Genomic DNA, 536,090 nt, shown 5'->3' on the forward strand with positions numbered 1-536,090 from the left:
CCTTAATAAAAAAAAAATTCCTACAGATACAATACGGCCTTCACACTGTAAGTGCTCGGGCCCTAATTAGGTCCTACTGATCCCAAATAGTAAGGAGACATAAAAAATGCACATCAAACAAAAGCCCGGGTCTCAGGAGGTTAAAATCCTTATATGGTTCAGGTCCTTTCTGCATCAAGACGCCTGCTGTATATTCTGACCCATTTGCATGCAACTGCTTAATTAAATGTACTGAAATTAGGGATGCTGTGATCCATTTTTTTCACTTGCGATCCGATACCGATACCACAGCCCTAGTACCGATCCGATACCGATACTGATCCGATACCAGCGCATATTTCTATCACTCTGTTCTGACCAATAGGTTCACTTTTTTTAGTACTTATTTTGTAGTGTGGAATAATAGAAAAGGCTTGATAAAGTGACATTATTCATAATGAGAATAACATACTTCCTGAGATGAATAGTCCACACCAGTAGGTTATTATGACAAAACATGAGCCATTTATTAGATATTTAATGTTTTTAACATAAAATAGGCAGTAGCATTAAATAAAATAAATAACATCTCAACATGAAAAAGCCAATATAAAAAGATCCAGCAAATTTAAAAACAAATTTACTAAAAGTAGTAAAACTTTGTTTGACATCTGTTTCCACCTGTTACCATTAGTAAAAGCCATGACTTCCAAAGTCAGATACATTCTACTGCAATATAATGGCCAAGTGATTCATTTGTTAAATTAATTATTTTCATTATTTATTAGTGTTATTTGAGCCACTCACAGCCTACTCTCGTTGCTATAACCTCAATCACATAATTGATGCGTGCGCGGAACGTGTGCGATGATGACAATGATGGATTTGCATCTGACTTTCTGTCAGGTGCCTATGAACTGTCAATCATCCATCAAGCTCCACAGTGATCATGTTAACATTAAATCAGATAGATTTGTCCAGGACATTTCACTTGCGGGACGGGGGAAGACACTAAATCAATGCATCTCTATTATTATGCGGGCATGAATTCTCAGAGTTTTGTAGATGCAAGCGGGAGTGGATATAAACACTGCGGGAGCGGACGGGAGTGTAACACACACGTTGCAGGTGCGGGTGGTAATGGTCAGAAATTCAGCAGGAGCAGGATGAAAAAAACAGTCCCGCGCAGGGCTCTAGTTTGTTCATCCTTTACTTTAAAGTATTGCCACACCGCTGACATTTTATGCTCTCTCTCTCATGGTTGTTGTTATCACTGAGCTCCCCCTCCCATCTCCTTTCTTCCTCGTGTGAGAAGCAAGCGCTGGATGGAAAAGCTGGAGTGGACTTTTGGAATGGAGTGCTTGTGTCGCAGTGCTAGTATTGCAGTTTTCCCCTGCACTGCGATCCGATCCGTGTTTTTTGGCTGGATCGCAGCAAATTTTCAATCCGCGGATCGGATCGCAGCATGCCTAAAGCCGGGCATACATTGTGCGATATTTTGAATCGTATGAGACTGCCCCATCTCACACTGCACGACTAGATCGCGGAGTTCAAAAGTTTAGAGCCCACGATTTATGTTCTCACACTGTACGAGCCGATGCTCGGATGCGACCCGTCTGCTCACACTATACGATCATAATCCTCCCGTCGGACCTCTCTGTACTGGAACTCAAGGCTGGTTTTGGGGCCAAACGTGCGTCCTGCCCACCCGATCAAAGGTTATGGGATCCTTTATTTTTTTATAATTTTATTTTTTTATATATATATATTTAAAAAATCCCAAAATATCTGTACCGTTTCTGATTGGGTGGGCACTACGCATCATTTTTAGACATAACAATGAACGCATACCGCAAAAGTTGTGTCTCGCAGAGGAACCCGGCGTCCCAGCAAAATGAGAAGAGAAAAAAGAGTTGTTCCGAACAGTACAGCACAATGATAAAAACGAAATCACATTATGGGCCATTTTTATTATTTCACTTTAGTTTATAATTCATCTTCATTGTGGCATCATATAACACTGTTTTAGTCATTTTTGTGCACTTTTCGGGTCATTATATTGTATTTTTCTACATATTTGGGAAGACGAGGTTGCGCCAACATTGTATGACGTCAGGTTTGTTTACATCAGGGGCCGCTATTATTGGTCCAGCGCGATCACGTGACGCGTCCAAAGCGCTCCTCGACACAGGCGCCGCTGGAAATAGTCCCGCTATTAAAATAACGATCTTGAAAATACTTCCCAAAAATCCGAGTTCAAACTTTTGTCCTATGCTTAACATAAATAGCTATTTTTTTTTAAAGTGAAAAGAATTTACACGCAGGAGGTGGGTACGAGATGAAACGAAAAGGTGGGTGACCTGACGGCCTACAGCAGACAGCGCACACACTGAAGGCTGATTTATGGTTCCGCGTTACACCAACGCAGAGCCTACGGCGCAGGGTACGCGGCGACCCACACCGTACGTGGAAATGCGGTCTTTTTTTTGCTATTAAAACATGATTTGTAATGTGAATTTGCAACACTTAAACTGCAAATAATAGTTTTTGACGTGACATCAGAGATTGCGCATGCTCTCTGTGAAAGGATGAGGCAAATCGTGTCGCAGCACTGCTTTAACTGTGCGATGCCTTCACGAGGAGCGATCAGGATTTCAAACATGCTTGATTTTCTTGCGACCTCACGATTTGTGACCGGGAGCTCGTTGTGAGGTGTTAATCTCTCGTTACCCCACGTACACTGCACGAGGCACGAGCAACGATTGGGTCAAAATCGGGCCCAATCAAAAAAAAGTCGCACGACTGGAAAATCGGCTCAAAACGAGCCGATAATCGCACAGTGTATGCCCGGCTTAACTGAAATCATATCTCAAGTCTTATTTTTGGTAACTTAGATGCAATCAGTTTTAGTCCAGATATTTACCAAGTGGGAAAGAACATATTCTACAGTATTACATATGTTTTTCCACAACAATGGGAACAGCTGATTTAGCTTCATATAGTCCATGAAATGTCCTCTATTAGACCCCAAATCCATCTTGTTTTAAATGGAGACATGTATGAGAGCAGCAAAACAGAGTAAAGAGGAAATCAAAACTACTTCTTATCCAAGTTATCTTGTGGAATATATTACTGCTAAATGAAAAGGTCAAGCTTGGAGGAAACAAAGGGTCCATCAGTATGTGTGTTTATCTGTGCAGGATTGTCTAAAAAAATGCTTCTCTTTACAAGATTTGGTGTTATTTTTTACTGTAACATTTAAAATAAAAGACCTATACAAGTAGAAAAAGTAGCACCAATCATTTGAATTACAAACTCTCATACAAACAATGTACCGTACAAACAAACAGGTTCTCAAGTGTTGTGCCACAGCGGTTGCGCTGTTCAGTTATCAAGGTTTATTAATCATTTTATTCAACAATTATTCATAATTAATAAGGTAGATTACTCATCAAATTGAATTATCAAAATGACTTAATTCTTGCAGGGGCACCACCTGAGCCTTAACCAGGAAAATGATAACTGTAGCAGCAAATCAGTCTCAAAAATAGATATTATTCTGCATAGTAGTACATTTTACTATTATCACTACAGAATAACCGTTGAAGGCAATTACCAATTCGGCTCTAGCTCTGTCAAACACCCATTGTGACGAAATATGTGCAAAACACCACAAACAACTTCTCTCATCAAAATCAATCAGAATTTATTTACATCCAGGTACCAAGCAGATTGGTAAAAGCGATACCCAAAATAAATTCTGGCGCCGCACTACGTTAAAACATAAAACACTCACCATCAAGAAAACAACAAGAATAAAACGTTAACTGCATGGAGGAAAAGGAGGAAGGAAGGAAGGAAAATTGAAAACAATAAACACATGATACAAAACTCCTGATCATCTGTGTTCCAAAACAACGTGGCTGCATATGGCCAACAAGACATTTAAAGATGGCGGCGCCCTCGTCACCACGTGCAATGAGACAGAATGACGGGCGCTGTATTTAAAACCACGGATAACTGGCGAAGATGGCGCCACAAAATAAACAAACAATAATGCCGGTAGTTGCCGGGGTTACACAGTGATATACACATGATAAACATCCTTAATCACAAATTTAGCTCTGAAACGCTCTAGATTAAACTGATCGCCCAAAACACAGCCTCACGCCTTCTGGTCTCCGGATCTGGGGCTACGGGTTCTGCCGAGGGTTCCAGTCCGAGGCGGCCTCGTTTCTCTCTCTACTTCCAACTCTGGAAAGAAAGGGGACAGTTGCCGCAGCGTGCCTCACGCCGGCTCACTGGTGCCTGACCACGGAGCCTCTACACGCTGCCTCGCTGCGCACGGGGCCGGTTCCGTCCGTCGGAATCACGGCTCGTCCGTCTGTGTTGCCGGGCTGCGGGGGTCTTCACGGGTCCAAAGCTGGAGCTTCTACAGCGGATTCTGGTCCACGCTGGCGATCGTCCCTGGAACGGCACGGTTCCTGGTGTAGGAGAGTGCTGTACGAAAAAGAGGGGGTGTAAAGGTAGAGAGGGTCAAGAGCGCAGCGCTCTGGTATTGGATCTCACGCCCGGCCCGTCTGTCAGCGCCTGGCCAGTGATTGGACGCGCGCCCTTCAGGCGCCGCCCCCAAGGCACTTTGTAGTTCTTCACAAAGCGGCCATTTTAAGAGGCATTTTAAAGCTGATTTCAGGCTGGGTTTGAACCGGCTTCAAAGTCGAATTCACATATTCACAAAATGAAGTAGGGTATTTAGTTTTAGAGCAAGCAGGAATCAGTGGTCCTGACAGGTAAAAGGATAGAAAAGTGAGGTCCTTATCTCTTTTTACTTTGCAAATAAGAACAGAACTCTTTTTAGCATTATAATTCACATCAAATTTTACACCATAATTAGAACATATATTGAGAAGCTCTTGAAACCCAGCACTGCTAGGTGACACAATTGCCAGATCATCGGCATACATAAAATGATTAATAAGTTAATTGCCAACCATGCAACCTGTTTTACAGTTTCTTAACTGGTCTGAGAGATCATTCATGTAAATATTAAAAAGGCACGGTGATAAAAGCCCCCCCTGTCTAACGCCATTACTTGTCCCAAATGTAGCAGAGACAGCATTTCCCCATTTGATCTGCAGGCTCTGGTTAGAGTAGAATGGGATCCTTATAAAAGTATCAGGCACTCCTCTCTGATGTAACTTTAGAAACAATTTAGAATGATTTATGCGATCAAATGCCTTGGATGCATCTATGAAACCAATGAGTACAGTAGAATTCTGTCTTCTGTAGTTTTCCACCATCTCCTTCAGAGCATAAATACATAAATCAGTACTATGTTTAGCCTTAAAGCCTTATATATATATATATATATATATATATATATATATATATATATATATATATATATATATATATATATATATATATATATATATATATATATATATATATAGTATGTGAATTTATATATCTCCCACCATTGTTTCATTTCCTTCTCAAGTATGTATTTAAATGTGTGCCCATATGTACAAGACTACAGTTGTGAACTCCTGTCATGAACTATGGGGGATCAATTATTTTATGTATATATATATATATACAGGTTGTGATTATCAGGTAAGCTATTCTTAAGGCTTTTTTTTTCGTTTTCTTTGGTTTTAGTCAATTTTCTCCACATAAAATGTGAGGATATTATTTCTAATTTAGTGTTATTCTCTAAAGGTGGATACCTTTTTTTTTGGCAGACTCACAACCTTGCTATCTCCTCTTTTGAAGTACGCTTAATTGCAGAAGCAGAGCTACAGCTCATTACTCATCTCATCCATAAATAGTTGGTTTCTGCATCCACATGCCAGCAGATTGTAAACTGTTAAACGGCCAGGTTTTTCCAAGCACAGTCAGTTATTTATTCATGTATTTATATTTTTTATTTATGTTTTTCTTTTTTTTAAATATCACTGAAAGTCAGTTACATACTTCTTACAGTATATCTTTGTTTTCCTTTTGGCTTCACACCATATTTCATTGTTTCACATCCACCGGTTCAAGTCAGCTCATGGAGATGTCACAAGCAATTATGATACAGCATCAGAATCAGAATCAGAAAACAATTTATTGCCAAGTACCTTACTGGACACACAAGGAATTTGTTTTGGCATAGTTGGTGCAACAGATTTTTCTAAATATGGAGATATGGAACAGTAATATTTTTAGCAGTATAAACAATATAAAAACAAGTAATGGGATTAGCAGTATATGGGTTTCTATAAATATATATACATGGTAAGTGATTCAGTAAGTAGAATGAAAGAGCAGTCCAATGTGCAGGTGATCACAGAATCTGCAGGAGTGCTGAAAGGAAATGGAGAAAAAACAAACTTACAGTTCACTACGAGATACTTCGTGAACAACTCATAACTTACAATAACGCAGTCAAACTGGCAAGAACTTTCCACTTCACAAAACTCATAACCGATCATAAAAACAACCCCAAAATCCTGTTCTCCACCATTGATCTTTTACTTAACGCTGATTTTAACAAGTCCTCCATAGTGCCAACAGTTTCCCTATGCAAAGACTTTGCAGACCATTTCAGGAGCAATATTGATGATATTAGATCAAGTCTTTTATTATAACAGAACACACTAAGGGCCCGATTTACTAAAGGTTTGCGTGTGTTAAAACGTGTGCAAACTTGACAGCACCCGCAAACCAAAGTGCCAGCTGATCTACTAACAGCGTGCAAAGACGACTGCGTCTCTGAAATGCGCAAAATTGCACACACAATCCATTTAGTACTTTTGCCCTGATGAATAATCAATATGGGGCGTACCCGGCAGAAATCCTAAATACTGGGAGGGGAAGATGCAAATTGCTTCATTTACCACGCGCAATGAGATTTACCAAGCCTGAAAGTAATTGCGCGTATTGTGATTGCGTCTGTATTTAATACGTTCGAAAGGAAGGTGCTAATCTGCTGCTGCTGTTATTGTGGCAAGGAGGCGACATCCAAAATCAAAGAATACGCAGAGAGAGAGTCTTTATTCTGCTGCATGCTATTTTAAAAATGGTTGTACTACTTTTATTAAAGGCCACTTTTTCTTTAGTTCTCCGCCTTATATCTTGCCACCTTCTCTTAATGTGCCCCCCTCCACTCGCCCACAAGCAGGCCAAGCCTTTGTGCCAAAACTTTGTATTTTATTGATTATTTATCTTATTGAACGTGAAATCATCCTTCGTAAATTACATTTAATTAAAACCCGTGCTTATTAATCACAAAACACAGGTTAAACATCATGACCAAATCCGCTCCGACCCGCTGTGTCAGGATCAGCGCAGACAGACAGCAGCTTCGCCTGAATTATGGTTCTGCGTTAAATCGACGGCGTAGCCGACGCGTAGGGTCGCGGTACGGTGTGCGTCGCCGCGTAGCCTACGCAGTCCGTTCTGCGTTGGTGTGACGCGGAACCATAAATCAGCCTTTAGTGTGCGCTCTGTGCGCTGTTCTGAACACTTCTCTTCTCTTCTTTCGGCCATATGATGGTCCCGTCTGTCACACATTTACTGTCAGTGTTTGCTATATAATAGATAATATTTGCAATATACTGTGGACATCTGAATAAAAACTTAACTCATAAATAGATGAATCAAAGCGCTCTCCAGCTCTGTGTCTGATTGTCTTTTTCTCCTCAGATCATGCCGAGCACCGCCGGGTCACGCAAACCCGACCAATTCAATATTAAAATCAAATTCGGTCCTGTGGCCCGTTTTTCTATTTCGTATTTTTGATCTGTGCCTAAAATTGAAATATGAAAAACCAGACGTTTTTCCGTTTTTTGTGTTACCAACTGCATTTATTCTATCGCTTGTGACTTGTGACTGTGCATTCCATCCACTCTCCATGGCGCAGAGTTTGCGCTCGCAAACCTTAAGACACGCAACACCTCATTCAAATACTGCTGTTTGCACCTGTTATCAATTGCGCACGCAATCTTAGTTGATCACCTGCAAACCACACGCAAACAGCACGCGCAAACTTTTTCAGTGCACGCGCAATTTAGTACTCTTTATTTAGGATCTTAGTAAATCGGGCTCTAAGTCAGTGATTCTTAACCATAGGGCCGCGGCCCACCTAGTGGGCCGCAAAAAAAAAATCAGTTTTGTACGTGTGGGCCGCGAGGGCCGCGGGACTGCATAGCAGCACACAACTGTACGTTAAAACTGGTTCCACCTCCTCTGAAACTACACCATCACCATCTGCACTCTCCATCTGCCTGGAGGAGATAAAGGCGTGGATGAACCACAACTATCTACAGCTAAATAGCTCTAAAACTGAAGCCCTTCTCATCGGTACTCCCCACTAGCTACTCTCATCATCCATAACCAGCATCTCCTTCTCTGGCCAAACCATCCCACTTTCCAAAACAGTCACCAATCTGGGTGTCAAGTTCGACCCCCATCTGGCATTTGAATCCCACATCAAACACCTCTGCAAAACCTCCTTTTACCAACTACGAAACATCGCCAAGCTACGCCCACAGTCGTTTACTGCTGAAGGATTGTAGATGTAGATGCGTGGGCTGACGTGTCTGCTGGACTGGACTGTTGGCCAGAGAGCTGCGGGCTCGGGCCCATCTCAGCTGATCAGGCTTGGATGAAACCCGACACGCGCAGTCCTGACAACTTATTAATGTAAATAACTTAAAGTAAAATCAAAATAAGTTTTGTTCCCGCTCTATTTTTAAATATCCACACTTGTATGCTTGTGTGTGTTGTTGCAAGGCGGTGCTCCGTGTGTGTAGACGGCGCCTTTCCACATTGCGCGCCATGTGTGTGTTAAATCCAGAAATGACACAAAACTGAGGGTGCGTCTTTCCACACGGCGCCCGTATAATCGTCAAAATACGGTAATTAGCTCGACTCCATACAGAGATGAGAAGCGTAACAGGTGGAAAGGAAAGTTCAACCCGGAATGGACAGATTCATTCTTGTTCAGTCTTCACACTGGGACAAAACCAGTGTCTCATACGTTCAGAGACCGTGGCGTTCAAAGTGCGAAAGTGAAACGCCACTGAAACAAAACACAAAGTTTTTCATCAAACATATCCACTCAAGTCTGAACTGAAGTCACAGAAAAATAAACTGACCATCTTAAAACATCCTGCCCATGTTTGGGTCCACATACAGCTGTCAGGCAGCTATCTCCACAATTAACATAATTAAAACTAAATATCGTTCCAGGCTCAACAATGAGCATCTTCACATGCATATGATAACCTGACACCATCCAGCCCAGATTTAAAGTCCTAACAGGAGAAATAAGAGCTCAGTTCTCTCACTGAACGACAGAAAGTGGGGGCATAAGATTAAGGGGAAGAAAGAGAAACTGCAAAACTGTTCAATTATTAAGATGTGTTTATATTCATTTATTATAAAAATGTGTTGAGACAATTAACAAAGGAAAGGGGGAATTCAAACTGCTGGTAGAGAAATAAAATAAGATAGCATTTGAAAAATAAAATCTATTCTATTTTTAAGAGAAAAAAATATGTGTAATTCAAGTTACACATGTTAAGTGGCAAATATGTACTTTTTTTAATATAACAGTCAGATGCAGATGTTGATACAACTATGAGGCTACTTGAATATATACATACACATACATATATATATATATATATATATATATGTAGCCCCGGGCCACTCTGTACTGAAAAAATTGGGGAGAGTTTTGTTTTGGTTGATGCTAATATGCTTGGTCAAGTTTTCTCCCAAGTGAATCCAACAACTTGCCTTTTAGACCTGATTCCCACATCACTTTTAAAATAATTTTATGGATTCTTTGAGGATTGGTGTTTAACGATCATGAATTGCTGTCTTCAGACAGGTGTCTTTCCTTCTGCCTTCAAAACAGCAGTTGTGAGGCCCTGTCTGAAGAACAGTAATCTAGATCCCAACGTTCTTAGTAACTACTGACCTGTATCCAACTTGCTATTTTTAAGTAAAATTTTTGAAAAATTGTTTTTTTATCCAACTCAGTGAATTTTTAAATAGTAATAATGTTTTAGAGAAATATCAGTCTGGTTTTAGGACGAACCACAGCACAGAGACGGCCCTGTTAAAGATTGTTAATTACATTAGGTGTAACATGGACTCACAGAAACTCTCAGTCCTGATGCTACTGGACCTAAGTGCTGCTTTCGATAGAGTAGATCACCTCACTTTGTTAAATAGACTAAGAAACTTTGCGGGCCTCTCTGGTACTGTTTTAAACTGGTTCAGCTCCTACCTCAAAGACCACCAATTTTCTGTAAGTATGGATGCATGCTCCTCAAGAACCTAGAAAATCAAGTATAGGGTACCCAAGGGTTTGATTTTAGGCCCAATACTTTTTAATTTATATATGCTTCCACTTGGGGACGTCATCAGGAGGCACAGCATCAATTTTCAAAGTTATGCTGACGATACACAGCTGTATATCGCCGTGTCTCCTGAAGACACAAAACCAATTGATACGCTTCTTAAATTGTATTTTAGGGTGCTTTCACACCTGTTTCGAGCAGTCTTTCCGGAACAGGGAGCGTTTCCCCCTAACAATCGGATCGTTTGGTATATCTGAACACAGCAATCGCGCTCGAAAACGGCACAAAACAAGCGAGCCGAGATCACCTAGGAGAGGTGGTCTCGGCTCGATTCCATTCGAGACCTGAAGCGGTTAATTTTTTTTATTTGTAGTAAGAACATAATAGACACAGCAACCATCACAACTCCATTCATTGTGTATGTGCGACCGTGGCGTAAGGAGAAGAGTCGGCGCAGCGTCCACCACCTTCTCTCCTATTGGACGTGCCAAGATGTCGTCCCATTGATTATTGTAATGCCCTGCTTTCTGGTATTCCTAAAAAAAGCATTTCTAGTCTCCAATTACAACAAAACTCAGCTGCACGTGTGCTGATGTAGACCGGAAGGCGGGCTAACATTACACCAGTTTTACAATCGCTGCATTGGCTCCCAGTGCACTGCAGGATCGTTTTTAAATCTCTTAAAGCAGCACTATGTAACTTTTCCACCTTAATATCATATTTCCAGAGTCATTGTGATGGTACATCAACTTACAACAGGTTTAATGACACCTCTGTCATGGTCTGAGGGGTCTGTATCTCCTTCACTGGCACTATGTAACTTTGAGGTGCATGGTAGGAACCCTTCCACACTAAAAAACTACACATTTTTACGGCTTTGACTGCTTTACGGCATACGTCACTTCCCCCTCCTTCCCGATTCGTAGTCGAGACGAAAATGGGCGGGGCGTGGAGTGCAGAGCTCAGCAGAAGCTGGTAACCGTTGCTGCGTTGTGGCTGCAGCAGCTCCACACAACAGACGTGAGGAAAAGATCGCTAATGGTTTAACTTTTCACGGCTTTCCTGCTTGGAGGCAGAACCACGGAGGCCGAGTACCTGACATAACAAAGTAAAAGAGTCGTCGGCTCGGTTGGATCGCGGCTGTAACGACCAAACATAACCTTCTACAGTATAACACAAACAAACACTTATGGCACTTTTGCACTAGGACTTACTTGGCCCGACTCGGCGCGGCGCAGCTTTACACGGCTCCACAAGTGTGTTTTCGCACTGCCAGGGGAGAAGTGGGGGGGGGTGGGGTGAAGCGGCTGTGACGTACTCGATTGCGCAGCCACTTTGTTTGTGTCGGCGCAGATGAGAAATCAGCTGGAGCCGGGAGCGGCTGAGAAAAAAACAGCCCGTCTACATCCCTTTTTTAATTTTTTCTCGACAGCCACCAGGTTTATGAACATCTGCACCTCAGAGTTGGATCACCAAACAGACGTTTTTGCTGTATAATAAAATCGCTGCGAGCCGCGAGTCGCCTCGCGCTGACTCCCGCTTCCTGATTCAAACGTCTGACGGCCCCGCCCCCCAACCAATCAGAGGCGCGGAGGGTGGTGACCTAGGAAATAGTCCCGGCTCAGCCCGCTATAGAACCTCACTGAAATGGTTACAGAAAAAGGTATCGGCTTGGAGCGGCTCTACCCGTCTCAGCCCTAATGCAAAAGCGCGAAACGGGTAGAACCGAGCTAAGGTGATACTAGTGCAAAAGCGGCATTACACAGACCGGCGTCGGATCATTCACACAGGTTTTATTCCCCACTTCTCCAGCTAAACGCAGTTGCTGGCCAGCTCTCTGCGGTGAGATCAACCCCAATCTTCAGATAAAACTAGTTGGTTGAGGAAAAAATATTAACTCTATTTGTAGCTGCAGAGGAAAAAAATAATCTCACGAGGAAAACAAAAATATTGCTCAAGCCTCGGAGCCTCTTCAGCATAATATAGCAGTCAAAAACAAAGAAAAGAAAAGTAAGAGTAATACAAAACATGTACCGTATGTTGTACTATTATACAAATTTATTGAAACACATGGCGAGTCAAACATTTACCAAAGCAGCTGCCAAACACTCCTAAACAAGGTAGCCGGAGACGGTGGTTCTGCAGAACTGCGGCAGTAAGTCCTCATCGGAGCTCCACTCTTTGATAGGGATTTCATATGGACCCAAACTGTTAATAATCATTATTTTCTCCATATACCGCTCCCTGGCTTCCTTGTTTATGGTATCACAGTAAATTCCAGTTCCTTTCCAGCAGTTTAACTTTTTTTTTTGCGTTCCGTCTGTTCACTTGGTGAAACAGAAAAGTAGTTTTGAAAGTCCGTCCCATCTTCATTCGCTATCAAAACAAATGCACGCGACGGGTACAGGATCTTTCCGGCAGTACGCGCTGGTGCTCATGGGAAATGTAGTGTTCTTTCTGGTAAAGCACTACCGCTTTTGTCCAAAGGAGCCGCCAAACTCAACAAAAGCTGAACGTTACATTGTGCTGCTTTAACGGTCTCGGGCTTTCTTATCTGTCTGATCTGCTTTTACCCTATAAACCCTTGCGGACCCTGATGTCCTCCAGCACCGGCCTTTTAATCGTTCACAAAGTTAGAACCATAACCCACGGTGAAGCATCATTTCATTACTACGGCCCACGTCTGTGGAATAGCCGGCCGGAGAACCTCAGGGCCGCAGAGACTGTTGATGCTTTTAAAAGCATGCTCAAGACTCACCTTTTTAAATGGGCCTTTAGCTGATTACTTTTAGTCTTTCTTGTATACCCTTGGTTTAACTAGCTGTTCTTGTTAGGGCCTGAGCACTTACAGTGCGAAAGCCCTATTGTATCTGTTGGAATTTTTATTCTTTCTTTCTTTCTTCTGACAAAATGAGGGCCTTTTTCCCCCCTAAACATGCCCCAAAAGTCACCAAATTTTGCACGCAAATTTTATATTTAATGGTTTGCATTAATGGGCGTGGCAAAATGGCTCAACAGCTCCCCTTAGAAAACTTTGTGCCTCAAGCCCCACAATACGGTTTGACGTACATGCAGAAAAATCGGTACACACCTGTATCATGTCGCAACTTAAAGAAAAGTCTCTTGGCGCCATGGCCGAAACCGAAAAAGGAAGTCAGCCATTTTGAATTAATTGTGTAATTTTGGCACAATTTATGCCATTCCTTCGGCAGTTAATATGGCCCGAACCGTAGTGTGCACCCAGGTGTGTTATACATCAAAATGTGCGTGTCCATCCTGCAACAACCCGCATGACTTTTCTCAGTCAAAAGCGTTACCGTGGCGACGCTAGACGCCAAAAAGCGCACCCACCCTTCATCTGATTGGTCCATATGTCAAAGGGGTGGTTGCATAAGGTTATGGTAATACAATAACCAAAGTCCCCAAGGAAATACTTTTCAGTTCGAGGGTGAGCAGTACTTAATAACCCACAAACACAAAAGGTGCAGCAACAAACATTTATTGTGCAAAGACTGTTAACATAAATTTAGGGTGGGGAAAATGTCTCTTAAAATGGAAGAAATGTCTCTTAAAATGGGAGAAATGTCTCTTAAAATGGCCAATCCTTAAAAGGCAACGGTTAAAAATAAACAGTCACAAAGTCAATCCGTTCAGGGGCTCACTGTCATGTTCAAAGACTGTCCTCTAGCGCCTCCTCTTGAATCCACAGAAGTCAGGCCCACGCCAACAGGAATCCCTCTGTTACAGACCTCCAGTCGACACTCTTTGACCCTGGAACAAAGAAGAAGAGCCAGCAATCTGCCCTACAACCACAGGATATTTCATTTGGCTATCACGAAGTGGTTCGGCTTGCGACAGACAGTGTATTGGTTGGAGAAACTCACAGCTTTTAGGCAGAAGCTCCTACTTCTGCCATTAGCGTCCAAAGGCCTCCAATACACTGCTGCGGTTGTTGTCTGGTCTGTCTGGGTCTGCTGGGGGACTCTACAACAACTTGGGTTCCTGTGGGCCTCTGTCCGTCCGTCCATTCCTGCCGCTTGAATGTATCTCTATGAATATCTAGGTGGGAAGGAAGCCCTACCCTGGTTCACCATTGGTCTAGGGGGGCCTGCCTGCAGTAGTTCATTGGCCGGTGCAGCTGTCAGTTAAGGTCCAGTTCACTGCCTTAATAATGTTCAGCTATGTCTAATCAACTCAAAAGGCCATTGCATGTCAAACTCAAACCAGGGAAAAAGTTACATTTCAAATAATAACAGTAACTGAACAAAGCAACAAAAACATGCATGCAAGTAAAATGTTTAACACAACAATTCCAAAAAATAAATAAATATACAATTAAACACAGCATGACACATACAGAAAAAACTTTGTGCCTCAAGCCCCACAATACGGTTTGACGTACATGCACGAAAATCGCTACACACCTATATCATGTCGCAACTTAAAGAAAAGTCTCTTGGCGCCATGGCCAAAACCCAAAAGGAAGTCGGCCATTTTGACTTAATCGTGTAATTTTGGCGTAATTTATGCAATTCCTTCGGAAGTTAATACGGCCCGAACCGTAACATGCACCAAGGTGTGTTATACATCAAAATGTGCGTCTCCATCCTACGACGACGTGCATTACTTTTCTCAGACAAAAGCGCTACCGTGGCAACGATATACGCGCAAAAAACGCGCCCCTCCTTGATCTGATTTGTCCATATTTGATAGTTCCTACTTTCTGCTATAATTTTTCAACGGTTTGATATAAAGAGTCGTGGGTGGTTTCATCGGACTCAATTTTGAGTCCTTGACCATAATTGGGGCAAATTAGCCCCGCCCCTTAATCTGATTGGTTGTCTCTATTTTCTGCCATAACTTTTGAATGGTTTGACATAGAGAGTCGTGGGTGGTGTCATCGGACTCGGTATTGAGTCGTTTACCATAAATGGTGCAAATTAGCCCCGCCCCTTCTTGTGATTGGTTGTCCCTATTTTCTGCTATAACTTTTTAACGTTTGACATAGAGAGTCGTGGGTGGTGTCATCGGACTCCGTATTGAGTCCTTGACCTTCATTGGCCTGAATTAGCCCTGCGCCTTCTTTTTTTTTTTTTTTTTTTTGGGCACTAGTGGCCCTTTATTGAGATGCAGACTGGAAAGGGGTAGAGAGAGAGATCGGGGAAGACACACAGCAAAGGTGCACGGGCTGGATTCGAACCCGCGACCACTGCAGGAGGAGGACTGTAGCCTCAGTATATGAGCCGCCGCTTAATCCACTGCGCCACTGAGCGGCCCAGCCCTGCGCCTTCTTCTGATTGGTTTTCCCTATTTTCTGCTATAACTTGTGAATGGTTTGACATAGGAAGTCGTGGGTGGTGTTTATTTCTGATATGCTTATGGGGGGCGGTGGCTATAAGTGCGATGGCCCGTTCATCGCTGCTTGCAGCTTTAATTAGGGCCCGACCACTCGCAGTGCGAAGGCCCTATTGTATCTGTAGGAATTCTTCTTATTATTATTATTGTTCTGACAAAAGGAAGGCCTTTTTGCCCCCCTAAACGTGCCCAAAAAGTCACCAAATTTTGCATGCAAGCCAGGCCTGGCGAAAAATGTTATATTTTATGGTTTGCATTAATGGGCGTGGCCTAATGGCTCAACAGCGCCCCCTTGAAAACTTTGTGCCTCAAGCCCCACGATACGGTTTGACCAGCAGCTGTTGGTGTTGTTGTGCTACAGTCATGTGATCATGTGAGCTCTTATTGAACATTTTGTGAATGTGAATTCGACTTTAAAGCCGGCTCAACCCCCGGTCTGAAATCAGCTTTAAGGGGGGGAGAAGACACGCCCGGATCCTGCCTGGGGATCCATAACGCTCAGCTGCGGCCCGGAGCGCTGCTCCGCTGCAGCACTACCGGCTCCCTCTCCTACTAACTTTCTCTCTGTTTGATTTCCTTTCGCCAGGGGAACCAGATCCTCCTGCGTCCATGAAGCCTGCGCCTCGGTGATGAAACGGGAGCGGCCCTGTTTACAGTGGACCGAACCGCGTGCCTGGAGGCCGCGTCAAGAGGCTCCATGATCGGGAGAGGTCGCCCCGGCTGTTGCACGCTGCAAAACTCTATATTTTTCTCTATATTTCAACGTTAGGAACAGGAGAGGGCAGAGCGACCGCTCACTACCGGAGGATCCCCGGCCGGAACAACCGGCGGTGGGATTCCCGCCGGACAGAGGAACCGAGCCGGATAGAGCCGAACCGAGCCGCATGGTGGAGCCTAGCCAAAACAAAGGCTCTCCCACACCTGGAAAAGCCTGCAGACCCAGAATTAAAGGAGAGGCGAGAGGTTTATGGTTTTGGGCGATCAGTTTAATTTAGAGCGGTTCAGAGCTAAATTTGTGTTTAATGTTAATTTACTATATGCATATTACTGTTGTTTGTCCAGTTTGTGGCGCCGTCTCGCCAGTTATTCACGGTTTAAATACCGCGCCCGTCATACTGTCTAATTCAGCCTTTCTCAACAGGGGTGTCGCGGCACCCTGGGGTGTCCTCTGACTGCTTTAGGGGTGTCACCAAAAAATTACCTATTCTGACATTTCATATATAAATATATGAATGCATACATAAATACATTCTTTTTGCCTATGAATGAATGAATGAATAAATAAATAAATAAGATACCGTATTTTGACGACCATTAGGCGCAGACAAACGTCTTTTTTAAAAATGTGCCGCGCGCCCAATGACGCAATGCGCCCATTGTATTATTGTTAAGTGGACGTAATTGAGGCCACCATGAGAAGTTAAACGGGGAAGGGGGCGCGTGAATCACCCGTGATTTGCGGACGTGTTAGAGACCATCATCATTAGAGGCCAGCTGACTTTCGATATCCTGGTGAATCACACTGTGGAGAGGAAGGGGACCAGCATGGTGACGATGAGAAGTCATCGTTCACTGTTGTGCTTGCCTGCACGCTGATGGACAGAAACAATGGTGATTTTTAAAAGAAAGACTGCCTATAGAGACTTTTCCAGTCGGAGTCATTATAAAGGCAAATGAAAAGGGCTGGATGGATGAAGGGAGGATGATGAGTGGTTGAGGCAGGTCTCTGTAAGGTGACCCGGTGGTTTTTTCCACACATCACCATCGCTGCTGATCTGGGACTCTATGCGCGCCCATCTCACAGACAATGTTAAGAAAGAAGTGAAAAATATGAACGCTGGGCTGGCTGTTATTCCGGGAGGTCTGACGAAGGAATTCCACCCGCTGGATGTCGGTGTGAACCGGCCGTTCAAAGTGAAGCCTGAATTATGGTTCCGGGTTAAATCGACGCAGAGCCTACGCCGTACGGTACGCTGTAAGCTACGCGGCGCCGCACACCGTACGTGCGCGTCATATGCATTTACAGCGATGCAGTGTGGTTTTTAATTATATTTTACTCTGGGGTGTCGTGAGATTTTATTCACTTTTGAAAGGTGTCATGACTGAAAAAAGGTTGAGAAAGGCTGGTCTAATTGAATGTGGTGTGATGAGGGCGAAGCCATCTTGCCGGCCCCCTGCAGCCACATTGTTTTGAAACACAGATGATCGGAAGTTTTTTACCACGCGTTTATTATTTTTGATTTCTTTTTCTTGTGCAGTTAACAGTTTATTCTTGTTGTTTTCTTTATGGTTAGTGTTTTACAATGGCGTCTTTGCATTAGGGGCACGGCCCCACCAGAGGGCACTGCTGCGCAGGGGAAGATTATGTGTCATTAAACATAAGTTCATAATAAATTTGTCTCCAATGAAATGTCCGCAGTTTTCATTTGATGCAACTTAATTTCCTCTGCTGACACTTTTTGTAGTGTAACTGTGTGTAAATAGTTCGCCCTGCCTGATCCAGCCCCTCTGTTTCCGCTCGGTGGGGCACAGCGGAGATGTCACCTCCATCTGTAATGTTGTGAACTGGTGAACTGCTGCGCGCGCGTGCGCGTGTACAGCCCACACATTAGTTATGACAGTGGGACCTGGAGCTCAGGGCCCCAGAGCGCCTCTCATTGGCTGCTCTTAAGCAAAGGTGGGCTCTGCACATGCCATGCTAGCTCGGCTAATGCCGTCTATGGCTAATACGTACTTGGTGACGTTTCATTCTTTCAAAATGAATGAAGTTGACTATTTGGTGAGTGTGCGATTTAGCACTTTATCAATTGAGCAGAAGTTGGAAATAAAACGTTTGGGAAGTGGGAAGTTTGCACATATGAAGGACCGCAGAGCATCATTCCTCTTCAAGAAGTGATCCTCAACGGTGAGTCTAACAGATTTTTATAGTGGAACTGACCATGTACTTAATTCTTTGAATTAAAGTGGACTTTGTGTAATGCGCAACTGGCGATACATGTGTGGGTGTGGGTGTGGGGGGGGGCACAACCTCACGTGGGCTCCCCGACGCTGATGGAGCTGTTTACCTGTCTGTGGTGCTGAAATGGCTGTTTGGCTGTGGTAAACTCTGTGTGGTGGCTTTGTATATTAATTGCTGTGTATTGCATGTGCGCCGTACACGCCATGCTCGTGCACAGTCGTGCTTGTGCATTGTGTTTTTATTGTTGTCACGTTGCTGTTTCGATCTTGAGTATTTGATATGAGCTCTTGAACACTGCCCATTTGGTAGCGCTATTGATATGATAATATATGTCGTTAGATTGGCACTGTTTGTGTGATGATGGCATTATTCAGCTGCAATTTTGTGGTCAAAGGTGCTGTGGTCCCTTCTCTCACTTGATACTGATTGCATAAGATTTTCCAGCATGGCCCCACCAAAATTTACAGACCAAAATCGCCACTGGTGTTTTATGTTTTTAATGTAGTGTGCCATCAGAATTTATTTGGGTGTTGTTTTTACCATCTGCTCGACACAAATGTAAATACATTCTGATTGATTATAATGAGAGAAGTTGTTTGTGTTGTTCTACACATATTTTGTCACAGTGCTGATTTGACAGAGCAAGTGCCGAACCCTTTAAGAGCTTCAACATTATCCTGCAGAAATAACAGCCTTTATTGTGTGCACTCTGCAGAAAAATCCATATTTTGAGACTGATCCCGCTGTTAAAGTTATCATTTTTCGTGGTTAAGCCCAGGTGGTGCCCCGAATAGTTAAATCATTTTGAATAATTCAATTTGATAAATAATCGACTTTATTAATTATAATTAATAACTCTTGATAACTGAAACAGCACCCCCTACGTGTGGCACAACAGTGTACAGGTAGAAGAGCAGAGGAGAAAGAGCACAGCCTTGGGGCTGCGCCCTTGGGGCGGTGCTGATGCTCAAGGAGTCAGAAACATGTTTCCCCAGCTTCACGCGCTGCTTCCTGTTAGGCAGGAAGTTGGTGATCCACCTGCTGGTGGAGTCAGGCTGGGAGCTGGGAGACCTTTCATGGAGAAGAGCCGGCATGATGGTGTTGAAAGCATACTTGGGAGCATACTGGGAGCTGAAATCCACAAACAGGATCCCGGCATAGGTTCCTGTGGAGTCGATGTGCTAGAGGATGAAGTGAAGGGTTAACTGCATCATCTACATAGGCACATGTAGCTCTTAGGCAAATTGCAGAGGGTCTAGGAGGGGGAAGGTGATGTCTTTCAGGTGTGAGAGCACATTTACCCTTGTGTTGTGTTCTTGATCATTTCCTTCCTGAACATTGTAGATTATGTTATATGCATAGCACCTCACAAGACTTCCGCCTCAGGGCATTTTCAGTGGAGGTCTTCCAAACACTGCTGGATTTTAGATAAGTTTTCCTGAAAGTTTCATGATCATGTAACAATAATGACATATTTAAGACACAATTCTCACAATGTCTTGTCTTTCTTGCTATTTATATAAAGGGATGAGTGGAATCAAATAAAATGTGCATTTTAACATGAACCTTCCCTAGTATATTTCTAAAATCTCAGGATTTGTTATTTTGTTTTCCCACAATATCTACTGGTAAACATTATGTCAGTGTACAAGTCTCTTGTCCACTTGTGGTTCTTTAAGCTTAATTATAGACTTGATTCCCTATGCTATTCTAGTGACTGACTTCCTGCCAGCTCTGTGTAAATTGCTGTATGTAAATTAATGTGGTTCACCTACGACTGGATGCAAATATAGATGTGGCTTGTGTCCTCAGCAAAGCAGAGTGGATGACAGTTTCCAATTTGTTTCTGAAAGAGCAGCTATTCCTTTCATTAATTGAAACAGTTTGCAAGTCTGAATTAATCATGATTTTATTTTTGCAAAGACAATGTAGTTGGATAACTTGGTGTAAATTAATATAAACAATTTTCATGTGGAAATATACTCCATAAAAAGGACTTCTTTGCAAGCTGAACTTTCCTTTTCACAAGGGTATCTGTGTGGTAAGCCGGCAGTGAGTGAGAGTGTGACTGAGATGGCTGGTAGTCGACTGGATCAGCAGGAGGGAACAGCATCTGGTTGGAGCTGAAAAATCCTTCATAAAAAGGTAATTGTAATATTCACAATTAGTGATTCAGGATCTATTTTTTTTTATTATAGTGCTTGGAACCTTGGCAGAGTAGCTACATAAAAATATCTACCCGGCACAGGTAGACCCCTCGTGGAAAAGCACCCAAACCAAGGCAGGCAAGGTGAGCCGGGCTGAATAGGTAGTGGACAAGTGGAAAGCGCCATTTCCACTGTCTGTATTCAGACATATGTCATTAAGCACTTTGGTCAGCGCTGTCTCAGAGCTGTGGTGCTGTCTAAAACCTGACTGGAAGGCATGAGTGCAAAATAGACAATTTCAAGAGGACAAAGCAATTTATTTTTTCCTGATTTGTATTGCAGTTGAAAAACAACACTGGTTTCTCACCACCTTTAACTGCAGTACAATGAGGATCTTGTGAAAGTTAGTATGACTCTTGAAACACTTTATTTACGTCCTAATTCTGTGTACAGTCTGCCATCCTGTCTAGCACCTAAAGTCCCAGTAAAAAGATATGAAGAATGCCCGTTGTGCTTTTCCAGACCACAATAAAGACATGAGACCTTTCTTTCTGAGGTCACATCCACACTTCTGAGTTTTCCACTATGAAACCTTTATTACAGTTACGTCTGCTATCCATATTCCTTCAGCAAATTCAGCTTAAAAATGTTGGTTTTATTTTAGTTTGTAAATGGAGCTCTCGTGGTCTGATGTGAATGAACAAATCTAAAGAACTATACTGTAACATAAATCGCTTCATGATTGCTCTTCTGGATCACTATATACAGTAGCCTACGTATTTGTGCGTCCATTATTAGAAGATAAAATGCATCTTAAAGCACCACAAAGTAACTGTGTTTTTTTTAGGGATGTCCCGATACAATTTTTTTCACACCGAGTACGAGTATTTTAATTTGTGCACTCGCCGATACCGAGTACCGATCCGATACTTCTACCACAAAAATAACTAGGCTAAAAATGCAATGAATTGGAAGACTTTATTTGCAACAGAAATTCAATTTTAAACAAAACTCGGCCAGCTAGGCTACATTGAGCTGTTACTTTTCTTTTATCCCTTTTATCCACGTACGCGTCAATCTCATGACATCACTGAGTGATTCTTTGGGAAAAATGTTTGTTTTTGCATGTTTTGTCACATTTACACAGACTCTAACACGCACAGAGTTTCTATGAGTTCATGGGCTTGTTCTAGTTCTGCTTGGTTAAAAAAGAAAAGTACAAAGGATTGAAATTTTGTGCTACTTGTGCTTAATTTATTTATTTTATTCTGTTATTATTTTATTATTGATTAAAGTACTTGAAAGTACTTTACTTTAAAGGAGCTTGGGGCTGTTTTTTTTTTTTTCAAAATGTGCTGCAAGTCGGTCCCGATTTTCCCGCGCTGGGCTGCGGATGTGACGTGACATGATGCTGTATGCGCGTTCTCGACGGCGCTGGGCTTAGATTCAGGAAGAAGACGAGCGCGGTGGATCCAAACTTCTGTTTGGGTAGACATGGATTCTTCCACAGCCGGCAAACGACCCAGCGCCACTCAAAGCCCACTAAAAAGTGCTACCAAGAAGAAAACGAAGCCTTTATCAGAGACAAGTCGCGAGTCGAAAAGAAATTACGAGTTAACACGGATAAGCAAACGAGTAAACATTGAATATGCGTTTGAGTCATGGAGGCAGCTTCAACTTGAACTGGGACTGAAAACAGATGCTGACATGGCTCATTTCCTACTGAACAGGTAAGATAACATTGTAAGTCATATTTAGAGCTTGATTTGAAAATCACATGAGATTACCAAGGAGTCGGAGTGGCCTAACGTGCTAAGTAGCGTTAGCCGCAAAGAAGTAACTTAGTCCACAGCTGTGGAGCATACTTGTTTGTTGTTGTGTAGTAACATTAGCCGCTTACACATATCAACCCCAAGCCTCTCACACTATATCAACCGTAATGGCAAAAAGCTCAGTTTCCATACATTCATTTATTCATCGCTCCGTTCATTCACTATTCATTCTCCGGTCTTTCTCCGTATTTTGTATTGCACAAGACTCGGTTCATCATCATCATCATTATAGTTTTTGTTTTTGCAGGCAAAAGTATTTAGCCATGTTTGTTCTGACCGAAAATGAAAGACACAAAGGTAGCTAATGCCGCGTTCCATTTACTTCGGAGATCGGAACTGGGAACTGGGAATGGCAGCCATCTTGGAATGGTAACTCGGGGGTGGTGAAGACTCTCCCACTTTCCCAGTAGGAAATCCCACTTCGAGGGGCGTTCCAGTTGAAAATTCCGACTGGGAACTGGGAAATTCTGACTTCCGAGGACAAATGGAACGCAGCATTAGTTACAGCCAGCTTGTTTACATATGCGGTCTGACTAAGAGTGTAAAATGTTGTTTTTTTTTTAAGATATAAGAAGAAGGACCCCCCTGAAGCAGCTACTCTGGGAAGTATGGAGAGGAAAGTCTCAACACCCAGCAAGGGAAAAGCTGCTAAACTCTGTCATCGGTTATCTCCAATTGAACCTGTGTCTGAGGGTATGAGAGTATGTTTTTAGTTAGACAAACATTGAAAAAAAATGACTAAAACAGCATAAAGTGCTGATATTACATTACACATAGTAATCATGTATTTAGCCACACTTGACAACTACACAAACATCACTGATTACATTCTTGACATTGTCTTGACAGGGAGGCAATGAGTGAGGATCAAGCTTTGGATCCTTTGGAAGAAAGGTAAATGTGTTCATGACAAATGTTATAGTACATTTATTTATTTATTTATTTTATTTATAATCCAGGGCAGGTTTGTGGTATTCGTTGAGTGAGTTTAGGGGAGATGGATTTTGCTCCATTTTTGCTTTGTAGTAACGATACTAGTAATAATCTTTATGAACATACATGTGTTGTCTGTAGTTTCAAATCCATGGATCTTGCAGTGGATGCTATTATACTGGATGAGGAACGAGCGAACAACTTGCTCAACAGTGTGTGAGTTGAAAAATTCAACAAATCTCCACATCTTTTCATCTCCAATGTCTACTTTATTGCACATTCATGTTTATATTTTGTTTTTTTGATTACAGAATAGAACTGGATGTAAATGGTTCCAATACAACAGTAAATTAATAAGATTTTTTATATTAGCAGAACAGCTATAGTATCAGTATGAAACCTGACACATTACAAATCATAAAAAGATGGAATTATAACAATAATCTTCTAAAGTTTTAGCTTTGTTTTACATTACAGGTCAACTTCAGAACTGGAGAGTTTCCAGAACTGCATCTTGATGTATGCTGGAAAAAGGTAATTTGATTTTGTGATGATTTATTCAGTCTTTATTATAATTACTGATTTGAAATTATTGATTTATCCTGGTCCCATACAAATGAAAAGACATGTGACAAGCGAGCCTTATGCCCAAGAGGATGGAAGAATTTATTTGGTTGAACTTATATTACTTCTGTTGTCTCCTCCCACTCCACGCACACACAGGTTTGCCTTCTCTCCTCCGGTTTATGAAGCAAGGTGTCTTCTCGCTGCTTTAGATTACAACCACCACAATCACCGACCAGATTACATTGACCGGAATAATGAGTTATCGTAAGTCTTACATTTTATTGATGTACAGGACAACTGAATAATACTGAATATCTTGTCCAATGTGCTGATTTATTAAAATTTATTAAATTGTAAATTGTAAAATGTACATAAATTATTTAGTTGAAGTATTGTTTGACAACCATTTACCAACAAAGGTAGGGGAGAGAGGGAGACATGTTGTAAATCTTTATATTGTTGTCTTTTAGATTTAGGAGACTCTACAGCAAGAAGTCACGCAATTACCGTGTCCAAGCGGTAAAGGTAGCAAAAGACTACAGCTACATCCCTGAGCTGCAGTGTTGCATCCTGAGGAAACGTATGGATGGAGGGGGGCTCCCAAGGAGAGCCAAACTGTCACAGGATGACCCAAGGCGCCTTGGAAATCTTGCGGGAGTTGTCCCCCCCCCCAACAGCAGAACTGGTCCAGACCCAAGTTCGCAGAGGACAGGTATGTCGTTCACCTACATCACACATTTCAAATAATTGTTGTTGTAGACAGAGAACTGAGGCACTTCTGAGGATAAGATTAATTAAAATGCTTTTATTGGTGCATGGCTAATCTATTAAAAGCGTGTCTACGCGTTTCAGCCAAACTGGCCTTCGTCAGGACAGAAGTGAAAACTTCTTCTTCTTTCTTTCTTTTTTCACTTCTGTCCTGACGAAGACCAGTTTGGCTGAAACACGTAGACACGCTTTTAATAGATTAGCCATGCACCAATAAAAGCATTTTAATTAATCTTACCCTCAGAAGTGCCTCAGTTTTCTGTCTACAACATTTTATGGATCTCCCCGAATGAAGAGCACCTGAGGGATACACTTTTTGGCAATACCCAAGCAGCACTCCATGCACATGTTCCTGTCTGAAAATAATTGTTGTTGCTGTGGAGCTCAGGTCAAACAATACCTCTTTGAAATCTTCTGCTCACTATCACCATTTGTAATACACTGCTAATTCATTTTCAAGTCAGGAACTTCCATTTCTAATGGTAAAATTATTTGCACCAAGCAATTATTTATATCTGATATCCCAAGGTTATTGAAAATAACAATCACCAGATTAGATTATGAGGCATTTTTGTTATGTTCTAACGCTACTGTTCTCTTCTCTCCATAAAGGCCTCAGCTACATGAAGCAAGAAAGGGAGAAGACAAGACAGTATTATCTTCCACACATTTTTTTATTATGAACATATAAATAAATAATAAAAAAAAATTCAACGTGCATTTCCAATAAATAATGAAAATAAAAAATATATATTGCACATAACTGTTTTATCTTTTAGTCAGCCACCCTAAATGGGGCTTCCTTGTATCCCGTGTACTGCCCAAATGGGTCGGGAAATTTAGCCCTGATTCTTAGGACACAGCAGCTTGGTATTGGTCTCCGGTTGCCTCCTCCCAGACGCCCATGTTGCCAGATGGTGAATTGCCGGTAGGCAGCGAACCGAAACTCTCGATTGTCACTGCCCACTTCTTGACTGTCCTCCAGAGCGAAGATGTCGTTCCACGTCATCCTCACCAGACGCAGCATACCCTCATCCAGACAGTACAGCTCCAGGTGGGCACTCCTGCTCAGACACTGGTCTGGAGCCTGCCGACAGCACAGGTTTTCCAACTGTGTTGGCATGCGTCGGCAGTTCAAGCAGGTGCATCACGCAGGCTGCCCTGTGTCTGGATGATGTGGTCCTGGTGTCTGGTGCCGGAACTCGAGGATGTCCAGCATCACCCCTGGAAGACGAGTCACCACCGACTGAAGGAGGACATCCCTCTCCTCCTGGCTCAGATGCTGTAAAGCCGTCTAGAAATTGATCAAGGAAATAGATTTACAGAGATAGATTAATATTTCAAGTATGTGTGCTCCTAGACTCATTCATATAACAAGATTATTATAAATAATAGCTATAACCAACCTGCATCTCAGCTAAGCTGGCAGCTCGAAGCTCGAATCAAAATCCTGAAACATAAGAACAATAAGAACATATGTATTATCCGCAAAGGAATGTTATGACTTTATTTGATGTAATTTTTATTCAGATTCAACATTGACATTTTTCTCTTTCTTGTATTTACGTTGTCATGGTGCAGTGCTATTGATAGTATTCATATTGTCATATGATGGAAATGGTTTCACAAATTATCTCAGTAACGTGACACAATAAATGAGACATCACACATTGGATGCTGTTTCATGATAGTTCAGCCTGCAAAGTGAAAAAGGTGACAACGTACAAAACTAAAACCCTCTTCATTCACTTCTACTACCTAGCCTGTTGACAAAAAAAATGAATGTACCCAAAAGGTGACTTGTTTGCAGGTTACTGCAAACTTACCTCATTATATTACTCATCAGCTTTTTAGCAAGCATTGTACTAACTATGTTGGCAATTAGCAAAGTCTGAATTTGGCTGCAGACACAAAGCTAAATGCTCGTAAAATACAACCAGAGGAGGAAAGTAAGCTTCACTCATCAGTAACAAAACAATAAGGCTTATTGGCTCGTGAAATGTTTTACTCACCATTTGGCCAGTGAAAGGTAAACTTACATTACAACCGTCATTTTGCTAAATAAATATCCTAATGTTGTCAAGGAAATAAAGTTAGACTAAAATGAACATTGTTTTTTTTTTCTTTTTTCTTTTCTTGTTTATTTTGGTCATCCAAAAAACAAAAAACAATGTTACATCGGTGCAACCATCATCATTATACAGCACACATGGGGAAAACAGCACAAAATGAACATTGTTAGTTACTTACTTCGTCGCTTGACATGATTGACGAGGTTTTGCACACGTCACTATCACAACTCAGTGCTGTGAGGGGTCTGTGCGCGCTCCCGTGCCGGCTTCACTGTTGGCTGCAGTACCCCAACGGCCGCCGTGGTGAGGGTGGCGATAGAGAGTCTCATTTTTAAAAAGCAGCCGCAAGCTCCTTTAAGATTATTTTAATTTAATTTAGCTATTCTTTATTTTTTATTTATTTTATTGATTTAATTTGCCTGAAGATGATTATTTTGTACTTCAGACGTTACTCAACAGTTACTCAGTACTTGAGTTTTTTCACCAAGTACTTTTTTACTTTTACTCAAGTAATTATTTGGATGACTACTTTTTACTTCTACTTGAGTCATATTATTCTGAAGTAACAATACTTTTACTTGAGTACAATTTTTGGCTACTCTACCCACCTCTGGAAACAACATAAACAATCAAAACAGGCTAAATGAAATGATGTTACACACTCTTGTACAGTAGGTGGCGGTATGCTCCTTAAAGTTGGTTGTGATCCGCCAATAAAACAGAGAAGAAGAAGAAGAACATAAACAATCCCATTCTTACAATCTGGTTATATAGAGTGCCGTTTCAGGCAAGATAGTGACAATTAATGTAAGCGGGATGTCAGCAGGGTGGACATATTTCAAAATAAGGGAGGACGACAGAAGCAAGACAGACTTCAGGCTGTCGGCGTGGCTAATGCGGCTAATCGGCTAACGCGGCTAACGCGGCTAACCGGAATGTAACAATGGGATTGTTTATGTCGTACTGTGAGTTATGTGGAGTGTTTAATAAAGTTCCCTGTGAATAAGGTTTGTCCAGTTTGTATAATTAAGGAAGATAGAATTTACTGAAACATGGAACAGCAGCTACAGCCACAGAGCAGCAGCTCAGCCAGGCTGCCAGGCCCGGGGAGCCGCGGGGCGGCTCAACGTCTCCCCCTAGCGGCGCTAACCAGTAACTACAAGTATCGGTGCGTGGTATCGGGGAATTTTTGCGAGTACGAGTACGAGTATATGAGGGCAGTATCGGCCCCGATACCGATACCAGTATCGGGATCGGGGCATCCCTTTTTAAAAAAAATATTTTTACCCCCGATTTCTTTCCCCATTTTATCACCCAGTGCTCTACCTAAGTGACAGTCCTGGGCATTGCTCCCCTCTACCAACCCCGGGAGGGCCCTGCACTGAGCTCAGGTCTTCCTTAACCTGAGGAGTGAGCAGGCTGCTTCTTTTCACCAGACAGGGTGGGGTTTCTCTGGCCAGATGTAGCGCGTGGAAGGATCAAGTTATTCCGGCCAGATCCTCCCCACCCCATGTAGTGCTGGCCAGAGGGGGCATGTATATCCCAGGACTGCTGCATGTTTTTGTGAGGGTAGCTCACATTAGCTACCCAAGGGAACACGGGGAGAACATGCAAACTCCACACAGAAATGCCCTTTCACCAACCCCACCCAGGGTGTGGGCACTGAAGTCATGGGGGAACTAACACGCACTTCAGCGCCCACAGCGTCCTTGGCGGGAATCAAACCCAGGATCTTCTTGCTGTGAGACGGCTGCACTACCTGCTGCGTCACCGTTCCCCCAACTGTGTGGGGTTTTTAGCACTTTGGGTCCCCCTAAAGAAGGTGGATGTTCAGTCGCTTTTACAACAGTATCTAAAATATGCTTTTGTTTGTTCTTTTGTTTGATCACCTTTTACCTACATGATTACTTTCTTGACTAAGCCGTCATTGCCAAGATGTTGATGCATCTGCCCCAGCATAAGGTCCAACAAAGTGCATCTTTAATAGGAGAAAGTGGTATTACAAGATTGTAGATGCTACCCTGCTTCAGCACACCATGATACAAGTAGCTGTGTCATCAACAGAGTTGTGCAGACCTTGATGAAAAGTTAATGAAGCCCATTAATTAGAATCAGATGTGATGATGCAGGGAAACATTTATAGGGGTAAGCACCCCTGGTCCTCAAGTGCCACTGTCCTGCATGTCTTAGATGTGACCCTGCTTCAGCACGCAATGATACAAGTAGCTATGTCACCAACAGAGTTGTGTAGACCTTGTAGACAAGCTGGTGATGACCATTAATTAGAATCAGGTGTTTTGATGCAAGGAGACATCTAAAACATGCAGGGCAGTGTTCCCTGAGGGACCAGGGTTGGGAAACACTGTCTTAGATCAGTGATCTTTATTCCTAGTCCTCGTGAGCCACTGTCCTGCACATTTTGGATGTTTCCCTGCTTCAACACACCTGATTCTAATTAGTGGTCATCACCAACTTGTCATCAAGGTCTACACAACTCTGTTGGTGACACAGTCACGGACACTTAAAGGTAGTAGTCAATGTGGAAGAAACAGGCTCACGAAAAACATGGATGCTGTTACAAGCATCTGGAGAGAGAGAAAGGAACTAAGGGAGAGTAACAGTTTCCCTCCTTTATTTTTACCACTGAGCTGCTCTAAGGGGAGGTGCCTAATCTGTAACTACTCCGAATGGAGCCATTCAGAGTCAATAGCGTAATAATGTGGTAGCACTTGGTAGCTCCCAGGTGTGAAGAGTGTGTATCTGAATGATTTTGAAAGACTTGTTGAAAAGCAGAATAAGAACCCATCTCATCTACTCTGAGTGAAGTAAATAAATAATAAGCCCAATTTTCTCTCATTAACAAGTGTCAAGATGCTGTTTTTACTTTTCGTGAAATCGTCTCTCTTTTCTGACACAGCCAAACGTACACACACCCTGCTTGGTTCACTGCCTCCAGACTCACCACTCCAGTACTTCCTCGAGGTTCGGTTCCATATGTTCCATATGATGAAGGTTTTTATTGCCATATATCATGTTGTGCTTCCATAAAAAATATGCTGACTTATTTGAATTAGATGACAGATTTGCAACAGAATACCAAGCATTCTGAATTGCTTCCTAAATTACATTAGCAAATGACAAGCCTGTATCACACAAAATTAGAGGCTAAATGGAGTTGCGACAGTAAGTTTGGAATGCTAAAACCTGGCAAAGGAAGAAAGAAGAAGGAAAAAGTGTGAAATTGAATGTTTAGGAACAACAAACATCACAAATCTGTGTATAAAGGTCAGATTCTGACTTCTTGTTTAGTTTTTTTGTCATTTTGTGGCTCTGGAGGCCTTTTTACTGAAAGTAAAGTGGTGTCTGGGTCAGGGAGACGCATAGAGACAGAGACATGGAGAGATACAGACAAAGACATAGAGAGACAGACAGACTGAGAAGAGTGAAAGAGAGAGGGGGGGGCATATATAGGTTGGCTACACAAGGACTTTATAAGGGTGTGTGCTCAATCAAGGGAGCTATCTGGCACCCTTGATGTATTTTTTTCTTTATTTCATTGCCCTGTGGCCACAAATCAACTCATGTCAAGTAAAACATTCAATTATTTCTGAAACACCAGACCTCGGTTGTGAGGGTTCAAATAAGACTTAAATTCCTGTTATTTTTAAATGAGACTCAAAAAACCTGTGGGTCTGAAAACTTCCTGTCTGAAGCTCTAATTCAACAAGTACAGCTTAACTGAAATAATGTATGAAAATGTATTCAGGGACACGGGATTAATTAAAACTTTAAAATGATATGACCATGAATAAACCTGGGCAGAATAAGAAAGGAATAAGAGTAGCTGCACCGTTTAGTGCAGCATTTATCAATTTCGGTCCTTAGGCCCAACTGTCCTGCATGTTTTAGATGTTGCATTGCATCAAAACACCTGATTCTTATTTATGGTCCTCCTTAGCTTGTCATCAAGGTCTGCAAAACTAATGGGGAAAAGCCAGGGTGAAAAGGTGGGTTTTGAGTTGGGTTTTGAAACTGTCCAGAGAAGGGGAGTCACGGATTACAGCAGGGAGAGAGTTCCAAAGGGTGGGGGCAGCAACACTGAAGGCTCTGTCCCCAAAGGTCTTCAGTCTGGTCCGGGGGATGGACAGCAGACCAGCGTCTGAAGACCGCAGGTTCCGGCAGGGAGTGTGGTGATGAAGGAGGTCGGACAGGTACTGGGGGGCCAGAGTGTGAAGGGATTTGTAGGTGAGTAGGAGGAGTTTGTACCGAATGCGGAACTTAACAGGTAGCCAGTGGAGGTGGATGAGGGTGGGGGTGATGTGCAGCCAGGGCTTGGTGTGGGTGAGAACCCTGGCAGCTGAATTCTGCACGTACTGGAGCCTGTCCAGGGTTTTACTATACCTGTATACATGCACATGCATAACAATAAACATTACACATAAATCCCATTCAACATGTCTAAAAAACAGGTAACAAGTAAATCCTATTTAATCCTACCCTTTAACCAGTATTAATTACACTTTACATTCATCTGCTTCTCTGAATCTTATGAATTCATGAAAAAAAACATATATACATATAAAGTAATGCAGAAAGCAATTTAATATTAGTTTAATGCTACATTTTGTAGTTATAAATTCACATCCAGATGGACTAGAAATTCACAACAGACTACAGAGTGCCCCCTGAGAGCACTCAGACCCCCCCATCCCACCATGCTGCACTCCGACACCAAACCACCCAAGTACAGTGAAAGGCGAGGGAGATCCACTACGTCCCAATACAATGTGACTTATCCTGACATACACACACCTGCGAATTGTAGCTTCAGTTTCCTGTTCTTAGCTGACAGGAGTGGCACCTGGTGTGGTCTTCTGCTGCTGTAGCCCATCCACCTCAAGGCTTGACGTGTTGTGCGTTCAGAGATGCTCTTCTGCCTACCTCGGTTGTAATGAGTGTTTATTTTATGTTACTGTTGCCTTTCTATCAGCTCGAACCAGTCTGGCCATTGGCCTCTCACCTCTGGCATCAACAAGGCATTTGCGCCCACAGAACTGCCGCTCACTGGATATTTAATCTTTTTCTGACAATTTTCTGAAAACCCTAGAGACAGTTGTGTGTGCAAATCCCAGTAGATCATCAGTTTCTAAAGCACTCTCTTGAATCACCTTCTTCCCCATTCTGATGTTCGGTTTTAACTGCACCAGATCGTCTGGACCATGACTACATGCCTACATGCATTCTGTTGCTGCCATGTGACAGGTTGATTAGAAATGTGCGTTAACGAGCAGTTGCACAGGTGTACCTCACTATTCACACAACAGAACACTATTTTATCTATCTATCTATCCATCTATCCATCTATCTGTCATTTTTGGTCATTTTTGAATGACGTTGTCGATGATAAAGTGTATATATTAAGAATGGCTTTCAGACTGGAAGGAGTGAGTCCAACCCATTGGCTTTTCCTGACAATTACCTTCATCAGCGTTATCACTTTTCTGGGGATGCCATCCGCTACAAAATTCAGCACCGCGAGATATTCATAATACATCTTATTTTCCCCAAGGCATAATTACTTACTAAGAGGTGGAAGTGAGATTTTTATTGATAGGACTTGTTGGAGGCTATACACATCCTGGGTGTAAGTGCCCCCTGAAAACATGACAGGAAGATTTGTTTAGATTCGCTCTTTTTTTCCATTTTTTTTTTTCCTTTTAGCTTACTTTGTAAATGCATACACAAGCACACAAACACACGCACACACAAACATTCAACACTCTTTTACTCTTCTCATCCTGACCATAGTTCCCAGTCTTTACGTCCTGGCAGCTCTAACCATAATGTTGACATTCATTAGTCAGATGAATGTCAGAAGAGGCCAAAAGATTATAATCAGATGGTGGAGGAGAAGCTAATAAAATCTGAACCGCAGAATTGAGGCTGAGGGATCTGAAGGAGGAAAGTTTGGTGAGAACATGCAGTGCTGATGCAGGATGATTCACACACATGCACGCACGCACATGAAAGAATCCACAGATGAATGTTTAAGTACACATAAAGATTAGTATATGCACATGGGCTCACACACAGGAGACCACAGAGCTCTGTGCTGAGGTTAGGCCTCGTTTCGTTTCTGGTTAAGGCTCAAATCTACTCAGACAGGGCCCTAACTTTGACACATTTCACCCATCGGGCATGACATGTGTGACGCTCTGAACTGGTGGCTGTTTCTGGGCCTTTCTGTATTTAATGATTGTTCTTTTTCCCATCCTGTTTTTATCCTTTTCTTACTATTATTTATTTTTTTCACCAGTGTCTCGTAGGAATTGTATTCTGTGTCTGTGCGTTCTGGTAAGGAGCTGTGTGTGTGTGTGTGTGTGTGTGTGTGTGTGTGTGTGTGTGTGTGTGTGTGTGTGTGTGTGTGTGTGTGTGTGTGTGTGTGTGTGTGTGTGTGTGTGTGTGTGTGTTATTTATTTCTTTACACAGTGGGCAGCGAACTAGTCATGTATTTTGTTCACAGCTTAATGATGTCTATAGGTGTTTTGGGGGCCGGAGGTTTTGTTGCCTATTGTAGTATAGATTAAATAAAATTGACATTTATTGAAGGTTTGTTTTAAATTCAAACTCAAAGACCTCTACACTGCCAGAATAAGACAATTCTCAGTTTGGTAACCATTCATTCATGTTGAATAAAGACATTAGAAGAGCAGCAGTGTCCATACAGGTAATGAGAGTGGGAAAAAACATTATAGCAAAAATATTTCAGTAAATTTCATATTTCAGTCAAACATGGCTGATTACAACACTACACAGCATGTTAGACCAAATTCATATGAAAAACAAAAAAAAAAGAGCTCACTGTTTCTTATCAGATTAGTAATCAATGTTCGATAATGAGATGAAAATGAATTTTTCAGTGATTGCTTTGCTATCTAAAATATGCTAATGCAATCCTCCTTATCCAATTACTCCATTTGTGGAATCAATGGATCCGTATTTATCCAACATTATGCTGCTAATGGGTATTGCATATGCATTAAACATTTTATATTCCAAGATGATTCCCTCAGCTATTGTTCACACTATTTTACTCTATGTCCTCAGACTACAACCCTGAATGTTGACACAGTGGTAGGCCAATATTTATCAAGCCCTCCTCCTGCTCTGTGCATCTGGATATGTTTTTCTTATTCTAATTGGAATCTTAATTGCAATGCGGATTAAGGCTGAGTGTTATGGATAATTGAAACTGACAAACAGAGCATGAGGCAAGCGATACACACTAAACTAATCCTGTTCCCTTTTTTTCGTCAACTTCAGTGGGCTTCTTACTGGAGACACATTTAAAGCTTAGGGCTAAATAAGTGAGCTAGCGTTGGCAGGGATAGAGATTGTGGAGCGCCTCTGCTGTAGATGGCCTATTCAAAACAGGGCTGCACTTTGAGTTTCATCATGAAACACGGTAAAAATTAGAAGTGAAGATAATTTTGTAGAGATACAGAGTAACGAGTTGAAAGAATTAAGTCAGAAGTTTGGCATTTATCATTCATATTTGCTGTTTAGCTGTTTTGTGTAGGGCTGTCGTGGTTGAGGTTTGAGTTTGTTGTTTTGTTATACGTGTTTCTTTAGCTTCGATAGTTTTTGTTAGGATCTGGGTCTGGTTCAGTGTTGGTGTTTGTGAGTCTTGTCTTGTTTTTTTGCCTCTGACCTCGTCTGGTTCCGTTTCCTTGGCATCATCTCCGTGATTTTTTTACACCTGAATTTTTGAATTTTTTATTTCTTTCTGTTCTGATGTAGATTTGTTGGAGTGCTTTGGGTCATTGTCCTGCTGCATGACCCAATTTTGTCAAACTTTAGTGGGTGGCATTTGCTTCTAAAGTACTCTGGTATACAGATGAGTTCATGATTGATTTAATGTGAGCAAGGTTGGCCACCACATCATAACCCCTCTCTTGCAGCCCTTCAGTCTGGCTTTGAAGTGTCCCTGCTGAAATGCTGTGTTTAGTTTTTGCCAGCGCAATACGACAACAAAAAACTCCACTTAGGTCTCATCTGCTCATAGGAAATTGTTCCAGAAGTCATGATTTGTTCGAAATGTACAGCCATGGATTTAAAAATATAACATGCCCATGCTTGCTGTAGGATCAGATATGTCATTCTTGGTTTGTTCATTCATTATTTCTCTGACCAATGCATAGAACTTGCGGTTATTTTGCTGAGATGTCGAGGCCTGAGAAGAATGATAACTGCTGTGAATGCTTTCCACTTGTGAATAATCATTCTGACTTTAAGCCTTTTAAACGCCTTTATAGGACAGGCCTTAATACTCCAGACTAAGGAATCTGCCAAAATATTCTGTTTTATGGTCACTTGTTGATGATCAGTTCATCAAGGGTGATGATCATTGGCACCTGGTAATAGCACGGTGAGATAAAGTTATGTTGATTCTCTGATGCTACAGTTGTATAATATTAAAATTTACAATAGTATTATATATTTATTGTTCTGTATTTACACCCACTGAAAAATACAAAAAATAACATAACTAGTTCATTTATGAAACACTTTCACACAAACATAGCTGAAGCAAAGTGCAAAACCCATACGTGCTCTTAATCTTGCTATTTCAGTCATGTCTCTTATTAGGGCCCGAGCACTTACAGTGCGAAGGCCCTATTGTATCTGTAAAAAATGTTTCTTTTTCTTTCTTTCTTCCGACGAAATGAGGGCCTTTTTGCTCAATTTGATATTTAATGGTTTCCATTAATGGGTGTGGCCTGGTGTGTTATACATCAAAATGTGCGTCTCGATCCTGCGAAGACGTGCATTACTTTTCTCTTTCAAAAGTGTTACCGTGGCGACGCTAGACGCCAAAAAGCGCGCCCCCCCTTCATCTGATTGGTCCATATTTGATAGTTCCCCAAAAGTCACCAAATTTTGCACACAAGCCAGGCCTGGCAATAAATTTGATATTTAATGGTTTGCATTAATGGGCGTGGCCTAATGGCTCAACAGCGCCCCCTAGAAAACTTTTCTCTGTCATAACCTTTGAACGGGTTGTGATAAAGACATGTTGGTGGTGTCATCGGACACGGTATTGAGTCCTTGACCTTCATTGGCCTGAATTAGCCCCGCCCCTTCTTCTGATAAGTTGTCCCTATTTTCTGCTATAACTTTTGAATGGTTTGACATAGAGAGTCGTTGCTATGTTGCTATGGACGTGGAAGAAAACGGTTAATATTTAAGATAGTTAAGTTTATAGTAACGTAACATGTCAGAAGTAAACATACATTTTATTTTTCTTGGAAAATGCAATATTTTAAGATAGTTTTGGCATTAAAATGCATTTTATTAAGGTTTCTAGCGAGAAATGTGTATTTTATTTACATAATCTTCATTTAGTGAATGTAGGCTATATGTTTAGTTTGTCAGTTATTACGGAGATTATGGAGGTATTTCTATCGTTGCTATGGTGCTATGGATGCTGTTATAATAATAATAAATCATTATAAATAATTTGAATTAATTATTAATTATATATCAGACTCAACCTCCAGAAATTAATTAATAATTTATATGAATATTCATAATATTAATATTTATTATAATAATAAATACACCTGTAGGACAGACCAGTGCTTATAGCCAACATTCAGAGACATTATCAGACAATGATTAATGCAACATAAGTAATCTGACTGTCTTTCAACAATTTTTTAACATTAACATCAAATATTTGAAGGGATGGCACTCCACTGTTCTGTTGCTGCAATTGAGAAAGTAGTTTGATTTAGGGGTGGGGGAGCTAAACCGTGCAGTATCTTATAAAGTAAACAAACTTTGGCATAAACAAAACAAAAAAAGTCAGAAGCTCAAAAAGTTGTATTTTTCTACAATACTGCAATAGTTCGGCCTTTTGTCCAGCGCTTTAAAAGCTGAGGGAAGTTAGGAAACCAGGTTGCCAGAATTGTGTTCCCGTTTTTCACGTATAGCTCGTCTATTAGCATATGTAGCAGTGCGGTCGTTGACTAAGTAGAGGCGGAGTGGTCAAGTAATGCGTGAAAAACGCTGACAATAGCAAACCTGGCAACCACTCATATTGAGTTTTATTAGCCACTTACCCAAAACACGGGTCCGATTCATTTTCCATGGATTATTGCAATTACTGTAGAAACAGTATATAATTTATATAGACTTTAGGTATTGAATGTGTTAACAAACCAAATTTATAGTGACATATCACATCGAGTAACCTAACTATACTTTTGAATCTAAACTATTCATCAGTCCGACCATTTATTCTTCTTCCATCAAACCAGAAAAACCATATACTGTTCTTGTATTGAAATGTAGAAAATACCCTATCAAGAAGATGTGTTTATTAAGTAGAGCCAACCTCAGAGACATCAATAAGCTATTTATAAATCTGTAGGCTAATTACAACCCTACTCTTGAAACCGGAAGAACTACAAATATGCCGGCTGATTTACGCTTCCTAACAAATTCTATGACACTTTTCTAATGGGAATTTTAGTTTTTTAATACATTTTTTAATAAATGTAATAAATCTATTCCCCTTAAAAAGAAGTTGACAGTATTAAATTGCAGGTATACATAGGGTGGTTTTAGGAGTAAGAAACACATTGGTGTTATCTGATTTTAAAAATCAAATTGTTAAATGTGTGAAATTTTTTTTTTTTTTTCCATATTAGACAGCGCCCCTATTTGGTGCCCAATGGTGACCATACCCACATGACAGCTGAGGTCAAGAGCTTTCTAAAACAGCTGGTCCTATAGTCCCTTCTGTTGCTGAATGAAAAAGTCTTCAAACGTGCCCCAGGTACAACATTCAGAGGTCAATATTTCATGAGCCATGCATCATCTTCAGACTGGCATGATGTTATTCTCCTGATCAAGACCTTTGCAACGATGTAGCCTATTTGGTTCTGTCCTATGACAAAGTTTTAATTTTCACATGGACACAGCTGGTATAGCTTCACAACCTATAAACCTAACCCTAATCCACTCAGAAAACACTTACACATAATTTAACGAACACAGATTATATTAAAAGTACATTTACTTAAGTATTCTCTCCTTATGTACAGTTTGAGGTATTTTTACTTCGCTTCATTAATCAGTATTTTGTTAAAGTTTATACTTCACTATATTCATTAACCTGTTAATCACTAAAGCTCCCTGTTGGGGAAAGTTTAGGGTTAGGGTTACTATAAATCCTTCATTTATGCAATATTATGATATCAAGATTATACATATAGACGTTGTAGTGGCATGTCATTTAGGGTTATCCAGAAGCCTAGGGATTAAGAGGTTAAAGAGCTGTAGTTACTTTGCACTTTAATCCCAAACCTATGAGCATCTTATGTGATGCATTATTCTCTTACCCACAGTAGCCTATAAAGTATAGAAGGTATAGAAAAAGTAGCTCTGATTCAAGCATTTACAAAATGAAAATGCTGCTTAGTGGATCTGAAATCTCAATGAAATTATATAATTTCAATTAACATTGTTATTTAATAACATAACAATTAGAGTTAGGCTGTTTTTCCAATATGTTCTTTTGCTTAAATAAATCATCTGAGTACTCCATCAATCAATGTCAATGTCATCAATCAATGTCAATGTGTTTGGTGGCTAAGTGCTGTGCAGATACGTATATGTCATAAGTATAATATTGAGTATAATAATATTATTATATAATATAAATATTATAATATTCGTATATAATAATATTATATAATGTCATCTTGTTTGGTCCAGGATAAAGGGGAAAGAGCGGAGGGGTGCTGCTACTGCTGCTGCTGTGACAGGAGTTGTTACCATGGTAACAACTCCCCCTCCCAACGGCAGGAAGTGACGTGTGGCTCTGAGTAGTACGTCCCAATTAATGCATACTACTGATATTTACTCAAAAGTTTGCCGAACTAAAGTATACTTTTTGAGTATATATTGTTTAGTATGGCATTTCGGATGCACCGTATGTAAATAAAATACACATTTCTCGCTAGAAACATTATTAAAATGCATTTTAATGCCGAAACTATGATAAAATATTGCATTTTCCAAGAAAAATAAAATGTATGTCAACTTCTGACACCATGTTACGTTACTATAAGCTTAACTATCTTAAAATAATAAGATAGAGTAAATAAAATACATATTTCTCGCTAGAAACCTTAATAAAATGCATTTTAATGCCAAAACTATCTTAAAATATTGCATTTTCCAAGAAAAATAACATTTATGTTAACCTCTGACATGTTACGTTACTATAAACTTAACTATCTTAAATGTTAACCGTTTACTTCCACGTCCATAGCAACAGTAACCAGTAACCACATCCGGGTCCCTACATACTAACAACCACCCCCCTGATTGGCTGAGACTTACCAAGCATACACAACATTACTGGGCTACACAAACAAGGGATAATTGAAACAAATGGCTGGTAACTACTAGCAGGTTACTAGCCCCCCACTAGCCTATACTTATGTGACTAAATAATGCCTCATTCAATTGGCTGATAACAGTCAACGGCACACGATCGGAGCATCTGTCATGTGTCCAGGATCCCCGCTCGTCACTATGACGTAGAGGGGACTCCCAGAGGGAATTCCCCGTGTCAAACGTTCCCCATATAAATAATAATAATGTAATAATCCTAGCTGCTCCCGGTTGTCAGGCCAGCGCCATTGTGTGGCAGCTACAGTCTACAGTCTCCTGTGTCCACCAAAGTGTCCTTGGGCAAGACACTGAATCCCCAGTTGCTCCCGGTTGGTCAGGCCAGCGTCGTCGTATGGCAGCTCCGCCGACAACCGGTGTGTGAATGTGTGAATGTGTGGGTGAATGTCTACAGTGTAAAGCGCTTTGGGGCTGTAGGAGTACAGCTGGAAACCGCTATATAAGTGTAAGCCATTTACCATAATAATGTTATAATCCGTGTATATATCACGACCACCTATCCCAGCAACAAAAATGTTGCAATTTCACATGATTGAAACGTTGCGATTTCACATTATTCTGGCGAGATCTGAAACAACTTCGCATCAACGAGGAAGTGTGTGATTATGTACATTCACTGAGTGAATATTATGAAAGTAAAATATATATTTCTCGCTAGAAATGTAATCAAAACGCAGTTTTATGCAGAAACTAACTCAAAATATTGATTTGTTTCACTAAAAAATGAGAAATTTCTGCCATGTTTTTTGGTGTGACGGCCAGAATCTTGAAAGTCATGTGACTTGGACTCAAAACGAATAGTCAGAAAAATGTAACAGTTATACAATTCGAGGGCTATTATTGTAACCCCTCTACGTTTTTGCACTTTGGACCAACGTATGCAGGGTACGTTTTTATGTGAGACTGAGTTGTGGAAATGCCTTTTGGCTCACTGCTGGGTATGAACCGCCCAGTCTTGGAAAATAGAAAAAATAAAAAACAAAACTTTAATGTTTCCCAACATGTCCATAAGATAAAAACAATTCCAAGGTCTCCTTGGAATCAGCAAACTAACATAATCATTCCCCCCTCATCTTCCCCGTGAGCGATGACATGAATTATCTGCTATTGTCAGGTAGCAAATCGTTGTAGGTGAAAGTCATTATCATGAGGAAACACATACCAGGTGAAAGTCATAATGTCAAACCTAAATGGCATCAGTTAGTAACATGCACAAAGGTGACAGAATCACAGAGCCACAGGGATATGTATTTAAAAAGGAAACTCAACCACTGTATAATATTTGAGCCTTTTTGTGTGAAAATGTGACGATTGGCTTTGTACAGCAAACATAGCTTTTCAATAGGTTGGTATGAATAAGTCAAGTATACAGTCCTTTCTGTTTCATGTGCAACATACTGGATTCATGTCATGAAATGGCCTTCTTTAAGGTGAACTACTATCATTTTCTGAATAAATGTTTTTGGTCTCTAAACCTAACTAAGTTATCTAACAAAAAATTTTAATCAAACACAAAAACCCTCTATCATCCATTTCCTCCCATGGGCTCTGTCTGTCATCTTGTATGTGTGGACCAACATTCTGCATAATATCAAGACTTGATATCGTTGCAAACGATTTTAAGAAGATGAACCTCCTCTGCACAGCAAACAATAACATTTTGTGTTTGTCTTATGAAAGAAAGTAAATAATGCACTGATAGTGGTTTCAGGAGAGGATGTACCGCAGGGCCCAGACACGCATGATTGCTCTCAATCCACAGTCTTTCAATAAGGCAGAATCGATATTCTTACTTTAACAACCCCAAATATGAGGATAAACACTGAATATTTACCATACACTCGCTTCTGCTACGATAAGAACGTGTATGCACACAACCTCAACCCTATAAATGCTCTTAATCTCACCCACATGTCGGCATAGAAGGCATGTTAACATTGTTATCCACATACACATTACCAACCCCTTCAAACAAACTGTAGCACACATATCAGATACATTTAATATTTAGCAAATAATGATGCAAGTGCACTAAAATCATCAAGGACTGGTATAACACATGGTCATTAGGGTTTTTTTCGTCTTCTTCTTTAGGGCCCGAGCACTAAGGATGCGAGGACCTTATTATGGGCATGCCAAGTAGTGGCATGACCATATTACAATTGTCCAAAATGGCCCAGAGGGAAATGTTGCTAGCATTTTGCTAACAAGCTGAAGTCGCAGAAATCCTCCTGCGCAGCAGCGGGTGTACAGCATGACCCCGCTCTAATATGGAAGAAAAAAATCCCTGAAAAAACGAAATACGCCCGAGAAAACCTGAAAAAATGAAGGCGATATATTAGTATACAGAAAAGGTTTCCCTTTCCTCCTTCTTCTTATTCGGCACGCTTTTTTCGTCCGTTAATGCGGCCCGAACCGCAACGTGCACCCATGCATGGCATACATCGTTAGATGCGTCTCCATCATGCCTCGATGGGCATTACTTTTCTCAGTCAAAAGTGTTATTGTGGGAAAGCTAGTGGCTAGCAAGCAAAAAAAAGGACAAAAAATCCGTACCTTTTTACTCGACCATACTTTATCGCAGAGACATCATTCAAATTTTCACTCGGCCTGATTGGCAAAAAAAGATCGTACCTCATTATACCAATTATTACAGTTTTTGCAATATTTAACTTTCAATTTAAAAAAGATTTCCATTTGACTTTGGCCGCTTGTTGCTACGCAACAGGTTATCATAGAGACATCGTTCAAATGTTTCAAAAATCGCCTCGCTGTGGACTTCAACATGTTCAAATTTCATGAAGCTGTGATTTAAGGAAATGTTATGTCAAAATCCATGCCAAATGGCCCCATTCATTCGGATGGGGCTTTTTACCATGGTGAAAAAAAAACCTCTTTGTTAATGTAGCCTGTACTGGAACGTGCACCCACACATAGCATACATCAACACATGTGGATCCATCATGCCTCGAAGGGCAATACTTTTCTCAGTCCAAAGCATTACCGTGGCAACGCTAGATGCCAAGAAGCGGAAAAAAAAGGTGAAGATTTGGACGCTTATTGGTCGGCCGAACTTTACGGCGAGTACCGTATTTTCACGACCATACTGTGTGGAAAGGCGCACCCTCAGTTTTGTGTGTCATTTTTGGTTTTAAAACACACATATGGCGCACCGACCCAAAAGGCGCCGTCTACGGAGACGGAGCTGCACACACGCGCTGCAGAACACACACAGCAAAACTTAGTTTGATATTTTATTTTACTTTTCACATCAATCAAACCCTCCAAAGGTTCATATTCTGTTTCCGCAATAAATAATTAAAAAAAACCACTGGGGCGCCGCACATAAACCTGTCTCAGCCACCAGCCCTTTTCATTTCACTCTGGCTGGAAAAGTCTGTTTAGGGAACGCTTTTCTTTTAAAAATCACCATAGCCGGCAGTTTCTGTCCATCAGCGTGGCAGGCAAGCACAAGAGTAAAGAAACTTTTCATACCCCGTTGTGCTGCGGATCCCGACCGCGGCGGTCCCGGGACCCGGTCCTCTCCCCCGCGGCGGTCCCGGGTCCCGGGTCCCGCTCCCCCGCGCTGGTCCCGCGTCCCGGGTCCCGGGTCCCGGTCCGCCCCCCCCGCGCTGGTCCCGGGTCCCGCGTCCCGGGTCCCGCGTCCCCCGCGCTGGTACCGGGTTGTATCCGACAGGAGCTCCGCTCCGCTAATTCAGCTGCGCCAGTCAAGCGCCACATAAATGAGAATGTGTGTGTTTCGCGCCGCGAACACACACTCATTTATGTGGTGCGCGCATGTCGGGATCCGGTACCGGGTTTGTAACCGACAGATTTGGCTGCAAATCTCAGAGGGGGAAGCTGATCAGACCTGAGACATACCCCAGAAATCTCTGCTCGCAAAGCGGGCTGGAACCAGGTCATCGGACCCCGCTTGGGGAACCAGGAAGTCGGGAGGAGCAGCGCGCATCACCGCGGCTTTAACCGGGGAAAGTGACCGGTTCCGACCGGCCGGGACCGGAGGAGTCCACATGGACTGGTAGCAGGGACTCCCGGGGAAAGAGCACCGGCATTTCAGCCGGATCTGCCCCGGGGATGCGGCGATCGGACCCGCAAACCCACGGCAGGTGCATCCTCGGTTCCCGACATGCAAAACACACACGCGCTGCAGAACAAGTGTGCTTATTTAAAAATATAGCTGGAGCAAAACTTAGTTTGATTGTATTTTATTTCACTTTACACATCAAGCAAATCCTTAAAAGTCTTCATCATCTGTTTCGCATTAATCAGCTCAGTGGATGGTCTCATTCACGTCGCAGCTCACGGGTGCTTCACCCGCCCCCTTCTCTTTTTACTGTTCTCATGGTGGCCGGCCTTACTTTACCGTAATTCAGGTCATAGACACGGCGCACCGTTTCTTAAGGCGCCCGGGACATTTAAAAAAAAATAAAAAATAAAAAATGTGCGCCTTATGGTCGCGAAAATACGGTAAACATTCAAATGTTCCCAGACTCAGTTTGCTTCGGACAAAAAGATCTGTCAACCTCATTGTGCAAATTATTACAGTTTTTTTGAGATGTTGAACTTTCAATAAAAAAACAAATTCCATTTGACTTTGGACGCTTGTTGCTACGCAACAGGTTATCGTAGGGATATCGTAGGGACTCAGGGACAGTTTCAACTCAAAACCCACCTTTTCACCCTGGCCTTTCCCCATTAAGTGCCCCGTGTTGTTTTGTCCCGGTTGTGTTTTTATTTTGTTTGTTCTTTTTTCTGGTTTTCTGTAAAGCGACCTTGGGTTTCTTGAAAGGCGTTATATAAGTACAAGTAGGAATTTTCCTTCATTCTTTCTTCTTTCTTTCTTAATTTTCAGACGAAATGAGGGCCTTTTTGCCCCCCTAAACGTGCCCTAAAAGTCACCAAATTTTGCACTCAAGCCAGGCCTGGTGAAAAATGTGATATTTAATACCTGCACCCAGGTGTGTTATACATCAAAATGTGCATCTCCATCCTGCAACGACGCGCATTACTTTTCTCAGGCAAAAGCGTTACCGTGGCGACGCTAGACGCCAAAAAGCGCGTCCACCCTTCATCTGATTGGTCCAGACAGAAAAAACTTTGTGCCTCAAGCCCTACAATACGGTTTGACGTACATGAACGAAAATCGGTACACACCTGTATCATGTCGCAACTTAAAGAAAAGTTTCCTGGCGCCATGGCCGGAACCGAATAGGAAGTCGGCCATTTTAAACATTTTGAATTAATCGTGTAATTTTGGCGCAATTTATGCCATTCCTTTGGCAGTTAATACGGCCCAAACCGTAAAGTGCACCCAGGTGTGTTATACAGGTGCTACATTCAAGCCCTGCACGCTGATAGAGGGATGTACTAGAAGGACCAGTACGGTCCAAATCAATGTTAATTTCCAAAAATGATTCACCCCAAATGTGTACATTTTTATTTAGCATTTCCCCCTCTTTTTCTCCAAATTTAGCCTTGCTAATTCCCTGTGTGTGTCATGGTGTTTCCTTACTATCCATGTACCTTGGTGAAGTTGTGCCAGAAAATCCTTCTACACTGGCTGAATTCCAATCTAAACCCTAAACCCTCACATACTTTAGTGACGTCAGCGGCACGTGATTAAGTGTGAGAGGGCTCCAAATGGTATAAATAGGAATGGGACAGCACTTAGCAGAAACCGGAAATATGTCAGATCAAAATGTTTTTTTTTTAGTTGTTTTTTTTATAAACTTTATTTAACATTTCAATTTACAAAATTCCAAACTGATCTCACAAAAATCCGTGAAATGCCCACGACCTCTCACCACTATTTTCCGTGGTACCAACACGGAAAGTGGTATAATTCCGTGTGAGCACCACGGATATTGTACCATGCAAAGTCAATGGGATCCGTTGTCGTGATATATGACATTATTATTAGGTATATATTATTCTTTTTTATAGTGGCTATATTATGAGTTTTTGTCGCGCAAGGTACTGTTTGTTACTGTCAGTTTGTAAAAGCATGTTTTTAACGCTATTTTAGCAGTGTTTTATTGAGGTTTTAATGGGAACACCACGGATATAGTACTATGCGAAGTCAATGGAATCCGTGGTTGTGATATACACGGATTATGACATTATTATTATTTATATATCATTCTTTGTCATAGTGGCTATATTATGAGTTTTTGTCGCGCAAGGTACTGTTTGTTACTGTCAGTTTGTAAAAGCATGTTTTTAATACTGTTTTAGCAGTGTTTTAATGAGGTTTTAATGGGAGTACCACGGATATAGTACTATGCGAAGTCAATGGGATCCGTGGTCGTGATATATACACGGATTATTACATTATTATTATGTACATATTATTCTTTATTATAGTGGCTAAGTTATACGTTTTTGACGCGCAAGTTACTGTTTGTTACTGTCAGTTTGTAAAAGCTTTTAGCGCTGTTTTAACAGTGTTTAAATGGTGTCTTGATGATTTTTAACTTTGACGGCGAGTATTTAACCGTGTTTTCTAGTATTTAACGTAAATTCAAGTATTTAACCATGTTGTTTGCTGCCGCCATGACGACGGAGGTGGCGTAAGTGATGTGAAATTATTATGTTTAGCAAAAACCACAAGCGTTTCCTACTTCTAACCAATCATAAGTGGTGCATTAACCTAACCAGACCTTAACCAGAGCGTCGTCCAGCCACAAAATATCATTTTTAATTGCTTTTGAACCAGGACGTGGAGACAGGCGATATTTAAATGAATTGTTTTAACCATTCTCCCATTCCGTCAAACACAGGGAATTCCCTGGGCATCCCCTCTATGCAGGGGCGGAGCAGGGGTCCCAGCCTAGGGGGGGCGAAGCATTCTAGATGGGCCCTTGTGGCCTAAACATCCCCGTTAAAATATAATCGCTAAAAAAAATGCCACAGATCAGCCCCTGACACACAACCACAGCAGGCGACACGGTCAGAACCATTCACATGAGGTTTCAGCACCATGGATTTATGTCATTATGTCAAACCTAATTATAAGCCTCATGCAGACTTTAAGATATAAATTCAAACTGGAGATAAAAATCAAATGACATCCAGTGATGTCTATGGAAGCCCATTTCAGCCAGTAAAAGAAAAAAATGATGATGATGATGAAATCTTAGCCTTAAAAATAAAAATATCCCCACGGTAAGTCATGATTAGAGATAAAAAGTCATAATTTCAACTTTTTATCTCATAATTATGACTTTCTATCTCATCATTTTGACTTTCTATCTCATAATTTCGACTTTATATCTCATAATTTCGACTTTATATCTCATAAATTCGACTTTCTATCTCATAATTTCAACTTTTTACCTCATAATTGTGACTTATCGTGGGCATATTTTTATTTCTAAGGCTAAGTTTTCATCTTAGCCATAGATGTCGGATTCGCCGAGTAGCACAATTCAGACACACGTGTTCAACCTACACGACAACAGTTTACAATGTGCGACGGCATTTATTTAACACAATGACCGAGCGACACGGCGGTCAAACAGCAACACACAATATAGGAAAGGCCATATATTCAGCGTCATTACAATGTTATCAGAAATAATTAATATTATGACAGCTTACCAATGATGGTTTCATCCAGCGATGGGCAGAGAACCACAACAAAACATATTTCCATCCAAGGAGGGGGGGGGCACATTTAACGATCAGCCGGTTCTTCATCAATCACTTTGCTCTCATCAATGGCAATGTCCCACTCCATTGAGAGCAAGGTGAGGTTTGAGGCCTCATTCATGCAGCCCGGAGATAGTTTTTAATCATTTCAGCTGCTGAAACTCAGCATGACTTTCCTGCTACTTCTGATGCGGCAACTGGCTAAAGGTTGATTTATGGTCCGCGTTACACCAACGCAGAGCCGACGGCGTAAGGTACGCGGCGACGCGCAGCCTACGCCGTACCCTACATTGTAGGCTCTGCGTTGGTGTAACGCAGAACCATAAATCAGGCTTAAAAGTAAACAGACATCATCCGCGCACGTACCCGTGCAGGACAGGCAGACACACACGGGGAGAAGGGACTATTTCTTTCATTTTTATTTTTTAAAAAACTTTATCCTTATGAACGCAATTGTTATATAGTCCAACTTTCCTTCTTTTATTCAGAACACTTTTTTTCCCCTCTCGGCGTGGGCCACCACGGAGCAGTGGGCCCGGGGCGGCCGCCCCCCCATAGACACATATACGTCATAGAGTTACGAGCGTAGATCCTGATCACGTGACCACTGCCCCGATCGCAGATCTGTTTTTTTTTTTTTTTTTTTTTTTTTTTTTAATTTATAAACTGAAATTGAAAGATTAGTTCCACCAAAGAATAAAGAAAAACAAAACTTTTTTTTTTTATCCAACTGACCCAACTGGGGTAAAAATGAAACTTAATCTTATGACAAAACCAAATACATTTTTGGAAAGGCCTTGACCTGTAGATTAACATAAGTCAGAATGAAGCTCATACATGCCTCCTGCTTTGAAATAATGACCATTGAACCTTGACCTTGATGCATTTTTAATGGGTTATAATTTTGCGATAAAATGCACTATAGACATGAAACCAACTGTTATGGAAACCTCTTGATCTAATGTATCATGCCAGAGTAGTCATCACTAGGTGGCGCTATAATATAAGGGTAAAACATGGTTAAAATTAATTTTCACACATTTAACAATTATATATTTAAAATATATTTACACAAATGTGTGTATCATGCCCTTAAACTACTATGTACACTCTTATTTTAGTATTAACAACCTCCATTTCTGTGAAAAAAACAATATTAGCTAAGAACTACATTTCCCTAGAGTCACATAGCGCCATATTTGTAGTCACATTGGTTTGGTCAACAGTTATTGGGCTAATTATAAACTGTTTATCCCATACATACACCCCAACATCTGCCAATTAATCTGTATTACGTCTACATCTGTATTACAAAGTGCACAGATTTAAGGCCCCAGTATAGTTGTTAAAGGTAGCTGTGTGTGTGTGTGTGTGTGTGTGTGTGTGTGTGTGTGTGTGTGTGTGTGTGTGTGTGTGTGTGTGTGTGTGTGTGTGTGTGTGTGTGTGTGTGTGTGTGTGTGTGTGTGTGTGTGTGTGTGTGTGTGTGTGCACATGGCAGGGTTCCCAGTGTCCCCTCATTTTCTCCTCCTCTCCTTGTACTCTCTTGCTCCTCCTCTCCTCCTCCTCCTCCTCCCCATCACTCCTTCTCTTCTTCTCTTCCTCTCCTTCTCCTCCTCCTCCTCCTGGAGTAAGAGCCTCATTATTGCGCCCTATGATCTATATATTGTTCTGCTTATTTTAAACTACTATTAAAGTCATGGAAATGGGGTCAAATATTATGGAAAAGTTTAGAAAATTAATTGATAAAACTGTGGGAACTGTGGAGGGAGGATGTTGTCTTGTGTTGTAATAATTATCTGTCTTGACAGATTGATGCCACAGTCATTGACTTTATGGATGATGGCACTCTGGCTGGAACATCCCAACATATGGAGATCGGATATCAGCAAGACGCTTCTGTATGGAAAATCAAGGTGCAAGTGCAAGAGAACCAAAATAACATTCACTGCTTGAAAAACTAAAGAAAAAGATGGGCATTGATGGGAATGATGATAAGAAATCTGATCAGGAGGAGACTTCTTCTCCAAAGCATTTTCTCTTTCCAAAAGTCTGCGGAGATGCGGACTTACGGGAAATGAGCAGTAAGGGCTCAAAATGTCTGCCGGGAGCCCTCGCATACTTAACGACTTTAGGAATGGGACAGCCCAAAACCCTTACGCAAGTTGCGGGAGCGCGCACGTAAGTCTGCAAGTCTGTGAGGGTGGAGATTGGAATTCAGCCACTGTGTTGAGGTGTCACATATGGGATTAGTGTGTCCCGCGGCACATTGAACATTAACAGTATAATACAATGATTTGTTTGTTTCTTCTCATCAATCTCATGATTCAAATGATACATTCCTTCTTGTTCTTGTGTGTTTATATTAGTTGGAGGACTAGGTGATGGGGTGAAGAGGTACAAGGAGGTGGGATGATCCAGGGCCCGATGGACTCTCCTCGGGGATGCCAAGGTCGGCCACGCTCTGGTTCGTCTCGGCTGGTTTGGCTATTGTCTAGCCTGACATGGTTGATGGGCGATGGTGCTGGGAGATTCTCATTGGCCAAGCGAGAGCAGAACCAGAAGTGTCCTTTTTGCAGTATGACCACAGCACAAACCAAAAGAAAGCCCGAAAAAGGGAAAAAACTCGGACTTGACTTAAAAGTATAAGTAAACGAAAGCTTCTCTGTAGAGAATATTACTCGGCTTTCTTAATGATACAAAAGTTAATCAAAAATGAATTACTACAACAATAAAGGAGGATTTCAATCTTCAGGAATGATAAAGCTAGTCAAACTTAAAGACTCAAAGATTCAGAGGAAATTTACTAAGGAAAACAAAAGATGGCTAAGGAGCCAAAGCAATATTAACAATCTCAACATCTCTCTACTCCACTCTACTCTGTTCTCTCTCTCTCTGACAAACTGTTAGAGCACCATAGTTTTGTCCCCAGGAGCGGTCAGAGTCCATGGGGGGTTCAAGTATTCTCTTCACCCAATCATGAGCAGCTAAGGTACTGGAGTTAATGCCTCTCTCATCAAAAGTTCCCTCCTTACCCTATCTTGTTAAAGCAGCACTATGTAACTTTTCCACCTTAATATAATATTTCCAGAGTCATTGTGATGGTACATCAACTTCCAACAGGTTTAATGAACCTCTGTCATGGTCTGAGGGGTCTGTATCGCCTTCACTGGGACTATGTAACTTTGAGGTGCATGGTAGGAACCCTGCCACACTACTGGTAAAGCACTACCGCTTTTGTCCAAAGGAGCCGCCAAACTCAACAAAAGCTGAAAGTTACGTTGTGCTGCTTTAAAATGAAAGAAAAGAAAGGGCAAGACAAGAAAAGAAAAGAAAAGTAAAAGAACTTTATAGATTTCAGTTTTGGATGCATTACATATATAGAGTAATATTATGGTTTTCATGCATTCTATATCTTAACAAATACGCATAAGGCATCTGATTACATTGGTCCTGTGACTTAATAAAGGGCCTGGTATCATTTAAAAAGGCATAGTATTAACAACAACGGAATAGCTCATCCATGGTGGTGAACCGGAGACATACACTTTAATTTTAAAGAACGGTAAATCACATTGAAGGTTTGTTAAGTTAATTCTCAAAGCTGTCAAAGGCCTGAAAGGACGTGAATGGTTCTGTTTTTTCTCAAAGTGATGATTTTTACGACTATAGAGTCCTTTGTTCCTGGTTGTGCCAGGCCCTGCTGGGTCTCTCCCGAAGTCTTCACCTGCTGCTCTTGACAGGCGGACCAGGGTTTGGGGAGAATGCGTCTGTGAGTTGAGGTGTCGTAAACCATGCTTGGATCACTACACATTCATTCTCTTTAATTCACATTAGAATGGCCCTCTGACATGATCAGAAAATCCATCTTTATGCCCTGCCATCAAGTACAGCTTCTTCTATCTAATAATGAGTCCAATGAATAAGAGTACATAAAAACAAACAATATGCTTTGTTGAGTTTAAAGTGTTTTAGGCAGCATTTAGACTAGGCAGCATTTAGACTTCTTAAATTTGAATGTATCAGCTGATAATCATTAGTTTAACTTATATAATTAGTTCATTGTGACAAAAATCACCACAAAGTTGTGAAAAATACATTGTTAGGGCTTAAGGGTCATTTTATAAAAACTGTAACAATAGCTTTTATGATAATGAAGTTAAGCACCCACACTGCTGAATGATAATTGTAGGCTACTGTAAATGTAAATATCATGCTGTAACCTTCAGCTCTATCCGATAAAAGCAGGAAAAGTAAAAGAAAAACCAAAGTGTGTGGGTTTATAACATTCTATAACAATGAGTAAAGAAAAACTGCAGCAATATTAGAGCTGTTGTCTTCCCTGTTGTGGGCTTAAAGGAAGTCAGAATTTTTTGTCTTTAGTGCCCCATTTCTCTGAATCTCAATGAGTTTGTGTGAACTTCAAAAAGATTTGAGGCTGTTGTTTTGTTAAAATGGCTCTCATCTTTGACCATCTTCCAAATTTTTCTGCATTTTAAGTGACCGTTAAAATTAAATGGAAGAAAATCTTAAACAGGTTATACCTCAAGGAGATAGCTATACAATTTCAAATCATTAATCTTGATCATGATATATTTAACTGTTCTGGGTATATTTTCTATGATTTCCTTCTACTGTAAAGACAAACCTTAATCAGTTTTTTTATGTATTAATTTCCATATATTTCTTATGAATATCTACAATCCTTTTATCATGAGGATTATAATGAGATACCAAGCCTGAGGCAAAATTTGACACCTGCTGAAAATTTAAACCATACAGCAAATTATTAAACCACCTTGCTGAGGTATTAATTTCACTTTTTTTTTTTTTTTTTATCCCTGGGCAGCAGGAGTCCAGGTTAAAGAATAAACTCATGACCTCTCATTCACCTTAGTGAATTCAAATTAAAAATTCCTTCGCAATATTTTCATGGATGCTGTTCAATACACTCTGTGAATATAAATTAAGGAGTATTAGAAAAAGCAAGAAACAATAATAATATTAACTAGAAAATTTCAGGAAATTTTGATATGGGCAAAATGCCCATTCATCCCATCTCGCTGCTTTTGTTTGGGGCTGTAGTGGTTGAGTTTAAGGTTGTTTTGGTTGTGTCGGAGGTGGTTCTTGCCATGTTTGGGGTTATTAATAATGGCCAATAAACCAAACCAAGGCCTGGATGCACGTTGTGGTTTGGGCCACATTTACGGATGATTTATTCATATTCTCCCCCATAAAAATGCATAGGTTTTGTTGCCATGGTAACAAGAAGATAGAATGGGACAATTTGGCTTCAATATCTCGAAAGTTGTAAACAACAGCCTAATGAAACCTCAGTATGTTGTAGTCCACATCGCCCCGAGTCTTTTAACGTTGGATCAAAGTCTCTACGATATCGCGTTGCCGCGCAACAAGCGTCCAAAGTTCCGTTAGCATCAAAATGAGCATAGTTGAATATCTCAAAAACCGTAATAGCTAGCATGATGAGACTAAAATATGTTGTAGTACAGCGGGTCCCGGGTTTTTCAATGTTGCAATGATGTCTGTACGATAAACCATTGCCTAGAAACAAGCGTCCATAATAAAATGGAATTTTTTTTTAAATTGAAAGGTAAAGGAGCATGAGGCAGGATTGAGGCAGGATTTATGAAAAAAATTTGTATACGTTTTAAGTTTTCTAGTAATAATGTCAGATGAAGCGTTCCAAACAAAAAAGAATGAGCCCTCTAGTGTATCTCTCCGTTGCCTTGAACAGGCTGTGTGTTGCAAAATGTGCTGCGATTCCGGGCCGGAATTTCTCGCGCTGGGCTGTGGATGTGACGTCACATGACGCTGCATGCGCGTTCTCTCTGTTCTCCTGTGCCGGCTTCGCTGTTGGCTGCAGTAACCCCGACGACCGTCGTGGCGAAGGGTGGCGCTAGAGAGTCTCATTTCTTAAAAGGAGCCTCATACTCCTTTAAATATCGCAAAAACCGTAATAATTAGCATGATGAGGTTGTACGGTCCTCTAGTGCCAATCAGGCCGAGTGTTTGTAAATTTGAACGATGTCTACGATAAAGTTCGGCCGAGCAATAAGCGTCCAAATTTTCGCCTTGCTTTTTGGCATCTAGCGTTGCCACGGTAACACTTTTGACTGAGAAAAATAATACCCATCGAGGGACAATGGAGACGCATCCAACGATGTATGCCATGCATGGGTGCACATACTGGTTCAGGCTACGTAAACGGATAGGTTTTTTTTTCCCCATGGTAAAAAACCCCATCCGAATGAATGGGGCCATATGGCATGGATTTTGACGTAACATTTCCTTAAAGGGGAATTAATAAAGTAGATTATTTGTCAAATTGAATAACCAAAATCTACAGCTATGCAAAGCAAAAATCCCAGGCGCATCATATATCAAAACCTGCGGCTCGATCGGGAATAGTGTGCTATGACTTTTGGTGTTAAAATTCCCATTTTTCCCAAAGTTATTCCCAAAAAACCTGGTCACCTAACTTTCTCATACTTGCACGTAGAAATGTCATTCAAACTTCAAAACGGAGGAAAACTTCTCTTCTCTCTCCAAACCCGAAACAGTTTTTTTCTAAGATGTACACTTTTCAAGATATGAGCACACAAGCGAGGACTGGAAATCACTTTTTCGTCAAATCTAGAGTGCGGGATAATTCAGCTAATATAATGATTATGACGATTGTAATAACTAATTTAACACTGTTCATTGGACATTTAACTATATACACAATATTTTTAAATGAATCAACAAAACAATATTTATAACAATTTAACATCACAGATCCTGGATGTTTCCTGTCAGCAGACAGAGCAGGATGCAGCATGCAGCCATCACTTGGGGGGCAAATAGAGGCCGGATCTCCAAAGCCCGGAGGAAGATGGCTCTCCAGCGGGTTTTGAGCACCCGAAGGTGCGCTCAATCACGTTCCTGGCCTTGGCATGGTGCCTGTTGAATCTGCTTCAACTTGGCCTGTTGATTAAAATACAGGTAACATAAAATACATGTAGTGTTTCAAATGGATGGATAGAAACTTCAGTGATCCCGAGGGAAATCCAGGAATGCAAATGCAAAGTAACAACCGTAATAAACTATTGATTCTGTGTTTTTTCTTACTTGCTACAGGATGGCGCTATGGGGTCATGAGGGTCACAGGATGCTGCAGGCAATGGAACCCCCGTCTCCAAGAAGGAAGCAGCCAGCTGGTGGGTAGAGGACTCCTTGTACAACTCCTTGACACCGAAGGGAAGAGCTTGCGGTTCAAATAGCACTTCTTCTGTGGTTCAGCAGGTGGGAGGATTCTGACATGGCACCATCTATGCCACCAGCCGCACAGTGGAGCCTCATGGCCGGCCATGCGGGCAAAGCCTGCCCCACCTCCTCCATCTCTCCTGGCTTGAGGAAATGGATGACTCGGTGAAGGATGGCCATCATCTCCTCCACTACACTGTGGACTATTCTGCCAACTGTGGCTCTGGGTATGGTGAAGATGTCTGCTGACACTCTGTATGAGGTGCTACATGCCAGCCAGTACAGACAGACAGACACCTCGATGTCATGGCTCCATCCATGTGGCTGTTGCCGAGGCAACATTTGGACCAGCACGTTGATGGATCTCTGGAGTCTAAAAGCTGGTTTCAGGTCGGCCTCAGAGAAGAACGTGCAGAGGATAGGCACATGGTTGTTGATTTGCACGTACCTCCGAGGAGTTTGTTCCTGTTTTAAAAAAAAAAGAAATGTATATATTTAATATCTATTCCACTTATTTATTCATTATTTATTCATTATCAATTAACATCCCAAAATTCATTTATTTATTCGTCCTTAACTGTTTACTGTGTTTGTTCATGATTATTTCACCTAGATGTATGTAATATTATGTAATGTGAATGTCTCATTAAACTTTATGTATCATTTATTCCTATTGCCTCTATTATAAAAATGTCTGTTCCAACTGCTCTGGTTATTTATATTTCATTTAAAAATATCAACAGATGTATAAAGACAAATATTTTAGTCCAGACACATTTGCAGATAAAACCAATCTGATTTTATGTAGCTGTGGCTTGATGGATGTTACTATTGCTCTGTTAGCTCGGTGTATTATGCTAAACATCAGCCGCCCCTCTCAGCACCAATTGCATTCTTGGCCATCCTGGTTGTGGGGAATCCTCTGAATTGCCTTTCTGTGTGAAGGTTATCTTAAGTTATCTTTACAGGACTGTCTCAGAAAATTAGAATATTGTGATAAAGTTCTTTATGTTCTTTAATGCAATTAAAAAACAAAAATATCATACATTCTGGATTCATTACAAATCAACTGAAAGATTGCAAGCCTTTTATTGTTTTAATATTGCTGATTATGGTTTAAGATTAAGATTCCCAGAATATTCCAATTTTTTGAGATAGGATATTTGAGTTTTCTTAAACTGTAAGCCATGATCAGCAATATTAAAATAATAAAAGGCTTGCAATATTTCAGTTGATTTGTAATGAATCCAGAATGTATGACATGTTTGCATTACAGAAAATGAAGGACTTTATCACAATATTCAAATTTTCTGAGACAGTCCTGTATAAGGTAATTTACATAGCTAGAGACAAACGCTAATATTGCACGATTTCACCACAAGGTGGTGCTGGGGCATCATCAACAGTATCACATATCAAATGTCAGATGTCAAATTGGATTGAAGGTTGGAAATTTATGAATGAAAGGGGTGGATCTAAAGCATTACACAGTTCGGGGAGGATCCTGTTAATCACGTTTCATACCTTAAAATTTCTAAACTGTATCATAATCATTTCGTTAACTTTAATAATCATGGAAAACATAGTGCTGCTTTAGGGAAACTTTGTGAGATAACTTACAAAGCCAGAGACACTAGGATAGCGCGACGTCTTTCCAAACTCCTCCTCCTCAGAATCAGAATCAGAAAAGGGTTTATTGCCAAGTTTGTTAAACACGCACAAGGAATTTGTTTTGGTGATTGGTGCAATACAATACAATACAAATATAAAGCAAATATATAAAGAGATAAAATGTATGAACAGAAATGTACAATATGAGCTTTTTAAAGTGCCTGATATGAGTCTGTACAAAAAGTGACTTAGGATGACTTAGGGCAGATAAAATGTATAAACAGAAATGTACAATATGAGGTTTTTAAAGTGCCGGATATGAGTCTGTATGTGCGTAAATGTAACGCATACGGTCAGGATTTGTTACGGTGTCACCTCCACTCATTCCTACTTCTAACACTCACCCTCCACAACAACCAGCCTGCCCCACCCCCACAGCTCGTGCACTGCGTGCTCTTCGCCGCAGGTGATGTGAGTTGTGGGTGATTGGGGAAGGAGCTTCCAGCCAGGTCCAGCACAGCTGCAGCCACTCCTCATCAGATCCCTCTGCCTACTTAAACCCCGGTTTTCCAGCCACTCATCGCCAGATCTTCCCTAAGAATGGCCTGGCAAGTATCCTGTCTGTCGCATACATAGCTGCTCGTTATATGTTGACACTCCTGAAGCTACCTTTTGTGATTTTTTGATAACTGCCTCCTTTTTGTTTGCTCCACAGTTTTTACCCTCACCGTTGTGCTGCAGTCTGGCTTGACCCCTTACCCACCTACTCCACTCCTTCACCCTGCTGTCACCCCAGCCTGCCTTGGATCCAGCCCGCCAGGCCTCAACCCTTTTCCCCCACAAACAGCAATAAAGGCCCTCCCGGGCATTAAACCAAATATCTGCCATCCTGTGTCGTGCACTTGAGCCCAACGCCTACCGAGACATAACAGAAGATCTGGCCATGGAATTTGACTCAGCCGACACAGGGAGCCTGATGCAAGCTTCGTCCCCTGGCCCCACACTCACGCCTCTCCAAACTCAGGAGAGGGTCCTTGCCGACCACTCCCACGCCCTCGCAGAGGCCTCTACAGCTGTCCGGGCTCTGAACACCCGCCTGGCGGTCCAGGAGGCTAACGAGGAGCGACGTGACGCCCAGGTCCAGCAACTCCTCAACATGACCCAGGCTCTGACGGCACAGGTTACTGCACTTGCAGCTGTCCCCCAACCCCCCGCCCCCCCCGCTGCTCAAGCTGCTCCCCAGGTCCCTGCTCCAGCTGCTCCCCCAGCTGGCCAGCCCCGTGAACCCCGCCTTGCCAGTCCACCCCCCTTCGACGGAACCTTTGCCCATTTCCGAGGCTTCATGATGCAGTGTGAGTTGCTGTTTTCCCACCAACCCAGCCAGTTCTTCTCACCTGCATCCCGTGTCGCCTTCGTCACCAACCTCACCACCGGTGACGCCCTGGACTGGGCGCAGTCCATCCTCTCCACCCGCCCCGACTTGTTCAATGACTATGCTGCCTTCCTCACTGAGTTCAGGAGGGTTTTTGACCACCCCACTGCAGGACAGGATGTCGGGGTACGGCTGATGTCCCTCCACCAGGGAAGCCGGACAGTTGCAGCCTACTCCATCGAGTTTCGCACCCTGGCTGCCAGCAGTGGGTGGAATGATGCCGGGCTGAAGTGTGCTTTCCGCCAGGGTCTGAGTGAGGCTGTCAAGGACGAACTCGTCAGGGACAAGTCCACCACCCTTAATGAACTTGTGGCCACGGCCATCGATGTGGACAGGCGCATCCGGGAGCGCCGGAGAGAAAGAGGACGCCACCAGACAACCTCAGCTTGCCTCCCGGATTTCGGCCCACGGTCCGCACCCAGAGCTAATCCCCCTTCTGCAGCGGAGCTGAGCGCCTCTCTTTCCCCTGGTGAAGAACCCATGCAACTAGGCCGGGCCCGTCTCACAGGGGCTGAGAAGGAACGGAGAAGGGCTCAGGGCTTGTGTCTCTACTGTGGGAGGAAGGGGCACCTCCGTGACACCTGCCCTGTACTGCCAAAAGAGTAGGCCCACCCGAGGGGGGATTCCGGGTGAGCCGTGTTACTCATTCCCCACCAACCACCAACCCAGCCAAGTTTAAAGTCACCCTCTCGTGGCCTGGCAGAACTCTCCCTCTGGAGGCCATCATCGACTCGGGGGCAGATGACAACTTTCTGGACGCTCAACTGGCTGACTCAGCGGCAATTCCCCTTGTCACCCTGGAGTCTCCGCTCGCTGTGTCAGCACTGGATGGACACAATCTGGGACCCCTCACCCATCGCTCGAGCCCCCTCACCATGACCATGTCTGGGAACCATGTGGAGGAGGTTCGATTTTACATCCTGAGGTCCCCCCACTCCCCTCTCATCCTGGGTCGACCTTGGTTGGAACTCCACATTCCCCATGTCAGCTATGGTGAGGGACGCATCCTGAGCTGGAGCACGGCCTGTTACGCACGGTGTCTCCGTGCCGCACCAGTCCCATTGTCACCCCCCAAACCACCTCCTGCTGCCCCTGATCTCTCCTTGGTGCCTGAAGTCTACCACGACCTCGGAGAGGCTTTCAGCAAGGAGCGAGCCCGCACCTTGCCTCCTCACCGGTCTTACGACTGTGCCATTGACCTCCGCCCTGGCAGCGAACTCCCGGTCAGTCGCCTCTACAACCTTGCTCCCCCTGAGAAAGCGGCCATGGACAATTACATCTCTGACTGCCTGGCCGAGGGACTCATCCGTCCTTCACACTCCCCGGTGGCAGCAGGGTTTTTCTTCGTGAAAAAGAAGGATGAGTCTCTCCGGCCTTGCATTGACTTCCGTGGGCTCAACGCCATCACCATCCGGAACACCTACCCTCTCCCCCTCATGAGTTCCAACTTCGAGCCCCTCCTTGGGGCCACCATCTTCACAAAGTTGGACCTCCGGAACGCCTACCACCTGGTCCGGATTCGTGAGGGGGATGAGTGGAAAACGGCGTTCAAGACCCCCCGTGGCCACTACGAATACCTGGTCATGCCCTTCGGCCTCACCAACGCCCCCTCAGTGTTCCAGGCCCTAATGAACGATGTCCTTAGGGACATGTTGGACATCTTTGTGGTCCTCTACCTGGATGACATCTTGGTGTTCTCCAGGAATGCCGAGGAGCACGTCCAGCATGTTCGACTCGTCATCCAGCGCCTCCTGGTGAACCGCCTATTCATCAAGGCTGAGAAGTGCACCTTCCATGCCCCCTCTGTGGAGTTCCTGGGGTTCATCGTGGAGGGTGGGCAGACTCGGCCTGACCCTAGAAAGATCCAGGCCATCGTCGAGTGGAGCCAACCCACCACCCGGAAACAGCTGCAGTCCTTCCTCGGCTTCGCTAACTTTTACCGGCGATTCATTCAGGACTACAGTCGGGTGGCTGCCCCACTCACTGCCCTCACCTCCTCTCTGCGCCCCTTCCACTGGACATCTGCAGCCAGCGCTGCTTTCGCTGAGTTGAAGAGGCGCTTCACCTCGGCACCAGTCCTGGTCAACCCGGATCCTTCCAAGCCCTTCATCATCGAGGTGGATGCCTCGGACACTGGCGTTGGCGGCGTCCTGTCACAGCGGTCAGCAGACGAGAGGATGCACCCCTGTGCCTTCTTCTCCCGCCGCTATACCCCCGCTGAGGCCAACTATGACATCGGTAACCGGGAGCTGCTGGCTGTCGTGGAGGCATTCCAGGAGTGGCGTCATTGGCTGGAAGGCGCCCAGCATCCCGTCACCGTCTGGTCAGACCACAAGAACCTGACGTACATCAGGTCGGCCAGGCGGCTGAACTCGCGGCAGGCACGCTGGGCCCTGTTCCTCGGGCGATTTGACTTCTCCATCACGTTTCGCCCGGGGGCCCAGAACGCCAAGGCTGACTCCCTGTCGCGGCTTCATGCGGCAGGGGAGGAGGTGACCACTCCCGACACCATCCTTCCTTCCTCCCGGGTCATCGGCATGGTCACCATGGACCTTGAGACGGTGGTAAGAAGGGCCCAGCTTACCCAGCCCGACCCCAGGACGGGTCCACAGGGCCGTCTCTTCGTCCCAGATTCCGTCAGGACCCAGGTGATGCAATGGGGTCACTCCAGCCGCTTTGCCTGCCACCCTGGTATCCGACGTACCCTGTCCTTCCTACGTCGGCGATTTTGGTGGTCCACCATGGCCAAGGACGTCAGGGAGTTTGTTTCTGCCTGTCCCACCTGCGCTCGCAGCAAGGCATCCCACCGACCGCCGTCTGGCCTGCTGCAGCCTCTCCCTGTGCCCAGCCGGCCGTGGTCCCACGTCTCCGTGGATTTTGTTACTGGTCTCCCTCCAGCCCAGGGCAACACTGTCATCCTCACCATTGTGGACCGGTTTTCTAAGTCCGTGCGGTTGGTGGCCCTGGCAAAGCTACCGACGGCTGCGGAGACGGCAGACCTCCTCACCACCCATGTATTCCGTCTGTATGGGCTCCCCCAGGATGTCGTTTCTGACCGTGGCCCCCAGTTCACTTCCAAGGTGTGGCAGGCCTTCTGCTCAGGGATTGGGGCCACTGTCAGCCTCTCCTCTGGGTACCATCCTCAGACCAATGGGCAGGCTGAGAGGGCCAACCAGAGCCTTGAATCGGCACTTCGGTGCATGTCCTCCCTTCACCCATCATCCTGGAGCAAGGACTTACCCTGGGTTGAGTACTCCCTGAACACCATGGTCAATGACTCCACCGGTCGCTCACCCTTTGAGTGCTCCCTGGGTTACCAGCCTCCCCTACTGCCAGCTCAGGAGACTGAGGCATCGGTACCATCGGTGCAGGCTCACCTCTGTCGTTGTCGTAGGGTCTGGACCTCTGTGCGCACTGCCTTGCTCCGGGCCACCGCCCGAGCCACCAGGAGTGCCAACCGACGCCGGTCTCCAGCCCCAGAGTACCAGACCGGCCAGCAGGTCTGGTTATCCACAGCTGATCTCCCTCTCAACGTCTCATCCCGGAAGCTGGCATCAAGATTCATCGGGCCCTACACCATTGACCGGGTCATCAACCCCGCTGCCGTCCGGCTGGTCCTCCCTCACTCCCTCCGACGTATCCACCCAGTGTTCCACGTCTCCCGGTTAAAGCCCTTTGTCACCAGTGACCTGTCACCCCCAGCCCCCCCACCGCCCCCTCCTCAGTTGGTGGATGGCCACCCCCAGTGGGCAGTGAGGAGGCTTCTGAAGGCCCGTCGCTGTGGCCGGGGTTTCCAGTACCTGGTCGACTGGGAGGGGTATGGACCAGAGGAGCGGAGCTGGATTCCCCGGTCCCAGATCATGTCTCCCGTTCTCCTCCGGGAGTTCTACCAGGCCCACCCGGACGCCCCCGGCAGGTCGCCAGGAGTCTCCCGCTCGAGGGGGGGTCCTGTTACGGTGTCACCTCCACTCATTCCTACTTCTAACACTCACCCTCCACAACAACCAGCCTGCCCCACCCCCACAGCTCGTGCACTGCGTGCTCTTCGCCGCAGGTGATGTGAGTTGTGGGTGATTGGGGAAGGAGCTTCCAGCCAGGTCCAGCACAGCTGCAGCCACTCCTCATCAGATCCCTCTGCCTACTTAAACCCCGGTTTTCCAGCCACTCATCGCCAGATCTTCCCTAAGAATGGCCTGGCAAGTATCCTGTCTGTCGCATACATAGCTGCTCGTTATATGTTGACACTCCTGAAGCTACCTTTTGTGATTTTTTGATAACTGCCTCCTTTTTGTTTGCTCCACAGTTTTTACCCTCACCGTTGTGCTGCAGTCTGGCTTGACCCCTTACCCACCTACTCCACTCCTTCACCCTGCTGTCACCCCAGCCTGCCTTGGATCCAGCCCGCCAGGCCTCAACCCTTTTCCCCCACAAACAGCAATAAAGGCCCTCCCGGGCATTAAACCAAATATCTGCCATCCTGTGTCGTGCACTTGAGCCCAACGCCTACCGAGACATAACAGGATTGGAATCATTACGTTAATGTAACGTAGAGTGGGGTGGGGGGGCAGTCCGTGGTAGACGGGGGGAGAGGGGGGACCGGGGCCTTGTTGATGAGGACAGCTGCAGACGGGAAAAAACTGTTTTTGTGGCGTGAGGTTTTGGTCCTGATGGACCGCAGCCTCCTGCCAGAGGGAAGAGTCTGGAACAGTTTATGTCCGGGGTGGGAGGGGTCTGCTGCAATCTTTCCTGTACGCTTCAGGGTCCTGGAGGCTGCAGGTCCTGGAGAGATGGGAGGTTGTAGCCAATCACCTTCTCTGCAGAGCGGATGAAATGCTGCAGCTGCTCCTGTCCTTTACAGTGGCAGCAGCGTACCAGACGGTGATGGAGGAGGTGAGGATGGACTCAATGATGGCCGTGTAGAACTGCACCATCATTGTCTTTGGCAGGTTGAACTTCTTCAGCTGCCGCAGGAAGTACATCTTCTGCTGTGCTTTTTTGGTGAGGGAGGTGATGTTCAGCTCCCACTTGAGGTCCTGGGTGATGGTGGTCCCCAGGAAGCGGTAAGACTCCACCGTGTCTGCTGGGGAGTCACACAGGGTGAGGGGGGCAGGTGGGGCTGCGTTCCTCCTGTAGTCCACTATCATCTCCACTGTCTTTAGAGCGTTGAGCTCTAGGTTGTTCTGACCACACCAGGGGCCTCATTTATAAAGCTTGCTTGCGCACAATACAGGGCCTGAAAGATGCGCAAGCCACCTTCTACACAAAGGTTGGGATTTAAAAAGAAAAAACTAACCGAAAAATCTGCGTATCCCTACGCCAACCCTGACCCTCCCGTAGGAACTTACTTAAGATATGGGGAACTGGCGACGCAGACGGTGAGGTGGTGAAATGAAGCCAGATTCATGTCATACTCTTAATAATGTCATCACATAGCAGACTTATAATATAATAGCGCTGATCGTGTCCCTCTGTGTGTGAAGCACAGCGTCAGTCAGGACTCTCAGGTGCTGCTGGAGCTGCAGCCACGGTGAGTGGGCTTGCCACCCGTCCGTTGAAATATGGAATTGTTACGTAATTGGGAATTAAAAGTTGCTGTTGCGTTCCGTATTGAACCAATACGGAACGCAGTTTATTCCATATTTCACAATTGTCCCATGCACGTGTGTCACACACGCACACACTAGTTAAGCCTAATTATGCCTAAATTATGGTTCCACGTTAAATCGACGTAGAGCCTACGCCGTAGGGTTACGCCGTAGGTTTCGCGGCGACGCGCACCTACGTCGTATGATCTGCGTCGATTTAACGCGGAACCATAAATCAGCCTTGAGCAGCACTGAGGGGAGAGGGGAGGAGGGGCAGCGGGGCTCCCGTCTCGTCTTCGCACAGAGTGTCTTGATGATTTGCAATTACAGGCTGAGCCTACCGTTAGTTCTTAAACTGTAAAAAGTGGGGGGGACAAATTTTATACTTTATACTTTCAAGTTTCAAGCCAGTTATGTGACTATTTTTATAGAAATGATCTGTTTGAAGTCTTTCAGTCAGGGTTCAGAATGCATCATAGCACAGAGACATCACTGGTTCGAGTTACGAATGACCTCCTTATGGCCTCAGATAAGGGATTAGTGTCCATACTGGTTCTACTGGACCTCAGTGCTGCTTTTGACACTGTTGATCATGGCATTTTACTGCACAGGTTAGAGCACGTTGTTGGGATTAAAGGGACAGCTCTACGTTGGTTTAAATCATATCTATCTGACAGGTTCCAGTTTGTTCATGTACATGAGGAATCCTGTTCAGTTTATACATGCAGCCATTGGGAAGTATAATCCAGAATCACAGCATACACTTTCATTGTTATGCTGATGATACGCAGCTCTATTTGTCTATGAAGCCGGATGAGACAGAACCGTTGGTTAAACTTCAGGCAAGGACTGGATGTCCAGACATTTCTTGCTACTAAATTCAGATAAAACAGAGGTTATCATTCTTGGTCCAGAGCATCTTAGGAAGGGATTAGATGGTGTTGCGATGGCTTCCAGTGCAACTGTGAGAAACCTTGGTGTTGTTTTTGATCAGGATTTGTCGTTTAAACCATATGTTAATCAGGTTTGTAAAATAGCGTTTTTCCATCTCCGTAATATTGCAAAAATTAGGAAAATCCTCTCGCAGAGTGATGCAGAAAAACTAGTTCATGCGTTTGTATCTTCTAGACTGGATTACTGTAATGTGTTGTTAGCAGGATGTCCAAGTAATTTGCTGAATAGGCTCCAGCTGATCCAGAATGCAGCAGCACGAGTACTGACAGGAATCAGCAGGAGAGACCACGTCTCTCCAGTGTTAGCGTCGCTCCATTGGCTACTAGTAAAATTCAGAATCCAATTTAAAATTTTATTACTTGCATATAAAGCCCAAAATGGCTTAGCTCCGCAGTATTTACAAGATTTGATAGTGCCTTATGTTCCTGGCAGAGCTCTCCGCTCCCAGAGTGCAGGTTTACTCGTAGTTCCTAGAGTATCTAAATGTAGATTTGGAGAGCGGGCGTTCTGCTATCAGGCACCATTACTTTGGAACCAACTTCCAATCTGGGTTAAGGAGGCTGACACCACCTCCACCTTTAAAACTAAACTTAAAACCTTTCTGTTTAGTAAAGCCTATAGTTAGTGTTTAGTAAACCTCTAGCTGGTGTTGGTAAATCTCTAGGTAGTGTAAACTCTAGTGTGTTAGAGTCAGTAGTCATAGTTGCAGCTATAGAACAAGACTATAATAGTTAGTCTCAAATATAGCTTCGCGGTAGATATGCTGCTATAGGCCTATGCTGCAGGGGGGCACCAACATGATCCACTGGGCGGTGCCTCTCACCCTTCTTCTACTCTCCTTTTCCCTTCCTCTCTTCTCCATTACCATTTTTATTTATTATAAATATCTCATAGCTATCATTTTTGTCCATCGTTCCTGTAGTTTCTTGTGCCGGCCCTTCTTTTTTCTCTTTTGTGCATGTTTGCAGGCCGGAGCCTCGGGAGCTGCGCTCTGGCCTGCGTTCCCGCCCTCCCCCCCCATCCCCGGTCATCCCATTGCTGCTTCCACCTGCCTACGTGGATGTCTGCTGTGTGCTGCTGACCCCCCACTCCTTGTCACTGTTTGGCTTAAGGCTTTTCTCCCACTATGGGAGTTTTTACCTGCCATTGTTTATCTGGATCTCTGGAAAGCGTCTAGAGACAACATCTGTTGTATTAGACGCTATATAAATAAAATTGACCACCAAATAATGTAGTTTTCCTGGCCTCCACCTCATCCCCAACATCTCGTTCTCAGTCTCCGTGAAATTTAGTGGCACGGTGGCTCGACACGTCTCATCCATCCTGACGCCAAACAGGCTGCAGGAAGCCGCTGCGCATGCTCAGCAGGCTCATTCATATGCAAATACTACTTTGCATTGCCCATTTATGGTCAAAAGTGGTCGTGTAGAGGTCGGGTTATGAGGTGAATTTAGCTGAGCAACCTTCCAGCTGGACTGTGATTTATAAAGCGAACATTGCGTGCAAGTGTGCGTGCACAGGGTTTTATAGATCCGGAAGAAGTTGTGCCCGTGTTTATCTTACTCACGACCCAAAAAAGGTTTAATTTAATAAGGTAAGGCTTAACTCTACACCAGCCTTAAATAAGTAAAGGTTCAGAGCTCAAAATGGGAACGCAAAGCGGTACTATTTTCTTCTGAGCGGAGGAAGATTTTGGTCCGCGGGTCGAGCCGCGGTCGGCACGCGCGGTAGGATGCGCGTTTCTAGTCAACACAATAGATTAATATTAATAACCCAATATCGCGATACACTTTGTCACCTCCACGACACATATTGTGAGGTTTTTGTATCGCAAAATTTCGTGGCACTATATATTGTTACACCCCTAATTCTTTGTTCTTGGTATTGAGAAAGGCCCCTGGTTACAAGACTCAAATCTGACCCCAAATCTGACCTTAGCCGACCCCCAGTCCTGCAGCCTGATGGGTTCTGGGGGAACAGTAAATACACAGTAAATACGACAGTAAATACCCCCCCAGTAAATACCCCCCACAGTAAATAACCACCAGTAAATACCCCCCACAGTAAATACCCCCAGTAAATACCCACCACAGTAAATAACCCCCAGTAAATACCCCCCACAGTAAATACCCCCAGTAAATACCCACCACAGTAAATACCCCCCCAGTAAATACCACAGTAAATACCCCCCACAGTAAATACCCCCAACAGTAAATACTCCCCAGTAAATACCCTCCCAGTAAATACCACAGTAAATACCCGCCCAGTAAATACCCTCCACAATAAATACCCCCCCACAGTAAATAACCCCCCAGTAAATACCCCGCCCACAGTAAATACCCCCCCAGTAAATACCCCCCACAGTAAATATCACAGTAATTAACCCCACAGTAAATACCCCCCCCAGTAAATACCCCCCAGTAAATACCCCCCACAGTAAATACCCCCCCCACTAAATACCCCCCAGTAAATACTTCCCCAGTAAATTTCCCCCACAGTAAATACCCCCCAGTAAATACCCCTCCCAGTAAATACCACAGTAAATACCCCCCACAATAAATACCCCCTCCCACAGTAAATACTCCCCCCAGTAAATAACCCCCCAATAAATACCTCCAACAGTAAATACCGCCCACAGTAAATACCCCCCCCAGTAAATACCACAGTAAATACCACAGTAAATACCCCCCCCAGTAAATACCCCCCACAGTAAATACCACAGTAAATATCCCCCACAGTAAATATCCCCCAGTAAATAGCCCCCCCCCCACAGTAAATGCCACAGTAAATACCCCCCACAGTAAATATCCTACCCCAGTAAATACCCCCCCCAGTAAATACCCCACCCACAGTAAATACCCCCCCAGTAAATACCACGGTAAATACGCCTCACAGTAAATACCCCCCAGTAAATACCCCCCCAGTAAAGAACCCCCCCAAGTAAATACCCCCCACTGTAAATACCACGGTAAATACTCCCCACAGTAAATACTCCCCAGTAAATACCCCCCCAGTAAATACCCCACCCCAGTAAATACCCCCCACAGTAAATACCACAGTAAATATCCCCCCAGTAAATACCCCCCCAGTAAATACGCCCCCCAGTAAATACCCCCCCAGTAAATACCCCCCACATTAAATACCTCCAGTAAATACCACAGTAAATACCCCCCCAAAGTAAATATCCCCCCAGTAAATACCCCCCACAGTAAATACCCCCAGTAAACTCCCCCCACAGTAAATACCCCCCCAGTAAATAACCCCTTAGTAAATACCCCCCCAGTAAATACGCCCCCCAGTAAATACCCCCCCAGTAAATACCCCCCACATTAAATACCCCCAGTAAATACCACAGTAAATACCCCCCCAAAGTAAATATCCCCACAGTAAATACCCCCCCCAGTAAATAACCCCTTAGTAAATACCCCCCCAGTAAATACCCTTCACAGCAAATACCCCCCCCCCCCAGTAAATATCCACCACAGTAAATACCCCCCCAGTAAATACCCCACCGCCCAGTAAATATCCCCCCACAGTAAATACCCCCCCCACCCCCCCCCCCCCCCCCCCCCCAGTAAATAACCCCCCAGTAAATAACCCCCACAGCAAATACTCCCCGCAGTAAATACCCCCCCAGTAAATATCCTCCAGGGTAAATAAATACCCCCCAGTAAAATATGCGTCTCCATCCTGCGACGACGCGCATTACTTTTCTCTTTCAAAAGCGTTACCGTAGCGACGCTATACGCGAAAAAGCGCGCCCCCCCCTTCATCTGATTGGTCCATATTTGATAGTTCCCCAAAGGTCACCAAATTTTGCACGCAAGCCAGGCCTGGTGATAAATTTGATATTTCATGGTTTGCATTAATGGGCGTGGCCTAATGGCTCAACAGTGCCCCCTAGAAAACTTTTCTCTGCCATAACTTTTGAATGGTTTGACATAGAGTCGTGGGTGGTGTCATCGGACTCGGTATTGAGTCGTTGACCTTCATTGGCCTGAATAAGCCCCGCCCACTCTTCTGATTGGTTGTCCCTATTTTCTGTTATAACTTTTGACTGGTTTGACATAAAGACTCGTGGATGGTGTCATCGGACTCGGTTTTGAGTCCTTGACCATAATTGGTGAAAATTATCCCCGCCCCTTCTTCTGATTGGTTGTCACTATTTTCTGCAATAAGTTTTGAATGGTTTGACGTAGAGAGTCGTGGGTGGTGTCGGCGGACTTGGTTTTGAATCCCTTGACCATAATTGGTGTGAATTAGCCCCGCCCCCTCTTCTGATTGGGCCGATATTTGATATTTCCTATTTTCTGCCATAACTTTTGAATGGTTTGACATAAAGAGTCGTGGGTGGTTTCATCGGACTTAGTTTTGAGTCCTTGACCGTATTTGGTGGAAAATGCACGCGCAAGGGCCCGTTCATCCCTGCTTGCAGCTTTAATTATGTATTGGAACTGTCCAGAATGGCCCAAAGGGCATTGTTGCTAGCATTTTGCTAACAAGCTAAAGTCTCAAAAGTCCCACTGCGCACAAGCGGGTATACAGCATGACCCCGCTCTGATGTGGAAAAAATAAAATCAGCTAAAAATAAAACAGGCCCGAGAAAACCTGAAAAATGAAGGCGATATATTAGTATACAGAAAAGGTTTCCCTTTTCTTATTATTATGGGCCTGCCAAGTAGTGGCATGACCATATTGCAATCGTCCAGAATGGCCCAAAGGGCAATGTTGCTAGCATTTTGCTAACAAGCTAGGTTCACAAAAGTCCGACTGCGCACCAACGGGTGTACAGCATGACGCCGCTCTGATGTGGAAAAAAAAAATCCCCAAAAAATAAAACACGCCGGAAAAAACGAGAAAAAACATGAAAATGCCAAGTAGTGGCATGACCATATTGCAATCGTCCAGAATGGCCCAAAGGGCAATGTTGCTAGCATTTTGCTAACAAGCTAGGTTCGCAAAAGTCAGACTGCGCACCAACGGGTGTACAGCATGACGCCGCTCTGATGTGGAAAAAAAAAATCCCCAAAAAATAAAACATGCCGGAAAAAACGAGAAAAAACATGAAAATGAAGGCGATATATTGTTATACAGGAAGGTTTCCCTTTTCTTATTCCGCACGCTTTTTTCGTCCGTTAATACGGCCCGAACCGCAACGTGCACCCATGCATGGCATACATCGTTGGATGCGTCTCCATTGTCCCTCGATGGGTATTACTTTTCTCAGTCAAAAGTGTTACCGTGGCAACGCTAGATGCCAAAAAGCAAAAAAAAAAGGCGAAAATTCGGACGCTTATTGCTGGACCGAACTTTATCGTAGAGACATCGTTCAAATTTACAAACACTTTGGCCGATTGGCACTAAAGGACCATACAACCTCATCATGCTACGTATTACGGTTTTTGAGATATTTAACTTTCAATTTAAAAAAAATTTCCATTTGACTTTGGAAACTTGTTGCTAGGCAACAGCTTATCGTAGAGACATCTTAAAAATGTTCCCCGACTCGGCACGCTGTGAACTTCAACATATTCAAATTTCATGAAGCTGTGATTTAAGGAAATTTTTTTTTTTTTTTTTTTTTTACCATGGTGAAAAAAAACCTATCCGTTAACGTAGCCTGAACCGGAACGTGCACCCATACATGGCATACATCGTTGGATGCGTCTCCATCGTGCCTCAATGGGCATTACTTTTCTCAGTCAAAAGTGTTACCGTGGCAATGCTAGATGCCAAAGAGCAAAAAAAAAACGGACGCTTATTGCTCGGCCGAACTTTATTGCAGGGACATAGTTCAAACTTTTAAACACTCGGCCCGATTGGCACCAATGGACTGTAAAACCTCATTATGCCAATTATTACAGTTTTTGCAATATTTACCTTTCATTTTTTTTTTAAATTCCATTTGACTTGGATGCTTGTTGCTAGGCAACAGGTTATCGTAGAGACATCATACAAATGTTCCCCGACTTGGCACGCTGTGGACTTCAACATATTCAAATTTCATGAAGCTGTGATTTAAGAAAAAGTTTATGTCAAAATCCATGCCAAACGGCCCCCCCCCAAAGGTTTATTAACAACCCTAAACCACACTCCCTGCAGCGAGCACAGGAATGGATGAAATGCAACCTTAAACACCTCAAACTGACATAGAACCACCCCGAACACAACCACTACAGCCCCAAACCAAAGCAGCAAGAGGGGACGAATGGGCAGTAGGGCATGCCCATATCAAAATTTCCTGAAATTTTCTAGTATCGCCTTCATTTTCATGTTTTTTCTTATTTTTTCAGGCGTGTTTTATTTTTTGGGGATTTTTTTTCCCACATCAGAGCGGGGTCATGCTGTACACCCGCTGGTGCGCAGTGGGACTTTTGCGACCTTAGCTTGTTAGCAAAACGCTAGTTACATTGCCCTTTGGGCCATTCTGGACGATTGCAATATGGTCATGCCACTACTTGGCATGCCCATAATATTGATAGTGAATGAGGGATTGAACCTTTGTCCTCAAAGGGATACAGAGATGTCAGTGGAGACCTCAAGTTGTATAATCCTTACACTGTAAGGCTTACAGTGTCTTACTTGTCTAATGGTACCACTTTGTGGGTAATGATGAAACAAATCCATTACAGGTGATCCATGGGCAAGTCATGGGCAACTTAACAGTTAAGGGTCAATAAAAAAAAGATCTCAAGCAGAAATGTCAGTAAGTTAGACTCTCACATACACATGAACAGCAGAGCAAGTCATGATTACCCACCTGCTAACCTAGTGACTAGAAAATGTTTACGTTCACTTAAAAAAACTAAACAAAACAAAACAGTAAAATTCAGTCAAAATTTTACTTGACATCTCCTGTACTGGTCTTAACACCAAATGATTTGATAAAATATTTATATTGTGGATTCCTGTCTATAGAGTGCTGAGTTCAAACTAGATCAGTATTTCTCAATTCCAGGCCTTGTGCCCCCCTGGCCTGCATGTACTAGATGTGCCCTTGCACACCTGATCCCTATTAATGGTCCTTATGAGCTTGTTATCAAGGTCTGCACAAGTCTGTTGATGGCACAGCTAATTGTATCATGGTGTGCTAAACCAGAGCAGTATCTAAAACATGAAGGACAGGGGGGCCTTTTACCCCGTCTTCATGTGCTTGAGCACAAACCCTCCTCTGTCAGCGAGTGGCTGGAAGTTTATGGTAGGCCTTTGATGGTTTGGGGGAGAAGATGTCTGTTTCTAGTACAGTAATCCCTTGCTATAAGGTAGTTCCCCTTTCATGGTCTCACTGCTTCGCGGATTTGCATTGGGTATTATGTTCTGCATTCTGATTGGCTAAACAGTCTCCCTACTACAGTTCTCAAATATAATTGATGGTGGCATGTCGGTTTCTAAGAATCTTTTTGCCCAGAAGAAAAAAGAGTGGCAACAACTACCCCTAACTATGTTTTTCTCTCGAAAAAACACACCTGCACCATGGGCTTGTAGAAGAAAAAGACGCTACAAAGCGAGTCAGGATGCAGCGGCACAGTCAGAAGAGCAGTGAAATACACGAGTCACAATTTGTCCTACTGTACTTATTGTATTTTTTTCCATAATAATTTTTCGTTTTCTCCCCTTCAAATCCAATTACTCAGGTTGCGGTGGGGCGGTGCTGATGTGTAATGCGTGCCTTGTATAATTATTGTAAAAAAATAAAGGTTACTACTTCACGGATTTCACCGATCACGGCTTCTTTTTGGAACGTAAATGAGGTATTACTGTATACAGAACCAATGATGTGATAATGCAGTGTTTCTCAATAGTAAAGTAAAGTAAAAGGTAACTCAGGCGATTAACTAAAAATTGATGGAAAAATACCTTTTGAGCCTTCTTGTTTCTACTGGGAGACACCAACCAACACACGAGAGGCTCTTACGTTACCGCAATGTTTTCCACCCCCGGTCCCCCCCAGTATTCTCTGAAGTCAGATGTTGATGGCCTGGCAACGTTGCAATTGGTCCTGCTGACTGCGCCCTTAAGATCAATGGGGGCTGCGTAGGTCTCTCGTCTCGCCTTGAAGTGGTAGATGAGCAGGTCTGGAAGATTCTCGTTGGACAAACAAATTTAGACCCAAAATTTCTCTTTGCTGAACTAAAAAGGTGGGGCAAAATTGAAAAAAATGTTAACTTCACTCAAAAATATATTAAAGAATCAAAACTCTCTGAAAAGAAAGTTAAGCAGGTCTCAGAACGATCCTAAAAGTTTACTAAATAAATGAAGTAATGGCTAAATGAATTCGGCTTTCAATCTGAAAGAGGATAACACTTCAAAAATGGTAAAAAAATTCGAGAAGAAGCTAAGAAGTTGCAGAAATTGAAGTAACAAAAAGAAAATCAAAAGTTTAACGACAAATTTAAGCAATGTTTAAAAAAAGTAAAAACTCAAAAATGTAAGAAGAGTAAGTAAAAAAATTTAAGTAAAAGGTGGAAAGTGACTAAAAAATTAAAAAAGTAAAAATGTGAAAAAGGTTGGCGTTCAGCTGATTCGAGATGTAGAATCTGTCCACTGGCCATCGGCCTCTATAACCAATCTGATTAGTGTAGGCTAGCCCTTGACCAGCGAATCAAAGTTAACTGGAAATGACAATGGTAAACTAACTAGCTAAACAGCGATGGTCATTGCATCGGTTTGAATTTGGCTTGTGTTTGATTGTATTATATTTTCATTATTAACCATCTTATTTTCTTTATTTTGACTTCTTTCAGGCGTGAAAACAGCGGGCTCAGTTCAGTTTTGTGCGACGTCACAGATTAGCTCCGCCTGCAGTTATGGGGATGTATTATACCTTGCACACGCGCAGAATGTACACTCTAGTTGACGTGTGTTCGGGAGTATTTATTTGACCAACTGGGGGGACGAGAGGCATCTTTCAGTCTGAGTAAACCGGCGGTAGATGGTCAGCCGTTGGGTTGGTGTGTCCGGGCCTTTAGTGTGAGCTCACTTAAAAAGGTCATGTGTATTTCACCCTCTTTGGTTTGGAGATTGTGTCTGTATTTTCAAGATGTCGTAAACCAGTCCTGGATCTCTACACTGGATTCAATTCATTAATTGCTACTTGAAACAACATTGTATTAAAAAACTGAATTGAAGTCAAGTGGGTAGGACAGAATAAACTGAAAAAAAAAACAATTGTTAACTTGTCTGAACTCTGAATTACTAAAGCACACGAGTCTGATGAAATAAATTCAGGACCTATCATTCACTTGTTTAGTCATGTTACTTTTAGGGTCCTGTTTCTTTTTTCTTCTTTTATACAAACACAGGGAATTTTTTACACAAAAACAGTCATTACATGACAGTGAACTACTACTGGAACGTGATTTGCATTTTGAATAAGGTGTGTTTATCAGGTGGGAGCCATCCTTTATTAATCCCTTGACCTGACCTGAGCAGGCAATTTCCCTGTTTTATTTTTGAACTGTTTCACTGTATGCAAGTTGCCACAGGTAGCGTGATATTCTCTCCTCACAACACTGGCTGTCAAGAGACAGGCTAAACCACACAATTCTTGAGAAAATGAGTTTCAGCCAATTAACTATTCTAGTAAATTACTGGTTGTCGAGGGAGATGCCCCTGCTCTCTAAAATCACTGAGCGTTGATGCAGTTTGCATCTAAGGGAATACTTCTTCCCAGAAAGTGCTGTGACTAATTGTTCTAGAATGGTATATATTTTTACATTCAATTTAATTTGTTTCCAAAGACTCTAAATGTATCTGTTTTGTTTTTGCCCAAAATTAAAAATGTTACTAACATTCCTTTTAAATATATCTTGGAGAAGGTTAACATTCCTCATTTACATTGTTGTCATTGAATCAATAACACATCATTATTGATCCTTCACTACATTTAGACTTTCCTTATTTACATATGACATTAAAGATTAAGCCTTTCGTTGAGTGATATAATCAACAACTTTCTTGGAACAACTCCATGTATTGCAGCTCCTCAAGCACTTTAAGTGCTTCAATCTACACTCCCCAAAGGATTTCACTGACTCAATTTGGAAAGCAACTGACTCCTTCAGGCTTCCAAGCCCCAATACTCTCAAAAGATACCAGAATATCCTTAGAATAATCAATAATACCTATCTGATGCCGTTCTTGCAGCCTTCAAGGTCAATATTTCAAAGCAGATCACAGGTTATTTTCATAGATCAATGGTGGAGAAAAAAAGAAAAAGAAAAAAAATCACATCCTTAAACTGGAGCTCTTGTTGCCTGTTCTGATGAAAGCTTGGGTATTTTTGCTTGCGGTGCTGAGTGGGTCATTTGCCCGACACTGAAGATGAAAAGCCTGATCCATTAAAGGCCGTTCTCATGACGGCTGAGATGACCACAGAGTTCTGGAGCCATATTCACTTACAATGAATGTCGCCAAGGTAAGGTGGAATTTCTAAAAATATGGGGCATGCAACCTATTCACATGCTGAAAGTTGTCGTATTGTTTCTCCTGTCGTTATAAACTAAGGGGGTAAGTTTAATACTTTATCCATATGCACTGGTGAATTACTCTTTTAACATTGATTTCTGTCATTGCCAACCAGTTAATTTAGCAGCAGCATCTCAGTGTGTACATTTCTCAGAAAGCAACAAACAAGCAAGCATAATCAGTTTGGTCCCTGGTGTTACAGTGTTGAAGTGATATGTGGGAGATATAAACACTTTCTAATCCTGCTTCATCAATAATTGGTTGGCATTCAGCTTTTGGAGAATAGGTCTCCTTCAGGCAATGTGTCTTTTTGAGAGACTTCATCCTTAAATGTTATTTTCCCTAGTCCACTTTGGAAATGTCCTGTGAATAAATTTACTATACTCCAGCCTGAAAAGCAAAGGTAAATTCTTCGAAAACATATAGGATACATATATATACAGTATATACATACATATATATATTCCTAATGAGGGAGTGGGCAATCCCTGCACATTTTTGATGTTTCCCTGCTTCAACACACCCTGACAGACATGGCTACGTCATTAAATTACTTCTACAGACAACGTGCTGATGATCATTAATTCATATCAGGTGTGTTGATGTAAGAGAAACATCCAGAGCAGTGGTACTGGACGACCAGGGGTCTCATGTACAAAGATTGCAGAGCACAAAAAACATGCGCATGACACTTTCCACGCTTACGGTCAGATGTTCAAAAAGTGACATGAACGTGACAGAATTGCGGTCCCTTACGCACACATCAAGGTTAGCATATGTACATTTCTAAGGTTTTCTCTACTGCCGTCACTCAGCGGCGAAGCAGTGAAGTCCAAAATATGAGGAAACATGACATCAACAATAAATTCACTAACACACGTGAAGGGCCTGATAGTCCCCACATCACCAAATAAGTTACATACAAGTCAAACTGCAACAATATCTACATCAGTGGTCTTCATTACATGTCCTCGGGCCCCCCTGTCCTGCATGTTTTAGATGTTGCCTTGCATCAACATCAATATCTAATTTATAGTTTTCATTGGCTTGTCATCAAGATCTGCACAACTCTGCTAATGACACAGCCACTTGTATCACGGTGGGCTGAAGTGAGGTAGCATCAAAAACATGCAATGACTGGAATTGAGAAACACCGTCATAAGAGAAAAAAAGTGAACAGTATGAATTTATATTTAATCCTGAAGCAACACAATCTGATACTCCTCAGCTGCAGAAATAAACAAGTTGGGCAAAGGTGATTATTGAGGTGCAAACATGAAAAATAAAGAAAAAAATATTTGCAAATTGGAGTGGTGAAGCCACAGGAGGAGAGACCTCCATCATCAGTGAAACAATTCCTGGAGTCCTGCAGAACCTGCGGCCAACTCCATGTAAGCCTCAGAAAGTTGCCTAAACCAGGAAGCTGACACTGAGGAAGGATAATGTTGACAGAAACTGCTTTTACTGCCGTAAACCTGGTCATGTAATCGCTAACTGTTTAGTATTGAAACGCAAGATGCAGAATTCCAACCAAGACCAATGAAAAGGTGTTGGATTCATTAAAACCCAGTCTGGTTTAAGCGTAAAGTCTGCTAAAGTAGTTGGTTGCACCCCTGACCCGTGTTTTGACACATTCATGTTTGATGAATGGGTCTCACTCAGCGACACACCCGTTGAGAAGTCGACCCTGGTGATTGGCGACTCCAAAGTCAGGCATGTCAGGCCAACTCCGGCGACCAAAGTTAGGTGCATCCCGGGGGCCAGAGCGGGCGACATTGAAGCAAATTTGAAGCTGCTGGCAAAGAGTAATCGTAAATTTGGTAAAGGTATCATAAATGTCGGAGCTAATGACTCCCGTCTTCGCCAGTCGGAAGTCACTAAAATGAATATTGTCTCGGTGTGTAACTGCGCCAAAACCCTGTCGGAGTCCGTAGGTTTCTCTGGTCCCCTCCCCAATCTGACCAGCGATGACATGTTTAGCCGCATGCTCTCGCTCCGCCGCTGGCTGTCGCGGTGGTGTTCAGAAAACGATGTGGCCTTCATTGACAATTGGAAGACGTTTTGGGGAAAGCCCGGTCTGATTAGAAGAGACGGCATTCATCCCCACCGGGCTGGTGCTGCTCTTGTCTCTAGTAATTTGGCCTGTTTCATTAGACCCTCTCCCTGACATCGCACGGTCCAGGCCAGGATGCAGAGCTGTAGTTTAACACACTTCTCTGCTGCTTCTCGAGGACCAACGCCTGCCAACAAAACTATAGGATTACATGATGTAACTGGTAACTCTAACCAGGTGCCTAGCAAAATAGAAGTGGTTGCAGTTCCCTGCCCTCCAAAAGTTCACCAGGTGTGGAGTTATAGAGGCGTTAACCAAAATAACCTTGTGAAAATTAAAACCAATGCGCATTTGGTACCAATAAGAGACCGAAAAATTAGATGCGGACTACTAAATATACGATCATTAAGCTCCAAGTCTCTGTTAGTAAACGATATAATTACAGAGAGCAGGAGTGATATTTTCTGTTTAACAGAAACATGGCTACGGGGCTGTTAAGTCGTGACGTCACACCCTTTCAAAATAAGGCTTCCGGGTCCGGCTCCTCGTCATTCAAACATGCCGCAGTGCTGTGTTCCCCGTTGTAACAACAGATCTGAGTCTAAGACAATGATACCACTGTCATTCTTCCGCTTTCCTTGCGACGAGAAAGAGAAGAGGAAATGGCTGCAGTTGATAAGGTGAGTTACAATTCTTAAACGAATCAAGAAAAACGAAGTTTGGGCTAGTTAGGTAGCTAAAATTAGCACTAGCTTTTGCACCTACTCGTAAAAGACAAACCGACCGTTTGCGGATATCCCTGATAAATGTAATGGGTTTTTACGGTGTTTTTGTTCGAACCAAGCAACAGCACAGCTGATACTACTGTCTACATCCAGTTAACATTACCTGTTTACACCCTTTTTTTGTTTTTACCTGTCCTTACCAGTTCCCATTATGCATACTGGTTGTGAAACTGTTATGCTCTCCGTGGTTAAACACATTAATCTCCTCCGTTTCTTAGAGTGCACAACCTATCTACATTGCAGTTTATTATTACTGTACATGTGTTACAACAGTTTTACAACAGTTTTATATTACCCCTGTATTCAGTACTCGAATTGTAAAAAAAAAATCAGGGGGGATGGTGGATTGTATCATATGGGGACAGATAATTTGTGCTGATTACAAATAATATAATATATAACAAATAATATCAGTGACCAAAACACCTGCAGAAATACTGCAGGAATGACATAGCAGCAGATAAATGCAGCCTTCTGTAAGCTTGAAATATCCACTGGGCTTACATCAAATACATCAAAACACAACAATAAAAAACAGTTTTATGAACTTATCAATATGACTCTGTGCTTCACAGGATAAGTAAAATGGATCACTGCAAAAACTCAAAATCTTAACAAGAATATTTGTCCTATTTCTAATGTCTCATTTTAGTAAAAAAAAATCTCATGACACTTAAAACAAGAGTCATCACTGGAAAAAACAACAATTTTCACCTGTTTTAAGTAGATTTTCACTTGAAATAAGTTGAAAAATCTGCCAGTGGAACAAGATTTTTTTGCTTGTAATAAGAAGATAAATCTTGTCCCACTGGCAGATTTTCCTACTTATTTCAAGTGAAAATTGACTTGAAACAGGTGAAAATTGTCAAATAAGTTATTTTTCTGGTGTTATTTTTCTGGTGATGACTCTAAATGTTGAAATAGCAGTAAAACCACATTCATTGATGAAATGACATAAGGGATGGAAAGGGGGGATGTCAGTTTTACAGGGGGGATGATTTGGACCGTTTTTATTTCAGGGGGGATGCCATCCCCCCTCATCCCCCCTCAACTCGAGTACTGCCTGTATTCTATTTTATTACTACCTGCCCAGGGACTACAGGTGGAAAATAGCAATCTGCTACAACCTGGCACAATGCATATGCTCTTGTACAAGATTAATTGTGCACTGTCCCTGTCTTTAAATAAATAAATTACAATTAAATTTAACTTCTACACCATTTTATATCTGAGATCCTTATTTTTACTTTTCTACTACTTTCTACTTTTTCTTGCATCTTCTTTTCTATACATTTGAGCTTATTAGAGGCAGCCTGAGATTTAAGATTGCCATTGCCAATGACTGTTTCACTGTAATTGCTGTGCATGACTAATACAGAACTAAAGTAACGTTAATGATGATCAATTTATCTCTCTCTTTTTTTTTTAAAGGCGTGAAAACTTCACTCCAAACTGCAACTCTAGGTTGTGCAGTTGGCATTTCCCGGATGGCAAAGCAGCTGGGCCATCACGTTTTGCATGGAATGAAGGGAAGACTTTCCAGTTCCCTGACCCCCTCAGCCATACCGCTAAACGGAGAAAAGAAATGGTTGCTACCAGTGGGGAAGATGAAACAACAGTTCAACAAACACCTGAACAGACCCCTGAACAGACCCCTAGTACTTCCAAAAGTTTTGTGGTTCTGGAGATCGAGAATGACATGCTGAGAAGAGAGAATGAGAAATTGAGAAAACAATTGGACAAACAAAAACAAACTTTCTCCTTCAGCCAAATTTCCTCCAATCCTGACAGAGTCCAGTATTTCACCGGATTGCCCGATGCTGCCACCGTTTTGTTTTTGGAAGCACTTCTTTCTAAATTTGAGCTACAGTATCATTCTGATTGGACAGTCCAAATTATGCCCCTAATAGATCAGCTACTCCTCACATTAATGAAACTCAAACTTAATTGCGGCCACATAGACCTTGCGACAAGGTTTAATTGTAGCACAGCCACAGTAACAAACATCTTTACTACCATCGTTAGTGCGCTGTATGACATTTTGTATGTTGGTATGCTTGAGAACAACATCCCCTCAACAGCCAAGAACCAAACATCACTGCCAGACTGCTTCCGGCCCTTCCCCAACTGTCGGATAGTGCTTGACTGCACTGAGGTTGCAGTTTCTAACACGGAGAGCCTGGAAACACAGAGCCATTTGTACAGCCAGTACAAAGGACGGACCACTCTGAAGGCTCTAATTGGTGTAGCTCCCAATGGAGTAATAACCTTCACCAGTGACCTGTACGGAGGGAGTGCCTCAGACAAGGCCATAACAGCTGACTGTGGACTTCTCCAGCATCTTAAACCAGGTGATATGGTCATGGCGGACAAGGGCTTCACCATACGGGACATTTTGCCAGAAGGAGTTCTGCTGAACATTCCGTCTTTCCTCATCAATGGGCAGTTCACACAGGAGGAAGTGAACAATAACAGGTTAATCTCCCGTGCAAGGATACATGTGGAGCGTTCTATTCAAAGGCTGAAATTGTACAACATTTTGCACCACATCCCACACCAGTTCAGGAAAAACATCAACAAAATACTGAAAGTATGTGTGTGTCTAACAAATTTGCAAACACCCATTCTGCGTGAAATTGAATGAATGATTATCAGTGTGTTAAATGTGGAGGACTGTTTCCCAGTGGCCATAAGATTTGTTACATATATATAATGGCATGATTTGAATAGTTTGACATGAAATAAGACCCATTGAGAAAAATGTATATTCTTGTAAAGTGAAAAAAAATTCTTCTTGTTCTTTTAACTGTTTGTTTGCAGAAAATTTCAATCAAAAATGTAAATAGACTGTATGACAGGGATTTGTTACATGTATATAAGGGCATGATTTGAATAGTTTGACATGAAATAAGACCCATTGTGATAAATGTATATTCTTGTAAACTGATTTTCATGAGTGATTTGATTTGAGGAAAACTTGAATTAAAAAAGTAATACCAGGTAAAAAAAATGTTACTGTTCTTTATAGACATGTTATATTAAGTGTTTCAGACATTGTGTTACTGCCAAAAACTTAATTTATTATAACAGCGTAAACTGATAAGGACATTAGTATTTACAGATCATGAATGTAGGGTATGTTCAAGTGCAGACATTAACATCGTCAAATCTTCATCTGAAAAGTAAAGATGTCAAATAAATGTAGTGGAGTAGAAGGTACAATATTTACCAGAAAAAATGTTTATAATATTTACAATATTTACCAGAAAAAATATTTACAAGAAATGTAGTGGAGTGGAAGTAAAAAGTAGGACAAAGCGGAAATACTCAAGTAAAATACAAGTACCTCAGAACTGTACTTAAGTAAAACATGTACTTAGAACAAAAGGAGGAGAGGCCAGCAACACTTGGTGTCCTTGGTGATGACTTATATGACCTATTACACAGACTGGTTTCGACAGAGGTCTTCTTCAGTGTGACACACTGAAGAAGACCTGTTGAAAACAGTCTGTGTAATAGGGTAAGCACCAACGCAGTTCATTAAACATTCACTGCCATTGACGCCGATTGGCATCAATCTATTTACAACCGTTCACTGCCATTGCATGCTGGCGCAACTTGTCAGTAAATATCAGGCCAGTAGATGGCAGCAAAGTGTCTATTTGGATGAGTGATCCATCAATGTTTATGTACTCCTAAAACTTAATATTCTGTGGGTCTTTGAACATCAGCCAAAATGCCCAAAAACTCTGGCAGTATGGAGCTCTCTGCTCTGAAAATGGCTGGCAGTCAATGAGTTAATAAAAGTCATCAAGAAGGACACCAAGTGTTGCTGGCCTCTCCTCCTTTTTGTTTTTAATTTAAAACTGTGACATAATGTTTGGAAGGAAACACTCTTTAAAAAATGTTTCCAGAATACCAATGTTAAGAGCCCATGTCGGATCTTTGAGCACTGGCAGGATGACAAGGTCAAGAGGAGTCCATACAATTAAGTGACAACTGTTAGCTCCAGTCAGGTGTAGGTTGCCCTGGATCTGATGCCAGTAGTTATGGCGTTGTTTTAGTGCCAGGGTACCAGTTTCTTCATCCAACTCCAAGAAGAAGTCCCTACTCTCTGCTGCTTGTAGGATGGTCTTGGCTCTGGCTGACCACGGACATTTCACCTCAACGATGCAGTCATCAGATACAGTCCCATCTGGAGAACCACCGAGTAGGCCGCTGTGTGACAAGAACAATCCCCTCTCCTGGATGACAACACCTGTGCGCTCCGTGAATTGTTGCTTTGCCCTTGCCTCATGGTGGATTCCCCAGTCACATGCCTTAAAAAAACAAAAAAACAAACATTTATTACAGTGGTCACCAACATTCTGCAGCTTCACCACGATCCTGCTCACTCAGAAATATTAACATATAATCTACAATATTATAATAATTATGTTCCATCAGCGCGATCAATGACGTCATGAGTGATAGAGATCATTATTCATTGATCCTACGTGTCTAAAGCTTAATACCGATTATTTGAATTTAAACTGAAATAACACATTATGTGTAATAAACATTTCAGTGCAGGAGCTGCTCTAACAAACTGACAGCCGTCTTGTGTTCACAGAGTCACAGAGTTAAAAGAAGGGCATGCAGAGGTTTGATTCTGAGCTGAGTGAATTCACGCTGTGTAATATTTATTACCCATAACTTACTTTGGATCCTTCTTTGAGGTTGTACTGGCCAAGCAGTGTTTTGAATAAGGAAGGAGGGTAGGACTTCCGCTTCACTGCTGCCAAGACCAAACCGAAGTTGCTTGCTGTGATCCTTTTTTGCCGATATGCTGACCTGTTATAAAGAAACACAAAATAAGAGAGATAGTTCACATAGACCAGTGGTCACTAACCATGCTCTTGTTAGTATTTGATGATGATGATGATAATAACAACAATTATTATCAAACAGCTGAAGCTTTTCAAGGGCTTGATGACAAGTTATTAATTAGAATCAGATGTAAAACATGCAGGGCAGTAGCTTTACAGGAGCAGGGTTGGTGACCACTGACCTTGAAAGTTCTTGCTTAACAACTAGCATTAGTTACATGTAAAAATAATCTGACTCTCTGCAGTCAGCAGTTGCTACAATTTCTCAGTTTCTGAAAAGTTAAGCTGTTTCATTTACTAGTTTTGTAATGTTTCAGCTTGTATCTTGTTTTGTTTTTATAAATGCACTTTCCTACCACAATGCGTTCTTTGCCTGCCCAACTATGGCTCTCTCTATCTGCTGCTTCTCCTGCTCAGTGACTGCAAGTGATGACAATAAATAAAGAGCCTTGTCCTCTGCTTGGCTATAACCTGGGTTGGTCAACAGCCCCTCAAAGGTCTTGATAGGGAGAGTCTAGATTTAAAGTTAAGCAAACAGTTTTACAAATACAAGTTGATTTCCTTAAAGAGGACATGAAACACTGTTCAATATGAGTGTGGTGTGTGGATATCTGTCATCATGGCATTTATCAGAAAACAACGTCTGATCAGGAAACGGGGGTTGAGAAAATCTGACAGCTTAAAACTATATTAAATTGATTGAAAACTTATATAATGTGTTAGCTGAATTGAGCGGAATCACTTCCTGATTAATGTCATGTGTTAAACTATAACTATTTAACGCTGTGAAAAAAGTTTTGCAGCCAACTCAAATGAAATTCATGTTATATTTCAGAGCCATATCTTACCCAAGATGAAACAAACCATACTCATATTAAACAGTGTTTAATGTCCTCTCTGTAATAGTTAGTGACCACATAGTGAATACAAAACATCTTTCAATTAAAGCAGACAGTCTGATATCTATAATATCAAAGTACAAAAGACACAAGTCGTACCTGAGGAGTTTCTGGGCTCAAAATCCATCCCATTCCAGTAAAACGCCCAAGCTGTGACAGGGATGCCCGTACCCAGTCCTTGTCCTCCTGGGTGACAGATCTTTTTATTCCAGCTGAAATAATATTATGACGTGTTATGAGTGTATATTACCACCGTTTGATGAATGCGATTCATCTTCACATAATATAATAGATTTAAACCACATAACGTTAAGTAAATAATTCAAAACAAGCAACAACATCAGACAGCATCATTTGCAAATTAATTACTAACCTTGTGTTGTGGATGGTGCCATCACAGACACTCGCTTAGGTGTGATGTCAGCCTTCAGCATCTTCGCCCTCTTCCACACACACTCGACATCGGTGCGGGACACATTTTTTTCTGTCCAGATCAGCAGAGCTGCCATATGGTGGCACTTGTCTCGGCCGATTGGGCACTGGCAGCTGCTGTATTTAACTGCCTGTCCCTCAACATGAACCTGACGTTACATTGAAAACATTTCAACTCTCTCACCCTAACACATCTTAGCCTAACAATACTTCTGTTGCTAGCCGGGGGCTGGCACATCATTATATTTCAACTTGCTTAACTTCACTAACACTACAAAACATAGCTGATATAGGGACCTATAACGTTACTGACATATTAAGTTTTTCATCTTCGTTTACATCAAAAGTTGTAGCAAGGGCTGGGCGATATGGCAAAAAAAGTGATCACGATTTTTTTTCCCATATTGAACGATCTCGATTTTTAATCACGATTTTTTAAATCAGAAGATCCCCCCTCCCTTCTGGAATAAAATAGAAAGAACCCAGAGATTAGGTTTTTTTTTTTTATTAACAAATAAAGCAAATAGCATGTTTTAACAAGAGCCATATAGAAAATGGCACAACAAACAGGTAGTTTTAAGCAGTTTAAAAAAGTTTCAAATAGTTTTAGCAGACAAAAAAAAGTTTCATGATCATGTAAAATGTAAACCAACCAAAAAAGTGCAAGTGAGTGAACTGTAAAACCTGCAGAACTGTGAACAAAAACAGTGCACAGAATATCAAGCCACTAATATTGTTCACTCAAAATCTTAACAAGAATATTTGTCTTATTTCTCGTTAAAATGTCTTATTTTAGTAAAAGAAATCTCATTAGACTTAAAACAAGACTCATCACTGGAAAAAAACATCAATTTTCACCTGTTTCAAGTAAATTTTCACTTGAAATAAGTAGAAAAATCTGCCAGTGGAACAAGATTTTTTTGCTTGTAATAAGAAGATAAATCTTGTCCCACTGGCAGATTTTTCTACTTATTTCAAGTGAAAATTTACTTGAAACAGGTGAAAATTGTCAGATAAGTTATTTTCCTGGTGTTATTTTTCTGGTGATGACTCTAAATGTTGAAATAGCAGTAAAACCACATTCATTTTTATTTCGGGGAGGGGGGGGGGTTGTTGATTTTGATGGACAGCTTTTAGCAGATGCTTCAGAGCTTCTGGTGTCCGGGACCCCCCTCAGCTCCCTGTATTCCCCTCCTTGAATCCTTGAATCCTTCTCCTCCTCTCCACTTTTAAAGAAAGATTAAAATATCTTCTTCTTCTTCGCGTTCTTTGTATTGCTTTCTGGCACACTCTCGACTCCCGGGACCTCCGTAAACTGATTTATGGTTCCGCGGTACACCAACGCAGACCCTAACGTGATCGAGAAAGTATTCCCACAGCTGATCACCGTGATCGAACTTAATTTGATCGCCATCACAAATCGAGATCGTTTAATCGCCCAGCCCGTAGATGTCAACTAACTAGATAACTTATGGCTAATTTATAACTCACCTCAACCTCGTAAACTCTCTTTTTCTGTGATGCCTGGACGCTACCCTTTATTATTCCACCAGGCAGAACAGCTACACTGACCACTCTGTTGGAATTAAACGAGTTTAACCCTTTTTTCACTCTCTCTGGTACCTCAGTGAAGAAAGAAGTGATCGTGAACAAGTTCACCGGGTCCGTCATTGTCGTTCGTTTTGTTTATCTGTCAGAGCGTCAGGAGGACCCGGAAGTCTTATTTTGAAAGGGTGTGACGTCAGACTTAACAGCCCCACAGGAGGAACAGTATGTTAGTTTGAATGAATCGACTCCGCCCGGCTACTTTAATCATCATATTCCTAGAAGCACGGGCCGAGGCGGAGGGGTCGCAGCAATTTATAACTCCAGTCTCCAAACAAAAACTGAACCTAAGTGCAATTATAATACATTTGAAAGCCTCATGCTTAGTCAGAAATTCCCGAGCTGGAAATCAGAGAAGCCAGTTTTGTTAGTGGTAGTGTACCGGCGCCCTGCTGGTGCTTATCTAGAGTTTCTGTCAGAATTTTCAGATTTCCTATCTGGATTATTGATCAGTACAGATAAATTCATCATAGTGGGTGACTTTAATATTAATATGGATGTTGAAAGCGATAATCTTAAATTAGCTTTCAATTCCCTTCTAGAATCAATGAGTATCTCACAAAAAATGGACAAACCAACGCACTGTTTTAATCATACCCTCGATCTCGTTCTCACCTACGGTGTTCAAACTGTTGATCTGTTGGTGTCACCTGTAAAATCTCTTTTATCCGACCATTATTTAATAATGTAGGGAGTCCATTGCTCATCTTACGACCGTGGAAAATAGTGAAGTAGTCGAGACCAGTGGAAACTCAGTGGGTTCTGCCTCTGCAGATGTTGATTTCCTTGCTAGTAACACTGCTGATTTGTTGCATTCAGCTTTAGATGAAGTTGATCCTTTGAAAAGGTGGGTTTCTTTAAAAAAAAAATGTATCCCCGATTTTTTTTTCCCATTATATCACCCAGTGCTCCTACCTAAGCTACAGTCCTGGGCATTGCCATCCTCTACCAACCCCGGGAGGGCCCTGCACTGAGCTCAGGTCTCCTCCTTAACCTGAGGAGTGAGCAGGCCGCATCTTTTCACCAGACAGGGTGGGGTTTCTCCGGCCGGACGTAGCGCGTGGAAGGATCACGTTATTCCGGCCAGATCCTCCCCACCCCATCTGGCGCCCCGGTTGGCCAGAGGGGGCATGTGTAGCCCAGGACTGTTGCATGTTTTTTGTGAGGATAGCTCACATTGTAAAATAAACACGCAGAACCTCCAGAACCTCTGTACCGGTGTACAGAACTATAAAGCATGCATATAATTATCTGGGGTGTTCTCTGTGCACTGTGAACATATATTAGAGGTGACAAAGCCCATCTGGAACATCCTTTGTCCAGTATAATGTATTCTATGAAGAACTTTGTACTGTATAAGTTGTAAGTTTGGGTTTTTAGTCACTAAAGGCAATGCTAAAGAAATACTGTGCAGAAGTCGAGAGGGACTGGGATGAAGGAATCCCTTTTGTTTTGTTCACAGCGCGACAATCCATGCAAGAATCATTAGGATTTAGTCCTGCTGAGCTAGTGTTCAGTCACACGCTTCATGGTCCACTTAAGATAACAGTTGTTAGACTCCAGTGCATCACAGAAGAGGAATGTACTGGACTATGTATTTCAGTTTGTGAGCGTTCACACCGCTCTTGCGCATTTGCACGTGAGGCGCTAGGTGAATCCCAAAAGTCCATGAAACGTCATTATGACCGTTCGGCTGTCGCTCGCCATTTCCAAGTTGGTGGCAAAGTATTAGCTCTGTTACCCATTCCTGGTTCTTCGCTCTCTAATCAAAAAGTTCACAGTGCCTTATGAGATTTGTGATCGTTTGAGTGATATTGGTTATGTCCTTAGCACTGCTGAAAGGAGACGTAAGACTTGTGTTTGTCATGTGAACATGCTAAAGCCATATTATACTCAGAATCCCTCTCCTGCTGTGACCTCAGGTTGCCATGATCCAAGTCATGTTAGCGATACAGTTCTGATAGTACCTAACAACCCTGATTGTGTTCCTGATGATGGTCTTAGGTTCAGTTCACCATTTGTGAAATCCCCTCGGTTGTCAAACTCAAAAATGATAGATAAACTTACTTCTCTCCTTGAGCATTTAACACAGGACCAACGTAATGACATTGTGTCCTTAGTAGATTCTTTCCCATCATTGTTCAATGACATCCGCACTCGTACTACGGTCCTTGAACATGAGATAGACGTAGGAGAGGCTCGTCCAATCAAACAGCACCCCTACGGTGCAAACCCTGTTAAAAGGGAAATGATGAAATCTGAGGTGGAGTACATGTTGCAAAATGGCTTTGCAAAATGTAGCTCTAGTCCAGGGATGGGCAAACGTTTTGACTCACGGGCCACAACGGGTTCTAAAATTTGACAGAGGGGCCAGGAATTTTTGGGCTGGATATACTAAAGCATTGCATGTAGTGTGTACAAACCTCATAGCACAGTAAGAACACGCAAATACATGTACAACCCGATTTATTAACCAATTTGCACTGAGGACTGTCTTTAAATTATGCAAAATAGTCCTTATTAGTTAATAAGTTTGTCTCAAGGAATATGCAAGATATGGTGTTAACACACTACTTTACACAATACCGGAAGGAAGAAAATGTAAGATAGATTAAAATAGCATAGCCTACGCACTGTGTTTTATCAAACCTGGAGATTACTTCTGTTTTTCATACATTTCAATCGTAGGTACAAAGTTAAAGAAATCAACATTTATTAAAAAAGGAATGGAATCACTTTCAACATTCAAAACATATTATTACTCAATGAAATACTCAAGCTCAATTGTGTAATTGTGTTGAATCCCCCAAAATTATGGATGGATTATCCTGACTGCGCTCTACAAACACGCTATGGATGCCATCAACTTCATGCACAAACGGTACACGTGTCTGTCGCCAAGCACACAGACATAGGCTGTATTAAATATCCTACCTGCAGCAGAAACTACAATTTGAAATCAAGAGTGATATGCGGCTTGTTAATGAAGCCATTACCGCTGCTGTGCGAAAACATACATTACTTTTTATTAAAAGACGCACTTCCGAATTTTCCATATGCATTTTTTCATAACAGCAGACAAACTGGCCGATTTCAGTGGGAACAGTGTTGTTGGTCTCCTTTTTTGCCAGTGCATCAAATTCCTGACTTAGTTTTGTTGTGGCAATTCTCAGGATAGATCTGAGATGTTTGTCGGTTAACCGGGATCTGTGACGGGTTGTGTTGGTTGGTGTTCATGATGCTGAAAGTCTGTTCACACACAAAGGTTGGGCCAAACAACAGCAGCATCTTCTGCGCCGTCTTCCGGAGGTTTGGAAACGTGGCCTTGTTGAGTGAGGCAGAAAAACCATTCAGTTTAAGTCTTGAACTGCTCCTTCAAGACGAAGTCCGACTGAAGATCGATCAGTTCCAATCATAGCTCCTGCGGTGCTGATTCAGGTCTTGTGGCGGGGGACAGGACACCAGCTGAAGTGACTTTTCAAAATCACAGAACCAATGGCAAAATTCTATGTTCAGGTCATCCAGTGATTTGCAGTAATTCTTCCCATTTCAGGCGGCCTGTTTCTGCACGGCTAGTGTGGGAAAATGTGCGAAAAATGTCCTTGACATTTGCCTGGAAAATAAAACCAGCTTGGATTCAGCTCGTTCATGTACGAAACAATGTCCACAGCAAGCGCAAAGTCACAAAGCCGGTCCGAGTCGCTCAGCTCGGGATGCGTTGGGTTTCCCCATTAGCTCCTAAAAAATGTGCGGATCTACTCTTTGGGCTCCCAAACCCTTTGAAACACTTTCCCCAAACTTAACCTAACTTAACCAACTTATCCAACGGAGTGATAAAGTAGGTCCTGGGGATGCGCATCGGTTTCTTCCAGGAGCTGAACTAATGAACCGATGATGATTAAGCTGCAATACAGAGTTACACAGAGACTGCTGATGAATGATGCAGTGGAGAAAATTAAGATCCTGATCAGGACTTTCTTCTTTCACTTTATCCTGGATTCTTTTCAGCAGCCCAATGTTTTTTTTCCAGTTAAATTTGGCGATCCATCCGTGGTGACTTGGTATGGCAGCAGACACCTGTTCATAAAAGTCCTCTCCACGTGTCGCGTCGATATTTGATAGTCCCTATTTTCTGCTATAACCTTTGAATGGTTTGACATAGAGAGTGGTGGGCGGTGTCATCAGACTTGGTATTGAGTACTTGACCTTCATTGGCCTGAATTAGCCCCGCCCCTTCTTCTGATTGGGCGATATTTGATAGTCCCTATTTTCTGCGATAACTTTTGAAAGGTTTGACATAGAGAGTCATGGGTTGTGTCATCGGACGTGGTAGAAGTGGCGATCCATAATGCCTTGGGATATGACCAGCGGACCCGGGCCACAATGCGAAATTCCGCCCCAGACGTGCAGCTTGACTGGGTGTTTCACTTCGCTTTGCTGTGCCTGTGAAATTGTTCAGTGCCACCGTTGATTCATGAAAAAAACATTGTCAAAGCGCTCTCCAGCAGCCAGCCAAGAAGCCAAGAAGACGTAACTCTTTGTTTTTTTCCCGGGTCATCGGCACGAATCTGGGCTTCCCAAAGTTCCAGCCTAGATGACAAATTGCCTTTCTCACCGAATACAAACTGAGGGTGATGTTCTGCCTGCTTTGGAGAAGCGCTCTCACTTTTCTTGTCGGCAACGCGTCATCTGTTTTCAGGATGGAATCTATCATTTCCATCACCTGACTCATGAGTTTGTATGGATTTCGGTTCTTCTTTTTAAGGACTTTTTGTTTGACTCCGTAAAGCAAAAATTTCCTGGGATGTAGATCAAGGACTTCAAAGTCTGCATTGATAAAATCAATGAATGCCTGCACACACCGCGCCAACATCTGTAAATAAATACATATTCTTTTTGATCAATAATTGAGTCTGACCATTTTTATTTTACCAGTTAACTAAATCAAAAAAAAACACAGGCATGGATGCTGAATCATGTCCTCTTCATTCAGCCAGCAGGCGAGTTTTGGCATAATTCAATAATAGGCTAATTATTGTTTTGTTTAATGTATGACATATGTAAATAATATTGAAAAAAAGACCAAAATAAACAGTCATGCGTTAATTCATTCAACAGGTCAGGGAACACTTGTTTAATTAAATTAAATTTAATTGAATTAAACTAAACGAAATTAAATTAGATTCAACTGAATAAAATAAAACGAATAAAACCGATCTCAACCGTGCCAATCCTGCCAGTGACTCTGTAAATAACATCTGTAAATAAATATGTGTTCTTTTTGATCAATAATTGAGTCTGACAATTTTTATTTTACCAGTTAACAAAATACACAGGCACGGATGCTGAATCATGTCCTCTTCATTCAGTCAGCAGGGCAACAAACTCGCAGCGCTGAGAAGCAAAAAATGATGGTATGACATTCATGGGCTGACACTTCAGTTAATTACAGTAGTTGTTTTGTAAAGTTGTAAAAACCAATCTCAACATTTTCTGTTGAGTAAAAATCATCTCTGAATTATGGAGCTGATTAAAATGATCTCTTGTCTGTGAAAACACTGTGCAGAATTTAAAACTGCCTGAGATGACGATTTATCTATCTATTCAGATTATTTGAGCTCAGTAAATACAGTAGAGCCAAGGACTGTTGTCAAGGCCATTATAAAGGAATGCATTGTCTCAAGTAGGACCTTTGTGTGGAGAAAAGCCTGCAGTACTTAACTGAAGTACCCTAGTACAGTGATTCTTAACCATAGGGCCGCGGCCCACACTTGGGCGCCACCTAGTGGGCCGCAAAAAAAATTTAGTTTTGTACATGTGGGCCGCGGGGGCTGCGGGACTGCATAGCATCTCCCGACCAAATGAGGAGAAGACACTCAGCTAGCTGTACGTGTAATAGTAAGAGAAATGGTGTGTATTTACAGAGTAAATCCTTCATTTTGCACAGAGTAGGTTTAGATCCGCCAGGATCAGGGATCGATTACTTGGGTCTGCGCCCAGAGCGAGCGAGCGCGGCGTGATCATTTATCCTGACGCGTCCCCGCGGCCGGGGAGGTCGGTGCCGCTCGGGCTTGCGGGCTCCGTCGTTTACTGCTGAAGGACTGTACATGTAGATGCGTGGGCTGACGTGTCTGCTGGACTGGACTGTTCGGGCTTTCGAAAAAGCATCGGAAAGACTCAGCTGCTCCGCAGCCAGAGAGCTGCGGGCTCCCCGTCTCAGCTGATCAGGCTCGGATGAAACCTGACGCGCTGAGTCCTCTGACAAATGATTAATGTAATATCTTAAATAAAGTACAATCAAACTAAGTTTTGTTCCCGTTCTATTTTTAAATATGCACACTTGTATGCTTGTGTGTGTTGTTGTAAGGCGGCGCTCCGTGTGTGTAGACGGCGCCTTTCCACACGGCGCGCTGTGTGTGTGTGTTTTAAATACAGAAATGACACACAAAACTGAGGGTGCATCTTTCCACACGGCGCCCGTATAGTCGTCAAAATCTGGTAATTAGCTTGACTGTATATACAGAGATGAGAAGCGTAACAGGTGGAAAGGAAAGTTCAACCCGGAATGGACCGATTCATCCTGGTTCAGTCTTCACACTGGGACAAAACCAGTGTCTCATACGTTCAGAGACCGTGGCGTTCAAAGTGTGAAAGTGAAACGCCACTGAAACAAAACACAAGGTTTTTCATCAAACATATCCACTCAAGTCTGAACTGAAGTCACAGAAAATAAACTGACCATCTTAAAACATCCTGCCCATATTTGGGTCCACATACAGCTGTGAAGCAGCTTTCTCCACAATGAACAGAATTAAAACTAAATATCGTTCCAGGCTCATCAATGTTTATATTCATTTATTATAAAAATGTGTTGAGACAATTAACAAAGAAAAGGGGAAATTCAAACTGCTGGTAGAGAAATAAAATAAGATAGCATTTTAAAAATAAAATAAAATGTATTTTATTTTTAAGAGAAAAAAATATGTGTAATTCAAGTTACACATGTTAAGTGGCAAATATGTACTTTTTTTAATATAACAGTCAGATGCAGATGTTGATACAACTATGAGGCTACTTGAATATATACACACATATATAAAGTTTTAGTTGAATACCCCTGCTATAAAGTGTTAATATTTAATTGGCCCCGGGCCACTCTGTACTGAAAAAATTGGGCCCCAAGTAGGGCTGGGCGATTTTGGACAAAAATAAAATCGCGATTTTTTTCTCTGAAAACCCGATTTTCGATTTCGATTTCGATTTTTTTGGTAAAACTACAAAAGACAATGGAATAAATTGTTTCAAACATTTTATCTTTATTTTTAAAGAAAAATAGCTAACAAATTTCCCTATTGGGAATGAAGTGCAACTGAAAGATACTGTAAATCTTCCTTGAGTTTAGTAAAGTGACAACATTTACAATTTTCTTGAGCAAACAAAGATGACTAGACGAGCTCTGTTTGTAATGCAGCCAGCTGCAAAAAAGGAAAATCGATTTTCCGATTTTCCTTTTTTAACATCGATTGTGATTAATAAATCCGATTTAGATTTAAAATCGATTAATCGCACAGCCCTAGCCCCAAGGTCAGAAAGGTTAAGAACCCCTACCCTAACACATACGTGTCCAATGTGTCTCATTATTTTAGTTAGCTAGTTTCTTTTCAATAACAATTCAGCATCTGGAGCAGCAGTGGGCGGGGTTGGAGCAAATTTGTGTAAACAGCGTGACTCTATATACAGAGATGAGAGGCACGTAACAGGTGGAAAGAGGAATTAGTGACAGAGGGAGATGACAGGGAGAGACGAGTGAGCCAGACACAAGAAGAAAGACAGAGAGACGAGCAGATGACAGGGAGAGACGAGTGAGCGGGAGACAAGAAGAAAGACAGAGATACGAGTGAGCAGGACACAGAGACAATGGCGCTCTCTAAGAAGAGAAAATAGGACAGTGAAAATTGAGTTTTCAACCCAGAATGGACAGATTCAATCTTGTTCAGTCTTCCCACTGGGAGCAAAAACCAGTGTGTCTCATACGTTCAGTGACCATGGTGCTAATTAACAGTGCCAATGTGAAACACCATTATGAGACAAAACACAACATTTTTCATCGAACATATCCACTCAAGTCTGAACTGAGTTCACAGAAAATAAGCTGACCATCTTAAAAAAAAAAAACATCCTGACAATGTTTGGGTCCACATACAGCTGTGAAGCAGCTTTCTCCATAATGAACATAATTAGATCGTTCCAGGTTCACCAATGAGCACCTTCACATGTGTATGAGAATCTGACACCATCCAGCCTAGATTTAAAGTTCTGGCAGGAGAAATTAAAAGTGTGTAATTAAGTAAGTCTCTCACTGAACGACAGAAAGTGGGGCCATAAGATTATAAGAGGGGAAGAAAGAGAAACTGCAAACCTGTTCGATTGTTAAGCAGTGGCGGCTGGTGATAAAACATTTTGGGGGGGTGCACTGGCGAGTGGGGATTACAACACATATATTACAACTATAAACTCTACTTGAACATACATTTTTTTATTTTATTTTTTATTACATATCACTACATATACTACATATACATATACAACATATACATGTAGCATATTTTACATAAACATATTTAAAAATTTTCAAGTAACAAAATAACATATTTGAACCATTTTCAGATTTTTTCAGTTATTATATAGAGATATTGACAGATATTGTCGGAAAAATGGTTCAAATATGTTATTTTGTAATTTGAAAAATTTTAAATTTGTTTTGTTGAGAAAATATGTTTCTCTATTTTTCTTATTTTTGGGGGCGGGGATATATATTGTTTTTCGGCACTACCTTGTTCTCTATAGCTGATATAACATGAATTACTCCTATGTGGGATCAATAAAGTTCTTATTTTTGCCATCTCAGAAAATTAAACACATTATATTCGGTGCCTAACTGTTTCCCAAGTATATTAGTGTGTGTGTGAATGAATAAATGAGACGTAAAACGTACATTTCTTTGTAGAAAGGCGCTTTATGAAAATAAGTCAATTTACTTGTATTAGTTTCCAGCGCAGTCTTGACACACCCAATATGGTGGCGTCGTGAGAGGTGGACAGAGTACTCGACCCCAGTACTTGAGTAAGAGTACAAATACTACTGGTCAAAATTTACTCCGTTACAAGTAAAAGTAGCTCAGTCAAAATATTACTCGAGTAAGAGTAGAAAAGTACTTGCTTTTAAAGGTACTTAAGTATCCAAAAGTAAATGCTTTTAAATTTACTTTAAGTAAAAGTAAGAGTAAGAGTAAGAGTAAATTTCTTATTTTCCACATCAGTAAATTACTATATTTTTTCTAAATTAATTTAAGGATCTTTTAACTCTTGTTTCTGAGAATTTGATGTTGAGTTGTTGAAAGCAGAGAGGTAGTTCTGCTTCGGCAGACATAATAAGCATTTGAAAATAAATGTCTGTGGTTTTTCTGTGCCCTCGTTTTTTACTCGGTCGAACTCAAACATTGAGTTAAGATACGGCCAAGGATTTTGTGAAAGTCCCTGCTCCGAGTCCGGCTCATTATCAGACTCAGACGACTCAGCGGATTGTCTTTCTTCTCCTGACGCAGGCGTAGCCATTGTTGCTGCTCTGTCTTGACAAACGCAGGCTACTTTGGCGGTATCGTTTTGAGGAGGCTTGACGTATTTCCGCTTTACGTACATCCCAGTGGAGAGCGTGCACTGTGATAGGTCTCCTCCTTTGACAAAAACAGCTTGTGTCCAATAGGATTTTAGGGAAGAAGAAAAAAGAGCAGACCTGAAAGTAACGAGTACTTTTCAGCCTTCCTAGAAATGTACTCGAGTAAAAGTAAAAATATTTGTCTTGGAAATGTATTCAAGTAAGAGTAATAAGTACCAAAGAAATCTAATACTCAAGTAAAGTACAAATCCTCTGGATATGTACTTAAGTACAGTACTCAAGTAAATTTACTCCGTTACTGTCCTCCACTGGGCGTCGTTGACGTATCGCAGCAGTTCCATGGAAGGAGGAGGAGAGATGTCTATGGCTGTGACTCGGTTTGTAGCGAGTGACGGATGCAGTCGCGCGTCTACACTGTCAGGGGTGTGACTTTGATTGACAGCTCATTAATCAATCAGATTGGATGAAGAATGACAGAAAACACGCTGATTGGCCACGGGTGCAGAGAGCTGCGCCCGGAGGAGAACCTTTGAGTAACCAATTAGAGACCAGCATGAAGTCACATGGAAGAAAAATTTAAGAACATGCAATACACACTCATTTGGCCGGCGCCCCTCGCCATTGAAACCTATGTATTTCGGTCTGCACAAAAAACAACTCTGAATAAACCCAGAATGGGATGGGAAGGCTTGAAAAATTAAGTCAGACACATTTTATGAGTGCACAGATGTGATAATTACTTTTTATTACGTAATTTATGTGTACTGTGTCTATATTTTTGTTTTTTCCCTGTAATTTTATTGAGGGCAGAACCCTAGCGCCCCCTATTGGCAAGCTGCCACTGTTGTTAAAGGTATTGTGACATCATTTTTAACATGCTTTTAACACTATTAAAAGTCTTGGCCAACATCCCTCAAATGTGTCTAAAAGAGTGTAACAAGAAAAACTTCAGTCTAGTACTCTTTTCCTGGCTTTTTATTACAGTGTTTTTTTGCGCCGTGAAAAATGCTTCCTTTCCCCCTTTCCTGTCAATCATTGCTCCGCTCCTCCTCCAAACCTCCTCCTCCTCCAGCCATACGCTCACAGCGGCGTCGGAGAGCGAGAGCGACAGGCGAAGCATGCACGGAAAAGCAGGAGGGCGAACCACAGCAAACAATCATAAAAATAAAGGCATGCAAGCAGCACTGTCCCCTTATCTTAAGTCCAGTCAGTGGCCGCGGGTCTTCTTAGCAGTTTTCCTCCGGTGATTAGAACAAAAGAGGCTCTAAACAGCTCCTTGTTAAGCCTCATTTATGGTCCGCGTTAAATCGACGCAGAGCCTACGCCGTAGGGTTCAGCGTATGGTGCGCGTCGCCGCGTAACCCTACGCCGTAGGCTCTGCGTCGGTGTAACGCGGAACCATAAATCAGCCTTTATGGTGCGCTGAAGAGGAGCGGAGGCAGGGAGCTGGGTGGAGGGGGCGGTGATTTAGCGGATCGTTACGTAACGATCCGCCACCAAACCACATGCGCCGTTTTTGCATAGTTATGCGGAAAATCCCAGAAAGCACACAATACACTGAATGTTAAAAGTTCGTTGTTTTTTGGGTGTAATTGATGTCAAGACACCCAACAAAACACAAAAAATCAAGAAAAATGTGTTTTTCATGTCACAATCCCTTTAAGATGTGTTTATATTCATTTATTATAGAAATGTGTTGAGACAGTTAAAGAAAAAGGAAAATTCAAGCTGCTGGTATATTTCATTTTATTTTTCAAATGCTACTTAATTTGATTTCTCAATTTTATTTTTTATTGCAGTCCTTCTTTAATCTAATAAGAGAAGAAATAAGAAAATATTATTATATGTGTAGTTCAATACATGTATACTTGTTAAGTGACAATAAATATTTTTGAATTGTACTTGGAGGAGATGATGTTGCTGGGTCTGTGGCTCGTGTTCGATAGGACGGCTCTCGGAGTGGAGGGTTCCCATACGATGCTGTTTCCTCACTTGGTCTATCGGTGCTCAGTCATACCCCAATTTTATCACAAGGGTGGGGGGGTGCCGGGTGTGTATGCATCTGTATAGTATGCTGTGTGTATGTGTGTGTATGTCATATGAGTGAGGGTACGGGGAGTGGGGGGGTCAAAGGAGATTGTTTCTTTTTACTTATTGATGTAAAGCACTTTGTGTTGCACTCTACCTGTATGAAAAGTGCTATATAAATAAATAAAGTTTAAGTTTAAAAATGAAAGTGAGAGAAGCTTCAAGCGGCAACGCTTTTTAATTTTTCTTAGCTTGTATCGGCAATGCTGAAAAGTCCGTTGGTAGCCGCCATCAGCTATGAAGTGACAGAGCTCCTAGCAGATCTTGTCGTTCCTTATCGCCCGTCTAGACCCCTTTTTAATTCTCTCCTCAGCCACCAGGTTTAGGAACATCTGCACCTCAGAGTTGGATCATGAAACAGACTTTTGCGTTGTCATTGCCTGTCGAATAAAATATACAAGATGCCGCGAGTCGCTTTTTCGCTGATTTCCCCCTCCTGACTCAGACGTCTGACGGCCCCGCCCCCCCAGCGCCCCCTGACCAATCAGTGGATGAGGGTGATGACGTCAGATACAGCCCGACTCCCCCCTCTGTAAATATAGTTTACAGTTTATGTGCATTTACGCAAATGCGTGAATCTCGTTTCCCATGAGTGAAACGACCGGTGCAAACCGGAAATCCGGTGGGGAGTCTAGTGGCTAGGCCCTTAACCCTATTTGCTCCCCGTGTGTTTGTTCTCTTAGATGTACTGTAAGTCGGATAAAAGCGTCTGCTAAATGACAGTATTATTACCATTATTATAAACCCTTTAAGGGATTTGTCTTGAGGGGGGAGGTGTTACAGTCCGTGGCCTCTGGACATGGACATTTGGCTGGGTGATCTAACCTGGATGATTGGCTGACTGACTAGATGGCTCCACCCCTGTGCCTGGCTTTGCTGTTCCTTGCCTGCGGTTGGCTGACAGTGCTATCCCGATCCGGGATTGGCCGCTTCCTCTTCCTCCTCAGCTCAGCCTGGTTCATCAGCCCTGTTTAAAGCCGCGTTTATACTTGCAGTTCAGAACGCGTACGCGAGACGCAGGATACGCGTGACGTCACGTCTCGCGTATCCTGCGTATCCTGCGTACATTTGACGCGTCGACGTGCACGTTCTCAAAAAGACACTGAACGCGTACGCGACCTGCAGTTCTCGCTCTGGCCGCTAGTATCGCTGTTCCCGGTCTGATCCCGGCTGGCACTGCTGCTCTCCCCTGGAGAAAGTTCCCCATGCAGGTTCCCCTCAGGGTTTCCGTTGTCCGGTAATTGCCGGACTTTGTCCGGTAAAATATGCCGGAGCCCCGGCAGCCGAGCCCCGAGCCCCGGCCGCCGAGCCCCGAGCCCCGGCCGCCGAGCCCCGAGCCCCGGCCGCCGAGCCCCGAGCCCCGGCAGCCGAGCCCCGAGCCCCGGCCGCCGAGCCCCGGCCGCCGAGCCCCGGCGGCGGAGCCCCGGCGGAGGTACGCGCCGAGCCGCGGAGCCGGGAGGAAGCGGAGCCGGGAGCCAGGAGTCAATTGACGGGACTTATTTTATTTTAAATACTCTGTTTTTCAATAAAAATACTATTGAATGACTTGCAAATGAATGAATGAATGACTTGGAATCATATTAGGAACAATAAATCAGATGGAATGTCTATTTATAAGGAAAGATTGTAACTATTTCAGTTTCAAGACACCATTCATAATATTGAAATCGATCACATTCAACATCATCATAGTTTTTTACCATGTCAATCTTATATATATTGACATCTACTTCTCCATATGAACTTAAAATTAACTGGATTTATTGTTTCGTCATTCTTGTTGAGATGGGTAAGGAGAATGCCGGATAAATTAGTCTGGACAGACTATCCATTTTTGATAATAAGCAATAATAATAAGATAAGATAAAATAGTCCTTTATTACTCCCTCAACGGGGAAACTCACGTAGCAGAAGTACACACACAAACACACACAGGGGAGGGGGTAAAAAAGTAATATAAATAAGTAATACAAATTAATAAAGAGTAATAATAATAATAATAATAATGTTGTGGTTTTATATAGCTCCTTCAAGGCACCCAGAGCTTTACAGAGATCATTATTCATTCACACACATCCTCCCGGTAGCTCCGTCTGTAGCCGCAGCTCAGCTGCCCTGCAGACTGACGGAAGAGTGGCTGCCATGTCGCGCCAAACGGCCCCTCCGACCACCACCAACATTCATACACACTCAAACACATTCACACGATGTTATAATCTCCTACATCATCCAATATTGTCCTGTAAACTTGTTCGTTTTTCTAATCTGCTACCGCTGCTGCTGCTACTACTTCTGCTACTTAATATAAGTAGCTTTTCCAACTGTTGCTCTGCTTACTGCCCCCTATCGGTCACCACCGGTATGACGGGCTCTACTCGGGTGGTACGCGAGGTCAGCGCGAGGTACGCAGGGAGACGAACAGACACGTACGCAGAGTACGCAGCCACCTGCGTAGAGTATATTCCCGCCTTAAGGAGCAGGCTGATGGCAACTCAGGGCAGCTGTGTGTGGTTCATACTCAGCTTGCCTCATTCTGGGTTTTGTTGTCAGCCTGAGTGTAAACCCTTTGTGTAAACCCTTTGTCTAAACCCATTTGTTTTCTGAATGTGGAGTTTGTTTTAAGGCCTGGGTGGCCCTTTTTCTTAAATCTCCACTTGTGGTCTTTGGTTTACCTTTTGGTTTTCTTTATCCTTTTTGTTTTGTTGTACTACAGGAATATTTGTGTTATGAGGTTTTGGGTTTTGTTAAAAACCTGTTTTCTGTTAGCACTATTTTACAGCCTTGTTGTCTATATAGCACCTATAAATAAATACTTTAACTAAAGATTTGTTTGTGGGTCTGATGTCACAACCCCTTTTATTCCCTAACGAGCTGGGGGGTTGTAACAGTTACATATATGCTCATTCAAACAAACTGCAGGGAGTTCCAGCAAAAGGGTCTTGAACAACCTACACCGGGGGCCCTCAATTCCGGTCCTCGAGGGCCAGTGTCCTGCATGTTTTAGATGTTTCTCTACTTCATACCTTAATGCAAATGGCTGTCATTATCAGATTATCAGACATGCCGATGAGGACCATTAATTAGAATCAAGTGTGTTCAAGCAGAGAAAGATCTAAAACGTGCAGAACACTGGCCCACAAGGAGCAAAATTGAAGACCAATGACCTACAGATAAAAAAATTAAATTAAAAAAAAAAAAATGTTAAAAATGAATACAGTTTCAACTCCTAAAATCTTAGCTTAAAAACAGGAATGGGCAACTCCAATCCTTGGGGCCCACTGTCCTTCATGTGGCAGATGTTTCCCTGTGTTCGCACACCATGATAAAAGTGACTGTGTTGTTGACAGAGTTGTGCAGACCTTGATGCCAAGTTAGTAATGAACATTAATTCTAATCAGGTTTGTACGAGGGTAACAACTAAAAAAAGGAAGGGTAGTGGCCCTCAAGGACCAAAGCTGCCCATCTTTGCTTTATAACATTCCCAAAGCTAGCCAGAGCCTAAATCTAAACACATAACTCCTTAAGTATAGTTGTTCTCTCTTATGTAGTGTGAAACTGCAACTTTGAAACAACTAGCTGTTGACTTTATTGTCTCTTTTGGTGGTTATAACGAATTCCATAACATGTGGGTTGTTACACAATTCAAGTTAACAGTATGCAAGGCTTGCTACACTTTCAAAGTGATTTTTATTTTAAGTTTAAGACTCATGGGATAAGAAAGGCAGTGGGACAACAAATGAGGAAGCTTAAAATACAACTGTGGAGATAAGGTGGATCAGAAGAAATGGAAACTGATTTAAAGTCAGCTCAAGAGTCAGGTGAGAAAAGAGCTCTTGCACACTGTTATGATCAATCCTTTGAAGGAAATTCCTTAATATGCATCTAAACAACGTGAAAGCAGGTGAGAAAATCTCCCAGGTACATAAATACATTTTGAAAAATTGTAACACAGACACTATGCTAATTTATTTTTAATGTTGCATTAGAGATGCTTAAAGACGTACAGTCTGCAGAAATAGAACATTTAAATAAATCATTTCAGCCAGATCTTCCTTTTAGAAATATTAGAAGCATACTTGTCAGAGCACTGTTGAGACTAAACATCCATACTACTGCAATGGGAAGAAACTTGATAAATGATTGAAAGCACCAGTGTTTGTAGTAACATTGGTCAGTTGTTCTACCAAACTTCTCAGTAGTTAATGTTTCCTTTGCTAATGTTATGCAAAACTATTTAATCCCAAATACCAATTCTGCTGCTCCACTAGCTGTACATTGAAAGCACTTCCCTGTGGAGCTCTTTTGACTGCCGAGCTTAAAACAATGTGTTTATAGAGGTAAAATAAAGCAAACAGTGCTGAGAAAATTAAGCAACAACCAGTCATGCTCTTTTTTTTATAAATTCCTTTATTTCTAAGTATTAATTAAATGATGCCCTCACCTTGTTCTCATAGTCCCAGTCTTGGCTTTCCCTTATTTACATAAAAGAACATGCAAGTTTAAAGCAGAATTACTTCATGCATTTACATTGTGGTTTATGTTGTAGTTGTTATTCCATAATTTATTTTATTTTTTGAAAAAACAAATGGGAAATTACAATTTTGAATTACGATTGGGTGGACCACAAGACGGTTTTGCACTTCACCTCCATTCATTTTAAATTACCTTTGGACCAAAGACAACTGGACCAAGATAACAATTGGCTTATTTCTTGCATGACAGACCTTAAACCTGCATTTGTGGATGACACGGTGAACTCTGTGCTTAGACAGTGATGTTTGGCAGTGTTGCTGAGAGAATTCACTGACTTCCATTTCAAAATCATGTCCCTTTCTAATGCAATACCACCCGGGGGCCCAAACATGCCCAATATTGATGTTTGGGCTTGTACCTCTGTTAATAAATCTTTCTACAGGTTGTGTGAATTTTTTGATTAAATTATCGGTTGTAAATGAAGAGATATTCAAATTCTTCACAATTTTAATCTGAAGTTTTGGTAGAGTTTTTCGCATGCTTGGTGAACCTGCGTCCTTGTTTACTTCCAACATACTTTCTTGCTAAGATCCTGTCTATACCCAGTCATTTCACTGACCTGTTGCCAATTAACTTCAATAGTTGCAGTTGTAGTCCCTCTGTTACTTTGAACATTTCATATAGCATCCACAGGGGATTTTTTTAATTCATCTTCAGTGAAGTGGGTTTTTTGTGCCTCTGCCCCCCCCCCCCCGATTGTTGTTCCATAAAGTATAAAACCTGTTATGCAACTGCATCTGCCATGAAGCAGAAGGTCGGTTTTAAAAGGTTTTCATCACTGAAAAGGTCAGTGCTTCCAGGTGTGAGAAGAATGGAAAAAAAACAACAAACAAAGGAAAAATTGTATCAAGTGCTATTAATTGTGTTAGATGTATTGTATGCGTGTGTGTGTGCGTGCGCGCGCGCGCGCGTGTGTGTGTGTGTGTGTGTGTGTGTGTGTGTGTGTGTGTGTGTGTGTGTGTGTGTGTGTGTGTGTGTGTGTCCGCAACTTTAGTTTTTGTATTTCTTTGATTGCACACCTTGCAACTATAACTTTAACTATACATTTTATTTGTTTGTCATATTGCACAGAGTGTGTGTATCGATTTATTGATTACTTTTCTCGTTTACATTTTTGTTGTATTGTTATAAATTTTGTATTTTTTTTATAAATGTTGAATTGTTTCTTTATAGTTTATGTATTTTAACCATGTTTTATTTGATTTTAAAGTTGCCAAAAGATATTTGAAAGGAACCTTTAAATAAAACATGATAATTTACAGGAAAATAAAGAATATTTATAAATAATAATTATTTATAAAAAAATTGTAAAAACAGACAGCTGAGACTTCTGCATATGTATTAACTTTATTTAATTTATCTATTCAATTTACTCACAAATCTGTGTGTGTGTGTGTGTGTGTGTGTGTGTGTGTGTGTGTGTGTGTGTGTGTGTGTGTGTGTGTGTGTGTGTGTGTGTGTGTGTGTGTGTGTGTGTGTGTGTGTGTGTGTGTGTGTGTGTGCACATGCTGTATGTGAGGGCTGCTGCCTCCACTACCCTGAGCTGTGGCTAGGGGGTGCACTGTGGACACTTTGTTTCTGTGGCTGAGAGAGAGACAGGGAGAGAGAGAAGGGGGAGATAGAGTGTGTGTGTGTGTGTGTGTCTCAGTAACGTATTCCTGCCTGTGGCTGGGCTGGTCACATGGGGAGAGCAGCCTGTTTAAAACAGCCTCAGCTCGCTCAGTCAGAGCAGTGTAAGACACAGAGACAGAAACACACGCTCTCTCTATCTCTTCACACACACATTCACTCATGCTCACACACACAGGCGGCACGTTTCCTCTATCGGACTGACACAACACACACGCCGGGATAGTCAGACTCCAACTGAGGAGAGGAAGATAAGGAGTGACAAATCAGGAAAAAAGACCGAAAAAGAAAGAGAATCTCTGCGAGTAAGTGATGTTGATTGTCATGTTTTACATTGATAGTTTTTCTTCCTTTTTTGGGGGACTTTGTTCTTTTTCAGTCCTCTCTGACCAGGACCTGACAGAGTTTGTGAGAGAGAAAGAAAGAGAGTTGAATGGAAAGGACTTTAGGGCAACACAAAGGAAAGATGACAGAAGAGAACAGGGATGTGGAGCCGGTGCAACTTTGAACTACCTCTCCATCAGTCCCTCTTCCTGTCTGTGGGATGTAATGCTGTTAATTAGAAGTGTGTGCTTGGAATGAGAGGAATGCCACTGCACGGAGCTGAAGTAGGGTCTGTTTCGGACTCGTGCTTTGCTCCGTGTATTTGTGTGTGCATCTCTGTGCTACATTTCCTTGTTTTCTTTAAGAAGCTGGCTGCAGCGTGGTGGTCAGTCGCGCTGATGTCGCACAGATTCCCTGAGACACACGCCGCTCTTGCTCTGATTAATACAAACCTATTGATATGCAGATGGTTGTGAATGGACCTGTCGCTACACTCCAGTGATATGAGTGATGTGTTCGGGGAAACAGGGACTGTCTTGCTGCTTCTCGTCTTATCTCTTCTATCAGACTCTCTTTGTATCAATCTGTCCCTCTATATCCTACAGTCTCTGACTCTTTCACTCTCCCTTTTTACTTCCCTCCCTGCATGTTTTTGCCCCTGCCACTGATTCTTTTCTTTGAGATGCTCTCGCAATCCTCACTGTCCTTTCTGATATGTAAATTCATTAAACTTGCCACTTATCTGCGTTAACTAAGCTCTTAGTTAACTTTTTTCATCCCACTTCTCGCTGTCTTGTCTCCCCCATATATGTTGGTGTATTGAGTAGATTCCTCAATTGCATATAAATAGAGAGGTCTGCAGAGTTGTGAGGTGTGCAGGAGAGGAGGGAAAGTGAGGGGAAAAAGAGAGAGAAGTGACAGAGAAAGTGGAAAGAGGGGAGGGTTAGGGCTGGGGCACTGAAAAGGCTGACACTGGCTTGGACAATTAGCCCAGGGAGTCCGTCCTGGGGAGCTATTCTGAGAGGGGCTTTGGCCCCTGGGCCCTCAGCGCTGGGTCACGGGATGCCTTGACCCTCCTAGTCGACAGCTAGGCATGGGAGCCATTATCACTACCTGATTGATTAGCACCAAGCGGAAATCCCTTTTCTCATCATTCCTTGAAGGGGGGGGGGGGGACTGAAGTCGTGTTTTTCTTTTTTCTTTTTTTGTTGTTTTTTTTCATTTATTTAGTTTTTTCATCTTTTTGCTGTTTGTGCTGTGCCTGCATTATTGTTGAAAGCTCCTAGTCCTTTTTTAACTTTTGCAGCAGTAATATACAATATCTTGGGGGATCTTTCATTCTGATCACTTAATTTCTATGGGTTGTGCACCTGCAGAGATTGCAGGTTATAGTGAGGTTATGGACAAAGAGAGAAAAGAAAAAAAGAAAGATATTTAAGTAATTACAGTGAGATGTGAAGGAAATTGATGGAAGACAAGAGTGGTGTGGGATGGCTTGGGAAACTGCTCCTTTCCCCCACTTCAGCCTCTGTGTTTCCCTGTTATTGTGTCCCCATCTCCATCTCATTTCTGCATTTTGATCTCCCCGTTCCTGTCTCTCACTAACTCTTTTTACTTTTGCTCCCACTTCCCCACCTCCCTCTCCTCAGACTGAGAGTTTAGTGGGGTGTTTAGCCCAGCTCACGGTTGATCAAAGCAGTGTGTGTCAGACCGGGCTTAGCCCAGGCACTCCTAATGGAGCACCATTTTCATGCCTAGTTGGTGGTGGTAGTGGGAGGAGGGATTGATAGGAGGGTGGCAGGAGAAGAGAACGGTGTTCGAGGAGGGAGGCTGACAGACAGAATCCCAGGGAGGGGAAAGACATCCAGAGCTGCAAAGATGGGAGGAAGCAGATAAGAGAAGACAGACAGATGGTTGATAATGATTAATAGCTAAAAGGTGAAAGCATATGAATAGATAAAAGACGATCACACAGAGAAGAGTACAGTGAAAGGTTGGCACCTAAACTGACAGGAAGAGGGACAGGAGCCAGAGATACGGAAGGTAAGCAACTTTCAAGTCCTTCTCTAATAGAGGGACCCAGCAGCGAACCGGGCACACAGTTCAAGGCAGAACAGGATAGCTCCCACACATGGTTTAGTTTTAAACTGGAAGTAACAGCAAATGGGAAGAGGCCAGTGTGCATGTTTGTGTGGGTGAGAGAGAGAGAGAGAGAGAGAGAGAGAGAGAGAGAGAATGAAAGAGTTACATGTGTGTGCAAGGTAAGCATATGTGTGTATGCTGAGCACCAGACAGACATTTCTGAAAAATGGATATACACACTGTAAAAAGTATTCTAGTCTTTCAAATGTTGATATGCAAATTAAACTTTTTATTTCCTCTTATGAAGACATTTTTTGATGAGGGCAGGACTGGAATGTCTTAGCAGTGGAAGAAAGAAGTCACTTTGACTCTAGAGACGTGAAAAGAAAACTACAAACTGAAGATGGGTTTCTGGTGACAGATTGATGGCTGTAGCTTTTTGCAAAGCTGTTCTTGTGAACGTGCAAACAGTTGGTTTCAGAAGGAGATGCATGGCTTAATTTGTGTTTTTGGTTTTCTAGTGTTGTTTTATCAATCATAGCTGTATTTTACACACTTGTAAGATTTTCTTCTCCATGTTCTTCCCATGTCATTTATTTCCCATCTTTCCTCTTTTATGTCATCTCTCAACATCTTTTCAAACTTTTTTTTCTCAATTTTTTCTTCTCAATATATTTCCTCACCATCCCTTTCATCCTGATGTCTCACCCTGTTTTACTCTCCATCAGGTCCACTTGGTCTTATTAGGGTCTTATAATTCTGTACATTTCTGTTTTCTCCTTGCCTCTCCTCCCCTGCCCCTATTTGCAGTGCTGATATTTATGGTTCACACAGAAGAAAGGTAAGGTAAAACTAGGATAATATTTCCCCTAACATACTCACTGCCTGGGTAAACATCCTCCCACAGATTTCCGAGCCCAGGACTGATCAGAGCAGGGTATAAGGGGCCTGTGATTCAACGCTGTTAACATACACAAAGGCTACAAATTGGAAGCTGGTGTGGTGTGGGTTGGAGAGAGGTAGGGAAGGCAGGGCAAGGCAAGTATATATGTATAGAACATTTCATGTACAAGACAATCCAACATGCTTTACATTGAACTTTTTTTCAAGGCAGAAATTAAAATCAAAAGCCAAAATTATAAAGAGACGGACAAGTACAAATACAGACAAAGCATCATAGATCTTTTGCGCCTTCACAACTAAAGACTTTCTAGGAAAGAGTAAACTAGAAGAGGAGTATCTTTAGTAACAGTTTAAAACATCTAGGTAAAAATAGTCCAGATATGGTTAGTGGGCTGTGTGCTTGTGTCTTTACGTGACCAAAGACTGTTTGGAAAAAATTCTACTTCCAGTTAGTTTTAGCATTTGCAGCCTCACAGGGTGAACTTTGACTCGTCAGTTAAATCTACTTAATAGCTCTGAATTTACATATATAGCAACTAGTTCTTGAAATAAAAGCTGCTAACAGGCTGGTTATACTGACTGCTCATTTTGGCAGATACATATTTTAATCAGTTCTTTCTTTACCTGTTTTTTTCTTATCCTTAAGCTTGAAAGCTTATATTTCACCAACTCTATAACTGAGATAACACAACCCACTCAGTTTGTTAGGGGCCACCTATATTGGAAAACACTGTAATGTTCTGGGACATCACAGATCCAGGATCAGAGTATGTTTTCTTCATTCTCAGAACCACTTCACGAAGTCATGAAGTCATGAAGTCATGCTGCGTTTGATACAGTGAATCTGTAACATCTGCAGAGGAGGAACATTAAGTTAAAATGCCAAATCACCTGCTTAATGCAACTGAGAAGAAAAGTTGTAATTAAAAATGATGCTTTCATAGTGAATCACTGTGGTATTTTGTCCAAAGAAAAATGTCAGACATTGCATTAACACCACAGGAAATCAATTAAATTTGTCAGTTGTATCTGCCACACCATATCATATTAGAAGCATCCTTTTTTTATTTAGTTTTACTGGGTTAAAAGTCATTGTTTTCTGGAATAAAACTTTAACAACTGCTTTTAAAAGATGAGCATGTTAGCATGAAAAAAAGCCCATCTACATTGATATATACTGGGCTCGAGGTGAAGTTAACAGTGAGGAACTAGAGTCATAAAAATGAGATGGTTTAAACGGTAGATTTTGATGAATAAATCTGTGCATTCATACAACAGAGACATTTGACATGCCTATGCAAAATCGAAGGCAAATAAGAGAACAGTAAGGAAAACATGAACAAGCCAGTGGCAAAATATGCTCCCACGTCTTCTGTCTACCCTCTCTCCCCTCAGTCAGATATGCCACTTGCCGTGCACTTTTATCTAACTATTGGGCCCAATTAAGTCTCTTCGCGTACACTTCCAAGATCTTGGGGGGGAGGTCATTTTGTAATTTTTTTTTTGTTGATCCAGGAGAACTCCAAGTGATTTCAACTTTCTTTGTACATACACACACAAATATACAAAGCCTCTCTCTTATGCCAGCGCTCACAACATTCCCTATAAGGCAAGGCAAGGCAAGGCAAGGCAAGGCAAGGCAAATTTATTTATATAGCACAATTCAACACAAGGTAATTCAAAGTGCTTTACATTTACCTTAAAAGCGGCAAGACATAATTAGACAGTAAATAACAAATGAGATTGAAACAATTAAGAATAAGATGATAAGAAAAGAAGTAAAATAATAAAAAGCACAAGCTGTTAAAAGTAAGGGCAGTAGAGTACAGCAAGTAAGTATTTAATTTAGGAGTACGCTTGAGTAAACAGTAATGTTTTTAACCCTGATTTAAAGGAGCTGACAGTTGGAGCAGACCTCAGGTCTACAGGAAGTTTGTTCCACCGGTGAGGAGCAGAATAACTGAACGCTGCATCACCTTGCTTGGTTCTGGTTCTGGAACCACAACAAACCAGATCCAGATGAACCTCAGGGGTCTGGGAGCTTCATAGGAACTAACAGATCCAGCATGTATTTTGATCCAAGACCATTCAGGTCTTTGTAGACCAGCAGTAAGATTTTAAACTCTATCCTTTGACTCACTGGAAGCCAGTGTAGTGATTTCATGACCGGTGTAATATGGTCCAGTTTCCTGGTGTTTGTAAGGACTCTGGCGGCAGCGTTCTGGATCAGCTGCCTGATTGATTTCTTGTTAAGGCCTGTAAAGATGCCATTGCAATAATCCAACCTGCTGAAAATGAATGCATGAATAAGTTTTTCCATGTCTTGTTTAGACAGAATCCCCTTAATTCTAGCAATGTTTTTTGGTGGTAATAGGCAGATTTAGTGATAAACTTTAGATGGCTGTTGAAGTTCAGGTCTGAGTCAATAATTACACCAAGATTTCTGGCTTGATTTGTAGCTGTCAATGACATGGAGCCAAGGTGAGCACTGATCTTTTCCCTTTCATTTTTAGGGCCAAAAATGATCACCTCTGTCTTTTCTGCATTTAGCTGTAGAGAATTCTGGCACATCCACTCATTGATTTGGTGAATACAGTTACTCAATGAGATCAGGGGACTGTAGTCATGTGGTGACACTGAAATATAGAGCTGTGTGTCATGGGCATAAGTATGGTAGGAAATGTTGTGATGTTCCATAATCTGAGCTAGCGGTAGCATATAGATGTTGAATAGAAGCGGTCCGAGAATGGACCCTTGAGGAACCCCACATATGATCTTGGTTCTCTCAGACTCATGGTTTCCAATTGACACAAAAAAGGCCCTATCTTGCAAGTAAGATTTAAACCATTGAAGCACAGTGCCGGTAAGTCCCACCCACTTTTCCAGTCTGCTGAGAAGAATGTTATGATCAACTGTGTCAAATGCAGCACTGAGATCCAGTAATACCAGAACAGAGGATTTACCTGCATCATTATTCAGATGAATATCATTTAAGACTTTGATGAGTACAGTCTCAGTGCTGTGGTGTGGCCGAAATCCAGACTGAAATGCGTTAAAAAGGTTGTTTTGCATCATAAAAGCATGAATTTGCTGGAAAACGACCCTTTCAATGATTTTCCCCAAAAATGGCAAATTTGATATTGGCCTATAGTTACCAAGTGTTGTAGCATCCAGATTAGATTTTTTTAGAAGAGGTTTTTATTACTGCCGTTTTCAAGGCCTGGGGAAACTGGCCTGTTTGAAGAGAAGTATTTATTATCTGCAATACATCCGGAGCTATGCAGTTAAAAACTGTTTTAAAAAAGTTTGAAGGCAGAATATCAAGACAGGGGCTTTAATTTTGAAACTGTTTCCATTAGGGTTTTGTAATCTAAAACGCTGAACTGTCCCAGCTTTACTAAAGGATGGGAGGGCCAGAGTGTTATCATTCCTGAGGTGGAGCACATTGCTTGTCTTATCTATAATATTTTGTTTGTGAAAAAGTCAGCAAAGTCATTACAGGCCTTTTTTGACAGCAGTTCAAGTGGGATTGAGGCTGTGGGGTTTGTCAGTCTTTCTACCACAGAAAACAGTGTGCGAGCATTATTACTGTTTCTATCAATAATCTCTGAAAAATATGATTGCCTTGCATTCTTCAGTTTCTGGTTATAGTTGCAAAGACTCTCTTTATAAATGTTGTAATATACTTGAAGTTTGTTTTCTATAACCATGGAAGAGAGCCTTAAATTATGACATGAACCCTTTATAAAACAATGATCTCAGCAGTCAGTGCTTGTGAGATTTTCTAAGTCTGTGTGGTCACAAAGTTTTCCAATATTTAACTTTCTATTATTTGTATTCCCTTTTCCAGTAGTTGATCTATTTGCCTATATCTTGATTTTTTATAAGTAGCTCTCTGTGAGCTTTTTTTGTCTGGTAACCTCTGTGCATGGTGCTCTGTCAATTTTTGATTGTATGTGCTTTTGAACAAATCAATTTGTAAAAATCTCACTGACTCACCAGTGTTTTCATCCTTTTGATATCTTTCTAATTTGAACCCCTTTGGTATTCTTCCTGCCAAATGGTAGTTTGACTTCAAACTTTACGATCAAAGCAAACATGGGATGAAGGGAGGGAACCATTTATGAATATGCATCACTTAACCCATCCTCAAACAAGACCCCAAGCTTTTACACCAATGCACATGTGCTCAAAACCGAAAAAAGCTGCTCCCTCCAGTAGGGGGACAAAGGCTTTTGAACTGATTCATCTTACTTTTCTTTAGGCTAGGCAAGGCAAGTTTATTTTTATAGCACAATTCAACAACAAGATGATTCAAAGTGCTTTACAAAGACATTAAAAGGAGCATGATTTAAAATGTTAAGGGAAAAGAAAGAAATAAGAACAATAGATCATTACATATAAGCATGATTTAAAATTTAAACAAAAAAGATCAATAGAAAAAAATCTGATAAAATCTGTAGTAAAAATATGATCAAGTTTTGAAACACGTCTAAAAGTAACAGTGCAGGGGTAGAGCTTTACTCAAATGCAGCTGAAAATAGGTGTGTCTTCAACCTGTATTAAAATACACTGAGTGTTTCAGCTGATCTGAGGCTTTCTGGGAATTTGTTCCAGAATCTGAATGCAGCTTCTCCGTGTCTGGTTCTGACTCTGGGAACTAATAAAAAACGGATCCAGATGACCTGAGGGGTCTGGAAGGTTCATACTGGGTCAGGAGGTCGCTGATGTATTTTGGTCCTAAACCATTCAGAGCTTTATAGACCAGCATCAGAACTCTAAAGGTTGGTAGTTTTTAGGTGTATAGATTGAAGCTCTGTGGTGACCTGCAATTGTTTCTCTTTGGCTCCGAAGACAATTACCTCAGTTTTGTTTTTGTTTAACTGGAGAAAGTTGTGGCACATCTAGTCATTAATATCCTCAATGCATTTACCAAGAGCCTGTACAGGGCCTTGGTCTCCTGGGGACATTGTTATATATATCTGCGTGCCGTCTGCATAGCTATGGTAATTAGGGCCCCAGCACTTACAGTGCGAAGGCCCTATTGTATCTGTAGGAATTCTTTCTTTCTTCTTTATTTTTCCGACGAAAGGAGGGCCTTTTTGCCCCCCTAAACGTGCCCCAAAAAGTCACCAAATTTTGCACGCAAGCCAGGCCTGGTGATAAATTTGATCTTTCATGGTTTGCATTAATGGGCGTGGCAAAATGGCTCAACAGCGCCCCCTAGAAAACTTTGTTCCTCAAGCCCCACAATACGATTTGACGTACATGCACGTAAATCGGTACACACCTGTATCATGTCGCAACTTAAAGAAAAGTCTCTTGGAGCCATGGCCGAAACCCAACAGGAAGTCGGCCATTTTGAATTAATCGTGTAATTTTGGCACAATTTATGCCATTCCTTCGGCAGTTAATGCGGCCCAAACCGTAATGTGCACCCAGGTGTGTTATATATCAAAATGTGCGTCTCCATCCTGCGACAACGCACATTACTTTTCTCAGTCAAAAGCATTACCGTGGCGACGCTAGACGCCAAAAAGCGCGCCCACCCAGGCGTTATGTATGTATGTTGTATGTTAGTAATGATGTTGGAGAATTTGGACGTCCTAGCTTTCTTCAGTTGTAAATTATAAATGTGAAGTTTCTCTTTATATATGTCATAATGAACCTGGTGGTTTGTTTTTCTCCATCTGTGCTCATCTTTCTGATACTCTCTTTTCCCATTTTTTTTTACCAGTGTGGAATTTCGTTATGGAGACTTCCGTCTAGAGATAACCTTAACCTTAATGGGAACAATAGTATCCATAACATTTAATATTTTAGCATCGAAGCTACTGGGGATCTCATTGACTGAACCCCCGTACAGGGCAGGTGTTAGAGAGAAGATCTGGTTAAAGATCTCACTACTGTTTTCAGATATACAACATTTTGAGATCACTGCTGACATTTGTGTCCACTGAAATTGTACTCTCAAAGAAAACACAGGAGTGATCAGACAGGCCCACATCAGACAGAATAACCTTTGAAATGCTCAGAACCTTAGAGATCAGTAAGTCCTTAAGGTCATCCACTTGCTTTTTGCATATAAGTGGGAAAATGATGTCTTCAGGCTTGAATGAAACACTGATAACTTAAGAAGTGCAGGAGGCCACGGGATATGAGAAAAAAACTTGATTTTTACACCATGCCAATATGCTGTCACCTTGGTAAAATAGATGAAACAGGTATTACAGGAGACCTGGCTGGGTGGTATTTAACCTATATATTTAAAGAGACAGAAATACTGGAATAGCAGCAAAGAAGTGAAGAGGCTAACAGCAAAGTGATTGCACTTCCAGGAGAAGAACAATAGTATGGCAATACAGGAGAATTTTTCAGTGTAAAACAGTTCTTCAGAAGACTACCAAGATATCCAATTAGGAATAGTAGGATGTGGGATAGAGGATTTTATGAGAAGAGCGGATGGACCTGGCAGAGGTGAACAGCTGACATGATTGTGGTCAGACACAGGGGTTGAAGAGGAAAAGCGGTCGGAGGTTCTGTGGCTGTGAGAAGTTAGGAAAGACCACAGACATAACTGTGATGAGTGTAAACTCAGAGAAGACTGGAGGAAGGGACGAGTGGAAATGAAAAGGAGGTTGGGCTCAAAGGATGCATTTAACATGATCCAGCCTGCATTACTTTGTAAGAAACTCCTGAAGACATGTGGATGCCTCTACAATCACCTGGATTACTGAATACCTGACAGAGGCCGACAATGTCCGACCAGGTGATCAGCATCACAGGGGACTGTAGTCTCACCATTATTTCTCACACTGTACACATCAGACTTCCAGCACAAGTCGGAGTCCTGTCATCTTCAGAAAACCCAGATGACTGCAGTTGTGGGGTGTGTCAGTGATGGAGAAGAGACTGAGTAGAGAGAACTGGTGGACTGTTTTGTGGCATGGTGTGGGAACAAGCTTCTCATGTTGAATGTGAACAAGAAAAAGCAGATTGTGGATTTTAGGAGAGCCAGGATTTAGTCCAATAGCTTTTCCATCATGGGAGAAGAAGTGCAGGTTATGAAGGGGTACAAATACTTTGTTGTTCACCTGGACAAAATACTGGATTGGAGATTGTGTGTGTGTGTGTGTGTGCGTGTGTGTGTGTGTGTGTGTGTGTGTGTGTGTGTGTGTGTGTGTGTGTGTGTGTGTGTGTGTGTGTGTGTGTGTGTGTGGTTTTTTTTTGTTTTCTTTCACAACTAATGTGTATGTGAACCAGTGAGTGCCTTTCTCAGAGCCAGGGGCTTTTAATCTATTAAACCCTGATTCTTAAACACTAATCAATTTGGCCCTTTATATTTCGGTTACTGTTGAGAAGGAAAGAGATAAATAAAACATGACAGAGTGAGATCTCAATAGTGAATGCATATAACTAAATAATACCAAAGCTCCCTCAAATGCACATGAATAGGCCAAAAATGGAATAAGTTTATGACCTTGTTCTTTTGGCTAGTGCTGAATTTTTGCATTTTCCTTTGGATCCGAAATAAAGTGCACAGACATTTTGCAAAGCTTCCCATTCACTGTTAGTTTTTTTTTACCAACTTGAGGTTAGTTCAGTACTGAACTGATATTAAATATCTATCAGTTCATCTTCTAAATCTGCTCTATCCTGGTCCGCCTATCCCAGCTGTAGTCAAAGGAGGGGGTTGGGAATGTTACATAAAGACATAAAAAAGTCAGATGAGACAGGAAAAATGTTGTCAGAAGATCTTCCAGCAGTTTAATCAGATTTGTTAGCACTTTTTATTTGGAGGTGAAGGTTCTACAGTACAAATCAGAAATGTTGGAACAAATGTATAATTTCATGGGAATCTGTGAGAACTGTGATGAATAATTGCATCTTTAGAAACAGCCAGTAACCTTAATTCCTCTAATTTTTTATCTCTTTTTTTATTTTGTTCTTTAGTCAGGCGTTTTTAAAGAGGAGCCAATGACAAATGATAATAGGTCTTAGGTGCCTTTGGTTACAGTAGATGAGAATCTGTCTGCACAGTGTGTCCTATGATAGCAGCCTCATGTCATTGGCCTCCTATCCCTCTTTTTCTTTTGTAAAAGCAGGGCTTTTGCCCGCTGTATTGCATTGTGAATTCCCTTTACACCATATTTAACTGGTGATATATGAACTGTAGCTTTCAGCTGTCAGGAGATAACACTTTCAAGCTATGCAGCTGACAATGTGCACTACCGTTTTAGGGGTGATTTACAGCAAATGACTGGAGTGCAACAGGAAGCCACAGCTGCCCCCACCGTCTTTTTCCAATTTAAACCTACCAAACTGACAGTATTTGTGGCCTCTCAGAGCCCATTTTATTTGCTGTGTCTGCTTATATACATGTCTCCCGCCTCAATTAATTTAGTATATTTACGTGGCAGATTTGCATTAGATTTGGCCTGCCTTGAGAGAGTATACTTTATTAGGGTTGTCTTGGTAACCCACTCAAACAGCCCACACCCAAACTGCACGTGCACACAAATACGTACACGCTCTCACACACACACTTTATTTATTTTACTGCGCTTAGCCAACAGTAATTTCTCCACAGGAGTGTACGTGTGTGTTTTTCCGCTCCACTGTGGTAGTTTATTAGCAATGTCTCCTTTGATAGTTAGTGTGCACGCTTGATTATGGCTGAAAGGGAGTGGGCCGGGCGCTTGGCCGGAGAGGAAGTCTGCCTAATGATATTAACAACATCCTTTATTGGGCAGCTACTGCGGGGAGAAGAAGGGAGAGGAGCAAAAGGAAGAGGGAGGGAGGCTGGGTGGGTGAGAGAACAGAAAAAGTGGGGAGTTGGAGAGGCAAAGGAAAACGAGGTGACACATTTTTAGGGTGAATCAAAGAGATTGTGTGTGGATGGGGACGCAGTTACATCATGTTAGGCCAAGAGAACCCAAAAATGAGGAAAACTCCACAGATAGATGCCGGGTTAAGAAGATAGAGAACTGAATTATGTCAAAGGGGATAACCTCTGCCAGGTCAACCGTGCCCCAAAACTACCATGATGGATATTCCCATATTCGGTTGATAAATATCAAACAGAACTGTCAATCCCCTGCACTGCTTCAATAGAAACTTTGCAGTCGTATCACAAATTGCCTGGCAACCATGTCTGTTCCTAAAGGTCCACTATGGGTTTGACTGTTTCTCACAGCTGGACAAAGCAATTAGAGATAACTGGAAAGGGGAATAAAGGATGTTAATGATTATTTAAAACATTGAATAAATACATTTATTGTTTTAACATTTATTTTTCTTTTTTTCTTTCTTTTTTTTTACAAAGTGTAAATGTTTTGCCTAAAGGATGAAAATGTTTTAATTACTTTTGGAAAGAGATCAGGGGCCTCATTTATAAAAGAGTGTGCAGGATTCATACTAAAAGTGCACGTAAAGCCAAAAGCCGAAAATGGCGGGCGCAAAAAAAAATCCGGATTTATAAAACCCTGTGCACGCACACTTGCACGCAATGTTCACTTTATAAATGACAGTCCAGCTGGAATGTTGCGCAGCTGAATTCGGCTCATATCCCGCCCTCTACACGCCCACTTTTGAACATAAATGGGCAATGCTAAGTAGTATTTGCATATGAATGAGCCTGCTGAGCATGCACAGCGGCTTCCTGCAGCCTGTTTAGGCATCAGGATGAATGAGACGCATGATGAGACGTGTCAAGCCACCGTGCCACTATATTTCACGGAGACTGGGAAGTGGGAACGAGATGTTGTGGATGAGGTGGAGGCAAGGACAACTACATTATTTGGTGGTCACAGTAAAAGTATAAATAGTATATAAATAGTATTAAACAAAGCGAGTGAAAATAAAACGCTGTGAGGCGCAAGGGCGCAATTTCCACTGGGAACAAGGGGGACATGCCCCTCCCACTTTTCAAACTCATGTTTTTGTCCCCCCCACTTTTTACATTTTAAGAACTAACAGTAGGCTCAGCCTGTAATTACAAATCATCAAGACACTCTGTGCGAAGATGGCACGGAGCCCCGCTACCCCTCCTCCCTTCCCCTCTCCCCTCAGTGCTGCTCAAGGCTGATTTATGGCTCCGCGTCACACCAACGCAGAGCCTACGGCATTGGTGCGCGTCGCCGCGTACCCTACGGCGTAGGCTCTGCGTCGATTTAACGTGGAACCATAATTAGGCTTAACTAGTGTGTGCGTGTGTGACAGACGTGCATGGGACAATTGTGAAATACGGAATAAACTGCGTTCCGTATTGGTTTAATACGGAACGCAACTTTTAATTCCCAATTACGTAACAATTCCGTATTTCAAGGGACGGGTGGCAAGCCCACTCACCGCGGCTGCAGCTCCAGCAGCAGCTGAGCGTCCTGACTGACAGGAAGCTTCAAACACAGAGGGACACGATCAGCGCTATTATATTATAAGTCTGATATGTGATGACATTATTAAGAGTATGACATGAATCTGGCTTCCTTTCACCACCTCACCGCCTGCGTCGCCAGTTCCCCATATCTTAAGTAAGTTCCTACGGGAGGGTCAGGGTTGCCGTAGGGATACGCAGATTTTTCGGTTAGTTTTTTCTTTATAAATCCCAACCTTTGCGTAGAAGGTGGCTTGCGCATCTTTCAGCCCTGTTTTGTGCGCAAGCAAGCTTTATAAATGAGGCCCCAGCAATGCCACCACCGCAACCTTCTTAAAAAACCTGGGGGAATGACCAGTTGAAGCAAATTGTCAATTTTCTTCAAGCTTTTCAGCAAAATACAAGTCAACCGGAGATGAACAGATGAAAGATTAACAGAGACATCCATAACTAAACACGACAATTGAATTTGAGAAGAGTAGCAAAGGCCATCAGGGAATATGGGTTTTGTTGATTGTAGCAATTTTGGAAAATGATGAACTGGGGGGGTTAAGCAGCTTTGGCAGACATTTTAACCAGTTACCATGTTGGGATTCTAAGGAGAGGACCAGATCTGACTAGTCATTTCACTTTTTAGATGCACCAAACGGTTGGCCAGTTTTCTGCTCAACCCACCATGACTGCTGCCGCTGCTTACACAGATGCATGGAAACCAAGCAGCTCATGTGTGGGGCTGCCTGCACACAAGGAAAATAACTTCACTCTCATTCATTAACATTTACACTGGTGTTAAACTCTGAATGGAAATTATTCACATTGGCCTAACCCATATTTAGTGAGATGTTAACAGGCCAAAATCATACATATCTTAGAGTTAAAAGACTGAAAATTGTTACATCTCTTGATAACAGAAATGTGAAGTGTGATTTTGAAATATAGAGTAGTAAACACATTCCATGTGGTCTTACAGGGCAGTGCTTGCAATTGCTTTTATTAACGGTAAATTTGCTGTATTAAAAAACTGAGCTCAAGAGTAATGATTCTACGAGTTAAGACGTGGCGATGAGCTCTTTTTTGCTCGCAGTTCAAGTTATGTTTGACAATTTTTCAAATTCCGTTCTCTTCTTTTTCTTATGAAGTCATGTCTGTGTATTCTCGCATACAAAACTGCACGCCATCAACGCATGCACGGATACCCAAAGACAATGTGTTGATTGTTAAACAGCAACGACATGCACCCATCCCCACCAACGCCAAGTGAAAGCTGTCACCTTAAGTGGCCTCACGCAACACCAAAAATTGTGAAGGCTTGCAATTTCTCTATTTACTTTGGTAAGGTGCCCGCGATCCCCAACCCCTCCCAGATGTGTGAGCATGACTGCAAGGAGATGTGTTTGTTTGTGTGTTTGCGGGCATGTTAATCTCTGTACAACTGCGCTTGTGCAGCTGTGTGCTATTTTTTGACCATCTCAGTTCCTTCGCGTGTGTTTACATGTCAGTGTGTGTAATGAAAACCATGCCTATATTAAATTAATAAAATGGTGTTTGTATGTGTAGCCTGCTGTTTATAAGTAAAACAAATATGTGTGTGTTAGTAGGTGTGTGAGAGCCAAACAGATGCATTCATGCTTTTGCACAATGTCTCTGTAAGCATTGTCTGCACCTGTTACTACGGAGACGTACTGTATCAAATGCAGCCAGCACTGTCACAGATGTGTATTGGACAAACAAACACATATAAACATATTTAAAACTCAACACACCCCTTCAGTACAGTCACCCACACTGTGGGACAAGTACAGACACACCCCTCAGTTTCCCAGTGACACCTCAAGATAGACACACATGCATCCAAGTTCACAGATTCAAGCACTGTGTGCGCAGGCACGCACGCACGCACGCACGCACGCACGCACGCACGCACGCACGCACGCACGCACGCACGCACGCACACACAGACATACATCAGAATGTCAGAATTGAGATATTTTTTTTATGTTTCCAAAGACCCTCCTCTGGAAAGACCTGGAGGCAGAGCATAAAAGTTATCTATCAGGAAAGATTTAAAAAGTAGAATGAGATGAATCTCTAATTGACTTGCAGTGTTTCTCTTTCCTAATTCTCTTTCATGTACAGTTATAGTTCATATTGATGTGTTGCCTTTATGTGTGGACTTTGTCTGCTCACTGTGACAGTGCATGTTTAGTCTCTTAATGTCCTGCAGACTTTCTAACGTGGTATTGTTGTGTGATAGTATCGCTGTAAAAAGATTTGCTGTTTATATCAAGTGCTGTGAAAACACTGGAGAGGAAAGTAATATAAAGAGGTAACCTTGCAGACTCAAGTTCCTCAAACTAATCTCTTCCAGCAGGCCAACATTGTTAATGCAGAAGCAACTCTGGCAAAATCAAACCTGGAAAGAGCATGTAAACTGACCGTCCAAAGCTCCACAGCTCTTTGGCCAGTGAATGGATTAGGGTGGGGGTGGGGGGACAGCTCCAAACACCAGCTGAACACACCATCTGTTTCTCAGTGATTCCACTCATCGCAGGGGTACATATTTTAATGTATTTTCTTTCCTTGTCATTTCTTGGCCGTCCTGATATTTTCTACCATTATGTTCCTTTTGTTGCTTCGGTACAATTTCTTTTTTTTAAACAGTTTGACATATTTTTTTTAAGTGTTGTTTATTTTTAGCAGTCTTTTTCAAACCTTCATCTCAGCTCTCTCACAGATTGTTGATTGCATTTCCCCTCCCCTGTCCAGTATATCATTTCATGCCCTTTTCTAATCAGCCAAATCACCATTTTGTGAAATAGTATCTTGTATGTAGAAAATGTAGAACATTTTGTTGCACAAACTGCCCGATGATTGCAAACAATCCTTCCATCTACATTACTACATGTAAATAATAAGTGATCTACCCATCAGGTATTTCCTACTAACTGTCCTGTTCTGTATTTATTTATTTATTTATTTATTTATTTTTTTTTTTACTTGTTTTTCCTTGAGAAGACACATTCGAAAACCAGCTGGGCTATCAACATGGAGCCCAGAAGCTGCAGTCGCGCTCTCCATCTGCCATCTCTTCTTCCAGATGCAGCCTTTACTTGCTCCATCTGTGACTCTATGATTCCTCTCGACAGCCACCTGTAGTGGTGCGATCACTGATGGGCACATCCAGAATAAGCCCCGCTCACACAGTGGCGGAGCGTGGGTACAGAGGGGGCGGAGCATTCCCGATGGGCCCTTATGATAGTCATTTTAACGTTCAACAACACCTCATCCTACCCATCAAACTACATTTATTCTCATTTTTATTGAGCCAAACGAGCCTATAGGCCTATGCTGCAGAAAGCAGAGTAAAGTCACAAACTTGTTCAGAAGAACACACACGCATAGGCCTGACAGCTGTCAATCACATGGCGCTAAAAACTCAGATAGTCACGGACTGACTCAGTTCCATCTTTGATACAGCTTAAATACAAAAAAAACATAACTGGTCTAAAATCACACAATCTATTTAAATAAATATAGACACAGCGGTTTATAACATCATTTCTGAGCTCTATAACAGAGAATAGACTCGGCGGTGTAGTTGACAACATCACAAAGCTCATTCAAAGCTACCACAACATTCTGATAAATAAATTATTTATGAAGGTTACACTGACTCACCAATGGCAGTTGACTCTTCCATAACCCTTGGCCCGGACAAAATAATCCAGGTAACGTGGAAAAAAGGGTAACATTCAAAATGTTGTACATGCTTTGTCCTCTTTTAAAGTTTAGCGCTCATCTCCTTCATGGCAGCAAACTTGCTGAGTCGGTTAATTGGCTGTTACTGTTAAGGCTGATTTATGGTTCCGCGTTACACCAACGCAGAGCCTACGGCGTACGGTACGCGGCGACGCGCACGTACGGTTCGCGTCGCGGCGTCCCCTTCGCCGTAGGCTACGCCGTACCTTACGGCAAGGCTCTGCGTCGATTTAACACGGAACCATAAATCAGGCTTTATAGCCAATCAGCGTTGGCTCACAGCCCCGATGCGTTCAAGACAGTTGTAAAGTAGGAATTAGCCTACACTGGTTGAACAATGCACATTTTAGCGTTATTATAGCCAATCAGCGTTGGCTCACACTTTTTGTAGGTGACCAAATACTAATTTTACCCAGGAATTTACCAATTGAATAAAAATCCTACAATGTGATTTCCTGGATTCCTTCCCCCCATTATGTCTCTCATAGTTGAAGCGTACCTATGATAAACTAAACAGGCCTCTCTCATCTATTTAAATGGGAGAAATTACACAATTGGTGTCTGACTAAATACTTTTTTCCCCACTGTATATGTGTGCTTGTGTGTGTATCTGTGACAGACAATTGGGTTTGATTTCACTGCAAAGGCATGTTGAACAGTCCATCAATTCAGTTTTCTCTCCCCATGACAAATTCCTCGATTTCCTCACAACACATTCCTGATGGATTATTGGTCATGGACATTACATGGTCCCGCATACTCTGACCATCAGAGGTTGGGAAGGATCAAATTACTTCTGTGTTTGTCTAAGAAAAAAAGAACCTAAGACATAAGGTAAAACGCAGTGAAAAATAAATTATTTTACATATCGGCTGTGTGCATTTGAATCCATTTGTCCATATTTACAAGTGGAAACAGTTTGTTATGACAGATAATTTTACAAAATCTCGATGAATAATGAACTTGATCTCTAGTTATTTCAGTAGGAAAAAAATTTAAAAATCCAGCCAACAAAAGAACATCAGTGCTGTCAGTCTGTACTTTTGCAACATTGTTGGACCAAAAGCAGCTTACAGTATAACATCACGCTATTGTGCGCCCTGTCGCAGTCCATTAAAACAGATGCATGATATCACATAATGACACTGGAATGCTCATCAGATCTCCTGCCATCAAATTGGTTAAATGAGGTTTAGAACCAGAGGGATCATGCTGTTTGAGAAGAATGAGCCTACGTTTGTTGGTCAGTGGGGAACTGACGAGACATGAGGCCTCAGCTATGTTGAGGGAAGTTGGGGAGGCTTAGCTCGTGTCAAATCAATCCTGAAGCCCTTTAGTTATGCTTAAATTGACAAGTTGTGCAACCGCGTTTTTGCATCAGTTGTGTGTGTGTTTCTGTGTCTATGACAATATATATTGATGGAGATTTGTGCACAGGTATTCCATTTAAAGGTATGCGTGACTGATATGAACTCCCCCTTGTCCACTTTTGCATAAGTCCACTGGGTGGTAGCTCAATTTGACAGAAACGTAGAAAAAAAAGGTTGTATGGGACTTATCTCAAGCAACCATATTTCAACATCGCTGGATGTAATTTGTTTTAATTGGCCTGAAAAGGCCTGAAACTTGATTTTTTTTGCATAAAAAAACAACCTAAAGGAAACATGAAAATGGCCCTTAACTGCTGCGATGATGTTATAATAATCAGGAAATTGAGTTGTCAAGACTCAAAAGCACCTTTAAGATGGTAATTACACAGCATAATTTGCATGTCTGCTTGCACATGGACATGTGAGTTGGGGAATAAGGACCTATACTCAACTATTTGATGTGATGCCTTTGTAACTCATAGGATAATTTAAATAAAAGGAGGGAACAAAGTAACGGTAGGGGAGCTGTGAATACTGCTGTTTGTCCAAGGCTGCTTGCCTCTGCATCACAACTTCCCAGTGATGATTTCTAAATGGCACCGTGCCCTCCGTTTACCCTTTATCCTAACTTGCTGGAGGGGTGTTAATTAGTTTAAAATAATCAATTTTATTTCAATTCAGTGGATTTGATACCCAGAGTATGTGAGACAGACACTACAGACATTCTGGTAAGTTCACAATTAGCTTTTTGCCCTGACCTACTTTCGTTGATAGAGCACTGTGAGTCAAGCTTTTGGAGGAACAATTTGATTGAGTAAGTTTTAAAAAGGAGCATATTATGACAAAATACTCATTTATTCTGTTCCGGATAGCATATTTTTGCTAGTCTGAAGTCTATACCCACTTGAAAATTCACAAATAGCTTTGAGACTTTGTCTGAGGCCAACTTGGTAAAGAAAAACTAAAGGCCCTGACACACCAAGCCGAAAATCGGCCGTCGGGCCATCGAGCGTCGGTGCGCGTCTGTCGGGCTAGTTTCCCCGGTGTGTCCCGCACGTCACCACAGGTCGGGCGCCCGTCGGGACCTTTTCAGCCGGTTCGACATGTTGAATCGGCGTTGGCAGGTCGGTCAAACAGCTTACTGTGATTGGCTGTTCAGGTGGCGAATCAGTGCACGAGAAGAGAAACGGAAGTGACGAAAGTAAACAAACGGCGAAGGATAAGAGGACCATGGATGTATTATATTAGAAGAGGACACACAGGCTGTATCAGAATTCGGATCCCCAACATGGGCTCAGTTTATCCAAATAACGCCTGTTAAGAAATTTGATCCGATGTTTCGGGGATCAGAAGAGGCCCCGGGGAGCAGCAGCAGCTCACAGCCGGGGGGACAGACGTGATCGCTGGGTCAACCTGCCGTCGTCCCGGGGAGAAACCTGCAGCTCTTTGGAGAATTACCGCTGGCTGAAATAAATCATTTAGGAAGATAAATGTTGGTTTAATAGATGAAATCTAACAGTTGTAGCTGCCACATTAGTTTTTCTGAATATAAAGTGAAGCTTCATGTTTTTACTAGATAAATAGAACTTTATTCATCTATCTAGTAAAAAAAAGAAAACATGAAGCTTCACAAAACTACAAACTACAGACAAAACAAAGCTACAACTGTTAGATAATTATATATATAAATGGTGTTATTTTTCTCGTGATGACTAAATGTTGAAATAGCAGTAAAACCACATTCATTGATGAAATGACATAAGGGATGGAAAAGGGGGATGATTTGATCGTTTTTATTTCTTTATTTTAATAAATGTATTAAAATGAACATATCAGTCTATTGAATTTCATTTTATTATTAACAAAGTTCTTCTCCTCTGTCGAGTCGCTCTCTCTGCAGCTCCTATTTCAGCTCCCGGACAAATTCTCTGTCAAAACACAGCAATGAAAAGTAGTTATTTCATGAAAATACAACGAACTCCCGATATATAACGTTGTCATAACACTTAAATCACTTTTATTTACCTAGCAAGCACGCTAAGATAACTAACAAAAACCTAACATACTATTAAAGACCTAACTTAAATCCTTTTTGGGCAGCATTTGGCCGCCACTGAAGAGGCTTCGCTGTTTTGTATTGCACTTGTGTTTTCTAAATAAAGCTTTGAAAAAAAAAAGTGCTTCCCAGAGCTTCCGGTTTTCCCTTGTTTTTGAGTGAATACAGACTACCGCTGCCTGCTGGTATGGAGGGGAATTACCTCTCACGCATGCGCAGAACTTACGTGCTAGCCAGGCCGTCGGGAGTCGTCTTTGCAGTGTGTTCAAAGAGCCCAACCATGTATCTATAATATTAACTGGATGGTACATCGAAAATGGCCGCCCATTCATTTCAATGCAATTTGCTCATCAGCGCATACGGCGAAATTAGTTCCTGACTTCCGGGTTTACGTCCGCGTTAAGGGGCCCATAGAGCATGCGCAGTTGAGTCACCTCCCATGATGCTCTGGGGCCTCCCATCATGCCCCGCGGCAACATCAATGGCACCGACACGGCCGTGACGTCACGCCCAGAAAGAGACTTTTCTTTGACTTTTCTGGCCGTTACAAACATTTTTGACGGATATAAAGTCCATGACTTAAAAATATAGAATCCAAAGATTAGTAATTGCCGGTGATTACAGCTGGAGGTGTCCTGTGAACAGTTTTAGAGGCTTTTCTTTTACTATTGCGGTCTATGGGAAAAAAGCTTTCTGGGCCCCATGGGATTTTTTGTTCCAGTACCAGTCCTGGCCACTGAGTGCGAGATTGGGGGGCTGAGCCCGACCCAGCCCGACCCAGCTCGACCCAGCCCGACCCAGGCAACGCGAGGCGACACAGCAGTCGGCCGACAGCGGGGGAAGTCGGGTTGGTGTGTCCTAGGCTTAAGTTTCAATGAACCATTGACATTCACAGACTACGGTGACATCCTCACATCAGAGCAGAATTATCCAGCCTCTTCCACTTTATCTCCAGTCAATTTGACATCTTGCTGCATTTTGTACTTCTGAAGTGGGTAGCACAAGTCTGTCTCACTCATTTCCAAAAAGGCACAGCCTGTGCAAGAGGGGGGTGGATCAAAGTTAAGATGTTAACCCTGACCCCTCAAACAAGATGTTATGAATAGAAGTGTTGAGAAGGTTGATGGTTTTTTTTTCTTGTTTTTTCTTTTCTTTTTTTATTTATTTATTCTTTATTTCATTCATTGATAAAAAAATAAATAAATAAAAAAAAAAACAATTTAATATAAACACAAACTTTCCTAAATTCTGAATGAAAGGGAGCAGAAAGAAGAAGAATCTTATTTAATCTGCCCCTTTTTCCTAAGAAATCAATTTACCAAGAACGTAAATTAAAAAACAACAACAAAGTAAACAAAACACTAAAATAAAATAGCTGCCGGCCAACACAGACAGTCTTTCCTTTTTAGTTCCCAAGTTACAATTCACTTAATACCATTCAACAACAACAAACAATGTTTATACCTTTCATGACAATGGGTATGTCATTCAAACGTAACTAACATTGTTCATTATATTTCCTTAACATACTGGCTTTAATTGTTCTTTTGAATGTAATGTTTGATTTGGATTCGTTGGTTTCTTTGTTCAGATTGTTCCATAAACTGACTTTTTCACAGTATAACTAGGGGTGTCAAATTAGAGCGTTAAATGTAATTAATTAACTACAGGCATATTTAGCGCGTTATGTTTATAATCGCTTAATCTATTTTTTTTATCTCTCATTTTACTTTTTTTTGTGTGCAAATAGCTTTTATTTTGAAATCTGCTTGTGAAGTGGGCTTCTTGTGCTTGAGTTGTTATAGGTGGAAAACAACGGTCAGTCACACCTGGAAGTGGACACTGATTGGCTGCTGCGTTTGGGCCTGTTTAGCTGCGCTGGTAGGCGGGGGGGGGGGAGTAGCTGATAATGTAGTGAATGGAGGAGCATGAGAAAGTTGTCGGTGAAATGAATGGGGGACTTACATTTCTAAAACGCCCCGACGGCACCTTTGAAAAAGGTACAGTAATATATGATCTTTGTGGAAAGGCTCGCACGCCCGCGACCAAGAGACTGGCCAATGTTCTTGCCAAGTGGATGTAAATGGCTATACTGCATCTGTTCAGTCTGTTAAAAAAATAACTTTATAAAGCGATTTTTTCGGTTATATATCAATATTTTGATCTGCCACAATAATGTAATGAATTTAAAAGAAAATTAGTTAGTTAGTTAATCTTTATTCCGGTCAATTATAAGCATGAAAATCAATAAGCAAGATAATAAACATTTACAGGTTTATCTTTGGTCAACATGGTGATTATTTTGACCGAAAAGGTATGGGCTTGAAGCATAAAGCTTATCTTGCCCACCTTTTAACATAATAGAATATGCAAAAAGAACAAATGAAGTATCATGAGGCTACACAAAAAAATAAAATAATAATAATAATAATTAAAGCTGCAAGCAGCGATGAACGGGCCCTCGCACTCACGGCCACCGCCCCCATAAGCATATCAGAAATGACACCACCCACGACTTCCTATGTCAAAACATTCAAAAGTTATAGCAGAAAAAAGGGACAACCAATCAGAAGAAGGGGCGGGGCTAATTAAGGCCAACCAAGCTTAAGGACTCATTACAGAATCCCATGACACCACCCACAACTTCCTATGTCAAACCATTCAAAAGTTATGGCAGAGAAAAGTATTCTAGGGGGCGCTGTTGAGCCGTTAGGCCACGCCCATTAATGCAAACCATGAAATATCAAATTTATCGCCAAGACTGGCTTGCATGCAAAATTTGGTGACTTTTGGAGAACTATCAAATATGGACCAATCAGATTTCAAAATGGCCGACTTCCTGTTCGGTTTCGGCCATGGCTCCAAGAGACTTCTCTTTAAGTTGTGCCATGATACAGGTGTGTAGCGATTTTCGTGCATGTACGTCAAACCGTATTGTGGGGCTTGAGGCACAAAGTTTTCCAGGGGGCGCTGTTGAGCCATTTTGCCACGCCCATTAATCCAAACCATGAAACATCAAATTTATCGCCAGGCCTGCCTTGCATGCAAAATATGGTGACTTTTGGGGAACTATCAAATATGGACCAATCAGATGAAGGGGGCCGCGCCTTTTGGCGTCTAGCGTCGCCACGGTAACACTTTTGAAAGAGAAAAGTAATGCGTGTAGTCGCAGGATAGAGACGCACATTTTGATGTATAACACATCTGGGTTCACGATACGGTTCGGGCCGTATTAATTCTCGAAGGAATGGCATATATTGCTCCAAAATTACGCGATTAATTCAGAATGTTCAAAATGGCCGACTTCCTGTTCGGTTTCGGCCATGGCGCCAAGAGACTTTTCTTTTAGTTGCGACATGATACAGGTGTGTACCGATTTTCGTTCATGTACGTCAAACCGTATTGTGGGGCTTGAGGCGCAAAGTTTTTTCTATCTGAACCAATCAAATGAAGGGTGGGCGCACTTTTTGGCGTCTAGCGTCGCCACGGTAACGCTTTTGAAAGAGAAAAGTAATGCGTGGTGTCGGAGGATGGAGACGCACATTTTTATGTATAACACACCTGGGTGCACGTTACGGTTCGGGCCGTATTAACTGCCGAAGGAAGGCATACATTTCGCCAAAATGACGCGATTAATTCAAAATGGCCGACTTCCTGTTCGGTTTCGGGCATGACGCCCAGAGACTTTTCTTTAAGTTGTGTACTGATACAGGTGTGTACAGATTTTCGTGCATGTACGACAAACCGCATTGTGGGGCTTGAGGCACAAAGTTTTCTAGGGGGCGCTGTTGAGCCGTTAGGCCACGCCCATTAATGTAAACCTTTAAATATCAAATTTTTCGCCAGACCTGGCTTGCATGCAAAATTTGGTGACTTTTTGGGCACGTTTAGGGGGGCAAAAAGGCCTTCCTTTTGTCAGAACAATAAGAAGAAGAAGAAGAAGAATAATTCCTGCAATTACAATAGGGCCTTCGCACTGCAAGTGCTCGGGCCCTAATAATAATAATAATAATAATAATAACTGTAATAATAGTAATAATAATGATGATAATAATAATAATGATAGCTCTGAAAACAGAAAGTGAAAAGCACCTTAAGTTGAGAACTTTTCTCTGCAATTTTTAGGTGCGATTAAAAAAATAGATGAAATAGATTTATTAATTACAGATCTTAATTAATTAATCGCAAAAAATGTAATTGCTTGACAGCACTAACTATAACCAGTATATTGAGCAAAGCATGTCAACAGTTAGATAAATAAAAAAGTCAAAGTAAAGCACCTTCTCCTTTCTATCCGTCGACCTTGCTCATATTAACCTGCATATGTACCCAAGGCTGCAATAATTTCCTGCTGTTCTGTAGTGTATGTTAAAGTTATTTAAAGCAGCACAATGTAACTTTCAGCTTTTGTTGAGTTTGGCGGCTCCTTTGGACAAAAGTGGTAGTGGTTTACCAGTAGTGTGGCAGGGTTCCTACCATGCTCCTCAAAGTTACATAGTGCCAGTGAAGGCAATACAGACCCCTCAGACCATGACAGAGGTTCATTAAACCTGTTGGAAGTTGATGTACCATCACAATGACTCTGGAAATAATATATTAATGTGGAAAAGTTACATTGTGCTGCTTTAAGTGTATTGTACACACTCTCACAAACACATACATATAACCTCTGGGAAGATTTTAAATGTCATTTGAATATAAGCACATATTTATTTCTGACAATAATTCCCACTTTGTGCTCGGGGCTGCGCTTGACTTAGCGGTTCCAATAATTTTTAATGTGGAAGAAGCTTTTAGGTGGCTTTTATTTTCAAAACATGAGCATAAGGGATTCTCACAGGGCTGTGACATTCCCATTAGGAATAGGATTCTCACAATGTAGCACACACATGAACTTCGAAACACACATTAGCTCTGTTGTCCCTGCCTGCAGCCTCTATGACAGATTGTGCGTAAATTGTACTCCACTATGTTTTGGAGCACTGCCTTAAGATTGTAGCTACTGTGAACTTAAAATGGATTTTTTTCACAGTTTCTTAAGTGGACAACACAACTTGTATGTAAATGATTCTTGCTTTAAATGCAAATGCCAGTACTTTCAGCTTGCTTTAGACTTGTCTAAATTAACATGGACGAGCGTGGTTTGGGCTCTGCTATTCTAGTGCTGTATTACAACATGTAAAGCTGGTTTTAATGGATTTTTGAGGACATAATGGGCTACAGGCTGATTTGTTTTTCATGTTTATTGACTCCAAGCTTCCACCCTAATCCTATTAAACAAAAACAAATCCTACATGTGTGATTTACACAACTGTTTTTGTTATTTAAAGAACAAAATACACCTGCAGAGCATTTAGAAACAGTGTGTTTATAAGAGAAATACAATATCAATGGAAGTGTGAGAAGCTGGCATCAGTCACGTCCAATCAAATCAAATCCTCTAATTTCCCTTAAAAGTGATGCACTCCTTCCATGAGGCATTGTAATATTTATTATTAGGAATCCCACTGGGAATGAAAGACAGTCTTGCCTTGGCAATATTACCTTGAAGGTTCAAAGCTGTAAAGAAATCATTTGTAGGACTAAATTTGAATATATGGCATTGTTAGTCTTTTGCGCAGGACATATTGTCTGTACGTTTAATTGAAGATCTGGTGTCTGTGTCAAGAAAACACAATTCTTGTCCCTGGAATTCACATTGACTTAATTTTCATATAGGTTAGTTTATTTTGTGAAATCTTCTTAAAACACAAAATTAAACTGGTGAAATTAAAGACTTGGCTGTTTTTTCAGCCAATTACTAAATGACATATTAAAGAAGCTGCTGCTAGTGACCAAATGGTAATCAAAAGTAATTAACCTTTTTGTTCAATGCAATTACCACAAGGCCTTGCATATAGGAAACCTTTAACTGGATACACGTCAAAAAACCATTTAGTCTTTTATATCAATGGTACACACAAGCATAATATTTTTCATGATTTTTAGCTTCTACTACTCTTAATGTACCAAATTCCCATCAGCTAGGCATTGTTAGGACTCAGACTATTGTTTCACAGTCAAAAAATCATGAACACACAAGATATTCCCAGAAGGGATATTTAACTTTCCTTAACAAAGGGTGTAAGTAAGAGACCTTATTTTATGTCTGTTCCTCTTTTTGCTTTTTGTCCCCCCCCTACCCATTTCCTGTCTAACCACTTTCAAATTAAGGCCACTAAAACTGTTAAAAATAGACAGTGCTCTGTTATTATATTTAATTATTAATTTATTTTGTTGGACTTGACAAAAACAGACAGCTCGATTATTTCTAGAATGCAAACAGAGAGTGGATAAAGATAAAGAAATGAAGAAATTAGAATGTTTCTGCTGCTTGAAGAAACTGCTTTTCTTTCAGTTGCTGCAAAGTCTTGAAATATATAGAATCCTTCAAAGGTGTTCTATCATTTGTTTTATTGATGCAATATTTGTTTTGTTCTTAAACTCAGCTTCTTTGGTTGGATTTTGGTTGGATTTGGTTGGATTTTGGTACTAATTGCCAGTTGGTTTAGAAGAAAGTCAAAGTCAAAAACTATAAGAGAAGGAAGCAAACACTGAATAAGCTGGTTATGCTGTAGTAACTATAGTTACGGTATTTAAATAAATTAAAATAAAAGTCAGTTCGTTCTAAATGACAATTTATAACACATCTGTTTTATCACATTTCTTACAAATGCAGGCTAAGTAAGTCAACAGTGTGAAAGTGATGTCTCAGGCTCTTTGAATCCTTCTTTCACGATTTCTACCCAACAAATGCTATCATTGTTATCTTGGAATATACTCATATCATCAATTAAAACTGTATATTCATGGAAAACTCACGTTGTTCAATATATAACATTGCTGAGTCTTTTATTTGTTTTAATTAGCTTCACTGTTTAAGTGCTTGTCTTAAGGCTACACAGCTGTTTTATCCCAACACCTTGAATCATTTTCACAGTTATTGCTTAATAACTTGTCTGTCACCCGAAATAAATCAGTCACTGTGTTCTTTTGTAGTGGAAGGTTCTCACCTATTTCCTTAGTTAAATCTAGGTGGGAACTTTTTCTCTTTTTTTTCCAGGCCCCACAGAGTATGCATTTCAAAAGACCTTCACTCATTAAAAATGGAAAGAGCTGAAGAGGCAAGCAACCATCAGCTGTATGAAGCTGAAAAAAATCTCATTTTAGCTTCATGCAGGTAGACATGCAAGCAGATAACAGAAAATTCATTATGGTGGTCTTTTTCAGATAAAAAAAGCAGTATTCCTTACTCAAACTATGAACTTCAGAATAAAAGTCCCTGATTTTGATGCTATGATGCTTTTTAATAACCATGTTGTTGATTGTACTGATTCGTTTGAAAAACTTAAGTGGTAAACTCACATTTTATACTAAAGTTTGGAAACAGCGTGATTTGCTTGTGGAATTGCCATTTGCAAAACCAGGGTTTTAAATGGCACATAAAGAGCATCGCTAGATAAGGTGTTATCGATCAACAGAAGCATAAAATAAAACATGGAATGAGTTTAAAAGGTTGAAATGAAGCGAGTAGTTTTGTCTGTATTGACATGTATGTTGATCAATTTTCTCCACACTTATGCTCCGTGTTATTAATCGGCAGCTCGTTGATTCCACCATTGAAGAGGCGTTTTCACATCAGTGAATTTTAACATCAGTCAATCACAGAAATGTGCATTAAATTGGACTATTCCCAATGTAATATCTACCAAGGATAATTTGATTGATTGTATCATTTTGTGGACCATTATTGTGATGAGATAAGCAAAGACAAATTTATTTGCTACAGAATTCACTTTACAAGCCTGTACTCACAGTGACGGTCTGCACTATTCCTGAAATATACAGTTGTCAGAAGAGAAATGAGCAGAATGCTAATTGTGTGCCATCAATGCTCTGTACTTACCATACTGAAGTTTTCTCTACAAATGAACCACCATGTTTTATACTTATAATGTGACAGTAATTTATTTTGTAACTATTGGGTACCTTGAATGTCAGCCTCACAATATTTAAACAAGAGTTCTGCAATCAGATTTTTCTGGACTGTAAACTCATAGGACATTTACATTTTATTTAGATTTCCATGCTCTTCCCCAGTTTAATTTGTATGTTGGCATTAGAAACGTGGTTAAAAGAATAACTATATAGACATGATTCAAAATATTTATATAAACATATTTAAAGTTATTTAATATTCTGTTTTAAACCAATGACAAGAGACAATGAAGGGCTGTGAGAGAATGAAATTAAATGTAAATCATTTTGAAAAACTAAGATGATTCACAGTTTGAAAAAGTCTTCAGATGTACATTATGTAGTTATCCATGTAATTACCCTCAAGGTTTCTCCTGGACTTGCATCCAAGGCCTGGAATATACTTAAAGTTAACAATACGTACACATACGCATCATGGTTGCCACGGGGTTCCTACATTTGTTTGGCAGATCAGTCTTGATGGAAGAAATATATGACGTGTGCGTGGCATGCAACATAGAGTTGACCTCTGGAGGCAGGAGGTCACCAGTCAGCAGTCCTCTTTGCACGCTGTTAGTAGATCAGCTGGCACTTTGGTTTGCGGGTGCTGTCAAGTTTGCACACGTTTTTACACACGCAAACCTTTAGTAAATCGGGCCCTTAGAGTTTATACTCTGCCAAGTCGAAGCCGTTGGTATCACATTGACCGGCCATATAATACAGAACCGAGAAACATTCACAACAGAGCTGGTTGTGTGGGAACAGATGCAAAATTCTTGGAAAAACTGGAGGTATATCTCAGGCCTGAGGCATCTAAATATGTAGAGAAATAAAGATAGAAGTAGTGTGCAGAGCAAGAAGATATACCACCAGGGCCACAGACGGAGATATGAAGGGAGTTAGGCCACCAGATGGTCTAATGACCACAGGAAATATTACAGCTGGGAACTGCACACCGACATTAATGACACCAGTCATTAATGAGCCCTGTGAAGAGCAACCGTGCGTATGTCCTCCCAATAGTGTGTGTATGGCACATCCAACTGTACTTGCAAGGTCAAGAAGTCTCGCTAATTCTTGTTTAATTGCCAAAAGGCAATTTATGGAGACATTTCAACCTCAACTGTAAAATGTTTAGACCAGGCAATATACAGTATGCTGGGTATGCTGGGACTTACTTTTTCCTTTATTTTTTTTGAAAAGCAAGTACTTATCAATAACTACAAAGTACTTAATCAAACCTTGAACATTTTTGAACCAGTGGTACTAGTTATCCAAGATGATATACTGACCTGTTATAAATCAGAGAGCTGGGAAATTCACAATGCAGCAAGTTATTGTAGCTTCTTAGCCTCTCCCACTTTTACTCAAGCTCCTTCGCAAGTATAAACTTCTTCACAGGCAAGGTATATTTTGCAGACCATTATGGACAGAAAATACATGTCGACTGAAACTATCTTGGCACAACGCTTAAAGCAGTCGCTACTGGTAATTTGTATATGTATTCAGATACATACTCATATGAATGCTTCTGACAGGTTGTGACAAAGTGACACACATCCTGAAAGTTGAAAACTTGCCTTTGTCACCTTGGGAACGACAAATCATAGCTGTGATGTTGCCTTTAGAGTCGCAGACCTAGTCTAAGAAAATGGACTTAACTCACTTAATTAAAGAGGCCTTAAACTTAAGTCATTCATAAAACAATGTAACATCTTTCTGTATTACTCCTGTTTTGTTCCTCTGTGGCCTAATGTCTGGATACTACTGACTGAGAATGAACTGCCTTTGTGCAGTGTGAGGTCTGTGACTTCGTATTCATCCTCCTACCGTCTTTGTTTCTGTTTGTAAATCCCTGTTGGTCCTGCGTCTTTCCCTCCATTCTTCATTCCCTTTTTTATCTCTCTCTCATGGGTCTATATGAAATATTCTGTCCAGGCTCCAGCAGATAATTAGAAAGCACTGAACCATGGCTCCAACATGGGGGCTTTTCTCGTATCTGTTTAGTGAATGGGGGGTTTAAGAGGTAGAAGGTAGGTCGCCTGTAAAACATCTTCATGGTCAGAATCGTACGCCATTCTAAAATGGTGCTGTCCTACAACATATTTTAGATAGAGAAAAGGAGAAAGAGGGGCAGAAGAGCACAGGGATGGACAAATGAGTGATAGATGGAGCGTGAGAGAGAAGGAATTGAAAAGAAGATGGAAGGACAGACTAATGTCTTTTATCCATTAGCTCTGTTTTCCATAGTCAAAGATCACACCACTTTGCTGTTTGTTCATTAATTAGCAAGTTTCTCCAATCAACAGCATTTTCTAAAGCAATGGCCCATAATAGCTAAAGTAAAATAACAATAACAGCTAACATTTACTGTCCAATTTTTAGATAAAGCTTTTTTTGTGAGTTTGTTATAACACGTAGCCAGCTGCGACCAACTCCAGCCGAGTGTGAAATAATAATCTTCCTTTCATCACGTTGCCTTTGGAAAGTTGTTTTAACCTCGTGAACCAAAGCATTACAAAATTATATATTGCAGATGTAAAATGGACATCACTGAAATAATGGAGTCATGGTGAAAAAAAATAACTGGCACATCATAAGACTTTTTATCAAGACACCAAAGAAGGTGGCTGTGAGTAGGGATGGTAAATGCACTGTTAAAGTAAAACTAAGTAGTGCCTGGAAGCAAAAAGAACTTCAAGAGACGGACTACAATGTAGATTTTTTTATGTCCCATAACTTAAATCATGTTTCTTTGAGGTTCATGAATCATCATGTCATGGTATTGCATAAAACACACATCACAATCGAATCCTGAACTGAAATGTGATAATCATTTTACTTCCTGTACATTGACTCAACTGCAGCTTGATACATCAGAATTACAATTAAAAACAAATAAACTGAAAAAAGTATTTGCATTAAGTCATTGCAGCATTTCACATATGTGTTGGCCACCATTTCGTTGGTAAGTTTGGCATTAAGAGCTCTCTGATAAGTGTCAGACAAGCTTGACCGCCCTGTTAGTTGCTACTGTATGTCTGGTAGTGTTAAAGTACAACCTCTACCTCACTTTGGCCTTGCCATGGTGTTATAACATGAATTCTGTCTTGGACTAGATGCTATTCCAGACATCCTATTGGACTCTTTCTAGTTCATCTACTTCACATGAGTCGCAGTGTAACCCCGTCCTAGCTTAGTGTGGGCATACGCCTCCATGTGGCCAGGCTTTGACTTTTACCTGACTTTGTTACAGCAGAGCCTTATTATGAAGTCATGAAGTGACTAGCTAGTTATAGTTTGTGCTGACGGCTTATTGCTGTGCTAGAAAAGGACAGAGGAGCCTTTGGGACGATTTTGCATTACAGCGTGTCCTTGGCACGCGGGAATGTTCACACGTTGTCATGTATGAAACCGCACATGCACACGCCAAGGAAACGCAGCCACATATTCAATGGGAACGTACACACAGCTGTGTCCACACCCGTGGCATGACCACACACACGCGCAATGTTTTTTATGAGCCATTCCTTTTGGCTGTAGCAGGAAATGAATGTCCAGTAGCTAAGGCTGTTAATTAACATTTATGACTGGAGATGACCGTTGAATCATTAGACAGGCTCTCAGAGCCTTCACATCAAAGCAACCAGGGTATAAAAATCCAATCTCTGTCCCTGACTATCTGCCAAAGTAATGATGGTGGATCATGATGTTGATTTGTTTTATAATCTGAATATAAACTACACTGATCCCATTTGGGGGGGTGCAGTTTGTCCCCCACGCATGGTGTGTGTCCATGGGATGTTTGGAAATTGTGGAGAACTTTGATGTGTGATGTCCTGTGGGGGGATGTCTTATAGGGGATTTTCAAGGGGTCAGTTTGTATTCTCAGTTGTTTCTCATGTTTCTGTTGCTCAAAATTCAGTTTTACAACAATATAAGTTCAGTCCCTCAGGGAAAGGAAAAAAAAAAAACAAATCCTTAAAGGAGACCTATTATGGCATTTAATGTATATTTTAAACAGGCCTTGAATGTCTTAAAAACAATCAAAAGCTTGTTTTTTCTACATAAATCAGAAATTCAGCCTGTGGGCCATGTCTCTAGTTTTACCGCTTCTAACCTCCTCTATGAGGGATCCTGAGGGGAGGGGAGGCTATGATAATGAGGCTCTGTGCTGATTGGCTGCCTGAATGACGTGTAGCAGGGGAGGAGACAAAGCCTCGCTCCGGGCAGAAGAGCAGCATGGGACACAAAGCGTGTCCCATGCGATGCGATCGAACTTCAGTGACAAAATAAATTCCATTGCTTTATTTTTTTTGTATTGGACTGTCCTAACTGGCCGCGAGTTTAACAGTTTCAGTGTGGAGAGAGAGCGTCCGATGTCACGCAGCTCGATGCGATGGTCGGACGCTCGCATGCATTTATGACACGGTGTAAACGGATCTTAAGCCTGAATTATGGTTCTGCGTTAAATCGACGTGTACCCTACGCCGTAGGCTCTGCGTTGGTGTAATGCGGAACCATAAATCAGCCTTTAGTTCCCTGAAGAGGGATCAGGGTCACCTCGTCTTCACACTAATTCACACAGGAAGATTTAATTGAATTCTAAACAGGTACACCACAGTTATTTACTCCGATTCCTCATCATTTCATTTCTTATGTTACAAGACAAATGAATCATGTTAACTGTAAAGAAATCACAACACTGAATTTTCACAAATGGCAACTTTATTGTTAAAAAAAAAATAACATAAGTTGTATATAAATAATATTTATGCACTATTGCTGGCTCAAGGAAGGACCGTGCGTCTTCTGAAGGCGTCGTTGAACAACTTCAGGTGCTTGGAAGATCTGAAACCATAAACAGAAGAAAAATGTATTACGGTACTAATAGAGCTCCGTAACATGGAGTAACACCGGAGCTAAGCTAAATACTTAGCCCATGCAAAGATCATACTTGTAAACAAATATAAATAACATAACAAATTAACGTCACTTACCGCTGACTCGTGTGCAGTTGCCGGGTCCGTACTGATGATACTGATCCTTTTATGAGGGTAAATGTCGATGCAAAAACTGTCCTTCATTGGTGAAACAGCCATACGCTTCTAAACAATGGCGGACGCTGCAGCCAGTGGAGTTAGTTGTGGGCGTGGTTTCAGCAACGGAGGCCGACCTATGGAAATCTGCGCCTGTCGTGACGTCACGACAGGCGCAGATTCTGAGCGGCTCGTAAAAGTCACATGACACTGGAAGGATCCTCCGGGCGGGGTGAACAGAAGCTGCAGAATTTGGTTGCTTTCCTCCTTCTCTGTGTTGGCAGGCTGAGGGGAGACCACTTTATATATGTTAAAGCAAGAAAAAACGTGTTTTTCATAATAGGTCCCCTTTAAATGAATACATTGAATCACTTACCAATAATCACTATCCTGGAAGTAGATTTTTATTTTTCTGAGGGAGCTCAGTCAAACCAGTGCCCATAACAATGATCGTATAGAGGTTCTATGTCTCCTATCACCTAATACCCTAGTTTTGCCACCGGCTGTTTCCTTATGTCTCTGATCTTCCTTAGTGATCTTGCTGTTTTTCTATCTCCTGCTTCACACTCTTTCATCTTCTAATTTCTACCAGCCACATTCATCACACATAGTCTATTTTTCTCATACCCCCAACAGTCCAGCTTGCCTTCAACCATTAAAACATAGGCTGCATAAAAACCATGGTGAGAAACTGGGCGATTTAATACAATTTGAACAAGCTGGACCAAGATCTGGCAGTAAAGAGGTTCCAAAAAAATCAAGACCACAATCAATTCTCATCAAAAAGATGTTGAGGCACACTTGTTAGATAACGATAGGCAAAGACAAACCTGTGTTTTCATACAATCCATGTGATATCAGAAGAAACGAATGCAAATGACAAACTTTAGAACCATGGCACAACAAACAGAGCTGTGATTATTCCGAATAATACAAAACTTTGTGGATTTATTAAGATGTTATGCTGAAAAAACTCTGAGAGGCGTCTCTCCCTTACATATTTTAACTCGTCTTTGGATGATTAATCACAAAGCTTATTGACTAAGGCGCAAGTTTGATAAAATAACAATTTGAAGAGGCACATAAAGGAGACACTTCAGCAAATAACAAGCAATAACAAACAATAACAAATAAAGCTTTTGCCAAAGTGGACTGTTTTTTTTTCAAACAGCTTGAATAATTTATTTAGTAATAAAAGAACTGCATGGTACTGTCATGCTCTGCAGTCTGTGTCACTTCAGTGCGCCATCATGCAGCCTGTAGCTGTCACTTTATCAATGAATGCAGAAACATATCTTTGTACCTGGTCATACAGGGCTCAAAAATGAATTAAGAAGTTCCAAACTCATTTGTATTTCTTGAAACTACTGCAACTTAAAAAAAAATAATTTTAATTTTTCCCGTTTTCTTCTCCACCTCAGCTCAAATTGAACCTTGTTTGTCACATGTAAAGTATTTATAAACATATAAACACAGAGGCATATAGCAACACATAAACAAATGAACTTTCATTCACAGCCCGAAACACCCTTCTGCCAATCTTTCAGCAGCATTTTGTCTGCTATTCCCTGCCCGAACTGCCGCATTTGTGTTGATATGTCAGTGTGCATGTATGTGTGTTGGCAGTCTGACGACCACAGATAAGGTGGCAGTCATCTTATCGAGCTCAGCCAACCTACCCTAAACCCTCACAAACCTCAGGTGTCACAACATGTTGGCTTTTCCCCAAGCACGCCCTCATTTTCATGTCAGTTTCACACTGCACCACTCTCTCTCAGTCTCGGCCCTCCCTCTGTCTCTACCCCTTGATTTGTCCAGCACTCATTTTTGATAGGCAGTTAAAGCCCATTGTAGTCCAGTTTTCCTCTTTGGCTCGCCTTTCATTCTTTCATTACTTTTTATTCCCACAAGCTATTTTGTTCTTTTTCAGTATCCATACACTTGGTTGTGCAATTAAGTCTAGCTTATATGTGGGTGACTTTGAAGCTTTCGCTTTCTTGCTTATTTGTATTTTGGACACACCTTTCTTCTGTTATTTCCACTTCCTCTTTTTCTTTTATGCCTTGCGCTCTCATTAACACTGATGTCACCCAGTTCTCTCTGTATTCTTAAATGGCTGAAGTTTGCTTTAATGATATTAGACTACCTGATCCATTCTCAGAGGTAGTTAAGTCTACCCTGCACATTTTTTTTTCAATACATGTTCATCTGTTTATCAGCTCACAACTTAGCAAAGGGTACTTTTTTTCCTTTTTTCCTCCAAATCACACCTTTCTCCAATACTGCCTTGGGTTGCTGTCACTCTTTAATCTTGCAAGCTGTCAAGTCCTCCTTCCCTCCCTCTGGCCTTGTAAGACCATCTTTAATAGCTTATGAGCTTAATGTTTTGTTGCACTCTTGAAGGGTTTCAGCAACCCAGCAGAGGATGAAAGTAAGGCGTCAGTCAGGAGGAGTAAAAGTAGGGCTCTTTAAAAAAGTAAAAGGACAGAAAGCACTGCCCAAGCAGGATGATCAGTAACTTCAACAGGGCCACTTTCAAAATAAAACCGCAGATCTGCCTAAGCACAAGAGTCCTAAAACATAAAGAAAACTAGCTGCAGAAGAAAACATCTACGCAAATCAAGATCCCCAGAAAATCACACCAGCTCCTATTGAACCCCCAAATAAGAGTTGGCACCCCTGTACATGGTTCCTTCCAATAACCCCCTGTAGATAGTTTGTCTATAATTGTTTTTCCAAATTGTATACTTTTATACAATACTATTTACACTGTGAACTCATAAAGAATTTGTGAATGCGTGCTGTCCAAATATCAAAGTGCCATTGTCCTTTAGGCAGAAGTTACGGTGGCAAACTTTCTTATTTTACCCTTTTGTCCAAGTTACTACCACAAGACAATGAGACTGTCTGATCTCTCCTGTCTTCTCTGAGAGTTTAAAGCTGTGCCATCCCTGATGGCACACCACTGTCTTCTTTTTAACTGACATCTTACCACTTTTGTACCTCAACATGATGTAGTGACCACGGAGTGTACGAAGTGTACAGCATCCTATGTTCAATCATCTGACCGTTTTAGCATCCCGGTGCTTGCAGTTTACTTTGTGAAGACATAATTGTCAGTGTGAATGCACCTATGCATTCAAAATGCTTATTCAAATATAAGTGAGTATGTAAGTGATTTGAAACGCAACCTTTTCAAATAAAATGGGGGTTTAGGTAAATTGTTTAGCTTCAGTCCTGATATCTTAATGTAAGTTTTCCGTGGATAGGGATGATGTTAAAACTAAAACTACTAAGTGTTGATAGAATAATGCCTGGAGTGTAACTTTGACTGACTGAAATTGACTTTTTCTGCTTTTTAAATACAGGAACAGTCCTGTGGTAATAGTTTGCTGAAATGCTGTTAGACTGCAATACATCAGTGGCCTCAAATTGTTGCACATATTGTGTGTATCTCAGAACCTTTTTCAGCTATAACCCAAGTTATATATCACATACTAAAAGTTAGAACTGGTTAGTTGATGGTGTAACAAAGGACACCAATCCTGTCATGTTTTAGCGCTGTAACTGTGCACTAGGTACATTTATGGAAATTGTTGTCCCTCTCATTCATGACCAGACAATAACATGCTACTACAGTACCATTCACTATGTATCTTAGTTTTCTGCCAGATGTGATCATCTCCGTAAGTTGTCAGCAGCTCCTTCTTTTTTCTATTAAATCAAACCTTTCAATTCATTTCAACTTATGTCTCTCCTCCTTTTCCTGTCTCTGCCCTCACATTCCTATCTAAACCCATGACAGACATTCATTATCAGCCTTTAGGAGAGGGTGTAGTTTCAATGCACTCTTGCTCTCTCATTTTTCCTTTTATACTTTTTTTTTCTTTTTGCCTCTCCCTTTGTCCCTCTCTCCTGCTTTGACTGCATTTACATCTCGTGGTAGAGGTGGACACAGTGAAAGGAGTCAGTGTCTCATTTTCCCTCTAGGGTTCATCTTTCTTTTTGTCCTCAACGTGTGGAGGATTTATTGTTTTTCTCTCCTGTACTATCTCCTTCATAATTAATGAGAAAGAAGCTTTCTTTATTACTTAAGCCAATTTGCAACAAGTTTCCTCTACTATGAACATATTAAGTTTAATTCATTAAAAACAAACAAAGCCTTTTACCTCTTTATGATACACACAAGGTATTGGTTTGGCATTGATGACTTGACAAGCTTATAATGCAGCCGAAGCTTGGGGTCACTTGAAAATCACTTGACCAGCAAACAAGATAATTGAGTTTGAGACCACCATAATAGTTCTTTTTTACTTCCTTCTTTCTATTTGGATGGGTTTTAGTTAGGTTTAGGAATGACAGCTATTTGATTAGATTTAGAAAGCATGTATCGTCTATATTAAAAGCAGCACAAAAAATACCAGTTTCAATCATATTTGATGGAACATTTGATTACATTTAGAGACGTGTTGTCTTGCTTTTGCAATTATATGTCCCTATTTTTAGCAACAACCAGGCAGACCAAGGCAGACAGGAGACAAAATGGCAGAGTCAAGAGTGTCAACAAGGTGGTGACACAAAAATGACCAAGTGAGAAACAAAACAAGAGCAAATTCTAGTCTGTTGTAAAGGTGAGTTATCCTCCATGCCCATAGGGGGACCCACTGAGTTTACCTTGCAACAGTTCCTTTGTGCTTTAATCTTCATTCAACATAAAAGTTCCCTTCAGATTAAGAACATATATGGGCAAGGAAGTCCTTAGCAGACAGCAGTAAAATAAACTACACCAAACAAGCATATACATATACAAACAAACTCAATTAAATTCCTCCAGTTTTTCAAAAATTCTTAATAAGATTAAGGGTAGAGGGGGAAATGTGTAGTATTTCCTTTATTTTTAAGGAACAAAAACACAATGTTAAACAGATTTGTGACCTCTGTAGCAGAATGGTACTTTGATTTTATTAAAAAAAAAAAAAAAAAATCAAAATCAACCATTAATTGTTAAAATCATTATGATTCAAATACAGTAAAATACTTCAAAAAGTTCTGTTTTGAAAGGTCACATTATATGTTCACCAATTTAATTCATATTGTGTAGCCTACACATTTTACTATTTAGTTGTTATTCAAAAATGTACACAGAGTGTACGCAGATAGTTTTTATACACTTAGTGAAATGTAATTGCTTATTTACTCCATCTTACTCATACATATGTACAATCTCTCCTTTTTTGTGCTTTTTTCATGCTATAGTGTAGGACTGCACTTGTGTGACACTCAAGAATGATTGAAAACAACCCTTACCAATTGCTCAGGCCTCTTTGCTGATCTGTTCTCCGGGATCCATAAAGCTCCTCTGTGTGTTTATCTATGTGTGAAAAGGCAACAGAGATGCTATAAATAAAGAGTTTTATTTACCCACATTTCAGTGTCCATAAAAAACAAATCACTATACCTTTTAAAATGACAACGTTAACAGCTAGGACAATGTCATGCAGCTATCTGCAGCTTTAAGTAAATAATAATAATAATAATAAATTTATAAATGCAAAGTTAAAGAGTTGCCTGACTGATACAAAGAACAAAAGTGGGAGCTTTTTTATCTATGTTTCCAAGCATTAAATAATGAACATAATTGTCAAAATAAACATTATCTCGAATGTTTCTTTCCTCTTTGCATCTTAAAAACACAACAATATAAATTAAGTTAAACTTATTTTTTGCTAATGCTAATTTACCAGCCAAGTGAAATTATGTTTTCAACTTTAACCCAACAAGTAGCAAGTGTAAGTGATTCCCTTTTTTCATTCAAACTACTATTAACAGTGAAAGAGTTTAACATATAAGATCCCACAGATATTTACGTTTTAGTTACATTTTATCTCCAGCCATCCAGCCAGTCAATGTTTGCTTAGCTGGCTCAGTTAATGTGCAAGCTGTCTCCTGTTAACAGAGAAGGGGATGGACACACAAATAGAGGGAAAAATGTCTGTTGGGACAATTATATGTGCATAGCTATACATTTTTTATGTAAGCAGGAGAGTAGCCTGCATACAACTGCATACAGCTGTTAAAAACTATGTTTTCTCATACAAAGGCATCCTTATGTGAATATATATATACCGTATATATATATATATATATATATATATATATATATATATATATATATATATATATATATATATATATATATATATATATACACACACACACACACACACATATATAGATACATATATTTTCTAAAGTTCATTATTCATACCTGGTCAGTAGGCAAGACAAACAGTCATGTCCCTGTTGCAGAGCAAACCTTGTGTTAAGTTGTCTGTGTTCCATGTTTAATAACCTGTATCAGAATTTGCAACCATGGTTTTCAGCTTTTCCCAGGATTTGCCCACTTAAGTGCAAAACCACCCATACTGTGATGCCACAGTGTAATGACTGAAAATGATTAAAACTTAATCAGTAAAGAGTTTGAAAATGTTTGGCCATGGAAACAAAGCGATCTTATTAGGGTGTTGAAAAGACACACGCTGCGTGTGTAATTATCTCTGAGAGTCGTCTCTCACTGTTCACACTCTCTATCTATTTTAATCCCTCTGTTTGCCGTAGCTATTGTATATTTAGTTCTTTCTCTTATTCTGTTTTAGTTTGTCTTTCTTTCCTGCTTGCATAATCAAGATTCACTCTCAAATGAGTTTAGCCCACTAATACTGTCAACCTCCCTCTCCGGAACTGAAAAGAAGCCTACAGGATTTGTGTTTGCTGATTTGATTGGTTTTATCTTGGGTTATTTTGCATCTTTTTGGTTTAATTTTGTTATTTTATTTTGTGTTTGCAGCTATTGTGAAGCCTTGTTGTTTCAACCAGAGAGTTCAAGAACTGCTGAATTTAAAAAGTACAGCTGGCATCTATGCCTGGTAGAACATTGTTATATTTTCAGAAGGTGATGTTTCACATAATAGCAGATTCTGCAATGTTTTCCATGGCAGAATCAGCAAATTCCCTTCTGTCCACCAGCCAAGCGCAGGCATTGAAAACACAGTGTGTCTGGTATCAAAGTAATAGCCTTTCAGCCACTGATGCCTCTTAATAAACCAAAAAGGCCCGTCTTTACCCTACATAAAAACAACAACAAAACACAGAATAGAGAATAATGTGATCTGCCCAGCTCATCATATATACTTATGCTTGATTAGCAATCTTTAGCTACCATTTAGAATTAACAGAGTGTACCTTTTTCACTGTTTTCAGACATAGGGGGCTCTACAGATGAATAGTGGTAATTACACTTTGTAGTGTTGAGTGATCCAGCCTCCACAGTTCACACTTTCAGACTACACAACTCACTGTTTTATAATCGGGAACTCAGATAATACTGTTTTAGTGATGGCATCTAAAGGACACAAACTCAGTCACACAGCCAGTATGCTAAACACATTTTATCAACAACATACATATAGTAAATTACCACACACAAAGCATGCATTGTTTGGAAACTGATCATAAAAATAATCACTGGTGCAAACTGCATTTGGTTATAATTTGTTCAAAGTGACATATCCTCACTGCTTCACAGGAGTCCCCTCCTCACAATAATCTGTCCATCCTCTGCCTTCTCCTTGGCTGTAGGTCAAATGAGGATTCCCCTGATGGCTTCAAATATTTGTCAAACTAAATATCACCGGTATGCCAGATGTTCAGTGATGTTTCATTGAGCGTCTTTGATGAGTCTTTGAGTTGTTCACACATAATGATTGAGTGCCAACGGGCAACCGTTTTACTGAATTGCCCATGACTAATAGTCCCAAAACTCATCTTTGGTGTTTTTTACTTCCTTTTTAACATTCAATACATCTTTATTTTTACTTTTTCTTTCCTCTACAGTACCAGATTCTCATACTTTAAAAGTACTTGGTTAAGGTTAGGGATATATTTGGAGTGGTGTTTAGATCTGTAATAAGAGACATCTTTTTGTGGATAAGTTCGGACGTTTTCAGCTTTGCCTTGACAACTTATCACATGACTGTTGGATTACAAGCTTGGGCAACCCCATGCATCCAAAAGTGATGATTTGAAGGGAGATACTCTGTTCAACAAAACTGACTGAGAATGTTCCCGACCAAACGTCTTCAAAGTTGGTTCTGAGAACACCCTGTTATGACACTCAGCTAAAGAATTGGTAGTAGGTCTTAGATTTGATCACATCTCTGGAAAATTTGTATTGAACTAAAAAACTGAAGGGTGAAAAAATATGGTTTATACAAATAATAAAAGAAGAACATTTCTAAAATCAGGACAAACATAAATACCAGTTAGCAGCTGAGTGTGGGGGCGAGCACATCACTCCTATCCTAGCCCCCCTTTGCTGGCTCCTTGTGCAGTACAGAATTATTATTATCATTATTATTATTATTATTATTATTATTATTATTATCATTATCATTATCATTATTATTATTATTATTATTATTATTATTATTATTATTATTATTATTATTATTATTATTATTATTATTATTATTATTATTATTTTAAGCTTTTGTTATTTGTTTTTAAATGCTTGAACAACCTTGCTCCACCAAATCTATCCGATCCGCTTCAGCCTTACTGCCCACCCTGATTCCTAAGCCCAGCCGATTGGCCTGTGCAAACGGCCCCTAAAACAAGGCTGTAGCTCAGAGGTGACAGAACATTCCATACTGCTGCTCCCAAGCTTTGGAACAAGTTACCCTTGAGTGTTAGACAGGCCTCCTTTCTTCCTGTTTTTAAATCTCTTATAAAAACACATTTTTATTCCTTGGCTTTTAACACACTGTGATCTTATTTTGTATGGCACTTTAAAACATACCTGTGGTGAACCTGTTATTTTATTTTATGTATGTTTGTGTTTATTTTCTTAACTTATTTTATCTTATTGTACAGCACTTTGGCTACCCCAGTGTTTTTTTTAAAGGTGCTAAACAAATAATGTTGACTGATTGATTATATTGTTTTATACAAAAACCCTGGCCTTCTCAGGAAAACTACACCTTCTTTGCCCTCAATGCTTTAATTTCATGTTTATGCTCAGGTATGAGTACTCTGCTGCTGCAGCCATCATCATTTTGTGGATTCCGGGATATAAGTTGTAGTGTCACGTGGTCACTTGTTAATTGTCGACCAATGAGTTTACTTACATGGCACTTTCCTAAAGTTGTGTCCAGTATTTAATGGATGCAGTCACACGCAACATTTAATTTCCTTGTTTAATAAAATTAATGATACTTTTCTTTTATAACTTTTAAGAGCATGTCTGGGTTTCTCCGTATTCTGTAAAGGGTTGGGTTTTTTTTGCAACTTTTGTTCAGGACACAAGACCACTTCATCAGGAGGGTGGTGCGGCTGCAGTAACAGGCGTTTTACAGAGCAGCATATCTGGCTGATGTGTGTGGCAAGTTAGATTACCATGAAGTAAGAGCTGGTGTGTGCGCTTCATTTTGCGTGTGCTTGTGAATGTGTCCAGCAGGCAGTGAGAGGAGCGTGTAATAGGCTCACCTGTCCCTGGCTGCAGACTGATGGGCAGGTGGAGAGAATGGAAACCAGATGGAAAGAAAGGGGGATGGCAAAAAAGGGGAAAAACGAATGCACAGAGTAGATAAGCCTGCAGTAGGAGCCTAAGGAGAGTTCACATTAGATTTGACTTTTTATACCATCGATGTGTTTCATATGCAAGTTATTTTCATCCATAGGAAATGTTTTTTGTTTTGTTTTTTTAACACCATTTAAAAGATTATAAACTACTTGCTTTCACACTTTTTGCATTTTTTTTTGTTTCTGGTAATATCTTTTTTTTTTAAACTAAACAATGCATTCAGTATGCAATTAAAAAGAAAAATGCATGACACATCCTGTCCTCAATGGCGACAGAGCTCTGTAGGAGCTAGAGACCAATTTGTTTAAAAAGCCTTGGAAAAAGACTGGAATAACTAAATCCCCTTTTTTGAGTGTCTGCTAAATCACTTCCCAGATCAGGCTGTAATATCCTGATCCCAAATCCTTTACTGCACATATTCTGTTATGCAGTGACTGACGCTGTGTTGTTTTCTGACAGGGTGAAGAGGAGGATCCTGCTGACAATTTCTCCCACTCCAAGGTAAGTTCAGTTTTTCTTCTTGAATCTTCTCTTCTTATGTGGGGTTTTCTCTTTATTTACTTTAATTCAGATATTTAGTGAGTCAGGGATCTTCAAAAGTCATTTTCTATGTAGATACATTTTTCTCTTGTTCTTTTCATGCTCAGCTTATCAGCAGGGTTCCAATATCATTTTTTTAAAATTGGTCCTGTGATATCATACATCTTCCCTCACACTTCTTTGAAGATGACAGTTTCAGCAGTTGAGCACCCAAGATCAAATCAACAATGTGAGCCACATGTGTGAAAAACCCAAGAAATACGGGGGAGCCTGTTTGGCACATGTGAGAACAACACAGATCCTGCACGAGAATGAAACTTTTCTCTCTCAAAGCTCTGAAATTCCCAATGAACTGCTCTTTTCCCCTTATTCTATATCACATCTTTGGTGGTATTTTGTTGCCGTAATGACATGGGTGTCAGCAGAATGATGTGTGATGTCTGTGTGTATGTGTGTGTGTGTGAGCACAGTGGCCATTGAAAGGACTCTGCAGAGGTGTATAGAGTTCCCTCCGTTCAAAAATGCCAGTGACATACATACTTAGGCGGTCAGAAAGTGCAGGCATGCAGACATCACACACCATCACCCAGGCACGCATTGGTGTGCATGCACACACACGCATAAAAACATCCAGGAAATATGCAGACGTTATGGACACACACATAGACAGACGTCCAGATTCCATACAGGCCACTGCAGTGCATTCACACTGGCAGCTCAGGACTTTAAGGTCACACACAGGGAAGACCAAGTCTGACGCAGAACTTTGAACACTGATAGCATGTGTACACTTTTTTCTTTTTTTTTTTTCAGCCTCAACCTGAAGCCACGACCTGAAGCTAAATCTTAATGTCACCCCTTTTAAATTGCAAAACAGGGCCTGCAGTTAATTTGGACAGGTTTATATATAAATGGCAGATGATATTTGCAAACAGAATTATCATAATGCAAACCGTCACTCTCACGGCTCTTGCAGTAAAGAAACTGAGTGTAAAAGGCCTTGCTTCTGGGTAGCTCGTCTAAGTTTGGGGGCAGGGGTTGCTAATTTGCGTTCACGAGCCAGATTTCCCACCTGCACATCTCTGAGATTTAAACCGAGGACACAAGCCCTCAAAAGCTTTAGGCTACTACTGGGAACTGGTGTAATGCAATGTAATTACTGAATGTAATTTCTTAAAGGTTATCTTTTTTTCTTTTTAACATAAGCATAATTGAGTTCAAGTCCAAGAAATGTATTCTCTTGCTAGTGGGTGTTTGGCTGTTAGCAAGGCATAAGTCATGTTGCAGATTGTAAATAAACAAAGAGGAAAGATGCAGAAAGACTAGGTGCAAGAAACGATTTGGAAAGAGGAAAAACTCAGGAAAGAAGACGGGTCTGTTGGCACTTTAACGATGTTAATAGGCCTGGTAATATATATATATATTTTAACACAGTCTCCAGTGTTCATATATAGTCCAATTTTAACCATCAGTTATGAAGATATTGTCCTTTTTGCTCTGTATTTTGCCTTAAGCAAGATTTTTTTTTTTTTACAGCAGCTAATCTGCTAATTAGCTTGTTTTAAAGATTTTTCTTGTTTGCCGAACTCTGTTTGACATGTTAGATTAGTTAGTTCTTTCCCTTATTTTCATTCTTATTGAATTTTAGTGCAGTTATATATAAGAAGAAGAGGACCAAGTAAAAAGAGTTTGATTGAGTTGAAGACTGATTGCCACTGGTTTGTATGTATTTTGTGCAAAACCTTGTCGTTAAAACCAGGCACTCTGAGTAAGTGAATGTCAATACTTTGAAAAATATAACAGTCTATATTTTCACATTGGAGTTAAAAGCTTAGTGGAAATGCATTGCTTATAGAGATGAACAAAGAATACCCATAAGGCACTATTTTTCAAGGGCACCGTTGCTGTATGAAGAGCTTAGTGTTTGTCAGGATAGAGTCGTGACTGATTCAGTTCATTATAACCTGATGCAACATTTGAGCGCCTTTACCATCCAAGCATGGAACAACAAAGCTTCTTTCACAACGAGAACTGAATTGAGCCAGTCTTCAATTCCGGCCACTGTAATTAAGATGTTTTCACTAAGACGCACACACACCTGTTACCAACACAACATAGATGACAGTGTGCTGGGCCCTCACAAAGTGTTGCAACAGAAAACAAACAGAACACCAAATACATTTGCTCCATTGCTGGCCAAGAAAAGCCAATGGCGTCCACTGAGTTATGGTCTGCCAATTTTCCCTCAAAATCAGAAACATTTCTTCCGTGATGTCTTGGAAACAAAAGACAAGATCCTTATTGGATGAGCCGACAAATACTGTCCGACAGAGTACTTAGTTGATCCTTGTTGCATGGCCATACATTTCTGCTTTTCGAGTGATCTTGCTCTTTTAGATTCATAATGACTGAAGAACATGACGATACAATGCAACTCTATGATGTCATGCTGATGTCATGCTGATGTCAGCTGATGTTTGAAAAAATGGTCTTCAAGGAAATATTTTTGTGGAGAGTTTGGTTGTTTTAATCATTGCTTTTATTTATTTATTTTTTTAAATTTTTTGGCCTTTGAGTCTTTGGTCACATCTAGGATGATTATTTATTATGACCCTGTTGTTAAGTCAGAAAACATGTAAAATCATGTTAATATGATAAACTTTGCTGTATGACATCCAGGAAATATGCAGGGGTCTTGATTTCAGACGTACTCTAAAAACTGTGAAGAGAAAGTCAATAAAACATGCTTAACATACTTATTCCAGTATTATAATTCAGTACAACGCAAGCCTAAGTGTTTTAAGAAATGTTGATCCCCCTGGGTCACTCTGTTGTCAGAATCACCTTTGCACATGCATCCAGTTCAACACACAGTGAGTCTCAACTATTGATGCTGACGGAGCAAAAACACAAACATCTCTTTCTTTTAGATCATATTGACATTGATTTGTCTGTCTCACTTCCTGATTCATTTTGCAAGTGCATTTTGGCATAAAATTGACTTTTGGGTTTTGTACTTAAGACAGATTATATTTTTTACTTTCCTGTGTGTGTGTGTGTGTGTGTGTGTGTGTGTGTGTGTGTGGTGTGTGTGTGTGTGTGTGTGTGTGTGTGTGTGTGTGTGTGTGTTACTTAAGAGTGTGTTCTGCCCTAATGGATTCAAAATAACCTGAGAGCTCTTCCAAGTTCACGCAGGATGTATGTTTGTTTCTATTCTGGAAAGCTAATGTTGTTTTATTTTACTCGCAACAACGTTTAAAAGTTAGTTAATTTACTGTTGGACACCAGAAGCTGCCACAGATGTTTTTATTTAACCCACTATTAAGAGAGAATGAGGTTCATATACAGTATGATAACTTGAGTCTCTACAAGCAAATGACATAATAATTTAATGTATTTTACAACAATGTGAAGAGGAGAACTGATTAGTGTTTATTATTTTGTGTGCGGCTCACAATAACTCATATTCCTATGCACGGCCCGTCACTCATTAGCTTATAATGATCTACATTTTCCATACTTTTGTGCCCAGTTGTTTTTAGCCTTAAATGTTCTTGCTAACATACAATAAACAACTACTCACTACTCATTTTAATCATTGAGAATTGTTATGTAGCATTAGTACTTCTAGTGTTGTGGAAATATTTTGTCACTTTGCATCCTTAATGCCAGAATTACAGTAAAAGTGGTGTAAAAGAAGGGAATTAAGTAAATGAAGCTGACTGGACAAAATACATTGGATTCATGCGATCTGATTTTTTGTGTTTTAGTGCTTGCCCATGCTTATATTTACTCCGCTTTGTCTACAGTCCTTTTGCACTTTGGCAAGGCAATATTTAGATCAGGGTCAGTTGCCATCTGTGACCTGGAGGTGCTGACATGGGAATGATGAGCCCAAGAATTGTATCAACCCAGCCGTATCCTCATCATACTGACAAAACATTCTTCTTGAGCTCTGTCAGTGCTGTTGCCGCAGCTTGGAGGACTTTTTGGGCTAACACTACTGAGAGCTGCATGTCTGCTTTGTAAAGATACTATTGCTGACAAGTCTGTGTACTGTGTGAGAGTTTTACTGTCTAGAGGAATACAATAAAGTTAGCTATGTCAACATTACATGTTGACAAAGAACAGCTGAGCCCTCCGCTCATAGGCTTGTCCTTGTGTGGCGGACAAGACGGTGGATGTTTGGTGACAAGCTGCTTGCTGTTCCCCACCCATGTTGGCATGGCTGGGGTCACATAGCTATACGGGATAGTCTGCTGAAACCTGAGCCTATATCTCCAGCAGACACTGTCAGTGCATGCATGTGTGAGCTCACTGACAGGGATTAGTGGAGATGTGTGTTCTCTACACCCTGGAATTTTCCCACTTACTGTTGGAGGTCAATGCATGTGCACTCTAATGTCCACAAGCCCTGGTGTGTGATTGTGAGTGTATGTATTTGTCAGCCAGTTGGGGGTTAGGCCCGGATTGAAATGACAATGGAGAGGAATTCAAATGAGAGAAAAAGGGGTATCAGGGATGTTTGCAAGAAGGATGGAAGAGGCTTTGGCTCCATTGTTATTCTTCCTCTTTGTCATTCTGCCTCTCTGTCTCTCTATTACAAATCCTGTGCTCTTTGTGCTTCTCACTCCTTGCTGTCAAATTTCTTGGAAAAGTCAGTCTCATTCTCTTGATTTTATCACAACATATCCGATGTATTCCTGTCTCTCTACGGGACTATTCCTGTCAGCATCCCCTCTAAAATCCCACCACCACAACCTTTGAACCGTCATGACAAAAGTTTCTTGATCCTGATTTGAATTATTTTTACTACGTAGTTTAGCTACTGTGGCTTTCCCTGTGTGCTCATAGAAATGGTTAAGTAGCGTAAAGTTAGACAAAAACACTATTTAATACAGTAATAATATGCCAGAATTGTGAACATAACCTTAAAAGTAAAACCTTTATGATTCTGAAACAAGATAATGGATTATTATTACTTGTGTGCCATGTGTTAGTGTGTGCCATCCAAGACACATGTGTACATGCATGCTCAATTTTCGTCCATGTCTCTCCTTCTCTGCCAACTCACCCCCCTCTCCTCATTGCGTTGCTCCACAGCAGTTCTAATTGCAATCAATTAGGAAACTTCAGAAGGCTGAAATAGGAGCTGTGACAAGGGCCATCCGCTGAACTGGCTGACAGAGGAGAGAAGGGAAAAAAAGAAGCGATAGGAGCGGAGGGAAAACAGTGATATAGGAACGGAGAAAGCATGGGAGGGGCAGGAGAAACGAGTCCAAGTTGATGTCAAGAGATGAGCTAATGGCAGTAGCATGATTGATGTGACCACAGCAGATGAAAGTCACATCGTTTTTCATGCCAGGTATCGATTCCTGACACCTTCTCGTTAGCTTTGGGGTGCAGTGAATTGGGCATGGCTCAAACATCACCATGGTTAGCGCTTTGAGTTGCACACCCATTTGATATGTATGTGGAAAAATAAAAGCAAGAGATCCAGGCACTTGAGACGAGGTGGATTAAAAAGATAAAAAAGCTTTTATTAAAAGAGGGCTGCCAACATGTTTCGGCCTATCTGGCCTTCATCAGGGCAATAGCAATACAGAGGAAAGGAACCCTTATAAATAGCCACAGGTGTGGTAATGAGCACAGGTGAAAATAATCACTCATCATGACGGAAACACAGGTGAACCATATAGAAACATTTGAAGGTGGTATGGGGAGTTAAACTCATCACAACAAATAAACCTTGGAATAAAACATCCATATAGCACACACAAAAAAAAGCCGCACGTATGAACAAAAAATGTCTACAACCTGTGTACAGACAGGCCTGAAAAAGAAACACTACACAATATGAAACCAAAATCAAAGGGAAGAACATGACACAAGCCGGCATGGGACGGCATATCATTAAAATAGGCTACAGTAGTCATGACCAAAAGGTAAAGGCTACATGACAAGCAAGTCTATACCGATGACGGGGAAGCAGTAGGCTACAGTGTACAGTCAGATGTAACATTAGACATATAAACCAAAACGACCTATACACCATCATTCATAGGAAACATATGAAATCGATATCTTCGTTAAGGCCAGGCTCATTTAAGGCATCTAAACGATGGATCCAGAAAGTCTCTCTCTGGTTGAGCTTTTTCAAACGGTCACCACCTCTAGTCATCGGGCCAACCTGTTTGAGTCCAATGATGCGTAACAGGGAATCGTTACTTTTATGCTTGGCTAAAAAATGTCTGGCAACAGGGTAGTCCTTGTTGCTAGTTCTCATTGTGTATTTGTGTTCACGCAGTCTACGTTTCGTACGTCCTATATAAATGACACCAGGACAAGAGCAGGTTAGACGATAGATAACATGAGTACTATTACAGTTGATAAAATCATGGATCTCATAGGTTTTATTCGTTTTGAAATCAATAAAGCACTTAGTCTGTAGCACAGTGTTACAGTGTGGACAGTGGCCACATCTAAAGCACCCCACACCCACATACATGACCATCATTTCTGACACTCTGTGTTTTTTCTTGTTTCAAAATGATGTCCTTTTGCTGCCTGGTTAAGCTTGGGCACCAACATGTTCTGATTTGGTTAAAAGGAAAAAGAGACCGTTTTAGATGTCTTCAACTCAACCCAAAATGCATTAAAGAGCAAGAGTAAAACTTCAAAGGGCAAAAACATGGACAAATATAAAAGATTAACAATACTTATAAAAGCTGTTTGCAATTTGCAGTAAAAATATTAATAACACTTGTAGTAAAGCCAAAAGTATACAGAATAATTGAAGTAACAGAGACTAAAAATATTGCCTAACAAATAAAATGTGTATGTATGTATGTATGTATATGTTTGAGTTTGAGTTTATTCACAATACCAGAATAATAATTATAATAATACAATTTAATTAAACGGGTAGAGTGAATGGGTCCCCCAAGGAAGCTAGGAAAGCTTATAGGTGGGGGCCCATAGTTCATATAAGGGTGAGGGTACAAAGCACTTACCATCCGTAAAGAGATGGTGATGGATAAATGCATACAAGTACACAAAAAAAAAAACACTTAACATACATACTTAACATTACATACACATACAGTCACACACATACGTCCCAGCAGTCCATGAAGAAGCATCTTAAATTATATATAGGTTAGTAAAAGATTATTTTTTAGTTGTCTTTTAAACTTGGAGATAGAAGGCAACACCTTGAGGCCATCATCATCAATCCTGTTCCAAATCTGCGGCCCCCTGCAAACAACACTGTGTGTGTATATATATATATATATATATATATATATATATCAAACAACAGAAAACAGCAGAGTTTGCAGCAGAACATAAAATACAGACATTATAATTGAAATGCCTGTCTGAACAAGTATGTTTTGAGATCTGACTGAAAAACTGAAACAGAAGGGGCGGGGGGTTCCAGAGACGAGGGGCAGAGCGGCTGAAGGCTCTAGCCCCCTTGGTGGACAGACGTGCTGGTGGGACATATCTAAGAGACCGAGGTGGGGGGGGGGGGGGGGGGGGCATTGATCCATAGGAGGTCTAGAGAGGTATGGGGAGCGTGCTTATGGATGGCCTTAAAAGCTTAAAAGAGGAGGATTAGTACATACGGTGTACTACACTCAAGAATGGGAGTATGCCTGATGTACGGTATATGTATGTATGTTTTTATATATATATATATATATATATATATATATATATATATATATATATATATATATATATATATATATATATATATATATATGTATGTATTTACTATAGTAAGTATAGAGAGGGTACCCTTTGACCCAGCAAGCAAGGAGTGACGTTGATCCGAGTAAGTGAAAAAGGCCAATTGAACATGGCCTGTTTTGAAGTAGTTCAAAAAGTAGTTTTGGTTACTATAGTTTAATTTCACACTCATGACAACTCTGGAAGAAAGGGAGTTTGAACACATCGGGTGAATTCATAAAGCCGTAAATGCTGTTCTAATATGAAGCGTAGCCTTTTGACAGACCATTAACACTACCTCATCAGTCATCGTCATGTTACCAAGCTTCGCCAAGCAATCGGCAGTTTGTACTAACCCAGTGTCGGCTGAACGCAGCAGTAATTTTTGATTTTTATCAACAAATAAACCCGTGAAACAGGTTATTCTGCTGTAAACGTCTGCCAGCAGCTTTGCAGCTATTTCGGCAGGGATTCGCTGAAGGAACTGGAAGCCACAGCTAACTTCAATTGAGATATGGTGGGCGTGCTCCCGTCGGCTTCTTGGGCAATATGGCTCCACTCAGTACTTAAAACAAGGAATAAACTTTCTATTTTTTGTGTGTTTTACAGTCTATGGGAAAAAAGGTTTCAAAACTGCTCCTCAATAAAGCATTGCGTTACGTGACCAATGCTTCAAGCATTGTATTTGACAGTCTATTACAGCTGCATACAGTATTAAACTCTCAATTAATACACATTTTTCTGATAATGATTTTCTGATGAACAGCTGAATTATATATCCAGCCTTGTTGGCTCACTGTTGCCTCGTTGGCCCAAACATCAGATACTGTATGTCCCAATTCTTTGTTAGAGTGTAGATAGTGCCAAGAAATGTTAAAAGATCAAATCAATAGTTTTAAGGCAGATCATCAAACATAAGCTCACATCTCAACTTTCCCCTTCTCTGATTATTCTCTGGGTTCTCAATACAATCTAAAAAAACTATTTTCTCACAAAAAAAAACAAGGAGTGTGCATTTAGAGTAAAGTATTCCCCCAAAGCAAATCTTCTAAATAGCATTATTATCCAGAAAATCCACGCTGAAGACAGCGCCTGGTTTCTTTTAGCTTTCTGAGGCAACAGCAGAAGAATGTTTGGACCACCAGAATACTACAAGATTTATGTTATTTCACATAGAACTTGATTTGAAGATAAAAATAAGCTTATTAATAAACCAAATGGCGATTGTATTCCGACGACTCCTGTCAGATATACAGCAGTGTGTTAGTAGCCTTTGGTTTCTTCAGCACTTTCTCTTCTTGATACACACACAAGACATCAAGAGCCTCTGGTCTCTTGTTTAGCCGGCGCTGCCTTGGGGCATCCAGGCCCTTTTATCTTGTCACCCTAGTGTGTGTGTGTGTGTGTGTGTGTGTGTGTGTGTGTGTGTGCACACACACAAACGAGAGAGAGATAGCTATTGAGGAGATAGGAAGATCAATACTAAGCCGTCAGGAGGTCTGCCAGTCCCAGAGAGAGGGAGGGAACAGGACACCCAGCAGAGTGGGGAGGGAGATGAAGTGAGAAAAAGGAAGAAGGGAGAGAAGAGGAGAGGAAGAGACAGAGGGAGAGATAGGAGAGATGGATGGAGAGCAGGCAATTGGGGAGGAGAATGGATGTGACCAGGGAGAAATGAACTGACAGGGCAGGACAGCGAGAACAAGGGGAAACTAATTTAGCAGATAAAGGCAGTAACTGTTGAGATACTAGCTACAACAGGTGAACATTACAACAAAAAAATAATGATCAACTATCCAAAACTGTCCTGGCACTCACAAAATGGCAAAATATTAATGAAAGACCAACGGATAGTAGAAGCATTGAGCAGGTGCATATTTTATTGTGTAGCCAAAGAGGAGATTTCTTGTAGACGATAATCAGTTGTTAAAAAGATACCACCGCAGATTTCTTTTTGCTTTTAGCATAAAACCTGAAGTTTTGTTGCCCCCTCTATTTCTTATCTTATCTTTTTGATAATTGTGTAATCTGTTATAATTAACTGTACATCACAGTCCCACAGCTGACAGTATTGTCTGTTATTCGTAAGTATGACGGGACTTCACCCAGAAACATCCGGCGTAGTCTGTTGATCATTTTTAAGCATGCTTAAGCCAAACAGGAAAGGTTCTATCAATGACATATGGAGCATAAACCCCTCATGTCATCAAGTATAAACCCTTTTTGCTAAGCATTCCTACAAGTGTGAATTTTATGTCGAAATCACCATGTAATAAAAAAGTTAACATATTTAAGCCCCGGAAGGAACTGTGAATCTATCAAAATTTCATGTGACATCATTAATCTGGATTGGGCCACCTCTATGCCTGGAATGTAAATGTCAATGTGCACTTTTTTTTTGGCATTTCCTTTCCATTACAGTAACCTTGAATATCTGCTAATTCAGGATATCTCCCCCCAGTGTGGCTCACACCACCTTGAGTGCTGAGGATAAGTGTTGTGGGATTTACCTCCAACTTTGGCAGCGCTGCTGCACACAAGAGTGTACCTTCTTACAGAAACAATGACAAAACACAAAGTGTATTTATAACATTGGTTTTGATGCATAATTCAGTGAACATAAACATCAAATGAGGTTAGAAGCGAGACTGTATCCCGCAAGAGCTAAAAGCTTTGACTTGACACCTATAATGAATATTTAAACTCTGGTGACCTTACTCTGCATATGCCGGTAAATCATTTATTGTTCTGCCTCCCACTTGTCTATTTTTATACCCTTTGTCGCTTTTTAAAGAAAAAAAAAGTCCTTTCACCACTTTTTTAGAACAAAGTAGGTAGGTCTTTGTTCTTCTGACAAATTTGCTTCAATTCCTGGTTACATTGAGTTTTAAATACAAGACACATAATGATCTGTAGTGAGTTGGAGAGCAAATTGCTGAAAATCAAATCAAAAGAAAGAAAGACAGAGGAAGAATCATCCTATCATCTATGAACATCATCAACTGTAATTATCTCTCCACGCTGAATTTCAGCCGGTGATGATTAAGTTTCTTAATGGGCTCTGGGAATAGTATTATTTAATGTAGGGATATAAAATGAGAAATAATAGCCCATTATTATTAAAAGTTTTCAAGATGAGGAATTTCAGCAGTGATTTTTTTTATAATACTTGGGCCAATAATGACCCAGGTTCCTTGATGAAAGGAATGACTGTGAGGCAAAACACAGTTTCTCAGCAAAAAATATAACCCTTATCATTCATTTTGAATAGAATTGTCCGGTAATGATTTTCTGATGCTAATCAGTAGTATCAAAGACTAAAATAAATTATGTATTAAAAAAAATACAGTTTGTCTCGATATAGTAGCCAAATTGTGGAAATGTTAAAAATCAAAATTTGGAAAATCAACATGTTTACATAGTTTAGATTACATTTTTTATAAAAAGCGCAGTACAATTTCTCAATACAATATGACTTTTTAAATATATTTGAGAAAATCTTTTCGCTCAATGAGTATTGATAGAAATAAAAAAAATAAAACACATTGAAAAATTAAAGAAAATTACATTTGATCCAAAAATTCATTTAAGATTTCAGGCGTCTCCAAGCTCAAAAATTCAGATTTAGGGAATTTTGGATGGGATCAACAGAGCAAATTTTCAAAAAGCTGATTCCTGAAAAAGGAATATAGAACCTTCAAATCCTTTTGAAATGTCTTGATCTTCTTTTACCATGTTTGTTTGAAAGATATCTTTGGAGTCATACATTTCATGTAAGGGAAACCAAAATTCCTTGTATAAGCTCATTAAAAAGAAAAAAAAAACATGAGTAGAAAACTGATGCATGGCAATCAAGAGTAAGACACGCATGATTCCCTTAATTATCACTTAAGCAGGCTGAGCTATCTTATATATGACATATTTAGTGATGAAAACCAGGAGCTTCATTTATAATAGACTGTGCCTTTGTAACCTGCATCACTCTCCGTTTTTCTCAAGGTTAGGGCTCGCTGGGGAGGAGAGGCATCAGGTTACACTAATGCATCATGGCTGCTGGAGGACACACATGCATTCATCTCTTCACACACTGTCTCACTCCATCTCACTTTCTCTTGCACGCACCCTTGTGAGCTGATACCCTTGTGGAGATCTTAAACATGGCTGTGGCCTTCTTATGGACAGATCACTCGTCTCCAAAGCAGAGCTCAAACCATACACAATCAGAGGCCTAACTGAGGTTAATCGTTGGAACAGCACACTTTAAATAAAACTCTCTTAAATGGAGAATCCAGCATTTAAGTCTGACTAAATGCACTGTAGGAGATTTCACATTACATACGCTGGACTTCTGATTCTTTTCACATTGCTTTTGAAACCCTGTTAAATGTGTTCATTATTCAAAAACCACTAACAAAAATAAAACATGCATTTGCATTTTAACAAAGCCAGAGCTAAAAGTTCAACACAGCATTCCAACACAATCGACTGCAATGTAATGTACTGAGATTAGTTTGATGGATGTTCCACTTCTCCTGCCAATAATGCATTTCATCCTCTCTGTCTATGTCTGTCAACATGGTGCAGAGATTGTATTTACTCAGTGGGTATCCAAATAGTCTCAAGTATGCATTTTTTACGATACAAAAAGCAGAAGCTTCAATCACCTTCTGCATACATGTTTCCTCAATTTAGCGATCTCTCCTTGTATTTGGGACATGTTTGGACTGAATCAGCAACATGGTTTTCTCTGACTTGACTGTCAAACTGATCAGAGGAGTTTTTCACCGCCTTTTAATATTCTATAGCTAACTGTGTGGTCATAAAATTATTAATTAACTGGGCAATACAGCTGGAGCATACTAAGTAAAATAGCTAACAGTCACCTTCACTCTCATATTCAGCTAAAAGGAACCAATGACCACTACGCTGACATGATATTTGAAAAAACAAAAAGAAGAAAGAAAACAGTTGTGGTGGTCCTAAAATAGGTGCTCTGTGCACGCTCCACCTCTCTCAGCTGTCTGACCCCAAAGTTAGTTGTTTTAGCGCGAGTACAATCACAGTTCACCATACTTGTGAAATTCAGACTAATACAACTAGATAAATAAGTTTAGAGGTTAAAAAAAAAAATGACTGCATGTTTACAATCAGTCAGACCCAAATAACCACATACATGTTCCATAAACAGTTAACAATAGAGAGTAATCACAAGGGACAACACAGCAGCATTTGTGAATAGCAAACCATATCATGAATTATACACAACTGCAAAGGTGTCCGATTCACTTGATATGGAGGCAACGTGCTTCGAGTCTAACTGTTTTTCACTTGTTGGTAACAGGTCAGCTGAATAAAACCTCTGACAAGGTAAAAGAGGGCATTTCACCACCTGTCCTAGCTAAATTGTATATATTCCCTCCTGTCAAGTACTTCCCCTCTTGCATTGATGTGCATGTACAAGGACAATTTAGTTCAAATTGCCTAGTCAGGATATAACCATGGCTTCACTTAACTGTCAGTAAATGTATGACTGATAGGTGCCATGTAGTACAGATTAGATTCCCCCTGCAGAGACTACAGGCAGACATTTCCAGTGGAAGAGCCAACGTTGACCTCTAATGCTGAGAAAAGCACCAGAGTGCACAAGGATCGTCTCTCGCCCTTACAGACATGCACCAGCACACACGGACATAAATACTCTCATGAACACACACACTCTTTTTCCCAAAGTGTAGTGAGAGGGCCTTATTGTAAGAGCCCAGAGGAAATGCAGACACAGCAGAGGACAAGCCATCCATTGATCTGGGTTTAAACTCTCCTTCTCAGCCTCTCCTCTCCTTTCTCTCTCGTTGCTGTCCCCCTGGTTTTTTTTTTCCTTATCTCAACCCTTTGCTTTCTCTAATCTTTATGTCATCTCAACCCCACTCTCCTACATGTAGTTTTGTATCCCTGTGATCTGCCACCCTCCTCTTTCACTACATTGTAGCTCTCTTGCCCTTGGCCATTTCTATTACCTCTCATCCTGTGCCTGTGTGTATCTGGTAACCAGGCTTTCTCCCACTCTCGTGGCCGCGTTTCTCGTGTTGCATCTCTGTTTATTATCTACGTCTGCCAAAAATAACCCATTCTTACTCTTTATTTCCTGTTCCCTTCACTGCAACATACTGTCCTCCTCTTTGATGACTTGTTTTTTTTTTAAGTCCCCAACCACTGATGGGTTTTTTGGAACAGAAATGCTCCTTGACAAAGAAAATCATGGATGAAGATGAAGAAGAAATTAAAAAAAAAAGTTTGACGCATGAGGAGGAAATGATGAAAGGATGGCAGATATCAGAAATGGAGTTTGAGAAAAATGTGGGCTGTGAGGAACTTTGAGATTAGCAGTGACAAGAAAGAAAAAATGGGAATAATAAAGTGAAAAGGTAAAACTGAAAGCAGGCCGGTGACTGAAAGCAGTGACAGGCGGTTTACTTGTCGAGATGCGATGAAGTTGGGTCAAAGCAAGCATGGAGAAGGAAAGGAAGAATTTTTGTTGTGAATAACACTAACATACGACGGAGTATTAGGGCCAAACTAAGACAAAAAAATTGGAAATTACGAGAATAAAGTCATAATATAATGAGAATAAAGTCGTAAAATTACGAGAATAAAGTCGTAAAATTACGAGAATAAAGTCGTAATGTTGTGAGAATAAAGTCGTAATGTTGTGAGAATAAAGTCGTAATAGAATAAAGTCGTAATATTATGAGAATAAAGTCGTAATATTACGAGAATAAAGTCGTAAAATTACGAGAATAAATCGTAATATTACGAGAATAAAGTTGTAAAATTAAGAGAATAAAGTCGTAAAATTCCGAGAATAAAGTCGTAAAATTCCGAGAATAAAGTCGTAAAATTCCGAGAATAAAGTTGTGACATTACGAGAATAAAGTCGTAATGAATAAAGTGGTAATTTATGAGAATAAAGTCATAATATTATGAAAATAAAGTGGTAATTTATGAGAACTCTAACAGGAAGAGCATCTTCTCCCTGTGTTAAAATGAAGAATATTGAGCATCTTGTGAAGTTATATTTATATATTTATAATATATTACAACTTTATTCTCGTAATATTACGACTTTATTCTCGTAATATTATGACTTTATTCTCATAATTTTACGACTTTATTCTCATTACATTATGACTTTATTCTCGTAATTTCCTTTTTTTGTTTTTTTGTTTGGCCCTAATACTCCGTCGTACTAACACGCAACCATATTTAAATACTAAACAGCCTCAAAGATGGTCAAAGTAGCCCTCAAGGCTTGGTAATCAACACATTCCTCCACTTTTCTTCATCATTCTCATCCCCTTTATACTTTCTCCCTCTTTGCTTTCAAAAGCCCCTCTTGTCATCCCTCCATCACCCTCTTCTTCATCTTTCTTGTCACTGCTGTGGCCCCCCCACCCTGTTTCCTCCCTCTGTTGTCCTGCTCCCTTCCTGCCAGACAGGCTTTTATATGTGCCATGTGGACGTCCCTAATGACACGTGAACCTGCATGTGTTCTGTGGAAGGCGCTGACATCCGCGAGTGTGATTGCATGTCTGCGTGTGTGTATTGACACGCCTGCGTGTGGTGAAGGTGCTGACATGTCTGATCACGGTGTGTTTCTCCTGCAGAAGTTGTGCCGACAGCCTTTTTACCTTTGAAGAGGCCATGGAGCGAAATGGGGCAAGGGAGGTGATGAATGAAAGCTTGGAAGGGCCAGAAATGAGGAAAGTCAAGGAAAGTCAAAAGTAGAGGTGAAAACAAAAAAAATTGAACAATAAAAGGTTGGATCTGTTAAGGCTGTGAAACAAGAAGAATCACAGTGTTGAAAAGTGCAAAAGGAAGTTTCTGGGTTGTTTCTTGTGCTGCTTATCAAATATTAAGGCATAGATGCCTGATTTGAATGCGTGGATTGTGAGAAATAGAAATCTAGCAGAATGAATGGAGTGAGTCACACAAAGAATGAGATAGGAGATGAGGAGGAACAAGAAGGAAATAAAAGGGAGAAAGGGAAAAGACACAAGCTGCTTCAGATATCATGTTTCAGCCTCTCAGGGCAGTACCGGGAGGAGAGGACACTAAGTGTCACAGTGAAATGAGACTTGTTGAGCGAAGTTTTAAAGAGTATTGGCCGTTTTGTTTTTGTAAGTGTTTTGTGAGGACTCTCCACTAAATGTGGGACACAGCCCACCTGGTCGGAGGTAAGAGGCCCACTCTCTAAAGTGGTTCACGTGGCTTTTTTTTTCCTGTTATGCTTAGCTCATGGTCAGCGGCAACATGTCTACATTTCAGATTTCAATGGAAATGTACTTAATGTCCATCAAAAGAAAACAAATGTTGCAGCACATAAACCATACTTCAGCTCCTCTAATGCATTCAAAACATTTTTCTATCTACTTACTTATATCTTTATTATTTCAATTACATTCAAAACAACCATCTTCCACTCATAAAATAACAGTTACACTGTAATTAACAACAACAAAAATCATAAAAATGTAAAAGTTGGATTGTTGGGGAACAGCTATTGTGTCATGTTAGTTTGTGTCAGCTGAAGTATTTTCAGTCTATCATTGAGCTGGGGAAGAAATTCCATTAAAAACCTTTATAAAGGTTTAAATAGATTCCAATAAAAACCATGTTCAGCTGAGTACTGGTCAGCAGATATAAAACACATTTCAATAACATTGCTCATGTTTGCTTTGTTGCCTCACAGCTACAAGGGTCCTCCTTTCATGTTTTGGCCCCAGTCTTTCTGTGTGGACTTTGGATATATTCTTCCCATGCTTGCGCTGGTTCTCTACAGGTACTCTGGGTTCTATCGGTTCAAAAATATACAGATTAGAATTGTAAATGGTCCATAGTTGTAGACACGGTTGATTGTTAATCTCATTAGTCTCTGACTGACCCTGTGATTGACAGACGATGTCTGTAAACGTCTGATCCACGGCACACTGGATCAGCTCAGCTCCCCTTGAGAGATTTTGATTTTACATTTCTAGGAGTATAGAGCTCCTCAAGTGGTATTAAAGCAAACTGTGCTTTGAAGCAAATAGAAGGTCATTCATGCCCTATAGCAATGTATGAAAGATGAAAGGAAAGAGAAAAGAGACCAGTTATTTACTGTAACAGACCTCTCAAAAGCAAAATATAATTTATGATATTGAGCAACATTTACCAGGGAGAGCTTATTGGTGCATTTAGATGAATAGGATGGAAATTAAAGGGGTTCCCAGAACTCAAACTTATTTGAATGCTTTGATTTACAAAACCTTTAGGAATATATTTGTTCAACTCTCTGACAGTCTTTTACTCCACCATAGCGAGAGTCAAGCCGAAGGGATTTGTTTGATGGTTAGAAAGGAAAAGCAAAGGAGGAATCTCTTCAGTTTGGGTGTCAGTCGGGAGCAGTGTCACATTCATTGAAAAAACAAACAGACTTGGCTTTAGCGGAAGATTAATCAACATTACTGTTGTTCTAACAGTGCTGAAAGAGGGGGACAATTGTTTTTGGATGAACCCTTATGTCCTTTTTTTGTAACAATATATTAAGTTAATATTCAACAACCAGATGCCACGCAGTCAGGGTCCCTGGTAGAGCTCCTTGCAGGCCTGTTTTTATAATCCCACTCCCACACGCTTGCGGTGGATTTCTGACCATTACTCCAGCATTTTCTGACTATTTACACAGTAGTTCCATTGATTTGTGGTAAACCTCTTTGCAGCAGAAAAAGTGTCTATCTTTCCTTCTGTTCATCATTTCCATCAACAAAACTCAGTGGTAATGAAGAAAGATCTTGAACCAACAGCGTTTATATAGTTAAATCTGCTAGTTTAGCGCTACCCTGCAACCACAATTACAAAAACAATATTGGTAGCTAGATTCCTAAATTACATGCAAAGGAAAGTAAGTAATAAATAAATATGTGGTAAAAAAGTAAGTATAGGATTAATTGGTATTAAAACAGCACCTCACTTACACAAACACAAGTGTGTGCATGGAAACTGTTTTGAGCAAAGACTGGCTCAACTTGAGTAACAAGCCTGTTTTGCGTTACAGAAATTGTAATTTACTCTCTCACAAATCTCTGCTTATACTCAACTTTGTATGCACAGTGTCTCAACAATGGATCAAAATTCCCAGTTAGCCAAAAAAAAAAAAGAAGAAATCTCTGGCTCCGTATGGTTAGCTAGCGGTGGTATTAGCCTAGAAAAATACAATCACAAATGTTTACTACATTGTTTTTTGGTCTGTTTCTTTAAAAGACAAGTAAGTAACAAGCTGTGCCATGTTGAACAAGTGTGCATTCAGATTTATGAAAGAGCAATAAAGCCCCAGTTTTTGACTCAGTTGTCTAGTTAAACCTAGCTAAATGTGACAGCCAAAGACTACTCTTCCTGTCTGCAGCAATGTCAAAACCACCCACTCAGACCCACTCTGCTGCATTTTTGTTTTTTTCAGATTTCAAACTGTTTGAAATATGGACATCAAATCCTAGCATTCCTCTGCTTTTCCTCACACACACTGCGGGGTCCCAAAAGTTGGTATAGGAACAGTTCAACAGCACGGCTAGTTAAGACTGATCGATGCCCTCAGCCTTCTCAGCTGTTAAGGAGAGATGAGGGAGAGCAAGTGATGCAAATCAGATTGCAAACTGCCTGCTGGCATCTGACTTCAGGAATGGTGATTAAAAACACATTATGACAAAGACAACATCTGGTGGTGCATTTGATGCATCAACTGAACGGTAGTGCAGTGGTACATTACCCCGGCAGAGCATGCACTGAAGATTAAAGGCAAGTCGCAACCCTCCAGACTCTGCTCCAAACAAAGAAATACGACTATGTAGACACGGTCAGCATTATACTGCTCAGTGGCACTTTGAGGAAACTCACAACAGTCACTTTTCTAATGAGTTTCATTTTCATGGTGTTTTTCCAACCATCTGTGGATTAGCTTTGAATTTTGAAAGAATATTTGTTCTTTTCGTCATCTAACTTCCACGCAGATTTATACAATGATCCTTTTAAAGTGAATGAAAATATATCAGTGTGTAAATTAACTGCTGTTCCTCATCCTTTTTCCCACTGATGTTCATGGATCAAAGTGACAGGCCTCATGGGTCAAAATATGCACCACAGTTATTGTAATTTATTGTGTATGTCTGCAAGTAATAGTTTCCTCATTGTAAACATGTATCTTCTATAAATAGTTGGTACTCTGATTGTCGTCACATTTAATGGTGAAAAATGTCTTTGCCTAGGCAGCCTTTGCATTGGAAACAGCCCTTAGTTGTTGAAAATTAGAAACTGCTGGGTTTGTGGTTTATTTTTGAGGTATTCAGCAAAACCATGCTTTGTTTTAGTTGGTTTGTCAACCTGTGAGATGAAGTAGATTACTTACAAAAACAAATGAAGGCCACAAAATAGAAAATGTCAGGCTCAGTGGTGTAGAAACTATCCCACAATAGCAAAGCAACAAATATTTTTTGTTGTTTCACGCCCAAAGCGCTAACGTATCAAATAATTTCATGCATTTAGCCTGCTTTATTCCTCTACAGACACCTCATCTTAGCATGTGACATGTTATTTCACAGAGGAGTGCGTGACTGTGTGTTTATGTATGTATTACATTTAAAATTTTGAAAGTCTGCAGGTGAAACCTTTTACTTTGCCTTAACAATCTGTCTGTATGATTCACCTACACATCAAAGTTGTGATGGGGCCAGAAGAAACCAACAACAACAAAAGGTTTTCTCAAAGTTTAATCTGTAACTACTGAGAGAAAGAGAGGGACCAAAGGCAAAACAACAGCAGGAAAGGATGAGAGTGACATAGACTGAGTGTATGTAAATTAGCCGACGTGCCAAGTAGATGTCTGCCTACTCTTTTGCAACTGTCAGAGTGAGCAAAGACTTCTCAGACAATAGAAACATTAAAAAGCTGTGATGGCACTTTTAAAGATAACATCAGAAGGAAATAATACAGAGAAGCTGCTGTGTAGCTGTAAGAGGACTGTATCCTGCCCCCAGATGCTGCAGTAAAACTGACATTTCTATCTTAAAACCTAAATCCTGAAATCTTCAGAGGAGGGGGGGTTAATTTAACACTCCACTGAGTTATGTGAAAATGAGCTTACTTGAAACCTTATGATCCCTCCTCCAAATGCAATGCAAAGCCAGACAGATCAATTCTCCAAAGATGACCTCCTTATAATGAACTGACCCTCGTGTTTGCCTTCGTGTTGAAGTGATAAATCTGTATGCTCGTTTTGGTAGTCAGTCAGATTACAGATTACAGAAAAATTCAGTAACACTTCAATCAAATATCTAAACTTGCAGGGATCAAATCAATCTTTGTGTTGCTTAACCGTGACAATGTGAGATGATTGATCAAATGTTTTATTTTATTTGCCTGAAAGAAATCAGCTGCAAAAAGTTTTAGGATATATAGTCTAAAACTCTTTGTATGGCTGTAGATGTGTGTATTACTTAGTTATTGTATCATTGCAACTTCATCTATTCATTTTTATTAGCTAAAATAACACAGCATCACTCTGCATATGAATGGGTGAATGTAACTTGGAATAAAAATGGCTAAAATAAATTGCTAATATAAGCCATTTACTTCCACAATAAGCAAATGAACTAGATCAGGAAGGTCAAAGAACGGAAATTTATCAAAGCCTTGAGAGAATGACAAATGTTGAAAATGAGAATGAAAAATGTTGCTTTATCATGACACTACAGTTGGTGACAGTGAAGTTGTTGAATATTTTTATATGGGGACAGTAGGCAAATTGTGACTGGCGCGTATTTCCCTGCTCTTCTGATGCCGCTGCATCCTGACTCGCTTTGTAGTGTCTTTTTCTTCTGAAGCCTGCGGTGCAGGGGTGTTTTTTCGAGAGAAGAACATAGGTATGGGTCGTTGTTGTTGCTCTTTTTTCGTCTGGGCAAAAAGATTCTTATAAACCGATATGCTACCATCGATTTTATTTGAGAACTGTAATGAACGATTCATCAAAGTGTCCTGTTCTTGCGTCGCTCACCGCTGAAATATGGAAGTCAAGGGCCGCTCGGTGGCGCAGTGGCTTAAGCAGCGGCTCAAATACTGAGAATATTGTCCTCCTGCAGTCACAGGTTCGAATCCCAGCCTGCGCACTTTGAATCTGTAAATAAATACCTAATCTTTTGGATCAATAATTGGAGTGGAGTGGAGACGGGTGATATTTTAAATTAATATTAATATTAATTATATTAATATTAATATTTACATGTTTTTGATGTCCTGCCAATGGAGGCTCAAATCCTCCATGGCAGGACCCTTCCATACCGCATTCTCACCGACACAGACATACAATCACGCACCGTTTCCCCCTCCCCGGGGGGGTCCAGCACCGCCAGAAGGCACCCCAGGCTGCACGGCGGGCCCCGCCAGGCCCGGGTAACCCGACCCACCCGTCCGAGGCCCAGGCCGGTGATCAATTATCAATATTATATTATACAAAGATGGTTATTATTATTATTATTATTATTATTAGTATTATTATTATTATTATTATTATGTATAGTATATTATATTATTATTAGTATAGGTATCGGATAGGCGAATGGATGAATGAATGGGATGCCTGGGTCTGGGGCCCTCCGTTGTCGGGCCTGCGCGGGTGTCGCCTTGTTGGGGGGTTCCCTCTCTCCGGGCCCGTCTCCGGTCCCCCCCGCTGCCTCTACGGCGGGGCGCCCCTCTGGTCTTGGAGGGCCACTTTCGTGGGGGACGGGTGCGCCTGCCCGCGTCGGCGGCCGGGGCGGCTCTGTCTCTCCGGGCAGGCTGGCCCCCTGCCGGGTGGGGGTCGTTGGCCTGAAGGGTGAGGGCCTCCTGGCCGCGTGTCCGGCCCGGACCGGGTGGCCGGGGATTGCCTGGGTCGCGGTCCGCCGCCGCGGGATCCCTGGCTGCTTCTTTCCGCGCCGTGGGGGCCCCGCCCGCGGGCCCCCTCGGCCGCCGCCGGGCGGGGGGGGGGGCCTCGCAGGCGGTGGGTTGCCTCCCTCCTACTTCTCCCCTCTGTGGGGTTTGCCGGTGGCCTGGGTTCCGGGCTCTTCCTTGTCGGCCTCTGGTCTCGCGGGTGGCGGGGTCGCTCCCCCCCCTCCCCCACTATAGATACACTTCAGGTGGAGCTTTGTTTGGTTTATTACACACACACACACACACACACACACACACACACACACACACACACACACACACACACACACACACACATATAGTCACTTAGTCACATGCACACACACACACACACACACACACACACACACACACACACACACACACGCATGATCATATACATACACACACACACACACCTAGACATACACACTGGCTTGTTCACCTGCATGCTGGCTCTCTAGTTTTTGGGTTTAGGTAGCGGTAGCGATAGCTTAGCTCAGACTGCGATCAGATCTCAAGATTTAGGTCGATTGCTGTTCGTGTTTTGGTTGGCTCCGTGCCGGTTTCGTGCTTTGTTTGTGGTTTTTTGTTGCAGATTTCCAGTGCTTGACGTGTGTCTCCGTGTGTTCCTGCTTCCTGGATTGGCAGTGGATGTCGTCACCCCCCCGCCCCACCCCCTCCCCCCCCCAAAAAAAAAAAAAAAAAAAAAAAAAAAAAAAAAAAAAAACACTGGGTTTGTATGTGTATATTTATGTATGTGTACGCATATGTGTGCGTATATATATGTATATATTACATATAGTAATAATGCACATATATACACTTTTGGTTTCTACCGTCATGGTATCAATCAATAATATGTGTGCAGACAAGGTAGGAAAAAAAAAAAAAAAAAAAAAAAAAAAAAAAAAAAAAAAAAAAAAAAAAATATTTACATGTATATTTATAATAATAATTAGACCTGTAGGACAGACCAGTGCTTATAGCCAACATTAAGAGAGACATTATCAGACCTTAATGACAACATAAGCTCGGCTCTACTCAACTCATCCTAGTTTCTTTTCAATAACAATTCAGCATCTGGAGCAGAAGCGCTGGGGGGGTTGGAGCAAATGTACATAATTAAAACTAAATATCGTTCCAGGTTCAACAATGAGCACCTTCACATGTGTATGAGAACCTGACACCATCCAGCCCAGATTTAAAGTTCTGGAAGGAGAAATTAGAGCTCAGTTTTCTCACTGGACGACAAAAAGTGGGGGAATAAGATTATAAGAGGGGAAGAAGGAGAAACTGCAAAACTGTTCGATTGTTAGGATGTGTTTATATTCATTTATTATAGAAATGTGTTGAGACAGTTAAAGAAAATGGAACAATCAAGCTGCTGGTAGATTTCATTTTATTTTTCAAATGCTACTTAATTTGATTTCTTTCTTTTTATTTTTTTATTGCAGTCCTTCTTTCATCTAATAAGAGAAGAAAGAAGAACATATTATTATATGTGTAGTTCAATGTACAACTTCAATGTTAAGTAACAATAAATATTTTTGAATTTGAGAGTGAGAGAAGCATCAAGCGGCGATGCTTTTAAATTTATTTTAGTTTGTCTCGGCGCTGCTGAAAATCCGTTGGTAGCCGCGAGCAGCTATGAAGTGACAGAGCTCCTAGTAGATCTTGTCGTTCCTTATCTCCCGTCTAGATCCCTTTTTAATTTTCTCCTCAGCACCAGGTTTATGAACATCTGCACCTCAGAGTCGGATCATGAAACAGACTTTTGCGCTGCCATTGCCTGTCGAATAAAATATACAAGATGCCGCGAGTCTCTTTCTCTGATTTCCGCCTCCTTACTCAGACGTCTGACGGCCCCGCCCCCTGACCAATCAGTGGTGGAGGGCGATGACGTCAGATACATCCCGACTCCCCCCTCTGTAAAAATAGTTCTCATGTAAAAAACACGTGTGAGTCTGTTCCAAGTCGTAGTTTGTGCCTCCACCTAGTGGCTACAACTGCAACGTGCAGTTTATGTGCATTCACGCGAATGCGCGAATCACGCGAATCTCATCTGCCGCGAGTGAAAGTAGCATTTGAAAACAATCACACACACCTCTCAACTATGGTAAATGTAGGGCATCAATCGTGCAAAAGTTGCCTGTGAACATTATATCATTTCTATGAGAGCTGCTTTTCAAATTTCATAAGACATTTTTTTTTTACATGGTTTGTTTTGCCGATTGAAGATGTTCAATTTGTGATGGTCTTATTTTAGTGAAACCACATGGAAACACAGACAGGCGCACACAGCCACAGCCATAAAAAAACAACAAATAAACACACAAACATAATGGTAGTGACAGACGCACCTCAGCTCATGCCTCCAGAGGAATCGCTCCAATTCATCTATGTGAGCTGTAGTTTAGTTAGTAGATAATTGGCTTGGCACTATGGGTTTCTTCCCAGGGCCTGCATTGGTGTGTGTGTGGGGGATTCTGTGCATGTGGTATGAGCTTGGGGTGCAGTGGAGAGGTTAATCCTAACTTGTTGTTCTACACCACTGCTAACCAAACTTTCTGCTTGTCTGCATTTCCAGTCTGGGTTTTCTCTTTTTTTGTTCTTCATTTCCTCTCTCTTTGTTATGTGTTACCATGCTGCCCAATCCTCTGTTTTGTTCACTTTTATAACATCTCTTTATTCCTTACTCTCCACCATTTCTCCCCACGCATACCAATTTATCTTTCTTTTTTTTAATTTCCATTTCTTTCTCCTCTCTCTTCGTTCACTACTTCTCTTATTTCCCCTCTCTATCAATCCCTCTGCTTACCTCCCGTTTAATGAAAGCTGTATTGGACTAATCTAGTAGTGGAGTGTTCTGTGTCTCCATCGCTTTATTTCCCAGTATCTCTCTGCTCATCCTACATCTTAACATTTCTCCCTTACCCTCTTTTAATGAAAGTCCCCCACTATCTTTGTAATCCAGTGTCTCTCTCTCCTTCCACCTTTCTGATGCTCTTTCTTTTCCTCTTCCTCTCTGTAGACTAATGAAAGTCTGTGGTGTTGGTCTAATCCCCCGGCTGTGTGCTCACAGCCTCTTTGTTGGTCAAATCTGACTAATGCCCTCCGTCTCACTCCACAGCACAGGAGCCTCTTACCTCAGCCGCGGACACACATACAAGTACTTTCAAACATCAGAGACAACTTGGAAAATAATGTGATTTTGCAAAGAATGTATGTGTCCATCTCAGGGTGGTGATTGTCTCTTCAGAGAACCTTGAGGTCAGAAGGTTGTGAATGCAGTCACTGTGGCAAACTCTACAAACCCAACTAACCTTAATTTCAATCACATTTTTTTAACACTACACGCTTTTTTGTGCAGACAAAAAAACAGTCTTTATGAATATTAACTCTTAAGGTCATCCATGTAAATCCTTAATATGTTATTTTACCTCCTTGTTTACATTCTTTCATTTACTGCCTGTGCATTATGTATGAGCGAGACTAGTGGTATATTGTTTATGGCTTACAAAGGTGCGTACACTAATTTTATAAGAGGAATCAACTGTGTTCCCAATAAAATTGTATTGACTTAAATACATATTTGTTTGATTTGAGCTGGTGTTGAGTGCTGCAGCAGTAATGAGATGAGCATTTTTAGGATTATGATCCTGTGCAGAGAACAATAATGCAAACAATTAAAACTTTCATTTCATTCATTCATTTCATTTCAACAGCAGTTTGACACAAACAACAATGTATTTGTTGGTGGTTGTCATGTTAGTTCAGTCAGTCAACTCTAATTTGACCTTTTATTTAGTACTCTTTTCCCTTTTTATAGTAATTATAATTACTATTACAAATACTTCCAGTTTCCATGTGCCAACCTCACCCTGCCCCACAGAGTATACTTATATTAAAGTATTGGGAGTAATCGGGATCGGGAAAATCGGGATCTGTGGAATGCTTCCGTCGATGTCACAGCAGCTCAACCAAGAGCCACCTGACCCAGAGAGAGAGATTGGGAGACTACAATTTAGTGGTGTTACCACTGGATTTTTTTGAGAAGCAGGAAGCTAGGCAGTCGTGCATCAGTTGGGAGAAGTCTACACTGCAACTAAAAATCCACCTAAGTGTAATGGGATTGAACCACGTAAAAGGGTCTACATGAGAGGGATATGCTGCTCAAATCATTTTCCTAACTCTCTTGCAGGTTTCACCACATTTTTGGGCTAAACATTTATAGGTAAACAATGCATTAAGAATAGTTACGTTTATGAACAAGCCCAACTAAGGCTTTAGTTTGAATGTATTTTTTCCAACTTTTTGCACACACGTCATCACTAAGAGCATTCTGTCAAATGCACCACCATATGATTGTGGAGACAAGTGATAAAAGCTGTTCTACAGGTGTTGAAAATCTTAATTAGTCATGAAACATAACAGTCACAAGAAAAAGCTACATATCATAATTTATCACTGACTCCATTCAATTGAACCAATTTGTTTGCTTACCAATTTCTGCTGGCAACCTCTAATATGGCTTTGTGTAAAAAAATCCAATGGTATTGTACTTTTTTTTTTTTTGCAAGGGCTCCATAACAGATTACTTCAACACCAAATCCAAAGAACCTCCATAGAGAATTTCTTTACGAAAACACCTACGGCTTTGTAGGGCAACTGTCCGGTTGCTGTAAATAAAATGTCATAAAATAATTGATTAGCTTTGTTGCCAAACTGATACGGTAAAGATGACTTGACCTCAGGGAAACATGATGACATAAGGTTTGGAAATGACGCTACCCTTTTTATGTGCTAACTGGATGATTGTATAGGATTAATACCTTATAAGGTTGATTATTACATTATGGCATTATATAATTAAACATATAGTGTACACTATTTGGCTGACTGAATTACTGTGCAGAAAATTTTGCTAACACAGTCGAGCATCAGATAAGAGGAGCAATATAAGATGTAGCAAGCCAGCTAATTTATTTAAGTTGCTTATTACTTACTAGTCCAACAGATGGAAAGCCACCTTGGCACGTCTATTGTGAGTTTGTATTTCATGAAGATCTCAACAGCAAGTAAAATCTGGTCCCAAGATGTACTCAAGTTTGACCTCCTGCTGGCCACTCTCTTCTGTTTTTTTGCCAATGTTCTTTTTTTTTTTTTTTTTTTAAATCTCTGAGGCTCCAGCATTTCGCCATAAAGAAAGCCCTGAGCAAACTTGTTTTAGAGGTGGCACCTATAAGTTAACTTGGTCTCACAAAACACTATGTTCCTGTAGCGGGAGACTGTATCCACTCACTTACAAATATATATTGTGCAAACTGCCATACATGGTGCAAACTGGGATCAACAAAATTTCCATTCAAACTGTTAAAAGTCTCAACACAATCAAAATGATTTTGTGTCTGTCATACGCGGTTAAAGGTCCTGCAATATATTTTCTTTAAGAAAGGAGTGACAATGATTCACATATACTAAAAACTGCTAAAAAAAACAACCAGCATCTTATAGCTTTAGATGCATTTACATTTACATACAAGAGTAAAATCAGGATCCCTGTTGTATTGAATTGACTAAATTCCCATAAAATCTCTTGTCATACCTGCAAAAAAAGAGAGAGCTTGTGGCCATAAAGCCTCAGGCACAATGTCAGAAGCATCTGCATTTAAAACGTTTCTTTAAATTAAATCACTGGCCCCTTAGCAATGCTCAACAATAAATCTTTCCATCTGTGAACCGCGGTCAGCATTGATCTGACCTCAGCTCACCTACATCGGAGTGACACGACCGCAAGGCATCATGCTGATCCTGACACCTATGTACTGGTCAGCAGCCACAGCCATAACCTCATTCACAGGCAAGACAGTGACCCCGTTTAATCAGTCATACTTGTGTGATGTTGTTAGCTTATGTTAACAGACTGATCCGTCCCTATCACACACAGATGTTCAATGTAATATTCTTGCATAAATTGCGGTGTGCAGAGGAGGCGTACAAAATGTGCTGCTTTGTCTTTGGTATATTGCCTTGTTTTTGGTGCCAGCAGCACAGCAGTGCTGACTTTGGATCACAGTGTGATGTGACATTTATGTTTGCGTGTTTGTGCAATCACAAATAGATGCCAAAATGTACATTTATTTTTATGTATGTGTGTCTGTGCGTGTCCATGGATTTCTGGGAGTTGGGTCTTGCCCAGTTCAGACTGTTTGTAATATTTTCAGTCATTAGAATGCCTGTTTATGAAGATGCAATAAATCACGACAAAACATAACCAAACACAAGTGTGTGTTTATCAACATGGGAAAGCTGTTTCAGACTTTGCATATTTTCAGCTGTGAACGTTGCACTGAGATTGAATTGTGTCAGTTTGCTGAAATTACACTGGAATCTAAGATGGGCGTGCCCAGTTGTTAGAATAGAAATAGAAAGAATAGAAAGCCTTTATTATCATTATACTGGTACAATGAGATTAGGCAGCAGCTCCGTAAAAAGTACACACATTGTTATCATAATGTGAGTTATTTTATATGTCGGTGAGTTTTTACATCTTCCATCAACTAAGCCTTTACAGGGTATTTTGACCTTGAATCTATATTTGAAGAAACAAAGTAAATGAAGGTGTTTAGCAGCTGTTTGGTTTGCATTTTAAGAACTGATTCCGCATGACCAGCCAAGTGTTCGCTAATAAAAACCATGTTTATCTTCCCTCTTGATTTCAACAGGATACATGAAATGCTCAGGGCTGGGCAGAGATTAGAGACAGGGCGTTGCCCTGGGAGACTATGTTGTAGGAAATGACATGCAAAAAAACAAAAACAAATGCAAAACACACACAAGCACTCAGTCATGAATAAAAGCGGAAACAATACTATCTTTATTTGTTGTGGTATCCACAAGTAAGTAATAGAAAAAATACATAATCTGAAATGATGCATGAATAAAATTTAGAGCACCAGAGTGGTGATTGGGTAACCTGACACACCAGATGGTTTGTTATACAGAACCATCTGGGAAGCCTTTGTTGCAAACTGTTTGGAAAAGGGCAGACACTTTCCAAAATTCTTGACAAGTTTTGATGAGTGGGGAAGTGATCGAAATCTGCATCTCGCAGGATTAGGATTTCATGTGGCTGACATTGTAAGGACTGGAAATTTGAAGATTGGAGGAGGTGCCTGATTGACTGCATTCATTTTTTTTCCTGTGTGTGTGTTACACTCTCAATTATTTTATCTATCTATCTATCTATCTATCTATCTATCTATCTATCTATCTATCTATCTATCTATCTATCTATCTATCTATCTATCTATCTATCTATCTATCTATCTATCTATCTATCTATCTATCTATCTATCTATCTATCTATCTATCTATCTATCTATCTATCTATCTATCTATCTATCTATCTATCTATCTATCTATCTATCTATATATATATATATATATATTAGGGGTGTAACGGTATTTGTATTCGTCCCGTACCGTCACGGTACGGGGGTCACGGTTCGGTTCACGCAGTCATACGGCGAATACGTCTGACTGAGAAAAAAAAAAAAAAAAAAAAAAAAAAAAAAAAAATCAATCGTTTTTTTTTCCCTTATAAATATCAACAGTCACGTTCCATTACAGACCTAAATGTGTGCTAGTCTGTGCATATCAATAAATATATGTGCAATTCATATATCATCATAAATTGTAGGCTATAATAACGACAGAATGTTCTAATTCTTAATTTACAACTGTCCTGAACGCATCGGCGCCGTGAGCCAAAGCGGGTTGGGTGTAAAGCCTGATTTATGGTTCTGCGTTAAATCGACGCAGAGCATACGCCGTAGGGTACGGCGCAGTCTACGGCGAGGTTATGCGGCGACGCGCACCTTCGCCGTAGGCGCTGCGTTGGTGACGCGGTACCATAAATCAGCCTTAACAGTCACAGCAAATTTGCCGTGAAGGAGATTAGCGCTAAAGTTTAAAACCTACAAAGTTTTGAATGTTACCCCGTTTTCCACGTTACCTGGATTATTTTGGGTTATGGAAGAGTCAACTGTCATTGGTGAGTCAGTGTAACCTTCTTAAATAATTTATTTATCAGAATGTTGTGGTATTCTTGACCACCTGCTTATTTGAATGTGCTTGTGTTGTTTTCAACTAGACCGCCGAGTCTATTCTCTGTTATAGAGCTCAGAAATGATGTTATAGACCGCTGTGTCTATCTATCTAAATAGATGTGTAATTTAGACCAGTTATGTTTTTTTTTGGGTTTAAGCTGTATCAAAGATGGAACTGAGTCTGTGTGTGTGTGTGTGTGTGTGTGTGTGTGTGTGTGTGTGTGTGTGTGTGTGTGTGTTCTGAACAAGTTTCTGACTTGTTCAGAACACACTCTGCTTTCTGCAGCATAGGCCTATAGGCTTAGCTCAATAAAAGTGAGAATAAATGTTGTTTGAGGGGTAGGATGATGTTGTTGAACGTTAAAATGACTATCATAAGGCCCATGGAGAATGCTCCGCCCCCAGACGGCTCTGCCCATTATTCTATTTATTTTACACTTTAATAAGAGATGCTTTTTAGTTTTGTAGCCAATTGAACAAACTTTAACTTTCAAATGCTATGATCAAAATAAAGGAAGAAAAAACTCGTCTTATACATTTGGGACTTTTTGTATTTTTTTTCCCGTTGTACCGAACCCGTACCGAACCCGTACCGAACCGTGACCCCTGTACCGAGGTACGTACCGAACCGTGACTTGTGTGTACCGTGACACCCCTAATATATATATATATATATATAGACTCTCCATCATGCCAATTTACTCTGACTGCCAGACGGTTACTTACATTTTAAATGCCAGAATTTTAGCCTTTCTCTTCTACCTCCTCCATTCTTCTCAATGCTCCATCTAAATGTTGAATACCATATTTCCAACAGATTCTCTCATGTGAGAAGTTCAACATGTACAAGTCAGCCAAAGGTGAAATCCAGCCCTGCCAAGGGAGATTTTTGGCTTTCAGGGTCTCAGGCAAAGCTTTTCTGATTCATAATGGGTGTGTAGAGGGTGTGAATAATTGTGTGTGAGACTGTGTGTGATCAAAAGAAATTCAAGACTTTTATACCATCTCATCCACTGGGGCATGTATGGATTTTTTTTTTTCCTAACACTCTGACACTCAAACCAAAGATGCAAAAAAATTGCAAATTGGCTGCATGTGGACCTCAAATATAATAAATTAAAACGAAAACAGCAATAGATTATTTTATGTATCAGTTATTCTAAATGTGTCCAGGATTGGAAAATTAAAATAGAGTTGGAAAAAATACAGTTATTAATTAAAAGATTATAACAAATAGAAAGATTAATCTAAAGACACAGGAAAGATAAATACACTCAAAATAATAAATGAAAGTAATCAGGGTAGCTCCCCCTCAAAGAAAAGGATAGTATTAGTTATAAAATAAGCCTATAGACATGGAAAATGTAAAGACCGTAAATACCAAAAGGAAAAGAGTGAGCAGTATCCCCAAATCTCTTGGCATCCTCTCCAAACTCCAATCTAATCCGACAGAAGCTGCCATGGAGTCATCACTGCTCTTCCTTTCCACCTGCCTCGAGTGTAAAAACACCGTGACATCAAGCCGAGAGAATAACGGAAGAGCAGGGGTACTAATCCACCTGTCAGTCTGGAAGCTCTGGCTTTACTTACTGTGAAGGAGGTGGATGAATATGAATATCTTCCCTGCACGTTTCCATTATTATAAAACATTAGTTAAATCTTTTCACTGTATCTCTGGTGTTATCTGTGTTTCTGTCTGTAAGACCATCTTTTGCAGTCTAGTCTTACTATAAAATGTGATGATGAAACATTTTGCCATGCAACATAATTGTCTTTCTATGCCCAATGCTGTTTTTCATCTTGTTTCTTAGTAAACCCTGTGGCTTCTCTGCTTTCCTCACTTCTTTAGGGAAGCTTTGCTAATATCTGTACTTCAAACCACCCTGTTTGCCAATCTGCCAGTACGGCTTACAGCTTCATTGCAACTGCCAATTCCTATGGAATGACATCCAAAAAGAATCATGCTGATATGGCAGTCCTTATCCACAGTTTATTACTTAGTTATAAATAACTTTGTTTGTACTCATCCAGGGTGAGAGCCAAGGCAGGGATTCAGGGTCACTGCCATTTGTTTGTCAGTCTGTCACCAAGATTATGCAAAGCTATCAAAACCAGTGTAATCAATCTTGTTGAATAAGTGGAGCATGGGTGGGTGACTATCCCTGTAAAAGTCTTATTCGGACCCAGATCACTCTTATTAAAACTCCTAAGTAGGATATTGGCCTTGGTTATGGCAGTACTTCCCATATGCCCTTCTTGTATAGTTAAAGCTCCCTTTAATCAGATAAACTGAATAAATACCATGCTGAATTATTTATTAACTGCATTTTCCAGGAACATCTTTTTCCCCTCCTGACATTCTACAGTGAGACCTTCTAGATAACACACTGGAACAATCAACATTTACCCAGACCGTATATATCCATCCATGAAGCTTGTTAACAGTGCAGCTTGTAGTGTCATGTTGCTTATGTAAGGTTTCATTCCTAAGAAGACTATTCTCACAGAAAAATGCTCCAGATGAAATAACAATAAAAGAGTGCTCCTTGGAATATTCGTTAGAAATGTGGATTGAAAAGTGTCAATGTTTTAACTTTTCTGGGTTCTTGCCAGTCGAGTGGCCAACGTGACGAGAAGCAGAGTGAATATAGCAACAGTTAGACATCATGGGGAATACTCTAGTGGTCATATTTGTGCATAAACGTTAAAGTTGTTGTTGTCAGTCAGCAAACTGAGACCGAGGTAGAAGAGACAGCTGACAAGGTGAGCATGTGTTAAAATAAATCTACCAGCACCTTCAAAGTTCTCTTGTTAAAAACTAAAATGTAGGGCTGGCCCCAAATCCATTTAATGGGCTCTGGAAGTTTGGTGGAAGGCCTTATAAGATGAGCTCTTTGGTATGTTGTCTTCCTTTTAAAAACCAATGTGAACTGAAGCATTGCTGCTGGTAACACTGGCAGCCGACAGTGAGAGATAGTATTATCTACTATTGGTGTAGCCGAACAGAGGCTATTATATATTACTATTATATATTATAATTTTAAGTTGTAGTAAAACATTCTAACATGCAGAAAAATGCATTTTGCAGTTCAGCTTATATGACATTATCCATCTGACAAACATCTGGACCTCAGAATATTTGGGTTCAGGCATGTTAAAATGTCAATCAACTTCCTGGAAATTCAAAAATAAAGGTTAAGTGCCAAACCATTTAATTAAGAAATATTTGTACACACTAAGCTTTATATATGACACGTATAGTGTATCATAAACTATGTGAAAGCATGATCAGCATGTTATCTCACTTTTGGCATGTAATCCAATTAGTATATTATAATGTTTTGCAATACTTCTGTTATAACAGATAACAGACGTTATCTGTTATCAGACGTTATCTGTAATAACCCCCCCTCCCTTAAAAAAAATAAATAAATGGGATGCTGTGTAAAATGTGAATAAAAAACCGAATGCAATGATTTGCAGATTTCATATGAGATGTTGAAATTTAGATAGTTTGCCATTTGTGGACTATATTAGGACATTTGGAATTTGATGGCAGCAACACATCTCAAAAAGTTGGAAAAGGGCCTTGAAAAAGGCTGAAAAAGTACTCCAAAGAGTATAATTTATAAAGATTCAAAAACAAAGACACATCAGTATGAACAAGACAAGGTCAAAGGCTAACACTGGATGCTCTTATTCTTCAGACCCTCAGGTGGCACTGCTTTAAAAACAGGCACGATTCTCTATTGAAAATCACTAGGGCTGTAATCTCCCAGTCCACTGGTGGATTTATTAGTTGGGGAGGCCTTGCTCGACTAAAATTCTGATTGGTAGATTATTTAATTTAATTAAATTTGTTTTTAGTCGGGAGGAAAGTAGTCTACCAAGTTGTAAAGAGGGTGTTTTCAGAGCACATCTTTTTCACAGGTATCAGTCTATTTTTGGACACCCCTTTGTTTTTGCTATTTTGGATGAGCCCAAACTGACCATTGACGGACAGATTGTAAAGTAGGACAAGGCCCGGTGATTTCATTTGATGCCAGTGTGGCAGAATTTCATAGAAATAGACAATGGACCAAAACTTGGATGCAAACTTTGCAAGTAACAGTTTGGATATAACAGCTCTAGATAAAACATGGCGCATCACCTGAAAACGGTAAGCCAACTTCCCCCGTCCGTTCTGACAATATGAGCATATCAGAATTGACGTATTTCAATGTTTTAGTCTAATAATAATTGTTTTGTAACTGAAGGTGCACCGCCCGCTACAACAGCGCATCCCGGTGCTGGTTGTTAAGTCTCTAAAGGCTGATTTATGGTTCCGCGTTACACCAACGCAGAGCCTACGGCGTAGGGAACGCGGCGACACGCACCGTTCCTGTGCGCGTACCACTACGCCGTAACCATCGGAGTAGGCTCTGCGTCGATTTAACGCAGAACCAAATTCAGGCTTTTCTCCGACCCACCTGTGTGCTGTTAACAGCGTCGTCTCTCTCTCTCTCTCTCTCTCTCTGTGCGTGCCTGCCTGTTTCTAGCTGTGATGGGAGGGGTGCTGTTTTATTAGATATATATTCTGGCATTTTTTTGAGCCTCAACAAAATATGGGTTAGCCCCACTGTAGTTGAACCAGAAAAAAATAATCGCTGCCACCGTGTACAGTGCAGAATGGTAGTGTCGGTCAATTATTAAAACATGACAAAAACAATTGTTTTATATAAATAATATTGGTCTTATTAATTTTGACAGGCTGTAATGTGTAATTAATTTCAGTCTAAAACGTTAGATCAAAAACTATTCAATATGTAGCAAATCGACGACGACGACGACGACGACCCCCCCCCCCCCCCCCCCCCCCCCCCAAAAAAAAAAAAAAAAATACAGCAGCCCTAGTATAGTTTTAATAGTTTTAATATAATATAGAGCCCTAGAACAGCCCTAGAAATCACTGTGTGGGCTCACTCTTCCAGATATCTCTGTCTGGAACACAGTCTGCTGTCCAAATCCAAGACAGCCATATGTGAAGAGATGAGGGTTAGAGTTTGCTGCTCTCTTAATGTTGTCCATGAAAAATGGAAAAACTGTTCTGTAATCAACATTTAAGATTATTTTTCGAGATCAAGAATGCTACATCCTGTAAACTACAGAGGAGAGGGACAACCTAGCTTGTTATCAGTGTTTGGTTCAAAAGTCTGCATCTCTGATGGTATGGGATTGCACTGGTATCTATGGTGTGGGTAGTTTACACTTCTGGAATGGCGCCATTTTTAATTAAAAGTACATTGAGGCTTTAGAGCAAGATATGCTCCCAGCCAGACAACATGTCAGACAGGGAAGGCCTTGAATATTTCAGAAAGACAATGCTAAAACGTATACTGCATCTTTCACAACATCATGGCTCACATGAGAACTGGCCTGCCTGCAGTCCAGACATTTTCCCATCATGAAATGAAATATCCAGGACTGTTGAGGAGCTAGGACCCTGCAATAGATAAGAATTGGACCATGTTCTTCTCTTAAAACTCCAGTAACTGGCTTCCTCCCTTCCCAGACATTGACAGTTTTTTTTGAGATGTGCTGCTGCCATCAAACTCAAAATGGGGCTAACATTTTCCACAAAATGGCATACAGTCTCAATTTCAACATATGATTTGATGCATTTGTTCTATTGGGGGTAAAATATGGGGTTTTGAGATTAGCAAATCATTACATTATTATTACATCATTATTTTACACCGCATCCCAACTGTTCTGGAATTGGGGTTGCAAAACATAGATAAATAAATTACTTATTTATTACCACAGCGCATGTTTGGGTAGATTAACTTTTACCGCTGTGTTGCTTATGCATAAACATAGTTGATAACAGCTGTCTATCTGCAGTCAGAGCTGGATTATTGAAATGGACCCTTTAATTGTTTAGTTGCACAACTTCACTGATTCATGTTGGCAAAGCTAGTGATGGAGAATTAAATGTTGGCAGCAGTGGAAGGAACTGCGGCACAATGTTACAAAATCAGCTCATTAATAAAAGACAGATTGATTAGTGACTGGTCCCAAGCTGGGAGTTACATCCCTCCTGACTTTTCAAATTTACTGGAAATATGGAGCACAAAAGCTAGAGTAAACAAATACTTTGGATGGAATATTCTAAAAGAAAGGCCGTGCAAATTAGTTGTAGCCCTGTTTCATCAGATCATTTTTTTTTTCCCTGTTCAGCTATCTTTGAAATTAGCCTCTTCAACAGAATATGTTTATAATAATGAGCAAAAGCTTCTGTTCTGATGGTTTGGGCATTTGCTCCAAGGGTTTTATACTCCACCTGTTTGATTGCTTGTGAACACAAATAACAGTCAATCACAGCAGCAGAAGACCATAACAGGTACTGTCTGCTCCTGTCTGGTAGGCTCACATAAAGTTGGACAATAGACAATACTTAAAACATTTCCTGGTCTGATGAGTCTTATTTCAGCTGTGACATTCAGATTTGTGAAGACAGCATAAAAAACATGCCTTGTATCAATGGTTTGGGCTGCTGTTGGTCGTGTAACAGTGTGGGCAGACTTTGGGCCCTTAACACCTACTTCAAACCTCAGTATTACCATGTCCACCTCCCCTATGACCACAGTGTATCTTCTTATGGCTGCTTCCAGCAGTATAATGCACCATCTTAAACTGGTTTCTTGAACATGACAATGAAGTCACTCTACTCTTGTGGCCTCCAGTCACCAGATCTCAATCCAACCCCTTTGGGATGTGGTGGAATTGGACATTTGCATTGTGGATGTGCAGCCAACAAACTTGCAGCAATTTATGCTAACACACCAATATCGATCAAAATCACTCAGGAATGTTTCCAACACCTTGAATCTATGCCACATATACTTATGGCTTACCTAATAAAGTGGCCTGTGAGTATTTATTTTATCCTATTATTTGAGTCTGTACATTTTAACTGAACTATTAGCCTTCGTTAAAACACATCAAATGCATTATTTCTGTTTTTTATTGTAAAAATGTGAGTTTCCCCAGGAAGCATGTGGAAGTTAAGTGACCTTGCAGAAGAGAACATGTGCATTGAACTTAGCAGATTGTGAATTAGCTGAACCCAGTGGTGAACAGTGGTTCTCATCCTGTGGCCAATTATTATCAACCATCTGCTAAATGCATCCACTTTGCCATCAGCGGTATCTGTCTTGTAACACAGTGCTTTTGTGCTGTATCGCTTAACTGTTTCTTAACTTTCCATACACCTCTCACAGTTTCACTGTCTCTTGTCTCATTGTATAACCCTGGTACCCACTTTTGTTTTGCATGTAGAATAAGAGAATTAGTTTATAATGTGCCAAATCATTTTTAACAAAAGGGTGGGAAGAGAGTTGAATAACATAAATAAGAGAAAAAAAATGACTCGAACAAGTAGACAAAATATGTTAAATAAGTCAGTTTACTTGAGTAGTGCTCAGCAGAGGAAAAAAGAGTCAGCAATGATGGTCACTACCAGGCCCTCGACAGAAAACAGCAGAAGTTCTTTGACTGTCTACTATTACAGATAAGTGCAGCATTTTCACAAAGACCCATTTGTTTTTATAAAGGCCTATTCCCCCCTCCCAAGATAGATGTGACAGAGACAGATAATAAAAAAATGGACAGATAAAGAAAGAAGGGGATAAGGAAGGGCTCTCTATGGTATTAGATCCTGTGATATGAGTACTTAGTTATTCTCCATATTCAGTTTATATCTTTATCTGTTAGACACCTTCTTCTGGACACCTTTTAATCTATTCCTCATTTTCATTAATTTTATTTTTACTCTAGGGTTGTACATTCTACTTTCTTTCTACAGCTTGTTCCAACTGTCTCCCTCACCTTCCTTTCACTTTTTCTCTCCTACATTTCAAAACATAATCAGTGTGTTGGCAGGCCGGAGCAGCCGCCTCAAAGGCATTGCAACCATTTTAATCTGACGACATGTTGCAGTTTGTTAAACTTACTGGCTATTTACAAAGTTTACAGTTCATATTCTGCACCTGGAAGTTATGTGTGGAGAAAAGTACCCTATATTTTAACTTGTAATCTTTTAAGAAATGAGTAAATAGAATAAAATAATCCTGTTCTTAATCTGTCAGGTGAAAAAAATAACTGGATGAATTGTTCCTTTCTTATTTAATCTGTTTTTAAAAGGTTGTTTCAGACAGTCAGACAGTTTTTGACTTGCTAGCAAAAACAATACTCCATCAATTGTTTGCAACAAAACATTTGGAAACCCAAAAGCAATGGAGATTTTCAGAAACACCTGGTTCAACTAAAGGCACAAAAGCGCATGAACCTTTTTTATACTGATTCTGGGAGGACAGTTACAAATGAAAGTGGAAATAAAAATATTCTTTTAGCACGCATTTATCATATACCGATAGCATTGTTTCCATGATTTTAGTTGTAGTAACTTCAAGTCCATAAGCTCTTTTGGTTCACATTAGGTTGATGGCAAAATGAATATAAATAGTTAGCAAAATCTGCATAGCTTAAGGTGTAGAATAATGCTCTGCCATCCATTTGACCCATTTCTCTGAAATGTGGACCACTAGTAATGATGGCCACGGGTCACAGAACAAACCCAGACAACCATAAGGTCCCGTCACAAATGAGCAGAGTGCTGGAAACTTTAATTGACAGCTCGTTCTGCCGGCCACACGAGGGTTGCTCCCTGAACCATTCTCCCGTGCTTCTTTTAATATAAATCTCTCCTATCATAAAAGTCTAGTGATAAGTCTTTTTTTTTCCTTTTTATTGGAACAGCTGCCAGATTGGTCAAAGCCATTTGTGTGGCTGAAACAAGAATAAAACATGAATTCTGTTTTATTCCCCTTGGGAAGTCAACCAGTGGCTAGTGTTGAAGCTGTGTCTGGTAAATAGAGAAAAGCAGTAATTGTCAGCACAACCAAAACTGACATACCATAACTTACTACAGGACCATTAACCTGATACTCATACATAACTCTTAGAAATATTTTTCCTTTAAGACTTCCACTGTTCTTTGTTTTGTTTGGGGTTGTTTTTTTTTTTTTTATTTTGCTCTCGCCTCGAGAGCTTTGGGTGCCTCAGAAACAAAATTCCTGTTGAGAATAACAAAAAAAAAAGAGAGAATAACAAAACATTTTTGATACAAAGATGTAGTTTTCACAGAACATTTTTACGAGTCAAAGCAGTGAAAGCAAACAACCTCAAATGTAATTTAAGTTATTTCATCCAGAAGTTGTGCATTTTGGTTTGGTTTACATGTCATCTCCAAAAATGAATAGAAAAAAGAAAGTAAACAGAAGAATGGTTAGCACAGTAGCACCACTTCCTGTGCTTTTACTCATTGCACATTATCCTCACTAAAAAGCAGCAATATTTACATTGAAGAGTCAAATGAAGAGTCAAATGTCAAGAATCGATTCCGATTCTTGACATTCCGATTCTTAAGATTCAGAATCGATTATCAAGATTTGATTCTATCCGATTCGATTCCGATATTGATTTGGGTTAGTGTTATTAAAGCTGTTTTTTGAGCTGTTGCATCAATTATATGACTGTAGTTATGCAAAATATTACTACTAGTATTATATTGAGATTAAACAGCAAGTATTGCAGCTAATGATGCTGTAAGGACCAATCAGCTCCCAGAATGCTGATAGAACTGCTTTCAGAAACATCATGTGGGTCAGAATTACCAAACAGATCCAGGGCAGCAAACAGAGATGAATTAAATCGGTTTTATTTTTTCCCACATTCCGTTTTTTCATTTGTTCCATTTTCGGTCTATTTTGGTTTTTAATTTTTGAGCATTTGGTTTTTAGCATTTTTTGCAAATGTAACCCCAAGACAGTATATAAAGTAATGAAATATAGACAATTTATGCAATTATAACCTAACACTTTAATGTTTTCATACCTTTAAACATATTTAAAGGCAAAAACATGGCACCAGTTATTCTCGTGTCCAACAAAACATTAATTTCTTGGGGATGAACAAAAAAATAACCAAAAGTTGTAATGTAATGATGAAAAAGAATAATACATGAATAAATAAAAGAAAAAATAAATAAATAAAAAAAATCAAAAAAGAAAAAAAAAATCGATCTTTAGACATATGAATCGATTTTTAGGAATTAATATGAGAATCGATTTAGAATTGGGAAATCGATTTTTTCAACACAGGCCTAGTCAAGCGGGTGTAGCCCCTTCAACCTTGAAACCTGCCTAATCTTCTTTCCTTTTGGAAAAAAAAAACCTTTCTGAAAGGTGCTGGGGTTGAAGGAATCAATAGATCACTCAGACTGCAATGTATTATCTTACAAGGGGAGGGGGAAAGGGGGTGGATGGACAAGGGAATTGAAGGAAGGAAAGGAGGTGAGGAGGGATGCTGGAGAGTGAAGTAAAAGGGAGATGAAGAACGAGAGAAGAAGTAGAGGAAGTGAAAGATAAGGGGTAAATGGGGTGACGCTGATGGACACCACGGCAGTTTTGAAAGTGTGGGGAATAAAGACCAGGGATGTGATAGGAAACAGTCACATACAGTTACAAAAGGGGGGGGAAAAATCATTGTAGCACTTTTAATGGTTAGACAAGGATTTAGACTAGAAACTAGGGCTGTGCGATTAATCGATTTTAAATCTAAATCGGATTTATTAATCAAAATCGATGTTAAAAAAGGAAAATCGGAAAATCGATTTTCCTTTTTTGCAGCTGGTTGCAGACAGAGCTCGTCTAGTCATCTTTGTTTGGTCAAGAAAATTGTAAATGTTGTCACTTTACTAAACTCAAGGAGGATTAACAGTATCTTTCAATTGCACTTCATTCCCAATAGGGAAATTTGTTTGCTATTTTTCTTTAAAAATAAAGATAAAATATTTTAAACAATTTATTCCATAGTCTTTTGTAGTTTTACCAAAAAAATCGAAATCGAAAATCGGGTTTTCAGAGAAAAAAATCGGGATTTTATTTTTTGTCCAAAATCGCCCAGCCCTACTAGAAACTAAAAAACTGCATTATGCACATAATTGAGAATACAGTAAGTATGGTAGTTGTTCATAGGTGGCAGCCAGTGGCAGAACCAGAAGCCAGTCATGTGACTGCTGTGCACACTTCCTCTCATGTGGACTTTGGCCTTTGTAACTTTGTAAATTTATTGCATGAACAGCAAACTGAAAAGCTAATTAACAAACGATTAAAATGGATCACGTTATTTTGATCATATTTTAGTGGAACTTAGGAACTTAGGAATTTATAATGTCATTTATCATACATCAACATAACCTAAATATTACAGTATGCATATTACTTTCTAAATAATACTCTATGTAGGAGTAAAATTTGAACATTTTAGCCACTAGCCTGTATTGAGACCTTCCACAGTTCAGCAATTCTTGCAGCAGACTTCAACCTTTCTAAGGTCCAGGTAGTTCACTTAGAAGTAAAGTTGAGAAGTGCTCAGATGAGGAGGGTGACAGGAATGCTAAGTTACGGCTCCAATGAACTGGGAAACAAACCCAGCACAGCTGTTTATATATATATATATATATATATATATATATATATATATATATATATATATATATATATATATATATATATATATATATATATATATATTCAGTATATATATATATATATATATATATATATATATATATATATATATATATATATATATATATATATATATATATATATATATATATTCGCTTGCTTTGAGAAAAATGCTGGCATTCTCTTCATATAAGTTTTGTCTTTGAACTGCCATGAGCATCACTGGTTCAGTCTAGATGAGAAAGGGAAAGTACTGCTTATCTGCTTCTTCGGTGTAATTTTTCACAGCTGCATTTGTCTTCATCTCTTGTACCTTACGTTCCATCATATTTCTAAGATGGAACCATTATACCAATTTATTTTAATAAGGTTGAATGAACTCATTCATCTTCAGAGAAATTACTATTAATCAACAGAGCCATATACAGTAGGAGTGATGAATAAAGAAACCCCACATGCCTTCGACTAAAAAATATGACAGCCATAAAATGGAGAAATGCACAATTTAACACACACACATTTCACTGTACTTAATTATGCCAGTATAACAGTCATTTTGTTTATGTATGCACCATGCAGATGAAATCTAATGGGAAGGAATGAATGCAATTCCCCCAAGATGACATTGAAAACGACTCTCCTGCTCTCTTTTTCTGTCTCATACACTCATACCCATAAAGTCACCCATAAATGCAGCTATAAACACGCATGCACACCGGCAGAGAGATCAATATGGTCTCATTTCACACCTTGTGCAGCCCAAGTTCTCCTTTGTAGAGGCAGCAAAACTCAGATAGGCATCAGCTATGGATAGCCAGACAGCTACAGACAGATGGAGGAGGGTGAAAGTGGATGTCAGAAACAAGCTACAAATGGAGAGCTGATTCCTAACAAATGTGTTTGAGGTGCAACAATTGAAACTTGAAGTTGGTGGGTGGCAGAAGCATTGCTAACTCTGGTGAGATTGTTATGTGTGACTGGGTGTCAAAATTAGTTCACAAATCTCCTCGGTTACCCCTTTTATAAACTCAGCACTCAACTTTTTTATGTTTGGAATTGATTATTACATTAAGCTGACAGTTTTATCCATCTGTTTCTAATGATAAACACAATGGGAGATTAGGCTTGAAGTGTAGGCCCCCATTACACATTAAAAACAGCGAAGCTCAACAGCCAAAGTGTTAGTAATTTCATAGCAATTATTTGACCCTGCAGAATAACCAAGTCGTTTTTAAAAGGATAAGTCCTTCTGTCCTCTCTTCTCTCCTCTTCAGTGGTATATACAATGAGACAGCAGCCTTTAGTTAATCATGATGTGTGTATGCAAAGCTTCCTATGTTCGCTGGAGACAGATGCTCAGTTTCAGTTTGCATGTGAATATCCCTCCTCTCTGACTTGCCCACCCCACAATGGCTCTGCTCCACGGGCTGCAGACTTTAGTAATCAATATATATGTGTGTCTGTGTGGGGGCGTGAGAGCATGCAACAGTAATGGAGTGGAATCTGACAGCGATTGCCAGTCATCTCACACGGACTATGGAATTAAATCTAAAATGGAGAGGCAGAAAGCTGCGTGTATGCCTCTCCTCATTCATATGTATGGATAAAGGGGCATAGAAAGCATTTGATTAACATCCATCTCTGCATCACCTCTTTTTGAGCCTCCTCCCGACAATAAAAATGCATTACAGCCACTTTGCTGTACACCATTGAACGTTTGTCATGCCAGTGCGCCACTTAACAACACTGCAAGATTACTTTTGTCATTTTTTATTCTTTTGGTGTGCCACAAAAGGGGTGCCGGTTCGGTTATTAGAGAGTTATTAATAATTGTCTTACGATAGTTATTAATGATTAATAAAGAAGATGACCTATCAAAATGAATCAATCAAAATGGGGCAGCACCTGACTTTATCAGGAAAATAATAACTGAACAGCAAAATCAGTCTCAAAGCAGCTGTTATTACATACGTTCCAGCCTGTTGCCAGGGATGGAGTTACAGAATAACAGTGAAGGAAGGAGTCCAAGCACAGTAGGACATAGTAGGAGAGGAGTGGAGAGAGAGGAATAGAGAATAAAGTAAAACCCAAGACACTAGAATAACTTTCACAGTACTGGAAAACCAAGTTCTTCTGATGTTTCCCACAAAGAGACCAATGTGAAACTAACTTAACATGTGCGCTCTAGTCATTCAACTGGGAAACGAGGAAGGGGTTTGTTTTCTGTTGTCATCAAGATCCAGCAACGTGGATGCAGCAGTAGACAAACAATAAAATAAATAAACAAACTTACAACGTAAAACTATGCTAGTTAAATGTGTTAACTAAGTTTCTCTGCCCGGACCCAAAACAGCCTCTTAATCTTAGTAGTTTAAGAAAAAGTTGGTTTGGTCTGGCCGGTCAGCGGATGGTTACAGCAGGTGATCCTGATAAAGAGCGTCTCTCTCTCTGCTGCTCTCCTCATCTCCGTGTGGATGAGGGGAATGCATGAGCAGCAGCTGGTCCTCCTTCAGCTCCAGGTCGGTCTGAAGGTGTTCACATCGAGGCATGCAAGGGTCCCTTGTTCGGCTCATCTGGGGCTCGGAACGTTTGCGGGTCACTTGTTGCAGCGCTGCAGACTGTGGTTGCCATTTCCAGGCAACCAGACGCTTCTTCAGGCACAATAATGGAGAAGGCTGGCCCATAGCAAGTAGGGCTGTTCGATTTTGCCCAAAAATAAAATCTCGATTTTTTTCTCTCAAAATCCGATTTTCGATTACGATTATTTTGTGAATTGACAAAAGGCAAAGAAATGATTTCAAATATGCTGTTTTTTTATTGAACATTTGCCCCATTGGGCTTTAAGTGCAAACTTTGCTCTTATCAAACCAAAAATGAATGAATAAAGTGCAAAACTCTGTAAAATAAGTTGAAAAAAAGTTTTAAAAAATATAATAAAACATAAAATTTTATCTCTGAAAAAAAAAATCTGCAAATCAGCACTTGCAAACATACAGTAAGTTATATTTCCGATTAAATAAAACAAGACATTTTCTAATTAAACTAAAGTGGGTCTTTGCATGCTAAATAATAATGCAACCCATGAAGGAGGTAGAGGTGTGTAATGTCAGTCATTACATTTGCTATTCACATTTGCAAGTTTTTTGCTGGAACACGAGCCGGTCTACGGCATCTGGCTTGAGGGAAGTGAAAAATCGATTTTACGATTTTCAGGTTTTAACATCGTTCTAATTACATAATCGCGATTACGATTTAAAATCGATTAATCGAACAGCCCTAATAGCAAGTAGCTCTTCATGCTAAAATAGGAGCTGTGGCCTTCTTCATAGCTCACAGAGAACTCCATGGGACCGTGGACAGGTCAGAGGTAGAAGAGATCTTGGGAGAAAAGGGGCTTGGGAGGAAGAGAAAGAGAAAGGGGGGAGCCTGCTCTTTATAGCCGAGCCGGGTTGCCATAAATCAACGGCCCCTCCTGCATTTTGGGGTCCATGCCCAATGACGGGGGTATTCCTTATCACCGAAGTGCCGTAAATGCAAAGCCTTCTGGGGTTTTGAGTCATTATGGAGGTTCCTTTCTTTCAAACCATGCGGTCAGCTTTAAGAAATCAAGGCTGGCCTCAGAGTTAGGCCTCAGAACTAGGTCTCGGAATTGAAATCAAGTCTTTCCATGTTCAACACAAGACTGTGGCCTGTGACACTTCTATGTTTACATTCTTTTTGTTGGGAAGTTATATCACAACTCATCTTTCTTGGACTGGAATCTTGTTTGTGTTCATGTCATTTAATTTTTTTTAAAGGTCATTTTGCAGTATTCCTTTCTCGAGGGGTTTATTCAGCTCGCTATGTGCTGTTCAGGTCTTCAGTTATTGTACTACCTCCAGGATTTGTTGTGTGGAATTATGTCCAACTATGACCCTTGTTGTACCTTAACACTAACACCGATTTTGATGTAAGCAAAGGATAAATACAGTTCAAATTAACCCCTATGTTCTGTTAAGAATAAAATGTGGGTTTATGAGGTTTGAAAGTCATTGCATTCTTTATCTATTTACATTTTCCACATAAAGCTGTTTTGGAATCAGGGTTTTAGATGATTTCCAAACTGATTCATGTGGGAATTGAATGAGTTTTTACTGAGTTCAATGTTGATTGACAAGCAAGAAATTAGGGACTTCATTTTGTTTGGGAAAATCTCAGTGTAATCAAATGTTCATTGGCATTTAAGTCCTTAAGCTTTACCCACCCAATCAGCCTGCCAAAATCCTCAAGTGAGCTAATGGCAGATGTACAAAAATTCAGTTAACTTGCTCTCGACTTACCATGAAATTACATTTAGACAAAACCCACATGACTGGAAAAATTGGAACCATATGGATTATTTCAAGAAAGGAAAACTGGAAAAGATGCCATTCAATAAAACACGTTGAAAATCCCATATGGTTGTATCCTTGCATACTTTTATTGCAACATTTGGCAGTGTATCAATTTCCTGCATGATTCTGACATGGTGTAACATGGGAAAAACTTGAAAAGAAAAACAATTATATTTCTCTTTTCTCCTTTACTTCTTTTTGTTTTTTGGAAGATCACATTAAATGAGGTTAACACTTCTGATGAATATTTTGTTATTTTTATCTTCATACTTTTAAAACCTGCTCGGGTGTGTGTAGACTTACTGATCATTTTATTTTACTTTTTCTTTAAGTTACTTCCATTTAGAAATTTCTTTCAGATGTGTTGCTTCATTTGCTGAGTGACAAGGGAACCTGAGTTTAAAAGTTCAATGAAGGAAAAAATCAATCAATGTCATCTTAAGTGAGTCCTAAATGAGTGTGCAAGCACTGGTAGATTTTGTAAAGTGCACACAAGCCTCTAAGCATGTGTAAATGTTTTGTCCGCCGTGCAAAGCCTTAAGTGATTAAACTTTTAGTAAGTAGAGGAGATGATTCGTGTCACTTACTTCCCATTTTACTTGTTATTGTTTTTTTTTTCTATTCAGTTTTTTTTCTCCTTCCTCTTGCACATGTTGTCTCAAAAATTCCTCATGTCCTTCTCAGCCTGTCATCGGGTTTCTTCTCCAGTCTTTATTTCTGTATCTTCTTGTTGTCCAACTTCATCTTTGTCTTTCCATAATAATGCTGCCCTTTAGTTTCCTCTTTCTCCATACCCATCCACCGTTGAGGATTTATATTGTTCTGAGGAGCATGACCGCAACCTCGATAGTATACTTCCCTACAGTGGGTCATTGAGATGCAGCAAGATGTGCACAAAAGGAGCGAACCCAGACGATGCTTGGCCAAACCTGTGTAACAGATTGCCTCGCTAATAAACTATGAAAGGGCAGGAGCATAGTGGCAGAGGTGTGACACTATGTGTGTAGGTAAGTGTGCGTGTGCAGTTATACATGTTTGAGGGAGCGAAGCAAGAAGAGAATGCTAATAGTTCTGCCAAGACCTTGATGAGTCAAGTTCATGCTTAAAGCACCACACACAAGTAGATACCTGGATACACACATATATCATTACTCACTTAAACAAACTGTCACACGTCAACTGGAGCTGCGCCTCAAGGTCAAGATTCAAGCTGCTGATGTTTACATTTGTGGAAAAAAGAGATCTGTTGCTTTTGATTTGTTTCCCTGATTTATTTTCTCCCATTGATTTATAATGTTCCCTCTTTGCTTGAGTAATGGCCCATTTCAAATTAGCAATTTATTCAGAATCACCAAGCCAACTGCCAAGAAGTCACAAGAAACAAATAAACAAATAGATACAAAAAGAAGGTTCTCGTACTAATGAGGCGTACGGGTATAGGCAATTTAGCCTTAACAATAAAAATTCAAGTCATTACCCAAAAACATCCTCATGCTGAGAGGAAATCAAACTGTATAATTGTATTTTCATTTTTATTTACAAAGGGTCATCAAATCTAGTTTTCTATTTCTTTTGAAGAATAGTTTTAATTTATTTGAAAGTAATTTAATGTTTTGATTCTGGGATGGTGCAGATGTCTCAGAAATGTATTTATCAAATATGATATATCAGGTATTAAAATGTTAATAATGAATCTGAGAGCTCTGTTGAAAGCCCTCCAGGCAGCTGCATGGGAGCAAGCAGAGGTTTGCCCGTGTACAGCAGATTTTTTCTTGCGAGGGGGAGCTATTACTCATTTTTGTTTTTCACCTACGTCTAAAGACCTGATATATATAAAATGTATATTTACAGATGCAGCTTTTTTCCTAAAAGGTTTTTTCTCTTTTTTTTGTAGGTGTAAAAAAGAAAAGAATATATTTAGTCAGTAATTGAATGACATCTGAGAAGAAACCACATTTGGCCAACTTCATGGCAGCATTAATTGTTTTTACAGATCTGTAGTTTTAAGCTCGGCTATAGGTGTGGAGGTTAAGTTGATTGAGTCTCTTGCTTTCCTGGGTATTTACTTAATTAATCTGCCATGACGTAAACTGTAACTCTGTCAGCTAGTTTCATCGTTGTTGATGTGCTGTTTTAAGTCCTTAAGCTTTATATAATTATCGCACTCAAGAGTGGCAAATAACTGTGTATGTCATAAAGCATTGTGCATCCATATGATCCCTCGACGTACTGATCTATTCCTTAATTGCGAGTAGGCCTATGTTGAAAAAAAGATATTATATGCTGTCTTGGGGTTACATTTGCAAAAAATGCTAAAAACCAAATGCTCAAAAATTAAAAACCAAAATAGACCGAAAATGGAACAAATAAAATACGGAATGTGGGAAAAAATAAAACCGATTTCATCCGTCTCTGTTTCCTCCCTGGACCTGTTTGGTAATTCTGACCCACGATGTTTCTGAAAGCAGTTCTATCAGCATTCTGGGAGCTGATTGGTCCTTACAGCATCATTAGCTGCCAATACTTGCTTTTTAATCTCAATATAATACTAGTAGTAATATTTTGCAAAACTACAGTCATATAATTCATGCAACAGCTCAAAAAACAGTTTTAATAACACTAACCCGAATCAATATCGGAATCGAATCGAATCGGATCGAATCAAATCTTGATAATCGATTCTGAATCTTAAGAATGATTCTTGACATTTGAAATGTCAAGAATCGATCCCCAGCCCTAATTGCAAGCCATTTTGGCAAAACTACATAATTTATGTGTCTGGGAAAATGTATATGCTGGTTAAAGGTGACTACTGACTTAAAAATTGTAGCAAACTTTCGAAACGTAACTGCTTTAGCTGAAATGCTAATTCCACAGCAAAAATAGATATTTAAAGTAGGGATTTTTGAGCCACTACTGCAGTATTTTTACAAAAATATGCCACAAATATTCCAGTAAGGCATCAGGAAATTGTACCATGTTTTTTTTTTTTTAAAGGACATCTCAAAAACCCCAAACAGCAACAAACAAATAAATCATTTCCCCAAAACTATGATACTGCAGTTGCTACATGTCTCTTTTATAAATAGTCTGAACTTTGGCCAGCAATTTACTTTGGTTCGTCTCACTGACATCATTTCAATACACACCAAAACAGATTTGCATTCAGATGTTGTCACCATCACCGCTTACTCATGGGCGTATCATCGCCATAGCAATTCCACAGGGAGGTTGAGGGCTCTGTGCTGTGTGAATCTATGCTATACTGTCATCACTGTTTACCAGAGGATGAGAGTCAGAGATTAAATAGAGACTCATAGAGGGAGGGAAGATGGGAGTAGTGGAAAGAATTGTAAGTGGCAGTGGGGACAGTACATTAGAAAGGTGAATAAAGAAGTGCCCAGAAAAGGTGGAGAGGATGACAGATAGGAGGGTAGCAGATGGAAGGGAGAAAATGTGGAATGAGATGTGAATTAAGAGACTGAGAGAGAGGGACAGACCGCCTGTTTAAGGTTGAATCATAGCTTCACAAGGAAAGACAGAAAGCAGGAAAATGGCTGACAGAATCTGTGACTTTAGGGCTTGTGTTGAAGGAAGGGGGAGCTGACTGAGCTAATGAATGAGTATCTAGCTCTGCAAAACACACACAGACAAACACTCAGATACAGAAAGAAGGTGAGCTCAGTGACATCAGTGTTAAGTCAGTGATGACTAAGATCAGACCTCCAAAACTGTGATATTCAGCAGCAGATGACTCCTAGTGTGATGTATTCCGATGTTCCGATCACTAAGCCGCTTTACTTATTATTTGTTATGGTGCAAGTCTTGTTTATGAGCTAGACAAGCAAGACATCAGATAGCAATCTAGAGCATGATTGTCTTCCACTCATTGTGACATGAACATCATGATATGGACATCCACCTAGATGGTCAAAGTTATAACAATTTATTAAGCAAGTTTGCCCTTAAACTCAAAGATGGAAAAGCTTTAGGAATTTTGAGTCAAAACTGTTCTTACAGGACTGTCTCAGAAAAATTTAATACTGTGATTTTCTGTAATGCAATTACAAAATTAAAAATGTCATACATTCTGGATTCATTACAAATCAACTGAAATATTGCAAGCCTTTTATTATTTTAATATTGCTGATCATGGCTTACAGTTTAAGAAAACTCAAATATCCTATCTCAAAAAATTAGAATATTCTGGGAATCTTAATCTTAAACTGTAAACCATAATCAGCAATATTAAAATAATACAAGGCTTGCAATATTTCAGTTGATTTTTGTTTTTTTAATTGCATTACAGAAAATAAAGAACTTTATCACATATTCTAATTTTCTGAGACAGTCCTGTAATATTACCAAATAGTTCCACTTCTTCCGGTGCTGGACCAAACCAGAAATCCCATATATCACAAAAAAGTAGGAGCTGGCCCCCCTTGGGCATGATATGTCAGGAACATCAACAGATCCTGAAATCCTAGACAATGATCCCAGACACCTCTGCGTTCTCCACATATATGAGGCTTACGTCGTGATAATCTCTTGTGGATTTTTTTTTTCTTATGCAAAACTAATCACAACAAAAATGTTTTGCAGCAATAGAAATTAACCTGCAAATTTTAAGAGATTATTGATGTCATTTATTTTATGAAGAACATGACCTTTGTCACATTGCACAAACAACTGGATTTCAGGCACTGAAACGTGGATTTACAGCTCCCATTTGTATCAGGTAATGTTGGATTTTTGGGTAGCTAACGTTAAACGGTCAAATCATAAAGTTCGATAGAATCCTGTCTTGAAGTAGGACCAAGTGTCAAGACTTTTGTATGCCTTCAAGCTTTGCTTCGCGTAGAAATTAAGTACATATAAATATCAGGAAACTGGATTCATGGCCAAATATTAATGTCCATGGACCACTGGTTCTTGGGGTAAATGTACGGGTCACTGTCAAGTCCAACTGCCTTTAACTTAAGCCAATAATCGGCTGTTATCCCGTCTTCTCCACAGTTTCCCCTACTAGTTGCAGCCATTTTTGCTGGATGTTTTGCCACTCAGTGCAAGTAAGGGAGCGTGGTCCAGTGGGAAAGTGATGTCAATGCATACCCTCTATTAAAACTATAATGGAAATGTGACTACTGTTACATCACCCGTGATCTTGTTCTAATTCAACCGCTGAAACCTGTCTTTACCACACTTTTCTATTGCTGTTGCCTTGGATCCATCTCCCCTTAACTTATTTTCCTCACTAGAGGTTACTGAGCCACTCAAGGCTTCTCTGAGCTCATAGCTGAGTAGCCTGTGTCTTCTGCTCACCAAGGCAACCTGCTCTTACCTACCTCACGCATGGCTGACTGGTACCCTTCGAGAGCTCTGTAGTGATTTCAGAGCTGCTGAAAGAGAAATGCACAAATCATGCAACCTTGCTGGTCTCATTATCTGTCAGTCACTCAGGTTCTCCTTCACATCCAGTCTCAGTTCTGCTAAAACTTCCAAAAAAAGGACACATTTAATCCCACTATTCATTGACCCCCCTCTCATTTGTAAGTCGATTTGAATGAAGGTGTCTGCTAAATAACTCAAAAAACATATACGATAAAAATCAGAAGATGTCATTGTTGTTTTATGCAGGGTAGTGTCTAGATACCATCAGACTGAAATGTGGCAAGTGTGTAAGCCTTAAACAGACATATTCTAAACCCAACAAGGCTTTTTGTTAGCCTCTAACTCTAGCTATTTGTATTAATTATGATGCTACAACCTTGGATATTTTTTCTAAACTCGTAACCCTAACTATTTCTGATTTGTGAACATCATCATCATGGATCCCCATTTTGTAGATGGACATAAGACAGGAGCTGCATGACTGGAAAGGGATGTGAATAGGGAAGTTGTGGTCATTGGACATTATTTGATCCTTTTCCTTTGAATTGAAATGTTTTGCACACCAAACTAATTTAGCAATAATACATTCTGTTTTTGAGATTGGGCTATAACACTTTTTCCTTTCCTATTTTATTCCTGTCACATGATTCTGGTCTGGTTTCCAGCATTAAAATATGAATTAACCCTAAGGTTTCTCCAGCCTGATCACATATTTCCCTCCTATTAGCTTACTTTCACTATAGATTTTATTTGTGCCCTCAGAGAACTGGGTGGGATTCCTTGAGAAATGTTTCATATCATAGTTTTAAATGAATATATTAAACCTACAGAGGGAATAAAAAGAAGAATTGCAAAACAAAAAAGAGTCAAATATTATTGACTTGTCTTTTTCTAAAGTAAGGAAAGGTAGGTCAGCAAGGAAATCAAAGATGTTTATGTCCTTGAATACACGCACTATACTATTTTAGCCCAATATTCATTGCAAGAGAAGCAACAGGCACTTAACTGTATTTTAGTAGATGCTATAAAACATTGTGCATGTTTGTCTGGTCACTGAGGTTCTTTGCCACCCAAGTAACCCTAGAGAGGATGTGTGTTTTGAGTATTCATGGATGTTTGTTTGTTTTATTTGCTGCATAAATTACACGAGTATGTCCAAGGTTAGTGCATATTTTTGTACGTTTTCTTGCACTACTTATTTTTGGTTTAGTGTGTGTGTGTGTGTGTGTGTGTGTGTGTGTGTGTGTGTGTGTGTGTGTGTGTGTGTGTGTGTGTGTGTGTGTGTGTGTGTGTGTGTGTGTGTGTGTGTGTGTGTGTGTGTGTGTGTGTGTGTGTGTGTGTGTGTGTGTGTGGATATGTCAGTGTATACCACCCAAAACTGCAAGGCCACCCAACTGATAACCAGACCTACATCCAGACCAAACTGTAGGAATGTACTTCACAAATAGCCTCCTGTGGTGAAGTCCAGTAGCAAGTTGAACAGATAGTATTTGTGCATGTGTGTGTGATTGTGTGTATATAAAAGTGGGTGTTTGGATGTGTGTGAGCCCGATCCATGCTGGCACTGTATCCACTGTATTTACCAAGGTGGCTTGGCAAATATGTTGAGTAAACAAACCAATAGTACACAGCGATGAAACAAGCCATGGAGAAAATATGTGTTAATCTTTCTCAGTTCCATGCGCTTCATGAATCTCCTGCTTCATCTTCCTTTTTTTTTTCCTGTTCCCATCATTTGCATTAGTCCTTTCCCTCCTTATCTTTTTTTCCATCCCAACACTCCTCACATTTTAATGATAATGATGTGTATTCGGGTGTGTTCATTTAAGGCAGACACTCATTTTCAGCCAGTTCATTTCAGCTATTATCTTAAATCTCTGTGTTAGTAGCAGAATACAACAGTAGCGCAGAAAGGGTTTCCAAGCCAAGGCTAAACTTAAAGGAAAATATTGAGTAGTTTGCATTTCCTTCTTTTTATTACACAAGCCTGGGCTGCATGCCGGTCAGTGGAGTAGGCAATTATCCCCAATATAACATCAGCTGGTTTTGGAAGAAACAAACCCATCATCACACTGGCCCAAAGGAATGTTTCAGCTTGGTTTGTGAGGAAGTGCCTACTTTACTTTTCAGAGAAGTCTCCAGATTCTGTTTATACTTTGGTGAATGATTGTATTGGGTTTTTTGATGGCAGAACGTTCAACCTCTTGGTGAAAATGGAAACAAAACCATCTACTGTGGTCATTTTACATTATTTTCCATCAACTGAATTGTAACTTATGGTGATTCAAACATGTATGCAATATTTACGCTTCCTAGAATCCATGGAGTTGAAGAAAATTCACAGGTGCAGGGATGTATTACTGGAAATTACTATAAAACAGCCAATACATTTAACAAACTACTCTAAAGTTCAGGAGGCTGCTGTAATTTCTAAACATGCACACTTCATGTTATGAACTAAAATCAACTGATGGTCATGTAAGAACTTACATTATCGCATAATCTTTTCACCATGTGAATCTTTGGAGACAAGTGATGATGTCAAGAGAATGTCAGTTGTTAATTTTTGATGTTTACGTGTCTTGTCTGTGAACATATTTTGTAAATGCAGTTGTATCACAAATGAGTAATGTACAGATATGATGGTTTGCAGGTGTTTGGTTTATAACATTGCTTTTGTCAAAGAACACATACAGTGCAGTGGGCGTCGCAGCTGGTGGGATTGTATTTTGGAGAGTAGGGCTGTTCGATTAATCGATTTTAAATCGTAATCACGATTATGTAATTAGAACGATGTTAAAACGTGAAACTCGTAAAATCGATTTTTCACTTTTTTTTTTTTTTACCTTGTCTGCACACATATTAATGATTGATACCATATTAATGATTGATGGAAATACCTCTCAATACCTGCGACAAGTGCCCCATGGGAGAGGCTCTTTAGTGTAGGAGGGGGCGTTGTAACATGCCACCGGGCATCCCTCAAGCCAGATGCGGTAGACCGGCTCTTGTTCCTTGCAAAAAACTTGCAAATGTGAATAGCAAATGTAATGACTAACATTACACACCTCTACCTCCTTCATGGGTTGCATTATTATTTAGCATGCAAAGACCCAGTTTAGTTTAATTAGAAAATGTCTTGTTTTATTTAATTGAAAATATAACTTACTGTATGTTTGCAAGTGCTGATTTGCAGATTTTTTTTTTTCAGAGATAAAACTTTATATTTTATTATATTTTTGAAAACTTTTTTCAACTTATTTTACAGAGTTTTGCACTTTATTCATTCATTTTTGGTTTAATAAGAGCAAAGTTTGCACTTGAAGCCCAATGGGGCAAATGTTCAATAAAAAAGCAGCATATTTGAAATCATTTCTTTGCCTTTTGTCAATTCACAAAATAATCGTAATCGTAATCGAAAATCGGATTTTGAGAGAAAAAAATCAAGATTTTATTTTTGGGCAAAATCGAACAGCCCTATTGGAGAGTTTCATTCCTTGTCATAGCTATGCAGTGTTTCCCCTACCATTATATAGGCCTGGCGGGGCCGCCAGGCCAACGAGACCCCCCGCCAGGCCTAAAAAAAAAATCAATGATAATTTACGTTAGGAGCCTCTGCGCAGCGCTGTTCTGCAACGGGAGTCAACCTGCTTCGTTGCCTAGTAACGCTGCTGAGAGCGCAGGCATATTATTATATATTATGGGATGTATAGAGTTTGTAGCTAGCCAAAAAAAAAAAGAAAAAATATCGCGGGTGACAGACAACATGATATAAATAAATGTTTCTGCCAGGTCCGTGTGTTTGTGTTTGCATGAGACGCTGCAGGAAGCATGAAGGAAAACACAGCCCGAGGACACACCAGGCTTCCGCGGAGTCCTAGCGCCAGCCATGTATGAGCCTGAACCGGTCCGACTGGTGACCCAGTAAAAAACAACGCATTTAAACATCTGGCTGGGATCCCAAATTGCTTAATAACCATAAATACAGCCCTTGGTTGTACCACACTCCCCATGGTAAATTTCCAATTTGTTGTTTAGCTTACATTTTTGTTCTGATTGAGCTTCTTTTTTTGGTAAGCAATAATGACGAAAATAACACAGACAATAGATTGTCTTTCCAGTAGAACCACTAAAGGTTCATTTTTTCCCCAGTCAAATGCATGTAACTCTGTTATAACAAAACGGGAAAAAAAATCTTCTACAATGTTTAAATTATTTATAACTGATATAATCTCAATTGTGAATAGGGATGTTTTGTGGCATATGCCGTCAGCACAAGCAGCCGTTAAAAGAGGACCATCCCAGAGGGTTTTCATAGAGATCCCTCTGAAATATCTAGAAAAGATGCTCAATGCTCATATGGGTCAGACCTTTCAGGCCCATGACACTTTGGTTAAAGGTTAGACTAAATCTTATTATTTCATTGAAGTGGTATCATTCAGCAATATAGGCCTACAATGATTTTTAATGTAAAACTTTGTTATATTGCTAGATGTCCAATATGCCGTCCCACGCGCCTCGTCTGTTTAGGATTTTTTCGGTGGGTACCACAGGGCCTGAAAAAAATTCTAGGGGAAACACTGCTATGGGTCTATAAACTCTATAAAAGTAATTAAAAAAGTTTCAAATTGTTTACCATACAACTGTGTGCTTGCTGTTGATTCTATAAGATGAGCATTACATGAGTAATAATCCACAAATGAACTGATGATTGAAGTTAACATCAAATCCCTGTATAAACTTAGTTGTATTTACATAGCAGGATTCTAATAAACAGTTTAGCAAAAACAAGAGCAACATCATGTTGCAACTTCTTTTTTCCTACTATGTATAACAACACTGTGATTCAGTGAGCTGCCAATCAGTACTATTGAATTTAGAAAAGGTGGGGCAGTGTGGCCTCAGCTCTGGTTCTGATTAAGTCCCAGTAAAAACACCTCTGTTCAGACCATCACAGCCTGTACATCACACACACACACACACACACACACACACACACACACACACACACACACACACACACACACACACACACACACACACACATAGAGCTCCTGGAGGCTTCTTGTGCACAAAAGGGAGTCAACACCCACCATTCAGAGCCTTTTGGGACTTAAGAATGTTGAAGCGCACACGCTCATCACACACATACACACACACGCACACACAAAGTGTTCTGTTTTCTTAGCTTTGATACACTTACAGAGTTCAGAGGTGAGAGGGCTGGAGGTAACAGTGTGTTTTTCTAGAACTCTCTAACCACCTAAATCTGCTTCTACACACACAAGGAGGTCCAGATGGCTGGGTGGACACAAAAACACGTGCAAACACACACACACACACACACACACACACACACACACACACACACACACACACACACACTCATAATCTTAAATGAATAAAAAAAATCTGAACCAAGTTGTCATATGGTGAATCCCACTGATATATGCACGCTAAGATTGATCTACGCTTGGGTCAGGTTTATCTCTGACTCTAGAAAGTTTAACGATATTAGGCTTTTACTGAAAGAGCTGATGATGCTCCTAAATGACTAGAAGTGGATGTTTTCAAGGATGAACCCATTCCGAGCTTTGTCAAGTATGCCGTTGGTGTTGTGAAAAACATCAACACCCATGTGACGCAGGACCTCCAGCATCGGTGGTGTTGCTCCAAGATACGCAATGCAAAGTGGCTGATCTGTTCAGGTGCTCTGAATCTCAGCCAGCTGAAACCAGTCACATGTGATCAATGGCTAAATATATCACTCAGAGCCAAACGCTGTCATCTGCATGTACAAAGGTTCGCATGTGTGTGCTTGTGTGTTTACGTGCTCAACCCCTGCTACCTCTTGAGACGCCATTGATGCTGTCTTTAGCGAGCAATTATAGCCAGCACGACTGTGAAAAAGGTCACAGCCATCCAGCTATCAACACTCAGCACTAAATGCCAACTGTGTGTGAGTGTGTGTGTGTGTGTGTGTGTGTGTGCGCACTGTTCCCAAAATGCCAGCAGACACACTATCTGGCTAGACTCCCAACCCTGCCCCTCAGTTCTTGTAGTTAATCTGCCGCTACCCTGCGTGATTGATGAGAGAATTAGTGTTCCTGAGCAGAGCAAAGCATTATGGGAATGAGGAAGTTGTATTACTGGATCGGGAGCTTGACATAAAAGGTTACAGTGGCACTTCTCATGTGTGATTAGTTATATGTGTAAATGTGTGTTCAGTCAGGACAGTTATTGATGGATGCAGTGCCAACAAAGTTTCCCCAGTTATTATCCATCAGGGTCATCAGCAGAATAAAGTTGCAAAGATAAAGATGAAAATAAAGTAAATCCTATTGATATTACAGAGAGTTTACCTGTCCTGCCCAGTCATCAGATCTTCATCACTCGTTATTATTTTTCCAGTAGGAAGGATGAATGTGTTATAAAGTAAGCTATTCAGTCTATACATTAAATGGAAAATAGAGGCCCTTTTTTCTGCAGTGAATGGCCTTGTAAAGTACAAGTACAACTCCTGAATAGGAAGCCATACCTGAGAGCTTTGAGGTTTCAGTTCAGATGATGGTTAGACTAGAACATCCTTCCTAAAGCCGGGCATACACTGTGTGATTATCGGCTCGTTTTGAGACGATTTTCCAGTCGTGCGACTTTTTTTTTATCGGGCCCGATTTTGACCCAATCGTTGCTCGTGCCTCGTGCAGTATACGTGAGATAACGATGAGAGATTAACACCTCACGACGAGCTCCCGATCACAAATCGTGAGGTCGCAAGAAAATCAAGCGTGTTTGAAATCTTGGTCGCTCCTCGTGAAGGAATCGCACAGTTGAAGCAGCTATGACCTGATTTGCCTCATCCTTTCACAGAGAGCATGCACAATATCTGATGTCACGTCAAAAACTATTATTTGCAGTTTAAGTGTTGCAAATTCACATTACAAATCATGTTTTAATAGCAAAAAAAGACCGCATTTCCACGTATGGTGCGCGTCGCCGCGTACCCTGCGCCGTAGGCTCTGCGTTGGTGTAACGCGGAACCATAAATCAGCCTTTAGTGTGTGCGCTGTCTGCTGTTCGGAACAACTAATTTTTCTCTTCTCATTTTGCTGGGACGTCGGTCCCTCCGCCGAGACACAACTTTTGCGGTATGCGTTCTTTGTTGTGTCAAAAAATGATGCGCAGTGCCCACCCAATCAGAAACGGTACAGATATTTTGGGATTTTTTAAATCTATATATATATATATATATATATATATATATATATATATATATATATATATATATATATATATATATATATATATATATATATAATTATAAAAAAATAAAGGATCCCATAACCTTTGATCGGGTGGGCAGGACGCACGTTTGGGTGGACACAGCCCCAAAACCGGCCTCGAGTTCCAGTACACAGAGATCTGACGGGAGGATTATGATCGTATAGTGTGAGCAGACAGGTCGCATCAGAGCATCAGGTCGTACAGTGTGAGAACATAAATCGTGGGCTGTGAACTTTTGAACTCCGCGATCTAGTCGTGCAGTGTGAGATGGGGCAGTCTCATACGATTTAGAATATCGCACAGTGTATGCCCGGCTTAAAAGAATGTGGCAGTCACCACCCTTTGTCCTGGACATGTTATTCATTTTAAGTCTTTATTATGAATTTGTGTATATGTGAATAACATTTAGATTCAAAGGAGACACATTTTTTACTTCAGAGCTAGAGCAAATGTAGCAAAATGTGAAAACAGGAGGAGGTATTGAAGGGGAAACTGATCTGAGTCTGTGATGTCACTGAATCCCGTAAACCTGAACAGTTCACTGAATCGTATCTTTTCAGACTTCTGTGCATCCAAACAGTCGCAAGACTGTGTTTTCTGAAAGTTTTGGAGTTGGTAGTTACTTCCCAAACATATGCTTTCAAGCACAAAAGAAAAAAAAACAAACAAAAAGAAAACAACTTGCTTTTAAAGAGACTGCTTCTCTTGAAAGCCATATGTTTGAGCCCCGAGAGATTTCTGTTTTGGCTGCTTGTTTTGTACTTTCTCCAGTTTCTACATGGGGCAGTGTATCATTTGTGTTCACAGTCCATTCCTCCAGATGTTGGGTTGTATTGCTATGAGGTAGTATGTGAAACAGTGAAGGCTGGGGAGGATGTGTTTTTACAGATTTATAATGTATACTAGATAAAGCGGTTTCCTTTAAACAACCAAAGTCCAACAAGGACCCAGCTGGATAATGCACCACTGTCTCAGCAGCATAGATTCTCCAATTACCATCCATACATCTCAATTCCGTGCACGCCCTCCAGGCATTACTTTATAAAAAATGTATCTACATCCCTTTAGGAGGTAAATCATTTGTTTTGATTTTTCTGTTGTCATTGGAACAGGCAGCATTTTTCACACATGATGGATATCTCAGTTTCACGAAAAACTCTTCACGTGTGGCTTGTCGCTGGTGGCCTCACAGACAACAATTCAGGTCGTTTACTGTTGGCTTTTCATGTACATTTGATAACTGTGCTTGATGCTCCTGAGGGCTGCAGTCTTCTGCTCTCACTATAAATCAAAGGCCTCATTTTTTACTGATTTATTACTTTTTTCCCCAATTCAGACAGATTTATAATGAACTATTTTATCTTTTCCTCATGTGTCTGTGTGTGTGTGTGTGTTTGTTGGGGGGGGGGGGGGGGGGGTGGTTTATTTATTTATCTATTTATTTATCTACTGGTTTTTTAGTTGAGATAGTGAGCAATAATACAATTCTGTCTGTACTTCTTTGAAAAATACTGATTGCAATAAGCTTGGACTGACTCGTAATGAACAAAAAGTTTGTATTTCCAAGAGACCGTTCCATTACAAGGTGACTGATTGGTGTTTTTTTAGTCAAACACTGGATTTCAGTTTTGGTCATTTTGGAGCAATGAAAGAAAGAATTTAAAAAAAGACTATGTCGAGGCATTTCTTTGAAAGAAACATGCCTTCTATCTTCACAAACACACCCCAGCCCGCCTAGTGCATTTTCCCTTCTGGCTTTCCAATTTAAATGCAAATGTTCCCAAATCGGACTCTACAAAAATGCAGAGGCAAAATCATTTGATGCAGATGAATTATATATTTTAATTAAGCAGGCAAAAGAATCACGCCAATTCAGCCCTTTCCCCTCCAATAAGAAATGAATAAATAAATATGGAATAAGAAGGCAGAAGGGATAAATAAAAGTGTTGGGGAGACATAGATGGGTGAAGAAGGCAGGAGGCTGTGTATTGAGTTTTATGTGATTGCAGCGCTAACCACCCGTGGGCTGTCATTATGTGAGCGATCTGAAGCTGTCAGATTTCAGAAATGTATTGTTTTCTGATAGACGGGCTAAATACCCCCACCGTTTCAAGCATATATACACACACGCACACACACACACACACACTTGGGTTTTGATGGGCAAACGAGCACTTAGAAAATGAAGAACAGAGATGGGGATTGTGATGCTCTGACAAGGGATGCAATTTTAATTTCACCCCCTGTCACTCTCCTCAGTATCTCTTCAAATGAAATACATATGAACTGCCAATCACTTTTACATACTCACAAACACACAAGTGCTCAATGATTACTATGCATGCAAACTTGCAATAGTTACTTCTGTCTTTCACAAGAGCATATGTGCAGAAAGCAAAGTTCGAAAACATAAAGTGCTAAACTAATTAGAGTCCAGACCAGTATTTAACATGTAATTCAACTACTGTAACTGAATTGTGTCGTGGAAAATTTCTGAAACCTCAGTGAGAGAAATAAATTATTATTAACAGTTTTTGTTTTTGAAAGTTTTTGAAATGGTTTATTCTGCAACAGTCTGCAGAGTACAATCAGTAGTCTCACAGTGTCTCTCTGAGCAAAGACAGCCCATGACATACAGTAGATACCACGCTTGTTTGCATCCTTCACCATAAGATGACTTAAAGACAGTTAAAGGTGAAAGAGTCAATAAATGCATGCAATGTACATAATATAAAACCTGTTACAATGGTCATAACAAAACATGCAAAATTAGGGGGGAAGCAGTTGTGTATCCATACATACAATTTTCAATAAAACTTTGAAATATATTTTAGGGGATGTCGTTTTTTTTTCTTTACAGATTGCTACTATTTTAGTGTATGACAATTAGAAACATAAAATGACAAATTCATGGGTTGCTATATGGTGAACATACTTAAAAGTCTACAGCCATTTCTAACAGTACAGGATGTACAGAACCAATCACAATGAGCGGGCTTTATGCAAAGACTCATGCAAGAGTATCCAAACTAACCAAGATGGTTACTGCAAAATCGACAACAGCCATTCACCAGTGGTCTTACTCCTCAGCACACCATATTAGATATCTTTTGTTAATATTAGTCTGGTCTATACAGTACAATGCTTATGTCACATGCTCTGTTTTCTCTGATTGATTGTATGCTTATCAAATGGTGTCCTAAGGCAGTTCCCTGAATATCTGTTAGTATTCCTCCTGGAAATCAAAGCTAAATCCCAAGGAACCAGACTAATTCTGTGTATCAAAGAGGAAGTTAATTAGGATGGCTGGCCAAGTTAGATTTTACCTGTTTTTTTTATGGTAGCCTGGTGCCAAAATCCTTCTGATTCTTAATACTTACTGAATAATTTTGATGCCTAAATAAAACAAGGAACCAGATCTGTTCAACCCTGACCAAGTAGGTGTGGTGCATAAATAGTGAGTAAAACCTGACAGACTACAGTGATTGAATAAAAGCAAGGAAGAGATGAAAAACTGCCAAATCATGATATCAAACCACAGCGCACACCAAATTGGCACAATCATTCATCCCCTGACCCTGAAGAGGTTCTTCCCATGGTGAAAATGTGAACTGATAAAACCTACAGAATTACTATGACAAGACTGAGTCAATATTTATACAAATATTTATCTTGACTTGATGTAATTAATTTATTATAATTTTGTTCTATGCCTCAGAAAAACAACATATTAAGTCTTTTTCTGAAATATGTCACAGGAAACATCTTCAGTGGCGTCATATTTTATATGGGTAACATTGCCCTAAACAAACATGCTGGGTGATTTTTTTTACACAATTATTCTGCAGAACATTTCTTTGTTCTTTAAATACACATGTGAATGTGAAAGCATTCCTTCGGAACCATGATTTGGTTTGGTAATTCATAAAATATCCCAGTAAAACACTCTTCGACTGCTTTATGGCCTTTAGACATTTTATTCAGACTATAAAAGCTTTTTCATGTTCTTGAACATCACTCCAAAGTGCTTGCAGATATGTTTTTTTTCTGTCCCCTTTGTGAGACATTTTAACATGTGGTATTCTTCGTAACATGAAGAGACAGAATGAGTGAGGAATATGATGTGGAGAAAGGCATTTGAGAGATGAGGAAAGAGAGAAAAAGACTGACCATGAAAGAGAGGAAAAGAGTATTAAGATAGAGAAAAGAAGTACCTGAAGCCAAACAAAGAGCAATAGGTAATGGGATATGACAGAAGTTTCTAACGGAGGGGTTCTTGCTTCAGAAGAACAGGGAAATTCACTTCCCTTTTCTCGGCTGTTTCGAGTGCTCACTTTGTTCTTCGCATGCAGACTCACACACCTTACTGAGTGCGAATCTCAGCAGCAAGCAGACCCTTAGGTAACATTTGTGTGTGTGATAACCAGCTATGTCCTTGATGAATAAAGGAAAGGATATGACAGCAAAAAAAAAATAGGAGGGGAGATGGAGAGACAAAGGAGAGGACACACTTTTAAGAAAAGAGCTGGGGTCAAGCCCTGTTGCAGGCTGGACTTCATCCACCTCTGCTGTTGGTGCGTTTAGCGCAGGGATCAGCAACCCGCGGCTCTGGAGCCGCATGCGGCTCTTTAGCGCCGCCCTAGTGGCTCCTGGAGCTTTTTCAAAAATGTTTGACCTTTTTTTTACTTTTTTCTTTTTTTTTACTTTTTTTCTTTTTCTTCTTCTTTTTTCTTTTTTTTTACTTTTTTTCTTCCTTATTCCTTTCCTTTTTAATCTCGACATTTCAACTTTTTTCTTGAGATTTTGATTTTTTTTTGCGACTTTTTCGACTTTTTTCTTGACATTTTGACTTTTTTCTCAAAATTTTGACTTTTTTCTCAACAGTTCGACTTTTTTCTTGACATTGTACTTCATTATTAATCCCGACATTTCGAGTTTGTTCTCAAAATTTTTACTTTTTTCTTGACATTTCGACATTTTTCTCGACACTTCGACTATTTTCTCCACATTTCGACTTTTTTCTCAAGATAGTATTTCAACATTAATCTCGACATTTCAACTTTTTTCTCGAAGTGCATAATGAAAAAAAAATATCTTCCCCCAGTTATAACTAATATAGAAACATGCAGCATGTGTTGCCTTCATTCTAAGGCTTATACAAGACATTTCATTTTTTGCGGCTCCAGATATATTTGTTTTTTGTGTTTTTGATCCAATACGGCTCTTTCAACATTTTGGGTTGCCGACCCCTGGTTTAGCGGTTCCAGCATGATTTCTCACCTTACAAGTTGCAATAGAGGGGGTGGGAGCACCGAATGTTTCTTTAAACGGATCATATCTCAAGCTGACCTGAAAATATAACTTTCATTCTGTACAAAAATCAGAAAACAATTATTGTGGGGGAAGTTGCAGTTGGCTTTTTGTGCTGAACAGCAGATTGGCGCCATGCTTATTGTAACCATGAGGCCCTACTACAAGACAGAAACCAGAAACTTACTGATCACTAATTGTATCAATCCATATGTCCAAGAGCCGACGCCACACAGATGTCAGACGTCAAAGAGGTTCTCCTCTCCTAAAACAACACATTTCTCTTTTCTCTGAAGTCGGACATAATTATGACAGTTTCACTTTCGTACAGGTGAAATAGTATTTCAATTAGTGACCTGCAATTGGCTTTTACAGGAGCTCCCGACTTAGCGCACATGCAGTGCAGATTAGAATGAGTCATGAGAGTCGGATCCTTTCTGCAAAGAAAAGAACCAGTGCTGCAAAGTAAAACGTAGTGCAGTCATGCAAGCACTGCAACTCTTATTTGCTCCATCTGTCTAATACAAATTGTAAAATCTTTAATCAGAAAAAGTTGGAATGAAATGGAATATGTTAAATATATTTATCAAACAATAATGATTTGCCTCATCACTGTTTTAATTTCAGGCCTTCACCATAGTCCAGCGAACGTTGTGATAGGACAACGGGGCTACATAAGTTTGACGAAGTGACAAGGCAGTGTAAAAAAGTAATGAAAGGATTCAGGTTTCAACGTGTAACTCAACTCAAATTCTTATATGAAGCACTTTAAAAAGAACACCATTTACCAAAGTGCTGAACACAAACATGGATTCAGAGCAATACATAAAAATATCAGAAACATGTAAAACAAATGTAAAACATAGAAGCATAAAGCAAAAATAAAACAGTAGAAATGAAGATAAATAAAAAAACACACCAAGTTAAAAACACAAATCAAAATACTATGTTTTTAAGGGAGGATTTAAAAATGGGAAGTGAGTTGGTCTGCCTGATGTGTAAAAGTGGCTCGTTCTACATTTTTGAGCCAGCAACTGAAAAAGCGTGTTCTACTTTAAACCTCCTCTAAGTCTGAGAGACGACTAGCAATCTCTGATCTACTGACCTGAGGGAGCGTGAAGGAGTGTATGCCTGAAACAGGTCAGACAGATACTTTAGAGCGAGACCATGAAGACATTTAAAAACAGATTATGCATTTTAAAATCAATGCATAAACAAACTGGGAGGCAATGAAGTGATGTTAAAATCGGCGTAATATGCTCTTGTTTTCTTGTACCAATTAAAAGTCAGGCAGCAGCGTTTTGAGCTAACTGCTAACTTCAGCGTGAAGTTTATTACAATGATCTAAACGTGTTGTGCTAAAAAGCATGGGTTAAAATCTCAAAGTGATGACTGGTTAGAAAAGACTTAACCTCCAGTAGCTGCAAGTGAAAAAAGTCGGAATTGACCACTGAACTAAAACAGGAAATGCAAAATTGCAACATAAACTGGAAATCTGTGATTCCCCAATCCCTCAGATGAGATCAATTAATTATTCAGTTGGCAATATAAAAATGTAAGCTCACAACCGCTTTGAACAGCATTTTGTCAAGCACATTCAGCTACTTTCACAAATGTCACTAGAACTTTTACTGTGTACAAAGGAAGCCTTAGTTAAGCTTGAGACAATGTATTTGGGCTCCAGGGCATCACATTGTCAATACTACTAGAGTCAGGAAAATCAGTATTCCAGACTTTTTCTTTTTTGATATCAATTGGGAAAAGGATAATCCAAACTGTTATTAGAAGCAAGTTGACAAGGCAGGATTTGTGATGATTAAAGTTACTGCCACTTACATTTTTGTTACAGCAACATGAATGCACAAAACTACATCAGTACTTTAGAGCAACATATGCTTCCCTAAACAAGACAATTCAAACAAATTCTGCACATATTCCAGAGTCATGGTGTGGTCACTGGACTGTCTCTGCTCTGCTGTTCTTTTTTTTCTGACATAAAAAAATATAGTGGATTTTGTAACATTAATGGATTTTGATTTGCAGGACAAATGGCACAAAATAACAAAAGGTTTTTTGTTATCCTTGGTGACGGGATGTATTTTAAGTGTTATGAGAAACAACAGCAACTTTACTTAGTGGGAAAAGATTTACTATCCCAACTTCATTTGGAATGTGACGGAGACCTGAAAGTTCAAAAATGGACGTCTATAAACAAATGAAGAGAGAAAAAACCCAATGTTACTTTAAACCAATGCATGCGTGTAGCAGTGTGATGTCATTGCTGGAGGAGGAGCTGGTTTAAATGAGCACCCAATTAATTTGAGGGTTCATGACAACATCAATCGGAGATGTGAGAAGAGCAAATTCTAATACATAAATCAGTTTTCAGTCGTCTGACTTTTTCTTTAGTCCTTTTTGTGGCATAATGGCTCACACATGACTTAATTAAAACGGAACTCTTTGGGAAGTTTAGTTGATAAAAAATACTTTTTGTTGGAGTGATGAAAGCTGACGGAAATGTTTGACCTTCAACATTTTTGTATTTTAAAAATGTGACATTGTGGCTAAAGCTGTCAAATAAATAGGGAATTGTAGACTATACTCACCGTTAGGGCTGGGCGATATATCGAGATTTTAATATATATCGATATATTTTCAAACGCGATATGGTACGAGACAATATCGTTTATATCGATTTCTAAAAAAAAAAAAAAAAAAAAAAAAAAAAATATATATATTTTTTTTTTTTTTTAGAATTTTTTTTTTTTATGATTTTGATATAGCTTATTTTGTGACAAATTGACTTGAATGTTTTATTTGAGATTTGCACAAATGTTTGGTTATTTGCACAACTGTCAACCTCAGTGGAAAAGTCTGCCTGTTACTGTCTACATTGTATTAATTGCAGTGTATTTTAATTTAATTGTTATGCAGGAAAGGGATATTTGTTTTATTTTATTATTTTATACTTTATCAAGAAGCATTTTTATTCTATATATGCAGGCAGTTTATTTTTATTTCATTTGTTTTATACATTTTGATATTGTGCAGACCTCTGTTAATAAAGGTACCTGTGTGACATTTGGCACGAGGCTTTGTATTAAAACTGACTGTTTTTTTAAGGGTTTGCCTCAGAAAAAATGAAGCTAACAGAGATGCTATGCTATAATGCTTTGGGGGAAACCCCAATTAAGGCACAGAAAAAATATCGAGATATATATCGAGTATCGCCATTTAGCTAGAAAATATCGAGATATGACTTTTGGTCCATATCGCCCAGCCCTACTCACCGTTTAGAAAAGTAACAGCATAACATAAAAGACATAAAATATTAAAAACAAAGTACTCAAATGAGCACAAACTCCAATAGCTGAAAATGCCTTTCACCTGACGTGTCATCCACAGTGGCTCACATGTTGGCATGGAGACTTCATGGGAAGCAACAATGACCAAAGGGATTGCCAAGACTACTTTAGCTGTTTTTTATGAATGCTGTTTGTGTTTGGTGTACTATACCTTTAAGACGTGCTGGCCTTGGCCCATCCCAGAGAGGATGGACCCATTAGACTGATGAACAGAGCCAAATAGAGAGAGGGAGATGCAGAAGAAAGAGACAGTATATATACAGTGACTAGGATAACAATAGTGAGAGAAGTAAAGGAAAGAAATAAGGGAGCTTGACAGGTAGGAAATAAAAAGCAAAGTAGAGAATTAAAGGCTCTTCAGGGACTTGTAATATACTGAAAGGAGATTGACACTGAAAGATACAAAGAGAACAAGAAGCAGCTATCTCTCCATCTCTAACATGGTGATGTAGGCATCTACGGGTTGGTCTGTCAATCAGGACAGGCAGACACACTCGCTGGCTCTCACATGCACTGATGACTTTGCTGTGTGTGTGTCTTCAGATGGCCAACCTTGTGACATCGCTGTGCTGTGTAGTTCTGGCCGCAGTGGTGGTAGCCTACGCTCAGAGGCGCAGTCAGCTTGGTGAGTATAAATCTTCTTTATCACACCACTCTCCACTGGCTGGTCCATGACAACCCTTTTTTCTTTTATTGTGGCCAACATTTTCTTTTTATTTAATCTTGTGTAAGTTATGTGTTGCTGATGCTTTAGTAAACTTCACTCATGGTCCTCACTTTTAACCATTTTTTGTAATTTCAACTCTATTTTTAATCTCTATTGCGAGCGAATATGTTTCATTTGACAACTGAAATTGCATGTTTAACTTTTTTTTCCACTTGAGTTGATTTATTGTGAAGTTCGGCTGTGGATTGGTGCATTTTTCCTGACGTCAGCTGTCAGTTAGCAGCTTATTTGCTCTGATGATAAAGGTTAAAGGTGCAGTAATCAAACAGAACTGCACCTGAGAAAGCTGAAGATGAATTATAGTCTTGCTTTTGTTTGAGCTAACAAGCAGTGGAAAAGTAAAACCACTTTGGTATCCCTCATTGAGCAAGAAGATGCGAAATAAGAGTTCAACAAAGACACTAGTCAGTTCAACTGATGATCATGAGCATGATTCAAATTATTCAAAAATGTGAATACAGAGGTTTTGAGGGGGAGAAGAGAGGCAGAAGAGGAAAACAAAGCAGTGCCACCTCCACTGAGGGTTCACTTGGGATCCATGACTATAAATGATTCCATGTCTGTCATGTGTGTGGATGTTGAGTAAGAGAGTCAGTTTGTGAGTTGGATTTTTATGAAAAGTCTCTGTGACATCAGCCAATGAGACTGGTCTATTTGAGTCAGCTGACTCAAAGAATGAGTCTAAAGAAGTCAATAAGTCCATGACTCACATCACTGTGTCACGAGGGACACACGCACACGCACACGCACACACACACACACACACACACACACACACACACACACACACACACACACACACACACACACACACACACACACACACACAGAGAAATTAATAGAGAACCAATAAAAAGTGGAAGCAGAGACTTTAAGAGTGCAATAAGAAAAACAAGTGGATACCAATGGAAATAGTTAAAGGAATAAAAATCAGGAGAAGCAACAACTAATGCTTAAAGGTGCATATGCATGAGATAAAAGTTATATTTTTTTAAGATAGTAGCAATTTCGAAGTCAGAATTTGAGATTCCTTATTTACTTTAATACAATTCATAAAACACACTAACTTTGTCATGTATTTTTTAAAGATGCTTTGCAGTTTTGAAATTATATTGTGCTGAGAATTTAAAGAAGAAAAAAGTTGAAGAAGGTGAAAGTGCATCTTTTGTGGGAATAACAGGTTCAGAAGGAGGAATAATCAACAAGCAGTTTTGTCTTTGGCAAAAACTTTGTGCCAGTTTGTGTTTGTAGTGCAACCACTGTGTCACTAATCTCAGCTTTTCGTTTAACATAGACTCATTCGACAAACAGAAATCAAACCACACAGCACATGAAAAAGTAACAAAAGCAAACTCATGGAAAGAGACGAACACAACACAGACGCACATTTATCTGTCCGCCTGGCTTGGAAAAAAAAATGTAATACTGTATTGCATGTTTGCAGAGTCAGTCCCAAAGAAATGAAAAGCGGATGAACTCTTTTGTAAGGGCGGACTCAATTTGTAGGAAATAAACATACAGAGGATGGTGTGTGTGTGTGTGTGTGTGTGTGTGTGTGTGTGTGTGTGTGTGCATGCAGAGTAAGACAAATAGAGACAATCCTCACATTTACAGAAGCTGATGCTGTTTGCAAAATAAAGACCTGAAAAATGGATAGAATAAGATAGATAGATGGATAGAAATAATAAAGGGCGGAGCAATTGCTTGGTCAGATGATGAAACATGAAACTAATATGAAGTCATTTGAGAGAAACAGTAACGGCAAACAAGGGAAAAAAACTGCCAAAAATAAAGATCAGTGGTTTGAATCCTGGTCAGGAGAAGCTTCCAGCCACAAAATTCAAAATTTACCCAAGCGAGAGACATATAAATGAAGCCTTGCCAGCTTTGATGTCGTCTGAATTAATAAAGTCTGGGTGAGGATGAGACGTGCAGTACTGAAATAAGACATTCAACATCAAACTGTAATATCAATATCCATGCAACCTTATTGGGTTGGCCTATATGCAGAGGATGTGGGGCTAATGGATGTGTCGAAACCCAGCATCTAAGATAACACAGAAATAAATGCTAACTCAGCGGTGCAGCGTCTGCAAACAGAATCTGCTTCCACAGCGAGAGATCAATGAGATACAACAAAGATACTACAGCGAGGGGAAAGCTAGATGACAGGTCAGGGATTATACATCGCCGTCCCCACTATCTGAAAATGAATACTAATCCCCAATAACAAGCCTCGGCCGCTGAAACACATAGGCCGCTGACCTTAGACGGGAAATCACAAGTATAATGGAAAACTTCAGCCTCCTTGACACGTTGCTAAGGATAAGTGGCAAAAAGTACCCTTGTACACTCTGAATATATGCTTTAAAAAAAGAGAAAGAGATGAACCCTCCTGATTTTAAAGGCAGGACACAGAGCATTCAGCTACTGTCTTTGATTCATTCCTGGTTGGCTGGTGGAAAAAAAGTTAGATGGAAACTCAAGCAGCACAAATGACAGTCTCTTAATAAAACATAAATTGAGACAACAGAGGAAAAAGGAAAATAATTGAAAGCTAAAAACCCACAGAGAGAAAGGGAGAGGAAAGTCAGACTCTGAGGTAAGGCCAATTAAGCCTTCCTGCGTATGAATTAGATTTTTGGTTGTAAGAAAAACAGATGTTGAGACGGTTTTGTGAATCGACAGGAAATATATTGGGTAGGTGACAAAGACACTTAACAGATACATTCTGGGGGTGAGCATGAAGAGACAAGAGAGTGCAGATGCTGATGACACTTTATTGTATTTTTTATGGTATATTACTCATGTGTTAACACACTTAACCCAGTGTTATCCACAGAAAACAATTAAATGTACTGATTGAGCCACCCCCACCAAAAAAAAAGCTGAATGTTAACACAAAGCTCTAACTATCACTGCGAGTTAACAGTAACATTTTTACCCTGTGTGGTTTGAGCGTATGTTTTCCTGCTGTTCTTAAGTAATGTCTCAGTTCCAGACATACTGTATTGCTCTTGTGACCCGACCCCCTCGACATCTCCGTGGTTCAGGCTGAGTGGAGGAAAAAGCATTCTTGCAAGGATCAAGAACATTATTTATATGCATTAGTAATGGAGGGAAAGCAAGATGTTCTGCCAGAGCAACAGTTCATAAAAATGCAAGAATGTGCAGACAACACGGTGTCATACTGACAGCATCGGCCGCTTTTCTGGTTTTCAGGCTTCAAATAACTGAAACAATCATGTGTATTTATATTGTGTTGTCAAGCTGGGGATCTATAAGACTGTAGTTTGGAGGTTGTGGTTTGGATTCCTCTATTGCAGGATGACACGCATAAACAAACGAGCATCCCAGAGGTCCCCGTGCTTCTGTTCTGTTCCTGAAACAGAAGCATGAGGACTCCTTCACTGCATGCACTTGGTTTCACGCTCACTAACTAATTTTGGAGAGGGACCCACTAAACTCTCTGATCACATAATAAAACACATATTTGGATTGACCCATTCAAGTGTCTTGGCATGTTTGCGAATTGCACAATTGCTGAAACATCTGATATTTTTTAACCTCTGCAGAGCTGCAAAACTGGGCTGCTATAATATGAGTGTATAGTTTTCTGTTTTGATGAAAGAAAGACTCATTTATGTCTGCCTGGAAGTCTGTGTCACCTCCAGACTGCACAGACAAACATACACCGAGAGTGGTCACATGCATGGGGAACCTGAAGGGAAAATAAGTTGTATTTTATTTTCCTCTCACTTTTTGACTTCATATCGTTTTGCTTCTCTTTTCGTGTGTTTACTCTTGCTTATTCTCTCTCTCTGAGTCTTTCCATGTTTCTTTAATCCTGAGATAAAACAGAAAGTTGCGCCAAAGCAATACTATTTCATTAATGGGGTGCTTCATGCAGTAAATATTAAGAGCCAGCTCCACGCGAATACCAATGAACGTAGTAAACAAAGCTGAAGTGGGGAGTGGAGGAGCTGAGCGTTAGGGATGGTGAAATTTAAACAACAAGGCTGGATAATATGCTGCAACTAACGCTTTTTGCAGTCATATCCACTTGAGTTTCGTCTTTTAAAGACAGAAGTGGTGCAGTTGCATCTTCTCTCCCACTACAACTATATCTGCAGCTTGGAGCCTGCGTCTCTGTTTGTGTGTATGTATGTGAGCCTGTGGTGACATCATGCTGTTGACTGAGAGAGCATGTTATTTATGGGAGTCCATATCCTGATTGAGAGACCAACATTTCCACTCATAATCATTCCCTCCATCCACCTTCTTCCCTCAGCCCCTCCATGCCTCTCCACCCCCGCTCCCTCCTCCACCATCACTGACGTAATACTTCTTCCTCCTTTCCCAATTTACCATCAACATCATCCACACTTGCCGCCCTGATTTTTTTCCCTTATTTTTTCCTTATTTTCACCAAACCCCTAACACTGTCTTTTACTCCTTAATTCACCCGTAAAGTAATCAAAAACAGATTTATTGCCCACCACATCATTTGCCACTGCACTACCGTCACTAAAAGTTTTTGTGTGCTTAGTCTCTACTCTTCTTCTTGGCATCTGCACTGATCATCCTGACTGTTATGAACAGATGAGAGATGGGAAAACACAGATGAAGCTCATAGAACAGAAAGGCAGAGGGAAAGGGAACTATGAGTGAGGGACAGCAGGAGAGTAAGCGGTTAACTCCCGCCACTAATTCCCTGGTATTACAGCTGTCAAAGCTGTGTTTATTTCTTGAGCATTCGACACATGCTGCTGTGAGTCTTTAACATGCCCAGCTCGGCTGTGCTTGTCTGTGCAGCCTTATTTAGCCTTGTGAATGGATCATGTAAATTGTTTAAATCAAATTAATCCTTGCACGTTGGAGCCCACCCTTATCGTGCATGACAGCCAAGTCTAATCTAATTCATGTGCAGAAACTCATATAGACGGATGTAATTAACATTAACAGATGCAATGGTCCAAAAGTAAAATGTCAGACACAAAATACACAATGTCATATCTATTCAGCAGATACTGTGTTTTCAGATAAATATGTATATTTTCATTCAGATAAATGAGTATCCTTCCTGTAGGAGGTGGTCTAAATGTTGTATCTAGTACAATCGTAGATTGGTTTTCCGGATGTATTTTTTACCTCAGTTGAATTTCCAAGTCTTGCTTTTGGGATTTGTTTGAAAATAGTCCTCCTGTAGTATTTTTGGCCCATAAAATGTGCAAGAAGTATTCACAGGCTTTGCAGGTTCACAAGTGCACAGTTAGCAAAGTGAATACAAGGACAATAAATATTATAGAGTTAAAGAAAAACATTCCCAGTGAGGGTGGGTAGAGCATGAAGCTCCTCTAAACACTGAGGTATTTATACATGCACGCACTTTTGGACAACAAAAGAACAATCTGGAACACAAAATGTAATCAATTATTCATATGATTTAACTACTCTCCGATTCATCATCAGAGAATACAAACAGCTACTGTAAGCGAATGAAATAGGAAGACAGATGCATGCAGGTGTATCACGTGTCTGTTTTTCTTGTACCGTATGTTTAAAACATGTGGTCCATGTGCTGGGAAGGTGGTGGTCGTGGTGTTGCTGGGGGACTTCTGTTGCACTCATTAGCCTGAGTAGCACTCACTGTAATCAGTGTTCCCTGTTTCGCAAGCTGCTTGTATTAAATCCAAGATGGAGCACAGCCAGTTGATTGAGTGACGGTATTGGCAGATACATTACAGTCTGACTGACTTGATGACTGGCAGCCACGCACAGTAAAGTGATGCTAATCCCATTTATTTCTAGCGTTGAAATGCTGAGAAAAAAAAGAAATCTTTTTGAAGTGCCAAAATATATAGAGCTGTATTGTTATGCTTGAAATTGAAACTCAAAACTAGATTGTAAATATTTGTATTTACCTCTGATTATTCTCATAACACTTAGAGCTAATTGTACATTTAAATACTCAAGTGTGTACACAACCTTTACCTGCAGTTTGCTGAATGATTACATGGTTAACCATCTTGGTGCCTGACAAACAGACTTGTCAATTACTTGTTTTTTAGCACAGACTGAGACTGTTGTGACCCCACAAAGAGAAACAGATTAAAGACTGACGGATTAGTCGTACAATTTAGTGACTGTCTGCCACAAAGAAGCCACAGCTGCAGATGCCTTGTGTGGAGCATTTTCTTTTTTCAAGGTTTCATTTAACTATTTTTACTGGATATGTAACAGAAGAGAGATTCTTTATAGTCTATTTGTGTGCTAATGCCAACCACGGAAACTGCTTTGGGGGTGGGGATGGAGAAAAAATGAAGACCAAAAGAGAAGTAAAGTGACTTTTAGCTGAAAAGAACGCACTGTCTTTAAGAATACAGTTTATTTTAACTCTTAGCTTGTTATGCAATATGTAATCAATGTACTTGCCTGTTCTGCAAGAAAAAAAGAAAAAAAATCAAACAGGTACTCTATATCAGCGTGTAGGTGAGGGCTAAAATTGGCTCAATGCTTCCCAGTGCTCAGCCCCGCAGCTCATACGCATAATCATGAAACATTTATCCTCTCCCATATTCAACCATGCCCATAGTTGAACCTTCATTTTTTTTAAGCTTTAAATGTTAAATGAGGCCGCAGTGTCTGGGAGTATTTGCAAGCATCAGTCAGACTTGGCTCCTGCTCCTGACTTCTGGCTGTGTTTAGAAGTGACCCCGATGGGTATTACTTATTAGATTAACACTGGTGTTGGTTGCAAGGCTGCAATATTTATAAGATTCAAGATGTCTTTCTTTTTCTAAGATTGGAGAAAAATAATTTTCCTTATTGTCCATGATTGTTGTTTACTTCACAAAAGATGGTGGCCTGCAGTGATGTAAGCATGTTGAAACGGTTCCCGTACCTAAACTCTATGGCAAGGGAAGGATGAGAAGACATTGTGAACCTGAGTGTAATGCAAGTGGTGGAAAATCAAAACACAGAAAACATTACTCAAAATATAACCAAACACAGCTACAAGTCTCAAGGTTTGACAAATTAAGTTTCAAAAATAATTACAAATGTCAAATGCAGTTCCGGCTTTAAATTTGACGTCCAGTTAAATAATGTGTAGAAAGTCATTACATTTGATATTGCTTTCTGTGATGGATAAAACTTTCTTTCTTTGTGTATTGAAGTTAAAATCCTTCTATCTAGCTGGTCAGTATAATGACTGTAGTGGGTGCAGTTGCTGATCTCTGTCCATTATTGTAAGTGGGGATTTTAAGACAGTGAAAAAGTCATTAAAAGTCATGGCAATTTAAAAATATGTTCACAGCCTCTGTAAATGCCATACAAATGACAACTCGACTGCAGTTAAATACAACAGTTTTATTGTTTTATTTGTATTTCTTAACATAATTATTCTATCGCGATACAGATGAACAAGATATAAACAAATATTGACTCTTGATAGGACTGTCAAATGAGTCATCTTCTTTACTTACACTTTATTAAATAGGGCTCCTATGTATGGAATTTCAAAATCCTCCCTCCTGTCATGTGCACCTTAACTTTTATTGATTTTGTCCTTACAAAATGTGAGTCAGGGTTGTCGTCTGATACATTCTTAGCCAATAAAAATCCAGACTTCTATCTGCTCTTCCAATTAAAATTCTTACAAATGTTGTATGACATTGAAAGCGTCAGACTAACAATCTAAAGCTTAAACATGAATATGAGATGTGAAGTGTTAAAACCACTGAGGTGAAAACATAATGCTCAGAAGCCTTAGCATGTCTATGGACCAAACACAACTCTGTGAGTTTTTCTTAAAACATTTTAATGGAAAATACTCTAATTTTTTCATTTATGTCTGGAAAAGTATTTTCCAACAGAAAAATGGAGACAGGCAACCATGATGTTGTATTTCCTTTATCAAGTTATAGTAACCATTTTTTTATGCCTGAAAATGCAGTCGTAATGTTAATCATTTTTAAAACATAATTCAAATATAAAATGTACCACGGAAAAGAGAAACACATTCATTCATTTTATCAATTAATCTCACATTTTTTTCCACCCTCGATTATATGTTGGATATCAGAAATTATAGAGACAGACGAAAAAACAAATAGCAAACGTCTTTAGAATCCATTGTTGTTTAGGAGTGAAAGTTTATTTGTCTAGCGGAGGTTCAGGATTCCCGACTATCTGATGAACTCTGCAGGATAATGGACCATTTCCAACCAATCAGTGCTGTGCTAAGATATGGAATCTTGGAATCTCACTGTCTGAGTATAGGGGTTTACGTCTGTTTCTTGTTGTGTCTGAAAGTGTGTGTGTGTGTGTGTGTGTGTGTGTGTGTGTGTGTGTGTGTGTGTGTGTGTGTGTGTGTGTGTGTGTGTGTGTGTGTGTGTGTGTGTGTGTGCGTGTGTGTGTGCGTGTGCGCTTCAGTCAAGGCCTCTCTTTCGTTATTTTATGCCTGTTTCCCAATAGTTAGGAGCTGTTAAGACAGCGTACAGAATCCTGTCGTTTTATATCTTTCATTACTCATTTCTTATATACATAGAGTAAATGAATAATGTTTTTAAACCCTTAATAAAAGACATTACAACATATCCATTAACTTTGGGGGCTAGATTAGATTAATTAAGGACGAATACTCCAGCAAATCGGAACGACATTGATGTTTTACCAGTGTTTTTTGCTATAATGATAGATGATACGGATGTATTGCTGAGGAAACACAAGGATTGTATTTAGTAATACTTTCAGTCTGAACAACTCCCACTGAATTACATCGAATGGTTTTAGGCTTAATCCTGCTGCTCAAGTTGTATCAGACAGTGTAAAATGTCCAACACTGAGGTTATCATCAGTCAGTGTTGATGACCCAGTCCAGTCACATGATCATCCTTGGGGCCAATCACATGATTTCCCAATGATCGGGATCGGGTGCCAAATACTGTGTTTTTCTTTTTTTCTTTTTTCAAGTTACTTTATTTAATTAATAATTATAAACATTATTTATTTATCGTCTATCAATAAGTTTTACAATTAACAATTGCACGTAACCTACACCGTAGGCTCTGCGTTGTCGTAACGCAGAACCATAAATCAGCCTTTATTCTGGCGAGATCTGAAGATACAACGCAACAACGAGCAAGCGAGTGATTATGTACATTCACTGAGTGAATATTATGAAAGTAAAATATATATTTCTCGCTAGAAATGTAATCATAACTCATTTTTATGCAGAAATTAACTCAAAATATTGATTTTATTCAATAAAAATGAGAAAATGTCCGCCATGTTTTTTTGTTTGATTCAGTCTGCAAATGATGACGTAAAGCATTCTGGGAATTTTCTGGCCCTCGGTCATGAAGTCAGCATCTGAAATCCCTCGCTTTTAAGGGCTAGATTCATACACACTAGCCCTCGTTATGTCCACTACCCCTACATGCAAAGAGGAATTGGGACACCACTACCCTCACAGGAACGTGCAAAATTTAGGGGTAGGTCTGAAAAGTAGGGCTAGGGGGGGGTTGGGACTGGCCCTAAGTCTCTTCAGTAAGCCAGCCAGGGTGAACTGTACCCTCAACCCCCATGACCCTCAGAATGAAGTGGATGGGTTCTCTCACCAAAAGTCCAAGTGGGATACCTATTGCTTTTCCCCCTTAACTTGTTATAAACAGCTTTGTTGTCTATTGTGAATTGTGGGAACATCCATTTAAATACTTTTCAACAGATATTTTAAATTACTTTATCTTAACTTTGAATAACCTTGTTCTTGAATTATGCTATATAAATAAACTTGCTTTCCCTAATGTTTTTTAAAGCTGTCTTTTTGCTTACTCAGTACCCCTACCTTTGAAATGGAAAACAGTAGCTTATTTAAGAAAAATCTACAGGGATTTGGTCTATTAAAACACACTGTAGCTTTGACAGTACATGCAAAAATACTAAAAAAAAAAAAAAAAAGAAAAAATATCAGTTTGGGTGTTTGTGAAAGATAAAACTAAAAATAACCTTATTGTGCAAAGAATGGTTCTTGGGTATTTTTAACAACTTCATGAGGAATAAGAAATGACAAATATCAACTTATATACTTAAAACCAGTGTCATAGAAAATAGATAGCCTATATACAACTTTTTTTTTTTAAAGTTAGTTACAATCAAATATTTATTAGTTTCACGTAACTAAAGCTACATAGAGAGGTTTTTCTTTCCTTTTTTCCTTTTACCTGATTTTAAACTTCAATGAAGAATAGATTAGCTATTCTGCTTGTTAAAAAGTCTCAGGAAAAAGTTGGCCTGCTTTCAGTTTAAAGACAGCATTTATCCACATTAAGCCATGAACACAGACATTACAGACTTAACCAGATGCTACCACACTAATAACTGAGACCCCAACACTCATGAATATGTTTAAAAGCAAAGTAAGTATTTCAGTATTTACATCTCTTCTTTCTTGATGGAATTTAACACAAAAGTTGTGAAACTAGTTCAGGATCTGACAGTTTTATCCAGCAGCACTTCAGTTGTTTTGGTGTCTGGGGCCTGCACCTGGTTCTTTAGATTTGTGTGTTTTTTTGTTTTTTCAATGTAGTGGAAACAGCAATTATTTTTGAATACCCTCAGCACTGGAATTAAATGGTAAATACATTTTCTTTTGCCTTATATGAATGCTTTATTTGGGAATCCCTATAAATAATGTTGAATATAGTTTAGTTTCCATGATGGTAGCAATCCAGAGACCCTTTTTTTCCATCCAACTGTATAAGTGAAACTAGATTATGAATTGTCCAGTGATTGTGAAAACAGTCTGTGATTGGTAGACTGACAGAGGTCAGAGAAAGCTAGTGGATAGCGAACAACAATATCACAGTTTGGAGTACTGAAGTGCTGTTCGATCAGACAACTGTATGAAATGTTCAACTTTGCCAAACACAGAATTTATTCCCCCCTATTAAGTGGGCAACTTCAATAGAGTCCACATTACATCAGCTCCAAAGTCCACTCCACCGGCAGATGGTCATCAAAAAAGAAGATGAACACAAAGTGGGAGATTTGCACGAGAACTCAAATGAGCAACAGTTTCAGCTTCACTTAGAAAGATTTATAGAGATTAAGAGGACTTGAAAACATCCTTGATCTTTGACATTCAGCACCTACAAATTGCCAAGCAGTGCTTTTCTCTCCTTTTCTCCATCTTGCTTTGCTTACACATCTCTTTTTCAAATATTCTCAAGATGAAAGCAGAGGAAGAGGAGGCCCAGGTGATACTTCCCCTTGAGCGGTGGCGTACTTCGCCGGTTGCCTCATACCAACACACCTTATCTTGCACAATTTTCAAACGACCAGATAATGCGAGTGGGCTAATGTTTGTGTGAGCGTTGCCTGAAGTAAGTCATTAGTGGAAGTGAAGTTTAATGAGGCTTGCCGCCAGCCAGTGTTTGATGACAAATAACTATTAAACAGAGCCATGTGATGGTTCAGAGTCAAATAGTGTTTAGCATTTTGAAGGAATATATTTTTTTACAGAACGTTTTGTTCTGACTCATGAAAACAAACAAAGTGCAGACACACGTGTGCTGTGGTGTGCGTATGTGTTCCTCTAACAAGAGTATAAGATGGTGTATGGTGATTCAGTTACCGCTCACAGTCCTGTTTGGCCATACATATGAGTGTAAAAACATTTATCCATGTGACCTATTTTTGCCACAGTTGTTAAAATAATCTGACTCAACTGTGAGCCCCCTTAAGTGCAGCTAATGACTGTGTGTCAGATTGTTCCTTTATGTGTCTATGTGGGACAGAAAAATACATCTGAATAATAGGGAATGATTGATATTGTTGGTTTCAACTTAGTTACTAACTTTAAGATATTGTAGTGTGAAATGCTTTTAAGGCATTCCCAGGCAATGTGCCATGCAAACAGTCTGTTATAGGCATCCTCCTTTGTATACATTGTGATGTATTATTGGATTGTTTATTTATATGTCATGTATTATGTTGCTCCTTCATTTTCACAGTACAGTTACTTTAGAGTGTGAAAGATGGCCGTAAGTGTTAATATCCTGCCCTACAAATCTTAACATTTTTATTAGTATTATCTCCATCATTATTACTGTCTAAATGTCAGGATTGTAGGGAATGGATCTAAAAAGCAGGAGAAGTTTGAACTAAACTATGTTGCGGCTAATGTAGAAAAGCGGCTATTTTGCAAAATAACCGTCAGGGTGGCTAATGTAGAAAAAAGGCAGTAGCCGGTTAAAGGAGCATGAGGCAGGATTGAGGCAGGATTTATTAAAAAGAATTCGTATACGTTTTAAGTTTTCTTGTAATAATGTCAGATGAAGCGTTCCAAACCAAAAAGAATGAGCCCTCTAGTGTATCTCTCCGTTGCCTTGAACAGGCTGTGTGCTGCAAAATGTGCTGCAATTGTGGGGCCGAATTTCCCGCACTGGGCTGCGGATGTGACGTCACATGACGCTGCATGCACGTTCTCCCCGTTCTCCCGTGCCGGCTTCACTGTTGGCTGCAGTACCCCCAACGGCCGTCGTGGTGAAGGGTGGCGCTAGAGAGTCTCATTTCTTAAAAGGAGCCTCATGCTCCTTTAATGCTGTGGATGTGTCAGACCCGACACTTTTTCGGGAGTGTAACATTAGGCTTCTTCAACAGCCATAAACAGCCTTGTCAGCAACAAGCATGTGCAGCATATGGGCTTCTTCCATTGGCTGCTACGCACCAACTGCACTGACTGGCGACTGTAAGTGACTGGTTTGAAGCACGAATTCTGGCTATTCTGTAGTGTAGTAACTGGACTCTATCTACCAAATGAATTACGTTTGCTTAGTTTGTTTTGGTTTCATCAATTTGTGCAAATGGAGGAGGAGGAGAGACCTCATCATGAGCGCGCTTCGGGTTTGCGTGATTCGGGTTTAGGAGCTTCACCTTCCATGAGAGACGCAACAACTGTTTGTCTGTTTTGGAGGTGCAAAGAGAAGGTGGAATAGATATTTCCTTACAAAGACTGTCACACTGGATATTTGTGAGTACATTTCCCAGATCTATAAGGCTGGTAGAGGTGAGCGCACTCCACTGCGCTTTGCCACCTCGGTGGTGCTCTATTCTGGGGTGCCAATGACGTGATCTGTAGTTTGCATTATTCGTTTTGGAATACTCAATTTAGGAATATACTGCATGGGATTTGGACTCAGAATAATTGCTATAATTGCCACGGCATGCTCGAGCTGACCGGAGCATCGAGACTGGAGAGATGATTAAAAATGTGATGTCCGCGCACCATGAGCTTAAAAATGTATGTACTTTGCAAAATAGCCGTTTTTCTACATTCACCGACCTGCCGGTTATTTTGCACATTAGCCGGCTAAATTAACCGTAACATATATATACACGCACGCACGCACGCACGCACGCACGCACGCACGCACGCACGCACGCACGCACGCACGCACGCACGCACGCACGCACGCACGCACGCACGCACGCACGCACGCACGCACGCATACACACACACACACACACACACACACACACACACACACACACACCCTTGAGGCAGCAAGACCCAGGTGTAAACGTTCAAGAATGGCAGCAAGAGGAAGAGACATATAGGTAAGAAATTCCAGAAACTTTCAAAATTAAACAGGATGGAACGTAAACCAGCTAAACACAAAACAGGAGTATATAGGCAGGTAAAAAGTAAACAGGTAAAACTGGCTATGACTTCAATAAACGGGAGAATTTAACACGTTTCAAAAGAGCCGAGACGGAAACAACAAAACCATGACAAGAGGGCATTGTGCATTAAGGCAAACACTACTACAAGAAAACAAATACCTATGGTCCGTTTCTGCACAGTCAATATAGGAAATAAAACCATCATGGTAAAAAAAAGAAATTAGCTTAAGAAATTATGATCTCATAATTAAGAATAACATTTAATTTGTAATGAACATAATGTCTTCCTATTCAATTATGGGACTCTTTCTGAGATGGATTTTCAGTCACTGAAGTCGTTTTTTTGAATCCAACCCATTCAATCTCGTATTGTGTATTTTTTGTGACAATAAAATCATTGCGCTCCACCAGTTGTCCCCAATTCCTCCTTATATACTGTTCAGTATGTCCACGCTTTCAGCTATCTAATGCAATTTTATCCAAGAGGAGCAATTTTGGCCAATGTTGCTTTGCAATAAAACTTTGGTCCAAGACATTGTAACTCAATCACGAGAAGCTTAAAAGGGCTCTCAGATTCCTAAGTTGTGCAACACCTTTATATATATGTGTTTAATTTGATTTTTTCTGATCAGAAAGACCTCAAATGTGATGCATTATGGGTAGAAATTAAAGGACTGGACATTTATTGCATTGAACTTCCACTAAATCAGTTCAGTTTAGCTTAATTGTCATTCATCTCAACTTGAGCCATTTCACTAAACTAAAATTCACAAAGGAACAAGAAAATAAATAAAATAAAAACAATTTGAGTGCAAAAATGCCATGGAATCTGGAATGAAGTTCAACCAATCAATGGAAGCTGTGACAAAAACTAGAAACGGGGCGCAACAATGAAAAGCAATTACTGCTCAAGACTTAATAATCAAACTAAACATCGAATTAAAATGATGTATTGAAACTAAACAATGCTTGTCAAGAAAAAGCTATAAGTAAAAAGGGACAAAACAAAATAAAATGTTCTTAATGGCAATTGTGGAAAGTAGCAGTTTGTCTTCTGAGTGTAAAGCCGAGTTTTATATGGCAAAACAATGTAATTTCCCATAACTAAACAGAAAACTTATTTCTAATCATTTATCTTTTCAAAGTAGGACCCATCGTTTTTAGAAAGGCAGTAAATGCAAGCTAACAGGTGGAATCTATAGAAATGGGTGTAGAATGAGAGCGTCTAATAAATAATACCCAAATTGCTTTATATCTCTCATTGCTTTAAGGTCTTGTTTTCTGCTTGGATCTTTGTAATGTCCAGAAAGAAAAAAAATAGACTTGTCATGTCCTGTCACTTTGTGCTTTTTTTGTACTTTTTTTTTTTTTTTTAATTAATTAATTTTTTTATGTACTTTATTTATCCTAAGCTGGGAAATTTAGAAAGCATTTTGAAAAGGGAATACCTGGGTATATATGACTGTGATCCAAACCAGTGGAGAAAAACACAACAACCAAGCAACATCGACTAAACTTTAGAAAAGCTGGGAAGAAAACCAAGAGACAACAGTAGCAAAAACGAACACTGCAGTCTTGCTTTAAGAACTACATGTCCTTGTGAACTAGAGACATCAAAAGCAGAAACCAAGTCTAGTCGCTTGGCTTTATGTGCGTCCTTGAGTGCATACGCATGGATGTGTTGATTGCCTATGACATTGTGCAAGGACAGTCCTATCTGTGTACCCTGAAGTGTGATTTCCTGCAGCGAAATGGATTCATACACAAAGGCATAAACTCCCCAAACCTCAAATCCCTGTTGTCTGGTGACAATAACCTCCCGCCTCTCCTTTGAATTAAAATTCCCAAAGCTGTCTTGTCCATCATGTTGAAAAAGACACGGACTACAGCTCAGAGATATTGAAAGCCCATAGAGGCTTGTAGAGGCTTGTAGCAGTGATAAGAGACTATTTTGTCACACAAGAGACCAGCTTGATGCACATTTTGCAAGCAGCCTCTAATTTGTTATATGAACTTGTACAATGAGTTCAATCTTTAGGGACTTTTGTTATTCGCAAGAACACTTTTCATTGCATATTGCATTGCACTGTGTTAAGTTTGGGATATTAAAGACTTTGGAGCTCAGTCTACCTTTAAGCATGAACATTTTGTGTTTCGGCTCTAAAGTGCATATGATGCCCATTTTCTTTCATGGCATATATTTAAATGAAAACTATATGCTGCATGGCCACATTTCAAGACAACTAGAAGGTATCATTTTGTATAAAACAAATCTGCTGTTTAAGGCAAAGACTAAGCTTTTAAAATGCTCTTAAAATGTGAAAAAAATAAATAAATAAATATATATATATATATATATATATATATATATATATATATATATATATATATATATATATATATATATGAATGTATAAAGTCCCCAGGAGTAGCTTTCAAAATTTAAATAAGAATGAAATAAGCAGAATGGGTTTTAAACATGAAACACATAATAGGACTTTTAACAATGAAAGTGGGAGCTGAGTCTTAAGCGGATGTTTTTGCCTCAAGTTTTACAAGTAGCAGCACGGTCTAATGGTTGCGAGATTGTCGCATTATTAATAGATTACTGACTTGTTCTGTACAATAAGCACATGCCTTTAAGCACGAAACAGACGCACGACCTGCTTCATCATTGTCAGACATGCAGCGACGCCGCTGCCTTGGGACGTCACATTGGATAATCCACCAGGACTAAGAGGTCGTTATGCAGCGTAATGTCCTGTCATAGCCTAGGTTACTGTCTATGGAATTATGACGAGTTATCTCATTTAGTCACCGGCAAATGGATAACATCTGCCGCAGATAAGGTGCCATGGAAACCTCCAAACAGCACATTGAGTGGAGGTTGTTGCAGATGAAGAGTAGGGTGTCTCTGCTGACCGCAGACTGCCAAGCAGGTGCAAAGATCCTAAAAACCTGCTTATATATAATTATGAGACATGAGTGGACATCAGATTAGCTGTTATAAAACCCGATATCAGGGTTGCATTTGGCTAAATTCGTAATTTTAAAAAACAGCTTGATCCTATTCCTGCATGTTAGAGATATGAAGTATTATTAAAGTCCACAAGTTTGCTACAGGTTCAGTCTCTGCTCAGATTGTTTAAAGATATTTGTAGTTTTTTAAAGGGAGCAAAATGTAAAAAATGACTCTTTACTACCCACAAGATAACATATTTGGGTGTCTGAAGTGATTGCCAAATCAAAATCTCAGATACAACATCACCCTGTTACTTGAGTTGGAATATGCAATTTGGTGAGCTGTTTAAATTTGCAGGTGAGAGCACCAACGTGGATCAGAGAGGAATTATCCAGTTAGCACAAAGCTGTTAACACGAAAATTCAAGAGACCCACATCTCACAGAGATCAGGGGTGGAGTCAAGTTCTTTGGATTACTCTACCTCCTAAAATCTGGTCATTAGAGCTGTACAAGCATGTTGAACGAGGGAGCAAAGTTGGTCACAGTAATTTCATCAAGGCCTCAGGGAAATGTGTCAGTTTTTTTTAAATAGGGGCTTTGACATATCAACATGATTATTTTTGAATAGTTTGATCAAAAAAAGTATGTGCTTACATTTGGGAAACATTTAGTTTGACACAAAATTTAAGATATCATTTTGTCTTGGAAACAGAAAAGGTAGAAAACAAATCTAAGCAAGAACATGTCAACATACACACAACAGTCTTGCCTCAACCTGTCATATTTCCCCAGCAGAACACACACACACACACACACACACACACACACACGTGCAGACAGACTCAAGTTAATCTAGTCAGGGAAGCATCAACCTTCTGCCTACCCCTTTTCAACATAGTCCTCATCCACATACTATGTGGCGGGTATACAAAGATATGTGTCATGCACGGACTGATAAATTGAGGAAATGCTGTTCTCTTTCCACATCTAAGTGTGAGTATACATACTGTACATACATGTGTGTGCATACATACATGTTAACTGTATGTCACTGTAGTCTGCAAAAAAACCCATCTCTGTGAATGCTGTCACTTTGCTCCTGCTGCATTCCTTTCTAAAAGATTCATCAGCAACTAATGGGCACAATAAATAATGTGGCTTCCCATGTGCATTATCATTGTTCCTTGGTTGAAGACACATGTGTCTATGAAGATGTATGCCTGGTTACCCATGTGAGAATGTGTGTATTAAGCTTTTTATCACTGCTGGCCAGCATCGGTAAAATTCTATCTATCCACGTATCTGTCTCCACCCAACCAGCAAATTTCAAACCCAGAAGTATCCAAAGCACAATGTTATATTTAACGGATGCAGTGTGCTCACGTTTGAGTAGCTTAAACATCACAGTTTCTGTTTCATTTGCTGGATAAATGACAAATAAATGATTATTCAATGAATGTATTACTTAGTGGTTGCCTGGTCATACTTACTTTGTCTGAGGGTTTCTATATCCATGTTCACAGTTTTAACACCAGAATAGTGTTTGTATCAGGTTAATTATATGTAAAACAGTGATAGTATTTTAGCTCTTTCAGTAAAGGCTTCAATGGAGAAGTATTTCAAACTGATTCTCTCTGTCAACTCTGATTGTTAATATTCATGTCTTAACACCTCTTTTCTTTCTCACCTTATATTCTGCATGACTTTCCTTTTTTTGCATGTTGTTTACCTGAAAAAGTACATTTGATTTTGACAATCAGATTATTAAATATTTAAATATTGGGAATTTTTTAGGTCAGTTTTGTCATCGGATTATGACGGATTATGTGTCAGATCATTCTTATGATCAGGACCAGGGTTGCATTTAGTCTGATTTTAAACAGAATGTTAAAATACTTTAAAGGAACAGGTGGTCAATGTTGTTTTCAGGTTAAGTAAAGAAAGAGAAGGGCATTCTTATATAACAGCTTTTGTTTCCTGAGGCAGAATGCTTTCATTTTCTGCAAGTCCAGTGTGCTTTTTAATGAATATATTTTTTTTTAGCATGTTTTGATTTAAACAGCAGTTGACAAAGTCATGTGATGTATTATGGTAACACTTTCATATGCATATTTTGCCATGAAAGCTTCTTCCTTCTCTCTTCACACTCAATATTGAAATTTAAAACCTCTACTTCGTTGAACCCTTTTCTTTCTCTCTCATCATTGTAGTCATTTTTCAGAGGAAGTCATGAGTTCTTCCAGGAGAAAGTTCCCAGGTTTAATTCCTGACCTTAACGCACTCTCGTGTCAGATGAGAAATTAAAAAAAAATTAAAAGATGCAATAGCAGCAATGAAAGAGAGGACTTGCATTTTATTAAACAATTACCTTTTATTTAACAGTAAATTTCAATGTTGAGTTAAAATGATCTGATCATACACTTAAGAGTTAGATTTCAGTGATGTCACATTTTGACAGGTGACAAATTCAAAAAATGGCATAGCAGCCTATAATTTGCCATTGTAACAGTGAATTTACCGGTAAACGTAATCTGAGCCTACGTTGAAGCCCTGAAAGTTTTGCGCTGTCAGAGAGAGTTTGTTAACTTGATGAAATATACAATGTTTCTTACTGTGTAATGCAGCCACATGTGTCATCATCTCATTATTGTTCTTCTGCTGATCTGAACTTGTTTCACAAGTCTCCGTGTGACACCTAATGTTAATTAATTTATGTATGTTTATCATCTAAAAATATCAGATCATGAAACTATATAGTGTGGATATAGGCTGAAGTTATAATATAATATCACACTGTACCGCAATTGCCAAAATGAGTGATGGAAGGAATTTTTCTTAAAAGATTCCGGCCTACACATCACCGAATTACTGATGTGCGTTCAAGCAGAATTAAAATAATCTTGTGACCTGTGTTTGGTGAACAAGGGTAAGGAATTTTCTGTGAAATTTTTATTTTACAAATCAGAGAGATGGTGCATTCAGACAGGATTAGTCATAGACATCCTCCGTGATTACTACAAATTACACAGGTCCCCAGATAATTGGAATCGTGTGCAAATGGGGCAGTAGAAGAACAACACCACATGACCTATTACACCACACTACATACCTTCTTTCTTTTTATTATTAATTTAACAGAATCAAAGCCAAACTTTAGATGTACCTGGGGAAAAAAAGGCCTCAGTTCTTCTATAGGAATAAAGCAGGTAAGCACATCTATAAAAGCAGAACTTTTATCATTTAAGTGGTCTGGAGCATTTAGATATACCGGTATGTAAACACAATGCCAAAAAGGAAAATCATCAACAATAATCTGTGAGATGTAATTTTTTCTGTCTATGTAGTCCCAGGGGTTATACAACTATTGCCAAATGATTTGCAGTCCATTATTCTAAATTGAGAAAGATTATTCACAAGTGAAAGCAGCAACCTCTCAAGAGTTGCTGTCACAAAACATGCATAATGATAGGCCATGTAATGCTCAGAGAAACTGGGGGGGAAATAAAAATGTGCAGGCCTCAGAGTGTTAAATTCTTCAGTTGATAGCAGCAGAAATTAACTGTTGACTTCAGAATATAGAGTCAGACTGTAAATGGTTAGAATAATTTACAGGAAACAGGCTTTTCCCTATTAAAAATAACATGTGTATATACAGTAGCATCGGCTTGAAATTTTGTATTTAAACAAACCACAAAACTTCTGGAGCAAATTCTTTGGACAGATGACAAGAAAGAGGAGATGTCTGTCAGCCGGAGCTGTGCCATCCATATCCATGCTACGCGTTTCCACCAGAGCACCCCGGACACTTTGGATGAAGGTGCACAGTCAGGACTGGTGGGAACGGGTCGTAATGATGGAGTTCACGACCCCGACTCATTTCGCCATGTTTAGAAGTATTTCCTGGACTCAAAAGACCAAGATTCCTTGCAAAAAGAACATGCGCAGAAAACAAATTCATGTTCCTTTTGATGGGGATATCCTGTTTGGCGTTTACATGACCCAATATTCGGGTTAGAAAAGGAGTAACCCAGGGGTCATATTCGGGTTTTTAAAAACTGGAATATGAGCAAATTCCGGTTATTCAAACGGGTCATTGGTGTTTACATGGCCGTGCAAAAAGGGTTATTGACTGCGTGTAAACGCAGTCATTGAGGTGACCATCATCTTCTCCGTTTATCGGAATATTCTAAAAACAAATGTGAGGAGATCGTTTTATAGTTGAAATTTGGCTGAAACTGGGTCATGCAGCAAGACAGTGATCACAAACACAACAATAAATGTGTAAAAGGATGGCTGAAGACAAAGAAAAAATCAAGACACTAGTCTTCCCGATGGAAGACTAGTGTTTCACTCAAGTATTTTGAAAGGGACCCCCTTGCTCATATTGAAGCCTCATCACTTCTCAGTTACATTTATTCTTGCCTACAGTAGAATACTGTAGTTAAACATGTGGGTGCATGTGTGCACAGAGGAATGGACACATTGAACATCCCTTTCTTTACCAAGCATCTGAACCATGAATGGGTCTGTCTTCAGCTAATGTGTTAACACATGTATGCTCATGTCTTCATCGCTGGGATACAGTGTCTGCAGCCATCTCTCAAAAGGCAACTGTATGCATTCTCAGGCCTTTGAGCAACTACACAGGTTTAAATAATCTAATAATCTAATAAACTGAGAAACCCTGTGGTTGTCTGAGTTTTCCAAGAAGTACCTGTTTCCAAAGAACTTTTCCAAAACCTAAGAAGAGACACAGAGACGTGGAAGCAGGTTTAAGGGCCTTTATTGCAACTGGTTCTGAGGGTTTTGTTTGAGAGACTAAATATATGAAAAGTTTGAGTGGCTCATGAGCAATGGCAGGCAGACAAAGCGGCTGGAATCCCATGAAGCAGAGAGACAGAAGGATAGCAACGGAGCGCAATAAACAAGGAAAGTGTTCAGTCTAAGAGAGTGAAGTCATGGCTCGTGCTTACCACACTGGCATGCACAACAATTTGGCAAAAAAGTGGAGGAAAGATCAGAGTGGATGTCTTGCTGAGCTGTTGAGATGATGGCATGCAGGTGTGGAAGATAATCAGCAGGCGGTTTGGGAACCATGGACACAGAGAGAGGAAGGGGAGAGACCAGACAACCGAGGGAAACAAAATGTAAATAAACCTTGAGTAACATGAGAATTGCAAACCTACCCCTGCTAAAAAGATAAATAATCGAAGATAAATAATCGAGTGACAACCATGTTTTTTTCTATCTCAAGTGACAACCACGTTTTTTTCTATCTCACTTGTGTTATATAGTTGGCATATGTTCTGATGTCCATTTCATAAGGAGGCAAAAGTTTATTTCTGACTCAGATAGCAACAAATACAGTATGCCTGAGACTTAAGGCATGCAGCAGTCTTCTATTCTTGCCTTTCACGGTTTCTTTCTCATCTCTCTCTCTCTCTCTCTCTCTCTCTCTCTCTCTCTCTCTCTCTTTCTCATATATACATAGGCTATGCCTTTGCAAAGCCGCACAAAGTACCAGGATATATAAAAATAACGCGACAAAAAAAAATAACGCATTTAATCGCAATTTACTTTTGCACTCCAAACAGTGCGGAACGTTTCTCGTTGCACGAGTTCCCGGTATAAGTTACCCGTAATACTGATGCACAGAACTCAACACGAGAAACAACAATGGAAACCCAAACCGATGGGAAGTCGTTGCTGGGTTCAGTGGGCGGAAATTTTAGTTTAAAAAAAACTACAGAGTGGAAATGTATCCAAATTGCTGCTCGTTCCCTTGCCCGTCTGTCGCGATGACGCTTATATTCAGCGCTGGGCTTGTTTTGGAGACAAAGATGGCAGCACGCAGTAAACGGTGGTCAAGAGCAGAGACAATTTATTTAATAAATAGCTTGGAGGACCTGGAAATAATTAAAATAACAGATGGCAGGAAACATCAAAATTGTGAGCTTTTCAAAGTTGTTGCGGCTAAGTTTGTTTTTCTTCCGGTAGACATAACTTCCGGTCCGCCCCCCTAGTGTCGGCTGATCCAACTTATGAACTGCTATATTATATATTGATATGCGATTAATTGTGATTAATTACAAAGCCTGTAATTAATTAGATTAATTTTTTTAATCGAGTCCCACCACTAATATATATATATATATATATATATATATATATATATATATATATATATATATATATATATATATATATATATATATATATATATATATATATATATATATATATATATATATATATATATATATATATATATATATATATATTCACACACACACAAAATACTGAAATGTAACCATCTCTGTTAGTTACCAAGGTTATCTTGTTTGTTTGTTTTCCAAACTGTTGGAAAGAACTTTAGAAAATGAGTCAGTTGAGGCTCAAATGTGGGTCTTTAGTTGGCCATGACATGGATCAAGAGTGTATTGCTGCTATAAGTCATTATACATTTGATTACATGATAAGAAGAACGCAACAATCTTACGCTTCACGGAAAAGGACAATCTTTTTGTATGTTTGGGCCAATTTACCTACAAGGCAGAAATAAATAAATACAAAGTCAGTTTTACACACTTTTTAATGTAACCTTGTTGGTCTTTAAAACATAGTTTTTGTGCTTATTGTATCATTTATGAACAGCTATCATTTTTTTGAAATCTCATGATTGCTCCATTTCATGTAATAATAATTGTACTGTATATTTTATTGTTCTTAAGTTGCTACTCAAGCTTGAGTCAGGTTTAAGTCTAAACTGTGAATAATTACATTTCAAAGATTTGAAACACAGTTTGTTTTAAGCCAAAGTACACAATCTGTGCATCATCCACTTTAGTCGCCCCAGAAAGTGCCTTAACATGTTCAATGTATTATTGTCATTCTACTGTAACAGTAGGCATCCAGCCACCTACTTCATTAATGATACAGAGTACAGTGCAGTACATGTTCTGCTTCTGCAAAATTCAAGAATAAATCCAGTGAGCATCACTGGGCTGATGGAAAGCAGGGAGACTGTGGCCTCTCGTGACTTTGCTTCGTTTTTCTTTTGTTTTCAGTAAGAACGTAGTGAGTAAAGTGTGTGTGTGTGTGTGTGTGTGTGTGTGTGTGTGTGTGTGTATGTGTGTGTGTGTGTGTGTGTGTGTGTGTGTGTGTGTGTGTGTGTGTGTGTGTGTGTGTGTGTGTGTGTGTGTGTGTGTGTGTGTGTGTGTGTGTGTGTGTGTGTGTGTGTGTGTGTGTGTGTGTGTGTGAGTGAGTGAGAGAGCTTGAGAAAAGAGAGAGGGGAGGTCTGTTTTGAATGAGGAGACTTTGGAGCAGACAAAGAGGCCAAGCTACTGGAATGTCAACAAGCCGGGTAGCAGGCTCAGTGTGCAAGTACATGTGTGTGTGTTTGCGAGTGTGTTTGTATGTGCATGCACACAAACACACACCAAGACATGGACACACTGAAAAAAAGACACAAATGTACTGTTGAGTCTGTGCACACACGAACAAAGCGATGTGCAAGTGCATACTGCCGCACAGATGTGCGCAAGGATTCAAAGTGTGTACAGAAATGTTAGTGCTGAAGCACGCACATGCATGCGGGTGGAGGGATACAGACTCCCACTGTGCTGACGCTCTGTTTGGAGCTGCGATGAGCCGTGTAAAATGAAGAGCAAACATACCTGGATGTCATTATAGCCAGACTTCAGACTCGATTATTGCTGGAAAAGAGAGCCTGAAACCACACTCTTGTTTCTTTGAGTGTATGGGGATGCATGCCTTTTCCTTGTGCAAGCCCTCACACACACAGGTTTCTTCTCTGCATGCCATCAGATGAGAGCCTGCAAGTGCATTAGGAATATAGCAGCTTTGCAAGCTGTATTTCTGTGTCTAGGGAATTTTGACATGGAAAAGAATACATGATGAAGAATGTTGTCTTTTTTGTTTCCCACTGACTCAAAAAATCTCTTCCTCCCTTACTTGTCACTTACCATATTGTTAAATTTTTTCTCCATTTTCTCTTCGCTTTCTTTCTTCCACTTTCTGTCCTCTTCTTTCTCTCCCACCAAAGAACCCTGACCATGCACAGTCATCCATAACATGTGTTTTGACATTCTATCTAAGCCCCAACAAAGCCCCTTAATTTCTCCCATTTGGTTGTTCTGTTGATACAGCCCGAGCATTTCTACATTTCTGCGGTTTCACAGTCTGTAGCTAAAAAGGCTGACCCGTCTGTTTACACAAGAGTGTACGTCTGCATGTGTTTCCTATAAGGAGAGACAAAGATGATAACGGCACTGATTAATTTGATCAACAAACCTTTAATATGTGTATTTCAGTTTTTAGTTTTGAGACAAATGTTATTTCAGTTAACGCTGCTCCTATTGGTTTTATTTTACACTGTCAAAAAAAAAGTTAACAAAAAATATCCAACTTTGACCTGTGTTCAATATCAAACCACCTGTCTCAAAGAGAAAGTCATGAAGGGATAAAGAAAGAAAGAGGAAACGACTGGCATTTGGGCCATTATACAAGCCCATCGATTCAGGCTGTCTGCTCCAGCCGGTGCTTTCCACTTGTTATTGACCATCTGGTCTGCACTTCTTTTTTTCAGATATATATCAAAGATGCTGTTTATGCTGCAGTTTATTTTTAGTTGCATAAGGGAGTCTGTTTTATCTGGGAGCCTGAGATGAGAAAGTTTTTTGCAATAGATGGAACAAAGAGGAAGAATCAGAGTCTTTGCATGTAGCTACATACAGTCTTTAAAAGACGGATGATATTAGGCCTTTTCCATGTATGCTGTATGTTTTGCCTTGCACAGTCTGCAAAACGTATATGCACACAGTTTCCTGAACACATGTACATACTGCATTACACGGCTACATGTTCTTTGTCGTGGCACGACTTTCTCCTTACTGAGCGTGTGGGCCATGTGTGCTTAGGTTTAAGAGTGCTTTTCTTTACTGCTGATTATGAGTTAGAGAGCAGCCTGCCCACAGGTCCTCACCACACACGCCCTCACACATACACTCAATGCGCAATGTGTGTTTGTTTCACAAATATTCTGTCACAAGCGTGTAATGTTGATGTTCATAAATGCTGTAATTAGACTAACAAATTGTTCTTGTTGTATTTTTAAAAGGCTTGGCTGTTATCTTTTGATTTCCAGGATCATTATTCCTCATCATCATTATAACCTACTGTAATATTTAACCTAAATTCCTTTGAACTCCTAATCGCTGAGCCTCGTGGAAATAGCGAGTCCAATAGTGAGTCTGACTGTGTGTCAGGCCTGTCTTTGATGTCAGGGGTATTCATGAGGCCGACTGGAAAGAGGGACAGTGTTGTCAGAGAAAATTAATCGCCGATAATGATTTTCATTGTAGCAAATGTTATGGTCGGCATCATTAGACTTCCTTTGACAAACGATGAGCGTGAAAGTGGAAGTAAACTTGAGGATCAAGGACTGAGCAACAACACTGCAGGCTCTGCTCCAGTTCAAATACATCTGTCTGTGTTAGTCTATGTGTGCGTGCGTGCGTGTGTGTGCTACAGGGTTGTTGCTCTGTGTGCATCTGTACTGTGCTGAGCTTCTGTAAAATTATTTGTTTTACACTTTCTTTTTCAGCCCTTCATAGCATGCCAGTTGAAGTTTGGGAGAGAAGTAATCAGTTCCTCCTCAGCCGCTTTGATTACACATGTGGCAACGTGTTTTGCAGCTGCCGAACCTGACGGCGCCTCTTTTCCCATTACACCTTGCTTGTTGTGTGTTTGACTGCACTTATGTAAGGAATTGGAGACAAAAAGAGCAGGTGGAGATGCAAATCTTTTGGGATGGAGGCTTCATTGGGATTCTGTGCACAAATTACTGTGTACAGGCACTGTGAGTATTCTTAGCTGTAAGTGTCTGTTACAGTTTCACAGTCATGCATGATTGATTGCAGCTTCAGTAGTACTCATGTCTATATCCCCTGGTACTGTAACTACCAGTGCTTGGAAGAAAAAAAATCCTTCTTCAGTTTCATGGAACCTATGTGGTGACAGGGAAACAGCCCCCCCCCTCCCCATCCCATCCCCGTTGGAATGGTAGTTCTGTGATTGCCGACTCAAATAACAATGAAAATAATGCTAGACGCGCAGAGTTGTATTTAGCGGCTGCAGCTGCAGCTTGACAAACCAGGCTGATTGCTGTTCTAAGATCCGGGTGATTGATAGCTCTGTGGCAGCTACTGCACATTGGGGTTTTGCAGCGGTACAGAAATAGCTTTCCATATGCAAAGACACATGTGCTATTCTACAAAATGACACATTCATTTGTTTTCTAGCATTTAATCTATTATTTATTCTAATACTTTCCTCCAAAACCAAATTTTCCACCACTTTGCGTTTGAAATGGACCTGCTGCAGAAATGAATGAATGAGTTTGAATGATTAGGTTGGTATAGAGTACTGGTATAGAGTATAAATAGGCATTCATTTTGGCTTGTCTCAAACATGAAGTACTGATTTTGGTTCCTTTTCATGATACAGTGAAAATGACAACTATTGGTTTTAAAAGTGATGATCAGACTTATTCCATTCCTATATTCACGCATTCAAACAACAGAAACACAGTTGTTTTACATTTCTAGAAACCAAGAGAAGAGTATATTTTCAATGTTTTCATGCTAATAAGTGTCTTTCCCACATCATATCATAATGGAGCTTGATGAAGGACATGGAAATGAAAAACATTATCTTATGCTGCACATACTGCAACTTTTTTTTCCTAATGCTAAACTAGTAAGTTTTTAGCCTAAAACGAACCAAACAGTAAAGTGAAGAAGTTTCCAACAGGACTGCTGAAACAGAAGTGTCCTGCGTGCAACAAAATGAAAAGGCAATACTTCCCTAGTGATACCCTACCACAGCGTACTGACTTAATACACTATCCCACCCCTCCAGCTTCCAAATACTGCTTGAGTTCATCTGGGACATGAAAAACCATGCATCTGTGCATTCTCTTGCTTAAGAAATAATGTGTAAAAAGACCATATATACTTCACAACTGGATAATGGTAAGCAATTCAAGATCAGCAGATGCTTATGGGACCAGATGCCATATCAGAAAACGACACAACCCAATAACCCACATCTTGTTGAAAGACACTTCGGTAACAAAAATAACAAATCAATATGAAAATATGTTTTACAGGTTAAAGGAGACCTATTATGGCATCTATTTTAAACAGGCCTCCAATGTCTTAAAAATAAGATTTTGATTTTTTTTGTTAAATAAATTAGAAATTCTGCCTCTGAGCCATGTCTTTATCTTCCCATTCTCTAACCTCATTATCTATGCAGGATTCTGAGTGGGCGGGGCTATGATAATGGGGCTCTGTGCTGATTGGCTGCCTGAATGACGTGTTGAAAATGGCGGAAGCTCCGGCCAGTGGAGTTGTTGTCTTTCCGGCCAGAGTTAGTTTTGGACGTGGTTTCACGCATCGGAGGCCAACCTATGTCAATCGCTCCCGTTGTTACGTAAGGACAGACTTTCCTCCTTCTCTGAGTTGGCAGGCTGAGGGGAGACCACTTTATATATGTTAAAGGAGCATGAGGCAGGATTGAGGCAGGATTTATGAAAAAAATTACTATACGTTTTAAGTTTTCTAGTAATAATGTCAGATGAAGCGTTCCAAACCAAAAAGAATGATTCCTCTAGTGTATCTCTCCTTTGCCTTGAACAGGCTGTGTGCTGCAAAATGTGCTGCAATTCGGTCCCGAATTTCCCGCGCTGTCCTGCGGATGTGAAGTCACATGACGCTGCATGTGCGTTCTCCCCGTTCTCCCGTGCCGGCTTCACTGTTGGCTGCAGTACCCCCGACGACCGTCGTGGTGAAGGGTGGCGCTAGAGAGTCTCATTTCTTAAAAGGAGCCTCATGCTCCTTTAAAGCAAGAAAAAACGTGTTTTTCATAATAGGTCTCCTTTAAATAACACTAAACCTATTTCAGGCCACAATCCAAATTCATTATTTACATAAAAACCCAAGTTGTATTTATTCCTGTTAAAATGAATGTAAACTATTTTGAAAACTAACATCGCTGTACACAGTTTTGGTATTTGTTGTCTTGCCAAATGGTGGGAATTTATATTTTACTTTTAACTGTCCTGGATTCTGCATCAAGAAAAATGTAAAGGGTAAAAACCAAGTATAAAACAAAGAACTCAAAAAAGGCAAACATATAAAATGGTTTTTATAATTTCTAAAACTGGAGGCTTTTCATGCTGACAATTTTAGTTACTGTCAGAAGTTTCCATATTTCTCTGCAGCTACTTCTCCATCGTCAAGGTCGTGGTGTTTCACTGTGTTCCCCAGATGAAGGCAGTAATATTTGCTGATATTATCTTGGAACCCAGAAAAATTGTCATATATTACAGACCATTAATTAAGGCGATCATGTCTCTCATCCCCCTCTTCTCATCTCCCTCTGAAACCATTTCCTCCTCTATCTCCCCTTCACTCAGCCACCCCTCCTCTTATCTCTTAATTCTTTGTCTCCTCCTTTCCATAACTTCAAGTGTGTCCCCTCTTTAACACTTCTTATTCTGTCTACAAACTTTGCTGTTTTCTCTCACTTTCTCGGTTATGTTATCTTTCTCTCTTTTCCCATTATCCATATATTCTCCTGTTTTCATTGCTTCCTGTTTTCATTTTCACATTTGGTTTAATAAATGAGAGGCTCGATATTAGCACTGACCTTCTGAGTTTGGCTCTCGGGGAAGGCTTAGGGAGATGTTAGCCATGTTATTAACCAATAAGATTAGGACATGGAGGGAGGTTTCAGCAGGCTTATGACTGATTATTATTACAGTCTTGCCAAAGGAGAGAAAGAAAATTATTAGACACACACTTCATTTTAATACCAGATAGTAACAAACGCATCCATTTTTTATAAGGTCTCGATGTTCCAGCTGATATTGTTGCTTGATAATGTAAAGCTTTAGAAATACACCAGTATGGTTATTGTTGAGGAAATTGACTTAAATCTCAAGATCAAGAGAGAGAGAGTAGGGGGAAAGAGGAAGAAAATATAGTCTGCTGAGAGATGAGACTGTATCGCTGAGTCTCTACTGAGTTGATTGGGGAAAAAAAGGAAGAAAATAAATTATAAGTGCAACATGATGGATCACCTGTTTCCAGGGAGACTAATTTATCTGCTTAAAAAAACAGAAAACAAATACTGCTTGGATGGAAAATCTATTTAAAAACCAATGGAGTAATTTGAGGCAGTGTTTAAATACTGTATACAAATACAACATGCTGAATGGAGGACACAGGTTTAGTGCTGTTGAAGTAGGTAGTGGAATGGACCAAATGGCTACACCTACCTTGTTAATTTGATACAATCCAGGAAGTACTGGAACATCCACATCTGGACACATGAGCTGTGAATTAAAACTAAGACATCATGATCACTCTTATTTTAGATATGTTGTAGGGCTGCACGATTAATCGTTAAAAAATCGCGATCTCGATTCATGCTTGAACGCAATCTCATTTCCAAATGATGACAATTTAATTTTTTTTTTTTTTTTTTTTTTTTTTTTAAAGATGGCTGCATAAAAAAAGGACTAGGCCTATGTTCTAGGTTGTTGTAGTCCTGTCATGGTCAACTATCATGTTGTCATGTTTGTTATATTTTGTTAATGATTGTGGATTACATTTGGAGAAACATCTACCTTTCTCATCACCTGACACATATTGCACATAAATATTGTTAAAATTGTTATTGTTAAAATTATTTAAAGACAAGAGAGATGTTTATTGTTTTTATGTTCAATGTCAGCTGTTACAGCAAAAAGCAGCCAGAGGAATAATTTGTTGCCTCAGAACTACAGGATCTGTTACAAGTCCCCTTTCTGAAAGGGTGTTCAACTCAGGGAGGAACAAATATTGTTCAAAATTGTTATTATTGTTTAAATTATTCAAAGGTTTGTGTAAAGAAGACAAGAGATGTTTATTGTTATTATATTTTTGTTCAGCTGTTGCAAAGTTAAAGTAATAAGTGCAATACATTTTATATTGGAAAAAACGATCACGATCGTGAGAGAATCGTGATCTCAATTCTAAGCAAAAAAATCGTGATTCTCATTTTGTCCAGAATCGTGCAGCCCTAATATGTTGCTTATTGAACTGTTAAGTGTACTAACGGTCGACCTCGAGGAGTTGGCAGTGAAGGCTGCTGACTGCCTCATGGCTCACAGTCTTTGGATGAGATGTAAAAATGTGCTAAGTAGTTAAGGGCCACATTGTCGGCGGCAGCTTGTTGCAGAAGTCAGAGCAGCCAAGTCCTCCCATTGAGCAACCGTTTCTTCTAATAATGCTCCGTGCCGAGCGATGAAGGAGAAACTTCTCTTTGTTTTGTTTTTTCATATTTTTATCTCCGACTTTTCCCCATTTTTGATCAAACATTGATCCTACCTAAGTCAGTCCTGGGCATTGCTCTCCCTCTACCAACCCCGGGAGGCCCTGCACTGAGCTCAGGTCTCCTTCATACTTGAGGAGTGATCAGGCCGCTTCTCTTCACCAGACAGGGTGGGGCTTCTCTGGCCGGACGTAGCGCTGATCCTCCCCACCCCATCTGGCTCCCCGGCTGGCCAGAGGGGGCATGTATAGCCCAGGACTGTATGGCACCCCAATATCTTACTGAACTTCTCCACACTCACACACCAGCCAGAGCTCTGAGGTCGTCAAGTCAGTTGCTCTTAGACGTCCCAATATCCAGGCTCAAAACCAAAGGTGACCGAGCTTTTGCGATGGCTGCCCCTAAGCTGTGGAATAGCTTGCCACAGAACATCAGATCTGCTCAGACCCTAGAGGTTTTTAAGTCTTCTTTGAAAACTTATTTTTTTTCTTTGGCTTTTGGTGTACGGTAAATAGTGGCCTACATCTGTGAGAAGTGATTGTGCACTTTGTGTGTCTGTTCTTTGCTGTCTGTTTTCTATTTTTATTACTGTTATATTGAACATCCTAGTACGTTAGTGATTTTATTGATTTTAGTGATTTTAGTGTTTCTTCACTCTGTACTGTATTTTCGTTTGGTATTGTTTCATTTTAAATGTACACTGTACAGCACTTTGGTCGACCTCGGTCGTTTTTTAAATGTGCTATATAAATAACATTGACATTGACATTGACATGTTTTTGTGAGGGTAGCTCACATTAGCTACCAAGGAAACACGGGGAGAACATGCAAACTCCACACAGAAAGGCCCTTTCGCCAACCCCACCCAGGGTGTGGGTGCTGATGAAAGATGATGATGAAAGAGAAGGCACTCCTGTGAAAGCTAAAAGGGGATGCTACAGTAAGATTTGTCCAGTACTTTTTATGCAGTCTATAGTCCTAACCTGTGTGGAGAATTTTGAAACCAAAAATGCAACAAAAACCATTTATCTCTGAGTTTCCTTTGAGTCTTCCAAGAGACATGAGGAGGAATGGGAAAACTGCAAAGCTATAAAAGTTTGTTACAATGTTTTTCCGACTGTAATGCAGTCATGAAAGACGGTCAAAGTCATGAAAGACGGGAACTGATTTATATTAACTCATAGAGTAAATTTGACGAGGCAAAAAATGTAAAGTTTTTAGTTTACACTGTCAGTAATTAGATAAAAGTCAAAGTAAATCTAAGAATAACTCATTATTTATTCTTTTAAAGTGAATTTTCCAAACCATTCCAACTTTTTCTGATGTTTGTGTTGTAAATAGGATAAAACGTGTCCGGACAAACAAATGAAGCAGGATGCAATCACTTCCTCCCTTCTACTCGCTGTTTTTCTCTCTTAAAACCTACAGATGTTTCTGATCAAACCTTTCCAGCTGTCCCACTCCCGTTCCTTCATATTGGCTGTGGCTGAGTCTCAGGAATCTTTCTCCCATTCCTCATTTCATGACCTCTCTAATCCAGGCTCGTAAAACATTTACTGCCCTGCACTCGCTCTCTGTGGTTCCTCTTTCTTCCTTTGCCTTGCCCTTTTTTTTCCATTAAATGTCGATCCCTTCTTTATCTTTCCATTTCATCTCTTTTCTTCTGCTTCCTCCTCTGCTTTTAACGCTCTCTCTTATCACTCTTGCTTCTAGGCTCCTCCCAGAACATCACCATTTAAATTGTAAAGTATCAATTAACCCCCATCGCCTGCAAATCTTTGTCTTCTTTCTCCGGTAGCTTCAGCAAACCAGATGATGCCATAGTTTGACACCATACATTTACATGAGTAGCAGGGCCAAGATAAGATGGCAGGAAACAGGAAGTGGATTTATTTGAGTGCTGGTGGCTTGACTCATACACTGACATGCACAGAAAACAAACACAACAGCTGCAGCTGTCTCAATGTTCGCATGAAAGGAGAGGCAAATGCAGAAGAAACAAGGGAAGTGAAGAGACAGGAGAGGATAGAATGATAACTTCATTCCGCAACATTTGCAGAGGAAGGAAGTGCATATTAGAGCACGCTTGTGGGTGTAAAAGTGTGGATGTTCATGCATACTTCTGAATGACTTTGCTATTTTCTGGTGCCTGTGTGCATGTAAGCGTACACTGCAGCACGCGTGGCTCCCATGCATCTTTATTAGTGCAGTTATAAATGCGCATTTGTGAAAGTGTCCACAGGAGTTCATTGCAGATACTCATGCACAACATCTGCACCATTTAGCATTTTGCTGTGTTTTACCTCATATAGTATCTAGGAACCTTCCTCACCGGCTGGGCCACATGCTGACTGAGACAACAAGCAGTCAAAAAAGAAAAAATGTCATTAAGAAAGAAAACGGGAATAAATGCAGAGATTTAAAAAATGCACAAATGTTGCTCTCCACTCCTTAGTGCTCTCAGAAAATGAAGTACTATAAATTTTTAGTGCTGTCTGCTATGATTATTTTTATTAACAAGTATTTTTTCCATGGCGATTCATTGCTCAATCTATAAAGTGTCTGAGGATAATAAAAAAAAACAGGCCTGTTTGAGTTCATAGAGCCTGACTGCAATGAAAAGAGAAGAAACAGAAAATACTCATCCATCTCCAGTATTTTAATCTTTAATTTTATTTTGTTGAAATACTTTTCCTGCTTCATATTAGACGCACAAATGCCTCAGCTGTTTGAGCTGATTAGAGCTCTCCTCTTGTTTATGTGTCAATCACAGCAGAAACCAAAGGTAACTTACGTTGCAAATGTTTTGATATATTATGGGTAGTTAATATTTTAATTAAATTGACATTTGTTGTCACGCAACAGTCAGTAAAGCTCCACAATGGGGAGACACAGCCTCTGGAAACACATCAGTTTCCCAAAATCTCTCATTTTTTGAGCAGGAGCTTGAAATCTCCTGCTCCTTCCTGAAATCATGGCTAATGAGTTCCCATAATTCCCTCGAAGGTGTTTGACAACAATATAAGTGTGCTTTCCTTGTGACAATTGGATACAGAGGTCTATGTCTTTTTGGAGCAAAGCAAATGTAAATTAAAGCTGCAAGCAGCGATGAACGGGCCCTCGCGCGTGCAAATTTTCACCAATAAAGGTCAAGGACTCAAAAACGAGTCCTATGACACCACCCACGACTCTCTATGTCAAACCATTCAAAAGTTATAGCAGAAAATAGGATCTATCAAATATCGACCAATCAACTACTAGTAACACTTCCTGTTTAACGATGACGTTTGACGCGGCGCCACGGCCACGCCATTTCACGAAAACTCACGATTTTGATACATTTTCATCGTTAACGTCTTTTGTGTCTCCTGAGCGAGTTTTAAGTCGAACGGACGATCTTGCTAGGAGTTCCTTAAAGTACGACACATGAAAATGGCATGAATTGCGCCAGAATTACACGATTAAGTCAAAATGTCCGACTTCCTGTTTGGTTTCGGCCATGGCGCCAAGAGACTTTTCTTTAAGTTGCGACATGATACAGGTGTGTACCGAGTTTCGTGCATATACGTCAAACCGTGGGACTTGAGGCGCAAAGTTTTCTAGGGGTCGCTGTTGAGCCATTAGGCCACGCCCATTAATGCAAACCATGAAATATCACATTTTTCGCATCAAAATGAGCATAGTTGAATATATCTCAAAAACCGTAATAGCTAGCACGATGAGACTAAAATATGTTGTAGTACAACGCGTCCCAGATTTTTCAATATTGTAATGATGTCTGTACGATAAACCGTTGCCGAGCAACAAGCGTCCAAAATAAAATGGAATTTTCTTTTAAATTGAAAGTTAAAAATCGCAAAAACCGTAATAAGTAGCATGATGAGGTTGTAGGGTCCTTTAGTGCCAATCGGGCCGAGTGTTTGTAAAAACTTTGAAGTTTTTTAGGGGGCACTGTTGAGCCATTAGGCCACGCCCATTAATGCAAACCATTAAATATCACATTTTTCGCCAGGCCTGGCTTGCGTGCAAAATTTGGTGACTTTTGGGGCACGTTTAGGGGGGCAAAAAGGCCCTCATTTCGTTGGAAAAATAAAAACGAGAAAAACAAGAAAAATTCCTACGGATACAATAGGGCCTTCGCACTGTCAGTGCTCGGGCCCTAATTAACAAAGAAACTCTTGTGAGCACTTACTGCTATGGGGAAAATAAGGTTGTGTTGTATAACCGGCACATTAATGAAAACACAGTCATCTCATAGCTGAGTTTTTCCCAACATGTCAAGCATAAACCACAACAAAAGCCCAGTTAGATTGTGATGGTGTAAACATGCACAGAATTAGCTCCCTGGGCGGCACAGCTGGACTGATCTTAGTTTGAGTGTCTGCTCTTGTGATAGGTCCAGCATGCACAGATGTTTAAATTTTTTTTTAGAAAAGTCTTTAGTTGGTTGCTCGTATGCACAGCCAATAAATACAACTCTTGGCTGCAGCTTAAAGGAAATCACTGTAAATAAAGATGTTGCAAAGCCAACAGCGCTGCAAACACCTCTAAATTTGAAATGTATTATCCTTTAATCTGGCGTACTCTTATTACTCTCAGACCCAAGGCAGTTTAGGATTAGAGGGAACTTTATTTTACTCTATGATCTAAGTGAATGTATAGAATAGACCTTGCAATGTTCTGCTTAATAACCCACCAACTTGACATTTTACCACTGAAAGAGATCCCAAGAAGCATAGCTTCCACACGCAGTCCTCTTGGGGTGTGTGGTTGATGTCCGGCAGTGAATCCTTTGGGTCCTGGGGGTGGCAGGGTGCAGCGTCCATTGCTCTGATGAATCCCACAGATACTCAATCAAATTGGGATCTTGAGATTTGGAGTCCAGGTCAACACTTAAGCTAGGATGTCAGACTGCTGCTTTCAGGCTTTTAGGGCCTGTAGTTGTTACAGGGGGGGGGGGTCTGTGTTTAGCTTAGTGGTATATTTAATTTAACATCCACAGGAATTCCAGCACAAAACATTGGTTTGTGGAATATGCTTTTGTATAAAGATTATTAAATTAGTCACTTCCCCTGACAGATTTTTCATAGTTATGGCTGAGGGTTGTGCATGCCTTTGGGCTAGGTAATAAATGTAAAATAATTGTGGAAGTGATTTTTGATTGCAGAGTGTGTGAGCTCACAAGGGTTCAATGAAAAGATGACTGAAGTGGAGCAGAGATGGAATATCGGATCATAATAACCTGAACAAGCATGAAAAACACATACACAATTTGTTACTTAGGCTTATTCTTGTCTATGTTAAATTCAGTTAGTCAGTCGTTATCTAAGGGTCACATCAGATCGACTGCGTCACAAGAGCAGTGTGTAGTCAGTGCTAAAGCGTTGTATTACAAGTCATGTTTTCATAACTGCTAGATTTGTGGAATACCTTCATATCGTAAAGAAAAGCTGTGATGGAAACACCTGGAATTTGAAAAACCTGTCAAATATCGCAAAAGCCTTTAGATGTGTCGATAATCCAGTTTATATAGTCTGTCAATCCAAAGCCATCAAAATCTAGTTTCCAGCTGTTTTCGGCTCACTTATATCATGTCGTTGTGCTATAACACTGCGTGATCACTATGCATTACAGCATTACGTAAGGGCTTTACCTTTAAAAAATCATTTGAATGATAATTTCCTGCCTTTGTCTTCTGTTGATTATTTTCACAACAACGGTAGCTGCAATCGTAACAATATGTCTAAAACTAAAGACATTGTCATCTATCTTCTTCGCTATCGAGATATTGTTTTTCTGTGATTTGAAGAGAAGTCTTCCAGGGTGAGATATGGAGAGAGAACTGGGAGAGTTACTCTCATGAAAAGAAAAACACCATTCAATGGAAACAGCGGCCCCCCACAACGGTTTCTTTGTCACAAATTCAGAATTCTCGCTTTTGTTATGAGAAAATGTGTAATGGAAATCCAGCTCCAGTTTCTGTTGTGGTGCTGCTGCAGCAGAGCTCCAGCCAGTATAACCAACAAATGTTTTAGCTGACAACTATTTCTTGATGCTGACTTTGATATGAAAAACAGGCATCAAATGAAATAGTCGGCATGTGTCTGCATATTCTAGCTGTGACTCAGATGTGCCACGTCAGGTAGTAGGTGTGAATGGAGTCAAAATAAAAATCATTGCATTCTGCACAGCTGACATAAGTGTCTTTGTATGGAAATAGCAACAGTGGTTTATACATTTAAAGTTTTACATGTTAAAAAATAACTTCAACTTTATTCGAGAGAATAATTTACTTTTAAAACATGTCATCTCGCTCTTGGGGTCCATTTTTCCTACAAGTGGCAAACACAAGTCAAAGGAGCATTTAACTCTTGTGTCTCTTCCTTCGTGAGCTGATATGAGAATCAGATGTCATGACTTTAAGTAAAAACATAACAGTTATCGCAGTATTGCCATTGCAGTTCTAAAAGGATTATTTATTGATTGTGTAATACTGAACAGAGATTTCTTTCATTTCGGTGTTATTAATGACCCTTTTTAAGTGCGATATAACACGATACCAGTGACATGCCTTACTTGCCAGAAATATGTGTCCTTTACAGCACTGTGTCACACATCAACAGAGAGGAAATGATCTGAAGACAGTAGAGTGGACATAATGACAGAGGTCATTATGATGTTCAATAAACTAATGATGGAAAAAAGAAGAGAAATACTGAGCAAGAGACCAAGTGAGAGTAAATATTTGACTATGCTGTAAAAGGAACTTCATTTCCAGGTACAGCAGGGATAGTCAATCCTGGTCCTCCAGGGCCGCTGTCCTGCACGTTTTAGATGTTTCTCTGATTTGACAGACCTGATCTAATGAATGGATCATCGTCATGTCATCAAGGACTGCCCAAGTCTCTTAATGACACATCCATTTGTTTCGTGGTGTCTTGCAAACTAAAACATCGAGGACACCGGACATTGAGGACGGGACTTGCCCAGCCCTGCTGTAGAGGAAACTTCTGACCTAAACATACCACACTGTTTGTTTCTGGTTCAAAGTCACAACATAATTTTTTTACAACTTTAAAACAGCATTAAATCATTTGTATGATTCCTCTCATACTGCCAAGACATACCAGACACAGGAACTATCAGAGGTTTTTAATGTTGTGCCTGCTTGGTGATGATTTTACAGGTAACCACCTCTAACAACATAAAACACACATTCCAACTGAAATTTTTATCAGATTAAGTGTTTCATTCATTAGTATGACAGATGCAGAACTGATTGTAAAAACGGCTCTATTTTAGATTCAATAGCATGCATTGGTTAATTGTCAGGGATGCTAAGTGAAGTACTCCGTTTTTGAGCCTTTCTCTATCTTTTAAATAGGAATAGAGGATCCTTTTGGATGACTTTAATTTTCTCTCAAAATGAAATGATAGAGAAAATAAGTCGGTCTTTCCAGCAGATAAAACAGATATCTGCTGCGCCACCAGTCTCTGTTCAGTAGTGCGCATTTTATTTCCCTGTGTGGGTGCAGATGGCCCAGCCAGCATCACTATGCTCCACCACCAGCTGAATTAAAAAAAAAAAAGATCTTTCTTAACCTAAACTGATAATTCGCCTGGGCCCTATCGCTGTGTGACAGCCAATCCGACATTCCCCTGTTGAGCTTTGCAAAGACACGGATCCCCTTATCCATACAAATGTGATTCACTGATAAATGTCCTGGTGAATTACGGCCAAGCTGGATGACAACACCATCTCACTTGGACTGAAATGTTCATGCCAATGAACCCAAAAGGAGAGCCGGATGCACATGGAGAGCTATGCATTTGTCATCCACTCACACACAAGCCTGCAGTATCACAGACACACAAAACCAGAGAATATAACGACACGAGGAACACAGGCACCAAGCTTCAGTTTTATTTCGTGCCACTTCAATACAGTTGGATCATAACTTACAGGTGTTACTTCAGCAGACCTACACTTAAAGGACATGCATGCACACACAAGTAATGTCCCAGACACAGAATGATGGAGCCACATTCTCAGCCATGCGAGGGACAGATATTGTGTTGATTGTAATGCAAACATGCCCACAGAGGCTCCCACAGCTGGTTCTCCATAATCAAACTTCATCAGTGATCTAATCAACTCAAGAGGTTCAGGGTGTTTGTTTAATGGGTTGTGCAGTTGCTAGATGCATCTCTGCATGAGTCTTTTCGAATGTCAGCGTGTTTAATTGTGTGAGTCAGCAAGTGGGCATGCGTGTGTACTCATGTTGCTCGTGTCGAAATCTCTCTCTGCTTTTTGTTCTTTTTTTTTCTAATGCTACTGCACTTCCAGATTGGTGAAATCAAGTTCTTATAAAAAAGTATGTTATTTTCTTCCATAAAATTGGAAGTGTAGCATGAATGATTTGTAAAACACAATTCCAACAAAAAACATCTAAGTGAACACATCCTAACAAAGAAAACCAAAAAGATATAAGGATTGCAAATGTATTAATGACCAATATATTACAAAAGCTCAATGAACCAGTAGCTGAAGAAGACCAAAAGAGACTACCCAACTATGACTTTGTCCTTACCTTTGTTTCACAATGGTATTCGGTGGATCGAAAAACTTGTTTAATCCCAGTTCTCTCTAAAAAATCAACATCATTATTGTTCTTTCATTTCTTTATATAAAGTATAAAAGCATATCCAGCTAGTAGGGCTGTTCGATTAATCGATTTTAAATCGTAATCGCGATTATGTGATTAGAACGATGTTAAAACGTGAAAATCGTAAAATCGATTTTAATTTTTTTTTTTTTTTTTTTTTTTTTTTTACCTTGTCTGCAAACATATTAATGATTGATACCATATCAATGATTGATGGAAATACCTCTCAATACCTGCGACAAGTGCCCCATCGGAGAGGCTCTTTAGTGTAGGAGGGGGCGTTGGAACATGCCACCGGGTAGACCGGCTCGTGTTCCTTGCAAAAAACTTGCAAATGTGAATAGCAAATGTAATGACTGACATTACACACCTCTACCTCCTTCATGGGTTGCATTATTATTTAGCATGCAAAGACCCAGTTTAGTTTAATTAGAAAATGTCTTGTTTTATTTAATTGGAAATATAAGTTTTGCACTTTATTCATTCATTTTTGGTTTAATAAGAGCAAAGTTTGCACTTAAAGCCCAATGGGGCAAATTTTCAATAAAAAAACAGCATATTTGAAATCATTTCTTTGCCTTTTGTCAATTCACAAAATAATCGTAATCGTAATCGAAAATCGGATTTTGAGAGAAAAAAAATCGAGATTTTATTTTTGGGCAAAATCGAACAGCCATACCAGCTAGTATTGGTGGACAAATACAGTTGTTTCCTCATTCTGATGGGATAACAGCTAAAGTGATGTCGATTTGTGATATTCTCATCAATTATATGGACTGTCATTATTCAATAGAGGTGTCAATCGCCAAAACTGTGACATGGTTTGTGAGATATTGTCTTCTGTAAACACCCACAATTGAGCAACTTTAACACAGTAGACCTCAGCACACATACTGACAAGGTCATCTAATAAAAAAAATCAAAAATAGTTTGTTACAAAATTGGTACCTGGAAAAACCTCAAAGTCATGGCTGTATGTTGCAAAAATGTGCCAACATAGTTAATTTGAATAATCTATCCTCCCTGAAAGTGTAATATTTTGTCCATGCTATTTAAAAGTGTAATACTTATGTCATCAAACAGATATTTCTATTTTCATTTAGTCACTAAGATCTGCCACTTCAAGGGATTTAATCTACTTCAATGCAATAAAGTCCAGCATTATTTTTCAACTATTTTTGTCAAAAGTCATCATCAATAAAATAATTTTCAAATCATAATAAGAAATACAACAATGTAGCTATAACCACACATTTCAATATTCATGCCATATTTTTACTAATGTGCTGCATGAGCACTAGTTTATAGTTAGTTTAGCAAGTAACCTTTAAATCACAGGTGCAGTATTGAATTAGATATTTAAAACTGTTCCTCGGTTCGGTGAGCTTGAAGTTGACTTTATTCGCCGAGTAAATGAACCTTCATCGGAGTATGTTTGATGTTTGGTGCTTCGTTGTGTTGTAAAACAATGTTCTTTCCAGTGCTACTTGATGTTTGAACAAGTTGTGGTGTTTAATCAGCTAAACATACAGCAGGCCCTCTGGTACTCGCACATAATCTCTCTTAAACATGTTTCACTGGGATTTCAACTAGTTTCTCTGAAGTGGAATAACAGCAGATCAATACAGAAATAACGAATACATGAATTTATCAAGTGTTCATTGAAGCACTCAGTTTCTCTTGGTCTTCATTCCTTTTGACATCTTTTCACCTTTTCCACCTTCAATATTATTTCATTCTATCTTCTTTTTTGTACCATGTCAGTGCAAGTGTGTTTAAGTCTCAAGTGCAAACTCTATTTTTTGTGCACACATAGTTTGCTTGTGTAAACACACATTGATTTGTTTAGTACATTTATATATGAATAACATATATTTGCAGCCCACTGACACACCTGCGTGTTTACCTTGTTGCAAGTGCATGTGCATGTTGGAAAATTCAGAAAGTTCAGTGTTGCAGCTGTTTGGTGTATTCCTTAATACATTTAATTAGTTTGGGGATCTTGAGCAGTTAATTGCTCATATTGTACTGCATATGCATGTGTTAATTATCCTGGGCAGCAATGCCTTGCTGTCCTGCAAGTATAGCAACAGTGACCTCAACACAAGTTATTATGTTAAATATTTATGATAAAGCACTTCTGCGGGAAAAGACCAGAGAGCTGCATGAGAATTACAACAGCCTGCAAAACCCAATGCTGAATGGAAGTTTGACTTATTTTGAAAGGGTCAAAAAGTAAACCAACGGAAAAATGAGTAATGAGTCTCTATTATAATTAATCATATACAGTATATCCAGCTAATTCTAACAGACAGCCAAAACTGTAAACGTTAAATGTAATTTTGAATAAATGAGATGTCATTAAAAACTGTCAAGACTGATTAAATTGCACAATCCCCATTTACTTGAAGGTAGCATGCCATTGTAATTCACTTAGGACATTGTCCACATAGATAACTCTAAACCAGATTGGATGGGACTTTCATTTGCAGGATACAGGTGTCCTCTGCTCTCTTTGTCATTATTCGTCCTCTGCGTTTAATTGTTTTCTTTTTTAATCAGCACATCTCATTTGACTCATTTAAAGCAGCCAAACTTATCTGCATTTGAAAATAACTTAAGATATCTCATCTGCTTTGCCTTTGGGAGATTCATGAACTGTTTATCTATTGTGTCCGTGTCAGCTGGCATCAGCATGAATCAGGACAATTATAAGTGAAACTGGGAATTTTTTGAGTTTCATCCTGATTTCGATGGGGCCCAGCCATGCTCTGCAGCTGCCTACATTCACTTGTCCATTACCAAGAGATCAATAGCACTTGAGTTGCATGCCCTTATGCTTATTAAGGCTGCTTGTCTGCATGGTCATGAGCAACAAAGACATTTTGCATTTTGCAGGCTAACGTGCGAGCGAGTACACGAGTGCAATCATAAGTATCCGCTTGCGTTTCCACTGTTGGTACAACGTGTATTATGCATGAGTGGCATGTGTGCAGACTACTGATGATAAGTCATGTGCTACTGATAAATGCTGAAGGTTCAACACAATTCTGATGGAGTGGGAAGTGTCAAGGTGAAAGTGAAGGCGAGCGGGATGTGAGCTGAGAGATGGGCAGAGAAATCTGTCTTTTAGTCTGACAAGAATGCCTTATTTGCATAGTACAAAGCACAATTTAAGAGTCTCTGCTGTACTTGAATATATATGTATATAAAAAAGATTGAAAATAGTTAGAGCCAAAATAGCACTTTCATGTGAAAGGCATCACAGATAGTATTTTACGTCTGTACTTGGTCCATTAAAATTCCTCAAACATAGTCTGACTCTAGACTATGGTCAGAGCAGAGCAGTATGTTGAAGGATAAATCTGGAACGTGTTGACTTTGTACCCAGCCCTGAAAAATCCTACTTTTCTATGCTACAAAGATCCTGTGTTGGCCAAAAAAAAGACAAATTATAGTAAAAATGGAACCCCAGCAACAGTTTTCTGCATTATGAGAAACTATTGCTTTTTCTTTTCCTTTCTTTATTCGATAGACCACATTTAGCACTCATATTCCTCTAAAATTGCTGCTCTCACTCATTATTAATTGGTCACTGTAAGAGGCAGTCAGTGGCACTTCTTTAAATTCTTCTTTGTGTTGTGCAGTTGAAAAATTACAGCTGTTTTAGAGCATTCATTTTCTTTTTTTTTAAATCCACATTTATATTCCTAATGTCGCTTGTAATATTACATCTTCAAAGTGTGAAAATGTGCCTGTAACTTACAGCCACAGACAGAGTAAATGCCTTTGGGGGGAAAAAAGGAAAATGAAAGAGACAATATAATGAAACAAATTCCCTAGTATGTCAGGGTAACTTGGACCAACCAAAAAGGTTTTAGCCAGTCAGCAACGGTAAAAAAAGCTTGTTTTTTTTTTAACAACAATTATAGAATGTTAAATGCAGCCCATTATTTCCAAAAGTGAAGATAGAAGTAAGAGAAAGACACCTTAAAGTTGAAAGGAGGACATGGTCAGAGGCAGACAGCTAGGAGGAAAACAATGAAATGAGGTGGGGGGGTGAGAGGGATAAGATAGATGCTGACAGAGGGAGTGAGAGTAAGAGGAGGAGGGTGTGAATGTTGATACGACAGGAGAAAGACAAGAAAATGTTAAAAGGAGAGGACTAAAATGAAAGGCTGTAGAGGGTTGAATGGATATTGGAAAGGACAGAGGTAAAGAAAGAGTGATGCAACCGTAGAAGATGAGAGGGAAGGGGTGTGAAGTTGGGCCAAAGCGAAGAGATGAAGAATCAAAGCGGTGTCAAGACTGGCAAAGGTTGTTCACCGAGGAAAAAAAAGGTGGTTGAGGATCTTTTGGACATCAACTTTTCTTATATTCTGAATGTGTTGAAGAGCATAACTTTGAATAAGAGGATTGAATAATGTTTTTTCAACGTTTCCTCTCCTTCTCTCACTACCGCTATGAGCAGAAAAGCACCAGCCTCCTCATCAAAGCTAACATCAAAGTCAAACCATATGGCTTTTGCAGAGATGCAAATAGCTTTTTATATGAATAAACTCACACAGACCCCATTCAAAGTGACTCCATAGACAGACAGATCAAAGGATTGTGCCATTCCTTACCACTAATGTGCTTTATGCCCGTGCATTATGTCCGGACATGGGCAAAGGTAAACATGGAAGTAACTGGGATGGACAGGTGAAACCAGAAAAAATAAATAAACTGAGAAATGGCAGGAATGACAGAAAATGAGCCCAGAGAGTACGTGTCTGGCCTGCTGAGTGGGAACCAACTGGAGAGCAGAGGACAGCGGGAGAACAAACAGTGTTGGGTTAATGTGGACGAGGACAAGGATCTTGTCCCATTAAATATAGATACCTCTGTTATGGGACATGAAATATACATGACAACCCGGGTTGATATCTGTATCAGCCGCATTAAGAGCCTTGTCTAAGTAGATGGAGAGAGGGAAGCTAGCTCAAGAGAAGAAGAGCAAAAGGAGAGGCATTGTGGTGAGAAACAAGGAAGGGAGGGGAGACACATAAAGAAACAAGGTACCATCCACCATTTGATCCCAGACCAGAGGCGGCTTTTTTTCCTCTCTTTTTGCTCATGCATGAAGGCTTTTTTTTTTCTTTCCGAGACAAAGATCGATATTTTACTGTTGTTTCTTTTTGTGCCGTTGATCCTTGGAGTTTGAGTGATAATCTGAAGGCTTCGCTCCTTGTCGCCACGACAGGTCCCCTGAGACTTATCAACAGAGCAGAGCTACTAACCCCTGCATCCCGGCTCCAACTCCCATCAGACTCACATAAATCCCTTCACCCCGGAGGTCACAGTGCCTACAACTTTTCTGACAAGGCACTTTTGGCATCAGTAGCGAGACAGTTGGTTCGAGGATAAATGCTACAAAAAAAAAACATGTTAGACCGGGGCATTAGTCACTCTTTCCTGAATGGGTGTTTTATGTGACACAAAATAGGGATTCTTTCTTCACTACAGTGACATAAGAATACATCTGAACTAATTTACGGTCTATGCAAATATTATTTTTGCCCCACTTTGTCATTCCTGACTACCACATGTTAGTGGATAAGTTATGTGCAAAACTGGAGAGTGAGCCCAAAACTTAATGAAACCAATTACATTTTCTTGAACCTTCTTGCTCTTGGAATCAGCGAGTGGGTTGAATATGTTTCATTATGATTATAATTCTGTCAATTTAAAAGTCTATGCCTGATCGCCAGGAGCCAGTGCACACAGAAGGCGGTAATTACACCACACAAATGTATTCCCTGGGTATTGGCATTTTCTTTTTCCTGAAGAATCTATCTAATTTTGGAATTACAGCCTTAGTTTTTGGTTGTTCGCTACCAGAAGCCTTTCTGCTTCAGCGTTCATGATGGTGCACCTTCAGAGATTGTTGTTTTGATTACACAATACATCATCTGATGCTTAGTTTGAATTGCAGCAGTTCATCTTCATGTCTACAACTAGGGCTGTTCGATTAATCGATTTTAAATCGTAATCGCAATTATGTAATTAGAACGATGTTAAAACGTGAAAATCGTAACCGGCTCGTGTTACTTGCAAATGTGAATATCAAATGTAATGACTGACATTACACACCTCTCCTTCCTTCATGGGTTGCATTATTATTTAGCATGCAAAGACCCAGTTTAGTTTTATTAGAAAATGTCTTGTTTTATTTAATTGGAAATATAACTTACTGTATGTTTGCAAGTGCTGATTTGCTAATTTTTTTTTTCAGAGATAAAACTTTATATTTTATTATATTTTTTAAAACTTTTTTTTCAACTTATTTTACAGAGTTTTGCACTTTATTCATTCATTTTTGGTTTAATAAGAGCAAAGTTTGCACTTAAAGCCCAATGGGGCAAAAGTTCAATAAAAAAACAGCATATTTGAAATCATTTCTTTGCCTTTTGTCAATTCACAAAATAATCGTAATCGTAATCGAAAATCGGATTTTGAGAGAAAAAAATCGAGATTTTATTTTTGGGCAAAATCGAACAGCCTTATCTACAACTAAATGTATTGATCTAGTCTATGTGATGTGGCTGATTAGATATTTTCCTGCCAATGAAAAGTTGAACATGTGTATCTGATGTAGTAGTAGCCGGTGAGCATATTTCTTTTGTTACTATTCAGTGTTTACATGACTAATCCCTCATCCTTGGCTCTTGTATTTTTACAGTTGCAAGGAACCAGTATGAGCGGATGGGCAGTGATGTCACCATGCAGTGCGGCTCCCTAGACAACGACGCATCCGTGTCATGGAAGGTGAACGGGACAGACGTGAAGGCCCAGCACCGTCTGGAAGGGCCCAAACTGATCCTGAACCAGGTGGACCTAGGCCACAACGGACTCTACAGCTGCTTCCAGAACCCCCACGGAGAGAGACGGGACACAATCCTGCTACACGTCGGCAGTAAGTAGACGGCCTTCTACCTCACTGCTTGTTTATTCTTTTGTTTTTTGTTTTTTTAATAAGCCGCAATGCATCTTTATTTCATCCAAAAGGGGGAACTGATTAGATTTGACGGTTGATTATTGTTCATTTTCGTTAAATTGCATCTTGGTAATGTGGCATAGATTAATCAAGATCTTATAATTGACATTTTACTTTTTCATTCAAACTATTCAGCTAAATGTCAGTTCTAACTCCTGATGTGTTTTTGGATTGAATCCTAAGTGTCAATATCAAACATGAATTTGTTATTATAGTAATCTTACAACAGGACCCTCTGCCAGATTGCAAGTTTTAATGATCACTTGTTAAAATGACATTTGATCTTTTTGCAATTATGGCCGGACATTTTGATAATCATACAAAAGCTTTATGAGTGTCAAGTTAACAGCATGTCACAGTGCTGTGTGAGCTGGCCGTGGCCTCCTGCGGGATCAATTATTATGATGGGGACACTTTTATACTCTGGCTCTGTGCATAATAACCGTGTTGAGAAAGGATGGACTTATGAATGACAAGAACCCCTGAGGATGATTGGATTGAAAACACCACATGAAAATAAATACCGTATTCGGACCATTTGTACTGCATAAAAGTGACACAAATAACAAAAAACTAAAGTCCATTTTTGTTTTGTTTTGATTTTTGAATGTTTTTTTCCTTTTTTTGGCAAGCATAACACTAGCTGACTGGAACATAACTGTCATTTCCCACCTTTCACAAAAACAACCAAGCAAAAACACAAATAATTGGCTTTTTTTTAGAAGATGAAAGGTTTTAGTGGGCAGCTTCATGTTTCCCAGAAAACCTTCAGGTTTCAGAAGAGTTTTCTAAATGAGGTCGTATGAAGAGAGCAACACAAACAATCTTGTTGCATAAATGAATTTAACTGGATGCAATCAGTTCAATATTTTTAAATATTCCTGTAAAAGTAGAATATCAGTCTTCATTTATATGTCTAGTATTTGACAATTATTTTGAAATCTGTCTCCTCTAACCTGTATTTAATCTACTCCTTCCCTCTCGCTGTGAAGCTGTTTGAAGTTTTTAGTTGTGTCATGACTGACACCTCAATTATTTAAATTTTCTTAAATTATTTTTCCCTTAATACCGTTAGTTACAGTTAGTTAGTTTTAGGACTTACACAGTTCTGTTCATATACGTTTTAAATCAGTTAATGATTTTTCTACTATTTTGGATATTATCTAAGCCTTTCACAAATTAATGATTACACACTAAAACTTTATTTGCAATAAATAAATGCATGTGAGACAACTGTCCCATCCCCACTGAGGTGACTTACAGGCACCGGCCATCCCATGCAGTGATCGCAATGCGTTGAAGTTTTAAATGACAAAGGGAGAAGGAAGGCTTTTTATAATAAGCCTTACAATAAACTGATGTTTCCTCAAAAACTCTGCTGGCCAGACTTTTATCACGGTCGACTGATCAGCTCTGTCATGCCATCAATTTCACTCCTGTCAAAGCAGAAAGAACAGACAATATTTCAAATGTCAACAAGCTACAGTGCCACCAGGTGACACTGGATGTCTGTTTGGCATCAGTTGTGGCAGGCATCCTCAAAACAGTGCCAAAAGTGACACATTTAGATCAAGTCCAAAAGACAAAAACTTTGATACATCTGCTCAATAGACTGAAAAAATATTCAAGTATACCAGTTTTTCTTTTTTCTTTTTTTACACTGTTTTGTTTCATAATTGGATCTGTCTTCTAAATCATGGAAATTCAAGAGAGGTAAAAGATTTGTGAATTTATACTAAATTGGTAAATTATTCTATACCTTTCTGATGAGTCCTATTAAAAAACTGATAAAAAGTTGCCAAAGTAAAGTACAGCTACTGAAATATATAATCTGAATTTTGGCTTAAACAACATTTTTATGAATACGTCAAGAAAATGTATCTTTTTCTCATGAAAACATAATCCAACATGTACTTAAAGGAAAGAAAAGAAACCAAGCATGCGACCCATCAAGATTGTATTGCAGTGATGATGTTAAATGTAGAATTTGCATGCAAATGTTTGATGAATGAGAGTATATGGGACTGTGACAGTTTGGTTAATCATATTGGCAATGATGAATTACTGAATGCTGAAACAATACTGAATTAATGAGAGTTTTATGTTATGGTAGATTGTGTCAGGAGGGTGAATGATGCAATGCATAAACAGGCAGAATGTGTGTGTGGTTGAGAGTAAAAACACTGAAGAGGAGATGTAACAGTGCATGAGTGTTGTTTCCTTCACCACTGGTGGTGTTTCTGCATCGTAATGCCTCTTTGGTGGTCCCAAACGACGCATGTGTGAGAGAAACAGACTTTCACTGTGTAACCATTCATTGGGGGTCAATTACGAGTTTGTGAGAACAAAACATTTGCGGTCTAGGATGGCATTGAGTGTAATTGGCTCGTTAACAGTTGGTGATTTTATGACATGTTCAAGACACTCTGGAGCGACTAATTCTGCATTTCCAACTAGATAGACCCGTGTGCTTTGTGTTATTTCACGTCTGTGTTCTGCCTATATCTTTTCATTACTATACTCGTTACCTACAAAGCTGGGAATTATTGTGCTGATACAGTGATAATGACATCATGACAGGATACACTCACTGTGATTACCATCTTGATGGTAGTTTGATTTTATGCAGTGTTTATTACTTCCACTGTGGGCTTGTTATGCTTTACGCTGATAAAAGTGCGATCAGGAGAATAGCACAGAGCCATCTGTCAGTTTGTTGTCTTTTGCTCTGTTTTTCCCCAAACTCTTTGATTATCTCTGTTTGTTTCTTCATTTCTTTCCATTTGTATATGCATGACACTTTGGATACGTACAAAACTAGAATTATTTTAACAAAAAAAAAAAAAACAGACACATGAGACAGAAATAAGCAAAAACTGTAATCCCATGCAGGCTTTTAAACGGAAGTGAGCGTCTTTGTACAGTATTTTACGACACACGTGGCAGGGTATTATTGTCCTACGATGTTTTGAAAGATGTCCCTAAAGCTCATCAGGCAGCACACACACACAGTGGGTGTGAGGTCTGGAACACAGCAGGCCGACTCAGGCGCAGACCTCAGATTAAAGACGTTTAATTACAGCTGTTGCTGGATAACATTGTAGAAAAGAACAGAAAGAGTTAGTCGGTGTAGGTTTCATGTGGTGACATGAACAAGACAATACTACACAATAAGGGTAGAAAGAGACAGGGTATAAGTAGGGAGGCCAGACACATTGGGTTAATGAGGGGGGCACAGCTGCACACCATGATGAGGGACTGGGGAATCCTGGGAACTGTAGTCTAGGCTGGTGATCATTATAGTGGGGAAGCTGACCGGGGTAGCGGAGGAGCAGGCATGACAGTTACCCCCACCTCGAGATACTTGAACACTTCCACTTGAGACAAGGTCTGATCCCTGACCCAGAGAGGGCGCGCCAGCCTTTACTAGCTGAGGGCTATAGTCTATAGTGCTGATTCTCAAAGCACCCGCTTTACATTTGGCTGCAAACCACTCCAGTGAGAGTTGCTGGTCTTGGCCTGATGAAGCCAACAAACCACATCATCTGCAAAAAAAAAGACACAATTCTGAAGTCACCAAACCGTATTCGATCCACCCCTCAGCTGCACCTAGAAATTCTGTCCTTAAAAGTAATTACCGGTAGCAGAATCAGTCTTGGAGGACTGCCTAACATAGGCAGTCCTCCAATTGGCAGTCCTCCATTGTTGATTTTAAAGTGCTTTATAAATAAACTTGAACTTGATACGATCTATGACCATTGAAAGCTAAATTTTACCAATCAGACCAAGACAGTGCTGACAACAAAGCAGGTGAATAGACACTGCCATTGTTGACTGTCATCACAACTACAGTGGAGCAAAAAGGCATTTAGTCAGACACCAGTTGTGCAAGTTCTCCCACTTAAAAAGATAAGAGAGGCTTATAATTTTCATCACAGGTATAACTCAACTATGAGAGACAAAATGAAAAAAAAAGTCCAGAAAATCACATTTTCTGATTTTTAAAGAATGTATTCGCAAATTAAGAGTGGAAAATAAGTATTTGTTCAATAACAAAAGTTCATCTCAATACTTGTTATATACCCTTTGTTGGCAATGACTGGTTTTCACACACTGTTTCTGGTATTTTGGTCCGTTCCTCCATGCAGATCTCCTCTAGAGCAGTGATGTTTGGGGCTGCCGTTGGGCAACACAGACTTTAACTACCTCCAAAGATTTTCTATGGGGTTGAGATCTGGAGACTGGCTAGGCCACTCCAGGACCTTGAAATATTTCTTACGAAGCCACTCCTTCGTTACCCGGGCGATGTGTTTGGGATCATTGTCATGCTGAAAGACCCAGCCACGTTTCATCTTCAATGTCCTGCTGATGGAAGGAGTTTTTCACTCAAAATATCATGATACATGGCTCCATTCATGCTTTCCCTTACACGGATCAGTCGTCCTGGACCTTTGCAGAAAAACATCCCCAAATCATGATGTTTCCACCCCCTTCACAGTAGGTATGGTGGTGTTTGGATGCAACTCAGATTTATTTCTCCTCCAAACACGACAAGTTGTGTTTCCACCAAAATTTTCTATTTTGGTTTCATTTGACCATATAACATTCTCCCAATCCAATCCTCTTCTGCATCATCCAAATACTCTCTAACAAACTTCAGACCTGGACATGTACTGGGTTCAGCAGGGGACACGTCTGGCACTGCAGGATCTGAGTCCCTGGTGGCGTAGTGTGTTACTGATGGTTCCTTTGTTACTTTGGTCCCAGCTCTGCAGGTCATTCACTAGGTCCCCCCGTGTGGTTCTGGGATCTTTACTCACCGTTATTGTGATCATTTTTACCCCACGGGGTGAGATCTTGCGTGGAGCCCCAGATGGGGGTAGATTATCAGTGGTCTTGTATGTCTTCCATTTTCTAATAATTGCTCCCACAGTTGATTTCTTCACACCAAGCTGCTTACCTATTGCAGATTCAGTCTTCCCAGCAGGTGCAGGTCTACAATTTAGTTTCTCACGTCCTTTGACAGCTCTTTGGTCTTGGCCATAGTGGAGTTTGGAGTGTGACTGTTTGAGGTTGTGGACAGGTGTCTTTTATACTGATAACCAGTTAAAACAGGTGCCATTAATACAGGTAACGAGTGGAGGACAGAGGAGCCTTTTAAAGAAGAAGTTACAGTTACTGTGAAAGACAGTTTGTACAGTAGGTGACCAAATACTTATTTTACCCAAGAATTTACCAATTCATTCAGTAAAAGCCCTACAATGTGATTTCCTGGATTCCTTCCCCCCATTCTGTCTCTCATAGTTGAAGTACCTGATGAAAATTACAGGCCTCTTGAGTGGGAGAACTGGCACAATTGGTGACTGGCTAAATATTTTTTTTGCTCCACTGTAAAACCAGCTGCAATTGCCAGTATCAAACAGTGATTGCTTGCTGTTTGGGCAGAAGTTGATTAGAGCTTGAAAAGATGATCTCACAAATCACGTGAGAACCCAGCTGCCGTGTAAGAGTATTAAAAAAAAACATGAAAAAAGAAGTCGTTTGACGATACTTTAAGCTAAAAGAGCAGTGTCCTCTTTCATGGTTGTCATTGCTTCTTATGGAGCTGTGAAATTGCTGTGGGCCTCCAAAACTAAAGCCTTGTCACTGATCATTTCCCATGTTTAGAGCCCAATGTTCAGCTCCTCAGCCTCTCAGAGTGCCAGCTGATACAAAATCTTTTGTTTGGTTTTGTAACCCCCCCCCCCCCACCCCCAACAGGCTCAACAGATCACAAAATCTGAAATAAAGAGGAAAAGAAAATCACTCTGAAAGCAAGTAAAAGTGTCTCTAAAGATATCAATCTCAACCATAAATCTGGGCTCAAGAAAGGGCCATTTTTGGCTCTGCACCATTTTTGTAAACATATCCACTCTGAGCTGTTCTCTGATTATAGCAGTGTCATTTTATAAACATAATTGATTCAAATGATACCAGAAGTCTCAGCTGTCTGTGTTGTGGTTTGGGCTATAGGGCCATTTGGCTGTGGTTAAGTCATGTGGATCAGACTGAAAAAAACTATTTTACAATGTTACAATGATACAACAAAATACTCATATTTAATAGGGGTGGGTATTGGGAAGGACCTCACGATACGATACGCATCACGATACTTGAGCCACGATACGATACACATTGCGATATCCCGATTATGCGATATCCCGATTATTATATTCTACATAGTTCACCGAAAAATTTAAAAATGCATTACACATCTTAAAATCCAAGTTGTACATATGTACATCAGATGATAGTGATGGATCTTAAAATCCGAGTTGCCAGTTCATCAGATTATAGTGACAATTCATGGGACAAACTGAGTCAAAACAATGTTTTATTATAACTATACAAGCTAAAGTTACAACATATTTGTATATGTTTTTCATATTATTTACATCATATGAAATTAACATTAAATTTAGTATGAGGTTGCTTTAATTATGTGCAGGGCCCTCCCAGGGTTGGTAGAGAGTGGCAATGCCCAGGACTGTCACTCAGGTAGGAGCACTGGGTGATATAATGGGAAAAAAATCGGAGATAAAAAATATAAAAAAAAATAAAAATTAAAAAAAATATATAAAAAAAAAAAAAAAAATCGATATTCAAATTTTGAATATCGATATTGAATCGGCTGGAAAAGTATCGCGATATATTGCCATATCGATATTTTTGCCCACCCCTAATATTTAATATACCCTTAGTCTATATTTATTTTTCTTCTATTTCCATCTTCCTCATAGAGACAAAAACTGACACTGAAGTGCATTGCAGTGACACGTTGTCCCAATTAAATCGTGAACGTGTAGCCCTCAGATGTATCATCTCATAATCTCTTACCTCAGCTGCATGTTAATCTGAGAAGACTTCTTTTAAATAAATGAAAATAGATATACAATTATTTATTAATAGGTTGAATCTAATATGTACTCCCCAGTGTGGCCAGAGCGAAACTCTGAACGCTCGGATGGGTAGCCCTCCACTTTGGAGGATGAGTAAGAGGAGGACTGAGTTCTTTTGTTACATCCCTTACCCTCAGGCAACTTATTTTTCACACACACACACACACACACACACACCAACTGATGTCTGTTTTTTCTCCCTGGGCAGCTTGTTTTGGCATGTAACCCCTGCACACATACATGCACACTCAGGGGACACCCCGCTACATGGCCGGGTAATGGAATTGTCTTGTCTCCTTGCAGACAGATCTCTCTGGAAGAGGATGAACCCATAAAGCTCCTCTGGGACTTCCTCTTTTAACTCTCAAGTATTTGGCTACACATGTAAGGCCACCGCTGGAACTACTGAGCGTTTTGGTTAATTACTCCTCTTTGCCCACCCGATTAATCTTAGTAAACAGAAAATCTGGAAGTTTTTCAGAGCTTTGGAACATAATTAACGTCTTCAGAAATTTCAGCTGGCCTCTCTGTCATTGTTTCCGTTACCTGAGGAAGCTGCGAGAACACTGTCCTTTCAAATGCATGTTTAAAGCATGAAAAATAAAAAGGAGCAAAAATGCAAAAAAAAAACTGAAGTAGGGAAGTTTTCATCAAGATTGTTCCCAAGTTTTCATGAGCTTCTGGAGAGGAGCTGTTCTGTAGTTACAGTATGATATATGACTTCCAGAGGGAAATAACTTTTATACTGGAATGCATTTACCATAAGGTCAGCTAAAATAGATGCATAATAATGCCAAAAACTCTAAGCTATTGGCATGGGAGACTTGTTGAGTTTAAGATCAGAGGGTAAAACGTCTTGGTTGCCCAGTTTGTTGTCCAGTAACTGTACTGCATAAATGTATTTTCTATCATTTCTGTCTGCTCCCTGTCTAATCACCAAACTTTCCATATTTACATACACACATAAGCTGACCAAACTTCAACCCCTAACTTCACTGTCTCTCGTTTCTGTCAATCTTTGTTTTTTTCCATTTTTTTTCCGTTATTTTTCCTGTTTTGTTCCGCTCCACATCCCAAATTTTCTTCCTTCTCAATTTCTTGCCCTACTTGCAGGGAAACAGAAACTCCCATCACTTTATTGTAACAGACAACCATAAGAATTGGGAAAATGGGCCTGGTCAATGGGGAAGCTCAGAGGGAAACTGGAAAAAATACAAAAAGAAAAGTGTGTGCTTTAACATCTTTGTATCTGTTGGGTATTTGGAGTAATCTAGCAAGACACATTGTGTTCCCTTCCATCGACTCTCTGAGCTGCTCTGTCAAAGAAGAGGCTGTGTTACAAAAATCATTAGCAAGATTCAGTCTGTCCCCAGTTTAAATTGTTCATGTATCTCATCCACGTCTCAGTTTAGAGTTCTACGTTTTTAATTTAGAGGAGAAAAGTAGAAATTAAAAAAGCTTTGTAGCTTTGTCAAGATTTCTCAGGACTCCAGTCCAGTATTTGGGTCTTTTGATTCATTTCAGGCATAGTTTTTCAGCTCCTTTCAACTCCACTCTTGTAATTCATCACAGTTATTCATCACTTTTGTGTCCCTTTCCCCCCCCTGGCATGCTTATATATTAAAGTCTTAATCCTACTGTGTTGATCTCATTGAGTTGTCTCCCTCTCCTCCATTAACCCCTCTGTAACCCTCCCATTATCTGCCCCATCTCACCTTTTAATATGCCCTTTTCCTTGTGGTCTTTGGCCCTTTGCAAAAGCTTAAAAACATACACTGTGGTATTGCTCTTCTGCTACTGTATATCATTTGGTATACATATTATTACTTATTACAAGGTTTTTACATCTATCTGTAGGACAGAGATGCACACAGATACATTATTAAAAGTTACAGAAGACATAAAATGCACTTCTTGAAAGGTTATTACAATTTCCAGAGATTTTCTTGAAATGTCTGTGACATGCTTTGGTCAAAACACGTTAGATACGGTACAACAGCCACCTTTTCAACTATATTTTTACAGACCTTTGCAAAGCAGTCAATAAAGGGGGTGAAGTCAGTCAACTGGTCCACCCATCTATTCTAGAAGGAAGAAGTCAAACGTAGTGTCACTACCTTCCAAGTAGGGCTGTTCGATTAATCGATTTTAAATCGTAATCGCGATTATGCAATTAGAACGATGTTAAAACGTGAAAATCGTAAAATCGATTTTTCACTTTTTTTCTATTTTTATTTATTTTTTTATTTTTTTTACCTTGTCTGCACACATATTAATGATTGATGGAAATACCTCTCAATACCTGCGACAAGTGCCCCATGGGAGAGGCTCTTTAGTGTAGGAGGGGGCGTTGTAACATGCCACCGGGCATCCCTCAAGCCAGATGCGGTAGACCGGCTCGTGTTCCTTGCAAAAAACTTGCAAATGTGAATAGCAAATGTAATGACTGACATTACACACCTCTACCTCCTTCATGGGTTGCATTATTATTTAGCATGCAAAGACCCAGTTTAGTTTAATTAGAAAATGTCTTGTTTTATTTAATTGGAAATATAACTTACTGTATGTTTGCAAGTGCTGATTTGCTGATTTTTTTTTCAGAGATAAAACTTTATATTTTATTATATTTTTAAAAACTTTTTTTCAACTTATTTTACAGAGTTTTGCACTTTATTCATTCGTTTTTGGTTTAATAAGAGCAAAGTTTGCACTTAAAGCCCAATGGGACAAATGTTCAATAAAAAAACAGCATATTTGAAATAATTTCTTTGCCTTTTGTAAATTCACAAAATAATCGTAATCGAAAATCGGATTTTGAGAGAAAAAAATCGAGATTTTATTTTTGGGCAAAATCGAACAGCCCTAATTCCAAGGTTCATGAAATATGACATGATGGGGAATTTTGTGGTCAAGGTCAAGAAGCTTGATAACTGTCCTTTGATCTGAGTTTGTGATATCACATTAAGTCTGATCAGCATACACAATGACAAAGGCTTCTTGAAATTAGATGACAGGCGTATGTTATGTTGGAGGTTTTGAATCAGTAATCACTTCAGGCACCAAAACGTCTGCTCTTAAGCGCAGAAAAGCATATGTTTTATTAGATATTGAAATTAGCCCAATTTAAATTCTTGAAATTAGCTAGAAGTGCTAATTTCAAGTTTCTTTGTCTTTTCTATTTAGAAATACAAACAAATTGCAGCAAGGACAAAAGAGTGCAAATGCAAAACTGTACAATGCTTAACTTGACAACAGGGGGATGTGTTCAAGTCAGCAAAGTCATAAAACCAAAGCCCTGCCTGAAAGAAGATGAAGTGTGAGGTAGGAGTGAAGTTGAATAAAGACCAGCAACAGACTGAGGAGCTTAGCTTAAAGAACATGAGCCTAACATGGGGAATCGTGCCGGCAGACAGCAGGCTCCAGGATCTTTGTGAGGATTTACTGGAAAGTCAGAGTGAACACACAGTGATGAGAAAATGAAGAATAGGTGCAGCACTTTCTCAAATGAAAAAATATGAGTCAATGTGCACAGCTACTGCATATTGTGGTGTATTGTATGGCATAGAAATGTGCTGACCTGCACTTCTGAGATGGATGTGAGTGCTGGATGTATAAATGGACAGCCGCATGTCTAGGCATTTACTGGCTTATTTATAAGGGGTGTACCTAATAATAGCACATGCTTTTATTAGCTCAAGAACGTGGCTTTTGTTGTGTTGGTCTGTGTGTGTAATGACTTGAGACATTGTCAACCTGGAGCATTTTGGAGAGGACCCAGAATAACTATTTATTTTGTTTTACTGTAGCAAACGTGAGCATCGGAAGAGTCTTGTCAAGTCGTCTAAAATGTGGCTACTTGCCACGGTTACATTTTTAACATTTTAGTTCCATTTCAATCAAATACCCTGCAAAGGGAAAAGAGAAACACAAAGCATTTCTGCTAATTGGCACTGTGGTTTGTGCTGTCCAAACTGTTTCAGTGTTCCACATTGTACATTTTACAATTTTACTAACATTCTGTGTCAGTCTTTGAAATCCACAAGCTTCTTGTGATTATCTATGTAATTAATCACCTCTCCTTCCTTTATTGCAGCCACAATTCACGCTCCCTTTAAATCCCTGTAGATTTTTAAATGAGCTTCACTTCCCTACAACTCAATGTAATAAAACACATGTCTTTGTTTGTGTTGATATATGGTGGTCTGGATACCATTTTGCAGCACTTCAAGTGAATTTGTCACTAGTTGCCAGTATGGATTTTGTAGATGTGCCAAGAAGGTACAGGCCTGTTCCCTCTTAATTAGTGTCTAAGAAAGAGATTTCTCTCCCGTCCCTGCCCTTTTGCTGTCCCATTGTGTATTTGTGTATGCACTGGAGAGAGACACTTTGACCAGAAACTATTCCCCCTGGCTCAGTGTCCAGCAGTGAGGTTGAGCACTTTGCTCCACTGACGTCAAGCAACTGAGGGGTGGTCAGATGTGCATGAAAACATGCTCCTCTGTCATTCCTGTGTGAGTTTATGTGCATGTGTTTGTATATTTCAGCAAACAAATCAAAATTGCAAATGTTTTCAGAGTTAGAACTGTCTACTGCTGACCCTGTCATCCAGACATGTCACAGTTGTTTAGTGTGATGTGCTCAGTAACTACAAAAGCCTGCTGTGAGAGTACCAATGCAGAAAGTGGTTGTTGCTAAAGTTGTTTTTTTCTTTTTTGTCTATTTCTGCCTATGGACACTATATTTTCCACCCTTGATCATATCCCATGACAGTACTGAGTAAAAACACCTTCATTAACCGTTTTCATGGTGAAACTGATTGAGGTTAGTTTGAGTCTAAAAACCCCCTTATGCAGAAAAAAACGTTTTCATTGAGAAGTTGGAGCGGTGGAAGTAACAATTATGTTTTTCTAAAATGTCATTCTTTTCATTCATTTTCCTTTCAATTTTTTGTTTACCTTAATTTTTTGTTCAGTTTCATCATCAAGAATACTATTTCATTTTTTGAGTTGATTTAAAATAAGCACATAAACGCAACACAAATAAGAACATTAACTTGACAAATTGGTTAATAATGCAGAAATACCAGGCTAGTTATTCAATTCAATCCAATTTTATTTTATTTGTATCGCGTCTAATACAACAAAAGTTGTCTCTAGGCGGTTTCCAGAGACCCAGAACATGACCCCCTAGCAATTATTACATAAACAATCTTTCTCATATAAACATAATGCAAAAGTCCCTTGGTAAAGTTTGTTGGTAAAAGTTTAGATATGAAGAGCATACCATGCTAGGGCTGTTCGATTAATCGATTTTAAATCGTAATCGCGATTATGTAATTAGAACGATGTTAAAACGTGAAAATCGTAAAATCGATTTTTCACTTTTTTTTTTCTTTTTTTTTTTTACCTTGTCTGCACACATATTAATGATTGATACCATATTAATGATTGATGGAAATACCTCTCAATACCTGCGACAAGTGCCCCATCGGAGAGGCTCTTTAGTGTAGGAGGGGGCGTTGTAACATGCCACCGGGTAGACCGGCTTGTGTTCCTTGCAAAAAACTTGCAAATGTGAATAGCAAATGTAATGACTGACATTACACACCTCTACCTCCTTCATGGGTTGCATTATTATTTAGCATGCAAAGACCCAGTTTAGTTTAATTAGAAAATGTCTTGTTTTATTTAATTGGAAATATAACTTACTGTATGTTTGCAAGTGCTGATTTGCTGATTTTTTTTTTCAGAGATAAAACTTTATATTTTATTATATTTTTTAAAACTTTTTTTCAACTTATTTTACAGAGTTTTGCAATTTATTCATTCATTTTTGGTTTAATAAGAGCAAAGTTTGCACTTAAAGCCCAATGGGGCAAATGTTCAATAAAAAAACAGCATATTTGAAATCATTTCTTTGCCTTTTGTCAATTCACAAAATAATCGTAATCGTAATCAAAAATCGGATTTTGAGAGAAAAAAATCGAGATTTTATTTTTGGGCAAAATCGAACAGCCCTATACCATGCTAATGCTTGGTAATGACAATATACAAGGACAAAAAATGTAAAATTTGTGTCATTACAGAGAATACTAAATAAAGTTCAGTACCAGTCCTATCAAAAAAGCCAGAATCAGTCACTAGAAAACAGTTTTATCCCTTATAAATAAGAAATATTGCTCCAGCACATTGCTTCAGAGTTCTTGTCCTCTTACAGATGTTTCAATTTCAGCAGCACACTGGTCTGCTCCGTGGAGACAGGGCAGCTGCTAGCTGGATGGTCCCAAAAGACACATATACTCACAGCACACAACACAAGAGTTGAAATAATTACTATTTCACGCAGCCTACTACCACATTGAATATGAATAAACCCTCCAGAAGTCTTTCATGAAAAGACCCAGAGCTCTGTAGGATGGTTTATGAGAAGTGGGAAGACTTGTGTTTAGGATAAACAAACACTGCCTTCTAGACATTTAGACGTACAAACACACTGCCACACGGGCGCTCACACACTCACACAGACACACATGTTGCGGTGGGCGGATGAAAGGAGTCTCGCACAAACACAGCTCCTGTGTCGAAAAGAGCCGCTCTTATTGTGGAAAAACACAGACATGTTGGTCTTGGCCGGTGAGGAATGTGGGCTGAAATGGTGCTGCAAGTGTATTTGCTTGTGTATGCTCTGCGTGTGTCCGACCAGTGAAATCTCAGGTATTTTTGAAGGCTTTGCTTCAAACACTTAGCACGCACCCACATATGGACGACTGCAGCAACACACACTAATAAAACGCACTCATTGCAAATTGAATTATCTGTTGTTTGGGGAAGTGTAATGCTGCCATTTTGGCAGATTGTGAGCTCTACGACTAAAAGCCTGAGAGTTTGTGTCTTTGCACATCCCATCATTCTGTTCATCCTGAGCTTTTGCATTGTGTTATTGAACTCTTTTGGCTCTGCCATTCTTCCCGAAGAATATTGCTCATGCTTGTACTGATTCAAACAGACAAGGCTGAAATTGAAAGTAATCACAGAGGAAGCAGGATTAATCACTTAAGAAATAATTGTTTTTCTTGTTTCACTCAGAGAACATTTATGAATAAATGAGGAATAATTAAGCATATGATGAAAATGGCTCATTGTTGATCCTATTTTTTATTATGATTAAACATTTTTATTATTGTTATTGAACTATACCTTCCCTCTAGTTCATCTGACATTTTAGGTTATTGATCTGAATCTTTGTTTTTTCAGTGCTCTGTGTATTACATGCTGAGGCCTTCCAAGAGGAATTTGTTACTTAGCCTTCTTTTTATGACAAAAAAGTTTAGTACAATGAAGGAAACTTAAAGACAATGACAGTAAAAACACTTTTTCATGTTCTACTGAGCATTTGTTAGAAGGTTTGAAGTCTCTACTAAATCCAAATCTCAGATATGGTTTATTTGGGGCACCCTTGCTTTAAAATATGTCTTGGTCAGTGAGCAGTTCAGAGTTGTGGCATACTGTGACATCACAAAACCCAGATCAGATCAAATACACAGCATTCCCATCCTTACCTCAACCCCACTTCCCATCATGTTGAACCTTTGAAGTCAGTTGCATAAACCTTTACTGCCACTTTCAAAAGAGGCAGACCCCATAGAGCAGGGATTGGCAACCCAAACTGTAGAAAGAGCCATATTGGACCAAAAACACAAATAACAAATATGTCTGGAGCCGCAAAAAATGAAAAGTCTTTTATAAGCCTTAGAATGAAGACAACACATGCTGCATGTTTCTATATTAGTTATAACTGGGGGAAGATTTTTTTTTCATTATGCACTACGAGAAAAAAGTCGAAATGTCGAGAAAAAAGTTGAAATTTCGAGAAAAAAGTCGAAATGTCAAGATTAATGTTGAAGTACAATCTTGAGACAAAAGTCCAAATGTTGAGAAAAAAGTCGAAATGTTGAGAAAAAAGGAAAAAAGTAAGAAAAAGGAGAAAAAAAGGAAAAAAAGAAGAAAGAAAAATAGAAAAAAGAAGAAAAAAGGAAAAAAGAGGAAAAAAAGAAAAAGAGAAAAAAAAGAGGAAAAAAGGTCAAACATTTTTGAAAAAGCTCCAGGAGCCACTAGGGCGGCGCTAAAGAGCCGCATGCGGCTCTAGAGCCGCATGCGGCTCTAGAGCCGCGGGTTGCCGACCCCTGCCATAGAGGGTACAGTTGAGTCGAACGGCTGATTCCACTAACAAAAAAACTCCTGCTATGATCATAGCAGTAAAGTACCTCTGCAAAATCTTGATCAAATAGTGTCAAAAACATTTCAATAATCTCTCATAAAACTGTGTCAATTTGGGAAAAATGTCTCATTTAAAATTACAAATAACATTAATAGAGCTGATACTCATACATACATAATGTAAACCATCAACTCAACATTTGTCAGCAGAGACACATTTGTGCACAACTTCGTTTATCTTACAGGTGTGTGGCCACATTCGTCTGCAGCCGTGAGACAAAGTGAGATTAACTTTATCAGGAAACTCAGAAAAGAGAGAAATAATTTCAGACTTCGTTCAGCGTCCCTGGAGGGGGAAAGTTATTGTGTGCTAATCAGAGAGAAAGATGAAATCATCAAAGCAATACTACAGTCTACTGAGTGCGCCTGCATCTCCAAATCCAGTCTGCTTTTTCATTTCTCATTCAGCCCCCCTCTGCTGTCTGTCTGCCGTCTCCTCCAATTGTGCCTTCTTCTTTTTTCTTTCCGTTTTTTTCTCCAAGCATATCCGTCTTGTATAAAGTCTTGAGTGTGTTTCTGTCAAGTCTGCTTTATTTGTGAGTGTGTTTCTGGTATGCATCTTTATAAAAAGAAAAATGACAGCCTGTCTCGTATCTGCAGCACTTATTTGTCCTGTCCAACCTTTAAAAAGTCCTTGAGGTTGTATGCACATTGCAAAATGGACATTCATTGGGACATTTGAAATACTCTCGGATATATTCTCAGGTAGCTTTTAATGATTGGCTTTTGACATTTTTTTGTATTGAATACAACATATTCTGAATAAATTCTTTCTCCAGTCCCTCTTGTCTCGGATCTGCATCTCATTTGTCGCCCAGTAACACACATTGTGAACATACTGTTGAGTTGGAGCATTTAATTGAAAAACACTGCCTTGCTTCTGCATTTCCATTGTATTATCTTTCAAAAGCTCATTAAGAAATAATTAACCTAATTTCCTTTTTTGCTTCCAGCAGATATCCCCAATAGTATTTTATATTATTGACTTACAATGAAAAGAGAGATAGTGGACAGTGTGAAAGGGCTTTTGGGAAATGAATATAGAATTAATGATAACACTACATTGTTGAATTGGGCGTGCAAATCATTACATAAGTGTGCGTAAAGGTCTGAAACTAATGTCTTGAAATAACAACGTGAATGAAGGAGGAATAACTGGTGACAATGACTGCAGTCTGACAGAACCTGCTTTTGAACAGAAAGGTTGTTTTGTTTTTTTTTTTACTAATTTTGAGGTTGATGATCAGGTTATTGATATTTATACATACTCTTAAACACTTCTTTAAGGGGCTACTGGCTCTAATTCTGCTGAAATCACATGTTGAAACCACAGAATCAGTTGCATTGTCCTGGTGGACACACCGATTCATAAAATCCAAACAATATACAGACAGACACACAGACAGACAGGTCTATGGAAGCATATGTGCCAATTAAATTGGAGCACAAGTTGGGACTGGCTATCAGGGGCAGTGTTTTCATCAATATCACCTCCTCCGGGTTGAAATTGTTCCTCACTCTGCCGGTGTGAGTAAACCCAGCTCTGCAGTGCCTGCCAGATGGAAGGAGTTTGATGATGCGGTGTCAGGGGTGTGTTGAGTCTTTACAGATGTTGCAGTGGCTTCTAAATGTCTCTGAAAGATGGGAGCTGTGAGCCAATGATCCTCTGCTGTTTTGGTGATGTGTCGGAGACCCTTCCTATTCTCCAGGGAGCAGTCGAATCATCAATGTGAGATACAGTAAGTGATGACAGCGTCCATGGCGCATTTGTAGAAGATAACAAGCACCTGCTGTTAAGAGAATGTGGTCCTGTGGGTGGGATGAGCGGTGTGGGGTTTTCTGTGGTATAGGAAAAGACAGGTGCACATTCGTACAAACTGTATGTGCTCTGCACGTAAGGAAGTTCATAACCAAGTAACTGATGGGCCCAGATTCCAAGGGTTCTGCACCAGATTCCTATTGGTAATAACATAGAAATCATATTGAAGGTGGAGCTGTCGCTCAGAGCTGTGTTGATGAACCCTGGAGGACTGCTGAGGAAGCATCGTCTCTTGATCTGTTTGCTTTATATGCAGTCTATTGGCAGCAGTGGTGGACAGTAACGGAGTAAATTTACTTGAGTACTGTACTTAAGTACATATCCAGAGGATTTGTAATTTACTTGAGTATTAAATTTCTTTGGTACTTATTACTCTTACTTGAATACATTTCCAAGACAAATATTTTTACTTTTACTCGAGTAAATGTCTAGGAAGGCTGAAAAGTACTCGTTACTTTCAGGTCAGCTCTTTTTTCTTCTTCCCTAAAATCCAATTGGACACAAGCTGTTTTTGTCAAAGGAGGAGACCTATCACAGTGCACGCTCTCCACTGGGATGTACGTAAAGCGGAAATACGTCAAGCCTCCTCAAAACGATACCGCCAAAGTAGCCTGCGTTTGTCAAGACGGAGCCGCACTGATGTAGCAAATAAGAAATTTACTCTTACTTAAAGTACATTTAAAAGCATTTACTTTTGGATACTTAAGTACCTTTAAAAGCAAGTACTTTTCTACTCTTACTCGAGTAATATTTTGACTGAGCTACTTTTACTTGTAACAGAGTAAATTTTGACCAGTAGTATTTGTACTCTTACTCAAGTACTGGGGTCGAGTACTCTGTCCACCTCTGATTGGCAGTCCAGGGGAGAGTCTGCACTGTTTCGTAAGTGTAAGAACAAGCTGCTCAAAGTTCTTCTCAACTATAAGGGGCAGGGATACACATGTCATTCATATCTTTGTTGGTACAGGGATGACACCGGCAGACTTCAGACAGGTTGGGACAATGGCTTATTGTAGAGATGTTAATCATGGTTGTGAACAAATCTGTCAGCTTTTAGAGCCTGTCAATGATGCCCCTACAGGACCAATCACTTTGTTGATATGGTAAGGGCTTAAAGCAACCTATGGGGGCTCTGCACTCATGCAGCTGACGAGGCCTCCTGCCAACTCAGTTTAGTTATGGATTCTTATCTATATCTTTATCTCTATTAAATGATGCTGTTTCTCTTATAGTCTGTGATGGATGTAATGCCCAGCCACATAGATAGGGAGTCTGAGCTGCTAACGTGGTCCTCTATCAACTTCATGTAGCAGCGCTTTGCTATGCTGATACCTTTTCTCAGGCTGGATGTCAGTGTTTACAGCAGCGGGGGCTTTGTCATGCTCCCTTAGCCCTTCTGGAAAATCAATATTCATCCAAGGCTCATGGTTGAGGGGAATAGAAGTATAGTCTCAAGACTGGTGATATTTCCCATTCTTGTCATCACAGCAATATTACAGAAACAGTGATTTAAGTCATAATTGTCATTTAACATTTTGATTAATTTACAATTGTGGTTAAAAAAAAGAAGCATAATGGTTGAAGCAAGAAAATAACAGCATGTTGAGTACGTGCTGCACATTGTATGTACTCAGCAATTAGTATTGTCAAGGGTTGAGGTGTACTTATTGTAATCATACCCATCAATGTATGCTACACATGTTTCCAGTAAAGAAAAATCATTCATTTTACAAGTTCCCTGAAAGTTTTCAGTCGAGGCTCCTTTATTTCAGCAATAACATATATCTACTGAAGCTGACCTGATGTTATCAAGCAGGAACACGGTTAATCTGTGTGTAAAGCTTCTTGAGTGTAGAATGAATGGGAGTATGATAAGCATTTGTGCTTAGGTGGTTGCACAAACAGAAATCAGATGACCTTCAGTGTGATTACGCTGCAGTTGGTGGCAAAAGGCAAAGGATCAAGCCGTTTAACTGAGCGGGCAGAGCGTGCTCTAGTTGTTCCTCCAGCCTTTCATTTCCTCCTGGCCATCTTTGCTCTCCATTGATATTGACCCTGGCAGGCCACAATGAATAATGCACACTTACTGTAATGGTCAGAAGAGGTTCAGACAGCGTGCACACTTTGTGGCCTTGCATATGCGCACACATTCACGAGAGACTTGAAGTGATAAGCTTGTGCAGCCACACGCACGGTGCGCATTAGCAAAGATCCCCAATAGCATGCACACAATTAAACACTTTGCAGGGATGTATAAGCTCACCAAAATACAAGCATACACACACATTTCCATGCACTCACACATGAAGGGAACTAATGCCTTAATTTCATAATGATGGGTATGAAAAAGTAGGGGAAGTAAATTATTATTCAAATGCACAGCAATTAGATATATGCTGTGTCACACTCCCGGAGAGACATAAATACACAGACTCCTACAGGGCACATATAGGCACTCAGAGCAAGTTAAATACACAAAAACAAAGAACGCACATTTGGAAACAAGCATGAAGACCATTTTCGGCACGTTCAGGCACACACTGGTGAGAAAATACACTTACTGTGTGCACACACTCAAACATACATCAGTGTGCTATTGCACCCGGCAGTTATGATATAAAAGCTAATTATAGGTGGGCTTTATTTTTTTATTTGTGTGAAACTCCCTTTAATATTGATGTTTGAAACGTATTCTCTCATCAAAGATGATAACACCTCTGACATAACCAAATGCTCAAAGCTGTTCTGAGAATGTTTTTTTATTCGCTTTGCATACTACGGTATATGCTTGTGTGCATTTTTCTGGGCATACTTGTGACAAACTGTATTTAGCACTCAAAAATATCTGCATGAATAATGGCTATTAGATGGTTTAAATACAGTCTAATGAACCAAATAATGGTTCAGATTTATAACTTGTTATCCTTGTTAGATAAAGGGGATTTAAAAAAAGACCCTTTTGTCACTTTGACCGTTTTAAATTACCTTGCCATGTGCAGAAAAGTCCCGCTTTGTCCTTCCTGTCTTGATCCTCTGACCTCCAGGTTAATGACGGGCCAACATCAAACACCACGAGCATCAAATACCCTTTTAGAAAAGGTATTAGAAAGGCTTATTAGATCTGCCCGCTTGTGTCATTACAGAATTCAATCTCAGTGGTCAAACTCAGGACACATTTCACGGGAGACGGTACCTGCTGTCCACAGCAGTTTGAACACAAATGAATTATTCATCTGAAGCTTCTACATGACAACATATCTGCCCATATCCTTTTGATACAGGAAGCTGGACCTGTTACACATTTCATAAAGCAGGCTAAAGCAATGTCAAGGGTAATGTGGTTATCCTCCGAAACACATGTGAGATTGAACATTTTACAGGACATTTTTAAATCGTATGTCCTTTAGAATCTAGAGGCTTTTGAAACTGAATTCAAATGCAAAGCCAAGCCATTAAACTGGGATTAATGGACCCATGGGTAAATGGAACATAATTTATTCGATTACATACTGGTGTCATAGGCTGAAGCCTGCAGGGAAATATGATCCAGGATGTCATTAGTCATTTGATCCTTGCTGTAATGGCTACTAAAACTGGGTTTGAACATAGCAACTGTTCAGTGTGGTTGCACTTCTCTTTAAGGATTTAGTCTAAATTAAGGCATAATGAACCATAGGGCTGCTGATCGACGGCTGATCTGCTGATTTGTAGCTTCTCCAGTGATAATATGGTCGAGTCTTGGTAAAGTGTGTCCTGTCGTGATGGGAAAGTCAGGATAGAATTAGCATGTGCTAACTTGGATTCTGGGTTGACCTTTTTCTGAGACATAATTATGCCTTATCCTCATCTCAAACCTTCAGTGGATGTTTACTGGGAAATGGATACTTTCCTTCGAAAAATGTAACAACTAATTCTCGAACGAGTACCTCAGAGTACCCAGTCCTGTTTTACATATTTATTGTACAGCCAAGAAGGAATAACATATTTGCCTGCAGCTTTTAAAAATCAACTTGTCCTTCGACATTTAAAAGTGATACATAGTTGCTTGCAGTTCATATAGACCAGGGGTCGGCAACCCGCGGCTCTAGAGCCGCATGCGGCTCTTTAGCGCCGCCCTAGTGGCTCCTGGAGCTTCAGCTTTTCAAAAATGTTTGACCTTTTTTTTTTTCTTTTTTTCTTCTTTTTTTTCTCTTTTGTTCCTTTTTTTCTTGTCTTCTTTTTTGTTTTTTTTCTCTTCCCTTTTCCTTTCCTTTTTAATCTCGACATTTTGACTTTTTTCTCGACATTTTGACTTTCTTCATGAAATTTCTACTATTTCCTCGACATTTTGACTTTTTTCTCGACATTTCGATTTTCTTCTCGACATTTTAAGTTTTTTCTCGAAGTGCATAATGGAAAAAAAATCTTCCCCCAGTTATAACTAATATAGATATATGCAGCATGTGTTGCCTTCATTCTAAGGCTGATACAAGACTTTTCATTTTTTGCGGCTCCAGACATATTAGTTTTTTGTGTTTTTGGTCCAATATGGCTCTTTCAACATTTTGGGTTGCCGACCCCTGATATAGACTTTGAAGTTGCCAAATCCTGGTTATTGAGCTTCTTTGCTTCCAGTGGCTGCAGATAAGGCCTTATAGGAGGCAGTCAAGCTTCACGTTGCAACATTGTAATGCATCAAAGATCCGCCGTGCAGTGTATGTCTCTTCATTGTGTCTCCCACCCTTGTCCTGATTGTGTCACTGCTCCACCTCTTATCAGCCACTGCTCTCCACTGAGGTGAGGGCCATCCACTGACATTCACTCCCTATCTTCACTCATTAGTTGAAAATGAGACTGCTGAAGAATCTCTTCACATTCTTTTCGACCGCCACGCGCTCCTCGCTCCACCTGACCTTGCTTTTGTCTTAAAGGAGAAACGGCTTGGCCTGTATGATTAATGCATTGTAAATCACCCTGCACGAGAGCACGACACATTTAAATGCATGAAATGTTCATATAAAATGTATAACGGTTGGTTGTTAACTCGAAGATTTAATATCCTTGCAGTTCAAAAGCCTTAAACAGCATCTCCTGTTTCTTATTTGCAAACACATGCTGATTAATAAGCCATAGCAATAATAGGATGAGTTTTTAATCATTGTTTTTTACTCAGCTCATTGACTTTCATCAAATAAACGAGTCAAACAGATAAAAAGTTTCAAAGTCAGACACACACATATACACTCTTCAAAGTTTAGAGTAAAGTGATCCCTTAAATTTGTTTTGTCAATGCAAATTTGCTTGTTTGTGTCAATATTTGAGATATTGTAAAGCAGTAGGTGAGCAATGTTAAAAGCAACATCCGAACACCCCTGCACTCACATGAAAATGTATCTGTGTACGATCTAGGCTGGGAATTTCCCCTGGTAGCATCAAAACCAGTCATTTGCCCCTCACGCAGCGGTTAAGCGATGTCCTCACATACACACAGTGAAGCTAGTCAAGCAAAAAGGACACATGCTGATGTGTCCTTTTTGGTTGTTGGGTCACATTCAAGGCTGCTGCGTTTTGGCTCAGAGTTTGAAGCTTTAGAAAAAGGGGCATGTTAGAACGTCTGCACAGCTAATGATATGGGTGCAACCTTTGGTCTTCCCACACACCACCAACCGCTTTTCTCCTGCAATATTTTTTAGTTATAAAAATAAAATAGAGCAGATGGATCCATACACTAAGAGCTTACAGAATGCATTTATTATGATATCTTGAGCACAAGGCTCTTAACACAGTTACTGTTTGCAGAGCCAGCAATCCTTTAGCCCATGAAGACATGACACATCACACACATTCATCATTCACACAAATACAACTTCTTTCAACTCAACTTTCTTCTCTCTAAGTGGAGGAAGAGCAGCTCAAAGTCCCTGCCATATAATGGAGCTTCTTGACCAATCTCTAAGGGAGAATCCCATTGCCCTGTGGAGGAAACCTGTCCACTTGCATCCATCATCTCTTTCTTTCAGGCACAAAGGTGAGGGTAGACAGGGTTAACACAGGGCCTTCCCTTTTTCCTCAGCTCTATCTTCACCCCAACAGAGCACTCCAGAGTTTGCATTACTCCACACGCCGCACTGATCCACCTGTCAATATTCCCCTCCATTCTTCATCCTGGCTCACGAACAACACCCAGAGATACTTAAACTCCTCCACTTGAGGCATTACCTCACTCTTAACCCAGAGGTGTTCCAGCAGTTTCCAACTAGGAACCATAGTCTCAGACTGGGAGGTGCTGATTTTCATCCCTTCTGCTTCACAAAGTGAACTGTTACCTTGAGAGCTGATTAGTTGGCTAAAACTGGCAAAGCTGGTGGTTCTCTGGTATTTGTTATAATTAGGGTTGCAAAATTCCGGGAATTTTCAAAGTTGGAAACTTTCCATGGGAATTAACGGGAATATATGGGAATTAACGGGAATAAATAAGAAATTTACAGAATTGAAGGTTGGCCTTTAACAGGGAACTTAAATATAGTTGGGGGAAATATATTGTAGCATAGTCTTGGCTAAAACAACCAGATTTAATGCAAGTACATTCCTCAATCACATGCACACAGCACATTGCTTACTGCAGGGCTATTGAAGACACACCCCCTACATGCACTGTGCATTCCTCCATCACATGCACAGGTGATTTCTTGAAGCCTGGAGGCCACACATTTGAGCTCAAAGCACAAGACTATTGAAGCCACACATTTGAGCCCACGGACTATATAAAGTCAAGTAAGTTTTGATAATATTATGGGGTAAATATATTTGATCTATAATGGTATTCATGTTTAACTTGCAAATATTAAATAAAAATGTATTAACACAGTATAGTAGGATATAGTATAGTTGGATATGATACAGTTTGTTTAAATTACCCCCAATTTCCAGTTAATTCCCATAAATTCCCATAATTCCCATAATTCCCATGGAAAGTTTCCAATTTGGAATATTTCCAAAATTCCCCAGCTTAACTTCCCATTGAAAGTTTCCGGAAATTTACCGGAAATTTTCCACCCCTTTGCAACCCTAGTTATAATATAACTGATTATTTGTACATCATATTTTTGGAATTTCCATAGTTCACTGTTATTACTCTTAATATCTGCTGGCAGTTTTCACTTTTAAACACTGATAGGTTCAAACAGCAGGGTAAAACCCATTCCCTCTAGGAACTCACAATGTACTGATTGCTGGCTAATCAGTACTCCATTTCGTACACTACAAAACAACAGTTTTGCACGAGCAAGGTGTCCAAGCCTGCAGTTTGCATCAGTAACCATCCCAGAGAAATAGCTGGCAGTATGTAACGGGACAGACGGATCCGTGTGTTTTAAAGCGACAGTGGAGAGGGGTATCCAGTGAGTTGAAAACTGAATTATCGTCTTTTGACCAACCGTCAGTGTGGTATGAGTTGGGAATAAGAATGTGTTGGCAGTTACGATCACATTGCTTGAAAGATGGACTTTCTTACGATCATTATCTCAGAATCCAGCCTCTTCCGCAGGTAAAAAGGTACACTTGTGGAGTAGTCAGGAGGCTGCAGAAAATGAGACTATAAAACGCGTGACAGGGTCAAACCAATATGACTTTTGAACAACTAGATAAACAAACAAACTATGGTACATTTATGTGAAGAAGCATACAAGAAATTCAAGGGGAACATTTTCTCGTTATGACATCATTAATCATCCCCCACCACGAACAGACATAAAATTGCAGCTGCACTTTATTCTGCAGGCTTTTTCACCTTGACATGTTGCAGTAAACTGATAAGTTATTAATTTGATCATATCGTCATGAATAGTTCTATCACAAATTGATCCTGAAATATAATAACTTTCTAAGGAAAAATTGCTTTCCATGTTCTATTGTGTTTAAACTCCAGATGGATTATCACGTAATCTTAAAGGCCACATATATTGTGTTACAATGCAGCAGCAACTCTGCTGTTATAGAAAACAGTGGAACAGAGAAAGAGGCAGTGGTCTGTGTGTGTGTGTATGGGATCTGTAACGTTAGTGTTTGTCAGTTATTGATCCCCAATTATTTATTTCTCTGCCGTCTCGTGCTGTACTTTCTGTTTGCCTTCTTAGGGTTCATTTTCACTTTCTCCTGATCCTCCTTTCTCTTGCCATTTTACTTCCTCCCTGTCCCTCCCCCTCCTCCTCCAACTCTAAAGTGATTTAGTATCATGTGATTAATGATGGCCATTAGGAGCTTCAATATCAGCGTATCTTAGAGTTCACCAGATACGGCCCATGTAGCATCTGGCCATCCGTGTGTGTGTGTGTGTGTGTGTGTGTGTGTGTGTGTGTGTGTGTGTGTGTGTGTGTGTGTGTGTGTGTGTGTGTGTGTGTGTGTGTGTGTGTGTGTGTGTGTGTGTGTGCGTGTGCGTGCGTGCGCGTGCAAACTGTATCTCCGCATCTGTATTGCTGTGCCTGTAAGTCTGCATATTATCCTTTAGAAAAAGCAGAGAAGCACACAGACACACATAAGTATTTATTTTTATCTGCACGCATAAAGAGACACACCTTTTTGCAAATGTGTGCCAAAAAGTTTATTAAATGTGTAATTGAGGTTCAGACACCCTAAAGTGGTGGCACCACGCTTTGTTTCCTATCATTGTTGGGTAAAGGTGAAAACATATCCCTTGAATTCCTGAAAGCCCTAACTTCAGATGTGTTTACAGGAGCTGATTGTTTCTGTCCTAATGGTACAAGCACAAGAGAGGAATTAAATGTGTTTAATGGGGAATGAAAAATGACGCATAATAATGATTTCCCCTTACATTGCTTTTTTCTCTGCCAGCTTAAATTTCTCACTTGGGCAAATACATCTGACAGTGTGATTTCTTTTTCCCTTTTTTTGATACTTATCAGACATTTGCAGAATATTTTTATTTTCTTTAATCTAACACAGGAAGTGAAATGTTGCTGCCTCGCTGCAGTGGATAATAAGACTCGGATTGTTGCATGATTACTCTTTAAAGATCAAATCATGGACGCAGTGTCTCTTAAAGAGGCATTTGGCCCTGCAGAAAAATAGGCTGAATATAAATGCCCTGATTTGTCTTTGATAAGCTGGAGAACAAAATAAAAAGGCTCAATAAACTTCACACTGATTATCAGGTTTTTTTTTCATAACCTGGCACACTGTTGTTTGTACATTATAAACAGCAGCTCTGTCCTCTGCGGGTGTCTGATAAGAGGATTTGAGAGGTTTAAGGCAACAATACTTTGAACATACTGTAAGCTCTGTATTTATTGTTCAGTTTTTACCTTTATCCCATTTTGCTGCCCCACTCAGGATCACAATAAAACATGGATTGGGTGTAGATGTGCCAAAAAAGCGATATTTTCAGTGGACTGCAGTGGTTTATAGAGTATATTAATATATTAATGTAAAACACTGATTAGATGTTGTTTGGTTTTACTATAAGGGTCGCAAAAATGAAAAGTTTCTTCCTAAAATGACATTTTCTCCTGATAGCAAATTACTAAAGTTGAATCACCTTTGGCTTAAAGTTATTTAATAAACCTTTAATTTTGTTCTTATGTGAGGAAGTGCATTATACGTAGAGGAAAATGTGATTGCTATTGGCCACTTTCTTAAACTTAAAAAATAAACATTAACGTGAATGTGCTCTTCTTAATTCATATAGTGTTCTTTCTTACAGCAAGTTTCATTTTAAAATCCTTAAGATCAGTGACATCAAAGGGGTAACACCACACATGTCTATATTGTTTTTTTCAAAAGTCAGAAGAAATTACATATCCTGATGACACATGTCATAAATTCAGATGCGGCTGCACCCGATATTTATCTTATATGTGGTTTCCCATGATGCAAGAGATGCGCCTAATTCACCCTACACTTTAACATTACTTCTGAATCCATATCCTTGTTCTAAAATCATGTAGTGATTGTGTAGCACATCTGGTGAGATGATGGCTAAATGTTTTGATTAATCTACTTCAGGTTTAGTTACTGCTTCCCTGCGTTTAGAAAGTATTCCCAAAGCAATCTCAGAATGGGTAAATATATTGTTGTCAGCCCAGGATTTTATATGTATGAGGTTTTCTCTTTTCTCCTTTTCTCAATTTTTTTTCTAATTTCTCTGAAAAAAGAGATTTTCTAAAAGGCATATCTACTAGAAAGTAATATCATGGCTATGATGGATTTCTCTCTGTATTGTTGCTTCAATTCACTAAAAAATGTCCATTCTCCATTGGGGCTACTGTGGAATTACCTTGACATCATCCCATCCACGGCACATGCAGAATTGAATGAATAAGGAAAAGGATAAGAAAGTGGGCTATTCTTCATCACTTGAGTCAAAGTGGACCCGTTAGGAACAACATAATCCCAAATCATAATGCCACAAAGTGCAAAACACTGAGCATGTCCATTTTATTTATTTTTCTAGCTCCAACCATAAAACCTCCACCGCTGTTGACTCACCAGCCTAACTTACTCGGGCACCATGTTGTTTGGCCATCCGGGAATTCACAGAAGTACCGAGAAATTGAATGAAATACTTGGGACAAAGCTATTGATGAAAATTTGAATAATCTCCCATATTGGCTGCTCTGGTATTTGTCCATCTTAAACCTTTTTTAGTCTTTATCCCTTTCCTTTTTCTCTTGTCAGGAGGTTGCCTGCCCTCTGGTCTTTTTGTCTGGGTTCTCTTTTTTCCCTCTGCGTCAATCTATCTCTCTCCAGCTATGGACTGTCACCTTACGTTTAGTGTGAGCACGAAAGAGGGGAGAAAAAGAGTGAAAGGGACGCAGGAGAGAAGAGGAAGCTATGCATGAAAAAAAAGAAAAGCTATGAGAACAGTGTGGGAGCGTAGCATGGAGGCTGAGATGGGATTTTGTGTGTGTGTGTGTGTGTGTGTGTGTGTGTGTGTGTGTGTGTGTGTGTGTGTGTGTGTGTGTGTGTGTGTGTGTGTGTGTGTGCGTGTGCGTGTGCGTGTGTGTGTGTTTGTTTGCCTGCAGACCTGTTTTCATGTGTCCGTGTGTTTACGTGTGAGAGGAGGAGGCACCTCAAAGGCCAGTCCTCAACAGGGGGTCATTCATGATTTCATTATCCAAGCTCTCTCAAACTCTTTTTTTCTCTGCTCCTTTTTGCTTCTTTCCCATGCTCTCCTTCTTTTTTTCATATCTGTCCTATAGCTTTCTTTAACCGTGTTTTCTCTGCGCTCGCCACTATTTTGTCATCCGCATGTTTTCAGTGCTTCTGTTTCCTCTCATGGTTGGATTTCTACCACTTTTTTCTCCTCATTTCTCCTCGTCTTCGTTGAATATATGTCTTTTAGATTGAGTCCACCTTCTGTCTTCTTCTCTCAGCTTAACTTTCCCCTTTTTTGTCTTCTTGTCTAATCTGCCCACCTTTTAGTAAAGTGATGCAAGGGAACAAAAAACATAGATATTTATATAGCAATGGGCAAACATGAAAACAGTGACGTTTGTGTTCATAAACTCTACATTCCACAGAAGCACATACCATTGAAGTGCTTCTACAAAACAAAATGATATAAATCCTGATTTATTTTCCTCGTGAATTTCTTTGAAATAAACAACAGAATGAGCATGCATAGATATAATTTTTTTTCACTGACGGCAAGCATTCTGCGTGACCCATGGAATATTATTATCTGTAATTTTGTGGCTGTTGCAGCTGAGGCTCAATTATGAAGAACGAGTTGGACGCCTCCTAGGCTGCAAAATGAAGCCAGCACCAAGTGCCTCAAAATCCAGTCCTTCCAATGAGCCATTAGGGTGAGCGGTGGCTGGACTCCGATGCAATAAACCCCCACTTCACAGCATGTTTACAGCATGGTGCAAATAGAGCAATTTTTCCCCTTAATGAAACTGATGGATAGGTGAGTGTCATGGCAGCTTCTCTGTAGACATGCATGGCAACCTCAAGCTCACCGTCTTAGCCAGTATCTCTTTCATGTTCCATTTTACCTCCAAAAACCTAGATGGATGGAGGATAATGCCTAACCTAAGGCATCCAAACAGTGATCTGCTGACAGTCCCCCATGGCTGTTTCATGATCAAAGCACAATAATGTATGTTACCATAACAGCATTTTTATAAGATAGTTATTGCACAGGTGTTACCTGCATGCATGACTACACTCTGTTGAATGGATTATCAGTTTGCATGGCTTAAAAAAAGATATTTACTTTAGTAGTATAAATGCTAAATGAGTTGCAGTTGTGAGATGCTTCAAATATATAAACCCCATCCCAGTAATTAAATGTTACAGTTGAAGGATTCCATCAGACAGCGACAAGGGAGCAATAAACAAAGAGTCGAGAAAAATCACCTCTCATCCCCCCTTCAGTAAAGACAGACATTCTCTGTTTGGTACTTGATTTGAGATGACATTGTCTTTTAGCTGTTGCATAAAAAGATTACAGTCATATATTCATAGATTCATAGATTTTAGTCATAGATTTTATGTCAAGGTAGGATTTGGACATACTGTATGATTAAGGATAACAGAATGTAGCAGTAATAAACAAGTCATTTACTTTAAACTGAAGGTCTTACTGAGTTAGGGTATACTAAAATCAGAAAACAAAATCCAAGAATATAAACCAACAGGTAGCACAAGACTAAAGCACGAGACTAATGGCCCTTTTCCACTAGTATCTACTCAGCGCTTCTACCCGCCACGGCCCCGTCTTTCGCTTTTCCACTACGGGCCGAGGTGGGTGGAGCCGTGCCAAGCAGATACTTTTTCTGTACCGAGGCTACCGAGGTTCTAACCGGACTGAGCCGGCCCTATATCTGACGTCACCACCCTCAGCGCCACTGATTGGTCGGGGGGCGGGGCCGTCAGACGTTTGAATCAGGAAGCGGCTCGCAGCGATTTTATTATACAGCGCAAACGTCTGTTTGGTGATCCAACTCTGAGGTGCCTGTGTTCAAAAGACGAGAGAATTAAAAAAGGGATGTAGACGGGCGATAAGGAACGATCAGATCCACAGGCGCTCTGTTTTACTCTCAGCTGCTCGCGGCTCCAGCTGATTTCTGATCAGCGCCGACACAAACAAAGGGGTTGCGCAATCGAGTACGTCACAGCAGCTTCACCCCACCCTGCCCACTTCTCACCTGGCTGTGGAAAAACAAACGAGGCCAAAGCGGGTGGAGGCGGGACGATGCGTGACGAGGCGAGTCGGGCTGAGTAGGTACTAGTGGAAAAGCGCCATAAAGGACCGACTTGGGGCTGTTGAGCTAATAAAAAGAGAGGTAAAGGTAAAAAGACAACAGAGTAGCCGGGAAGGAAAAGATGGATGATGTATAGACACATGGGGTAAAACACAGGTGTGAACAATAAACACAGAAAAGAGGGAAAGTCAAACTTGGACTAATCTAAATAAAGACCAGACACCAGAAAAAACATCAAGACAAAATTTTGAAAAACCAGAAGATCAGTTAAATCAAAAATAGATATACCATGACAGAACCAACAAGAACAAACACTATTCTCATGACATTTTATGGTATTTGAGCCTGAGTCATTTTAAAGGACTCCAATATCCAGGTCATGCATCAAGCACAGTCAAAAGTGTCTGACACAAAACTTCCACATCTGATTCTTTTTAACACTCTTCTCTTCTCTAATTCATTCCACAGGTTGTTTAGGGTATACACTCTTCTAAAGCCACTGGTTACATTAACAAACATGTTCAAGACCAAACCACCATCTTGCAAACTACAAATGGGTTGTGTTCCTGATGTATTCTGAAAAACCAGGACTACCCTGTTTCTTGTTAACCATAATTAGTACCATTGAGATGGTGCAGTGTGACTCACCCAGGGTTTAAAGGATTCCGGCACCACGCCGGATCTCCGGCGTATTGAGTTTTTTTTTTTTCTCAGCGTGCGGAGTTTGACTGATTTTAAAAAAAAAAAGAAAAGATGAGTAACTTTAACGTTTAATATGTGTTGATAGGCTAAGGGATATTGTCAGTTTGAGTCAACCGAGTTCGTCTACCAATGTAATGAGAGGAAAGCAGCTCTGGCTCCTAACCAAACTAACACTAGCCAATCAGAAGTAGAGCTGGGGCGGGTCTTTGACGGCAGCAGGAGCAGAGCGCTGCGCTTTAGCCCTCAGGAACATAAACACTTGTGTTTCACCGACTTCAAGATGGAGAAAAAATTCATGAAGTCTGTAGAGGATGATTTGGCCGATAAAAGACTGAAAATTAACTGGCTCTGGGCATGGATGCAAGAATTGAGAGGAGATGGCAGGTGTTTCGGTAGCTGGTACCAGAAGAGAGCCAGGTGCTTTTGCACGCTCTGCTCTAAAAAGCTACTGTACACCAGTAGCGGGAAAAAAGTTGTACCTCGCCAAGAAGGAGATGCCGCTCATAGAGCTGCTGTCCGCTCTTCAGCACAGCCACAGCTGACGTACCGGCACCAATGGCCCACCGGGTTTGTGATGCTAACATCCGCGTGTGCTCGTTCATTGCTGAACACGATCTATCCTTCTGTATTGCTAAACCGCTTCTAAATCTATGTAAGATATTAGCTGTTGATAAAAAAGCTTTGACGAACCTCACCATTTCCAATCAGCATGCCAGTTATATGAATACACATGGCACACCACCAGAGTTTAAAAAAACAGCTATCAGAGAAGCTCTAAAAGAGTGTTTTCATTAAACATTGATGAAGCCACCAGCCAGAGCATGGACATAATTATGAAAGTACTTGTTTACTTTTTGATGATGATACGGCCAGAGTAACAACTTAACATCTGGCAAGCAGAAAAGTTAATCTTGCCAATGCTTCAGCACTTCTGCTGGAACTAGATGTCCTGCAGTCTTATGAGCTTGAGTGGAAACAAGTCACAAGTTTTCTACTGGACAATTGTGCCGTTATGAAGGAAAGAGGACTGGACTTGACACAAGCTAGGAGGGAGAACCAGCAACCTCCTCCTCAGGGCCAGCCAGGTTCTTTCCTCTCTTTTATTCTTCAACTGTTGCACTCTAGGTGTTTTGCAAATTAAAAAATGAATAAATAGTGGTCGTGATATATATATATATATATATATATATATATATATATATATATATATATATATATATATATTGTCCTTTACTGAATTAAATGGTTGATAATCAATGATTCCACCAATTAATTAGCCTGCCTGGGTCTCACCTGCCCTTATAACATTATGACCTTTAGTTTAAAATATTCATATTTTAGATTGTAGGTCCTCTTATACCCTGTCAAAAACAATTAGAACTAGTGAAAATTGATATCAAAAGCATCCATAGTGAAAAGGAAAATAATATTCAAAGGATGTCATTTTTGTTGCTTGCCAAATTACCAGCGCTTGTTCCCCCGCTCCCGGAAAAAAAGTTCAGGCTCAGGATTTTTTTTTTTTACTTTAAGCCCTGCTCACCTTATAGGAAAAATATATTAAGAATTGGAGTCTTGCAGGTTTTGCTTATGTAACTCACTTGTAAAGTTACTTGAAGATGCACTGGTAGGCAGCAGAAGGTGACAGATCCATGTATTGTTGTTGCAAGATGTTCAAAACCATGTGCACATATGAATCTCAGTAACTGTGAAATGTTCTGCACGTGCAGGGCCCAGATTTACATATTCATCAATAGCCATGAATGAGTAAACATGATTTGCCGCACAACTCAGTAGACATGAGTCAAAGCAACAGCAAAGAGAAATTTTACAAAATGTGAAAATGACATACTCATCAGAGAAGAAAAAAGACGGTTGCATTTCTCAAAAATATCAGAAGCTGTAATTTCTGTATTTTCAGGGCAAAAGACCCTGGAGCAGAAAAAAAGGAAAAGGGAATAGTTTTATTACAAGCAAGGGGTCAAAAAGCCCACTGGCTTTTACAAGGACATCATTAGGTGTCTGGGAGGAGTACTGGCATCCCGGCTGTATCCACAGTGGATAAACACTTAGCCTAGGTGATGCAATTTTGCATGGAAATTATTTGGAGCAAGATACAGATAGATGAAGTATGTTGGCTGTTTTTAAATAGCCTTTGGAAGACTAATGGCCCTTTCAGACCGACCACAGCACCACAGAGCTCTGAAAGCCATTCATTTCAATGGCTTCCGCCGTCTCATGGTGGTTTGTTGGTGTACCAAGGAAAGTGTGTGCGGACTGCACAGCAAGTTCACACTATACCCTGTGACAAAGGCATTTTCAGCCAATAAACATGAGGTATTCATGCAGGCACCGTAATTAAAATGGGGGAGGGGGGTAAATGTGTGTAGGTGCATTCCCTGAAAAATGACACATTTCCTCATAGGACCACTGAGAGGGCAGATCATGACAGCTTTAGATTTTTTTTAAACATCGAAATGGTCATAATCATCAACATCGGACATAGGATGAGAAGAATCTGACCTTAATGTGACCTGAATCGACTGACGTTGATGGCACCAATTCAGGTTCATTTTGAGACTATTCTTTTCTCTTCCTAGATGAGACAATAGCAATATATAGCAACATGGACAGCTGCTGCCATCCCTTGGTAGACATCCAGCCTATGTAAATGATCCTTAATTTGGTTTTGAGAATAACTTTGTTGTTATGTATGAAAGGTTGCAAATCAGTTGTTTTTCTATGGGACTGTCCATGAACTAAGCAAGCTTTTAAGTACCAATTACTATGTTGTTCCTAAAAATCAGGACAATCACCAGAAGCTCTCTCTTTTCTTAAAAAATGTCTTACTAATGATTTCCAATGCAGTCAGAGCAGCCACTTTTGCACACAACCGTAACACAGTCCAACTCAATTCATGTTATTTATGCAGCACAGATTTGCAACAAGGACTTGTCCAGGGAGTACTCCACCCTTTCACCTTAAGTGATTTTTGACGATCTCCACCCCATCCCTAGGACCCTAAATATGAATAAGTGGGTATAAATAATGAATGGAGTTATCTTAAGGCACTTTACACAGAAGCTCAATAAATTTTAATTAAGTATAATCAAATCCATCCAATTACAGTTTATTCCAGTTCAGTCCAATTCATTGCAATCCAGTTAATGTAATTCTGACAATATTGTCCAGATAGAAAATTATACGAGGCCAATTAAAAATAAAAAAACACATTCTAGCTATTAAACCCAACAGATTGTGTCGAATGGTCACCTTTATGGAATTGTCCATGTTCAGAAAGCACAAGGCGATAGTGGAGAAAAGACCTGAATAATAGGTACAAAAGAACCTTCAAAAAAACCAGACTGATCAGGGCTCCAGACTGCGACCAAATGCTCGCATTTTGCGACCAAAATTTGAGTATGTGCGACTGAATTTCATGTCCACTCGCACACGTGCGACCAGTAAATTTGCCAGTGTTTTTTTTTTTTTTTACACGTTAAACGTGGAACGGGTGCCTCAATGAACCCGCATATTTGCAGGCCAATGAGTGTGAAAGGGAATGAGTCGGGGGATCTATTTATTTATTTATTTTTTTCGTTTAATTTCACCAGCTGGTATTACGCCCGGACCACATTTAATGCGACACAACGCGCTGCACATAAAGTTAGAAGAAAGAGACGGCGGATATGTTTGGTTTTAGTAACATCATGCTCAGGCAATGAGTCTGCAATGGCCCAGACAGGAGACACATGTAGCTCAGTGCTTAACTTTTATTTTTAATCCACTCTATATTCTTCTGGTTGTTCTCCGATATGTTCCCCTAAAGCCTGAAGGTTCCGCCTTAAATCGACGCAGAGCCGCCGCCGTAGCCTACGGCGTAGGCTCTGCGTTGTTGTAACGCGGAACCATAAATCAGCCTTCATCCGGTACATACATAGGTTTCTCTAAACATCTGTCCCCGCTACAGTTTTAACTAAAAGAAAATGTGCTCCAATACAGCAGGTCTCATAATTTAATTTGAACACTGCCAAAACTCTAACTTAAAACGTAACTAGAACTTAAAATTAGCTTGACACAAATGAAAGTTCAATTTTAACACGTGGGAAAAACACCTAACCTTTTAAGTGATGTGTGTTATCAGGTGTAATGGCATTTTTAGGTTAGAAATAAGAATATTTCTTGGTAAGATCCTTAGTTATTTGAGCGAAGGCAGTGAATTTGGTCGACTGGTGTAAGTTCAGGGTTTTAGTAAAGACACAAGTAGGGAAATGTTATTGGCCAGTACCCCCAATATTTGTACATTTGTTAAGTACTGTGTTTAACAGTTACATTCATGGCTGAAAGGTTACTAAGCACTTTGTTACCAAGCACTTTTTTATCATGTGAATGTATGTTTTTTTTATATATAATGACACCAATGGTGCTGTCAGTTTACTTTATGTTGCGGCATCTTTAAAAGTCCACAATAAAATGTAACACTGCATTTGAAACAGCACATTGTGGTAATTCATTAATCTATTATGAAATACGTATTACTAATACACTGAAATGTAGTAGAAATGTAAACATTTGGTTAGCGTGTCGATAAACGATGTGCGCTCCTAAAATTTCTGATTGTGCCCCTAAAAATTTTCAGTTAGGGGCTACTGTGCTCCTAGTGAAAAAAGTTAGTCTGGAGCCCTGCTGACGAAGTCAGGCCATCTGCCTTGACTGGTTAGGGATCACAAGGACAGAGAGACTAACAAACACTAAGAGATAAGTCCAGTGAGGTCGACAGAAGAGAACAATGTTCATTTCAATATTAATGACGTATACATGCAAGAAGAGTACCGAGATCAGAGTGAGGACAGAGCCCAGTGCATCATGGTCGGTCCCCCAGCTGTCTAAGCCTGGAGGAAAGGTTCAGGGCAATCGAGCAAGCCCTTATAAGTTTAATCAGAAAATGTGAAGCCTAATCTTAAAGGTGGAGGGGGTTGTCTGCTACCCAAACAATAACTGGAAGCTGGTTCCACAAGAGAGGAGAGAACTGAAGGCTCTGCCTCCAGGAACCACAAGTAAGCCTGAGGGCAAAGTCCCCTGCTGTATTTGCTTCTAGCATCCACAATTACTAATAGAAAATACTATTTAAAGATAAAAATAATGAAAATCCTAGTAGAATCACACTTTTGTAGTGAAACTATTTTGTTGGAATTCCAATGTTTAGTTGATTTTCTTTCTTGACTTGCACTCTATCATATATTTATTTATAGAAACCAGTTTGTTTGTAGAAAAATAGGTACAGTATGCATGGTTTTTGTGAACATCTGCCCCTGGAGTTGTCTCCATGTTGTGATTTCATTAGTACACGATTTGGTCTCATGAGAAACGGGGACATAGTAGGCGCTCACAGTGCAATATTTGTGAGCAGTACATCAAAGAACATTTATTCTGATAGTCATCACATGAAAATATTAGGAAAATAAAAGGTTGTGCCTCTTTTCCTTCTGAAGTGAAACAGCAAATGACCATCTTCTTGGAAATCAGTTTTCTGCACACATATGCAAACACATACTGACAGAACAGAACTTATGGAGCGGCTCCCTCCGTCTCTTTGCGGTGGATGCAAACACTCTCACATTCATACACACCTCATTGGCATGCCTATATGCCTGCACATGTCCTGTCAGATCTAAGAAGGCATTTAAAACACTAACAAGGCTTCTATTCACTTTGGCGTCACGCCAGCCTGAAACACACACAAACAGGCGTGCATGCGCGCACATACAGAATCCATCCAAAGACTGAAAAACGTTCAAATTATTCAGAGACGGACACACACACACACACATAGACACACTGAAGAGCATGCTGACATGCACACGCTTGCCTCTTTAGTTCTTCAATTACACAGGAATATTTTGATAGAAAATTCCCTTACACACCAGGTGGCTGACCCCCTGGTACTGAATAAACACACACTTCCCTCTCTAACTCTCACACACATTTCCGTCAGCCAGATGAAATTGCCCTTCAAAGTAACCACACTTTCAGCAGCGGCGGCACAGCCATGAGCAAGTCACTGCCACTGCTTTCAGTCCCACCCCCTTTTCTTCTCTGTGTCTCAGTGCAGCGCTGCATTATATTGTCTAAACAGATCTAAGTGTATTATTGTGAGCGTTTAGCCATGTCACATTCCATCCACATTCAGCCAACACCATAGCCTGCCCTTTGATACGGCACGTATACATAAACACACACAGCCAGACACATACGTTAGTGATCTCAGGAAAAGAAAATACACAGAGTTCCCATTGAGGTAAATAAATATGAATTGATCACTTTCAAGTCATTCCTACTTCTGTCTGCAGGCAAACCAAAGCTTAACTTTGGGTTTCTTATCTATCAGCTGTCTTATTTTGCCAACTATATTGAAATTAAACTGATCCTTGAATAACATTAAATCTCATAAAGAGATAACACAGAGGGATGCTAATCTATATAAATATGAATTTAAGAGGGTAAAGATATATTCAATATTTTATGAAAGGGAATAACATCTAACATGTTTGCTAGACTTTAGGGATGTTTTTTTTGCTCTTCGGTGAGAGAAAATGAGCTTCATTGTGGCTTGTTTGTTTACACAAAAATGCCATAGGGCAAGGCAATTAAGAGAATAATAAGACAAACAAAGAAAATCCAAGTCACATTTTAAAGCACAAACACAGAACCACTCTAGCGTTCACAGGAGACTAGCAAATTATTTTTAATAAGTTACATTTTCCTCTCTTGAACCAACATTCATAAATTGATCTGGGTGCAGCTTTAGTTATGAATATGTTTTCAATGTAGTTGTCATCTCAACATTTTTTGAGTCTAATTTAAAGTCTGATTATAGCTTTTCAAAAGTCCATTTGGAGCATCAGCCCTTCTTGAATATTCAGCATTAAAATGGGACTGAGAACAACGAACTTCAATCTCTTTCAATGCAGTTTCAGCGTGATGGGCAGTGGACCCAGACCAGCACTTCACCTGCCAGAAGCATACTAATGTGTTTATAATGAGGGAAAAAAGTGTATTATGACTAATTTCACAATGATTGAATATCCATTTAAATCATGGCTGATGGCTGCTCTTATGCACAATGTGGAGCAAAGGAGTCTTTGTAATGTCTTTGGAATTTTCTCTTGTTTTGACGGTTGGCACTTTTCAAATTTTCTAACGGTGAAAGGACTCGGTTGTGGGTGGATGGCATACTTTTATTCATAATTTTAATCGTTTCTTATTTACTTTTATAAGTCATGGGTTCGTTCCTTTTTAAAACTATTCACAATACCAATAAAAAATTAAAGCTGCAAGCAGCGATGAACGGGCCCTCGCGCCCTTGTGCACGTTCAGGCGTGCTGCAGTGGAAGCTTGTATGACTTGCATGTAGATTCTTCAGGCCTGGACATTTAGCAGATGACACCACCCACGAGTCTCTATATCAAACCATTCAAAAGTTAAAGCAGAAAATAGGGACAACCAATCAGAAGAAGGGGCGGGGCTAATTCAGGCCAATGAAGGTCAGGTACTCAATACCGAGTCAGATGACACCACCCACGACTCTTTATGTCAAACCATTCAAAAGTTATGGCAGAAACTAGAAACTATCAAATATGGACCAATCAGATGAAGGGTGGGCGCGCTTTTTGGAAAAGTAATGCCCATCGTCGCAGGATAGAGACGCACATTTTGATGTATAACACACCTGTGTGCACGTTACGGTTTGGGCGAAGAAACGGCCGAAGAAATGGCATAGATTGCACCAAAATTACACGATTAATTGAAAATGGTGCCAAGAGACTTTTCTTTAAGTTGCGACATGATACAGGTGTGTACCGATTTTCGTGCATGTACGTCAAACCGTATCGTGGGGCTTGAGGCACGAAGTTTTCTAGGGGGCACTGTTGAGCCATTAGGCCACGCCCATTAATGCAAACCATTAAATATCAAATTTTTCGCCAGGCCTGACTTGCGTGCAAAAGACAAAGCAAGTAAAAAACTTAAGGCTTTTTTTTCTTAGCTCTAACATCCAATTTGTTGAGAGCAAAAACATATAAACAGTGTAACCACAGATACTGAAGGAAGGTAGGAGGCTGCGTTGTTATGAGAAGAGATCTCCTGACCTGTGGTCTTGGCTCGGTCTGCCCACGGCCTTGTCCAGTCTGCTACTGTGTGGGAAAATGATGGCATGTATGTATTTGTGCTGGTGTGCGTGTGTGTGCAGTCAACCCCAGTGGTTTTTTAATGGAAGCAGGTAATGTTTAACAGCAGAGGGTAGAAAGGCTAAAAATTCCTAAATATTCCACATCCGGCCCATTTCCAGTTTGTGAAGTTGTTATTGTTGTTGCTTATAAAATGTTGAAGTAAAGCATTTCAGCAACAGGCTGATGTATATATTTGTATATATATTTTTTTTTTTTTTTTTTTTTTTTAATGTATCCATACTGCACAATGAAGGGCTGGCATAATTAAGATTGTGGAGGACACATCCTGCAGGATGCGGTTATGCATTTTTTGAGCAAAGGAGGAAGTAAGGATTAGTGTAATTTTAGGATGCTGTATTTACTCATAACAGAGCTGACAGTGGTTGGGCAGCGCTAACTATTACAGAGAAGAAACCAAGGCTGTCTTTTTTTACATCTCTAAGGGATTCTCGACTCCTGGGTCTTGAAAACATGTTGGTTTTGTTTTGTTTTTTTCTTTCTTTCTTTTTCTCCATCCAAGTCCTGTTTGTCTGCTACGTTTGGTGAAGTGTGACAGGTGTTGTCAAATCTAGGTGCAGCTCAGCACAGCTGTCTCACCTCAAAACAGTGATCTCAGCTTTACTTCAATCAGACGTCGCTGTTGTCCCTGTTGGTTTCTCTCACCATCAAACCCTCCACCTACACTTATTATCTTAGCTTTTTGCATAACAGTGTGGGGGCCAAGAAGGAGATGGAAACCATTGAGAATGAGTCAGTAATTGAAATTTAAAGTACAAGTACGTTTTTTTAAACGGATAAATAACATAGAGAAAATCTTTCGAGAAAAAATGTTTTTTCCCAACACGTCTCCTTTTTTTATTGAACAGTCAGTTTTGAGGTGTTGAAGGTCAAACTCAAGAGCCATGTGAGAATTTCACTGAGGAAATGTCTGAACATTGAAAAATGCTCTCATAAAAGGACGTTACTGATTAGATAAGAAACATAAAAAAAATGTAAACCTCTCAGAAGCAAAGGAGGGCTGAAGAGGTGTTTAAACTATAAATCGTATCTTTTTGTGTTTAGTACAGCTACCGCAGTTGTGGATCTCAGTATTGGTCTGTGTTAGTGAATCTCATTTCTCCCCCTCCTCCATTTGGCGTGCATCTGTCTTGCTCGTGTACAGAGGAGATGGAAGCAGCTATGGTGTAAACTTCTGTCTAATCTCCAAATCCCTTTAATTATCACACAGCCGTTATTTTCCCTATCATAATCCCCTCCCCTTGGAGGCCTCTACCGTATATCCAGACAGCAGGCATGTGTCTGCAAACAACCCATGAAAGAAGAAGAATTCAACACTGAAATATTTAAATATATAACTTGTCCTGAAGTGAATTACATTTTCTGAATGACAGTTTCAGATTAAGGTGCCGACATGCAAGAGGACAGGGTTGTGTTATATCAAAGGTTCTGATTTGTTGTTTCCGACGGCCAAACATTTGCTCCGTAACACAGAAACATATATTACATATATATATATTAACATATAATACATTCTTTCAATGTGTCACCTTTAAGGAACACAACACAAAATTATACACAATATTTCTTCCTTTTTAAAGGTTAACTGTAATCTTTTTACTCTTCTTTTGCCTTTGTGTTGTCCTAAATATTTGAAATTGAATTAATATGGACTATCATCAAATTACAATGGCAAAAAAGAATTGAATATAAAATAAATATTAAAGGCATAAAAGAAAATACTTTTATTCATATACAGTATTTCCAAAAAGTATTTAGATTTATTTCAACAAATTTGATTCATGTCTTTTCAGGGATTATTGAAGTATTTTTAAATAGCATTGAAATGAATTAAACATGTTGTATCTCTCCTCCTTGTGAAGCATCAATATTGGGAATTGTCTTATTTTGAAAAAGCCATGTGGGCATCATCAATATATTATTGCAGTGGAAACTGTTAACACTTTGTGACGCCTGCCGACCCTTCAGAAGATGTAATCTACATCCCAAAAGTCCTCTGCACCTTAGCGAATCTTGGACATCATTTTTTTGGAAGTTTTTGTAGGATATCTAAGGTAAGGCTGAGTTGTATCTATAAAGAAAGCAAAAATTGGTTTGCTTTTTCAAGTAATTATTGTTTAGCATTAGAGTTTTCTCCTAAAACCACGTTTCAGAAATAGTCTAAATTCTCTACCTGACTGATTATGAAAATAAAGCAGAGAAGAAAAAACATGTGAACCAGACTGAGAGGATTCATGCAGTTAATGCTCAGCTGCAGCCTCACAACATGACAGAGATGACATCTGCCAAGCCCCATTTTGTTCCTATCTCTAAAGCACATCCTGAACTCACTTTGAGTGATGGAGGTGTTTAAGGGCTTTTGTGATGCTGTTACAAGCAGAGAAGGGCACACTAACCAGTTTTAAGGAAAAAAAAATTGCCATTGCAATTGGTGCATTTAATATTCTGAAAATATTTAAACAGTTTTGACCATTTCTTTTCATGTTCTTTTCCCCCCTCTAAAGGTCTTTTGCATTTAGGTGAGAAAATATCAGGGTTTTTGGATTTACTATAAAACTGTTTTCTGAATGATGACAGGAAAAGGGAAAATTGTTGAAATAAAATGGTAAAATGCCTCACTTTATCTGTGGTGCTCCACAGATTTCAGAGACCAATCCTGAATAAGGTTTTACATGATGGTTTCTTGTAGCAAGGGTAGATGAAGGGGTAGTCTAGTTAACAGGTGGGACTCTCGTAGTCCCACCTGTTAAGGGTTGGAGAGCTTTAGCATGACAGTAAGGCAAGGACATGAAGACAGAGTCAAGGATCCCTTTTGAGACCTCAGTATTCTGCAATCATAGTACATATGTATGCAGCAGTATGCACCACACATGACGTGGTATAAAAACAATACAACCCCTTCAGAGTTTTCATGGATGTGAACTCCAATGTTTGAGACCAAAACTGTTCTTTGAAGCAGGCTGTAGATATGTTTATTTGTGCTGTAAAGTTGGACATTGTAATATAAGAGTCAATGAAGATGGACTGGCTTTTGCAGCCAGGCTCCAGCAGCCAGTCGAGGAACTGCAATAAATCTTAGTTCCGCATGAGCCTCAACCCGGACATTAGATGGTCGGTGCTTGGTTGGGGGCCACATATAATCCTCCCTCAACACCAGATTGCAATGGGTTTAACCCAGCCAAGCAAGAGCATGTCCCAGCAGAGTCCGGCTAGTACCTATTTCAGCTCTGGCAGCGTTATTGTTTTTAAATGTTGCTTTAAATAAGAATGTTTGAGCAGATTTAATCAGAATGAATATAAAGTAATATTAATTAGCATCATAGGTTTGCACAAACTAAAGCACCCAACCAAAATATGTGCTGGTCGGTAGGGATGGGCGGTATGGACTAAAAAATGTATCACGATAATTTCTGGCATTTATCCCGATAAGGATAAAAATGACGATTAAAAAAAAATACCAATTCAACTCCACCTTTTTAACTGTAAATCTATCTCGCTCTCAGATCCGCCATGTTTGTTACACAAAAACGTCATCAACGGGAATTTATCCTTCTTTCTTTCTTTCTTTCTTTCTTTCTTTCTTTCTTTCTTTCTTTCTTTCTTTCTTTCTTTCTTTCTTTCTTTCTTTCTTTCTTTCTTTCTTTCTTTCTTTCTTTCTTTCTTTCAGACTAATTTCCTTCCTTCCTTCCTTCCTTCCTTCCTTCCTTCCTTCCTTCTTCCTTGTTTTCTCCCTTCCTTCCTTCCTTCCTTCCTTCCTTCCTTCCTTCCTTCCTTCCTTCCTTCCTTCCTTCTTTTTTCCCTTCCTTCCTTCCTTCCTTCTTTCCTTCCATAAATCAGCTTTACACAAAAACATCATCAACGGGAATTTATCATTTTTACCGCGAGATGATAAATTCTTTGTGAGGAATTTTTTTGACGGTTTATCGTGAACGGTAAAATATCACCCATTCCTACTGGTCGGCCACACCTCCTTAGTCTGTCCGTTGTCAAATTGCACCACACAAACCACTTCTTCTAATACAGTCTATGGTTCTAGCCCACGTAGTTCTTGAGATGAGGGCTGAAAAATAAATTGTCTTGTTATGCTGTAGCTCTAAGTAGAGCTTTTTTGAGATCATTTTAACTGTCAGAGGTCTGGTTGCAAATTGAAATCTATATACAGAGGCTGGTTTGTGTACAATGTATTGTTTTGGCTGCCCTTGGACTTTTATGGTTTCACCAGCTTTTCTGCTTGGTCCCTGAATCAGTGGAAAGGAGAGTGGAAGAAATAATGTTTGGCTTTGTGTCTATGTAAGGATGGCATAAGAGGGTAGATAACACACATTTGTTATCAGTTGTAACCTCTGATGGAGCAGGGAAATGTGCTCTGGTTCAAGAAACGGCTCAGGCTCAGACGATAAGTCATCCACACAGACCACTTAGTCTTATTAGCTACAAAAAGCTTAATATTTCAAAACCATAAACAAGTAAACAAACAGAGAAGCCTCCTTGGCATCATAAGTCTGGCCACAGCCACTTAAGGTTATTGTAAAAAAAAAAAAAAATGTGAAACCATGAACGACAATAAAGGGACATGTTCTTTGTCTAGTGAGAGTGCAGTGCACCCATTTCATCTGCTCTCTTTTCTTTTTTTTTACTTTGCAAAACTATTTTCACATCATATCATATAGCATGCATTATGTGTCCATGCTGGGTTAGAGACTCCCCTCCAGATAGAGGGATGTCTCCTGGGAAGCAGGTGGCAAGTTGGAAAACAGAGGATGCAAAGAGGACAATGGGTGCCAGGGGAATATGAGAATCAGGAAAATAAAAAAAAATAAAAAACAGAGTACTAGATAACAAAGGCAATGGAAAAATGAAAATGGCTTTTTAAAGGTTTCACAAAGCATGATAAACAGGTGGCAAGAAGGAGCTAGAGAGAACACCAAAGCCATTTATAAAGAGAGAGGAGGAACACAGGTCTGCGGGGGAAAAAGAGTAATAATATAACATTTGGGGAAGAACAATAGCATACTTGAAAAAGCAGGCAAATAAATGCAGAGGCATGCAGAAAAGTTGTCTAAGTTGGCCTTTGGTGCAAACCGGAAGGCAACTCAAATTTTATTGTATTATAATACTCCATCATTCACTCACAAATGGTCAAACAGCTCGGAACTTTCCTGTGTGTAAAGTCAAATATTCATCTTATTTTTTTTGCTTTGTTTGTATCTTTTTCGGGAATACATTGATTGTGTTTTCTTCTCTTTTTGCACTAATGTAGAGTGATAACAAGTGCTCACATTTATCCTCTGAAAAGATCCTTGGACTACTACTTATAACAAGTGATGCCGCAGTCAATGCTTCTACTATAAAACCATTCTGAGTGACGTATTTTTAATGCCATTTTCATTTCCAATGTGATTTTAACCATCTTTTTTGATTAGGTTTCCACTTATCAATATTCCATGTTCCAGCTGTGTCAGCAGCTTTTTACTTGTGCAGCAACTCAGCCTTTGTTGAGAATATTTTGGGCTCAACATGTGCTTTAAATGGTCGTGTGAAGTATCTGTTCCAGATTAGTTCATTTAGTTTACTGTTTTGAAGTTTCATCCAGAGTAGGTGGACTCGCTGTGGGATGTTTCTGTGCTGACCTTGTGAGCGGTTACATACAGATTCACTTATGCGTGGGTCTTATTTACCATTCTTTGCTCCCTTACATTTGAGAGGGATCTCTGTAATTAGTTTGGCCGAGGCTGCTCTGCAGTTTTTTAATGGACTGAAATTATTTCACCGCATCAGCAGTGAGGTTTGGAAAAGTTCATCCAACTTTGTGGGAAGTGGTGTGTGAAAGCACTAAGTATATGTTTGTGTATGTGAGATTAAATTTGGGTCTGCTCCATTGGGTTTTTGCATGAATGCGAGAGCAGCTTCATTGTAAATGTGATAATGACTTATTGATCTGATGACAGATGAATTTGTCTCCATGGAAGTCTGCCTGCTGGTCAGCGTGTGACGTCTTTCTTCTTCTTATTCCCATTCCTCCTCCAGGAACCAGTTTCAGTGTTTCTTCCTCTAACTGCCTCGCTGTCGTGCAGCAAATCTCTTATTTTGCGTCACCATCAAAATGATGAGAAGAGAAGAGAAAGCAGCCTGTCTTGTGTGGTGTGTTTGGTCGCAAAAATAAGTTTTATTCAAGTTAACCATTGCAGAAGTCCCTGCATCCTCCGTCAAGGAGGACAACCATGTCCTGCAGCTATCCTCAGTGTTACTGCAGCTGTTTCCAAATGATCCCTCGTGAGACTGATGCAAGGAGGCACTGTGGCAGGGTTACATTAGAAATGCTCTTTGAAAAATTAAGGCAATTTCCATTCTAAAATATGCTTAAATCATTTCATTTTGTTGGCTTTCAGTGTGACTGATATGCTGTATTTCATTAACGTGTCTGATCTTTTATGTGTGATCAGAGTGCATCCTGTAAGGCTATGTTCTCTTTTAATAACATAAAGTGCTTTCTAACAAAGTTGCTTGCGACGAAGGCACTGTATAAATAAGTGGATCTGTCCCGTTCATGTCAAGTATCCATGTTGAACTTGCAATTTTTGTGGATGTAGGATGTGGATGTGGAAGTATTTATTAGATTTAATATGATTCACGCTCATGTCCTCACAGCTTTTGTAAAAGCTACAGTACCTCTATAACGCCAAACCATAAATAGTGAGCAGGCTTAATTTTTTTAAATGAACCTGCATCTGAGGTCTGCATCCTGCAGCTTTAAGACTTTCAACGCATGTAAACAGAGGTGGGTGAATAAAATTTACATTATGTTCTGTGTATATATATATATATATATATATATATATATATATATATATATATATATATATATATATATAGTTTTGGAGTCTCTGGCTCATATGTTGCTGTCTGTAACGATGAAACAAATTCAAAGTTCATTTTTACCAAGCTAATTTACATCAAAAGTTATCACAAAACACTTCACTGAGAAAGTTAACAAGTATAATCAACTCTAAAAAAAACAAACAGATTCAAATTCAGTGATATTATAATGCAATTTGTATCAAACAAATTTTATCAAATAGAGATAGAAGAGATCACAAAAATGGTCCAGATTAAATCAAGGATTTGAGAAGTGGATCACATCTGCTTTCCATTTACTTTAAAGGAGCTTGAGGCCGGATTGAGGCAGGATTTATGAAAAAAATTTGTATACGTTTTAAGTTTTCTAGTAATAATGTCAGATGAAACGTTCCAAACCAAAAAGAATGAGCCCTATAGTGTATCTCTCCGTTGCCTTGAACAGGCTGTGTGCTGCAAAATGTGCTGCAATTCTGGACCCGAATTTCCCGCGCTGTCCTGTGGATGTGACGTCACATGACGCTGCATGCACGTTCTCCCCGTTCTCCCGTGCCGGCTTCACTGTTGGCTGCAGTACCCCCAACGGCCGTCGTGGCGAAGGGTGGCGCTAGAGAGTCTCATTTCTTAAAAGGAGCCTCAAGCTCCTTTAAGGAGAAAATTATACTAAAATTAGGAAGTTCCTGGTGACAGTCTTAGATAAAGACAATATTCGAGATCTTCAATTAATTTAAAATCTTAACAAATTCACTATTCAGATTGAATTGCATATTAAATTGCAGTACTAGGCATTATGTATATTATTATGTATATTGTATATATCTGTAGCAGTAAACATTCCAATAGATTTTTTGCAGTTTTGAAGGTACAGTATGTTAGTGTTGGTACAGATAGGCAAAACTAAACACCAACTTCGCACCAAGGCATTTAAAAAGCCTGTTGCTTCAAAACTGAAAAATCTATATCTATTTGTATGCATGAGATAGTTCTACTTGTTTTTTTTCTCTCACATTGTCCAACAAAATAAAATGAACATCAGAGTGTCTCTGTTTTCGGCAGGGCCACTACACTTGACACAGTGGACACTTGTTTCTTTTGCATTACAACTGCTGCAGCCTGTAGAACAGGTGTCATTTTCTGCCAAGGGAACCTGCTCATGTTGGCTTTCATCAGCCCTTTTTTGTGAGGAGTTGTTCTACAAACGTGTGGAACGGCGTGGAACTTCTGCTAACAGCCGCATGTGTGAAAAAGTTTCCCCCTTAGGGATTTGTGTGTGTTTGTCGGGGGAGGAGAAGAGGTGTTGTCTGATGCCACTAAAGGAGATTAATGAAAGAACTACTACAAACAAGGAAGGAGGGCAAAGACGGAGGGGATGAGAGAAAGGCCGCTAGGGGAAGGAGTTGATGGGGAGGAGGGCTGCAGTGTGTGTGTGTGTGTGTGTGTGTGTGTGTGTGTGTGTGTGTGTGTGTGTGTGTGTGTGTGTGTGTGTGTTGCTCGGGGAGTCCTGTGTGAAGTCCATTCATGCCTGTGAATGGAATTCTTTCTCCTTCTCTCTCTCTGGTTTTTCCTTTCACATATTCTCACTCCCTCGCAGACCGACTCTCTCCATCATCTGGTTATTCTCTCTGTCTTTACCCCCCCCTCCACTCTTTTATGGTTTATATCCTTCTCTTGCACCACATTCCTCTTGTCCTGCCTGTCATGGCCTTATGTCTGTGATGTCATTCAGGACAAAGAAGCCAAGCTTGCCTGGAATGTGAGACTGACTGAGAGGGTGAGACAGCGAGAGGGAAAGGGTGGGAAAGAGTTAAATGCAGGGATGATAGAACTTTAAAAGTCATGAAAATGTCAGAACGCTCAAGAGTATAAGACAGACAAATGATGTGCTTACTGCAATGTCCGAGACATCTTGAAATATCCTCCAGTTTAAGATGGCGTGCAATGCTAGTTTTTTTTTTACTCTGAGCAATAAATGTATTTAAACTGGCTAAGAGCATTAAGTGCCTTTGTTGCTGCAATGAGAAGAATGTTTTGCAATATTTCAAAGTTGGGAGAGTTAGAGCAAGGAGGTTGAGACCTGAGGTTAAAGAGACAGGCTTCTGCTAGTGTTCTGAAAACACATTGACAACCCGTTTGGTACTCGATTTTGTCTCATTAAAAGCAAAAGACACTAGTTGGGGCTTTAGGAGAGGTTGTGACCAAAAAGTTCACAGACTTAATAAATCTAGTTTAAAACCCATTGAACAAAACTGCTTCAACTTACAACAGGGGTGTTTGTTTGTCAGAGAACTCTAACTTGTACACCGTCTGTGGTGAATTAATGAATATCGTACATTTACATGCGAGTCACTGAGTGAATGAGGCTGTGTCCACACTGCGGGAGTTTCATTTCAAAATGCCTATTTAAAACAAAATCAATCTGCATCTAGATTAGTGTTTCAGCCCAGTGCAGGGATTCATTCAATTCTCTGTATGTGTAAGCGTCAGTGGCGGCTGGTCAGTAGAGGGCGCTAGGGAGCCGCCCCATTTAATCAAGAGATGAAAAATACAAAATAAAAACATGTAAGATGCAAATAATTATTAAAAGAAGGAGTCATTTCAGTCTGTGGGTGACTGTTAATAGTAATTAAATGTTGTTTAAATATTTATTTGGTTCCAAAAGGTTTTTTATTTTGTTTTATTTACTTCCAGAAGTAAGGGGCGCCGGTCAAACAGAATCCAGTGTAAAAGTGTAAAAGCTCTCCAACGTTTGATAAGCACGTGACCTGAGGGTCTTTTAATTGGTTTGAATTAGATTCATAAAGGGACACAGTCGTGTGCGTCCCTGAAAGTCAGTTATCAGCAACGAATCAGCGATTAGTATCGCGACGTACTCGTATGTTGTTTTTTTTAATCTAATGTAAGTGGACAATTCATTCCCCGTCTTTTTTAGAAAATCAAACTTAACTACACCAAATAGATGTTTATGTTTGTTTTAAATAGGTTAAATAACACTTGCTTTTGAAATATTTGTTGATTAAATATCTGAAAGAAAGGAAGTTATCTTTTCAAATAATGGAATAATGGAAATGTTAATGTTTTTCTTCTTTCTAATGTGTAAAAATAAATTGAACCCAAACCAGGAAGAAAAAACCTATTCAAAATAACAGTGAACTTGTTGAAATGTTAAACCCCTACTTTATGTTCAGTTTTCTTTTTCCACTGCAGCAGAACTGAACTGCTTCACTAGAACTTATGACCAATAAGCCATTGTTGGATGTTTACATTTTTCAAAATTAAAGGACCAAAATATGATTTTTTCCCCATTGTACCAACCTTGTACCTAACGGTGACTTGTGTTTACCGTTACACCCCTCTGTATGCCAAGGTCAATTGTGCCCCCCCAAAAAAAAATGTTAGCACCAGCCACCACTCGTAAGCAATTGTTTACTTGAATGCTTTGCCTCATGCTTGTCTAGTCTTTTTAGTTTTATGTTGTTTTTTAAATCATTTTACTTGTGTGTGAGTTCCTCTGTTTTACCCTGTTACAACTTTTCACACCTAGTTTTTCCATGAGTGATTTTCAAAGTATAAATTGCCCATTGCTTGCAAATCACCAGAAGTGTTGCTGTTCTGTTGGCTCATGTGTTTTTGTTATCCTCCAGCAGTAGTCAGATATAGGCTTGATCAATATGAAAAGAAGTGAATGTGAGCAACTACATTGTCATATTAAAGGCTTTCGGGTTTTTCTGTCCACACTGACAGCAACCCCAGCCTTTACAAACTGAATCAGGGTCTGCAATGGATCAAAGATTTTCCATTTTTAGGGTTCTAGAGTCATGTTGACGGCTTGTGTAACTGCAACAGAAGCTGAATTTTGAAGTGAAACTTCCCTTGTATAGAGATAGCTTTAGTGGTTGCTGTTGAAATATCAATATAAATGTGTTTCGTAGCAACACTTTTATTACTGGAAAATATGTGGGTTTGAAATAAAGTCTTATTTTTGCTCCATAACGTGGTAATATTGTAGCTCTGCCACTATAAACATCACAACAGAGAACTGTGCACAAATATGCTTTCACTAGGTATTAACCAGTAACTAAATCTTAAAACCCAGTAGATGCAAAATCACTTTTATACTTTCTAACATGTTAAAAATGTCTCCTGAGGGAAATTAGCCAATTGCTATATAAATAAATAAATTATAAACAGCATGGATGGAATTCAAAGCCACTTGGATAGCTGGGGTGCAAAGATGAAGAATTAATTCCCCCCCAACCATCATATTTTTCAAACAGTAACCTCTTTGCTAACTGGGTAATTATTTGATCTAAACTAACCAAACAACGGGTAAATGAAAAAGCAAACTGTAACTAAAATTTTAGCTCAGAATTAAAATAAAAAAAGTTTTAATGAGGGATATTCACGACACTATTACTGTTCCTTCCCTGACTTGACACTGAAATTAAAACCGCTGTGATCTGACAAAAATATACACGTGAAGCGTGGAGTTACTGGCAATCAGGTTATTGACCCGAGAGGTATTAGTAAGTGTTCAGCTCAAGTCTTTAGATACAGTAGTTACTATAAGACCAGATAGTGATGTCTTCCCTGTGTCAGCTCACATCAGAGGCATTTTTGCACTTTCATGATGACGCAACTGCCTGAATGCATCACGTTCCCATAACCCAATTATCTGTGAATGGCAAAAAGGCTTTGAAGGAGATTTAAAAATGCAGGGGTCACTCTGTCGAAAAATTAGGGGTCAGTCTCTTCTCTACTTCCTTTTGCTGTTTGCGTTGCCAGGGAGAACTTCCTTGTTGGGTGTTTGGGAACTATTCTGACCCCTTGGTAAGTGAAATCAGTCTTTCTCCCTGCACTGGTATGCGTGTTCTCACATACCAATGTTGTCACTGGTGTGCACAAGTGAATGAATGAATGTCGAAAATCGCTAAGTTCCCAAGGGTTTTAAACTGCAATGAATAAAACCACACACTGCACTTGCACAAGAGGATAAATGAATGAAGTATGCATATAAACATGTTGATTATGGTTCCTATATTAATTACTTTGTCAAAGTTAGTAGAGTTACGATGACGAATCAGAATGGTTTGAAGACAAACAGCAAACTAGCTATGAGAAAGAGAGACAAAACGGGTACAGTAGTGTAGTCATGATCTGTACAAGCATCATCCCTGCAGAGTATTGTTCATGACTGACCACACACACACACATTCATGAGGGAGGATTGTGACCTCTCTATAAAGGCCTGTCCATTAAACAGACATGCTGATAGATGAAGCAGTCAAAGCTTGAGTGTTGCTTATCAAATAGTCAAATAGACCATGCACACACTCACTCGCACACACGACATGAACTTACGCAGATGAAAACACACTGAGATACTTGCAAAAAGGAGAGAACAGCTGGGCTGATGGAACGGTGCATGGTGCTGAAATGCGGAAATCAGTGAGCTGCAGAGGGGAGAAAACAGAAGAAATGGAGGGAAAAAAGCTTAGTGTTCTTTTCTTTTCTTTTCTTTCTTTGGGCAGACCACCTGCCTAGGCTGTCAAACTAGCCCATTCTGTTTCATGGTGATCACAAAGAGTGCAGAAAAGGAAGTGAAGTTTCTGGACTGGAAGAGTGGAATGCAGATTTGCTGTACATCAAACCAACCCACATGTGTCAGGTTACAGTTAGTGCTGTCAAACAATTCAAAAAATTTAGTGATTAATTAATTCATATCTGTAATTTGTTAATCTAATTAATCGCTTTTTTAATCTCAATCTCTAAAAATTGCTGAGAAAAGCCCTCAACTTGAGCTGTTTTCCTTTGAATTTAATACATTATTGTGGCAGATCAAAAGATTGAAGAAATTGCTTTGTAAAGTCTTTTTTTTTTCAACAGAGTTGAATAGATGCAGTCCTAGCCATTTACATCCACTTAGCAACAATGTTGGCCACAGACGTGCGCATGCGCACGGTGCTCTCCTCCAGTCTAGTTTGGGGAAGAGCGTTGCTGTGGTAACATCGTTGCGGCTAACGTTAGCTTTGGCTGCGCTCGTGACCGGGTGATTCGCGTTTATGTGCCTAAACTTCAGCAGCTTCGGTGGTGAGCAAAGTCCTTTCCACAAAGAATATCGTTTTAGAAATGTAAATTCCCCATTCACTGGACCGACAACTTTCATATAATCCTCCATTTTCACTTCTCCGCTAGATTTCATAATAAAAGCAACTCGCAAACAGAAAAAGTAAAGCTAGAGATAAAAAAAATAGATCAAGTGATTAAAAAACATAACACGCTACATATGCCTGTAATTAATTAATCGCAGTTAACACACTCATTTTACACCCCTAGTTAAAGTATCAGGGTTTTGAGTAATGACACGTCAGTTTGTGTTGCAGCTTTTACTCTTGCAATGGGAGAAAGGACGAAGCGAGACGTTTGCTCAAATTTAACTCTTTAGTGAATAAAAAGGGTCAGCAAATTATTACAGCATGTGTATCTTTTAAAAGAGGTACAGCATCTTCTTCCCGCAACAGCAGACTCTGACGTCATCACGTTCACTTCCTGTATTTGCTTCGCAAAGCATCATGGGAAAGGTAGTCCGTTTTAATGTCCTCTCAACCAAATAAACTGAAAATGAGATAATTCTGGTTTTAACTTAAAATGTACACATCTCTTTTAATGAATTATTATCCTATAACTTTAACTTATTTATTCTCCAACAAAACCCGTTTTAACAAATAATATGCTCTCAAATAAATTCTCAACAGTTTGAGACCAGTTCAAGAGAGTTTTGTTTTTCTATTTCCTTTTCATACCTTGATTATTAAAATGTAGAACTACTTGGATAGAATTATCCAGAACAACTTCCTGATTAAGGTTGAAATTGACTGCTTGGTTAATGATACGTGCATACATCTTCTCTTTATTTTAACCAAGCAGGATCAAAACCGACACTAAAGGCTTCCCTCTGTGCTAATTTGTGATGCCAAGGAGCCCTGATGAAACAGCTGTATGCAACCCTGTGGGAGTGCCAACGATCCTGTCACTATTTGCTACGTTAGCTTCCATTTGATGTTTTTTGTCTTGGATGCAGAAAAAGAAGAAGCTGAATGCAATAGGAAGCCATTTTTTTCTATCTGAGTTATTTTCAAACATTGAGTAGAAAATACTTAGTCTTGAATCTAAATTAATAAAATGCACAATCTTTGTTCAAAATAATCTAAGAAGAAAATGCATACAGCTGTAATGGTTTATTAACGAAGATCAGATGAGTAAATGTATTAATTAAACCGAGACTCATGAATCACGCTTGCTTTTATTACGAAATAAGAAATACCAGGATTTTTAGTGTCACATTATCTGAACATGATTAGTGATGCTGTAACAATTGTAAAGGCTTCAAATTCACCATTAGTTGACAGCTGGGACGTTAAACCAGTGTAACATGACCCGTGTGACACTACAGGAAGATTCACCTTTGTCTCTTGTCTTTTTATACAAAAAAGACTTCCACATCAGGTTAATCACCTTGATTTTTCTCTGAGTTGTAGCAAAATTACATTATTTAAAGGAGCATGAGGCTCCTTTTAAGAAATGAGACTCTCTAGCGCCACCCTTCACCACGACGGCCATTGGGGGTACTGCAGCCAACAGTGAAGCCGGCACGGGAGAACGGGGAGGACGCGTATGTAGCGTCATGTGACGTCACATCCGCAGGACAGCGTGGGAAATTCGGGTCCAGAATTGCAGCACATTTTGCAGCACACAGCCTGTTCAAGGCAACGGAGAGATACACTAGAGGGCTCATTCTTTTTGGTTTGGAACGCTTCATCTGACATTATTACTAGAAAACTTAAAACGTATACACATTTTTTTCATAAATCCTGCCTCATGCTCCTTTAAGTAGAGCCAAAATGAGCCAAAGTTGAATAATGTAGTGTTTAAAATGAACCATCATGTGTGTTGCCCAGCAAAGATGGCAAACTTCTTTCCAATTTTCCAAGTGAGTGCTTTTGGCGAGAACTCAGCATGCTCTCATCCTCACTCTTCTTTAGTCTCTCAGGTAGTTGGCGCAGGGTTGTGCGTCTGTGTGGCTAACCCACTCAGCAGTTAATTCTGCAATCCTTTGGGGGTCCGGCTCTGCAAGGATTACACCAGCATCCCACTCTGGTTTTTGAAAAGGCAAACAAACACTGCCACTACACGCGGAATCTCGCACACAAAACACACACGGACACACATTACAAAACCCATACCTGCGCACTGGCAAGCGCGCACAGCAGCTTGGCTTTGCAACAGCTCCGTTTTTCAATTTTCAGCTCAATTACATTCCACTGTTACCTATTCTAAATGAAGATCCCTGTTTTCCCCTCAGGACACAAAGTCTTTCTCTCACACACATATACACACACCTACTTATTTAACAATACCGCATCCCACTTAAGCCCAAGATTGCGTTTCCTTGTCAGCTTGCATTGCGAGGGAGAATCATTTAACTATATGGAGAACTTTTCCCTGTGTATTCAGAGAAAAGGAGGGGCGGGGGGGGGGGGGGGGGGGGGGGGGGGGGGGGGGGGGATTTGATGCTGAGTTATATGAATGTGTAAATTAAATCTTTAGGTGTGTGTGTGAGGGGGTTCTTTTTTGGTGAATGTACCGATCTTGACTTTTGTATCACCCAGGTAAATCCACCAATTGCCTCTTATTTGTTGGTATTTCCTGCTAAACTGCACACCAAGAGCGCCCCTCTTAGGTCACAGTAAGTCCTGCAGATGTTCCTGGAAAAAAGAATATCGAGTTGATTTAATATTTCTGTTAAACAGCTCAAAAGTGCGCTCTATACATTTATTTTTTGTTGTTTTTATTATTATTTTTAACAACTTTCTTAAGCAAAGCCATAAGCCATACGTGAAGCAATGATGTCCTGTCAGTCTGATTTTAATCAAATTCTCCCAATGGAGTCAATGCAGCTGCTGTCTCTGTGTAGCATGTCATGATGTCAGTAAAACTGTCATTCGCAAAAAAAAAAGGTATGTTCTACTCATCTGGTTTAGGTTTCACATTCATTTCACATGTATGTGTATTATGTATTAGAATTTCCTTCTGGATTAATAAAGTATCTATCTATGTAGCTAACTATCTGTTCCTCGAGCATAACTGTACCATCGTGATCAGGTGGCTAACTTGCAACTTTTCCCACAACTGAACCTAAACGAAGTCTTGCAATAATCCTAAAATAAAGTCTTGGACCTCAAATGGGCATTGGAAAGAGTGTGAGAAAGAAAAAACGTTCCCAAAATTCCTCTCTTCCCTCGTCGGAGACTCAAGCTGGTCCTCACAAAGATAGCAGTACAAGCACATGCATACACACACACACTCTAGTTCTAATAGCATTGCAGGCAAGCGTACAAAAGGAACAAACAGCCATGTAATGTGGCGGTTCCTCTCATTGACACTGTGCACTGGAATGCAGTGGGGGGGGCAAAGTGTGTGTGTGTGTGTGTCTGCGTGTGTGTATGTGCGCGTACCATCCTGTCAGATTAGCCTAATGATTAGCATTACTGAGAACTGACAGCAGGAGGAAGGAACAATAAGTGTCATTTATCCTCTTTTCTCTCTCTCTCTCTCTCTCTCTCTCTCTCTCTCTCTTACCCACACTTTCTTTTTTCTCTCTTTTGCTCTGTTCCTCGCTTTTAATCTATGACCCTCACCCCAACCCCCGTCTCCCCAGCCTGCCTCCCATTTCATGGTTTTATCCTTGTATAGATCTGAGAAGTTTCTCCAAAAATAACATCTGAAAAAAAGCAGGGTGGGGGCTATGCAGAGTTGGAAAACGTGCCCTTCACATCAATCATTTCTCTGCTGTACAACTCTTTTTAAAAACATGTTGCCATCTAAGACTTATAATACAGTTGAGGCACCAACAGCCAAGAAGATGTTTGTATCCAGTAAAGCAAATGTGTGCAGGTGTGATGTGTGAAGTTACAGAAATATAAATGAGTTGAAAGAAAAGAGATGAGACCAGATGAATGGTGAGAAAAAAAACATACAGGAGGAATGGGACATAAAGATGACGCAGATGAAACGATCTGTAGCCAAAGCAGCTTGGGTTAGACTGGCCACTAGGCAAATCTTTCTCCAGTTCACTCCCAAAGATACTCAAATGGGTTAAGGGTCTGACCTCAGAATTGGCAAATCCATCTGTGAAAATGATTAAATTTCTGCCTGTTTTGTGATGAATCTTTTCAAGGATCAATTATTGTCATGAAGGAGGAGGAAAAAGCTCATATTTAAGGTGTTATGTTGGTGTTTTAGTTTTAAATCTTCCCCCAAACAGTTCCATTTTTAAACCAGACAAGCTAAGTCTTAAGGTTGACTAAAACCAGAGATGAATGAAAGGAAAAAAAGGCTTGCATCATTCCTACCAATCACTGTGATTTAAAATCAAACTCAGAGCCCATGTGTATTTGTTTCATTACTGCTGAATCCAGATAGAACTCGGAGTAATGAGGATAGGTGCGATAAGAGCATCCTGTTGTTGTTCCTGCGCCAAAATGCTGCCGAGGGAATGAGATCACTGTTTGTTCTGTCACTGAACCATGCAGACTGACTCCTTCTTGCTTTATTGCCTCACTTTAGCTCTCCTCCTTGCCTGTTCTTGCCTCCGTGGATGGAAAGTTCTTTCACACTGCCATCTCTTTGTCGGGAGAGTCTTCCTTTATTGACAAGATGCTCAGTGACCAGGTCATTCTTGTCTGAGCTGAAGTGAGTCTAACCACTGTTGCGTAAAAAGGTCAGAATTCATTTTGTCATGTGTGTATGATCAGTATGAAGACCACTGCCTGGCCAAAAAAAAACTAAAGAAAAATCACAGACGATATTTTCGTTGGACAACTATTAGCTTTGATTATGGCAATGTCACTACATCCAATTCCATCCAAAATTGCATTTGTTTTTTGCTAACATCTTGTAATGATCTGAGAGGAGTGCGATTGCAGCGTAAAGTCTTAGTCTGTGCATCCCTAAATCCTCCTTATGCTTGTCCATGCATGAAAATGACATATTGTTGCCTGAACCACTCTTTCCCCATCTCAGCCCAATGAATTCTGGCTTTGCTATTTGGGAATATATCAGTGACATCAAGAAGAATATATGTATGTATGTGTGTGTGTGTGTGTGTGTATATATATATATATATATATATATATATATATATATATATATATATATATATATATATATATAGCTGAATTTTGAACTAAATACAATGAAGCAACCCCATATAGTATAAATGCCTATACGTAAGTCGCGTTTCCATTACTAAATTTGCGCAAAACCTAAATATCACAAAGAAAACCCTGTAAATGCTTATAATTAGAAATTATTTTTAACCCTTTCATTGATAATCCAGTTGATCAAAAAAGTGTAATGAAAACACTTTAGTGCATTACTGGATTTGACATAGTTTGTCAATGAAGCCATCAAAAGCTAGTTTCCAGCTGTTTCTGGCCCCATTAATATGATGTAGTTGTGCTATAGCACTACTCGATGTTTGTTCAACCATCATTATACATTACTGCATTAAATAAGGGCTTTGCTTTTGAATAATCATTCATTCAATTTTCCAAATTTTCCAATAATTTGTCAAAGACTAAAGATGTTTTTGACCATCTTCTTCACTTCTTCTTCTCCACTTGGAAGTCAAGATCTTCTTTTTTTATTGTTTTAAAGAGAAGTCTCGCTAGACGAGATACAGAGAGTTATGGAGATATGGAAAGAGAACCAGGAGCTCATAAAAAAACCACTGTTCATTGGAAACAACAGCCCCCAGCAGCGTTACCTTTATCGTACATTCACTTCAGTTATCCCCTGTTTTATCCTGATGCACCCATCACCCTGGAACAAGTTCAATCTGGGTTTTTTAGAACATGTAAACTTTTTCAACATTTCACCAGAGTCAAATCTTCATGTTTCCTAGTAGCTTTTTTGGGTTTTTTTTTTCGGGGGGGGGGGTTGTTCATTTCAGTTACACTAGTTGATAAGTGGTTTTCTACTTTGAGTTTCTTCCACATTGAGCATATGGAAACCTCTTACATTAACTATTAAATATTGCAGAGCTCTGCTCTTTATTGAATTAGATAATAAGAATTATTGGCTTTTTCTGATGACATTTCACTCTCAAAGATAATACTTTACTATTATCTTTCCAGGTTTTAATAATAAATTGGACGGTTCATAAATCAGTTTCAGAAATCTCCTTACCGGTGTTGTTTTTTCCATCACAGGACATACAGTATCTTCTAACATGTTTGTTTGAGTGAAGTTATGCCTTGCATCAGTTAGGGTTCACTAGCTTGTCAGCTGATCACAGAAACACAGCAACACACTCAAGTGGGAGACTCTTCTCTGTTTGCTTAGTTAAATGCAGGTGCTGAATGCTCTCATAGGCCAGAAGGAACATAGTCGCTTTAGAGCACCCGACTTGAATGTTGACAGTATTCACTATGACATCTCAGGGTTGAATAACTTCATTCTACAAAAAGCCCTCTCCTCACTTGAATTACCTTTTGCTGGTTTACTTTGACTTTGGAAAAGTCACACCAAAGTCATACTTTGCATTGGCAGTATTTCAATATTTGTTTGCCTCCCAGCTTGAGCAGGATGCGCTCCATTACTCTGCCTCTACTCTGCTTACATCTGACACAATCCTTACAAAGCACAAAACGCAACTTTCAGTAACTCGTTAGTTTCTTTCCATTGCATTCAGCTCAGAATCGTCAGTGTGATGAAGCAGGAACAGAATCTTCTGAAGAAACCAAACCAGTTCAATCACATCAACATAATGTGATTAAATGATCAAAGGAAAAGATGCTGAATTGTTGTCTGGACAATAGCATTTGATATTCTGTGGAACGCGTTTCTCAGTTATGTCAGTTACATCTGCCCTCGCGTGCAGCAGTTGCTTCAACCCAAAAAAGACGCATCATCTTCACATGCAGCATGACGATAATGCAGACAGTACTTGTTTCATGCAGATATTTCACAGTCCCTACTAGTCTTGACGACGTTGCCAAGAGTTGACTTGCTCCAGCTCGGCTGACAAGGAGCCTGGGTTAGATCCGCTTGTGCACAGCTGGTGTGAGGAGGAGCTGATTTAAAACATGTAGCTTAAAGTCACTGCAAACATTGACTTAGAGCAGCATTACAGTCTTACCGAGAGTCACTGTGGTACTGTAGTGGCTCCACGGTGGAGCTCCTTTAAATGCTGTCACTTGTCTTCTTCATTTCTGTGCTGTGAGTGTGCTAGTCATCCTCTTTTGCTTTAGGTCACATTGTGTGCAGCTGCCTGTTTGCTTTTTCTCTCCGTTTGTATTAGACTTTTTAAATCTAAAGGTTTCAGACTTTTTGAGCCTCCCCAGTAATGTGACACTTCTCATAACTCCTATAAAGAGAACAGAGAGAATGTAAAAGGACAGCACAGCGTTCCCCCTGCAAGGATCATCTGGCTGACAACTAACAACGATGGCCCCGAGCCTTACGGAGCAGGCGCTTTTGATTTCTGCCTGCCCGTCTGTCTGTCCGTCTCACTTTGAATCTGACGGATGAATTTAAAGAAGTCATCTGCTCCGGTTCAGACGTCAGGAGCTTGTGTGGTACCTGCCTCTCTCATCTCTTTCTCCCCGTGAGTGATGGCAGTTGGATGTTTGTGCATTTGGAAGACCGACATCTCTGACTGGTCAATCCCAGCCTGTCGCTCATCAAACAATCGCAGACACCACAGCTAAGAGGCAACTGCAGTGAAAGACAGCACAGTGTTATTGCCACGGCGACACAGACCTCTAAAGAGGACAAAAACCATCTCAACTCAATAGCTTTAACACACAAATTTCAGCTTTGTGCACTAAAGCGCTACCTGCTGTTCAGTTGCACTGATAGCATTTTCAGTGATTGAATGGCAGCTCCTGGTTTTATTATTCTCTCTCCATTACATCGACGTCAATGACTTCTCTTTGCCGTACAATTTTCTGCAAATGCTTTTCCCGAAATCAGTGTAATGTTCTCATCCTTTATATTTGAATTAGCTTAACAAAAACTGTAGGAGTACGCAGCTGAAGTTGTTAAAAGACTAACTGGGAGGTGAAGTGGTACAAAATCCATTGGTAAGTTGACCAAATCAGCAAAAAGAAAGAAGTGTGCGTTGTTCCATTACATAATTAGGGCTGGGCGATATATCGAGATTTTAATATATATCGATATATTTTCAAACACGATATGGTACGAGACAATATCATTTTTTTTTTTATGATTTTGATATAGCTTATTTTGTGACAAATTGACTTGAATGTTTTATTTGAGATTTGCACAAATGTTTTGTTATTTGCACAACTGTCAACCTCAGTGGAAAAGTCTGCCTGTTACTGTCTACATTGTATTAATTGCACAGTGTATTTTAATTTAATTGTTATGCAGGAAAGGGATATTTGTTTTATTTTATTCAAGAAGCATTTTTATTCTATATATGCAGGCAGTTTATTTTTATTTAATTTGTTTTATACATTTTGATATTGTGCAGACCTCTGTTAATAAAGGTTCCTGTGTGACATTTGGCACGAGGCTTTGTATTAAAACTGACTGTTTTTTTAAGGGTTTGCCTCAGAAAAAAATGAAGCTAACAGAGATGCTATGCTATAATGCTTTGGGGGAAACCCCAATTAAGGCACAGAAAAAATATCGAGATATATATCGAGTATCGCCATTTAGCTAGAAAATATCGAGATATGACTTTTGGTCCATATCGCCCAGCCCTATACACAATCATTCAGTACCTCATACAAAATAAAGGCTAAGTAGAAGTAGGAAAAAACTATTCGGACATCATCAGACAATTTTCTTTGTCTTCTTCTGTTTTTGATTGTTTTACCAGACCCTTGCTACAGTATTTGCAGACCAAGATAATGAAAATATTCAGAGAAGTCTCCAAGCGGATGAGGTGCCACCTTGATAAGTCAAAGCCTCAAATACAAGGAAAATAATGCTTTTAATTGAATGAATGAATCATGAGTATCATTGTGCGGCCTCCCAACTGTCTTGGCAAGCTACGCTGCAGTGTCAGGATAAATAATAAAGAAATATGTTAAGAGTGAGGTAGCGTGACAGAAATCCCAGACCTCTCGAATGTTTCTGATTTAAATCCTGGTAGTTTCTGTAGATGTGATGCAAATTAAGCACAGTCAAAGGACAAAGTCAAAACAAATACAGTAATGTGAAACAGAAAACACACTTAATTTAACATTCAAGGCAGATGCCAGTCTTCCCAAAAGTATGCATCCCAATAATTTCAGCCCAAAGCGAAACCATACAATAACAGTCAGAGAAAAAAAGCAAGAGCTCCATCTCACACTGATATCAATTAGCATGTTAAAGTTCATGATTGTAAGCTACAATTAGAAAATTGGCAAATAACTCCAAAAGCATGGATCGTGTAGGGCTGCTCTGAGAAAAGCTATGAAGAGCATGGGAGCACAGCTCAGGTTTGCAAAGTTGTGACTTATCAGACCTCAGCTCTTCTAAAACAATGTCCTGTGGACAGATAAAGCCAAAGTGGAGATGTTTAGTCTAATTGCACCACACCACATTTGGCAAAAACCAAACACAGCATATCAGCACAAATTAGTGGAGATAAAGCATCAAGCACAAGTGGTGTTGATTTGATCTTGTTTTGCTTTCAGGCCCGGAAACCTTGAAGTTATTTAGTAAACTATGATGAGTAGATGCTGGGTGGATGCTGAAGGTTTCTCGTCAAATGTGTCCGACAGTTAAAGCTCCAGCACGCTATCAAACAACAACCCACCAGCGACTTTACAAAAGCATGGAGAAAGAAAATGATAAAGGTGTGTCCGAGTCCTGACCTCAATCTCAAAAACAAGGAAAACGTTTTACAGGTTTGTGAAATTATACAAAAAAGATTGACACAGAAAGGTGATTGGGAAAGTTACAGAACCATGGTGTATGCTTTTCAAGCTCTTTTCTGCTGCATTTTGGCTCAGTTTTTGTTAAATGAACAGTGACATCATGTAATATCAAGTTTTGCTTGTGTTATGTCCCGATAATTTATATCTTAGAAGGGAGAGAGGATGTACTTTCTTTTTCTCACGACTTTGATTACAAATCTTAAGTCTCACTGTCAGCAGATTTCAATTCTAAAGTGCCCATGACCCCTATGATGATTTCAGCTTCAGGGGGTGTTTTGCTTTCTCTCACTCCGTGCACAAACAACCTGCATTAGAATGTAAAACAGCCCGTACCACGAAGGGCGTAATCAGAGAAGAAGAGCTGGAAAAAAGGCATAGTAAGGGTTGCAAAACCTTGCTGCCAAAAGACAAGGTTAAGGAAAGGTAACACATGGCATAGAAGGAACAAAACAAGGTTTTTATTTGTTATGATACATGATGATTACTTCAATGACAAATGGACAGAGAATGAAAACTTTTCATTTCACATCAGTGTTTCGTGTTAGATAAAGTCACACAGTCTGAACCAGGTGATTACTGTTTATGGAATATTGGATTGACGTCATGGAAACTATCTATCTAGCTTCTTCTTAACATCAACAACCTTCTTCTTGAAGCAGAAAGCCATTTCATTCAGTGTGATAGGCTATCAAGTGAGGGATGCTGAGGTGAGATACTGTTTTCTTACGTGAGAATCGGCTTGATTTTTTTTTTTTTTTATCTCCTTTGAAACAAAACATGTTATTACAAAGCTCAGTGCAGGATGTACAATGTCATCTGGCTAAATAAGTGTGCTGGCACAAAAGACAGGACACCGGTTGCGTCCGAGTATAATAGTTTTCTTCCTGCGTCTGACCTCCAGATCTGCAGAGGTCAAACCTTTCAACATCTTCTTGCCTCTGTGTCATCCTTCAGCTCTTTTGGAGAATGACTAGTTTTTTACTGTTCATGTTTAGGTTGTTCACAAAGATTGTATTAGTGTTCAAGGAACAGCTCTAATTTTAATAGGATAGAAGATATGCCATAATGGGACACTGACTTACTCTAATGTGCTCACTACGACCCTTTGTCTTACCTCTCACCTATTGACTCGTAAGGAATTCATCCTTTCATTCATTCATCCATCCAACGGCTGTTTCCAATTGGCTTAGAGGCATTCTTGAAATACCAGTGTGTACTTATGTGCGTGCACACTCGCTGCCCCCTTCCCCCAATTCACTCCTTCGTGTTTAAGAGCAGTGTCTCTTAAAGCAGATGGGAGGATAGGGAAAAGACGCATTCAGAGGTGAAGTAGGAGAGAATTTGGTTTCTATGTGCACATTAAATGCGAATGTTACAAAAACACTTCCTCTGTCTGACATTGCTTATTTTTTATTATTGTGTTGTCTTCACTTTGAAAGTTACTTTTTACTCTCTTTATTTAAAATTACTTAATAGAAGACATTTAAACTTTTAACTGAGTCTTACACCAATTTATCACAAAGGAAAAGGTTCCAGTAGCCAAATTATAAGAGAGAGGTTTCTTTAAATTTTGTGCTTGTTTATCACTTATAATATATACACATTGTTACATAATTCAAAATGCATTTCCTTGATGAAAATCTAGACATTTTTAAAGGAAACGGCACTGCAAATACATATAAAATGGGAAAAAAAAAACTGTTTAACTGTTAATAACACTTTTTGATAGTAATCAAGACAATGTGAGTGTTCATATTAAACAGACAGATGTAGACTACTTCATTTTAGTAACAAATATAGACATTTTCTGAAATGGTTCAGAAACATGATGCTGATATACACAGCCGTCAGCATAGATTCTGAGTGCCTTATAAATAAATATATTATTCTACAATTTGATTAGCGTGATCCACGGCATCTGATCTGGACAAAAAGGCACCACAGAGTCTCTACGACTTTGTCCGACAGTTTTATTTACATTCCTTTCTCTCCCATGACACCATAACTGAGCTAATCTAAAATGCAGCGGGCCTGACATTGGCAGGCTGAGTCAAGTGAGACCAGAGCCGTCTGTCTAAACGAGTTATGCCATTCAGAGCAGCAAAGACTCCCCAGAGTATCCTGTTCTTCTCAGTAAAATGTCTTAAATAAAAAAAAGGAATTGGAAAGATGTAATAGATAAATGGACAGATTGGCTGATATGCTAGTTATTGTAACTTCTTTGGATTCTCTTTTCTGTGTTCGTCAAACTTTCCAGTCCGTCAAATTGATTTTAGAAAAAGAAAAAATTGACTCAGGGGAAGCAAGAGTGAGAAGTATGAGCCAGAAAGGTTTGTAATTTTGTGTTTTGACAATGAAGTTTTATTTTAAAGTTGATCAGTGGAGAAATTGAAAGAAGCTGCATTTGTCTTTAGTGTGAGAGCACAAAGGTTCACTGGAAATACACACTCACACGTTCAGATACATAAAAATGCACCCGCTCGAACACAAAACAACAGGGAGGCTGACGAACACAACCAAATAGCAATTACTAGTGTCTGCAGCCTAGCAAGCAGGCTGCTCAATGTCTTCTTCACTTTCCACTTGTCACATGTATAAGTGTATGGGTGTTTGTTTGTACAGTGCATTCACTGACAAAGATGTTTTATTTTCCATTTTATTTCTTATTTTCTTTTCTTTTGCAAGGCCCAGATTTTTTGAATGATAGGTTTGGATTATTGGCACGGTAAAGAAAGAGTGGAAAAGAAGAAAGGGAAAATCTTCAGACAGCAAGCTTTTGGCTGCTTTTATCAGTGCATTTAGAGAAAAAAACAACACAGCACTTACTTTTATCCTGCAGACTAATCCATATACAAATTATGTCAATATTATTGTCTGGTTATAGTAAATGTTGCTCCACGTTCGCATTATATGTTATTCAACATATCTGCTTACGGATGGTGTGGTGTATGTTTCATTAATATTAATAATCCATTAATAACAGCCCCAGCTAAAACATTAAATATCTAAAACATAAATGTTCATGTTTGCAGTCTATCAACCTCTTTGCCTCTAACACATCCAATATCTTCAAACTCTATGAAATTGTTATGTATTGTTATGTACTGTAAGTAATGCGCGTCGTCGCAGGATCGCATTAACGGCCGACGAAATGGCATAACTTGCGCCAAAATTACACGATTAATTCAAAATGTTCAAAATGGCCGACTTCCTGTTGGGTTTCGGCCATGGCAGCAAGAGACTTTTCTTTAAGTTGTGACATGATACAGGTGTGTACCGATTTTCGTGCATGTATGTCAAACCGTATTGTGGGGCTTGAGACACAAAGTATTCTAGGGGGCGCTGTTGAGCCGTTAGGCCACGCCTATTAATGCAAACCATGAAATATCACATTTTTCGCCAGGCCTGGCTTGCGTGCAAAATTTGGTGACTTTTGGGGCACATTTAGGGGGGCAAAAAGGCCCTGATTTCATCGGAAAAATAAAAACAAGGAAAAAAAGGAAAAAAAACTCCTCCAGATACAATAGGGCCTTCGCCCTTTAAGTGCTCGGACCGTAATAATAGTGATAGTAAAAAGTGATACTCAAATAGAAAATCCATGCATGTGCTTTTACTCAACCTCACCTCTTCTTTTTTTGGCCTCATTAACATTTATGAACCAACATCTGTAACCTATTACCATTTAAAGGTAATCCAACTAACCACTTGTGCACACGCACACATGCATGTGTGCAGGTGTGCGTTTCATGTGTCTAACAAAGAGCATCTTCAAAAACCCACTGATTTAGCAATTCAAACCAGACTGTAAAAGCACACTAATTCAAATAACATTTATTCATGAGTGCCATTGACTCAGGTGATGTGTCACAGTGAGATTCATACAGAGGGATCACCCTGCAAAGTAGATTTGATTTAGTCTTTTGTATTGGCAATTGTTGTTATTTTAATTACAGGCATTGCATAGTTTGTCCTTTCATCAGTGTTTTTCCAAATTAGTATTTTGCCTGGATGTGTCTAAACATTTGATTTTCTAAAATACTGAAGCAACTGCACATTTCTTTGTGCATGTGCATACATATGCGTTATATGTGTATTAAACGTTTTATGGACACATTAGTGACATCTAAACAGTGAATTGTGTTTCGTGTCAGCCTCTTTCCATTTCAACTTTACTCTCATCTTGTCAGATAAGTTGGCTCCTCTTCTATTCTTCTCTTGGTAGTCCTTTCTTCCTCGTTCATCTCCACACATCCTCTGTCCTCTCTTACTCTCATTACCCTCCTTCTACTAATCTCACACTGAGCCCTTTCCTTTCCTCTGGCATTACTCCCATTATTATGGGAAAAACAAGCTGTTTTGTTTTTTCTTGTCCTTTTTCAAATATTCTTTAAAGCACGTTCTAATCACCACAACTATGGATAAAAATGTCTGAACATGTCAGACTTCTAACGTGGTACTGTGGTACAAATTATGCAAATTCCAATTAATTGGTTTTCTTTATTAATTTGCCATAAAGGGTGATCTGATCTTAATTTAAGTCACGATAATAGACAGACACACTGTGCTTATGCTGATAATACACAAACAATTAGAATTTCTTGTGTATTTAGACTAATTATTTCAATGACAGCTAATCAACAAAATGAGTTTGGACATTGTGGAGATTGATTAATAGAAAGTTTGATGTTCCTGTTGTACACTATGAATCACAAAAACAAAAAGGGTGAGAGATTTGAAGACATACAATCAAGAGTTGTTGATCTGCATCAGGCTGGAGGGGATACAAAGTCATCTCAAAGTGTTTAGGCATCTAATCCGTCCAAAATTAGATAATCTGCATGTAAATGGATGCAGTTTAGTACGGAGTGAGTGCTCAGCCAAGATATCTCCAAAGACTCAATGCGGAATGCACAAAAAGCAGCTGAAGGCTCGAAGACACTGGAACTGGCAAACATCTCCATTCATGAGTCGACTATAGGTAAATCATTTAACAGCCAGGATGTCCGTGGCAGACAAGAGCTCTTTGGTAAATATTGGTGTGACGGGCAAAAATTGTGTAAGGTCTGTAGAAACAAAACACACATCATTCAGTAATGTGTATGGTACAAGAAATGTTGCCGTCCCACAAAGGTTCAGCAGATCACAACTCGGGCTTCACTGCCTCAAGCCTTATCCACCTGTCATCACTGAGGACAGGATGACTTTCACAGTTTATCAAAATACCCAGTTGTTCACCAGCTGAAACTTAGTACAAATTGTGTGATGAAGCAGGATTAATTGCTAAGCCGGGTTTGATGGAGATGTTGTGGAATGACCGCAGGAGAGCTGAAACACTTCAGTAAAGATCCATGGTCAGTCTGATCCAGAACTGATCTGATCTGATCACATGACATTTTATTAGAAATTAGAGCACAAAACCATTTAATTCAAGGGCTTCACGTACTCCATTTGTTTTCTTCACCGCACATAACATTGATCTGGTTTCAGGTTTAATCTTGTTTTTTGTTTGTTTGTTTTTTCTTTTTCTTATTCTTGTAGGGTAAAGCACAAGGGTTGACATTTTGTAGTCAATATCTTACTCCTTATACTTATAAATCCTTGTATTTTGGACTCAGTTAGTATTGATTGGAACAAAGAGCAGTCTCCATCATGACAAACCATACAGTAAGAACTGCCCTTTCAGGTGTTTTGTCAGTACTCAAGTCTGGAAAAATGAACTGATTTAAAGGAGTAAATATATCAGGCCTCCAATAAAGCAATCCAAACATGGCTACATGCCTAAGCTCATCAACTTTCCTTCTGTGTTTCCTTCACCGACGTGCACTTCATCTGTTTTTCTTTTCTGTAATGCAGCCATCTCATTGTTAATTATACAAAGACTGCTGGTTCTGTTTGTGTGTGTCTGTGTGTGGGTAGAGGGAATATTTGATGGGGACATTGTGTTTTGCGTGACTTTGACTGGAGCTCTCAGATGAGGAGCCAGTAGATTGAGATGGCCCCAATTAGTCTCTGTGATTAATTGAGTGTGATTGGATGTTCTCCCTGGCATATCATCATTAGACGGTATTGACAGGCTAATTAGTTGTCGTGGCGACCGCTTAAACAAGGCTGATTGTGTGTAACAGTAGAGCGACCTGCAGCGGCCAATCAAGCATGTGAATCTGTGCCTGCAAGTGTGTGTGTTTGGGTTCTGCTAGAAGAAACTCGTGATGTCTGCAGCATATTTGTTGATTTGGGCTCAATTCTAATGTAAAGCTAATGCTGCTGAGGGCTAAGGTTATTTTAGTGAAACCTTTCTATGTGGGGATTATTATGTATTTTGCATAACCATCTGATAGGTCCAAAATAAAGTTTGCAGTATGGGACTGTCCCTCCATATTTACAGCCAGGTACATAAAATGGTATCATAAGAAACACGTAGCAAAAACTGGTGCTGCATTATGGGTAACAGGTATTCATGCTACTGTGTATACAGATTTGATGTTGTCTTTATTTTGTATGTACTTGGTATCATTTATTCTCAAACACTTATGTGTTATTGGGTTTAATAATGTGTCAATGTCATTTTATTTGATTTAAAATAGTTGCATCATTATTCTGTTGCTCTACCATTTCAGTCTCCGTTTGTTCTCCATATCTTTCATGCTTCTGTTTCTGCCTTTTCTCTTTTATTTCCTTCCTCCTGTCCCTTTAATGTATTAGCCCTTATGTTTGACTTTATTTGTGTTTACAGTTATTTTAAGTAATGTGAATTATTCTTTTCACATGTTTTCAAGCAGGTAATACAGTTTATGAATTAATAGACAAAATATCAAAGTAAAGTAAAACAATAAATATATATCTTTAGTTAATCAAATTACAGAAAAATGTTTTTTTAGCATAAAACATTTGTAAATAGTTAAATCAAGTTCTCTACTCAGAGATGTTGACAGATCTCAGACTGGCATGAAGGCAGAATGTATTTATTTTGGTAATCTTCCTGCTGTGGATAATGTCATATGTGTTATTAATCTTAATAATAATAAGTGTACGTAATAAGTGTATTAAATTAGACTTTAACGATTTGGACTAGTTTGTTGCTGAGATGTACATATGAAGAACATTCTAGCAGGAGAAGAAGAGAATCAATCTTGTTACGGTTGTCATGGAATAAATCCACCGAGCACCTGCATAGCAGTTATTGCTGTAACCTGAGCTATCTCTTAGGGAGTTTCGACCAAAGCCAGTGCTAGTTCTGTGCTAGTGTCAGACCTTGACCAACTCCGGTCCAAGAAAACTGGTGCCCCCAAAAATGCAAGAACATCATGGGGGGAGGATCTAAATTAAAGCAGAACTGAAATGAAGAGGACATTAATTGCCTCCTTGCTCTCTGGTCGTCAAGAGAAACTTGAAGGGGTTACCAGGATGTTGGTGGTGGGACATTGCACAAAGTTGATTTCGACTACAAACAAGATTCTTGAGGCCAGGATCAATGTCTGCATGTACCAACATTGGTTTTCCATTGTTGTTCTCATTTATGGATTTCCTGCTTCCAATTTGGTGACGTGATCAATGATGTAGGGTTTTTCTTCTTTAGTCCTCTCCAGCCAGTGGGAATACACGCCAGTTCCTTGTAGAACTTCTTTGTAATTGGCTCTAGCACTGGCCTAGCACCAGCACTAGCTCTGGCACCGAGTTAGTTAGTCCAAAAGCCCTATATGTTTGCATGCACCCCTATAACCTCAGCAGTGTGGTGTTTACTCTACACAAATTAATTTACAGTGTCTTACTCAATTGCAAACATGCAAATGTAGTCAGTTAATAACCATGATTATTATGATTATTGACTTGGTTCTTTTTCATCTCAGTACTCTTCAGCAATTCAAGCAGAACTGTGATCTAGCTAGTCTTTAGATGCACAGTTACATGGCATAATTGGCTGAGGCCTAAATGACATTGTGGTGACGCTAAAAATGTACATTTAATTATTAGCAGTGTACAATAAAATACCCAGGTATCCACAGCTAAATCATTTTAAGCGTACTAGTAAGAGGACTGCACACTTCTGGACCAGGATTTCTGATGTAGTTCCCAGAATATGCTGGAATCTCTCTCCTACATTGGAGGACGCAGCTTTGAGTGCCCCAACTACCATTGGCCAACTCTGTTGGTATCTCTTCCTTCAACCCTTGATATTCCCCCAGCTTCTCGTGTTCCTTCTTTTTGAAGTTGCCATGGCTTGGGATTACCAAATCTGTCACCGCTGCTTTCTTCTGGGAGTGTGTCTTGGTATTTCCCATCTTGACTTTCAGACTTCCAACTCAGTACAGATGTTCCTGTACACTGTTACAGTTAGTTGTTGTGGTGTATGTCTCTATGTCTGACACCATCTGACATCCCGCTATTATGTACTGGATGGTGTATTAGACCCTGACCTCCATCACTCTTGTGCTTAAGCCCTGTTTTTGTGGTGCTACAATTAATTCCACTATGGAATAATTCAGACTAGCCTTTTTAAGTCTCTGATAGGACTTCTCAGTGTCAGCCAATTCTTCAATCTCTGGGCGATACATCCCATGCATGGGCTTCTCTTTACACAAAGGACCCATCTCCATCTTTTTATTGTCTTTACTGGATTATTGCTGCCTAAGACATTCACTTAGCAGTTTATTGTTGGGGGGTATCTTCAGAATGTACAGTTTCTCTGGATCTTTGTTATTTCCTCCTGGATGATGATTTTGAAACTTGAAGGGCAGTTCGACCCCCTCAGCTCTGGTCCTCTGACCATTTTTACTACAACTGAAGCATATTAAGCCCAACTAACATTAAGGATATCACTGCTGTGCATCCATGATTCCTCCACATTAAAAAAAAAAAGGTGATGTTTGGGTTTAGGCCTATGCAGAACAGCATTGGGGCATATACCCCACTTGATGGTAACTTGTGCAACTGCCTTTGAGGTAACCTCTAGAGTCTTTCCCATTCCCCTGAAGCAGTTGATGAATGCGCCCGTTGATGTTATACAGCTCCAAAAACTCCATGAGAGCAGCATTGAGCTGTAGGCGTTCTCATAGATGTGGGCAGTGTAATGGATACACACTCACTGACCACTTTATTAGGTAGACCAGGTGTCCAGGTGTACCTAATAAATTGGCCGGTGAGCAGATATGCTGCAGTATGTGTATAAGTAACATCTAATATGCCACAGTTGCTTTGCATTTGATAAATGCAATAGACTTGCTCAGATTTAGTTTTTCTTTTCTAAAATGTTTTTTTCATAGCGCACAGTAGTTGTTAACAGCATATTATCCATAGTATTTAACTGTGTTCTCCTTTTTTGTTGCTTCTCCTCTCTGCAGTTCCCCCTCGGGAGCCCGGAATCTCTTGTCGCTCCAATGCCTATCCCAAAAGCTTCTACTGCAGCTGGCACCAGACGCAACCAACGTACATCCCCACCACCTTTGAAGTTGATGTACAGTAAGTCACCTTGTTTTATTTTCAACTGTGTCTGGCTGCAGCTCGTTGGGTTCTAAATATTAACTATTCTGATTAAAGCTTTTAGTTTTCCCTTAATTAGGGCCCGAGCACTGACAGTGCGAAGGGCCTATGGTATCTGTAGGATTTTTTTTTTTCTTTCTTCTCTTTTTTTCTTTTTTTTTCCGACAAAAGGAGGGCCTTTTTGCCCCCCTAAACGTGCCCCAAAAGTCACCAAATTTTGCACGCAAGCCAGGCCTGGCGAAAAATTTTATATTTAATGTTTTGCATTAATGGGCGTGGCCTAATGGCTCAACAGCGCCCCCTAGAAAACTTTGTGCCTCAAGCCCCACAATACGGTTTGACATACATGCACGAAAATCGCTACACACCTGTATCATGTCGCAACTTAAAGAAAAGTCTCTTGGCGCCATGGCCGGAACCGAACAGGAAGTCGGCCAAATTTGAAATAATCATGTAATTTTGGCTCAATTTATGCCATTCCTTCGGCAGTTAATAAAGCCCGAACCATAACGTGCACCCAGGTGTGTTATACTTCTCCATCCTGCGACGATGCGCATTACTTTTCTCAGTCAAAATCGTTACCATGGCGACGATAGACGCCAAAAAGCCCCCCCCACCTTCATCTGTTTGGTTCATATTTGATAGTTCCTACTTTCTGCCATAACTTTTGAACAGATTGACATAGAGAGTCGTGGGTGGTGTTATCAGACTCGGTTTTGAGTACTTGACCTTCATTGGCATGAACTAGCCCCGCCCCTTCTTCTGATTGTTCAATATTTTATAGTCCCTATTTTCTGCTATAACTTTTGAATGGTTTGGTATGGAGAGTCGTGGGTGGTGTCATCCACTAAATGTCCAGGCCTGAAGAATCTACATGCAAGTCATACAAGCTTCCACTGCAGCCTGAACGTGCACAAGGGTGCGAGGGCCTGTTCATCGCTGCTTGCAGCTTTAATTATATATTGTTCTTTCTTCGTAGAAAATAACAATCTGTGAAACATTGGATATTATTGTAATGCAAAGAACTTCAAACTAAAGACTGCTCAGAATAGCTGTAGTTTTCCAGACATGTTAAAACAATGCAGGAGATGGATCGCAAGTACTCAAAATATATCTTTGGACTCGTATTTGGACTTCGAAGTATTACAGTCTCCCAGGTTACACAACAGCAGGTAGATACTGACATGATTGATACATTAACATCAATGCTCTGGTTAACAATGTGTACACTCGTAGGAGGACACTTTTGCAGTCAAATTAAGCATCTCAGGTAGGCTGAAACAACAACAAAGTCCTCCTAACGGGTTGTTTTTTAAACACGAACAGGATTATAACCACTACCTGTAGTTCTGATGTTAGCTGCTGGCATCTGGCTTTTATCTGCAATAAAATAGTGATCCACTTCGATTTATGACTGAGTCACAATCCTGAAAGAACGCCAATTTTCTTATTTCAGAGGTATGGAACATTAAGCTAAGTACCTTCAGGATGCCAGTGACTGCAGATGTTGTTAAAACACATATGCCAAGTAAAAAGGAAAAAAAGGGCAATCAAGATAAATAAGACGGTAGAATAGCCAAGTCAGTGAAAGTCCGGAGCCCCAAATCCCTTATTCTTTGTCACTATTGTGTCTGTTTTTTTGTCTCTTTGTTCTCACAACTGCACTTGTTTTTCCTCTTACCTGGCTCCTCTTTCTCTTCCACTGCATTTGCTTTACAGACATAACCAACGTTCACTGGAGGTGCAGAAAGATCCGGTCCACAAGAATCGCTGTCATGTACGTTTTCCAGAGGTCTTCTCAAGCTTCCCTTACATCGTTAATGTGACGGCAGTCAACGCCTTGGGAAAGGCATCTTCCACCTATTCCTTTGAAGAGTCTTTTATAGGTAAGAGACATGATGCCTCATTTTTCTCATTGCATATGCTTGTTATACCAGCTCTATTTTCTGTACCTTTACTTTATGTCTTAAAGCCTTTAAGGTTTAAGGTGGGCACACAATGAATAATAGCTCTGACTAATCACTGATAGGTGTGACATATACATGGCAGAAGCAATTATGTTTTCCTTATTGGGTTTTGCTTAAAATGGAATAGTTTAATTTAGCTTCTGAGTTCAGGAGTTTCAAGAGGAGCCTGCTGACATTTAAAAAAAAATATGTCCTTCATTCTGCAGAACACTAATGTGCTTCATTAAAATTTTGCAGCAACACTCAGTTCAAATCACAAATCTTTGTCTGCCAGAGATTGACAGGTATTTGGCAAAGGAAGAAAAGGACTATAATGCAGAGTATCAAAGCAACCCTTTGGGAGTGCCAACTCCTGAGAAATGTTAATGCATTTGTTTGACCACAGATGACTGATTTCATTCACTTGGAGTTCCCTTTGGAGTTTTGTTGCACACACAGCCATGCTCGGTGCCAGCAAGACAAAGAATATTGAAAATGCAATGGCCAAATAAATGTCACCCAGCTGATCGGAGAACGCACAGCTTTTTTTTTCCTTTAGCAAAGAGTGTCTGAGTTTGCACCCTTGCCATTACCAAAGGCACTAGAAAATGAACAATCAACTTCTTAAACTTTTGTGCAGCAAAACCACCATTTAAATTATCAGTCACAATTCAGCTGTCTGGTTTTCTTACATTCCCTCAGCTAAAACATCCAACTACCCATGCAAGCACATTTTTTGTTATTTAATGTGTTCAGATTTACCCTGAAAAGTTAGGCTTTCTCGAAGAAATGTAGTTTTGATCTGACTTTTTCTTTGAACCTTTTACTCACTTAACATTAAAGAAGGCCACATAATAACAGGAAGAGTCTTAGAATTCACCAGCAAGTCAGCCCAGAAAGCAGTGAAGAGGAGAAATTCATTTTTAGGAGGAACGAGGAGTACTTTGATAGATAAGGGAAGTGCTGGCAGCAGCCCTCAGCTCTGTTGCACGGCTTTGAGTGTGATATTGGTGTGCGTGATGCATAAACACACAGAGACACCAATGGGAAAGTCAGCGACTGCGTGGAGTGTGTTTCTGAGAGAGCTAGGCATTTGAATAGAGAGTGTGTGTGTCTGTGTGTGCATGTGTGTGTGTGTGTACACAGAAATAACCAAATAAGGGAGTGACATGGTCTGCCAACCTCTGGACACAGGACTCATGAAAATGCTAATGGTAGCCGGATTAGGTCCTTGGTTGAGGAAATATCCTCATTGGAGATAGAAAAATACCCCACTGCTTTCTCCTTCTGTCGTGCATGCACTTCAACAAGTATGCCCTTATTTTTCATCTTTTTACCCTCCTTCATATCTGCTCTCTTCCACTTGTTATCAGCCAAAGCATCTCAGAGCAGCTATTCCAGTGCTCTTTGTGAATCCCTTTAGAATTTTTTATTTTTCTGCATAAATGTGATAAAAAATATCAGAAAATCAGACTGGATATAAAAGATAGACCAACCTTCATTTATGCACAGGTAATTACAATGAAAGCAGATGGACGTTCTTAACCCTTGCAGAAACAAATTACTTTTTTTTTTTATTCAAAAAATAAGACATATAAAAAAAAAAGAACAACATTTGCCATCCCATTGTAATATTGCACATTTGTTTATTTTTGAGCATCCATTATTATTGCACAGTTTACCCTGTATGGAGCTAGAACAGTCTCATAATTCACAAATGCACACGCCGATCCACAAATGCACAGGAAGAAATTCACAAATGCACAGAACAATTCACACGTGCGTGGGACAAGATACACAAATGTATTTTTGATGCGCACACAAATATAACCTGATTTAAAAACTTTTTTTTTTGTCTGTGAACTGCGCTGGATTTGCGTGTGACTTTTGAGACTCCCCTGACGTGACTCGACCCAGAAATACGTTTTTTTTAATACGGAAGGATCTGCAACCAATCAGATGTCTTCCTTTGTTTCAGCCAATCATAAGAGCACACCCCACATGGGGGGTGATTTACTCATAAACCAATCAGATTAAAGGGGCGGATACACCTGCTGTTTGAGCTGCGTTCACGTCGTTCGCTTAGAAAAGTGATTAATATTTGGAGTTGGTGGAGTAAAGATAAATAAACAAGACAGCAACACGGGAAGGAGAAGAGATCACTGCTCTGCTTTTCTTGTGATCTCGGTAAAGAAAACAGCGCGATTGGAGATGGTTTGTCGGGCCGTTCAACCAGAGCCGTCGGGAGAGCTCTTAGTCCTGCAGATGCAGCCACTGATGATGAGAAACAGCGGATATATTTCTGTTGTGTATAAGATCAGTGTTATCTTACTTGTGAAAAAAGAACAAAGATCGTCAGTAAAATATGCAATGGTCTGAGAGTGCATCCAAAGGCACCCAGGTTAACTTCCGAACAACATATCTTCTACTCTGGTTAATGTCCATCTTCACTGAACAACAATGATTTCAATTGCAGGTCCAAAAAGCGGAAGCCACAACTAAAAATAAATCCATCAAAGAGCACGTTCACGTTAAAAGACTGTTGGAGTTTCAGGGCAGACTGGCTTTTTCCTGTAAATGAAGTGTGTAGTTTGAAGAAACAGAGTAATTGAATCCAGCACTGAAGCAGGGTGGTGAGGTTATCGTGTCTCGGCTCCTGATTTATTTGCATGTGATCCAGGGTGACTTGTAATCACGGATAGAATAAGAAACCCATTCATTAAATTAAAAGAAAATCAGGACATATGTACATTCAGCTCAATCCCAGAATGTCACCCATAAACATCACGAAGATAAAATCATTTTAAGGAATATCAGGGCTGAAGACACTGCTATGGGAAGATCCTCTTAGCTAGAAATGGTGTTGTGTTTGAAATGTAGCTATCCAAATGTTTCAAGCTTTCATGTACCACTTAATATTCTCCATAGTCTTTGTTTGAACTGTAGTGCACTTTAAAATCCCTTGGATTTCATTTCAGGATGCCTGATACAACAATCCAGATGTTGCCAGTGATCACAAAGATGTCAGAGGTTTCAAATTCAAACCTTTTTTTTTTTTTTTGGACTCACACTATATCACAACTCAAATATTTTACAACCTGTCAAAGAAAGGCAGTGAAAAGACATTTCTCTGGGAACAAGCTTAAAGGCTGTCTCTCCTCGCTTCATCTGCTCTGCGTCCTTGCATTGTTAAAAGTCTTTCTTTTTGCCATTCCAACTTTTAAGTCACATTCATTTTCAGGGACTACGAGGCAGATCGTAAATAAATAAAACAATTTCATGCTTCCTGGTGCACTTTTGAATTCTGAGTGGGAGTAAGATGATTCTCTACTGTCCTTGTTCATCCGACCAAAGCTGGATGAAATTGAATGAGATGAGATGTGTGTTTTTATGTGTGTGTTTGTCCGTGTTCGTGCTGTAGTTTGGCGACAAAGAGAATCCTCACAAAAGCTCCACAATCATCAAATAATGATTTTAGCCCTAAGCTTTGAAGACCAAAAATCTTCAAACGATAACTGATCTTGCCAGTGGAAAGTCTTATAAAGTTAACTGCACTAATTGGGTAACCAAGTATTTGCCAACTCATTAACATGTGTGTATGGTTTTCTATCTACATTAGTGAAATCTCCCCACAGAAGACGACATGCATTCAACCTCCCTCTCCTTCACACACATCACACTGGCCCCTCCCCTCTTAATGGAGGCAAACATTGGATCAATACATGGTTATGCACAGGAGGAATGCTCATTAGACTGTGCTGTTGCTACCTAGCATAATAACTGTAAAAGGGGAGCAGTAGCTGCAGGTGATGCATGCTGCTGATGCACAGTCGCAGTCTGTTCAGTGGGAGACAGATTCAACAAGGATGTATTTTATTTATTTATTTTAAGATATCACTGCAGATTGAAGCACAGGGCTTCTGTCCATTTTTCCTCTTTTTTTCAAACTCACTTTAGATGTCACCCTCTTGGATATAAATCAATGGCCAGAGTGTGTTGGTTTCCTAAAGCCACCTTTTATTACAGGACAAACTAATGGAGAGGACGGTTGAAAGGTGAAGCACAGAGTTCTTGATCCCCGTTTAACATCGTTAAAGCCTGGAACCATTTAGTAAAAAGAAAAAAATGACGTGTTGGAATGGTTTTAGTAACTCTAGTCAAATGCTCAAAGAAAGATAACCATGAGCTATCCACAAGCAGCCATAACCTTTGTAGAATTTTACATCTTGGTTGCGTTTGTGAAGCGAAAAAATAAGCTTTAGTCTTCTCCTTTGAGTTCCAGAAGATGCTTATAAAAGTATTGAATGCACTTGTAACAACTGCATCTTAGGGTGCTTTCACACCTGTCCCGTTTGGAGCAGTTGTTCCGGAACTGGGAGCGTTTCCCCCTAAAGATCGGAACGTTTGGTATATCTGAACACAGCAATCGCGCTCGAAAACGGCACAAAACAAGCGAGCCGAGATCTCCTAGGAGAGGTGATCTCGGCCCGATTCCATTCCAGACCTGAAGCGGTTCATTTTTTTTATTTGTAGTGAGAACATAATCGACACAGCAACCGACACAACTCCATTCATTGTGTATGTGCGACCGCGGCGCAAGGAGAAGAGTCGGCGCAGCCTCCACCACCTTCTCTCCTATTGGACGTGCCGAGATGTCGTCCCAGCGCGGCACGGTGAAACGATGTTCAATTCGGGCAGGGTTTGCGCAGCTCAAACCCTGCGGCAGGCGCCCTCTCGCCCACCGCTGAGCTCCGCTCTGCGCCGAGCGCACATACTGTAAATGAATGGGTAAAGCCTGAATTATGGTTCCACGTTAAATTGACGCGTTGGTGTAACACGGAAACATAAATCGGCCTAAAGGCGGCGGCGGTCTGCACTTTGCGCCCTCTCTGTGAAAGGGGCGTGTTGTTTATCCCGGGGTGCGGAAGAGGAAACTCCCTCCACATTCATTTGACCAATCAGAGAGCAGCTGGTTCGCGCATGGCATTTGTAAACAGCTTTGAAACGGTACAGACACTTGCCTTGTGAACACAAACCCCACAAACAAGAAACGAAACAACTGTATCGATTTATCCCCTGAATCGGAACAAAACAAACGGGCCACAGGTCTGAAATCACCCTTAGTGAACTTGATGGGGTTTCATTTGCAAAAACAAAAAGGAGACAAACTGACAGCTTGAAAAAAGAGAGGGGCTCTGTAAATAATCCATATAAAGCCTATTTAAATTAAGAAAGCTTAAGCATGAAATGCCCATTATTATTACACAATTTTTTTTCCCTTTCTTTAAAAGCATTGCTGCATCTTGTACAATCTGCTTTCTCATTGAAAGCTTTTATTCTTTCTGCTTTTTCTGGTTGCATATGTTCTTGTATTCATATTTCCAAACTGCATGACCCTTTTGTTCCTCTGTTTTTTCACATTATTTTCATTAAATCTGCATTGGTCAGTGAAGCTCCTATCCCTCTGTGTCTCTATGGATTTCACTTTCTTCATTTCAGTGAAGATCCTTTGTTTCTTTCAGCTCTCCTCTTCAAAGTAGTTCTCAGTAAGAAGTCAGTTTCCAACCCAGAGGTCATTAAGAGAGCAATATGTTCACTTTACTCACAAAAGAAGAAAAAGTTGATACTATATGTTTCTAGTGAGATGAATGCTTTAAAAACCCTGTGGGACACCACACCCACACAGACTTCTCTCTGTTTTCTTCTGTTACCAGTTGTTGTACAAAGAAGAGATTTTTTTTTCTGCCCTCCTTTGACTTCATTGCATGCACTTTTTCATTATTTATATTGCTCATTTTTTTTACCTTCTTTTCACACACCTTCCTTGAGGAATGTCACAATAAACTTCACACCTCATTCTCAAAGGAGAAAGCTGTCTGTGTTCTGAAATGTTTCTGTTATTATCTTTGTCGTATTTTGTCAGTCGTCGTGTGACGATCTTATTAGCAAGAGAGCCGCCTGTCTATCATCTTTCTCCTGCCTGTTTTTCATCCGTGCTCTGCCTGTTTGCATGCCATTCATAATGTGTGATTGTTTGACTTTTAACCAAATAGCTTTTGTGCATGTGCGTTATCACATACAGTATAAAGAGATTTGATATGGTGGATATCCAGTTCCTATTGTGGTGCCATGTGTGTATCTGGTTGAGAAAAAGGTTTGGTATAGCTATAGAGGCCAGCGTTTCCTCCCGTGGGAGTGAGCTGTAAAAGACAGGGTCATTCAATATGGTTTGAAAAGGTCCAAGCTGAATCCTGTTGATCTTTATCTCTGTATGTATGTCAACAGATAGGCAGTACTGGAGTTGAGGGGGGATGAGGGGGGATGGCATCCCCCCTGAAATAAAAACGGTCCAAATCATCCCCCCTGTAAAACTGCCATCCCCCCTTTCCATCCCTTATGTCATTTCATCAATGAATGTGGTTTTACTGCTATTTCAACATTTAGAGTCATCACCAGAAAAAATAACAACAGAAAAATAACTTATTTGACAATTTTCACCTGTTTCAAGTAAATTTTCACTTGAAATAAGTAGAAAAATCTGCCAGTGGAACAAGATTTATCTTCTTATTACAAGCAAAAAAATCTTGTTCCACTGGCAGATTTTTCTTCTTATTTCAAGTGAAAATCTACTTGAAACAGGTGAAAATTGTAGTTTTTTCCAGTGATGAGTCTTGTTTTAAGTGTAATGAGATTTTTTTTACTAAAATGAGACATTTTATCTAGAAATAAGACAAATATTCTTGTTAAGATTTTGAGTTTTTGCAGTGATCCATTTTACTTATCCTGTGAAGGACAGTCCCCATATGATAAAATCCACCATCCCCCCTGATTTTTTTTTACAACTCGAGTACTGCAGATAGGTGTTCCAAAACTAGCTGCCTGCACAAGCGTTTTCATCAGTGGATTATTTTTGTCTTGTTTATTCACTATTCCCAGTAACATTTTAGTTGCTATCTCTCTGGCAGTTGTTAGTGGTCTTTCTGAGCAACCTTAATTTTTTTGTTTTTGTCCTCTCTTCCTCCATAATGATTTGAACTGCATGCCAGCAGATTAAAATGCAGGTTCCCCATCAAATCAAAATATTTGCATGTATAGTCCTGGCAGGGGAGCAGTGAAAGTTCTGATTTTTTTGTAGACTATTAAGGTTATACAAAAAAAAAGACTTAAAGTGCTGAAGATAGCCCTTATGACATGGGATTAACGCTTCCTTCAGCAGTAGAAGACGTACAGCTGTGTCCTCACACTGAGCTGTGCTCCCCATCAAGGCTGTATCTTATCGAGTGCCTGTAACATGCCCCTTTAGCTGACTCTGTTTTTGAAATCCAATATTTACAGTAAAACCGGATCCCCCCGAGCGTGTGACAGCAACCCCGATCCGTTCCAACCCCCGGAGGTTGGAGGTGTCCTGGAACAGCCCTGCCACCTGGCCCGACACAGACAATTTCCCTCTGAAGTACTTCCTTCGATACCGGCCGCTCATCCGAGACCAGTGGCAGCATGTGAGTACAGATGTTTGATCATAAACACTGAGCAGAGAAGAGGTATGCAGCATGAAGTCCTATCATGCATTGTTAACCGTGTGGAGAAGGTTTCATGTTGTGCATCCCAAAACATCACATGCCTCGGTAACATCTTTATCTCAACATCTAGCAAAAAGCCCTTCTCTTTTTCTTGTGTGTGATCAGACCTCTTCCCCAGAGTAAAGTAAACAGGAATATGATAAGGGGAAGAAAAAGCATTGTCCAAAGACATGTCTTTGAGAGAGGCTTTTGGGGAAATGATCCAAAATGTGGCTGTTAGTGTGATCCCTGTTCAGACAGACATAATTGCTCAGCAGCTTCACCATGTGTTACTGTATCCAAGTATTTCTTGTGGGTTTAAATCCCTAAGGACTCCATATAGTAAAAGCATATGTGTCCACGAAAGGATTCCTGGGATGAAAGCTCTTGTCTGCCAAGGTCTAACATCGCAGGGTTATTATCATGCACGTCAGTAGATTGCTAAGGTGTTGTTCCAAGAGCTTGGGTTACAGAGCATCAAATAAAATCACTCACACATATGAGTTACAGACCAATTTACGTTTCTCTTTTTTAGTGTTTCTTCACCTCTGTCAACCACCTTTCTGTGTCTCCATCTTGTTTTATCGCCCACCTCTTTCACTGCAATTCCCCCATTATTGTCACAGCAGTAAGCTTTGTTTTTGTGTTAGATGTGTTACTTGTATTCCAGTTATATAACTGCTAACTGACTTCACACAGAGCTGAACTCATGGTGTACCTGGAATGAGTTACTGGTGAAACAGAAAAGGCATTTAGTGCAATTACATTTGCTGCTTTAATGTTTGAAGAAATGATTCTGAAGCAAACTTCTCAAATGTAAAAACGGATACTCCATAGTCACCCAACTGTGTTGTATCTCTGGAAATATCAGCTTACTACCGTATTCTGAATCCAAGTTTTAGTATTTTCCTGTCTCTGACACAGCTTTTGAAATGGAGGAAGTTGTAATAAGACTGCAGGTTTTTGTGGTTGAAAATGATAATTAAGCCTGACACACACTCAGAGGTTTCCCTCTTCGTTCACCACTAATCAATCATTGTATGAACTGAAGCATAACCTGAAAGGTGGGAAACCTTAAATCAATATTTGGATTGAGTGAGGGCACAGAATCGTGGAAATTGCATAAATACAGTTGCTGACAGCTGAATACTGCAAAGGTTTCAGTCTTTATGCTGTGCTTCTGTGGAGTCTTTTTGTGGTCAGGGATTTTGTTTTTCAAGCAGCGTGTGTGTGTGTGTGTACGTGTGTGTGTGTGTGTTTTTCTGAAGAATGAATTCTCTTGACTTGAGAGTGTTTTACTGTTGGACCTCTACACAACCATAAAGTGCAGGAAGTGTTGGTTAATAGTGTTTGAGACGGTGTGCAATCTGGCTCATCGATGTATTTTCCGTCTGTATTTGTGTTTTGAATTCGTATTCGTATATTTCAAGAACATTCTTGGTTATTTTATGTTTTTTGTTAAGAGAGCAAGATGAAACTAGTCAGATAAAAAGTTTGTCAAGCCCATAAAGTGTGTTGTCCATCTTTTGGACCTCTGTACCACCCAAGCTGATCCAAAATAGAGTCTCGAGGGTTGGACAACCTTGATCCAAAAAAAAACAAAACATTTGAGTGAGCAGAGTTCACGACCCGGTTGCTCCCAGTCTGAAACAAAGCAGATGGTTTAGTGTGTTGTGAGGCATTGAAAGTGCAGCTACGTAAATGATGTCATCGTCCTTGTAAAATCAAAAAGCCTTTTGGCTCTGCCACTTGATAAATGACATGACCTATCTGGATTTGCACGTTTTAAATGGCTCTTACTGGTTCAACCTCTGACGTGTCTGAGTCTGACTGGACACAGGAAGTGTTTTTCTCTCTTCCACTGTGTCTCAGACTGGCAAATAAACCAGATTTGCATCTTTAAGGTATGTAACTACTCCAAGCAATCAATAGAAACCCTGTGTTGACATAGATTTGCTTTTTTGTAATGACGGCTCTCACTGACAAATAGTGATGCACCAAAATGAAAATTTGTGGCCGAAACCGAAACCGAAAATAATAATAAACACTTGGCCGAATACCGAACAATACCGAACATGGTTCTTCGCAGTTTTTCATTTATTTTGCCAATTTTTTCACCATTGCATAAATCAAATACATTTGATTTAGGCATGCTTTTCAAAGAAAAAAATATTTTACAAAATTACAAGGTAGAAAATATTTATTGAACATAAAAAAATGAAAATTTTTTAATTTCCCAGCATTATGTTGTTTTGGTTCCACCTCCTGGTGAATGTTAGGTAAAATTCTTATGGGGTTAGTTTTTGGTTGGCCAACGATTTATGTGGTGCGCAACGTTACGGGACGGAGCGGCCAGTCTATTTCCTTATTTTACAACGCCGTTATTAATTGTTCGTTTTTTTTCCCACTTCTTCCCTGAACACCGAAAGTGTTTTTTTGCCATTTTCGGCCGAACAATTTCGGTTACCGAACAATCGGTGCATCACTACTGACAAACATAAGAGGTGAAACAGAGTATAGGCTGTTTGTTTGTCTGTAAAGTACACTAGAGTACACTCAGCCTGCTATAAAAGTGGTGCCGCTGTCATACTTACTCGCATCACTGTACACTTTGTCTTGGTAATGGCAAATTGTAAGTGGTTACTGCCATTAAAGCAGTAACATAATGTCTGTACGCAAGTAAAGTCTGCTGTGGAAAACATTGAGACTGAAAACTACCAATGCACGATCTAAATCATGAAGGAAAGTTTAATGAAGGCCTATATATAGCTCAATTGCTTTAGTCTCAGAGGTTAATTGAAGTGGTTGATATTGTTCAGGAATGTACCTTTGAAGTGGTTAGACAGCAGTGTGGCTCTCACATGTTGCACTTTGAAATGTGCTTTGAGTCAGAAATGAAAGTTGTGCTGCGATCAGAATCATCTTTGCAGGAAGTCATCCATCGTCTTGAGAGATGAAGGGATGACGGGCCCAGATACTTGGGAGTGATGAAGATTCACATGGAAGCAGGAAAATGAGGAAAAGTTTTGAAGTGAAGATGAATGGAGTGCATCACAGAACCAGAAGGGGTGTTAATAGATAGCAGACCCTGGCAGATGCCATAAAATGGGACAAGTGGTACCTATAAGTCATACAGACAGTCCCAGGCACATAGATACATTTGAACTGGAGTCAAAGACTGAGGCGAATGAAATAGTATACACCACAGAATCCACAATTAAAAACAAGTAGAAATAAAACATATAAGCCCAAGACTGATTGGAAACTGATATAAGAACGCATGGTTGGAAAGAGAAGTACAGAGACACAACTGGCATAGGGAGACTAGTGTCAGTAGTTGTATGAAAAAAACCTTTGTGCCAGATGAAAATGCAAGAAGAAATGTGTCACACATGGGGAAATGCTCAAGGGATTTGTTTTAAAGGGAAGTGCTTTAATCTGTCGGCAAGAAGAGATATTTTTTATCTAAAAATAGTGAATAATGTAAAGGACAATCGGCGAGGGAGAAAATGTAAAATGTAACGTATTAAAAGATACCAAAACTGTTGAGCAGACAGAGTGATCCGTATGCTGAGCCACAGCTGATGTGTGAACTCAATAAATAGGCAGTTCATTCATCCGCTAAGAATAACCCATTTACAAATAAACACATGAATTTAATATTAAATTGTAAATAACCAAATACATGATGGAATAAATGGCTTGGTTGTTACTTTTTTACACCAACCTCAGACTCCACTGGGTTTAATCTCTTCAAGCTGCCATCAGATTTGAGCTCATTGGTCAAATTGTTTGCTGAAACAGGCAAACTGTACAATATCACATGTAGACTGTGGATCATGGACCATATACCAAGAGCCAGACCCAGGAAATGGTGCAATTTCATGATATGCACAGAAGTTTAACTTGTGTGCATTATTCCCCAGATTTATTAAGCTGTGAATGCAAATGGTTTCATAAGCAGAAAATGAAATCATACCTACTAATAGGGTTGCAAAGGGGTGGAAAATTTCCGGTAAATTTCCGGAAACTTTCCGGAAACTTTCCATGGGAAGTTAAGCTGGGGAATTTTGGAAATATTCCAAATTGGAAACTTTCCATGGGAATTATAGGAATTTATGGGAATTATTGGGAATTTATGGGAATTAACAGGAAATTGGGGGTAATTTAAACAAACTGTATCATATCCAAACATAAATGTAAATATTTATTTTGTCATAAGCAGATATCCATGCAAGATAATACAAAAACATGACATTTCAACAGATTTATTTGAGTAGAACTTTAGTTTTTATTCTTGTATGAACAATTATTACTTGACTTTATATAGTCCGTGGGCTCAAATGTGTGGCTTCAATAGTATTGTGCTTTGAGCTCAAATGTGCGGCCTCCAGGCTTCAAGAAATCACCAGTGCATGTGATGGAGGAATGCACAGTGCCTGTAGGGGGCGTGGCCTCAATAGCCCTGCAGTAAGCAATGTGCTGTGTGCATGTGATTGAGGAGTGTACTTGCATTAAATCTGGTTGTTTTAGCCAAGACTATGCTACAATATATTTCCCCCAACTATATTTAAGTTCCCTGTTAAGGGCCAACCTTCAATTCTGTAAATTTCTTATTTATTCCCGTTAATTCCCATATATTCCCGTTAATTCCCATGGAAAGTTTCCAACTTTGAAAATTCCCGGAATTTTGCAACCCTACCTACTGATCACCCCGCATGCGTAAAGACCATAAGATGTTTTCATCGTTTTTTCAACTGGACTGAACTAAGTGTATTTGGTTCCAATAAACAACCTTCATGACAGCGTTGTAGAAACTTGATGTCTGGTTACATCAGCCAATTAATTCAACTATGCAGAGACACGCTGGCAGACAACAGCATATCATAAATATTTTACTCTTATTTGCTTACATGCAACAATCTTTACATACTGATGTCCTTTGCATAGTACTTTATTCTTTAGTCTAAGTACGACCTTACACCAGCAACATGACTTGTGTGTTGTACCCACAACAATATTCAAAAAGAGTCATTTGACCCACCCTTTTCATCCACACCATAATGATGTTTTGCTTTTCTTTTCATGTAAGTCCTGGGAGCCTAAAACATGAAAGAGTGAGCCACGTCATACATTACATAAAAATTAAAAACAAAACACACTAACACCAGAGAATACATGTGCGTAACTTTAAATGGTCAGTGAGTGGTGCATGTTCCCATGGCACTCGTTCTCCCAGGGACATGAACTCAAACTCTCACAGCAATTAAAGAAATGTTCCAGTAACTATGATAAGAACAATTCCAGATTGCTCAGTATTCTCCTTGTGCTGCGCAACTGCCTCTGCTCTGCTGTGATTGCAGTTCAACATCATCCTTTGGGGATGCTGCTGAGGTCCAGTCGTCTGAAAACACACACATAGGCATGCATGGAAACAAATGCATACAATTTGATGCACATTTTTACTCATAAATGCCAATATGCTTCGAATTCTTGTTGTTATGATTACCAGGACTAGTACTGCATGCAAATTCCATCAAAGCCCTCCTAAACGCTCATGCATGAGTGCACAGGTGAAAGCAATGTACAGTTCATCAGTAAAGTCAACACACATCCAGAATGTATAGATTATTTCGGTCATGCAGTTACACATAAACTAAAGACCTGCACACAGCTGCTTATAGGACGTCCGAGAGCTACAACGCTCACTCTCAACCATATGCAGTTTACATATAAATGATACAGGGCAGATAAGTTCTGAAAGTTCCAAATAAAGCCGCTCATTATGGCAAACACACAAATATTCACAAATATCAAAGGGACTCAATAAGTAGAGCAGCCAAAGCAAAGAAAAGAGGTGGTCTTAAAATTCCTTTTGTAATCTGTTCCTGCTTGAGCAACACAGCTTAACCTTCCATTCATTTATATATTCTACATTTCTTTGTCCTTCTGCCTGACACCCTGCATCTCCCTCATCTTCTCCCTCGCAGCACTTTTTTTTTTTAAATCTGCTTCCATTATCATTCTTCTTACCCCTCCTTTGGCCTCCTCTCTCCCCCTCACTTCTACTCTGATGCATCGTTCCCATTTGCTATCAGTCTCCTCGTCTATTCCACCAACGCACTGACTTTCTCTGTCCATCTACTCATCCATGTCATAACGGTCTTAACCCGTTTGCCAAGAGCCACTCTTATTGTACAAACACTTAGATGAATCAATAGTGGCCCACAAGCTGTGTGTTGTGTGTAGTAGTCGCTGTAGGGACATGGAGATATAAATCTGTTTACACAGTTTGTAGATTTGCTCTTTTTTGTAACCACAAAATGTGAGTCTATTAAGTGGAAAATGTGAAATTAAATTAAGCAATTTGTGGTTAGGACTAAAGTAACTATAGGAGCAAAGGTAAATCTCTAGAAAATGTCAGTGTAACGTCCTCTAATGTGTAGTGGAAGCAGAGTGGATTCATGGGCATTGCCTTGCAAACCTATTCCCTATTGCCTGATTGCTTGATCAAAACAAGATACCTTTTAAAGGTAGGAAAATATTTTTAATTCTAAAAAACATTCCTTTGTTGAGTTCCCCTTTTTCTGCCACTGAAGCTTCAAGTGTTTATCTGTCTGTGTTGGAAACATCTAGACACTGGGATTTTTGCCAATTCCTCAAGACAGAATTCCTCTGGTTACTTCAAGCTAAATGGGCTCTGCTGGTGTGCAGCAGTCTTTCACATACCAGAGGCTGAGGTCCTGGCTCTGACTTGGCTGTGCAAAGATATTCAAACGTTTCCTTTTAAACCACTGGACTTTTGCTTTATGCAGTATGTTTAATTTGAACAAATGCTGAAAAATGCCAACTTGATTTTAGTGCCATCCATCACCATTTTCTCAAGCTCCACTGGTGAAAAACATCACCACAGCATGAGGCTGTCACCCTCATGCTGCTCTCTGTGTCGTGAGAGCCGTATGCTGCTGTACATGCCAGATCTCTTTTGGCAAACGCCAAACTTTTTTTTTTCAAACATTGGCTTTTTTTTCTGGCCGTTTTCCAGCCTCTCCAGGCACTCCAAATCCTTCATTTCATCCTTCACTTCCTGCCAGTACTCTGACTTTTGATGAGCTATCCTTTGTTGGCAGGTTTGTTTGTTTTGGGGTTATTTTTTTACTTTCAGATTAATTTATAACTAAATAACAACCCTTATTTCTTCAGAACGTTGTCTGTGAACTGTTTAGAGACCTCTTTAGCCTTCATTTTGCTGCATCCTCAGATGTGCTACTGTTTTGTTGTTTCCGTGGCTCTGCAGATTCTGAAGCTTTCCACAGCAGGCGTACATGGCCTGTGGTCATGTGACACTTACAGTGCGTATACCTTGATCTGTATGATTTTTGGAAGTAAATGTCTAGATTTTACTTCCAAGCAAAGGGACTAGTTAAAAATATGCCCAATTTTTTCATATTTTTCTTTTAATGTCACTAGTTTGAACTACTAAGGTATAGATCTATTTCATAAAATATATTTGAATTACAGGTTGTAATGCAACAAAACTGGAAAAAAATGTCATAAAGGTAAACAGCAACTATTATGTTCTTACTATTTCCTAGTTTTCATCTTTTCTCTTCCTCTCATACGCTCTTTCTGGCTCTCTTAAATCCTATCTCCATGTTTCATTTTCACCTTCCTGTCCCACACCACTACAAGCCACCAATTTTCCCCTCTCTCAGCAATCCGCTGTTTTACCAGCGCCGACTCATTCATCCATCCATGCATCCTTGCAACCATGCATTAAGCCACCTGTCTAACCATCCATCCCTCAAGCCATCTATTTATGGGCGCACATGATAAATGTTTAGACCTTGTTTGGGGAAAACATCCCATCTAAAGGACACTGCCACAGACAGATCATTTATCAAGCCCCGTCATTGTAAGACACGAACATACTGAACATGCACACACACACACACACACACACACACACACACACACACACACACACACACACACACAGCAGATTGTGTACTGTCACAGTTGAAAGTCATCATCATTACGCTCTACTGTCAAAATACATCACTTTTGGACTGAATCCTTTGAGGTTTTTTTCAAAACTATTTTGCACAGACATACTCAGGGTTTAACAAACATTGTGAAATCAATCTGGCTCAAGCATAAAATACTTAAGATTATAACTCTTCACAGCTTGTAAAATAGTTTGGAAGACAAATAATTTCATCTCTAAATGGAAATCAAGATTGCAGAAAAAAATTATAAAGTAAGAGGAAGAAAAATTGACAAAACCAGAAGGTCAACACGTTTCTATTTCTATTAAATGGATTTGAAGGGAGAAGTAGTGTTCCCTTCAGAGGGAGAACTCATCCTGTTTACAAATTTTAGTTTAAATATTTCAAAATGTTCTCTTTGTGGTGCTTTGGAAGTCTACCTGTGTGAGGATGAATGAAGCAAAATGGGACTCCTGCCCTCTTCCTCTGCCTGTATTGATTTCCCTCTCACCATGCCATCCTGGGGCTGCATGCACTTGCCCCTATCTGCTCTGAGACATCAGGACAAACACATTTATTGCAGTGACCTCATCTTCAGGGCTTCTGTCTCACTGCTGATAGAACCAAGCCGACACACACCAAGTGGAACATGTAAGTCACAAGAACGTGCTTTGAGTTTGGAAAGTTTTGCTTGTGGGGACCAACAAATTCAAGAAAAGCATGGATTTATAAAACAGTCCTTTCTAGCCAAATGTATTTCTGTTTCAGCAAAAAGAGGAACTCCCTTTTTCAACTCCAGTGTATGCTGTGGTATCAGGAAATTCATTTGGCCATCACCAGATATACAATATACAAGCTCAGATGAACAAGTGTGATGTTTCATTGAATCAATATTTAGTAAACTAACACAAACTACAGAAGCAGTGTGTGGAAAAAGTCCACCGACTGATTCAAAAGGAATTACAAAGCTAAGCAGCCAGGTGCTGCTAATTACATATAGCTTATTTGAAGAACTGAACCTGAAGAACAGCAGGTGTGTGTGTGCGTGCGTGCGTGCGTGCGTGCGTGCGTGCGTGCGTGCGTGCGTGCGTGCGTGCGTGCGTGCGTGCGTGCGTGCGTGCGTGCGTGTGTGAGAAGATAATGCCAAAAGAACAAGTAATCGTTCAGAACTATATGAGTCTGGGAAAAGCTCGATGGCTGTATACAAGCAGCTTGGAGTCCATCATTCCACAGTGAAAAAGATGATTTACAAGCAGAATACATCAGCTGACAGTCTTCCCAGTAATGGACATCCTAGCAAATAGATTCAGATTGTACAATGCTCAGTGAAATTATAAAAACGCTACATCCCAGATACAGACCTCAGTTTCCATGATAAAGGTTAAAGGTTATAACAGAAAATGTCTTAATAATTCAAATGCAACACACCAAACAATCTACAATAGAATGAGTGAAAAAGAAAATAATCACGAGGCATATTCAGATTATACCCTCTTAGTATCCTTGCATGATGGAAACGTGTTTAACGTGGCTGGACAAAGTAAATGCAAGTGGTGTTATTGCCTCTCCAGTGCCTGAAGCTGAGTGGAGGGGAAGAAAGATGGTGTCATCAAGTGATACTATGTAACACGGAGCGGGCGGTGGATCCATACTAAATAATAACAATAATTGTGTTGCACAACTATGACCGTCATAGAGAAAACAATAACTTGAAACAAAGCTATTGCTGCCTACTGTAAGTTGGTTCTACAAGCTGTTTATCATTGGTGCCCTTAGCTTTTTAGTCATTCTGCACATTAACATTCACAGTTTAATCAAGCTTGTTATAGTTCAACTAGGTTGTTAAAGGAGCCGTCTGTAAGAAATGTCCAAAACTGGTACTGCAGTCACTTTCAAAATATTGTTGAGCGGCGTGTACCCTCCCCCTCCTCCCCCCGACCAGAGGTTGCCAGGTAGGCTGCAGAATGCAGCAGGAACGTAGGCTGCCATGGCTGCAATAATTAGAGCCGAGCTGGCAACCCGGATGCCGAAACAATACTGACTTGGTGATTGGGAGATAGGTGGAGGGTGGAGCTTCAGAAACAATACTGACTTGGTGATTGGGAGATAGGTGGAGGGTGGAGCTTCAGAAACAATACTGACTTGGTGATTGGGAGATAGGTGGAGGGTGGAGCTTCAGAAACAATACTGACTTGGTGATTGGGAGATAGGTGGAGGGTGGAGCTTCAGAAACAATACTGACTTGGTGATTGGGAGATAGGTGGAGGGTGGAGCTTCAGAAACAATACTGACTTGGTGATTGGGAGATAGGTGGAGGGTGGAGCTTCAGAAACAATACTGACTTGGTGATTGGGAGATAGGTGGAGGGTGGAGCTTCAGGAACAATACTGACTTGGTGATTGGGAGATAGGTGGAGGGTGGAGCTTCAGAAACAATACTGACTTGGTGATTGGGAGATAGGTGGAGGTTGGAGCTTCAGAAACAATACTGACTTGGTGATTGGGAGATAGGTGGAGGGTGGAGCTTCAGAAACAATACTGACTTGGTGATTGGGAGATAGGTGGAGGGTGGAGCTTCAGAAACAATACTGACTTGGTGATTGGGAGATAGGTGGAGGGTGGAGCTTCAGAAACAATACTGACTTGGTGATTGGGAGATAGGTGGAGGGTGGAGCTTCAGGCCAAAACAAAAAATGACAACATAAACATCAGTTGAGGGCTGCAACTCCTCTTTTTAAACTGGAATATCCTGGCTTGAGTGCTGTTGTCATTTGAAATGAACATGATTTTTAAATGTCTGTTGACATATCGGGGTCATTTTATGGTTCGTTTTATTATTGCTCTTACATACAGCTCCTTTAAATGACTCTTCTCTTTGTCCCAGTATACATGCATGCAAAGGAAGCTTAGTTGAAAGTAGTTCAGATTCTGCCACAATAGGTGGCAGTAGTTTTTTTGTTGTTGCTTCTCCAGTTGACCTACTACGGCACAAACCCAAACAACAGATAAATATTCAGTTAACTGGTGGGGGCAGAGTGGACAGCGGTGAACAGGAACTGCACAAACATTTTTATATTCTTATGTTTTAGTTTCTTTTTCTCTGTTCAATTTTTCGGGCAGTACGAGGATAAAGCCTGATACAACTGGTACAACTGCAGGGCGTGTGAAGGTGGATAGGCCACTTTCTGTCCAGTTCACGTTTACGTGCAGGGATTAATTCATCCAAACTATGTGTGTAAGTCCAACTATAAGAAGTTTTATGTGGCTCGAAATCAGTTTACATGTCTTTAAAAATGCCAATTTGTAGATCAATAATGAAGGGCAGTGTAATGTGTTGTATTGTTCATCTGGAGTTCTATTTACCTCATTTTAATATCAGATTAGGACCAGATTTAAAACATTGTTTTTTTTACATAAACCTTTAAGAGTGGAATAGGGTGCACTTGTCTTAGTGACTTAAAATACTTATTTGTTATGTGTTTTCACTGCGATCTGCGCTTTGTTCCAACATACTCATCTGGACAGTTTCTGCAAAGAAGAAAACACTTTTTTTATTGAAAACACTTAGCAGCTGTTACAGCAGGAAAGAAGGAAGAATAACATGAATTCTCAATTTTAAACATTTTGAATTCGATATCATGTGCATGTTTCCCATTTTTATTGTACTGGTTTGAGAACAAAATCAACGCAACAACCTCCGCAACTGCGTTGTTTAAATTACCACATAAGTTTCTGCGCTATAAGGTCTAGTTCAGGATTTTTGATTGGCTGGGAGGTTTGGCTCCCTTTTACAGTAATTGCTGCCATGGCGATCGGGGCTTCAAAGAGAGAAATACTGTTTGAGAAATTACCCCTGGACCTAGCATTTTCGTGCATGTGTGCCCGAGTGTGTGTATGTGTGTGTGTGTGTGTGTTTTTTCAAATGGGTGGAAAGTGCAGCGGAAAAATGGGAGCTGTCAGTCAACCTAATGAGACCAACCATCTCGGTGAACATGTACACACACGCACATGCACACAGCCACACACAGAACGCCATTGGCCCAGTGGAAGTGCCATATAATTGGGTTTCCTTTCCAGGACAACAGACATGCTCACTGGATTAGATCTGACTACCGACGCCAATTCCCTCCATGGCTCCCTCCCTGTGCTTTTCCTTCTCCTTTTCATTCTGACTCTTCTTTTTAGCATCTCTTTTTTTTCCCCTTCTTAATTTTTTCCTCTGTTTGTCCATCATGCACTCTTATCTGCTTTTCCTCTTTTCTCCTGGCAGATCAGGTCATCTTATTGTCCTTTCCACCTGTGACCTCAACCCTGCTGTCTGTTCAGACCCTTGCTCCATGTGTCTGCTCACGATACGTATGACAGAAAAATATATAACAGGAGTATTATCTCAGGTTCAGAAGTCACACTTGCTATAATGAATGGCATTTAACAAGACTTAGTGAAGACAAGTGACTTATTAAAGGTCTTATTTAAGACCTGCCACCGGTAATTACAGTTGGAGTTCCTAAGTCTCTTCATTGCAATAAATGTGTATCTGTATGAGGTATGAGGAGATTAAACTTTATTAATCCAACCAGGAAAGTCATTTCAAGTTTTTCCCAATAATAAATACTAATACTGACAGATATTGCAGCAAAAAAGATTAGGGGAAAAAATGATCAGAAATGTCAAAAACAAAAAGAAGCTATGTGGAAACCAAAAAATGCTGATAAGATGGGAATGAGAGAGATGATAAAAAGGGTGACTCTTTTTCTCATAGTCCCTTATGCAATCTCTAAGGAATGTTCACATCTCCTCTCTCTGTCACTCACATTGTCTGGATTTATGTGGACGCTCTTTTAGCGTTTGTGTGAACACTTTTAAGTAAGCGTCTGACCTTCAATACAACCCACTTATTCATTCAAGTGAGAGAAAAACCTTGATTATTTTACTAACCATTGCTATGAGCACATGCATCTCTATATGATTTCTGGAATGTGGACACCTCCAGCCATCTCCAGTAGTCAGCCCAAACAACATATTGCGCTCAAATACACCGCTCAGCGTGTTCCAGTCCAATTACATGCCCATATTCTGTGGTCACGCTCGGAAAAATCTTTCCTGTCTCTTTCTTGTCAACTCATACACAGCTGTCAAACCTGTGCATTCTCCAAAACCCCAGCAGCCCCAACATCCATCTGTAAACACTGACGCTCAGAATGAGGACTGAGGGGGTAATGTTGTTGCTTCATCTCAATATGTCAGTGTAGGTATCATTAGTGGAGAGGGATACATTTGGATATGCCTAGATGCCAGACTGTAAGTATATCATTACATGAGTTGACTGAATTTGGTTTGTTAAAAGGTAGGGGTGTAACAATATATCGTGCCACGGAATTTCGCGATACAAAAACGTCACGATACGTGTCGTGGAGGTGACAAACTGTATCGCGATATTGGGTTATTAATCTATTGTGTTGACTAGTAACGCGCATCCGACCGCGACCGCGGCCCGCGGACCAAAATCTTCCTCCGCTCAGAAGAAAGTAGTCCCGTTTTGCGGTCCCGTTTTGAGGTCTGAACCTTTACTTATTTAAGGCTGGTGTAGAGTTAAGCCTTACCTTATTAAATTAAACCTTTTTGGGGTCGTGAGTAGGATAAACACGGGACAACTTCTGCGTGAGTTCGAGTGTATTCAATGTCCGCTCAACAGCGTAGGATTTTAGAACATCAACACGGCACCTAGTGCTGCATCACTCCGCCCAATCTAAAACAGACTAATCACTACAGATAAACTGACTAGTGTCATTATAGTCCCTGATTTACAGAATATAAAGAATATATTTATAAAATAATGAACCCTGAATTACCAAAATAACCTTCTTAACAAAAATAAATCTCCTCTTACACTTATAAGGTGAGCATGAATCAATCTGTTTTATGATGTAAAATTGTATGTATTTATTTACTTTTATTTATTTATTTAATTTTAGTTGTTAAATTTCTGGAAAAGAAAAAAGTCAAATCATACATGAGAGAAACTATTCAGTTTGTGGCAAAATATTTTTACTTTTTTTACAAACTGTAACAATAGGGCAAACGCACAGCATTGTTTTGTATTTTGTGTCTTTCAAATAAAAGACAATTTTTTCCAGTCATATGTTCCTCATTCAAGCCTGCAATTGCCCCTCGGGGATAAATAACGTTTTCTGAATCTGAAAAGGTTGTTAAAAAATACTGCTATAATATCGTATCGTATCGTTATCGTGACCTCAATATCGTGTATCGTACCGTATCGTGAGATTAGTGTATCGTTACACCCCTATTAAAAGGTGAATTTGAACACCAGTCAAGGCAGATGACTGTCCTTTCTGATTCTGGTTCTGCCAGAGGTTTCTTCCTGTTTCCTTTCCACAGAAGAAAAGATTTGATGCAGTCTGTTGGTTTCCTGAGCGAATCAATAATTATTATCGTCATTTTATTTGCTTTGTATTGATCGGACTAATTTGGAACGAGTTGAACTGTAATGTTATATTCCCTTGAGGTGACGTTTGTCGTGATATAAATAAAGCTGAATTGAATGGAACATGTTTTTATTAGACTTAGTTACTGATGGTGGCAGATGTAATAAGCTCTCTTCCAATAAGAAGCATCATCTTTAAGCCCACAACCCATTTATTTAGGGTGTGGGTGAGTTTGTAGAAAAATAAGTGTATACTGTAATTCTTGGCTATTGTAGTTACAGTATGTGTAAATTGAATTGAAATGTGTTTGTCCAAGACCCCTTTTACAATTGCCCCGCTGCTCTATAACCTTATTACACTGTCTGGTTGTGTTTTATGGAATTCTATAACTAAACAATGGTGCGCCCAAGTAAGGCAGCAGTATTGTACTGTGTTATGGTGAAATAATGATGGTGGGAGTTGGGGATTGTCTAGTCTGAAAAGTAGAACTTATCAAATGTGTCTCCAGAATGCACAAAAGAACTGACTGAATTTTCCCCCACGAACAGAAATTCATTTATTGACGCGATATAGAACACTTTTCTTTTTATTAGGCTCTTATTCTGCAGGATTTACACTCTCAAACTGATACACAGGTACACAGACTGGATCCTGTATATCCATAGTTGCAAATGGTCAGACAGGGTACCAAATTTCACCTTCCATAAGTAATTAAATATGACAGGTTCCGCAGACACATTTGGTGACATTAAACTGGGGCCAGTGAGATATGTATACAATTTATATCTATTTGTTTATTTGTTTATTTATAGGATCCCCATTAGCTGATGTGGCAACATCAGCTATTCTTCCTGGGGTCCCCAATGCAATTTTAAAAGAACATACATAGTCCATACATACACACATATATCGCAGTTACGGATCACCGTAACGCCGAGTCATAATATACACTAACAGCAAACTTTCTGTCTAAAATACATTAGTGGTGAAAAAAAAAAAAAAAGGAATCATACAGTCATTCCAATACCACGAAGTATAACCAACAAATACATTTCTGTAATAAATTATAGCATGTGATATATTTGTTACCCTTTGAATTTTATGTAAAAAGTATTTTGCTACCTTTTTAAAACTGTATTTTGATGTAATATTTTTGATGTTATAAGGTAATGCGTTCCATCCTGTGATAGCTCTTTATAAAACAGTGTGTTTTAATATCTATGACTGAGCTAACTCTGAATTAACCGGTGACATTAATGCTGTGTTTACATGTTTGAGTCAGTAATTATCCAAAGTCGTTACCCGTCTCTACAGCAATGAAAGGGCATGTTCTGTCGTCTGTCTGTGTTTAAACACAGCATCAGCATCAGCATCAGCATCAGCGAGATGCTATTTCATGTCAAGACTGCCAATTTGTCCTCAGTTATTCACAATGAAATGACATATGTCTCTCTGCAGGAAATTTGAGAAAAAAAAAGTAACGATTTTGGTTTCAAAATAAACATATTTATCTTCTGTTTTCTTCTGGTGTAATTTTCCTCACTGTCATTGTTCTATGCCTTTGAGCAACGAAATGCAGAATATTTACCCTGAGTTAATGAGACATAATTATAACACACAAACACACACACTCCTACCCCTCCTTCCACTACGGGATATTAAGCTCCACTTTCACTTCTTCTTTTCAAGCCACTTGGTATCATGAAAACGCATCCATCTCTCTGGAAGTGTTTATCTAAAAGCAATTTAGTCTGCACCCTCACATGACATGCTCATATATGTAGTTTAAACATGCGGGACACGCAAGCAGATCTGCAACATGCGTGAACTGCAGACATCAGAGTAAACATGTGGGTACAGACTAACAAAAATTTAAGAGGGTATATTTTCCTAAACTCGAAAGTGCATGCACAGATTTACACGAAATCAAACAGATGTGAGCAAATGGCGGGATTTCACAAGTGCTTCACGCCGTAGACACAAGCGTGTAAATGCACGCACATGAACACACAAACACATGTTAGAGCCAGTAAGGAATGCTGATAAAAGCAACAGTTGGATACGCTGGTTGGATTATATCTAAACAGTGGGCGATTTTGACTCAGAGGTCACACACACATTCGCTCACAGTCCACGTGCGGAAGTGTAACCACATGTGCATCCAGCTCTCGGCGGGAGCATGTAAGAGACACATGCTGAGATGACGTTATTACCGCATCCTAATGAAATTAAGTCTAGAAACGTAGCGCTCGGTTTGCCAGATAGAGACTGTACTTCCATCCAAACAGAGGGCGAGTGGGAGAGAAAGATATTTATTCAGATAGAGCAGATAGAGAGAGGCTGCTCGTGTCATGGCAGTGTTGAAAATACAGAAGTCGACTTTGCAGAGCGAGTTAATAGGAAACTCCCATCCCAGGCCTCTTCTGTCTGTAGGCTAAAAATTATAAGTTGTGTTTGAAGGTGTTTTGATTAAATTATGGACTGTTTTGAGCAGCTGCTGTGAAGCTACTACTTATTTTCATCTTAATTTATTTTACAGCAGTAGGAAGAGAAATCAAAGGTAAATGGTGAAAAGACTGCAGATTTATTGTTGTCTCAACTGATTCTGCTTTCCTTCTTTTCATTAAGTATTTTCATGAAATCCTCTTTTTGGCAATACACAATGTAGCACAAGAACTCCTAATCCTCAGTCTTTCACACTTTTTGGCAGCAATGGCAGCCTCAAGTCCTCTTAGTGAAGAAACGTCACACTCAGAAAACCTTTTATTTGGAAATTTCTCCTGTATTACTCTATAGAAAAGTTGTCACTGCACAGCCATTTCACAGCCACGTCTCTCCGGACATCTTCTAAATACAAATCACCACTCTTCCCTTGTCACACCAGGACTGTCTTCTCTCCTGCTTTCTTGGCGGTATACAGCTAATCAACATCTTCTTAGACATTGATATTGATCGAAACATGGGATCCTGGGTAATTAATAAAAAGGTTCATTTTCACAATATTTTTCTGCAGCAGTCTTTTTCTGCCCTCAGTCTGAACTGCTGTTGCGGCAATGATACTGCCATAACCATGTTTGATTGTAGGGGTAGGATAATGAGAGGATGCACTGCACTTTGATTCCTCCACATGCTTTGGGACATGTGTCCAAGTAGTTAAATGTTTGTTTCATCAGATAAGATTTTCACTCTTGAGCTTGTAGCTCAGTTAGATGACTTTTGGTAAATTCCCAGTGGACTGTTGTTGGGCTTTAAAGCTATATCTCACAAATCAAAAATTAGTGCTGGTTAATCATTTGGAAATGTTCTTTAATCGTTCCTCAGATCTGTGGCTTGATAAAATTTGGTCCCACACAAGCTATTCTCCCAGTTTCATGGCTTGCTTTTTGTGTTGACAGACCGCCCAGTGAGAGACTACGAGCATCTCAAGGACCATATGTGGTCAATTGCAAAAGAAAATGTCTTTTATGCTTTTAAAAGTATTTTATTCTAAATAAATGCACAAAGCTTGATGTTTCTTTTGCCGTTGTTAAATATTGTCTGACGCTTGATTGAAAAAGGAATGAATCAGCAGCGAATATAGACAACCAACCAACTCTTGATGAAATTAAATGCACTTATATTCAAAGATTACTATAAAATAGCACAATTTATGTGTAAAATAATACATCGAAAAGTACCACAAAGTATCTAGGGGTAGTTTCATTTGAGGGAAAGTGCATATTCTTTACGGGGTGCATGCATGTTAGAAATAAACAAACAGTATCACTGCATTACGACAAAAGGAGTTAACTTATGGGATAACCTTAGTGATGAAATGAAATCATGTGGAACAATTGCTACATTTTGAGATGGATGAGAGTTTGTTCATCCTTTGGAAACGGGTAAAGATTATGTTTGAGTTGTGAAATGGACTGAGCTAAGCTTTGATGTGTAATACTATTATGGACAGAGGCTATTTCTCTGGTATTGTTATGGGATGGACATTTTATTTCCTGATTATTGGTATGGACTGGACAGAGTACATTTGTTAAATATGGAATCTGCCATGAGAGCTATGTGAGGACAAATGACGGGGACATATATGAATTAAACTTAATCCCGCTGCTTTTCTGGTATGTTTTTGCTTTCTTTTTTGCCATTGTATTGTTTTTGTTTTATATATAATCGAAATAAAATATTATACTAATACTACTATTATACCAAAAAATTAACCGGATCAAAGCTCATCTACTGTGTTCTCCTTAAGTATCCTGTTTGCATCAGGGACATAGAAAAACTCTTCATCATATTCTTTATTAAATATGTTGTGGTCTAGTCCACATATACAGTAACTGCATTTAAAGTCCAATGGTCAAGAAAGTCTCCAGCTCTCAGTTTAGCCCAGATACCTGTGATATGTAGGTGGAGTTATATGTGTGTGTGTTCATGGCTACTTCAGACTGCAATGGGCAACAGGCATTCAAGAAATCATTTAAATCGACTTTAGGAATTGAAAAGAAAGTACAGCCATCTCCCTCCTCTGCTTCTCCAATAAACACCAGCAAAAGGCAGCCAGACACTCCAAGCACAAACTGTAAATTACAGAGAAGCGGCAAATCGTTCTCTCGCCCATTCCCTTGTACCGGTAACTAAAACATTCAGTTCATTCTCGGTTTCACTCTGAAAATTAAAGTGCACACAAAAGACTTTCAAATGTCAAGGATGCATTTTCTACTGTGTTACGAAACGATGTGGCACTAACGCCAGTGCTTTCTGGTATAATCACCAATTATGCCACTGATGTTTTGGTCTTTTACATGCATCTTTGTAGGAGTTTCTGTAAGTGTGAAGAGCGGGGGCTGCAAAGTGGATTTAGGCTTTAGGTCGGCAACAAAGTGTAAAACACCTGAGGGCTCAAGCCAGACACTAAAACTATTCACAGATGAATGCTAAAAGGTTTGTTGTTAATAAATGATCGCTGAATAAATCCTAACACAGCTGCTTCTCTTGCAGACAAGCTAATATGGCTTTACTGAGAATATAAATGATGGTTAAAGCTAGGGAAGGGTTGGGCATCTGGCCCAAAATTTAACTTAGGATAACTTATGAGTTTTTCTTTTTAGCCAAGAATTTTCATAATTCATGGTTTTGGAGCATTTCATATCCCTAAGGCTAAAGAACCCTCTCAGAAATATGCCTTTGCTTTCAAAATAAATGAGTCTCACTCACAAATAAGTCTGTCTTATGAGGAACGTGTTTAGATAATATGACTCAAATTTATTTGACCCTAACTTAGAAAAAGTTGCTCCTGTGTGCTGGTTCCTGATCTAAAATGACCTCCTACTGTCTGTTTTGGCTGTTTAGGTGGAGCTTTCTGACAGCACTTCTCATACCATCACTGACGCCTATGCTGGGAAGGAGTACATCATCCAGGTGAAAAGTCCCTTTCATCTCACAAACTGAACAAAATAAGTGGGTTTTATTTGAACAGTTACCAAGGAACTAGGGCTGGGCGATATATTGAGATTTTAATATATATCGATATATTTTCAAACGCGATATGGTACGAGACAATATCGTTTATATTTTTTTTTTGATTTTGATATAGCTTATTTTGTGACAAATTGACTTGAATGTTTTATTTGAGATTTGCACAAATGTTTTGTTATTTGCACAACTGTCAACCTCAGTGGAAAAGTCTGCCTGCTACATTGTATTAATTGCACAGTGTATTTTAATTTAATTGTTATGCAGGAAAGGGATATTTGTTTTATTTTATTCAAGAAGCATTTTTATTCTATATATGCAGGCAGTTTATTTTTATTTCATTTGTTTTATACATTTTGATATTGTGCAGACCTCTGTTAATAAAGGAACCTGTGTGACATTTGGCACGAGGCTTTGTATTAAAACTGATTGTTTTTTTAAGGGTTTGCCTCAGAAAAAAATGAAGCTAACAGAGATGCTATGCTATAATGCTTTGGGGGAAACCCCAATTATGGCACAGAAAAAATATCGATATATATCGAGTATCGCCATTCAGCTAGAGAATATCGAGATATAACTTTTGGTCCATATCTCCCAGCCCTACAAGGAACCTATGAACCAGTTTGCCTAAAGATTCATTTGGGCCTTTTTTTGCTCTTCATGGACACTATTACTGTATGTGCGTTACAAGAAGTAACATCTAAATGTTTTAATGACTATTAACTAACTCCCCATATACCGTATACCTGTACTCTCCTCGTGTTCAACAGGTGGCTGCCAAAGACACAGAGATCGGAACATGGAGTGACTGGAGCGTTGCTGTCCATGCTACACCCTGGATTGAAAATAACCCGCCAATCATATCCACAACCGAAGTCGAATTTGTCACCGGTAGGTCTTTGGTGAATTTTCTCTGCTGTATGTCTTCAAAATGAAGTTAACTGTGAAGCAAAGCTAGCAGTTTGTTTATGTCACCCCTGAAGGCCCCGTGTGTCTTAAGTATTGGGTTTTATTTGACTGCATTTATTTGGTTTTATTTTTGTGATGGGTTTTGGATATCCAAAGCAAAATGGCTCATTGTAAGGTTTGGTGATACACATTTATTCCACAAAATACACTAACTTCACAGATATATAGTATATAAGTCTAATGCTGTTTTGTTTTTATCAATGGGTGTTTCCCATATTATTCCTTGAGTTCAAGGCTGTCACACAGCCAATCAGTTTAGTATGAAATTAAGTTTGAATACTAACTTTCTTTATGGGAAAATTGAGTACATTTTAAACATTTGATAGCCTTGATGTTTTGTCAAAGTTTAAACTATAAGATCCACCAGCCTTGAGACAAATCGACATTCATCTGCCTAAGAGCCTGAACACTGCCTCGGGGAAAACTGTTCCATCTTTTAAAAAAGACTCACGTATCTCCTAAAGCTCCAGCATGGCTGTCCTAAAGCATGTTATCTTTAAGCAAGAGACATTATTATCTAAATTACATTAATTACAAGTTAAGTTATCACGTTTTGTGTGTTAGATGACATGCATAAATGTGCTCACGGAGAAAGATAAATCCTTGGGGAATTTTAGAGGGCAATCCTGCAGCATGTAACTGATAAGGTTGGCTTACTTGTCAAATGGCACTGATAATCCCTGAAAAAAACAACATCAAATGTTTGATTGGAAAAAGATGTGTCCTTTGCTTTTCTGGCCATGCAGTCGCATCCTTCATCGATGTCACCATGTATTGATCACACTTTAAAGTTAATTTCTACATCCTAGGAACAAGCAGAGACCCTCAACTACTGGAAAGTAACCAAAATGTGAAACAGTTTCACATGTACATGACATAGGTCATGCCTGAAAATTAGCCGCTTATCTGCTTTTGAATCAAAATATGTCATTCATCTGAATCGTGTAGATCTGAAGAGCATCTCCGCAATAATATATCTTTGGTGGAACAAAACACAAGCACTAAGCTAGGTTAATGTCAAGTTCCAGTGGATCTCAACTCTGGTCCTCGGGACCCCCTGTCCTGCATGTTTTAGATGTTGCCTTGCATTAACACACCTGATTCTAAGCAATGCTCATCATTAGCTTGTCATCAAGGTCTGCACATCTATGTTGATGACACAGCTGCTTGTATCACGGTGTGCTGAAGCAGGGAAACATCTAAGACATGCAGGACTGGGGGGCCCGAGGGCCGGAGTTGAGAACCCCTGAGTTAGACAGTGTATTATACCATTAGGGACTTACCTCAAAACTAACACGATGTCCATCAAGGTCTCCTCGAAGTAATGTTACTTAGCATGAAAAACTGCCTTCACTCCACCATGTAATGGAAATGAAGCAATGCCCTTATCTTGATTGTGATTGTTCAAAAGAGTGTGCATGTGTTGTGTTCCACCAGAGATGCGTTATTGCAAAGATGCTCTTTGGATCTACACAGTTCACTTGAGTGACATATTGAGATTCAAACAGCGAATTTTGCAGAAAAGCAACTCGTTTGCTAGAATGTAGGATAAATAGCTACTTTTAAAGGTCATAAATAAGTAGAACCAACTTCAATTGTCACAGACTACAGAATTAGTTGAGTTGTGCTTAATTTTGGCTGAACATTTACAGACACTAATCAGAGATGACAAAGCAACCTATACTTTTCTGTTTTTTGATGAAGTATGTGCATTTGATTGTTTCCTTTTTTTTATCTTAATAGATTTTAATTTTCTTTTTTAGTGCTTCTAAAATTCAAACTATACCAGAACATTATTAGTGGGAGGAATTTCAGTCTGACTTCACTTTTTCTTGTCAGCAAGTTGATGAACTATTTTAATATGACTTTTATTTAGATTAGATTAACACTCCTAAGATACTAACTTATATAACCTGAATTGTATTATTTTAAAAAGAAGGGAAAGCTCAATTTCTTTCACAACCTCACAGTCGGTCTACATTTGTACAGTGCAAGACTGACTTCTGTTGGTCAAGAAGTGCACTGCACACTGATCATCAGCCCTCATGCATAGCTAGAATTATACAAATGCAGGCTAAAAACACACACATCCCATCCTCCAACACTGCTGCACATGCAAACACAGTGATTTCATCTCATAGCGTGCAGTGTACGCTCACACACGCACACTCACTCTCAGCACGCAGTGTATTATTCCTGGACTCAGAGAGAGAACAGCAGGTTATTTGGATTCTCGTCATGCGTCTTCCCGATCCAGCTGCTGCCTCTCTGCTTCCCCTCCTGTTCGCTTGGTCCCGTTCTCTCTTTTTCCTTCCCATCTAGCTTTTGCCTGAACATCTCTGTTTCTCTTCCCACATCTCTCCTTTCCTTTTGGTTCCTTTTTCACTTCTTCCCATTGATCTCTGTCTCGTCTTACTCCCACTTTTGGTCATCTCTCACTTGGTGCCAGTCTCTTCGACCTTTTCACCGTCGTGTTTACAGACTCCGTGTGCAGGATGACTAATTATGGCTGAGTGGAGGAGCAGGTGCATATGCCCCGTTGATAAAATAAGTTTTATGTTTGGTTGTTCTTGTAATTGATTGATGCACTAGGATTTTTCAATAAAGTGGCTATGTTATCAGTCTGCTTTTTCCGTTTTTGGGATTAAAAACAGGAACTATCTTCATTAATTAAAGAGCAAAACAAAAATTTGCCACTGACATCACAGGTTGAAGGAGACTGAATTGTGAATTGTCTCAGTTGGATCGATTGTTAGCGCTTGATTCATCAGGCAATCACTGTCTTTCTTTTTTGCAGGAATGATCACGATGGAAACTTTTATTTAACAAAAATTTCAACAGATTCATTTAAGTTTGCACTTGTACTTCAAGCAAAATCACATCAAAATGGAAATGAGGAAAATATCTGATTTCCTGCCTTTGACCACACTGATGAACACTAAAAGTTCAGCCAGGGTCCATTCTCTTTCAGCTGACCAGCTTGTTAACATTTCCACTCTGACCAATTTTTTCTGGCTGCTCAGCTGAATTGTAAATAAACACACTTCCTGTGACTTATTGATTCGTAGCTCTGAGTCTAAACACACAGTTGCACGTTCTCCTTCTCCTCTCTGTCCTCCTCTCGTACTTTTTCCTTGACATCTTATATTTGTCTCTTGGCTTTTTTTCAGCAGTAGCAAGTCACCCAAACTCCATGGAGGAGTAGTTACTGGTGTTGTTGTTGTTTAGTTTCCCCTTCAACAGAGTGACTATGGAGGAAAAGGACAAGATTAGGACAGACAACATTTACAAATCCCATTCTCAGTGATTGGAGCAATACTTCCAGATGATCTGAGGACTTGTAATGCTTAAAGGATGTTTAGGATGTTTAGTTTCTGAACAAGCTGCATTTACTACAGTTAAATATAACACTAAATGCAGAGGTGCTTCAAGGTCATTCTTTATTTAGTCCTTCGAAAAAAAGGATATAAAACTTTACAGTTTAGTCACCATTCATTGTATCATTAAGGTGTGACAGACAAGTAGTTCTGTCTCATTTCCCCATAGATAATGTTAAAATTCAGAAAGAAAACATCAAGGACCGTTACGTCGCCCGGATCGGTGTCACCGGGGCCCCGCCCTGGAGCCAGGCCTGGGGTTGGGGCTCGAAGGCAAGCGCCTGGTGGCCGGGTCTTTGCCCGTGGGACCCGGTAGGGTTCAGCCCTAAACGGTGACGTGGGCCCGCCTTCCCGTAGGTAGGACCGTGAGAGGCTGGTGCCATGTGGACTGGGTAGCAGTCTTAGCGGGGTGCCTCGGCGACCCAATCCCTGGACCAAAACCCTCACAGTGGGGACATGGAATGTCACCTCGCTGGGGGGAAGGAACTGGAGCTTGTGCGTGAGGTTGAGAGATACCGGCAAGAGATAGTCGGGCTCACCTCCACACATAGTTTGGGCTCTGGAACCCAGCTCCTTGAAAGGGGCTGGACCCTCCACTACTCTGGAGTTGCCCAGGGTGAGAGGCGGCGAGCTGGTGTGGGCTTGGTTATAGCCCCTCAGTTCAGTCGCCATGTGTTGGAGTTCACCCCGGTGAACGAGAGGGTCGCTTCCCTGCGCCTTCGGGTCGGGAAACGGTCTCTCACTGTTGTTTGTGCCTACGGGCCGAACAGCAGTACGGAGTACCCGGCCTTCTTGGAGTCCCTGGGAGGGGTACTGGATAGTGCTCCAACTGGGGACTCCATTGTTCTACTGGGGGACTTCAACACTCACGTGGGCAATGACAGTGATACCTGGAGAGGCGTGATTGGGAGGAACAGCCTCCCCGATCTGAACCCGAGCGGTGTTTTGTTGTTGGACTTCTGTGCGAGTCACAGTTTGTCCATAACAAACACCATGTTCAAGCATAAGGGTGTCCATCAGTGCACGTGGCACCAGGACACCCTAGGCCGGAGGTCAATGATCGACTTTGTTGTCGTTTCATCTGACCTTCAGCCGCATGTCTTGGACACTCGGGTGAAGAGAGGGGCTGAGCTGTCAACTGATCACCACCTGGTGGTGAGTTGGATGCGCTGGCGGAGGAGGAGGTTGGACAGACCGGGCAGACCCAAACGGATTGTGAGGGTCTGTTGGGAACGTCTGGCTGAGCCCTCTGTCAGGGACATCTTCAACTCTCACCTCCGTGAGAACTTCTCACAAATACCGAGGGAGGCTGGGGACATTGAGTCCGAGTGGACCATGTTCTCTGCCTGCATTGTGGACGCGGCAGCTCGAAGTTGTGGACGCAAGGTCTCTGGTGCCTGTCATGGCGACAACCACAGAACCCGGCGGTGGACACCGGAAGTAAGGGATGCCGTCAGACTGAAGAAGGAGTCCTACCGGGCTATGTTAGCCTGTGGGACTCCTGACGCAGTAGACAGGTACCGGCAGGCCAAGCAAGCCGCACCTTGGGCAGTCCTGGAGGCAAAAACTTGGGTGTGGGAGGAGTTCAGTGAGGCCATGGAAGAAGACTTTCGGTCGGCCTCGAGGAAATTCTGGCGAACCGTTCAGTGCCTCAGAAAGGGGAAGCAGTACTCTGCCAACACCGTTGACGGTGCTGTTGGGGAGCTGTCGAACTCGACTGGGGACATCGTATGACGGTGATCGGAGCAGGAGTCTGGTTCGCATTGCCGGCAGTAGATCAGACTTGTTCCCGGTGCATGTCGGACTCCGGCAGGGCTGCCCTTTGTCACCGGTCCTGTTCATAATTTTTATGGACAGGATTTCTAGGCGTAGCCAGGGGCCGGAGGGGAGCCGGTTTTGGAACTACAGGATGTCGTCTCTGCTTTTTGAGGAATATGTTGTCCTTTTGGCTTCATCGGACCCGGACCTTCAGCATGTGCTGGGGCGGTTTGAGGCCGAGTGCGATGCGGCAGGGATGAGAATCAGCACCTCCAAAACCGAGGCCATGGTTCTCCACCGGAAAAGGGTCCTGCCTCAGGTCCTGCCTCAGGTGGAGGAGTTCAAGTATCTCGGGGTCTTGTTCACGAGTGAGGGAACAATGGAGCGTGAGGTTGACAGAAGGATCGGTGCAGCGTCCGCAGTTATGCGGTCCGTGTACCGGACCGTCGTGGTGAAGAAGGAGCTGAGTCGAAAGGTGAAGCTCTCGATTTACCGGTCAATCTACGCCCCTACCCTCACCTATGGTCATGAACTTTGGGTAGTGACCGAAAGGACAAGATCGCGAATACAAGTGGCCGAGATGAGTTTCCTCCGCAGGGTGGCTGGACGCTCCCTTAGAGATAGGGTGAGGAGTTCGGTCACCCGGGAGGAGCTCGGAGTCGAGCCGCTGCTCCTTCACATTGAGAGGAGTCAGCTGAGGTGGCTTGGGCATCTGTACCGGATGCCTCCTGGACGCCTCCCTAGGGAGGTGTTCCAGGCATGTCCCTCCTCCCTAGGGAGGTGTTCCAGGCATGTCCCTCCGGGAGGAGACCCCGGGGAAGACCCAGGACACGCTGGAGAGACTATGTCTCTCGGCTGGCCTGGGAACGCCTCGGACTCCCCTCGGAAGAGCTGGAGGAAGTTTCTGGGGTGAAGGAAGCCTGGGAATCTCTGTTGAGGCTACTGCCCCCGCGACCCAGTTCCGGATAAGTGGTGGAAAATGGAAGAATGGATGGATCTGTCCTCTGAGTCGTTGAGGAAGATAAACACAGAAAATGTAGCACTGTAAAGTCAAAGGTGGGAGTCTTCCTGTAAAGAATAAAAAAGTTGCACGTAAGTCATTTTCATCACTGAGTGTAACTTTTAATTTCAAAAAATGTCCTGATAAGTATAATGCTTTATGTATAGGATAAATATGGCATTGTCTGCAAACATTTGGATATTTGCAGAGTTGGTTATTTTGGCTACTTACTAAAACATATTCAGGCAACTCTAAATAAAATGGCCTTAATCTGCGGCTTCAATTTGAGGATATTTACATCAAAACTAGAGGATGAATGTGGAATTACAAAAACATTTTTAGGGCTCAAATATAACTTGACAAAGAACCACTATGGTCTGATGAACATACCTATTAATATCATGATTTTGTTTTTTCTTTATACTTTGTTGGACCAGAATCCCTTCCAGGCATTCACTGCCTCAAGTTTGTGGAAAATGTCTTCCCTCCTTCGTCACCCTTTTGCTACAGCTGTCTAAAGTTGATGATTATTTGTGCGTACAGAGTTGAGATCACAGTAGGGACTTGGATCCATCACAATATATTCCACTCCTTAACCTTCAAAAAAAAACCTGGGTTGTTTTCAGATTAGGGATTGTGTCATTCTTTGATCAGCTTTGGCTTTATCTGGCTAATATACTGTCAGCCAGATACACTTCAGAATTCATCGAGCTGCTTCTGTCTTTCATCACATCCTCAATAAACACTTGTGACTTGCTGTCACTGGAATGTGATTGTAACATGATCTACACATCTGTTCATTTTTCCTCAAGTAATCTTTTTATTCCTGAAAGGCTTGCACCTTGAATTGATCCTTCTATTTGTATTTGCTTGGGCAGATTCCCCTCTTTCTTTACCTCCTGGAGTATGTTCTTTGCTGGGCTTGGAGGGTGCAAAGGGTATATTTCTTTGTTCAGACCTCTTGATATTGCTAAGCTTACTGAAAATCGAGTGCTTGTCTTTTGAAAAGGACTGGATTGTCATCATATTCCTCTTAGTTTCAGGTTACTAACTCCATTTGCTACCATACTGTTTATTTTCAAACGCTGGCTAAAGTTACTTATTGCAGCAGAAATGTCGTGGTCATGCATTAAAAACCCAATTGAGACACGGTCCTTGAAGATATCTTCATTAGAAAAGAGGTGATAGTAAACACTGCTAAATATTGAAACAAACAGAAACATTAACAGGCTCATGAGCTTTTGCACCACTGGCTCAAAAACATCCAACAGTGTAAGTGATTTTTAGCAGTAAAAGTGTCAGTGGAAATCTAACATTTCAATTCTTGACCATTCACCATGCATAAGAAGCCCCAGCTTCTTTAGTTTCTGGTTATCGGATAGTGTTACCTAGTCCAGTGTTTCCAGAAATTGCTTCTCTAGTAGTTTGGAACTTTACTGAATCAACGAACAAGCTATTTAGCCTACAGCCAGGAAGATGGACAGAATTATCATAACCCTGTATCTTTGTTTTTATCAGGTCTCTATTTAGTCTACAACTAGATTTTTGTAAATATCCTTCCAGTTTAAATGGAAGGTGGACTCAAAGAGGATTATGGAAACCAATGTTGTTGGGATAAGTTACAGAATTGTTTCATGAATGGTATAAATGCAGATGGGCTCTCTTAAATGTTTTGCTTTTTAATTAGGGGTTCGACTCGTAAAAATCGGAGTAAAATTGATCCTTAAAAACAAGAGCGCTCTTTCAGCGTTGTAGATTTTCCCATCTCATCAGGCCTTTTATAAAACTTTCATGTAATCCTGGTCTTATTTTCCCTTCTTGTTGCCATAAACATCTCTATGTAGCAGCAGGTCGCCAAAGTTCAGTTTAGAGCCTTAATGTGGTTGGGGGAGTTTGTGTCACAAAGCACGATGTTCATACTCGCATCGTAATCATTATAGTTAATATAGTTACTTAATGCAATGGCCTTTAATTTATATCTGTGTTACCCACAACTGAATCTTCTTTTAGGGGCAAGATTTGATTGATTTGATTTCCACACTCATAATCAGCAGCAGAAATTGTACTTGCCTTATTAATTAAGAAATCATAAAAGAATATCCTAAACCTGTCCATAGAATGGCATTTTAGTTAATTCCCCGACCAATTATGATTGCATCAGAAATAGGATTATGATTATTAAAGAGCTGTAATTCCTAAAAATCTCTTCACAGTGTATTAGAAAAATACTTTTTTTTTTCTTTGCTCAGGATACGTTTGATTCAAATGTTAGAAAATGTGCTTCTTTTAGACCCAAATATTTGTTGCATAAATATGGCGATAAGTGGAGCTGAATTTAATATTTAAGACGCAACGTTATGCATGTTTATATCATCACAGATGCTGAAGATTGCACGCTTGCGTTAAGATGTCATTTACATTTGAATAATCCAAATCTTGAGAGTTCTAGTATTTCTGTAAACAAGGAGGGCACCCAGAGTTCAAACCATTCAGCAATGTTTTATCTCTGTAGCTCCTTTTTCTTTTGCAGCCTTTCTGCTGCTCCTCTGCTTCCACTGTAATGTCATCCCCCGCACAGCTGTGTATCTGTCCTCCCCTCCATCACTGTCTTGTATTCTGTTAACCCATCCAAAGCTAGCATGTTCCACCGCAGTGTAAACCCTATAACTGTCTCTCCTTTTCACTGACACATTATTTCTGCATACTTTTTATTTTCTCCTCCTCTCCATAGCACAATATTTAGCTGAAGACTGGAAGTAAAAGCACTGAGCTGCTGAACATGTTAAATGTGCCCGAGTTCCCTCTTTCTCTGGCTATTTCACACCTGGCTGCTTCCTGCTAATATCTCCTGACTCTGAATGCAATACAACACAACAGTCATTAATTGCAAGGAGAGGGAAATCATATATTCTCTCTGCCCCCCCCCCCCTCCACACACACACACACGCACAAAAAGCCAACATCCTGCATGACTTCACATCTACACCACGCTGCAGCAATAGATCTAGTTTATAAGCCCTAAACTGTGATGCTTTCATTCATCAAACAATTTAAAACCAAACCAAAGTACTAAAAACCTGACGATCTTGAACATATTTTGGTTTGTGACGAAGTAAATGTTGAAAAGTGTAATATTTTTGCTGCTTTGGTTCAACAGGTCAAACTCATGTGAGCTCTGTAGTCAGTGTAGGGCCTCCATGCTTTCTACAACACTCATCTTTTAAAATCCAAATGTACCGGTAAATGTAACATACAGGTGTTTCAGTCAAGCCAAAGTGTGAGTTTCCTTTTTTTTTTCCTTGTCTTTTTTTTCCAGTTCTACCTCGGGGTATTTATCTCGTCTTCAGAGTCCCTCTCCAGTTCCCCATCTCCATGTTTGACATGTGCTTTTCTCTCTCTTTCTCTTTGTCTCCTCGGTTTCCTTGCGGTTTGAAAATGAATTACTTTTTCTTTTTTTAGTTCACCTCATAACTGCCGTGACAAGTCCCGTATTGATTGCTTTTGCAGATTAGAATTGATTTTGCTCTTCACTGTATTTTCCTTTCAATTTGGTTCTTTCTTTCCCATTATGATGAGCACTTTTTCTCCATTCATCAGAACGATGTATTGAATATTTTCCGGTCCCCCCCCCCCACAACACCTCTGTTGTAGACTGTGTGATCGAAAATATGCCCACGAACAACTGAAAAACTCAATTGTGGCCAAGGAATCATAGGAATTAATGAAGAATATACTCACAAGGTGTCCTGTATGGTTTTCTGTCCTGTTTTCCACAGAGACCAAGACTTCTCCCATACCGTCATCCAAGGCACCACAGAGGGCTCATGCTCCGGTGGGCAGGGCGGCCAGGGTCCTCGCATTCTTCTCTCCTTTGCTGTTAGCAATGCTGCTGCTGTTCATGTGGTGAGAATCAACACTCACACTCACTCACGCACACACCCTTCTTTAAAACGAGTCCTCAACCCTTCATTTGTGAGCACTGGAGAACATTCCATTCACAGATAAATTGGCAGTTCGATGAGTGAGGGTTTATGTAAAGGGCGTGTTTGGCAGACTAATAGCAACAACATCTCTGTGGGTTTGTTTTATGACAGCAAGATTAAGCTTCTTCATATTTTCCCCGAGACCCAAATGTATCCTGAGTGACTGGATATGACCATCCTATTCTATAAGCAAAGCACAGTAGTCACTTTGGCCAAATGTTTGGTTAATTTTAATGACCCAAGGCAGCAGCTGGAAATAAGTAGGTGTTAATTACAGGGGACACAAAAGAAGAAGCGTATATATGTGTTTCAATCATCCAGTCCTTACCAGGTCTTGGGTCGGGGAGTGTTAGTCTAGTGCAGCGGTCGGCAACCCAAAATGTTTTAGAGTCATATTGGACCAAAAACACAAAAAACAAATATGTCTGGAGCCGCAAAAAATGAAAAGTCTTGTATCAGCCTTAGAATGAAGACAACACATGCTGCATGTTTCTATATTAGTTATAACTGGGGGAAGATTTTTTTTTCATTATGCACTTCGAGAAAAAATGAGAAAATGTCAAGAAAAAAGTCGAAATGTCAAGATTAATGTTGAAGTACAATCTCGAGAAAAAAGTTGAAATGTCGAGAAAAAAGTCAAAATTTAGAGAAAAAAGTCGAAATGTCGAGATTAAAAAGGAAAGGAAAAAGGAAGAAAAAAAGATGAAGAAATTTAAAAAAAGAAAAAAAAAGATAAAAAACAAAAAAAAAGGTCAAACACTTTTTTTAAAGCTCCAGGAGCCACTAGGACGGCGCTAGAGCTCTAGAGCCGCGGGTTGCCGACCCCTGGTCTAGTGGCTACAGAGGTGGGCTGGAGTTGGGAGGACGCAGGTTCAAGCCCCGGGATGAACAACCTTGGGCCCCTGAGCAAGGCCTTAGCCCTAATTGCTCCATGGTTTGTCTCAGTAAGTCGCTTTGCATAAAAGCGTCTGCTAAATGACAGTAGTAGTAGGTCTTAGATTAGGCAAAAAACACCTTGTCACAAGAAGTGGGTTAAAAAGGCAGAAGCAAATGTTAAAAAAACAAAGAGATGTCTTCAGCGCCTATTGGGAATTAAGAGGCTGAAGAAGAATGAAGAGCATGTGCGTCTTATCAAACTATTTTGATTTATTGATCATCAGCAAGTGGTTTGCTGCTCTGGGATTCAGGTGGGCGTTGACACAATGCCAAAGAGGAAAGATAGCAGCAATGGAGCTCATCCCAGCAAATTGCCCCCCATCGTCAGAGTATTCAACACTCCAAGGGCTTGCAAAAAGCCTAAGAACAACATCTTGGACTCTGAAAACTTCAGTTAGCTGGTTAAATGTTTGTGACACTATGACATGACAATGTCCTCCTGCAGACCGAAGTGGAAATGTTTGGCCATAACACACAGCACCTCGTTAGGTAAAAACCGAAACATAAGCATGTCCGCATGAATGACGCATAAAACCTTCCTGCACAGTGGTGGAGGGGTAATGACAGGGTTGACCTTCAGCTTCTCTGTCAGTTAGAAGTGCTCTAGAGCCAAATGTGAGGCCAAACAGCCGTCCTACAGTGAAATCTTTTTTTCTGAAATGGGGTTATATAACAGGTCAATGATTGTAAGCACTTTGGGCAAATCCACAACAGAATAACTGAAAATATAAATGATCGAGGTCTTGTACCTGCCCTGCCAAGGTCCACACCCCTTGCTCACAAACCTCCATGAAACTGAAGTCACCACAGAAGAGTGGGCTTATATTCCTCCACAACCATGTGAGAAACTGATAACAGTACGTGAAAAGATAAGCTCATGTTATTGGTGCTAAAGGTGGCTGTAAGAGCTGTCTAACCTTTACCCACCGCTAATGTCCCTGTGTAAATGGTCATGTGCCCATTTAACGATATATTCAAATCATTTTAATATCTTGTTAAAAATCAGATGACTTCCTCAGGACATGGAAATTAATAAAGTACACTTTTGAGGTGCTTGTGGCTGTAAAATGATTATTTCCCTGTATTTCAGAGGGACATTTTGTACTTTCTTGTTTTATTTACTAGTCTCCCGGTGCTGGAACCGTTTGATGTGTTTATACAGTGATTCTACTATTAATAATCCAAGACTGCTTTTGATACTTAAAGTGTATTTTTGATGCTATAAAATCACACATGAATGTGAAAGAAAACTCTACAGAGGGAAAGCCAAATTAAAAGTAATGTGCCTGTAACAACATTTAAAAATAAAAAGTGTCTTTGATGCCGTGCTGCTTGAGAAGACTGATTTGTGTTTCTGTCGCATTCTTCAGATGTAAACGTCTTATTCCTGAGGGGGTGATGAGAAGTGGGAGGAAGATGAAGATGAAGAGGAGGAGGCTGGTGTTTTTTCTATTTTGCACATGTTTCAAGGATACAGTGCATCGACCATTTCTGTCCATTACACAGTTACTCACCGAAATTACTTAGACCTGAAGTCAGACGATGACGATGCCATCCAGCATTTTTGATTAATGGTGACAAAGAAATTCGTCTAAGGAACTTTTGAAAACGGCATCATGATCATCATCATGATCATCATCATCATCATCATCATCATCATCATCATCATCATCATCACCAATGAGAGCAACAGCGGGAGCAGCGACATCAGCAGTGACATCACCACGAACAGACCAACTTTAGGCCTACGCCCCCGGCGGCTTCGACGTGCCACAGCATACTGACTTGTTCAGTTTGGTTCAGGAAGTTCCTATTCAGAGCAAGAAAATCAACTCCTGATCTTACTAAAAAAATAAATAGAAAAAAAATCATCACTTAGTTAACTTTTTCATTCTTTTTTTTATTAATTAATTGACTGCCTTTCATGTTACTCTCTTTTAAGATGCACAGTGCTGTACAGACACACACACGCACACACACACACACATAAATATATACGGGACGTGTGTTTGCTTGTATGCCTAAGGTAGCAACCCCTTATACAACCCAATCATCATGCCAAAGACTCATCTTACACCCACAACAAAATGGATCACGAACGGATTATTGAGCTTCCCAAAGCCTTTGCCTGTCCTCACAGAGGGCTGTGAACCCCAGAGAATCGTGTGAGAGACCATCGGATCGACACCCAAGTGTGGGACCTGGTTTATACTTGTGATCAATCTGAGGAAACCCACAGCTCCTGTTTGTGTAGATAAAGCATTTAACAAAGAAGCCACACTGACTCTGACTCCACACGGCTCCTGCGACTCAATCAACGTGACGGAGCGAGTGGCTTGTTTCTGATCCGAGGACCGACACCTTAAGGAATTCAGCGACGGTAGCCTGGCTTATTTAGACAGTTAGCTTTACAGTGTGCTTATAGCAACTGGCAAGACGGACCTGGATTGTAAGAAAAATAAATAATAATAATGAATAAAGTGGATTTCAGACTGAACCCTTTTTTTCACACCTATTTGCTTTTAGTTTGGTTTTGTGTTGGCAGCAACAAGGTTGGTTATTGGTACTCTGACATGGGCTACGGTACGTTGGTTTCCCATTCTGCTCTGTGCTGTAAAATACAATAACACAAATCTGTTGGCTTTCCAAAACCTGGGGCCTTTATAAACATTAGAAATGTCTTTTTGCAGTTTACATTTCGATAGCCAATATCACCAGTTAAATATTATGTTATTCAAAGTAATATTGATGTCTTTAGAGTATTTTTTTCTGACTTTATGGACAAATAATAAAAAGATGCATATAGGGCTTTCTTTTTTTTTCAGAAATTCATAATGGCTTAATTCTCCTTGATCCTATTTTGTAAACTATGATATGTAACTTTAACATTGAACGAGAAGTTTATTATTTAATTATAATAATAATGTATGTATTAGCGGTAGAATGTCGTAACCTGTACCTGGGGTCTTTTTTATAGATGTATATACAATGACAGGTTTCAACCATTAAATGTGACCATTTCACAATGAATTATGACAAACTGGCCTCGTTCTCATTTTGCATTTACAAAGTGATCCGTTCCGACCACGACACGTGACGGTGGACGGACGGCTTCCTCCTGCTGAGGTAAGATGAAGGCGGCGTGCCAGAACAGGCAGATTGATGTGAACTTGTGGGTTTTCAGAGTCAAAAGCAGTTCAAGTTTACCGTCAGGCTAATGGATAAAGCATTTAACAACAAAGCCACAATGGTAGTCAATCAGGCTGACTCCACACGGCTCCTGCGACTCAATCAGCATTACGGAGTGAGTGGCTTGTTTGTACTCTGAGCACTGACACCTGAAAGGGTTTGGTGATGGAAGCCTTGCTTATTTAGACCGTTAGCTTTACAGTATGCTTATAGCAACTGGCTAGAAGGACCTGATTGTAAATAAAAAAAAGAAATACTTCTGTCAGGCCAATGGCTCTGAGATAATTTGCCACTGTGACATGAATATTAGTTACATCACAATCCACAGTGTCTGTTTAACAAGTCTGTTAGAGGTTACAGGTTAGAGTTAATTATGACAATGAAAACCAAAAATATCAACCTCACGATGGTGTCAGACAGGGGCGAAAATCCCGGGGGGGACAGGGGGGACAAGTCCCCCCCATTAGTAAAGCTGTCCCCCCCTAGAATAATTGGAGACAGAATTAATAATTTTGGAACAATGCAGTAGTATTTAGTAGTGATGCACCAAAATGAAAATGTGTGGCCGAAACCGAAATCGAAAATAATAATAAACAGTAAAATCTCATTACACTTAAAACAAGAGTCATCACCAGAAAAATAACTTATTTGACAATTTTCACCTGTTTGAAGTCAATTTTCACTTGAAATAAGTAGAAAAATCTGCCAGTGCGACAAGATTTATCTTCTTATTACAAGCAAAAAAAATCTTGTTCCACTGGCAGATTTTTCTACTTATTTTAAGTGAAAATCTACTTGAAACAGGTGAAAATTGTTGTTTTTTTTCAGTGATGAGTCTTGTTTTAAGTGTAATGAGATTTTTTTTAACTAAAAATGAGACATTTTAACTAGAAATAAGACAAATATTCTTGTTAAGATTTGGGGTTTTTGCAGTGTATTATGTCAGATGTGCTGTATTATTGCCACCTTCCACCTAATACCATTGTTTTGTATTACTCTAAGAAAGCTCTTCTGCCTGTTTGCGAGATAGAGATGAAAATGTCAAAATGCTGTATTAAAGGAAGGCTAAAACTTTTATTCCTTGCCCCCCCCTGGATTTATTCTCTAAAATTTTACTGTTTATTGGCCCCCCCCAACTATGAAACGGGATTTTCGCCCCTGGTGTCAGACAAAAGAAAGGGGATCAAAAGTAAGCACGTTTGACTGAAAAAGTCAGTGGGGATCATTATCTGTACTCTAAGTAATTGGGGAGCTGTCACTACAATTCATCAAACGTCAGGATGAAGCGACTCGTTTTACAACCATTGTCATTTGTACTTTCCAGCAGGTGGAATGAACAAAAAAAAAAGTAGTGATACTAATTCCACAAGTCCACCTTAACATTCTTCAAGTTGAAACAAGTGTATTGTTTGATGTGTACAAAATATCCCAAGTTTTCAGGGCTCAGAAACTGAAAAAAGGTTACACAAAGATTCCGTCAAAAATTCACGCATAGTCCGAAAAAACAGAATCTAAACCTGATTTACTGCCGTGAGGATGAGAAGTTTCTGCAAGCTTGTTGGATAGAGGTGGAAGAACATACACACACACACACACATTTTTTTTTCTTTTCAGATTTGACAAGTATGCAAGTATGGCACTGAATTGGTAGTTGGTTTAATAATCTTACCTTCCAAGACGAATATTTATATAATTATAAAATTATTTTCTGAAAAAAACCCCACCAGCACAGAGTTCAGATGGAGTTAATCATCCATGGATAATAGCTGGTGGATTCCCAGCTGCTCCCACCACATCCTTTACCAACACCCTGCACCCCGTTTATCTCCCAATACAAACTCAAGTCTGAACTAAAAAGAAAGTTTGGTAATATTTATAATTCTGGCCATTATTTCAGAATTCCAAACTGTTCTGATCACTCACAGAAGTGATAGCTAAGATATCTGAACTGTGCAGCAATAAACGTGAGCATCAGTTTTACACAAACAAAAAAAAAAGGTTGGTCAAAATTTCCCTTTTGACCTTTAGTTCTCACTCTCTCCATCTGTCTCGCTTCAGTCTGTCTCCCTGTCTCTCATCTTTTGCTCAAGCTCTCCTTCTGTCATTCTGCTGACAAGTTCTGGCAGGCCGATTTGGAGGCCGAGGACAAATCAATACACCATCTAACAGCTGTCAGCTGGGGTCGTGTGTGTGTGGGAGGGTGTGAGCGTGCAGAGCACAGATCTGCTTGCGTGGCATTGCATTCATTACTCTTTCTTCCCTCCCTTCCTCCCTCCCTCATATATACGAGGCAGCCTTTTCCTTGTATTTAATGAGAGTGTCAATTAATATTTACAGTGACAGTGAAGTGAATAAAGTTGGTACAGAGGACACTGGGATTATATTACCCATGGTTTGCTCTGAGAGCTACTTATGTATATTCAAGGATGTATATTGGTTATAAAGTATGTCATGTTTTTAAACTTTAATTTTACCTTCTTTGTTTTCAACCACAACATGTATATTTCTCAAATGTAAGGGAAGTGTGTGTTATCCGTGGGCTGTCAGTTTCATTCCACCTACTCTGTTCTAATGACTATTTTGACCTTTCACTGAAAAGTGGATGAATGGCACGATATCTGCTTCTGTCCCACCTCTGCCCTGACTTCTGCCTCTCACCTCTACCAAACACTCACCTAACTCCTCTTCTCTCCATCGCCCACTCTCTCTGACGGGCTGCTTTTGTCTGTAATAAAGTTCTAGCTTTCTCTTAGGGTTAGATATTAGTGCCCATTTTTAATTCCTTTGACCCTATAACATTCTTCCATGTGCTTACCACATCACCATTTTATGTTTATCATATTATTTTGAAGCATTTGACTTGCTTGCTGGATTAACTTCTGTGTCATTTTGGCAGAAAAGTGTTGTTTACACGAAATCAAAAATCATACAAAGGTGATTTGGCCAGACCAGGGGTCGGCAACCCAAAAAGAGCCATATTGGACCAAAAACACAAAGAAAAATATGTCTGGAGCCGCAGAAAAGTATTGTATCAGCCTTAGAATGAAGGCAACGCATGCTGCATGTATCTATATTAGTTATAACTGGGGGAAGATTTTGTTTTTCATTATGCACTTCAAGAAAAAAGTCGAAATTTCGAGAAAAAAGTCGAAATTTCAAGATTAATGTTGAAGTACAATTTCGAGAAAAAAGTGGAAATGTCAAGAAAAAAGTCGAAATGTTGAGAAAAAAGTCAAAATTTCGGGAAAAAAGTCGAAATGTCGAGATTAAAAAGGAAAGGGAAAAGGAAGAAGAAAAGAGAAAAAAGGAAAAAAAGAAGAAGAAAAAAAGAAGAAATAAAAAGAGAAAAAAAAGGGTCAAACATTTTTGAAAAAGCTCCAGGAGCCACTAGGGCAGCGCTAAAGAGCCGCATGCGGCTCTAGAGCCGCGGGTTGCCGACCCCTGGGCCAGACACACAAATATGGAGCACCTCGAGGCAGTAGTGCTAACAGATTCTGAGTTGTTATTTATTAGTTACATGTGTGAATTCAAATACCATCCAGCACCACCACTCAGTCTCATAGTATACCTTTGTAAAAATCAGACAATGTGATTTTCTGGATTTTTTTTCTGGATTTTTTTTTTTTTTTTTTCATTTTGTCTCTCATAGTTGAGATATACCTGTGATGAAAGTTACAGGCCTCTCTCATCTTTTTTATGGGAGAACTTGCACAATTGGTGGCTGAATAAATACTTTTTTGCCCCAGTGGATGTATATGATTGGCGACTGGGAGCTCACTAATTCATAGTTTGGCCCTTGGGTGGTAGCAGAGCCATCTTTCATCGCAGTACTCTGTCTGTGGTGCTGAAACGTTGTCAAAATATGTTCTCCCTGTGGTGCTGTATGACACAAGCCCATGTAGTATTCACTTTAATCGCACTTCCACGTCTCTTCTGTTCTTTGTCTTCATGTAAACACCAAATATAATTATGATGGAACAAAAAAAATGCAAAGATAGTTCTCAATAATCCATACTTTGGGCTTTGTGTGAAGCCAGATTGAGAATGAAGTTAAAGAGAATTAGTAATCATTACCTTTACAATGTGGTAAGTTTTAGCATTTAAAGTGGTGCACCTATTTAAACCTTCCTCTTAGCATGCTTGTGTTAAACATATGAACCAGTCTGAAATAAATTCTGGGGTTACTCCACCTGTGAGACTCCAGATACACCATTTAAATTCAATTCTCAGCCGCATTTTCCTGAAGGATCTCATAGAAATGATCTATTTCTTGCAACATCATATCTAAAAAGTAACTAACTATTAATATTCTTAATAATTTTTTTATCAGTTAAAAATTCTAATATTTTATTAGCAAATGTGAAATAACATTCAGCACTCAATGTTTATTAATTGTTCCCTGATTAATCGTTAAATTCTGTGGTCTCTTTCCCCCTCTAGTGGCTGTTAATAGCAAAGTCATTTACTTAACAACTGAATGACTATGTGTGCATGTGTGTGTGCGTCCGTGCTGCACGAGTTAATTTCGTCGGTTTGACAGCAAACAAATTCCCTTCCTAATGAACTTTATGAGATGAATTGTTTTTGACATAGATTACTGACCAAACTGGAGCTCGGATCGTCTCAGTACCAGGCTGACGTTGGTGCAGTCACCAGCCTCCCTGGCCACGTGGCTGCGGGCATCTGCTTCCACCTCTTCTCGAGCTTTGGCCCTTTGGCCAGTTCTGGTGGGCCCCGAGGCTTGAGCCTCATTTGAGGCGTTGAGGATGAGGGTCCTAGTAGGGCCCTGCTGAAGACCGGGTGTTCAGTCTGAACAACGAAAGCACAGTGAGTTGGAGAACTTTAAATCACAAAACAATGAAGGAGAGATTGATGACTGTAATAAAACACAACTTACAAGCATTTTGGCTGCCATGATGCAGTTTAGACTGGAAGCGAGCAAATGACAGTGATGTCACAGTCATGTATTGATCAGTGATGAGTACAGTGATCAGACAATAATGGCAGGATGAGAATGTTACAATCATGCTGACAGTGAAATGAAATAATCTATGATAATATTCTAATGCTAATATCATACTTACCATATTTACCACAGCGTTATGGAAGCTGTTGTTTTAAAAACTAAAAACACTGATATGAAAATGGGAAAGTACCGGCCAAAAGTTTAAAAGCCCAACTACTCTCTGTACATTGTAAAACAGTAGTCAGTTCACATCGCATTAAAAGACCCCCCCACCCAAAAAAACAGCTAACAAACTACAGTGTGTAGGAATAATGTATGGTAGTGGGAGTATTGTTAGGGCCCGAGCACTATCGTACACTTACGGAGGCCCCGTTGTATCTGTAGGAATTTTCCTTCTTTTTTTTCTTTCTTTTTTTTTTCTTTTTCCGACGAAAGGAGGGCCAAATTTTGCATGCAAGCCAGGCCTGGCGAAAGAAATTTGATATTTAATGGTTTGCATTAATGGGCGTGGCAAAATGGCTCAACAGCGCCCCCTAGAAAACTTTGTGCCTCAAGCCCCACAATACGGTTTGACGTACATGCACGAAAATCAGTACACACCTGTATCATGTCGCAAGTTAGAGAAAAGTCTCTTGGCGCCATGGCTGAAACCGAACAGGATGTCGGCCATTTTGATTTAATCGTGTAATTTGGGCCCAATTTATGCCATTCCTTCGGCAGTTAATACGGCCCGAACCGTAACGTGCACCCAGGTGTGTTATACATCAAAATGTGCGTCTCCATCCTGTGACGACGCGCATTACTTTTCTCAGTCAAAAGCGTTACCGTGGCGACGATAGACACCAAAAAATGCGGCCCCACCTTCATCTGATTGGTCGATATGTGATGTTCCTATTTTCTGCCATAACTTCTGAATGGTTTGACATAAAGACTCGTGGGTGGTGTCATTGGACTCGGTTTTGAGTCCTTGAACATAATTGCTGCAAATTAGCCCCCCCCCCTTCTTCTGATTGGTCGATATCTGATAGTTCCAACTTTCTGCCATAACTTTTGAATGGTTTGACATAAAGACTCGTAGCTGGTGTCATCCGCTAAATGTCCAGGCCTGAAGAATCTACATGCAAGTCATACAAGCGCTTCCACTGCAGCCTGAACGTGCTCAAGGGTGCGAGGGCCCGTTCATCGCTGCTTGCAGCTTTAATTATATGTTCTTTTTTTAGTAGATTGAAATAATGATTATAATCTTAGCTTTTCAGCATACGTAAAAAAAAATGTAAACATTTTACAATATACAATAAAGTTGGAAAAACACCACAGTTAGTTAAGTCTGCTCCACCTGGTTTTGTGTATTTTAAATTGTTAGAAAAACGAATAAAATGTAAGGAATTAACTCCTTAATTACCGAATGCGAAGATGAGATTTTTAAATGAATGCTATTGACGACCCACCAAGCAAAACTGAAACAAACTCAGGCTCTGATTGGTCGACAAAGTTTGATTCTCGAAATTGAAACAAGCCAGACATCTTATTGGCTCTCTGTGTGAAACAAGTCCCTGTCATGACTGGTCCAAAATTGGAAACAATTGAAACATTTGAAACAGAAAGAAATTGTGTTGCAGGGATGACATGCAAATTCCTGAAGCATTCCTCATTTTTCCTCTTTATGTTCACCAATCGAAACAAATATTATGACATGAGTTAAATTCAGCATTTTTACACTCAATATCCCTTCATTTACAAATATCAGCAATGTTTTTTCCCAGCGAAAGCAAAATCTTCATTATTGACCAGCAGAATTACTCTTAATTTATCTGAGTAACTTAAGCCGGGCATACACTGTGCGATTATCGGCTCGCTTTGAGCCGATTTTCCAGTCGTGCGACTTTTTTTTGATCAGGCCCGATTTTGACCCAATCGTTGCTCGTGCCTCGTGCAGTAAACGTGGGGTAACGACGAGAGATTAACACTTCACGACGAGCTCCCGATCACAAATCGTGAGGTCGCAAGAAAATCAAGCGTGTTTGAAATCCTGGTCGCTCCTCGTGAAGGAATCACAGTTGAAGCAGCTGCGACCCGATTTACCTCATCCTTTCGCAGAGAGCATGCGCAATCTCTGATGTCACGTCAAAAAACTATTATTTGTAGTTTAAAGGGGACCTATTATGAAAAACACGTTTTTTCTTGTTTTAACATATATAAAGTGGTCTCCCCTCACCCTGCCAGCAGAGGGGAGACAAAATACCATGAAATTCTGCAGGCTCTCTGACCCCCGCCTTACAGAGTCCCCCAGTGTCACGTGACCTTTTTTTGAGCCATTCTGAATCTGCGCCTATGGTGACGTCACCATAGGCGCTCATTTCCAGAGGTTCAGCCTCCGCTGCTGAAGCCACACCCACAACCAGCTCTCTCCGCTGCTGGAGCGGTGCTTCCTTCAGCCAGTCGGACGCGGCGCCGCGGCGGAGCGGATCCGGGTTAAATCATCCAGGTTCCCGGGTGGTTTGGGAGCTGGGTCCTCGGGGGTCTGTCCCAGGCTGGACCAGCTTCACCCTCCGAGATTTTCAGGCAAATCTGTCGGTTTGATCTCCAGTAACGGGCGATGCGCCGCGGATGCGCTCCGGAGCGATCTGTGCGCCGGTCGTGCGGTTGCGGCGCCCGTCGCGCAGCATCCGCCGGGCAGATCCGGCTGAAATTCCGCTGGTCGGTCCCCGGGAGTCCCTGCTATCAGTCCAGGCCGGTTCCTGCGGTCCCGGCCGGTCGGAACCGGTCAGATTCCCCCGTTAAAGCCGCGGTGATGCGCGCGGCTCCAGCAGGCTGCTCCCGGGCGCCCGGCGTGGCTCCGGGGCCAGCGTTCAGCATCCGCCGGGTAGATCCGGCTTAAATAGTGCATAAATGTTATTTATATACAACTCATATTTTATTTTTTTAACAATAAAGTTTCCATTTGTGAAAATTCAGTGTTGTGATAATTTACAGGCTCGGGCTGCTCTGGCGGAGCAGGTTTATCCTCCTCCCCTGCTACACGTCATTCAGGGAGCCAATCAGCACAGAGCCTCATTATCATACCCCCCCCTTCCCTAAAAATGAGGCGCAGAAAAAGAGGTTAGAAGCGGTAAAACTAGTGACAGGGCCCACAGGCTGGATTTATGATTTATGTAGAAAAAACAAGCTTTAGATTGTTTTTAAGACATTCAAGGCCTGTTTAAAATATACATTAAATGCCATAATAGGTCACCTTTAAGTGTTGCAAATTCACATTACAAATCATGTTTTAATAGCAAAAAAAAGACTGCATTTCCACGTACGGTGCGGGTCGCCGCGTTCCCTGCACCGTAGGCTCTGCGTTGGTGTAACGCGGAACCATAAATCAGCCTTTAGTGTGTGCGCTGGCTGCTGTTCTGAACAACTCTTTTTTCTCTTCTCATTTTGCTGGAACGTCGGGTCCCTCCGCCGAGACACAACTTTTGCTGTATGCGTTCTTTGTTGTGTCTAAAAATGATGCGCAGTGCCCACCCAATCAGAAACGGCACAGATATTTAGGGATTTTTTTAATATATATATAAAAAAATAAAATTCGAAAAAAAATAAAGGATCCCATAACCTCTGATCGGGTGGGCAGGACACACGTTTGGGTGGACACAGCCCACCCCTGCCCCAAAACCGGCCTCGAGTTCCAGTACAGAGCGGTCCGACGGGAGGATTATGATCGTATAGTGTGAGCAGACGGGTCGCATCAGAGCATCGGGACGTACAGTGTGAGAACATAAATCGTGGGTTCTGAACTTTTGAACTCCGCAATCTAGTCGTGCAGTGTGAGATGGGGCAGTCTCATACGATTTAAAATATCGCACAGTGTATGCCCAGCTTTAGTAGAACAACAAGTGTTAGTTTGTTTCCCTCGTAATAAACAAGTGATTCTGCAGCCAAACAAATAAAGACCAGTTTAGTGGGTTTGACAACTTTTAGGAATATGATATGTGATATGATTAAATTATAACACAGTATATGCATAAATGAATAGCTTACCTTTCTGACTTAACGATGTTTGTTTGGACAGTTAGAAGAGTGAGACACCATCACCCTATTTCAATTTAAGACAAAATCAAGACGGTAAATGGAGTTAGGTGAGTATTCAAGGGCTTGGTGAAAGCAGGGTAGACAGACTTAGGGCCAATCCCAATTCTCCTTCACTCGCCCTTCTTTTCTCCACTCGCACTTCTTTTCTTCCCTAAGCCCTAAAAAAGAAGGGGGAGATTTTAGGGCACTTGAGATCTAGGGCACTTGGCCCAGGTGCCTGTCCCAATTCTCCTACTCCCCCTCGTTTCCATCCCTACCCTGATCAGGAAGCTGAGAGCCAAAAGCTGTTTTAATTTCAGCTGTAGCGCTGTTAATATGGCACTTATATTCCATATAAAAAAATGTGCACAGAAATATTTACAAAAAAAAAAAGTTTGCAGTGTATGTGCTGCTACTGCTGATGAGGTGTCCTGTCCACCATTTTCTCTAAAAGGTTCAGGAACCTGTCCATGTGTTCTTCATATAGTTTTGTACTTGTGTGGTTTTACTCACTTGGAAATACTTTTAAATTGTCTAATAAAACTTGTTACACAACAGTTTTCTCTTCTGGGGTTTCTCAAAGTAAGGTAATGTCTCAAATTATAAACTGTACAACGAGATCAATAGTAAAATAAGGATAGTGAGAGAATCTGCAGTAAAAAAGGCTTTATTTGCTATATTCAAATACAATTTTTAAAAAGAAAAAAGTAAACATTGCACGCAAAACAAAGAAAGGTGCTGTTCCATGTAAAAAAATTTGCACAGAAATATGTACAAAAAAAAAAATTTGCAGTGTATGTGCTGCTACTGCTGATGAGGTGTCTGGTCCACCATTTTCTCTAAAAGGTTCAGAAACCTGTCCATGTGTTCTTCATTCTTTTGACATCTTCTGTCTTCTTTGGCGGCCTCAGCTTGAAGGAAGTCCAGCATAGAGAGTTTCTTTTTTTGGGGGATCGGGGGGAAAGTGGACCTGATGCCTGAAGCTTCCAGCTTCCTCTTCCAGCTGGTGAGGCAGAGCTTGAGGCCGATGTACTGGTGTCTTCCAAAGTGTTCTGAGATAAAAAAAAGATGGATACACATGTTGATTACACACATGACTGGACTATCATACACACCCACAACATCGTACCAGGTTCATTATCACTGTATAAATAAAAATTACCTCTGTGCTTTCCTCTGAATTTGTCAGAGAGGACACCGGTGAGGATGGAGGGTCGATTATGTTCGGAAAAGAAAATAACAGTTAGAGAACCACCGGTCGTAGCACAAGCTAGCTATAGGAAGAAGGACTGGGGAATAAGATTGTGCTTTTTTACTGCTAAACTTACCATGAGTATTTGCGAGGGATCTTCATAAGAGGCCAACAAACATGGAGGCTGGATTGAAGGTCTGGACCCCAAAACCTCATGCATCTCTTTGTAGAAAGGCCATGAGGCTGCTGTGGCCTCCCCACTGTCTGTTTCGGAGCCGGTTTTAGGGGTTTTGAGGTCCTGCATAAGACACACACACACACACAATTTACAGAAGATTATTAATAAATACTTTACATGTATTTTTTTTTGTTAAGCATCATCTCTTCAGCAGATAATACATTTACAGATACATTTCATTACATTACTTACCATAACCATAACCATTGCTTACCTTATATATTTTTTTAAGATTTTCCAATTTTTTGCCAATTTGTGCTGTGGTCACCTTTCCCTCCAGTTCCAGCTCTTTGATTCAATTCAATTCAATTCAATTTTATTTATATAGCGTCTAATACAACAGAGTTGTCTCTAGACGCTTTACAGAGACCCATACCCAGAACATGACCCCCGAGCAGATATTACATAAACAATGGCAGGTAAAAAACTCCCCTAGTGGGAGAAAAACCTTAAGCCAAACAGTGGCAAGGAAAAACTCCCCTTTAGGAGGGAAGAAACCTTGAGCAGGACCAGGCTCATCAGGGGGGACCCTCCTGCCGAGGGCCAGACTGGTGGGTCAGGGACGGCAACAGCACAGCAGGCAGGTGGAAGCAGCAACGGGATGACCGGGGGTGGGGACCGCAGGCCAGCACACAGCTCCCGAAGCTCCGGCCCAATCAGCAAGTCCCAGGTTGGGGTGCAGGGTCAGGAAAAGACTTGTGCTCCGTAATGCAAGCTACAAGCCACCCACGGCCACCTGCAGGACAAAAGAGAGAAAAGGGAGGAGAAGGGGGGGGCAGCAACGGGATGACCAGGGGTGGGGACCGCAGGCCAGCACACAGCTCCCGAAGCTCCGGCCCAATCAGCAAGTCCCAGGTTGGGGTGCAGGGTCAGGGAAAGACTTGTGCTCCGTAATGCAAGCTACAAGCCACCCACGACCACCTGCAGGTTCCGGTGTCCGGCAAAGGATGCTGCAACATGGACAAAAGAGAGAAAAGGGAGGAGAAGGGGGGGCCAGCACAAGAAACTACAGGAGCGACTCTGACACACTAAAGTTTACACTACCTAGAGATTTACCAACACCAGCTAGAGGTTTACTAAACACTAACTATAGGCTTTACTAAACAGAAAGGTTTTAAGTTTAGTTTTAAAGGTGGAGGTGGAGTCAGCCTCCTTAACCCAGATTGGAAGTTGGTTCCAAAGTAATGGTGCCTGATAGCAGAACGCCCGCCCTCCAAATCTACATTTAGATACTCTAGGAACTACGAGTAAACCTGCACTCTGAGAACGGAGAGCTCTGACAGGAACATACTCATTTGATGAGTTTCCTGTAACAGAAAACAGTGATGAATAGTAGTTATACCATGGTTAAGGACCCCATCACAGATATTCTGGAAGCAGATAGCTAGATCACTCACTCCCACAGTGGTTTAGCAGCATATTTCTTCTTTGTAAAATTCTCCTCGTTGGTAGCCCTAAAGCTTATTAGGTGTCGGACCTGATCCGGAGTCCCTGGAATGAAATGTGATTACTGCAATGCACAAACGTCCTCGTAAAAAAAAAAAAACAAACAAACAAAAAAAACACGTTTGAACTATGATAACAAGGCAGCAAGCAACGTTATTACTTCATAACCCCCCCCCCCCAAATAACATAAATATGAGAGTTAACGAGTAGTTAACAGGACACGGCAATGTTATCTACCCGGTATTTCTATGCAAACATACAAACGCAAAAGCACTAGAAAAGCACTGTGATTACAAAACTTTTTTTTTTAATTCCATGGGACATTATACTTACATTTGTGGGTTTTCTTTTCAATATCCTCCTGCTCTTTGCGGGTCGCCATTTGACTCAAAAACTTTTCCTTTTTCCTTTTCCTCGGTCGGCGAGCTTTAAATAGACGCAGCCTACGGCGTCGCTTACGTAACCTACGGCGGAGCTTACGTAGGTTACGTAACCATATTCCGGCGCGATCTTAGCGAACAACGGACAAAAAAGGGATTATGTACATTCACTGAGTGAATATTATGAAAGTAAAATATCGGTTTGCAAAAGGAAATGTAATCAAAACGCATTTTTATGGAGAAACTAACTCAAAATATTGATTTTATTCCCAAAAAAACAAGAAATGTCCGCCATGTTTTTTTTTTTATTCAGTCCGCAAATGACGACGAAAAGCATTCTGGGAAATTTTCATACCCCCTCGCTCACCAAGTCAGCATCTGAAATCCCTCGATTTGAAGGGGCTATTCTCAGCCCCTAGCCCTCGTTATGCCCCCTCCCCCTTGGTGAAAAGAGGAATTGGGACACCACTACCTTCAGGGGAACGCGCAAAAGTTAGGGTTAGTGAAGAAAACGAGGGCGAGGGGGGGTATTGGGACGCAGCCTTATTGCACTCTGGCAACGCCTAACAGAGCACAACAAACAGAGTTGTATAGCCGTACAGACACCAAGGGCCAAATCCACAAAAGGATTGCGCGGCTTTTGCGGCCGCTAAACCGGTGCAAATGAGACAAAAAGAGAGCGTCTAATTCACAAACCACCCGCAAAAGGCGAATTGCTCCACAAACTGCGCTGCCAAGCAAATAGTGGCAGTCTGCGCCGGTGCCATTTGCATGCATGCAAATTAGGTAATATTCATACATTTGGCGCAAAATTGCCCCCTTTCTATGCAAATAAGCCTCATTGCAAAAAGCGCCTAATTCACAAAGGCCAGCGCTATTTGCCACACGCAAAAATAGTGGAGCAAATACCGTGTTTCAGAAGCGTGTATTAACTGCGCGCAAACTCGCTCTCTTCAATATCATTCAAGCCTGTGTGATACTGAATGATATTAAGGGTGAAATCTACAGTCAGACATGATTGTACACAGTCAGATCAAGTGGGGTTGTTGACTTATCTCGGATTTAAAAATAAAAATAACAGGACGGAGCTCAGGATTCATCCATACAGTAGGGGCTGCTTTATTACAAACAATTCCACCATATAAACATATAAATCTAGAATGTGTGTGTTTAACAGCTGACCTGTAGGTGTGTGTAGCAAAACACAGAACATGAATTACCATTAGATCCTGATCTGGGACCTCCTCTATAAAGCTTGCTTGCGCACAAAAAGGGCCTGAAAGATGCGGCGACGCGCACTGTACGGTGCGCGTCGCCGCGTAACCTTAGCCGTATGCTCTGCGTCTATTTAACGCGGAACCATAAATCATCCTTGAGCAGCACTGAGGGAGGAGGGGGAGCGGGGCTCCCGTCCCCTCTTCGCACAGTCTCTTGATGATTTGTAATACAGGCTGAGCCTACCGTTAGTTCTTAAACTGTAAAAAAAAAAAAACGGGGGGAGAGAGACAAAAGCATGAGTTTGAAAAGTGGGGGGGCATGCCCCCCCTGTTCCCATAGAAATTGCGCCCTTGCGCCTCACGGCGTTTTATTTTCACTCGCTTTATTTTTTATTTCTGCAGTTTTCATTATGGACCAATCTGTGTGCTGAAATATGGAGAAATGGAGAACACTGGAAACAGCTCCGCTCGACTCAGACAAGTGCAAATTGCACTCAGCTCCAAAACGTTATGGCCGTGTTTGCGCTGGTATATCATTAGTGCAAAATCTTTTGTGTATAGGACCTTAAAGCAGGGCAAATTGCGGGCGCAAATGCGGAGCAATTCACAGCGCTATTTGCGGGCGCAATATGTTCTTTGTGGATTTGGCCCCAAGAGAGCCAGTCCAAGATGCGTTTCAAGGCAGCCCAAGGGGAAGAACACTTCCTGTCTTGGGAAGGAAAGTCTCCAGTGGTGAGTTTCATTTCAAACAGCTCTGGTCCTGTTGTCATCTGCCGTATTTTAACACTGACTTACCACCACTGTCTTCCAGCTACCTTCTTGAACTCAACTCGGGTCCTGCAAACTGGCCTGGTTTAATTTGCAGCAGCTCTGCTGTCTCCATCTGGCTGCTACACGCCTGGGAGGATCATGAAGACCCGCTGGTCCCTCATCCACGGAGACCACGTCCATCAGGGAGACGGTGCTGGCAGCCCGAGGCTGATGCTCAGACCAACATTCAGCTCTTTGAGCTGAATCACAGGACTCTGTTGCAGTGGTAAGAGCTCCGTCACTGATCCGGAGTCTGTACTTGCGTTCATCTTCTAGTGAAAGATCTGGACCGATGTCAACCTGTCTCTGTTTGTCCAGGTTCAGCCATCGGCAGAAGAGGTGGGAGAGGACCAGTGTTGGGAGTAACGCGTTATTTAGTAACGCGTTACAGAAACGCCGTTAGTTTTGCGGTAACTAATACTGTAACGCATTACTTTTTAAATTCAGTAACACCGTTACCATTACCAAGGGTGCGTTACTCCGTTATTTCTGGCTACAGTGAAGCTTTTTTTCCCTGCACACGGAGACCGGAGGAAATGTAGTGTGGATGTGTGTGTGCTTTCAAAAACATGACGGTCATGGCGAGACCGCGGTGAAGTTAGTTTTACGTTGGATATTCGTTGGATATTCGACAGAAATGCCCCCAGAGCGAATGTCTGTCGAATATTCAACATAAAACTAACTTCACCGTGGTCATGGAGAGCCGAGAGACGGCGAGTTTCGCAACGTGGAGATATTGTCATTACAGTAATCCCTCGTTTTACGCAGCGGTTACGTTCCAAAAAGAACCTGTGGTAAGTGAAATTCTTTTTACAATTAAAAAGGCTTCAAATTGCAGAGATCAGCCCCGCCTCGCACGTATTCCACTGCTCTTCTGAGCCGCTGCATCTCGACTCTGTAGCGTCTTTTTCTCCTAAAAAGCCCACGGTGCAGGTGTGTTTTTTCGAGAGAAGAAAATAGTTATAGGTTGTTTTGTCGCTGTTTTTTCTTCTGGGCAAAAAGATTCTTATAAACCGACATGCCACCATTAGTTATATTTGAGACTGTAATGACCGATTCATCAAAGAGTCCTGTTCCTGAGCTGCTGCTGAAGCTCATTGGCCGTTCTCAGCTTGTTGCTAAGCAACCAACGTTATTGACACAGGAAGTGAAGAAGCGGGGAGACTGTCTTTATCCAATCAGAATGCAGAACACAAGGGACAATGCAAATCCATACAGAACCTGCTGAAATGAAGGCTAGAGGGGCATTAATGGGAGCATTTAAAAAAATGTTTTTATTTAAAGTAACTCACGAGTTACTTTTCATAGTAACGCATTACTTTTTGGTCTAAGTAACTGAGTTACTAACTGAGTTACTTTTTTAATGAAGTAACTAGTAACGGTAACTAGTTACTATTTTTCAGTAACTAGCACAACACTGGAGAGGACTGTGCTGGAGCAGGGAACCGGGATCATCGTCACTCCAGCTGTTGCTGAGCATCCCCTACCTCCAGCTAAAGGGCTTCATATATATATTTATATATATATATATATATACACATATATATATATATATATATATATATATATATATATATATATATATATATATATACACATATATATATATATATATACATATATATATATATATATATATATATATATATATACACACACACACACACACAGGACTGTCTCAGAAAATTAGAATATTCTGATAAAGTTCTTTATTTTCTGTAATGCAATTAAAAAAACTAAAATGTCATACATTCTGGATTCATTACAAATCAACTGAAATATTGCAACCCTTTTATTATTTATTTAATTTTTATTTAGTTAATAATAATTTAGTTTATTATTTTAATATTGCTGATTATGGTTTACAGCTTAAGATTAAGATTCCCTGTCATGGTTCGGTTTGCTGAGGACCCAAGTGCAGGAGAGCAGGAGCCAGGAGTTGCAACAAAAAAAGGGTTTATTTTAACAAAGGCAAAAACAAAGCGCTGCTGGGCAGGATCAAGACAAACTAAAAAAAGGGATCAAAAAACTTGAGGAGCAAAACGTGGCAGGAAAACATGGGGAGCAAACAGTACGGTCCGACAGGGGACAAAGGAATGACAAGACAAGATATACTGAGGGGATAACGAGACATGACGAGACACAGGTGCAGACACAATCAGGGCAGATGGGACACAGGTGGGGCAAGACAGAAACTGAAGGCAGGGGGGAATGTCAACCTTAACATTCCCAGAATATTCTAATTTTTTGAGATAGGATATTTGAGTTTTCTTAAGCTGTAAGCCATGATCAGCAATATTAAAATAATAAAAGGCTATATATATATATATATATATACATATATATATATATATATATATATATATGTATATGTAAGGGATTATGCCCGGCGAGATGTACATTATCAGAAATATATGCGTGAACCGTCCGACGCGAAGTGGAAGCAATGTTGTAAAAATGTTGTTAAAATGCAGCACTGAGGTCCCATAAAATCAGCACTGCGGTTCTTCCACAGTTGGTATTTATGTGGATGTCATTGAACACCTTAACAAGAGTAGTCTCAGATTGTGATTGTGTTGTAGTACTACGGTAATAGTAATCCAGGGGTCATCCACCCCAGTCAAAGGCTGGGAGTCCTTCACCATGAAGTCCACAAGAGCTCCTTCAAGCTTGTGCTTCCTGCATCCTAAAAAGAAGAAAACAAAAGATGAAGAAAGAAAAGTAACTTTAATTTGACGTACACACATTTAATTGGCATTCTTTCCAACTCTCCATGTATATCTATGAAGGAGCTTAGCCTAATGCTTCAACTATAACAACTCATACAACAACATATTTGGCTCCTAATCTATCCCGTGCTTATCTTGATTGGTGGCACGAGGCAGAGTGTTCTGTGTTTGGCTGTATAAAGCATTGATGAGTATCATTATTATGTCAGTAGCTGAGGGCAAAGGAAACACTGCAGCTGTAAAACCAAGATAACCTGTTATTATGTTGTTTATTTATTTATTACATCATGTGCTCAGTATGGTACACTCATTCATAACATGTCGTGTAATCATTTGGATCGAAAAGGAGTAAGCTGAAGCTCTGAGCTTATAAATGCCTACCCTTTAACCTTCACATTGTTATTATTTAAACTTTCTATAACAAATGCTTTCTAGCATTTCCACCCAAAAAAGAAGCAAACACAAAACACAAAAAAATATATGTAACAACAAAGAACCAGTAAGAAAAGAAAAAAAAGGAAAAATAAATAATAAATAGTCCTGATTAAAACAAGGACAAAAAGATCAGTAATTATTACCTGCATAATTCCATAATTCTCTCTCTTGCGTCTTATCCTTTAATCTTGTTGGTATTTACTAATCATGATGTGTTTTAAACTATTTTTGAACTGTATGATGTTTTTACTGTTTAAGATTATCTGGCAAGCTATTCCACAACTTAACCCCTGTAACTGAAATACACATACTTTTAAATGTTGTTTTAACTGTTGGTTGTTTGAGATTATGTTCCCCCTTAACTCATATTCATCTCTATCCCTAAACAGTTTTTGTATGTTGCAGGGGAGTGAATTATTCTTTGCTTTGTATATTATCTGTGCCGTTTTAAATTCAACTAAGTCAGTCAATTTTAGTGCGTTTAATTTCCAGAACAAAACATTTGTGTGATGATAAAATCCTACATTATTTACGATTCTTATTGCTTTTTTTTGCATTACATAAATGGGATGAAGATTGGTTTTAAAAGTATTTCCCCAAATCTCTCCACACAGATATTCATCTTACCTATTATGTATTTGGCATCAGTAAAAACTGCACCTCTTGCATAACATGATACCATGACTATTACACTGCTGCATAGTATAGGCTATAGGCTTTCTACCCATTAGGGGGCACCAAATCCAAATATTGCCACACTTGGGAACGCTTCCTTGATGGTTGTTTCATGTCAGAATAATTAAAAAACCCTGAATATCATAATATGTATAATACGGGTAGAACGGGGACTTGAGCCGCGGTTTGAGTCTCCTTTATTACACTGAATCACTCCAAATGTTCAAAGCTCCAGCTCTCAACTCGAAGCATCAGCTGACTCGGTTTGAATGAAGCAGTGAAGGTTCAGACGTCACCAGTGACTCCACATGAAGCAGCGTAACATACAAGAGAAAAAAGGATCGGTCACGTTAGATTTGTGGTTGATGTCTACACATGGATTACAATAAGTCACAAGTGTTCATCATTCTCGTGCTCCATGATGTGATCATACATGAATAAGTGGCAGGACGCTGGAGCTGAGGAGACGGCGCTCTCATCCTGGAAACTCCTCCACACCTGACAGGTGTCCCGGAGGACCAAAAACACCCGGGACATCCCGCTGTTTGACGATGTTTGCATCCAGGACATCTGGAGTCCGCACAGATGCCACCTCAGCTTTATCCAGGATCCCCGGGGTCCAGCTGTTCACCCAGGGTGTTCTAAGGCAGGGGTTCCCAACCTTTTTTGTGCCGAGGACCAGCAGAAGTATAAACAAAAAGCTCAGGGACCGGTTGACAATTTATGTCAATTTTAATAAACATTTTAGAAAAAAAACATTGCATTTTAAAATGCAGGCTATCATTGTTTTACTAACTTTACAATGGTTTCAGGTGCATATATTTATCCACCAACAGGTGGCGACTCATTTTACGAAAATAACAGCCTATTTCAATTGCCAGACTGCTGCGACACTTTGCCAGCTGCTTTTTCCCCCAAAAGTTCGAGGCAGATGTCTTTTGCAGCGGGCAGTATTAGCTCCTCTCCAATTGTAAAGGGCTTTTTAGCTTTTGCAATCCGGTGAGCAACGAGATATGAAGCCCTCGTTGCAGCGACGTTAGCTGATGTTGTGGCCTTTAAAACTTGCTTCTGCAAATCTAACTCACGTTTTTTCCTTTCGAAAAAATCCACTGGTTAGTCTTTGAGAGAAGGATGTTTTGTATTTAAGTGTCTTTGGAGCTTGGATGGCTTCATTGCTTCGTTGGCGACTCGAGCGTTTCTCCACATAAAATACATAGTGGGTTTGGCGCCTCCAAATCGCCAATTGCAACAAATCCGTATTTTATATACATAATGTCGTACTTGCGATTAAAGCTTTTGCTTTTCTTTTTGGTAGGATTTTCCACTTGTTCATCACTATTTATTTTACTCGAACAACCAGTAAAGAAACGGCTCATGGAGGTTTGCTGAGGTCCGCTCATCTCTGCAGCAGACTGAACCTAACCTGCATACAGCACCTGTGCATTGCGCTGTTCAGTCCGGTCAGGTACCAGAACTTATTGTCCGCCAAGCCATGACAGGGCTGCCACTCAAAGAAACATATTTCGATTTATACAAGTTTTGGATTAAATTATATGACAAAAAAATGCTTCAGGTGAAGAATATGGTGTAAAAGTTAACTTATTTCAATAATTCAACTAGAATATGGTGTAAAAGTTAATCTATTTCAATAATTCAACTAGAATTTGGTGTAAAAGTTAATCTATTTCAATAATTCAACTTAAAAGGTGAAACTAATATAGGCCTATTACCTAGTCTTATTACATGCAAAGCAAGATATGTTGATTTGTTATAATTTTGATGATGGAATTGTTTATTGATTTCATAAAATATTCTCTCATTTATTTTTTATTTTGGGTTTTCATAAACTGTGAGCCATAATCAGAGAGCAGCGTCTTGCTGGTGGAACTGCTGCACGCCGTGACGGACACTGGCTGATTTATGGTTCCGCGTTGCACCAACGCAGAGCTTACGGGGTAGGATACGTGGGGACGCGAACGTACGGTGCGCGTCGCCGCGTACCCATCGCCGTAGGCTACGCCGTTGATTTAACGTGGAACCATAAATCAGGCTTAACGCGGGCGCATTTGTCAGTTTTCTTTTCGTCTTTTCAACTGAGCACGCAAACACAAACTGAGGGTGCAATGCTTGCTTATGCACCATCGTAGAACCGGGCCTGGCATAATATATGTCCGTATTGGTTCAATACGGAACTTTTAATTCCCAATTCCCAACTCCTACCTGGAAGTGAAGCCCAGGTCCTCCCTGCTGTCTGGCACATAGAAAGATCTGGGCACAGACGCAGCAGGTCCTGTTGTCCCGCCACAAACATTTTGCTGGCCTTAATGTTTCCTGTGTTTTATTTTGTTATTATTGATCAATTTAGTGTTGATGTGTGTGTGTGACAAACGTGTGTATGGGGCGTTAATGAAAATACGGGACAAATCGCGTCCCGTATTAGTTGAATACGGGACGCAACATTTTTTTCTCAAATAAAGGACAATTCCGTATAAGTGTTCTTTTATTAGCCGTATCCAGGCTAAAATGCTCCCGAACATTTGAAGTTTTGTTACCCGCAGCTGCGCTGGGACAAAAAAAAAAAAAAAAAAAAAAAAAAAGCTGCGCTAAGAGTCTGCAGCGCTGCTGTAGGCAGAGATTGTATGAGGTGAAGTGAAGTGAGATGCCTCACTCCATTGGGAAAAAAAACGTCTGGTGAGAATTGCCGACAATTTTGATTATCGCTTTTTGTCGACAACGTCGACGAATCGTTGCAGCCCTAATTATGATCGGAACACAAGCCATTCCACGGCCCGATAGTAACGGCTCTACGGACCGGTACCGGTCCGGGGACCGGGGGTTGGGAATCACGGTTCTAAGGTATGAACTGAATTGTAACTTGGGAACTAAAAAGGAATGTGACTGTCCATGTTGGCCGCGGCTATTTTATTTTAGTTTTTTATTTACTTTGTTGTTGTTTTTAATTTTTTAATTCACGTTCTTTGTAAATTGATTTCTTGTTAAGGTTTGGTTTTCTAAGGACCCAAGTGCAGGGGAGAGAGGGAGGCCGGAGGCAGGAGTTCTCAACAAAAAGGGTTTAATCCACAAAAAGGTAAAACATAAGGCGCTGCAGAGCAGGATAAACAAAAACCAGGAACAGGAAAAAACAACGAGGAGACATGGAGGAAGAACCAGTACGGACCGACCGGGAACCAAGGAATGACAAGACAAGATATACTAAGGGGATAACGAGACATGACGAGGCACAGGTGCAGACACAATCAGGGCAGATGGGACACAGGCGGGGCAAGACAGAAACTGAAGGTCACAAACTGGGGGAAGTGTCAAACCCTGACATTTCTTGGGAAAAAGGGGCAGATTAAATAAGATTATTCTTCTTTCTGCTCCCTTTAATTCAGAATTTAGGAACGTTTGTGTTTATATTAAATTATTTGTTGTTTTATTTTGTCAATTAAATAAATAAATGAATGAATGAATGAATGAATGAATGAATGAATGAATGAATGAATGAATGAATGAAAGGAGGGGTCAGTGTTCCGGTGTCGTGCCAAAAAGTTATTGCCTGCCAGAATCTGATTTCTCCCCTGAAAATGGGTGTTTTTACCTGCCAAAAATTGATTGAAGGCCAAATACAGTTAATGAAAGGTTGTTTCTACCTAAATATGATTTGATCTCATTCTTGAGCTTCATAATATAAATACTAGAGCTCACATGATTGCTTTTAACTCTTTTAAAGGACCATTACAACACAAAATAGGCATTTTTACCTGCCAAAAATTGATTGAAGGCCAAATACAGTTAATGAAAAGTTGTTTATGCCTAAATATGATTTGATCTCATTCTTGAGCTTCATAATCTGAAAATCTGACGTTTTAGCGCTATCGTTCAACGGGCTGCTGTGCGCGCTCCCGCGGCCACAAATCAGAAGAAATCAGATTCTGGCAGGCAATCACTTTTTGGCACAACACCGGTCTATCGCTGTGATGTGAGAGAGTCCCTGGGGTCTTTCCACCTCTATCTCCATCAGGGAAAAAAAAAATTAATCTGTTGAAATTTTTACTTTTTTTAATTTTTAATTTTCTAATTTCATACGAGCGTGAACCTCATTTTGATTCGGACGAATGTCTTTCCTCAGGGACATCTGCCACCGCCAAGTAGCCTACTTTCAGGCGTCCCTGGTCGATGGACCTGTGAGGTGCAATGGAGACCGTGCAGCGGCAGCTCTGGAGGCAGCTGAGGGAGAAACTCTGCACTCAGCCAGGCCATGCAACTGAGGCACCCGCGGGCCTGAGCCATCGGGAACCGGGATCGTTCCTGCTCCAGCTAAAGGGCTGTCCCCGGTCCAGGTGGGACAAGACCAGCCCTTTAATTACATGTTCCCCGAAGAGCAGACAGGATAATCCTCCAGGGGTCTTCGTCCTCATCTGCCTCCTCCTCCACAGTGTGCATCCAGGACCACAGACTACAGGAAGAGGAAGGCAGCAGCTTCTGCAGCAGCTGCAGTACTACCACCAACACCATCAAATACCCGTTACCAGACTTTGCACTACACCTGCAGCAAGTGTGGTCAACCAAAAACTATGCAAACAGGTCACATACGCATTGGGGGGGGCGTCATATTGTGCTGCTGTTGGTGGAATGTCTGTGGAGGAGTGGAAGGAGGATATATGTGTATATATAATATATATTTTTTGTAAGGTTCTGTATATTTGCATGACGCGCTGCTGCTGACAGAGAAGCACGCTGAGTCCGAGAGAAGTTTTATGATGTTTAATAACAAACTCCGCCACAACGGCCTTCTGATTACATTCGCTTAATGGGTTTTAAACGTGTACACTGCCTGCAAATGTATAATCGGAGTACTCAGTGCAAAGCAGTCAACAAAAATTACGGCTACCTAACTCGCCTCTCCAGCATAGTGCAGGTGATTGGACACTTATAACCTATGGTGATCACCCACGTGACCCAAACTTCTTTCATCACCGTGGCAACCAGATCAAACCAATAAAACATGAATAATCAATGTATGGCTCCTACATTGACTATAAATAATGTATATGACAAGAACTTGACTCTTTTCGAGTCCAGTGGTGAGGCATGGTATGTGTGTCTAGTGGCGAATGGTTCCATTCATCTTTCCAGATGTTGGTCTTTGCTGTTTCTTTGGTTGATCACATTCGCATTGAGGGAGTGTCATATTGTGCTGCTGTTGGTGGAAAGTCTGAGGTTCCAGAAATGAAAAAGTTGATGTTACAGATAGTGCAGGCCACAAAAGCCTGACTAACAGAGAAAACGTTCACACCCAGCCGTAGTCGGCCCAGGGGTTGTAGGGCGTGTCAGGAAGCTCAGGTGAATCCTGTAGACATTGCTTCAAATGTGGGTAAGAGGGTCATCTCTCCAGGGGATGTCGACAGACCAGAGAGCAGCAGGGAAACGAGACCGGGCTGCTGAGCTGGTACCCTCAGTAACCCGTGAATCATCCAGTCTCAATATGCAGCAACCTGTCCCACCTCCCACACTGTTTCAAACCTCATCAGTCAACTACCTCCCGGCACGACGTAAGAAAAGACTCATAAAGTTGATTGCAAAGAGACACACTGTTCATTGCACACTAGATACAGTTCCAGTAGTAGCATTATGGAACTCGGGCGCTCAGGCAACCATCATCAATGAAGAATGGAGAAAGCTGCACTTACCACAAAGCAGGGTGCGACCTCTTAGTGAATTGTTAGACTCAGACATTCTAGTTGGAGTGGCAGCTAACCAGAGTGAAATCCCCTTCATGGACTGGGTGGAGGTAGAATTTAGACTAGGGAGAGACTCCGCCACGACAATGCCAATCCTAGTACTTATTTTAGTGTCAAGTGACCCACAGGTAGCAGCAGAGCCTATAATTGGCGACAATGTGATAGAGGAAATAACAAGAGAATGCAGGCAGACAGCAAAGACAGAAACTATCCACACTATGTGTCCAGCCTTTCAAATAACAGCTTAGACAGCACAAGCAGTGCTTCAACTTATCCAAGCACCTGCCAGTGTGGAAAATGTAGGAATTGTACACACAGGAAAAAGAACACTCACTCTAGTCACCACAGTATATGTTAACGCCAACACTGGGGCTCAGTATTATGGCCAAGACCTGCTTCTAGTCCCTAGTGAAGAGGGTGTAGTGATAGAGGAGGGTATGTGCCAGTCCCCATCGCCAACAAAAACAAACACAGTGTAACCCTGACAAGGCGCAATGTTCTTGGCCACCTACAAACAGTCAAGACCGCTTATACGGCCAGTGTTAAGCAGATGAATGGAGGAGAGGAAGTAAAGCCACTAATTAACACAGTATCAGCCTCAGGTGGTGACAACTCAAAAACACAGAAACCAGCCTGGTGGGACTCTCCAGTTGACCTTAGGCATCTAAACAATGAGCAAAGGAGGCTTACAAAATCAATCCCCTCGCTGAAACTCCACATCACGCTTTTTTAGAGTTAACATGATTCATTTGTCTTGTAACATAAGAAATGAAATGATGAGGAATTGGAGTAAATAACCGTGGTGTACCTGTTTAGAATTAAATTCAATCTTCCTGTTTGAAGACGAGGTGACTAAAGGCTGATTTATGGTTCCGCGTTTCACCAACGCAGAGCCTACGGCGTAGGGTACGCGTCGATTTAACGCAGAACCCGTGGACACGCTTTGCTACGCAGCGCTGCTCTTCTGCCCGGAGCGACGCTTTGTCTCCTCCCCTGCTACACGTCATTCAAGCAGCCAATCAGTGCAGAGCCTCATTATCATAGCCCCCCCCGCCCTGAAAATGAAGCACAGAAAAAGGCTTTAGAAGCGGAAAAAATAAAAACATGGCCCAGAGACTGAATTTCTGATTTATGTAGAAAAAACAAGCTTTAGATTGTTTTTAAGACATTCAAGGCCTGTTTAAAATATACATTAAATGCCATAATATGTCCCCTTTAAAGGGTCACATACATTTTCTGCTCTGGCTGGTGCCCTAAATGATATTCACACAGAATACAACATCAGAGAGAAGATCGTTCGCACTACCACTGACAACGGATCAAACTTCCTGAAAGCCTTCAGAGTTTATGGGCAGATATGAAGAGGACAAATTATAATCCTGAACCGGTTGGAGAGGGTGATGGAGAAGAGCATGCCTTACTTCGGGGGAAATTGTGATAACTAAACAGCAGAAAATCAGTCTCAATATGATTTGAATTATCCTGCAGAACAGCAAATCTTACTATATCTTACAGAATAACAATGAAGGCGTGATATCCGAACACTAGGCTCTGCTTAAACAAATCAATTTGTGACCAAATCTTGCATGAAATAACAACAACCACTCATTAAAAATCAATCAGAATTTATTTACATACGGGTATCAAAGAAGATGTAAATGGATACCCAATAAATCCCGATGGCAGAACTTAAGTATTATAAAACAATTAATTAACTAGAAAAACATCAATAGAAAAATATGACATGAAAGTTAAATGCATGGAATGGAAAAAAAAGAGAAATCAAAGCAATAATAAAAATGGTATCACGAACATGTACGGTTTAAAATATTGTGGCTGCATAAGGATGGCTGCGTTTTTTAAAGATGGCGGAACTGTAACCACGCCACGTGCAATTAGAACGGATGGTGACCCCGGTGCTTAAACCGTGATCAACTGGCGAAACGGCGCTTTAAAACATGAATGACTAGCAGAAAGTAGTGACAACAAATTGATGACAACAGTCCTGATAATGATGCTGATGTAATCTCAGCTCTGAACACAGATTTAGCTCTGTAACACTCCCAGTTAAACTCATACACCCAGGTCTCAAAACCTCACGCCTCCTCGGGTCTCCGGGTGTTACTCCCGGTGTTTTAAACGTGACTACTGGCGAAACGGCGCCACCAAATGAACAAATAACCGTAATATGCAGACAGTAATTTCATTAAACATAAATTCAGGTCTACACCAGTGACTGATCGCCCAGACCGCAGCTCACGCATCCTCGGGAGTCCGGACCTGAGGCTGCAGGCTCCGTCCTGCGGCTCGGTCCTGCAAAGGGGTTTCCTGACGGGGATCCTCAGTTTCTGCGGCCGCTCGGTCTCTCTCCTTTCCTAACTCCACAGAAAAAGTGAACAGTGGCTGGAGAAACCTCACACCGGCTCTCTGGTCCTGACCGCGTCCTCAGCACATCGCCTCGCTGCGCACGGGGGCCGCTTCCTCCCTTCAGAACGTCTGCTCGTCCCGTGTGGTGTCGCCGGGCTGCGCGAGGGCCTCGCGGTCCAAAGGCTGGAGCTCCGGGCGGGTTTTTGGCTCCCGGAGCTGTCGTCCTGAATGGAAGACAGGGCTCGGGGAAAAAAGAAAGGAGTTAAGGCAGGGAGACAGAGTTCAGAGCGCAGCGCAGCGCTCTGGGATCGGACCTTGCGCCCGGTCAGTGCGGGCCTCGACGGCTCCTTGAAACCCCCCCCCCACAGCTCTTAAAAGCTGCTGGACAGCAACGCGCGTCCAGGATCGTTGGCTGAAGAGTAGAGAAGAGAGAAAAGTCTCGGTGCAGCACGGAGTTTTGTATCTCCGTGCGCTGCGATGACGCCATCAGTGCCTCGCTCGGGATTGGGTGCGCGTCGCTCTCAGGCGCCGCCCCATCCCGCAAGGCATGCTGGGATTGTAGTTCATGGCACAGTCACCATTTTATGAGGCACATTAACGCCAGTTTCAGGCCGGGGGGGGGGTTGACCAGGGTTTCAACGTTTGAATACGGTATACATTCACAAAATGTTCATAAACCTTTATAACAGTCCACATGATCACTGGGTGTGGTCCAACAGTGGCCATAATGATGACGATGAAGAAGAGGAAGGCGCTGAGGGTGTTGAATTTGTTGATACCGGAGCCTTGTTGGACGAAGATGACTACTTGGAATACCAGCTGCCCAAGCACCATCGCTGCGCCTGCCACCTCCTCAATTTAGTGTCCACAGTTGATGCTTCAAAAGCAGAGGTCAACCCATTTTACAAGCGTGTGTCAAGGTCCACATTTGCCAAATGCTCCAGCCTGTGGAACAAAAGTTCAAGATCAACCATCGCATGTGAAGTAATTGAAGACCATTGCAAACTCCAACTCGTAAGGCCTGTTGCTACAATAGAATTCATTCTTCTCAGCAGTAGAAAGAATAGTGCGAATAACAAAAGAACAAGATGAATGAGCCCTTGCAGCTGTCTGCAGTGAACTAGATACACCTAAGTAAGTGTCTGCTTTTCTGCCTTTCAAGTTAGTGATTATAGATTAAGTCACAGTTTTATACTCTGAATGTCGTAGAACATATGCCAATATGCAGTCCCCGTATTTACTACATTTCTAAAAGTCTCAGATGATAATATTTTTCCTTTTTAATGATCAGTTCCTCCAGTTGAAGGTGCTACATCAAGTAGGCTAAATGTTCCATATTGGTTTTTTTTCCTTCTTTGTACAGGTTTACTCCAGTGGAACTTGCATTTCTTGCAGAGTATGCAAAGACAATGAGCCCAGTTGCAAAGGCACTTGATGTTCTCCAGGGAGAAAACCAGTGTGCAGATGGGATGGTTGGTCCCCACCATAACTCTCCTAAGGACCAAGCTCCAGCACCTTCAAGTCACCTCCAAGTTCTGTGAGACTTTGATCGCTGCACTTGTTTCAGGCCTTGAAAAACGCTTCGGAGAGATGCTTGCAGATCCAGAGCTGATACCCGCAGCCATTCTAGTTCCCAAATTTAAGACCTGCTGGACAAGTGACGAAAATATCCTCAAACTTGGTAAGCGTCTTCACGACAGTGAAATGAGTTTGAAATGACTGGTTTCAATGATTTAAACACACACACACACACACACACACACACACACACACACACACACACACACACACACACACACACACACACACACACACATACACACACACACCAATATCCAGTACACTGTTACAATACTGTCATATAATCTAAATCTAAATTATCCAATTTTTATTATTTTTTTATTCCACAGGTCTTGACTATATCAGAAGCCACTTGGACTGTCAGGCCGAGAATCACGTCAGCGAAGCTGATCTTTTTATATTTTTTAACTTAAAAAGTGACAAAAACAAAAATGAGAGAGGAAAAAAAAGTTATTAATACCAGTGTGGTGTTTGTTTACAGTCGTTTCATTTCCATATGTCACTAACTTGGATGTACATTTTAATAAAGGTTAGGATAAATGATAACATGCCTCTGAAGTTTGACTTTTTGCACAATTACAATACTTATAGGCAACTAGTCATCATATCTCCTGCTCTCTGAAACACATGTTAATGCTCAATAGTACACATATATGGTTCTTTAATATATTTGCATTATACTAAGATGCATTCATTTTCAATGGCTTTTGTCCTTAATGGCTTTTTTCCCCCTTACATTACTTTTACTTTTATACTTTAAGTAGTTTTGAAACCAGTACTTTTATACTTTTACTTGAGTACTAAGCACAGTGAATCTCTGATTCAACTTTTAAAAAATGATAATTTGATGGAAACCTATAAAATTCTGTTTTTAGAAATGCTATGTGCTAGCTTGTTTGAGGTTAGCATAAAGCGCTAATGCACAAAATGGTGGAAAACCTCAACTCTGTTACTGGTTGACAGTAACAGTAAATATTTTATTTTATTTTTATAAAATATTTTAAATCTTACAGGTTTAAGCTCAGCAAATACTCAAAATGCTACATTTAAAGTGTGTTCTATAAGAATAGTAAACAAAAAAATGGAAAAAATCAATAGCCTACAAGTTTTCATCTTCTTCCTATACCTGAAATGTACCCACAATTCTAGAATGACCCATATGTTGCATACGCACTACCCATTGACCGACCAAACAAGCCAATTGTTTAGTTAGTTTTAAAGCTAGGGTCTACGAGCTTCAGTTTTTCTTTAAAAAGGCACCTTCTCCCCACGCACACCCCCTCCCCCCTGTGCTCTGCCTCACATGAAGCTCCCGCCTCCGACACACTCCCTCCGGTTCGGGAGCCAGCCGTACTTTCAAATGCGAAATGGGAGGCGGGGAGAAGGATGAGGACTGTCCAATCACTGACATTCAGGCAGATTGACCAATAGGCCTATTGGTTGGCTTCTTTGCAGGATTACAGCAGCTAGAAGAATTTTTTTTCTCTGGTTCTCTGGTTTTTGCTGATCATATTTCATAGATAACACTATTGGGCCATAACAACCTTCTAAATGATTTTAATAAAAATGTACAATATGTAAAATCGTAGACCCTAGCTTTAAGCTTCTAGAATCCACTGACACGTCAAAATCACATACAGTAACTATGTATGTATGTATGTATGTATGTGTATATATATATATATATATATATATATATATATATATGTAAATCTACATATGTGAGGTTGTGCTGAAAAGAATGATACCAAACAATGCAAGTCAAACCATTTTTAAGGTTAAATATAAAGGTAAAATGAAAAGTTGTCAAAAACGGCCAAGTATACCATGGACTTTAAAGGGTTATAGCTTGAGTCAGTTTTATAGCTTGATGTAGTTTTATAGCTTGAGTTAGTAGATAGATGTTTTATATTTGAGAGTGATTATCAGCAACAGTATTTCATTTTATTATGTATTTTTATGGAATCAATACATTTCTTCTATTGAGGACTTTTTAAGATTATTTATTTTGGCTGTAGCTAAAAAAAAAAGGAATTGCATTTTAATTGCATTGTCTGAATAATTCCTCCACCACTGTAGTTTATGATGATTTAGGAATATTTCAATTAACAAATTTCTCTGTTTGTGTGAAATTGACATTGTGCGGCCTCAAAGATGTGCCAAGAGACAAGAGTGTTGAGGCAGTTATCGACTGGGTAGGTCTAACAAATTATATTCCACTATAGCACCTGTTATACATCAGGACAAGGGAACAAAAAATTACTCATTGTGTACGTATATGCACCTACAGAGGAAGACATGTTCTGTTGCCACAAGATCTCATAATAGCAATGAATGTCTCATACATGCACTGTACTTGTGTAAAAAATGGCACACATACAGTATGCATACACTAGTGTTAAAGGGTTATCCCTATTACAACTACATTAAAGAAATCACTGCAGTTATGTCACAACAGAAGTACGATGCAATGAGTTGTTGATAATGGATCATGTGTTTCTTTGTAGATCCAATGTGACTCCTGCGAAAGATGGTTTCACGAAATATGCAGAAGTGAAAAAATTTGCGCACCAAAGAGTGCAAATGATGATTGGTTTTGTCCACTGTGTTAAGTGGTGCAGTGTGATTTATGTTTGATTTATTTTGTTAGATTAAATTGATGTTGTAATTTTATGTTATGTATGTTAGAAACTTTTTTTTTTTTAAATTAACCCTATTGCACTTCTGCTTTTTATGTCAGCAGTAATTATAGAGCCATTGTTTTGAAAATACCATGTAATATAGTTAAAGGAGCTTGAGGCTCCTTTTAAGAAATGAGAATCTCTAGCACCACCATTCGCCACGACGGCCGTTGGGGGTACTGCAGCCAACAGTGAAGCCGGCACGGGAGGACGGGGAGAACGCGCATGCAGCGTCATGTGACGTCACATCCGCCGCCCAGCGCGGGAAATTCGGAGTCCGAATTGCAGCACATTTTGCAGCACACAGCCTGTTCAAGGCAACGGAGAGATACACTAGAGGGCTCATTCGTTTTGGTTTGGAACGCTTCATCTGACATTATTACTAGAAAACCTAAAACGTATACTAATTTTTTTTCATAAATCCTGCCTCAATCCTGCCTCATGCTCCTTTAAATTAAGATAAGAAGTTAATAAAGTTAAAATGATTAAACAAATCATGTTGTTGTGTGGAATGTGTATAGTCTGGATGACCATGAACGCATCACAAGTGGTTTGAAAACAATCGGTGTTATGTATCACAAGTTTTATGGGTGTTGAATTCATTAAAGAGCATATTGCAGGTTAGAATTTTTTCAAAAATGATACCTGACCTTATGTGAAAATGACTATGTGAGAAGTTAATGTAGGATTTAATATGTTTTACAAGACATAAGGGCACGTATTCAGAGGAAAAAGTGGCTGATTTTAGCCAAGCTCGTACAAACGCTTTTTTTTTCGAACACCGCGTCATATGACGTCACACCAGGGAGCAGTCTCTACAGCTGCCCCATCTGACTGCCCAGACCCCGTACACACGTAGCCGGGTATCTGCTAAACCCAAGATATTTTCCTACGTTTGGACCTGTCATCCACATGAAAACGCAAATAAACGAATGTTTAAAAAAACTCCGGGCAAAGTGAAGATTTTTGAAAACTCCGTTTATGTACATGCGTGTAGACAGAGACAACCGGAGTTTTGCGTTTTCCAACGTCACATTATGCTCCAAAACAACAACAAATCTGCTCTGAGTCTGACGTCTAACGTGCGATCCAGAACTGCAGATGATCCACCATCTGTCCTCCAAGCTATTTATTAAATAAATGGTCTCTGCTCTTGACACCGTTACACCGACGCGGAGCCTACGCCGTAGGGTACGCGGCGACGCGCAGCAGGGCTGCAGTTGGGCTGCGTCGATTAACGCGGCAGCTCCGCGGCGGACACCGGGGGGACTCCAGCTCGTTACCCGAGGAGGAGGCGCCGCTCCCGGGGAGCTGCGCCACAGAGGCGGCCCGGAGGCCGGATGACCAGATGATCTACAGGTTTGGAATGCTTATAAATGTGGTCGAAAACGCAGATCTTCGTTTATGTGTGGAAGGTTTTTTTTTTTTTAACAACGATGTAATGTGGATATACTCATTTTTTATAAACGAAAAATCAGAAAAAAGAGAAGATAATAAGCCTGTTTTCTGTTTAGAAAGTACAAACGTAGACAGATTACAAGTACTCATCCGTTTTTAAGGAGTTATTTTCGGAGTTTCTTTCAGGAGCACGGAGCAGGAGTGCTGCAGTGAATAAAGGCGGATGTATGGTTCCGCGTAAAATCGACGGCGTAGCCTACGGTGTAGGTTACGCGGCGCACGCAGCGTTCTGTGCGTCGCCGCGTAACCTACGCCGTAGGGGCTGCGTTGGTGTAACGCGGACCCATAAATCAGCCTTTTAAAAAGCGAGTTTCAGCTGTCAATCAAAAGAACGTGGGGGGCCTAACGGGTTTCGTAATTATAAGGCTGTGGCCCGTCATATTGGTGTGAATACACATTCACAACCTCTTCAGTGTCATAACTAACATTAAGATCCATTATTTTTCCTATTGTTGAATTCACCGCACTCCCTCCCGCTACGTCACTTCCGGTTCAGCTTTTTCAGATGCGGAAGTAAAATACTCTCACAAAAACAACTCCGGAGGTCACTGTAGTATATATTTATGCGTATTTCAATGAAAATTCAGTTCCTACATTATTTTCCTACACATTGATTCACAGGGGTCTCCAACCTGCAATATGCTCTTTAAACCACATTAAATCAGCCCATATATATGATTTTTAAATCAGCCCATATATATGATTTTTTAATAATTACTGTTTTGTGATATATAGTCTAGATGACCATGAACACATCACAAGTGGTTTGTCCAAAATCAGTGGTATGTATCACAAGTTTTATGGGTGCTGAATTCATAAAACCACATTAAATCAGCCCATAATATGATTTTATAATAATTACTCTCTTGTGATATATAGTCTAGATGACCATGAACACATCACAAGCAATATGACCAAAATCGGTGGTATGTATCACAAGTTAAATGGATGTCTTTGAATGTCGAATATCCAATATCCAATATCAAACCAATTCAACCGCAGTGAATTAATGCGCAGATAATTAAATATTCGTCGGGAGATGGTTATCAGACCGCATAATACATGTACATTACAGTACATATCTCATTACAGGCAAAGCAAGTTAATCCTTTATTTGTTATAATTTTGATGATTGAATTGTTTAATGATTTCATAATATATTGTAATGAGTGACAGACCAGGCGGAGGCGGCTCATAGTTTCTTGCCAGTTTATTACCGAGCAGGAAAAAACAACTAGGTTCTCTGACAAACCCAACGGCAGACTGACTCTCTAACGTCTAACGTCTCCGGTAGAACTTAAAACAACACCTTAAAAAGAACAACAGAAGAAGAAAACCCGGGGCTCTGAACCCCCCCACCCCCTCTGCCCACCACCGGCACGCACCATTCATGACATCCCGTGCATTCCGGTGACAGGCAGAGAGGGTCGCTACAATATTCTAATTTTTTGAGATTTTTTATTTGGGGTTTTCATAAACTGTGAGCCATAGGCTAATCATCAAAATTATAACAAATAAAGGCTTGAAATATCTCACTTTGCTTGTAGTGGGAAATAATATTTGTTTCACCTTGTGTTGAATTTACTACGAATGGAGTTTTGCAATATATTCAAATGTTCCGACCTCCACCTGTATATTATTACATGAATAAATAAGAGCATACAGGGGTCTCCAACTCCGGTCCTGGAGAGACCTATCCAGCATGTTTTAGGTGTCTCCCTGCATGAACACACCTGATTCTAATCAATGGTCGTCATTAACTTGTCATCAAGGTCCGGACAGTTCTGTTGTTGACACAGCTCCTTGTATCATGGTGTGCTGAAGAAGGGAAAGATCTAAAACATGCTGGATAGGTGCTCTCCAGGACCAGGGTTGGAGACCCCTGGATAATATGTGTCTGTATTGGTTCAATACGGAACGCAACTTTTAATTCTCAATTACGGAACAATTCCGTATTTAAAGGGACGGGTGGCAAGCCTACATAAACCTGTCCAAGCCATCAAGGGGTTCCACAGGATTGCAGGTGAATGATGTAGAGATCTGTTAAATTAATTGTATATTATTCTGTGCTGCGGTGTTACTCTTTTTTCGAAAAACATGTTCAAATTCACCGTATGTGCGCATTAAAATCTCTAATTCCATTCGGGTGTAAAAGGACACGGTGTGAAGTATGTGGATCTTCAGATGCAATGTTTCCTCAAAGGGATTTTGTAAATTGAAATGTTAAATAAAGTTTAAAAAATAAAAAAAGTATGTGGATCTTTTGCCGTTGTTGTCACCGGTTGCCATGGTGAATCGTTGTATCAGGGCTCTATAGATGCTGGTTTTTGATAGTTGTGGCGCACGCGCTTAACTCAACTTAAGAGTTGAGTAAATTACCTCAAATCCGCTGTTCTGGAACCGAAAACTCAGAGTTTCCGATCTCAGAGTAGATCAACTAAGAGTTCAGGATTAGACTCAGAGTTTGTTGAACCTGCTTTGTGAAACGGACCCCCCAGGTTGTATTTTTTTCTACTTTGTGATTTTATAAGCTAGGAAAACTCGAAGGACTTTTCGTACTTTTGCTGTTCGCACTGTTATCCCACTGTTTAAGCCATACAGTTTGAATAAATGTTGAATCTGTTCTTACATTTCAAACTTGTTTCATTTGAGTCATTACAGTTTTGCAGTACAGGTGTACTAATTTAATTGGTTTCTATTATTTCAATTTAATTGGTTTAGTTTAGTAGCATTTAGTATTCATTTAGAGCAGTGTTTTTGGGGCTCCAAAGACTGAATGTGGTGATAGATTTATAGTTAAAAAGATCGAGTTGAATTGGTATTTTTTTTTTATCGTCATTTTTATCGTTATCGGTATAAATGCCAAAAATTATCGTGATAATTTTTTTAGTCCATACCGCCCATCCGTAACCCACAGCAGAATGCAGAGCCAGAACCATGTCCATTAACTTCCGGGAATAACCCATCAAGTCTGGAAGACCTGCCTCAGCTGTGTGCACTGGAGGCCAAAACGGTAGCACTTGCATCTTCCACATTCCTTTCACGAGACATGTAAACAACAAAAAACACGGGGGGAACCACAATAAAATAACCTTTCATAAGTTTCAACATAAATGTGACAAGTTAATCATTCGTTTGTATATTTTTACCAACTCTGTAGCAGCGTGAACATAATACCTGCCAACACTCCCGATTTAAGCGGGAGTCTCCCGATTTTCAACCATTTCTCCCGCCCTGCTCCCGATTTGTAATTTCTCCCGCTTATCTCCCGATTTTAAAGTGAAATGAGTCAATGGTGTTTCACGTGTCGGGGTTCCTGCATGGATGTATTATATTAACGGGTTCCTGACAAACCTGGCAACCCTACCCAAAAGCACTGCCTACGTCCAAGCTCCGCCCCATGGAGCTGCCAACACGTCAACGTCGCCTGCGCTGTAAACTAATACAAGTAAATGGACTTATTTTCATAAAGCGCCTTTCGACAAAGAAATGTACGTTTTACGTCTCATTTATTCATTCACACACGCACTAATATACTTGGGAAACAGTTAGGCACCGAATATAATATATTTAATTTTCTCAGATGGCAAAAATAAGAACTTTATTGATCCCACATGGGAGTAATTCATGTTATATCAGCTATAGAGAACAAGGTAGTGCCGAAAAACAATATATATCCCCCTCACAAAAATAAGAAAAATAGAGAAACATATTCTCTCATCAGCAAAGCATTACATAAACATTTTTTAATATTTTCAAGTTACAAAATAACATATTTGAACCATTTTTTCAGATTTTTTTCAGTTATTTTATTGTTTGGAAAATGGTTAAAATATGTTATTTTTTTATTTGAAAATTTGAAAATTTGTTTTGGTTGAGAAAATGCTTTGAAAAAAAGCTGAGGGAAGAGTTCATGGAGTATCAAGTCATAGCAAGCAAGGATCTCCCACAGGAAGAGAGAGTTTACGGTTCTGGGTTCTTCTAGGGAAAGAGGAGAGCTTTACAAATCTGGCATCACTGATGAAGGCGATGGTCTGCATCCCTCACAGCAATGAAGCTCAGAGAGCTCATTCAGCATGGTGGAAAATATCCTCACAGAAAACACAATGAGTATGGATAATTCTACTCTTTGCACACTCCTTTCTTGATTGAAGCTGCAAAGTCTGCCACCTACAACTACAACAGGTCCTTTGGGGACAAAGGGAACCTGGAAAATTCTACAAATATTGTATTTTATTGATATTAATACTAAACTTATTTGGCTCCAAGAAGGCTGTAGAATAATTTTGGGGGGTACATTTTAGCAGATTTCATTGTAGCTATGGATTTAAAGCTCATTAAAAGTCGCCTTGTTTATATCAGGGCGGGGATGTTGTGAGTGGAGCATTCCAACCGCTACCCCAGAAAATCTCCCTATTTTTCACAGCCCAATGTTGGCAGGTATGCATAACCATAGACATATATAAAGGCTAGATGACTCGTCCGCGCTGCTGCCAATGCAGAGCGACGTCGTCACACGGCGGCCATCTTGCCACAGGAGAGCTCGCTCAGAATAACATTGTGTTCAATGGAGCATGTACTGCTTAAACAACCTTAACTTGCTCAATTCTCAACAGATTTTCAAACAGTTTGGTTTGTCATGAACGTCAGAGATGTAGTTATGACACCGCATACTTGTGAATAATTATAAACATTGAAAAACGTACTTTTATATGAAAATAACCAGAAACAGATAGCCATGACATGGTTTTCATATTTAATCAATATTTCTATAGTATTCTTAGTAATATTTATAGTTACATTATAACATATATATTATTACCATATAACATACATATATATACATATACATACATATATATATATATATATATATATATATATATATATATATATATATATATATATATATATATATATATATATATATATATTATTACCATATAACATGTATTCATATGACATAACATATTAATATATTATTACATTATGATGTATTGACGTCATGACATTACATATGTGTGTCTATATATATATATATATATATATATATATATATATATATATATATATATACATACACACACACCTCTATCCATCCCCCCTTTCCATCCCATATGTCATTTCATCAATGAATGTGGTTTTACTGCTATTTCAACATTTAGAGTCATTACCAGAAAAATAACACCAGAAAAATAACTTATTTGACAATTTTCACCTGTTTCAAGTAAATTTTCAGTTGAAATAAGTAGAAAAATCTGCCAGTGGGACAAGATTTATCTTCTTATTACAAGCAAAATAATTTTGTTCCACTGGCAGATTGTTGATTGAAAATTGTTGTTTTTTTCCAGTGATGAGTCTTGTTTTAAGTGTAATGAGATTTTTTTACTAAAATGAGACATTTTAACTAGAAATAAGACAAATATTCTTGTTAAGATTTTGAGTTTTTGCAGTGATCCATTTTACTTATCCTGTGAAGGACAGAGTCATATTGATAAGTTCAGAAAAGTGTTTTTATTGTTGTGTTTTGATGTATTTGATGTAAGCCCAGTGGATATTTAAAGCTTACAGAAGGCTGCATTTAACTGCTGCTATTCCTGCAGTATTTCTGCAGGTGTTTTGGTCACTGCTATTATTTGTAATATATTATATTATTTGTAATCAGAACAAATTATCTGTCCCCATATGATAAAATCCACCATCCCCCCTGATTTTTTTTTTTTACAACTTGAGTACTGGTGGTCACCCTCGATAACTTGGGCAGGTAACGTTAGTTAGTGGGTGATACACAACTATTGTATATGCTGCATGATTAGGTCGTTTTTCGCAACGAAGAGATACAATTTCAACATGTCCAAGCATCCCGAATCATACCCACGTTAATGACGTTTATGATGAACCAATCCGTTTGTAAATCCGTCAAGATTTCAGCAAGTTATGAGTATTTTTGTCTGTACAGACCACTCACCCTCCAACAGCAACAACTATAGCGCACGCATGCGCACCAGAGAGTCTCCTGTGGCAAGATGGCCGCGAGTGAACGACGCTGGAGACTCCGCCGTGAGTCATCTAGCCTTTATATATGTCTATGTGCATAACTGCCACGCTCGAACGGGAACAAGACGTTAAGCTTCGTTAATAACGGAAGTAGAGGAAGAACGGTACTCTTCAAAATAAAAGCATAAAATAAAACGTAAAACGACAGAAGTGCTTAATTGACTCTGCACGTAATATGCTGCCATTTACAATATCTTCTGAGTGTTTTCGGTTAAGGTAAGAGGTTGGTTGTAGAGAGAAAATGATCTGTACACCATCTAGTGCTCATATGAAGGTTGCCCATATGGAGAGATCGGGGCTGGCAGCCCTAGTGGACCTTGCAGAGGGATTCAGGAATGATCCAACTTGAGTCAGCCCTTGAGAGGAGAGTGACTGAGGAGTGCCTTTCACTCTACAATGTAGATGGGTCAATGCGCAAGACTGTGAAGAGCAAGTTGTTAGAGCTCTTCAAGCTAGACCCAGTTAGTGAAAAACCAAGAGACCACGTTAGCCTTGTGGACATGGGGCTGATTTGGCGGCTTGCCACCCCCACACCTGAAGACCGTGAGTCTCGGAAGCGGGGCGGTTCAGAGTACCACTGGGGTGACTACTTGGATAAAATCTGTGCTATGATCTTCTCACGCCACGCCAATGCATACCTCATCATCCTTGTTAATGACAAGTATGACCTTCCCTTCAGCATCAAAGATGATGAGCACGATCGTCGGGCAGCAAAACATCCACATGTCGCAAATGTTTTCCCCAAGCCCGAAGAGAGTTTCCCATGCGCTGCTGAGTTCAACCAAGTCATGGTTAATTCTGGAAACAAGGTCAGACTACAGAAACTTGTAAAAGAACAGCTGAAAAGACAAGTTGGTCAGATGCAGGGTGACATCATATACTGCGAGGGAGAAACATCAACCAATCTGAGCACTGGCGTAGCTAATGGGGACTATGTCTTCAAACATCCAGAAGCAGATACAATGCTGCTCTCTGCCTATGCAAAGGTGACAGCCAGTAAGTACACTGGACCTGTTGTGCTAGACTGTGAGGACACAGATGTGTATGTTCAAGCAGCTTACGTCTCGCAGCAAGTCAGCGGTGATCTGCTGATTAAACGCAAGCATGCGTTAATCAACTGCCGTGCCATGCTCTCGGAAGAGGTTGCAGACATCATCATACCTCTCCATGTGATCACTGGCAGTGACCACACCACAGGGTTCTATGGGCATGGGAAGAAGAAGGTGTTGGAGAAGGTGAAGATCAATTCTGAGGCAAGAGAGCTCCTGGGACGAGTGGGTGAGACTCTGGAATTAAAAGATGAAGTCAGAGCGGATATGAAGTAATTTGTCCTCTCCATCGTTTATGCTGAGAGTGCAGATGTGAGCTGCGGGCAGGCCAGAGCTTCCAAATGGAACAAACTAAAAAATAAGTGTACAATCCGTCTCCCACCTGATGATGACTCTTTGAATCTTCATGTGGAAAGGACAAACTACATTACATATTGCCAGCTCCATTACAACCTGCAAGAGCATCCTTCTCCCATTGGTCACGGCTGGGAACTAGTAAACGGAAAGTGTCGGCCAGTGCGTCACACCCTCCCCCCCTTGCCCCAGCAGTTCATACCTCACCTACTGTTCAGATGAGAGTAGCAGTGATGATGAGAGGAGTCAGTGTGGAGATTCAACAGATTCAGATTGAGAGTTAATGTTCAAAACAATGTCTGTTAATAAAAAATAACTCCAAACTACAGAATCTTCTGTCTCCCTTCTTTCATTGGTTTGACCCCAGACATCTGATGACCTCTGTGAAAGTTGTAATTTTACTATCCATAACTGAACTCAGTATGAGCAGAGCTTTAATTTGAGCCTAATATTAAGGCTCTATGACGATTTTGAAAAATTGACATTTAAAGAGCCAAAAATTGGCGGCCATCTTGAATTTGAAGGTCAAAAATAGGTCAAATCAATAAATGTACATCATTTATGAATTTCTTGACCCAAATAGTCTCAGAAACCATGTATTATGCAGCACTGTGGGCCAAACCATTAAAAAGCTAATTTCCAGCTCGGCTGTCGGTAGTCATTATGGATTTAGGGCTCTCACAAATTTTCCCCACATTTTTGCGAGGGGCACCCCGGCTCAATTTCTTATTTAACCTTTATAGATGACAAATCCAGTGAGAAACCAACCTTCGCTCTCCACGGTCACGGAACTGCTATAGATGACCCAACTATGTGTCTTCTGTCTGGTAGCTCCATGCATTCATGGGTGCTTTACACCTCCCCTGCTCCACTCGTAGTCTGTGGAGGGTTTTCCAGGTTGGCCATGGGAGGTCGTGCCTGCTGGTGAGGCATTCATTGGGGGGGATTCCTCTCTCCATCCAGTCATGGGTTCCTGAGTTGAGCTGGTTCCATTCATCTTTCCGGATGTTGCTCTTTGCTGTTTGTTTGGTTGTCTGGAGAGGTGGGACTGTCCGTAGGAAACTGGCTCTGGATTTCAGTGGGGTGGGGGTGCTGTGTGTACATGCAGAGGGTGCCTGGTATCTCTTAGCTCGACATGCGGAATGATGGATCGTCTGATGTAAAGAACTTGACTGTGCGAGTGTAAAAAAAAATCCTGAGATGCAAGTATTTCTCTTTTGTCTTCTTCACACATTCTGATTCCACATTACATCAGACATTTTGCCCATTCTTGAGTCACTGTGCTTACATTAAATTATTTTAACAGGAGTGCATAGCTTTCAAAATCTAATTTTATATTTTGTGCTTTACATATTCAAAGATACTTCGCCTGTTCTTTGCCGGGTCCACGTATCTGAAAGAGTCTGAGAACACATGTATTTACATCTTCCATCTCGAATCTGTTTGTTCACAGCTACCTGCGCCTTCATGATCCCCCTCCTCGGTTTCTGCAGAGCGCTGGTTCGTCCAGCAGATGGCGACATTTCGCCACCACGGCCGCCGCCCCTCCGCTCTCTCCCCGCACAATAAAGTAGCCCACTTTTCATTTCTCTCTTCAGAATCCTACCAAATATCACCATCAGGAAGAGGGAGAGAAAATCACTTATAAAGTTAAAAAAGCCGTGACTTATTTCTAGTTATAATAGCCTAAATGTAAATTAAAGAAGTTTATTAGTTAATCTACATGTCACACCCAGAATGTGCTGTGGGATTAATAAAGCTTTATCTCACCTTAAACATCCTATGCAGCTGTTAAATAAGGTAAAGTAGAGCAAGGCAAGAAAAAAAGTAAGTAAAGAATTTTTCACTCACAGTCTCCCTGAGTGGTTTAGCATGCCTGGGAATAATGAAGACGGAGTGGTGTTGGAAAGGGTGATAGCTGAAATGGGATCCTTCTAGTGATGGCAAAATGAGTCTTTTTGAAGCATTGAATCATTTTGAACCATTGTATCATGAAGTGGTTCACTACCCGAAGCTTCATTCAATTCCCTTGGGTGACATCTACTGGCAGGAGCATTAGCAACACATTTAAATATTAGACAAAGATAACACAAGTAAACACAAAATGCAGTTTTTATTATTAAGGGGAAAGACAAATCCAAACCTACATGGCCCTGTGTGAAAAAAGGATGATGAAGAAAGTTTATATTCGATTGACACAAACTGCATGTTAGTTCACAACCTCGAGATTAAAATTTTTATATGAACAAAACAAAGTTAGCATTTTCCAAAACCCGAAATAAATGTTCAAAAGTGACGAGCAAAAGAATACATGAGCTAATCTCACCGGGTCTGGTTAATATTATAGATCCATGGTCTGGTGCGGACTGTGAGAGCAGAATGACGGCACAGCCTGCGACCTCTTAAAGTGACAGTACAGGTATTAACACTCTGGTGTGAATACCACACTCAGGCATAAATATAAGCGATAAAACACATCTTAAACGTACAGAAAACAACATTAATCAGGATTTGGTGACATTTCAACCGTAAAAATAAAATATATAATTTCAACCCGTTTACATTAGGCTCGCTTCACCACGTCACTGGTGACGTCTGAACCTTCACTGCTTCATAACCGAGTCAGCTGATGCTTCGAGTTGAGAGCTGGAGCTTTGAACATTTGGAGCGATCCAGTGTATTAAAGGAGACTCAAACCGCGGCTCAAGTCCCCGTTCTACCCGTATTATACATATTATGATATTCAGGGTTTTTACATTATTCTGACATGAAACAAACAGCGGGATGTCCCGGGTGTTTTTGGTCCTCCGGGACCGGGAAGGTGTCGAGGAATCCAGGATGAGAGCGCCGTCTCCTCAGCTCCACGTCCTGCCACTTATTCATGTATGATCACATCATGGAGCACGAGAATGATGAACACTTGTGACATATTGTAATCCATGTGTAGACATCAACCACAAATCTAACGTGACCGATCCTTTTTTCTCTTGTATGTTACGCTGCTTCATGTGGAGTCACTGGTGACGTCTGAACCTTCACTGCTTCATTCAAACCGAGTCAGCTGATGCTTCGAGTTGAGAGCTGGAGCTTTGAACATCAGGGCTCAAGTCCCCGTTCTACCCGTATTATACATATTATGATATTCAGGGTTTTTTAATGATTCTGACATGAAACAACCATCAAGGAAGCGTTCCCAAGTGTGGCAATATTTCGATTTGGTGCCCCCTAATGAGGTAATGCACATTAAACAAAAATTAAACAAAGTGTTTATTACAAACTTCAACGTCAAAATATAATTGTTCTCAAAGCTATAGCATAAACCCCAAAGCGGTTAAAACAAGAAAAATATAATTCCTGAATCTTTTGTTTTTATTTATTTTTCCTCCTTAAACCTCAAGCCTTCTATTTTATTTTGATATATAATTTACTGTCCTTAATTTGTAACTCAATTTTATTTTGAAGTTTTGTACCTTTTCTGTATATATCTGTCAGTAAAAAAAAAACAACACTTTATTGAGATTAGGTCATGTATTCTTTTGCTTGTCACTTTTGAACATTTATTTCGGGTTTTAGAAAATGCAAACTTTGTTTTGTTCATATAAAAATGTTAATCTCGAGGTTGTGAACATGCAGTTAACGTGTCAATCGAATATAAACTTTCTTTATAATCACTTTTTCACACAGGGCCAGGTAGGTTTGGATTTTTCTTCAAAGCTCCAGCTCTCAACTGGAAGCATCAGCTGACTCGGTTTGAATGAAGCAGTGAAGGTTCAGACGTCACCAGTGACACCACATGAAGCAGCGTAACATACAAGAGAAAAGAGGATCGGTCACGTTAGATTTATGGTTGATGTCTACACATGGATTACAATATGTCACAAATGTTCATGATTATGAATTATTAAATCTTGGATTAAAATGAGTTAAAGAACAGACAAGTATTAGAGGATATTGGAAACTACTAAGAATAACGTTTTGGATGATTGTAAAATTGAGGAATCTGTCCTTGCTGATAGAAGACATTTTTAATGAAAGGGAGATAAATCAAATTCAAAAGTGTTAGTTATTTAAATTTAAGATTCAATAAACAGGAATAATACAATGTAACAAAATAAAGAAGCAAAACCCAAATAAGATGTGAAGTTTGCTCTTTTAATTGGAGCCCCTAATAGCCAAGTATGATTACTGAAATTGAATTGAAAATTCTATAAAATCTTAAAAAAGAGCTTAAAAAAATGTATGTGAATTTAGCAAAAGGTGCATTCATAATAATAAGGTCTAGAGCAAAATGGTTGGAGAAAGGAGAGAAAAACGAAGTTATCTTTTTGCATTATAAAAAAGAAACAGAAAAAGGAATATTGTGGCTATTAATATTTATGGTATAATAAGATCAGATCCTTTTATGATTTCTAATATTACTACGGCATTTTACAGTGATTTGTATTCATCAAAATGTAATCAAACTAAGTGTGACACATTCATGAATCATATTAAGATGTTTGCACCTCTGATATTGGTGACCTTTAGAGTTTTCATTGTCAGAAATCACAGATGTCGTGTGCTCAACGAGACTAGGAAAGTCACCTGGTAGTGACGGACTTATGGTAGAATTCTCTTTTTGTTTTGGGGAATTAATTGGTGATCATCTCTAACTAATGTCCAAAGACTATATAAGTAAGCAAGAAATGGCTACAACCATGAAACAAGGTGTAATAACTCTCCTGCCTGAGGCAGACAAAGATCTTTTAAAAATACAAAATTGGAGACCTGTCTCACTTTTAAATACTGATTATAAAATGTTATCTCTGGTATATGCAAGGCGACTAAATAAAAGAATTTAGATGAGATTATAAGTGAAAACCAAAGTGGATTTCTTCCTAAACATCACATAAGCTCTAATAGACTGGTGTTGGATTTAGTAGAGGATTCAAATTTTATAAACTCCAATGCTTTGATGAGATTCCTTGACTTTTATAAAAGGTATTTAATTCAATTTAACACACCTACATTTTACCAACACTTCAAATTTGAGGTTTTAATAGGTTAAAATAATTTAATGTGAGCACAGCTAGTGTGTTTGTGATTTCACACTGTTAGAAAAATACATATTCCAATGCACGAGGACAGCATATCATTTATTCAGGGTATATTTTATTGAGATAAGATCACTACATTAAAACTGTTAACTGTTACTATATACTTTCTTACCACTTGAAACAAAACTGATGCCATACAAAAACGTATTTAACCAAAATTAAAGCATGATCAAAATATTTAAAACTTAAAATGTGCAAAATTCAACATAAAGTTGCAACAATGAAGGACACACTGTAAATATCACCAGAAGGAGAATATTCTTACTGAAAATGACGATCATTCATAGTACCTCTCATTCTCACAGGGAGGGTGTAATGGGTGAACAAGAGTTAACTGAATGTCCTTATCCCTTGCAGCGCTCCCGTCTCCTGCCTTCAACAAGTTTGCAGGTTAAATTCCAGTGTTCAGTTCCTAATACTTCAGAGAAGAGATAGGAGGTAAGTCCTGTATACAGGTATGCATGGTAATCTGGCAAAAACAAAAAGCAGGGAACATGTCAAATAGGCTTAGGATTTCAATGACTTGTTCCAGGGATGGTCTTCTGAATCCCACAGTGCAAATCTCAAAACATCTTATTACAGAAGCATAGCCCAAATAAAGAAAAGGGAACTGTAGCACAATCTAGTGGTTAAAAGTGATTATTACAAGTTTAATCCTCAAGCACGGGCCACATGTGGAAAAAGAAAACATGAAAAAGAAAACCTCTCAGCCCTCCAAAACACAGGATGTGAGAGAAGTTGATAATCCCTTTTACACTTACAGCATGTTGCTTACATTCAACTACCAAACGTTTTTAAAGCCCATCACGACATCAACATATAATTAATTATGCATCATTCAAAACAGTGTGACTTATAGTTTAGGAATGTGTTCAGTTTTACGTTTAGATAACACTCATGACCAATTAACTGAAATAATGAAGAAAAAAAGTCCTGCTCCAACAAAAGAAAAGCCAACTGTACAGTGAGTAACTAAAGTGCAGCAGCACAATAAAGAGAAAGAGGGAAAAAAATAAATAAAAGCTGCACTCAAACAATATACAGCAAATGAATGCAGTTATTCTCTTAACATGTGATCTGAAGGTATTCCTGGTTATAAACAAACGACTGAAGAAACCACTCCCAAAACCTCTCAGGATGAAAAGTATCTGTCCAGTTTCATCCTCGGCTTTCATTTATCCCTCTATTGTTTGGTGTCACAGATGAGTAATGTACATCACACACAATGACCTTGGGATGGACTTTTAATTCATACCAGCATAAAGTGGAGTACATCTCTCTACAGCAACTGTAAATAAAATAAAGCTCTTGATATAATAAAGCTCCCGCAAAAAAAACACATCTCACTGTTGGTGCAAAGTTGATGCTGTTTCTGTGGAGCCATGATGTGTTTCCCAGCTAAAACCAACAATAGCAGTACCATGCTGGCATTTTAAACTGTTACAATAAAATAATTAAGAACAAGAAGAAGAAGAAGCTCTACAGTATTTTTGTGGCGGACACAGTTGGCACTGAGAACTCTGACAACAAAATGGCTTCTAAAGGAGAAGTTATTACTTCAGTAAGGCTCTTCAAAGCAGCACAATGAGTCTGCTGAAGTGGCAGAGAGGTGACAGTTGGGTAATACATTTTGTTTTGTGGTGATTAATAGTGGAACTGTCATTGTGGTTTAAAAAAAAATTTTTTACAAAAACCCTCCACGTGTATTGGATTTCACCACTAAAACAGATCATGTATTTGAACATACAACCAGACGCAGTGCGTGTGAAAGTGACACTGACTGTGCGCCAGTTTCATATAAAACCTGCGGTTGACCTTTGGTTGACTTTTCCTTGAGTGTTTCACAGGATGAGGCTGGAGTGTCTGCGTAGAAAGTGACGAGCAACTAAAAGATCAGGTGTTATTGTTTTGATGCAGCTATGTAAAAGCAGATGTCAGAGCTGTGAAGAGTCACCCCCACACACACACACACACACACACACACACACACTTGAGACTGACACAAATGTACCTGGGGATTCAGAAAGATATCACCAACAAAAGGAAATGTGAAAACAGTCCTTACTCGGCACTCATATTAGAACGTACCAGTGAAAGACTACCCACCTGTGGAAAGTCACAGTTTTTTATCATAAAGTTGCAGTTTTCTCAAACTTTTATGACAGTTCCTTCATGTACCTAAAAAAAATGTCTTAATCTTTAAGTGCCATAAACATTTTCTTCAATAATTTCAAGTACTTAAGTGTTGTCTATTTAACAAGGTTTTCGCTCAGTGGAGATCAGCACTGGACGCCGCCTGTGAGCCCTAAACATCAATGGCGACTCCATGCTTGGTGGAGATCACGTCCCTGGTTCCCGTGAGGTACATGAGCACTGAGCACAGGTGAGGAAGCGTTGCCGTGGTGCTCACGTACAGCCAGTAGGGAATGGGGGCAGTGTTGCCAAATGGGCATACCCACAGACCGTGGCGTACAGCATCCCGGACGTGGTGCGTCATCATGGAAATGAAAAGCATCCACGGTAAGGAGCACCAAGCATCTTTGAGGCGGCCGATCCACATGAGGAAGCGGAGGGTGAGGCAGATCACAGGGATGAGAGAAGAACAGTGAAGAGGAGGACGCTGAGGCAGTGACACAGCAGCCTAGGGAGGACAATTATCAATACATGTTGTTCAATGTGTCCTACACAAATATATTATCATTGCAGAGCTGCGTCTATTAGGAGAGTTGCAGAAATATGTTTCTTAAAAGCATCAAAAACAATTGCTCTGTTACACAAAGTAAAGGATTCATTGGACAACAAAGCATTGTACATTTTATATAACACTCTGATTGTTCCATATCTGTCCTACTGTGTTGAAGTTTGGGGAAATGCCTGTAAAACATATTCAATCAATTTTCATTCTGCAAAAAAGAGCCATAAGAATAATCAGTAGAAAACGATATAGAGATCCAACAAATCCATTATTCCTTCAGTTACAATTGTTGAAAAAACTAGTAGACCATAGTATTCTGCAAATTATGTTTAAAGCTCATAAAAAAACTTTACCAATAAACATTCAGAAAAGATTTGAAAAAAGAGAAAGCAAGTATAACTTAAAAGGAACAGAGATTTAAAAAAACCAAGATGCAGGACAAAATTGATGGAACGTTGTGTTTCTGTGAAAGGAATCAATTTATGGAACAATCTGAATAAAGAAACCAAAGAATCCAAATCAAACATTACATTCAAAAGTACAATTAAAGCCTGTATGTTAAGTAAATATAATGAAATATGTTAGTTGAGTTTGATTGACATACCCATAGGCGGCTGTAATTTTATTTTATTTTATTCACTTAGTTGTTGTTTTTTATTATTAGTATTTTTAATTCATGTTATTTGTGAAGTTATTTCTTGGAAAAAGGGGCAGATCAGATAAGATTCTTCTTCTTTCTGCTCCCTTTTCATTCACAATTTAAGAACATTTCTATTTGTATTGAATTATTTTATTTTTTTGAATGAAATAAAAAATAAAAATGAAAAAAATGAAATGAAAAAATTTGACCAGAACTCCAATACAGAGTTAAGAGAACAAATAGAACTGAAAAATACATGAAGGGTGGGGAAATTTAAAATTAAAAATAAATTGTTTTAAAACGTATGAGTGGCAAAGTGCAAGCCGTTGGACATAGAGTGGTATGAAAAAGTATATGAATTACCTGGTTTTCTGCATTGATTTGCCCATAAATTGTAATTTAGTATTCATTTAAGCCGCAAGAACAGACAAACACAATGTGCTTATGATGACAATGAATACAATATCTTGTCTCTTTCTTGAACATATTGAAAATCAACCATGCTGGGGGGAAAATAAACCTTTGGTGTTTATAGTTTTTCAAACCTTTTGAAGCAATGATGCCGTTAACCCATTTGGGTGGTTCTGGATCAGCGATGCAGAACATTTCTCTTTCCAGAACTGCTTCAGCTCGGACACATGTGACACATATCTGGTGTGAGCAGGTCTCTTCAGGTTATTTTAAAGCATGTCTATGGCCTTAAGGTCTTTACTCTGAATGGTCCACCCCAAAAGGCAGGTTTTCTTTTTCTAAAGCTAATCTGTGGAGGATTTATTTATTTAGTTTGGATTATTGTCCTGCTCCACCACTCACCCTCTACTACACTTCAGCTGACTGAGCTATTTACAGTATATGTGTTTATATGTATTGTTGGCTCTGTTTTTCTGTTCGTCTTCCTCTTTTTGAATGTCATGAGCTGTTTGGCAACTGATTTTCCCCAGAGGGAACAATAAAGGTTTCAATCAATCAATCAATTATCCTGTGGAATATTTTGGTTAATTTAGGAATTTATTTTTACCTTGTTTTCAAGCTATTTAGGCCCTGAAATGGAAAACTCAAACCATGATGTTTCCTCAATCATACTTCATGGGGATGATATTTTGGGATCACTTACTTTTTCATCCAGACTGTGAATATTTATTGATTTGGTCAATAGTGGATGTGTTCAGTAATGGCACAAGAAATTGTAATATTTTGTTTCATCACATTAATTGCATTGTATTCATCCATTGTTGTGACTTAGATGAAGACCTGGGGCCTGTACTACGAAGCGGGATTTGGGGTTAGCGAGGTAACTTCAGGTTTAACCCTGGGTTTTCAGGACTACGACGGTGGTTCACTTCTCACCGGGGTACATCGCCATGGTAACTTATGCTGAACAGCTAACCTGCTCCGGAGCAGGTTATGTTCGAGATACAGATCGCCGGGTATAAAAGCACCGCCCACTGACCAATCAGCTCTCTTGGAAAATGGCATGCCCTTTCGAAGAGAATCCAGTGGAGCTCGGTGCGCGGATCGTGAGAGGAAGAAAAAAAAAGAGTGGGCTGACTTTCAACAAAAATTGAATTAGTCAAGAAACTAAGCAATTCCTTTCATACCCAAGTATCAACACTTTATCATTTCTTTTCTCCTGACAGAGAGGTATGCGAGTACGTTTGTCTTTGCTGTAGATACCCTCACTCCGTCTTTCTAAGAAAACTACTGCAAATAAACCTTTATGTACAAACTGTAAATATACTGTAGAAACAAGGTATGAGTCATTTGAGAGAGGATGAAATGTCAGACCTCGTTTAATTTGAACACGACATGAACTTTTAATTTCAAGTCTAAATATTAAGTTAAATCACAGTGTAATTTATCCTTTGCTCTTCGCTACTGAAATAAGCGGCTCTGACAGCGGACTTCTCCATGCTTGCGATTGGTCATGCGCTGAAAACACCGCCCCTTTTATGTGCACGCGCTCATATCCAGATTGGAGAAACCTGGGTTGATATACCGAGTTGATAACCACCGTCGTGTGACCGTTTAGCGTGATTGCAATTGTCCCGCTTAGTGAATCTGGATAAGGAAAAGATATCCTGGGTATGTTGAATTTGCTTCGTAGTACAGGCCCCAGATCCAATTTTATTGCAAAGAAAATGCAAAAAAAAAACAATCAAATCCAAACGGTTCACATACATTTAAGTATCCTTGCTCACATTTAATTGCCTAATTATTAACGTTGCAACATGCAAAGTGAAGGCTTTTGTGTACTCATCATTTCTACTGTATTAGACGTCAGTATCCAGATCTTACCTTGAGGGACAGGGATCCAGCCATGTAGAAGTGATCCAGGTCTATGACTGATGCCAGAAGGCCTGCCAGCAGCACCTCATACAAGTCACTCTTTTTCCTTAGTCCAATCACAATGGCCCACGACCACAGCCCCACCAACCCGTGTGTGGCGTTGTCCAAGGTCGCCCTGAGCCACAGATGGTGCTGGATGACCGACAGCTGGAGGGCGTGATCGGCCACCACACAGAACATCCCCAGTCCTGCCGAGGCCAGCAGTGAGGCAGAGCTGAACGTCTGCAAAAGCGCCTGAGCTTTCTCTGCTTCCACAGCCAGGCTGAGAGGAACACGGCTGCCGTCTCCCCCGATGCCCACCCCCAGTGAGGGGGACGAGGACGAGGAGGAGTCCAGCTTGGAGTAGAATCCTTGCATATTGACAGATAGTTGGAGGCGTCAATCTTCAGAAAAGGTCAGCAGCAGGGGGGACTTGATGAGGAAAGACTGGGCTGTTATGTGTGGGGAGGAAAGGCAAATTAAAGGAAGGCATTTCATGGAAAAGAATATACAAAATGCAGCATACTATCAAGGTTGTGAAGGATTTTAGAGCAGTGGTTTACACATTCTTGGGATTAATTCTCAATTAAGGGTTATTGAAAACCTTATAACATCATCAACTGAGTGTGAGGAAGTTTACTGCTACTGCTTGACAACAGCTTACAGATGCTGCGATTTAACAAGTTCTCTACTAAGCAAATATTTCTATTTAGAAAGCTGGAAAAATGTAAAAATGTATTTACCGTATTTTCGCGACCATTCGGCGCACCGTGTGGAAAGGCGCACCCTCATTTTTGTGTGTCATTTTTAGATTTAAAACATACATATGGCGCACCGACCCAAAAGGCGCAGTCTACAGAGCAGAGCTGCACACACGCGTGCCGCAAAACACGCCGGCCGGAAAACACACACACCCGCTGCAGAACACACACACATGCAGAACGCACACACAAGCACACAAGCGCTTATTTAAAAAATAGAGCGGGAGCAAAACCTCTGTTTCTGCATTAAAGAGCTCCGCTAATTCAGCTGCGCCAGTCCGAATTTCCTCGGTGTCAGTCACTTTCTGCACAACAGTAAATAAACTTTTCATACCCCGTTGTGCGGATCCTCCCCCGCGCAGAGCCCGTCTCTCCCCAGCGGGGTGGAGCAGCGCGCGTCACAGCGGCTTTAACCGGGAATGTGACCTGTTCGGACCGGCTGGGACCGAAGCCACCCACCTGTATGGGAGCAGGGGCTCCCGGGGAAAGACCAGCGGCATTTCGGCCGGATCTGCCCCGGGGATGGTGCGCCCTGGCCCGGCAAACCCGCGGCGGGAGCCTGGCGGCTCCTGAGCGCATCCTCTGCATCTTGGTTAGGCTACCAGAGATCAAACCGACAGATTTGCCTGAAAATCTCGCAGGGTGAAGTTGTTCCGACCTGGGACAGACCCCTGAATAAATAAAGGTAAGAAAATAAACGTTTCATACCCCGTTGTGCTGCGTTGTGCTGCGGATCCCGACCGCGGCGGTCCCGGGTCCCGCGTCCCGGGTCCCGCGTCCCGCGTCCCGCTCTGCGCTGGTCCCGGGTCCCGCGTCCCGGGTCCCGCGTCCCGGGTCCCGCTCCGCGCTGGTCCCGGGTCCGCTCCCCGTCTGCTCCCCCGCGCTGGACCCGCTCACACACGCGCTGTCGGGGAGCCGGTACCGGGGTTTGTATCCGACAGGAGCTCCAGTCCGAATTTCCAGACCTGTCTCAGCCACCTGATAATCATCATCCCTTCATCCAGCCCCCCCTTTCCATTCGTCCTTATAATGACTCCGGCTGGAAACGTCTTATGCAAAGTTTTTCTTTTAAAAATCACCATAGGTTTCTGTCCATCAGCTGCGCCAGTCAAGCGCTACATAAATGAGAATCTGTGTGTCGCGCCGCGAATACACACCCGCGCATGTCGGGGTCCGGTACCGGGTTTGTAACCGACAGATTTGGCTGCAAATTTCGGAGGGTGAAGCTGATCAGACCTGAGACAGACCCCAGAAATCTCTGCTCGCAAAGCGGCCGGGAACCAGGTCGATTGGACCGCTTGGGGAACCAGGAAGTCGGGTTGCAGCAGCGCCCATCACCGCGCTGCTCCAGCTGCTGCTTTAACCGGGGAAAGTCACCGGTTCCGACATGCAAAACACACGCGCGCTGCAGAACAAGTGTGCTTATTTAAATAGAGCGGGAGCAAAACTTAGTTTGATTGTATTTTATTTCACTTTACACATCAAGCAAATCCTTAAAAGTTTTCATCTTCTGTTTCGCATTAAACAGCTCAGTGGATGGTCTCATTCAGCTTCACCCGCCCCCTTCTCCCTTTACCGTTCTCATGGCCGGCCTTACATTACCGTAATTCAGGTAATAGACACGGCGCACCGTTTCTTAAGGCGCCCGGCACATTTAAAAAAAAAAAAAAAAAAAAAGTTGCGCCTTATGGTCGCGAAAATACGGTATATCTGAAGGAATTCTAGTGACAGAGAGAAGGTGACGGTACGTGGGAAGCCTTATTTCATTTCTACGGTTTTTACTCATTAACTAAGCATGATTATTTAATAAAACTAAATCACAATGCTGAAGCAGCATGTGAAAAAAGAAAAAAAAAAAAAGGTTCCAGAGGAGTTAAGAGGAATAATAGTAGGAGTAGTTGTAGCAGTGGTAAATTGCAGCCCGGTGCTGGTTATCAAATGCACTTGATTAGTTTATTGTAAGCAAGTGGGACAAAAACAGAAGGTTTGGTAGTGCTATGCATTAACACAATGGTGATCAATGTTATTAAAGAATTTTATTTTTGCTAGCCATCAATTTGAGAGCAGGGCTGTAACAAGTATATTTTAATAAGCAATAATTTGACCAATAAATGTTGCCAATATTGTGCTAAGACCCTACCAATTCAATAATTTGCCAAACCCTTATCAGGAATAACCTAAATCCATTCAATACACACAATAAGAGAGTTATTTATACATGTTTCCTCCTTTTCAGGGTTATGGATGTTTACTGGAGTTCATACAGCTCTCCTTGGGGACCCTAGATGAGTTCTTGATACATCACATGGCCACATATAGACAAACAACCACACACTCACATTCATTTCTATTGGAAATTAAAACTCCACATGTTTTTTCACTGTGGGAATTAACTGGGCCACCCAGAAAAAAAGCACCCAGAAAAGCCCTACCTGGGATTTGAACCAGGAACCTTCACACTATGACTCAACAGTGCTAATCTTAGAATCGGGAGGAAAAAAGTGAAGCCCGCTGCTAAAGCTCGCTCAAATTTTAGCCATGCAACGTGACAATGAACCAAGTCAGTCTTGGTTAAATGAATAACAAAATAATGTGTGAGTCAGAGATGGGCGGTTTAGACTAAAAAATGTATCACGATAATTTCTGGCATTTATCCCGATAACGATAAAAATGACAATAAAAAAAATACCAATTCAACTCCATCTTTGTAACTATAAATCTATCTCGCTCTCAGATCCGCCATGTTTGTTACACAAAAACATCATCAACAGGAATTTATCCTTCTTTCTTTCTCATTTCCTTCCTTCCTTCCTTCCTTCCTTCCTTCCTTCCTTCCTTCCTTCCTTCCTTCCTTCCTTCCTTCCTTCCTTCCTTCCTTCCTTCCTTCCTTCCTTCCTTCCTTCCTTCCTTCCTTCCTTCCTTCCTTCCTTCCTTCCTTCACGTTGTGCGTGGATTTAACACAGAAATATAAATCAGCTTTACACATAAATGTCATCAACAGGAATTTATCATTTTTACAGCGAGATGACAAATTCTTACCGTGGGGAATTCTTTTGACGGTTTATCGTGAACGGTAAAATATCACCCATTCCTAGTGTGAGTCAGGTGCTGTTGTTTATCTGCAGTTATATTTAACAAACTTTACAATCTGGTAAGGTCCACATGATGTTAAACTCTTGTCCTTACATGTATAACCTATGAAATGAAAAAAGGTGTCTTTGTAACCGTGTGTAACGTTAAGATATTATGACTCTGGCAATGTCTAACATGAATATCTACTTGTGCACAAAAAGGCAGCATTGTGCAAAATGAACTCATGAATTCAAAATAGAAGTCAATCCACTCACACAAAACATTGCTGGCCCTAAAAACTGATGGTGCAGTTTTAACCTGAGCCCAGACCAGAGGGAATGTAGAATCAGGTCTCTGCTCCTCATGTAACAGTGAGATGTAGGACACACTTATGTCACTGATGCTGCACACACGCTCAGACAAGACAAGGAAACAAACGTAAACAATAAAAAACAAAAAAATAAAGAATCTCATGGCTTTATTAGCTGATGCATAAATGTTTTACTCAGCTGTTTGGGTTTGTTTTTTTTTAAATCAGCTGTAATCGACGTAGAGCCTACGCCGAAGGATACGCGGCGACGCGCAACGTACGGTGCGCGTCGCCGCGTACCCTACGGCGTAGGCTCTGCGTTGGTGTAACGCGGGACCATAAATCAGCCTTAACAGGGATGCTGCTCTGTGTAGGCGGGCAGAGGCTGTCATCATCAGCTCCGTTAAAACTGTTCGGGTTTAAATGTGCGACTCTCTTCTCTTGACATCATAGCGTCGTATAAAATAGGATGTGCCCCAATTGTTATTCCAACAAGATTAAAAACGGGCTTGTACTCACCTCGCAGCCCTTCATCGGTTACCTCTATGACCGCTCTTCTTCTACTGTCTTGTTGCTGCACCGCCGGCGCTCAAACACCACCGCTGCCCCCTGGTGGTCACTGGTGGAACAAGGCAAGGCAAGTTTATTTATATAGCACCATTCAACACAAGGTAATTCAAAGTGCTTTACATCGACATTAAAAGAGGAAAGACACAATTAAACAGTAAATAATAAATAAAATAAGATAAAATTATGAGAAAAGGAGGTAAAATAATAAAAAGCACGAGTTGCTGAAAACTAAGAGCAGTAGAGTACCGCAGGTACACATCTCATTCACGGTATTTAATTTAAGAGTACCCTTAAATACCAAATAAATGAAATAAAATGATAAGAAAAGAGGTAGAATAATAAAAAGCACAAGTTGTTAAAAATAAGCCCAGTAGAGTACAGCAGGTGAGTATTTAATTTAGGAGTACGCTTGAGTAAACAGTAATGTTTTTAGGCCTGATTTAAAGGATCTACAGTTGGAGCAGACCTCAGGTCTACAGGAAGTTTGTTCCACCGGTGAGGAGCAGAATAACTGAACGCTGCCTCACCTTGCTTGGTTCTGGTTCTTGGGACACACAACAAACCAAAGATTTTAACAAAGGACTCAAACAGTGGTTAAAATCTAATCAGCAGTGTACACATGAATAGTTCTTAACTTGTTGACTGCTTGCTTTGTTGTCTTTTTATGTTTCTAATTGAAAATTGTTTGTATTTCTCTGATTTCCTTTCCAATTGTTTTGTTGTTTGTTGTTTTTTTTCATTTTTCATGTATTTATTTTATTATTTATTTATTTTTTTCCCCATTCTTGTTATCTTAATATTTTATTGCTCTCTATTATTTTCAAAAGCTGCCTATGGACAAGTGTTGCAAATTAGCACTTGTGCTAAAACACTTAAACAATGCATCTGGTTTGTCCAATTTAATTGCTATGTCCATATCAAATAAACATAAATAAAATAAAATAAAGACTCGTGTGTGGTGTCATCAGACTTAGTTTTGAGTCCTTCACCTTTATTGCTGAAAAATGCAGCAATGTACACAAATGGGCAGCGGCCCCCCGTGGCACTCTCAACATTTCTGCAAGGAAATGTTCTAGTTGTTATTGTTACGCTAAATGAATCGCCTTTTTGGAGGACTTAACATGCTCAAAAACTCACCAAGTTTTGCTCACACTTCAGGCGTCAATTTATAAATTTCAACTATAAAATACATGGTGTTGCTTTAAAGTTAGGTGTGTGACTTTGAGTTGTAATTTTTCAAGACGGTCCTTATCTAAATAACTCAACCACTCTAAAATATTAAACAAGGCACAATCCCATACAGGTCATTCATTTAATGCACAACATTATGAAAAAAGGGCATTGATTTGTTGTAGCACAAGTTTATGTAACACCAAAATGTGTAAGAAAAATGTTCAAGATGCACAGTACTACATCTAATCTTTATTCAGTTACCTTTTCTTTAACAGCTACACGGGATGGGTAAGATAAAATAAGACTTCATTAATCGTATGGGAAATTTTGACATGTAGATGAACTAATAAGCTTCTCTAATTTACATTTAGGCTATTATAACTGGAAATAAGTCACCGCTTTTAATTTTTTTAAACTTTATAAGTTATTTTCTCTCCACCCTCCTGATGATGATTTTTGGTAGAATTCTGAAGAGAGAAATGAAAAGTATTCTTCCTAAAAGTGTTGGGTTAACTGCTGAACTAAAGTGATGTTTGTAAACTGCATCCCCAAGTGTTTTTTTTATACTCCCCATCTAGTTCTCTCAACTGAGGACCCATCCCTCTATCCATTAACATCAATTAAAATGTATTAACTGGATTATTCTGTCTTTTAGACTCTGCTCCAACTACAGGAGAGCAGTGAGGCAGCGACATCCAGTGGCAGATCAGCGACATTACACCTCAAAGAACTGAAACGGAGTTCCTTTTTCTTTCGGTAAAAACTAAATGGTGATCAAAGCAGGAAGAATATGTCTGTGGTAACGCTTTCATTCACATGCGCATCACTTAAATACAGAGGGTCTAGAAGAGTGGTACTGAACCTTGTCCTGATCAGGAGCCACATTGACAAAAAATATGTTTGCAAGAGCCTAATGTTTCAATGTCATTTTATTTAGCAGACGCTTTTATCCAAAGCAACATCGATTTAGAACACCTATGTCTGCTAATGACATTGTAACAATCCAACATCAATTCTCTCTGAAAGCATTAGATATGATAATGCGTATATGGTATCATACATCATTTATTAACGATGTTCCCTGCTTTAACACACACTGATACAGATGATAATGTCATTAGCAGACTTGTGTGGTCTTAACGACCAGCTGATGGTGATCATTAATCTGACACAGTTTTGTTTCTGCAAAGAATTAGGTCTTGATTCGTTTAGCTGCAGGATTAATTGCAGTCACATTATCAATTTAAACTATTTTCTTAGCGTAAAGGATTAGGTTTTTGTTATTAAATTCGATATTCTTTATACTACTTTTTATGTGAATTTCTGTTTGACATCAAACACAAATGCCCTCCCTGATCGAGTTTAAGATAAATCAAGTTTTTTTACTCTGGTAGTTTTTTTGTAAACACAAAAAGGAAGAGGCTCAATCAGGAAGATTTTTTTTTATTAAAAAAATCTGATTATTGTGACAGACTGGATATTCAATATAAATCATTAATTGAGTTAATTTGAGAAAATATCAATGCGTTCAGCGTTTCAATTGTTTGAACTCGGAACTGGGAATGACGTCACAGCCGAGTTATCAGCGTTCCAGTTACAAAGTAGGTAGCAAATTTGTAGTCGTATATACCACGTGAAAAATGTAAATTACACTATAGCAGCATATATATGCCGAACAATACTTGTATACAACTGATTTAGTGTGACCAAAACTAGAATGAAGTGCTACGAATTTTTACAGAGCTCTCTTCTACTGTTTACAACCGGGGCAGCCATCTTGGAATGTGAACTCGGGGGTGGTGAAGACTCTCCCACTTTCCCAGTGGGAAATCCCACTTCGAGGGGCGTTCCAGCTGAAAATTCCGACTGGGAACTGGGAAATCCCCACTTCCGAGGACAAATGGAACGCGGCATTAGACTGTTGTTTTGCTAAAACAAAACAAAAGAAAAGAAAAAGCCCATCTAAAGAAACTCTTGGTTAAATGTTCATACAACCCCACAAAAGCTTGAAACAGCACTTAAAAAAATATCAAAGACATATATTTTGTATCTCATCTTAAAGCTAATATTTTTTTCGTTTCTGTGGAACGTGCGCTAACGTCACGCTGATGACGTCAGAACGCTCGTCATTCAGTCCTTTGATCTCAGAGTTATAAATAGGAGCGAGGCGTCAGCTTGTGCCAGTGTTCTTAACGATCTCCGAGAGACACACAGGCGGTTTGCTGCTAAAAACAACACCTTAATAGTGCGTACGAGTTCAACAACTGGAAATAAAAATGCCAAGAAGGAAGAAGGGAACAAGTAACACCCTCAACACCAACATGATGGAGTGGGAGATGCTCGTCGACCTCGTTCAAACATTTAGTGTCACGTTGGAAACAGAGCAAAAGAAAAACTCTGAATTAGAGTCCAAAGAAGCCCAACTGGCCAAGGAGTTGGAAGAAGTAAAACTTCAGTTGGAGAAAGAAAAATCGCTCATGGAGACGTACGTCAACCAGGACAGAGAGAAAGAGCTGGAGAAAAATGAAGAGCAGAGGATCTCCAGCGACATCCAGCTGGAGAAACAAAAACACAAGTCTCTGCAGAAAGAAATGCTCACAGCTCGGATTTCATACAAGGAGCTGACTCTGAGCTACAAAAGCGAGGTAGAGACGGTGATGGAGCGGGCTGTGACACTCGAGCAGGAACTGGAGACAGAAAGGAGGTCAAACCAGGACAAAGCTTCTCAGGACCAGCAGCTCCTCAACAAACTGAGAGCTGAACAGGAAGATCTCCATCAACAGATGACGAAAGAGATTACCTTTCTGAGACAAAACTCAGAAGAGATAAAGAAGAGTTTACAGACAGATCTGGACAAGACCAAGGCCTCATACCTGGAGCTCTGCTCCAAGTATGAAGCTGATGTTTATGGAGGAAGGCAGGAGGTGGTGACACTGCAGATGGATCGAAACTATTATATAAAGTGTCACACGCAGAACATGATGGAAAATCTGCAGTTTATTAAAAAACTCAGAGCTGAGCAGGATGCTGAACGTGAGAAACTGTCCAGGGAGATCGCCTCTTTCAAACAAAGCTCCATCCAGCAGGAGGAGACGTATCAAACTGAATTGGACAATCTAAAAGCTGAACTTCAGACCATAAAACTACGCGAGGAAGCTCTAGCCGAGAAAAGGAAGAAGCCGCCTTCATTTTGGAAGAGAGTCAAACACTTCTTGGGTTTAAGGAAATCTGAAAAACCCAAGAAAACCAAGACCCCGGCCAATGAGAGCGCTTAAAACTACCGTCCCTCCCTCACCTGCAGTCAAAACATTTCCTAAATAATTAGCTAATTAGATAGAATTGATTGTGCAGAAATAGGATATATCTGTATGGGTTTTCTCCGGCTGCTCCGGTTTTTCCCAAAGACAAAAACAACATCCATGTTAGATTTCCTGGTGACTGTAAATTGTCCATAAATGTGTAACCATGCTTTCACTGCTTTCACAGACCTGGAAGACCCAAGCGTATCGTGAGGGTCTGCTGGGAACGTCTGGCAGATTCCCCTATCAGGGGGGTCTTTAACTCCCACCTCCGGGAGAGCTTTGACCGGATTCCGAGGGAGGCCGGAGACATTGAGTCCGAATGGACCATGTTCTCCACTTCCATTGTTGACGCGGCCGTCCGGAGCTGCGGCCATAAGGTCTCCGGCGCCTGTCGCAGCGGCAATCCCCGAACCCGGTGGTGGACACCGGAAGTAAGGGATGCCGTCAAGCTGAAGAAGGAGTCCTACCGAGCCTGGCTAGCTCGGCGGACTCCCGAGGCAGCTGACGGGTACCAGCAGGCCAAGCGGACTGCAGCCCGGGCGGTCGCGGAAGCAAAAACTCGGGTCTGGGAAAAGTTCGGGGAGGCCATGGAGGAGGACTACCGGTCGGCCTCAAGGAAATTCTGGCAAACCATCCGGCGCCTCAGGAGGGGGAAGCAGTGCTCCGCCAACACTGTTTACAGTGGAGGAGGGGAGCTGTTGACCTCGACTGGGGACATCGTCGGGCGGTGGAAGGAATACTTTGAGGATCTCCTCAATCCCGCTGACACGCCTTCCGTCGAGGAAGCAGAGGCTGAGGATTCAGAGGTTGATTCATTCACCCAAGCTGAAGTCACTGAGGTATTCGGAAGCTCCTCAGTGGCAAGGCACTGGGGGTGGATGAGATCTGCCCTGAGTACCTCAAGTCTCTGGATGTTGCGGGGCTGTCGTGGCTGACACGCCTCTGCAGCATCGCGTGGCAGTCGGGGACAGTGCCTCTGGACTGGCAGACCAGGGTGGTGGTCCCTCTCTTCAAAAAGGGGGACCGGAGGGTGTGTTCCAACTACCGGGGAATCACACTCCTCAGCCTCCCGGGGAAAGTCTATTCCAGGGTGCTGGAGAGGAGAATTCGGCCGATAGTCGAACCTCGGATTCAAGAGGAACAATATGGTTTTTGCCCTGGCCGTGGAACGCTGGACCAGCTCTACACCCTCCGCAGGGTGCTCGAGGGCGCATGGGAGTTTTCCCAACCAGTCCACATGTGTTTTGTGGACTTGGAGAAGGCTTTCGACCGTGTCCCACGTGGCCTCCTGTGGGGGGTGCTCCGAGAGTATGGGGTCGGAGGCCCTCTGCTGAGGGCTGTACGGTCCCTGTATGACCGGAGCAGGAGCTTGGTTCGCATTGCCGGCAGTAAGTCAGACCTGTTCCTGGTGCGTGTTGGACTCCGGCAGGGCTGCCCTTTGTCACCGGTTCTGTTCATTATTTTTATGGACAGAATTTCTAGGCGCAGCCAGGGGCCGGAGGGGGTACGGTTCGGGAGCCACTTGATTTCATCTCTGCTTTTTGCAGCTGATGTGGTCTTGTTGGCTCCCTCGAGCCAGGACCTTCAGCATGCACTGGGGCGGTTTGCAGCCGAGTGTGAAGCAGCTGGGATGAGAATCAGCACCTCTAAGTCTGAGGCCATGGTTCTCGACCGGAAAAAGCTCGGAGTAGAACCGCTGCTCCTCCACATCGAGAGGAGCTAGCTGAGGTGGCTCGGGCACCTGTATAGGATGCCCCCTGGACGCCTCCCTCGTGAGGTGTTCCGGGCATGTCCCACCGGGAGGAGGCCCCGAAGAAGACCCAGGACACGCTGGAGTGACTACGTCACTCGGCTGGCCTGGGAACGCCTTGGAGTCCCCCCGGAAGAGCTGGAGGAAGTGTCCGGGGAGAGGGAAGTCTGGGGATCCCTGCTCCGACTGCTGCCCCCGCGACCCGGACTCGGATAATGCGGTGGACAATGGATGGATGGATGGATGGATGGATGGATGCTTTCACTGCAGGTGTTGTCCCCTGCAGCCACCTCTCACCTGATGACAGCAGGAATCTCCAGACTCCAGCATCTACGACCCCTGACAACAACAATCTACACAGAAAAGTGCTTATTTCATTTCAAATAAATGTTCCTCATACTGCATATTTCTGTATAACGTTATTTTAATGTGTGTGTGTGTGTGTTCAATCAATACTAAACATAGGTAACTGTTCTCATCCTCAGACTGGATCTAAATAGTTTGTTACATGAAACATACTATAACGTTAAGAAATTATCAAATCTGTTATTTGTCGTCTGCTTCATTAGCTTGAGGAGACCCAAATTAAAATGTTCTTTAATCAAATAAGAAAAATCATTTATACTTTGTCTTCACACTCAGTGCTGACTTCAGATTATGAAAATATGAAAACCAAAACTGAAGTGAATTAAAGCCTCATTAAACTGCACCAGTATTTCTGAGGTTTTGTGTTTTCAATGATTATTTTTTCACAAATTTATATGATGATTTCTCTTGGATCATTCCTTTAATGTGGTCTACGAGCAGATAATTAATCAGTAGCTTTACTAAATAAATGTATTAATTAGTCTCATATAAATATACCTAAAACAAAAATAAAAGCCCATCTGAGCATATTTTAAACATTATATTAAGGAGGTAATTTGTCAATTTTTGGATATATTATTAGACATAACAGGCCCCACTTGTTGGAGCAAACTAAAGGAGGAGAGTCGGTACAGTCATCAACAATTTCAGCTTAATCCCTCTTGGATTAATCTGAAATTATTACCACAGCAGAACATAGTCTGTGTATGGGTTTGGTCCAGTTTTATGCTGGATGCCCTTCATGCCACAATCCCACAAGCAAAGGGAGACATACAGAAACCTCACATACATGTGTTGGAGCCAAATACTTTATTTTATTAATTTATATGAACCGGATAGACTTGGTATGACGACAGGTCAAATTAAACTGTTGCTATGGTTACCTGTCAGGTGTGGACATGAGGAAAAGCCTATCAGTTTCTGACCGTGGTGTGGTATGGTCATAGACGGATTACCGCATGGGCAAAGTGGGCGTGTGCCCAGGGCCCTGGAGCCAATGGGGGCCCTCGGCTTTCAAACATTTTTTTTATTTTTTTTATGTGTAAATTAAAATAAATTTAGAAGCTCATAGGGCCCAATGATAGGGCCCCGTTTTGTGTGATACGTTCATATATAATCGTAAATTGTAGGCTATAATTACGATAAAATGTGCATTGTGCGGTCAGTGTAGGTTAATTCTTACTTTACAACTGTCCTGAACGCATCAGGGCCGTGAGCCAGCGCTGATTGGCTGGAAAGCCTGATTTATGGTTCCGCGTTAAATCGACGCAGAGCCTCCGCGCATCGCCGCGTACCCTACGCCGTAGGCGCTGCGTTGGTTTAACGCGGAACCATAAATCAGCCTTAACAGTTGGAGCCAATTTGCCGACTCGGCAAATTTGCGGCCATGAAGGAGATGCTAAACTTTAAAAGAGGACTAAGCATGTAGGCTACAAAGTTTTATGGAAGAGTCAACTACCATTGGTGAGTCAGTGTAACCTTCATACATAATTTCTTTATCAGAATGTTGTGTAGCTTTGAATGAGCTGTGTGTTGTTGTCAACTAGACCGCCGAGTCTATTCTGTTATAGAGCTCAGAAATGATGTTATAGACCGCTGTGTCTATATCTATCTAAATAGATTGTGTAATGTTTTTTTTTTTTTGTATTTAAGCTGTATCAAAGATGGAACTGAGTCAGTCCGTGACTGAGTTTTCAGCGCCGTGTGATTGGCAGCTGTCAGGCCGAGTGTGTGTGTGTGTGTGTGTGTGTGTGTGTGTGTGTGTGTGTGTGTGTGTGTGTGTGTGTGTGTGTGTGTGTGTGCGCTTCTGAACAAGTTTGTGACTTTACTCTGCTTTCTGCAGCATAGTGCTATAGGCTTAGCTCAATAAAAGAGAGAATAAATGTTTGAAAGGTAGGATGAGGGGTTGTTGAACGTTAAAATGACTATCATAAGGGCCCATGGAGAATGCTCCGCCCCCTCTGTACTGAGACCCACGCTCCGCCATCCACAATCACACGGTGTGATTGTGGATTCTCTGCGCCATAGTGTGACCAAACTGAGTGATTGGGGAGGGCATGCACCGTGCACGTAGGATATTATTGTAGGTAGGGGCCCATAGCGAGTTTGTGTCCAGGGCCCGTGGTCATGATAATCCGTCCTTGGGTATGGTAATAGGTGTTTTGTGGAGTATGACACATATTTCTGGGCTCTATATGCAAATAAATGGTGTTGTGTTTAAGTGACCGTTATGAATAATGTTAATATTATAATGTGAATTTCATTTGTAGTATGGAGAAAACATGATTTCATTCATGTTTTCGCATACCCCTTTAAATGGGGGCGTATCCCACACCGGCGCAGGTGAACAGCTGACAGACAGCCAAAGCTTAATTAGTAGTGTGATCTGCATTGTGGTACTCGCATGAGCCTCAATCGCATAATTGCATATCGCCAACTGGTAAGCAACTTTATTTTGCTTGTTGACTTATTTGTTTGTGTTGTCTGCTTCCTTGCTGATGTCATGCTGCCCGCTTTGATGGTTTCGTTTTGATGTTCCGTGCGAGGCTTTGCTTTGCTTTTATGTTTACAATTCCCCACGTGAAAACACACAATTAATATCCTTGGTGTTTTTCCAACTTTATATCGTAAAATACCGTTTTTGTTGTTTTTTTACCAACAATTTCGGCCGGTGTTTTGCCATTCCATGCTCCCTGCCAGAAAATGCTACTTTGTGGTTCTGCGCATGCGCACAGTAGATTTTCAAAGTTTGATTGCGACGCCAATCATTTCTTGCACGATGTAAAAAGGATAATATGGGATTGTCGAGTATTTGATCCTTCAAAATACATTTACCATGACATGAATTGCATTACACTTTGTGAAAATTATATGATAAAGAGAGAAAAAAAAACAATTCTATCGCTTTATTTGATATTCATTCGGCTATTCACCTTTATTTAACCAGGCAGGTCATTAATAACGCATTCAGAACTTTACCCCCATTCTTTTATTTTGTTTCATGAACTTCTTTTTGAGGAGGAGCAGATTATTATGCGTCCATTCTTACATCGACCGACTCAATGCTGTGAAGGAAGCATTGTGTGTGTGTGTGTGTGTGTGTGTGTGTGTGTGTGTGTGTGTGTGTGTGTGTGTGTGTGTGTGTGTGTGTGTGTGTGTGTGTGTGTGTGTGTGTGTGTGTGTGTGTGTGTGTGTGTGTGTGTGTGTGTGTGTGTGTGTCACATGAGAAACTACAACTCGCGACTACTAGCGACTACTATGGTGATTCCACGGTGGGAGCGTTATTTCTTTGATGGTTAAATATGCCTGTCAGAATCAGAGGTGGGTAGTAACGAGTTACATTTACTCCGTTACATTTACTTGAGTAAGTTTTGGGAAATGTACTTAGGAGTAGTTTTGAATCACTATACTTTTTACTTTTACTTGAGTAGATTTGTGAAGAAGAAACTGTTCCTCTTACTCCGCTACATTAGGCTACGTTGAGCTGTTACTTTTCTTTTATCCCTTTTATCCACGTACCGCCAATCTCATGACATCACTGGGTGATTCTTTGGGAAAAATGTTAGTTTTTGCATGTTTTGTCACATTTACACAGACTCAAACACACACAGAGTTTATATGAGTTCATGTTTGTTCTAGTTCTGCTGGTTAAAAAAGAAAAGTACAATGGCTTGACATTTTGTGCTACTTGTGCTTAATTAATTTTTTTATTCTGTTATTTTATTATTTATTAAAGTACTTGAATTTACTTTAAGCTTATTTTAATTTAAATATTTTTTTATTAATTTTAATTTATTTTATTGATTTAACTTGCCTGAAGATGATTATTTTGTACTTTTGTCTGTTTGAATGATTTGTTAAAAAAGATCAGACTTTACTCAACAGTTACTCAGTACTTGAGTAGTTTTTTCACCATGTACTTTTTTTACTTTTACTCAAGTAATTATTTGGATGACTACTTTTTACTTCTACTTGAGTCATATTATTCAGTACTTTTACTTGAGTACAATTTTTGGCTCCTCTACCCAGCTCTGGTCAGAATGTGCTACCTGTATCTATATTTATATGAATAAGAAAACAATGGTGATTCTACGGTGGGAGCATTATTTGACCACGTTTATTATAATTTCACCACGTTTCCTGATAGAATTGACTTAATTTTACCAGCACATACTACTAATGAATTAAAGCAAGACTTTAACAAACCTTCACTCACTGACAATCTCTGTTATTTCCCATAGATGGATATTCGCAAGTTTTTCAGCTGAGAAATGTTATGTTGGCTACCTGCCGACTGCATTGCCCACATCCAATAGACAATGAATTAAAATTTAAATGCTGCAGACCCTTTGGTTGACAGAAAAAAAGGGGGAGGGAATAAAGAGAGAAAGGAGAGCAAGAACAAGGTGAGAAAGTTGACACATAGTCAATATCACACATATGTTCGTGCTATTGGTCTTATCAAACATGCATTTTTCCCAATCCCTTCTCATAAATAGGCTATTCATCAAAAATACTTTACTCTTATTATTATATGTGTATAGTGTAGCCATTACTAAAACTGTGTTTTTAAGCTTCCCATGGCTTCACAGCTTTTACTTTTTTTTTGTTTTACCTTTTACTCTGTCTTATTGTGTGAAGCTCCTTGTTGTCTTTTATCTGTGAAAGGTGCTATACAAGTAAACATCATTATTCTTAGTAGTAGTAGTATAATTATTGCATATATTATGTGATTGTCAGGAGATGATATGGAGGGACAGGAGAGAGAGCAGGGTGGAGAGAGCCTGTTGTTGGAGTGAAGAGAGAAAGGTGAACCCGGTCAGAATGTGGACAGATATTTAAGACTTCTTGATAGTGCTTAATACATTACACACAAAACAGTGCAAACCAGACACACACAAAATAATTATGTGTAATTGTCAGGTCAAGGGAGAGAGAGCAATGAAGAGAGAGAGGACAGGGAAAGTGAGCAAGCAGAACAAGGTGAGAAAGTGTACAAATGTTGAAGCTAACGTTGTTACAATGAATATGGCTTGCATTGTGTTCAGTGAAGCAAGCATAAATAAGTCTTTGTGGCAACAATAAATAAGATTTTCTAAAGTTGATATCTTTGTAGTCATAATTGAGTACAGTATAATGATATAGGCTTTTATACACTGCTGTGTGTTTAATTGTTATAGCTAATAATGATGCCATATGATGAGATGAGATGGTGAAATAGAAGTATGCGTGTTGCCAGCATGATTCTCTCACACGTACATCGTCGTCTACCTCACACTAAAAAATTGCACAAACTTCACTCATTCCAGTGATCAGCTCCAAACATTCTGATCAGATTACCCCTATTAAATTGTTATTCTAGGTTCTCAAAATGCACCAGATTGATGCATTTAAATGCATTATGCTCAAAAAATTTCACGGGGGGGCATTTTCATATCAGTGTTTTTAGTTTTTAAAAACAGCAGTCATGTTAAATATGGTATGTATAATATTAGCATTAGATTATTATTATTATTATTATTATTATAATATATTATGATGGCCGGGCCGGGCACCGGGGGTGGATGAGATTCGCCCTGAGTACCTCAAGTCTCTGGATGTCGTAGGGCTGTCTTGGTTGACACGCCTCTGCGACATTGCATGGAGGAAGGGGACAGTACCGCTGGGGTGGCAAACCGGGGTGGTGGTCTCTGTTTAAAAAGGGGGACCGGAGAGTGTGTTCCAACTATAGGGGGATCACACTTCTCAGCCTCCCCGGGAAAGTCTACGCCAGGGTACTGGAGAGGAGATTGCGGCCGATAGTCGAACCTGGAGGAGGAACAATGCGGTTTTTGTCCCGGTCGCGGAACACTTGACCGCTCTATACCCTCCGCAGGGTGCTCGAGGGTTCATGGGAATTTGCCCAACCAGTCTACATGTGTTTTGTGGATCTGGAGAAGGCATTTGACCGTGTCCCTCGTGCCATTCTGTGGGGGGTGCTGAGTGAGTATGGAGTCCGGGGCCCTCTATTAAGGGCTGTCCGGTCTCTGTATGATCGGAGCAGGAGTTTGGTTCGTGTTGTCGGCCGTAGGTCAGACTTTTTCCCGGTGCATGTTGGACTCTGGCAGGGCTGCCCTTTGTCACCGGTCCTGTTCATAATTTTTATGGACAGGATTTCTAGGCGCAGCCAGGGGCCGGAGGGGATCCGGTTTGGGAACCTCAGGATTTCATCTCTGCTTTTTGCAGATGATGTTGTCCTGTTGGCTTCATCAGACCGGGACCTCCAGCATGTGCTGGGGCGGTTTGCTGCCGAGTGTGACGCGGCAGGGATGAGAATCATCACCTCAAAGACCGAGGCCATGGTTCTCGACCGGAAAAGGGTGGCATGCCTTCTCCGGGTGGGTGGAGAAGTCCTGCCTCAGGTGGAGGAGTTCAAGTATCTCGGGATCTTGTTCACGAGTGAGGGAACGATGGAGCGGGAGATTGACAGACGGATCGGTGCAGCGTCCGCAGTTATGCGGTCGATGTACCGGACCGTCGTGGTGAAGAAGGAGCTGAGTCGAAAGGCGAAGCTCTCAATTTACCGGTCAATCTACGCCCCTACCCTCACCTATGGTCATGAACTTTGGGTAGTGACCGAAAGGACAAGATCGCGGATACAAGCGGCCGAGATGAGTTTCCGCAGGGTGGCTGGACGCTCCCTTAGAGATAGGGTGAGGAGTTCGGTTACCCGGGAGGAGCTCGGAGTCGAGCCGCTGCTCCTCCACATTGAGAGGAGTCAGCTGAGGTGGCTTGGGCATCTGTACCGGATCCTCCTGGACGCCTCCCTAGGGAGGTGTTCCAGGCATGTCCCACCGGGAGGAGACCCCGGGGAAGACCCAGGACACGCTGGAGAGACTATGTCTTTCGGCTGGCCTGGGAACGCCTCGGACTCCCCCCGGAAGAGCTGGAGGAAGTGTCTGGGGTGAGGGAAGTCTGGGCATCCCTGCTGAGGCTGCTACCCCCGCGACCCGGGAACGGATAAAGCGGGAGAAGATGAATGAGTGAGTGATTAGTATGATAATAATATCGTTAATTAACGTTTCCACCGTGACATTCATGTTAATGACTGTATGTCTCTATGATTCTGTCTCTGTTTCAAGCCAGACTTCAAGGGCTGCAACTCAGTATGTTTTTATTTCCTATAGGAACCTAAACTCTGCGCGATGTCGGCAGAAGAGAAACTATGATAAAAATCGGCGAGACATTGAGTTTCAGCCATCAAACAGAGTTTGGATCCGAGCCCATCCCCTCTCCAAAGCCGAAAAGTCCTTCACTGCGAAGCTAGCCCCTAAATGGCAAGGACCTTATAGAGTGGTGCAGCAAGTTGGACCGGTGAATTATCAGGTGGTTCTGGAGGATTCAGGGCAGGACCTGAAGGTCGTCCATGTTTCCCGGCTGAAGCCCTGCTACCCCTCTGCTCAAGAGATGGAGGAGCGGGAGCGTAAGCGCGTTTTGGAAATCTTTCTGGAAGACTCAGAGGAAGAGGACTTCCTGGGGTTCCCAGACACCACCTTTTCTGCTTCCCGGGGTGGATGGGATGGATCTGGAGGACGACAAGAGGATGACTATCCTGATTGCTCCTCTGAGTCAGAAAGTGACCCCCTTAACCCAAGTGTCATCTAAGGCGAATGCTAAACCCATGTCAGGATGACTACAGCGTCCTTACCCTTGGTCGGCTTTCACTAAGGGGGTAGGACTGTAGCGACCCAGCTGACCTGACGTCACAGTCCATTCACAGATCCAGCCGCTCACGCCCCTCTCCATTCACCCAATAACCACACTGTAACTGTTTCCTGGTTGCCTGTAGGGTGGGGATCCGTGGTAAAACCCGGATTGGCTTTATTTTGTATGCTGGGATACACAGTCGGGAATGGAATGACCGGAATTCCTGGAGTATATGGAAAGGACTGAGTTATTGGACTGAAATACAAAGAAGCAAATGGAAACTTGTGCTGTGTCTTGTTTGAATGGTTGTTTATTTATTGTATGTTGGGTATTTGAATCACTATCACCTATTGTTGTACGGGCTTAAGGTCTGTTTATTTTGAGTTGAAAGTTATTATTATTTGTCAGACATGACTCTGACTGGCACCCCTTAAGACCAGCCCGTTACAAACTTCTAACTATAGCAGACGGGGATGTCCTCTCTCACCTCAGCCTTCTGTCCCCACCGCTCCACAGAACTCAGATTCTGAGGTAACCACCACACTCACAGCTGACTTTAACAGACAAAAACATTGTACAGTGTTGCAGAAGATCTACATGATTGAGAAGCAAACAGCATTCTTAATATCGTGTTGTTTGTGGCTGCTTCCAGTTTTATTTGTTCACAACGGTCTTTTTGTTGTTCATTTCCTCCTCAGGAGGAGCTCCAGGGTCCTGATGGCCAGCTGGGATTTCAGCATGTCCTGAAGCTGGCCTGGGCAGATGGAAGATGGTGGAAGCCAAGAGTCTCCAGGGGCTCGGAGAGAGACGGGTAGACAGACTCTGGCAACGCCTGCCAGAGCAGGACAAGCGGACAGTCGTCTACCCGTCCAGACACCAGGACAGACAGTCCAAGGGTTCAAGGTAGCAAAGGGGAAGAACACTTACTGGGCGGGGAAGGAAAGTCTCCTGCGGTGAGTTTCATTTCAAACAGCTCTGGTGCTTATGTTGCCGTGTGCTGTATTTGAACAGCGTCTCACCTCCACTGTCTTCCAGCTGCTACTCCCACTCAACTGGGGCCCTGCAGACGGGCCAGATGCAGCCGCCTGGTGGAGGCCGTTTGCAGCAGCTCTGCCGTCTCCATCCTGCCGCCACACGCGTGGGAGGATCATGAAGACCCGCTGGTCCCTCATCCACGGAGACTACGTGTCCATCAGGGAGACGGTGCTGGCAGCCCGAGGCTGATGCTCAGACCAACATTCAGCTCTTTGAGCTGAATCAGAGGACTCTGTCGCAGTGGTAAGAGCTCCGTCACTGATCCGGAGTCTGTACTTGGTTGGTGCTGGAGCAGGGAACCGGGATCGTCCCTGCTCCGGCGTTGGCCAAGGATCCTCAAAAACTGGAAACAGGACACACTCGCATCGGGGGCACGTCGTACTGCGCTGCTGTTGGTGGCAAGTCTGTGACGGACTGGAAGGAGGGGATGAAAGGACAAAAGAAATGGAGGTTTTGTATATAAATGTATATAGTTTTTTTTTTAATAATTTATATATAGTTTTGTTTTTTTGTATGTAAATGTATATATTTGTTTATCGTGTGTATTTTTCTTTTTGTATTAATAAATGTGGCTTGTTTCTCATTCACTTTAAAGCTTTTTCTCGTTCCTTGTTAAATTATACATATATAGTTTGATTATCCACTTGAAATGATTGTTAATTATATCAAATCAAACTTTATTTATAGAGCACCTTTCATGCATAGAATGCAGCACAAAGTGCTTTACATAAAAACAGTACACAAACATAAAACCCCAACAGGGGCCTCCACAGAGACCGTCCCGGCCCGGACGGATAGAGGAGTCCACACCACAGCGGTGAAGCCGTGGTGCAGAGCTCCACCACCATCCAGGCCAGAACCAGAACCACCCCCAGGACGACCCCCAGGACGACCCCCAGGACGACCCCCTGCAGGCCAGAGTCACTCCCAGCATGGAGGCTCCCCATGAGGAAACACTGGAGATAAAAGCTGCAAGAAAGCAGGAGAAGATAGACTATGAAGTTAAAATACACACTAAAAGAGTATAGAAGTGTAACATAAAATCCTAAGAGTAGGTCTAAAGAGCAAGACATTAGAAACTGAGAGAATAAAACAATAGAATGTATAAAATAGACCATAAATAACAAATAATACATTTAAATATAACATTGAGATAAAACAATGAGATAATAAAACAGGATAAACTAAAGATTAATATAAAACAAAGTAGTAAGATCCAATAAAAATAGGGGTGAGCATAGAAAATTATAAAGAGTTAAATGAGTCAGTTAAAAGCCTGATAGGCATCATTTGCTTTGATTCTAGTGTTTTTTTGTTTAGTTAGGGGAATGTTTGTCTTTTTGGTTTAATTTGTTTTTGAATAAGCACATTTGGTTATCCCAGGCAGTTCTGTTTTTGCATTGATGTTTCCATTAAAGCGACACTACGTAGCTTTTCAACCTTAATATAATATTTCCAGTCATTGTGATGGTACATCAACTTCCAACAGGTTTAATGACACCACTGTCATGGTCTGAGGGGTCTGTATCACCTTCACTGGGACTATGTAACTTTGAGGAGCATGGTAGGAACCCTGCCACACTAAAAAACTACAAATCTTTATGGCTTTGACTGCTTTACGGCATACGTCACTTCCCCCTCCTTCCCGATTCGTAGTCGAGACGAAAATGGGCGGGGCTTGGAGTGCAGCTCCGCAGAAGCTGGTAACCGTTGCTGCTGCAGCAGCTCCACACAACAGACGTCGGGAAAAGATCCTAATGGTTTAACTTTTCACCGCTTTCCTGCTCGGAGGCAGAACCACGCAGGCCAAGTATCTGATATAACAAAGTAAAAGAGTGAAAGAGTCGTCGGCTCGCTTGGATCGCGGCTGTAACGACCAAACACCTTCCACACATGATCACAAACACTCACACAGACCGGGGTCGGATCAAAACACGGGTTTTATTCCCGACTTCGCCAGCTAAACGCAGTTGCTGGCCAGCTCTCTGCAGTGCAATTAACCTCAATCTTCAGATAAAAGTAGTACGTTAAGGAAAAAATATTAACTCTATTTGTAGCTGCAGAGGAAAAAAATAATCTCACGAGGAAAACAAAAATATTGCTCACGCCTCGGAGCCTCTTCAGCATAATATAGCAATCAAAAAAAAAAGAAAAGAAAAGTAAGAGTAACACAAAACATGTACTGTATGTTGTACTATTATACTAATTTATTGAAACACATGGCGAGTCAAACATTTACCAAAGCAGCTGCCAAACACTCCTAAACAAGGTAGCCGGAGACGTGGGTTCTGCAGAACTGCAGCAGTAAATCCTCATCGGAGCTCCACTCTTTGATAGGGATTTCATATGGACCCAAACCGTTAATAATCATTATTTTCTCCATATACCGCTCCCTGGCTTCCTTGTTTAAGGTATCCCGGTAAATTCCAGTTCCTTTCCAGCAGTTTAACATCTTTTTTTTTTGCGTTCCATCTAGTAGTTTTGAAAGTCTGTCCCGTCTTCATTCGCTATCAAAACAAATGCAGCGACGGGACAGGAGTTTTCCGGCAGTACGTGCTGGTGCTCATGGGAAACGTAGTGTTCTTTCTGGTAAAGTGTCATGCTGAGTGTCAGGCTGTGTTTAATCGTTTTATTGTTTTGGAATTTTAGTGTAACATTTTATTTGCATGCATGTTTTGTTGCTTTGTCTAGTTATTATTGTTTGAAATGTAACTTCTTCTGTTTTTGAGTTGGCATGCAATTACCTTTTTGTTTGAGTTGATTAGACACAGCTGAACACAATCAACTGAATCCTGACAGACAGCTGCAGTGGCCAATAAACCACTGCAGGCTGGCCCCCCTAGACCAATGGTGAACGAGGGGAGGGTTTCCTTCCCCTTATATATTCAAGGCAGACATTCAAGCTGGGAGATTGAACGGACAGACAGAGGCCCATGAGGGACGAGAGTTGATGAACAAGAGTGGATGGACTGACGTACAGAGGCCCATGGGGGCCCAGGTGGTTGGGGAGCCCCCGGCGGACTCGGACCGGGGATCCCTGTTGGCGTGGGCCAACAGGGAGAGGGCACTGGAGGACAGTGAGCCCAGAAAGACTGAGACTGTTCATCTTTAACCTTTTTTAACCTTTTATGGATTGGCCATTTTAGAAACAGTTCTATTTTTAGTGACTCCCCCACCCCTGATTTTATAACTGTCTTGGAGCAATAAATGTCTGTTGCTGCACTCCTGCTTTTTGTTGTGGGTTACTAAGCGCTGCTCACCCTCGAAAGTATTTAATTGGGGACTTGAACCACCCCTGTGACAAAAGCACTACCGCTTTTGTCCAAAGGAGCCGCCAAACTCAAAAAAAGCTGAAAGTTACGTTGTGCTGCTTTAACTCAATTAATGATTTATAATGAATATCCAGTTTGTCACAATAATCAGATTTTTTTTTGAATAAAAAAAATTCTTCATGATTGAGCCTCTTCATTTTTGTGTTTACAAAAAACTACCAGAGTAAAAAAACTTGATTTATCTTAAACTCGATCAGGGAGGGCATTTGTGTTTGATGTCAAAAAGAAATTCACATAAAAAGTAGTATAAAAAATATCGAATTTAATAACAAAAACCTAATCCTTTATGCTAAGAAAATAGTTTAAATTGATAATGTGACTGCAAGTTATCCTGCAGCTAAACGAATCAAGACCAGGAATTGACGATGCGAATTCTTTGCAGAAACACAGCTGTGTCAGATTAATGATTAATGATCACCATCAGCTGGTCGTTAAGACCACACACGTCTGCTAATGACATTATCATTTGTATCAGTGTGTGTTAAAGCAGGGAACATCGTTAACAAATTATGTATGATACCAGACCTTTTGAAAATAAAGGCATTTGGATTGTCAGAAATGCCAGACACTGCCATCTTGTGGTAGATTTATGGTAGTACAGTTTACATTATTTTTCCTCCCTATTTCAATTTAAGACAAAATCAAATAATAAATGTAGATTTCAGAATACTTCTGAATACTTTGCACAGAGTCTCTTATCAAAGTCATTGTGCTGAACTGTAAGGGCTAATTGGTAAAAACCATAGGAGAGCAGGAAGGAAGAGGTTGGACTCACACTTTACTGCAAGATCTCAGGTCAACCACCAACTACTTATCAGAAAATGCTTCTTCCACTATGAAGACTTGGAAGCAGCCCACCTCTCATTGATAACAACCAAGAAAATAGTAGGACGTATAATCCTTTAAATTCCAAACTTGGGCCTCAGCATGCCAGACCCTGCACGTTTGTATGATGGGAAGTTCAATTTAATTTGTGGTGTACATCCTGAAAGCCACTTTCACAAAGACGAGAGAGGAAGCAGCTTTTGCTTTGAAGAACCATCAAACACAATCATGAGTACAATGTTGAAAGTTTTTTGAAAGAAGCAGTGCACATTTAGAGAGATCTGGTCAGTTTTCTGAAGACTCCAAACCATAAACAACAGCAGTCTGGTGTTTTATCCACAAACCAACCCAAGACTGAGTCAATTTGAGCAGCAGATACAAACAGAGATTTAGGAAACAAATGAAGGATACCCAAGAGAAGCCTGTGGACCATGAGATGATATCTGGAAACAAAGTTGTGATAAAATAGTAATTTATTTCACAGAAACATAACAGGACAGAAGAAAAACATAAAAATAAAACAGCTTATGGTGATATCTGTTGTACACATAAAGCAGGAGAAAAAACAGACTATATACATCTGAGTGGCTGCCTGAGTGCAGTTTGAGTTGTAGTAACTAAAAGCCACGGGTTCCATCTACCGTTTGCCCTGCAAATGAAGCCCGTCCACGGAAACGGAAAAAAAACCCAAACAAAACACTGACATAGAACAGAAATGTGTCATTACATGTGTCCAAAGTTGAACAAAGAACAGAAAGAAAGCTTGTGAACCACAAAAATCAGGGAACATTAATTCCAATCGATGCGCCAAAAAACCCCAATTTAATTAAATTGCTTTTGAGAATGTATGAAGAAATTTTATAAGAAGAAAAACATGTTATTTTCATTTGCCGTTTAAAATGTAAAAAATAAACAAGTTTTCCAATAAATGATCAAATATGACAGAGTGACTGTCCTTTTGTGTCACCTTTAGAGCTCAGATTTGCACACATTCCAAAAAGCTCAGAATATTTTAACTATTTAACTCCACGCATTCAAAAATGGTAAAGATCTCAATCCGATAATTTGATTGTTAATTCGAAGAGGAAATTTTGAGGGAAAAATTGTAGTGGAGCTGAAAAAGCATTTGTTTGTGGCTCACCAGACTGTCAAAAAAATAGAAAAGAGGAAAAGTAAGCTGAGCATTGAAGTGACGCACGTTAGATGAAGATCGACTCAGTAAACACATTATCCATACAGTAACTGTACTGTAACACAGCTTCATAAAACTGGGGAGAAAGACACAACAACTTGACGCTGGGGAGGCTCTGCAGACATGGCTTATCCTCGCTCACGAGTCTTCTGAGGCAAACTGACTTAAAAGACCCTATAATTGTGACTTTATTTAGAATTTAACCATGAAAAACGTACTTTATAGTAATTTTATTTACCCACGAATTCTATCAAAGATCCCATAAAAAGGCACAATTAATAAAGGACTGAGAAAACCATGTCTGTGGATCTAACCCTCTCAAAAAATAACATGTTCATAGACATAGACACCACATACAATATAACATACATGTGTGTGATATACAATAATCATATACAAGTAAGCTTCAACTGGATCCATGCATAATATGTGGAGCTAGCTTTAGAGAACAATACAGTTGTCAAACTGGAGAAAGTTTGACTTAAATGCACCGAAAAACAACACAAATAAGAAAGAAACATACATTTGGATCTGAAGAAACGAAGGAGAAAAAAGAAAGAAAGAAAGAAAGAAAGAAAGAAAGAAAGAAAGAAAGAAAGAAAGAAAGAAAGAAAGAAAGAAAGAAAGAAAGAAAGAAAGAAAGAAAGAAAGAAAGAAAGAAAGAAAGAAAGAAAGAGAGAGAAGTGTTGTCTCCATCTGCAGCAGCTTGTTCACCAGGACGACGGTGTGTGAATTGTACTGGTACAGTATCTTCGGAGGCTCAGTGCTGGCCACACACAAGTCAAACATTTCTCTGAGTTGCTGAATAGTGATACAGTTTTAGACTGCAAGATTGTCTCCCATCATTCCATCACGTTAACTAACCGGTTAACGACTACTTTACTTTTTTTGTCGTGGTGTAACCCAATCACCATGTTCCTCGCTGCTCTCTCTGCGGTGGATTGACCACATGAGAACATCTAAAGTAACCGTCCACAAACCACCTCCCTTTAAGTGAAAGGAACCGCTTGTCAAAGGCAGAAGCTGCACAGTAAACCCGTGGCTTCTCCTCACATTACCCATCACACGCTGCTCTCTCTGCATCCACGTTCATTTGTTTGTTTGTTTTATGTAGTGTTAAACGATTAGGAAAAGTCTCTGCAACCATCTGTGAGTCTGAGTCATGACCTTTGCCATTGCATTTTTAAGTTAAATGGTTAAATTTTATTGGAGAGAAAGCTGTTCTAATGTTCTAAAGCTAAGTGCTTATAAACTTTAACTGCCCCACTGCATGTTTCTAGCTGTTAAGCCTTGATCAAGGCTTCACATTCACAGCCTTCTTGTTTAAAAACGTAACGTCACTATTTCTAACAGGGTTTAAACTCGTCAAATCAATAAGATAAGATAAGATAAGAAATCCTTTAATAGTCCCACAGAGGGGAAATTTGCAATAATAATTTCCAATTTCCAATAATTTCAGTTCATAATTTTACACGTGTTTAAGACGACACCCAGGAGTCCAGACAAAATAAACCAGATTTTTTTCACAACTTCTTCTTTTTTAAGTTTTATAGATAAAGTGGTTGATTGCTTTTTCATAAACGATTCCACGAATTAAAATGATAAAATGTAAAAGTACATGTAGAGGTTATGTTTCTGAGCGCTGCAATGCTGTTTAGATAATCGTTTTCAACTTGGTTTGATAAGTTACTGAATTGCCTCATGTTTAGGATTACTAGTTTGCATCTGTCAACTAGTTTCATATCGATCGTGTCCCGACGCTGGTGACTTCTGAACGGCTGGCGTCTCTCCCTTGTCCTCGTCTTGTGGGTCTTAGTCTCACAAAAATAACCAACAGTGAATGGATGGAAGGAAAGCGGTAAAAAAAAAGAAAGTCTACCTGTTTTCAACATGCCAGGCAACATAACAATGATGCAGCACAAACGCATTCATTATAAATGAGATAAAAGTCTGTATCACCCAACCTGCCCATGTTAGACTTGACCCTATGAGTCCATCATGTCCCTCAGTCCCGGGACAGATGACAGACTGCTCTCTGTCCCAACTCCAACTCTCACGCCGAGGCCTTAATGCCCATCTCTGCTGCTTTGGCATCAGACACACACACGCACGCACGCACGCACGCACGCACGCACGCACGCACGCACGCACGCACGCACGCACGCACGCACGCACGCACGCACGCACGCACGCACGCACGCACGCACGCACGCACGCACGCACGCACGCACGCACACACACACACACACACACACACACACACACACACACACACACACACACACACACACACACACACACCCACACACACACACACACACACACACACACACACACACACACACACACACACACACACACACACACTGGTAGAGGTTATGCTTCCTTCACAGCATTGAGTCGGTCGATGTAAGAATGGACGCATAATAATCTGCTCCTCCTCAAAAAGAAGCTCATGAAACAAAATAAAAGAAGGGGGTAAAGTTCTGGTGGTGCAGGAGGAGGAGGAGGAGGAGGACACAATCGTCTGAAAATAAAATCCTATGTTCTCCTGTTTGGCAGCTGCACGTCTTGTCCTGGTTGGTAACTTACTAAAGAGTTCAGAAGGCACTCCGAAGAGTTGGTCCACCTGGAGCAGAGTCAGTTGTGAGTGAATGTCCTGTTGAGGAGTGAACACCTCTGTCTACTGATGTGTGACCGGCAGCACAGCTGGATGACTAAACCACTGTGGACCCTCACAGGGGATTTATCTCTGCTGTCAGGGACGCTAGTCGGACTGATCTGCTGTGCTTGAAGTAGCCGGACGTGGACAGTCGGCGGTGTGTCACGGTGGTAAAAGGCAGATGCTTACTCACTACTGGAGCTGACAGGTAGGAGATGCTTCAAATGAACCTGAGAGGAAACAAGAGGAAATAAGTTGATTAAAGAAAAAAAAAATGGAGAAAGATGGGACAGGAAAGTGGGGGAAAGCAACTCTACTGTACAAAACATGTATAAATCTAAACGTAATGAGCCGCTGCCATGAAAGAACGCACTTAAATAGCCACGCTGGATGAGAGATATATAGGCATACTTACAGGGTTATAATCTATGAGTGCACGTGTGTGTGTGTGTGTGTGTGTGTGTGTGTGTGTGTGTGTGTGTGTGTGTGTGTGTGTGTGTGTGTGTGTGTGTGTGTGTGTGTGTGTGTGTGTGTGTGTGTGTGTGTGTGTGTGTGTGTGTGTGTGGGATAGCCATATAATCACAAGTTGGCTGCCTGTCTAAGGGGCTGTATGAATGTTTTTAAGGAAGCTCTTTGATCTATTTGGACTTTTATTTTAGCATTTAAGCAGAACATCTCTTTGCTGGTCTAACTGACTTTTGAGGATGTTGTCCAGTAGTTTTAAAATCTGAGAGACAATTCCCCTAATTGTGCTCTTTTATTACCGTATTGACCCGAATATAAGACGACCCTGATTATAAGACGACCCCCTCTTTTTCAAGACTTTGAAACAAATTTGAAAAAAGACTTTTTTTTAACACCAAATTACATTTTTATACAGAAAATAATTACAGTACATCTGAAACAAATGATTATAACAATATATTTGAGAGAAGAAGCATGTTATTTTGCCTCATTCAAATCATGATCTTGAAGTTTGCATCCTAACTTCTTCGACCCACTTTTCTCCAGATTGTCGCTACGTTTCTCCATTTTATGTTATCTCTTCTCTTATTTTCTTCTCTTTTCTTTCTTACCGCTATTTTTTTTTTTCTTCTTCATGCTACTGCTATTTTTATTTTTCTTCTTTGTGACATTGGTTCGCTTTGGCCTGGGGAGTTAAGTTCAGCATTCGCTTTAAAGATATCTGGCGCCATCTAGTGGTGTAAATGGGTATAACGTCTAGACCCCGAATGTAAGACGACCCCCACTTTTTCAGTCTTATTTCAATGCAAAAAACCCCATCTTATATTCGGGCCAATACGGTAATCTATCTGACAATTTATAGAGAAGCGATAATATTCATAATACATGTGCAATAAGACAAAAATTACATTCTGAGAATGAATTACCTTGAAAATAAACGGCTGCTCTCTGAATGTACGTCACGTCATTAGATTGCCACCGACTTCATCTTGACCATTGAGGTGAGTTCTTGCTTTGTGGCGTGTTCGCGCCGCCTCTGTCTCATCCTGGAAATAAGAGAAGAACAAAGACACAGACATAAACACTCACGCACAGTTACAGACAGGTAAAAAGGCAGCATACAGATGGCTGTGGGTGGCTTACCAAACAATAAAGATGAGGGAAAGTACGGTGGTGAGGATGAACACGGAGAACAGAACCAGGATTATCACCACACTCAAATTACCTTCATCCTCGTGTACGGGATCTGAGTGGGGAGAAGAAGGAAGCAGACGAAGGGGGAGGTCAGCAAAACGAGCAGCGTTCCAGTTAAAGGTCAAACAACCCAACAAGAGGAACAATGGGGGAGAGAGTGAGATCCAAACAGAAGAACAGATGCTTTAAAAATGCTGGGAAATAAAACAGAAGTCAAACCCCCAAAAATAATTTGAGTCAGATGGTTGACAAAACAAAGCTGGGTGGAAAAGATCTCCAAACATCTTTAGATTGTTGTCTTCACTGTTTGTGAGAAACAGATACAAGGGAGGAAAAGACAAGTTTGTGTGTGGTCTTGGATTTAATTGTTCTCTGGCTAGTCGTCAATTTTAAATCTCCTAGTATGCTTTACCCAAATATGTACTTATTACACTGACAAAACTGAAAAAAAAAAAAAAATCACACTTTCACACACAAACAGGAGAAAACAGCATTCTGAACTGAGAAAGAAAGAAAGCACAAATAAAAAAATGCACTGACACATCTGCAAACGCTCATTTGTCTCGTTGCGTCCTCTGTACGTGGGTGTGTGTATACTTGTTGTGGGTATCATGCATGTGAATGTTTTAGCCAACGTGTCTACGACTACACACAGCTTTTAACTCCGTTTTCGCCAACGTACAGTTTATGAGAGCTTCTGCTACATAACGTTTCATCCAATGAACATTCACCGTTGCAGAAAACACGACACCCTGAAGGTGCAATTTTCTACAATTATATGTAATTTAGAGATGAGAGCAGGCAAAAGGTAGCTGCTCTGTTCCATTTACACTGTAATAAGTGTAAATAACGGCTCCTGAGATTACTGCTGCATTAATGACTGATGACGGATCTTGTTTATCAAAACATCCAAGTACAAAACATGCCCTTCCTGCAGTTTTGTTTGCTACCACATACAAAGCTAATCAATCGTTTTATCAGCCCGACTGTGTTACGGCTTCACCTAGGGCTGTGCGATTAATCGATTTTAAATCTAAATCGGATTTATTAATCAAAATCGATGTTAAAAAAGGAAAATCGGAAAATGGATTTTCCTTTTTGCAGCTGGCTGCATTACAGACAGAGCTCGTCTAGTCATCTTTGTTTGGTCAAGAAAATTGTAAATGTTGTCACTTTACTAAACTCAAGGAGTATTTACAGTATCTTTCAATTGCACTTCATTCCCAATAGGGAAATTTGTTTGCTATTTTTCTTTAAAAATAAAGATAAAATATTTTAAACAATTTATTCCATTGTCTTTTTTAGTTTTACAAAATCTGGATTTTATTTTTGTCCAAAATTGCCCAGCCCTAGCTTCACCTCAGAACTACATTTATGCAGTTTTATTTAATTTATGTTTAATGTTTAAAATCAAGCGTGTGCATATAGGAGGAGAGAGAGCCGAGTCTGCTGGTGGAAAGGTTAGTGTGAGAGAGCGTTCTAACTTTAGGTGAACAAAGATGGTCCTGTGATGATGATGATGATGATGATGGTGATGATATATTACAACTCTCACCACAGGCAAAAGTATGGTTGATTTATGAGGCCTGGAAGGCAGAGATGGTGTCAAATGTCTCCTTTCTAATAACATGTTAGGCCGCTTAAGTACATTCACTTAATTATTTGTCATTTCTAAGTACGCCCCAATTTCTTTTTTGTCCCCTCTGCTTCTCTTTTGCAGCAGTTTAACATAATCTGTGTATTGATGTAGCATACGGTAGTTTTATTATTTTTTAAAATGTTGGATGCACTCTCCTCCTGACACAACCTCATAGTATAAACCTTATTCATCTGGACATGTGACTAGCAATGTGGGAGGCTGAAGCAACACAACTCCCCAGAAGAGCAGTGTCCTTTCATTAAGGAAGATCATGCAGCGCAAGATCCAGTAACTTTCACTCTCTCTCTTTTACACACACACACACACACACACACACACACACACACACACACACACACACACACACACACACACACACACACACACACACACACACACACACACACACACACACACACACACACACACACACACACACACACACACACACACACACACACTCCAGAACTGTTGCAAACTCTGCATTTGTGTAGTGGCTTTCCAGATTGTGTTAAGTTAGTTTTTTTCCTTTTTAAAAGTCCACTTTCTGCTGATGGAGAGTCCGATGATATGTTAGCTCTTTTGTTATTCTAGAAACATCCCTAACATTGAAAAATAACAAAAAACCTGTGAAATACCAGACGATGACTCTGCACAGAAATAAACTCATTTCTACTGAGTAAAATTAAATTATTGGGAAAGATTAATTTTGATTGGCTTACATGTTGTTGTTTGATCATCATTTTTGGGCCCATTTTGCCGTTTTTTAATAGAATAAATAGTTGGAAACAAGGATGGAAGCAACAATAGGAAACATACTGTGAATATAGAAACAGGGAAAATACACTAACTGTAGATTTAGCACTCCCAGTAATTATATAGATAACAAACATAATGATGACTTCTGTGTGATTGTTGACCTATAGCATCAGAAATGTGGCTGGTAAATGTGAAAACAGTGTATTTATGTAATGATTCTTACAGTGTGACTTGGTAGTGGTGGTTTCAGTCTGTTCTGTGTTGCAGGTAAAGCAGTCGGGAAACCCGTCACCCGGCTCTTCTGTAGGACCTGATGGGGAATCGGCTGCAGTGGACAGAAACAAAAACACCAACACATTTATATTTGGAAATTTACAAAATACAAAAGTTTAATAGTCGAAGGCTGAAAAACTGAATCTACTTCAATTTCGTTTGCCTTCTTTAAGCGATTGTGCGTAAATATCTGATCATGTACTTTTATTGCTCACTTCTCAGTCATTAAGTCAGTTTTCCTTTGTTTTTAATGCATCTGCAATTTAAAAAAACATTTTTTATAAAGCTATTTAAGTATAAAACTTAAATGAGGAAAACAGAGTGTAATCATCTGCTAATCTTACAAACCCATATTTTATTCAGAATAGAACAGATGGATGCAAATGGGCAGAAGATCAGCAGTCTGTGATAAAGTGTCCACATGTTGGGATGCAATTTTTTACTTTTTTACACCTCCAGTATGAAATTGTGAAGAGCAGCTACAGCTACATTTCTTCAAAAGATTCCAAGTATCTGAAGAAATCTGTGGGCACGGGACAAGGTCCAAACTCAATATTAGATAACGGTGATCTTCAGCGCCCACTTTCCCTACTGGACTAAAAACATAAAAGATTGTTTAAATGACGTCTCCGCATACGCTCAGAAACATAACAAAATATATAAAAATCAATAAGTGCACTCTTCACTCTGGCTTTGCCTCTGCTTGGTCATTCTCTTTTTCTCTTCCTCAACTCCACCGACGCGGTCCTCTGGTTTTTCAGACCTCTGCCATATCAAACATACTAAGAATGAGGTGTTTATCCTAATAAAGTCACCGGAACACCAGAAGGATTTTAACACTTTAATTTTAAGTTGAAAAAGTTACACCCTGTTGCATTAAAGCTCTATTAAGCAAATACAAAGTCATAGCTCAAAACAATCCAAAAATACAACCGTCTCCTGTGGGACAAGGATCATTTAAAATGGATTGAGGAAAACTGGCCACTGGTCTAAAGAATTAAAATCTGAAATGTATTGGAAACTATAGATGCCACATCCTCCCCACTGAAACTAAAGGGCTTGTTTTGCCTGTTATCACTGCTTAGCCTGTTCCCTGGAGGTTCGTTTGCAGTTAAGGTACGGGGCCTTGCACATCATACATGCATACAGGTTTTAGAAGATCACATACTCCAATCTAGACTACACATTTCTAAAGGAAGGCGTTGCATCTTTCAGCAAGACAAGCTATATTTCAGCAACACATACTGCATTCATTTCAAAGGCAAAACTTAGTTTTAGAAGACTCTGGTGGTGAAATGACCTTTCAACAATTAAAAACATTTTGTACATCATGAGACAACAAAGTCCCGGGACTGTGGAGTTGAATCCTTTATTAGAATACAACAGGACAACATTTGTCTCTCAGAAGTCCAGGATATTATATTCAGTTCCCAGACATATTTGGACCCGTTGAAAGATGTGTTGCTGCCATGAGGTTTTCTTATGTTCTCTTGTGAATAAAATATGGATTTATGAGATCATTGCTTCTTTTGTTTTCAACAAAAAAATGTCCAGCTTCCAAATTTCTTTGGAATTAGAGCTGTATATTAATGAATTTCTACAGAATACTTAGGAACAATAACATTTTATAAATGAATGTGATGCTGCCCCTTTTGTCACTGATTGTCATTTATGTGCTTACATTAACATATTTGTAATTCTGTCAACATTTCCTGACTGTAAAGGATGTTGTGAGAGGTTTTTTCCAGACCTTCCCAGGGTCTGATGAGAATCACGGGGGTCCAGTCGCTCCACTTGGTGTCCGAGTTCACCTCATCTCGGGCTCGGACCTGAACCTGGTGGTCATGGCCTGACAGGGCGTCAACTATCACAATATCAGTCCTCTCAGAGTAAAGCTGTTTGAAAGAAAGAGAAATGACACCCACTTAGCATTTAAAAAAAAAAGAGAATAAAAAAGGCAAACACTCTCAGAAACAGCATGGTAATCTTTTGTTTATTGCATTAAGTCTACGGATAAGCTTAGCGTAAACTTGTGTATGAAACCGTATACATTTACTGCAGCAGATGTGAACACATTTGTTGGTATCCTTACAGCTTTGAAACAATACTTTACTCCCTCTGAAATATGACTTAATTCAAATGAATTGTTTCATGTATGCATGCTTCAGTGTATGATAAATCAACACAGGTATGAAAAGAAAAGATTGATTGTTGATTTCATGCAGATGTTCTAAAAAAGCCCAAAAAAAAGGATAATAAACCATTGTACTGCAGTGTTTAACCTTAATCAGTACCACATATGTCTTCAATACTGTTTTCCAAGGAGTTATCTGAGGACAACAGACAGAAAACTGCAGAAGAATAATGTTAAAGGTAAAGGTTGTGAGGCCACATCCAACCAGCTTGAGGTTCCCGTGACTGCAGTTGCAAATATTATCATAAAGTAGACGGTCCGTGGGACTACAGCCAACCTCCTAAGATGTGGCTTTAGGAGGAAATGCAGCCCCTCGCCGATCAGAGCGATAGTGGGGTTGGTAGACGAAAGGCCAAGAAAAACATCCAAAGACATTCAAGCAGAACTCCAAGGTCAAAGAATAATGACCCAAAACACAATTACAAAAACACCCAAGAATGAACAATAAGAAAATATTAGGCTTTTCTTAAATGGCCCTCCCTGAATTCTGCTCTTACTCCTGCTGGACATACTATAGACGGAAAGATGTTAAAAAAACCAGCGTGGAGCAGGAAACCTACAAATCTGCGTCATCTAAAGCAGTTTCTTCACCACGACCCGCATGGTCTGCAGAGGACTCACTGACAACTGTTGTGCAACAAATATATTAAGTTAAGGATCATTTTGTCCATGCCATTTTCCCTGTGCCTCATTATGTAAAATATTCAGATTAATCAAGGAACAAATACAAATTTGATTGTCCTAAACATGGATAAATAACTTGTCAAGTATTCAGTATTAACTGACTTCAAAAACAAGCGTGGATTCTTTTAAGGACATCAACAAATCTGGCCACGTCTGCATATACAACATGTTCAAGTTTCATTCAGATTGCAACACTTGAGTGAATTCTGTGAGTTTTGGCACAAACCTCTGACCAGTACATGGAGCCCTGCGGTCGGTATCTGATCTGAAACAGCAGGGGGAAAGCAACGTGCTCCGGCCAGGAGGAGGGATGGTTCCAGGACACCCTCAGCTGTCTCGGGGAACCTTCTAGCTCCCTCACCGTCACCGACTCAGGAGGGTCCGGTTTCACTGCAGAGAAAACACAGGTAGAAAAAAAACATTTAAATTCTGATCCTATCCACAAGCTTCCCCACTGTGTTGAAAATACAGTAAAAACACTATTTAAGCCCAATTTAAACAGGAGTTTAAAAAAAATTTATTTTTATTGTATTGCACAGATTTAATGCTTATTTGTACAAGGAGAAGTGCATTTATAAGCGTAGCTGACGCGTCCCCAGTGGGGCCTTTCAGTTCTGGATAGATTATAGAAAAGTTAAGTTCAAAATATAAACATGCAACAAAAAACAGAACAACCCACCTGTATAACTGTAATTAATTTTTTCCCCGTAAAATAATCACGGTCAGAGTGGAGTTTGAGTTTAGTGTAGATACTTAACGCCTCAAGTGAATCTGTCATGAAGACACCGCCTTTATCCCAGAGAAGATTTGTGGGAAAGCACCTTAAAAGCATGTGAATTTAAGTAGAACCTGGAAGTCACTGAACACCTGAGGAGCCTCATCATGTAAATGTTTAAAAATTGCAATGTAATGACGAATCAAACACATGTTTGGCTGATGGCTAACCAGTCTAGTAACAGTTTCTGGCTTTGATGGATACAAAGGATCCGACAAAAGAATTAAGCAGGATTTCATGTGAGAGGCGTATTTATACCTGTCTCACCCTGTTGTCAGTACAGCTATCCATTAGTTATACTGATGCTTGCTCCAGAGACTTACGTTTGGAAAAATACAAACACGTCTGTGTAAAAGAGAAAGCTGAGAAAATGATGCAAAAAAATAAAAAATAAAAAATTCATCAGGTCCACCAGCTGCTATGATGGTTTGTTCAACCACGCCGAGGGCAAAGAGATGCAGACAGAAATGCTTCAGATGTGCAGCATCAGACATCACGATAATGGAGTTCTTTCAGTCAAATTTATTATAATTTCTGTGTATGTGAACATCGACGGCTGCTTCTGTGGATGTGCTTTGTGATTTTGACAATATTTGGAAATACTAATATATTCATGCAATTCTGTGGAAATTTGGATATGCTTTTAGGGTTAATAACTAGTTTTAATAATAACAACGGGCAAAAAAATAATAATAATTTCAGCTAAAGCCCACTGAACAGAATATCTAAGTAATATGTCTTTATAATCTCCTACAGCCCACTAGTTATCTGTGTGATGGTGCATTTCTCTGTAGATATGTGACCTTCTTCCTCTGTTTTCCTTGTTTGCTCTTATTTTATGTTCAGAAAGTGTTTAGGATGCGATACGTGTGTAGCAACCAGCTAACGACAACAAGTGGATGTGCTGGACACAAACATGTAGTGAACAATTAAAACACCTGTGTCCATCTTCCTGTGAGTGTGTGTGTGTGTTGGGAAGTCTCTGTAAAACAGACATATGAGCTATAACTTAATGTTCTCCTCTGCAGCGGCTCCAGTTTGCCTGTTAACAAGTCCCACTTTGAACACCATTATTGTTCCACCTGAGATGTGACGCCAAAGGGAAGGAGAGCAAATATATGCAAATATTCACCACCAATAAAACATTCTCATCTTACGTTGCAATTAAAGGCTGACCCTAGGGCTGGGCGATTTTGGACAAAAATAAAATCCAGATTTTTTTTCTCTGAAAACCCGATTTTCGATTTCGATTTCGATTTTATTGGTAAAACTAAAACTTTATTTTTTAAAGAAAAATAGCAAACAAATTTCCCTATTGGGAATGAAGTGCAATTGAAAGATACTGTAAATCCTCCTTGAGTTTAGTAAAGTGACAACATTTACAATTTTCTTGACCAAACAAAGATGACTAGACGAGCTCTGTCTGTAATGCAGCCAGCTGCAAAAGAGGAAAATCCATTTTCCGATTTTCCTTTTTTTAACATCGTCTTGATTAATAAATCCGATTTAGATTTAAAATCGATTAATCGCACAGCCCTAGCTGACCCTCAATTTAAGCATTTAAAGAAGCCTTAAAGAAAATAGAGTTTAAATAAGGGAATATGGCCAGCTAAACACACAGCCAATCCCGTGGTCTTACATTGTTCATGTAGCCGGACTTGAAAAGGTGTTGTCTGGGACCCCAGAGCATTGGTCTCTGTCACGTCAAGCGTGTGGCTGGGCTGCCAGAAAGCAGGGAAGTCTACGTCACAGTGCTGCTGGGAGACATCCACAATGCAGGGCCAGCCTTCCTCATCCTTCCCCCTAGAAAAGAAAAGAAAAGAAAAAGAGATGGAATTATTTTCTTAAGTAAAAGACAGCATAAGAGAGACAGCAGAAAGGTAAAGGACTACTCACAATACGTTAAAAGTAACAACTCAGTGTATTATTTACATCACGTGCAAAAAATCATCTAGCACCTTCCTTGACAACCATGTCTGCCTCCCTCAGCTGCACCTCTCACTGTGTATTTCTTTGTATAATTTGTATAATCTTTGTATTTTTTTTGTATAATTGCCCTGTAAAATTGTAAATAGGTTATGTTTATTTTTATTCAGAACTGTCCCTTTTTCTTTTCTTTTCTCTCTCTACCTCAAACTGCTGCACCTTAAATGTTTATACTGTTTATTCTGTATCATAGAAATACCACATTTGTTTTATTGTTTATTTTATTTTATCACCAAAGAGTGAAATTACTGGAGTCAAATTCCTTGTTGGACAATGTTGGAACCTGGCCAATAAAGATGATTCTGATTCTGATTTGTTTTGATACCTGTGGTGAAAGTTTCAGGTGCAGTCACCGGCTTTTACCTGAAGGTGGCGTTGTACTTGGCCGGCAGGAAGGTCTGTATGGATTCCATCCAGGAGCAGCGGACGTGCCTGTGACTGGGCACTTTACATGAAACGTTGAGCCACCCGGGAGGATCTAGGAAACACAACGCAGGTCAAGTTCAGGATGGAAAGGGCCATTTGTTTGTTCTTAGGATGCAAGGTCGGGTGGGTGTTGTGTAATGTTTGTTTCTGGGCTGTCCTTGAATGTTAACGCTGGGTCTCGGTATCCCTCGTGTGAACCGGCACATGTAGGGGAGACTTGACCAGGACAATGCAAAACTCCCTGCTTCTAAAAAGGAAGCTCGCTTTAGGGAGTCCCTTCCTGTTTAAGGCAGTGACAGGAAGTGGAGGGCTTTGTGATGGCCGATTAGACCTACTTCCTCTGAGGAACAGTAGCGCACTTCTGACCACCACGGCTTTAATAACTTATCTATTTCTGGGCAAAAAATAAACTAAATACTGAAAACTTATCATTCATGAAAAAAAAAAAAAAAAAAAAACAAAACGGGAGAATATTAAATGAAAAACAAGCCCAGAACAAACAAGGACATACTGTGCGTGCCAAAAACAGACCTTTCTTTTATGGTGAAATATTCAAAAATAGCCCAAACGTAAGATACTAAGACACTGCATCTGTATGTGGAGTCTAAACACAAGCAAAGCAGGCTTTTTCCTGGTGCACAAAGACATTTTTGAAAGCTGCAGTCCCGTGGCATTTAACATACAGCAGCCCTTTGAAACTGTGGTTTCTGCTAAATTAGATGATGTGAACCTGAACAAATCACAGCAACACTTACGGCCCAGCTTGAGAGTGACGGAGTGGAGGAGGAGCCCGCTGTTGTCATAGCAGCTGTAGTCGCCCTGAGCCGACGGGTCGACGTGCAGCAGAACCAACCGTCCGTCTGATGTCACTTTGTGCCATGGCAACACCGAGCTGCGGTTCAGATGCCAGACCACAGGTATCCTGCTCGGGACACATTCAACATCAGTTATTGTGCTAAATATTATGCCTTGTCCTCAACTTTACAATCAACTTTGAGTTTAAGATTTGAGAGACACGATTCAGGAAAGAATTTGGTATGCAACTAAATTATAGGTTGCCTTTCTCTGTTACGCAAGATCGTTTAGCATCTCAGTCCCTGGTTAATCAACTCAAACACTTGAGTCTTCTTATTTTCCCTGTCATTTCTTTTTCTTTTTTTTTTTTTTTACAAGACTTCCCAGAACTACTTCTTAAAAATGGCCATTTAAAGTGTAAAAACAACTTTCAGGTGTACAGCTTGATGTGTGCTTGTGACTCTTGTAACAGCAGATATACCAAGTCAAAACTCAAGTTCCTGACTTGTCAAATGCGGCTCGTTTTCTTTCCTTACCGGATTTGAGACTTCCCACATGCTAGGGTCACATTGGACTCCAAACGCCCGTACTGCAAGCCTGACACTGCAAGCACAGATGTCACAAAAACAATCATAAAGCACATTGTAGTTGAGCTTACAGTATCGACACAGAGTATAATCTGACACACAAAGTGTCTGCATTGTCTCTATGAATACAGCTCCAGCTCCAGCATTTACTCTGCAGTCAGCAGTGTTACAAAAACATGACCATACAAGGTCTGAGATCTGGCAGGAGCAGCCAGACGAGCCTCTGGCTCAAACTATAAAGTTGCAGCAATTTGTTTTATTATCGGTATTATTATTATTTACGTTTGTTATTGTCACCGCTGAAGTATTGGTACATTTCAGCAAATTGGCTCCTGAGACCTGGTAGATATCACACGGCGAAGCAAACTGTACACTCTTTTACTACATTGAAAAGCAGTTCTGATAATAACATTTAGAAAAAAAAGTTTTAAATCCTAAATTAATATTAGTGGTGTTCAGGAGTGGAAATAAGTCAAGCTATATTAACTGAGATTTGAAGAAATCTTTCTGGTTTCTCTCACAACCATAATCCAGATGAAGTAAATGTGATTTCCTTTGTATTTGTTGGATCATTCTATTAAAATTGCAATTGAAAAATTTACAGTAGGACTCTGGCTTTTCACCCACAGTTACCACAACTTATATCCTTGCTTAGTTTTATTACCATTTGGAGTTATTTCTACCAAATAAAATGCAAAAGCAGCACAAACTGAAACTCCAAGAACTGAGAAGGCATAATAAGAAATCCTTTAACTTTAACGGTTGAAGCCTCCAGGGTTTACTTTGTACATTAAAGTCACTGGTGTAAATCAAGAAGAAATGAATAACATGTAATACAAGCTGAACGTGGAAGAAAATCACTTAATGCAGCTTCATGGTCAGTTCAGTTTGTCTCAAATCATCTTGAGAAAACTGTCCACCATACACAGTTGGAGGCCGGTGCAGTTGAAGGAATACTACAGTAACTGTAGCTTATACCAAGGCAAATATTTGCGGTGACTGTCGTAATTTTTAAAAGTTGATACTCTATCTGCTGTGTCTAAGTGTGTGTGTGTGTGTGTGTGTGTGTGTGTGTGTGTGTGTGTGTGTGTGTGTGTGTGTGTGTGTGTGTGTGTGTGTGTGTGTGTGTGTGTGTGTGTGTGTGTTTGGTTTGGCTTTATAAAGTCAGAGCTGGCATTGAGAGCAGATCTAAGCATCACTATGTCTGTCAGTCTGCTACACAAACAGCTTCATTAATTCTCCCCCTCAGTCACTGGGCTGTGCATACTCACTGCTGGCTTCTCCTTCAATAGTAAACACTTCACCCAATGTTTGTATTTTTATTTACTTTTTGTCTTATTTACATTTCATACATTATAATCTTATTAATATCCTTCAGCACCAATGAAGTTGGTGAAAGACATCAACCTCAAACATTTCTCTCAAAATGTAACTTTTTCTTGCACAAGTTACTCCCTCAAAGGGTGTGTATATACAGTATATCCATGCCATTGTCATTTATTTTGCTGTGACTGTCCATTTAGGTTTTAGGTAGTTTTTTTCCAAACAAATACCTTGTTCAATACTAAATTTTGCACATTCCTCAATATGAAGACTTTATACCAATACTCGGTTTTCACCAGCATTGTAAGCTGATTTTTCTTCTTCTTCTTTTTTTAAAAAACCTTTTGGCTGTTGGAGGCTGCATAAAATGAAACAGCTGGTTAAAAGAATCGTAATGTGGCCCACAGCAATTTTGTGTTTGCGTTTATTTTTTGAGACGAATGTGGAAAGACAGGAGAACAATGGGACGCGCTGAGACTTCTCAATAACAAATCTGGAAAGTAGAAGCCAGTTTGTAATGTTGTGTTACGAGTGGGACATAATTGATTACATGCAAGACAAAATGACATGGCCAAAAAAGATTAGAGCCAAGGTGGTATTAGTCTTTAAATGGAGGCAGAGAAGAGATTATGGAACTATATGGATATATATGCTGCCATAGTGCTTATTTAACAAGGTAATAATAATAATAATAATAATAATAATAATAATAATTAAAGCTGCAAGCAGCGATGAACGGGCCCTCGCACTCATGGCCAACGCCCCTCCTTCCAGCCCCCCCCAAAAAGAGAATATTAAAAATACGATAAATGTAAAAAAAAAATAAAATTAAACAAGATTTATCTTCTCATTACAAGCAAAAAAATCTTGTTCCACTGGCAGATTTTTCTACTTATTTTAAGTGAAAACAGGTGAACAGGTGAAACAGATGAAAATGGTGTTTTTTTCCAGTTATGCGTCTTGTTTTAAGTGTAATGAGGTTTTTTTTTACTAAAATGAGACATTTTCACTAGAAATAAGACAAATATTTTTGTTAAGATTTTGAGTTTTTGCAGTGATCCATTTTACTTATCCTGTGAAAGACAGATGCATATTGATAAGTTCAGAAAACTGTTTTTTATTGTTGTGTTTTGATGTATTTGATGTAAGCCCAGTGGATATTTAAAGCTTACAGAAGGCTGCATTTAACTGCTGCTATGTAATTCCTGCAGTATTTCTGCAGGTGTTTTGGTCACTGCTATTATTTGTAATATATTATAATATTTGTAATCAGAACAAATTATCTGTCCCCATATGATAAAATCCACCACCCCCCCTGATTTTTTTTTACAACTCGAGTACTGGCTGCGGTTCTGTTTAAAGCCGGGCAGACACTGTGCCATTGCCGGCTCGTTTTGAACCAATTTTCCTCTTGTTTCAATCATTAATATGTGTGCAGACAAGGTAAAAAAAAAAAAAAAAGAAAACTCAAACTCTTTCAGTTCACTGTGTTTTCTAGTAGTTCTTCTAGTTTTCTATTGTTACTTTTAAGTTTACTGTTCCCTTTGTGGTTTTACTGGTTGTAAAGCATGTAGCTTTAATTATCACCCAATTCTGTGTTTCACCTTGTTAGTCAACTTCACTCCAACTCATTACCACCAATTTTACACTTATTTTTGGAATGAATGGTCAATAGACCTCATTTACATAAAATCATAGCTCATTTTTGAGATAGATAAAGATAAGCCGAAATTCTGAATTTTTTTGACTATAGTTAAACTCAGAGGCATATAAATTGATGGATTATCACAGACGGGTATATGTGAAAATGAAATTAAATCATTTAAAATGTTTGGACCACCACCCAGCACCAGCCAGTGGTTGGTGGGTCAAATTGAATATCACAGGAGGGGAGAAATTGAATAAAATATCCATAATTCAATGCAAGTAGTGATCAGAGGTGGGTAGTAACGAGTTACATTTACTCCGTTACATTTACTTGAGTAAGTTTTGGGAAATTTTGTACTTTTAGGAGTAGTTTTGGATAACTGTACTTTTTACTTTTACTTGAGTAGATTTGTGAAGGACAAACTGTTCCTCTTACTCCGCTACATTAGGCTACGTTGAGCTGTTACTTTTCTTTTATCCTTTTTATCCGTGTACGCGTCAATCTCATGAAATCACTGAGTGATTCTTTGGGAAAAATGTTTGTTTTTGCATGTTTTGTCACATTTACACAGACTCAAACACACACAGAGTTTCTATGAGTTCATGTTTGTTCTAGTTCTGCCTGGTTAAAAAAGAAAAGTACAAAGGCTTGAAATTTTGTGCTACTGGTGCTTAATTTATTTTTTTATTCTGTTATTTTATTATTTATTAAAGTTCTTGAATTTACTTTACGCTTATTTTAATTTAAGCTATTTTTCATTTTTTTATTAATTTTAATTTATTTTATTATTTTATTGATTTTAATTTGCCTGAAGGTGATTATTTTGTACTTTTGTCTTTTTGAATGGGTGTGTTAAAAAAATAAATCAGACGTTACTCAACAGTTACTCAGTACTTGAGTAGTTTTTTCACCAAGTACTTTTTTACTTTTACTCAAGTAATTATTTGGATGACTACTTTTTACTTCTACTTGAGTCATATTATTCTGAAGTAACAGTACTTTTACTTGAGTACAATTTTTGGCTACTCTACCAGCTCTGGTAGTGATCATCAATTTTATTTGAAATGAGTGTAACAGAGGCAGTTATATGGATGAAAATCATATTTTTGATATAAAAGAAAAGTGAATATGGGTCAATTTGACCAAAAGACCACAGAAGGGTTATCTATTAACATTTCAACATAATCAACTCATCCAAGAGATATTCAGAAGAGCTTCTCTTCTGCAAATGGTACAGTAGATGAGCTGCCATACAAAGGAATTTCCCTTTGGGGATTAATAAAGTAATTCTTATTCTTATTCTTAAAATCCGTCTAGCTGACGTGACCCAGGCAGACCAAACAACAGGCTTCAGTTTGAGCGGCCGTTTTCCGCTTGGTCCTAGTGCTGACCTGTCTCCATTTAATATAGCGTAACATTGTTTTTGGACGGTAAAAACTGCAGGGGACCAAAACTGCCTTTTGAAAAAGTGCAGGATACATGTCCCCCCCCCCATATTACGTCCGTGTATGAACGTACAGTCAGTGTGAGCAGAGACCTGTCGCATCAGAGCATCAGGTCCGTCCCAGCCGGTGTTCTGCCAATTTCTGCTCCCTGCCGAAAAAATGCTACGTTTGGGTTCTGCGCATGCGCACAGTCGATTTTCAAAGTTTGCATCATTTCTTGCACGATGTAAAATGGATAATGGGATGTTGATTATTTGATCCTTCAAAATACACGACCCATGACATGAATGCATTACACTTTGTGAACATTATACGATGAAGAGAAAAAAAACAACAATTCCATGGCTTTATTTGATATTCATTCAGTCATTCGCCTTTATTTAACCAGGCAGGTCATTAAGAACATTCTTATTTACAATGACGGCCTGGCAAGAGACAAGGACCACTTGGGGGTGAAAGGAAGTGGTTTAGGGAGTAAAACACAGTAAAGTTGTGGCTCTACAAAGGTGGAAAACCTTTAGGTAGCATTTTTTGGCAAAGCAGCAGAAATGGGCAGAAACTGGCTCTCGGCTCTGCGCGTGGCCGCGCGCGGCCGCGCGCTCCTGATCGGAATCGCGGATGGAAGCTCAATAATAATATAATAATATAATAAAATAAAATAATTGCAACACGCATTAAAAAACCACAATACAACTTACGTGACGTGACGGCGTGACTCCACATGTTGCTGCAAGTTGCAACAACCCCCCTCCCCCGCCCCGCCCCCGGCAGCTTCCAGGAGCTGCGGCTGCGCGTTCCCGCGGTCTGCGCGCACGCGGCCCGCAGACAGCTTCATGCTTCTAATCCAACTCAAAACATTCATTATAAATCGCCTCTTGCACATACAATGCTCAAATCATATTATTTTCAACAATATTTTTACGAAGTTAGAAGTTAATTCGACATTGCATGACAAAGTAAAGATTTATTTCAAAATGAGTTCATATTTTGAATAAAGTCGGTGACAAACTGTCCCAAATATAGAATGGATATCAGAATGGAAGCCTGATTAAATGTATTGATTTTGGGTCAATTTGGACCAAGTATTTGAAAGTTAAAACAACTTTTATGTTCATGGCGAGACACCGAAATTTGACAACCTCTAACAGCGACGCCCTTTGAGAAAAACTTAGTTTTCTCTGTCAGCCATCGTCAATGTCTTACCTATTTATCTGACCAACTTTGAGATCCATCCGCTCATCTCCCTTTGAGCACAGATGCATACTAGAAGACATGACAATTCCTGGTGCCAACAGGTGGCGCTACAACCGATCCTGAATATTCCACCATAGATGTCTTCAGGCTCAGCCTACAATCATGCACATACGTTTTCATCCACATCAAATCATGTATTGCTGAATTACAGCCAATTGGTGTTTCATGGCGAGCCTTAAAAATGACCCCAAACTTCGCTGGATCACTACGGTCAAGCCCTCTGCTAAAAACGTAAAAGCTTCGCAATTTAGCGTCGGCCATGTGTCTAGATTGTACAAACCAAGTTGTGAACCAATCTGATAAAATCTCTAGGAGGAGTTCGTTAAAGTACGAGGCCTAGAAATGATCAGAATTCATAAAAAATGACATTTTCTGTTCAAAATGCCGGACTTCCTGTGTAACTTAGAGCATGGGTCCAAGAGACTTTTTTGTAGGGCTTTGTCTGATATAATAGACACATAAAGGTCATTGCTGTAAGTCAAACCATATTGTGGGGCTCGTCAAAAACATAAAATAGGTGGCGCTATAGAGCCTAATCCTTTTTGACCCATGCCTGTCGCCCATAACATACGTAATTTTACGCGACTCTGGAAGCGTGTGCAAAATTTGGTGAGTTTTTGAGCATTTTAAGGCCTCCAAAAAGGCAATTTATTTATGGCGAGAATAATAATAATAATAATAATAATAATAATTAAAGCTGCAAGCAGCGATGAACGGGCCCTCGCACTCACGGCCACCGCCCCCATAAGCATATCAGAAATGACACCACCCACGACTTCCTATGTCAAACCATTCAAAAGTTATAGCAGAAAAAAGGGACAACCAATCAGAAGAAGGGGCGGGGCTAATTCAGGCCAATGAAGGTCAAGGACTCCATACAGAATCTGATGACACCACCCACGACTCTCTATGTCAAACCATTCAAAAGTTATAGCAGAAAATCGGGACAACCAATCAGAAGAAGGGGCGGGGCTAATTTTCGCCAATTATGGTCAAGGACTCAATACCGAGTCCGATGACACCACCCACGACTCTTTATGTCAAACCTTTCAAAAGTTATGGGAGAGAAAGGTATTCTAGTGGGCGCTGTTGAGCCGTTAGGCAACGCCCATTAATGCAAACCATGAAATATCAAATGTATCGACAGGCCTGGCTTTTCTTTAAGTTGCGACATGATACAGGTGTGTACCAATTTTCGTTCATGTACGTCAAACCGTATTATGGGGCTTGAGGCGCAAAGTTTTTTCTGTCTGAACCAATCAGATGAAGGGTGGGCGCGCTTTTTGCCGTCTAGCGTCGCCACGGTAACGCTTTTGAAAGAGAAAAGTAATGCGTGGTGTCGGAGGATGGAGACGCACGTTTTGATGTATAACACACCTGGGTGCACGTTACGGTTCGGGCTGAATTAATGACCGAAGAAATGGCATAAATTGCGCCAAAATTACACGATTAATTCAAAATGTTCAAAATGGCTGACTTCCTGTTCGGTTTCGGCCATGGCGCCAAGAGACTTTCCTTTAAGTTGCGACATGATACAGGTGTGTACCGATTTTTGTGCATGTACGTCAAAGCGTATTGTGGGACTTGAGGCACGAAGTTTTATCTGTATGGACCAATCAGATGAATTGGGGGCGCGCTTTTTGGCGTCTATCATCGCCACGGTAACGCTTTTGACTGAGAAAAGTTATGCACGTTATTGCAGGATGGAGACGCACATTTTGATGTATAACACACCTGGGTGCACGTTACGGTTCTGGCGAAGAAGCGGCTGAAGGAATGGCATAAATTGCGCCAAAATTACATGATTAATTCAAACTGGCCGACTTCCTGTTGGGTTTCGGCCATGGCGCCAGGAGACTTTTCTTTAAGTTGTGCTATGATACAGGTGTGTACCGATAAAGGAAGCTCTGAAAACCTTAACAAATCATGGTTTACTATAGAACTTAGGAAATCCGCAAATTCAAAATTTAATGTCTATGAGTTTTGGTTCAAATATAAATCATTGGTATAGTATGCATAAATGGCTTTATGAGGGTGACACTTCCATTATAGATAAAATGTATTTCAAAATGGTTTTCAAAAATGAAAGGACACATGAGTCTATCTTTCTTGAAAAGTTAATTTAATTACTGATACTTATTAAAATATACATTTTGTTAAGGAAATCTATTAATTTTGAGATAAATAACGGTCGCCCCCAATTACTTTTTTAAGGTCGTTGCCCTATTAATGTAGGTTTAAAAACACTAAAATACCTTTGTTTTAAGTTTTCACATATATGCACACTACATTCCAAATGTTTGGAAAATGGCCAAATACATCTTTATTTTAAGTATTTTAAAAATAGGCCTCTCAAAGGCCTTATACATCATTGACCCACAATTGTGATTCAGGCTTAAAGCTCCCCTGCTACACGTCATTCAGGCAGCCAATCAGCACAGAGCCTCATTAACATAGCCCCCCCTCCCCTCAGAATCCCTCATAGACAAGGTTAGAAACGGTAAAAATAAAGACATGGCCCAGAAGCTGAATTTCTCATTTATGTAGAAAAAACCTTCAAAAGCTTGTTTTTAAGACATTCAATGCCTGTTTAAAATATACATTAAATGCCATAATAGGTCACCTTTAAATAATTTTTAAGCAAATGAAGCAACGGTAAATTCTCGCCAAATACAGTAAATTCCAGTTGTCCCTGAACGCACCAGGGGGATAATCGGCGTTTTAGAATTCCGACCGGTCCCTGAATGCACCTCCTCCGCGGCGCTGCGCGGTGCCGACCAGATCTCGGCTGAAAGCCGATAATAATATAATAAAATTGCAAAGCTGCTGTGAAATAAGGTGTAATACATGCACTGTAGTTATTTTCTGTATAAAAATTGAATTTAAAAAGACGGGTTTGACTCAAAATCAGTGTGGTTTTATTTAAGTGGTCTCTGTCTCGGTAGAAGACAGAGACATGAAAGACGTGAAAAAAGCGAGCTGCATTACAGACATGCGCCGCCGAAATACATCGGTGAAAACTATTCCACAGGAATATTTCACCATAGATGTCTTAAGACGACTCTACAATTATGCACACAATAAAAAAATACTTACAGATTAGGTTGGGACTCGTGTGAAAACACTGGAGGATTCATGTCGTGTGAGGAACGTCAATACGGTGCGCACGCAACAACGTCCCCCCGCTCCCCCCGCTCCCCCCCTCCTCCCTCCCCCTCGGCCTCCGCTCCGCTGCAGGAGCCAGCTTGCTTTAAATCCAATGGATTTAAATAAATATTCATTACCAATCGTGCGTTTTACGCACCTTAATGCCAAAAATATATTTTCACATCACAGTAAACAATATTTTTACGAAGTTTACGAAGTTAATTGGACATGGCATGACAAAAATATGATTTAATTGTATATGAATACATTTTTGGAAAAAGAGAGTTACAAAGTTCTTCAAAAGCGAAATGTACCAGCGTATGATTTTTTAGTCATGTCGAAATGTATCTAAATCTGACATTTTATTGTCTTAAGACCAAGCCTATGATTTTAAATTATTATTTTACCAAAAAATTCAGAGTGACGTAAAATGGCAGTTCCCTTCAAGTTATGACCACGATACTCAACACAGTTGATAAGGACGCTTATGACAATAATATGTGTCGATTTCATTGTGATTGGATGAATGAAACAGCAATGACAGCACATAATTTGATGAAAAATGTATACCTGACCAAAAGGTGGCGCTATGGAGTTCATCCAAGATTGTCATATCCACTTGTTCAGAATGGAAGCCTGATTACATGTATTGATTTTGGGTCAATTTGGACCAAGTATGTTTAAGTTACAACAACTTTTATGTTCATGGCGAGACACAGAAATTTGACCACCTCTAACGGCCACGCCCTTCGATAAGAACGTACAGTTTTCTCTGTCAGTCATCGTCAATGTCTTACCTATTATCTGACCAACTTTGAGATCATTAAACTGATCTCGCTTGGAGCACAGATGCAAACTAGAAGACATGACAATTCCTGGTGCCAACAGGTGGCGCTACAACCGATCCTGAATATTCCACCATAGATGTCTTCAGGTTCAGCCTACAATCATGCACATACGTTTTCAACCACATCAAATAATGTATTGCTGAATTACAGCCAATTGATGTTTGATGGCGAGGCTTAAAAATGACCTCAAACTTCGCCGAATCACTACGGTCAAGCCCTCTGCTAAAAACTTAAAAGCTTCGCAATTTAGCGTCGGCCATGTGTCTAGATTGTACAAACCAAGTTGTGAGCCAATCTGATAAAATCTCTAGGAGGAGTTCGTTAAAGTACGAGGCCTAGAAATGATCAGAATTCATCAAAAATGACATTTTCTATTCAAAATGCCGGATTTCCTGTGTAACTTAGAGCATGGGTCCAAGAGACTTTTTTGTAGGGCTTTGTCTGATATAATAGACACATAAAGGTCATTGCTGTAAGTCAAACCATATTATGGGGCTCGTCGAAAAACATAAAATAGGTGGCGCTATAGAGCCCATTCTTGTGGACCCATGCCTGTCGCCCATAAAATACGTAATTTTACGCGACTCTGGAAGCGTGTGCAAAATTTGGTGAGTTTTTGAGCATTTTAAGGCCTCCAAAAAGGCAATTCATTTACGGCGAGAATAATAATAATAATAATAATAATAATAATAATAATAATAAACATCACAGATACAATAGGGTCCTCGCACTTTCAGTGCTCGGGCCCTAATAAACATCACAGATACAATAGGGTCCTCGCACTTTCAGTGCTCGGGCCCTAATAATAATAATAATAATAATAATAATAATAATAATAAAAATGTGGGCAATACTAACCACCTCCACCAACACTAATTTAAAGAAGACGTTTTTTTTGTGTGACTTTATCAGTCTCTCCCATCAGTGGGAGGAACTTCAACCTTACAACCCTATTGTTGATTGAGGGGTTTGGGCACGTATGCAAAGATCTCTTCAGCTCTTACCACATCACTGGGTTTGGACCCCGATGAAATGATTTGATTTTGACAAGGCCTTTCCAAAACCCTGATTACTTTATTTTTCAGCCACTCTGAAAATAGATTTGATGATGCGTTTGGGATCACTGTCATGGTGCATTTCCCAGTTTTGACCACGCTCTCGCTGATAGATGGTTTCACATTTGCCTCTAAAATACTCCAGATCACATGTGTTGGACACCGGTCCTCGAGTGCCGGTGTCCTGCATGTTTTACATGTTCCCTGCATCAACACACCTGATTCTAGTTAATGGTAGTCGTCAGCCTGTCATCAGGGAAAGATCTAAAACATGCAGGACACTGGCCCTGAAGGAATCGAGTTGACACTCCTGCTCTAGATGGATAAATAGACACATTCTTGGTCAACTCAGTGAAGATGCCCAGGTCCCATGGTTGCAACATGACTGCCAATCGTCACTCACCCACTACCGTGTTTGACCGTGGGTACCAGGCATTTCTGTTAAATTGATTAAGGCCAAATAATTGCTCTTTATTCTCATCTGTCCATAGGACATTGTTCCAGCAGACTTGAGCTTTGTTCAGATGCAGTTCTGGGTCCATGTTCTTTTTAGACAGAAGCACATTTTTGCTTTGAATTCTCCTACTTAAACAGAAATTGAAAACATTTTTTGTATATTTACTCTTCTAATAAGATGGTTGGTAATATAATACTATGAAAATGTCACAATGGATAGCAGTTTTATTTTCAATTATTTACTCATTTCAGATGTAAACAACACCATCAATATTTCACAGTATCGTGGTTTTAATATTTGACAGCAGTATCTAGACAACTTAAGCCTTGAGGGACAACTGCAGATTTTAACATAGACGTGTTTAGATGTAGCCGTATGGAGCTAGAACTCATAATTGACAAATGCACAGGACAAGTTTTACAAATGCACAGACCGATTTGCAAATACACACACAGTTTCACACGTGCACAGAACAATTCACACGTGCGTAGGACAAGATACACAAATGTATTTTTGATGCACACACAAATATAACCTGATTTACAAACGTTTTTTTGTCTGCGAGCTGCGCTGGATTTGTGTGTGAGTTTTGAGACTCCTCTGACGTGACTTGATCCACAAATACGTTTTTTTTAACACGGAATGATCTGCAACCAATCAGACAAACCATCTCAGATGGCGCTGTTTTCTTTACCGAGATCACAAGAAAAGCAGAACAGTGATCTCCTCTCCATCCTGTTTATTTATCTTTTATCTCCAGTTGCTGTTCATTTATCTTTACTCCAGCAACTCGATATATTAATCACTTTTCTAAGCGAACGGCGCTAACGCAGTTGAAACAGTAGGGTTATCCGCCCCTTTAATCTGATTGGTTTAGAGTAAGTCGTGTTTTATCCACTGCTCTGCGTCCCCCACGTGGGTGCGCTCTTATGATTGGCTGGAAGAAAGAAAGACATCTGATTGGTTACAGATCCTACTGTGTTAAAAAAAACCTATTTGTGGATCGAGTCACGTCAGGGGAGTCTCAAAAGTCACACACAAATCCAGCGCAGCTCACAGACAAAAAAAAAAAGTTTTTAAATCCGGTTATATTTGTGTGTGCATCAAAAATACATTTGTATATCTTGTCCTACGCACGTGTGAATTGTTCTGTGCATGTGTGAAACGGTGTGTGTATTTTCAAATCGGTCTGTGCATTTGTAAAACTTGTCCTGTGCATTTGTCAATTATGAGACTGTTCTAGCTCCATATAGCCGTGACCCTGCAAAGGATAAAACGGGTACAGAAAATGGATGGATGTTTAGATGTGTAGTATAATGCAATGAAAGCAGGTCTATGAGACTACAAGACTTGTAGATGGAGCTCGTTAATACAATTTAAAGGGGACCTATTATGAAAAACACGTTTTCTCTTGCTTTAACATATATAAAGGGGTCTCCCCTCAGCCTGCCAACTCAGAGAAGGAGGAAAGCAACCAGATTCTGCAGTGTCTGTACAGCCGCCCGGATGATCCGTCCAGTGTGATGTGGATCTACGAGCCGTTCAGATTCTGCTGATTTTCGTTACGTAACCAAAATGCAAACCACGCCCACAACTATAAAACCATGTAACTGCATGCAAGCGTCCGACTATCGCGTTGCACTGCATGACATCGGACGCGCAGTTATGACACGATAACTCCGCCGGCCGGAGCTTCCGCTATTTTTCTGTAGCGGTGTATCGCGTCATTCAGGCAGCCAATCAGCACAGAGCCTCATTATCATAGCCCCGCCCACTCAGAATCCTGCATAGATAATGAGGTTAGAGAATGGGAAGATAAAGACATGGCTAAGAGGTTCAAAATAGGTATTAGATACCATAATAGGTCCCCTTTAAACATGAATTTACATTATATGTTTTCCTCTGTCATTTCCTATTGTTTACGCTTTTGTGTCAGTCTTTCCATCCATCCCAAACTCTTCATTCACAGCCGTTCTTGCCTTTTTAACCAAGTTTTCTTTATCCCTTTAACCACTAAAAGAGCACATAATCTGCAACCTCTGTTTCTGTGTGTGTGTATATATGTGTGTATGTATATGTGTGTGTATGTATGTGTGTGTGTATGTATGTGTGTATGCGTGCTACCTGGGGCCTCGGTGCTGTGCAGAGACTTGGCTGGTCTGAATGTGTGTATTCATGTTTTATTGGCAGTGAAGTACATTATTCCCCAAACCCGCAGCGTTCCACTCATATCTGATTCTGCCTCTGGCAAGCACACCCCAACATGTGCACAAGCACACACAGACATAAAACCACACACATTTTCACACACAAGCATGTGTTTATGTATGCATACCCACATACGCAGACACACACACTAATGTGCAGAGAGGCTGCAGGTTTCTCCTCACATTGAAATCAGATGGCAGGGCAGACTCAGAAATTGCAAGCTGGATGAAACTTAGTACTTTCCAAACAATAAAAGTGAAGGGTAGGATAAATGGGAATGGAACATTTTTGACAGATTCATTTAAACGTCCATGGGCAAGGTTTTTTATTTTTTCATTTCTGTCTTTGTTCTGTGATTAATGTGGCTGATTTAGGAAAAAGATTTTGTAAAAGGAGCGGAGAACGTTCAGTCCAAGTAAGGCAAAGAAAGAAAGCAAGTAAGAAAAACCAAATAAACTGGAAAGAGAAAAAGAAAAAAGAAAAACAAGAAACAAACAAAAAGGAAAGAAACAGAGTTAAAGGTCCCTGAGCTGCTGCAAAAGAAAAGCTTCAACAATAGCATTCCTCCCTGCCAAGTATTAACATGATCTCAAATTTCTATTAAACGCAGCTATTTCAAACACGGTTTAAGCTGTATGTACAAAACATTTGTATAAAAAAAAGTTTTTCCATAGGAAAATAGGCTTTATGGTAAACTGTTTCCAGTCCCCTCCCTCTTTTCTCCTGCTCTACCTTTAGATCCCATAAGTGCTGTGAGTCAAGAGCACCCAAAATAGCCCACAAAGGAATCCATGTCTGATCTTTAACAGTGTGTGCGTGTTTGCAGGCATGAACGTGTGTCCTCACACAGATGTGTTGTTACATACATCTATATGCTAGTTTAGAAAGTGTAGCTTTTAGTGTGACGTGCAATAGCAGAGCGTGTGTTACCTTCATCACTCCAAATCTGAGCACGACTGGGATGCAGTGACCAAGATAGAAACCAGATGACTGTCAGACACACAGGACTGGACAAAAGGCCTGGCATCTAGACAGAGAGGGGAAAAGAGAGTTGTGAGAAGACATATTATGATAATTTCAGGTCATTTGGGCTTTATTTGAAAGCCTGAACGGTCTGTCAATGAGCATCAACTTCAGGATCAACACATACTGTAAGTTCTGTATAGAAATCTTGGATGTCTGGACGGTACAAAAACAATGGATAGAAAAACGTGACTGTCATAATAAATCTGTCTTAGCAGGTAACAGAATCATAACTGGAAAACTGTGTTATTTCACTCTAATACTACTGGAACAAGCTGAAGCAGTGTTAAGACACAATCTAATGCTGCTATAGCTTTGCATTCCCATGAAGCAAAATAACATTCCACTTTCCTTGTGAAATAGTTCAAGGACATTTCTACCGAACTAAAACCAGACAACTGCTGTGGGTTTCAGCTGTGAGCAGGAAGGACGCTCCACTCATTGATAAAGAAACTGCATCCTTCAGTGTCAGACTAGCTGCTGTTCAGAGAGAGAAAAATGAGGATGATGATAGGAGAGGACAACATGAACCAGAGGTGGAACATAAAAAAAGACTCCTTAAAAACATGGAAAAATAAATTCCCATAAATCCTCTCAGTTCTAAAGATTTAAATCTTAGAACAAAAGAAAAAACATCATCTGGTTCTTAACATCGTACATCTTCTTAACGTCTTAAAATTAGGGTTAGTACAACCTGAGATGAACCAAAAAAGTGACTTTCTAGACATTGACATTATTCATTTACCAAAAAAGTAGTTATGTAGTGAGTGGAGAACTAACTACATCCTTAATGCTTGAGAAGGATTTTAAGGGACAGGAAGCAACCAGGTGCTAGAAATGAATCAAGTGATTGACTGATCATCTATCAAGCTTAATGTTTTTATTACGTGATATGTGTTAATAATAATCGTATTTATATTTATAGCATATTCATAGAAGATTTATATCCTTTTGTACCCAGTCAGTAAGCATCAATTTCAGGATTAACACATACTGTAAGTTCTGTATCGAAATCTTGAAAGTCTAGACGGTACAAAACCACTGGATAAAAAACCGTGACTGTCATAATAAAGCATGCATGCATGCATGTATGTACCCATCTATCCATCTATCGAAAATGTCTATAAAAGCAGATGTTTGGGCAGTTAGCAGGTGATCTAAAAGAAGCAGATGGTACTGGCCATCTGAGAAGGTTTATTAAAATTATTTCCAAACAACTCTGAGTCCGTTGTATTACAGAGTGAAAGACAAGTCACATGTGGAAAACATTAGGGACAGCTGCTAAACTTCACCGAAGCAGACCTGCCACCAAGTTCATCCAAACATCAGCAGAGGGGAGTGGTAGCCGAGTGACTACAGAGGTTCCTGAACAAGGCACTTAACCCTAACTATTCCCCGGGTGCCGGACAGCGGCCCACTGCTCCCAGTCCAACTAGTGATGGTGACTAACTTCAGTGTGTTTCCTGAGATGTCTATTGACAAATACTGTCTGAGAAACAGCAAATAACAACAGCTACATATACAGGCTTCAGTTGGACTGCCAGGCCAAAGTCAAATGAAGAGTCCTTAATCTCCAAAATGCAAATTTGCATTTAAATTTAAAAAATGAAAAATTGAAAAAAATACCGAACACAAAAAAATCAACGTGTAGACCTAATTTCAACTGTCAAAGCATAGTTGTTGTTGTGTTGCAGTCTCAGGACGTGTATACACTGTAAAACAGTCTCCTAAATAAACTCACCAGATTTTATATCTTCACATACTGATCACACAAGCTGTGATCATCACAAACATTTTATAACATTCTTTATTTGGGGGATTTTCCTGGGTGAAATAACTCCATGTTGCTGAAATAATACTAATGGTAGACTGGTAGTTCAGTCCAATAGCTCGCACCACTGCTCCTTTAGTTGCCAACTCAAAACAACAAATTGCAAAGCACTATTGAGTTACTTTCTTTGGGATTTTATTCATAAACTATGTGGAATTGGATGGCGCTTTGATGTAAATACTCACAGATCTTGATACAGTTGTTTTTAGCAGAATTGGCAACTATTTCTGATGCTGGTATCAACATCATAACAACTAATTCAAAGTAGACTATTTTCCTAAATAAAGTGGGTTTTTGTTCATATTTTCAGACATGATAAGTGAAAACCTTCAGTGGTATGGCATGTTTACTGGTGGTCATAAATGTAATAAAAGCAACAACTTTTTATTAAATCATCTTTGAAATCTTCTTTTGTTGTTGTTTTTTTTACATGTAAAATGAGTGATGGGTTCTGTTCTGATGATAAGCTTCAACTGAATTTAACTTATCCGACTGCATTTACTGCAAAAATTATTTTTTGAAAAAAAAAAAGAAATCTATAAATTGCCAACAACGAGGAGCAGCTATAAGCACATCGTCAGCTAATCTTGTTGATGAAACACAAGTAAAACTAGACAGATTATATGGGTGTAAACAGGACTGCCTCATTTTAAATGTTTAATTTTAAAGAGTATCAAAAGAAATGAAGGAGGTGGTTTATCGGCCATCCCAATCTGCACCAGAGCCATAAACATTTAGAAATGACTGTGACTCTCTGAAGAACTCCATCACATCCAGTACGTGTGATACTAACCCAACACAAATAAACGGAACCATTGAGATTTGCTTACAACCACTGTAAAACATCCAGTTGGGTGTATCTGGTTCATCGCATTTCTGCCAAACAGTTCGTGTATTTGTTTAAACCTCAAAATAAATATAAGCAACTTTTCATCAAATGAACAAGGTGTTATGTTTAGTTTAGTTTATACAAGTGCTTTGCCAGAGTTTATGTAAATGTTACATTTTGAACACTGATTAATAATGTTAGTGTCATCTTTGTGGGGTTTTTTTCATGTTCTTTGTTTCCTGGTTTTAAATTTGGTGCAATTAGGATTTTAAAGTTCTTTATTACAGTTCACTTAATTCCGTTTTTTTTTTTACCTTGGTTTCCATTACTACTTTTATTTTGTCTTTTTTTATTACGTTTTTTCTTGCCTTTCTAGGTTTTTGTCCCTGTCTGTCAGTCACTCATCTGTTTTTTCTCCTGTCTGAATTACTTTCTTCTTTTCCAGATTAATGTCACAAGTACTAGCCCCTGTTATTTTGTCTGGCCCAATAATGTGTTTTAGGTTTCTGTTCCCCGTGAACTGAGTTGATTGTCTCAGTCTGCAAGGTCATTGTTTTTGTCTTCTGCTTAGTAAGTTATTCAAGTTTATTTCTTTCCCCATCGCCCCTGCTCCCTCTTTATCCTACGTTTGGGTTGTGCTTCAACTGCTGACGGTGATGGTCTGATTCTCACACTACACACAAAGTTGATTGAAATCTCACCAGGAAATGTAGTGCAGCACAATAAACATCACCTATCAACAGACTTTAGCCGGGGGGGTGGGGGGGGTTCACCCTGTTTAAAAAACAGATGGACTACATTGGACAACCTGGACTACTTAAATGTGAATTTAGTTAGTACAGGTCGATCACAAAAGATAGTTGTAGAGGTAGCTGTGGTCTCACACCTTTATCCAGCCCTGAGGGCAGCAGCAACACACAGACACCAGGGGTATCATGTACAAAGAGTGCGGCGCACAAAAAACATCCGTAGGCCACTTTCCACGCTCACGCTCTGATCTTCAAAAAGTGAAATAACGTGAAAAATTGCAGCCCCTCATGCACACATCAAGACTGGCGTAAGTACATTTGAGGTTTTGTCCGTTGGCGACACTCACTGGTGATGCAGTGCAGTCCAGAATATGAGGAAACGTGACGTCAACAATATGTTCACGACCACACGTGAAGGACACAACAGTCCCCACATCACCAGATAAGTTACACATCAAGTTGAACTGCAACAATATAACAATTAACCACATGGCGCAAAACGATGGAACCCACAAATCACAATGACGTCCTTGGCTCCATTAGCATGGAGCCAAATCAAGGCCAAAGGTATTGCTAATTTGAAAATAAAATTTGAACCTGAAAATTATTTTTTACAGTTTCAATTTTTTTTTTTTTCGGTATCAGATTTTTTTTTCAGTTTCAAATTTTTTTTTTCAGTTTCACTTCTTTTTTTTTCAGTTTCAAATATTTTTTTCAGTTTCAGACTTTTGGCCCCGATGTGGCGTGGGGGGCGTTTCAAAAAAAGATTTGAAACTGAAAAAAAAAAGAAGTGAAACTGAAAAAAAAATGTGAAACTGAAAAAAATAATTTTCAGGTTCAAATTTTATTTTCAAATTAGCAAAACTTTTGGCCTTGATTTGGCTCCATACATTAGAGAACACTGCTGATGCAGGATCAGTAGCGAGTCTTCAGGGACCAGACTGACCTGCTGGTCCAGGACTAAGACTGGACCATCAGCTGGTTTAGGTACCAAGAGGATCTTCTGGATCTCTGCCCTGAACTGGAAACAGTCACGCTCCTGTCCGGACCAACATGATGCTTTCAGCTGGAGCTGCTGACAGGACGGACATCTCTCAGTCGCCATGACGACCGTATGATTCGACAACTCGAGATAAAAGCCAGATCCTTAAAACATCCCATAACTGTGTCTGGACAGAAGGACATTAAAAGACAATTTGCAGCAAAGAACCGGTTTTCTAAAGTTCTGTTTTTAAAATAAAAATAAGATGTCACTGAAAGTTTGGTTCGTGTGAACTGATGTGACTCAGCAATATATAAAGTTTTTATTGAACGTTTAGGCTACTTTCAGATGCTTATATCGAGTCGAACGCTCCAATTTGCAGCGATTTCTTCTTTATTTTTCAGGTTTGCACCTCGATAATCATGTTGGCACAACTTGTCTTTATCTCTGCAGCGGAAGAATCAGATCATGATGTTTCACGTATTAAATATAAGTTCATGCGGTTCACATTGTTGTTACTTATGAGAGAGGGGATCGTGGACACGTCCTCCGCGAGTTGTAAGACTCAGAACCTAACCTTCTCAAGTAGCCTATAACTGAGCTCTGCAGTTTGCAGGTTTGTGGATTTGTAAGTAGTGCACCCAGCGACGTACTTGAGGACTGCTCTCCTGCATGTTTCCCCACTTCAACACACCCTGGTACAATTGCCTGTGTTATTATTAGACTGGTGCAGACCTTGATGTAACGATAATGATGACCATTAATTACAATCAGGTGTGTTGATGCAAAGAGACATCTAAAACAGTCTTTCCCAACACTGGTCCTGGGGGCACACGGCCCTGCATGTTTCAGATGTCTCCTTGCACCAGCACACCTGATTCAAATGAATGGTTGTCATCAGCTTGTCATCAAGGTCTGCACAAGTGTGTTGTTGAGGCAGCTCCTTGTATTGCAGTGTGCTGACGAAGGGTTGCATCTAAGACGTGCAGCACAGTGCCCTGAGGAGCAGGGTTCCCCACCCATGGTTGGGAAGTTTCCAGTGACTTAAAGCTTCTAAACTCTTGCATTGTTAGGGACTGACACCTTAAACCAGATAATTCAAATGTCAAGGTAAGACAGAAGTGCTGTGCCTCGGGGTCTTTCCTCCATGTTACAGCTGCCAGGTCGTACAATCAAAGTTACTGATCTCAATAACATCGCCACTGTTTGGCACAGGTATTCAGCTTGTCCTGGTGGAGTGCCTTTTGTTCTGTTTCCTCCTGCTCTGTTTTAGCTCAAGAAATTGCTCTGCGTTGTAAGGGTCACGCAAATGAAAAGATTCTCTCTCTCTCTCTGTCTCTGTCTCTGTCTCTGTCTCTCTCTCTGTCTCTCTCTCTCACCAAGCAACAAAAAACTCATCCAATATGGAGACCCCTTCTGCATCATGCATCACTGAATGAAAACATCAAGCCACAGGTCCTTATTCTCTATAAAATTAAGTTAAAATTCTATGAACAACAGCACCCTGATCTCTTAACAATGTTCATTAGGTCTTTGTGAGACAGCAGGAACAACACTATATCCACTGGCGTGGCGTTATGATGTAGCACTGGCATGTTACATTTACCACTTTAACTTCACAGAGTAGTCAGCAAATTTAGATCTCCCTGCCATCTCTCCACTTGCTTACATTCCCCTTCCTCCATCAATCCCTCTTTTCATGTTTTTCTTAGGCCTCTTTACTTTCAGAACATTCCATGACTGCACACCAGCTGGAGCACCAGCGGACTCCTCTGTTTACACGCTCACATTCGAGCAGGTGTGGAAATCTCATGCCCGCCTCACATATTATTCTTCACATATTTCACACGTTTCGCTTTTTGTAACTTTAAGACAATGAAGGAAGATAACAAGCTCTGAAGTCTCAAATAATAATAAATATATTCCTCTAAAACTGCCAGGGGGTGCATCAACACAACAGTTCCCAAACGTCAGGCCACTATTAACTAGATACCATCATCACAGGTCTGGAATAGCAGAGGAAAACAGTCATAAGGATCGAAGAAATTATCTGTACACGCTATTACATGATTTTACGGTGGAAGGTAGAATAACATCACTGAACGCTGGGCAGTATACCGGTATTATAAGAGACAGTATATCATTACATTTGAAAACAGTTGTTCACAGGAATATACTGGGATATGGATATGCACTTAATTATGCTTTTCTTTTGCCGCAATAGAGCTGTTTGCTCTCATCTTGTCTCAGAGTGCATAGAAACTCTCATAGAAACTCAGATTTCTTTCTTTTTTGGGGGGGTTTTGGGGGTCAACTTCCAAGAAAAAAAGGCTTTGTCTTTAAATGCCACTTGCTTTAATGATATTTTAAATATCACCAAAGTACCAAAGCCTCTTTGAGCCCACCACTGGTAGCTTTAAACTTTAAACTTTAGTTTTTTGTAACCCTTAAGTCATTGCCATTTGGATGGAAGCCAGGCCTGTCAACAAAAAACATCCTTCAGGACAGATTGGGGAGGAAGCTCCTTGAATTAAAAAAATGTCCACTCTAGAAGGTTATTGGACAATATTAAAGGACCTTTTCTTTTACGTTGTAACTTTAAAAAAAATATATTATTTTCATAGACTGCAGGTCTACTGAAATGACTAAATATGGTTATTTGGCCTGTACAAGGGTTAATATATCTGTTTGAAGGTAGCTAACCAATTGCACATTTATAAAAATGTAGTGTTTTTCATCATATAAAAAAACAAAACTAATACCTACTGTACATTCAAAATCACATGCAGTCAAACTGTCTGGTTTTCAGTCTTCAATGACCTGTCTCACTGTATGTATATATACATATATATATATATAGATACATATCCACTGCCTTTTAAAGAAGATAAATATTTCCCCAAACACCTGACCATGAAAAAGTGGTTAAGATTATCTGGGATATTAAGATATTTAGCGGTAAAGTTAATTAAACACCAGTAAGGCTCTGATAAAGCACTGCTCCATTGCAACTATAGGAATCTGTTACAGCTGCATTTTATGTGGTCATACTCGGCAGATACATTTCTAAAATGACTTTTGACGTTTTACTTCAAAGAAAGAAAAAAAAAGCATGGTTAGATCCCTGAGTGGGCCTGGTAAAATACCAGTGTAATGGTATATTTCGTTATGATTTCTTGTATTATTAATTGTAAATATTTCCAAATGTGAAAAAGCATTTGGCTTAAAATGTCTAAAAAGAACTTCAAGAAGATGCTTCACTCCAATGGCACTTTCCACAGACTTTTTAACCTATTACTTACTAATTCTTTTTATTTTTATTTGTTTATTTTTTACATGTACATGTCTTTTTATAGTTGTTTATCTCACCCCCAGCTCCAAGGTCTAGTAGACAGATGTATGCCATCATTTATATGGCTTAAGTAACCCCTGTCCTGCTCTAGAAAACAGAACGCATTTAGAGATCAGAACATAATGTCTGAATCTTCCCATGTCTCCCTGCACCTCTACCCTATTTAATTCTTCCTTTCTATCAAATATCTCTTATTGACTCTCAGTTCCACCTCCCCTCACAGATATTTGGACTCCAGCTTCTCCCTCCAAGGACTTTCCAGCACTCAAAAGATTAGACAAACATATTTGCGCAGAGGTTTCCAAAACCCCTTTCCTAACGTATGAAAAACCAGTGCTGTTAACCTGTCTTCTCGTGAACAGGCAACACTTTTCTGCTTTCCTACAGCTGAAATTCATGAAGAGCAGGAAGAAAGAAAAAAAAAAGAGAAAGAAACAAAAGCATCTGCATTTTGTATAAATACTTGTAACTTGTGGCAGTAAGTACTGAACGATTTCCTGGACTGATAAATTTGGTGCCACTTAACTGTGACCAACTGCTCCAGTCAAGCAGCTGCTTTCAGCAGCCTGACTATTGTTAACAATTAGGGGTAACATAACTGTTATATTCATAGGTTTTGTTCACACTTAAGCCTACTCCATACCTGAAATAGATGAAAACTGTGTGTGTGTGTGTGTGTGTGTGTGTGTCCATGTTATACATCACGTGCCTATTCTATGAGTCATACCCTCCACTCGCTCATCTACTTTGACTCTTCCAGCAAAGACCCAAAAAGAACAGGCATGGAGATGTAGCCATGGTTATTGTCACTAGGCTACATCCATAGAGCAAGTATTCCCACATCCTCGAAGACACAAAACAACAGATGTCGCAAGTCCACCACATAGTCTGCACAATTTGCTCATCGAGAAAAATGCTCCTGTAGTAGAGAGTGTAACTTCAAAGTGATGAGAAATAATAAAAATTATCGCTGAACCAGAAGATGAGGTAAAAATAATCCTTGGTCCAAAATGTCAAAAGGGATAAAAGCAGCAGACGAGGGAGTCTGACAAAACTCAAACAGCTGTGCAGAGGCACTTCGGGGGGGAAAGGGAACTGCAGCGGTTACTGAAGGAGATTTTTGATGTAAAGTTTTGTTTAAAAAAAAACAAAAAAAACAAAAAAACCCAGACTTCATAGTGAACGAGGTGTGCACACTGACAATGAGTAATCCAAAGTGAAATAGGGCTCTCTATTAACCAGTCCGCTATGTGACAGCACAATCCCACGTGGTGAGTCACTCACACTCCGACAAGCTGCTGCACATTCAAGCAGCTTTACAAGAAAAGAAACACAACGGCAAGAGGGCAGACAGTGAGAGAAAAGGGGGGAAAAAAAGAAAAAAAGAAGGGAATTCAGAGAAAACCAGAGGGATGTTTAAAAAAATTGCAGCTTAAAGAAGAGCGGACACAAAGTGTTACAGAGAACACGAAACAGGCTAATGAAGCAATACGTTAGAAAAGTGCACAGAGAAGTTTCTTCAGTCAAGTAGTGCACATTATTTTCCACACACTTACACTGCCACACTGCTTTTCTGTCTAGTGATCAAACAAATGATCACAGGATGTCCTGGTCAGAACAACAAGTCATCATAATCAATGTCAAGAATTAAAAATTAACAAAGACTGATGTTTCATTTAGCCTACCGCTTCCACAATGTGCTAATCAGTGTGTGTTTACTTGTGTATGTCTGACATTAAAATGATGAGAAACGGAGGGTGAAGCTAATCTGAGTGAGCATGTATATACACATGTGTGTGTGAGGGAGCGGAAAAGCACACAGTGTGACTGCATGTGTGTGCATTTGCACTAAATCAACAACATAGCAAGGTCAAGCCAAGACGGTGGAGAAGGACTACAATGGCACCGGTGTTTACCCAGGTCACTATGGCAATCGCTGCACAGCCCGTCTGTTTGACCTTTCCAGCCGATAACAACCCCGCTGACTGATGTGTGTGTGTTTCCATGTGTGAAGCTCCTTGGTGCAAGCTGTGCTTCCACTGGGTTTGAAGATGAACAGAACACGTCTTTTTTCTTGTGACACAGAGATACGTGCAGTTTTTAAATGCAGGACAGTTCATTTCTGTCTTCGTGTACGAGCGTAGAGGTGAGGATAAGTCAATGGAACAAGTGAACAGGGCAGATAAGCTGCGTCTAAAAAGAACCACTGATTTCTTGTGTAGAAGAAAGAGCCAGTGTATCAGGATATTCTGAGATATTCTGTTGAGCTGAGAGGAAAAACTAATGGCTGGTTGGACTACAGTATCTGGCAATCAAAGAACCAAACAGAGGTCCTGATTATTTTGTGTGTGTTTTCCTTCAGATTCTTACAGTTGATTCATCTAAGTCAAGAAAGAACAAAAGAAATGTTTTAGAAACAGCTAATCGCAGTCTGAATTTAAAAGGAAGGAAAATTGTCTTGGTTCGCAGAAAACAAACCCAGAAAAAGGTACTGCCAGGCATCAAAATCAACGGTACGTGCTGACAGCGTCTGAGTGCGTATGTGATAAGGAACGAGCTGAGAGTGAAAAACGAGAGGTCGTGCTCCTGAGATGGGATAAGAGAAGACGATAAGCAGAGACAATTTATTACCAAAGAAGGAGGCAGAGTTACCGTGAAGAGAATTGGAGGAAGTGTTGTGTGTTCATCAAAAGGCAATGGTTTTGAGTTTGGCACTGGTTCAACATTATTATTACATTATAAGGTTTCATTCAGTAGTACCTATTATAAATGGTCAGTGATTAGAAGATGTCTCTACAAAGTTTAGATTTCACTGGTTCACCTCCAGACAGGCAAGGCATGCTTGGGTTTGCAAGGCCACAGATGTTACCAGGGGAACGTCTAAGCAACAAGAGACCTTTCTAATGCTGATTTTGACCCGAGCAAGAAACAAAAAGGTTATGCTTTCAATCAAAACAGCACTTTAACACTAACTACCACTTGGACTACTATCATGCAGGGCTGGGAAATGCGGCCAGAAAATAAAATCCCATTTTCTTCTTTAACTATAAAATGATTAACTAAAGGGGACCTATTATGGCATCTAATACCTATTTTAAACAGGCCTTGAATCTCTTAAAAACAAGCTTTTGATTGTTTTTGCTAAATAAATTAGAAATTCAGCCTATGAGCCATGTCTTTATCTTCCCAGTCTCTAACCTCATTATCTATGCAGGATTCTGAGTGGGCGGGGCTATGATAATGAGGCTCTGTGCTGATTGGCTGCCTGAATGACGCGATACACCGCTACGAAAAAATGGCGGAAGCTCCGGCCAGAGTTAGTTGTGTTGTAGTTGTGATTTCACGCATCGGAGGCCAACCTATGTAAATCACATTTTCGTTACGTAACGACGGGAGCAGAATCTGAACGGCTCGTAGATCCACATCACACTGGACGGCTCATCCGGGCGGCTGTACAGACACTGCAGAATTTGGTTGCTTTCCTCCGTTTCTGAGTTGGCAGGCTGAGGGGAGACCACTTTATATATGTTAAAGCAAGAAAAAACCTGTTTTTCATAATATGTCCCCTTTAACTAAAGACTAAAAATTACTTGAGATTCAGTTCAGTTCAGAGACCTTTATTTGTCCCATACAGGCCAAAAAACACACCAAAAACACAACAAACATACACTTGACTACAATTGACAGTGAATCAATGATCCATGGTGAATAAATATTAACAAGGATTAGGATAATGAAAAATAATCAAAATTAACACATTATGACACACATCCTATTCATATGACTTTGCTTTAATCAACCCGATAGAGGTTTTAGTAGAAATAAAGTCCAATCATAACTTTTATTCTTTATGTATTCTAAAAGATATAAAAAGCACACAAATAAGTATGAATGAATGAATGAATGAATGAATGAATGAATGAATGAATGAATGAATGAATGAATGAATGAATGAATGAAAAAATGTATTTCGAACATGCTCAAAAAAAAAAAAAAAAATATATATATATATATTTATATTTATATATATATATATATATATATATATATATATATATATATATATATATATATATAAGTACATAACAAATAAATCATAACAATAACTAAAATTATGATTGGGTTTATTGCATTCATCATGTGGATGAACATTGCAACTATAAATGGGAAGTATACTGTTAGTGATCACTGCTGCATTTGTGACATCTTTCCACCAGTCTTCTTATCATACTGCCAGAAAGTGATGCTTCTAGTGTTGTCTGCTTGTTTTAAGGTTGTCGTTGTCGTGTGCTAAGATAAGTTAAAGCCTGCTCTACCACTTGTTTCAAATGCTGGAATAAATCAGTCGCGCTGTTACTTTAAGTTGTCTCAAACCGTAACTTTGGACCAATAGCGGTTTGCACGAAACACACATCACATTATGCAGCATGTTTCCATCAAGATGCTAAAATAAATTAGCTGTGCGGCTACTTTTAGTTGCCATGGACTACTCACAACGTTAAAGGAGATCTCATTGGACATCTCAAATACAAACCACTCACAAGTGACTGAAGAAAGAATGCGTTTTGGGAAAAATATCCACTTTTATGCGGCTACATTGTGGACTTGTCTGCATCTGAAGAGAACCGTTGAGGGAAGCGTGACAAAACTATGGAAGCTCATAGAAGAAACAAAAGAGCCATACCATGATTATGCAGCTTAAAGTGAAAAATAAATGAATGTAAACTAGAATTTGAATTAATCTATACTACCGATACATCCACCAGCCCTACTATGGTGCACATTGCAAGGGGCAAAATAAAGGCTGCCATGGACTACATGTCAGGATGGGAACGTAGGGAGCAACCATATAAAGTGTGATGAATGCAGAAGCATAGGCCTATAAATAAACCGAAACTGACAACTGCTCAACGTGCCTCTAACTTTTGCCATGTGTGTATAGAGATAGTGCCCAGGAAATTAAGTGTATGTGTGTGTGTATGAGGGAAAGATAGAGTGCAAGATCAAGAAGGGAGAAAGAAGAGTGCATTAAAGTAAAAGAGTGGGAATATTAAGTGCAAAACTGCTTTTGGCTTGTAACGGAGAATTTTCCATCAACTTGTCAGACTTTCAGAAGTAAAAATATGACTTTGTGTGCAGGTTTGGCACAAGTATGTCAAACCTGTACTTTTGCATGTGTGTTTATATGCATGTGTGTGTGGCAGCACACTTGGCCTCAGCTCTACAATGCTGGAATTTCCTCCAGCTCTGTCGCCAGGGCAAGATGGCTACCATATGCCAGCTATTCACACACACACACACACACACACACATGCATACACACAGCTGAACGAAGGCCGCAACCCTGTGAGCACAAAAGTTTGCAACACCAAAGCCAAACTAACATATAAATAAACACACAGATAAATGCATAATGGGGTGAAGGTGGAGAGAATATAAACACACTTGCATGCATACACTCTTACATAAAAATGTCCTTCTTTCTGATTTGAACATGATTGTAAAAATGCACGATAGTGAAAAGATACTACCACACATTATGCATTCATTAACACCTGCAGCCAGTACACCTGATACGGGTTTGCTTCATAACTATCAAAAAGATCTTTTACATTGTCCAATTTGACGACAACTGAACAATATATGACTTGCTCTTGTGAATATTTATCTACTCTTTGAGGGGGGTGTAGTGCTGGCTTTATCGCGCCGTCATCTTCATTTGTTTTTGTGGTTCTCAGTCGATTGTGAAATAGCAGGATAAGAATCAGCGCCTCTAAACCACCGAGAGATAGGGTGAGACGCTCAGTCTGGGAGAAGAGTCGCTGCTTCTCCACATTGAGAAGAGCCAGGTAAGGTGATTTGGACATCAGGTGAGGATGTTTCAGGAATGTTCAACTGGTAAGAGGCCCTGAGACAGAGCCAGGACACGCTGGGGACATTATATCTCTCAGGTAGCCTGGGAATGGCTCGGGAGGACAGGGCCTCTCTGTTTAGGTACCTGCCCCCACAACCTCAATTTGGATAAATGGACACTGATGTGTGAATAGATGAATGATAAGCAAAGCTCAGTCTGAAAAATGAATCACTGATAAGCAAATTTTCATGAAAACAATCTAAAATATAATGAAAAGAAAATACGGGAGCCTTCTGTTTTTAGCTTCTCAGTATGAGGTCAGTGCTAGAGGATAACATTATTTGAACCTACAGAAAACTACTCTGAAGAGTGATGGAAGCAATTCAAGTTTTTGTCAAAGCGGCATGGTAAATAGTGGAATTTTCTATTTAAAGGCTGTACTAATTGGCACAGGTGAGGTGCAAAAAGAGGACTATTGTTTTTGGCCGTGAGGCACAGTGGAGCTGAAATGAGTTTAAATTGATGTATTTCATCACATTCACTCTTAAAATAAAAGGGTTGGCATATCCAATGTACGTTCTTGGATTCATGTAATGGGTTTTAGTGACACCAGAAGATGAATAATGTTTAAATGAAAAGTACAAGAAGAACCAGACAGAAAATCACTGTGAAGAACAGATAGAGGAAGAAATTAATCTTGTACTCAGATTTGTTATAAAGAGACTACTTTTCGGGCCCTGGATAGCTCAGTGGGTTGAGCAGGTGCCATTTGTCGAGGCTGTGGTTCGAGTCCCAGCCTGTTGCTCTATAATGCAATGTCTCTACCCGTTTCCTGTCTACCTACTTTGTTAATAAAGGCCATTAGTGCCACAAAAACCTAAAATAAAATAAAGAGACTACTTTTTAACATTTGAAAACTATAAAATATACGAAAAATATGAATAAATTCAATTGATATCTTATTTCATCTTTTAACTTAAAGTATTATCCAAAGATGTAGCATCTATTCGGCACTGATAATTCAATGTTGCAAAGAAAAAAAACTCAAAATGGAACAAACCTTCTATTTGCCTGGAAGAAACGAGGAAGAATAACACCTCATTTGGCCTTTAGCAATTATTAACTGACAAAGATTTTTGTTGATGCTAAGCCATGCCTGTTGACGGGGCTGCAGCCGACTTTTTCTGCTGCTTCCTTTTTCTTCTCAAGGAAAAAAATTACATTTTGGACTCACTGCTACGATGGAGAAGGACATATAAAACTATGTTTTACTAAATGATAGCTTCTCATCCTGAACCAAAGACAACCATCATTTTTGTGCATGCAGGTGTTAACTGTTATGTTGCCGTGCTTAAGTGAGATGTGATATAACAGTCAGTGCCACAGTAAACACCAACATGTGCTGATGTTAACCATAGTCAGGACTGATAGCTTTTCAGTCTCCTGTGTCAAAAGACCTAATGGAGCTGAATAAAGGAGATCCCAGGAAGTTTTGAGGATTCAAAAAAATGTGTTAGTTGGCAAAGGAAATGTACTGTGAAATAAATGTGGGGAGGCATGATATCTATCAGGCCGATAAATGTTTGGAGTATGAGTGTCTTTTGTTTTACTCACACGAAAATCATTTGAGGAGCCAGGACTTCTCTCTGCTCTTATCATTTGACCAGAACCATTAAAATATCAGTTTTTTATCACTGCATCATAGATTTTTTTTATTCTCCTGGATGCACAAACAACGGTATTCATGACGATTATAATAAATATAAAAGTAGTACTTTATCGGTTATCTGTATTAGTAGTCAAAGAATCAAGACTTTTCCTTCAAGAGAGTGAGAATCAGAAACCTGAGACTTTGCAGATTGCAGACCAAACCTTCATCTTGGGGAGAAAAAGGAAAAATATTTACGTGTCCCAGCCAGTTATCCAATTTCTCTGTGGCTTAGTAACCAGATTTATTTCCGCAAGTCTGCATTTAACACTTACATAAACTAAGAAATTTTGTTCCAGTTAACCAGCTCTGACGCACTCCTGTAGGCAAACTAAACGACCAAAAAGAGAATGGCTAAGTCCAGGTTGTCCATTAAAACATATGTGGCTTCTACCTGTTTTAATGTAACTTATAGGTCAAACAGCCTTACTCTAAAGTGGTTTTCAGGGTAAAACAGTTTAAAAAGTGACACTAAACAGGGCTGTACGCTTACTTTTTTGAATGGTAGCACTGGTGCTAGCAAGTTAAAAATTTTAGTAGCACAAATAAAAATTTACTAGCACACCCGGGTGGACAGTTAGTAGGGGTGCAACGATACACTAATCTCACGATACGGTACGATACACGATACTGAGGTCACGATAACGATACGATATTATAGCAGTATTTTTTTAACAACCTTGAATGAGGAACATTTGACTGGAAAAAATTGTCTTTTATTTGAAAGACACAAAATACAAAACAATACTGTGCGTTTGCCCTATTGTTACAGTTTGTAATGCTTTATAACTGTTTAAGTTTTAAAGAGAAAGCCAGGCCAACCATTTTCCACAAACTGAACTAAAAGTAAATGTCAGGTTTGCATTATGCATCTTCAGTTTCATACAATAAAAATATTTTGCCACAAACTGAATAATTTCTCTCATGTATGATTTGACTTTTTTATTTTCCAGAAATTTAACAACTAAAATTAAATAAATAAATAAAAGTAAATAAATACATACAATTTTACATCATAAAAAAGATTGATTTATGCTCATCTTATAAGTGTAGGAGGAGATTTATTTTTGTTAAGGTTATTTTGGTAATTCAGGGTTCATTATTTTATAAATATATTCTTTATATTCTGTAAATCAGGGACTATAATTACACTAGTCAGTTTATCTGTAGTGATTAGTCTGTTTTAGATTGGGCGGAGTGATACAGCACTAGGTGCTGTGTTGATGTTCTAAAATCCTACGCTGTTGAGCGGACATTAAGTTTGGTCCGCGTGTTGAGGCGCAGTCGCCACGCGCGGTCGGATCATGGATGTATTAATAGTATTAATAGCTTTTCCACACGGCGCCCCGGCCGTATGGTCGCGAAAATATGGTATTTATATATGAAATGTCAGAATAGGTAATTTTTTTGACGACACCCCGGTTGAGAAAAGGCTGATGTAGGTCAAGAGACATTCATATTGATTTTCACACTTTTTTTAACATGACCCCAGCGCAACTCACTCGCACAAATGCGAGTGGATACATATTTCTCTTCGCACCGGATGATTTTTATTCGCAAATGCGATGAAAACTGTCGCACTGTACAGCCCTGCTAAAGAAACATCAACTCATGGTATTTTAAAAAAGTAAAGTCAATGGGCATTTACAATGTTAAGCAAACCAAATCATGTGACATTTGTTTATATGAACTTGTTTACTTGTAAATATACATGATGAACTTAACAATATACAAAAAGGTGACAAATGAAACTTTCCAACAAATAAAATAGGCTGTGGATGTGACCTCACCACTCAATATGTTTATCTGTGTGTAACTATGCTTAACTGTTTGGACTGCATTCAACTGAAATCAACGATTTTACCGTAAACCACAACATTTTATTGCTGCGGTTTGGAAAATTCCACAGCAATAGTGTCGTTCTAGTCGTAGGACTTCCAGCGGTTTGTACGCTGACCTAAACATCTGTCAGTGAATCCTGCACTACTCTTGACGAATCTCCCGTCCCAATGCGGTGCAGCTGTATTCATGCACTTTGTATGTTCCTGAATGGTGAGTTTAGTTTATGTTGTTTGGTTCAGCGTGTGAAATGTAGCAGAACAGTCTGAGTCAGTTCTGCTCCGGGATGATGATGGTCCAACACTCATCTGCTCTGTGTGAACCAATGACAAGCTCTTTAAACATATTCTCACTTACCCACCCACATCTCCTCTCTGTTATCCAACTCACACACAGGCGTATATACAAACACACATTCTGTACAATCTGCTGTGTGATCAATCACAAGCCTTGAACTCCACCATCAAACGCACGAATGCAAACTATAATACAATCAAGCAATTCAATTCAGTAATGGGCCTATTATTGTCCTAAAACTGCCGCTTTTGTATACTGTGATCACCTAATAATAGTTGATTTTAATCATAACAAACAGATCAATAACGTGTTATTTGAGCTTTTCTTGTAGATGCCTGAGAAAAATAAATCAAATAAATGAAGGCATTAACACATCAACACTTGCACACATGTGCTGCTGCTGACAGCTGTGTCAAACTCAGTCCAAGCCCGAGTTACCTCTGCCCAGTTCTGCTTTGCCACATTCATGTGATGAACTGCTGTGTAAGCAACGACTTTCTGAATTTGTGTGAGTGTGTGTGAGAGAGAGTGAGTGTGTGTGTGTGTGTGTGTGTGTGTGTGTGTGTGTGTGTGTGTGTGTGTGCATCCAAGTACATTTGACTGGCGCCGCTCTACTGCTGGCAGCAATTATGAAGACATGAAACAGATACTCCGAGATTAACGTTTTATACAACGCTGAGAAACAGACATGTGCAAAATATGGTATGTACACAAAATATAATAAAGTAGTCTGTTTGCACTTAAGAAATAAAGTCATTTGTTGACGGTGAAATTATATAATTACAAAGAGAACAATAATGGCAGAAGTGTTCCTGAGGGTATGCTCATAAACCCAGAAATGCCAAGTCCATTCTTGCCCCCAGTACGCCACATGCCAATATTTAGTCAGAACCCTTTGGCATCTGACTCCAACATGCGGAGTACCCTTCAATTTATTTTTCCAAAGTGCATGAAGACTGTCGCGAAGGGTGCATTTGGACCTTTTCCTAACACTAACAAAGTAGTTTCTGTGCCTAAACTATCTCTACTGGATTTGACCAAACAGCAATGTTTAACACACTGAGTTTGAGTACAAACACAAAAGTATAGCATAGTATGAAAATAAAGGATGCCTATTTATTTCCATAATAGCTGACTGTGTTATAAGTGTTATGATTGCATGAAAGACACAGTTGTAGATTCGTGCAGCTGATGATGTTATCTTTCGACATACTTCACTGTTGTCAGTCAACTGTGTGGCTTCTTTCCTATTTCTTTGGTTCATGTTATGTGAAAGAAACAGGGCATACACCAGATAATACAAATTAAAACATACTGTGGGAAATTTAAATAATATTATTTTTTATTTATATATAACGAGTGTTTTCAAGCATTTTCAAGCATCTTAATGGTCCAGTGACTAAAATGAATAATATTATTAAGAGGTATAAGCCCCATGGGACTGTAGACAACTTCGCAAGACATGATTTAACGAGAATGGTAGTGTGAACAGTGGACAAAAAAGAGAAAAGGTTTAACTAACTCCAAGGTCAAGGTACATCACTGCCTGTCTCCACCATCCACTGCCTTATGAACAGTAATGGGCTGTACGAATTACACTATTATAGAAGAAAAAAAAACTATTTTAAAATCCAGATTAAATTAGCTAACATGATGATGGTTCGGAAGTGTTTTCCAACTGCTTAGCTGCTTACAACTGCTAGGCTTTGGTTCTGTGCAGGGCATAATGAATTCTCAAGACTATCAAGGCATCCTGGAGCAGAACTCATTGCCTGGTGAGAGGAGGTTCAGCCTCAGTTCAAGGTCAGCTGCCCACCAACAGGATAATGACCCAAAACACACAGCTGAAAGCACCAGGAATGACTGATATTAAAAACAAAAAAAACACACTGGACCTTTCTTGAATAGCCCACTATGAGGCCTGATTTTAATCTTTTGCAAGTATGTGGAAAAATCTGTGAAAATCTGTGAATAATGCATATTGTGGAAGGTACACTTCGAACCTGAGATGGCTGGAGTCAGTCAAATACCAATTTGGCAGATGTAGAAGTTTCACACAGCGCAAGATTGTTGGCAGTATTTGATGCAAAAGGTGAGAAGCTACATAATTTAAGGCTATTGTGTGTGCTATTATTATTTATATTATCATTTAGGGTCACATGAAAATCAAGAAGAAAGTCTGTTTTGTGTTAACATAGATAAATAATGATGTACATTATTAGCGTTTGTCATTTTAAAGTAAAGTTTAAAGGTACGGTTTATGTGTTGTGTGTGTTTTTCTTTAATTAATTAAAGGGGTACCACCAAATTTGTCCATGTATGTATAGCTACGCAATAAAGAAAGAGCAGAACAGGTGAGTAAAAGTGAAATAACTATAAGAATGAGGTGAAAGAAAAGGGGTTTACAGTCATGGGCAAAAGTGGATGAAGTGATATCCACTGATGAGTCATGAACCTACACTGGCACAACAGATAATGTTCGCCCTTTCTGTGTCGCCTCTTGGCAAAGGTCCTCATTGTAAATGAGAACTGGTTTTCCATTGACTTACCTGAATAAATAAATGTTAAGTAAAAATAAATAAGTAAACATTCACTTAAAATATAAAAATGTCAACCTGAAGAAAACCAGGAGATTCCACAGTCACTGATGATGCAGGATGGAACAGTATGCCAGGTGACAGGGACAGTAAATAACTCTTATTACATCAGTCCAAAGGCAGGTTTTGTTGATGATGCAATTATTTTTCAAGGATGGGAAAGAATATTGCACTCTCATACTTTTCTTTAGGAAATCATTTCAATTACATGGCCAGAAAACAGTAAAAAAAAAAAAAAAAAAAAAAGAGAAAAAAGTACAACAAATTGTCAACCACCATACAAGAAAGGTGCAACTTGATTTATGAAAACGTTTTTTTCTCTTCTTCCTCAAAGTGAAGGCCGTAACACAAATATTCAAGCTGTCCTAAAGCCAGAGGAGGTGCAACAAAGTACTAATTGTGTGTCTCTGTCTGTGTGTGTTTAAAGGGTAGGGTGAGGGGGGAGCCCAGGGTCATGATTTCATAATTTGGAATGAAGATTTCACATTTTTGCTGAGGGCAAAAAAATTACGACTGAAAATGTTACAATGAGAAGATTCAAGTCGGATGAATGAAATTCATAAATGAGTACAGCATAAGGAAGTGTAAGCTTTCCTTTTTTGTCTTCATCCTGTCGGATAAGAGCGTGTCTCTGTGTGCAGTGTGTATGTGCACTCTACTTTCCACCATGGATGACTTTACCCAGTCAGCAGAGAGAGCAGAGAGCTTTCACCTTGTGTTCGGCAGGAAGGAAAACATGAGAAACCCATACACCCAGATTACACAAACATGCTAGGGCATACGAATGCACACACACGCGCATATCCTAGATATCCTCCCCTACCGCCCACACACTGGCTTCCAACACACACACACACACCCACACGCTGGACCCCAGCTCACTAGAACGATGAGTCACTCTGCTGGGAACTCCATGCTTTCCCCATTACTACAGAGGGGATAACTGACGGGATAACATGCTGAAAAAGACATGTAGAGAGTTGGGTTGATAACAGAATGGAGATGAGGAAAAACGGATAAAAGAGAGAAAAAGACTCATTGAGGAAAGAAAATGAGAAGGAGGAGTCAGAAAGTGTGGGACGTAGTTAGGGAAGAACCTTAACCTTAAACATCAGTGGTTGTTCGGCTGCACAGGCTACAACAAAACTGTAAATTTAAACCTCCAGGCGCGGTGCAAAACTAACCAGATGACAAAAAAATAGATATGCAAAAGTCACGCTTTCTTGATTACTACTGCCTGACTGTCCTTTGAAATATGCTGCTGGAAAACAGACAAAGAAGAAGAAAGCCTCTCGAGAGGTTCAGAGTAATCTTAATGTCTTCCACATTTCATATAATTAGTTCCTGTTCTGCTTTTATCAACTTCACTGAACACAACACCAACTATACACACTTATGTATACAGTGTAGCACTAAGTACAAATTATGATTCGGTTTTCATGCACAAACTCTAACGTAAACAGGAAGTGATAAGCTTTTTACAAAATAAGTTAAAAAATTCAAATAAAAACCATGCAGACAAAGTTGTGCCAACTGCAACTTTCTTAGTAGATTCTGGTTTCCTCTTAAATTACATCCAGGAATTTTTGTCATGTTAAAAAAATCAGTTCCAGTGTCATTTGAAGGAACGTTGTATTAATGTTAATTAGTGTCATCATGTAGCTCTCGCGGTCTCTTGTATCTGCTATCAGCAAAAAACACCCAAAGCAAATCTGAACTGCATATAGGTTTGCATTTCCATGTCACCCATCAACAACGATATCCCACATCCAGTACAGATACTTGGGTTTACTCTTCATAAAACAAATCATGTCTTCTCAATATTCATCTTAAATATAAGTAGGCCATCAAGTTCCCAGTGCAGAATAACAGTAGATTCTGATCATGGAGAAACTGCTATAACAAAATTAATTATTGAATACTGAACTGGAATGTTGTTTTTTTGTTTTGTTACGTAAACCCAAAATAAAATTGCAGCATGAAGACCACCAGGAAGTTTACATTATTGGTGACTGGATTCCTATGGAATCAACCGTCAGTGCAGTTACATGCACATCTAAATCAAGCTATTGGCAACAATTTAGCTAAGGATTAAACTGGAGCTTCCGAGAAATCCAAGTATACATGCGTGAGAAGACAATCGATAATTACTTCTCCTACTATGTTGATATTCTGGCTTTCACGGTATCGCCACTGTCGGAAGGGGGAGTCCCGGGGCAGTCTCTAGCTCGGCTAAAGCCTGAATTATGGTTCTGCGTTAAATTCAAAATAAAGTCGTGAACTTTCAGCGCTCTTTTCTTCGTGTGTGTCTGTGTGTGATTTTCTTTTTTGGGTTGTTTTGTTTTTTTGCACAATAGTTATCCTTATCTCTTTGATTCACTCTGACCGTAAAAACCGGAAGCTAAACAAAGTATCAACTAGCGCTCTGGGGGGGTACTGCACCGCGGCGAAACGGAGCGACGGAGAAGTCCGAAGGGTTCACGAAAGCGTCACGGCAACGGCGTAGGCTCTGCGTTGGTTTAACGCAGAACCTTAATTCAGCCTTAAGCGTGCATTGCGTATACATGCCGGAATAACTTGGATTAGGACGCATTATCTGGCACTAATAGCTCCATCTCAAGAGCTTCGGTTCAGTTCGACTACAGCCCGGCTAAAGTATATACATGGCTATTAAAAATTCCATATGGGTCGGATTTAAGCAACAATTCGACTTTCTGTTAGTGCATGTAAAATTACCGACTGAGATCGTAGCAGAAGGGTGGAGAAGGAGAGGAGAGTGAATGAGAGGGAGACGGAGAGAAGGGAAGACCAAAGACAGTGAAAAAAGGGATAAAAATAGAAAGAAAAAGAGGCTGCAGGGAAAAAGATAAAATTCTCTGCAGTGAAAGGCATGACTGCCTTAAATACATTTTAACAAGAGAAACAGAAGAAGCATTTTAAAAGTTGCTTGCTTTCTAGTAAAAAAAGATCTTTCTGAGAAAATATGTGAGGGAAGTGAGATTCAGATAGGGTGGGAGCAACAAGTGTTGCCCAAACTAAAGCCAGGAGGTTACTTTATGTCATCTTGAGTGGCTCTAAATTGGCAGTAAAATCCAAAAACCTATTTTTTTTTTTTCAAAGATGAATGAAACTGTCTCTAAACAACCCCTATGCACCATATAACCACAGTCAAAACACACCCACAAACATGAACACACACAGTTGAGCTGCAGTACTCGCCCGAGGATCCACAGAGGAACCTTTCAGTTCAGGTAAACACTTGTTCCAAACAAAAACATTCCAGGCAAAGTGAACACTTCAATAATAATAATTATAATTAGAGTCAGAACATCTGCATTTACAGATTCAGACAAACAACAGCACCAGCATGCTGCATGTGACCTCTTACAGCAGGTTGCATTTAGGTTTATCTTTTCACTGTAACCCAATCAGAAAAGAATTAACAAGCTCAATAACTGTCTGATTAACTTGCTGGAAGGAGGATGCAGCAAACTGTTAAAAAAAAAAGAAAAAATGTTTCCCTAAGAGTAAATGAGTGACCAATAAAGAAAGAAAGCCCTCATTAGACTGGCTCTGAGCACATACCCGGCTCACAGACATCAGATTATCCAACCAGTTAGCTGCAGATAGCAACTCAGATAAAAGGCCAACTTACAGAGCACCACTACGATTTGGTTTCAAAGTTTGTTGATTTTGAGACACTCTGTGTTTGCTTGTACGTGTGTGTGTGTGTGTGTGTGTGTGTGTGTGTGTGTGTGTGTGTGTGTGTGTGTGTGTGTGTGTGTGTGTGTGTGTGTGTGTGTGTGTTGCTGTGATTCAGGAGACAGATTAGAGGGACTGTTCTAGATCAAAGGCAGCAGCAGATGGAGGGAGGTTTCCAGAGTTCAGACATGTTAAACCTGAGAACTTAACATGAACACACAAGGTATCAGTGCTCTAGCCGTCTCTACAAAAAACCTCTACAAAAAACACTTAAAAAAAATAAAAATAAAAAAAAATATATATATATAAATATATATATATATTTGTGCTTTCATTATATATATATATATATATATATATATATATATATATATATATATATATATATATATATATATATATATATATATATATATATATATAATAATAAATATATATATATATATATAAATATATATATATATATTTGTGCTTTCATTATATATATATATATATATATATAATATAATAATTAATATATATATATATATAAATATATATATATATATATATATATATATATATATATAATATAATAATAAATATATATATATATATAAATATATATATATATATTTGTGCTTTCATTATATATATATATATATATATATATATATATATATATATATAAAATATAATGATATATATATATATATATATATATATATATATATATATATATATATATATATATATATATATAATGAAAGCACAAATCAAAAAAGAAACAGAAAAAACAGAGTCCATTTTGTTGAGGTGAGTTTAAAGCAAGTGAAATACACCTGATTGCACCATCTCCCTCTTTAACTAAAACATTAACCAAATGTTGACCAAAGGAAAAGCCACCATTTAGAAATCATTTAACCAAACAGGGTTCACATGCTCATCAAACAAGCGTATCTAGTGCCAGATACAGAGGCATGTTTCTCCTCACTGACATTTTTGAATTATTGTGAATATTTTCACAATTTTGCAGAAATTGTGAAAGATTTTCTGTTTCTAGTAGCCGTGTCTGTAACTTTTACCCCGGCCTAATGATGCTATGTGGTGCTTTAGAGTTAGTTTTATTATTTAACAGGTGAATCCCTGCATTTTATCCTGCTGCTGAGTCTGTGGCTGTGATGAAAGCTGCTCGCTTTTTTCCTGTTTTGTTTCAATTTGTGATGGACAAAGGGGCGCTTACATGGTAATAATAATACAAAGATAGGTATGAATTGCTGCATATTTTCTTGCTGGCACCATCATTTCACTGTTATCTATAATCAGCTGTAATCTGATGTGTTTTGCACCACCTATATGGCAAAATAAAACAACTGCTCAGTTATCACTGCTATCTTCTGTAAATTTAAGATTCTTTCTCTTTTTTTTCCTACCCTGCTTTCTTTCCAAACCCATTTTTTAAGTGCTAAGCAGCACTGTTGAAATGTGAGTTGGGTCTAATCGGGTCACTGCAATCAACATTAACGTCTGCTGTCAGCAGCAGCTGCGTGTGATGAAGCCACCTCTGATGGAGTGTGTCAGACTTCATCCAAACCAGTTGTAATTGGCAGAAAATTTGAACCAATTCACCAGAAATTCACAAACAACTTAATGTGTTAATGTTTCAAGAATGTTACATATTATCCTCTGAGTGATATTTATTATCTATTTAACAGATGGTGAGCATTTAGTCTTCGTGCAATGATCATGAACAATAAACAAACCACTTAAAATACTTATATACCACCTATAATGCAATGAAACCCCGTTTGCTGATATAAGTATTATGTAAAATATATGAGAAAATTAAGATAAATGAATTTATGCAAATAGCGTCCGTGCACGGGTCGACCAAAATGTACAAATTGAGACAAATGAACATACGATAAACCACATTTATCATCTCATAAAATGTATTCTTACAAGTCTGAATGTAAGGTTATTTATATTACACTGAAAGCACTGACATCACCTTAAAAATGCACCAAAAGTGAGGGATTATGAGCATTTGTGATTTCAAATGATGCAAATGCCTTACATTGCCATTTCAAAGGAATCTTCTTTTTACCCTTCCTTATAGAAAAAAACAACATGTTGTAAGACCGAGTATAGAGTGCACCCATTCCTAACGTGCAGCAGAAATACATCTAGTATTAGTTTAGTTTCCACGATTAATCCTATCGGACCAATTTATCTATCAACACCAATCAATTAGTGATAAACCCTCGCATCAATACCACATCTACAATTCTATTCTAAAATAGTATACATAAAAAAATATTGTTTTAAACAATCACCAAAATAGTAGCGAGTAATTATAGTGAAGTAGAATAGTAATAGTAGTAATACCAGTAATTCAATAGTATAAATTTGGCAGTCTAACAGCGATGGGTAATTTGTCTAGGATGTATGGATGGATGACAGCTGGGATAGTCTGTCATCGACAGCTCAAATCAAACGAAACAGGTTTAAAAAATGGATTTGTAGGCTTGAGGACACTTGTCATTCAAGTCTGTGCTGATAACAAGGTCAAAACAGACATAATTACATGCACAAAATTATGTGGACAATTTTAGCTGCAGTATGAAGTTTGTCTAAAAAAAGCACCACTCGCATAGCCGTAGTTTCATTTTCATTTGTTCCTGTCACCTGCCAGCCAAATCAGATATGATTACCATGCTCGATAACATCCATTTATCCTTCTTTAAGACTGCAAACACTCCATGAAGACAACAAACAGAGCAGAAACAGGAAGGGGGGCAGACGGATGCACAGAGAAAATAAAATTATATAAGGCAAAGGTACAGAGTCACACTTTGGAGATGGAAAGAATGATCGATATTGCAGGTGGGGGAATAAAACTAAAAGGAGAAGAATAAACATAGAGAAAGAAAAACAGATGTGTGTGACAGTTTTTACTAATTTGCCAAAGCGATTTGAACTGATGTATGTCCACACACACTCCCCACGCGGCCTCTGACACGTTTTGACTGTCACTTAATGTGAACAGACAAGTCTATCAATTAAATATGACCAGACAAGTAAAAATAGTAACTTCCTCGCTAGAAAAAAAGCTCTGAAGGTGATGTGGTCAAACACTTTCTACTGAACTGCATCACTTTCTTTGCTGTCTTTTATATTTGCCCATTTTCTTAAAACTAAGGGTTAACTGGTGACATCGTCAAACACAAGGGTCTCTTCATGACATAGATGGATTTCAGACTTACAGTTACACATATTAATGTTTTTCACATGTAATCTAGGGTTGCATGTTCTTTTTAGTACCTGCACTTAGTCACGATTCCCAAAAACAGGACGAACACAAAGTGCGATAAACAAGTCAATTGCCAAACCTAGTACATTCATCAGGATAAACAAGAAGAGTCAATAAAATTTTGCAATGTGTTTTGCTGCCAGAACACGATGTGCTCTTAATTCCTACCAATTACTTAAAGACAGAAAAGAATACATAAATAACTGGACAGTTTTTTTCCTTTAGCACTAACAGCATTTACAAAGAGTGTTGTGTAAGTGAATTTTAAAGCAATTTTAAGAAATTTAGAGACAGTTAAATCAAATTAATTGTATGTTGCAATAACTTTGACCTTGCACACTGACACAGAGTAGCCAAAAGAGTCGTATCATGAGGGAAAACAGAGGAAAAGCAATGCCACCTACAAATTAAATCATCTACAGGATGTAGAAATGTGTTGCTTTTGCAAACAGTTCAAAGTCAAAACATATCCTGGTTATAATCATACATGACAGGAAAAAAGTGTCCATATTAAAGGAGTTGAAACTGATAAAAATCCAAGGAGTTTGGCTTTAAATCTTTGAATAAAACAATGTAAGTCATTCCAATCATTATTATTTGACATTAAACATTATTCGGGACAGAAATCCTGTGTCTATAGAAGATACAACCATTTCAACATTATCACCTCATGCAAATTTCAGTACAAATAAATATATGTTCTAGTTACCAAAGGACAGAATATTCAAATCAGTCTTCCCCCTTCAATACAGCGATGGCAAAGATCCCAAAGACACGCACACATTGTTCACACTCGGAAATGCCACTTGAACACTTATGCAAGAGGTGAGGATTTGACCTTAAAACTAAAAAGCAGCTGAGACATCGGTGTCACCCCACTGTACGACATATCAGAGCAGGCAAACTTATACTTTTCTAATATGAGAGTATTTGTTGAACCAATAACACAACAGCTTTTATTTTGCTGGCAGCTTTTTGAGTTTAAAGCTAGGATTGCACTTTTCAAGGCCTTGATGTCTACAAATGAAGCTTAAGAGATTATCGATCACTGTTTCCAAAATAACGTGCCTTAGGTACGGTGGAAGTAACTGCTTCAACCGTCAGTACAAGTGGATTTGATGTTGCACTAGGGATGGGCGGTATGGACTAAAAAATGTATCACGATCATTTCTGGCATTTATCCAGATAACGATAAAAATGACGATAAAAAAAATACCAATTCAACTCCATCTTTGTAACTATAAATCTATCACCACATTCAGTCTTTGGAGCCAAATCACTGCTCTAAAAGATACTAAATACTACTTACTTTCTTTCTTTCTTTCTTTCTTTCTTTCTTTCTTTCTTTCTTTCTTTCTTTCTTTCTTTCTTTCTTTCTTTCTTTCTTTCTTTCTTTCTTTCTTTCTTTCTTTCTTTCTTTCTTTCTTTCTTTCTTTCTTTCTTTCTTTCTTTCTTTTCAGGCTCCCATCCTTCCTTCCTTCCTTCCTTCCTTCCTTCCTTCCTTCCTTCCTTCCTTCCTTCCTTCCTTCCTTCCTTCCTTCCTTCCTTCCTTCCTTCCTTCCTTCCTTCCTTCCTTCCTTCCTTCCTTCCTTCCTTCCTTCCTTCCTTCCTTCCTTCCTTCCTTCCTTCCTTCCTTCCTTCCTTCCTTCCCTGGATTTAACGCAGAACCATAAATCAGTTTTACACAAAAACGTCATCAACAGGAATTTATCGTTTTTACCGTGAGATACAAATTCTTATATGAGGAATTTTTTCCTTTTCGGTTTATCGTGAACGGTAAAATATCGCCCATTCCTATGTTGCACTAGACTTTCTAGTTTTAATAAACACTGACACAAAGCAGATGCTTATTAATATCTGTCATTTCATTTATAGTTCTATAAGGCCACACTTATACTTGTGTGAGCTTCTCTGTAGGTACTGGAGAGAAGCTCAACATATATTCTGCCAGTCAAACTATATGTTGGCCAAAGCCTGATTGTATAATAAATGATGAAAGATGACTCAAAACATTGGCCAATTTAAGAATCGCAGTTGCCCCAAACTGGGCAAAGGGGCCGAGAGGTTATTGACAGAGTTGCAGTGAATTACATAATGTTAAGATACATCACCATTGCACTCTTATCTGGTTAGGTAGAAAAGTGTACACTTTGATCACATCTTGATTGTTTTATTGCAAGTCCACTGTGGTGATCTACGAAGGCTAAATCATAAAATCTCATTGTCATTGTACAAATACCTCAGAGACTAACTGTAGATATGAAGTTACTGTTTAAATGTTCTGTCCACATCTTAAACAGACTGGAAAGTAAAAGAGGATGTCATTAAAACTTTGAAAAAAGAAGAAAGAAAAAGACTAGGGGTTCCTAGAGCTTATGCTAGTGTACATCACATGCACACACACGTGACATCAACCGTTCCCCATCTCCCCTTTCTGCCTTGTTGCAGTGCCACAATGATTGTAATATGAGCACACTCCAAAGATGTGGTTGCTGAATACTTGACCATATGTCTGTGCAGTAAATGGTAAAACAAACCAAATCACAATTTTCTTGAATATGAATGTGAGAGAGACAGGAATATAACATGTAAATGTTAACAATAAGTGAATGTTGTTCATCCTATCTTCAGAACGCCACAATTATAATCTTATTGTGTTGGAAACACTACAGTCCACTGCATCCTCAATGATGGTTTGGCAAGTAATCACCCGTGATGTCAAAATAGTGTTTTTCCAGCATAGACGGGCACTCTGTTGAGCTTGAATAATCTTGCTGGGTAGCTCAATTTTCAAAGTCAACAAGGCACTGGGGAGAATAGTTACAGCTTTTACAGCTAACCTAAGTGATGTTGATTTCCCTGGCAGGGCGGCAGCAGTATGTCAAAAACTACCAGAAAATCTTTCACACCTTTTTGGTAATTACTTGTTAAGATATTCTGGTCCAGATCAACATACATACAAACCTCACGCAGACTCTTTTCATTATTTATGAAGATAAAATGGTAAACGTACTCCAGGAACCTCACATTTATCAGTCTTTAATTTGATACCATTAGAAACTTGTTTTCTGGGCAGAAGCCTCTATAAGCCTATAGCATACAACGTATTTGTATGAGTTGCCTGCACATTGTTTAACATTAATCCCCCACAGAATAAAACTCCTATTCAACCATGCGGATGCCTCAAAAGGAAAAAGATACTAGGTTGCAAAGGCAAGTGATCCACAACTCAACTGTAGGATTTAACAGAGATTACAAAGGGTGAGAGAGTTATAGTGATACAGTCAAGATTATTGACATGAAACAATAACACTATTGTAAAGCATTTTGTCCAACTAATATTTATGAAGATTAACAAAAAAAAAAAAACATACGATAGTGAGAACAAGCCAGAATAATTCAAAGACAACTATGAACTCACCATGACCAAGTCACTGACCTATTACACAAGTGCAGTTTTAAACTTAATGCTCCTCCTGCAGCTTCATGAATTCCAGCTGCTGTTATTCCATGAAAAGATGTAAAACAAGGTCATAGAAACTAGCAACCAATCCATACTGAATTTTGGGAAGGATGCTGACAAATGTATCTTTTTTTTGGCATTTTAGATTTTGATGTTGATGGTCTGGGAGTTTTCTCGCATGTGGAACATCTCAGTTACACTGAGATGGAAAAATTGTTTGGTTATTTTTATCAACCTTCCAATGGTGTGTTTCACAGGGAACTGGCAACTTCATGTGAGGAGCCTGCTCTAGCTTGACATTACAGATGAAAAAAAGGGTCCAAGATAACGCTACATATAAATATAGCAAAAGCTTTAGAATTTAGATTTAGAATAATGCCAAAAAATAGGGCTGGGCGATATATCGAGATTTTAATATATATCGATATATTTTTAAACACGATATGGTACGAGACAATATCGTTTATATCGATTTTTTAAAAAAAAAACATTTTTTTTTTTTTTTTTTACATTTTTTTTTTTATGATTTTGATATAGCTTATTTTGTGACAAATTGACTTGAATGTTTTATTTGAGATTTGCACAAATGTTTTGTTATTTGCACAACTGTCAACCTCAGTGGAAAAGTCTGCCTGTTACTGTCTACATTGTATTAATTGCACAGTGTATTTTAATTTAATTGTTATGCAGGAAAGGGATATTTGTTTTATTTTATTCAAGAAGCATTTTTATTCTATATATGCAGGCAGTTTATTTTTATTTCATTTGTTTTATACATTTTGATATTGTGCAGACCTCTGTTAACAAAGGTACCTGTGTGACATTTGGCACGAGGCTTTGTATTAAAACTGACTGTTTTTTTAAGGGTTTGCCTCAGAAAAAAATGAAGCTAACAGAGATGCTATGCTATAATGCTTTGGGGGAAACCCCAATTAAGGCACAGAAAAAAATCCAGATATATATCGAGTATCGCCATTTAGCTAGAAAATATCGAGATATGACTTTTGGTCCATATCGCCCAGCCCTACCAAAAAAGTATGCACAGTTGAACTTTCACGTCCCATCTATCCTCGTGTGACTATTTGTTTCCTTAACAGCTGCAACACATTCATCAATGGTTTAAGGACTTGTTTATTACACAAAAAGGACGTGGAAAGTCTCTCATTTCAAGACTGGAAAACCATTCACAACCTTAAAAAAAAAAGAAAAAAGATTAGAATTGCATAATCAATACACTATGATTGCCCTTATCAGTCAACTGAAATCAGGGGGACTGACTCCTCCACACCCCCAAGTTCAAAACCACTTATGTAGCTGCACATTGTGGCTTAAACTTGTGGCGACTGTTGCCAATTATGAAGTATGCAGATGGACAATTCTGGTTTTCTCTTGTAAATCAACTCCCGAACTTTACAACAGAACAGAGCTCCTAGGTTAGCGTCGACCAAAGAAGAGGTTAAACTGCATGAAGAGCAGGGTGGAGGAGTACAAATACCCATATCTAGGCCCCTTGAAGTTGGTTTAATATCAAGGCCTGGCGCTTTCTGTTTCTTTCATGCACTCGCAAGCACGCACACACGCACGCACACACACACACACACACACACACACACACACACACACACACACACACTCACACACATCAAGAACAGTGTGGCCTCAGACCTGGCAAGCTGCTCTCAAGTTCTTGGAGCAGCTTTCTCTCTAATTTAGAGTTGATTGCTGTGGGCCCTCTGTGTGTGACAAGTGAAATATGAGTGTGGAGAAGAGTATGGAGCCTTGGACGTCGTTTAACTCCATATGCATTTGATTATACGAGTGTGCATGCACAGAGGCACTGGACTGTTTGAGAAATGGGTCTGTGCATGTACATGTGCATGTGCGAGTCTGTGTGGAGTCAGTGTGCACATGTGGTTTTTGGCCAGAGTTGCTGCAGCGATTGAGGGCCATCTGCAGAAATTCGGGCAGAGCAAAAAGTCGAGTTGAACAACAGTACCTTTCTCATTTAAGGAGTGAGATGTTTGGGGTTGAGCTGAATTGAGGTGTTTGAAAATGAACTCAAGTTGAGTAAGTTACATTTCCAGTTCCAGCTCTCTCTTGCTGAGAAAAATGTTTATAGAAATTTCAACAGAGAATTGAATTTGAACTTAGTAAATAACAGATATGCAGATGTCAAACCCAAGGATTGGATTGGATTGTTTATCGCTGTGGACAATTATTTGTTTAATGTTGTCCTTATTCAAGAGCTGGATCTTAACATGTAACAAAACTCTTAACTAAAGGGATATATGTTGATATGTGAGTTGTAACGGATAACTGTTCGCTCAAGAGCCTCATCTTAACAGCAATCATCTGGATTTTGGTGAGTTCAATTTTCCACATGACTGCAGGAACCTAATTTCATGTAAAAGTCATTATTACAAAACCACACACAGCCTCTAAGAGCAAATTAGGTTCCACTATTTGTTACTTTGTGTCAGTCATTGATGGAAGGCTGTAAAACAACAGCAAACAAGCCTCCCAGAGCAAACAGCAAGGTGTGTGGCGTCTCTTGTTTTTTTCTTTCTGTGTACCTTTAGCTTCAGTGAAATGGTCCAGAGATGTGCAACAGCTGATGTTCTGCCTGAATATTGCAAAGTCGCAACTCAGAATGAGGTGGGATGGTGTAAAAAATGCAAATAGTTGCATTTATTACTATTTACTTTGACTTTCATTTTACTCCAGGCAAATAGAGACCTATAAGATGTTACCTGATTGGTCTCATCCAGTTCATTCAACTTGTAAATACATATCCACTTTTGCATTTTAAGCCTTTAACACATGTGGCGTTGTGATCCACCCCCGACACGTTTACGCCCTGGAAAGTTGTGCTACGTCTGAAGAATATATAAGGCTTCCTTTTTCCACCGTAAAGTTTCAACAGACAACTGTCAACGCAATCCGTATTGTAGTGTTTGACAAAGGTATCCCAGAGTAACCCCTCGTCCATGTGGTTTTAGCAGCTTGAGATAAATAATGGCTGTTGAAGCGGAGCCATCAGAGCAATTTAAGATTTTAGATCTCAAGTTTAGACTTGCACACTTCCCTTTCATGCAATGAAATTTCCATTCCATCCATATTTCTTAAATAACCTCATGATGTTCCCATCTTTGTTGATAAGCTGAAGAGCCTTTGCCCATTTCTGGAAAGACTCTGGAAAGACTTTTTATGGGTGCTACTTTTGTACCAAATCATGATTACAGTCAGCCTTCCAGACTATATTTTCACAAGTAGCATGTGTGCTCCAAAAAAAGATCAATAAAATTGAATTGAATTGATTTGAAATTGAATAAAGCGAAACAAAATAATCTGGTTAGTCAAACTTTATTCAACTCATTCACAATAACTAAAATAATCTCACATTTTAAATAATTCGTTTTCCACAAATAAAAAGTGGAGGGGGTAAGCGTAGTACTACATCCTGTTCTCTGATTGGTTCATCATTGCCAACGATAGCGGACACCTGAAGTTAGTGTGAGGTTGGAATAAAGTTGTATTCCAACATTTAATAATAATAATAATAATAATAATGACTTGGATTTATATAGCGCCCTTCTAGGCACCCAGAGCGCTTTACAGAAATCATTATTCATCCATACACATTCTCTCTGGTGGTGGTAGCTATGTTTGTAGCCACAGCTGCCCTGGGGCAGACTGACGGAAGCGTGGCTGCCATATCGCGCCTAACGGCCCCTCCGACCACCACCAACATTCATACACATTCAAACACATTCACACGAGGCAAGGTGGGTAAGGTGTCTTGCCCAAGGACACTACGACAGCAACTGGGACAGAGCGGGATTCGAACCGCCGACCTTCGGATCATTGGACGACCCGCTCTACCACCTGAGCTACTGCCGCCCCTACCTTTGATTATTTGATTATAATTGGATTATGATATAGATTTGAAAATTGGGTTTACGCTAAAAACCCAACTTTGGCTTGACTTCTAATTATAGTAAGGTAACACTGACTAGATGTTGGATGATGGTTACTTGCTAGAACTATATAATTAGTTATCTAACATTGTCTGATGTTGCAACCCGTATCCAACCAAGGACAGACTTTAATACAACCTCCCTGTGTCAGCTGGGAATTTTTTTATTTGTTTATTAAAAGGATCCCCATTAGTCTTCACCATGGGAAGACTATTCTTCCTGGGGTCCACACATAGACATACAAAAGATGATAATATAATAATAATAATAATAATAATAATAATAATAATAATAATAATAATAATAATAATAATAATAATAATAACATGACAATAATAATAATAATAATAATAATAAAGATGACAATAATCCAACTCAAAAAGGGTGAAAAACCTTCACTACAATTCCTGAAATAATACATTGAACCAAAAATAAAAGATTAAGTAACCAACCATCCACATCTTAAGTAGCAATATTTGCTACTATCACCAGATCTGTTCCGCTTTTGAACAAGATAGTTTGCAACGACTTTATAATATACCCATACCTCTATTTATAGTAGTATAAATATATATTACATATCATAATATACTCATACATTATAATATACTCATACTTCTAAACTATATATACACTCATAGCATACAGTGATTTAGAATATATTTACTATTAAATTTATATTTATAATAGTCGGAATGGTCAGACTATCAATCAAGCGGAACGGCTTCATCATATCACATAAAATTGGTTGGAGGTCAGTAATCACAACAAAATTCATACATAAGGTGCACCTGATTATAAGGCGTACTGCCAATTTTTGAGAAAAATTAAGGATCTTAAGTGTGCCTTATGGTGCAGAAAATACGGTACTTAAAGAAAATGTAAGCAGAAAATGGTTTTCTCTTAGCTGTCGTGCTTTGAATCTGGACTGAATGAACTGGTTCAACTGAATTACAGGGAACTGGATTAAACTGGAATATAACTGGACAGAACCGTATAGTTCATAATTGGACTGCATTGCGAGTGTTTTCTGTGTAAAGTTTCATCACATGAATTGTGTTTGAACTGCTGCTATACAAATCAGGTGTATATAGTGCTGCAAGTGAAAAGAAATATTTATTGGTAAAGCATTTATTATAAATACGGCTAAAATTGATCATTGTAATACATTTAATATATCTAATATATTGTATTTGAATGACAGTCACACTTCTAACACATTCATGTCATTCCCAACGGGCTCCACACACATCGTATCTGAGTCAGATATTCACATCAGCTTTTCTTTTTCAAATGATCACGGGATCTAAATCTACAACTATGAGCTATTCCTAACAATATGGGCCGATCAGTCGATGTGCTACGATGAGATGCACTACACTGCGTCTGTTTTGTCAAAGTTTATGGTCGTGTGCTGTTGCTGTTGTTAGACTTGTATAAAACAGCAACAGCAACACCAAGAAGTGTAATTACCTTTTTTAACCTTGCAATTCGCCCTGAAATGTCCTTGTATATGAAGAAATAAAACTAAATACATGTGGATGAAATGAATGAGTTCAATCATAATATAAGATTTTAAATAAATGTAATACTGACTTAAAAAAAACAACAAGTATATTTTGTGTTCTTTTATCTTGTATTTGCTACAGCGTCCCAGCCTGTTCTGATACAGAGTTAAACTGAGACATATCATCGTGGCTGGATAACCCAAACTCTGCAGTGTAATCTAGGAACAGCTGTTGTAATTGGGGTGTGGCCAGGTGTTTGGCTCCTCACTCCGATAAAGCCTTAGTGATACTTGCAAGGACGAAACAACTTAGCCACTATTGATGCGCAGAATTACATAAATCAATTTTACGCTAGATAAATGAACGGCAATCAGTTGTGGAACGACGATAAATCTGGAGCCAATTACCATGGCAAGCCTTGCTTAGGCGACTCTGCCCATGTTTTACTGCCACATGGGAGTACAGCAGGAAAATGAGCTCCCATTGGTCATCTGACTGCCAACAAACTACACCCTCCGTGTATGATGTCTTCTCTTTCATCTCTCAAGCGAATGCTTATGGCAAGTCACGGCAAAAGGAGAAAAGTCAGCGATGGTAAAAAAGAAAAAGATAAAAGTAACGTGCTATTAGGGTCAATCTAAATGAAACAGACAGAAGTGATGGAACATCTTAACACCCCAAACAGACTGTGTTCACAACTTAGTAAACTAATCTGGACGACTCCAACACAATCATGAAAATATTCTTTAATAATTAGCGTTAACTCAGCGTAATGTTATTTCTTTTCACCATCATGTCATATTCATGAATGCGTCTCTCTTTATCTTTTTAAACATTGTTCTTGACCATAAGGGTACATTTGGAGCCGATTTAAAAAAAATAATCAAATACCACTTTTGTGCAAACATATTTGGCAAATCATACTGTTGACTCAGTTTGTCACTTTATCATTTCTTGCAAGCGTGACCGATTTGCTAACCACAAATACACTGACGTCACATCGCAGCAATTGTTGGTAAAGATACATTTTTACCACAAACAGATGAAAACACAAGTTTCATAACTATGTATATCTCCTAAATGTATGATATTTAACTTTCCTTATGGTTTTAAATGTCCCATAGATGTTTAAACCCTCTTCGTATTGATCAAACACCACAACAGAGCCGTTATACTTTGACTGTGACTCAAAAACTCCTTCAGCATAAATCCTCTATTTTCTGTGGTGAACACCCCTTTAGGCCTCCCAATCTCCCACTGCTGTTTGGTATCTCTGCTGTTATTGGATACCTACCTTCCTAAACTGATGAGAGACATTACTGCTGGCCATATGTCACAGCTGGGTTTCTTTTTAAACTGATTCATATTTTGATGCACAAGCTCAAATTTGCGATAAACGATTGCAGTTATTTTGGGAAAAAAATATCTCTTGAAGCCTCAACATATGACTGCTCTTTTAAAATGTTTGTTCAATAGTTGATCATTAATGCAACTCTTAAAATAACAGCTAGACTTTCTGACAACTGGGCATTATGTCATTATGTCAAGAAAAACACACTATGCCATCTTTAAGCTGTAGAAGAGTGGCCGGCCTCTGGATAAGACTTTTATTTTATTTTTCAACCAACCAATTATTTATAGATTCAAATGAGCTTAAATTCAATGAACTGGGTGGACTTCAAAACTGCACAGCTCATGTTCAAAATCAACAATAACATGCTGCCAGACTGTATTCAAAATATGTTCAATTTAAGACAAAGCCATTACAACCTCAGAGGGGAAAGCATATACAGGAAATCAACAATCAGAACCAACACTAAACTGAGATGCTACAGTGGCAGCGGTGGATGTATGGAATAAATTAGATATAGATTTGAAATTATGTAGAACTTTAACTTTATTTAAAAAAACATTGAAAAGAAGGATGATTTCTTTATATTAAATTAATGAGTGGCTTGATGTTGATTTGGGTATTTATTTAATTGGTGATTTGCTTTGATTTTTTAAGGATGAAGATAACATGTAGATGCACCTTTATTTTAAAAATCTTTTTTATTTTTTGAGGAATGTTTGTTATCCCTACAGAGGCAATTTGTTTTACGGGCAGTCTTTCTCTTACTTTTTGCTTTTATTTTATTAATTTAATTAATCTTTTTGAGGGTAGTTGTCAGTTTTATTCTTGGTTTTTTATTTTTTATTTTTTTGTGTCATGACCGAAAATAAACTAAACTAAACTAAAGGATTTGCAGTAGACAGAACCAGTGGAAAGCAAAGAAACTCCCTCTCAATGCCCTTGAACAGGCGTTGAGGGAAACTGCTTAGTTTCTGTGACTTCTTCTCCCACATATCCATGCTGCTACTCTTGAGATGCCCCTAGGGTTCATCTTTGTGCTTGGTCTGTTTGCATTCCTGGTGAGCTCCATTTAAAGGCTTCATCAGTTCAATGGTTAAAGGAATGCACATCTGCAGAGAGACCCCGATCCAACTGTCTCTGTCTTTCCCTGCCCCTGTACTTGTTTCTAATTACATACAGTATCCACTGGCTTGCACTGCTGGAACTGCAATGGGGGAAATGAACAGGCAAGAAGAAAGAGCAGGATGAAGAAGACTAATGCTGTTTATCATATCAACAAGTGCTTTTGGTTGATCTGAGCACTTCATTTATACTCTGCCAAGTGAGTATATGTACTTGAGAGCTGGAAACAAAACAACTGAATGAGGTCCAGTGCAACAACAGTTCTTCTTTTTCTTTTTTCTTTTGTGACCCTATATGTTACTCGAGTTTATCCCAGGAAAACCGAGTATATACAGTTGTGGCATACACATATAAACATAAAGTTCAGAAACCACGGGCTCCAACAAAAACAACACTGCGAGCCAGACCAGAAATGTTGTTTTTATGATGCCATTAATCAAAGAAATCATTTTTAAATACAGCTTGGTTTGTTAACGTTTACAATAATTTCACTTTTAAGAACCCACCACATTAAAAAAAAAAAAAAAAAGAAAGAAACGCAAAAGAAAAATAGATATCTTACATTTTCAGTAGTAAAAAAAAAATAGTTATACGTTATATTATTATTTTGTGGAGCTTAATACCAAGTCATGTTGCTTAACAACTCCATGACAGGAGTTTGAGAGGTAAAACCTTTAAACCAGCATCCTGCCACAGACACACCAGGGTCCATGTCTCTGCCGGTGTGGATCAACTTTTCTCCCCCACAGCCGCTGCCTACACGCTTATTTCTCATGCTTATTCACTCCTCCCCCGGGTTTGAAAACTACCAACGTTACCTTGGAAGATCTCCCCGAGTCAGACAGGTATTATTATGTTGTCGTCTTCCATGGCTGGGACTTCAGTGAGCTCCGAAGAGACTTGAGACGGACTCGCGGGACGGGAGCGCAACAAACTCGGACGGAGAGGAGAACTGCGGGGAGAAACAGACGCAGCCAGACGGAGCCAGCCGCACGCCCATTGGACCAAAGGGCTGTCAATCACACGGCGGAGTGGGCGGGGCCTAGCCGTACCAGATTATAAAGCTGATTTATGGTTCCGCGTTACACCAACGCAGAACCTACGGCGTAGGGGACGCGGCGCCGCGCAGCGTACGGTGCGCGTCGCCGCGTAACCTATGCCGTAGAGCCCGCGTCGATTTAACGCGGAACCATAAATCAGGTTTATGGAGGCTGGCCTATCACGGTGCTGATCCCGGCCCTAAAGTCTGAGGAATGTGGGGGCATGGAAAAGCAGCGTGAGGTCAACAGCAGCAGGGTTATCCCAGTTTTAATTTGTATTTTAGATCTACTTATTACAATAAAATACATTCCTTGTTACATTATATCCTTCATCCCGACAGCAATCAGACTCTACAATAACCAACTCTAGCCACTCGAGTGCAATAACCTGGTTTTCTGATAGTGCAATAATCTTCTCCCTCTAAATACCTCACTGGTATTTTTGCACATGTACATATTATTCATTTTTCGGGTTTAGTATTTCTATTTAGTATTTCTTTTGTAAATTTGCTCATTTTCTATATTGCTCTTTTTTAAAAATTATTTAGCTATTTATTGGTTATTTTTCTTTTTTCTTTTTAGGATATACTTTTTTTATATACCTTTTCATACTTCGTGTGTATTTTGTAAAATTGTTGAGAGTGTGTATGTTTGCTGCTGCACAAGCAAATTTCTCCTCTGTGGGATTAATAAAATTCTATTCCATTCTATTCTATTCTATTCTATTCTATTCTATTCTATTCTATTCTATTCTATTCTATTCTGTTCTATTCTATTCTATTCTATTCTGTTTTATTCTATTCTATTCTGTTTTATTCTATTCTATTCTATTCTATCTGAATTGTTTTAATATACACTTGTAAGCACGAGGAAACTCGTGAACTGTGTGCTGCAGTAGTTGTATACACAAAGTGTGTCTGCCACTGATAACACTGTAGTACACAAATACTGAGTTCCTGTTCTGATAGCTCATGACTGGATCTCAAATGCCAGAAAATTGTCATAAAACTAGCATGTTATCAAATTATTAACATCTCTTTGCAGGCCAGACTTTTCATATCTGGACAAGAATTAAAAAAAAAAAAAGTACGTCTTCCATGTTTTAGTTGGCTATCTGGATAAAATGTTGATTCTGTTTTGTGATACACGAGCGTGATTCATTTAGCTTATTTGCCTTTATACGATTAGTGCACAAACTAATTAAATCCATTAAGTGTTCCATTGCCCTATGCTCTAGCAGACAATAAATGGAATGGCATTCACAGCTCATTATCGGATGCGGTGACCTTTTATCCTCTCTCATGACTGTAAACGGAGGTAGAAAACACATCTGTTTGCTTCATGTAAAGTAATAAAATGCCACCGTCTTTTCAAACATATAGGATCATCTGCATTAGATTCCATTAAACCATACTGGTCAATCCAATAATCAGGTTAAAGAATAATGTTTGCAGTCATGAAGCATTATAGCAGATTTATCATAAACACCACTTTCATGATGTGATTGTTCAGTTTATATATTATAAATTAGTGGCAATAATGATACAAGAAAAAATAATTAAAAATTAGGTTTTCTTCCTTTTAATCACAGTAGCAAGCTGTTATATAGGCATTTGTTCTGTGTTAGCCTCTTCCCTTGTGAATTAACTGACCTTTGACCTGTGCCTCTTTTAGTCCAAAAGAAACCGATTAAATCCCTCCTCACAGGTTTTTTTATGAAAAGCAAGTACCTAAAAATGTGAAATCTGGATTCCGGTCCACTCATCAGACAAAGAAGACTGACACAAATTATTTCACTGAAAAGGAGGATTTCCAGTTCCCACCACCACCACCACCACCACTGACCCCGACCTGTTCATTACAGTTTGCAAGTAATGGAATAAAACACCTCATTAGGAGCCCAATGATTACCAACTGGGCTTGAAAGAGAGTAGATTTTCCACATAATTGGTATATGTACAGAAAACAGACAACTGACAAAATAATCATCATGATTTAAAAAAAAAAAAAGATGGCTTCAGCAATGCAGCTTAGTCTCCTGAATACTTGTGGAACAGCACAAACATACCAAAACCACTTTTGAGTGTGTGTTAATTAGGATCTTTTGTAGTTCTTGCAGCAGAAGTTTGTGGCATTGTTGGACTGCAATGCAGCTGTTTTTTGTGGTCCTACCATCTATCCATCTGTGTGAGTTGTCTTTCATGAATCAGTCTGTTAGTCCATCTGTATAGAAACAACGGTCAGTTGGTTCCCATCTGCCTGTCTCTGGACTCATTGGTGTTTTTGTGTCCTTTGAAAAAAACTTCTTCTTTTTAAACATCAGGGTCAGTATGAAAGGCTCTTTATGCATTTATGCATGTTGTCACGTTTCAAACAGGAATCAACTTTTATTCTTAATATCTTTCTGGATGCTGGCGAGCTCATTTTATTGAACAGGAATCCCAGACAGTCATACAGTCGTGTCAGGTTTAATTCTTGGCCCATAGCCCTCTGCTTTGTCTTCTACCTCTATCTCTACCCTCTTCTCCTGTTACACCACTTTTAATAAAGCCTACTACAGACACAAACTGTTCAGCAAAAAAAAAAAAAAAACAACCAAAAACAGGCATATAACATGTGTGAATGATTTGTGATAGCTGAATTTAATAGAAATGTTGAAATATTTTATGCTAGCTGTGTTCTACCAGTTCACTACATCAAAGGGGTAGTCTGTATAGAACATTTGCTTAAATCATGATCATAAATCTCAAATGACATGCATGGCATCAAATAGACTCAGTGTGCTGTGCAAAAACAGCAAACCCTGTCAGAGAATAATGATTGTAACTTTTTGTGCAACATTTGCTTCTACTTACCAGAGCAATGTAATGTTAATGATTATAAGTGACTGTTGACAGCATGTTCTTTAAAAAAAAAAAAAAAATTATTAATTACGAGCACTGTACGCCATTGTTACACAGTGGTGTTGCTTCCATCTGCTGGGCGTGTTGAGTCATTGCCGACAATAAATTCGTTTCACAGACATCTGTGGTTTCCAACGCACATGCACATGAATGTGTTTTTTTTTTTACATGTACACTTTAAGCTGTGCATTTTCAGTTTTAAATAATACACAATTGGATTTATAATTTCGCTGGAACTTATCTATAAAGCAGTGGCGTCAATTCAGTGGAAGCTAAGGTATGGCAAGGTTACGAGTCACAGAACTTAACTAGAGTATCAATCAACACGTCCAGCAAATACTCATCACACAAGTCTGCTATGGAGCTTATCTGTGTGGCCAAGAAAATTGGAACTTCGCATTCTCGCTCACTGCAAAAACTCAAAATCTTACCAGGAATATTTATCTTATTTCTAGTTAAAATGTCTAATTTTAAGTCAAAAAATCTCATTACACTTAAAACAAGAGTCATCACCAGAAAAATAACTTGTTATTTGACCTTTTCACCTGTTTCAAGTAAATTTTCACTTGAAATAAGTAGAAAAATCTGCCAGTGGGACAAGATTTATCTTCTCATTACAAACAAAACAATCTTGTTCCACTGGCAGATTTTTCCACTTATTTTAAGTGAAAATTTACTTGAAACAGGTGAAAATAATTGTTTTTGAATCTTGTCTTAAATGTAATGAGATTTTTTTTTTACTAAAAATTAGACATTTTAACTAGAAATAAGACAAATATTCTTCTTAAGATTTTGAGTTTTTGCAGTGTATAATAACTAGTGAAATCGATCATGTTGTTCTGATTTGCATTTGTAGTTATTCTATATGTATTAGGTAATAGAATAATCAATACAAATAGACACAGAGTAATTCCATAAATGTATTTAAAAAACAAACATTTACATTTAACCCTTGAAGGCAAGGTGTGGCGGCTGCCATACCTTGCCATACCCAATTGACGCCCCTGCTATAAAGTATAAAAATATTTTTCAGAAAACAAACACCAACCCACCCATCCCACATCAAGACAATCCCACAGCCAGCCCAATCTGTAACCAGAGCACATGACATCACAACACCAGGGAAAACAAAAAACTAACAAAGCACATACATCAAGAGGGATTTGAAAATAAATGACATTAGCCACATCTTAGAAAAATTTGCAGTTCATCCAAGAGCGCTCTTTCAGTTTCAGATCTGCCTTTACATTTTTTTTTTAGTAATTATGAAAGTGTGCGGTCTTCTGCCAAAACCAGTCATCAAGCGGACTTTGTGGGGAAAGGACACAAGTGGAAGTCAATGGAATTCATCCTTTGATGAGCAGAGATGTCTGTAAGGGGATTTGTGCCACTTACAGCAGTGCATGCATGAGGTATTTTAAATTAGTGAAAGTTTTTAACCTGATGAATCTCAACAGAAAAGTCCCATATAAGTGAATGAATCTCATGTAAATGAAAACATATGCTTTTACCAAATTTCATGGCTGATATTTCAATTACAACCACAAAGTCATGCAGCAAAGTGAAATGTCAACAACTTGGAAACACTTATGAGCAATGTTCATTTACCATTAAAAACAAAAAGTAATAAATAAAACATACGTGACAAAGTATACAAACATGAAAAAGCATTTTACTACAGTATGAAATACCCTGTATAATTGAATGACCTGTGAAAGACACTGTGAGCTAAATCTAGGTACGTAAATCAAATATTGATTAACGCACACAGATTTAACTCACGGACACATTGACACATTGACAGTGCATAAATTAATACGTGAGACATGAACAGAGAACTATAACGAAAAATCATTAGCAAGATTAAATGAAAGTACTAAAATCTAAAATAAACAATCATTTTTACAACCAGCACCACAAAAGACACTGGGAGCCCAGCCTAGAATGCTACATTGAGTGCGTTTACATGGGAAGTTTAATTCCTCTTTAATTCAGAATTAAAATTAAATCTTATTTAAAATGAGAAAAAATGACCATGTAAACACCTAATTCCGAATGAAAATGGCCATTGTGAATTAGACTTAATTCCGAAGTAAGTGGCTGGTTTATTCCAATTTTAAATCCGAATAGAATAATTCCACGATCATGTATACACTCATTCCGCTTTAAATTAATTCCGGTCGTTCTGAGCTGCTCGTTCCCTCGCCCGTCTGTCTCCATGACGCTTATATTCCGCGCTGGGCTTGTTTTCGAGACTTTGGCTGCGTCCGAAATTCCATCCTTCCACCCTAATGAGTAGCAAAAACAGTATGTGAGATTTTTTAGTGCGTCCGTAACATTAGTACGTACACACTAGTATGTTCTATCCATACTAGTATGGATTGATGGACACTAGCTATGCAGAAACTTCCCACAATGCAATGCAGCGGTGTTTGGTTGCTAAGTGCTGCGCAGATACGTATGTCATAAGTATAATATTAAGTATAATAATATTATTATATAATATTAATATTATAATGTTCGTATATAATAATATTATATAATGTAATTTTGTTTGGGCCAGGATAAACGGGAAAGAGCAGAGCGGAGCTGCTGCTGCTGCTGTGACAGGAGTTGTTACCATGGTAACAACTCCCCCTCCCAACGGCAGGAAGTGACGTGTGCGCTCTGAGTAGTACGTCCGAATTAATGCATACTACTGATTTTTACTCAAAAGTGTGCCGAACTAAAGTATAATTTTTGAGTATATACTGTTTAGTATGGCATTTCACCGAAAGTTTCAAAATGGCAGCACGCAGTAAACGGTGGTCAAGAGCAGATACAATTTATTTAATAAATAGCTTGGAAGACCTGTAAATAATTAAAAGAACAGATGGCAGGAAACATAAAAATTGTGAGCTTTTCAAAGTTTCAAAGCTAGGTTTGTTTTTCTTCCGGTAGACGTAACTTCCGGTCCGCCCCCCTATCCAATCAGAACCTTCCCAACACCCAGGCTGTGTCCGAAATTCCACACTTCCACCCTGATGAGTATGCAAAATGAGTATGCAAGATTTTTTAGTGCGTCCGAAACATTAGTACGTACTCAATAATATGCTCTATCCATACTCATTCTGGAGAAATGTATTAGTGTGGATTGATGGACACTAGCCGAGCAGAAACTTCCCACAATGCAATGCAGCGGTGTTTGGTTGCTAAGTGATACGTATATGTCATAAGTATAATATTAAGTATAATAATATTATTATATAATATTAATATTATAATATTTGTATATAATGATATTATATAATGTCATCTTGTTTGGGCCAGGATAAACAGGAAAGAGCTACTGCTGCTGTGACACGTCACTTCCTCCCAACGGCAGGAGGTGACGTGTGCACTCTTAATAGTACGTCTGAATTAATGCATACTACTGATATTTACTCAAAAGGGTGCCGAATTTAAGTATACTTTTTAGTATATACTGTTTAGTGTGGCATTTCGGACGCACCGCAAGACTTTATGTCAAGGTTTGACATTCCCCCCAGCTTTCAGTTTCTGTTTTGCCCCGCCTGTGTCCCATCTGCCCTGATTGTGTCTGCACCTGTGTCTCGTCATGTCTCGTTATCCCCTCAGTATATCTGGTCTTGTTATACCTTTGTTCCCTGTCAGACCGTACTGTTTGTTCCACATGTTTCCTGCCACGTTTTGCCTTCCCAAGTTTTTTGATCCTTGGTTAGTTTGTTTATATCCTGCCATGCAGTGCTTTTAGTTTGGTCTTTTTGTTAATCAACCCTTTTTTCATTGAACTCCTGCCATCTGCTCTCCCTGCGTTTGGGTCCACACCTTACCCCCAGACGTGACACTTTAAGCAGAATTGAATAAAGCCGATCAAATGTGTTTTCCATGTAAATCTTAATTCGGAATTACTATTTCCATGTAAACTCGAAGGAAAATACTAATAGTTTAATTCAGAATTATTTAATTCGAAATAAGTAATTCCGAATTAAAAAACATCATGTAACCGTGGCAATTATTGCTAGAGATAGAGATAGAGAGCAAAAACAGACTTATAAAAATTCACGCTACTTTTTTGGAACATGATTTGAAGCTAAATGTGACAAAATGTTGCTGTAATTTTTAGCCACCCCTTAAAAAGCTTTTTCAAGAGTTATGTTTTGATCGTTGGTTTCAAAGCAGAAAACATTGTCTGTGCCCAGTGCCCAATTTTAAGCTGCATTCACAGAGAGACAGAGAGAGAGAGAGAAAAGCCTGATGGCTAAAGGCTCTGCTTTCCATTCAAGCCCTGGAAGTTCTTGCAACCTAAACAGCCATTCTGAGAAAAAGGAGAGGTTTGTATGTTGATAGTGACCAATAAGATCCTTGATCAGAGACAAAGCACTGCTTTGAAGTTCAAAATAATGATTCTAAATTGTACTGAAACATTTTCAAGGACCCAGTGTAGTGAGGACAACACAGAAGATAAATTAACTCTCTTGGTAGTTCCAGTCACAACTCTGGCATCTGGATCATATAATGGATTTTCAGGATATAAATTATTTAGAAAAGTACAATCAAATTCTGGTCTAGATGTCATAAATGCAGGAGCCAGTTTTTCAGTATCAGTGTTTAAAAGGATACTCCTGATTTTAGCAAAGCCTCACAGATGAAGGTGGTACTAGAGACCAGTTTATTATCACAAAAGATAAAACCTTTACTGCTCTCATTGGGAACATACTGACTGCATTATGCTGCAAAACGTCTGTGGCATTTGAAAAGGTCTCTATATCAAGTTAAGAGTTCCACCTACCTGATGAAACTACCCAGACTAAGCACATATAAAGAAAACAAAATTTCCCCAATCTGGAACTCTGTGGAATGGCATAACTAATGTTGGTATATAAAGTGGACACATTATTTACATTTTCATTTATATTTACATTTACATTTGCACATATTACCTAAATATAAGAGGTGAATGATTTAAAAGCAGCTCCAAAGCTGATTCCAATGTTTTACCTAAGTCTTGGTAATATGATGCTGTGGTGAAAAGTCGCACTGATATCTATTAAGAACAGCTCAGAGAACTATTTTCAGAAACAACCACAATATAATTTATAACTTTTGTAAACTGTATTTTAGCACAATTGTGTACTCAGAATCAGTCTGTAGTTCCTTATACAAACCACTATTCTGTAATTAATCAAACAGTTGAAAAAGAAAAAAAAAAGAGATAAAAGGCTTATTAGAAATAGATCTGTAACTGGATAAAGAAAGGGCTCTTTGATAGATGATTTAATCACATCCTGTGATACGTAGCCAACTCAACAGATATTTACTAATCTGATTGAGCACAGACGTTTTGGTAAGGAATAATATGCTAAGTCTAGGTCTGCCAGACATGTTCATGGTTTAGCAAATATGATTATTGACATTAGCTCAGTAAAGTTCATCAGAGAAAAACAGTGATCTGCCCCTGAAAATCTGATCTCATTTACCTAGTCTTTTTAGCTATTTATTGTGTCTACTTCTTTAGCTTTTTTATTATCTTTAAAACTTTAATCCATTTTAGTGACTTTTTATTTTATGTTATGTATTATTCATCTTAAGTTTTGTATAGATTTCTCTAAAATTTTACACTTTTAGGCATTTCTTACTTTCTTTTAATCTTTTAGTTTTAAGCTCCAGTGTTTCCTCAGGGGGGTCGTCCACACTGGGTGGTGTGTCTGCTCCGCCCATGGGGGTGTCGTCATGGGGGTCCCTCAGGCCTGGGTAGCTGGGGGTGGGACTCCACCTTCGGTGTGGGGTCTGCCCCGGTCTGTCCGGGTTGGGGGGGGTCTCTGTGGCGATGCTCCTTGTGGTCGTGGTCGGTGATGCCTCTCAGTGTGGACCGCCACCCATAGGTAGTGTTTTCCTCACCTGGATCGTTAGTGCTAAGCCATGTCACCAGTGTGTGTGTGTGTGTGTGTGTGTGTGTGTGTGTGTGTGTGTGTGCACATGTGTATGAGTGTGAGTGAGTGTGTGTGTACGCGTGGGGGGTGGGGGGTGGTGTCGTATGGGATGTTTTAAATTGTGTTTTTTATTGTTATTTTATTCTGCATGTAAAGCACCATGTGTTGCATTTATATTGTATGATTTGGTGCTATATAAATAAATAAAGTTTAAAGTTTAAAGTTGAAGACTGCACTTTAGATACAACCTTATTTGAGCTGTGAGGCTCCAGGAGAGGTATCTAAAATTATTAAAACATCCCTCCTTCTGTCCATTGCTTTGCCATATTTTGATGTACCCAGACTGTAATCCACAGAAAGAGGAAAGCTGGTGTGGCAATTCCTCTCACTTCTACTTGCTGACATTTGTGCCTCTTTTCACTGGTCTCATTGTTTACCTTTTCAGACAGGATGTTGATGTACCTAGAACTAATGCGTATAGTGGTCCTGCTCTGTGACTCACTGCCCTACTGCCAACTGGATGCCACCAGCTGGGTTTGAGTCAGAGCTGCACACATGGGATTCATTAGCTCGTGTAAAACAAAAGACTACGGTAAAAATGGAAACGTGACATCAGAATAACACACACAAGTGCAAACACGTAGCACACATGCACACACTTTCACACACTGCAAAGCTGCTGATGGTTGTCAAATACATGCACAATGTCACTGCCGGGCAGGAGGTGGGCGTGGTCTTCACTGACTGGCTGAAAATACCAGGGCTTAAATACTGAACACTCATAGACTTTACTAAGTGCACCCTCTCCCCCTCCTTCACTCTCTTTCACTCTTCTCACTCGAGCTCAAGACTGCTTCAGCAGTCATAAGGTGGGGCTTTTCATTTTGGATAGCAAAAAGGTAAATGATCTGTACATTTTTCATTTTCCACCTTTAAGCTTATTATTTTGGCACTTTTTTATGCTCCATAGTGTTTACAATGTCTCCGACAATTGTTTTTGGTTTACCGCTCTTAATGTGGACACTTCAGTTTGCTGCAAACACCGTTGGACATCTGACAAACTGTTTATCTCTAATGAAGAGTCTTTTTGCTGGATTTCAGAACTCTACAGGGTGGCAGAAAGTGAAGATGTCGATGTCGCTGTTAACAGTGATCTGTCTGTCAGCTATCCAGCTGTGCATGGGAGATCAGCCAGTGGAGGAAATCATCCAAATGAGTGAGTAATGAAATGGACAACAAATGTGAGACATTTGGAGTGATTCTACAGTTTTGTTTCAAAGACAGAGAGACTATGTAAGAATGTGTAACATGCAAAAACACCAGTATTGCCTTTTGACACTAGTGTATAGACAGATTTCATCATATATTTGAAAACCTTTTTAGAATTTGTAGATTCTGTGGAAAGACATATTTAAACTTTTATAAATGCTGGTAACGTGCACTTATACTTCAGTGGATCAATTATAATTATTAATGAGTCATAAAGTGATGACCAATATCAATTTTCTCCATACAAAAAAAAAGCTATATATCCTTATAATTTGATGTTTTCCATTTGTGTGCAATCCCATCTGAGTTTAGTTTGAGAACAGTCTCATTTGTTTCCCTTCATCCAGACAATAGCCAGACTCATTGTAGTTACATCAGAAAATACTTATCAAACAGGAAGTGAGAGGCAGATTTCATCATGAGCATGAACATGAACAACAAAATGATAAAACTCAGTGAAGCATAGACCTACCAAAATCATGACTAACATTTGCCTATTTGACTCTGTGCTTATGTCATAAGTGTCCATGAGCTCAGCTTAAGAAAACCATGTTCATGGCTAGTGTAGTTAGTAACAATAGTGTAAAGTTAACTTACAAAGTGGATGAACCTTAAACAGTTTTAAACAACAGACCACTTTGAGGACATGAACATATTGCTTTGACACAGTGTTTCTGTGTGACTACATGGTTGAATCATTTGTGTGTTTATGTACTTAGTGTGTATATGGTGACTGCACACTGCAGTGTGGTCGGGACGTCTGAGTCAGACTGTTTGGCTCAGTCAGATGAATTCATCATGGATGAAGGGCTATTTAAAGTGGCAGGGTGGAGGTTGGCTTTTGGAGAAAAAAAACTAATCCACCACGGCCCTTCAGTCCCACAAGTTAGTGTGTAAGGAAACGAGGGGGGAAAAGTGTGTTGTCAGGGTTTCTTCTGCTCTTTCCACTCATGCAGACGTTGGATCGCTTTTCCAACATGCAGGAATGGGTAGGAACGGGCAACAACTGCCATTTGAAATCCAAAAAACAAGATTTGGAGCTTTTCTTTTTATTATACGCACAGCATAAGAGCCTAAACATAGGTTGCCTGTCCTAATTATCTGCATCTCATCAAGCATATCACTGTGACACATTGAATTTAACGCAAACAGCACGATGCAAGCACATAACGGCAAAGCTAGAGTCATCTGTGTAGCAATAAGCATAATAAAACAGAACTCATCTGTAGTCATTAGCCCCTTTCACACAGCCAGTTCGATGCGGGAACGTTGCGCCTTTAAGCCGCCTCGCTGTTCTGTGTGAAAGTCACGGAGGCGGAATGGGGGGGCCAAGTGGCCCCACCAATAAGCCGGCAGCGGAGGTAGTCACAGAGCCGTCACAGAGACGGAACGGGGTCTGTGTGAATGACACAGCCGGCATGCCGCTGACATGACGGTCGGACTGACGCTGTCGTCACGCCTCTGATTGCGGAACGCCGGCATGCTGTGTGAATTTACAGACGGGAGCGGCGTTATGCCGGCGTTGTATGGTTCTGTGTGAACCAACAAAGGCGGCGTATTGGCAGGACTTCTTTACACCAATATTGCGGAATCTCTGTGTGAAAGGGGCTATTGATGGACAGGGCTACACAAGATGCATGGCAAGAGCTGAAAATTGGGAGTAGATTTTGATGATGATATGAGAGAGAGGTACATAATTAGACTTGTGATCTTCATTTATTTTCCTGGCTTTCGTGGATCTAAACTTCAAGGTCACAATTGTAAGATTCTGATCAGGGGAGCCTTTATTTCATTTTGGGTCTAGATGTGACTTTTCTTTGTCTCAGGCTGTAGTCTTCAGACATGCTTGCAAGTTAACAAACAGCCAAATAAAAAAATTGCAGCGTAAAATATGAGTGTGTGTGTGTTTTATTTCCACACAGAAACTGTGCCTCTTCTTGGTGGTTGGACTGAGAGGGACCCAGAGTCGGCAGAGATTCAGGAGGCAGCTCAATATGCCGTTAAGATGTTCAACACGCATTCAAAGGCCAAGAAAATGTTCAAATTGGTCTCAGTCACCAGTGCCAAAACTCAGGTTGGATTCATCTTTTGGGAAACAAAGAAACTCATACTGTAGACATAAGATTGTTATCTAATTGCTGTGTCTTGTGGTCCTCTGTTCAGGTTACCAACAAGATCCTGTCTAAAATTGACACTATCGTTGGAAAAACAAAGTGTCTCAAGTCTGAAAATCCTGACTTGCACAGCTGCAGTCTTGTGAAAAAGGTACATCCGTGTGTATATCTTTAAACATAATAATCATTTTCTAACATATTGCTTTTTATATATTTACATAAACATGGACTTCAAATTGAAAAATGGGTGAATGAAAAGGAAAAAACTGTTTTTTTTTTAAGACAAAATTATCCATTTAATTTCCCACTGTAATACTATCTGTTGTTTTTATGTTCACAGCAACTGAAGTGCCACTTCGTGGTGACGTACGACCCACGAAACAATGAACACGAATTGCAGAGCCACAAGTGCAGTAAATTTGCGGCAAAGGTTTAACATTGGCTAAACCTTTTTATGACTTTTATAGCATTGACTACCTTCTACACATTTTTGACATGCAATAAAAAACAAGCTTTGTACCCAGTTTGGATGTAAATTTTGGTTGTTTGAAGGAGCTTCAAAAAGAAAATCAAATAAAATGAGAAATAAAGCTGGTTGAAAAAAGATGATATTTTGACTGCATTGCAGATATTATTTATTATTCTTGCTTGCAGTTGTGTTGTTTAACTGAAACTAATTTCATTGCATTAATTTCGTACACACACAAACAAAACCTTTTTCTTTCCAAATGCAGAATTTGAAAGCCAGGATTTGAATATTCATATAACCTTTAAGGGTTTTCTCTTTAGATGGGCATCATGTTACCAACAGATATCTACCAGAACGTGACAGTTAAATGACACCACTGACATAAACACTCTTTCTACTTATAACAAAACTACAATTTAACAGAAGTAACATGGCAACATTATCTCAGTAATGCCGCTTTTGCACTAGGACTTACTTGGCCCGACTCGGCTCGGCGCGGCTTTACACGGTTCCACTGTGTGTTTTCGCATTGCCAGGGGAGAAGTGGGCAGGTTTGGGTGAAGCTGCTGTGACGTACTCGATTGCGCAACCGCTTATTTCATGTCGGCGCTGATGAGAAATCAGCTGGAGCCGGGAGCGGCTGAGAGTAAAACAGCCCGTCTACATCGCTTTTTTAATTTTTTCTCGACAGCCACCAGGTTTATGAACATCTGCACCTCAGAGTTGGATCACCAAACAGACATTTTGTGCTTTATAATAAAATCGCCGCGAGCCGCGAGTCGCCTCGCTCTGACTCCCGCTTCCTGATTCAAACGTCTGACGGCCCCGCCCCCGACCAATCAGTGGCGAGGAGGTGGTGATGTCAGAAATAGTCCCTTCTCAGCCCGCTAAGAACCTGGCTGAAATGGTTACAGAAAAAAGTACCGACTTGGAGCGGCTTTACCCGTCTCAGCCCTAGTGCGAAAGCGCAAAACGGGTAGAACCGAGCTGAAGTGAGACTAATGCAAAAGCGCCATAAGACAACTCTCAGTAAGACAGCCATCTACCAACAATCTGGATGAGTACACAGAGGCTGTGACATCTTACATCAGCTTATCTGAGGACAGTTGTGAAACATCACGTACCAGGGTTAGTTACAACAATGACAAACCCTGCGTTCAGGAGTGGTGACAAGAACAGGCTCAAAAAGGCAAAGTACAAGTTTAGCGAGGAGGTGAGAGTAGCTAAACGACTGTACTCCGAGAAACTACAACAACAGTTCTCAGAAAACAATGCCGACTCATGTTTGCAAAGGAGTGAGACAGATTACAAACTACAAACCCAGAGCCCCCCCCTCCATCAACGACCGACACCCAACCAACAACCTGAACGAGTTCTACTGCCGCTTTGAAAGACAAAGGGACAGTCCTGATACCATCCCCCGGGTCTGCACTCACATTCACCAGTTCCATCCCTCCAACTGCACCCCCCCCTCCCCAGCAGGGGCTGGAGCTTCTCCACCACTTCACACCCCAGAGGCCCCACCCTCATCCCCCCACACCACAGCGACGCCCCTCTCTATCCTGGAGAGGGACGTTAACAAGACATTTAAAAGACTGAACCCCCGCAAAGCAGCAGGACCGGTTTCTGTCTCCCCATCCACCCTGAAGCACTGTGCCGATCAGCTGTCTCCGGTGTTCACGGACATCTTTAACACCTCCCTGGAGA

At 40.0% G+C, this 536,090-nt stretch overlaps 7 protein-coding genes across 8 annotated transcripts; 4 read left to right on the forward strand and 3 right to left on the reverse strand.

The window, feature by feature from the left end:
* Window positions 1-25,672: 25,672 nt before the first annotated feature.
* On the reverse strand, window positions 25,673-26,307 carry LOC133454732 (P2X purinoceptor 7-like). Its single transcript, XM_061733457.1, has one exon. The coding sequence runs from the start codon at window positions 26,022-26,024 to the stop codon at window positions 25,677-25,679; it is 348 nt and encodes a 115-aa protein (XP_061589441.1). The 5' UTR covers window positions 26,025-26,307; the 3' UTR covers window positions 25,673-25,676.
* Window positions 26,308-77,125: 50,818 nt separating this feature from the next.
* LOC133454733 (uncharacterized) lies at window positions 77,126-80,277 on the forward strand. Its single transcript, XM_061733458.1, has 2 exons — window positions 77,126-77,175; window positions 78,712-80,277. The coding sequence occupies exon 2, from the start codon at window positions 78,866-78,868 to the stop codon at window positions 79,922-79,924; it is 1,059 nt and encodes a 352-aa protein (XP_061589442.1). The 5' UTR covers window positions 77,126-77,175; window positions 78,712-78,865; the 3' UTR covers window positions 79,925-80,277.
* Window positions 80,278-103,094: 22,817 nt separating this feature from the next.
* Window positions 103,095-377,644, forward strand: cntfr (ciliary neurotrophic factor receptor). Its single transcript, XM_061734387.1, has 11 exons — window positions 103,095-103,314; window positions 147,033-147,074; window positions 214,766-214,847; window positions 261,392-261,625; window positions 333,039-333,156; window positions 334,897-335,063; window positions 342,459-342,622; window positions 362,459-362,527; window positions 363,352-363,472; window positions 373,462-373,588; window positions 375,975-377,644. Coding segments are annotated over exons 3-11 (1,083 nt in total). The 5' UTR covers window positions 103,095-103,314; window positions 147,033-147,074; the 3' UTR covers window positions 375,976-377,644.
* A 44,731-nt stretch (window positions 377,645-422,375) lies between these two features.
* Window positions 422,376-432,682, reverse strand: tmem267 (transmembrane protein 267). The gene is made up of 3 exons (XM_061734389.1): window positions 432,644-432,682; window positions 427,952-428,433; window positions 422,376-424,962 (listed from the first exon to the last, which is right to left on the reverse strand). The coding sequence occupies exons 2-3, from the start codon at window positions 428,357-428,359 to the stop codon at window positions 424,627-424,629; spliced, it is 744 nt and encodes a 247-aa protein (XP_061590373.1). The 5' UTR covers window positions 428,360-428,433; window positions 432,644-432,682; the 3' UTR covers window positions 422,376-424,626.
* A 13,319-nt stretch (window positions 432,683-446,001) lies between these two features.
* Window positions 446,002-448,542, forward strand: LOC133454734 (uncharacterized). Of its 2 annotated transcripts, XR_009783431.1 has the most exons (3): window positions 446,002-446,307; window positions 446,452-447,924; window positions 448,007-448,542. XR_009783431.1 is itself a non-coding variant. In XM_061733459.1 (2 exons), exons 1-2 carry the CDS (start codon window positions 446,111-446,113, stop codon window positions 446,927-446,929), a joined length of 675 nt encoding a protein of 224 aa, XP_061589443.1. In that variant the 5' UTR covers window positions 446,002-446,110; the 3' UTR covers window positions 446,930-448,542. The 2 variants fall into 2 exon arrangements, 1 of the variants encoding a protein (XP_061589443.1); XM_061733459.1 differs by having other exon boundaries at window positions 446,452-448,542.
* Window positions 448,543-452,618: 4,076 nt separating this feature from the next.
* On the reverse strand, window positions 452,619-521,606 carry il11ra (interleukin 11 receptor subunit alpha). The gene is made up of 12 exons (XM_061734390.1): window positions 521,477-521,606; window positions 482,110-482,206; window positions 467,744-467,810; window positions 467,168-467,334; window positions 466,350-466,464; window positions 465,640-465,803; window positions 463,452-463,615; window positions 462,098-462,242; window positions 460,298-460,399; window positions 457,626-457,728; window positions 457,409-457,528; window positions 452,619-456,247 (listed from the first exon to the last, which is right to left on the reverse strand). The coding sequence occupies exons 2-11, from the start codon at window positions 482,204-482,206 to the stop codon at window positions 457,450-457,452; spliced, it is 1,203 nt and encodes a 400-aa protein (XP_061590374.1). The 5' UTR covers window positions 521,477-521,606; the 3' UTR covers window positions 452,619-456,247; window positions 457,409-457,449.
* Window positions 521,607-531,302: 9,696 nt separating this feature from the next.
* On the forward strand, window positions 531,303-534,515 carry si:busm1-57f23.1 (uncharacterized protein LOC368621 homolog). The gene is made up of 5 exons (XM_061733460.1): window positions 531,303-531,430; window positions 531,633-531,747; window positions 533,723-533,874; window positions 533,964-534,065; window positions 534,255-534,515. Exons 2-5 carry the CDS (start codon window positions 531,660-531,662, stop codon window positions 534,348-534,350), a joined length of 438 nt encoding a protein of 145 aa, XP_061589444.1. The 5' UTR covers window positions 531,303-531,430; window positions 531,633-531,659; the 3' UTR covers window positions 534,351-534,515.
* The last annotated feature ends 1,575 nt before the right edge of the window (window positions 534,516-536,090 follow it).

The sequence above is a fragment of the Cololabis saira genome, chromosome 11 (assembly GCF_033807715.1).
Source record: "Cololabis saira isolate AMF1-May2022 chromosome 11, fColSai1.1, whole genome shotgun sequence".
Classification (NCBI taxonomy): domain Eukaryota; kingdom Metazoa; phylum Chordata; class Actinopteri; order Beloniformes; family Belonidae; genus Cololabis; species Cololabis saira.

Coding starts and splice junctions, on each gene's coding strand:
- il11ra (XM_061734390.1), bottom strand. CDS start 482,206: ATGCCAGGCCTTTTGTCCAGTCCTGTGTGTCTGACAGTCATCTGGTTT. Junction 467,335..467,743: donor TGTGGGAAGTCTCAAATCCG/GTAAGGAAAGAA, acceptor TGTCCCGAGCAG/GATACCTGTGGTCTGGCATC. Junction 465,804..466,349: donor AAGTACAACGCCACCTTCAG/GTAAAAGCCGGT, acceptor TTTCTTTTCTAG/GGGGAAGGATGAGGAAGGCT.
- LOC133454732 (XM_061733457.1), bottom strand. CDS start 26,024: ATGCCAACACAGTTGGAAAACCTGTGCTGTCGGCAGGCTCCAGACCAG.
- LOC133454734 (XM_061733459.1), top strand. CDS start 446,111: ATGTCCCACCGGGAGGAGACCCCGGGGAAGACCCAGGACACGCTGGAG. Junction 446,308..446,451: donor AAGCGGGAGAAGATGAATGA/GTGAGTGATTAG, acceptor TATTTCCTATAG/GAACCTAAACTCTGCGCGAT.
- si:busm1-57f23.1 (XM_061733460.1), top strand. CDS start 531,660: ATGTCGATGTCGCTGTTAACAGTGATCTGTCTGTCAGCTATCCAGCTG. Junction 531,748..533,722: donor GGAGGAAATCATCCAAATGA/GTGAGTAATGAA, acceptor ATTTCCACACAG/AAACTGTGCCTCTTCTTGGT. Junction 534,066..534,254: donor GCTGCAGTCTTGTGAAAAAG/GTACATCCGTGT, acceptor TTATGTTCACAG/CAACTGAAGTGCCACTTCGT.
- tmem267 (XM_061734389.1), bottom strand. CDS start 428,359: ATGCAAGGATTCTACTCCAAGCTGGACTCCTCCTCGTCCTCGTCCCCC. Junction 424,963..427,951: donor CTGGATCCCTGTCCCTCAAG/GTAAGATCTGGA, acceptor TGTCCTCCCTAG/GCTGCTGTGTCACTGCCTCA.
- cntfr (XM_061734387.1), top strand. CDS start 214,766: ATGGCCAACCTTGTGACATCGCTGTGCTGTGTAGTTCTGGCCGCAGTG. Junction 261,626..333,038: donor AATCCTGCTACACGTCGGCA/GTAAGTAGACGG, acceptor TCCTCTCTGCAG/TTCCCCCTCGGGAGCCCGGA. Junction 333,157..334,896: donor ACCTTTGAAGTTGATGTACA/GTAAGTCACCTT, acceptor TTTGCTTTACAG/ACATAACCAACGTTCACTGG.
- LOC133454733 (XM_061733458.1), top strand. CDS start 78,866: ATGGTTGCTACCAGTGGGGAAGATGAAACAACAGTTCAACAAACACCT.